The sequence below is a fragment of the Callionymus lyra genome, chromosome 19, assembly GCF_982586985.1.
Source record: "Callionymus lyra chromosome 19, fCalLyr1.hap1.1, whole genome shotgun sequence".
NCBI classification, from domain to species: Eukaryota; Metazoa; Chordata; class Actinopteri; order Syngnathiformes; family Callionymidae; genus Callionymus; species Callionymus lyra.
This window is the reverse complement of record NC_141836.1, coordinates 17,635,443-18,212,158: the sequence shown is the minus strand read 5'-3', so window position 1 is coordinate 18,212,158 and position 576,716 is coordinate 17,635,443. Positions and strand designations below refer to the sequence as shown.

The 576,716-nt window shown below is 39.0% G+C and overlaps 20 protein-coding genes across 31 annotated transcripts in view; 9 read left to right on the top strand and 11 right to left on the bottom strand.

Moving 5' to 3' along the window:
• Positions 1–9,733, bottom strand: part of wnt5a (wingless-type MMTV integration site family, member 5a) — a 12,486-nt gene extending 2,753 nt beyond the window's left edge. The window contains exons 1-3 of the mRNA XM_087780815.1: positions 9,154–9,733; positions 6,893–7,041; positions 3,243–3,490 (exon numbers count right to left, since the gene is read on the bottom strand). Of these exons, the coding sequence (XP_087636941.1) occupies positions 3,243–3,490; positions 6,893–7,029 (385 nt within the window). The 5' untranslated portion in view covers positions 7,030–7,041; positions 9,154–9,733. The remainder of the gene's footprint in view (positions 1–3,242; positions 3,491–6,892; positions 7,042–9,153) is intronic.
• Positions 9,734–11,477: 1,744 nt separating this feature from the next.
• LOC148059805 (ERC protein 2) lies at positions 11,478–166,682 on the bottom strand. Of its 4 annotated transcripts, XM_087781052.1 has the most exons (18): positions 166,605–166,682; positions 163,957–165,006; positions 160,676–160,702; positions 159,848–160,615; positions 150,852–151,007; positions 148,404–148,571; positions 136,531–136,698; positions 123,561–123,698; positions 118,684–118,863; positions 114,303–114,338; positions 113,142–113,335; positions 104,156–104,216; positions 97,352–97,504; positions 91,335–91,495; positions 63,828–63,975; positions 57,574–57,729; positions 51,740–51,799; positions 11,478–12,309 (listed from the first exon to the last, which is right to left on the bottom strand). In XM_087781052.1, the coding sequence occupies exons 2-17, from the start codon at positions 164,776–164,778 to the stop codon at positions 51,773–51,775; spliced, it is 3,363 nt and encodes a 1,120-aa protein (XP_087637178.1). In that variant the 5' UTR covers positions 164,779–165,006; positions 166,605–166,682; the 3' UTR covers positions 11,478–12,309; positions 51,740–51,772. The 4 variants fall into 4 exon arrangements, 3 of the variants coding, with proteins under 3 accessions (XP_087637178.1, XP_087637176.1, XP_087637177.1); XM_087781050.1 differs by lacking the exon at positions 97,352–97,504; XM_087781051.1 differs by lacking the exon at positions 97,352–97,504 and having other exon boundaries at positions 159,848–160,591.
• An 885-nt stretch (positions 166,683–167,567) lies between these two features.
• Positions 167,568–172,490, bottom strand: tlr9 (toll-like receptor 9). Its single transcript, XM_087780858.1, has 4 exons — positions 172,457–172,490; positions 171,577–171,636; positions 167,989–170,811; positions 167,568–167,918 (listed from the first exon to the last, which is right to left on the bottom strand). The coding sequence occupies exons 2-4, from the start codon at positions 171,577–171,579 to the stop codon at positions 167,709–167,711; spliced, it is 3,036 nt and encodes a 1,011-aa protein (XP_087636984.1). The 5' UTR covers positions 171,580–171,636; positions 172,457–172,490; the 3' UTR covers positions 167,568–167,708.
• Positions 172,491–172,694: 204 nt separating this feature from the next.
• On the bottom strand, positions 172,695–179,288 carry LOC148059803 (acylamino-acid-releasing enzyme-like). Its single transcript, XM_087780859.1, has 23 exons — positions 179,174–179,288; positions 178,659–178,788; positions 178,445–178,571; positions 178,281–178,368; positions 178,134–178,209; positions 177,882–177,973; positions 177,347–177,418; positions 177,134–177,271; positions 176,871–176,962; positions 176,735–176,775; positions 176,523–176,644; positions 175,753–175,813; positions 175,581–175,678; positions 175,447–175,498; positions 175,295–175,383; positions 175,080–175,218; positions 174,825–174,908; positions 174,676–174,756; positions 173,800–173,888; positions 173,529–173,719; positions 173,357–173,459; positions 173,179–173,285; positions 172,695–173,112 (listed from the first exon to the last, which is right to left on the bottom strand). Exons 1-23 carry the CDS (start codon positions 179,252–179,254, stop codon positions 173,007–173,009), a joined length of 2,259 nt encoding a protein of 752 aa, XP_087636985.1. The 5' UTR covers positions 179,255–179,288; the 3' UTR covers positions 172,695–173,006.
• A 447-nt stretch (positions 179,289–179,735) lies between these two features.
• On the top strand, positions 179,736–182,845 carry capza1b (capping actin protein of muscle Z-line subunit alpha 1b). The gene is made up of 10 exons (XM_087780937.1): positions 179,736–179,793; positions 180,552–180,615; positions 180,695–180,746; positions 180,823–180,886; positions 180,962–181,168; positions 181,230–181,309; positions 181,375–181,453; positions 181,523–181,594; positions 181,707–181,769; positions 181,841–182,845. The coding sequence occupies exons 1-10, from the start codon at positions 179,755–179,757 to the stop codon at positions 181,979–181,981; spliced, it is 861 nt and encodes a 286-aa protein (XP_087637063.1). The 5' UTR covers positions 179,736–179,754; the 3' UTR covers positions 181,982–182,845.
• On the bottom strand, positions 182,846–199,204 carry cttnbp2nlb (CTTNBP2 N-terminal like b). Its single transcript, XM_087780936.1, has 5 exons — positions 199,100–199,204; positions 197,565–197,670; positions 186,487–186,732; positions 186,298–186,405; positions 182,846–184,599 (listed from the first exon to the last, which is right to left on the bottom strand). The coding sequence occupies exons 2-5, from the start codon at positions 197,661–197,663 to the stop codon at positions 183,412–183,414; spliced, it is 1,641 nt and encodes a 546-aa protein (XP_087637062.1). The 5' UTR covers positions 197,664–197,670; positions 199,100–199,204; the 3' UTR covers positions 182,846–183,411.
• A 1,650-nt stretch (positions 199,205–200,854) lies between these two features.
• On the bottom strand, positions 200,855–205,844 carry cyp3a65 (cytochrome P450, family 3, subfamily A, polypeptide 65). Its single transcript, XM_087780984.1, is given in 13 exon segments — positions 200,855–201,543; positions 201,622–201,784; positions 202,267–202,493; positions 202,563–202,723; positions 203,972–204,035; positions 204,106–204,233; positions 204,313–204,461; positions 204,651–204,739; positions 204,806–204,919; positions 204,990–205,089; positions 205,157–205,209; positions 205,283–205,376; positions 205,715–205,844. Coding segments are annotated over 13 exon segments (1,497 nt in total). The 5' UTR covers positions 205,786–205,844; the 3' UTR covers positions 200,855–201,459.
• Positions 205,845–303,953: 98,109 nt separating this feature from the next.
• On the top strand, positions 303,954–403,355 carry kcnd3 (potassium voltage-gated channel, Shal-related subfamily, member 3). Its single transcript, XM_087780916.1, has 8 exons — positions 303,954–304,639; positions 305,613–306,797; positions 382,128–382,296; positions 393,763–393,864; positions 396,867–396,899; positions 397,015–397,107; positions 399,339–399,607; positions 400,655–403,355. Exons 2-8 carry the CDS (start codon positions 305,695–305,697, stop codon positions 400,827–400,829), a joined length of 1,944 nt encoding a protein of 647 aa, XP_087637042.1. The 5' UTR covers positions 303,954–304,639; positions 305,613–305,694; the 3' UTR covers positions 400,830–403,355.
• A 5-nt stretch (positions 403,356–403,360) lies between these two features.
• LOC148059798 (D(3) dopamine receptor-like) lies at positions 403,361–405,328 on the bottom strand. The gene is made up of 2 exons (XM_087781568.1): positions 404,351–405,328; positions 403,361–403,563 (listed from the first exon to the last, which is right to left on the bottom strand). Exons 1-2 carry the CDS (start codon positions 405,326–405,328, stop codon positions 403,408–403,410), a joined length of 1,134 nt encoding a protein of 377 aa, XP_087637694.1. The 3' UTR covers positions 403,361–403,407.
• Positions 405,329–408,326: 2,998 nt separating this feature from the next.
• ddx20 (DEAD (Asp-Glu-Ala-Asp) box polypeptide 20) lies at positions 408,327–416,236 on the bottom strand. The gene is made up of 11 exons (XM_087782250.1): positions 416,041–416,236; positions 413,129–413,223; positions 412,697–412,865; positions 412,523–412,637; positions 412,313–412,455; positions 411,802–411,940; positions 411,551–411,609; positions 411,405–411,487; positions 411,222–411,327; positions 409,617–409,718; positions 408,327–409,513 (listed from the first exon to the last, which is right to left on the bottom strand). Exons 1-11 carry the CDS (start codon positions 416,234–416,236, stop codon positions 408,444–408,446), a joined length of 2,277 nt encoding a protein of 758 aa, XP_087638376.1. The 3' UTR covers positions 408,327–408,443.
• Positions 416,237–416,878: 642 nt separating this feature from the next.
• Positions 416,879–418,832, top strand: parapinopsina (parapinopsin a). Its single transcript, XM_087781567.1, has 5 exons — positions 416,879–417,128; positions 417,947–418,037; positions 418,095–418,332; positions 418,393–418,635; positions 418,695–418,832. Exons 1-5 carry the CDS (start codon positions 416,879–416,881, stop codon positions 418,830–418,832), a joined length of 960 nt encoding a protein of 319 aa, XP_087637693.1.
• A 914-nt stretch (positions 418,833–419,746) lies between these two features.
• Positions 419,747–461,872, bottom strand: LOC148059795 (cyclin-dependent kinase 17-like). 5 transcript variants are annotated; one of them, XM_087782318.1, is made up of 18 exons: positions 461,567–461,872; positions 453,497–453,657; positions 451,765–451,929; positions 439,416–439,549; positions 434,487–434,612; positions 429,930–429,986; positions 429,736–429,850; positions 429,556–429,650; positions 429,410–429,472; positions 427,950–428,073; positions 427,629–427,749; positions 427,141–427,238; positions 425,995–426,100; positions 425,867–425,909; positions 425,496–425,586; positions 425,331–425,408; positions 424,585–424,702; positions 419,747–422,634 (listed from the first exon to the last, which is right to left on the bottom strand). In XM_087782318.1, exons 2-17 carry the CDS (start codon positions 453,624–453,626, stop codon positions 424,605–424,607), a joined length of 1,644 nt encoding a protein of 547 aa, XP_087638444.1. In that variant the 5' UTR covers positions 453,627–453,657; positions 461,567–461,872; the 3' UTR covers positions 419,747–422,634; positions 424,585–424,604. The 5 variants fall into 5 exon arrangements, with proteins under 5 accessions (XP_087638444.1, XP_087638445.1, XP_087638447.1 ...); XM_087782319.1 differs by lacking the exon at positions 424,585–424,702 and having other exon boundaries at positions 461,567–461,868; XM_087782321.1 differs by lacking the exon at positions 451,765–451,929 and having other exon boundaries at positions 461,567–461,867.
• A 3,555-nt stretch (positions 461,873–465,427) lies between these two features.
• LOC148059793 (transmembrane prolyl 4-hydroxylase-like) lies at positions 465,428–474,410 on the top strand. 2 transcript variants are annotated; one of them, XM_087782072.1, is made up of 10 exons: positions 465,428–465,632; positions 465,721–466,076; positions 466,205–466,286; positions 471,085–471,275; positions 471,346–471,436; positions 472,048–472,210; positions 472,269–472,454; positions 473,371–473,461; positions 473,591–473,714; positions 473,784–474,410. In XM_087782072.1, exons 2-10 carry the CDS (start codon positions 465,723–465,725, stop codon positions 473,996–473,998), a joined length of 1,497 nt encoding a protein of 498 aa, XP_087638198.1. In that variant the 5' UTR covers positions 465,428–465,632; positions 465,721–465,722; the 3' UTR covers positions 473,999–474,410. The 2 variants fall into 2 exon arrangements, with proteins under 2 accessions (XP_087638198.1, XP_087638197.1); XM_087782071.1 differs by having other exon boundaries at positions 465,428–466,076.
• Positions 466,312–469,519, bottom strand: LOC148059794 (secreted frizzled-related protein 5). The gene is made up of 4 exons (XM_087782074.1): positions 468,650–469,519; positions 467,621–467,796; positions 466,885–466,971; positions 466,312–466,805 (listed from the first exon to the last, which is right to left on the bottom strand). Exons 1-4 carry the CDS (start codon positions 469,336–469,338, stop codon positions 466,486–466,488), a joined length of 1,272 nt encoding a protein of 423 aa, XP_087638200.1. The 5' UTR covers positions 469,339–469,519; the 3' UTR covers positions 466,312–466,485.
• Positions 474,411–476,738: 2,328 nt separating the features above from the next.
• On the top strand, positions 476,739–491,483 carry LOC148059792 (sodium- and chloride-dependent creatine transporter 1). The gene is made up of 14 exons (XM_087782070.1): positions 476,739–477,228; positions 478,907–479,191; positions 481,499–481,630; positions 481,694–482,021; positions 482,127–482,259; positions 484,088–484,222; positions 485,560–485,663; positions 487,867–487,991; positions 488,076–488,188; positions 489,401–489,541; positions 489,631–489,733; positions 489,807–489,907; positions 489,970–490,140; positions 490,581–491,483. The coding sequence occupies exons 1-14, from the start codon at positions 477,198–477,200 to the stop codon at positions 490,707–490,709; spliced, it is 2,031 nt and encodes a 676-aa protein (XP_087638196.1). The 5' UTR covers positions 476,739–477,197; the 3' UTR covers positions 490,710–491,483.
• A 412-nt stretch (positions 491,484–491,895) lies between these two features.
• Positions 491,896–503,965, bottom strand: LOC148059791 (solute carrier family 26 member 6-like). The gene is made up of 19 exons (XM_087780669.1): positions 499,861–503,965; positions 499,601–499,740; positions 499,374–499,484; positions 499,131–499,309; positions 498,873–499,037; positions 497,880–498,032; positions 497,713–497,795; positions 497,482–497,629; positions 496,681–496,794; positions 496,529–496,606; positions 496,358–496,453; positions 495,901–496,007; positions 495,279–495,348; positions 495,012–495,104; positions 494,764–494,874; positions 493,475–493,777; positions 493,350–493,404; positions 492,971–493,095; positions 491,896–492,574 (listed from the first exon to the last, which is right to left on the bottom strand). The coding sequence occupies exons 1-19, from the start codon at positions 500,034–500,036 to the stop codon at positions 492,548–492,550; spliced, it is 2,334 nt and encodes a 777-aa protein (XP_087636795.1). The 5' UTR covers positions 500,037–503,965; the 3' UTR covers positions 491,896–492,547.
• LOC148059790 (kelch repeat and BTB domain-containing protein 12-like) lies at positions 503,266–507,422 on the top strand. 2 transcript variants are annotated; one of them, XM_087780672.1, is made up of 9 exons: positions 503,935–504,108; positions 504,186–504,367; positions 504,429–504,561; positions 504,624–504,857; positions 504,962–505,302; positions 505,364–505,637; positions 505,967–506,114; positions 506,179–506,376; positions 506,512–507,422. In XM_087780672.1, exons 1-9 carry the CDS (start codon positions 503,935–503,937, stop codon positions 506,658–506,660), a joined length of 1,833 nt encoding a protein of 610 aa, XP_087636798.1. In that variant the 3' UTR covers positions 506,661–507,422. The 2 variants fall into 2 exon arrangements, with proteins under 2 accessions (XP_087636797.1, XP_087636798.1); XM_087780671.1 differs by adding an exon at positions 503,266–503,314 and having other exon boundaries at positions 503,922–504,108; positions 504,186–504,857.
• A 153-nt stretch (positions 507,423–507,575) lies between these two features.
• Positions 507,576–518,843, top strand: LOC148059789 (NUAK family SNF1-like kinase 1). Its single transcript, XM_087780670.1, has 7 exons — positions 507,576–508,609; positions 512,235–512,355; positions 513,143–513,294; positions 514,942–515,007; positions 515,856–515,975; positions 516,539–516,671; positions 516,733–518,843. Exons 1-7 carry the CDS (start codon positions 508,184–508,186, stop codon positions 517,725–517,727), a joined length of 2,013 nt encoding a protein of 670 aa, XP_087636796.1. The 5' UTR covers positions 507,576–508,183; the 3' UTR covers positions 517,728–518,843.
• A 26,120-nt stretch (positions 518,844–544,963) lies between these two features.
• On the top strand, positions 544,964–556,354 carry LOC148059788 (deoxynucleoside triphosphate triphosphohydrolase SAMHD1-like). Of its 3 annotated transcripts, none has more exons than XM_087780677.1 (16): positions 544,965–545,208; positions 545,294–545,360; positions 545,439–545,511; positions 549,485–549,645; positions 549,727–549,842; positions 549,909–549,979; positions 550,844–550,999; positions 551,214–551,314; positions 551,379–551,487; positions 551,552–551,643; positions 551,705–551,820; positions 553,493–553,632; positions 553,729–553,818; positions 554,017–554,121; positions 554,330–554,467; positions 554,668–556,354. In XM_087780677.1, exons 1-16 carry the CDS (start codon positions 545,043–545,045, stop codon positions 554,704–554,706), a joined length of 1,740 nt encoding a protein of 579 aa, XP_087636803.1. In that variant the 5' UTR covers positions 544,965–545,042; the 3' UTR covers positions 554,707–556,354. The 3 variants fall into 3 exon arrangements, with proteins under 3 accessions (XP_087636805.1, XP_087636803.1, XP_087636804.1); XM_087780678.1 differs by having other exon boundaries at positions 544,968–545,208; positions 549,485–549,627; XM_087780679.1 differs by lacking the exon at positions 553,729–553,818 and having other exon boundaries at positions 544,964–545,208.
• Positions 556,355–566,870: 10,516 nt separating this feature from the next.
• LOC148059787 (deoxynucleoside triphosphate triphosphohydrolase SAMHD1-like) lies at positions 566,871–575,887 on the top strand. The gene is made up of 16 exons (XM_087780680.1): positions 566,871–567,059; positions 567,156–567,222; positions 567,295–567,367; positions 569,635–569,795; positions 569,877–569,992; positions 570,065–570,132; positions 571,279–571,434; positions 571,647–571,747; positions 571,812–571,920; positions 571,985–572,076; positions 572,138–572,253; positions 574,008–574,147; positions 574,255–574,350; positions 574,542–574,646; positions 574,872–575,009; positions 575,210–575,887. Exons 1-16 carry the CDS (start codon positions 566,963–566,965, stop codon positions 575,216–575,218), a joined length of 1,644 nt encoding a protein of 547 aa, XP_087636806.1. The 5' UTR covers positions 566,871–566,962; the 3' UTR covers positions 575,219–575,887.
• Positions 575,888–576,716: the final 829 nt, after the last annotated feature.

The window sequence follows — 576,716 nt, the reverse complement described above, 5'->3', positions numbered from 1 at the left end:
TATACAAACACGCTGCTTCTTTAAGAGGTACCCCAAACATCTTTGCAAAAACCCTTGCAGGAGCCAAGATCCCAAGCAGGCAAAATCCAACCATAAAGCGGTTTAAAAATGTGATGAAGAGTGAGGAAGACTTTAAATTAAATTGGGGTGAAATTGATCACCCTACAACTTTGTAACTTTGAATATTTTGGAGCTTTTATGTGTCTCCAATTAATTTATCAAATTTTGGGACATTTTTATGACAGGGACACATCATTAATTTGAATGCAACAGGAACGTCCGTATGCATTACAATCAAAATAGATTGTTGTCCTTAGCGAGGTAGAACAATATCCACCAATAGAAAGAAGAATATTCTTTAGTCGTAAATATACTTCTTTTTTTTCCCACTGAAATCCAAAATGGTGGCGCTTTCAAAGTCCATATAACTATTGTTTCATCCAATATAAATCTGCAGTTCCATCAAGCTAGTGTCATTTTTTGTTTTAAGATTCTCTCAATGACATTTTATCCAGTGTGCACTTAAGTTCTGCTGATTATTTGAGCTGCAGGCATCTTGTCACCAACATGTTAAACAGGGAAATAGTTTGCTTTTGTTGGAGAATGGCCAGAGAGAGAATAGCGCCCTCCAGTGCCTTGAAGCGCAATTCAACACTGACAATGATTCTCTGAAGTTTTGAGTGTTGATGATTTAAAACAGTAGAATATCTTCTTGTTCAAATGACAATAACAGACACAAACTCGTACGGAGGTCGAAGGAAAGACGTTAAAGAGACGGAGAGCGGAAAAATGAGACGATCTCAATTGTCCAGATCTCTAGACGAAGACAATGGACGGAGACGACAGCGGCTGATGTAGGAGTGGAAAGCCCGACCGACGTCCAGGTGGAATACGCTGGCAGGAGGCGATCAGAGAGGGAAGCGAGATTTATCCGTCTCGTACGAGCTTCAATCCATCCCGAGGAAGTGGTGCCAGCAGACAGACGGACAGCTTGTCAAACAGACGCGTACAGAGGAGAACCTGTTTACTTGGCCCAGACTGGCCCTGAAATGGAAGTCGAGCTGCGGGAGCGAGGAGGAATGAGAGGAGTCGCTGATGAGGCTTCTGCGAGGAGTGATTTGTGGATGGGGGGGGGGAGGGAGTCTGCAGAGCCAGGCCCAGGAGGTGGAAAACCGTGTCCGACAGCGGAACGACGGGTACACCATTTTTTCCAGATATATTGTCTTCAAACTCACAATGAGAATCAGAGGGTGTTGAAAAAAAAAAAAAAAGTCTCCTGGAAGAACCAGACTCGCATCGGTGAGGTTGAAACCATTAGAAGTCAACAGACAATTACCGCCGACTCAGCAGTGTTTCCCTTAAGATCCGTTTCAATTGAGAATCCTGTCACACTTTGAAATATTCACCAGAGGTTTATCTTTCCTAAAACACCGGGCCTTGTACCCGGGATCGTTTGCAGACCTCTGGGTGATCGGTTTTCACTGGAACTTTCTTTCTGCCAAAGAAATTGTACCATGTAGTGGTGACAGCATGGTCTGCGGATCATCGCGAGTCACAGGAACATTATTTCTGGAAGGCCACGATGCCATCGAGCCCTTATAATGTTATTTTTAAAAGCTGTAATCACCACATACAGAATTCCATTCACCACTTATTCCATTCATCCTATTAGAAATGTGGCAGCGGAGGTCTCACTGACAGTTCCGTGAAGTATGTCGAAGGAAAACGGTGCGGTAGTTTGCAGTAACCCTTAAAATTGCGGCAGCTTGAAGAGGATGTCACTCACACGTCACGCCGACTCGAGCTAGCTAGCCGGTTAGCTTCACTTAAAAGAAGAGAGGTTATGCCATCATCCAATTTATCTGTCGATAAAATAATTTAAAACAGTGTTATTTGAAAATAGGATGGGAAACAGATGGTACAATTTTTTCTGGCGTGCAAGAATACCATCTGGACTCACACATTTTTTGAAGGATTCGTCCATGGTTCAGACGGATCTTCTTTGACGTGTGCTGTGCAAGCAAAAACTGTAAAACTGTGTCGCTTACACCATCAGCTGTCCCATTAAGCTCATTGCTAACAAAAATGCTTAAAAAATGCAATATTTTTTCATTTTTTATAAATCACACCAAGTGTGATACACATTGAAGCCATTTTCTATTTTAACATTGGATTTTGGGGAACCACGTATTGGGTTTTTGCCAAAGTATTTGCACTAGATGAAGGAAAATGATTTTTTTTTTTCACAATCCAGTAACTATTTTAAAATTTGTATTGCTGTTGATTGCATTGAGCTCAGAGGGGCAGCAGGTGGCGGTATCGACTCTGACTCAACAGGAGTACCGCATCATTTGACAGACTGAGGAATCTTCAAAAGATTTGTGGAGCCAGATTGTAATTTTTGAACACCATCAAGTGCTACATCTGTTTTTCTTTTAAGTATTTTCCTATTTTGCTGAGGAGAGATCCACCATATTAAATTATTTTTAATTCCCCGTTACATGGTGACACCATGGACTCACAACGTTCACACCTACACACAACTTGGAGCAGGGGTGGGTAGTTGAATTTCCGAAGGGGACACGTTATATACTGTGAACAATGTGGGGACTCAGTGATATGCCCAGGTTTAACTGAACTACATTTTCATATTTTTTGCTTTAATTTCACAGGTTCTTGCCGAAACTCACAGTGAATCATGTTCAGCATTAACATTAGTATTTTGCCCTTATGAAAAATTACAAATAGAATCTTTTACTTTCATTGTTCAATGGATCTAGTTTCTCCTGCACGCCCAACATGCTTCTTTCTCATCTACAAAACAAGTGCTCTTCTCAAAAGGAAACTACCAGGTTCTTTCATGGACTCCGGGAACAGGATGTCCTTTAAAGTGAAAATTGACCATTTTTACACGAGATCTGAGAAGCCAAATACACACAAAACAGACCTTCTCTGACAAGGTGATGTATGTCAGCTCGCCCGCCACACTCGCATTACTCCTAAGTACAGGGCAGCGACTACAGTGTGTGCATGTGTGTTTCATTCATCAAGGGAGAAGCACATTCTCTGCTTCCATTTCGCTCCATGACAGGATCTGGTTTTGTGAGCCACACATGATTTATCCAACAACATCACCCAACAACTATTCCGTCCAACAGCTGCCGAGCATCAACGGCACACACACGACAGTTAATCACGGACGAGGATGGGTCACATGCGGGGCCGGTGTTGTGTTTCCTCACCTATGTGCATGACCCGTCCGAATACAGAGGAGTTGTCCACCGTGCTGCAGTTCCACCGGCGATTCCGGAACTGGTACTGGCACTCCCGGATCCCGGTCTTGGCGCCTTCGCCGATGTACTGCATGTGGTCCTGGTAGAGCTGGCAGAGCTTCTTCTGGCCCTGGGACAGTCCGGCCAGCTGGCTGCACAGAGGCTGGGCACCTATGATGTAGGCCTCGGGGATCAGGAGCGGGTTCATTGCCAAAGACCTGGATGGTAGAGATACAAATGCAGTTGTTTTCACTCATGTATGTCACCAGCCAAACACTCACAAAAGCCTATTTTTTGGGGGGGGATTTTGGTCTCCTAACTAGAGGGTTCCATCCATTCTGTTCCTTATAAAATAAACGTGAGCAATATATATTTTTTACCAGTATAAATTCAATGTAATCAAGCTTTTAAAAAGTTCCACAGATTCCACGTGGACCCGATTAAATAAGCATATGATTAATATTATGATGAATGTTGGGAGGAAGACAAAGAAACAAGTATCAACCAATGTGCAAAGTTTGGGTTCATGGATGAATATAATGTTTGATTTAAATACGATGGAAATAATCAAATGTTTTTTTCCAAATTGAAAACTGAATTTTTCAATTAGAGATGAAGGGGAAAACACGCCACAATTAGATCAGAGATATATTCTTTAAAGGGAGGAAGGGGGGTTTGAGGGGGAAAGATATACATTTATCTGCCATTGTTATTTGTCTTCATTTTTAAGGAAATACATCCATTAATGTTTAAAAAACATACATTATGTCAGCATGTGTTAATATTGTCCATAAAACATAAATGCACAATTTATTTTTACAAACATAAATAGATCTTATAAGTGCAAGTGTAACGTATAAATATATTTACTTCAAGGTGTAAAGAACATGTTAAGCAACAGTCAGGTGTAAAAAAAAAAAATTTGAATGAACAGAACTGTAATATTGAGGTGACATATAAAACGATTTTATTAAGAGCTAAAGGTTTTTGTCAGAGGCCACACACTACATGACTTATTCTGCATTATGCAATTTGAAGTTTTTTTTTTTTTTCATGTTTAACACAACACTGAAATAAATGTAGCGGTTTCGCACTGAAAATGGCCATTAAAATCAATTCTCATTCTCATTCTGACACGACCCGTGCACCTTTCTCCGGACACGCCTGCTTTACATGTAACTGAACTCGAGAATATTTAGTTTGAACGCTAGCATCCCATTGATGCTTTAGCGGTGCTGGTGGGTGATCCACCGAAGGACGTTCAACTAAAGTGTGACTGAAACGTGTCACTGAGGAGGCTCTAAAAGTATTTACGACACTTGAGTTCAGGTCTATAAAAACTATAAATTTAAGCGATAACTTTGCTTAGACTTCTTCATTTGTCCCATATCTTGCACAGTAGCTTAATGCTAAGTAATGGGAGTTTATCGCCCCCCTGCTGAGATGATAAAGTAGACCTTTTTCAGGTGGAGACATCAAATAATCTTGGGTCAACACTCAAGTCACTTTTACTTGTAACACGAGTTATGAATTATGGAGAATTTAATGTAAAACGAAGGATGTCGCCGACACTTATTAGCATCTTGGTCTGGATAGTTCAAGGGGAAAGTAAAAAAAAAAAAAAGGTTTTATTCTGTGGGAGCTGTTATAGAAAGAAGAGTTTTGCCTTTCCATAGACAAGGAAGTCCTTTTTTTTTTAACCGTAGGCATGGGTAGAGGAAAGACTTGTCCAGAGTGTGAGAGGAAATGGACTCCCGAGCGAGACAATCATGGGATTATGAAGCTCCCAGATCCAAAACAGAAACCTGAATGTGGATGTGAGGGAACTTCACAAAAAGTTTAGAAAGCAGATTTCTTTTGATGGTTTGAATTTGGCCTCTTGAATCTTGGCCCCCCCAAGAATCAGAAGCAAGCGCCATCTTGATCCAGAGACGGGGAACAAAAATGAGGGTTTTGAAAACTATAGTTGGACATTGTGCAGTTGCGAGTGCTACGCCCCATCAGAACGGCAATCAAACCCCGAAGAGGCGAGCGCGGGTCTGCAGAGGAACAATAATGGATTGATAGAAAGAAGGATTCTGCTGCAGCGGAGAGAGACGAGCAGCACTACAAGCATCTGGTTCCAGGCCACAAGACAATTACAGCAGAGCATCCTTGGAGCCCCCAGAGAGGGACAATTAGCCCCCAGTGTAACATGATCGACCGGGGAAAGAACTGTACACGTACACATGGAGGAAAATCCAAAAACGCACACATACAAACACACACGTAGACTGACGCACACGCTCAGACTCTGGCGGTCTAAATCATTTACACCTGTGCGTCCTCGAGGAGAGGAAACTGAAAGAAACACACAGGTTTGCGGCCCAATACTGGGCTCTCCGAAAGGTCGGGTAATGTTTAAGCACAGAGCCGAGTCGGTGATCCTCAACGTTTTTTTTTGTTTTTGTTAGAGTCGGACCCCGCTACACTCCGAGAACCTCATTATCGCCTCGCTTGGAGCTATACCTGTGGAAATAGGCCCCATGATTCTGTTGCTAACTGTATGCTAGCAACAGATAAGGAAAAACTATTTTGATAAATAAAAACATACACATCTTACAACAAAAAGTTTACAATATAAAATATATAAAAAAAATAAATAGTAAATCCAAGCCATGGGGATGTCAATCAGCTTGTTAGCGTAAAGTATTAGAAGAGTGTCCATCTTAAACAGGGGTCGACTATTAGATTTACTGGGGGGCCACATCGTACACTGTGGATAAAAAGGAGCTTCATTACGTTGGGAAAACTTTAAGTTAAAAAAAAAAAATATTATTAAAAAAAAAAGCTGTAATTTGATTTCATATTATATAATATTTTATTCATTATTCAATGATTCATTATATAAAGAAAAACATATATATTTGTCATGTAAATGATTGAATTTGATATAAAAACACCCCCGAAAAAGAATAATAAAAGAAAAAAAGTCATTTAATGACATAAATAAGTAAAATAATTAAATTGTAAGCCATCAGAAATATTTATAAATTATCGTTTTTTATTGTTTTACTGTGACCTTGGGGTGGGGGCGCATAAATACAGTCAGAGGGCTGCATTTGGCCCCCGGGTCACACTTTGCCTGTGTTTGATCTCATAGATAAATAGCTGTGCAAGCTAGCAAGTCACATGTATAGTAAGTTAGCTTCCTAGCAAGCACACAAACACAACACTTGTGTGTCTATTCAAGGCCAACAGGAAGAAAAAAAAGGCATATAAAAGAATAACTATTGAAATATGTCACACGTTTCAGTCAACTTAAACATAAAATTGAATAAAAAAAATGTGTATTTAAGATCAAAAAATGTGAAAAGGTTAAGAAACTTTTTTATATAATGCAATTCTATAATATTTAAGGAATTTAGGCGTCACTCTGAGTAAGCCAATGCATCAGTCAGCAAGTAGCATTACTTCATACGTGTTGAGGCAGCGTTGACTTAGTTACACGTCAGGCTGTAACGTTCTATGAATCATGTCCAGAAAAAAAAAGCAAAGCATTTCCTTCAAACATTAAAGCTGGATGACCTAAACAAGTTGTTTTTTTTTTGTAGCCAGACTTTGGGAAGAGTCATACGCACCACCAGGAGTTGGCCTCCACCACCACCTGCATGAGGAGCGTGAGGAGCGTGAGGGCGAAGACGGAGTTCCTGGAGTCCAGCAGACTGCCCACGGCCCAGCAGGACGGCCTACACACACAGCCGAGTCCCAGCTTCATACTGCCGCCGGTCTGAGGGGAGGACAAGAAACAGGATGTGACTTTACCTGCCACTCATAAATCTCGCTCACAAAGTGGGGAGGACGACAGACTCCGCAGCCGCCAATGCTTTTCAGCTGCAGGAACATCGACACACACGCTCTGAGGCTGCACTTTGGTTGTCTGTATGTATGTGCCTGTGTGTGTGTGTGTGTGTGTGTGTGTGAGAGCCCCCCAGGCCCAGAGTGCCTCAACAACACAGCAGTCATCTGGCAGCAGGTCGGAGTGTGAATCACGTATGACTGATAGACGGGGAGCCGGAGAAGACATGATGACCATGAGACGCATTCCTGACGCGTCACATATGTACATATGCTAGATTTACAGTCGAGGCCTCTGCGTGCACTTTTATATTCATCTTTAGGAACAGCTGAAAGTGTGTTACACACACATGTGAGACTAGGTTTTAATGAATGTCACTAACTTATGTGATGGATTTTTTTTGTTATGTTTAATTAAAATGTAACTGTTAAAAAAAAAAACACTTCCTAAGTGAATGGCAGGATTTATCCTCAGCTACATAAGGAACCAGAGAACACCCTGGACAGGTCGCCAGTAAATTCACAAGGACACACACACACACACACACACACACACACACAAAAACCTAATTCTGGACAAATGAGGGACATCCATCAACCTCTATGTGTTGGGACTGTGGGAGTGAAAAATATTTACATTCATTTTGCAAACTAAACAGAGTTTAATAGTCTCATTAAATAAAGTGTGATTTAAAATGATGAGACAAGTGCAGGCCTTTTCACTCTCACGTGAAACTGGAGTGCAATAGGTTTTTAAATCACTTAAAAATGTGTCTATTAAGACTATTTTTTAATGAATGTAATTTACTAGTATGAAGAAGATTTAATCTGGTAAAAAAAAAAGACTAAAAACTACTGTACTAATAAATGCTTTTTATTTTTAAAAAGGTTATCGTTTGAGTTTCATTCATCTGTTGTTATTTTACTTCTTTTATCAACTTTTTAAAGAGGAAAGTCATACGGTGTGAGTTGTAGTGTCTTTTTTTGGAAGTTGGAAGCAAACGAATAATAAATATATTTAATCTTTTATTGATTTATAAAATTGTAAAATGTTTTTCTCATCCCTACACGGTTTAAATTTGTTTTTTGTTTTTAATAAACTGGTAAAACCGTTACAATAAAATCGTTAACCGTACTTGACGCAACTCCTTTTTTTATCCTAGTTATTTTCCACTTTTTAAATAAATAAAACTCGTCGTTTTTCTCCCGCAAATTGTATTTATTTATATAGTATGACATTAACCTACACATGGAGGAAACATTCGTCAGCCACGCTCCGTGACCCCTGCGAGCGTTTTGACCCGAGAAAAGTGCTGATCGTCGGTGACCTGATGACTGATGACTACCAGACCCGCTGGTGTGGCTGGAGCTGGCATCGAATTAAAGGAAAATTCACCGGAAAAGAGCAATTGTAGAATTGCTTGGGATGATAGATGTCGATGAGCCAGTTGCTTCCAGTTTTTGTTTTTAAAAGTTCGGGACGCGTTCATATATGATTTATTTTAATTATTTAACATATATAATATTTATTCAGAAGTTCCTTTATTTTTAAATTAAAAAAACAGGTTTTAAATTTACTTTTTTTCTCATTTTTAATTCCGTTTAATTATTTAGGGCACAGTTTTAATTTTGTTAACCAAATTCACTTTATATTATTGAACGAAAACTCGCTTTATTTCTGACATTTTGACGTTTCTTTTTCCCGTCATTCCGGCGTCAGTAAAACCAGGAGAGGGAGCCAAGGACTAGGATTTGAAAGGAGCAGCAGCAACAAAGAACATTGTCACTTTTTCTTCCCTGAACAACAACAAACACACAAAAAAATCCACAACCTTTTTATTTGTAAACGCAAAATCCTCGATAGTTTTGCTTTTGGGATTATTCTCAGCGGGGGATTTGACGCATGACAGCATGTTTTACACATCACATCTGTCAGGAGCGTTTGTTCACATCCAAGAAACAGTCCCGGTCAATAAAAATTCCCTTCTGACACATACACACACACTAAAACACACACACTTTTTCACTCAGACATCGCACTCACCAGAGTTTCAATCCGTCAGAAGTTGTAATCCACTTTTGAATGAAACGAATAAATCCCAGTTCAATCCAGGTGGATTTTAGATTCCAGGAGATTCTGTGTCAAAGTTCTTCAGAATTTTGGTTCCCAACTTTTTTTTTTAAGTTCGTAAGTTCGTAAGAGTTCGTTCAGTCCTGAAAACTCAAAACGGTGTTTGATTTAAAAAAAATTAAAATAAAAGTCGTTGTCGGAGGAGGATCGAGACTTAAAGGGACTGACTGAAAGAGTGACACCTCCACAGGTTCAGGTCATGGTTTTACCTGCACAGGGGTCTGCTCGGGGGGCCACGCCGCGATCGACCTCTTAGTGTCACTTCCATTCTAGAGGGGACGCAGTCTCCAGCCACACCGGGGTCAACAAGTGGTCCCGCTCGCCGGCTCGACCCGACACGACATCGAGTCCAGACAATATGTTCCGAGGGGTCCAAACTGGTCGCGGGGGTCTCGGTGCCAAGAGAGGAAACGAACCCAGCGTGTGAACAACAGCGGCTTTTTTTTGCTGAGGGCTTGTGTCCGCCTCCTCCTCCGTGCGTGTGCGTGCCGGAGTGAAGTATCCGAGACTGATCCGCCTTCTCTTTGCCTTTTCTCCCTCACCTGCTCCAGTCACCACCTCCCTCTCTCTCTCCCTCTCTCTCTCCCTCCCTCTCTCTCTCTCGTGGATGCGCCTTCAGACTGCGCATGCGCCTCCTCTAATTCCTCCCGATTTTTCAAGATGCGAGGAATTTTCGGTGGAGGTGAGAGAAAAAAGGGTGGAACAGGCTGTAACAAAACAAGCTTCTCTATTACCTAAAATAAACGTATAAAGCACCCCGGGGCTGTTTTTTGGCCCCGTCCATACCAGAGCCCGGATTTTTTTTTTCACCCGGGCCAAAAGATCCAGTTACCGCTCGGTCCAGACAAGAAGCTCTCATCACCTGCGAGAGGTTTTTTTTTTTTTTGTTTTAACTTTTTTTATGGTGCATTGTCCGAAAAAAAAATATGGCTCTCAAGTGATAGTCTCGCGTGAGTCACGTGGATTTTCCAAAAACTCCCGAGGACAAAAACAAGGCCTTTTCAGGGGCCAAAAAAGTGTTTAAATAATCTGAAACTGTACCTTGAAATACTTGATATCGTAGGAAATATAAAAGAATAATTTTGTATTTATGAAGGAAGTTGAGATATTCTCCCATGAAAGTAAAAAACAATTCCTATGAAATTATTTATATTTAGTCAGCACTGGCTGCATTTACGACAGTTGGAACTTAAATTAATATAAATGAATTAAATAAAATTAAAATAACGAGTGAACTTGAATTTCTTTGCGTGATTTTGAGTCTCATGTTTTTGTGTCGAATGCAAAAACACCAGAATTGTGTTGAATTGCACTTTAAACATCAAAGTTGATTTAAAATAATCTTAAATGTTACTTTTAATGATGAGATAAGAAAATACATGTGATGAAGCCGTGGGGAGTTAAAAAAGGAAGAGTTGTTTTTATGAAGGAAGTCGACAATTCTACCACAGAAGTTCATTCTCATACTTTAATCATTTCAATTATTTATTCTTCATTTATTAAGGTTTTTGGATCAATGTGGGCCCAACGATGGAATTGAAGCGTCCTCACTTGGCCCAGAACCAAATCCAGTGTCAGGTATTTTCCTTCCTCTTCAGTAAATATCTCGTCTTAGTCTTGAGTTGCACCATTCCATGGGTTTTCACTCAGTCCAGCTGTGACCCTAGCTTACTGGGAAGGTGTCGGTGAATGACTGAATTAGAGTTTCTTTCAAAAATTTAAGAGTTAATATGCTTCAAATCTAACTAAGTCAGCAGTAACAGTTAAATAAAAAATAAAAAATACAACAAAAAAATGTCAAACTATTTTTTTTTTTAAGGTATAAAAATATCAGATGAATTTACTTATACTGGGAATTCTCATCATTTTTTGGTGCCAAAACACCATAATTGTGTTGAATTGCACTTAAAACATTCAAGCTAGCGCTCCGCCCTCCTCCCTCGCCGTGCCTCCCACCTCCGTCCACCCTCCCTCGTCCACCCACATGTTCCCCCTCGGAAGAAAAAACTGGGCAACATCTGGCTGAGTTTATGAGGAGGGGTGGGGGGGGGGAGCAAGAGAGAAATGATTGGTAGACCATGAAAAGTGGGAAGAATTCTTTCAAGAGCCTATTGTTGTAGTCGACATTAGCCGCGGTGAAACATTAATCTTGTGAAAATACGCAGTGTTGCGCTCCAATTTACCAATAACACCATCCATGTCAACGGTCACGTCGGAATACAACAAATGTGGTCGGAGTTCGCATGAAAACAGATTTTATTCAGACAGGCTGAGCACTGCAAAAAAAGAAGAAAAATAAAATACACAGTGGAGCGATTAATGGGTGAAAACCCCCAAAATCTTCACAGGAACTACACATTCACTCAAGCACACAGTACAAAAAGTGCACACAAAAGGGGCGAAAGGACAAAAACACTTTAAGAGAAGTAAGTCACATCCAGCTGAAGTGGCACTCAGAGACGCTTTTCATGTAGAAAAAGCAGGTGAAACAAAAGGGAAAAACAGGAGGGACCATTTGGACCGGCTCGTACAGGTGGACGGTCCTTCTGAAGTCCTCGAGGAAGGATGAGTCGTAAACCAGGACGTCTCGTTTTTGGCACATTCGATTAAAAAAAAAGGTCTCTGTGGATTTTGAGGTCCATGTTGTGATGTTTGCAAGAGTCCACTAAGCTAGCTGCAGAAGTAAACACCGCCATCATCAAGCGGTCCTGGACTTGGCAGGGGTTCCCGGGCCGGTTCCATTGGCTCGGCGCGGCTACTCTGGTAGTCGACAGTGGTGGAAACGATTCTCGGTTGATGTGGAGCCAGAAGTTCTGGAGCTGTAAAATGAATCCAACTCCCCGTCTATTGGAAACAGCGAGGGGCGAGCGAAGGAAGTGGGTCACACGCCAGTACTTCGGAGCTCCGAGCCGATGACTGACGTTCACCCACGATGGGGTTAAGGGCATTTGTCGCTGAAGGAGAGGACATTCTGCCATGAATAGCTGTTTATATGTGCGCCTGTTGGTCAGAACACTGGGAAGACTGTGTGTCCTCGCACTCGGGGCGCCTCGTACCTGTGTTTCCAAGCTGTGGGGAGAGAAAAGCATGAGTCAGACGCAAACAGGACCATTTGCAGATGCTCATCAAACGATGATCTTGCAGCTGGTGATAGGATTTCAATAGAATATAACGAAAATAACTGACAAGTATCATTTAGACTTTTTCTACAAACGCCAGCAAGATGTCGGCGACATTTTAATCTTGCGCGCTACAAGGTTTAGCAGATAGAAAGTTTGGTATGAGGAACAGAAAATTGAAAAAAATGGAAAAATAGAAAATAGAAAAACTATTTTGTGGCCAAATTATCTACAAATCTTTTTAATTTTATTTTTCTTAAAGCAGTAATTATTATTTCCTAGACTCAAACTGTTATGCTCCTACTAGTTATGCTGGTTTACTTTTCATTTAAATGGATTTTATTTCAGGCCGTGTACTTAAAAAAAAAAGAAAAAAAAAGGTGTCATCAAATTTTGCTCAAAATGATGAAACAAAAGACTTAATACCTCATAGGGTCACTCAGGGGTAACAGATGCTAGGTGTTGAGTCAAGATACGATAAACTCGGATAAAAAAATGAACTGAAAATAAATCGTACCTAACATCATCAGGTTATTTATATTTCCTTCTATTAGTAACCTGTCCAAAATGAGGACGTAAAACCAAATATAAAACAAAGTATATATATATTTATATATATACTTCTGTTTAGGTAAAGAGGGAAAAGATAGAAGAAATAAATAGTACATTTAAATATGCTTTAAACAGCAACATTACATGTTAAAAACCATTAAGGAAGTGGATTTATTTGCTAACACTCTGTGAGTTTCCCCTCTTATATTCCGTTTAATTGAAATGTCACTCACGCTGGCAGAATTGTGGAAACGGCTCAGGAAAAGAGGCTCAAATTCATCTTGTCTAATATATCACATTATGGCGCTTAATACGAGTCAAGGGGGCCACACATGCTTTCGCCTGGGATTCCCATCGTTTCCCGGGACAGAGGGAAGTACAGAAATGTCCATTTCAATTCGAGACGGATCCCGACCATAACTATAGCTTAACCATTTGTGTTCCACTAATCATCTGGCGAGGGTCCAGAAGTCTGGGTTGGCCGCGGCCCAAACATCAAGTGCTCATTAATAAAAAAAGGAGGGGAGAGGAAAAAAAAAAAAAAAAAAGTCCCTGTGTTGGAATGTGTCTGTTATTCCGGGCAGTGCAGCAGTCAGTAACAACTCACTTCTATCCGGAGGGTTTGGGGGAAGAAAAAAAAAAAAAAAAAAAGAAACAATGATGTATGTCTCGCACACTGGGGGCGCCTCATTGGCTGAGCAAACAGGCCCCAGAATAACTACCAATCACGGAGGACATTATCATCAGTCACGGAGAGGACACACGTTAAATCACAAAGATAAACGCAGGTAAATGGAACGGAAATGACGCGGCCTATCACTCAAGGCTGAGTGTCACTGAAGACGTTATCGGTGTTTCCCGGGTCACATGTTCTCTGATCGGCCACCGGGGCGAGGGGAGCGTTTCGTTACAGATGCCACAATTAAAGTAGCATCGTTTGTTCTGCGACGCGACCGTGTGTGTCTGCACACGAATCCGTCGACGTTTTGGAAGCCGATCTCTGGTTTCGCTGCCGTCATCCGCACTTAAGTTAATGATTTGGGGAGCAGAGGAATCAAGGAATACGCCCCTGGCGGTGCAGGATCGAGAACCCGACCTGCCCGCTGATGCGCTCCTCTTTCTTCTCTGTCAACACCTCTCCGGCTCGACACAACAGATGCATTCACCGCACCAACTCGCGCTGACGCCTGCGTTTGTCGTGTTAATGATGTGGCAAGCATCGCTATGTGCTCACGGGAGTTTATTGGCGTCTGATTATTCTAAGTGTCAACATGCTGGGGCTGAGATTGATGGAGCTTTTATTGACTTACTCTGACACAGACGCACTTCTCTGAAGTGTATTTTCTATTATAGCTACAGTCTCTGATCATGCTTTTTTTTATTATTATTTGACTCCATGGTTTATTTCTATCTCAACTTCTTTGTTGTACAATCAATTATAAACAATCATACATTTAAACAGTACACATTTTTTTCCACAAGAAAAAGTTCCTTTTTAGAGTTATAGGCAAAAACTTATGTAGACATTAGACTAGAAGCAACCACGATATTTACCCAGAGTCCTTCCTGTCAGTGAGTGCTGACTGTCCTAGCAGTGTCTGTTAAATCAAGTTTAAAATATAGACTAAGTTTAGGTTATTCGGGAACAATTCCTTATTACAAGATGGACCTAATGGACAGTCACCATGGAGGTATTTGAACAAAGGTGAAGAAGAAGACAACTGAGAACCAGTAGATACATTAAGATCGATATAGTTTGTTTTCAAAACTCTATATATACCTTTAAAAAGGTACAGATTACTCTGAAAATAACCCAGAAACGTAGTAGTCATGAGAGTGAGTAGAAAATAAGTAAAGTGGATTGACAACAGGTCACGAAAATATTTAATTTATATAGTGGGGAAAGGGTACGTAATCTTAAAGGTGGGGTAGATTATCTTCAGAACGTTGTGAGCAAGCTTCATTTTGAATTCTAAAGTGTCGATGCTGTATTTCTTAATTTTGAAATTTCTGTCCGTGAATTAGTACTCAATATTGTGTCAAACTGGTTGAAGATATACATTTGTTTTATATCGACCAGTGTTGGGAGTAACAAGTTATTAAGTATCTTAAAGTAACTACGGCCGTTTTTCCGGTAGCAAGTGCTAAAACATTAATTTTTCCATTTTTACAGAACAACTTTTTATCAATAGATGATGAAAATGACTTTTATGTTATTAGTCGTTAAAAAATACATTTTCAATGACATTTACAATAAAGTTTTTAACAGAGTTGATGGTATTGTTTTTGTAATAGGTTTGTGTGATTAATAGTTAAATTAAAGAAATTATAATTTTGAAAAAAAGTTATCTGCAATCAAATTTGGATACTTTCCCTAGTAACTAATTACTTTGACAGTATCGAGTTACTTCAAGTAACCCAGCACTATTTTAAAGTTACCAACCCAACAATGATTTTGACAACATACTTGGCTGCAATTGGGATGTGAAGCAGATTTTTAGCATAATATTAAAAACTAAAACTAAAAAGTACGTGGCCATTAAGTTAAAAAAAAAAATTGAGAAAAACAAATGTCTCGGCATTTAAAGTTGCGCAACATTTCAGGACAATACACTGCAAAAACACAAAGAGCACTTTGGAGTGCTCGTTGGAATGTCCGAATTCAAAGGAATGGCCAAACTGATAAAAGTGAAAGATTACCACTTGACACTCTCCTGCACTATCACCGAGCCACTTCACTCAAGGTTGGTCAAGTGAGGGAGTTAAAACGCACTTGCTAATGGATTTCCCTCAACACACACACTTACACACAGACGAGGAAAAAAAACAAACAACAACTTTCCATATTTAACCGTCAGAAACGGTTCCCACCACCGATGCACGGAGCTCGCCATCATCTCGCTCTTATTCCAATCAGTCATTCCTATCTACGAGTCCATGAGTAATCGACCCGCCTCTCCTCCGCTCGGAGGCAGGGAGAGCACTTTCTCATATTAATAGCGGGCCGCCTTGCAGCCGGAGACAAGAAAATGATTGACTTATCAAAACGTGCAGATCTGGCGGAGATGAAAAAGTTGTTTATTCAGCTTAGTGCTCCTGTGTTGTGACGAGTCGCCGCGCACGCATTCCTGCGCACCGGTATTAATCAGCGTGGTGTTGACTCGGCTCGGTCCTGTTTTTCTCGACGAGTTTACATTTCATGTCTTTCTGGCAATCTGTTTGCAAGGGGCATGGAACCCGGGAGCAGACGAAATTCATCTTGTCTTTAAGTACTGCTAATATAAACTGCCTGTTAAAAAGGACCCTTGAAGAATCTCAGGACCACCAGTGCTAAAGGATGCTCTTTGAGACGGAATTAGCTTGCGGTCGGTGTTCTTTCACCCCGACAAAAAAAGAGAGAAACACACTAAATTAAATTACAAGTACAAAGACCCCCCGCCAAGTTCCCTCCACAAATGGGACGGACTTAAAACTAGAAATTCTGGGAAGAAAACGGGGTGAAATACAGTGCCGTGAGGCGATGGTCGCACGCACCAAAAAAATACATTAAAATAAGTTCAGTTAAGTCACACATAGTTTTTTTCCTCTGAGAAGAAAAAGTAATTTGAAAGTTGACTTAGAAAAGGACCACAGAGGAGATCGTGTTCCACACAGGATGGTCGGTCAAAGGAATAGCCGTTATGATAAAAACGCCCGGCAAAGAAAACAACGACAAGACGAATCATTAGTCTGATCCTGTGTCAGATTTATTGAGTCTCGGTCGTGATGATGATTCGACGTCCAGAAAAATATTCCTGACCGAAACGTGGTGAAAGCACTTAAAACATAATCCACGGCGTTGATCTAATATCACACGTTTCCATGGACGTCAAACTCAGATTACATATTAGGGGATGAAAAACCAAATATCCAGATTTTGGTGCAGATGTAGATTCCATCAACTGGTGCAGTTTTTTCCTTGTTGCTCTGAGCAAGAAACAGGAGACAAGAGTAGGTTCACACCAGCTTTGAAGCATTGACGCAATAGATGTGAAGCCAAACCTGTTGCTCTCTCACAAGTACGTCACAGGTAGGTTATGGTGAAGATGAACCGTGACGACAAAAAGAGGTGCAGCAATTAAGGCTGGCTAAGATGGTGGATTTCTATCCAAATCCCCATAAAATTGGGCAACTTTTTATATTGGTTTCGGAGCTCAACGAACTTGTCTGTGCAGGACGGCCATGCTAGGAAGTTTCATTTATAACGGATTAAAGGTCAAATTAATTGTTCTTCAAGTCACCACCCAGTACTTTCTTCAAGTTTGTTTAAAAAAAGGTCCTTTAACAGCGAAGGCATTTATTTTAAAATTTCATTAAAAATCATTTTTAAATTATTGTAAATCAGGATTTTTCATTTAATCAATCCAGTAGTCATGTACATTTTACAAACTTGAGCAAAATGTCCAAAAAATGCTTCTTTGCGACATGGATTCGTAATGTTAGGAGTTCAATTAATTCTCCTCGTGCTTGCTTAGGTTTACTCTGGGTTCTCTGGTTTTAAATATGTATATTTTTGTTGAACTAGTTGAATGTTACACCTGTATACACTACAACTAAAGCTGTATTAAACAAAACTGATTTAAACTCTCAATAACCAACTTATCTGATACAAATTACTAGTAAAAACTATACATATCGTATATTCTATAAACAAAATGTTTGATAAGTCTCGACATCATTAAGAAGCTGTTTTTTTTTATCAATTTTCTACTAAGTTGGTACAATTAAATATGAAAACTAGAACATTTTCACTTTCAACTATCTTTACAAAATAAAAAAAAGTGTATTAGCTTTATTCGCTCTTGTATTTTATTTATTTTGTATTTGTATTATTTTTCCACATTTTTTGTTCTTGAAAGGTTTTTTCAAGGTTTTAGGTTTTGTGAATGGAGGTGAGAGCAGCAGCAGTTAGAAGCCATACGAGTGAATAACATGTTTTAAAATGTTCTTGAATAAAGTCTGAAGTACAGATCACCACCAAACATAGTCAACTGATCCCTGTCCTATAGTCGACAAGATTGTGACCAACTGTAAATAAAAGAGGTGATTAACTAAATTTAAAAACCGACTTTAATCGTCTTCTCAAATATAAAACCATATATATTTTGATCTTAGAAGAGAAATAGGTTTAAAGTATCTTTCCATCGATGGCTACCATGTAGCGGGGGGGCAACCATCACTTTGAGGGCACTCTCCTCCCTTCTTTTTAAGCTTGAATTTTACAACTTCCTCCTGGTTAGGGGCTGTAGCTCTAACCCAAACAAAACTCCATTTTTTAGTTATTGGCCCTCATGGCATGTAATGGAGAATCAAGCTAATTATCCCTACAGCTGTTTTCACTTGCTTTTTATGTAAGCAATACCTGGCTGATCCAGAGAGCAACAGTGAGGCCCTTCTTAGTGCTCCAGGCCTCCAGGCCGGCTGGAATTAGAGAGCAAAATGCCCCCTGCAACCCCCCCACAACACTGCCCATGCAACCATATCGACCTAAAGCACCAGCGACCTCCCTCCCTCCTTCACGTCCACTCAAAGTTCACCGGTTAAGATGGATCTCCACGACAAGTGCTCCTTTCCCTCCACTGATGGTAATTAATGACGGAGGTGAGCTCGGGTGTGGCCCCTCATCAAATTGGAACCATCTCCCGCCGTCCGACGGCTTGAAAGAGAAAGAGCGAGTGCAGAAAAAAGGGGGGTCGACGGAGGGGGGGAACGGTAGAGTGTAGGGGAGTAAGGGGAGAAAAAAAAACAACCCCTCACAGGCTAATTACATAATTTCCTTCATCTGAGCAAACACGTAGTGGGTGAAAGCAAGTGTGAGCGAGTCACACAGATGCCAGTCCGGGAGGTGGAGGGGTGCTTTCTAGAAACTGGAGTTCCTCCCAGGCAACTTGAACCGAATCACTTCCAAAAACTGAACTAATGACTGCGACTGAAAATCCATTAATGGGAGCCGATGATCTGTTCTTCTCGGCACCACTAGGTGGAGTTGATCAGATGAATCCCTGTCTTACAGCTTGTTTTTGACAACTCGGGAGCCTCTCTGTCAAAACACATTTGAAAGTTAACACGGTGAGCCGAGCATAAATCAAAAAGAGGATTCTTGTTCGGAACAGTCTGCTACTACTGTTCTCAATTTTTCTCTCTAATCCTCTGAGGAATGATGGAAGACTGCGAGGACGAGTGCCAGGATGTGCCCAAGCAGAAATAACACCGAGAGATGATACTGCAGTTGTTTTGATCTCGCCTGAGCGTTAGTGAAGTTGACCTCAAAAGACTTTCTTGCATCACAGTTTAACTATTGAGCTATAAAAGTGAGATCAGATGATAAGGTGTTTTCCCTTGTGTTGGGATAAAAGTGAATTTTTCAAATACAAGTCAGAGGGCGAACACAAAACTATATAAAAGGTGCGTAACAACAGTAAAACACATGTGGTGTTAAATAGTGGTAAATACCTCATTTCTGTTCGTTCTCTGACTCATGAAACTCTCGTCATCTGCCAAATGAAAATATACTTGAAAAAACGAAATAGGTAATCCTTTAAAGAGAGTCATTTGAGACAATCACATAAAAAAAGGGAGAAATGACTGAATAAATGCAATAATCAGTACTTTTTATTGTATTTAAAAACTTTTTGTTACGTTTATTACATTTTACTTTTAAACTGGCTTATTCACTGTAACACTTGTTTTATATTTTAAATTTTGTAGCTAGCTGTTCAAGAAAAGTTAGCAAGTGTACAATTCACTTTAACATTTCCCTCTCTTTCCAATTTATTTTGTTATAACATGCGTTACGGGTTGTTTGCAGACTCTTGCAAGTCAAATATTTGCTAATACTTTCATTCTTGAGACCTTAAAACGGTTTGAGTGTTACTTGACTTAAGGAAACAGTGTCTTTGTAATAGCCAGAACACTTAATGCGTAATACGAATTTAGACTGCAGAATAGCCATTAATCTAAGTTTCTACAGTGAGTGCAACATCAGGGTATACTCAACCTGTAATTTTAATGATGCACCTAATGGTAAAATGCTTTCTAAAAACGATAGTTCACCCAACAATTAAATTTCACCCATTTTCTACTCACCCTCATGTCGACTAATGGTTGAGTTATTTTCAGAGTAATCTATTCATTTTTAGAGTTATAGGCAACATAAAGGTCCATAGCGTCTGGAGCTTGGTTGTCTACTTCTTTATCTTCATTCAAATTGACATGATACAGTCAGGAAGTACTCCGGGTAAAAATCGCCAGCACTTCCAGAGAGCATACAGTCTACTGTCTACACCGGAAGCGCTTGCAATATTAACCCGGAGTACTTCCTGTCTGTATCACTTGTTTTTATTTTAAATTCTGCTACAAACGAAACTAAAATATGCAATTGTTTAATTTTTTTCGGAACAATTCCTTTCGTCAAGGCTTTACTATAAGATGGTCGTTACAGACGAGCAGTATGAAGGTATTTGGTTGTTTTTAAGTGTCATTTTTGTACGACATTTGTTTCATTCAAATGGACATGCATTTTTGTCTATAACTCTTAAAAGGAACAGATTACTCTGAAAATGATCTCAATCCTTAGTCGACACGAGGGTGAGTAGAAAATGAGTGAAGTTTTTAATTTTGGTTGAACTATCACTTTAAGACATTGAAGTATATATTCTTTGAAATTCTCACATTTTCACAAGCCTGTTCCAGACAATGACCCAAATCCTGTTTAATGCTTTAAACTATTGATAAAACATGATGGGAAGTGACAAGAACCGGATACTGAAGTAGCTACTATTCATGATATCTGATTGGCCGATGTTGTTCTGGAATGTGTTCCAATTGCGACAGCGCTGAGGAGGACTCTTCCAAGAACTATGTAGCCTTCATATGTAGCCTTTACCAGGCATCTTGGCAGGTCGTCTTGATAAACTACACATTATGCGCACAATAAACCATAGCAACATGCCCAATAAACACCGCTGCGTCACTGCCGCATCTGCAAATAATTAAACCAACACAAAGTGGATTTATGTGCCAAAAACAATGTAAACATTGCCTTTATTTACAGTTTAAACTCTCTGTAGCCTTATTTGAACGTAAACCCTGGGTATTCCGGTTTCCACCAAGTTTAGAAGTTGGGATAATCAATTTACAAAGAGATCCAAGTAATCACCATGCTTAGAACTGGGAAAAGAAACTGGAAAACTACTTTTAGGCTGAATTGGAATGTAGCTTAACGCACAAAACAAACTCTTGGAAAGAACATCTGAAGAAAACACCGAAAGAAAGAACCAGTTTGAGAAACTGGACGAACAAACTTGACTGAAGGTCTGTGTAGATATGAGATCTGGCCACGCCTACCGTCCACCAACTTCCCTACCGATATTCCTTAGTGGGGAAAAGTTACAACCACCTTGACCCGGCTCTAAACCCGTCCGTTAAGAGTCGTGAACGCGCCTGCATCGTAAGACCGGCACAGGCCCAGCCAAGCAGGGGAGACGAGTGAAACCTAATGCCACATTAAAGCACCTCCATAAGGTAGAAGATCAGGGGAGGCCTCCATGCTCTCAGTGTCTGCGGGGGTCCGGGCCTCTGGAGCCCTATCTTACTTCCATCTGGAAAGAGAATCTGAGGGTAGCCTGATGGTCTGATAAGAGGCCATACCGACTGACATGGTAACAGCCTCTCACCCCCATTTGAAAAAAGAAAAAAGGGGCCAAAGTGGAAGCAGCTTTACTGGTATGGAAAAAAAAGGGGTGGGGCTTGTTAGAAGATATTTTACTCAGAAATACTTTTCTAATTATTCTGCTGTAACAAACCAACATACAAGAAACAAGTTTAAAATATATACTTCTTAAACTTTCAGCCAAAAAAATCACAGAAACTGCGTCATAATTCTTGCATATTCAGCACCTGGTAGCCAGATATGGATTAGGTCGGTAGCCAACATTTGTTTGGCTTATTTCCTCGACTTGTGTGGCTCTTTGTTTTCTCAATCAACCCCAAAAATGTGTCTTACACTGTGAATTAATAGGATAACAAAGTGAACGTGGATACTAAGTGGGTTTTGAGTGTGTTTGCTCTAGCGCAGCTGCGGCGCGGCGCTTAATACGAGTAAAGTCCGGTGTCAGGAAGAACCAATCAGGCTGTCGGGCGAGTGTGTGCGCCGCCGCTGAGGTCAGAAGAGCCTCAGGACATTGGACACATTGCGGGGGAAAGTGGGATTTGAAAAAGCTTGGTGGTCTTCTCATATCTCCCCTCCGCCGGCTGCGTGTTTCGAGGGGGAAAAAAAAAAAGAGAAAAGTTTGAAAAACGCTAAAGCAGACAAAAGCACCTCATGTTCACCGCTCTCGCTCTACTTATCATATTTATCCATGAACTAATATGGGCATGAGAGACCTTTTATTCCCCGTTGGTGGCTCCTATGAATAATAGAAAAGATCTTGTGTCTTTAACTCGGCCAAGGAGGTTATGTGATAGTTGTATTTATACGTCTGCCTGTTAGCAAAATAACTCAATAAGAAAATATTTAAACTAAACATTACGGAAATGTTGATATTGGGACAAGAAACTTGTTTTGGTGTTTCTGAGTTTCATCTGGATTAACCCTTGTGTTATCTCAGGGCCCGCCACTGGATATGTATATCTGGAAGCCAGCGAGGCCGTTCAACAACACTAGGGATACCTCAAACACCATTGTTCGGAGCCTTCGGGTCACCTTGACCCTGGGATAACACAAGGGATACCACAAACACATTTGTTTTCAGGCGTATGGGTCACCTTGACCCTGAGACAACACAAGGGATAGCACAAACATGTTTGTTTTCAGGCGTTTGGGTCACCTTGACACTGGGATAACACAAGGGTTAAAGAAGGTTTTAAAGGTCACCTTATGGCTTAACTACTGCTGCTGCCAGACAAGACTAACATAAATTAAGGTAAATCTGACTTTAAATAAAAAACTCATGAATGACAGGATTTGTTGTTTGAGTCCATGACAAGTTCTTAGGAATCCTGCCAAGCTAAAATTTCATGTTAAATTGGTTTGCAGTGTCTATGCATTTCTGAATTTTGTCTATATTTGATATGGCAAGTACAAAAATAAGCAAACGAAACCCCCCAAAAATGATAAAATATCATATCTTATAATAAAATGAATGGACTTTATTGATTATTACTGTCTCAAAAGTCGTTTTATTTTGAAAAAAAGACCATAATCTTACCGACGTAACATTAGCCTGTGATTTTTGATACGTCAAGATGCTGGTTTTGGCCAAGTTTACTACAAAAATAAAGCTGTAAACCTAAATGAAACAAAAATATCTTGTTGGAGAGAAACCAGTCCAGAGCTCCTGATTCGGCATTTTCTTAAGATTTATTTTCAGAAGTTATGCAAATTTCTAAAAATGAGACGAGCGTGTCTTAAAGGATAACTTAATGATTTGTGAAACTCAAAAACAACTTAATAAAGTGATTTTTACCATCAAATGACAAACAAAATACTTTTAAATAGTGGACAGGGAATCTGACCAAGTCCCATTCAAATGTAACCAAACACTTCCAAGAATTAACCAAAATCTCCCTTTAACAAAATGATAAATTAACCTAAAACACAACCTTTGACAGCTAAAAGAAGTCGTTACATATCTACCTCTTCTCCATCTGCACCAGGTCAAACCACTGTCCTCAGTTCACTTCTGAGAAAAGCAAAACCTTAGAGCTCTTACAGCCAGTTCCGATTAACCGCTAAGCCAACTTTTCTGATGTTTTCAAACAACCTAAAACCACTTTTGGTTGATAAAACCGCCCAGAGTCTTTCCAGTAGACCTCTCAAAATATATGGCGTTTGCAGTGTTTATGTGAAAATCACTATGCATTAAATTCAGAGGTTGGATCAAGAAATTGTTCTTGGTAACCAACCAGGTCTGTTAGATACATCGGTCCGGGTGGAAAAGCCAGGGGAAAAGGGAATTGAAAGTGTGAGTAGGAGGGAACAATTATCAATAGATCTTGTTAATTAGATAAAAAGGGGAATATTCAACTAGCTCTAGCAGAAATACTCTTTACCATGTGAACGTTGGACTTTAAGGAGCTGGAAATGAATCCTCTCCTGCAATACTGAGCTAGAATCCCACTTGTTTGGAAAAGGAAATGATTGAGTATTGTGTTCATAACATTCAACCCATATTAACTAGTCAAGACAATACATGAAAAAAACATAACCATTTTTTGCCAAATATGATCTAAGACGGCCAGATTGAATGTCTGGATTTCCTAAAGTTATAAGAACCACAATTTGAGACCATCTGTTGTACCTTAGATTCAGGATCTCGTAAGCATAATATTGAACTCTAATTGTGTAAATATTTGGAACCTGAAGTCGATTAATTCATCTTAGACTCAATAAGACTTGGTTTGCTCTTGACTTCATTACCAGGTGGTGTGTTTTTTGGCTATGCTCTTAATCCATTCCAATATTGAAACATTTGTTAAAATGCTCTGCGTTGCCAGATAAGTGAGGTAAGTATTTTTGCTAACTGGAACGTGGACGTGTCCGACCCTTAAACTGGACGTGGGTTTGGGGCTCCATTGCAAATGCCTGGTGGCCTAGTCAGGAACAGCCACAAATAACGTGGGTCATTTTTCTCTTCTTTTCTCAGAGTCCATGGTTCTCAATTGGAATAAGATGTTTGTGTGGGGGGGGGGGTTTATGACCAAGGGTTTATGAGAGCTCGCCCGGCGGATTTGGGCAACGCCAACAGGTAAGACACTGCACTGATCTGTGTTGGTTAAAAGAGAGCTTAGCCAAAAGGCTTATACTCCCTGTTGGCATTGAAAGAGCTGGGCAATGTAGTCTTGAAGAGAAAATCTTGGCCTTCCTGCTGGAGCTTCTGCCCCTGCGACTCAATCCCAGATAAGCAGATTTTTTTTTTTTTTAAATGCTAACAAATCATATTTATTTTTTAAATAATTTGAAACATATTGTTATTTATAGCTTTAAGACATGGCTGCTTTATAAGCGTCACTGAGGTTTAAACAAGCGTCGATAGAGTCATCAATCTTGACAGTTGAAAGATTAGCATCGTCCTGCAGAGAGATAAATAAAGATATCAACCGTCTGCTACATCCTGCTAAGGAATCACATTTTATTGCAAAATTATGACAGAAAGTAGAGCTGGGACCTGAAAAAATGTAAACCTGTCTCCACTTTGTTTATTAGAGCATGATAAAGTGTGGTATCGTTCTTAAAAATATGCCAAAACGAGGACAGAAAGAAGAATGAATAAGCAGTCGTTTACTCCAGAAGGGCCATGAATTTCAGGTACAAAATGCTTCTTTGTGTGGAAGGTTGTGTGAACTCATTTGTCTGGGTGGGAGCTGGGAATAGTATCGGCTTAAAGCTGAAAGAATTCAGGCCTCCCCTAGCAAGGTCATGTGCTGATGTTTAGTAGGTACTTTCTCAGGTCAGAGACTGTGACTTTTAACTATCATTCACATCAGCCCACCGCCCGAGTCCTTGTGTTTCACTGGCATACCCCACATATCTCCGTCAGTTAGCAGTAATGACCGCTGACAGCGATCACAATCCACCCTCCTAGTCAACGGGAAGTCAACCAAGATTTTGGTTAAAATGTATCGCCAAGAACATTCTAGAAATGTATTCTTAACATAGAGGATTTTTTATATGTTATATGAACTGTAGATATCACCTTTATTAAATAAAAGACTAGGGGTTTAATTGCTCGACCTCGCTCAAACAAAACACACAAAAAATCACCAGTTAAAAAACTACATGGACACATCCATCTTAAAAAAAAAATGTTGTCATGTTTTCATAGCTGGCGATATTTCCAAAACATAGATTGATTTCCAATGTTCTCAAAATCTTTAAATCAAATACAAAACTATTCAATTTGTTTCACCCCAAAAAATTCCTCCCAAATATAAAATTAAATAACCCATTAATCAAAAGCATTTACAAAGGAATAGTTGGACATTATTCTGGTTTGAGAGATGTTAGAAATAACTTAAAGTGTAGTTGTAATTTATCTTGTCCTTTACATATCTTTCAGTAGATTTAGGGTTTTTCATTCACTTTGAATCGTACACATTTTTATTTTTTATAAATAAGTCAGCTGTAATAAACCGACATTTTCAACTGTAATCAATCAGTTTCCATCTTCACTTCGCCCTTTATTCATAAGTATCTATTATACTGAACAGAATATTCTTACATTGAACAAATAATGTAGGTCATGTGATCATTTCCAGTAATCCTAAGTAGTGGTCCAGTAAGAGTTGAGCCAGAAGCTCTTATTTTCTACTCTAAACTATGGCCTTGGACTTTAAGTACTAACTGGAAGAAGCAGTAGAAGATGTTTTTACCAGAGTTTGGATGGATGGACTCTCGCCTTAGGAGATATGGTAATAATCTCGGCCAATCCGTGCGCTGCCGTTGGCGACTCCATTCTTATTTATTTACACAGTGAAAATCTCAGTAGAAAGCAAATAACCAGAGGAGCCTTAGAGAGAAGGAAAACATGACTAATATGTGAACAGAGGTCACAAGAACCCCCAGTTGGGTTATTTGTCAGCGCATTCTCTCATTAATCCACCAATTTGACTTTTTTTGAAGGCGTTTTTAAAACAAGCTGATGAAAGCACGGATTGTTGGGTTTGGATTCAAATTCCCGTCAATTTCTCAGCAAATAAAAGCGCCGAAGGCGAGTCACTTTTGATAAATATTACACGATATTGGTCAGAGAAAGAATGTCCAAATATGTGAGAGGTAAACTGGGAAAGGTTTCTGGAGCGAAACAGCTGAGTGGTGAATGTGCCCGGTGGTGGTTGAACAAACAGTCCGAGCTCCCTGAGGTGCCCCTGCCGTGATGTAGCCACTGCTTAGTTTGGCATCGCCTCTGTAGCGCCGAGCTACACACACATTCTGATTTCACCCTGAGATTTTCCCCAAGATAAGCCTTCAATTAAACCAAAATAACATGTTTCTATGGTGATCCTTCTCGTCTGCTGTGGTTCTTGAACCACTTGTGCATCAAATCCTGATGCTAAACACTGCACTTCTGTGCTGGGACCGACACATGGGTAGTGTTTCGCTGACATAATTACACCACATCTCTCTCCACCTGGGTTCTTACACATGTTACACAGCTCTGACAAGCCACCTGTAAGGAATAACACACCGAGAGCAGACCGCCGGAGCCAAGAGGGAGCGAGACACCAACATCTGACCACTGTCATTCCAGACTTTTCCCATCAGCAGATCACAACCCATTACACTCTCACTGTCAGATAAGAACGTTCTGTTTTCGTTCTACTTCTTTCCTATCAGGGAGCTTTAATCGAAACTCATTTTGAATTATTTTAATCTATTTTTAAACAAATGTTTTCAACTGTGGGCAATTGCATTTCCACAGGGATGAAACTAAATTCTGTGATAAAAAAAATGAAGGGAGCCTTAAAATATAGATACTTACTTTTTCCTTAAAAAAAAGAAAAATTATGCAGACTAAAGCTTGGATTTTTATTTCATTATTTTGTATTATATATTAGATACACTTATCCCACATTTAAAAAAAGCGAATTACTGTGAAATTATTTTGAGGGACGAGAAAAACAAAGGAAAAAAAGAAAAAGGGCCTGTTTTTTTGTTGAACTACTAATAAAAAATAAAAATAAAAATTTGCCAAGGTTAGATTTAGAACCGATTGTCAATCATTTTGTTATTTTATTCACATTGTTTCTTGTTGAGTATGTCCTTGGCTTTGATTTCCAAGCTCATGTTACTTTTGTAAAAAATAAAAAAAATTCCGCCGGAGAATTTATGATATTCAAGGACAAGCGAGTTCACAGCACACGTAAAGTAGCACTAAATGACAAAGACAGAAGTTGACAGGGCAAATAAATAAGGGAGGGGAGGGTTACGAGGGAACAAGAGACAGAAACAAGAAGTGCTGTTTAAAAAAAACTGAGCGTAATAACTGTGGTTAAAAACCTGCTCTTTCATTGAGCAAATCTGGCCGGGGCTATTTCACACCGTAGGAATCTTCTGTGGCCCAGATCAAAGGGCCAGGGCCCGAGACATGGCTCGTAGAACAGGTGACAGCTCTCACACACATGTTCACACTAACCCTCAATCACCAACACACACACACACACACTGTATACCTAAATAAACACACGGCAAAAACAAAAAAAACCAAAGAGACAGTTTCCTTTGTGTCTGGATAAGCCTGTGGGGATGCATTTCTGAGGAACTCACATAAAACCATACGTCCATCAACCCAGCTTAGCGAGCCACTTACAGAGAGTCAACAGGATGCGCACACACGGACGCACCGTACTGCCAGCGGGCGTGACAGAGTGCATTTAGACGTAAAAAGTAAAAGCGTGGAACATTAATGAAAGTAACACATGCAGATTTAGCTACAACTGGTGCAGGAAACATGTGGACTGGCGCTCATGATGGATAGATCTAATATAGCGGAGGTCATATCCAGAGGTGGGGTGTGGGGGGGGAGAACATAAGGCTATGTCATCACTGGCCCATCTCTCCATACCTTCCATCACTTTTCACTCCCTCCTAGAAGCAACAGGATGGGGGGTGGAGGGGATACTGTACCTCCCTCAGACAGAGTCACCAACAGGCCTCCCCGATAGAGTCCAGGCATGCATACACACAATAACAGTTTTATGAAGAAAATAAATCCCCGGTGGATCCAGACATGTCAGTGTTTCCACTTGACAACTCTCTGGTTTTCAAATCAGGCGAACCAGGAAGTACTTGGGTCACAGGGCATTTGCAGAATGTATATTCGAGTGTGCTGGTATGTACTACATGTGGGATTGAATGATTGTTCCTGTGTATGCATGTCATCGATCAACCCTTCATCATCAGGTATTCAGGATATCTTCACCCCCGTGTTGCAGCTATTTGGTTAATGTTGGCAACATAGGTCACCAAGATGATTCCAACAGCAGAAAGATGGTTGGGGCTAAGAGCTTGTGGTCAATTTGTCAACCTGAACAACGTAAAGAGCCATTTGCACCATAAAAATATATTGGCAAATAAAATGTTTCATTAAGCTTTAATGTTGTTGTGGTCTTTTGCTTCTTGGGAGAGTTTAATATTGAGGGGGAAAAAGAAAAATCTGATCTTATTTAAACGTCGAAAGAGGATCGAATTTGACACTTAAATCAACCACACAATCAACAAGTTAAATCAATATAAATAAAATGTGTACCGGTATTATTTATTCAGATTATTTTTCCGTCCTAACTAACCTCTCTAAACTGTGCCATCAAGGGTGTAAAGAGGCTGCATGTGGGTTGAGGACTCCTGATCTAGTGTGAAATAAAACATAATCATAGTGACCGATGGTTTTTCACGAGTTTTGTCAATGATTGGTTACAAATTAGTTTAGTTTAAAATGAGAGTCTAGGGTGTTCTGTGCATCTATTGATCAGGTATGACCAAAGTCTGGGCCAGGAAATTTCGACCCAATAAACATATTATTCAACCAGAAAAAAAGGTACAGGTACAAAACATTTTGACCTTGATTGACCTAAGTACACCACAGTGTGGAGCTGCCAATGCTAATTGGAAGAAGAAGATTAGACGCCCCACTTGGAGATATGGTAAGGAAGTTGGCCAATCGTGAGAGAGCCCTTCACATCGAAATAAGCAAACTGGCATCTTTTTAAGGTGATCGATGAGCTACAAAAGTATAATTAGGAGGAAGCTTCGGGGCAGATCCATGACACAAAATAGAGTAAATGGAGTCAATTCCAAAAACTAAAAACAAGTGTGCTTTAGAAAGTTATGAACTGGATGATATTTAAAATATCCGAATGACTCTTGCTATGATGGCCCTTTTCTAATGTATGGCCTCAACTTCACTTTATGTGGCCCTTTTGGAAAATAGTTTGCACACTCCGAAAATCCCCTCCCAAGTTCTCAAAATTCAGTTAGTACACTTTGGTAAAATTAATAAACCTTCACACAACTGTCGTGACAAAATCGGTAGTTGTTGTATTGCTATATACCTAGCCAGGCAACACTTTTCAAAAAAATCATATGAATTAATTTACTTGATGAAGGTATGCACTGTCTCTGTGCCCTTTTGTTTCTACGATATAGGACGGCAGGGAAGAGATGGCGGAGCCAGAAACACCATCAGAACAGATCCATGTATGGAACTATGCACCCTTGTGTTTGTACGCAGTATGAACATACGCTCCACGATGTCAGAACCGACCCAGAAGATTTTGGCACTTGCTCAAAATGTGGTCATAATGGTTTGTTTCTCTATGTCTTATGTCCGATATGCTCGATAGCTTTCAATGTTTTTCCAGAATATGAGACGATTACTTTGCACTGTGACGAGCCAATTATCTCCAAAACTGACTTCTGTCGCAACGACCACCTAATGATGATGGCTTAAACGGTTTAGCCTATGCTTCGCTGACGCTCTCCAAAAATGTCCGCGCACACGTGGTGATGATGTCCGAGTGAACGCTTGAGCCAAATGCATGGATTCAGAATTTTTTCGGTCGCTAACAATGACAGACCTGAAAGGTTCTTCTCACATCTTCTCGACATCCTTCCATAACCCCCCCCACCTTCCCTTGTGTCACCTCTGACCCTGGCCCAATTCACCACTCTCATTATGCAATTAACACCAATTAAGTCATTTGGATGCAAGAATGTGTGTGACTGAGTGGATGTATGTGCAAGCTCAAGTGTGTGTCGAGTCGGAGGATGTGTGTATATGTGGCTGACAGGGCAATTACAGCAGCACAAGGGAGCCTTTTGGAAGCGGAGAGCACGGCAATCAACCAATCAGCCTTCAGATGGCTTTGACATGAAAAGAGAGCGTGGCCTCCGCTAACCCCGAGGGTCAGCCCCAATTTTGACTATTTACCCACTCAGGAATGACTGTGTGAAGAAGGAGCGACAGCCAGGGAGGTAGGGGTGATGGATAGGTATGGACATATAGAAGTTTAAGGGTCACACAGCAATAAAAATGTGGAAAAAAAAAAGAAAGAAGGGAGAGACAGGAGGGAGAGGAGGGAATGCACGCCTTGGGGTTGTTAAGCAGGTGAGTCGAAAATTGGGCCGTGTTTAAAAGCGTTAGTGTGGCGGGGAAGGGGACCTGGAGAGAGGCCTTCGGGTTGTTTTTGCACAGCTAAAAGGGCAGCATTTGGAGTCCATTTGCTAACAATTTCCCCTTGGAAAGTGGCTCTTCACACACTTGCACACATGGGCGTGCACGCGCCTTGAGATGTGCACAAATTCAGAAAGAACTTTGGTTAGTAAGACGAATGAATTGCAATTTTTTTGGGGGGGTAAACACTCTAAAGATGATGTATTTATGGCACGTATTATTTATCGATAACCTTTGAAATGTTAACCGAAAATCTGAAGTTCTACCAAATGTTTTCTTCTTCTCTTTGCATCCATGCTGCTTGGGGCCCCAGGGACAAGTCCACTGGGTCAAACACAGTGGAACTAGTCAAGGCCTCATTGCAGTAAAAAAAAAAGAAGAAAAAACATCCTGGCGTCAGAGCAAGAGGAGGTTTAAAAACTGGAACCAGACAAAGAATCCTGAGGAGAAAGTAAACACACATGCTCAATATTTCCAGTGCTTCTGGTCACTATTATCACGTATCTGACGAAAGAGACACAGGTAATGTGTGTCGCAAGTTAACCACCCTGCTTTGGGGGGTTCTAAGATCTAAAGCTTAATCAGGACCACATGAACTCGTCACAGGAAGTCCTCCAGCGGAGAACAGGAAGCAGGAACACAAGAGCCACATCATTAGTCTCACTATTCTCTCCCTAACCCTACAGCCAATCGGGTGTTTGGACATAGTTAAGAGGGACCCAGTTGGTGGTGTTGTCCACAATACATTTGGTACTTGTGCGAGTGGAACCTGCAGGCTGGCATTAATAACTGATTTGTTTACTGAATGTAATGAGTCCAGGTTGTGTGTGTTTAGCAGAGTCAAAGAAGAAATCTGGACTTTCTCTCCGGCTCGGGCCCAACGCCAAAATACTGGCACTGAAAAAAACGGCTAACACACACCCGCACGACTACACACTCTCAGAAGTAGGAGGAAAAAGAAAAAGGATAAAAGGAGGTGTAACAAGAAATACACCTTGTATCCACACATCTCTGTCTCGTGGTGACTTTCCAACACAGTCCATGCACATCTACACACACACACAAACACACATATGGACGGACACGCACTTCTCCCCAAAAAAAACCCCACCAGCAGTCCGCCTACCACATTCTCACCGCCCTTTCCTTCTCTGTTCTGCAACCCATCAAGACTAAAGAGGCTAATTTTTGACGATGGCTTACAGGTGGCCGCTGCAAGGTGAACCACATCCACTCCGCTGGCCGACACGAGCGCACACACAACACACACGAGAAGGGGAAAAAAACATGCCACTAAAACCGACCCTTTTATAAACTCAATGCCAAACATCAAAGCAGGAAGCACACCTTTACACACCTCAAAGGCACCAGACGCACACGTACACACACATTCAAACATACGCACACTCGTAAACTTTAAAGCATGGAGGATTTCCATCAAAAAGTTAAAGGGTCATTCTTAAGGCCAGAGTCTATTTCAAGTACCGAAAAAAAACAGGGGGGAAAAAAGACTTTCATTGCTCTCGTAAAAACTCTTGTCGTGCTGAAATCTTTTGTAATAGAGTGGTAAAGCTCAAAACGTTATCGGCGTCAATCCCAAAGTGAGACTTATCTTTTGTTGGAGACTTTTGGAAATTCTTCCCACTGACACCCGGAATCTACTGAGTGTGAGGCGACTGTTACAAATGACAGCAATATAATGTGGAATGAGGTTCCCTCCAGCTCTGAGCTTTATATAATTCAGTTCCCACAATTTTCAGATTAGCTCTGAAATTTCATCATTCTCCCAGCTTTGCACATGTCACTTCCAATCTGGTAACTGCTCGGTAAATCACAACAGAGACGTGTATTTACACACCCACAGCACGCAGCTTGACATCGTATCTATGCATCTTAATACGAACGTTAATGCTCGCAGGGCTTGTCGACAAGTGTCGGAACGGTTTGCCAAACCAATGTTTCCGTGTGCAGCCAAGTGATGGACTTCTGCTGATAGATAAGGAGCAGCCGGTTTTTTTTTTTAAAGCAGGTCAGATTTGATGAGGGGTGGAAAGTGTGGTGGCCATGGGTTGTACCCGACATTCTTTGAATCTAGAGGTGTCAAGAGCCATGGGCCAAATCCGGCCCGCCAAGTTATTTGACGTGGCCCGTCAGCTGGTCGGCTCGCCATCAACGTGGATTAATGTCCTTGTTGATAGGTCGACCTATAAATATGCCGGTGTTTAAGATAAGAAAATAAATTCTAGATGTCAACAATAAAAGTTAAATATTGGAGGAAAGGAATCTGTTTGGCCCAGGACTAAGACTGATGAAAGAATTTAAGATTGAGCTTGACTGCCTCAATAAACTAAATATAGGTTAAAATAAAAGAAGGTCACATGTAAAGTCAATGTAAAGGTGAGGCTGAGACTATGCTCAAGCCGAAAGATTGGAACTGAAATCACCAAATCGTGACGCGAGCATCCGACGTAGAGGTTAAACATACCAGATCCGAAAAGTCTGTTTTAGTTGGATAGAAAGTGTAAGAAGCTCGCTTGGAGGCAAGTGAGTGTTTCTAGATTTTGAAATAATTTTCCGCATCAGTTGCTTCAATAAAATACATACATTTTATCTATATTTCTAAAAAGGAACTGATTACTCTGAAAATAATTCCAAGGATCAGTCGACATAAGGGTGAGTAGAAAATGTGTGGTATCATAAGGGATCAGAGAATACTAATCTGTTTTATAAGTCATTCTCTGTATGTAGGTTCCACATGAAGGGTAAGTCAACAGAAGTTAAAAATCTTTTTTTGTTGTGTTCCTGCCAGTAAACCTGTGCTTGTGTCTGCATGTGTGTGTACTTCTGCACATGTAGATTGAATTGCAGCTCTTTGAAGCCATGCCCTTGCCTTCATTAAACACAGTCCTACAGCCTGGAACAACTTTTGGGGAATGTGTCGATAGCTTGAACAGACGCGCACACACAGGGCAGTGCCAGTAAAAAAAGGGCCAGTGCTCTTTGAAGCCAGTCACAGTGAAAAGTGATAAGATAAAGGCAAAGGGTCATCTGCCGTGAGGAATCAGGCAAACGATGCACTCGATGCCAACATGCCAAGAAGAGTCTGAGCAGCAAGTGAAATGCTGCATGCCACTCTTATCAGCCCTCAACTATGTGATTGGGTAAACTGCTACTTTTTACAAGGATTAAAAACGGACCGGCAAAAATGTGCTTTGAAGTTATGTCCCACACAGAGGCAGGACGAAAACATTTGCACACATTATTAGAGGTCTTCCACATCGATTTGAAGTGTGCAATGACGAAGTTTAAAATAAATGTCAGAATAACTGACACAAAAATGTAATTTAATTTAAGCAAATTTAACATATTTCAGATCATGATCAAGATCAGTTTAATGAAATATACACATTAAATATAAAAAAGTGATAATAAAAAAATGTCCTACTATAAACTTCACCCGAACAACAACAATAAAATAACATGAAATATTTTGTTATTAAAACATTTTTTTCTGAACATTGCCTGTAACATGGCAGTAAAACCAATATATAAGAAAAAAGAATCATCCTAACAGAACAGTCATTGGCTGGATTCCCAAATTGGTTAAGATGATCTTAAGTACTACGATCTTCTTTAGAAAGCTGTGGGAGAAGAATGTGTTTCTCACAGTCGCTCTTTGCTTAAGTAGTAAGAAGGGAATGAAAGAGTTTCTTACTGAATTACATGTTAAAAGTTTTCTATAAAAGTCAGGACTTGTGAGTTTATAGTAAGACATGAAAAAATCTGGGTCATAAATTCAGGAAACATATATTTAAAAGGGTCGACCTTATGAAGGCTCTTACCAAGCTTCTTTGGTTCGATCTTAAGGTTCCCTAAACAATTTAGTTAGGAATGTGTCTGGGAAATGCAGGTATCTTATCACTCCTTCTTAGCTGAACCCTTCTTAAGAGCCTTCTGACGTCCTGAAGAATGATCAAACCTGGCCATTTTCAATCTTGTACCATCTGCTTTTATTGCCTCTCAAAGCTTTTGTCGTCTTTTTGCATTGAGTCAGCCCTTTACGCTGCCGTCTCAAACGGCCCGATGGATCACTTTTAAGTAAGATTTTGCAGTCTTGGGTATTTATCTGTGTGTTTTCCATTGTAATTGTGTGTCCATGATGCACTGATTAACTGTTCAAAAATAAATAATAGTTTTCTTCTTTTAAAGGTTTAATGATGGTTGGCAGTTCAGTTTTTAGTTTATCTTGCTTTTGCGCTTCCTGCTAGTACACATCCAGGAGGTTGATATCATCCGGTTATTAGGCACATCATCGTATCAGCAAAAATAGTGTTTAGGAATTTTAAATACATTTTCATTGCGTTCTTATATGTTCTCAAGTTCCACTAGGATTTTATAAGGTTCTGATGGTTTCTGAGTTACTTGTATGGCTTCTCACCGATTCTGGTCCTAGATACTGTTCTTTTTATAACTTTTTGATTTCATAAAACACTCAAAAGTTGTTGATTATTTTGGAGCTCGTAGTGACTAAGACGCTACACTTCCACCAAGATCAATTCCTGGTCCCAAAGCTTAGTTTTACTGCGAGCCAACACTATTTTTGAATCATGGGAGCTGCTAACACTAAACTTCATCTGTCTTTAGTTTTTATAGAGCGAATTGAGCTCCTTGGCAGATGTATGCACTGTCTCATTGACTTTTTTTTAGTTAATTTTTTTCACACATTGTTAGGTGATGACGAAGAAGAGAAATGAACAAACGATGAGGTAAAATGACGAGATTGTTACTGTTGTTATGTCAAATCAAAGCAGACAAATATGAAGGACCGTGCCTCTCCAAAGGACATCTGCTAGTCTGAAACCCAACACGTGTTTTCCTGAGAGAGCGAGAACAAAGCTTCGACAACCAAGCGAATACTGGGAATCATAAATCAAAGGAAATGCGTTCGAGTTCAAGATCTGTACACAAGTCCAAAGAGATAAATCCTCTCATTAAAACCAACATCGGCTCTGGAATGACTGTTCAGATGGTAGGAATGAACATCCATCCATCAATGTCCGCGTTGAAAACTGGGAAAAGCTGTTGGGATTATGTTATGATTCATCATTAATTTGTGCGATTGTAGTTGGATTTTAATATCCTTACTTGTGAGCTTGAGGATGAGCAAACTATTGCACTCTTGCTCAAGTGATTTACGACGTCGAGGTGCTGACTGACACATGTGCGTTACTCACTCAATGAGTTGACACTCGGAGCTACTGAGATTTCACTTCTTAAGATTAGAAGCATCCATTTGAACATGTTCGGGAAAAGGGATCATTAAGGTTTGCACACTATAAAAATGTGCAAAGCCTTTTATCAAGGTGATGTGCAATACATTCTTTAAAGAGTAGAATTATCTGTGTGTACAAACTTGTATTGCAGTAACTATGTAACCTGGACTGTTAAAATACCCCAGAGTACACACCGTGAGTGGATTCAAAGATGGAAGTCTGTCTCTGGCACATGTAATAAGACTCTTTAACTCTCTGTTTGTCCATTTTGTTTGCGCTTACAGCTGCTAGGACATCCCAGTGATAAATGTCACGGTAAGGATGGACTTATTTATATATCCGTTCAAGCTAATAAAGTTTTGACAAATTCTAAACCATAAGCAAGACTAAAAATATAGATTAATTTAAGCAATACCAGTTCAGCAGAGATCAAGACTGGAGAGTCTCATGACAGATACAAAACCAAGAACAAAGACAGGCCCAAGTCTTTTACAAATCCAGAAAAAGTTTGAGACATTGACCTACAAAAACAAAAGAATGGTGTAGTTTTTGTTTGATTTTATTGGTTTCAGTAACATTCATACTCTTTTTAGTGTAGTCCAGTTTCAGTTGACAAAAAGTTGTTTCGGTAAAAGAAAAAATCTGACATCTTAGTGAAGTAAAGTATTAGTGTATTTTTATAACCATCAAATTAAAGATTAATGTAAAGAATACACACTATTTTCTGTTGTTCCTCTGTTCATTTTTGTCCTACATTATGAAATGCGGCCCAGCAGTTTCCTACACTATTGAACGCACCACAATGTGTTAATGGTATGTGGTATAAGATTATTCATGATTTTTTTTTTCTTTTCAACAAAACTTCTTCCGTCAACCAAGTTAGTATTTTATAAAATAATTTCGTCATTTTTTTCATTTCATTGTTCATCACATAACAAGAATTAGATTGCATCTCATATCCATCAAATGCTGAAGTTTTCTTGATGACCATATTATGAAAATAATATTAAAATTTAAACCAAAATAATAGTCAGTACCACTATATACATAGAGATCTCAAGAAGTCAAGAACAAGACCATTGAGTCCGAGATGTGACTGAGATCAGGGGTGTCACATTCATTCACACAAGGGGCCAAATCTTCTTTCAAGGTCAAGGTCACCATGACCCTGAGACAACACAAGGGTAAAATGAAGCTTTCCTTTATCAACCAAGCTATACTGAATTCCAACTTCATTTTGGTTCACATTAGTCTTGGTTTGAACACATGATTCCATATGTACCTGAATGCGAGGCGCGTATGGGAGCACTAAAACCCCTCCATATGACACCGGCTTTGAAGTGAAAGCAGAGGTGAATGGAAAGGAGTGAAGTAAACTAAGAAATGAAAGTCAAACGGAAGCCTATAACACGTTTGTTTCAATGTGAATTTGCTTTGTTTTCCCGTCTTTCAATTCTGCTCATTACATTTAATCCCCGAGATGACACTTTCAATCCTATCTGTCAATCTGAGCCTTTGCAGCAGCACTCAGGCAAGAAACAGGGTTTAGCGTTCGCTCACGCTCTCCATTTTCTCGCACACACGCACGCACAACACACACGTCAGGTAACACAAAAAAATGGACCACAAAGAGAAGAAAGCATACTTGCTTGGCAAGGAAAGCAAACAGTCGTCCCACATCTGTATATGAGCACGTAAGAATGGGAACACAAATGGCACAACACAGGAAAAAAGGCGCTGCACGTACACACAGTTGTGGGGGAAAATGTGGCAAATCTTCCCTGGAAATTCTAAACCCCAACAAAGTTAAGCGTCGTTACACAGATACTGACAGTTCTCATTGAAACCAGCATTTTTTTCAAAAGGCATTTCCTCTAACTATTCATCATTTTTCTCATTCTTCCTCCCGCCGAGAAAAAGAGGAATTCGACAAATATCCACAACAACATCTTTCAGCAGTTGCTAATAACCTTTTCTGCTTTGCCACAATAAAGGTCCGCGACGTTGCCTCATTCAGACACAGGCAGACACCCACACACATCTGCCGAGACACAGAAAACATGCGCTCACTTGAAATTGTCACGAAGGATCAACACATATAAACAAATCTCAGCGGCTTTAAAATGATTTTCTCTCAGGTGAATGCAGTGTCGTGCAAGTGCGGTTGTGAGGATGAAAGAAATAAGACGTTCGAGCATCACGCAAAGTTGTGTTTTGTGATTTAATTACAGCGAACGAGGACACGCAACACCCTGAAGCTGCCACAACATGTAGCAATTGAACATTTGGTTTCTTTAAATTCATATTAATAACATTCCATTTCAGTATTTAATTACAGACCTTCTATAAAATTGATGCTTTTTCTGTGTGGTCCATGTACGTAATATTAGACAATATAATAAAACATTTTTTAAGCTTTTCTTTTCTCTTTTTTTACCAAACACATGTCATTCATAACCACATTTCCCTTTCAAGAAAATCGTCCATAAATGAATAACTTAAACGTATGCAGTCTATACAATACAATAGTTCTCAACTCAAATTATAAAACATAATTTTAGCCAAGGAGCCTAGGTCTCAAGCAGGCAAGTTCTGCTTTATATTATTTATTATGCTTTATTTATATATTATTAATTCGCTTTCTTTGGTAGTTAAAGTGTTTGTCCATCCATGCAGCAATGCAGTGGGCCCGGGTTGTAATACTGGTTCGTTACCAGGCCACACAGAAAGAAATCATCTTTATTTCATTATCTTGTATTGATTATCACTGTCTGAAAGGTTTTATTTGATTTTTTATTCAGAAATTAGCCTGGGACTTTTGCCATGCCAAGGTTATCAAGCTGTATGTCAAAAATAAGTTAAAAACGAAAAGAATAAGCCTGTAAATGAACAAAAATGAGTAAAATACAAACTCTCGATTCTCTTTGTTGCGAGTAAATCTGTCTGTTTACGTTAAGATGCTATGTAAGTTAAGATGAGATGTATTATCTATCTATCTATCTATCTATCTATCTATCTATCTATCTATCTATCTATCTATCTATCTATCTATCTATCTATCTATCTATCTATCTATCTATCTATCTATCTATCTATCCATCTATCTATCTATCCGCCAAGCGAGTAGTTATCAAACATCTTCTTAAGTCAATAAATCCAGTTCAACTGATCTACTTTAATGACCATTGATTATCAGTGGCTAGTAAAGCATCACAGTGAGGTTGTCCATCTAAAATTACAGATCATTTTGTCACTTCCTTGAAGGAAATGATGGAGGAAATTAGCCAAAGAATAAAATAAAAACTGTACTTGGTACGGGATATTTTTTCAGATCAAAGGAAAGGTGAGCGAATGATCCCTTTGAATGTGAAAAAACACATACATTTGCAGACAAACATACACACAAACAAATGACGTCCAAGCCTAGTTATTACCGAAGCAAACAGTCCTAGTCTCATTGGAATGCCTGCTGTTAAACACGCTAGTTCAAGAGGCTTACGAGATGCACGCACGTACATGCAAACACGCACAATGTGCGGAATAAATAACCACGTGCATTGGTAATTAGAAGGCAGCAACACGTCCCGCACCAGCGTCCACCGAGCGAGTTAGGGAGTTAACACATAGCGAAAGCTGCTGAATTGTGTTGAATACCAGGAGATAACACCACACGTGTAAGCACATTTGCTAGTTTTCCATGCCAGAGGACACACTTTATTGGCTCATTAACAGTTTCGGTCGGTTTCTGGAATACTTTTTCTCCCGATACAAATCCTGACATTTGTTTCTTGTGCCTAATAAATAAGCACTAGAAAGTCCCGTAATAGAAGTGATTATCTACTGTAGGAAGAAATGAAAACCTGGAGTCAGAACAACTGACACATTAAATTGGGATGCATGGAAGAAAGACAGATTGCGACCACTCTTGAAAATTCCGTCTTTACGATCTGTCTCCAGTGAAATTGAACTCAGGTGCGGCGTGATGCTGAAGAAACCATTTCCCCATTAAGTCTATGGAATCTTGCATAAACAAATTGTGCAAATACTTTGGCGATAAAAGAGAGCCCCAGCTCTTACAAAGTGTGCTGTGAAACCTGAGCAGGCTCTTGTTTATGTGTGTGACAGTGTGTTTACGTTGTCCTCTACTCTCATCCTCTCAGATGGAGGGAACACCAGGCCTCTGACAGCTCCACTCCTGTCATTCTACCTGTCTGTCTGTCCACGGATTTACTGTTATGGACAACATGTGCCTTTGTCCGGGTGTCTTGGATGGACAGATCTGACGGATCCGAAAACGTCCAATAAAATAAATGGATTAAGACAAGGGACTTGACTCAGACGACCTAGACAAACTTTATATGTAGGATTCAGCAACAAATTATCTTTTTCCTTTATTTGACTACCATGAGTGAATTCAATATAAAACCATTGTTTCAACTAACATTTCCATAAATAATGTAAAAAAAAAATTAAATACTGTTAGAAAGGTGAAGGTTGGACAAAAATATGTGATTTTTGCTTTCTATGTTGCTAGATATATATATTTTTGTATGTTTTTGATGAAAATTTAATTTAAATATAGGGTCCATGACCCACCTCCCCTAATCTATACTCTCTTCTTTTCTCTGACTGTATCCTCCCTCTCTTTTTTTACCCACCGTCTGTCTACCCCACCATCCAGCCATCACAGCAGGAAGCGGTCAACACCGAGTCTGGTTATGCTTGAGGTTTCTGCCTTTTATAGTCTTAGTTAAACTGTGTCTTGAGATAACTTTGTTATGATGACACCATTGCATGGATAAATATTTAAATGTGATATAATATAATATATTTATAGTAAATAAAAATGAGTTTTACTATTGAATTGTAACCCGTTTAATAGTTTGCTGCCCTCTGCTAGGTTGACGATTATGATTATGTTATTACATTGTTCAGGATATTACAGGCAAAATAAAATTGGTATTTGCTAGCTGAATAACAGATCCTGACCTGAGAACTTTATAACATAATTATAGCCAAAATTTTTGTTCAGTATGTGTATCTGATGGAGAGAACCCTGAACTAATGTTAAAAAATGAATAAAGAAGAAAAATAGGCTTGGAAAATTGGAAAGATAACTGGCTACATTTAGGAACTTTAAGGATCAAAATAAGAAAATGAAAAATGCTCTCACACACCACAATAACAGGAGGCACATATAAAGCATGCAATCCCAGAAGACGCATCCGTGAATTTAGTGAACTTTTCATCTGCTTATTACAGTGTGACACTTTAAACACCTACTTTAACACTTTTGAGTGAAGAAAAAGTGGAGAAAGAAAAAAAAACATATTGAAACTATAGAAGTCTACCAGCCCCTTTTTCTTTCAGTCTTACAGTCTGATGTTGACTTGTTCCACCATTACAAGTCGACACAACAACTCAGTTCTGATAAATCCCAGCGTAACTGACCGGGCTATTGCTGGTTCTGTTTAAGGCCATCAAACACACTTACATCAAGCACTCAGCCAACGGCGTTTTTGCAAGATAGAGGGATGGATGGAGAGAAAAGAAGAGAGAGAAGAAACGATTCAAAGTTTCCACCCGACAGACAAACAAACCAAATCGAAAAATAACTGCTGTCAATCTTAATGCATTCGAACGGGAATCCTCCGCAGACAAACCAATTGGCACAAACAAAATAAAGAATCGGGCCACAAACCTATGAGCACAACTTTCTTTGGACACATCATAATCCCAGGTTGTCTTATCTTGTTCCCGTCAAGTCCAGGTATTCAAGGTCGAACACATGCTAGCTTTAGCAGAGAGGCTAGTTTTGTCAGGGTTTATACCAGGTGGAAAAGTATTAAAACTCACAAAAGCATCAATGCTTACACTTTATATCTGGATATGATATCCAGATATGAAATTGGATATCGTATCCCATATGTGGTTCTGTTCATTGTTACAGTTTGAAACAATGGTTAGTTTTGCATATTTTTTATTAGTAAAATATATCTTTTTAATTTTGGGCTCATATTTCTAATCCCTTTGGTACGGAAAATGGTATCCAGTATCTTCTGTAATATTTTCCAGAGTATTGGTATCATGTTGAAAATGCAAAAGTATCATGACTTGATTCACTTGATCTTAATGTCTCAAAGACAAATTGCTTTACATAAAATTTGAGCTTGTAGACCCCTCAGGGAAGGTTTAAGGGGGAGTATCATGGTGCACAAAGGGTGCCGAACCCTCCCCCAATGTAAATTAAAATATGTTCCATTTTGAACCATATTAAATATGGATGATTTCCATTCATTTATCTCCTTTAATTAATTCAAAGGCGACTCAAAGAGGGGCATAACAAACCCATGAAAATTCAAATATGTCAAATTTCATTTGCATTTATATCAAATTAATTACATCGCTTTTCTCGTCCCCCTTTTCTCTGCAGAGTTTGTGTATTTCTTCAGACCCTTCATTTTTTAAATTAGATGTACCGGAGTTACCAGGGGCAACACCAGGTCGTACCGAGTATACATTAATACGTGAAGGAAGTGTCCTTTTTAAAGAAAATCAAAGCCGTTTCCTCCTTCCCAAGATCTGTGTAATCACTCTCTTTAGTTTCTTACAGCATGCGAACGGTTGATTCTGTAACTCTATAGATCCACTCTGGAAAGCTAAAGTGTAAGGTGAGGAGGCTCTTAACAAGAGCTTTAATCCTGAGCTGAATGTCATCACACAAGTGTGGGCTTTTGCTTGCTATGCTGATAAGAGTAAAAGAAAAAGAAAGACTCTGAAGAAAACGTGTAAGATATGATTGTATAGAGTTTTGCATTGTTGTTAAAGGAGCTGATATGATAGAAAAGACTGCAATGTATTGTGGGTCAACCAAGTGACTGGGAAGGAAAGAATTGTATTTAATTTAAAAGTGGTTGAAACAGCCAAGTCCAACAATATGGACAAATAACTTTTCACTGAGGGGCCCAGAGAGAATTTAACTGTATAGCATTCGGACTCCGGGGCTTTAAAATATTTTACTGGCCGTGTCACATGGGTGCCCTGCAGCTATAGGCCGGTGACCTATATTACGATTTGATGTCTAAATTCAACAAACAATGTGTGGTTTTGAAAAACGTCACAACCAAAGAACGCCGAAAAGTGAGGGAAGCAGGAGTGGAATGGACTGTTTTGATAAATGAGAACAGAAACATGTTGCACTTTCGAACAGGCTTGGGTGGATGACTTTTTTCTACAGAAAGTGTTGGACTAGCGTGAGAAATAAAACCCTATCCTACTGTTATACGAGTCCTAATTAGCGGTCAGCTACTAATGTTGAGTGGCAGTCGAAAAGTTGTTGATGTTATTCCTATAGTTTCGTGATAGCCTTGGTAATGGAGACTACGTGCCGACACAGCAACTTTGATGACCTTCACCGGGAGGAAGCAGGTAGATCCTTTTTAGCTTTCCTCCTCAAATCTATAAGGGGAGTCTGATAACACTTTCAACATTTCCAGAAGAGACAAAGCAAATAGTTACATTCCTTCTGAAATTACTTATTAAAATACATTAAGTATTATTTCTGCACCACAGCGTTTCCAGGGGTGTCAATCTTGATCAAGAATGTTTACCTTCTGTTGGCGGATTTGACCGTATGAATGGCGACACGTGAGCGCGGCAGCGTGGCCTCAGACGAAAAACGTGTGTTAGTTAGTCGTGGAGAAGTCAGCAGCTGCGATCTCAGAATGCCTTCAGGCGCTGGCTAGGGTTATGATTGGCAGTCTCAGGGTGTTTCTATATGTTTAAAAACACAGTTGGGGGAACAACAGAGGCCTTTGTTGAACGGTAGTGTGTGTGTTCCAGTGTGTCACCGGGAGTGTGTTTGTAAAAAAAAACCCAGAGGAATGCACAGGATGTCGTCGCAAAAGAACAGATTTAAGGTGAAAAGACTGAGGTTCGGATTTCTCTGTGGCTAAATCCCTGCGCTTGTGATTGTCAGACTTTCTCTTGAGGGTGTAATCCGGCTTGTAACGTGGGATCTGACCTCAAGAGCATCCTATTGCTAGATGATTATAGTCTCCATCTCTCACCCACATGGCTAAACGTAAATGCTTCCACAGGTGTGAGATTTTTTTCCTGAGGAAACGCCTTTTGTGTTGGGTCATCTTCTGAATGACACGCTTGTAATCCAGCCAGGATTTCCCCGTCTTTTCTCTCTTTTTGATCTTTCTCTGCATGCACACACACACATGCAGCCACACAGACATAAACGCTGTGCTGAATATCCAGTGTAAAAAAAAAAGCTAGTCTTGTGTAACCCCGGACACACACCAAGAGCGGTTTTGCCACCTGGAAATTAGAACTAATGCAAATCTATGAACCAAGATGAAAATCAGGGGCCAGGGTCAAATCATGAGGCCGATGTTGATAGGAGAGTTCAAGGTAGGAAATGAGTTATAAAAGTAAAGTGTGTTTGGTGAATTACCAAAATGTGTGGAAAAAACATAATTTGTAGATATTAAAAATTGTTTTCATTCATAAGCATTTGTAACCACCTCACTTCTTTACAGCCTTTGGATTAGTTTATTCCAGCAACCCTTTTCATATGCCAAATTATTTTTTTTAATGACAGATGGCAGATCCAATGAATACTTTTGGTTATCCTATTCAGAGGGTGGACCTTGGGGATTCAACACTGGTCATTATTAAACTGAAACTACAAAGTGACCTGACAAAAAACACTCAACAGGTTAATTCTCAAAGTAGTAATTCTCAGAGTCTTTCCTGGCCTTCGCAAACATTGTTTTTTGTGACCGTGCAATATCAATAAAGTTGACATTAGGATGCAGTTGTGTTCATGTTTTTCAGGGTGGAAGTATAACATATTGATAAAGAAACGTTCTTAAATCCAAGTGTTTCAGTGTTGAGTGTGAGACAAAACTTAAATAATGTTTAAAACCAAAAGCATCTGATGATCTTAAACATATAATGAGTTAAAACTATTGTCCCTTTAGACTCTAGGATCATGGATGGATGCGAGATGGGACAGGTGCAGGAAAGAAAGGAACATAAGCAGGACCACAAAAGAATACGAGGAATAAGCCATCAAAGGATGTCCTCGGGCAGTAAAGTAAGTAGGGACCCCAGGTGGACTGCCTGAGGGCTTCAAAACAGGAACACAGCGGCGAATTCTAACAAGGCTGAGGATGTCAGATGGATCGTTGGAGGGATTTGAACTTGTCAATACCACATGAGATATGCAAAATCAATAAGAGAGGCAGAAATGGGACTTTTGACTTTCATTCATTTATTCTATTGTCTTTATCTTCCAGCTCTTGTTCATTCCTGGTTCTCTTTGATGGATTTTGATTTTTTTTTTGCGCTTAAGAATGAAACATCAAAATGAATGCATGTTCCCGATTTACTAAAGAGTTGATGGGCTTCATGAGGGATTTCAGGACTTTATTTGCGTTCACCATAAGAGTCTGAATTGGGCCAGATAAGGCCGGTAGACAGGTTGAATTTAGCCCACAAGAATATTGCGCCGCAATTCTTCAGTATAATAAACTGATTTTGTGACTGCGTATACTAGATGGCCAGGTTTTCCAAGAAAACGTTCATGGTCTATTTATTCATGTAAGTGAATGGGAAAGTTTTATGATGGTTGTGTTGCTTATAAGTTAATCTTCATGTCTACAATTATAAAAAAATTCAAGGAACAAATTGAAAAGACCAAACTAAAAAAAATAAAATGCTCTGAAGATCTAAAGGCATAATATCATGATTTTACAGGTCTGGCCCATTTGGAAATTAATGTCCCTCCCTGTGGCCCCTGAGCTAAAATGAGTTTGAATTGGCTTTTGTTCTTTATGTATAACGTTAACTCGCGATCTTCTGTGCAGACATTTCTAATAACAGGAAAAACATTTGCGTCACAAACAGTACATACAAAAAAAACCTTTAAGCTGGGCTTACACCAAACAATGTTCACAGTCCCTGGATGACGAAAAAAGGACGTCTTTAGTAAACCATTAGCAGTCTTGCAGGGGTCTCCTGCCATTAAATGTACAGTATTAATTTTTGATCATGATTCGTTCCAAAATATCAAACGAGTTTGATATAATCGCATGGCAGAAGCACAACTGGATGAAAAATCAATATACAAGCACAGACAAAGTTGCAAACCTAAAACCAGGCCGCCATTATAACAAGCAAGGATATGGGAGAACGGGCCCCGCCCGACAGGCATCAGGCGAAATGGACTCTCCAAATGGCGGCGCTGTGGTCAGAACACATTTCTAGTCTTTTTTTTTTTATATTTCCAAAGTCTTGTGGGTAGCATACGTTGTTCTCCAAGAAGGAACAAGTTGGTCTTCTTGAGATGCAGTGTCCCGACAAAGGTAAGTTCTTCTTCCAAATTCAAGAGTAACACCAGCCAAACACTCAGAAATCAATGAAACTCTGTTTTATTGATTCAAGCATGGTTGATTTTTCATAGTTAACGTGACTGTTTCAATCAACAATGACCTTGAAAAAACGGTCTGCTCCGATTGAGGCGTGGTTGGTTTCAAATTGTACTTTCCTGTAAGCTCCAACCGAACGCAGGATTTTAGGAATCCAAGCCTCAACTGAAAACCCACAGTTTTGAGGATTGAAATTAAATATTTACCAGGAACATGGACATCAAAAGCCTGGAAAATCTCAACGAGAGCCAAGGTCAGTGGCCAAAGTGAGGTTGCGAGACCGACTTTGTTAACTTGCTGCAGCGTAACGTCTGGGCTGTGGAAACACAAATCAATGACTGGAACCCATTAGGTTGGGTGTTGGCAGAAATGTTCATCATCTCACGAACATCAGATCCACTGGTTCCCGAGGACTAATAATCTGTGACATTGGGCAGCGAAGACACCAAATGCCGCCAAATATTTCCTTTTAATTTTAGGCAGTTTCGCTTGGCTGTGACCGTAAACCAACAAAATTGAATAATGGGGACAAAGCCTGTCAAAGGCTGTATAAGGGTTGGCGGTGATGGTACCAGAACGATCACCAAACTGCAAAGATCAACACATGTGGGCCACCCTCACTAAAACTCTTGCAAATTGGTTGTGATTAGTTGAGCACATGCATGCAAATGTTCACCGCATGGGTAATCGCTAATGAGCGGGGATTTTCTTGTGATCATAGAAGCAGAATAACCAAACTTGTCTCTGACTCTTTGGAGCTCAAAAGGAGTTGCGTGCGGTCATGTCCAAGCATGTGCGATGAATGAGTTGTGGGCAGAGAAGAGGATCTTCCTCAGACAAACTGCTTCATCATCAACACATCAGGTGGCCCGACGTCTGCTCTCTTGAAAGAAACTCAACGTTAGCTAAAATAATAGAAAAGCAAGGAGATCGCGCACACCCCCGCAAAAGAGTATTGTTCACGCTAAACTAGAAACGTTTTCACCACAAAAGTCACATGTAAGTTTGTTTTTTTTCGTGTGTTGAAGATTGTTGCATTTCATGAGGTTTTCCGTGTTTTGCTAAGTTCTGAAAAGACCTTTGGCTGATTTTCTCTATAGGGTATAAATCAAAAAGTTATTTTTCAGTGTCAAAATGATATTCTATTATCCTATTTTAGCTGTGGGGCAGTTAAGTTCTGGAAAGGAGAAGAGACGTATAATTTTTATCTAATGTAATATACATTTTATGTTTGTTTATTGAATATACTTTTGTATAAAATAAATGGCAAAAATCAATCCAAAACAAGATTTGGTGTGATCCCAGGGTCAGTCACATAAGCAAGATAAGCCATACAACTAAATGAGAAAACCTCCCCAAACTCCAAATGGATATAACTTATAGCCGTCTTGTCCATCCAATCCTTAAATAAATCATGAAAATGAACAAATATTTTTTATCTTTGTGTCCTGCTGTTTACAATCAAACAGCAATTGAACGAGTTTGGATCATATAACAGTATCAAATTTTAGTTTAATAACGACTAGTGTTGAATCCCATCTTTTTTAAATGGGCATTCGTGTAACACCCTTTTTTCATGAATGCTCAGGTGTTGTGGTGCTATTGACTTCCCTCCACTCGTGTTCAACCCGGTGGAACAACCTTCGACCTCACAGACTGATGATGCCGACAGCCGGATGAGGGATGGCCACGGTCAGACGCCTCGTCTAACCTCCTCTCTGCGGTTCAGCAGTCGACAAAAGGGTCGGCACAACCAACAAACTCAAACAGATACACAGAAAAACAAGGCTTCATATTGTTTTGTTACTCAATGTTGACAAAAAGAAACAAATTTAACCAAATTATGCAGAATATTCTTGGAATTATTTTGGAGTCCTTCTGTCCAAGGATCAGCATCACCTGCCTCTTACTAAAGCATGTATTTTAGGAACTTCTTACAAGTAAGAGATCAGTGGAATGTTACTCCAAATACTCTTTTCGCCTTCTTTTTGAGGCAGGATTTCATTTAGCCAGCTTAGGAAAGTAACCCAAAGAACTAAAGGATGTCAGGAAGCGAGTAGAATGGCTGCACGATGAGAAGAGCTAGCCTACTGTTGGTGGTCCCTGCATCTTGTCTAGATGCCACCTGGATGCCTGTTTTGAGTGCTTTGGAAATACCCAGGTGGGAGGAGTCCCTGAGGCGAACCCATGACATGTTAACATCTGGAGGTTTCTATGGGCGCTAAGATCGCAACCAGTACTGTTATAACAGTGAATTAATCGTTGTTTTTTCTACTTTCATTTGTACTTAAAGTACAGCAAAACATCTATTTACCTGCATACCAACAACCAAAACACATACACAAAATTAAAATGAATACATTGACATCTTTCCTACCTATTTTTGTTTAGACATGTTGAGAAAAAAAACACAATATAATCGAGTTTATTTGCCAAAGAACTGAGCACAGATGTGCCTGTGGACTCGGAATGGTCCGAGTCTACACAAACCTGCCTTTTTCACAGAGTTAGAGACACTCGCCTCTCAAGTTAAGTCCTGTATACACATTTGAATAACGTAATACACAGCGTAGAAATACAAACATTGCATTCAGTGCAAGGCAACAGTTGCAAATGAAAGCCATGTCTCTGACTTGTCTTAACCTGAACAAGGCCTCACTCCTTCTTGCACGCACACACACACACACACACACACACACACACACACACACACACACACACACACACACACACACACACACACACACACACACACACACACACACACACACACACACACACACACACACACACACACACACACACACACACACACACACACAAGCACAAGCACAAGCATATTTCTGTCCCCACTTGGACAGCCTTCCAGCCTCTTTTCGCTTCATTCATTACAAATAACTTCATGGTGGGATAAAAGCATAGCGTTTCCAGAGCACCACTCCCCCCACTCTGCATAACTCTTTTGGCACCGTGTTCTTCTGACTCCCCCCCGCCTCCAATCCCCTTCTCTTTCTCCCAGTCCAAAAAGGACATTCTTATTTCATTAGAGGGGGTCCAGGAGGCCAGGAGGGTAAACAAAATCTCTGTAATCAACAGCAGGGCATACAAAAACACAGTAAGCCAATCAGGACCCAATCTTCTGTTAGGCAGAGGAACCATAGCTAACCGATCTAAATCCACACCTGGGTTGCTTAGAAGCGACTTGCCAACTCAAAATCAACACTGGCGGAATTTTTTTGTGGCGCTCGAGTAGAAATGCCGCAGAGTTGGGTCAAGGCTAGCTCCAGGAAACAGTGGCGGAAAGTTTGTGCGTCTGCAAAGACACTGATCACGCAGACACATGGATCTCTGGCTATTTGTCTATCATTGCTGTCATCTCTGTTTGCTCATATTAGGGAGGGCTCACTCAGGGACAGGATATGAGGATTAGGTATGGCCTTATTGCGCTGTAGCTACACACCACTAAATGGCTCCCATCTGTTCTCCCATAAAGAAGGGCTAATACGTGTTAGCCTTGCTTGCCAGAATAACAGCGGTGGATAGATGAGCAGCATTGATAGCACCGTTCACAACAGCACTCTTCTCTAAAAGCTAATGCGCTGGGCTTATTCTATTAGATCGGGATAAGAAGAGCTAATACACAGACGCCATTATTATATCTGATGGCAGATAGTGAAGTACTTGTTAGAGGGTCCACCTAAAAGCAATATATGTTCAGGGAAAGGGGTGGAAAGTGCAGGAATATCGGAAAAAATGGGAAAGATGGAAAGAGAGACAGAAATGGGGCAGTGTGGTCTGTTTCATTACGGTGAATCCTGACACTGCAGCATTCTCTGCACACATGGACCGGATTATAGGCAATGCGCGCTGCCTCGGCGCTGTATAGCTACGCAATGCTGTTTGCACACATTTCCCAAATAAATCCGACTTCAGCATAAACAAACACACGGACGCGACAGACCATTTACTTAAACACCCTAGTTTGAATAATCCTGGAGGCAGCATTGAGCTAAACTCACCCAGACTGAGAGGTTGGACTTGTGATGGTCCACCTGTGGGTTATTGGGGGGAAAAGAATGAGATGCGCTGGAAAGAATGAGCCCATGCCTGGTTTTCCCTCTAATTCCCACATAAACACCCTTCTCCACTTCTTTTGTATCTAATTCCCTCTCTCGTGGACGGGATATTTATACCTACTTTGCTCTTCCTCTTAAAGGCAAAGCTATTAGCTCCGAGCGAAGCCATAACCCTCTCAGCACAGGCCTCTTTCTTTTCGTGTTCAAAGGCATCCTGAGTCTATGGGGGGCTTCGATATAAAACTCTCAAAACAGGAATTATCCTTTATGACTTCACATTCTTCGTTTTATGCTTTTCAGCTCGCAGCCTTAGAAACTTTCCTGAGCGATGTGTGTTGTATTGTAATTAAGCACTGCACACACTGGCACAGAAACATGGGATAACGTGGTTAAATTTTACTGTGACCTAAAAAGCAGGACTTGGACAGACAGACGTGTCCATCTCTGGTTTCTGTCACTTTTTGTTGTTTTTATCACCCCTGGACCTGAGAACACTTTAGGTTGCTTGGTTGCGTATATACCATCCACTTTATATAGCCGGCTTTTACGCACACAGACAGGACCCAGAAACGATCATCTACAGACGATTTGGAAGAAAAAAAAATGCAATGGGAAAAGGAGCCGGGTCCTATTACCTTCTCTTCCATCGGAGTCGCGTAATAATGTGGTTATTGTGGTAGCATCAATGTTCCGGGGCTAATGGTTACTTAAGATGAGTGAAGCCTATTGTGTAGGTGATCATTAAAATATCTGGCGTAGAGCACCACACCCTGGCAAAGACTGGATTCACTATAAAAAGAAATCCGAAAACTGGTATAGAGAACTCACTGTGAACGCAAAGGTTTCCATGGCGACGCCCCATCATGCCCATATTCCTTCCTCGTCGTCCTGTCAAATAAACAAGGGAAAGATGTAATCAGTCTTTTTGCATGTATGTGGTGGAAATGTATTCACAAACCATGTGGTCCTGGCTTCACGAATGTTGTTCAATTGTCCCACCAAAAACAAATGAAGAACTAATGTTTAACATTCGGGTCGTTCTGCATTCATAAAAGCAACAATACTAGATGTCAAAACAAACATGGTCGGAGAAAAGAGCTACACAGAGACGGAATCGAAACACACAAGTTGCAATGACAAGCATGAGGTTTCCATCAATGTCGGGATTAATTTCATTATCGTTGAGCCACTTTTAGAAGTCTTATATTTAAATTCTTGTTTATCACTGAAGTTGTTAAATTAACAAAGAATTCAATATATATTACAATTTGAATTGTTTTTGTTTGATATAAAAGCATATGTTTGCATGGGAGATTTTATTCATGCAAGTATGGTGAGCCCGGTTTCATGTTTGACTAATTTTTTTCTTTTTTTTTTTTAAGGGAATACTTGCTTGACATCAATTGTTTGAATTATAAAAAATCTCCAAAGCCACAAGAGGTTGTTGAAAGATGGAATGCATTTCCTGTAAGTGGAAAAAAAAATAACAGATGTACAGCGAGAGCATTCCCAGGAAATGAATTTTTGATTTTGAATTGATTTTTAAATCATTTTAATAGTCTGCAGGTGTTGAAGGTGCTGAAGGCGATAACGCTTTGTCCTCAATTACAGTATTTTTTATTTAGTTTAATAACACTTTATAGACGTGCGATGTAATTGAGCAATAAGCCAGGATGGGATGCTGTTGGAAAGGTGGAAGGGTCTGCTTTTTTGATTTACTATGAAACTGTGTATCTAATGGCTTCCTTTTTACATGTAAAATGTGTCATTCTCTTTCTTGCCAATATGTATCACAAAAAAATAAATAGAGAATTGCACACAGTTCATCATTTCCTGGGAAGGTAAAGTTTAAATATCCACAAACTATCTGATTTAACAAGCCTTTTCCCTTAATATTGGCTTTTTATTCACAAAATCCAAAGCATTTATCGAGCATACGTGCAAACGTAGATGTAGAAGGTCGATGTTTTTTAGATCAACAGTACATTTGTAACGACACACAAAACCTATGGCTACACATAAGCAACCATGAATAAAATGGTTTATCACTGAAACATGCTAAACATTAGCATACAGTGACTGACTGTGACTGTCCACCTAAACAGAGCCAGACCTCTATGACTCATTTTGCCAAGTGAAACACACGTGCAGACACACGAGCGCACACACACACACACATACCACATGTTCATCAATCTGAGGTTGGTAGCGTGATGCAACCAACAAAAAAAAAGATTGTATAATTCTGACTCTGATAAACACTTTGTGGCTGTTTTGTATTTCCTGTGGAGTCGGCTGCCAAGTATCTGGCGGTGGATTTGGCATGGATAAATGAGAACAACATGGACACAACATGCCTGTCAAAGTGCACACGCTCCATGCTGAGACACAGAGCTGTGTTGCATCTCAAGAGGCTAAATACACTTCCTGTGCTTGTCTCCTTCACTTAGAGTCCACCTGTACTCCCAGGCTCCGCCCACCAACGGAGTACGTGAATGGGAAAGGGAATAAAAGGAGTGTGATGCTGCGTCGATGAAGGCACTGATCCAGATGACATGAGTTATACGAAAGTTGAAGAAGGAAACGAAGAGCAGATGTCAAATTTGCACAATATAATTCACGCCACTTAATCATGCGAGTCGCTGGCGATGATCATAAATCCAAAGAACGATCCTCCCACCTCGTGCCCGGCATCTCAGACGTTCTCATAAACCTGTTTTTATCGGAGAAATTAAAGTTGTGATTTTCATTTCAAGCAACCTCCCTTAAGACAAGACTGCCCGAACCTCTTGTGCCGCCACCAGAGGCATATTACCAAAGGAATTTGGAAAAGGATGTAGAAAAGGGAAGAGTAATTCCATTTAGATCAAAGAGGGAAATTAAATATATTAGCTCAGAGGGTCTCAACCAGAGAGACTGCGTGACCTGACGTACCCCGTCGCACACATGGATGCAGACACCAGCATGCCTCGGGGGCCTTGACCCTAACCTCTGCTTAACTTCCCCGCGGGGTCAAAGGTCAGATATGAGGAAAAGCCATGTGGTGATACGCTGACCTCTGTCAACAGGGCGTGCTCCTGAGGTGTGGATATGCTTGACACCAGAGGAAGACTTAAGGTAACAACTTACCCGAAAAATAAACCTCAAGAGCTCCGGCTTATTGACAGAAGGTGGAAATGGCAGACAAAAAAACCAACAGCTCTTTGATCCTAAACCCTCACACCCTCCATGTTGTCACTAAATACCTCCTTGACAAGATGAACAAGAAGTCTTAGCAGCACCACAGTATTTTAAATTCACTTTTACACACTCCAAAGAGAAGTGGTTTGAATTGTTGGCGCCATATCGGATTGCCGTGTTTTCCAGGGTGTCCCACACCTCTTGCCCACAATATCAACCTTCGCTTCGTATTCTCAACAAATCATTTACAAGGTTTTTCTGGCATCGTTCAAGTGTGGAGTTCTCATGCATGCTTTTATTGGGGGTTTACTAACACACTCATTGAGCGCTTGTGGTTGTATTAAACAATTAAGGTGAATAAAGCCCATTTTGTTACGTTTTATTGACAGAAGGAAAGTTAGTAAAAGGATAAGAATCCAAACCAAAGGCTCATTACAATTTATGCTCACTGCTCTTATATGACAGTCTGCAGTTAAATTACATGTGTTGATTTAAGTGTATCTTAAATAGATCTTGGACCTCGCTTGTACTCATCAGTACGTGTTTGTTTGTACAAAACTCTCTTTTCCTTTAAATAATTAGATTAGAAAATGGGCTTAAGCCCCACCCACTGAAAAAATATTTTTTCTGGAGATGCAATCTCATTTACCATAACCACACCCTCTCCACTGTGATTGGTCAAACATCGGGTTGTCACCACGCATCAACAACCTCGTTGTCTCAGAGGGTTGTGTTTTGACAATGTGCTTGAAAAAATATATAATTTCTTTAAAAAGTAAGTTTAAATAAAGTACAAATAGGATTTTTGTTACTTTACCAGGACATTTTATATTAGTTTATGAAAAATCTATCCACATTGTGTGCAAACGGGAAATGAAAAAACATGTTTTCCAATGTTTTGCACAATTTTATCTCATGCAAGCCAATTTATGTGTTAAAATTGAATGTACTCTCTTAACCTATGAGTAAAGGTTTAAGGGAGGAGGGCAATGGGTAAGGGGGCAGAAAAACATTTTTAAAAATTCAGTTTAAAATTCTAATACTGTATGTCAAGTTTTGATAAGATTTCAACCATATGTATAACATATCAGAGAAGGGAGATTTACAGAATTGCTCTTTTTTTAAATCGTAAGGGGGCGGAAAGTGAGGCAGAAGACCCCCATGAACCTTCAAATATATTACATTACTTTTTCCGAAATGTATACCATGTTCAATACATGCCAAATAAGGTTTGTTTGCACAATTGTAGCTCCTTAATACCTCTGATTTAATTTCAATTTTCATACTTTTTTTTAGACCCTTACTGAAACATACGTACACTCCTGACTTAGCAAGTCAACAACGGGTATTTCAGATAGTGTTTACTAAACTAAAAAATGAAAAAATCATATAAGGATGATTGATATTTTTGCAAGTGCCATTTAATAGCGAAACTATATCCATGAAAATGTGCTTGATTAAATGAAGTCTCTGTTATGTGAAATCTAACTAAATGTGGTTTAGCAAGCCATAATACAGAGTTTGTTTAATGCAAACATAACCTTGTTTTTGTGATTGTCAGACAGCTATGGAGGACAGGGAATCCCCAGTGTCTCCTGATGGATGTAACATAAAACAAAAGCTTTAGACTTGTTACAGTGAGTCTATCAAATAGAATGTATCAGTTGTTCTCGCGTGGAAAGCCCCGCAAATCTATCATAAAACCCCAAAACATCCACTTTAATTTTGGAATCCCCCACAGCCCCCCTAATCACTCCTTGACAACATTACTTGTCTCGATGTTTATTTTATGTGGAAACCTCTCGGTTAATGAACAGAACACCGGTCCACTGCTTTGATGCTCCCTCCAGAAAGCAACTTTAACTGTTAACAATTCAACTCTGCACCTAGACCGTCCAGTTTACTTCACAAATACTCCACAAACAGTTTGTATTAATGACAAACACAGTTTGAACTCTCTTCAAACACATTAAGACTCTCCGCGGGGCAGTCTGGGTATGAGCGCCAGACAGAGAAAAAGTAGCTGGTATGAAAGATGGACGATAAATAAACTAATCTCACACGTAGATCTCGCTGATCAAAAACAGTAATTTGGCAAGTCTTCAGCTCTCATATTGCATAAATGATACGACTAAATCTGATGGGTAAGTCCAGACAAAAGACTTTGAAGGAGAGACAGGAGGGAATGTTTGCCTCACAGGTCTGAAAACAAACGAGAAAAACATTTGATAGAAGCCAGAACATCATTAGACATACACTCTAGTGGACAAGCTTAAACTAGCTTCCGCCTGGGAGTGATTCGAATTAATTTTTCATTCTTCTTCAGGATGGATTAGCAACACGCTAACTTAAAATTGACTTGACCTTGGTGGTACACTGTACTTCCATCTGGGTTCAGGGAGGTTTAGAAGGTTTTGCTACTAAAAAACATTGACTTTACAAAGCAAGGAATTCAATCAACTTAAATAAATATGACTTAAGTGTTATGTAAGTACCGGTAAGTAAGTAAAGGTTATTTGTAAGGCGTCTTTCTAGACCAGGATCATAAAGTGCTTGAACAATCAAAAACAATACACAGTTAAAATACATGCTTTAAAAGGCCATGTGTTATGACATGTTGAGGCAAGAAATTCGTAGCAATGCGAGTTAAAGCAACACTACAGAAGATTGAACATTTATGTTTCTGGCTCCGCCCACTGCTCCTGTAAAGCATCCTCCCCATCATCCAACGTATGATTTTCAAAATCACCCTCCTTCTCCTAACCCTTTTAAAGCCCTCGACAATCTCCTCCACATAAAAACCCCTTCCTACATCCTCACCATACCACCTGCAGGGGTCCAGAGCCTACAGCCGTCTCTAGAACTCCCTCCAACCGGACATTTGAAACATTAACACACCGACTGTTTTTAAAACTCAGCAAAAAACACACCTTTATAAACACAGTAACTCTTGTTGTTATAGTTTTCAGGTTTTGTAGTTTCATTTCAAAAACTTTTCTACTTTGTACTTCCCTTAAAACTGTTTTGTGTGGCTCATTTCCTGGCCACTGGGACAATGTGACCAAATCTGTTTGTAGTATCCCTTGTGTTGTCTCTAGTTGAAGGTGAAAAACCTCCACCACAGCATATATATTTATGGAATCCAGGGAGGCCGTTTACGTCGGGCCACCGGGTCACCTTGACCCAGAGATAATATGAGGATTAATGCATCTGTAAGATGCCTTTATATTCAATTCAATGAACTGAATTGTTATTAAAAACTGTCCATCAATTTATTTACAAAACAAATGGATATTGACTGTTTCCTGGTTTCCACTGCAGTCTTTTTGTGTACGTTTTTAGTTAAGAGCGTGTTAGATTCCACTCTGAGAACTTGCGACACAAATTCTTCAATCTTACAAGTTGTATTAAGCTCCTTTGTTGAAGGTATGCTCTGTCACAATGCTTTACTAGTTATTGTTTGTGTGCGTTTGCTCATTAACCTGGTCCAATGGAGAGCGGTGGTTGGCGTGGAGGTGCCCCCTCGGTAGACTACGGTGGTGCACATTGGCAGAGTGCGGGTGGTGAGGATGGTGATGTTGCGGGTGGGCGTGGTCCTCCTCATAGTTGTCGGCGATCATCTTCATTCGATTCTGGGTCTTTAAAACAAGAAAACCAAACAACACATAAACAATTGGAAACCACATGAATTTAATAGCTTACATAAACCCGCTTTGACTGAGGTGATCCAGGATTGGTAGCCATGGAACTATGTCATGTGGCAGCTGATAAAGCGAGCCGGTCGATTACCCTGATGAAAATATCGTAAGTCTGTCAAACATCTGTCTTCCAGGTTATCATTTAATTGCGTCTGACAACTGCGAGTGAGAACAGTTAGCGACTGTTTTCGCGACGCCCGGGGCTTCTCTGTTTATTAACGCATCGCAATCATCCCGACGTGTCTGTAGAGGACAACTATGTAGCTCTGATTTGTGTGCGGCTTTTGTGCAACTGCCTCTTGATGAGTGTTTTTGGAAGAAGCTGTCATTCCGCCAAGCGTCGCCGGAGAGAGAGATAACAGCCGATGCGAACATTAACAATCAGCCCAGCTCCAGTGGGCCCAGCTGTCGGCTGGATGGACGGAGACAGAGTGGGTGCAGAGATATTGACAGGCTCGGCTTCATCCCTTCAACTTGAGAGACTTCCCCTGAGGGCCCGTGACTGAGGTGTAAAAGAGGGAGCTACGTATGCGGAGAAGATGATCGGACGGAAAGATGTTTACGACGTTCTTGGTAAACAATGGATTGCCTGGCTTTAAACACAGGCTTGTGTCGGCCCTCTGGGCAGCGCCGCGATGTGGCCCCTCAGGCATTACCGCCGAGATAAGAATCTGGGGTCTAATGATTGAGGAAGTCCCACAGGAGAGGATGTGGCCAGAATGGAAGAGGCTAGCAATTAGCTTCTATTGGAGAAAAGCTACTTAGATAAGGTGAGAACCTTGACACCGTGGTGAGGGGAGACAGATAAAGAGTGAGGGCTGGAGGAGGGCCCAGACAGACAACAGACCTGTAGTTAGAGCAGTTAAAGGGTAGGCCGCTTTGGTCGGCCCTCCTTGACCTCAGGTGTTGACACCAGCAGGTGTGACTGGGTGGAGTTGGCTGTAGTGTGATGTTTGTGCTGACGATTGTCATTGAAGTTGGACTTTTACCACAACACATTTACATGCAGGCCAGTCTACCAAACGGATGCCATTTTCACTTTTTTTTCACAATTTGAAGACATTTACATCTTCCAAGACACATATTACCTGGAATTTTTTTTGATTGTGACCCAGGTCTCCTTTTTTTGTGACAAGTTTGTACATTTCAACTTGATATAACTGCAGCTAGCACTGTTATCAACAAGCTAAGCAAGGGAGTCAAACTCTATTAAACACAGGGGCCAAAATCTTTCATCACTCTTGGTTGCGGGCTGAACAAATATATTACTATTATTTATTTAACTGTCCCTTACAGGGAGGAATACATTCTCATCAACATCAGCTCGACTTCTATTGAAAATCTTTGTTTTATTGTTGGCATCCATGATTTCTATTCCAAATCACTGGAATCTTTATAGGTCAGGATATCAACAGCAACAGTCATCTACTCAGTTTTTGAGAATACCATCTGGAGAACATTGATATATCACGATAAACGTTTGTTCAATTTTCTTTCGCAATTAAACCTCCTCCGCACCTAAACGAACATTTAAATCCAGCGAGATCCGTGTGTTGACTGAGGACAAGAGGATACGGTCGACTTCATATATATACTGTATATGTCACAGTAGCGACTGGAATTACAATCTCTACCGTCACGTATACTGTATATCGTATTGTTGCCGCTGTATCGTGATTCATATTGCATCGGAACGTTCAATACACAACCCTAGTACACGTTATAGTATTTAGTATACAATTTTGTAACATCCTAGTTAAAAAAATAAAGTGATTTTTCCATCTTTGTTATGGGTGGCAAGCTTATGCTTAAAAGACTAATAAAACAGTCCATATCAAATTGTGTGAGACTTGTGACCTCGGCTCCTGCAAATAAAAACAACCAAAAGATCATTTTTCCTATTATACTGACTTGGAATTGCAAAAGAAGTTTTCAAATGTCAATTTTATTTTCTATAACTAAATTTTGGGAATTTAAAAAACAGTCAAAACATTTTCAAACTATATCAAAGATTTGGGACTTTAAAAAAAAAAAAAAAAAGTATACATTTGCTACGCACATCCCAGCCACCGTAATTATGGGACGATGGGCAAAAAACAGGAATAAGAATCTTATATCTTCATAAAGAAACAAATAAATACGACGAAGACATTGTTCTGCAGATTCTGTACTGAAACTGTCCACGTCATAGTAAAAATAACTAAAAAGTGTAGATCTATATTTGAATTGACATTGAAAGACATATCAGTGCTTAAATATGTAACCATTTTATTATATTTCAACATGTTTTGTTCATATTTGAGAGCTCATGGAATGGACCTGACAGCAACCATTTCAAAGATGTTTCATTCTTAAACTCACTCTCTCAGAGGTTTGATCTGTTCTCTTTTTGAATCACCTGGACTGTCACGTCGCCACAAACAAAAACAGATTTGACCGTGGACTGACTGTGTGTGGCGTATGTATTGCAGCTCTGACATGTACTAAAGAGCACAGGGTCTGGCCTCCATCGTTTAATCATTGCCATATTATACAGTTAAATGAGCCGACGCAGAGTGTTCATGTTTTTGCACGTGTATGTATTTAATATTAATGACCTGTAACACAAATGAAGAATGCAATAGCAGGCTTCTGGAGGAGTTAAGTAGCCGGGATATCGCATCATCTACACACTTGATAACATATATTCTAGATTAGCTGAGAGACCCTTGAGCAGGTCAGATTCAAACTGAGAAAGTATGAACATTTTTATGTTTATATGTATGTATTATTTATTCACAATCTGATCATACCTAAACCATATATATGTATCCTTATAAAAACACTTAATGTTTCACATTCTGCTTTTTTTTTTAATTATTATTTTTATATTAATCTTTAGATTTTTTTGAACCTATCTTGAAACGGCATTTAAATATTCAAATTAACATATCATTTTAATTAAAATAATGTATCGGTTAATTTTATCTTCAAAATACTTATTATTACTGAACAATTGAAGAGTATTGTTAAATAATGATGTTCTCTTTCGGATGACGAAAACAAACAGACTGGAAAGCAGAGTTTGCTTTAGTAGGATTCTGAAGAAATTGGAAAAAAATGGAAATTACTCAAATGTAAATAGAAACTTCATGAATGAGAAAGGATGATATACGTGACAAATTAACCCTCAGAGTGAGTATGGGTCTTACATTTGCTTAAAGAGGCTGAAATTATAAACGTTTATATGTATTAAATAAATATAAATACAATATAAATGAATCTCATATTGACATATTGACATATTGAATGACATATTTCCTATTCCCAGTATTTTGAATCCCTTTGCGTCCAATTGGAATTTTTGTAATATCCCATACTAGGTATATTTGAAATATGGTTTTGGGCATATTTTGATTTTTTACAGGTGTCCTTTGCTTCCCCTTTTTGCCCCCCTTAAAATGAACAAATAGAAGGGAAATTCCAAAATATGTTATACGTTATACAGATTGTCTAAATTTGATCAAAATTTAAAAACCTTCACAGAGAGATCATCAGTCTATATCATTTTCAAGCTGTTTTGTGAAGTGGTTTGTGAGCCGATAAGACCTCAAGATCAGGCGGACACGCATCCATCGTCTCTCTAAGTAGATCAAACATGTTCCCGCTCTCATCAAACGCCGTGTAAATCACAACATTGTGGTGATTAGAGCGCGGCTGCATTAACATATGGAAGCAGGAGGCCGACAGAAGGACATTAAACTAACAGGCACACGGGCCAATCCATACAAACTTCCAAACAAATTATTCTTCATTTCTTTAATCAGGGCTGTTGCATGTGTGTTTGGGTGTGCAGCTTTGAAACTCCACAGACCAGACAGATTGTTTTACATGGATGATTTTTCTCACAGCACATCTGCTTGCATTAAGGATCGATCTTCCTCTGACGCTCAGGTGACTTTTTTTTTTAGTAGTGCAAGAACATGATATCGGGGGGAGAAAGTCAGAGAAATGACTCATAAATAAGTCTCTTTTTTCTCGGCTTCAAAGCGCCACTGGCGTTTGACATCCATCACCAGGATGGGAGCACTCTGAAAATTCCCACATGGGGACACATTTGTTCTGACTCTTTTCTCTAAAGTCTAAACACATCACTTTTCATGTGTGTGCTAGCGTGAGAGTTCGGCTCGCCCCTTGAAGGGTCGTAAACAGTCTGGGAAAGAAGCGGTTTATCTTGTGCCGCCCGCTCGCACACAAACACGCATGATGCGACAGAAGTGGGATGTGGGAAGGTCAGGCGGGGGGACCCCTATCTGTAAATCTATCTCCAGATCGGCTTTCTCCTGAGAGACCTGGACTTGCATAATTCTTTGGCATTTCCTGGTCAGTTTCCTTCCATCACGGCAGACCTTTGCGGAGATGTGTGTCAATGGGTCAGGAGACAGAGGGTGTGTGTGTGTGTGTGTGTGAAGAATCAAAGGAGCTTACAGACCCGTGAAAACCTCCAGACCATCAATCGATCTGGAAATCCAGCGCCTGTGCTCGGAGGTGGCGGCAGCGCCTGGTACATGCAGAGTGGATTCAAAAAAAGCGTTTCTGCATGAACGCCTCATGTGTAATTGAAAAAGGCAGAATTCCGCTCGATTATGCGCTCCGTCCACTTCCCTTGTTCTGCCGGCGTCGCCACCTCGTAGCGATTAGAGCAAATCACATCATCAGGTGTACAGTAAGTGCTAGCCAACGGGGGAACATGATGCATCCATTGGCGATAAACAGATAATAGCCTTTCCTCTAAATTCCTAGAACTCCAGCTTGTAGCCAACTGTTTACGAGTTCCGGAAAAACAAACCAACTGGTTCCTACTACTGCTGGACTTTTAAATAGAGCGTGTTTCCCAGAAGCCTCTCTGACTCAGGAGGACGTATACTAGGATTCACTGCTGGTGGGTCATTATTGTTAGCGTTCATGTTTGCATAGTTATTCATGTGGTCTGAGCAGACCTTTAATGACCCGCATACCTTCATTAGCTCCGAGCCCTTCAGCAACATGCAAGAGTGGTTAAGTCCGTGTTCTTACATCTGCTGCACCAGAAATACCAGATCAAAAACGTCTCTGACGCAGATCTACGTCACATTTTACACAATTCGCAACCTTTTTGTTTTGTTTAAATATAGACGCACCAGCTCTAGCTTTAACTAAAGGTAGTGCTGCCTCTGACAAGGATTCTATTGTTTATTACCAGAGATCATTAACCTCCTGAGTTCACGACTCTACCCCTCACTATTCATTCAACCGTACTATGAGTCCGGAGAGTGATTAGTCATCATGTTATTTAATAACATTATTCTCGTGAAATCTGGTATTTCTTGTCTGTTATGCTTTAATAACAACTTTATTAAAAATACACTAGATATCTAACTAGACTAGTTAGATAATTAACTAATGAGACTCTTACTTTGTTATAAGGTACATCCATTGAGTCAAAGCGTTTCATTGGACCAGACAACTATCAATCAAAACAGCTGAGTTGGAGTTTGGAAGCTAGCTTGACTGAATGAAAAAAAGTGCAAAAATAAAATTGAGGACTCATTTGTTTACGCACCCAAGTTATGAGATTGCGTTTGCGATTATGCTTTAGGGTGATTTAATGTCAGTTTAATAGTGTTATATTTTGTAAACCTGAACCAACAGAGAGGGTTAGAGTTCACCCAAAACTCTCGACATGAGAAATTCTTCATAAAACCTTAAAACAAGTCTATGTTTTAAGCTTATTTGTAAGTTTAAACAATAACATGCTACACAAACAGGAAGTACTACGGGTAAATATTGCGAGCGAGAAAGTAGTGTAGACAATAGACTATATATTTACCCGGAGTACTTCCCGGCTGTGTAGCATTTTAGCCTTTAATCTTCTGCTACCAATAAGATTAAAACATAGACTTGTTTAAGTTTTTTCGTAGCTTTGTCTTGTGGCCCTCATAAGGACTTCGTTTTAGAGTGTATTCTGTGGCGCAAAGACAAAACTGCACCACTCCACTTTATTGATGTGGTTGAAGTACCTGCTGTTTGAGCTGGTGCATGAGACGGTCCTTCTCCCTCTTCAGGGCCATCACCTCCTCTTGGGACTTCTTTCGGTGGGATGACGACAACTCCAGAAGAGCGATGTTAGCGTCTTTTTCGCTGATGGCGGCCAGCAGAGCTTGCTGTCTGAGGAGGAGATCGAGGAGCGGATTCAGATTTTTGGTCTCAATAGTTTGTCCATACTCTTAAAGATTGAATTAGTAGCGAAATATGAAGGAAATATTTGACTTGAGATCTAGAAGTACATCAGACAAGAAACTTTAATCTTTGTTGACCGAGTGCTAAATTCTTACATTGCATTTCTTAGAAATCATAACCTCAAGGCCAGTGATGACGATAACTCTGTAACTTATACTTTGGTTTGATCAATCATTGATTCATGTTACCACGGATGACTGACCGAGTCATGAGAGCATTTGGCATCAGAAACTTCTCAGAAAATCTCAAGGAATGTCAAGAAAACACCATGTTTTTAATTAATATTATTTATTATTAATGTAGCATCAGCACCTAAAAACAGAATTTTGGTTTATTTAACTTGAAAATAATAAACTATATATTATCTTTAAAAAAAAGGAAATAGCATCCGATAAAGTATTCTGACTACTTCAAGTAACATCCCCAAAAGAGAATGAATCCAATCAAACCCTCGCAGAAGACAGTAAGCATCAGTAACAATTTGACGTGATTTATATACTGTATTCACACGCAGACCAAAGTAACGGTAGACTGTGAACCCCAACAATAGGGTCCACGAAGCTTGGTCTAACCCCTGCAGTGCAAAATATAATGAGAAACTGTTTTATTAAATCTTTTCAAACCAAATACTAGAATACTTGCTTAGCCATTTGATTACAGTTTTGGTTCTTTTCCTTTTGAGGTGGAAATGTACCTTGACACTGAGATAACTCAAGGGTTAAAAACATGTCCTAGTTTTTTTTTTTTTTTGCAAAGCTAAAATGATCGGTTTTCTAGATCACCCCTTGGTCCTTGCAAATCGCGTTTCTCTCTTCTTTTTTTTAAAACATTTATTTAATGCAATGCAGCACTCATATGAGATTCATTTAAGAACATACACGTTATAAAGACAAGCGGACACATGTAAGACATTTCCAAAGTGTACTCAGGAGGTCTGTCCTGGTCAGACAGGTCATCAAAGATAGAAATCAAGGCCAAAAGTTTTCCTGATTTCCTTAAACTGTTTCACATTTCTCTAGGATTTTTTTCCCTCCACTTTTTTTTTTTTTAGTCTTAATGACATGTTTTGAGGCAAATAACTGTAAGATGAGTAACACAATGTCATACATCTGCCTTCAATACACCAATCACCTCACTGTAATGACTCGTTACTTCACCTCCGTGTCATCTTCCATGGGAAAATGTTATAGACAACACTGTGTCGAAGGAACTAAATACATTTCAGTGGCTTTCTTTAAGCTTTAGGGAACATAAAACAACATTTTCGGATACCAAGGCAGGTCAAAGGCTTTTGTAAACAAACACAAAGAGGCGGTAAAAGATGTCAAAACTTCCCTATTCCTTCCACGGATCCCACAGAAAATAGGTAAGTCCTCTTTGAAGTGGTCTGCTAAGTGCAGAATGAGTTGCACCTCGGTGTGACTCACAAACGAGTCATTCTGTAATAGAGCCTAATGGAACAGACGTAAGAGGATATGACATATGCCTGTTAACTACGTCTGTGTGTGTGTTTATGTCTGCGTGTTTGTGTGAGGGGACAACAAATGACTGTGTGCAGCCGGAAACATACCTTGGAGCTGCCTCATGAGACCAGACATTCGGAATCGCCCGTCTTTATAAACACTATTGTCGGTGACGTGGTCGTGACTAGAGAATATTTCGGGAACTTTTGTATAAACAAAATTACCGAAACTGCTGAAGGTATTTAGTAAACAACCGCTCACCTAGAAGGTTTTGGAAATAAAAGTGTGACATGTCACAGGCAGACTTGCAACATTCTTAACCAGTTTAATGTGTCTTCTGTTGAATGACGGCTACGATAACATCCCTGTTTATTTATAGTGATAAAAACCATAATATTATCCATCGGTAACTAAACAGTGTTTAAACAAGGCGAACAATAGGCTCAAAAAGAACAGTAGTAAACTTGGTACGAAGGTGAAAAGTGTGTTTGCGTGTAGTGAAGGGAAAGACTTGCATAAAAGTGTTTTTGTTCCTTGATTAGAGTCTCCAAATTACAAAAATAAACGTACTTAAAATCCGGTGTTTTTCTAACAATTATGTTGATGCAGTAACTGGTTTCTGGATTCTCCTGGTTGAGGTCATTAATAAGCAGCTATGCATTTGTGTGTAAGTGTGGGAGCACAATTTGTGTTTGTGTGCATAACATCATAATCACGAAGCATTCATCAAAGTGCTCCACTGATTTGACACTTTTGTCTACGCTATTTCATTCTGGTGGACCTGCTTTTCCTCAGCGAGGAATAAATTAAATACAGCCACTTAGCCGATCATTTAGAGGACAATAGTAAAAACGCAACACCCGTGGGCCAAATAGGCCACCAAGTCATTTTAAGTGGCCCACTTTAAAGATTAATGTAGATATGGCCAACTGTAAAAGTAAAGATGCCGCTGTTAAACCCTTGCGTTATCTCAGTTATCATACCTTCGGGTCACCTTGACCCTGAAATAAACACACAGGTTGAGATAAGTTAAGAAACAGAGATTATCGATGTTTATTAACAAGAATAATAGTAACTTTGAAGAAAAGGAATTTGCTTGTTAATGGAGAACAAACATTTACATTATTAAAATTATTTAAAATTATTAAGATTGAAAGTATTGAAGCCTTTCCAAGAAAATTCCAAACCAGAAATGTTCCTTAAAACATTTAACAAGTTTATATTTTAATCTTCATCCTATACAGACAGGAAGTACTAAATATTGTAAGTGTTTCCAGTCTACTGTTCACACTGGAAGCATATGCGATATTTACTGGAATTTGGCCTAACAGCACTCTCTTAAACCAGCTTGAAATTATTGTTTACGTCTTTCCACTTGTTTTGGGTGAACCAACCCATTAAAATGTATAATTTGCTCAGCATACGACCTCCACGGCTCAAAGATTCTGGCCCTGATGTAATTTGGTTTTTACACCCCTGGTCTAGAGATATACTTTGATAGGATAAAAAAAAGACACGATTGTCCCTGAACAAGGTGCGGAGTAATGAGGGGGATGTAACACTATTCAAAGGATACAAGGGACTTTCCAAAGTGTGTTTTTAAACCATGCACCATGACAACAAACTCATCAGAAAAAAAGACAAAGATCTCAGAAAGGTACATCCACTGCATGCTACAACTTGGAGCGCTCATAAATGGATCCACATAAGTGTTTTAAAGGAACCATATATTTTGTATCTATCCGAAACCCATACAGATCAGGGGGGTCCAAATATTTGAGCTCTCTTGGCCCAACTTATTTTACATTTGCAAACTGTCCTTAACCACCCTCAGTCTTACGGTAATTGTATAAAATGATATATAGTGAGCGAAAACAACTACAAAAATGGCTACAAAGACATTAACCACAATCCCACAATGCTTTGCAAGTTTGATTGACAATAAAAACTATTTTTTGACACGGCATTACAGACGTTCTTAACTATTAAAGCAGCAGTACGTAAGATATTGTTTTCCGGTTGCCCCTAGAGTCATTAGAGAGTAACTGCAGTCTTGTCTGTGGAGTTGAAACAACGCATTTACACTTGTTTACAAAACAATATAACGTCTCTTGTTGCGTCTCCTTTTCTTTTCTTGAAAAGGCTCTGATTAAATCACATAAAAACACTTTTTCTAAACCACTTCTGCAAAAGTACTCTGGTGGTCACATGACTCTCTGGGCTGCTTGTCCGGACCAATTTAAATTGTAAAAGTGAAGACAATCTTTTAAATAACAATATAAAACTAAACCATCGTACAGCAAATATGAACCAAAAGATTATGATGTAAAATTTTACATATTGTTGCTTTTATAAAAAAAACATTTTTTCGACAACAAATGAGAATAAATGTGGATTTTTAAACGCACATTAAATCGGCAAATAGAGCAAATGAAGTTTTATAGCTATTGACAATTGGACTTTAATGCCACAGTGGAAAAAAACACCCTGAACCACTTCCACTCCTAATGAAGAGAACAGATTACGCTGTCGTCTCCCTGGTGGGCACAGACGAAGTGATACTGTGGGATACTGTGGGATTCTGCTGACTGATGTCTTCCTGAAAGAATAAAAAAAAATGGTGTGGGGGGGGCATTATTATGATTAGTCCACCAGTAACGTCGTCTCCCACATTCTCAATCAGCGAAGGCCGGCTCAGGTTCTACACCATGTGTCCGTCCACTGATTTTTATGAGCCCGGAGACTAATTCACAGAGTTTAATCACATCTAATTGAGGCGACCATTGGAGACCCAGAGAGAGGATTTAATTGGTGATGAATGCGTTTACACTATTTCTCGGGCCGATCCAGAAAGGATGAGCCATCCCTCTCGCCTCCCCTTCCGTCTCTCGCTCCCCGCTTGACTTGGCCCGTCCTGCACAAACAAAGGATTATCTTCATTTCCTGTCCCATTGAGAGGGCGACAATGAAATGTTGTTTTTATGACACGCTCGTGATTAGTCTTCATGAAAGTCAGACCCCGTGCACTTAGAAGTCATAAGGCAACGCAATAAAAGAGTGTATTAATCCTGGCGATGACAAATTCCGAGCGGAGAGCGATCAATCTGCCGTAGTTTTCGGTTCAAGACGTGAACTGTTCCGACAACATTCACACATGTAGAATGTGAAGCGCTGGATCGTGAGGGGAAGAAGGCAGGACAGCCAGAGGGGCTGGACTGACATCTTATTTATAATGGGAGAATTTCTGAGTTGGACCACAACATGTGATTCCAATTGAATGTTCAGCAGACACATTGAAACCTTTGAATCTACATAGGTGGGAGATGGATGGCTATAGTACATGACCATGCGTTGAGAGGTGAGAGGGAAGACGAGGGGGGAAAAGGTCAGCCAAGACGAGATGGAAAAAGAACATGTAGGAAAGGGAGAAAAGCAGGAAAGGTGAGTCTGAAAGAAGTAAAAAGGGAAGAGAAGCTGGGGTTCGAGGCTGACACACAGGACACAGATTAAAAAGAATGTTTTGACATATTCAATTGACTAAAAACTGTTTTCACGACTTCACCTTGAGCTAGAAAAATGATCCATGGTATATCAAACCTGAAATTGTATAATCTGTTAAGAGTAAGAAACTTTTTTAAAGACAAATGACAATGAAAACAATATTCTACTTTAGACATACATCTATAAATATTGTGTTTTCATTATAAACATTTTTCATACTAGAGTCAAATTATTAAACACCTCATAATGGACAATATACATACACTTACTAAACATATTAATGTAACTCATTTGATATAGGAATTCATATCTACTTGATGACAAGTTGTAAAATATACAATACTATGAAGTCTTTTGGGGTGGTTCATTTGTCTGTAAGTAGCACTGATTTAAACTAGGTTAATTTACCAAACAGACCAAATAAACCATTACAATTTAATAAAAAATGTGCCTACTCTGGATATTGGCTATTGAAATTGTCCTCAATTTGATATTAATGTTATCGTTTTGGTATTTTTTGGCTGATTTACAGGAATTTAGATTCTAATCGTGTGTATTTCACCTGAGGAAGATTTTTTTTACTTTAAATCTAAGAGTTTATCTTTATATTTTGTTTCAAGGGTTAGTAAAGTTAAGCTTCATGATTACTATCCTACCACAAAAAAACAGATCCTGGCTCCTGCAATGGTTTGACTGATACAATCACATTTATGTGATGTCAATTAGAGAAACAGTCCCCTTGTAATAATCATGTTTAGATTGGGTAACTCTATGTAGGACTGTCCGTTCATTGGTAAATTGTCAATGTAAAAAATCAATATGGAAGTATCCATATTGATTACTAGATCATTTTAAAACAAACAAAAAAGAAAAACTTTAAAGTGAAAGGGGGGAGATAATAAAAAGCCAGCTTTAATCACGCCTGCTTTGTTTATACAATGAGTCCCTTTGAGGTGGAGACTTCCAGGGTTGACAATGTGCGCTGACAAACCTTAAGGCTTGACCAATCACAGCAGAGTGGGTGTGGTTATTGTAAACAAGATTTCCGTATCAGGCAAACAAACAGTTTTCAGTGGGCGGGGCTTATAAACATTTTATGGTGTACATTTTTCAATGAAAAGAGAGTTTTGTACAAACAGACACATACTGATGATACAATAGGTCCAAGATCTATTTAAGACACACTTAAATCAACACATTAGTTGACCTTTGGGATAAAGCAATTGGATGGAGGAACGGATCTATTTCATACATAAATATGACTTTTAAGTTTGTGTTTTTGACTCATTCTGACACACTTGTGAAACTGAACGAGCTCAAGCATCACCCGCTTCCAAGACAGATCCCAGAGACGGCGAAAAGATAAGACTAAACCCCAACCTAAATCAATCAAAGTGAGGTATACTGAGGCGTAGAAATATGGACGCCGGGGTCAAGAAGTATGCAAAAACAACCCCGGGTGTCAGAATTCAAAGTTTACAAAGTGGAGAAAAAGTGTGTATTTGACAAGAGTAATTACCACCTGTGTTATGGAGAGGTCGGGAAGAGGAAGAAAAGTGAGGTGGAAGGGAAAAGGTAAAGATTTAGGAGTCCAGGCCCAGGCTAAATCAGCTCCGCACACTTCACGCTGTTATTCCACGGCGTCTCGGTTGAGGGATATGTGTTTATAATTTGTGTTATGACTTACTTGAAATTATGAGTGTGGAAAGTCAGGGGGACAGAAACAGATGCGTCCACGCGATGCCCGGGGGAGCCATCAATACTGCCTGCCCCTAAGTGCAGCATGTGCGCGGCCCGCGGGCTTTCATGTCGGTGTGCACGTGTGATGTATTCGGCGGGGGACGTGGGGAGCCAGCTAATATCAGTTCCCACAACATCCATAACGACTTGCTGGAGTTTGTGATCATGCCTCTCCGCCACTTAGCTGTCCACTTCTGCAAAAACATTCCGCCAGCGTTTTTTTATGGTCGCTCTCCTTGATTGTGAGTGTCTGAAGGTACGCTCCGGAGCCAGGGGCCCCCCCTGACTAGGCAGAAGTGGAGGCCTGTGGTGAGAGCAAGCAGAGGACATGAGAATAAGGCATGGTTGAGTGACACTTTTATTTATGGACTCGGAATTCTTCGTTATTTACAGCAGAAGAGGTAGAGAAAACGTTCCCCTTTTGCACATAAAACACTCTCCTGCTTCATTCCTGCACACTCAAAAGTCCCGACTTAACTTTTAATCTGGATTAAATATTACAAATATAAATTCATTTATATCTTTAAATTGAAGATTTCGCCCCGAAATAAACCTTCAGCTCAGCAGCAAAAACGGCAGATGTTTTCAACCAGTATAGAACCAGTGTGTTTTCTCTTCACTAATAAAATATACAACCCACTTACTCTGCCCAACCCGACTCACTCACAAGAGCTCAGACCTAGTCTGAAACAGGGAGACGGGGGAGGAGGATGGGGTGGACGGGGGGGGTCTAATTGGAAGAGTATGTATCAGTTTTACAGCAACAAGAGGGAAAATACGAGGGGACCAAAATCAACAAATCTGCCAAAACTAGCCAAATGTTTAGAGAGGGAGCAGGGATGAGGAGAGATGGCTGACTGCTCCCAGAGATGAGCCGAACCAGACGGCAGCCTGCAGCATTCCAGCCGCCGGGGAGGGGGAGAGAGATAGTGAGACCTAAACACAAGAGGAACACGGACCACGTGGACCGACGATGGCCTGTTGTGGGTTTAGAAACACAAAACACATTTTTCAATCGGGATATTTGCAAAGTCATTACAAAGATTTATTCACTTTGCAACAGCTAGTTTGCAACAAAGTAGTACTAGAGGTCAACTGATGGGCTGCAGTCTGGGGGGTCTTTTAGCAGCTTTTTCTGAATGATTTTAACAATTTTGATTTATAATTGTTGTCAAATGTTTGACAGATTTTTGTGTGGTTTCACTGTGAATCTGAGCCTGTGTGTCAAATTGTATTGGTTTATTTTTTTTAATATAAATCTGCTCCATTCCATTGCTCTTTAATTCCTAACCATCTGATGTCTTATCTATGGGTCAAGGTGACCCAGTGGCCTGAAAACAAATGTATTTGAGGTATCCCTTGTGTCGCCTCTAGGTCAAGGTGAATGACCTCCACCGCTGCACATATGTTTCTGAAAGCCAGGGAGGTCGTTCACCTCGACAAATTCGTTTTTCGAGCCACCGGGTCACCTTGACCCAGAGATTACACAAGGGTTAAATAAAAAGGAGTTGCTATAGAAGCCTTTTGCTGACATTCCTGCCCTATTGTAGGTGATAATGAGGGGTAATAACTAGTATAACAAAGCTTACAGCCAAAGTAAATGTATGTAACGTATCTTCTTCTTTCAGGTCACTCAAGGTCATTGTGCTAGAAAAGCATAAAAATATCAATTCAAGGCAAAATACTAAAAAAAAACATTCATAAAAAAATCCCAAAATTAAAGCATTTTGATGACCCAACAATATTTGTTTGTTTTTTCTGCCAACACATGCATTCTCCATTCCAATAAGCTAATAAAAAAAAGGTATTCGCTTTACAACCCAGGTCGCACAGATTGTTTTAACGTCCTGTGAGGATCAGCGAGGGGTCAGTGGAGTCCTGTTGTTGTAAAACAGCAGAGATAAACAAACATCTCAGCGGGGACAGTGACGTCGCAGACGGTTTTGTACCATTTGGACGACCTTGTGTCCCCTCCATGTGTGACTCAGTATATCTCCGTGTGTGCGTTGGCGTGCGACCTTTAGCTTCAGATCAAGAAAAACACAATCCATATCAAATCGGGTAAAAATCTCCCCACGAACGAGGTGACGGCACACCCTGAACCTTTGGGGAGTTTCCCAAAGACGGGGCCGGAGTTTTTCCACTTATTTCTGGCTGTAATCGCAAGAAAAGTTGACAGACAGTGTCGCCCCAGGGAGCAGGAAACATGGGGGGCGGGGGGGTGGACTGCACTGTACCAACGCGTGCACAACTCCCTTGACACATGGTCAGATACAAGTACAGGCACAGGCTCGTATCAGCAGCAGGGCTGTTTTAAAGCTCTCCGTCATCGTGGAGAGAGGTGAGGGTCACCAAACAGAGACGCGCTGGGAAAACTCCTACATTGATGTGGAGTTACATAGAATGATGAAAGGTTTTCTGAATATTCGTCTGCAAAAAGATTAAACTATTTTTCATGCAAATAAACTAAGAATTTTTGGTTGTGTTCTGTAGAACCGTCAGGATTAAGGAAGGTTTTGAAGGATTTGTCAATTTTTTTAAATAAATAATAATCAAATTACGAAAATAAATTAATATGTATTAATTCGGTTTAATCCTTTGACTACAAAGCTAACTTCCTGTTGGTAATTGGTGCAGGATTCGTACTATTTCTAGACTCTGCATAAAATATAACAAAACTGAACGAAAGGATGACATCATAAGTGTATTTACCCAGCGGCTTTCAATTCAGTATACTGATTTTAACATTATTACATTACCAAATATTTTATTGTCATTCTAAACAATGATAAGAACTTAACTACATTTCTACATTTTCTTTCAGACCTGTGAGGTTGAATCAGGTTAAATTCAACTTGTAAACTACCAAAATACCAGCAGGACATATTTTGCATTGTGTCTTCCCAAGTTGAACTCAAAGCTCGGGGGCCAAAACCGGCCGGCCACCTCGTTTAATGTGGCCCGCATAAGATTTACAGGGTTTTTTTTTAAGTACCTCAATTTTAAAGCAAACACTGATTCACTGTTTGTGATGCGTTTTGCAACAACATTTAATCTGGAAACCACCAAATAAGATGATTAATAGAAAAAATCTTTATGGTAAAATCCTACTTTTGTACTTTATTAAGAGGACAATATACAATACATTTTCTGGAGTCAAAGACCCCGATAGATCCTTGTAATGGACACCTTCTCAACACACTTTAAAAATAACAAATAGTTCATCACTGGACATCTGATTTATAACCCTCTGCAAATATCCAAGCATTGGCGGAATTAATGGCATCACCTTCGTCTCCGTCCTCTCTCTCTCTCTCATTCACCTTTTTTTTCCCTCTTACTCATCATCCTCTATTTGGCTCACATGTGCCCTGTACTCACTCCAGACTAGGACTGAATATTAAGTTCAAGGAGGTTATGCAAACACGTTGAAACAGCCATCCTTGGCCTAAGTATTACCCTGAACCCTTCAATTACCAGCCTTGCTTTCCTCTCTCCTCATTCTTCCTGCCTTTTCCTGTCCTCTGTGCTGGTTCTCTCACTTCGCTCATCTAACTACAGCCTGGAAACACAGCGCACACTCATGACAGCGGTGCCAGAAAAGCCTTAAAATGTCAGGGGCAAAGAGTACAACGCACTCCTCAAACACACTAGCTGATGAAAGACGCGTCCAGAAACAGTGGGGAGTGAGTACCCCAAGTGTATTTTCTCTGCGCTCCAAATGTAGGGCCTGGCGGTGGACCACAGTCCGACCACAGCCGACATGCGGTGGACTGGGAGGCCGCCGCACTCACTTCCCTTAAAGGAGCCGTAGACGCACACGCAGACAATCAACAGAGATGCTACACACATGTTCTGTCATTTCCTGGACAGCGATGTCGGGACTGACGTTAAGAAGAAAAAAAAAAGAGTGGTTTATGGTGGAGTGACGGATCCGCACAGGCCGTTTCCCGATCTGTGGGAAGGAGCCCGGTCAATTACACAACCCAATTAATGTGGTTACAGCGAGGGATCCTGAGCGCACACGTGTGTGTGTGTCTGTGTGTGAGAGTGTGTGTACTCTCTGTTGGCCAGTGTTGCTTTTAGAATTATAGCTTTCTTTGGATCACGAACTGGACTTCCCGTCAGTTAAAGGACATGCAGGGTCACACCAACATTCACTCCATCAGCCAATCACAGTTGGATCCGATGACAGCCATGTGAGCTCGATCACTTGACGACGCATAGCAACCGGTCCTGGAACCCAAACTTGAGCTGAACATATCGAAACATTATTCTTTAGAACACATTGTACTCGTCGACGTTTTTATGATCTTTTTTTTTCAACGCCCTCACAGTGTCGTAGAGTTGATTCTAGAATAATCTTCATCCATTAGAACTAAGAAATGACATGAACTAATATACGAGGAGCATTACATTCATTATGCAAGTGAGACTAATAAAGAGGCTTCATTGTTCCTGTTGAAACATGGATGGTGTCAAGAGAAAAAAAGAACATTCAACATTTTAAATTCATCCAGATGGATAAAACATTCAATTCATGCACAAAAAACAGAATGGATAAGTGGAATTCCTGGTCATCTTTTTAACCCTTGTGTTACCTCTGGGTCAAGGTGACCCGAAAGCCCTGAGAAAAATGTTTGTGGTAACCCCTGTGGTGTCTCTGGGTGAAGTTGATCGACGTCCAACACTTCATATGTATTTCTAGAATCCAGGTGGGTCGTTTACGTTGACCCAGGGACAACACAAGGGATACCACAAACACTTTTATTTTCGGGCCTTCGGGGTCACCCTGAGATAATGGTTAAACATTTAATTTGGATATTTTTTTATGTATTAAAGTACAATATAATTTCCAAAGGGGCCACATTTTATGTGCAAAGGCCAAAAAAAGAGGAACAAGTAAACTGAGAAAAGTAATTGTAAAATGATTTGAAAATTTGAAAATAAATATATTTGAATCTGAAGTTATTTTAATTAAAAACCCAACATAATTCATTTAAGAAATAAGACTAAACATTTTTCTTCAAAAGTATTTTGATAGCCAGAAACAAATACTGACAAAAAGAAAGAAGGGAGATATTCAGCACTAAAACAATGACATTAAAATCAGTTTTATAATTAAAGTTTAGTCTTACCTCACAAGGGCCACATAAATACAGTCAAAGGACCAAATATGGCCCCTGGGCCACACTTTTCCCAGGTCTTAAGTAAGTAAGTAAGTAATTTTTATTTGTATAGCGCTTTTCTAGACCAGGGTCACAAAGCGTTTAAACCATCAAAACAAGATTCAATAAAGTATATACTTTAAAGTATAAAGAAAAAATGCTATTCGTAACGAAATAGCATTTTAAAATGGCCGTTAATTGGGTAAATAAATGCATAAAATAATTCTGTAAGAAACTGGAAGAGGTAACAATTAGAATCAGCAATAAAGTAAATTCCAACCAATGTCTTACTCCCACAGAGAGCAGGAACAAGGGAAGGCGGGCGACACGCACAGCCACACAGACGCACACCGTGGGTGAGATGACGCTGCAGATTAGAGGAGCTGCAGCCAGGTCCGGACAGGCCTGCCGTACATTTCAACAGATCACAACAGTTCAAAGCGCTCCGCGAATGCCACTTCTTATATAAAACCAAAACAAATGTCTGCTCGACTGAGTCACGCCGAGAGTGTATCGAAGCATCCCGGGACATAATACACTTGATCTCATCGGTCCGAGAGCGAGGCACGCGCAGAAACGCCTTTGCTTTTTCAGGAGCACACACACGGCGACCGGCGCAGATGCACAGACGCATATAAAGCTGCTCTATAATCTGGCTAATTTGTATGTTGGAGCGGCTGTCGACAGATTCTGCCTCTGGTATATTGAACCTTTGTCAATCAGTCCGCTTGTTCTCCGGGTGGGTGTGGAGTATTTCACAAAGACTTTTTTTTGTTCAAGTTGCAACTTTTTATTCGACTCGCAGCATCGTATTGGAGCGGAAGGGTCTTTCATCTGCTATATGTTGCCCGCTGTTCTGCTTTCTCTCCGCAAACATGCCGAAAACTCGACCCGAAGTACAGTTTAAAAAACAGACGCACAAAGTGAACACTGTACAGAGCCGCGAACGCCAGCCCTCCCACACACCTGCGCATGGTTTTCAACATACATCTGCTTTTTAATAAAGAGAGCAGTGGAAGTGTGCTTCAGATGCCGCTGACAGACGCACAGATTCCCGGAGAGATAACACACTCGCAACTGCGCAAACTCCCGTGATGGATTACATCACACTCAACGATGAATTCAAGTCATCCATTTTCCTCGGTGAAGATTTGCAACCAGAGTGAGGAGCCTTGGAAGAGTCAAAAATAGCTCTTGGGTCTCCAAACTTTTTAGCACTATTGACCACTTTTTGGATCATTTTCCTCTGGCCTTCAGATAAAAACTGTAAAAATGAAGTTGCATGACTGAAAATACATGTGACCATAATGCTGACTCAGCAAAACCCCTGACTGGCTTCTCTGCAACAAGAAGGCCTCGTACATACTTTGTATTTTAATCATTTTCACTAGTTTAAAGGCTTATTTATGGAGTCAACTTGACCTAACAAGCGTCTTGACATGTCAAGGATCGCAAGCTTATGTTACCTCAGAGAAAAATCAAGATTTTTCTTATCATTAGAAAACATCTTTGAGAAAGAAAAACAATCACATGCCGGGTTTGACGCTTTTTAACAGTACATTTACCAAACTGTCTGACACAGGAAGTATGATTTTCTCTTTTTATACTTGGATGCTCAATTTATCTTGACTTTCTCAATGTTTTTCCTACGTCACCAAAACCCTCAAATTTATTTTACTTCAGCCTTTTTTAGAAGTCTCTGTACAAGTCTTGAAATCTGTGATCCCTTTTCCTTGTCTTATCTCCAACACTGGCATCATTGAAGGTGACAACATCGACACAAACACAAAATCTATTATGATCTTGCGGCCTCCAGTTTGACACATGACAGTTCAGACAGTCTTGGCTAGTCAACAATAGACATGGAACAAAAACCTCTTCCTACTCATAAACATTTGAATTACTTCATTATTAAGTTGACATAACACATGCTTATACAGTGATTTTTTTTCTCTTGGTTTAAGTCACAAGACTCGAGGGCCAAGTCATTTGATTTAACCCTTCTGGATGTTTGTGATCGTGATCGAGATTAGATGAATGTTCACGTTGGTATGTCGACCTATAAAGATAGCAGTGATTGAGATAAGATAAGGACGAGGTCTAATGAAAGTCAACATCATTCAGACTTTAAATAAGAGTAAAAGTGATGCAAAAGAAAGGGATTTTGGTGGGAAGCAGAACAAACACCGAAATATTTAGAATAGAAGAATTAAAAGACAATATCTCAAACTCATACTTCCTTTAAATATACATTTTTATGGCCTGCAACAACTTAAAGATCTCTTATAAACTTATGGTTTAGGTTGTGGCTCATCATTTAGGGGTGATGGTGGTCTCCAGAATAAAATGAGATTAACTTGGTATAAATGTGGTCTATATTTCTCATTTTACAGTCTCCAAGAAAGGAATGTCAGATGCCTTTGAGCCATGTCAAGACACAGTTGTGATCCAGTCAAAACATCCACACTGTGGCGTGCGTGCAGCGATGGCGAAACGTACCCGTTTTCTTTTTTTTTAATCCAAGTGTCATGTTTGCATATAAACAATTCAGTCGACACCATGCCGCTGTTTTTGCCAGTCGCCATGACGATTGTTTGTATATACATACTGAACTTTTGAAACATTTTTGAGGTGACTAAGGACCATGGTAGTGCTTCCATTCAATCAAACATCACATGTCACGTCTAATTGAAAGCACATTGATATTTATATCAAGATTCTTCTACGTAGCCTGACAAGCACTGACACCGCCTTTCATGGCGAGTCGGGGTTTTGATCAAAATAGGATCCATGTGAAGTCGTCGAGGAATGCCTTTGTCATTTACCAACCTCCTTGTCAACAGTGTCAAAGCTTTCAGCAAACCCATCATTGTCAAGAAACAAGTTTTTGTTCCAGTCAAAACATCCACAGTGTAGCGTGCACGCAGCCGTACGCCAGGTTGTGTTTCTGTTCGGGATATCGACGACACATTCGTGACGTTGCCTGGGCCGCCGGAGCATGCATATGCATGTTTGTTTATTGCATTCTGAGCTCCCGAAGTGACATGTCAGGGCACTGGTGTCAGGAAACCGAGAAAACTCACCCATGCCAGAAGGAGGCTCTAAACAATGTGCCGCAATTGCTTTATTACTCCGTGTTTGCCTAAGGTGTCGAGTTACCCAAGTCTTCAGCGCCATAAAAGCCTTGTCTCCGGTTCGGCACTGTTTGTGTGTGTGTGTGTGTTTGCTCTGGCAGACGCTGTGCTCCGACTGGTTGTATTAGACATGGTTAAAACAAAGCCAAACACAACAGGAGCCGTCATCAATTAGATCCTGCCATAGTCCATGATTCCTCTCTGAACACCCCGCTCGCCCATCGCCGTCAACGACGACAATCCAGGCACTAGTTTTGAAGGGTTGTTCCACCCTTTTATTTAAGGGAGGTCAGGGCTGTTTTGTGTGCCCTTCATCCCCGGCGTTACATGTCAAACTCACTGGTAACAAAAGTCACAATACTAACGCGCAGCCAAATCCTCACACCAAAAAGTTGGGTGGCCTTGAAGCCCAAACTAAACAGTTGTTTGATGCCGCGCTCAGGATTAAATATACACGTCTTTCTTTGAGATCCTGGGTTGAATCGGACTGACATAAACAATCAAGACGTCCACACACAGCGGACGACTACAACAGTGGACTGCCGGTTTGAATCTGATGCTCTGGACTCGTGGGTGATATCTCACTCCCTGTGGCTTGGACAACAGATGTGTTGCAGATCTGTTTCGAATCACGGCCTCGAAATACGTGTAATTCAATTTAGGTACGTGTATTTCCCTCTGATGCCCCACCAAATTCTGTCTCTTGACGTTCCCGGGAAAGTTTTCTCAGTCGTTCGTCACTGAACACCTTACAACACATTCTCCTCACTTGGAAATAAGAGCAGAAGAAATATTTTGACAAAAACCCTTTGGGTGTAAAATCAGTTAATGATGTCTGCTAGCATTGATTTTGTGAGCACCCTGTTTTAATCCTGGAGTCAGTTGTGTACTAAAAGCACTGATGACTACCATCTGTTGTGCTAAGGGTGACACAAAAATCAAGTATTTAATAATCAAAGGCATCTTTCCTGCCTCGCTCTGGTTTAACTACAGACTGATGGTAAACTAATAAAGCTGTAGGAATGAACGAAATGTCGACAGGAATCAGATGTCCAACGTTAAAACCAAAAATGTCTGGCAACCCACTTCCCGTGAGGGGAATTCAGGTTCAGATGTTTGTAAGTTTATTTTTGTCGTCTTCTTTAAAGACTAATTCAATCCTTGTGTTATCTCAGGGTCAAGATGACCCAATGGCCCGAAAACAAATGTGTTTGTGGTATCCCTGGTGTGGTATCTGGCCCCCAATAAGTAGACAAAATGTACATTTAAGAGATGGTTTAGATTGTCCTTCATTCCTGATACTTTTTCTTCCAAGATTATTTTGTGCATTTTCAAATTATCTGCCATTTTGAAATACAATGTCGAAATAGTCTTTTTTTTTTTACCATTTAGTGACCATTTCTTCCTCCTTTACCTAAAAGAAGAAAAGTACATGTTTAGCCCTTGGAAAGATGTGGCTTCAAATTACAGTGAAAGTGAAAAAATAAAATAATGTTTTGTCCTATTTCTTTAAATAAAATCTTTTATTATAACTTTAGCTTTAAATATATGTATTTGACAATTTATCTTTTTGATGTTCCAACTTTATTTAAGTTGTTGTTCCTTTGTCCCTTCTTTTTTTGGCCTTGGGAAATATAATGTGGCCCCTTAGGGAATTTGATTGCACTTCAAGTGCAAAAATGTCAAAAGAAATTTTAAACAACATCCTTGGCTTCCAGAAATACGTATGCAGCGGTGAAGGCCGTTCGTCTTGACCCAGAGACAACACAGGGTATACCACAAACATATTTGTTGTTGTTAAGGAGGGATAAAGACCCCAATATATATATATATATAAAAGTCCAATTTCAATAAGACCTATACTATATTAAATACATGTTGAATAAGGATAATTTTAAATTGTAAAACCTATTAAAAATAATAAACATTTTTATTTGACTAATTTCCTTTTGTTTCTTTTCTTCAGACCCTTACTAAAACCAACCTAAAGGTACAGGCCAAAAGTGTGGACACACAAAATGGGCTTTTGTTTTTCTTTGGAAATTTTCCAGTCTGGCTGACCTTGTTTTTTTTGTTTTTTTTTAAGTAAAGATGGTCCCTGGTTTCTCTTTATTCCGCTGATTGGTTCCCAAGGCGGTTGGCTGTGTTTCAACCTGATTTCTGTGTAACACAACTAATGGCCACGACTCCGTTAACCCTTGTGTAATCTCAAAGACCTGAAAAGACCTGAAACCAAATGCAATTGTTTTATCCCCAGTGTTGTCTCTGGTTCAGGGTGAACGACCTCCCTGGCTTCCAGAAATACATTGGTGGAGGTCGTTAATCTTGACCCCAAAAAAACAACAAAGTGGATAAAACCATTATGTTTGTTTCCAGGCCTTCGGGTTACCTTGACCCTAATATAACAGAAGGTTTAAAAAGTCAAGAAATTCCACAAAGTAACCCAAACAAGTTTCTTGTTAAAAAAAAGTGTCTGACAATTTCTAAGAGCTAAAGGTATCTTCAGCAGAAAAGCAGTGTCTCTGAACCAGTGTGTGTTCTCGTTTGTGAGCGTGCACGTGTGCGTGTTTCTGTGCACATGAGTTACTTTTAAGTGTGTTATTGTGTCTAAGAGTGGAGGGTCGCTTTGATTCCAGTCCAAGAGTAGTCGACAATGATTAGCCAACATCACTGCAAACATTTTTAACATTTATGAACTGCATACCTTTGCAACCGTGTCTGAAACCTCTCGTAGCATCGTCACACACACACACACACACACACACAAACACATGGACCCACAATACACATGCAGACTTGTCCTTTATGGGCCAGCTAATGGAGTCGAGCTCTTCCTGCCTCTGTGATGTGGTTTACTGTTGTTTGATGTGCTGAGGAATCCTGCGTACAAGAGCACCCCGAGCCGATCTTATCACATAAAAGCATTGGAAGAAGACGCTCAACCTTTTTCTCTCTCTCTTCTTCTTCTTTTTTTTTTTTTTTTTTTTAACTTAATAGAGATCTTTTTGCCTGTTTAAGTGTGTACGTGTGCATTGCTTCCCTAATTCAATCGAATGTGTAACCCAAGGCCAAACACACAATTCTGATTTGAGAGAATGCTGAACTCAAAGACCTGTGGTTTGAAAAGGAGAGGCTATGTGTCACACATGAGAGGCCGAGCGGAGAAACGTTTCGCTGCTGTTCTTGATCTCCCTTTGACTTTGGATTAAATTGAAATGTTGTTGAAGTGTTCGCTCTCCGTTGGGAAGCTAATTTGGCTTTATCTTCCCCGCAGATGGGAGAGTTGTGCTACTTGTGTATCGTATGAATGGATTTGGAAACAAAGTCCCGGAATTGTCGGTTCCTGCCTGATTTTTGGACAACGTGTCGGAGCTTACGTCACAAGACACCGTTGCTCACAGTTGAGATGTCGAACTTTCCCAGGCGGGAGACATTTACGTGAAGGCCAATATTCCCAATTAAGCATAAACACACAACACAAGCCACCCTCTGGATTGAATCTACGACCTGAGAAGTCATGCCAATGTCAGCTGCCAGTCCCTGCAGCCATTACTGTCTCAGCAGGAATCCTGTTTTGTTAGTTTAGTTGTGGCTGGTCCTCATTCTACCCAGTCTGTCTAGGCCACATAAAGGCCTTCTCCGTTTTACCGATGCAAGCTTTCAGGATGCTGGACTGTACTTGGATTAAACTGTGGTTGTCATCTTATACAGCTCCTCCAAATAAACTTAGCTTTATACCATTTTTTTGTTTTTTTAAACGTTATTCTTCCCCGTTCCAAGTCTTTTATTCTTCGACATCAACTCTGCTATCATAAAAAATGAGACCAAAAGTTTTATAGTGGAGTGCTTCAGAGTGTCTGTGATGCCGGCAGATTGTAAAAATCTCTGGACCAAACAAGTGACATACAAGACAAATGCTGTTTTGGGTTTTATTTGATTTGAAATCCTGGTGATGAGTGCAACTCCCCTGGCTCTTTTTCTCCTTATTTCTTTTATTCTCAGCTTAATATCTTTCCACTATTTAATCCCCTCTCCTCTAATTTTGTCGTCTCCTGTTTCCAGGCCCCGAATTTTCAGATACCCACCGGCCCCGAGAGACCACTCATGTTTCCAATATGTCTCTGTTTAACGGAGACCAAATGAGCGCGAGGAGGGCCAAAACAAGAGTCAGGAAAAATCATCACATAGCCACTGGCACAATCTCTTTATCTTTCACTGCTAATCGCTCTCATGTTCTTCACATCATCTCCTCTCGCTGCACACACACACACACCGACACACACTGAAAGACAAGTTCAAGTACGCACATGCTAGAGTAGTGCACACAAACAAATCTATTCCACAGGGACACATAAACCCACATCCAAACTTGCTCGGGCTGTTCGCTGCCACTGCCGAGAAGCAGATAATGATAATTACAGTACGGTTGTACAGATTAAGCAGAGGAGACACACGTACACAAGCGAGAGTGCCACCGGCTGCTTATAAACCCGCGAGGAGTGTGAAGGCGGCTCGTTGCTAGTAAGTCGTTTGGTTTACTGCTCGAGCTATCATCAGCGCGAGAGACCACCTCGACAGTAAAAGCTGTGACGATCGTCTCGCCAAGTACAAGTTGAAGGAGATCTATCAGCGTGAGAGAGACATAATTCTACTACAAAACACATTCAGGTAATAGGACGAATAAGAAAATGCCTGGTAAGTATTTTAGCATTCAATTGTGTTAAACTGAAACCACTCAAAGGGACAAAATCTCCAAAGCTAGTCTTCACCGAATGTAATAGTCTCTGCTTTGAATCTTTGAATGCTAATGTAAGCATTAAGCATCCCTGTGGTTTTTTCTTACAATACATAAATTCTCCTCCTTCAACACAAAGGCATTCTGGTTTGTCTCCTCACAGAACATCTTTCATTGAATTTCCCCTCCATCTGCACCAATTTTCCGGTTTTTGAAAGTTTCCAGATTCTTGGTGAACGCTTAAGATCTCCGCTTGCTGGAAAACTGTCTCTTGAACGATAAATCTTAAGCGCTTTAATCTCTAGACCATATCAACATGTAGTGAGTTTCTTCTGTTACAGTGTAATTAAACTGAATTTGGTGGGGTATGGATTGAAGTTCTGAACAACCACCTTTAGCCTGGAATTACTTCAGAGCCTCTGAAAGTGTCTGTTTTGCGAATTAAGGAATTAAGATTGGTGTAACTTTCTCTTCCATCTTGTAAACGTATCAATGAGTGAACGTCGCACTCCTTGTTGATCTAGATTCACTTTTAGACCCAAGTTACGCTCGTGGGAAGAAAAGGCATTTTCTTCTCGGTGTGCATTAACAAACTGAAGATGACAGAAGATGATGGTGGTGGTATGGAAAACGCTTGGGGCCGCTTGTTTTTGTTATGCCTGATGTTATTTTGAGCTTTGAGAACATTTTAAAAATGCTATATTTTGGGGGTCACAACCTCTCCTACACAACAGGCCAACATTTTAAACACAGTCTGAGCCACAGGCCGCGTAAAGTGTACAATTATCAAATCGTCCATAACTGACAGTACTTTTACCGGAAACGAGAGAATAAATGTAACAAATAACAAACAAAATATTATTTTTATTTGCCTCTGACAAAATATCCTGTCCACTGCATCAATGTATTACATTTAAAATCTCTTATTCGTACTAAACAGTCAAATGGTCAAGCTTGGAACGGCGACCTTTTGAACTTTTGGAGGTATTTCAAGCACCGTCAGGCCACAAAACAACAGATTTAGCCAACAGGTTGGTGTTTAATCTCTTAGTATCGTGTGTGATGCAAGTTAGCTGACTCACCTCAACTAAAGTGTCTCTTTTTTTTTTTATTTAATGAATGTCTCCAAACGCAGACAAACAGTCGACAAAAACAAAAGTCGTCTATCAGGTGTGTTTGTGCATGTGTCAAACCACAGACAATTAAGACTTGTTTACAGTGTGCAAATGTATTCCAGGAAGCCAACTGACTCACTTGGATGGGCACACCGACATTTTATGCTCTCATAACGGCGAACCGTTGAGGCATTTTAACGAGCCGTCATTTTAACGGCCGTTTAACAACTGAATATTACCTGCGACTCCGGCATCACAGAGAACCCCCTCGGAAATCACCCCGAGATCCAATTGTAGGAACTCAAGCTCCTCTTTTGTCTTGCGCTTCCTACCGACCATCAGGGCTCACCTCGGGGTGATGTGTGGCCGGCCAGCTATTTATGACCACAAGGCCGACCCCGTCAATTGCCTAACCCAGACACATGCTGACGCAAATGGACGCACACAGACACACACACGCCGGGCACACACACACACACAGTTCCAGTCAATTAGTCCAAAGATTTATACCACCATGCAAACTTAGCGGTTTGTTGGTCTCCCTTAAGCCAGATTAAGCTTTTCACCGGCCAAATGACGCTAATTAACTTTGTGTGCGTTTTGTGTGCGTTTTGTGTGCGCATATATGTTGTGTCTTTGCGATGCACACTAATTAGCAGGGGTAGTTCACCTACTTCCTCGGGACCGTTTCCTGTGATAGTAATTATAAGGTATGTGTGATAAATTCCAGGTCTTTTTCCACTCGCCCACAGATAACGACAATAAAAACAAAGATAAAGGCAGAAAAGGAGTGGAAGGTGGAGTCTCTATTCAGGGAGGAAAAAAAAAAAAGATGAGACAATGAAATGACGATTTTATCCTCTCAGGGAAAAAGTTACCTCTGTTTCCAAGTGGAACTTCTTGGTCATCGGCGGAGCCTTCCAAAACCCTGCGGCTGTCAATCAAAGCATTTGTTTTGTGTCTGTGTCAAATTCACTGCAGTATCCCTGCACCGGTTCCTGATCAGACAATACGTCCTTTCAGTCTCTGGAAAGACTCTTCCATCTCTGTCAGTTAAACCAAACACACAAGTGCACTCCTTTCTTGCACTGTTCCCCCCTTTGTGCAGTAACCTGAAGTGACGCATGACGTGTCGAAAAAACTTTGGCCGTTTTAACGCAAAATGTGGTTTGTGTTTATATTTGTTAAACATATTTCGAGAATGTTACATCAAAAGGAGATGTAAACTTAAAATGGAATTCCATGAATCTTTTCAAGAAAAAAAACGATAATCCATTTATTTTAAAGTGTATGAGGTTAAAGTGTTTACAAAAACATCTAAATAAAAACCTAAAATCGAATTAAATGTATTTTATCAAAAAAAAGAAGAGGAAATGTTGTTTATTTGCACAGCTCTGTGAGCTTTTTGCCTCTTGCTGCACTGTTGATCTACTCCTCTTTTCCTATATCATTCTTTAACTGTGCAAAATGAATTTAAAAAAAAAGATTTCATGAATGTATCAAGGGGAAATTATTTAAGAAGAATTTTTAAACAAATTTGAACAAATGTACAAACGTCTTTAGAAAAAACAAAATCAGCTCATAAGTCATATTTTTTTGCCTCAACATTTGTCATTGTAAACACACCACCAACTATAAAAGTAACCACTGAAACACGAGCGATTATAATGAGATTCCTTTCCAAATCAAAACCACGACACGAAAACAAGATATTTTGGAGTTTGAGTCGCAACTCATTTCCCGTGGAGAGGCAGTTTTCTGCACAATGACTTGGGAGGATTTATCTTCTCTCTCGTTTTAATCCTACCCTTTGCATGTAGAAAGAAAGCTAGATGGACACAGAGCTAACAGAGAAGGATCAAATAAAGTCCTGTAAAATTAAATCAAAGGAAATCTTGTGTTAATGTCAGAAACAAGACAAACAGGTGTCAACATCTGCCTTGATAAGTTGGTGCATATTTTCTTCTCCTTCTGTTTGTACTTTCTGCATCTTTTTGCTTCTTACATAAGTTATGGATTTTTTTTAGGGCTTCCAAGGTTGCAGTTGATTGGTGTCAGTTGGGTGTTTTATTTAGAAGGGCGAAAGAACCCCATGGACATTCTAATATGTTCTATTTTTATGAAATGTGTTATATACCAGTGTTATAAAATTTCAGATTATTTCGTTAATTGAAAAATAAAATTAGAATTAAATTTGTGCCATTTTTATCACATGTTAAATCTTTTTTTCCCCCTATAATTTAGGGTAATTTCTGCAATTTAATACCCATGATACACATTTCTCTCCACTGACCACTCTCGGGTTATTTGGTCTTCAAATGTATCATATAAATCAACCTTTTTCATTGGCGTTTGACTTTTTTTATTCAAGTTGTTTATATTTTTTCCCTTTGAATCAGTCCCTTCCTGAAGCAAACCTACTTGACCGGCACCAGCAGTTACTTCGGTTAGTGAACTCATGACGCATCCATGAATGTGGATTCTATCTCCTTACTGAAGAAGAAGACCAAACCCTCCACGCTGTGTTGAGAAATCAGCCAGATACTGCTTATCAAGCATCTAGAGTTAAGAATTATAGATAAAGTGCGATAAGTAGGATTAAAATAAGACGACTGCAGGGGACAGTAAAGCAATAAAGAAGCACGAGTGAGGCCGCAAAGTTTGGAATTTGACACTTGACTTTAACAAAGATATGTACGTCTATCTCTGCGCTTATCTGATGGCATACATTTCCATAAAGATCTTATTCTCCATGTTGTTCCAGACTAACCCCTCACTTCCTGCTCAGGACTAGAAAATCCAACCAAAGATTTCCACGGGATGAAGCCCCCCATTGACAAAAGGGTGGAGCCCACCTCAGCCCTGACAGAACAACACACCCACCGGCCCGAGAGCCGACACACATGTTGAAGGTAAACACGCGTGTCAGAGGGCAGTGGAGCACAGACAGACATGATGAATGGCCCCGGGTTCCCACGAGGCGACGTACACACAGAAACCTGCTCGGAGAAGAAGGTGATGTGTGGTCGGACCCCTCCTCGTCACCAGCAGCATAGAGAATCCCATTCACCCTCCGCCGCCGACTTCCAATCAGAACAATGGCACGGTGCCACCACCAAGCATGGATCAGGATTTCAACACCCCAGAAGGTTCGACCCTCTTTGAGCAGGTGAACTAGTGAAGCGTCATCCAGCCGCCGATGGTGGCATACTTTTGTTTCAACTCTTCTGTGAGTGCAAATACTTTGGAGTGTCCCATCGAGACATCAGTGACTAAAGGACATGACCTCACCATCAGAGCTGGACTTGGCGTGTTGTCCGTGGTAACCATGGCGATGGGACTGCGCAGACAGGATGTCTACTCGGGGGATTTGAAAGTCATAACGTTGCTTATGCCACGGGTTACTGCGACCGGCCGATGACGAGCTGACGAACACACTTCATAGACCAGATTCAATTTCGAAGGCTCCAACTTTGGGTATTGTTTCGCTCACAATATGGTTTCCGAGTTAAGAGCTGAGGGCTTCCTTCAAGAACGTGTCGTTGAATGAACAACTAAACATAACATAAAGGTTGATAAAAAGTAAAATCTGAATGACAGAGGTTATTGAACAGTTGTTTTCAAGGTATTAAATTGGACTAAAATAATCCATATTTAATGTGATTACCAGTTTCTTTCTCATCTCTTTCAGTCAACGTCAGTTTCTGCTAACTCACATTTTTGTGTCTCCACCAAAGCTTCTGTACTCTTTTTTTTTAAGTGTTATCATCATTTTCCATCACTTCAATGTAAACAGAGATAATATCAGCTTCTTTCTCTGCGTCTATGGGAGGATCGGGTTCGGCAAAGCCACTGTGATGTTGTGGCATGTGGTATTATCCCATTCAGAGCCTGGAAACATCTCAATGACTTGCTTTTCAAGATGTCTAAACATCATTAATTCATTGTGGATTTGCACCTCCTGACCCTCCAACGCTTTTGCTCACCTTCATGCGAAGTTGACAGCCTCGGCCAAACAATAAGATGTGATTGATCTGAAGCAAAATTGTTTTTTTAGCAATGTTAGTTTATTGTTGCCCTTTTTTTTAATAGTGAAAAGTGTAAGAATAACTTTCAAATATAACGGTGGCACGGGTCTATAAGCCGCAGGTGTTAACTCGAGTAATTCATGATTTTAAAATAAATGCTTCGTAACACAGCAGTAACACGGCTAGATAAATACAAATAACCAGCCTATAAGTGTCATTGTCAAGTTCAGATCATCTGCTTTTAATTCCCCTGGAATATTTTCTTGATTTTATGAAATAAGTTGGTTCTTTACGCTGCCGTCACCAACATTTGATTAGTAAATAAAGTTTACATGCAGCAACTTTTTACCTTTTCAAAAGCTAAACCCACCTTTAATTAAAGTTGCAACATATGTATTTATCTGTGTTGTTTTACAACATAAGTGTGTGTATGATGCACAAATCAAAATCAAACTATCGTCTTCTTGTTTAATGGTGGGAGAAGAGAATTGTTTTCAATTCTGTCATGTCATTTATCCTTTCATGTCAAAAAGATTTTCATTTCATTGTTTTTTCTGTCAAAGCTTATTGAAGAAACAAGCTCTGAAGGAGTAGCACCCTCTCCGTTTAACACCAGTATGTGTCAACCAGTGACTCAAAGTTAATACTTTTGAGAGTATAATACAAAATAATCTTGTCTCCATGAAGCATCTCTCTAATCAAGATTAATGACAGTCTGGAAATAATGGCAACCCATGACCGTGATGAACGTGACGAATCTATCGAAAGCACAAATACATATTCATATGTTGCACTGTCTTCATGCAGCCATGGAAAGCTGGATTTCCCCCCTCTTGTCTCTTTCATTAACAGTGTTGAAATGTGAATGAATCTGCTCTTTCTCGGACTCGCACCAGCAAACGTTCAAGAGCGCACGGCAGGAACGCGAGTTCTCCTCGGCCGTCCTTCCCCGCGGTGCCACAGAAGTGAAAGGACAAACTTGGCATTCCATCAAACTTCTCTCATGATTTCTAGAAATTAAAATACTTGAGTTTGTCTAGGGCCGGCCGTGCCCCGCTCTGCCCCCCACTTCTCATTCTTTCTCTTTTCTTAACCCCTCTTGTCTTTTGTTCGCCCTCTTTCTCTCTTCTGTCGCCCCCGTTAAGGTTTGCTAAGTTGGCCCAGAGCTGTGTTGTGGGAATATGCCCCCCCCCACCCTCCTCCTCACCCCCTTCTTTTAAGCAGAAAGCCAAAGTTTGTCTAAGTATGTGCATGTCTGCAGACGTGACTGATTATATGTGAGTTCCACTGAGGTTTTGTGTACATTCTGTGTGCGTATCTTTGTGGCGCGCTTAGATGCGAGTCAGTCTCACGAAGCTTCCCTTCCTTACAATTCAACAGTCCTTTAATCCTCATCATCAGTGACCCCAGACCGTTGCTTCTGACCTTTTCATACACACAATCTATAGCAAAGGGGAGACCACACACACACACACACACACACACACACACACACACACACACACACACACACACACACACACACACACACACACACACACTCGGTCATGCCCCCTGTGCTCCCCTCCATTAGCTCTTACCAGTGTGGACTTGTATCCAACGATTTAAACACAAAAGCAGAGACCTACTTCTGTCGCACAGCCTCCACTCTGGCCATTGTCCTCTAATTTATTTCTAATAAAGGTTGATTCGAACCATGTGTCGGCAGAGTGCGAGCGCATGTATGCCATGCTCGGCGTTCGTAATCTCGCATGTATACCTAGAAGCATGGCTTGTGTCTCTTCATGTGTCGGACATTTCCTCCACTAAACATCCCTGCTAATGTTTAGACGGTGGAAATTGAAAGAGACAGAGAGATGTGTGTGTGTGTGTGTGTGTGTGTGTGTGTGTGTGTGGGCAATTTCTGCCGTCTCCAGTGGCCTATACACACACTGTCAGCAGACACACATTCTCCAAAAGCCGTTTGATCAGGGGAGCTCGCGAGCCACAGAGAATTGTGTTTTCAATATGCCAGTTTCTCTGTTTCTTTGCGCACAACCCGAGGTCTGACATTAAAGGCATTTCTCTGTGGCACATGACAGCCAGAGACGAGGGCTCCGTGCTCCTTCAATCAGAGCACTTAAAGCAAACACACATGGAGTCGCTCCTCTGACAGATCACTGAACTCACTTACGCATTCAAACTGACACGCACTCACACATGGAAGCACGACCGGCTCTTCGTCGCACACTGAGCCTCCACCTGTGCTCCATGAAGGTAACATTTCACGAGACGGATGATCTCCCTTCAAAACACACCTCTGACGTCTGTGTCAATGCACGGACGCACATGTGCGCAGGTGAGGCGATGGAAGACGCACATTGACGCGGGTCATAATGGCGTCTCAACATTCGCGGGACTAACTTCATCTCCAGGATCTCCTCCAGCTGCTTGCGCCTCTCGTGCCGTAGACTGCTGAGGTGTCCGTCGCGCTCGTGCAGGGACTGTTGCGTGGAGGACAGCCGCAGTTTGGTGGTGTCCAGCTCCTGTCGCGTCTTATCCAGAGCCCCCATCAGCTCCTCCAACTGGAAAACAAAACAGAATATATAACCAAAAAGAAGGAGATAACCGTTCCAAAAAATAACAAAGCAAAGATGCACGGATCCAAAGTTAGCTTCTTAGCAAGACTAAAAGGCAAAACAGGTTTTGGTTCTTCCTTTTCATTTCTTTTTAAAGACATGGTAGATGCTTTTGTCGACACAGTTTATTGAGAAAACGACAAGATGATTTGCAGGACCCACTCTGCAAATGGTCTCGGTACTCGCCTGGCAAAGCCCCTCACGCACAGAATTGCACATGCAAAATGTTTTCCAGGGGAAATATGCTCAGATCAAAATTTTATTTAATAAATCTGGAAATATTGCTTTTATTAAAAACATTTCCAAAACTACCAGTTTGGAAGTAACCAGAGCTAAATCAGGGGAGTCCAACTTAATCAGCAAAATATTATAGCAGTCCAAGCCCAAACAAAGAGTTTTTTTTTACCAGGAAGTCTGATAGAAATTAACTTTTTTTTTATCATTTTTCTTGTCCTCTTTTCCCGAAACCTCCTTTACTTGCAAATTACTTTCATTCAGTTTTACTTTACCTCTCTGGTAATCTCTGTTCCTTATCTTCCCCAAAAAACATCAAAAGAGTCCAGAAAAGTTTTATGAAAGTTAAAAAAAAAGAAAAAAATAGACACCAAGTTAGCTAATTATATTATTTAAAGTCCATTTTAACACCTCTTAAGCTAAACTTTTTTTTTTGTACAGGATTTGACCTCCAGGCACTATAAACTTACACAAAGTGTATAATTTGGGATCCACACTTCTTCAAAGACAAAGATAGAAAACAGCTACGCTGAATTTTAAGTCGTTTTTTTAAAATAACTTTCAAACCACAGACAAATAAAAAGAACATTTTCTAGAACATAAAATAAAAGACGGGGGAAAAAAAAGAAGAGTATGGAAAGCACTCCATGGGGTCGGACATGAAAACGAAAAGGGCCTCTTTTTATGAAGGGGCCAAATCGTTCACACATTTTCAGGACACTCTTCATCTGCGCTGATTTCTAGGTGTGTTTCACAGATGTCAGACTGGTCATGAATATCACATATGGTGTCGGAGGAAACGGGCTGAAAGCAGAGTGAGTGGGAAGTGAAAAATCTGAAATGGTGAGAAAGTAACAACTTTCAGTCAAAACTTCCTGGTAATGTATCACATTATTATTTTAAATAAAGTAAAACCATTTTTCTTGCCAACAACAACAGACCTTTTAAGTATCCGACAGCCAGACTTCCCAGTATGAAGAAAATAATCAGACTTTTTTTCTAGCGTAAGTATTAAAGAGGGAATTAGTAAAAAAAATACTTAAAGTAATCTCTAATCAAGTGATTAGATACAAGAACAACAAAGGAAGGAATATGCTTCAGTCATTATTCTCTGTGTTTATTTTTCCTTAAAAATGAACTAAAAAGCACAGACCTCCACCATCACTATAACAACCATAATGTCATACAATTAGTAAAAACAAATGTGTCATTTGTTGAATAATACAGTCTGTAATAGAGACTGTGCTCCAATCCAATTCTACCTAAGGGCCGCAAATGGCCCCAGGCATCATTTTTGGAAATGCACGATCTATATCAATACGGTTTAAAAAATAAATAAATATATTATTGTCAATAGCATTACAAAATAAACACACAGTAGGAAAACAAAAAAGCGCTATCATCTGCTTAATCATAAGTGACCAATCCTGCAAAAGGCTCATGGGTCCAGATGGCAACCCTAAACCAAAATTTCATGATTTCCTGAGACTACACTGCTTTTGCGTTATTTTACTGACCCATCCATGCAGAAAACCAGTGTTGGGTACTTTAAAATAGTAACTAAGTTACAATACTAGTTACTTCTCTAAAAAGTAACTCTGTTACTTTAAGTTACTCATGACTTTCAAAGAAAGTAGTCAATAGGGAAAGTAACTTTTATGGTAATTCTATCAATTTATCATTGATATATGAATACAAATAGCCTATTTTAGAGAATAAAATATAAATGACCTATAACGTGCAACCTTTCTCATGACACACACTGAACTATTAACGTAAGTCTTTACTTAAAGACGACTTAACTTTACTTAAACTAGCGCCGTTACTGCTAACATGACAGACAACCTTCTTGGCAGAGATAATCACGATCTAAAAAACAAGATTATTCGCTGACCTGATTAAAAAAAAAGCAACAATAATATAAAGTAGAACACAAAATCAATAACAAAACCAAAACCCTCCTGCTACTGATCCGTGTAATTTTTTTAAAAATTTCTTACAGATTTAGGCGAGTAAATTCACGCCGACCACATGCCCGGCCTCACCTACATCCATCATTCCACCACCCAGGCTCGCCCTCACTTCACAATCACATCATTAATAAGGAATACAATGCATTTTAGTGAAATTAGGAACCTAATCAGCTTAGCAGTGAGCCTGTGCGTGCTAATTTAGCTCAACTTCAAGGCAAAGCCCCCCAGCCAGGCTAAGGCCCGCTAAGACTGGCTCAAAGCCCTTTTAGTTGCTAAGCTGATTGAGGGGCTCAGAGGTAAGGGCCAAATCCTTCTAGTCCATTTGTGTCGGTGTTGCTGGTTCAAAGGCCTAGTTCAAACGCCAACATGGGTGAGAGGACAGAGCCAAAAAACTGGGGACAAAGGAATGTTGAGATGATTTGTGGAGACACTCGAACGATGTGATGGAATGAAAAGTGGTGAAAAAAGAGGACGGAGAAGAAATGGTAGAATCACCCGGTCCATTAAGCACGCACCACCTCGGCACGCCGGGCCTGAGCATTACACGTCATGAGACTGATTACTTTCAGGCGCAGAGAAGAAGAAAGAAGGAAAAATAATAAAGCAAATAGAGAGGTGGGGATATGTGAGAATGTGAGTCTGGCAAGGCGCTCTGAAACCGTGCCAGGGTCAGGTGATGTTTCAGGAGGAGCTGTCCCTCAACACCCACACATGGAGTCGTTTTTTTTTCTCTCTTCCGAGGCAAGCATTCGTCATCGTTACTGCGTGTTTATGGTCCTTTACTCTGACTGCATCCTCAAGCGCTGATGTCATGTTGACGCTCGGATCCGAGTGTGTTGACGGCTCCGTCAGAGAGTCAACACCTCACAGAGAAGTGGTTTCGGAGACACAAACGTAGCTTGAAATCAACTTTTGAGAAAAACATTCTTAGCCCTCGTGTTACCTCTGGCTCACCTTGACCTTGCGGCCCCGAAACCAAATGTATTTTTGGTATCCCTTGTGTTGCCTCTGGGTCAAGGTGAAGGGATGCCTCAAATGCATTAGTTTTCAGGCCTCCGGGTCACCTTGACCCAGAGATAACACAAGGGTTGATCAAATCAAAGCGAACCATTAATTGAGACGTCTCCTGTACGTCTAAATATAGCACTACATTAAGGCACAGACAAAGCTTCACAGAGAAACAAAATAAAACCCTATTGTAAAATAAAGTGCAATTACAAGCCCAAGCCAAGACCCTGTTGGCTGCAGGTCATGAAACGAGTTTATTTTGCCTCAGATTTCCTTCAAGACTGCCAACAATCTGCTTGTCGTTCTAATGTTTACATTTATTACCTACAACAATGGCTTTGGGGAAATAGTAGAGAGAGCGAGAGCTACAAAATATTGTGCTGTCGGTGTGTTGGAAGGCAAAGTAAAGGGGGGGAAATAAGAAAAAAAAAGATTTCACAATGTACTTTGCTGTAATGAAGAACATCTTAGGAAGAGTAAAAATGTACCTTGCTAGACAAATCGAGGTTCTCTCTGGTCAACAGATAGAAAAAGAAGAGGGTACTTGGCGAAGAAGTAAATAACTGGGTACACTTTCAGGCTTGATGCCTTGTCAACTCCAAATGGCCTCTGTCTATGTAAAAGTTTTGTTGGGATTTTACCATTACAGAACCAGCTAGAGTTAGCCATCCAACTAAAAGAAAGTTCCTGTTTTATCTGGATCAATCTTCTCCTAAATTAAACCTACAAAGTAAACTGAACGATGTGCCATCTTTGATCACAGTCTGCCTCCTATTTTCCTATGACCAAAATAATCAAACATCTTTCCACTATTGTACGTCCTCCATTTAAGGTTAAGTCAAAAAGACCGACTTTTTCTAAAGGCGGTTTTCCTACTAACTGACATTTTATATTGTTGTACGATACAGTTTATTGCTTCTTCTTTTTAAAGTGATATAGTACAGTTGTCCTTGAGTGCCAAAAAAGCCGCTTTCAAATAAAATGTATTTTACCTGGAGCCTCAAGTAAAAAGAAGTTTGTGGATTTTCTACTAAAAAATGGTCAACAAATCCAGAAAAAGGGGGCACGCACAAAAATATACAGATGTATGAATCTGCTCATGCACACAAACACAATCTCCTTCCCTTTGTATATCCCAATCAACGTGGGATTAATCGCGCACTTGTTCGTCCCTTTCCTCGCCAAAATTTACATCATATTTACATGAACCGAAGTCCATGACTTTTCTCTCTGTAATCAGAAAAAAAAATGAAAACATGAGCTTTTTCATGTATATTACTACTGTCACATTCAGAGGGTAAGTTCAGAGATCCACATAAGTTTTTAGGATATTAAGAAGCTCCTTTCAACTGAAAAAAAACCTTTTGTTTTTGCTTAAATAAAATCCAATTTAGTGCAAGCTGGTTCTTCTCTGCGAGTCTTGACATTTGAACTGCCAACATGTGAGAAGTTAGAATTTCTATGTCTTCGGCTGCACGTGGGTAAACACAGCAACCGCGTCGGTGCACGCGGACGTTATAATACAACTCTCGGATTTCTCAAACTATTATTTGATAAACACAGTATCCATGCTGAACGCAAGTGGAGCGTGAAAGGTTGGGATCACGAAAAGGAGGAAAATGTCAGACAATCTTAGCCCAAGTTACCGTTGGCTCTGACAAAATGTTCTAAACTTAACTTGACCTCTCGCTTTCCCACTCTGTCCAGCAGCGGTCCGGTTTTCTTTTGTCGGCTATTGTCTTTGAATCCGTTTGAGAGGGAATAGAGACCATATGTATGAGTTTTTGAAGGAATACAGCCACTATTCTGCCTTGAAATGTTGTTCTTGCTGTAACCGCCAATCGCTCTCATGTTACTTATGGCACTTATAAGTGATGCAAGGTCATTCTCATTCTAATGCACGCTCACACCAGGAGGAAACGCAGTCCCTTACCCCTTTCTGTTTCCCACCGACACACCAGCACACACTTGCTGGACCAAAAATATAAGACTAACACCTGGCAGACTAAACAAAGAGGCTTCAGGGCGTGTTTTAAATGAATCACTTTTGTAAATCGTTATTGTAAACAAAAAGAGCTGTTCAAAAAAGAATTAGTGCCGATTGTTGCTTCGCAAAAAAGTGGATTTATTTTGTGGTTTTTAGAATGAATTGACAGAAAAAACACTTGAATGTTAAAGTTTAAATTTAAATGATGCCGTACAAGTTATTTGATCGTTGGTTAAACTAGGTCACAAAAAGGGGCGAAGATCTTTTAACAGATCAAACAAAATGTACATTTTTAAAACAGTAATTAAGTGTCATATTGGGGTCTTTTTATTCTCAGAGGCTTTGTTCATCTTAAATATCTCCACGTTCGTCTTCTTTAACCAAACCCATCAGTTTCACTTAGGAAGTCAATGTATAATTGTTGATATCGATGCTCGCTCATCTTATCTTAAACTTCACAGGCACATAAAATGGCTTGGCGAGTCGGATTTGGCCGCACCAGACCTTAAGTTTGACATTTAATTATCTTTAAATCTTATCAAACCCGGACATATAATGTTTCATCAATCAAACGAGTGCTTTGGTAACACTTTGATCAACCTGTCTCTGCGCATGAACACGGGCGGTTTCCTCCTGCGCCCACAGCGCCTCCCGATGGGCGGAGGTGTTCATGCTCTCCCTCAGCGCCACCTCCAGCTCACCGATCCGATCGGCCGTCTCCCGCATTGCATCCTGGGAAAGTGAGAGTGCGAGCTGAGGGGGAAGGGGAGTCTTGAGGAGAGGGGTCGAAAGTAAAGTAACAGAAGCCAGAGGAGAAGGTTTCGCCGTTGAACGTTCTGCTCGATACATTGATGACACAAAGCAAACTTGAATTCCTCTTTCAGAAAAAAAATAGAGAAGCTGTTAGAGGATGAAGTTGAGTGGCACATGTCTGTGGGTGAGCATGTGAGGGACGATATTTGCAGTTTTTGTAAGGCCTTGTTGACACCTATAGTGAGAGGGGAGACTCCTTCCCTGAATGATCAAACAGTGAAGAAAATCCAGAGCCAACAATAATAAACTCAAGAATTCTCACCATCTGTTTTTCCTTTTTTTCTCAAGAGCAAAATTGACATTAAGTTAAAATGTCTACACTTTGTAAAGTACCAGTAGGTAGGGGTCAGAGTTAAACTGCAGGTGAAGTGGTAAATAAAACTTTCAACCAAATAATTATTCAAAATATTTCCACCAGGTTTTTTCGAATGCAATCATCCTCAATCTTTAATCTAGTAAAAGTTCATGAAAAAAACAAAAATTATTGTCCGATCTTAGCTCCCCTTTTCAGGCTTGAGCACAATCTGGACAACTAGCGGAAGTTACACAAACGCATGAAGACATTCTCCGAGCACAGCTGTCATTTCCAAGCTCTGGATTATATACTTCTCAAAAAAATCACTCAACTTCGACACAATGCCTCATTGAATTGGGCTGTGGACGTATACAACATTAACAGGCCAGAAACACCATGTTTAGATGAACTAAAAATGATGACCTCACAGTGTTCAACTGACTCTCATGACCTCACTCTGCTGGATCTGACATCTGTTGAATGTAATCACGTTTATGAAATAGTCACTGATACAAATGATGTAAAAAGAATGTGTGATTTTTAAATGAAGCTCATTTTAACCCTAAAAATAGGAAGCGATACTGTATGGACTGTAGGGAATGTAAAGTTCTGTCAAGTCTACTGACTCCTCCAAGAAACATCTTAAGACCTTCTTATTTGTGCAGGATATTTCCTGATTTTCTGGGACTCCTGTGTTTGTCTTATGTGTCTTTGCCTTTTAAAGTATATATTTTAACTGTGTATTGTTTTAGTTTGTTAAAGCGCTTTGTGACCCTGTTCTAGAAAGACGCTTTACAAATAACCACTACTTACTTACTTAGAAACATTTCAAAATGATCGCCCGAATTGCTTTAAGATCTATCTTTCCATTTATATATTTTATTATTATTATATTTTAAACGCAAGAAAAAGAAAAAGTATTGGTAAACCAAGCATCGCAATGAGAGAAGTATCAGACAAATTTGATCATTTACTTGAAGAGGATTTTCTACAAGAAATCCACAAAGAATGATTTCAAATATGATATATTTTGTTGTAACAGTCCATGGACATAATAAACGCACTGGACAAACTACAAACTGCGTACGAAGAGCGGTGAGAAACTGGGAAAATGACAGACTTCCTTCCCTGTGATGGATGAACAGTCGCTGGCGGACGTGTTCCAATGTGTCATTGCCTCTCACGACAAACTATTCATTCACGGAAACAGCTGCTGCATATTGTGAAAAAGCCAGTAAAACTCCAGACTCAATCATTTTGACTCCAGCGTTTACGGTTTTGACTGGTTGAGCTTCGCAGACAAATTATTGGTTTAAGACTGAACCAATGTTGGTGAAACTCTGTGGCGGTGGTTTCCCGAAAAAAAAAGGCCCACGCCAGTTCTAATTACGCCGTGTTTACATCAAATAAAAAAATAAAAAAGGTGAATTTGTTAACAAATTCAGCGATTCTTATCGGGACGTCGGCAACAGGGTTTCCTCCTGTGCTGGTCGAAAAAATAGCGCCGAGTCAGCCAAATCACAAGCGGAAACTTGTGGCTCGTCACGTCAGCGTGCCACAGCTGGAGGTGAGCGACACACACCCGCACACACACACATAGAGGCCGGCTGTGTGCGTCAGCAGTCCAGGCCAGTAATTGGAGGTGACAGACAGGCAGTAACTTGATGCACCAGAATCAACAAGTGCTGGAATGACTCCACCCCAACAGACAGGAACACGTATGCGCACACACACACACACTCACACCCCGCAGAGATGCTGCTGAGATCCTGGTTGAAACATAACCAGAATTCTGTGTCTGCCGGTGTGTGTGTGTCTATACACGTGTGTGCTTTGGGAGTTTTATTAGTAACAGGAGAATATTGCTGGCGCTCGGGGATGGAGAGAGCAGGTAGAGAGTGGAGGAGATACAGATAGCTGGAACAAACGTGGAGATAATTGACTCTACAGCAGCAGTCGACACCTATTTCCCCAAAAAGGCATCATTTTAGGATTGGAAACGGCTCAGAGGAAAACTGGGACCGTTTTTTTAACACCTGTACAGAAACACTTATCCTCTTGATGTGATGCCAGCACAAATTTCACATTTTGCTCCATGGATTCATTTGAAGTGAATCTACCACGTGAATTTTCAAAGGGTTTGTTGGCGATCTGACCCCTGGATTCCTGAACTAGCTTTTGAATGGAATATCTCATTGTGATAGAGCAAAGAAAACTATCTTTTTTTTACCCCAATACCACCATATTATTTATTAGTGGTGTGTGTGCACAATGTAACATTACATTGCGATACTGAAGGAACATCAATATGTATGGACCATCGCCCGAGAATTTTCAGACCACATGAGTCGACTGTATCCTCTAATCCTCAGTCATCACCGGGATCTATTGGGATCTCTCAGCCAGAAAGTAATTATTTGTAAATAAAATACATGTATTACTATATTTTACTCACACTTAATAAAATAAATAAAAACCACAAAAGAAAAGTCTAAAAAATGGGATAAAAATATTTTTCAACTTTAAGTTTACTTTAGTGAAAATGATTTACCAAAAAATCTTTGCATTGATATTTTCTCACACCTCTATTATTAAAAAAAACAAAAAACAATATCACTTATATCATTGTGAATGCCATTGATAGCAAGGAGATCTATGGGTCAGATGGCGGCAGTACTTTTTTGCAGCACACTCACATTAATGCCAACGTAATATCTCTGAATCAAGTTGACCTAGTGGCCTAAAAACTAATGTGTTTGTGGTATCCCTTGTGTTGTCTCTGGGTCAAGATGAAGTACCTCCCCAGCATATGTATTTCTGGAAGCCAGGGAGGTCGTTCACTTGTACCCAGAGGCAATGCAAGGGAGACCACAAACACATATGTTTTTCAGGCCTTCGGGTCACTTTGACCCAGAGACAACGCAGGAGTTGAACATTTGAGAACGGGGACCTACGCTTGAGCTCTCTCCACACAGAAAGTGAATAATATTGTTATGATTCATAGAACATTCATTAGAGACTTGAAGAGTAGAGACTTGAATCCCAGCTAGATCGGGCGAGAGGCTCGGGACACCTTGAACAAGTCACCAGCTTGTTTTATGGCATTCAGACACAAACAACCACAGACACCTAAGGTTAGAGTTTCCATCGACCTCTAAACCTTTCTTGACCTTTGGTAAAAAGGTTATTAGAGATTTTGCGTCACAAAAGTCTAGTCCAAATTCAAGGTGCCCTGATTTGTACTTTAAAATGTTTTTGTATGAGAAAAATTAAGGAATACTTAGAGTAAGGAGTGTTTCGGTTTAATTTCACTTTCCAGGAAAGACGGAAATGTCCCCGAGCATCTGTTTGCATTGATGTCTCTTTAACGCAGCCTAGATTAAAAAGCAATCTGATCCCGAGTGTCGGCTGCAGAGTTGGTCTTGCTGGAGATGAAAGAGAAACAAAGGCTTGTGTGAAGCCTCCAAGTGAACGTTTCCGATGTGTGTTTTCTCTGTGTTTGGGAAGTGCAGCGTGGCGCGATGGAGACGATGAAGCGGCGAGAGATGATATCTCTCCGTCCCACATAAACTTTGTTGGACCAGAAGAGATGTGGGAAAGCCTGTGTTTGTTTGTATTTACCCTCGGAGCGTGCAATGTTCCTGATGGAGCCGCAGATAAACGGAGAGCCCGGGCCGAGGGAAAGAGAGAAACATAAAGCTAAGCAAATAATCTCACAGCAAAAAGAAAACAATATTAAATATACAGTGATTTATCTATGAGCATCAGCATAAACACGGGTCTGAAACATGTGGAGGGGAGATCAATCTTACGGCTTCTTTGCTTTGATTTAACGCCATATGGTAATTGCAGAGCTTGGGAAACGCTGATGATTTACATATTTAAGTTGTGACAGATATCTTTTGGGTAATATTCGATATCTGCTTACTGTGACCTTTGCCCTGACCAAACTAAAAGCCCGTATGTCACAATGAACATAATTCACAATCATAAAATGAAGCTCTACAATAGCTCGCCTTAAAATTACAATACTTTTTATGACCTGCAAAATGTTTTTGGTAAGAAAGATTTGTAAAGCATTACAAACACATTCACAAGACATTATATTGCATTTATAAGACTTACTAGAAGTAGTTTCGATTTAATTAATAATAATTAAGTTAATTATCATGTTTGTCAACTTATTTCAAGCTTTATGAAGTATTAGAATTGGTGGATGTTAAGAGCTTTAAGTTGTTAGTAAGTGTATATTTTTTGTAATAACATGGTAGTTACATATACTGTATGAGCTAATTTAGATGTCTTTTAAGGATTCAAAATACATTATTTTTAATAACATGGCAGTAACAAATACTGTATTCAGTTCATTTACATGTCTTTTCAGGATGTAGTATAAATTATTTTAATTACCATGGTAGTAACAAATACTGTATTCAGCAAATATAAACGTCTTTTCCGGATGTAGTATATATTATTTTAATTAAAATGGTAGTAACAAATACTGTATTCAGCTAATTTAACATGGTAGTAACAAATACTGTATTCAGCTAATTTAAACGTCTTTACAGGATGTAGTTTTTATTATTTGTAATAACATGGTAATTATAAATACTGTATTAGCTAATTTAAACGTCTTTTCTGGGATGTTGTATATAGTATTTGCATAACATAATAACAAATACTGTACTGTTGATTTTTAAGACTGTAATATTATTATTTTTAATCACATTACAAAACTTTATTCAGTTGATTTGAACATCTTTTCGGAATAAAATATGCTATTTGTAATAACATTGTAATTGAAACTGCTGTATTGTTAGTTTGAACATTGTTTCGGAATGCTATTTAAAGTTTTTGTAATAATATTTTAATACTGTAGTTTGCTTATTTCTCTTTATTTCTTTTCCAAATGTCATAGAATGTTATTCCTGAAAATATTGTCATTAAAAATATCTTGATTTGAACACCTTTTGAGAATGTTTTGTTTTATGTAGTTACATTGTAATTACAACTTCAATACATCTCCTATATCGTCTCATAAATGCATTATAATGTCTTATGAAGGCGCGAATTACTTAAATCTATCAATCTTTTTTATATTGACACATGTTGTATCATTCATTGAGAAATTGAATTAAACACTTGCACTCTATTTGAAACATACTACATTTAGGTAATTTAAATATATCACATGGTGGATCTGGCATGAAGAAATGAATGAAGTTAAAATAAGAATAAATACTTTGGGTGCCAATTCAATGTGTGACTCTCCAGACTTCTCTTGTTCACATTCATCATTCACATTTTAGGGGATCTTGACGTGGAAAAAATGCTTTCGTAAAATATCCCTCATGAGACCAGAGGAGGAGCTTCACACATACTATTTCAGTTTGACACCTGAATCCCCAAATGTTCACCGTTCACATGAATCATCTGCAGCACTGAGATGCTGCAATACAAAGGCACTATAAAATGAATGAAAATAGGCAAATATCTTTGTTTATCTTTTAGCGTAGCAATGATGGAGACTTCATCTTTGTTCCCATGTATCTCCACACATACACATGCCTTCCGTGTCCTGGCCATGACTGTTTTAATGTGAGCCATTTGTGCTCATTTTGCAAGAGGAAATGGGATGTTGGATGCGCCTTTGCCAGCACACTGAAAATAAAGAGCTAAATACCAAAAACAAACCCTGGATCCATTTGGCAGAGCGGCACAGGGAGGTGTTCTGCTCTTTATCGGCCACATGGGAATCCCCTGGTATGAAGGTGAACAGTGTACGAACACTTCCACTACACAGTGTCCAGGCATGGATGCACACGATGTCAAGAAAAACACCTGACACTCATGACGACACCCACAGGAGCAACACAACTGCACAAATCCCATCACTTCATTTATCAAAAACCTGGACACAAACCTTTTCAGCGTCGAATAAGTCGACTACTATTCCCATCTGAGCCATTACGCTGCTTCTTACTTCTGGTGTACGGAGTGGATTTCTCCTGGATTAAATATCTGTCTCTTCCACTTACACTTGTTTGTGAGATTCACTGAGAGAGGGCAGGCTTCCTCTGTCGGAGCGTAATTATACAGAGAGTGTGTCGGAGGACAAAAAGAAACAGTAGAATCAGGAGAAGAAGAATATATACTTCTGGAAATCATCTTTGAATTATGTGTTCACAACAGGGGAAACTCCAAGGCAGCCATGAAAGGTAAGAAGATGACAAAGATTGACAGTCACAAGTAAGATGCACAGACACAGACACACACACACATATATATATTCCAACCTGTGATAAGGTGTGTGGATGTACATCAATCTGCTTCTGGATATTGGGAGACCTGATTTGCCTTTAGAACAAAAAGAGAATAATGTGGTTAAAAGCAGTTATAATGGAGACATTTGGTAGGTTTTTTTCTGACGTGAAAGATGATAGTGAAAATACAACGATAAAGAAATGTAATGTTTTTTCAGATGCCGGGTTGATGAAAGCACAACACTTCACACACAACACAAAAGTTATTTACTGTGTAGGCCAACATGTTTAACACACGGCAACACGAAGGGAAAAGCCCCTAATGCTGCCCAAAATATAACTGCCAGAACGCAACTCAGTCTGTAACATTTGACAAAGTTTAGCCCCAAAATATTACTGACCAAAATGCAACTCAGTCCGTAACATTTGACAAAATATGGCCCCAAAATATTACTGGCAGATCACAACAGAATCTGTTACAATTGATAAGATATAGCCACAAAATATTACTGGCAGAATGTCACTCAGTATTATTTTGAGGCTACATTTTGTCAATTATAAGAAACTGAGAACAAGCAAACCAGTTTGTTGTTCTGACAAAATTGTGTCTTGAAATAATACTGCCAGAAAACCACTCAGTCTGTTACAATTGACAAAATGTAACCTAAAATAATACTGACGGATCAAAACTGACAATAGAACACAGGTGACCTTGGGAAAGTTTGGCCAATTCCTTGTCTCAGAATTCAATTATATAATTTAAATGTATATTCTATTGAAACATTTCTTTTTCATGAAGATCTTGACTTATGGGGTCTTGGTTGCAGATGTTTGTTGACCCCTTTCAATGTCCACCATCTTAACGTCATCAAACAATTGATCAAAAAAAAAGAAAAGAAAAGTTCATCCACAATAAAAACCAAAGGTAAATTCTCTTGGCAACATGAAAGCACGAAACAAGACAAGACTTGACAGATAAAGGTGAGGCGGCGGTTCATAAATCCTTCATGGAGAAAACACAAACATATGCAGGCACAGATGCAAGTAACTGCAAAGAACTAGAAATGAAAATGAAGAAAGAAAAGAAACATGAAAGCAGATTAAATATTTGTGCGTTAAATGTATATATGTAATGATCACAAATGAGAAGTGGTTACTTATATACACACATATAGATATGTGGGTGCCAGACATGACATATGCTTTTCCCATGACACACACACACACACAAACACACACACAGCTGCATAAATGTGCCACATTATTATTCCACATCGGCACTGGCGTGTTTACTCGGGGTCAAAGCTACAAGCAGGCCTCACATATGGATAAATATTTGCCGTCGCTGCTATTAGAAAGTTTGTGTGCGTCTGATTTTGAGTGATGGGGAGCAAACCTAAAAATACATTACACATTTCAACTTGTGTCTGAGAGTTAATGTTGTGTATTTGTGGTAAGAGCATGTTCAGTGTTGGCTGATTTTTAAGTGAATATATACCGGTCCTCGAAAGTGAAGTAGACTCATCTGATTTTATTTTATTTTTTAATCTTATTATCTTGTGAATATGATGTTTTTTTTCCATGTGTCATACACATTCACAAACTAAAAGTACTTATAAACATGTTTTTAAGTGTCAATGAATCAAAACTATCTACATCCAGGTACTTCATCTCTATTATTGAGGGTTTGTCTTAATCTGAGATTAAGGTCTTCCGTTTCAATTCCTTAGTGCAGCCTTTTTTTTGTTTTATTGTATTCAAGCAAATGACAAATGTAGGGCAGCTAAACTGACACCATTTTTTTTTCTCTTCCGCTCACTTCCTACACCTGGAGCCTTCAACACATCCGCCTTCCAATACAAGCAGCTCAGTTTTATTCCTGGCTGTAAAAACCCAGCTGTGTTTTTACCTTGTGGATCTTTCCTTCTGCCTGTTTTTCAAGAATTACATTTTGGCAGCAGCGGTTCACTCCAAAAGGACTTGGCTAATGTAACAGATGGTTGCAAGTTTAAGTGCCATGCGGATCTTAATTGAGGCCTGGGAGACGGGTTAAGTGCAAGACCACTGTCTGGAGTCGGAAACTCATCGTGGTAGTTTGATCGACAACTAGGTTTTACAGTTGAATTTCATACTTGTTTTTATTAATTTAATATACAGTACTGGTTATCAAAATTTGCTCTCCTCTCTCATTGATATTATGGCAATGAGGCCGTTAAAGGTTTTTAAATCACAAAAGATGAAAACTGGAGTCCCAAATCCATGCGACTCCCATTGCATAATTTCTGAGGTACACTCAGGATGCCTCCCGATAATCCCCGTCTCATCCTCATTTTATTAAATAGCAGAAAAACTCACCAACTGTTCCGAGTAACCGCACGAATGGGGGCAGAAGTGATCTCAATTGGATTTACTTTCAAAGGTCGACCCCACAGGAGGACCAGACAACGTCTGAGAAGGTTCATTCAAGGATAAGAGTGAACGGTCGGACGTGCATCTATGATGGAAACTTGAGAAGATAGAAAAATAATACTCTTGATCTAACAACAACATATTTTTGTGCATTCTAGTGACCTTATATTACCTTAAAATATTCAGTTTAGGCCCATCTGGAAAATCTTCTCAGTATAATTTAGAAGCCTTCTGTTGCTACTTACACTATAGACCCAACTTTACTTTCTGGATTAGAATCGATTGAAACCAAAATCTGTTGTAAATCTACATCTTTTGTGCACAGGCTGACAAAGAATAAACAACAGAAAAAGAACCATGAGGTTCAATTACCAACATCCTTGTTTGCCTTCTTCCTAAATTATAAAGGTTTTAAAGTTTAGGCCAACTTTCCCTTCACATTTGTTATAGTTGCGCAATTACACAGACATTAAATCGTGAACGCTAATGTCGGCAATGCGAGACCGACGGTCAAGGATTACGGCTGGAAAAATTATGTAACATCATATTTATATCATCATTGAATTAAAGGCCAAGAAAAAAAACCATCAACTATAAAAAGCAATAAAACAAAAAGCAAAAACCATTTAACTCACTTCAGATAACTTTTCAATGTAAAAACAAACAAAAAAACATAATCAATCAACTTAAATGACAGAAGGCAAAACCATTTGTAACCCATTGATAAAACTTTAGCATGTAGTAACCCTAAAACAATGCACTAACAATAACAAAAGTTATATTAATACTGTCACATGAAAGTTGAATTATTAAAATGATTGTATGTAGTTTTATAAAAACCTTCCGAAATCCACCAAAAGTCAAATGAACAATATCATGTCCAAAAATATTAGCATCTTTGCTAACAGCTGAAATTGCAAAAACCTTCCTGGTGGACGTATTGAATTGTCATAGAGCCAAGAAAATAGTAGCGTCTCGTGAGATTGTTTACATATCAAGCCTCCGCTCCGACTTTTCATCCTGGCAGACTGATAATCACCTACATGCATGAAGTTACTTTTTGTTTAGTTTGCGGTAGCAAAACGACCACTCCGTGCCAAACGTAAAATATTTGGACAAAAATCCCATTTGTCTCATTTAGCAGAAACGTCAATATTCGTCACATTCTTCGCTTCCATGTGTGTCATATTGTGTATTTGCTCGGTTTCATGCTCTCTCTCTGTAGTCAGAGTCCATTCGCTACGAAGATTTAAACTGCCTGGACATCTGCAAATATGAAAACAAAAGCATCTCACTATTAATAAACATCTTTCACAGAGAGATATTATATACAAAGGTTTGGACGCTGGTGTGTGCATTACTAAGCGCGAGTAAACCTTCAGAAGATTGATGCTTTTCAACATCTGGACTTTAATTGTGGCCATAAGAGTTTATGAATATTTTTCTAGCTTTTATTTCCTACCAGCTATACCATTTTTTCGACCAATTCCCTAAATTCGACGTGTGTTTTCTCAAAACACAGTGAAATGCTGACACACTTATAGCGCAAACACTCCCAGCTGAGCTGTGGAAACAACCCCCCCTTAAATTCCACACCGGCTCAGGAATATAGAAGGAATAGAAGGATGATTTAGTATGCAAAGTGGAGCCTCCATATGGCTGCGAAAACTATCAGAGCATCAACAAGTTTACAAAAAGGATGTGCAAGAAGGAATTGAAAGTCATTGTTGATAGTTGTAAAATATAACGAATTAAAGCAAAATGTTGTGAACATTTTTTTAATTTTTTTATTTGCTTAGCATGACTATATGATCTTAACACAATAAAGAAATATTTATGCTACTTATGGAATGATCTTCCTCTCCCTCTGCGTTTGGTGGAGTCTACTGACTCCTTCATGAAGCATCTTAAGACGTTCTTATTTGTGCAGGCTTTTCTCTGATTATCTTGGGGTGGCTATGTTTGTCACTGTGTTGTCTTGGGCTTTTAAAGTGTTTAAAATCGTATGTATTTTTAACTGTGTATTGTTTGTTATGGTCTGCGTAAGCACTTGGGATATTAACCCGGAGTACTTCCTGTCTGTATCGCTTGTTATTATTTAAACTTCTGCTACAAAAAAGCTTTAAAATATAGACTTTTTTACAGAGCAATTCCTCTTGTCAAGGCTTCAATACAAGATGGACGTTACAGACGAGCAATATGGATATATTTGGATGTTCTTAAGTTTGTCTTATTGGAGGAAGATGAAGATAAAGACAACTGAGCTCCAGTCGCTACAATAAAATGAACAAACATTTTTGTCTATTACTCTTAAAAGGAAAATAAGTGAAGTTGGAGTTTTGGGTGAATTATCACTTTAACCACGTTGTATAGCACTAGATATTAAGAAAACAAAAGATATGACGTTGAAGACGAACTTTCTTCTACTTGACGACTATTACCCAAACTCTTTTGGAAGGGGGGGCCTCATTTGATCACATGACGTCATACCAATAATATACTTCTGATATACCTTTAATCAGAGCAACACAAAGCGTGAATCTCATTCAGTATGAATTAACATCTTCAGTTAGTGGGTTGTTTTTTTTAAAAGGTGCATTTTAAATCATCAGGTTAAATAAGTTGCAGGTTTGGATTCCTGGACCGCAAGGAATCTACTTAAGGGCCACAATTGGCCCCCAATCCATGATTTGGACATGAATGACGGAGATGATCGACATCAACCAGCTCATCGTTGGAGAGTTTCCATCGCATGTCCGGTTGAGAGGAGACCGCTAAGTTGGCCATGAAACCGATGGAGAGATTACATCTCCATTCTGGCTTGGGAATGCCTCCAAGACAGACTTGGCTAGAAGAGCTGGGAAAAGTAAGACTGCGCTTCCCAGGTTCAATTGTTATCCCAGCGGCATGGCGAGGGATACGCAGTAAAAAAGATACTGCTGAGTCTAATGAGTGATAAAATGTGGTTTCCCTTCCTCAGATGGCTTTCCAGGACTCCAGGAGGTTTTTGTTTAATAGTAGATGACTTAATTACCAGCCAGGATGACCTGCAAACTTTTTATGTAATCTCGAAAATGTGTAGGAAAGTTGGCCGTAAAGCGAAAGATCTCACGTATCACTTCAAGCATCAAATCTCATCGCAAATTACGAGAATGGTTTTTAAATCTGGAGGCTTTCTGTTAACTGTATTTCCAATTTCAGGTCAATGGAAGTGCACCTAGGAACGGTGAAAAAGGTCACCGACCACTGGATGGAAAAAATTATGTAACATCAGATTTCTATCCTCATTGAATCAAAGAAAACAATGACCCTGCCACATCTTTCTGGAGCTGTTCTCAAGCTTTTCCTTCTAGCGGTTATTGCACAATCCAGAAAAACAACCCAATAAATTAAATGACATTTTAAATATAAGCTTGTCGGTGAGGGCAGTGATTAAAAAACCCACAGTGGCGTTGCTTTACTTGTTTGAAACAAGGAAGTGAAGGCAAATTCGAAATCTTGTTCTGATGACTTGCGCGATAATGACACGCTGCTATATTTCCAGACATAAACTTTATGCGTTTTTATTTGTTTATGTTTTACAGACAGAGTTTTCTTGGCTCACTTCTCGTTTCAACAAGCTAGATAAACTTTATATTCTGTGATTATCATTCATTCTCCCGACCGCGTGTCGGAGGTGGAATGTTAGGGAGGTGTTGTGAAGATTTGGCCCACACATCGGTGCCATAAATCACTCAAACCTTGAACCTACCGTGATCTATCTTCTTAAGGAAGTCAGGTTATTTGATAGAATTGTTATTGTTCCAAAATCCAATGATGGAAATTTGGTTCAGAAATAATTGATATTTTTCCTTATTTATTATTTCAGTTTGCATTGATCCATTTATTTCTGTATTTTTCATGTTTTTACTTTTTATTTTTGACACTTAAGCATCAAGCTTTGCTTTGACTGATAATTATATTTTGACGATTTTGGTGACTCATCTTGTCATTTTTCTAGAATATTTTCTTTTCAATTCAATTTAGAACTTCAAACCGTAACAATTATCTCAAACCCTTACAGTTGAAATAAGAGACAGGAAAGACACGTCCTAGCGAATAACAATGAGCTACAGTGACATGGAAATTAGTTCTTGTAAAAGTTGAGTCTGGTTTTGCTTCAGGTTTCTGCCTGAGACGGTGGGAGATGAGAGATAATAAAAGGAATGAGAGATGTGGAGAGAAGTAAGAAGAGAATTTTTTGTCTAAAATAAAATAGTCTTGTTGGTGATTCACAGTGTAACTGACCTGGCATCAAAACTCACGAGGCAAAACCTCCAAAATAATACCTAAAACGGTCCCTCAAAAGTCTGTAGCAATTGACGTATAGAAAATACAAAAAAGTATAGTTTGTAAACAACATTTTTTCTTTACGTTAAACACCATTTTGGACACCGTTTTAGCAACGATTCACAAGAATCAGTCACTGGTATTAGATAAATTCTAAACAATACTCTCTAGTTAAGATATATTATATTAAGAGTGTCTCAAACTATTGTGAAGTTAACAGTTTTGTGTTAAGGAATTAGCATCAACACTTTTTCAACCAATTTTAAAAAGTGTATTTTACATTGTCTGGTTGAATCATGTGTTGGACATGCCTGCACCATATTGACCAACAAGAGAAACATTTTCTAGTTCCAAAAAACTATTCATTTCCAGATGTTTTTGATTCAATTTACCCTCCTTAGTGGTCAAAAGGCCATTTGATTGTTTTCCTAAGTAACTATTTAACAGACACTTGTTGACTGACGAAGCACTTGCCGTGTTATCTGATCACTATAGTTTGAAAATGTGTTTCAAGTCAAGGTTTGTTTTGGACATTTCTATCTACCAAAGGCATCTTTAACGTCTTGTGCTCTTTGCTCGTATGGCTATGAATTTGCTCTCTGTGTTCGGAGTGGCAGTCGACCGCGGCCGATTCTCCATTGATAACCCGCCTGCTGACCCGCACGTGACCTCTGACCCACAGGTAGTGACCAGAGGAAAGGGGTCAAACTGATAGGAGTGACTGCTTGACACTAATGAGAAGGCAGGCGCAGATAAGATGAATTGAAGACAGAAAATGAATTGCTGAAAGAATGACGGAGAGGAGCATTTACGTCGGCTAAAGGTAAAAAATGTGTGAACTATAAAGCAGGGAAGATAAGCCAAGAAAGAAGGTGTTTTTTAATGAGTCATATATTTTTCTTAATTCAAAATTTTTAATGCATTTAACATATAATAAAATATAATTTTTAGTCCAAAAAAAATACAAAAACTCATAAACTCCCGACTTGACACTGATAACACACTGTACTTGCTCACTAGAAACCCTAAATCTTTAGCATTGTTTGACCAGGAAACACTGTAAGATTGTTTTTTCAAATTAGATGAAAATGTGTTGCACATGTCAAACTTCACGTCGTTGTTTTAGAACTCTGACTGTATATTAAAATGCAATAACGAAGGAGACTAATTTGATAGTTTCCACTCTAGTGTGGAGAGTCTGTAAACTTTTGGGAAAATTGCTGGATCCAGGACATGCTCCTCATTCATTCAAACCCTTCCATTGAGAACATAGATTTCACACATCCGATGGTGCCAAGATTTACTTCTGAGATGTTTACACGCTTTTAAATTCATGACGCTCCGTCTTAAACATCCGGAGAGAATATATACGACAACAATTTATTATGTTCTTGTGTCATTCATGCTTGACGTTACTCTTCATACCTTTTTATTCATGAAAATATAAAAATACATCTGGCATTAACAACCGCCGATGTGCCCATGCCATACCATAAATCATGATGATAATTGAGCAGCACTGGGCCGGTAATAAATGGAGCAGTATAAACAGCCAGTGTCTGGCTCGCTAACTCCACCTCCTGCTGACATGTCTCTGGCTGGTTGCCTGGCAATCCCAAACTCAAACAGTCACACGCTCACTTCCTGTGCAGCGTGAATGAAGCACATGCAGAGAGTGAATGAGATGCACCACACAGATGAGATGAGGGGGACGGGGACCACTCACGATGGCAACATGCTGTCATTTTCATCCAACCACTTCTTTTTTTTGGGTTATTTTTTACTGTTTACAGTTGTAGACATTTACAGCCCACGCGGGGTTTTCAAATGGGGGCACCTTGGGACTAATATTCAAAGCCCAAAGACCCCTAAAATTACAAATTATTCCTTGGAAAGAAACAGTCACAGCATGATGCATGAGCCGACGGTGAAAAGTGAAGTTAACAAACAGACACACTTTAGAGTCTACTCACCCTGGTCTGCAAACGTGGTTACACAAACACAAACGGTAACACATTAGAGTAAACAAGTGAAAAAGTTCCACACACTTTACTGCTGTGTAAGTCCAGCAGGAATGGATATATATATATATATATATGTATGGAAGTGGTTTCAAGTGCTAGGAGGACAACGTAGATGGATGTATATCTAGTATGAACAAATGGAGCACTTATGGCCGAATCAAGATATTACGAAGAAAGTCGGCGGCTCTTGAGGGTCGCCCCGGCCGGGTGTCTGATGATGGATGAGAATGCCACCGCAATGTTATCACTGAACTCACCTTTCAAGATCAACAATCTTCTTCTCTTTGCAGTGTCTCTCCTTCTCGGCGTCTCTCAGCGCAGCCATTAGTCGCTCCACCTCGGCCTGCGACTTCCCAGATTCCTCCCGATAGCGAGCCACTTCCTGCTCCAGGAGCCGGAGACGGTCCGTGATGTCGGTGCTTTTAGGCGACGCCGCGTCCTTGTTCGGGGCCTTGGAGACAATCTTAAAAAATTTGTATTTATTTAATTCAGGTTTAACATATATAATTTCACAAATTTCAGATCTAACCCCTGATATAACGTTTTTTAAATATATATATTTAAATCATGTTTTTTACGCCATTTGTAAAAAAGCAAAAAAAAAATTTTTAAGAATATTTTGTTATACTTATGTCAAAGCTAGTTAAAATCTAAGATCTAGTTCTAACTTCCAAGGCTTATACACCAGGCTCACATTTATTCACATGAATTAACACAATTCATTGAATATTGTTGGGACCATAAATGGCCAAATATTTTGTATTTAACTAATTCAAGTTTAACACGCATATCATTTCAATAACTTCAGATCTCACCCTATATATAAAGTATTGTTAAAATATAGGATAAGGTGATGACAATGACAAATGGAAATTCATCATAACAGTTTTTATGAATTTTATTTGAATATACATTTATTTTTTTAATTCTGCAGTTTATTGTAAAAAGGGTAGAAATAATGATGAAACTTGTGTATGTTAATGTTGTTTATTCCTTTATTTTCTTTAATTACAACGTAGAAGATAATTTCCCCAACTTCAACTCATCGACAATATATATTTGCATTTTCTGTCATAAAACCCGTTTTTCGGTATAAATCTGGATAAAAATGTTATTCTAATTATCTCTTGTTCCATCTGGTGGTTGAGTGGGATGATTAATGATTAATGATAAAAACATAAAACGTTTTATTTTTTTGGAAATCGATAGATGCATCCAGTTCTACAATGTTAAAAGCATTATAACCGGTCATGATTATAGAACGTCGAAATATGTATTATCATGGGAGTCAATGGAACCAAAAGAAAAAACTGCAGGGGAAAGAAAACTAAATGAAAAAGGAAAACTTTAGAGTCTTGACTTCCTCAAGGGTTAAAGGAGCCAAACACAAGCAGAGGCTGACAGGGAAAAAAACTTACCGTAAGGGTCAGTGGAAGATCAGCCTTGACCGGAATCTAAAGTGATTGTAAAAGGGAGAAATTAGATTTTGATTTCACAATAAATAAAAGTAAAATAGGGGATATGTGGGGACACATGGAAATGTAGCAATAAAACCAGAACCTGAATGTGTGACTCGGGTCTCAATATCCCTGAAGCATGACCAATATGTTCCCGCATCCGCTCTCATCCCTTTACAACCCTCTGGTCCCGCTTCTTCCTTTTTTCTGTGGTTATAATCTATCATTACGTCCTCTGGGAACATTTCAAGAGTTCTGGAGTTCCGTCGTTATCCTTACAGTATTACTTTGCTCGAAGTTATGGCTAGAATTACAAAATAAAATTGAAGATTAAAAGGGGAAAAAAAACAGTTTTAAACTGCATTGATTGATTCTTCTCAGAACAACATCCCACAGGAGGTTCACATATTTTTCACTCAAGACTGTAGTTTCAGTTTTCAGACGGCTGTGTTTGTGACTTGCTTAAAATTGTTGAGACAACTGAGGTCACTTGTTTAAACATCATCGAGTGCACATGCACAAACTGAGCAATTGATTATCGTGTAGCTTTTCAGCTACTTGGACTTTATACAACTAACTTTATATCTAATCTGATGACCTATGATTTCGACTACAGCAGTTATCAGCCTTTATTTTTTTTTTAAAAGCCATTGTTCACCTTATCTTGACGCGTTCACATCATTCCAAGCCAACACATAATAATTTAGGCTTAAATTCATGTTTAGATTATCTGTTATGACGCCAACACCGTCCATCTCAAACATCCTTCCACACATTTCCTAACCCACTCACAAAAACTCTAAAAATTCAATAAAATTGCCAAACATAAAGTAGTTAAAGATTACCATCCGGATCTACAAAGAGTTTGTGGTGTGAAGTCAATCGAGCGAATGGATAAAATAAATGTAGCTTAATCCCAAATTGATGGATAAGAGAATCTTGTTAGAGGTTGACGCTCTATGAGTATTTTTCTTGTCACTGTGTGATTGTAAGTACATTAAAAGATACCATTGAGCTTAAAAGATAAAGTGTAGAAAAGTTAGATATGAATTTGACCTCAGGCTTTCAACAACCTACTCGTTACAAAACCCCTTTTTCATTTTGAATTCACTTTTATGCAACCCCGTTTGGCTAGCTGGGGCAATAACAGTGACAGATCCGTGTCACCCTTGAACCTGAGACAACAGCAGTGGTTACCTTTCAGGTCCAGGCTTCAAACATTATTCCGAGTGTTAATAACATGTACCGAACTCGAGCAATGCATCAAACCTGTCAGCCGTCGTATGTCACCCAAGTGCAAGGAGATGGTCAGGGAAGGCCGTTAACCAGGAATAGAAGAGAATGAGAAAGAACATGTGACAGTTGCCCCCTTCAAAAATACCAAAGTGCCTGGGAAAAAACCCTAAAAGGCAACAGAGGTGGAGTTCAGGCTTGCTGATTTAAGACCACCTGCTTCAGAGAGGTCAGTGTCTGTATTCCTTTATCGTTTCTTCCCCCCTTTGAAGCGCCAGTGTTTGGTTCCAGAAGTTGGTTATTAACCCTGAGATCAACAAATACAGTTTTATGGGAAGAGGCTGAGGATGCTGCGATGCCGACAGGAATCTGAGGTCAAGATAAAACGCTCGACCGAGGCAATAATGTGCACATCTGCTCCCTAACAAGGTTTACATGAGATACTGTTTAGACTGGGGAGGACTTTTAATGTAACTTACTGTTGGTTATTACTTCCACCAAAGAGACTATTTGACCCTCACGTCTTTTTGGTGAGCAAACTAACCCAACAACAGATTTCTTCAAAGGGATTTTTCAGGAATGTTGATAATTTGTTGCAAATGATTCATGCGTTCAATCTGGATTTGGGAAGGTTTTTAAGGTTCTGTTTCTGACTTGTGTGGCTTTAGACAACTGCTTTTAAAACACTAAACGAGGTTCAGATGATAAAAAAATATAAATACAATCAATTCCCTGAAATAAGTCTGCTTTAATGTCAATAATAAGAAGATCGATGAATAACATTATCATTGTGTCATCCAGTTTCTTATCAGTTACCATCTTAGGAAATATGAGCAACATTGCTGGTCTCCCATTACATTTATTATTAAATCCATTTAATCATTGGATTAGACAAGCAAACAAAACCTGATGACATCTAAATCCTCAATCTCATCCTCATCTGTTGCAACACAATCCACCGTCCTCCTTAATTCTACTTGTTGCAGCAGGTCAAGAATTTGGGAAACTCCATTGACACAAAGGGTTGCATCTGACATAGACATTGACCTTTTAGGAGAGCCATGATCCTTCAATGGAATCCATCCACTTGATTTTAAAAGTATTTTTAAGAAAATATTCCAAGTCGTTTAAATATCCATCATCTTTGCCTTTAATCTGACGGAAGAGAAAAATCCCCATTGCATTCTGTTTAATGTAGTGTTTTAATGTATTCGACACTTTATCCCTTTTCTTATGCAATTTATACAACGTGGCAAAGGAATCATTAAAAAAAAAAATCTAAATTTAATTAATGTTGGGTTGATTTTATCCATCTAAAATGCGTTTCAGTTTTTTTTACGATCACATTTTCCTCCAAGGAAACAATAGACTGAGTCTTGACGTATCATGTTGTCTTTTTGGTCAACTTTAATAAAAATGATAAGCCTTTGAACTAGCAAAAATTAGTTAAACATAAACTTTAAATGGGATCATCATGTTGTTGAGATTCCGGTCAAGGATTCCTGCTGACTCAGCGTTATGCTGAGATGTATTTTTCATGCATTAAAACCTTTGTTTTTGTTTGCCGGTCATGACACTTTTATTTGAGCTTCTTTTTATCTGGAGCCTGCTCCGTGGAAATAATGCAGACAATAAATCGGTCTGCGGTGCAAAAGGACTTCTGCCTTGGAAGACTCAAACAAATAGGTTTTATTGGTCTGGCACATAAAAGAGTAAAGTATTTTATAATCTTTACACTGAAAAATGCATCTTTTAAAATCATGCTCATGTTTCTCCAGCGTTCAATCAGAACTATTGTTTTGCAGAGGCATTTAAACCAACATCACTCACATGAAATCTCAAACCCTCATCTGTCATTCTGATAATCAGTAAGTTTACATAACAGGTATGACTGCTTTATACTGCACAGCGTTGTCTAATTATGGCAACACTCCTGTCGCTGTGTGTGTAAGCCTGCTACAAAGATTCATTGAGCCCGGCGCCCTTTCATGTGGTGCCGCTTCAACGTTCAACAAAATATAATTTCACAGGAATGAGATGTGTGTATGCTTTTTACGTGTATAAAAGAAAACATTCTCATAAATTCTGGCAGGATGAGAGTCTGTTCTGGCTTGTAAGCCTGGGAGACAGAAAGAGGGAAAAGAAAATAGAGCAAGGCCTCTCTTTTGGCACCCGTACAGGGATAGAGGGATATTTTACCTCAATAAATCACTCTTTAAATTCATCCCTTTATCCTATGGGACAAAGAGTAGGCAGGTCTTTGACTGTGGAATTATGGAATTTCTTGTGGATGCTAGCAGGTAGGTAAGAGGCTGGAATTACTCGAGGTTGATGCTGTGGTGGATCAGTGCAGAGAAGTCATTGAAAATATTCAAAGAGGTGTTTGTGCAGAAGTATACTATGCAAGTAAGATGTACTATAAGGCGCACCTTAAAGCATTTCATTTTCAAAAAATATGACTTTCTTGCCAAAATTATTTGTCAAAAATTACGGTCGGACAGTAATGTCCACTGTTGTTGTGGTAAGGACTAGAATAAGACGTTATAATGAGTGTTCCTGACTTCATTTAACAACTCAGAGTTTGTTCCTGCCGTGCAGATCACCATCAAAACACACAACACAACACACAACACACTGGCTCCAGAAGCTCAACTTTGACCTCGCCACTCTCACGATACAAACCGTTACTATAACAACACGCTTAGCACAAACACGCTTGCAATCATTCCAAGTGGATTAAGTCAATAACTCCCGTAGATATTGGTGTCAACAGGGTGTTCAAAGATAAACTGTGAGCTGCGCTTGAGACGTGGAAACAGCACCGGGTGATTATCCCACTCTCCAACATTTTAACTCGATTTGTGGAAGAGGAAAGAATCAACAAATGAGTGTATTGTCTTCTAATTTACGTTATATAACATTTTGGGAGTTTTTTGATCACGCCAACGTTTTTTGTTTTTGTTTTTCACGTGTTACAACTGAACAGGTATGAAAGCATTTTTTTATGAATTATTCTGCTTTTTATATTTTGCTTAATGGACCTTATAATCCAGGGCGCCCCCATATGCAAGAACCCATATACATCCAAACTAGCTGGAAAAGGACGAACCTCTCCTTCAAGCCTCGGGTGAGTCGGTGTGGGGCTTGCAGGTTGCAATATTCTTGGAGGCTGGATGGCGAATAGTTTGTCCCTCAGCTCCTGGTTCTCCTTCCGGAGTCTCTCCATCTCCTCGTGCTGAAACTTTTCCTCCCTTTCTTTCTGTTCTCGTAGGTTTTCAATCACACGCTCCTGTTGAGGGAAAATAAATTGGTCAGAGACACAGAAAATCGTCTCTGGCCCGACTGACGAGTCCTTCGTCGGGTCTCGACCCTAGCTGTGGTCTTTCGGCTTTGAACATGGAAAATCGACCGAGTGACATTATAGAGAAACCACCAGCCATATTGCGGAGAAGCAGAAGTCATAATAGCAAACGTTAGACAGACACCATCGTGGCTTTGTTGGATTGGAGGAACACATAATTGTGGACTACTGAACTCTCTATGATCTGACTGTGTATGTCAAACTCCGTGAGTAACGTTGGTGCATATATTCGGTTTGAGAAGACCGCTGGGCTTACTGGCGTTACCTAGCATGGGGCCACATGTTGGACACAGCTATACAACAACATGTCTACACAATTAACCGTCTATAGCTGGATGTCTAAGCGGTAGAGTTTTAGTTTGAGACTTGTCTTGGTCTCAGACCACAAATGTGTGGTTTCGGTCTCGTTTGAGACTTGACAGTCAAGTCATTTTCTCGGTGGTCATTATTTCTAAATCAAAGTAGATTAGAGTTCATGTCGATATGGTGACCTATGAAGAAGCCAATGTTTAAGTTAAGATAAGGTTCAGAGATTATTGCTATTATTTATTCCACTGTTGAAACATATGACAAGCATTGAGAGCCCTTCTTACAGTCCACTCCACAGAGGTATATTAATGACGTAAAAGTCAACGCATGTGATGCTAATGTTCTTCAAATAAATTTATTGTGTAAATCTTGTGTGTACGATTGTTGTGTGCCTTGGTCTCATGCTCTCCTGTGTCTTGGCCAAGACGATCTTGAAAAGAAGGCAATAGCAGTCTTGTAAATACTCATTTCAGCATTAAGTATTTCTATAGAAAGACATTTTTGTATTACCAAACAAAGTTTAAAATAGAGGTGATCCCGTTTTTCCATGTACAATAGAACATTTCTTGCAGGCCAATTTAAAATCCGCTGGTGGGCTGAATTTGGCCCAAGGGACAAAAGTTTGTCACCCTGAATTAAGAATTCTAAACTGTCACAAATTCATGCGTGCATAGAGTATCGCAACATTAAAAAAAATCTTAATAAAGCAGAACAGAAGGAACAATTTTTAGCAAAACCTTGAAACAAAAAAAAAAAGGTCAGAGCCAGAGCTTGTCTAATATCGTCTGAGAGATGCTTCCAAGTTTGTGTTGCATGAATGTTCTTACACTTGGGACCACCAGTAAGCTCACCACAGATGTTGTGAGGGTCCTAGAAGGTTCATATGGCACAAGTGTACTTGGGCTCGAAGCCACAGATTGATTTGTAGACAAAGAGCACGGTTTTTTAAACTCTCTGAGTGGCCGCCAGAATCATGTTTTTTAAGAAATTGTGTCATTGCCGTGCACTTTCCAGATGTCGTCAAGATCTTGGCATACCTTCCTGAATAACTACGAGGTGTCACAGACCTTTAGAGAAATAAAACATTACTATCATTATTGGAAATTTCAGGGCTGTTTCTGACTGATTGCAAGTTTGCAGAGATTGCCAGGAGAAAAAGTTATAAATGTCCGTCATAAATATTGCCATGATAAATAATAGCAGGTCAGGGAAAGATAGATGGAGCAGAATGAGGATGGAGGGAGACAGATTTATAGTAAATGGATCGGACAGAATTATAGATCACATTCAGACTGCTCTGTAAGGCCATTAAACTAAACCTGGATGCTTATGGAGTACCTCTCTCAGGGCTTCTCCTCTTTCTCACAAATGACTTTTTTTCAATCGGTAAAGTTGCGGCTCAGCTAAAAGGATAACATGGCTGCACAGGTCCGAGGAGCAGGGCTTGTGTCGAGGTGAATATGTGCGTGTTTATGTGCGGAATCAGGGTTCTATCAAAGTGTTTATTCAGGTGTTTATTCTGGCAAATGGCACGACTCGTGAATGTAGCTTTACAATGTGGCATCACCGCATGATTGGCAGTTTTAAACCTCCGGGTAATTGGACAAATACACCCACTAACTGGCCCTGGCACAGTTCAGCGGAGAGCAAGCAGAGGGACACAGTGGAAAGAGCAAGACACCAGAGCTCAGGTCGAACAGGTTTCTGGTGTTTCCCCAACATTATGAGTATCCCTGCGATGTTTGGCTGAAGGAGTCCAGAGTGTGATAATAAAACCTGAAGCGTGGTGCACAAGTAAACACCACACGAGCACACACGCACACAACATCTGAGACAAAAACACACACATAGTTGAGGCTCAACACGGGCAGTCTGCCCTGGCCTGTTAATTAGAACCATAGGACTGTGGCCAGCGACTGGCTCCAAGAGCAGGTTTGTGACAGGGTGTGTGATTAGCAACACACACACACACTCTTGTAAACACATTACACACACCCTGTGTTGACCACAAAGTCTGAAGAGCTCGCCAACATTCTCCTCATCACTGCTAAATTATATGTAGGCTGTGTCAGAAGTGGTTTTTGGGTAAACAGATGGGCCGAACACAGAAAAAGGATATACAGTTTATTGTGCCATTATGCCATCCATTCCAAGTCTGTCTGCACTAGTAACAGTCAGCTTTGATGACAGAATGTTTTGAAAATACTTTTATTAAAAATGTGTTTTGATGCTCTCCGTCGGCCTAAAAAAAAATTGCAAATAGTGGATCAAAAGTAAGAGATGATGCGAAAAAAATATTTCATTAAACAAGTATTTTGGGAATATGATGAATTAGATTTCATTAAATGGAACACATCAACAGTTTTCTACACTAACACGGAAACAAAACATTAAAATAAATACTCTAGGGGGGTTCACAGTCAGTGACTTCCCCATCCAAGATCAGCTGTTGACCAGATAAGGCCCAATGAAGGTCCAGTAATGGAAAGTAGATATTGCACTTTGTGCGTCTTCATCTGTATCTAATTCTTTAATAAATCCCACATTTTCCAAAGGAATTTTCCTAAGGAATCACTGAAGTTATCTGTAATCTAATACAGGTTAGTACCCACAAACTTCTTCCTTTTCTAAAACAACACAGTAGGTTGATTGTAAACAACAAAACACCATAACTAACATGTATAAGATTTTGCATTGAAGTGTTTTGGAGTTTCGATAAGATAACACAACCAACAAAAGTCCAAGGAAGTTACCTTTTCAGTGCCCCTTATCTAACTCGCTTCAAAACTGTGTCCCCACTATATTTTTCTAAGCATTTGAAAAAGTTATTTTACTCTTATGGATGATATTTCCCTCACATAGGATACTGTTCTTTGCTCCATTCAGGCCCTTTCTACACATTACCAAATAATTTTCAGTAGTTAAATGCATATGATAACTACAAGCCTGGGACCAAGCTGAACAGCAACACCCATGACAACAACTGGATACCCCCAGATGTTTTGAATGGAAGCTTATATCCTGACCTGCCCACCGCAGATAGAATGTAAACCAGCTTCCATCACTGCTACACACAGATCAAGCAAACAATGGAACTCATTTTTAAGCTTCTCACAAAAACTTTTTCTTTTTTTTTACTCCAATACCAACAAATGTGTGCTGGCAAAATGCTTGAAACATGAAACAAGGCCGAGTAAGATGGAGTGACTCTGAAATGAATCCAGTCAGTTCAAAGTAACAGTGTATAAACTGGGTTTTGACATCACGAAACGGCACCATATACAACAAATCTTTCCAGTAAGAAGTCTGTCAGGAAAACTGGACAACATGCACGACCCAATTCATAAACGGTGGGTTTGTATAAGAGAGGAAACAATTATTTAAAGGAAGAATATGTATAAAACTTGACTTAATGGCAAAGCAAAGATAATGCATCACATTTGCCAGAATCAAGATTTTCACTGGACTCTCTTTAATGTCCTCAGACCCTGACCTACAAATGGTTAAATCTATCATATTTTAAGACATGGGTGTCTATATAGACTTTATCCAAGGCAAACACTCCAGTAAGTTTTGAGAAATCACATGTCCAACTGTCTCCTCGTTATCTATGTCTGATTTTCCACTCGTTTGATCCATGTTTGAATGTATGTCCTTTTTCTTGCTCTGTTTTCTATCTCCTTTCAAATGTCTTGCAGAAGTTACTATTTTTCATCTTGGATTCCTCCCCAACATTCCTTGACCTTTTCTCTTTGCATATTCTGGGACCACCTCTTCAATCAGCTCTTCTTTGTTTCCGTTTATCCATCCCTCCTCGTTTCCAAACTTTTATCCTTCTTGTTCAATGCATCATTTCCTCCCCATGCGAGGCTAGAGACAGGAACTAATCCTCTCTCTGCGTTCACCTCGGACCTCCCTTCTCCGAGGAACCTCGAGATTCATCTGGTGTGGTCCAAGGTCTATAAAATCATGACAGTGAGTCATAGGAAGCTGTGCAACTTTATTAAACCTTAGCCCATTTACCTGCTTCCTGATAAAACAGTGTGCCTCAATGGTTAAATATTTCCAGACCATTAACAACCAAGTGGTGGGACTTTTCTTCTTCTTTGGGAAAATAAAAGAGCAACCTCTTCAATTCAGCGCAGACTTGTCTTTTATCATGATCTTGCAAAAGGTTGTGTTAAGAAATGGACGTACAAAGTTTAAGAAGAAGTAGACAACCATTCATTTTTAATGGATTGAGTGAATGAGGAATGAAGGTGTTGGAGACTGGAATCTCCAAAGACAAGGAAGTGGATTGTTCAGTGATCCGTTACCTTTTCGGACAGTGCTTCCTCCAGTGTTGTGAGGGCCGTGTCGGTGTTGCTGGAGTCCGTTTGTAGACCCTGGACCCTCTCCCTTAAGCCGGCCACTTGTTTGTCCTTATCCTTCAACTGCTCCAACAAGTTATCTATCTGGAAGGACAGAGACAACAAACAAATTCAAGATACAATGGGTATTCAGAAAAAAAAACATACCAACTCTGTGGAAGAAAATAGTTGTAGATGTAAATACCAGAGCCGTCTTACAAAACCACCACCCAAAATCATCCTATTAACAGCTGATTCATCAAAAAGACGAATCCAGACATTGACTGCTGAGCTTCCAGTTAGATTCCCAATTTCCTGTCTTCCATTGTGGGCTGCCACCTCAAAGCGGAGCTACGCAGAAAAACCTCGCTGAGAGAGAGACAGTGAATAGCTGCATCCATAAAGAGAAAGACCAAAACCCCGCGGCACTGCCAAGACATTTTCAGAACCGGTTCAGCATTGTACAAAGAATAAATTCAACTTTGAATTGAAGGACTCTGCATCTGCCTCACTGTGGCTAACCTCATGTCGCTGAAGTGGTGGTGTAATAGCCAGTTGTGGTGTTCAACAGCCTTTATCTGATGAACAACCACAAAACATAACACACACACAGAATCACAAAATGCTCCGAGCAGTCCCAAACAAAACACTAGCAGATGCAGCAGGATAGTGCGTTGAAAAGACTCCAGACATCTAAAAATCTGTTTTCAAAGGAACGCAACATCTGGTAAAATGACAGTAACTGGCTCAAGGGCTGTGACAATTGCCCCACACACAATTTCATACAAAAATGTGAACTATAAACAAAAACAAATTTACTTAATAATGCAGTCTAAAAGTGTACGAAAACCTATGTTTGAAGTCAGAACAGCATACATTTGGACATTTCTTTACTTGTGGTCACTGCGGCAAATTATTCAATGGATTTTAAACCCTATCGTTACTTTTGAAAAACTCATTCCCTGCCAAAGTATTTAAATTATTAAATTATCAAATTCAAAAGAGAACTATCGGCCACAGTGAAACCCCTCTTTTTTTTTTTAATGGCGACAAGGACCAGAAGTCCACCAGAGAGAATTAGCAACATTCCAGTCATGGGTACATACACAGATTATCGCAGGATCTGCCGCCATTCTACAAATGAATCCAATTAGATAGCAGACTTTGGTGTTGGCTACTCTCTGGAGGGAAGGAACAAGAGCTTTAGGAGGACATCGTGTATCCAGCATTAGAGGGAAAGTGGTGGAAGAGCCTGGACCCTTCGGCAGATCTTGATATGTTAATGGCGGTCGTTACACATCCAAGCAAGAGACTCTACAAGGCCAGTCAACAAGTGATAAGGACAATAAAGTCCTTCAGGGAACGATGGGAAAGCTTAGGAACACTATTGTTCAAAGAGAGTAGAAGGAAAACAAGATTAGGATGTTTGTTGAACGATTTTTGGGTGGGCGCCGACTGCACAAGGAAATGTAAAGTTGATTTAGTACAAATTGGTATAACCAATTTAATTAACTAATGGGCCAATTTACTTATGTAAACCTTAAAAAAATAATACAATTCTAATTTTATGGTATATTATTTCATGGTATATACATTATCAACTTCAAAAATATAAACCAAAACATGTAAATATGATCTATTATCTAAATCTATTATTTTAATCTTTTTTCTTTGATTTTCTGGAAGTCCTGTGTTGTTCTCCATGATGTCTTGACCTTTTTAGTATCTATTTTATTGAGTATTGTTTTTATTGTTTAAGTGCTTTGTGACCCTGGTCTGGAAAAGCGCTCTATAAATATAAATTACTTACTTACTTACTTTTTTTGTCATGTGAATAGATTAGTGCTAAAGTAAACTTTACTTTTAGAGTTGATTAAGGGATGTATAAAGTCTTTACGCTAACTTTTATTAATTACTAACTACTTTGACACATTGCTAATCATTATCAAATGTAAGTGTTTATTGTCAAACACATTGATTTAAGTGAAAAATAGGGAAAAAACAAGTCATGCCAGCCAAGAAGCACTGACAACTTCTCCAACAACTACTTCAAAGCTATATCCTAGTCACACTGAATATATAGCCACTGGCGTTGGATAAATTATTATATTTTCAGCAGCTTTTTATTATCTTTCTTTCTTCAGTAGCAATTGTTGACTTGTTTTATATTATCCAGATAAACACAAGGAAAGTATTGGACTTCTGTATGAATCATGGAAGTCAACGATATGGTTAAGTTGGCGAGGAATTCCGTCCACAGAGGAGCGTCTTTTGTGGACAGCTGTCTGCTTTCCTGGGAGAGGGGGCCTCCTTTTCAGTAGCTAGCTTGTTATGAAGGGAACAACAGTCATTCATTTTATCTCACAGCGGATGAGGCTCCTCCATCTATACTCCAACCACAGCCAACACACACTGAGGCTTTATCATGAGACCATTGAGCATGTATCATCCCACATCAAACCCAACACGCCTCCTGCTGCTGCGGACCACCAACATTTGACGCTCGCCATAAAATAACGGGTTGGCTAACGCCACGTGAATCGTCATGTATCCTCTTGAAAGTGATTATGTCAGTCACGTATGACTCCTTTTACAATCTCAACATTCTGACCGTGATAGCTTTTATCAATGGGCTGATACCAGTAGACCCGGTTACCTCTGAAAGTGCGAGTGTTTATGCGCCGTTACCTCTCACTGACCTCAGCGTTGTACGTGTTATCATGGGAGCTAAAAAGGAGCTGACAAATGACCGTGTAAGGCTGAGACGTCTGAAAACATGTTGGATTAATGATAATAACAAAGGGAACAAATGACCAGATCAAATCTAAACCATCTCACCTGGAGTTGACTCAAAAGGCAAAAACCCAGTTGCTAAACTTCTGTAACGTTTTCAACAGTACGAGGAGAACCCTTTCAGATTGCTGAGTTATCATGTATGAAATAGAAACAGTTGAAACAAAAAAAAACTAAACATAAAGCTGATGTATTTGGCAGAAATTTCAACTCTAAAATCAACTTGTTCCACAGAAGAACCACAAACTCGGTCAACCCGTCTGTCTTTCCGCCCAAACTAAGAACTTGAACTTTGCGGCCTCATGAAGGATCATTTCTGTAGAACACAGGCAAGACCAGTGTGGAGCTTGACCGCAATACAAATACAATCATTTGTATTTTTAAAACTCTTTAGGACCAATGAAAATACCAAACAATATTTGTTCTCGCTTTCTGAAACGCAAGTCATTTTTCTGCCCTTGTCATCACTTCTGAAAATATGATAGGAGCACGGCGAGCGTGGCTGCGACATGCATGCATTCATGCACGGATGGACAAACACTGATTCAGAGCAAGAACCACCGACCGAACAATATGCAGCAACAGTGTGGGAATCGTAGCAGAGAAACCAGAGAGGCTGTGTTTCTACTTGTTGAAGGTCTTCTTGAGAAAAGGAATCGGTTTCCCAGTCCAGAAACTTCCAAGTGACAATGATGGTCTTGCACTTCATCTCACCCCACTTCCATCACCTCTCACCCTCCAGTGAAACAACAGAAGAGAGCATAAGCAGCGACGCCTGTGGAGGCAGATATTGTGGAGCTGATGCCCCCATGTGGTCATTAGATGAATGAACCGTTCAAAGAGAAAAGGTAAATCATACCTAATATTGTACGATTCGTCTAATGTAACTTTATTCCATTTACAAATAGTGCTGAAGTCATGATATTAAAAACAAAATAGTCAGTTACTCAAGTATAGTGATGCATTTAACTTGAATAAAACTCATTGAAGAGAATAAAATGCATGGTGATGGCAGTATTTCAAGATAACATAACTGAACTAAAATATGGTTTCCATCTTTCCAGCATTAAGCATTTGGTAATAAATGGTCGCCAGAAGTTGCTATGAAGGGCAGTGATTCGAAAATAAAAAGTAAATTGGGAAGAATATAAAGATAAATTACTTTTTAAGGGGTTATCACAACCCTTTAACACACTCACAAAGAGTTTTTTCTTCTACGAAGTTTGGGTTCAACTTCACACCTGCACCCACTATCTGCAATTTCAGAAAAAGATTAACATTACAATTCAATCTTATGTTATGTTTAAGCAAAAAAAAAGGGTCATTTATAAATTATTGGACTTTGCTTTAATCTTTCTTAGCCAACATCTGATTATTAAATGTTCCACAAAACTTACCTTAACAAGTTCTGACTATTACCTAGAAGTAAAACTAATGTGTTAATTTAAGTTTATCTTGGACCTCTATTGTACTCATCAGTATCTGTCTGTTTGTAACAAAACTTTATTTTTATTGAAATATTTACATTAGACAATGTGCTTAAGCCCCGCCCACTGAAAACACTTTGTTTTTCTGGAGATTAAAACTTGTTTACTATAACCAGACCCACTCTGCCGCGATTGGTCAATCATCGAGGCTTGTCATGCAGCATCATCAATCCAAGAAGTCTCCCCATTCATTGTATAAACAAAGCCGGTGGTGATTACAGCTGCTTGGAGCAGGAGTGAAGCCATTATTACATCATAATGGACTCTCGTAACCTCTCATTCGCCGAGATTTCAGACAAGGGGAAACACTTTATAAAGTAATAAGTTCAAAACATGGTCAGGAGAGTTGGGTTTTCACATTTGTTGCCTTTAAAGAATACAGAGGATGAAATTATCGTTTTTGGCTCCCCTTTTAGTAGCATAACAGTTTCTTGTTTTATCTTCCTGGTAACATCAAAAAGTCTCTCAGTACCTCATATAAAAACAATGTCTCTGCTTCAGGTACAATTAAAGACCTCAGCTGACATTCAACTTAATCCATTGAAAACAAGTACTTGACATGAATTTTTTGCTCAGTATAGGGTTCTTTAAACTTAACCAAACTTTAACGAGTCATTGATGTGCATTTTAAAACTTCCTTTTGTCATGTAATGTAAAGAAAAGGTAATCATTAAACTAGGTCTATACTTGCTAGCTTAGCCAGTCGGTAAGAGTCAATCAAGAGACAATCTTCGTTGAATAAGTTGAATTAATGCATCCATTCGGTCACAAATGGAGTTCAACTTGTCTGATCCATGGTGGTAAAGACAAATTCAACTTTGTCTCAGTAGATTCTCATTCTTTCAGGTAATGGATATTCAGAATGTATTTGACTGCTCCATGATGAAACCTGGGTCACAGTAAAAAAAGTGAATGTCTTAAAAAACGACTGGTCTTGGATCATAGGTGCGAAACTCTGGGGTCCATATGTGGCTGGCCAAGTCATTTGATGTGGCCCACAGAGCTTTAAACAATTTCAATCTTTTAAAACTAAACTAGAAAATTCCTACATGTAAATTCATGGTGTTATCATGGTGTTCAAACAGCTGTTTTGTCTCAAGTCAGGAGTGAACGATTCACTTTTGGTATTAGTTTTCATGTTTCTCAGGAAAAGGATTTTGTAGTTCGGACGGTGTAACCATACACTAAAATTAGAATGCCCTGTCAGTTTGAGTTATAGACAAAAATGTTTGTTCATTTTAATGTAGCGACTCGAGGTATGTTGTCCTCATCTTCATCTTCATCCAAAAAGAGACTTAAAAACATCCAAATACCTCTTGGGTAAACTATCACTTAAAAAAAACGGTTTTGTGCCCCTATAGTCATTAACATGTCACCCAATATCTTGACTACTCACAAACAAGTCATGATGTAGCGATACATCAATAATCTCTAGCAACATCTAGCAGCAAATGTATGTTTATAGATCAAAACAGTATTATAATGTTAATATAAAAGTGTTTAATTTCTCTGTTGGGATTGTACGTACATGTGTGTGAGCCTTCAAAGTTCATCCACATGCATGTTCAACTTTCTCTACCCCCAGCTGCAATGATTGTTGGGTAATTATCATGTTGCTTTATTCCTCAGCTCGTTGATCCATTAGCATTTCTTTCTTTTTTCCCCTCTTTGGATACAGAGGATAATAGTGCTTTGATCTAAGAGAAAAAGAAAAAGACGTATGAAAGAAAGCATGACCACCCAGCAGCTGTGGAGTTTCTGACCATCAAACAGAACCTTTGATTTAAATAAAAATGAAGAACTTGGCATTTAGAGATGATCCTTACCATGCTGTCCTCGGAGGAATCCAATGAATTATAACAGTTTATTTTTGGGTCAAAGTCCAAAGTTTGAGTTTGAAATTTAGGAGAAAAAAATAGAAATAGAACAAACATGGCTGGTTATGAGGGCAGCGGCGGTGACGATTCATACAAGTGAACGGAAAATCCTTCAAAATGCTCTTGAATCCAGATGGAACTATAGAACACTGCGTTAATCCAGACAAGCTTGTGTCGTTGTGTCCCTGAGCAAGACACTTCACCCTGATTGCTCCTGATGGTAGACTTGGCGCAAGTGTGCAGCCTACTCCCATCAGTATGTGTGAATGGCTGTAAAAAGCACTACCCAATTTCCCCTCGCGGGACTAATAAGGGATTCTAATCAGATGACTTCTAATTGCACCGAATTCTATTTCATTCAGAAAATGTCATAAAAAACATCAAAACTCTACCAGTGAGTCGTTTATATTTTTTAAATCCTTGGTTTTTCCAACTTTTTCCCTACTCATTGAGACTCTTTTCTAGCCACTTTTAAAAATCAAAATGAAAAAACACAAACAAGTCAAGAGCTGAATTTAGCGTCTTAGAAAATAACAAAAATTGGAGAGGGACATAGAAAGGTAATTTCTTTCTACACTAGTGTAATTTAAGTTGTGGTTTGGGTCATCAAGAAAGTCAGGAAGGACTCTTGATGGTCTCTCAAAGTGAGGCGCAGGTGTGGTGTTCAGGGAGATGACCCGACTGAACATGAAGCCCAGGACGGTCCTGACTGATGTAGATCCTGGCTCTAATCAGAGGGTCCACGGCTCTCGCCATTAACCCAGGCTGATTGCTGATAGGAGCTGCGAGGGCTTCTACGAGTGGGGGATTGTTTACTGGAACCTTTTTTCTTTTTTTTTTTGCTGCAAATGGCTTATCTGTATCAATTTCTCAGAGCGGTGATTGGTCAGATGGAATCGATTAGGATGAAAGGACTTGGTGGCCTCATCACACATCCATCAAGATCACACAGGCAGGAATTTCCAAGTACAGTAACTGGTCATTTTTAAGCATGCTTCAAGAAGAGCTCATTAACTTAGACCTAGTCATTATTGCTCCGGAATTTCCCATGTTTCAAGAAGTAGAGCTAGGTTGTCAAAAAGTCCAGTAAACTAATGTTTTGCCATATTGTCATCAAACCAACATATCCATTTTTTTTCATCAACAAAGTTAAATGAACGGTCAATAAACTGGAATAAACAATAAAAGTTGTTCAGGGATCACATTATATAACTGGACCGTTAAGGCAGTGTCAAACCAAAATAGAGTATAAATGAATTAAAAAGAAGCCTAAATATGTAGAAATAATAAGGCAGAAATCGGTATAAAAAGGTACATAATCAATTATTTTATTGGACTAGATAACACTTTTGTAATCTTTTTATTTCCTATTATCAATAAATAAATACTTGATGTTGCTTTTATAATGTGTACGCGTATAAATTAAATTTTATGAATAAAAGATTAATTCACGAATCATCAAATGCAACTTTATTAAATAATAGTTTATTAAATAAAAGACTCCATTTTCAGACGGTATGTTCGTGTTTATAGGCAAATTGATGAAAAAAGATAAGTTACAACTATTTAAATATATTTATAAAGAAAGAAAACGATGGGGGAAAAACTTTCACAAGGTATATTCAGGATAGTTATTCATATTTTAAAAGTAGAAACAACTTTTTTCTTTTATTTCAGTCGTGATGGTTATTAATGGAAGGTAAATAGATGCATAATTCTACTGTTTGAGGGAGACATTTGAAAGACAAAAAAACATTATAAAATGATTAAAAATAGTCAAAAGCAAAACGGAAATTGCTCCACAGAGACAGCGAGCATTGTGGGGGCGAGCACAGAGGAAATGAAGAAGTCAAGTGAATATCTCTATTTATCTCCATATCGCTCTTTTTCTCTCACTCACTCTACTTTTGTTCACAATCAAAGACGGCGCAGTGCCGATGACACGAGGCCAGCGAGTGATGACACAAGGCCAGAGCATGTGCTGAAAGAGGCTGCACTGAAATAGATCTGCTCCCCTGAGAAAGTGGAGTGACCTGTGAGATACTAGCATAACTAACAGAGACCCTTGTGTACAGGGCATCCATCTCCAGACATGCACACACAGACACACACAGACATATGTCCAGCAGTGCAGCCAAAGCAGATGTAACTGAATCTCCCTGTCTGCGGTCGCTATAGGGAGGGAACCTGATAGGGGATACTATACTTCCATGCGCTGCTTTTTAAAAGCATGAATATGGATTGAGACGACCACAATGTTTGAACATGAATAACACATGTATGGCGAAACCGCACCACAACCGGCTCACTCTTTGTGTGCATCCCAACACCCCCCCCCACCCACTCCCAAGAAGAAGAAAAAAAAGCAGATATTTCATGATTAAGTAAATAAATACATCATTATGCATCAGTCATGGTCACACACACCAACTTCCCCAACAGAGCACCTTCTGTCCCGTGTTGTGATACGCATAAATGCGTGCACAAACCTGGCACTGGTGTTCTTTTTTTGATCGTCCAGTTCCTCATTAAACTCTGTTGCTTTCGGCCATTTACTATTAAGATCAATGCGGGGTTTAAGCTGCAGCGATGACATCACCACGCCATGCTATAAGTCAAAGTGACTGTCCATGGAGAGGCCTGAGAGGAAACGATAATAATCCTCAGCCGCTGAGACAGAAAATAGGGCAACGGTGAGTGATGCATGCCGTAATTTAAGGCACTTTCTGGAGAGCTGCGCTAAAATAATTTCAAAAGGATCATTCTGGAGATCACTGGGCTTAGCGCGACGTCTATCTGCGTCTCATTGCTCCTGAAGTGTGGTAGTCATTTCCAAAATCCAGAATAAAAAAAAAACAACTAGTTATTCTGGTCAAGTAATTTTTCTATTATTATGACATTCAATATGAATACATTGAAATCATTCTGAAGCCTCGGAATATCAGCACATCAAACCAATCATGAGCAACAACATGGACGGAAAAACTCCTAAGGCTCCTAGGCATTTGTAAGCACAGAAAGTGCAGTTTTTTAAACCAGGTTTCTTATCTCTTTGAAATATTTAAATTTATAATACAGAATAGGCCAAATGCAATTTTTTGGTCTGATTGATCTTAATTCCTCAAGCAATATTGGCAATTCATTTCACTTTCTCTTTCCATCCAATGAGTTATAAGGTTGTCCAATAGGACTGTATAAACCTAATTTCTGCACAACACAAAGAATGGTCCCAAAAGCATGAATAACCCCAGAAAAGACAACCTTGTGAAGTAAAAAACGTTTCAGGTGAGGAGATATTTTGAGGGTCATCAAATGAACAACTAAAGTCTGCATAGCAGTCATCAGAAAAAAGGACAGCTACTTTGAAGAAAAGTTATTTCACACCTTACTTACTTACTTTTTTGTCAAGTACATCATTTTGCGTGTGTCTATTTATTGTTTCGATGCATTCTATCAGAATCTATAATATAAAAAAAAACATGAATTAAATGAGAAGGTGTGTCCAAACATTTTGGCCTGTACCATCTTCTTTATATTTGCACTTTGTCATCCCTTAAACTTTGTTCATTTTATTTGCACTTTGTTCCTGTTTTTATTAAACTATTGTCTGCTGTGAACTGGAAACCAAATTTCCTGATGGAGATCCCAGAGGGCTTAATAAAGTCTATCTATCAATCCATCTATCTATACTTCAAATACAGTAATTTAGCTTTTCTTTTTCTAAGTATTATAATTATCGTTAGCAATGTGCACCTTTGAATAAGGTACAAAACTCAGTATTTGAACACATATTTTAGAATTGACATTTAACTTGACCTTGAGATGTTTAGACATGTTTGTATTCGCTGGTCTGCTAGCATGTGAGACGCCATCTTTTGCCTTGGATGCGTCTTCGTTGTTGTCTTTAATCTTCACTGTGAACTGCACCAAGACGAAAACCATTGGAGAGGCAGTCTTCCAAGTTTGCTTCAGAGCTCATGCGGGTTATGTCCGAAACTCTTAGCTGTACTTCATGTTTGTATTAGAAATTAGGAATAAAATAATCGTGTAGTACACTGCCACCTTGGATAGAAAGAGTACTTGAGTTTAAGGTATTAAAAACATGATTGATGTAACTGTCTATACTATCAACTCAAGAAGGAGATAATTTGATATAAACCTGATATTTACGTTTAAACCAGATAATACAAACTTGTCAAAAACATAAAGATGTCAAAGACATGCAACAAGACTACTACCACTGTACTCAAAAACAAAAAATATTTGAACCTTTAAACAGCTTGAATCTATTTATTGTGAAATAAAATCTCTTAAAATCAGCATATTAAATTCCACTAGAAACGACAGAGGAATGACACAAAGACAAACAGCAAACACATGAAATGACATTAAAAAAGTTAAAACTCAGACAGACTAGACAGTGCTCTCCCATATCCTGATTCGTATAAAACAAAACAAAATCATTCATGCGTTTTACAGCAAGTCCCACTTTGACATCAACCAGTCCGTCTCTCCAGATGTCCCTTTTATGACCAGGCCAACTCAAAAAACACATACATTTACTAGACAAATGAACGTGTTTGCTAGTTTTGAGCTACATTTTTTTTTTTTGGTAGGATTGTAAATGGTGGTTTCACTGTGTTCATTTTTCAGTAGTGCTTGAGTCTGACTTTTGACCTGTTTCTAGTGGATGAAAAAACATTTATATGAGATTAAAAATCCTGAAGGATTATGTCTAATACTCATCCTGAGCTGATTATTTCGCAGGGACAATTCATGCTAGCATAAAATGCATCCCGTTTCTGGTGTTTATATACTTGAATCATAGAAAATAGCTACATGTGTGACCCAGTTATATGTTTATTGGAGAAGTTGAGGAAGAAACATGGTAAACATCACCTCAAGTGCCTCTCCTGTTTATGAATTTGTACTTTATTGCCTTCTTGAATCTTCTGGGAAACTGGAAAGTTGGACAACAAGTCACACAGTACGTAAAGAATGCACTTGAAAGTAATCAAAACAGATGTATCTGGAAAAATAAGAGCATATTTGCCTTTAATTTATGCACGCCGCACCTAAAGGCTGGAAGACGTTTACAGAAAGTGTTGAATTCCGTAACGTACGGTTGCCAAAAAGCACTTTTCCCGAAGATATATAACCAAAAAGTGATATGTTATAACAACATAGTTCACTCTTGTAATGGAAAACACATTCGCTGATATTTACTCATGAAAGATTTAGGATAACGGGTGGATTTGCAATCATGGAAACATTTTTATTACCCGTTTGCTACGATGTGCGACTAAAGAACTCAGCGGCTCTCACAGAATGCAAGGCGTATATGAAGCTCTAATGTATAATGCAGTACAAGCACATTCATAAGGCATTATGATGGATATTTATTGATGATTTATAATCATAGATATCAACTTATAATACACTATTATTACACAGTATTAAGTGGGGGACTTATCGCATTATAATACAAGCAATCATTATGTTTTAAAACTTGTGATAATTGTTTAAAATCATTCACTGAAGTCACACATTATAACTTAATCCGGTTCAAGACTAAAGTAATTTAGGATATGAAATTATACTCGACTTTGAGAGCATGAACATTGTCTATCAGAATTTTTATTACAAATTACTGTTCGTGGATTTTCAGAATGTTATATGTTGTTTTTGTGTAATTACTATAGTGTTCCTACTTTATTTAGAGCCCTAAATGTCCACCACTTATAATTTGTTATGTAAAAACATTCTATAAACCCTTATAAGTGAATAATAATGACTGAATGTGCCAAAAAATTGCATTTTACACGAAACCTTCATAGACGGTTATGCCAAATACAAAATGTATTTTGAAAGAACATTATTCAAAATGCTAATTATTGCTATAAAATACGGGGGGGGGGGAAATGATCATATTAAATATTATTATACATTGAAAACTACAAATATTAACCATGAATAACTGGTACAAAATGTACCTTTAACTACACAATTCATTGGGCGTAAAAATGTTGGTAACAATAAAACTGATTTAAATGAAATCCACCTTACTTAAACAAGAACAATTAATTATTGGATTTTTTTTTTTAAAGATGATAGTTTGTCAGGCTATGACAACAATTGACTTATTATTAAAAAGAAAAAATGTAATCGATGTTTGAAACTAGAGTTATAGTAGTTATTCCCTAGCACTTTTGTTTACTACCCTATTCAATCTTGGATTAACAGCGAATTAAATTAGATTAGACATGAAAAGAGAGAAACAAAAACAGTTGCTACAAAAGAAAAAAGGATCACATCAGTATGTAACGCATCACCTTTAGAAGCCACTCAAACGCTAGTTTAAATCTATTAAATGTCTAATTGCAGAGAAGGCTGTAGACACAAACACACTAATGGTTCTCCATTTGACCTTTGAACCGTTTCATTAAAAGCAGCGAGGGGGAGAGCGGAGGAGTGTGAGGGAGATCCAATTTGAAGACATGAGAGGAAACAAGAAGGTTCAGAGGCGGCTTTATGTGTGTGTAATTGGTCTATAGAGGAACTGCCAACGTGCTCACCTCAGGTGGTCACGAGAACCGCCTGAAAAAAAAAGCAAAAAATTCTCATTCGTTGGTGTGCGTGTGTGTGTGAAAATAAAGGATTTAATCGACTCCCATAGAGCTCAGCCTGAGGGGTTCAGCCAGTGATATTCACACGGTACAGAGAAAAATCAACGACGCGTACCAGAAATAAAGTTGGGATTTGAATGATTGTTGCACATACCTTCTTCTGGAGGACGTTGACTTTCCTCTCCTTGACGTCCAACATGTCCTTCATATCCCTAATCTCCCCCGTCAAAGTGCTCTTTTCGTCCGACAGGTCCTGTATCTGTTTGGTCTTCTTGGTGAGGATCTGCTCCTTCTCCTCCAGACGCACCCGCAAAGCATCTACCTGGAGCAGCGATACATTTATTTCATTGTTAGAATAAAATTCAATTGTTTCAGTTGAGAATAGGAATGCAGTGGACACTATAGGTTGATGAAATGAAAGCATGCGTGAAAGAGAAGGTTGGATCTGAGCCCATCATTTGTTTTAAAGAGCAGCACTGGGCCAAATCAAGTCCACACGCTTGCACCCATTTCTTTTTTTTGTTCTGGACCTGGCTGTGTGCTACGAGATGAGTGATAACTGCAGTGCTTTTCCTTAAAAGACACCTATTAGTTTCACAAGCCAGACGTGTTTCCATACAGCTGTGGAGAAACTCCTGGCAGCACACGTTTTCACATTTGGGGAATTCAGCGGGAAGAGTGGATCAGCATCAGTAAAGGTAATGTAACAGACATATGTTGCCACTGCAGTAAAAACCTTGAGCCAAATCAACTGCGATTGATGACAAAGTCTGGCTTTTTGTGAAAAGTATATTCAAGTTTGTGTGGCCAGGTCTGTCAAAGGCTTTTAACAGAGGGCTAACTTCTCAGAGCCTAATTCTTTTTAAAGCATGGATTTAAAAACAATAATGTATCTATTAAGCCTTTTAACTTCATGATCTCAATTTTTCTCAGAGGACCATATATCCCACCGACTCTCTGAAAATAGCTGGATTCTGACTATACAGAACATTTAATGTATAGTCGACGTGCACATATGGGGAATATCATTTTTTCACATTTTCTTTAATGATTGGTTTAGTTTTGAGAGACTTACGTAGTAGCACTCTATAGCTATTATTTTAACGATGCTTTTCACGTTGTAACTTTATCTTGACGACTTGAGTGTTTGACTCACTGCTGAAAAGCAGTTTGGTGACGCAGAGACTGTGTATGAAGCACCGAAAGACTTTTTGAAATTAACAGGAAGATAAAACAAGACCAAGAAAAAAATTGTCTTTATATCTTGCTTTGTAAACACATTTCATTCAGATAATTAGCAACAGTGAAACTGATAATTACATGATATTGCAGTTACATCGTTCCAAACACTAGGGGGAGACAGATACCATATTTAGAATCTTACAGTCAGGAGCTTTTATTTGAGTTATTTTTTCCATTTTGTTGTTCCTTAATACTTCAAACCTGATAATGCAATTTGACATTTGTGAATTAGTTTTGTTGGTACCATTGTAGGATAGTTGAGAGACACCGGGTCATTATATTTTTTTCTATCTAGAAAAAAAAGGGCTTTAATTTAAGAGCGGCCCTGATTTGGCCTGTTGAAACAACAAATTAAATTCAAATTTCAAATAATTTATTGATTTTTGATACTAATTGGAGATTGACCATGGTTTTTTATACAATATGACAAGTGAAACTGAATAAATAAACAATATGCAGAAAGCTTTCTAAAAAAAAATGGTTGCAAAGGTTGGCGGCCTTAACTCTCAGGTTTTTCTTGTCATGTTGAGCTGGGAAGAGACCACATGGAAAGCCAAGGATGGAGGGATTAAATGCAGACAGATATATCATATATCTCTATCAGCCCTGAGCAGGAAGCCCCACTTGGCAGACAGAAAAAGGAAAGGAGACATTTAAAGAGCCCTGATGAAACTGTGGCTTCGAAGGTAAAAGTGCAGCTGCTGAATGAGCTCTATCTAAAAGTATTTATATTTCTATAAATGTATTTACTTGGAAAAGCATTGAGGAGTTGCAATAGAAAAATCCACCCAATATTCTTATGACATATTTATCGTGTCTATGCACTTTAATACAGTGGTTTTCAAAGGGGGGGTTTCAGAAAATTCGAATGATGGGATGAATGGAATTTAATATGACTTGATAAAATATAAAAATCTATGTTTTTTAACCATTTTTAATAAACATACCACACACTAACTGTCTTGATATTCATATTGTCAAATTTCAGATTGTACCAAACTACACCACCTGTGAATAAAAGTATGGAAATAAACTCTAAAATTGTATTCTTATTTTTAAGCCAACAGTGTGTTTTGGGGCCTTAGCATGGTCAAGTTTGATAATACACACAGTAAACTAACAAGGATAGTAGGATTCCTGAACTCTCTTGTTAAACACACACAAATCAAAACCCTGATCAAGAACCAGAGCTTAAACCGTCAGCTCCTTCTGCATCACTGAGAGTGACAAATCTTCAATTAATTTTGGATCCAGATGGTAATTCTGATCACCTCTAAAATGTAATCATCTTTTCTATGTCCTAATAGCAACGTTACTGAATAGTTTTATTGAAATCCATTCATGATTTTTTGGGTTATTTACAGGAAAGAAGATTACATATCTTTTCTTTCTAGATTAAATCTCATCATCGAGCGCCTTATTCTCGAAGAAAATCATAAATGGATACATTTTTCCTCGACATGAACAAGAATGTTCACTTTACCCTATAAACCGACACACAGGAAGTCCTATTGGGAGCAGACCAGGACCCCCAGGGTGTAAGATGAAGAAGCATTTAACTCAGAGTGCTGCGCCAGAACTAATACTGAAGACTTGTTCTTGTCTCTCACCTTCTACATTTCACACACACACACAAGGCCTCACAAAAAAAGCAGATAATCCCTAGTGCTGAAGGTGTGCTTATTCGGTTCCATCAGAATGAGAAAAGGGGGATATAGGGCGAGCGTTTTCATCCAACTCAACCTGTTAAGTAGTAATTTAGGAAGAATGTCCTGGAAAGAGTGAACAGGAAATCCCTGCTGTCTCACCTGCTCTGGACCTCTAAGCTCCACTCGTGCAAAAAAAAAAAAAAAGAAGAGATTTTGCTAATAGTCTTAAAGCGATGACTGCTGCCAGATACCTTCCAAATAAAGGAATGACAAGAGAGATTAGAAGAAGTGTGGACAGAGAGCGATCCATCAATCAGACCAAGTGTCTCCTGTTCCTTACATGAAATAGCAGGAAAAAATGCATGGTTTACTATTGCATTTATTTATGAATAACATTTATAGATTAATGCATATGCAGTGTCTGTTTGTATAAAACTCTTTTCATTTAAATATTTACATTAGAAAATGTTCTATGGCCCTGCTCACTGAAACACTATTTTCTGAAGATCAAATCTTGTTTACCATGACCACACCCACTCTGCCGTGACTGGTCAAACAGTGTTACTGCGCCTCCAACAATCCCGGAAGTCTCCACCTCCAAGGTTCTCGTTGTATAAACAAAGCAGGGCATGATAACAGTTAGATGAAGGAGGAGTGAAGAACATTATTACGTCATAATGGACTCCGCTCTCGTAACCTCTTGTTCGCCGAGATTTCAGACGAAAGTCATAACTTAAAAACGGAGCATCGTCATGATGAGGAAGACTTAATCGTTTTAAACATGCGAGTAAGTCAGGATAGTGGGAATTCACGTTAATTGTCGTTTTAAGAAAAAGAACAGTTTCTGGAGTTTGTGAAACAAATTAACAAATCCGTTGAATTTGACGCTTAACAATTTTTTAAAAATGTTTTTCACAATTACATTTGTCTCACAAGTTTGTACATTTGTTTCATAAGTTCTTAAGACTTGCATTCTTTTGGCTTAACATTTTGGCAGTTCAAGGAATTCATATTATATCGCTTCTCTGTTGATTACCTTCTTTATATTCTCCACCATCTTCCGTTGCTGCTTGTATGTTTATAAATCTAACTTTATGCTTGAAAAAGATGAAGGAGGACACATAAGCAAAGTAAAGTCAGCAATGCTGTATGGCCAATTTTTGACCATGGAAGGACTGTGGATTGGATTAACGCAACAAGGATATATATGAATTAAAAACACATCTGAAAACCTCACTCAGGAATTCCAGCCTGTCAGTCATCACAGTATCATTTTTTAAATACGACGTTGATTTAATTTCAATAATCTGTGGTCACAGAACTATTCATTCCGCTCCGGTTGGGTTTTCTCCATTTCATTGTTTCTTCAAATGGACAAGGTCGATGTATGAAAACACTCGCGCGTATGTTCATACCTGCAGTCACAGATCCACACATTCTCCTCCACTTCCTCACTAATATTGACACTGACAGCTTAATGTGGATTCTGGACACCGGCTTATGAAAGTAAAATATATGCTTAAGAAAACAGCTTCTCTATTTGTTCACACCTACTTTCTCCCTTCCTCAGATTTCATCATTGAAGCCTTGCTGCTGCTTGAACAGTCTCGAAACACATTAGATGTTTGAACTTGTTAAAAGAACTAAAAACAACATTGTTTGAGACAATGGTGGGCCCGGAGCGCATGTGCGCTCGTATCACGAAGGAGAAGTGACAGATTTGACTCTGATATCAAAAAGAACAACGTCCTGCCAGAGCAAACGAATACCAGAATATATTAATACATGTGAATATTTACCTTAGCAGAAACCACACATCACTTAATGAAGTGTTCAAACTGATTTGTTGAAGTTAAATGTGTGTTTTACCTGACATTTTTTTACCTTAAAATAAAGTGGGAATCTAACAAAGATGAACTGGAATATAATGCAGATTTGTCTTATGTTGAACTTAATTCAAAAGATATTTTGGATTTAAAGTCAAAATGTAATCGTTAGTATATCTAATTTTGGTTTGTTTGCCTGATAGCCATGAATAAAATGGGTCGCAAAGGGCTCGGGACTTTGAACATGACTTAGTTAAAAACAAAATATAAAAAATAAAATAAAATGAGGGCAAAACCAATTAGTGGCAATCTATACATTTTTATTCATTATATTTTATTTACTCTTCCATTTAAAAATGTTACTGATTTTTCTTTGCATGTGTTGAATGCTTGTAAACAGACTAATTCCAAACATTTGTAAATAGATTTCAGGTAATTTAAGTTGTTTTTGGCTGTGTTCAGGAATTACAGTATAGTCTTTATTTGTGGCACTTGAGCAGATTTAACAAGACCCCCCCCCCGGTCTCAGTTTTGAACTGTATTATTTGACAAGGAAAACTAAAGTACCCATTTTGAAAAAGATTAAAATAAAAGTTGAAGCTGAGTGAAGCAAGAAATTCCTGAATATTAAGAAATATCCTGTCTTTTAATAAAGACTTCCTCAATCTTGTGTTAAACTGGTTAAAAACACAGACACTAAATAAGAAAACTCTTGGTATGATGTCATTTTTTTTTACAGTTGGCCAACACGTCATTAAATGTAGCCGTCTTGGAATAAACGTTTGGACATCCTTGATCTAGTTTTAAGGGGGTTTCGAAGGAAATAAATTACTTTAAATAAATTGACTTTCCCGTCGTTGCAAACACCATTTTTTAAATAATGTTTTTTAAAAAGCAGTCATGTGAAATAAATTTGTTGGAAGAGTAATCTCATTTAAACATACTTTAAAATGGTCTCCTAACTGATGCAGTCATTATTCTGATTGTAAATGTTTAGCGATTCATAATATCAGAATTTAGGTTTAATCTTTAAACACCATCACATCACCTGAAGGTAGCTCATAGGAATTGTACTGTAATTTTTACTGAATATAATGGTGTTTTTTTAGTCATTGGTGGGATTATGTTTGGAAAACATTGTGTAGAAAAGTCTACCTTATATGTTATAATTAGTCATAATATCTGATTTATTTGTAATTTAAACATGTGCCTGTTTAGTTGTGTAACAATGAGAACAACTTCAGCTCTTGGAAAACGACTCAAAATGTATCCAGCATTAAGAGTTGTGTGGCTTGCGACGGCTGGAGGATTAGCACCTGACTGCGGGTTAGTTACACAGATGGAAAAGGGAGTGGTGTTAAATGACCCATAGTTTCCTGCTGAGGCAATAGAGACATCCAATGGAAGTCAGGGGTCATGGTTGAAGGTTGTGAGGTGAGAAAGCACAGAAACCGACAGTTTTTTTTTTTCCCTTCCTTTTAAAGTGCACTTGTGCCGGTTGTGTGCAAGTGTGTGAACAGGTGTCTGCGGAATTTACAATGTTAACCATTATACAGAAATGTAAGGGACAACAAAAGGACCGGGGAGAAGGTACATCACAGGCGTACTTAAAAGTTCAAACGGACTAGAATTCAAGCTTGTCACGCCACACATGACGTAATAAGCGGAAATTAGGGACATTGCGTGTCCTCGGGCGGGGAGAGGGTGTCATTTGAAGGTGTGTCATCAAAGGTTGGGATGAAGCTGCAGTTACAGCTCTGTTCAGGAATCACATAATGGACACCTCGGGGCGAGCGCGGGATAATGGGCGGATGAAACTGCCCACAGCAGGGGCCACAGGGTGGAGCGCTACACAGAAATCTTATTCGACGCTTCTACATCTGTTGATAAAACCACGGCGCACACAGCTGCATGCCCACAGGCTACTTCAGAAACATCGGGGCAGATGTTTAACAGAGATACACAACTCCCACTCCACTAAACGCTTCATATACACGAGACTGAAAGACAAAAGTGAACACGGAATCATCGCACGGGCAGCTGCTTAACGCCTCGAATCCACCTTTTGCCTCCCATCGATCATCATCACCTCCATAAACACTGATGGACCCACACAAGCACAACATATGTACATATAAAGGCAGGGACGCTGCAGGCGTTCCCCCTCATTAACACTTGCTCCCCCTTTGATTATTTTTCCTGATCATTTCCAGCACTGCACGCCAGTTGCTACATCCTGTTTCCAAAGAGTGTATTTCCTGTCAAACCACAGTAACCAACCGCCCTGGCAGACATGAAGAGTCGAAATAACATCAACTTTTTTTCCTTCCTCTTCCAAAACTGTTTGTGCTTTTTTGTCTGTTATTGATGATTTATGACAGGAATTTAAAAGCCATCAGTACTTGTAAATAATATCAATAATATATTTGAGCAGTTTTATATATAATAATAATAATAATAATAATAATCTCTATTTATATAGCGCCTTTCTAGACCAGGGATATGAATTACACCTGGTGTGTTTGAGTTAGTTTTGCTTTTTGCATAAATATGAACAAGGATTTTGTAAACCAAATTTAACATAGTATAACTTTCATTGAAATTCAACACATTTTAATTTTAAGAAGGGGTGTGGAGGTTCTTCTGGCCCTCTTTGCTCCCCTTTACAATTAAAGGGGAAGTAATGTGTTGATTTAAGTGTCCCTTAAATAGATCTTGGACCTCTATTGTATTCATCAGTATGTGTTCGTTTTTACAAAATTCTCTTTTCATTGAAATACTTACATTAGAAAATGTGCTTAAGCCCCGCCCACTGAAAATGCTTCACTTTCATGGAGATTACATTTGCGGTCCTCAGGTATTCAAAGCCTAAAATACATAATAATAAACAAGTCAGAAATTGTTGTAGTAGACGTCCCTCCATGTGAAAGAATGAGCAAGTAATCAAGCTTGAATGAGGCGCGGGATGAAGTCGAGGGTTAAGTGAGTGAATAAAAGCAACATGACCCTACAGAGATCTCCAAGCACAAAGAGAGAGCCGTGTTATCTCTGGCCGTCTGTCCAACAGGACAAGCAGAACCTCGTCAATTTGTTTTTGTGCGACGTCCATTTCTGAAACAAAAACTTCAAAAGGAACACACGCTAACCCCTGAACGGATTAATACGATGATTACACCGAGTGAACGACCTTAGATGGTCGACATTGTTCCGCATCATTTCAGCATAAGGGATGAGTTCGTATGGATTTAATGAGGCTATCGCTACAGTCACATCAAAGTCAAGAACACATCATGCTACACATTATCCACCCTGTGCAAAGCATTAAAAAGTCGGATCCCCGTTGTAACCCTACAACTCTGTTTTATAGCTTTTCCACATGACCTGTGTAGAACTTGCTGCGCTTTACTTTGGATCGTATCATGTTTGTTCTGGGGAGGCCGAACGCTTTGCTGCTCCGGCTGCATCCCTAACCACACCGGCGCAGGAGCTAAGTCGGCTGTTGGAGAAGGTGCTTGTGGTCAGTCGAGTTCACGCGGGGTCATCATTTTTAGAATCTGCAGAAAGACCACTGGTTTGATATTTATTTCCAGGCCCGAAAATGGGAGTTATTAGGTTCAGATTTATCAATAACTCAAATCTGAGACCTGGTCATGAACTAGTTCCAACAAGCAGTGGGTGTGGAATGTATGGTTTAGGACGGAAATAAATAAGAGAAAGAAAGAGGAAGAAGGGCTGAGAAAGAGAAGATATCAAACTGCGTAACCAGCTTAAAATCATATTTTTATTGCGCTCGTGATTAATCTTATTACAGTCAAAACAGCGGTGATTGTCCAACAGGGAGAACACACACTGTTCCAGCCAATCATTCATTGTCAAAAGCGCTTCCACATCCAACAAGTGTCTCGATTTGTCTTCATTACGTCGACCGCCTCTTTAGGTCCGCTCTGTGATACTCTTTCAGATTAAGGTTTTTGAAGTTACTCAAGCTCCATTACAAACATCGAGCAATACAGATGTTCTCTGGCAGACTTTCTGCGGACAACACTTTAACAATCTGTTAAAGTGTTTTGATCCTTTTCCCTTGAAGGATACCAGCGCTGATGAACCACTTCAACTCAAATCTTTTCCTTTAACACTGACCACCCATATGTCCACTTTAGTCTGCGCTTTCTCTTATTTTACTGTACGTTACCAACTCAGCCTTTTTTTTTTTACTAATGAAATAATCATCTGTCATAACAAGATCATATCCCGTTTCGGCCTCCCTGAACCCCCAGAGTACACTGTGAGTTCACATGTTCATCCCCCGTCACCATCTCTAACCCACTCAGCTTAAAGGTATGAGGTTTCTTGAAGCGATTTTGATACGTTGCTGGAACTCCCCTACACAAATCTACACGACGTAAATCGTACCATCGAAATCAACTACCTCTGCAATTCCTTAGTTCTACTGCAGTTCTTAAAGTGATAGTTCACCCAAAATTCACTCATTTTCTTCTAACCCTCATGTGAACTCAATACTTACTGTATTGCAAGTTATTCTTTAAACTTCCGCGACAAACAAGAATTAAATAAAGACTTATTTAAGTTTTTCTGTAACAATTCCTCATGTCGGGGCTTCAATACACACTTCAATAAAACATAGGACCATGGAGGTTATTTGGATATTTTTAAATGTATTTTTTGGACAAAGATGAAGACAACTGAACATCACCTGCATCATTAAAATGAATATACTTTTTTTGTCTATAACTCCAAAAAGAAAAACATCACTCTGAAAATAATATCAACCCTTAGACTCCTTAAGCTGAGTAGAAAATGAAAGAATAGGGATGGGTATTGTCAACTTTTGAAACTGTGCCAGAGCTTCAATCAGGGCTTACGGCGGACCATTCACCCATATGAATGTGTTATACAAAAGCCAACAAAAGGATTGTTTCAATTTGGGTATACTTCTGGCAAATGCTGTGCCCCCAGTTTGGAAAACACAACGTGGCCCTCTCCGAGTTTGGCTTTTAACCGTCATAATAACAAAGTTTACACAAATAGATAACAATTAATGGAAAAAAAAATATGTACACAAATCAAATGCCAAAAGTATTACTATGTCCCTTTTGTGTCACGATGTCTGTGCCTTCGACAACAAGTATAATGTGAGGAAACACAGGCCATTACAACTGCAAAATGATGTACAACATACATTTTACATCCGTTTGCCTAAAATTCAACAGTCAATGGTAGTAGAGTGAATGACCGGCCCACAGACTGGACATCCTTTGGACATATAGATAGCTATATACTGTTCGCCAGCTCTGGCCTAAACGTTTCTTATTTGTCAAAAAACTGATGTCTTTTTTGTGATTGTAAATCCTGATTGACTGATATACATTCTGTCAGAATTGCTTTGGAGCATCTAAAACGTGACATGAGCCTTCAACATTCAACACTAAAGAACCTTAAGCATCTCTTTGGAAAAGTATAGATGCACAAAATGGAGTCAAAGCTGTAGAGCTTCTTCTTTTCCTTGTTGGCCTTCCTTTCTAGCTGATTAAATATTCAGGGAGCTATCAGATAGGTTACCTGATCTCCTGGAGTATCATTACAACCCTGCATTGTGCCGGGGGCAAAAAAAAGTTTGTACAAAAAAAACAACAACTGGTGTTCCAGAGAAATTAAAAGATATTTTCCTGTTTCTGTTCCGCTATCTTGGTTGCTTTCAATCAAGCCCAACTGGAATCGTTCCATGACATTGAGTGACAAATGAAAACGCTTTCATTTTCTGGCCCTCCTTTTTAACAGTGGGTGCTCTGTTTTGTTTCCAGCTTCCTCTCACTACCATCCTGAAGAAAATTGCTTTTAGAGACGGTGTCTGTGAGACTAAGCCTCGTCTTTGGTTCAGGAGTGGATTACTCGTCCTTTGTGTCTTTGTCCGCCGATCACTGTCATTGGTTATAAAGCGGCGTTGGCACACTTACACAGGCACCAACAGTTGACTTTGACAGGCCAATGGGGATAAAAGCAGCATTACAATGTTTATTATTTAACATCACATGGATACAGTAAAATTGAATTTTTTTCATTAAATTATCATTTTGGGGAAATTGAATGGCATGACAGAGAAGAATACAGGAGCTAAACTAACCTGGAATATCTTCACTTACTCTACTCATCTGTAGTTTGTTCACTTATCCGGGGGGAAATTCTAGCCGTCCACATTCTGGACAAACTGACAGTCATCGACAGACTGTATCACAGTTTGTACAGTGTATCACAGTGTCGTTTAAAAGGGGAAATGCTTGCTGGTCTTTTGAAATAACGATATGACGACTTATCTCAATGTTAATTCCAAAATGTTTTCAATAAACATGTTTAGCGGCAGAAATAAAATGAAATGTGCTTTTCTTTGCTCCTTTCCAATCTTTCAAAAAAACCTTTATTACAGCTGATTCTTTTTTTAATTACAGTTCATCATAAAAACAAATACAGTAAAACAATTTTAACAACAAGATGATATTTATATTAATTAACTTAACATGGTTAAGAAAGTATATATATTTATTCCCAAGTATAAAAGGGGAACAGGTTAAAATAAAACAGATATGAGAGATTTGCTTACATTTCGAACAGCTTTTGTTTATTTTAAGCAAACTTCCATCACCCAAGAATTATAACTGGGCAATACTACCCCTAAACAAGAAACATTTTAAGAATAATGAGTGATTCATTTTATATTTAATTTTCTTGTTTTTGAAATAATACATTTAATTTTACAGATCCTGATCACAAAAGCAGATAGTTGTTGGATTTTTGGATTGATAAATAAAAATAAGTGATTAAATAAAAATATTGAAATACTAATAAATGAGTTTTAGTATCCATTTGTTGGACTAGTCTATGGCTTTGATACTGTAGTGTCTAGAAAGAAGCAGTACATTTCAGAGAAGACCACAATCTATCATTAATATCTAATCGCATTACATTCCACTTCACGAGTGAATGGCAGAACATGGACACAGAAAACCTCTTTGTGAAAACAAAATACCTTAGAGTATGATGTATTCACTGGTAGAGCCAAAATTCCTCGCACATGTATGAACAATTAGCTCTAATTTTGGCTCAAATTGCTTCCTGTAGTGGTGAGTGGACAGAGTTAGTAGGCTGGAGAAGTCAGAAGGTTCTAGACTAGAAGTTGAAAGGTGAGCGAAGGTAAGGAATAGATCTGTCCGAGAGCAGAAATACAAATGATACGTGTAAGATTCTTTGCATGTTCGTGTCGTGCTTGACGCGAGGGTGTGTGCATGCAGACTGACCTCCGTCTGCAGAGTGTTGGCTCGTTGCTCCTTGGCAGTCAGCGACTCCTTCAGCACCTCGATGTGTTGCTTGCAGTCCGAGTTCTGATTGGTGAGTGTTTCTAGTTTAGTTTGCAGAGCCTGCATTTCTGCTTCCTTCCTGTTCTGTTCCTGCTTCAGTTGATCGATCTGACGAAAAAACATGGAAAATATGAATGAGAAAAACACATTTCAGTATATTTATCTTTCAATATATAGATGTTTCATCACGCTTGAATAGACAGAGGCATGCACACACTCCACGACCATTATAGCTGATACTCAACCTCAACAGTCTAAATAAAATGAGCAAAACTGCAGTTTAATCAAGATCAAATGATACTAGTCAATTGAATCCCACTGATAAGAGGAATACTTGTTCTGGGTTTGTGATCCAGGGTTGTGGGGAGGTAAGGAAGGGAGCTGGTCTGATGGAAGACACACATGATGACAATGGTTGCTCCTACAAGGATACAAAGACAAAGAAAAAACAGGGACGCTACTTAAATCTTCTTCTAAATGGAACCGGATTCTTCTCAGTAATGTTGGCGCAGCATGAACCTTTAAGTGCTGACTTTTACACACAAGGGCTGCACTTGGCACTGCCAGCCAATGGTAGTTTAAGAGGAAACTTGCAGGAAGCTTTTAGCTCACAAAGGGTTTAAAAAACAGTTGGTTTCCCCAAGCGTGAAACAGCAATTTAACATTTATTTTAATATCAGTTATAATTAAACTTTAAACAATTTCCCCCAAAAAATAAATTATTTATATTTTATTTCTTTATTATTAAACAAAAGATTATTATCATTGGAACTAATATAAAACATTATCGATACATAATGTTGCAATTAATTAGGTTTCCATCTCCGATTACAAAAAAAAAGAATCAAATATTTTATTAATTAAATGAAAAAATGTCCAGCGTAACAGATTGTAAAAGCATTGTTTAAGCAAGATCAGATCTCTGCAACATGCGGCAAAGAGGCCTCATGTGGTCATTCAATTGTATTCCATTTTTTGTTTTCTTTGCAATAACACTTAAGTCTCCCCATTCCCCATTTTCTTTTATCCATTTTTTATTGATTACAATTTTTTTATATCATATTATTTTATTCAGAATCTTTAAATAAATCTATTATACAATTATATCATATACAATGCAGTTGAAACCAACAGAAAAAATGTTTTGTTATTTAACACGTCAGTGATAAAAGATCCTTTAATGGGCATTTTAATAATGCATTAATTAAAATTAATTAATTTTAATGCAATATTTTACATATTTTGTATTTATTCTATTTATACCATATTGCACTATTTGAACTAATTAATATTTATAATTGTATGTACATTAATTCTATGCAATATTAAAATCATTATTTATGTATTCCGTTTATACTTTTTTGCACTGTTTTTAATTTATTAATATTTACATTTATACTTTTATTTATACATTAACTCTGCTGTTGTGCAGTTGCCAAGCAACGGAATTTCATTGCCAGTGTCACTGCTGTGTTTTCTGTGAAATGACAATAGAAAAGAAAGTCGAAAGTCTATTTTTTTCCAATCATATTAAGGTGTTTTTTTTTCCTCCCTTCTTTTGTTTGGCTTGACTTCCCCTCAAAGTACTCACAGTACAAAATGCGGCCCCTCTTCTCTGAACGGGAAAAGCTTTCTAAAATACATCTTTGGAAAATGGGGTATAGTTACAAATACTTTTGGATTATTTATAACATGAATGTTCAACAGAACCAGATATATACGTAATTCATCTGCATATAGAACTTACATTGTAATGATACACAGCTGCCTTAAACAAAAAAAAAAAAGGCAGCAAAGTTCCCCTTTAAGTTCTCGGCCAACACTGAGTTCACCACAAGCATGCAACGAAGACATGTGACATGCACATTACAGCGTGTTAAGTAGTTGCTGTTGATGTTTTAAAGGGGAAATAAAATGGGCATGTTTTTACACAACCCGTGCCCAAATGAGCTGCAAAACAACCGTTAAAACAGCTGGTGAAACCAGCGCTATTATTTACTCGTGGCAGTCTCTTTGTAGACTCTGCCCTATCATGTCATCGCGTCGGGGTGACATCATTAGCTGCACACATTTGGTTGGTTTTGTCAGTGATTAATGACAGTCAACAGCTAAACACATAAATCCTTGCGGCCAATGGGACGGCCCGAAGTGCCAATAATATTTAAATTGGAAGACTTTTTTTTGTTTCTGTCCAAAATAACGAAATAGGTCAACCGTTGACTTTTTGACCAATCATTTCATGTGAAGGCTTTTCCACCCCGGCTTTACAGACCGATTCTTTTTTTCCTGGAGCTGGGAAGATCAGTTCAAGAACACAACTAAAGAGCTACATAGACCATGCAATACTCTTCTCATGCAATGGGACGTAGTTTCATGCAGTCGGACTACCTTGGTCTTCATGAATCTAGAGTGGCTCTTGTAGACCTCCACCTGTTTGAGCTCATCATGCCGGTCATCGGGGTGCAAGAGGCCGCTGGTCTTTAACATCTGTACCTCATCCTCTAAGTCTCGGATGTTTCTCTCCAGGGAAGAGATCTTGGTGTCCTGCACCGGCAACAGCACACATGGAAGGTTTCATGAGACAAATATCAAGCCTTAACGAATAGTTTGAGAGAAACAATTCAATCAAGAAATCGAGAAAATCCAAAACATGCAAAGAAATTTTTAGCATTTTTGAGTTTTGTGTAAAATAGCCAACTGAAAGTAGGCGCAGTGGCAAGCACTAAAGTTAGTAAGTAAGTCATTTTTGAACAAATAAAAACGTCAGTAGACTGCATCAAGCGCAAAGAGAGAGGAAGATTGTTCCAAAGCTTAGGAGCAACAGCCTGGAAGGATTTCTCTCCTCTGGTCCTGAACCGTGTGAGAGGAACCATCAGTAGATTCTGATCCACAGACCTCAGAGCCCGAGCTGAGGTGTAAGGCTTGATCAGATCACTGATGTAAGGAGGAGCCTGACAGGAGATGAGCTCTGAAAGTAAGAACCAGAATTTTAAAGTTGATTCTAAAAGAAACTGGAAGCCAGTGAAGAGTTTTAAGGATCGGAGAAATGTGAGTTCTTCTAGTGGAGCGGGTCAGAATTCTCGCTGCAGTTCTGCAGAGAGCCATGTTTTATCTGAGTATGTATGCTTGCCTGGGTTCACTCCACGCTTTCTCCTACAATCCAAATACACAAATTGAACACACTAGCTTGATCTTCAGATTCTCAAGTTTCCGATTTGAAAGTAAACACACAGCCAGGTTGACACAGAATGTGACATCCTAAAAGGGTGTTTTTGACCAGATAGCTTGTTATTAGCTAGTAAGAAGGAAACATTTCTGACAGGAAAAGGAAGATCAACATCCCTGCCTTCTGCTTCTAAAAATCTAATATTTCATGGTCATCTAGAATTAAAAACGATGGCTCTACAGACATACAGAAAATGGCCCAATTTACAAAAATGTTTATGGTCTCTGGCGGGACTTGGTTTGGTGACAATCCGGAACCCCTGTTCTAAATCGTTCATAAGTCTGAGTTTTTGTGTGTCTGAGTGCCATCGACAGGCTGGCAACCTTGCCTTTTACCCCAGGTAGCTGGGATAGCCTCTAGCCCCTTGCGACCCTGGATAAGTGGTAAGCTGCATCGTTTTAAACTCTTGATAGAAACTAATGTCAGAGTGAGACCAAAGACTCTACAGACAACAAAGAACAAAAAAAAAGACGGCTGAGTATATTTAGAAACCGAGCGGAAATGTAGCCCAAAGGTCAAGACACTTTGAAACTCCAGAAGTTCTGTCTTCGTTTTATCTGCGAGGGAACCAGAGGGTGTGTCGCTGACAAGTCCGGAGGTTGTTTGGCTGCATGTGTGCAGACATACGTTAAATGCCAAACCTTGGGAAAGAAGAGGAAGATAATTGAGTAAATGGAAGCAGATTGCATGATGCCATCAGCCCAAACCACGAACATCATGTAAGCATCTGACCTCCATTACTTATGTGACATCAGCCGTGCCCCGAACACCGTGCTGCACAGCACACAACACAGATAGTTCAAACGCTTGATGTCTTTCAAGGGCTCTAATTTAGGAAAGAAAAAGGTGAACAGATTTACAGACCTCGTAAAAGAGAAGCACACCTTACCACACGCACATGCAGCATCTATACATTCTTTGAAATACCGCAGTGTTAAAACAAAGACCTGACGTGCGTTTATAAGTTCACGCGAAAGGTCAACGCTCTTTACTGTACCTGCCAGATAACATCAGGATCGAAACAGAACGGGGGATTCGTGTTCTGCAATCAAAAACGAGAAGTTCATTTTCAGAGAATGCGTTCAGAAGTTCACTTTTTATTGCACTATATAAATGAAATATCTCCCACACACCTAGACCAAAGGGAGGGAAGAGTTGGCTCTCGCTCGGTCTTTCCCATCCATCAAAGCCTCACTTGTTGTTGGACTGGCAGCGTTTGTGACTTAATAACATTTTATTTGCTTCTTTTAATCCATTAACAAGAATGTGGGCATCCTAGCTGAACGCATGTGTTGTTTATTAATGGGGAGACAAATCACAAAGTACGCCTGAAAAATAACTGTGGCTCCGCAGTAAAATAAAAAAAAAGCCACTTTTAGAACACAGTCTCCAGAAGAAGACAGAACGTACGTGTGTGTGAGCGTAAGAAGACGCATGTGGAGTCAACTGCATTTTTCACAGCTCTGTCGACTTCAAAGGGCTGCGAGGAGAGTGAAAGCTTCCATATGTGACATTTGAAACAAATTGAGTAAGTGTTCAACTCTGCATGGGCCAGTAATGGACTCTACTTGGGCATGGCCACAATGCCAACATCCCAACAAGAAGACAAAGTTTACTTTGATTGCTTGTGAATGCATTTTTGTGTGCGCAGCCGCAATTGACTCCTCACATTACCCTTAATCAATAATTGAGTGTGGGTTAGTAGCTAATGTAATTCTAAACCTAAAACTGACTGCAGCTGAGAGAGCAAGCTAAATCCAACTTTTCCCACAGCACAGAAGTAAAAATACAATTAACAAAAGAATACTAAGACTTAAGACACTGGGAATGTTAAAAGGTTATCTTACAAATAAGTGATCGTAGTTATCTATTTAGTACATATTCGTGAACTAGGGCTGTCGACGACTTCACATGTGAACAGTTACAGCCATATAAATAATAAACTTTAGAAAAATCGATAACTGTTTACATACATTTCTCTCCTCTGTCTCACCAATATATACCTGCCTGCAAATGATATGGAAATGCTGTTGACCAATGAGGCATGCGAGTTTTGGTCATGTGATCTACATCACATCAATAAAGTTTTGAGACTTTGACAGCGACAACTCAATCATCAAGCCTTAATGAACTATTGTTAAAAGATAAGACAATAACATCACATGTATTGAATTGTTTTTTGTACTTATAAAGGGTTTTAAAAATGTTGTATATAATGCAAATGTCATTTTTGAAATGCGCCTTTTAGTCCACAAACATATAGTATATAAAGTTACCTGATTTACCGGTTATATATATACAAAGTGGGTGTACATTTTTTTGCGTGTGATAACTACTGGAAGGGCTTTGTTGTAATGGGATTAGGCCTTAGGTGTTTGAATTGAGACCCTGAAATGTTAATATAGCCCAACTGCAATATAAATATGGATGGTGACTAAATGTAATCCCAATGCATTGCAGACAATCTAAAGGAGATTCAAGGTGAATTTTAGATAGTTTTAATGTTTGGAAAGGGGGACGGATGAACACTCTTAAATTGTAAATAGGTCTAGTTTCTATTAAATGTATACCATATTTAATACTTATTAATAAATGTAATAATTCCAGCTACTTTACGGATATGTAAAACCCAAAACCCACCTTACTCTTCTCTCAACATGCTCTTTCTTTGGAGTTTTTTGGTTTCAAAGTGTATTTTTTATATATCACCATTACTATTGTTATCGCCTTTATTCATGTGATTTCCACAAGATACTAAATCGTGTATTTCAGTATATATATCAACAAGGGTAGGAATATAGTGATGATAATATTCATGTCAGGGGATTGAGAAAATCTTGGAAATAAACAGGTCACAGAAAAACTAAGCAACACCGAAGCCCTACCTTCATATCAATGACAGTTTGTAGAGCTCTGGTCTTAGACGGCTCAGCCTGGAGCTGGTTCCTCCGGTGGAGCTCTTGAGGAGGAACTCGATAAAAATAAGCTTGGCGACTCATCATCTTTAACCCTCTTGATCTCCTGGCAACTTCAGTAGCTCTTTAGCATCCTGCTGCCCCAAACAAATATGTCCGGCAGATATGCTATCAGAGACAGCGGTGTCAAGTCAACTCACGTACGCTCCTCCTTCGGCGCTCACTTCTGTGACCCCGTCAAGGACAATGTTACAGCACATGCGCTTCACTTCTCTTATCAATCATTAATGGTCACGGCTCCAGCTACCATCATGCCTGCACACAAGAGTCTTGCATCCACTGGACACTACATGCCAACAGATGAAATGTAGATCAGCAACTTATTCTTTGTCTCCTAAAGCCTAGGGCAACATTTGAAATACCATTTAATTAAAGTGCACCTCGAAAATTTAAACAAAAAAAGCACATCAATCACGTCCATTTAAGGGCAATTTTAGCCAAATGTTTATTTTAACATAAAGTAAACATGACATTTACGTCCACTGAAAAACTTTCCTTGACTTCCAGAGTGCTGATTTGTTTAAAAATAGCCTCATGTTGACTGGAACAGCTTTCAGCCATGTATAAAATGTTGGTTAGACGGACAATTCTTGTTACCTGCTATATGAATCGACTGCAAAATGACTCTGCCTCAAGGAAACCAATGCTTTCGTAGTGCTATGAATGCAAAGTAAATTAGGAAAATACATTTTCTAATAAATAAATGTTACCAGATATTTTGGGATTTGAAACATAAAATAATATTAATAATATGTTCCCCTTTTTTTTAAGACTTTAATTACCACGGGTACCCTGTATTCATAACCCAACATTTCATGGACCCCAAAATGAAGAGTGAAAACAGCCTGGACTGTTTCTCAGGGGAAGAGAAGGGAACAAAAGAACTGGCAGCAGATGATGACCACCAACAGAAACCAGGTGGTCCACAGTTAAGGGGACACAGGAAGACGCTCCGACTTCAAGGAAGCAATAAGAGATCACAGCAACATGTTCCCCATTGCTCCCATTCCTCCCAGTGTTTTTCCAGTGGGTTGAAATTAGAGGAGACAAGGGCCTTATCCTCTTGTCAATGTCAGTTGTGGATAAGCAGGGATTATTTCTGTAAGAGCATGCCTCCCACACACGAGCATGCCTACCGCTGCCTCCCCCCCTAATCTTCCACTGACCATTTGGTTATTAATGCGTCACTGGGGGAGCGCGACGCTATTCTACCCGAAACCCTGGTGCACGTAGGGAATAAAATCGCCACATTGAGGGTAGAACACCGGCTTTAAATGGCACACTCTCCGTTTATTAAAGAGACAAACCCTGGAGTTGACCCCGGAATGACAGCAAGGTACCATCATCATCGGCATTAGATTTGGATAATGACAACAAGATGATTTTTTTCGAACGTTGGATTTCAGCTTTGAAAAACAAAACGCATTACATTAGAAAGCGTGGTTATTAAATCATGCAAATATGAATGGAATCACACACTCTCGAGTCTGGAACACTTGTGTCAGCGAAACATATGGATTTAATAGAATCAAAAGTAACACTAGAGCAATAAGTGTCGACATCCTGAGTCCTGTGAGAAAGATATGGTCATAAAGTTCAATTCCTGCCTGGAGGCAATGGTGTCATGTATGTGAGTGGGAACACACACACACACACACACACACACACACACACACACCAACAAGTCTCCATCATCCACACATGCGTTATTGAAGGACAGAAAGTGAGAAAAAAAAACTGCTTGGTGTCAACTCGCAATGTGACCACCAGGAATATAGATGTTTTTTAGCAAAGGTGGGGTTGGGGGGGGGCTCAATGAGCAATGGGAGGTAAAGTAGAGGACTTCTGGAGGGAGTTTTATCTTGATAAACTTTTTCCACTCAAACATACTGGGGGACCAGCAGAGCATGGCCAGCGCATGGTTGCTGAGGTGTGGTGAAGGGAGCGTGAGTTGAAGTTTTCAACAAACTTCATAAACTTAAGAGTACATTCTGTAGTGTATATTCTTCTTTAAAGACAGAAACACAAACTGGAAAACCATAGTTTGATAAATAAATATTTATTAAGTTAGCTATAAAACATTCGAAAACATTCAGGACATAAAACATTAAAATTAAATGTATGAACTTTTCATTTACAATTTCAAAAACTTGTAAGAGGATTAAAATAAATCATTTAAAAGATAATTGGGATTTTAGGTGGAATTTTAGAAACATTGGTTAATTCTGTCTTCAACTTCCTTCTTATCATTCATTCAACTAGCGTTGTGTAAATATGTTACTTCCCTGTATTTTCATCTTGAAAATGATTTCCTCCACACCTATTCCTTAGACTCTTGGACTTTTTAATGTCACATAACTTTATTTCAGAATCCCTTTTTAAGAACCTAAAGTCTGGTTTAATACTTATACATTAAATGTTGTCAAATTGTCTTGTACAAACACTCAGAATCAAAGTTTTTGTAAGATTAAATCATGGGCATATGTAAGGTGGGAAGTCTGGTTCGTGTAGGTTTTAAGGCGAGACCAGTAACTGTTGCAACTTTTAAATAGTGGTACGACAGCGACACCTTGTGGATATCTCTAGTAGAGCAACGTTAATATGAGCCTGTGCTTAACCATACTGAGGTTGAGATCCTTGTAAAAATGCTAATAAATACAGCCAAATTAACTATTCAACGTTATTCACTGGAAAAAGGTCAAATAAATCTGAAGATCTTTACTGTAACGGTATGTGATAATGCTTCGATGACTCAACTGACGTAATAAATGTACTCTCAATGCCTGTTGGTGGTTTATGAACCAGCTATTATTGAGGCATCCATTCTCACATGTGTCACACATATAAAACAAACAGGGTGTTCCAATTTTTTTTTTTTAAAAGGAAGACTGAAATTGTAGACCTTTATTATGCGAGTGGAAACCAAACAAGCAGAGTCATTTAAAAGAGAGTAATGGGCTTAGTAATGGTGGGCACTTATGCTGGTTTCCTTTGGATGTAATCAAAAGATCTAAGCGTACCGTGTGCCCCCTAATAGAGGGAGTACTGGGACGACCATCACTGCCGTGCTTTGGTCGACAAGTGCAAGTGGAGGTCCAAAATTACACCACGAGAAAAAAAAAGTTCACCTCATGATGAAATGTTAGCATATTCATTAGAGTTAAATGTATACATGGTATAATTTAATTTAAAGGTATTTTCCTTATGATGGATAAAGTTATGTGTTTTTAAACCACACAGGTCCTGAAGGCAACAAGAAGAAAGAAAACACTGTGAAAGAAAAACAATCGCCTCTATTTTCAATCAGGCCGGTCAAAGGGCATCCCTCATTAATCATATATTAATATTCAGATAAACACAGCTTGTTTTTCTACCTTAGAAAAACACTCTCCAGTCACACCCTTCTCCACAGCAGACGCACTGTGTTAAGCTGTCAGCCAGTTAAGTCTAGCACATGGAGAGTGTGTATGTGAACAGGTACTCACCTCCTACGCTGCATGGTCAAGTCACAAACATGTGCACAGACCCAGACGCACACACTGCCTTCTAACAACAACAACAACAACAAAAAAAACAACATCAAATTTAACGGCACGGGTGGAAATCCCATCAGCCATTGCCAACCTAAAAGAGGGCGTGTCCTCGCTTGGACCGCTAAGCTGACAGGCCCCAGATGTGCACGTGTGTTTACCTTCTCACACACACACACACGGATCATTCGCACACCATCATGCTGTCTGGCCGGGTCAGACAGAAGGGCAGAGAAAACAAGAACATCATGACCCCGACTCCATAGAGACGCTCAAACACACACAGTTGAAGAAATCAACAGCTAAGAAGATTTAAGAGTTAAAAATAACTACCAAAACAAAACGGTGTCAAAGTCTGAAACTTAACATGTGTGAAAATAAAACGATAAATATAAAGCAGGGTTGTTGAGCACTTTAAACACGACTGAATAGTGAAGGATTCACGTTTAATCCTCCGTCCAGTGCGTCTACTACACATGCCACCTCAGCAACAATTAAAGGCCAGCAGATTGTGATCCTGCATGACTGAACACAAGATTAGTGCTCACCGTGTGTTAATCTGGCTGATTATACAGACCTACTGAGCTGCTTCCTACTGCCAGGTAGTACAAATACAGAAGCAGCCACACTTCTATGTACACACAGCACAAACACACATGCAAAATGTTACAACTTTTTTTAAGCATTGAATTATTATTTTTTTTAAATTAATAGTTGAATTCAAAAATGTTATTTTTCTTTTATTCAAAACAGAAATATAATCTTTTCTAAATTAATTACATGGCTTTGACATTATTTAAAAAATTGAAATATAAATCTCATACAATAAATACATAGTTCCACTAGACAATACCACAGGAGTTCAAAGCTATCTGATTGAACTTCTAAGCCAATCATGCGATAGCAGACGATCACATGACAATTTACGTAGAAGCACAGTAGCGAGGAACTCCATTGGTATTGTCTGGTGGCAGCATTATACCATAACATTTTATATTAAATTTAAAAGGCTAATAATGGAAAAATATTACTTTTAGAACATTTATTTTTGAATTACTGGAATTACAATATCAAAGTATGTGTAAGAAAACATGTTTTATTCCATAATTAAAAATAATAATAACTTATCCTTTCAATATACAAAATTATCAAATTGAATTATTCAATAAATTACTTCAATTATGATAAAAAAAACAAAAAACATTGGCACTGATATACTTCCATAGGAAAGAGACACATTTATTTATTTATCTATGTTAAATATAATTAGTAAACATTAAAAAAAAAAGTTTAGCTGTGGAGCTCATGTCCTGAAAGTCCCACATCCAGCCTGAGATTGAAGATATTGATTCAATACATTTTTACATTATGCTATTCATGCTATATATGGAAATAAAATTAAAGTATACATTTGGATATAAACTACACTTTTATTGATTTATGTCTGATGCAGTTTACATACCTATGCAAAAATCTTGCATGTTCAGGTTGTTACTTTATTTCTTTAAGGGACATCACTCACACTTTTGCAGGAGCCAAGGTCTCAAGCAGGTTCTGACCCCATTTGATGCAATTTACAATCTGAACTAAATACCTTGTAAAGCATAAATCAACAAAGAATTAAACAAATATTTTTTCTGAAGTCGCACCCACCTCTCTCAGGTGAAGATTCTCCAGGTGAGATTCGACCTCCTGCGTTGCCATGGTGACGTTGCCAGCTCGTTGACTCCTCCCCCAGGTCCCCTCACTCTGACCCTGGGCCTGCAGCATTTCCAGGAGCCTCTGGATGCTCTCGTCCCGAGCGCCGAGGGTCTGCTTCTGAGAATCGATCCTCACTTCCATCTCCTCCATGGTCTTCCTCAGCAGACTCAGTTCCTTGGCCTGCCGCTCGTGCTCCGACTGCAGCCTGAAGTAGTTGTCCTCGGGCGGGTCGACGGGGGGAGGCGAGCAGAAGCCGTCGCAGCCGGGGACCTGGCAGGGGCTGCAGCGTCGACCCCAGCCCGGGGCGGGCGTCTCATCGGGGCTGGTGTTGTACGCCGGGTAATGCGTGCTGTTTGCCGAGCCGGGCTGAAGAGAGTTCGCTGGACTGATGCTGTGAGTGTTGACGGTTGTCCTGCAGCCGTAACCAGGGCTGTGGATGATGACGTCGGCTTCTTGTTGTTTTTGGTTACAGGTGTTGGATGGGCTCGATCTAGGGCTGCTTTTTACTCCTAAACTTTGGATGTGACTGGGGCTGTGACCAGGACTGAGTCTGCCTCTGTAGTCCTGGTCCATGCAAACATCTAGACAGGAGCTGGAGTTGGTAGTTTGACGCTGATGCTGCTGCTGCTGCTGCTGCTGCTGCTGCTGTAGGCGACTATTCATCTCTCTGTGGGCCCTCAGCTCCTCCTGAAGCTCCTGCACCGTCAACGGAATCTGGCCCTTAGACAAAAGATTATTTTACATAATTTGCACACAATAAACTCACACAATTCAACTCACCTTGTTTCTCCTGCTGTCCACAGGCTGCTGTAACAAAAAACAAAAGGAATTACTCAGCAACCTTCTTTAATCATTATTAAAGAATTAATGCTATGCAGCATTTGGACAAAAGGGGGTGCAATTGAGCTTGAATAAGTATGGCTGGTGATTCTTTCAATAAATCATGTGACTTAAAAACGATAGTAAAACATTCATTCATTCATTTTCTACTGCTTCATCCCTTACCAGGGTCGCAGGGGGACTGGAGCCTATCACAGTATCATAGGGCAAGAGGCAGGACACCCTGGACAGGATGCCACTCTGTCACAGGGCACACAAAGACAGACAACCATTCACACACACTCTCATACCTTATCTAATTGATAGAATATCAAAAATTAATAGTACTGCAATAACATTAAGATTTACTCTTTTAACGCTGTTGGTCTTAACACAAGTAGAACTTAGATTTTAAAAGTTGATCTTTGAAATCATTCTTATTCATCTTTATTTGATCTCATTAAAACTTGTTTAAACTTACATAAAATGTTAGCAGAAAAAAGAGTCAGTTCAAGGTTTTGAATTTGAACAGATGCAGTTCTCGTCATTTATATTTCGCTGTATTCCAGAGTCAAGTGTTGGTGCAAGCTTTCAGTTTCACCAAGAGTGGTTAATATTGCTGTATTCTTTTGTATAAATCACTAGAAAAACTTCAGGACTTTAAAACCCATTGTTTTCACCCGGAAAATTACAAAAAAAACACAGTTTTAAAACTTTTAAACTTAAATTAAGGCTATACAGCTTCATTTTGGTAAATAAAATTTGTTTTTGTTTTTTTCTTTCTTTGGCAAATTATGATAAATAAATGATTTGTTTTGGATCAGGGGTGACATAACCACATGACGTGCCAACATATTTAAAATGGCCTAAAAACATTTTTATTACCCCATTTAACCGTGTTTCACAATTTTGACTGAGGTTTTTCTTATGCATCTTTGCGTTTTCCTCCTTCAAACTTTACCAACAACTTCCTCTCCTTCAAAATCAGGCCAATTTTGGCCAATTTTGACATGTGCGCAAGATGAATGTACCAATTCATGCACCTAGAAATCTAGAAAGATGTCAATTAATGACTTATATTTAACATTACTTACAGGATTTTTACCTGACTGTCAGAGCTGTATAATGTCACTCTAATCTTAGTTTTTAATTTGTGGACAATTTCTCAAGTCTAAATATTATATAAGAATATAATTGAAAATATTTAAAGCATTTAACCTCTTTCTTTCGATTCTAAAAAATGTTTTCAAGTATATTTCTCTGTGTTAACAGCTTTCAAGTTTGATCAGTTTACGTCTCAATATTTCCAACTCCTCTGCCACGTTACACCAGGAGATGGACAGCGAAGGACAAGGAGTTAAGATGTAGGAGGAGGACGAGGTTGAACACATCATCAATGTAACAAACTAGCACTGCATATCAAGTTGGAGTGGGTGGACACTCTTGTGCACGAAGAACACACTTATTCAAACTCACATAAACCCAGATAAGGGATCATAAATGCAGGTCCAGAATCACTCCAGCACACACACACACACACACACAGACAGATGGTGCTGAGACATGCTTGTCACTGTAGTGGAGGTAAAAGGTGACATTCTCTATGCTAATTTGAAGGTTTCGGGCGTCACTCACAGCCTCGGAAAAGGTCAGAAAAAGATCATACAGTATGCAAGCGTGTGTATGAAGACACCCGGTTAAGAGATCAGTTTGTGAAGGCAAAGTTGCGAAAAAACAATGTTTCGAAAACACCACAGACTGATTTTTATTTGTTACGCAAATATTTTGAGGTACCGACCGCAATGATTCATTGGTTCCAAGTTTTGACACCCACATGTAACACAATATGGGTGGATTTTTCTGAAGAAAACAAATGAAGGTAGTAAACATCAGATAAATTATCCATTTTTTCTGCAAAAAAAAAAAGGACCGAAGCTGAAATATTTCTCTCAAGATTTGCACTACGAGTAATTTTCTTTCTGTAAGAATGGATTTTATAAAATTGGTATAAAAAGAAAGGATTGTTTTGAACCCGGAATTTAACTGAAGGCATCGATATCAGGACCAGTATTGAACATTTTCGATCTATACCCAAGCAAATAATTCAAATTTGAAGACCTCTACATATATATATCGAGACGCGACAAAAGAGAACCCTAAAATCTCAGTAGGCTGAATTAAAAGAATGACAAAAGGTGTGACGGCCTGACCTTGTGAATCTGAGAAATCTGCTACAGATGGCGTTAATTAAAATGCAGAAGGTTGATCAAGGACCAGTTCAGCATCTGAAGAAGCGGGAGGTGACAGCTCAAGAACTCCAGCGGGAGTTATAGCATTCTTAAGTAAACACATTATGACCCAATATAATTGAAAATAGCTTATATTTGAATTCCAATGCGTTATTTAATTATGGTCTTTTTATAACCAGACGTAAAGAAGGAACTAATCATTGATGTAGTGAAGGAAAAATAAAGAAACATTAAATTATGCTTTTAATGGATGATATAAAGCCACTTGTAAAAATACCATTAAATATATGGTAAAAGCTGGCAAAACATGCTTGCAAGGAAAATAAATAGTGATAAAGGAAAGGACTGACAAACTCTTGAGATAAGTTGACACGTAGGAAGTAAAGTGATAGAAAATATACATACCATAAATACATAACCCTGGTTACTGATATATTTGTAGAGTTATTTAATTATATCAATTGAACTTTTCTGCTTAAATATACACTTATTTACAGCCGAATTAAAGAAGAGTAAAGAAGAAGAAAAATATATAAACTTGACATTTAAGCTTAATAATCGTGTAAAACTATGCCGATGCTGCCGAGTCCTTGCGCTGAAAAAATGTGAGGGAAAAAAAAAACAAGATTTAAATTTAGAAGCCATCTGTCCTTGGCACCTATTTAACATTAATTAAAAGAGTATTAGCTGTAATACAATATTGAACAAGAAGTACCACAAAGGCTATAGAGATGGAAATAATATGGGTGGGAAGTCGCACATTTTTGAGGATGAAGAGGAATAAGTGGCAAAAGATCGTCCGTCACCAAGTAGCTTCAAGCTCTTAAGATTCTGAATAACTCAAGAGAAACCACTGAATCATGTTCCCATGGAAACACGTAGTGAAGTACAGCTCACCCTTGAAATAAACAAAAGGTTGGAAAGTGAATGCAGTTGAAAGTAAAAGGCACTTGATCACAGAGTTCTCGACTTCACATCATTGACTTGTCTCACCTGAACATCATCCTGATGCGTCCTGTGGTGGTCCTTCAGGATGGAACCCCTCACCCCGTCTTCGCGCCGGACCGCCTGGTCTCGCTTCACATCTGGACTCCAGAAGTTGACGTTGTTCGAGCCGTGGCAGGTTCTTGCATCCCTCCCTCCGTCCAGTTCCCTTCTCAAGGTGTCGTTCTCCTTCTGCAGCTCCCTCAACTGAGCCTGGAGATCAAAGGGTGGTCCTTCCCCACGTCCGGATAGATCCAACGGCGGCGGTCTTGCAGACTGCTGGCGGAGACTGGAGCACCCCGGAGAGCTCAAAGGTTGGTCCCCATAGGAGTCCGGGGACGGATGAAGCATAGCGGCGTTAATGTTGGGGCTGCTTCCTGCAACTGTTGGTCTGACACATTTAGAGGAGCGTGGGGTGCTTCTGCCAAGTGTCATCGTGCCTTTGGGGTAACCACAGGAAAGTTCCAGGGAATCCTGCTCACTCGGGTACATGGTTCCTGAAGTGGCGTAGGCGGCGCTTACCGACTGGATGTTTTCCATCGACAACGTTTTACCCCCTGGAGCAGCAAGAGTTGCTTTTTTGTTTGAAGCGATCCTTGAAACGGACCCTCTGTCCAAGTGAGTCGCCGGTTGGGGGAGACCACCCGACACGGAACCGGATTCTAACCCAGAGCGGCAACCCGGAACCGAGGCCCCAGTTTGTTTGGCTTTGCCGTGCTTGGGGGTTTTCGCGAGACGAGAATGCGAGGAGCTGCTGCTGGGGAGTCCACTGCTCTTGGGGCCGGCAGACAGCCTGCTCTGGGTGGGCTTGGCTCGGATATTTAAAGGCATTTTCAACCGTAGGTTATAGTGAAGGTGATGAAATTGGGGTTCTCCTTTTCATCTATAGGGTGACGCTCTGCAATAAAAGCCTTCTCATGGCCTTGTAGATGTTCCTCAGCCCCTTCATGATCCCGGGGGAATCTTATTCTGTCCCTTTAGGATAGAATTTCTCGGGGGACGCGGACACATTAGCCCGATGTGTGGCGGTTTCAGCTTGAAGGCAAGACATTGTGCTTCCTAGACATGAAAAAAAACAACATAGTTATTCATTTTCTTACAGAGAATAGTAAATGAATCACATTTTTGCACCAGAAAATCACCCGCAAAATGTCCTTCGATGATCAGGACCTAATTAGGTCAGTGCCAATTATAGTCATTAGGAATTGAGGCTAATGGCAAAATGTAAATATTGATGAGGTTTCTTTTTTTTTTAAACCTGTTTTTAGACATTCACATTATAATAGATCGTCCCCTCAAGGAAAAACATTTTCCTCCCTCATTTCCAAAAACTTCCAAGTTGTTTTTTCATTAAATGTCCTTCATTTGTTATTATGAAATCACTGGTTTGATTGTTACACGATCGGATGTGGATTCTAATCTTCAGAATAGAAAGAGTAGTAAGATTCAACTATATAATATAGTTCAAAAACGTGCTTTGTTGTGACAAACTCAAGCTCAATGGACTATCGTTAGAAAGTGCAAACGAATCCAAACCAAACGTGTGCTAACGTCTGTGATCTCACTTAAAGAAACAGGGTCTTTGTATTTTACAGATAAGCAAAATCGCATGACAAAAAAAAAAGTATTGTAAAGAAGATATCATGTATAAAAAAAATAGTATAGGGCATAATTTTAATAGTGAAAGTCCATTCATTTATATTTAATATGATAGATAATGTGTTGGACTTCCTAGACATATGGAAACATCCTTTGTAAATACGACTAAAAAAAAAAACAGGTTGGTTTTTCTTTGTAATACTTTCTTGACATATTTTTAGGCTGCTGAAATGAAAGGTCATGGGTTCCCTAGACTTACTCCTTTGACCTCATCATTTATGGGATATGATGTTAAATTTGGTTGGGACACAGTTGTGGCCTTTTAAGAGCTCATGACAAAAAAAAAGATGCCGATTCAAAAGAGTTACCCCGTTTCTAAAAAAAATCCTATATAAAGCAAGTAATTCAACAGCAAGTATCGGTTGATGAGGTCAAGGTTCAAAACTCACTGCTGGACCAGATTGGGGTCCAAAGCAGAAGCAAATCTGAATCATAATCCCTCCTCTAATCCAAGAGGATTGGGCGACCGGGAGCCTCTGCATATAGGATACAACTAAGAGATTGGTTAAATCTGCTTGTCACTCATGAAAGTCATGGCTGTCAATCCATCACAGCTGAAGACAATGACTCTTTTTTTTTTGATCGTCCAGATGAGGCGAGGGGACACGTGTTTTAAAGGGGGGGTCGAGTGACGTCACGGATGTGAGATAGTATGTTAAAAAAAAACAACGGGTGTGTCGGTTTTTGTTGGTCAATTCCAAGGGTCATCCGGAAGTGTTTAGAAAAATGATCAATGTTTAAAAAAAAAAAGACTTGGATGAGAGTCTGCAGACAGCTGTTGCTGCAGAGCAAACTTGAGAGCTAAAAAGAACAACATGGCTATGACACTTTCAACATGCAAGTAGTCGACGGATGAAACATGTGACACAGACGCCGGATAACTCTTACTACGAGCACGGAGGATTAGTTTCCCATGAAAACGGCTCCATCACTTCCATTATATAACGTCGATGAAAACAGGTGGAAAGCAACATTTAGACTAGATAGTTTCACGGTACCTTCCGAACTGAGCTTCCTTCGCCATTTTTTTTTTTTTGAAGCGGAAAAAAGCGTGCCACCATCACGGAGAAATCCTGGATGATGCAGCTTCATCTCTCATGATGATGACCTGACCCGCCATCGTGCCCGCGTCGCGCGCGCGCTCCCGCGACAGCATCTGTGATTGGACGGACGCGCCTGAGCTCCGAGCGCAGGTTGACGAGTTGACACTCAATTGGAATTCGTTTGATTTAATTGAAATGGATATGGGTTTTTTTAATCGAAAAATAACTGCTTCAGTTAAAAAAGTTGGTTCAATTAAACTAAAAAAGTTTTTTTTAAAGGAAAAGTTCAGTTAACTGACTTCTGACCCTTTTTTTCCTAAATAAAAATATAAAAACACTTAAATGTTCTACGCATAATATGTCTCAAACAAAAAGGGATTTAAAAAAAACTGTTTAAAAATCAACTTTTTTTTAATTAAAAATGTATTTTGATCAATCTAGCTTTTTAAAATATATTCTAAGATATTTCGAAGTAGGCAACATGATTTGAAGAGGCTTAAAAATAAAAGTCATAATAGCGAAAATTGTGTCATAAGTTAAAGAAATAAATTATCACCAAAACAACAACCAGATCTACTGGCTCACAAATGTCGTATCCATAATATAATCGAAACAGTTTAAGTTTGTTATTTTTAGTTCTTTTAGTTTAGGAACTTTTTTAAATTAAAGTAGCTTTTTTTTATTATTGTTAAGTAATGTTTTACTTATATATTTTCCAATTTATGCAACTTTCAATTTAAACTTAAATCATAAAGAAACAAATCCACCTCATCAGAAGAGTAGGTTGTGGTGTAGTTGTGAATAAGCCAAAGTAAGTGAATACTTGAACTTTGAGTAAAGCTCGTGGAAAATCAATAAAGAACTGATTCAAAGAAAGAAAGCAACATCACATAATGTCAAATTAGTGCAAAGGAAAGATAAAAAGAAAAGCTTTTTAATCAGGAAGTTGAAGACAATACTAAGATTTGAGTAGAACTAAAAATGTTTCCAGTATACAGTGGAAAAAGCATTACTAAAAAACAGTTGAAAAGCAAAAAAAACACTTATCATGAACGGGTATCACATGTTAAAACTTTCACTCATGTTTTTATCGTAGAGTTTGACGTTATCCGACAGCAGCGCCGTTTTCATTTTATTCCAGAACAGTGGCTGTGCCAGCGGGTTTTTGGGCCAAGTCAGGACCGACTTCCCGCACAGCCTCTTCCTCAGCTGAAGGTACTTCAGTTTGGAATGCATGTCCTCCAGCAGAACCAGTACAGCCACGTCAGCCTTGGTGAGAAGAACAAAACTAGTTACAAATGTAGATTTTATGAGGTACTAGTTAAGGGCCTGAATTAACCTTCTCGTCCAGGAGCCTCTGCTGAACCATGTAGAAAGCCTGGCGGACCACGCCGCTCAAAGCCGTCACACTGGAGAGCACGAACACGGTCTTGACGCTTTTGTACACGGCGTTGTGGAGATTTTCAATGCACGACAGCCCCGGAACCCAGTCTCTCTCTTCCAAACACAGACTTAACTTCCTGTCCTCCAGGTGAAGGATAAGCTCGTTGTACACCCAGTCGCTGACAGCAGGGTTACTCGTGTCAAACACCACGAACGCATGGTAGGGATAATCGCTCCCAGGCAGCTGGGAATATCCTTTCTGTCCGGCCCAGAACACCTGAAGGGAGTACCACAGATCCCAGCCGTACAGATGCTTCAGGAGGGGCAGCACCGTCAACACGATGACCAAGCAGAAACTCACAAAGAAGGCCAAACCTCCATAGATGTCCTGGCAGGAACGCTGGTCGATTCTCAGAACGCTATAGCCGTTTAGGGATTCTGGGTAGCTGCAATGGACGGCTGTGAGAAGTCTGGGAATTCGTATCGACGTCAAAGCTAAGAAACTGGAAAACGAGGATGTGTCACAGTTGCATCTAAAAGGGTTTCTATCCAAGGTCAGCTCCAGAAGGGTGGTATAGTTGGGTTTCGGGACATACTTGAAGTCGATCTCTTTAAACTGGTTGTGGTCCAGGTGGAGGATTTGCAAAGATCTCAGCTGAGTCATGACACTGTCAGAGAAGCGAGTAAATCGGTTGTAATTAAGATAAAGACGCTTTAAATTAGCAATTTCTAGGACAGTTTGCGGGAAAAATTGTAGAGAGTTGTGACTCAAATCCAGGAAAGTCAAATTGCTCAGTGCAGAGAGGTTTGCCCAAGGGAAGAACACCAACTGGTTGTTGCTGATTATCAAGCTCTCCAGAGACTTTGGGAAGTTGATGAAAATCTCTTCCGTGATGAATTTCAGTTGATTATTGGAGATGTCAAGGAGTTTGAGATTTGTTAGATTCTGGAAGAAATGTGAATATTTGTCATTGGTTTTCCACATTTCATTCAAGCAATTCCCACCAAAGTACAAGCTCCTCAGAGAGCTGCTATTCAGCCTTTGATCGATTAGAACCCCGATGACATTGTTAGCCAAATATAAAACTTCCAAGTTTTTGAGATTTTGGATGAAAGTTAACCTGTGAACCATGCCTTGCATTCTGAAATGGAAGTCATTGTAACTGAGGTCTAAGACTTTCAGGCTGCCACTGAGCTCCTTAAATGCATAATTATGATAAAGGTTGAGACGGTTGTGGGACATGTTCAGTACACGTAATTTAGTCATATCGGTGAATACTCCTCCTTTTAAAGACTGGCTCATGTAGTTGAGGGAGAGGTCCAAGCAGATTACATTTTCCAGTCCTGCTAAAACCTCCTTTGTCAGATAGAGAATGTCATTATGGGATAGGTCGACACTAAGTTCACCGAAGCAATTTAAATGTGGCATCTTTGAACTGTAGGATTCTGAACTCATGGGAGAATATGCATTCTTCAATGCACTGGAAATTAAATTCTGACTTTGCAATATCAACTCCGATTGATTCTTCAATTCTCTGGAAGGACATCTGTGAAAAGACAGCATGTTTTGAGACAGGTCGACACGCCGAAGAGAGGGGATCCTTTTGAAGCTCGGCAAGTCGGATTTATCGATGAAATTCATCCTCAGTTCAACCGTGCGAAGCTTTTTCAGCCGCGACAGAACGTCCAAGGCCTGATCCGACAACGAATAGAAAAAGTTCCCCGACAACAGAAGATATTCCAGACCTGCCATGTTGCCGATGTGACTTGATAGATTGAATTCATGAAATACTTTTCTATCATAATTGTAGATGAGACTAATCCAATTAAGGCCGGTCAGCTCCTTGAAAAAAGAGCCAGTTTGTATTTCCTTTGCAAGCCGGTTGTTGGAGATATCCAGCCTTTTGAGTTTTTTCAAAGGTTGAAAAATTCCCTTTGGGAATGTTGTAAGAGAATTTCCACTCAACTTAAGAAAATAAATTGAACTGTTCTCAGTAAAAAAGGAGTTTGGATGTAGCTGAAGTGGGAGGTCATGCAGGCAAGGAAAGCAGGGTTTTTTGGCATGGTCACAACGCTGGCAGTTCCATTCAAGATTCAAATATCTGAGCTTTGTCAGATTGACAAATGCTCTGTCGGGGATCTCAGTCAGTCTAGTATCTCGAAAATCAAGTCTTTCCAATGAGGGGGGTAGTCCTCTAGGTATGGCACTCAAATTATTGTAACCCAACTTGAGATCTTTTAGCGTCGTCAGCTGTTGAAGAACATTTTCCGCGATGTAAAAGGGCTGAGCACAAGGATTTTGGTAAAAGCAATTAAATTCCAAACTGAGAATTTGTAGATTTGGAGTGTTGAAAGGATTCTCAATGTGGAAGATGCGGTTTTTTTCAATAACCAGCTCAAGCAAGCCTTCTGGTAACCAAGGAATTTGAGTCAGTTGGTTTTGAGAGAGATTAAGAGACTTGAGATGAGGTAATATCTGGAATGCATAATAGTGGATATTCATCTCAGCAGCAAAGAACTTCCGGTTTCTTTCCATATCGAGGGTGTGAAGGTTTGGAACGCCAGAGAAAGTATAACGTTTAATTTGATGGATTCTATTGAAGCTGAGATTGAGGAACAGAACTCTGGGTTCTTTTATGTAAATAACCCGATCCAAGTTTCTATCAAAGCAGTCCACTTCAGTGATATTCTCATTAACATCACATGGCATAAAACTTAGATTTATCGCATGCAGAGACAGCAGGAGCTGACAGAATACAATGATGGATTTCATCAAAACCTGAAAAGAAAAGAAAAAGTTTGTTTAGTCACTTTGAAACTTTTAACTTTATTTTCCCGTGTCTGACACGCTTCTTTTTCAGCATGAGGATACCTATGTTTAAAGGTTTTTCATTATAGAAGGGTTCCATAAGGACTTGACCTAAAATATCATTTTAATGCCTCGGTAATTGACGTAGGTTTGTTGGAGTGAGAATCTGAAGAAACGAAAATAGATCGAAATTACTTAATATTGTTTTCAAAAATAAACAATGCCATTTGAATCAGAATAACCTATGAACGTGTTAAAGAATGGGGGGGAAGAAAGGAGTTAAGGAGGATTGAGGGTATTTTAAAGGAGATGAAATAATGTAAATTATCCATATTTAATATTTAATAAATATGGATACCATATTTTAATTTTCTTTGGGGTCTTCCTCCCCCTTACCTTTAATCTGATTAAGTGACCATTTCATACAGATTGTTTTTTTTTGGTTGAATTTTATTTTGTTAATAGTGTCAAATTTCTAATTTTGTAAATAATTTGTATATTCTTAAGATTGTTTTATTTTGTATTATCTCTTTTATTATTTCTTTTTTCCTTGCACTTTATTTTTCTCAACTGCGCTGTTGTGAAAGTGTGTTTCCCCTCTGGGGATGAATAAAGCTTTTCTATTCTATTCTAATCGTGTCAAAATAATAAACATTTATTTCATTAAATAAAGACATATAATAATATAAAGATAAAGATATATGAAACGATACGAAAATTAAACGGTATACTTACCATAGTTGTTTTTTCGCTATACGTCTCTTGATCTTTTTTTCAGCCAGATAAGCAAGAGATCTGAATGAGGGAAACAATTCAAAGTTGTACAGTTTGTTGTAATTATTTCAGATTCACGTGAACTTTAATTGCCAAAGTTCTCTTTTATTTTCCAAAAAATGACTTTTAGTACAACGACAATGAAAATATACTCTGTATTCTAATTCATTAATTATGTCAGGGGGAAAATAATGACACAAGAGTGAGATAACAGTAACAATAATAGTTCTCATTTTCGTTTCCTCAGTAAAAAGTTCACTAATAGATTTTGAGGATTGTTTTTAACCGCAGAGTAATACCACGTAATACTGTAGAAAAGGGAACCAACAACCGGCTTTGCTCACGAGGAAGACGATTTTGTGCCGAATCATACTTGAAATGAACGAGTTGTATCGTTTGGTATCACTAGACAATAGTTCAGAGATTTTCTCAGCATGATTCTCTCCCTCTAATCTCTCTATTATTCCAAACGGAGATTAAAGATGCGGCAACCATCCAGCGGAGGGTTGATTAGTTCACTGCACCTCTGGTCTCCGATAGCAGGGTAATGCATGTCAAACCACAAAAGCATTGTAATGTAACCCGTGTTTTTTTTGTGTCCGGGTCATTTCATAAGCTCTCAGAAATAAAAACAATTGCTCCTATAACCCTGCGACTGCTTATACACGACATTGAGGAACGTTAGCCTAGATGTTTTCTGTCGTCTTCACACCGTTATAAATGCAAAAGAAGATCATACATCAATTAAACACATGATAGCCATTCTGCGTGTAGTAAATAAACATATTGAATGTACCTAATTGAACTTAAATATAGTCAATTAGAAGAGAAGCTCACTTACCAACTCAGTGCTTTGATCGTTTCAGATGAAGTGATTGTGAAGGAACTGAGAGATTTCATAATGGAAGTGAAACAGATTTATGGAGAAAACGTGATAGAAGTGAAACCGGTTTATAGAGGAATTAGGAGGTATTCTTTTGATTGTTTAAGCACTTTGTGGCCCTGGTCTTGAAAAGCACTCTATAAATATTACTTACTTACATACTAATCTGCAAATATAAAAACACCTTTTTATCAAGTTCTTTTTAACATCTTTTATTTATTTGAAACAGGTTTATAAAGAAGGCATTTGTGAATAATGTATATGTCATACCATGTATTGTGTGATTGCTCTCCAGGAATTAAAAAAGGGGTTATTTACTTTGCCGATATTTGATTGAAAAGCTGATGAGTGAATACAATGCAAAAATATCTGGTTAGTGACTATTTAAAACGGGTTAAAAAAAAGAGGAGTAACAATCACCTTGCATCAATCTGAAAAAGCCCATTTAAAGCTTTTGAAAAAAAAAAAAGAAGAAAATATCCTTGAAAGGAAGTCTAGTTTGTCCCCATCACTGACTCATGTGTTGAATTATCCACAACGCAATGTTCATGAAGCCATCCGCCTCAGCATCCACCTTCGCCAGGGAGTGGTTGTTTTCAGGATACCACAGCAAGCTAAAAAACAACCACAATTATTTTAAAAAAATGGATAGTAATATACTTTTGAGATGACCTGCTTACCGTGCAGGAACCTGCTTCACTTTAAGTGCTCTGTAGTATTCAATGCCCTGTTTGTTTGGCACACGCTTGTCGTCTTCTCCCAGAGTTAGCAGCACAGGTGTTTGAACCTAAACAAGATTGTGCCAGCGTTAATAGAAAATTATTAAATAATCAACCAGAATTAAGAAAAAGACTTTACATTTTGTATGAATTTGATTGGCGAAATGTCCAACATCTGCTTGTAAATGGCAGCATCTAGCTGAAAATCCGGAGTGTAGTCAAACCCAGCTTCAACCACACACCTGAATAAATGATGAAACATACAATAAATTAAACTGACGTCACAACTGGATGATTATTTAGATCGTTACCAATCAGGAATGTCTGTGCTTCCGACCATGGACACAAAATTGACCACGGGGTTGCGAGCTGTACACGACTTGTAGAAGGTGGGGTACTGGCCGATGAGATGACAGGCCAGGAAACCGCCGTGAGAGCCGCCCACGACCGACACGTTCTTCTGGTCAAACTCATCGCGCGCGAGAACAGTTTCAACGGCAAACTAGAGGACGACAACATGAAGAATTCAATTAAATGTTTAGAAAATACACTTTATTTGGTACATTTACAATCTTTACTCACCTGAACATCTTTGACATCCTGCGTGCCAACGTTGCCAGGCAACGAGAGGATGCTGTCCTGACCACATCCAATAGAACCACGATAGTTGACTGGAAATAAGGACAATCATTCATCACATTTTCAACGTAAGGGAACGCAACACTTCATGATGACCTCAGATCTGACAGATTGAAACAGGTATACAAATGTAACTGAGTCTATGTACTTGTAACTTTTTTAAAGCATCTATTACTTGAATGTGTGTGTTTGGTTAAAAAAAACTTTAGGCTCAAACATATATTTTAAAAAAAAAGAGATACTGGTACTAAAAAAATTGAGAAATGTATGCACAATTTAAAGCATAATAAGATTATTGGTCTAGTTATTTTTGCTTTCAAACACTTTTTAAATTCAACAGTAAAACATGTTAATCAATAATGAAAAGTAATGCAATAATACAAAAATGGTGTGAAAGCCATTATTAAAAAGTTATTATTCAATAAAAATGAACAATATAACATATCCTATACATTTAGTATAATTGGCTACATTAAAGTTCAGTATATTTAACTCAGTTGGTCGTAAAATTTGATATATACAATTTTCTTTTCCCCGTCAAAAGGTTATATTTTGTGAGACTTGAAGATATCAGACGGTTATTCTTTTATTTAAAATTCCAAATTTGACACTGCTAAATGTTTCCAATTCTAGAGAATATTTTATTTAAAATATTAAAAATCTTTCATTGTTAAAACTCAAATTTCAACAAATACAAAAGAACACAAACCACATTATTTTATATGTAACTGTAGGAATAAAATAATTTATGTTATGCACGAATGAATAACAAACTGGTTAAGTTGTGCGGCAATGAAACACAAATCCAATCTAACTCACCAAGTAAGGATGCAAAGCCCATCTGGCACAAGACGGAGCAGTACAGAATCCAGTCTGCGACAGTCACGGAGTGAGGACCTCCTGAACCATGCAATAATCATGTGATTATTAAAAAAAATGCCATGTGATTTAAACACTTTTAAACCAACCATGAGGAATCACAATAAGAGGCAGCTTGGCGTCATCCTTCCGCTCCTTTGGTTTGATCAGCAATGCTTCAAAATCAAGGCCAGCTGGAACACAAAAAAACAAGGTTAAAACGTTTATTCCATTAACCTCTATTCTCCTCAGACTAGTCTGAAATACGGAATTCAAAGGGTCGTTTAATTCACTCCTGTCATGTACAACTTGTGTATTTGGGTAAGCATAGGAGTGTATTAATGCATCTTGTGTGTGACTCTTACGATATTGAGAATTTTCCTGATCGGACGGAGGTGTGAAGGTCAGTATCTGCCAATCAATTTCTGGCAATAGCTGAGAGTCTTCCAGAGTGACCCATTCCACTTGCTCTTCAGAACCCATGACAGGGAGGAAACCAACACGCTGCAGAATCATTTTGAATTACGATTCAACTGAAAACAAATTGATGGCAGAGAGAGATGTTTACTGTTAATCTTACCAAGCATGGAGGCAGGTTCGGGGAGGAGCAGCCAACAACCATTAGATCTCTTTCAATATTCAGCAGACAGTAGTTACCGATGTCAGACCCTGTTAACCAGAAAATCAGTTTTACACTAATGTTGAACGTAATAGACATATGCAGCGACTTACCAGAAGTCAGAGATGAGACTTTCCCAGTGCCGATGTCGACCATCAGGAGATTCTTTTAAAGAAAATGATAAAGAGAATTTTTTTTAAACCATATAAAGTCAAACAACTGTGTAATTTCAATGTTTGAAAGGCACCTTTCGGCTGCGCTGAGGACATGAAAGGATAATTCGTTGACTGTCACTTGACCAGCATTGCGGGGACAACTGAGAGGAGTAGATCCCGGTGAAGCCGTCTACAAATCAAACACACAACATAAGGGAGAGAGAAGAGAAGGCAAAAGATGTTGGTGCTTGCAGCATTGTTTACCTTCCTGTGGTCGCTTTACCACGTCCACCACCACACAGGTCTTCTTAGTGTACCAGTCGTACTTTCGAAAAAGGATAAATGAAAAGAGAAGTTAGATTAATTTAGGAATAGGTTTCTTTGTTACAATACACATTGTAATTGGTTTAATCTTGCATTCGGATCAGGGGGTTCCCAACCTTTTTAGTACCGCAGACCATTTAAATGCCATTATATTCACAAACCATAAAAATACAATAGCATGACTTGCAAAAAAACCTACAATAATTATTTAGCTCTTGCTGATTAAGCAAAAAGTTGTTTGTGTATTTGCATCTATGCATGCCGACTGCAGTGTTCTGTGTGTGTGTGTGTGTGTGTGTGTCCTAGCTTTAGAAGTCTTTGTGCCAATGAGGACTCAGAAACTTTTGTCTCTAGAGTTTGTGTTTTCCTTATTTTCAAATGTTAATTCAGAAAAAATCTGTCGTCCTTTTCCAAATTAAACATCTTTTTTGGTAGTGATAATAAGCAGAACTTTTTTTTTCCTTCTGTGCAGACAGGTAACAAATGTCTAATGGACTGGGGATTGGGGGCTACTGTTTTTAGATCACCAATCAAAATAAATAACCAGTTAGTAGTATTTAAAAGTGGGTTTCTTGCTCCTTAGAGTGTCAAAATCATGTAACTGCAATTTCGTAAATTAGCTGTTGCAAATTTTGTACTTGCATATTTGTTGACCAAACAAATAAAGTATTTCATATGAAAACTCTGAATGTTTAATGCTAGAGGATTACCATGCACAACTTGCTGCACTGCATGTGTGGTCCATAGACAGAACATTCCAGGTAAGCAATGCGACATTGGTCTGGACTCAGCCTTGGAGAGAACACGGCAGTGGAGCCGGACGACAACTGCTCTGAAAGACAAAAGTACACAAAGTAAGTAGCTGTCGTTCATGTCAAATAAAATATATAATAATCGGCTATGTTTAAGTCCATTTTCTTACCACATTTCCCACCAGTGAGATCCACGTAAAACAAAGAGGAGCTGAAAATAAAATAAATAAATAAATAAATAAACAAAGTGGAAAAGTATGAGGGAATTACAAATTATTTCAAACTCATTTCAGGAGGTTAAAATACCTCCTGTTTGGACAATATGTGAGGCCAAATCTGAAAGGCTCGTGTGACCAGCCAACAAACACGACGCCTGTGTCACCTGGAGCCCAGAATGCCTAAATGAAAGAAAAAGAAAAAAAAGAAAATTGAAATATTTAATCAATTTTCACTCCCCATCAAATACTGTTGGGTAGGTTACTATTGGATAGTCTTGCTTTCTCAGATGACCAGATGAGCAAGATTAGATTATTTAATTACAACTTATAAGTGAATGTTGAACAGAATACCTGTCCTGGTGAGATGTTTTCTGGAACCCCTTCTAACACGGAGACATTATCACCTTCAATGTCCAAAACACACAGTACTGGGGTGCTTTTGTTCACGAGAGCCTCTCCCCAATCTTCTTGGAAGACAAATTGCTCCCCCTGTTGGCGAAGGAGAAGAGTTGCTGGTGATAAAATATCAAGTCAAATAATACCAACTAAAATCATGCTTTTTACCTTTACAACTTCCTCTTTGCCTGCTCGCATCGTGGCTTCTTCTGCATCAGAAGCTAATTCTGGTGACTTGGTCTGGATTGGAAAAACAGAAATATCAGAAACAGCATTATTCTCTAAACATATGTTCACAATAAACACAGAATTTTTCTTTGGTTCGAAGTGAGTCCTTAGGGATTTTGCATTTTTTTCACGCAGAAGAAAGAATGGAAATGATAAATGAAAATGGAATAATACGCAAAAAAGTATTTAAAAAAAGCATTCAGTGCTACGTGGTTAAACATAAAGGTGTGAATTATCGATTTTTAAAGGAAATGTCACGTAGAAGAAACTGTTCCTGGGTCGGGTGGTTTTAGTCCTCAGGGCTCTGTAGCACCTGCCTAGCGTAAATATTATTTACTTGTCTATTTTATGAATGTATTGATGATTCCTATACAGTCGATTTTTCACTTTTTTTTGCAATTTAACAAAACATTTTATTCTATTTTCCTTCCATTACAAGTCTCAGGATGATAATTCATTATCTCCAACAACTTACCTGGAAGAATGATTCCGTCTTTGGTCTCTTTTTTTCTGCCACATATAACAGGTGGGTCTCCGAGTGGGACCAAACCAAACATCCAAACTGCTCTAAAAGTGACAAAAACAAAAAAACATTAGTAAGTTAACATTCATAGGGAACTGAATTGTTTGTTTTGTAACTAATGTTGATATTATACGACACATGTGATGGGCACATGCTATAAACTGAGGTGTATTTTTTTAGCTAAATAATCGTGTAAGCACTTACCGTCTTCATATACTCGTCCATGCTTGTTGAGTGCAGTTAGGTTGATGCTTCTCACTTTAATGTTTTTGCTCCAGATCTAAAGTTTAAAATACAAATATCATGAGAAGGTGTTCATAATACTCTGCCAGCATGTATGAGATATTCTACCTCGAGAAAATATTTCTTTTCTCCTTTGACATCTGCCTCTCTGACCACAGCCTTCATAGCACCCGAAGGCGAATCTTTACTCAGCAACCTAAAGAAAAGAATGTGTCGGTCACATGTGTCAAGTTGTTGATAAACAAAGTAGCAAAAAGTAAAAGTTTACATACTCTCCTTTGATTTCAGTGCAGTTTCCAGATGTTCCGGAGAAGACAACCGACTTGTCATCATGAAACACAATGTACTGTCTGCAAAACTTGACGTTCTCGCTTCTTTCCAAATCTCTTTGGCTCCATTCTGCAAAGTTAAAGAGAGGAGAAATCACTTGCATCAACATTCATTGCACTTTGAGCAATTTGGATGGACATATTTCTAGCACCAAACCTGTGTAGATGTTGCTGTATTTGCCTCCATACTGAGAGGTAATGACAGGTCCGACATCAGCCCTCTTCAGTGAGGGAAAGAGGCTGAGGTTCCGATAGAGTTCTGTTATTTCTTTGGGGTCTGTTATCACCTGACGACGAGCCACAGAATAACTTGAACCACGTTGGAGTAAATGCAGCTGACTCATTGTCCTAAACAATGTTCTACTCATGCTTGGAGGAGGAACAACTATACCACCGAAGGTCGTACTTTTACGTAAGAAACTTTAAGACTGTTTGTTTAAAACCAATAACAAAAAAATGCGACACAGACTAACTCAGAAAGAACAAGTTCGGTAAACATTCAAGCAGGAAGTAACCAAGTGGAAGCGGTTCAGCAGTATATGCTAGCTTTACTCTAAGCTAGCCATTGGTTGTTTTGTCACTGACAAATCTCCACATAGTATTCAAAACTGTAAATACAAGTTGAAGTATCCGTATTGTAAAGTACGTGTGGACAACTCTTTGTTTTCATACCTGTGACTTCATGTTCAAGGAAGTGTGAAGCCTAAATCCTCGTTGGACAACACTGTAATCGCCAACGCTATGCTTGTACATCCTTACTTCCGGTTACAAAATAAACGAAAATCAGTTTATCTCTGAATGTTTTACTTAGTCAAATGACAAAACGATATTAATTCCTTCCCTCAAACAGCTATATTTCAACGTATTTTCAATGTATTAAATGGTATCTGGTAGAGTTTTTTTTAATTGAAGGTCAATATGTAACCGGAAATAAAATGCCGACATTATTACAGGATATAGGTTGTATATCCGGTATCTCGTATTAATATAGTGTGCTGTCATTATTATGCTGTTACATTTTTTGGCATAAATAATGATAAATAACACAGTAATACTTAAATACATTTTAAATTACTAAGGGTATATCTAAATACATAAATATAAATGTGTGAATAAATATCAAAATATTGGTTTTAACTAAAATGATTTAAAAAAAAGATTGATAGGCGTTCCTGCGCGCGTGCACGTCGGTGCGCGCGCCGACCAAATGCTTCTGTCAGTCAGCTGAGTAGGCGGGGTCATTGAGAGCCAAGATGGCTGACTTTGAGGAGCCGATCTCGGATGAAGAGAAGGTTTGATTTCTAAAGTTTTATTTCCCTGTATCTACCGCACGCGTAGCCCTTCGCTTCAATATCGCTTAGTATGTATATGTGTAGTGCTAACCCTTTTTTGGGTTAAAACACCAACTTTCGGTGCAGGCGCTGTTATGCTTCCTTGTTTGGAATGCTATATTTGGCTAAACACTTAGCCGAATGCTAGCTACTGCTCGCACTCACTCCTTCTCCTTTTCGCCAAAGGCAATATGACACAAAAGTTTTAAGAAGCGATATTACATTAGATACTCGTGGTTGACGTATATCAAATAAAAAGCTGGATGCACTTTTAGTGTTCGAACTGTAGTGGGGTTGCAGCGAGTGTTAGCGGCTAACGTTGCCGGGGATTTCTGGGTCAAGCAGATCCAGTTGCAGCTCAAATATTTGTTTCACATGACTCGTATGGATTCCCGTTTGGATGAAGCTAGGATCGGCCATTACTGTTACACTTCGTGTGGCGGCAAAGAAGTTGGACAAAGTTAATAGAAAACAAACTGGTAATACACGTATAGTTTTTGACTTAATCATCTAAATAATACAAATTGACAGTTCGTGTCAATACGGAAATCAATATAACACAGACCACTGTTTTGAACGGTTAGATTAGGTAAATATCAACACAAAAAGGGACCCAGGATCAACGCTTTGCAACTTCTAATATATATATATATATATATATATATATATATATGTCTTGTTTTATTGGTTTATACATCTAACTCAATCTTTTGTTGCAGGTCCGCATAGCAGCCAACTTTGTCACACATGCCCCTCCAGGAGAGTTCAATGAGGTCTTTAATGGTATAATTGCATTCCTTAAATCTTTTAGTTTGTGTTGACGTCTTCATCTTCAAACCTAATTACCTCCCTGTCAATCTAGATGTGCGGATTCTTCTCAACAATGACAACCTCCTCAGGGAAGGAGCTTCACAGTAAGTACAATCTTAATATTTTAAGGTTTGCCTGTGTGATATCTGATTTTAAATATTCTGTTTTTTAAAAATCCAGCTCCTTCGCCCAGTACAATATGGATCAGTTTACACCCGCCAAGCTAGAAGGCTATGAGGACTTGGTATGCTACCATCTTTGGTTTCCTTATGGAGATTTGAAAAAAAGTAAATCCAGACCTTAATTCTCTTCTGAATAGGTTCTGATTACGGAGCACGGTGACCTGGGTCAGGGGCGTTTTCTCGATCCCCACAACCATTTGTCGTTTCGCTTCGACCACCTAAGAAAAGAAGTGAGTGATGTGCAGCCATATGAAGGAGAGGCAACCCTGAAAAGCCTGAGAGACTCCTGCGACGCAGCCCTTGGTGTCTACGTCAAGGAGCACTACCCAACTGGAGTCTGCACGGTATGAAACAGTTGTGAAAGCTCACTTTTTTGGACTGTAATTCATTCTATATGCATTCCAGGTATATGGGAAAGTTGTTGATGGGCAGCAGACAATAATCGCATGCATCGAGGGACACCAGTTTCAACCCAAGAACTTTTGGTACCTATTCATGCTAGTGGTTGTGTAGTTTCTGGTGACTAATGTTATTATTTTTCCCAAAAAAGGAATGGGCGCTGCAGGTCAGAGTGGAAACTTACTCTTGGCCAGTCCACCGCTCAAGTTGTGGGTGTTTTGAAGATCCAGGTGAGTAGAAGATATTGAGGACGCCATCATAAAGAAGCAGAAGTGGTGATTTAACTCCTCTTTTCTTAGGTACATTATTATGAAGATGGTAATGTCCAGCTGGTCAGCCACAAGGAGGTAGCAGATTCTATACCAGTCGTCGTAAGTAAACACAGATGCTCTTATTGTTGCACGTTTTATGTCTGTCAAAATGATATCCCCCACACCCCCCCAAAAAATCATTATTGAACAGGTTCTTGTGTTTCATAAACAGAATGACAACCAGACAGCAAAGGAATTTGTCAAAATTATCGAGGACGCTGAGAATGACTACCAGGTAAGCCATCTTTTTAGAAGTTTCACCATTCGACGTTATCTCCGGTGACCATAGCTTGTGTTCCTGCTCAGACTGCCATCAGTGAAAACTACCAGACCATGTCCGACACCACCTTCAAGGCTCTTCGTCGCCAGCTGCCCGTCACACGCACCAAGATCGATTGGAATAAAATCTTAAGCTACAAGATTGGCAAGGAGATGCAGAATGCCTAGAGAACGAAGGTGACGGATGTGCAAAGAAATTGCACTTCATATGAAAAGGACTCACCAAAGGAAACTTATATCAGTATGGGGCAAAAAAAAAAAAAAAATTCAACCTGGAGTTTTGGAAACTGTTAGCTGTAGGTATCCGTCTGCTGAAAGGAAAGAGGTGGCGATGGAGATTATCAAGGATTGTGGAAAGTAATCGCTTCTATGGGTGGAGTTAAAGTGTGACAATGGTGCGAGATGTGGATGAGTTTCTCCTTTAAAGTTAATCAAATTAGAATGAATTCCTGATTCAAAAGTCCAATTATTTGAATGCCAGTCGTATTGGAAAGCACAAATGAAGCACAGAATAAGATGATTCATCATCAAGGAAATCATGATTTAAGTTAAGTAGTAAAATCCTCGCACCTTTAAACCTCTCACTTTACTCAAACGTTCTCCACCCACTAGAAACCAGAATGAGCGTTAAAAAGAAAAAGACAAGAACTGCTCTTTGCTTTCTCGCTTGGAAACAACACCTTCATTGCTGTGTTACTTTTCCTTTTGGAAGGGAAAATCTCATTTGTTAACCAAGATTTATTTGCCAAAAAATCTCTTTCCTATGGTAAAGAACTCCATGCTCCCATCTGTATGCAAATTTCTATTTTAATACTGGTTAATGTCGGAGTCTTAATCGTAACAAATTGTCGTATCGGTCCCTGCCATTTCTGAAGCCGTCGCCGCGTGAGACGGAAGCAGACGTGGTCACTCGACTGACTTGGATACTTGTAATTGAAACCGTGCCGTGGTAAACCTTCACCCGTGTGCTGACCAGTCACAAACTTCAGGACTGTATTGCCCCATTCTATTGTATGAATAAATGAAGTGAACGAGTCTTTCGGAGTCATTCGGTATCTCACGAGCCGTAGAAAATTTATTTAAAAACATGGAGGTTTGACCAACGTACAAAGCCAGAAACGTGACACTATTTCACATGTAAAAAAGGAAAAATCTAGTAAACAGATTTAAAAAAAAGTAGCAAGAGCTTGACGTCCTGACCGCCTTTTTATTTACAGTGCAAATGTGCTCTCCCTTTTTGAAAGCTAATTCAGTGTGTTACGGATTTGTGTAGTAGACTAAAAAGAAATAGTGAAACGTTGTGCAAGAAATACATTTGTGCTTCAAGAGGAATTTCTTTTGAATAAAGTTTCTAGAAACCGTTAATGTTAGCTTTAGCACAATTTCTTATTTTGTTAAACTTTTATCTCTTTGTCTTAAATATTGATTTTAACTCAAAGCTAAAGTAAAATGTTCTATTGAAGGTTCATGAAGATCTATAGACTCTCCTTCACATTTCTTCAAACGGATCTAACGACCTCTGATGTGCTTCCTATCTTCCGTCAACGACGACATTAACATTGGGATAAAAGATTCTAAATATTTCGATCATATCTATGTTAGCTGCTGGATGACAGCAACAGGTCTGGTTCCGTGGACCCCTCCGGACCGCCGCCCTGTCCACAGTTTCCTGTCAGTTCTGGAAAGAGGCTAGTCCGCGCGGAATGAACCGGCGACCCCGGAGTCGGACTCATACCGGGTTTTTTAGGCGGGATAGGAGGAGGGTAGATCTTCTCCGAGCGAGGGGTGAGCGGGGAGCGGACGCCCGGAGACAGCGGCCCTGAAGGAGACCTCCCCCCTGTAGGGGAGGCGATGTTTCTGTAGTCCGTCCCGAACGGGGAGCTGCTGATGGGGGCCAGCTTGACCCCGCCCTGCTGGCTGGTGAAGCGGGACAGCACTTGGGTGACGGTGTTCCGGGCCAGCTGCTTGGCCGGGCTGTGCTCCGGTGGGGGAGGGAGGCCGGAGGTGGTGGGGGAGAGGTCCCTGGGGGAGAGAGGGCAGCCGTGCTGCTGCTGCTCCAGCTCCGCCTGAGCCTGGAACTTGTGCCGGGCCGCCTGGAACCTCTGGTTGACCCCGGCCTGGTAGCAGGACTGGTGGAAGCCTGGACTGGTGAGGCGTTTGGTCAGGACCGGGGAGGAGAGCGGCGAGGAGGAGAGCGACGACGAGGCGGTGCTGGAGGGAGACTGAGGAGGGAGAAAGAGCGGAGAGTGCAACACGACTGAACTTCCGTTTTCCACGATATTGTTCTCCTGGTGGCCGTTTGTCTTCGGCGTGCTCTTGGGAGTCATCCCTCCGTCCGGCTCGCTTTGAACGCTCATTTCGGACTCTTTTGTCACGACCTCGTCGCATCCTCGAAGCACCGCCACCTGAACATTCAGCTCCTCCATCTGCTTCTCCAGTCTTCTGTTCCTTTCTTTCTCCTTGCTGATTAAAACTTTCATCTGCTCTCGCTCCGTGTCGAACTCGGCCTGCTGCTTCTCGGACCTCGCCTCCATCCGAGCTCCTCTGCCCTGCTCCTCCTCCAGCATCCCTCGGAGCCTCTCCAGAGCCGCCCTCTCCTCCTGCAGCGACGCCTGGAGCCGGTTGGCCTTCTGCGCCTCCTCCTGAGCCTGGCTGCTGGCTCTCTGGAGCTCCACGGACAGAGTGGAGGAGAGCTCCTGCTGCTGGGACAGGGACTCCTCCACTTGGGTCACGGCCTGAGTCTGCTCCTTCTCCAGCCTCTGCACGGCGGCACGCTCCGTCTCCAGCTGAAACATGACATGATGTGAATACATCTGGTAATAGATGATACGTTTGTGGCGAAATAGACAAACATTAACATCCTTATAAATAACAGACGTGGCTGCATTTCCAACCTAAGGCCACAAGATGGCAGCAAACGTGAATTTTAAATTTCAGTAGTAAACGCTTATCCAGTAATGGAGACTTAGAATAGTGGCAGCTTTTATTGGCATAAACAATACCTGGCTGACCAGTCCACATGTGTCTATTAATTGAGCTTTTTTAATTGTAATAAATATTTGAAAAAACCAACCATAATGATTTAAACCTTTTATTAATGTTATTACATGTTATAGTGTTATTGTAAACATAAATATTGCACTTTATGTCGGTTCCCCTATTCCCTATGGACCCACATAGAATTTGAACCTAAAATTACAATAATTTATTAATGGAAAACTTTAGTTAAAACTACTAATCCTTCTCAGATAATGTAGACAGTTATGATTTCTTATTTATAATCACAATGTTCAATTGTTACGTAAATAGATTACAATTATATACTTGCTGGCCAAGGTTGTCGATAAATTATTGTAAACTTATCACGGCAAAAATGACAAAATAAAATAAATTATATTAACAGTGACTTAAACCTGAGGTAGGAAAGCGAATTTCTTTAAAAAACAAAAAAACATTTATTTATTTTTAAAGGAAAGTTATATTGGTTGTTTAATCAAACAACCAACGATCAACAAACCAAAACTAAAGGGACGCAATAAAACCTTTTAGTCATCGTGTGTGTGTGTGTGTGTGTGTGTGTGTGTGTGTGTGTAAACACCCAAGAGATAATAAGGACGACGACACTTTTATCTACGGCGTCTTGCATCAGACCTTTCGTGGCTGTGCCGGCAATGACCTCGCTTTAGTCATCAATATCCATCCTCACAGGTTTCCGCAGGCAGTATAACCTCACGGCCAAACAATGGCCTCTTCCTGCTCAGCTTCCTCAGAAACAGCCTCGTGTTTGTCTATATTCAAGTCATTATCAGAGGCCATTGGACCTGCCTTCACTGCGTCGAACAATAGAAGTCAACTGAAATGTTCTTGCTCAGCTTTTCGGCAGACAGTAATCTCAGGTTGTTTTTTTTTTAGCAATAATTAACCAAAGTTTTGGTCCTAAAATAATTGAGATTTATGATTAACGGTAAACTGTGAACTCAATACCAGAGTCAACTGAAAAACTGATTCTTCTTCTTCCCATGTTGGGGAAATGCAGGTTCTTACAGCATTTCACAACAAACAATAACCATACAAACATATCATATTCCCCAAAGTGAGAAGAATAAAGATGTATCAAACACACTTTTAAAGATAAATACTAAAAAACAATGATGAATACATTCATAAATATAGAAAACAAGTTGTTTAGTTTCTTTCTCTTTCCAGTTTTCAGCTTTATTTTCAAAATCAATGTTTTATTCTTGCATGTTTCTTGTACCTCATAATAAACCAAAACAAATAATGTAAAAATTGGTATACATTTAAAGTTATTATTAAAACATTCAGCCACTTAAAATAATGGTCGATTTTTTTGGAATGTGATAATATAGAATCGACACTAAAGTCCTTTTTTTTCATGACATAATTACACTTTTCTTCTGACTTTATCCATCCATCCATCCATCCATCTATCCACTGATCTTTCTATCCATCTTCAAACGTACCTGCTGTAGTAGACGGTCCTTCTCTTTCTGCAGCATGAAGGTGAGGTGATCCTTCTGTGCAGAGTCCTGCATGTGCCGCCTTTTCTCCTCCTGTAGGTCAGCGATGACCTTTTAAAGACACAAGTCGAGAAAGGTCAGGACTCTCTCCTCCACTCACCACGTCAGTAAAACATTTTTTTGAAATCTTACTCGTCTGTGCCTGCTTTCAATGGCGGCCAACTGTCCCGCCATCCTCTCCTGCATCCTCTTACAGTGGCTCATGACCAGTTTGAGGACGGCCAGAGGGTTGGGACCCACCGGCCCGTCCTCCAGGTGAGGCTCTGGATGTTGGCTGTGCAGCTCTGAGGACCTGCTGTCGCGCTGCAGGGCCAGAAACGGGTCGCTGAGGTCGTACTGTCCATAGCGCTCCTCAATGAAAGTGTCTCTGTGCTGAGCCTGCAGGTACAAAGAATTGATGATGAAAAAAAATCTTAATTTTTTTAATTAAAAAAGTGTTTATTCATCTAGTTTCTGCTCGAATTCAGTCATAAATGTGTGGAGATCTTAGCTAGAATTATTATAATATACCTTATAAACTGTATATACCTTAAAGTAAAACATAAGGCCCTTGGGCCAAATACAGCTGCCAAATCATTTTGTGGCCCATGTTGATATTGTGATGCACAAAAACTGATGGGAATGTTTGGTAAAAGAGGACAAACACAAAGGTTATACATGAAGCTTTTCAAGAATAAACAATATCATAATCAGACTCCTACTTCCAGTTAAAGGGTAAATATTTATAATTACATTTTGTTTGGATTTGACCTCAAATGTTTTTGGCCCCTACAGTGATTGAGTTTGACATCCCTGGTCTAAAGGCAGACACTAAACCTTGTGTTATCTCAGGGTCAAGGTGACCTGATGGCCTGAAAAAAATGTGTTTGTGATATCCCTTGTGTTGTAGGGATAGCACATTTGTTTTCATGCCTTTTTGAGATAACACAAGGGTTAATTTTTGGATAAATTAAAGTTCAGCTGAAAATAAGAGGGTGTTATTATTATCAGGAGATCCAAGTGAAGGAGTGTTTTTTGTCAGAGCGAGTTCAAGCAGATGGCTGTTCCTCTCCATCAAAACAAGAAGGGGTGAAGGCTCAGGGGGGCTGTACGACCCCCGCCAGGGGGCAGATGTTAACTCCTCCCTGGGGATGCAGCAGAAAATCACAAAGGCACCGAGACGACGCGAACCTCTGCACGAAGCTCATCACTTTTTAAAAACACACCATTCAATCGAATCCCTTCTACACCAATTGCTTTGAGCTGGTGACGTTTTCAGTGCAAAAGAAGTGATTTGCTTTTATTTTGAAGGGAATTGAAAAATATTGATCAAGAATTTGAGTATAAAACTTTATTTAAACAGGCTGTGGTACAATAGACCAACATGGCGACCCTAACTTAGCAACATTTACCTTATTTTAAAAGCCTTACCTTCTGTTTTTTTTATTGTTTTATATCTTTTCTATATAGTTACCGAAATCATTATAATGTTTGAATACCCTCTTTAAAAAAGATCCACTTTGTCACTTGAGTGATACATTACTTGGTTTATTTTAGTGATTATATTGTAAAATATGTTCAAGAAAGTCTAGTTTCTTGCCAGTTCTGAATGGAACTATTCACGTGAGCAGCAGCAGTGAGCAGCCATACAAGTGAATTAATAAACTTTTCCTTTTAATCGACAGTGACTAATAGATTTTCTTTTTTTAATTATGGCATTTCTAACTAACCTTGGAAATGTCTTGAGCATTCTAGAAGTGTTTGGTGAAGGTATAGACAGCCATATAAACCCAACATACATCACATTTAACCCACTATTCTGAACCGTCGTACTAAAAGAGTCGGCCATTGTCATCGGAGCACATTACTCTCAGTGCCCCCCCATCCCACTGCTCAAACATGTATGGAGCTGCATTCCTCTGACACTTCGTCATCTTTTCTGGGAAAAAGTCTTGCTGAGTGAAAAAGTGGTTGACAAAAAAACTTTTAAACATTTGTGAAAAAAAATGTTAATACACTTTAAAAAAAATAATATGTCCACCTAATGTTTGGTTTAATTAACAATGCAAACTGATTTTTTAATAGTTTTATTTATTAGTTTATAGTTGTTGTTGTTTTTTGTTTTTTTAATAACAGGGTTTTAAATACAAGCCAATTTCCTCGCCCAAATCTTCAATCAGCAAAATAAATGTAAATTCTAATCACCACCACAAATCCTTTGTCGTTTTAAGGAAGCAATTTAAAATAATTGTTCTGGGATGACTTGTTTTCATCAGTATCTTTACTGCATGTTCACCAAATTCACACTATCACATATCTACATAAGTTTACCTCTATTTGACAAAGACATGTCTCTAGTTCAACACTGCATAAAACTGACCAGAAACTATTTCCTTTAATTGAGAAAAATATATATACTTAGGAAAATGATGTCACAACATGATCTGGGATTTATAATCCATGTGTTTGTGTCTTCTTGATTAGACTTTTGTAACAGTTTGTTTTCATGTCTTAACAAGAAGGAGCTGTCTCGCCTGCAGTTAATGCAAAATTCTGCAGTGCTCCAGTAGAAGAACTCACATTTCTCTGATCCCTAAAACTCTTCACTGGCTGCCAGTTTCTTTCAGGATCAATTTAAAAATTCTGGTTCATACTTTCAGATCTATTCATGGTCAGACTCCTCCTTACATCACTGATCTGATCCAGCCTTACACCCCAGCTCGGGCTCTTAGGTCTGTGGATCAGAATCTACTGATGGTTTCTGAACACGCTTCTGGACCAGAGGAGAGAAATCCTTCCAGGCTGTTGCTCCTAAGCTTTGAAATGATCTTCCTCTCTCTCTATGTTTGATGGATCTACTGACTCCTTCAAGAAACATCTTAAGACGTTTTTATTTGTGCAGGCTTTTCCCTGATTTTCTGGGTGTCCTGTGTTTGTCTTATGGGTTTTGGCCTTTTAAAGTATCAATTTTATCTGTGTATTGTATTTGATTGTTAAAGCGCTTTACAAATAACCATTACTTACTGACTTACTTACACTGTTAACACATTTGAGGTGTTTATATAAGAGAAGGTAACGATAATCTCAATCCTTATTTCATTGAAAAAAATATTGGCTCCAAAAAATATATATATATTTAATACATAAAACTTCTTGGTACCATGTAGGAAAACCACACAGGTTAAAATCTATTTGTTTGGTCTTTTTTTTCCTGTTTGACAAATGTGTTATAAATCTGGACAAAAAAAACTGGACCATTAATAATAAAGAATTTAATCTCCAGGAGGTCTGAAGATCAAGCTCAGAGTTAAGAAGCACTCAGAGGGCTGGAATGTGACCGTCAGTGAAGCGATTAGCTGAACCACACAAAGCCTTCAGTCTCCGCCATTGTCTGGCTGTTGTCCTCGATGCAAGAGTTTGTTTCAGTAGTTAACCAGTGATTTGACGATAACCTGGTAACGTACGGGACTGTTTGTCTTCAGACCGATCATCATCATCATCATCATGCGTCTCAGTGCGTTCACAGGACAGTCCGGATTCTAATTACAGTGACAGAGTTCCATCATGAGAGGGCACAACAAACACTAGTATTTGGCTGGATCCTCCGAGTTTCCCTTCAGTCAAACACAACCACAAATGACAAGCTTCCTGCTCTTAAACAAGCTAATTTAAGCTACAACTGGACCGAATCATAAATCGAATCCGCTTTCCCTTTTCATTCTTGTCCTAAATTAACGTGTTTCCCTGCCTCGTATTTCTTCGATGTAAGGATGTTGTTGCTATTTCAATCATGCATTTAATTCCCTGCGCCAAGGAGGTTCTTTTTTGGGGAAGTAATTTAAAAGTACAGATAGAAATAATTAAAAGTTATTTTTATTGATTTGATTCTATGCTTTACTGATGTGAGATGAGCTTCTTGGCAGAGGTATGTATTGGCGAAACATAATACTAAGGAAAAGTACAACTTGTTGGGACTAAAATGGCAGAATATTACATGAAAGAATTTTCTAGATTATTGTGAAATAAGATTTATATTTCATGTATAGAGTTTGTACAAATATTTCCATTATTGGGGTGACACCCTGGCCAGCCCCTGTCACCAACAATAAAAATAAAAAAAACCTTTTATTTCTACTGTGACAGGAATCCGGATTAAAAGAATAATGAGGTAAAAAAAAAATCAGTCAAATATTCTCTATTACTCACACAAACATTTATATTTATAGAAATATCTGTGACAGGAAGCATAGAGACAGATTGCGATAATGTCTTTTCATTCTTGGAGGCTCAGAAATTAACCTAAGGTTCATTATCTTTAATAATAATTATCTTCATTTTTACATGTAAGCCTCTGTTTAACTGTTGACATCAATACTTTTTGTTCCTTATATTAATTTAATGCTATGAACACAAATCCAATTCAATATCAACTCAACCATCAGGTCGGCCACATTAAATTACTTGGGGGCCCAGATTCGGCCCCCGGGCCTTGAGTTTTATGCGCATTTCATATGGTTCATAACACACAACATGATCCTTTTCCACCCGGGAAATCCTCCGTCACTCAAAATCTTTCAGCCCTGAGGCACAGTCGTCTCCTTGTGAGCACTGAAAGATCCCAGGAATCCGGTTTCCTTCCCTTTTTAACCGCCTTACAATGAAGACAATGAACTTTAGTGCAACTATAGATGCTGCTTAACTGTCGTGCTGAAATTAAACGACCACTTATCCACAGACAAACTCTACACTTCCGTATAGAGGCGAACAGAAATGACGTGCCGTCTCGTTTTTTTCTTCATTATGTTTCTGGGATAACTCCTGGTCTCCCCGGGGAACCTTTTAAATCCTCAAGCTTTGCAGTGGGGGGGGGGGGGGGGGGGTTATAGAGAAAAATATGCATTCCTTGAGAAGCCGTCTTCGGCTCAGTCTGACTCACTCAGACAAAAGAAGCGCAGGACCAGACCTGCCACATAAGATCTCATTCAAACCGATGGTTCATAAAGAAACAAAGACGACAAACAAGGAGTTAAGACGAACGTTGCACTAAATGTATCAGCGAAAATGTTGGTGATCGCAGTAAATGGAAGAAAGAGTGAGCATTTAAAGGAGAGGAAAACGGTTAAAGGAATAGCAGGTTTGAGTCCAGCGATACACAACTGTGGGTGTGGAGCTTTGTTCCTCAGGTTAATTGGTGACTCTCAATAGTCCAGGCATGTGTGTGAGAGGAGTTCCCATGATTGCTATCAGAGCAAGCAAAGGTGTGTGTGCTCGTGCTCCAGACCCAAGTCACTTCCTCCACGCCTCACCTAGCAAAAAATGCCTGCTGCAAAAAGTTTTAATTTTAACGGAGTTAAGATTTTCATACGAAAAAAGTGTGGCCCAGGGGCCATATGTGGCCCTTTGTCTGTATCAAGGCGGCCCTGGTGAGCTTAAAGGTTTAAAAAGTAATTTCTTTTTCTTTTCTATCTATTTGTTTTTATTTGACATATAAACTACTGTTTAACCATATATTCTATTTCTTTTTAATGTAAGGTTTACATGTTTTAACCCTCTCTTAATCAAACAATTAAAATACCAGGGTCACAAAACGATCAAAAACTATACACAGTTAAAATGTATACTTTAAAAGGCCAAGATACATAAGACAAACTGTGAATAGCTCTGAAAGTAAGTCATTTAAAAATTGATCCTGAAAGAAACTGGCAGCCAGTGAAGAGTTTTAAGGATGGAAGAAATGTGAGTTCTTCTACTAGAGCAGGTCAGAGAACTCGCTTCAGAGTTTTGTATTATCTGCAGGCGAGACAGCTCCTTCTTGTTAAGACACAAATTTTTTTTTTACAATAGTCTAAACGAGAAGACACAAATGTGAGTTCATCTACTAGAGCGGGTCAGATTTGTTTTTTTGTTTTTTACAGTACATCAGTACAAAAACATTTACAATATAAAACAATTATATTAATTAAGTATTTTTTAAGTACACGCTTTGTGGTCTCGCCATTTCGCATATTAACTTTTGTACACGTATTGCATATATAACATATTGTAGCACAAAGTATTTAGGAAGGATGCAGCTTCACTCTTTTATTTGATCAGCGGATAAGCCTTGACATTACCACTAGTGGGAGGCGTTTGTCACCGCACCCATCCTACTTATTGTGCCAACAAAACAGTGAACTCCCATGACGCCTTTGCACACACTGCTTTGTTTAGTGACGTCTGTTCTGTAAGGTAAGGTAAGGTAAAACTGTACGATACAATACTGTATTTATGTGCACGTCAAAAGTGGCTGCCAGCTGTCATTGGTCGGCTGGGCGGCAAAGCATTATGAGACAGTTCATGTCACTGCTACTGAGAGGGATGGCATCTCATATGCAATGTTGAGTTTGTAATTTCAAATACATGTTGTTATTTTAAACCTTGTCTATTAACTATCTATAGTACTTTCAAAATTAATAATGATTTAATGTTATTAGAATTATAAAGATGTAAGAAAACGTGTAAGATTATGGAGGATGCAAATCACAGTTAATAAAAGGTTTATGAAAAGCACAAGTAGGACTTAAGCGGCGTCAACATTAGATTGTTATATTGTTATAAATATGATATATTTATAAAATATTACATTTATTTTTATATATTTTTGTCCATTCTTTCTTTTGCTCTGGTGGTCAGAAGAAGGGGTAGTATTTTTATTCCACAATTTTCTGGTTAAAAATACCACTTATCTATGAAATGTACGTCTGACTCTTACTTAAACATAGAAATATTTTTTCTTTTTGGTTATGTTTATTCCTAGAAGCAGAAAAAAATGTTTTTTATGTTTGTTTTTTAGCAAAAGGGGCTTAATTATTGTTCCAAAAAGAAATCATGTCTGACCCACCACTATTTTTTAATTCAAACACAGGAGATTAAGATTCAGATGGAGACTAATTAAATGTATTGTTCATAGTTCAGATAAGTTAACAGTTTTGGCCAATATTTCAGTTGGAACCTTTGGTCCTATCCAACTTCATAAACTCTTTAAAAACAAAAACAAAAACAAACTGTATGTGAGAAAGAAATTCCATGTGTGTATGTATAGTACTTGGATGTTACACCAGGTCTTCAGAACATCACAACACCGTGTGTTGCAATCATCATTTAAAATCTAATTTGAGTTCTTTCAAAACATCAAGTTGTTTTCCAAACCATTTACCTTCAACTCCTGCTGCTCAAATACATGTTTTTAAACTTTCGTCACGCAACACTTTGTGTCAACACCATCACAATCGATGCCAGATATCTGGGCACTCATCGCAGACAAAAGAGAATAACAGCATGTTCCGCTGGCCAAGAGATAAAGACGTTCATCACGGCTGCCGATATGCCACTCCTTTTGGAATGCATGACCTGTTTTTGGTGTCGTGTTCACAGGAATGTTCCCTCTGGTTAAACTGCTAATCGGTGTCCTGGATGATGAGAACCGAGAGCGGCGTAATCGCATATGTGTAGGAACAAGTCCCATCGATGACGCCATCTTTAATTCCAGCTTCTTCGTAGACACAGATGGAGAGAGTGAATGTTTCATTTACAATATGGATGGAGTCGCTAAGAGGATTTTTGTAGGAGTTTACATTTAAGGAGGAATAAAAAAAAAAAGTTGCATTCACTCAAATTAGATTGAGAACAACACAATAACTGGACTCAACACTCGAAATTAAGTGTTGAAAATGCAACTATGGGGACATTTCTAACCAATAATATTGTTGATTTCCCTGTTGAAATTCCATAGGAGGTTTCAAATGTATATAATATTTATTTCATTATTTAAATTATTCTGATGAGAGTTTTTTTTTTAAAATAAAGTATGTTTTCTTGTACAAAAATCTTGAATTATGTACACTGGCTCTGGCTATTACAAAGACACTGTTTAACATCCAAGCTGTTATGTATGTTATCGTTTCCCAAACAAACTTGTTTCCTTCGACATCAGTTCTTTTTGAACATCTCAGTATAATAGTAGCCAATCATAATCTCTGTTCCTCATCTTACACACTTAAACAACTCTATAGGTCACAAAATTAACAGAGAAAACAGTTAAAATAAATCATTTTTAGTCACTCGTTTTCACTAGTTTACAGGTTTATTTTTCGAGTTAAGTTGTCGGAAACAAGTGACTTGATATGTCAAGGGTGGCATAATAATGTTACTTATTTCTTTAGTGTTACTTATTTAATAAGTTCTAATTTCAACTGCAAAATTTTTATTTAAAAATGTGTTTACGTCTTGATTTTTTTAACAACAAATGTTAAGGAAGTAGTTTTGTAGTTTGACTCATATTACAATAGATGAACCGGCTTAAGCATTGTAACATAAACCACCTTTGAAAAAACAGTTTTGAGTCAATAACCGTCGACACAAGCATCTAACCCTCCAGAGACGGCAACAGTGTGTGTGGGCAGATGAGACATGGGTCAAACATGAAAGCCTCCCCGTGACCCGGCCGGGGCGTGAGGGGAGGAAGGAAAGGAAAGGAGGGATGAGTACAGTCAGCAGGGCAGAAGTGTCCTAAGGGGTTCGGAGGGGTGTGAAACCAACAGAGGTTTCGGGGGTTAAACGCTGCCAGGGATCTGGGATGACGCCACGTCGGATGTGTTTTAACTGGTTTGATTGAAGGAGTTTCTCTTCGGGCGCCGGCGCCTTTCCAAAGCAAAACGTTTCTCTTGATGCTTTCTCTCTATTACAAGCCACAGCCGTCTCTGTGTTCTCATTACGACCTCACTGTTTCACACATTCAAGGTCCATACAAGCTTCATCCAAGCATGGAGCAGCTGCAGCAGCCACACAGAGAAAGAGCCAATCACAGCCACAACTACAAAAGCTTCGGCTCTTTTCAGCTGAACGACGGACCGGGACGAGGCGGAAACAAGCAGCACACTTGTTTTGAGGCCCTTTTTGGACCATTAGACATCTGCTGCATGTTAATGTTGCTCCGTGATGTCGGAGCAGCTGCTCGCAACGACGACCCGGTCCGCGAAGGGCTTGTCAGGAAGACAATGGCGCCGAGAGATTGACGGGTTCATATGCGAGTCTTTGACCTCGGATGAAGCATATCAAAGCTGCTCCCTAAGGACGAGTCAGCACGAAATCTGTTTTACATCCAACGTTGGATCAGCATCAACTATTTGATTCCAAATTTAATTGATAATTAATGTGTGAATAATTATCCATATTTTTCCAATTGTTTTTTCCGATATGGAATGAAACTTCTAGGTCACTGGTGATGAATTGAACTTCCCCTGGGGCCCCATTTTATACCAGGGCTGGAAAAAGTAAAAAAATAAAGTAGCATAAAAAGAAGCAATAATTATTATTTTATTGTATTTTGTACAACCTTTTTTCAAGGTAAGCTACAGGAAGTACAGGATGCTTTCCACTTTTTATTTATTTAGGAAAGTGGAAACTTTGAATCTATTATTGCAAAAGAATAAAAATAAATGTTAAATATTTAAATGATTGTAATACAAAAGCACTTATTCTTAAAGTGCTCCATTAATACTTAAAAAAAAGACTACAGTGAAGGACAAAAGTCCTAAATAAAAAAAACATATTGTTATATTTAGAGACTAGTAATGAAAAAAAAGGAATAAATACAAAATAAAATTGTTAGTTTTTAAATTATCTTTGACGTCATGAGGGCCACAATAAGTTAGTCAAAGGGCTGCATTTGGCCCCCAGGTCTGTTCTAAAGGATAACAGTGACAAACATAAAATTAAATTAAAGGATTAAGATGTTAAGAGGTTTATTTAACATTCAAATGTAGAGTTTCAAAATGATTCGCTAATTTTTCTAAACAATTTGATTTAAAGCTTTTACTCTCTCAGACAAATATCATCAGCAGATGCTTCAATATGAGTATACTATTCACCCAGGATGTACTTAACACTGAAATAACTGATGTTTTATCTTCTAACATGAGCAAAGATTTATGCAACACGGCACTGAGCTCACATGTCAGGTCTTTTCCAGGAATAGAGTATAACAAAAAAGTCATGTGGATGCAAAAAAAGGGGCTTGACCATCCTCAATGTTTATGTTCTGTTGCAATAATACGTCCAGGAAACCAGTGCAGACCCTCTGCTATTGTTTTTACGAGTCCAGCTTCCTCCTTTTCCTGTTTACACATCCATTCACCGTATGATGACATTCTTTCTGTCAGTGTAATGCTCATTCTTTTTTGAACACCTATTCTAAATCAGCATTGTAGGAAAGTCAAGAGTTAAACTTTGATATTTTGATGTCCAGAAAGTGTACGCCTAAAGTTTCTTCCATGGTCTTTTTATTTAGAAAACACCAGCTGAAATAGGTAAGTATTATGTAGTAAAATACATAGTTAGGGCCGAGTATTGTTTGAAAATGTTCCACGCCTGAAATGATGCAATTCAAGATCTAACAGAGAGAAATTGACATTAAAAATGGTAAAAATCTTCCATATTTCATCTTCCATAACAGAAAAAATAGATGACAAATAATTTACAGTACAAAAAACACTTTCTATCAAATAAGAAATGAATCTGACGTTAACTGCTTTTGTCACTCATCAGTTTTTCTTAAGAAAAATCCACACATTATAAGGTTTTGGCAACACTTTGGTATCGAAACTTGGCAAATAAAGTTGCGGCAAGTTTAAGCCTTATACGTGGGTTTGCTTTATAAAGGATAAATAATGAATCCTTGTTTAATATGTATTAAATATTTAATGAATTTTATTGAAATATGCATTTTTATACTTAAGTCTGCTCCTTTTTCTGTCCCCTTACTATTAACAAAAAACATATAATAAATCTCCTTTACTTAGTATGTTACACATATGGCCGAATTTAACCGGTAAAATTAGATGTATTTTTAACACCTTCATTCTCATTTCAAGATATTTCACAGGCAGACCTACTATTTTATACATAAAGATTTTTTTCTTGATGTTATTGGAAAATGGGGGGGGGGGGGGAACAACCCGGATATGAAAACCAGGGCTCGGTAACCATCTACCCTGGAGCCACATGTGACCACCACTGAAAGCGACGTCTGATAATTCAATATTTCAACTCTGAAAACATCCCACTTTCAATCCTCGTGCCCAGACAGGAATACTGATAGAGTTAAGCATTTTCTTAACTCGAGTCTTTAACAAATGCTTTGGCAACATTTAAATACATTTTCATCATGATTTGGTTGGTGAGGGGCGTCTTACCCTAAACTCATGGATGACTACATCCTGGGCCTCCAGTTCTCCCTCCAGGATGCTGAGGAAGGTCAGCAGTTCTGATCTGCTCAGAGCCTCCACATCCATTTTTCTCCTGGGAAAGACAGAAGGTTTTGTGAGCGACAAGTCCGTTCAAAAAATGATGAATGTCCTGTGCATCTTTACGCGGGATGCTCCGAGCTGATAATAGGCTATCCAGGGGTCCCATCTGTGGTTTATGGGTTGTGCTCCGGGTAATAAACAGGAAGCCATTAGCATGTAAAGCTGCCGAGGGACCCTCTATTCAGACCCCAAAATCCTGTAATTACTCCAAGTACGCCCAGAAGGAGGAGATGTGATCATTTAGAATATGTCAAAGGGAAACAGAGCCCTGCAACACCCTAAACAAGTGACACTAGTTTCACAGATGGATCGTGCAAGGGGCCAATAATATCAACGGGGTCGAACGAAATGTGTTTTTTTAACAGGAAGAACAAGTCAGATGTTTACCTTTCGACATTAGTCTCATTTTTATTGGACAAGTCTGTCTTTATCTTATCTTAACCTCTTTATGGGTCACCACCATGAACATGAATGTACTTTGATTTTGAGATGACTGTCCGCCACTTACAACGGCTTGGTGGACCAGATTTGGACCCAACACTCCCTACTTTCTATTATATATATATATAGCTTTTTTCTTTTAGTTTTTTCCTGACTATAAGACTATAATATAAACTGGTGCGCCATATAGTACTAAAAATACAGAGGTTAATCAATAGTTTCATTTTGGTTTCTAATGCTGGTTGAATTTCAATAATTGTATGCCATTGATGTTACAAAGACCAGATAACAATTTACAAACATTTAGAGTTATTCTTAAGTTGGTAGTTGTACATGATCACACTCTTTAAAAGAGGAAGACTTTTGAAAAGTCCAAGAAATTTTGACAAAATTCATTCTACCAAAAATCCAGTTTCTTCTGCTTCTGATCACACATATTTTATAACTTATCCATTTCCAACCACTACTGGATCAACTACCACGAAGAATCCTCTCAGCATTCCGGGGATGCCCACACCATGGGAGTCCTGCACTCAGGGGCAAATCCCCCCAAAAACCTGCTGAAATGGTGTCCAATTTCAAACAAAATCCACTTGGTCCCATGTTTAGAATTCAATATATCAGGGAAAGACAGGAGAATAAAGAGTTTTGTCGCTCATTCGGATCCATAACAGAGTAGAATCCTCGCTCCAGGATGATGGTCCACATGGCAACACCAGCGAGTGTCATCTGAGAAATACATGGATCCACCTGCTCTCCCATCTATACATATTACTTCTCTCTTAACTGTAACCGCAGAATGGATTTTAGTTTAACTTTTTTGTATTTTAAAGCAAATTACAGAAAAAAAAAATCTCCTTAAATTGATGACAAAGCGTCGAACATTCAAACACATGTCAAGATGATCCATCAAACTGAGCCGTTAAACATTTTTTTTTTAAAGTCCATGCTGTTAGTAATAAGGTTTGGTGTTAGCATACCTTCATGCACTCCCTTCCGTTTGCATTTATTTCTTCCTTAATCTCCCCCAAATTGTCTCCCCCAGCATGAATCAGTGTGGCTCACTGTCACAGGCGAGCCCGAACCAGACGCTTGTTGACGAGGCCGCCGGCCAATCACGGTCGAGGAGTAGGTCGATCCCGGCCAATCAGGGGACGGTTTGCAGGTGGAGACCTGTTTATGGGCGTGTCCTGTCTGTGGTCTTTGTTTCGGACGTCCAGGGTAGTTTTCCTTCCACGATGCAAAATACATTTTATTAATTTACGTTTATAATGAAGCGCGTGTTCACGATCGTAAACTGTGATTTTTTTTAAACATTCATTTGAAATTGTATTAACCTGTAGTTAAACCAAAATTGCTGTCAGACTCGTCTAGCACCACCCGATGGACAAAAAGTGTAATTACAGATCCTCAACCACTTTAAATGGCTTTTTCAAAATGTATTTATTCTTATATACATACAATTGTGCATTTAAGTACACCCATATATCATCTATTTTTAACTACGTAGATTTATTAATAGGGTTTTTTAACTCTCTTATCATGATTTTATGCCATGATGCCATTTTATGGTAATGTTTCCTATTTTATTTTTAATGTATTGCGTTTCATTTTACTAATCCTTCTATATTTCTTTCATATTAATTCATTTTTATATTCTCTAATGCCACCACAAAAAAAATCCAGTACTGTGTTTACACTACTGGGAAGTTTTCTTATTCGTATTATACTGTGTTTTACTCTAATATGCCCTTTTATAATCCAACACAATTTATCTTGTTTTTTTAATGTATTTTTTGTGATTATTGTGCTTTTTTAAAAGGTAATATTTGATATAATAGAGACTTTTGTGAGGGAATATACATTGACATACTGTATTGTAATACTGTTTAATAATTTGGAATTCTTTACACTTAAACAGTTCGGATAAAAAAAAAAACAACCAACTGACCAAACAATAATTAAATTGTTTCCTAATAATGTTTAGGTCACATGGATCAATGCCCCTTAAAGACCCTTTTTAGTTCAGTTAAAAATAATCTGAGATCTTCCTGGAATCGATTTACACGCTACCTTCCTTTGTTGCTGCTTCTGAATGTGTGCCAAATGAAACACGAGAGTAGAAACCTGAAGAACAAGTTTATTTTTCCTGTATAGTGTCTGAACGGTCACAGTTATCGAAGGAGAGAACTTCCCACACATCTCCTCTTCTACAAATCTCTCTTTGAAATCAGATTTGCAGCTATTGATCAATCAATTTTTATTTTTTGGCCATGTGAATTTGCATATTTTATCCTAAATAAATGCCTTTTGTTTTACAAGCCAGACTAGTTCTATGTGTTTTTTTGGGATCACTGGTGCGTTATATTCTCCTGTCTCAATCAAAATAGGACCTTTTCCAGTTTATATTGCTAATGGGATACAAAAAACACAATTTTTGTTTTTGTATTCCAAATTATAGTCTCGTTTCTTTAGACTTCGCACATCCACCTTAAGTTATAACTTATAAATATACAGATGTAAAAATGTACGTAACTTATCATGTATGTGCAGGGAAATTGAATAAGAAAAAAAACAAAAAACATTTGATTTAGTTATATGTCAATTAACAAATCTGGTGGATCAATTATTGATGAATTTTTAAAGTTGTGATACGAAACGTCAGATAAACCAGCCAGTGGTGTTTGCTATATTTCGACAGAATCAAACGAAATCAATACCACAAATAAAAAAAGTTGATTTATATAAATAAATGTTTATTTGACAAGAATAGGAATCACACGATTTCAGTTACAAGACAAAAATAAATCTCTTAAGATAATGAGAATAATGTTTAATGCCAAACTGTTTTGCTGATGAGAATAAGCAAGTGGTTCTAAAAGCAGACTAGAACCAATTTGGTTTGCAAATGTATTTCTGATCTAAACCAAGACGAGAACAAAAAGCAAAAATATCCATGCATTAGTCGAGGCTAACCCAAAGCTAGGATATAATGTTACGACCAATAATACCCCAAAAAAACAAAATATCCCGACTGTAGAACCAAACTATTCAGGAATATATTCCTGCATATATTCCTTCTCACCTACACTTTGTTGATTCTATTGTCAAAAAATAGGATTTTTACGCAAATGCTTGAATCAACTTCCTTTATCCATCTCTCCTGACAAGACAACACACTTGACAAACAATTGAAATAGTCGTGTGGTTTAGTGGCATATAAAGAAGTCCTATATGTCAAGATTTAAAAGTGTACTTTAAAAATATTTTTATTTATTAACTGAGTTCATCTCAGTGCGGAGTGGTTTTCATATGATACGACTTCCTCTGATGGACTTTCTTATGCGGCTCATCTCATCTTCAGCTTCAGTTTGATTGGATTCTTCGGGTTAATGAAACCGTCGGTTCCGAGCTCCAACGGGATCTAAGACAAGAGGCATCAGAGAGGTCCAAATTGAAAAATAGCTCAATCATCATTTCCAAGTGTTATCACGTCACAAACCTCTGTCTCCTTGCAGGTGACGAAGCTGAAGTTCTGAAGGATCTGCACCAGGTTCAGCTTCATCATCAACATGGCGAACCTCATGCCGATGCAGTTTCTAGGTCCCGCTCCGAAAGGAAGGAAGGAATAAGGATCCATTTTCTCCTTGTTTTCTTTGCTGAATCTGAAATGGGTCGTAACAGACGAAGAGAAGATATTTTAACTCCAGAACTTTGAGGACATTAGAGCAGCAAAGTACAAGGAGAGATACTTAGTTCAAGCAGTTTTGCACACAACTATACATGTATCCTTGGCATTTATCCGTCTTAAAAAGGGGGTGTCAAGAAATAAAAGTGGGGCGAGGAACTGATAAAGAAAGGTTTGGTTGATTACCATCTGGTACCATACATATTTTGAAGGATAAGTCAGACCACAAGCAGATACTATTATTCTTCAAAAGCTTTTAAGCTCATTTTAAGCAAGACAATTGAAAATGCTAATAAAAGAGTTTGAATTGTATAGTAAAAAAAACATAAGAAAACAAAAAAGGTGAAAACAAGTGGTCATGTCTGCAATTTAAAGAAATTTAAGCAAACAAAAGCAGATTAATAACAAACATTGATACAAGATAAAGAATTCAAGGAATTATAAAAAATATTTTTTAACCTTTCAGGCTTGAAAACCTCCGGTTCTGGGAACAACTTGGGGTCACGCTGGAGCACATATACTGGAATCATGACGATACAGCCCTTAGGAACCATCACACCATCGATGTCCACAGCCGTCTTTGCCACCCTTTCCAAACGGTTTGCGATCGGATAAAGCCTCATGGTCTCGTTGACAACCATATCCAGGTACTCCATCTGCATCAGAGCCTCGTAGTTTGGGATTTTCTATGAAAACATATGAAATCAGTGATCAGTCATACGGAGAAAAGCATCAGGATAAATATTATGTTGAACCTTATCTGGAAACGTCTCATCAATTTCCTCCTGCAGGGTCTTCTGGATATCAGGGTTTGTCGCGAGGCAGTAGGCGATGAAGCCAAGAGTGCTGCTGCTCGTTTCATAACCGGCGAAAATGAATATCATGGCTTGAGACAGAATCTCACTATCAGTCAGTACTGCACGGAAAAAAATAGTTGATTAATGTTCGTTACTCAATAACCAATCATAGATCATATGTTTGTATATCCATATCCTTACAATATTTAATGAATGAAAATACATATGACGATTAAAGCCCCAAAATGTGATATTCAAATCTTGATAATTTTTAGTATTGATCTGGATCCTAGTTTGGTGGTCACATGGAAATTTAACAAAACATTACAGAAAAAAAAGAATAATAAAAACAATTATGGTAAAATGTTACACACTGTTGCTTTAATCGACTTGACTGTAATATAGCTACATAAAATGGGCAAAATATTCTGATAATACAAACGATGGAATAATCAAAATTATAACTTGTGTTAGGGTCATCATTTTAACGCAGGATTATTCAATGTTAAAATACTTCCTTAGAACTTTAAGTTTTCCTAGTAAAGTTTCTTAGCTAATCAATCCAATATTAGTCTTACGCCATATATTTACTTGAGCAGTTTCTCGAGAAACATTATATTATTTTAACGAAAAATATTAATTTTATTGAATACTGCAATCCAAATATGGTATAAATAAAAATAACTAATTACAGATATAAGAAATATAAAAGCAAATTACAGTTAAGAAAATGTTCAAGCAACTTCAAAGTAAAAGCGATGTATATACATCTATGTACATACATATATGTACATTATGGCTCAAATTAAAACGTCTACCTGCTGAATAAGTACATCATGGGTAAATCAAAATAAAGTGAAAATATAACATAAACTGAAATTACTAAATATTTCATTACACTGCCGTATATTTTGGGTGTCCAAGAATAGATTAGATTGACTTTATGAATCCATTACAGCCTAATAGCACGAAGAATGAATGAGTCCCTGAGTCAATTAGTGTTGCATCATGGGAGGAGCATTCGTGCACTCCATCTGCTTCTCTGCTCACTGATGACAGTGGCGTGAGTGGACAGATGGCTGAAGCCTCGCAAGAAAAGGAATGTTTCTCCTAGATAAGGCCTTATCTTTGACGTTATATGTGATATAATAAACCAAATTGGCCTTTGCAATCACACGCAAAATGTATCTATAAAGTTCAAGAACATAAAAACAATCACTCCCTAGATTCGACTGAATCAAAGTATACCGATCTTTGCACCAGTGCAAATGAGTTTTTAAAAAGCATGTTAACAATTAGTCACATGATATTCTTGATCTTCATTTTCCATGACATGTAACACTGACTAGCCGGTAAGCTCCGCCTACCCTTGTCAGAATTAGTCTCAGAAGTCTGAGAGTCGACCATCAACTGCATGAAGTCCACTCGGTTCTGAAACAAAAACGAAAGATTCAAAGAGGGCTTTTTTTTTCCTTGCCTTCTTCCATGAATGGACTCTGACCTTGCTCTTGTCTTTGCCGCGGTCACCCTTGATGGTCCTCAGAAAGTTATAGAAGAAATCCAACACATCACGAGGAAAGAGAGACACATCCATCTTCTCCATTATAGGTTGCAAAAACGGGAAAAGAACTGGAAGAAAGGTGGACAATGTTTTTCTGAGCCTCACTTTCGCGTCAAAGTAAACTTGACTTGATGAGGCAGCACATACCAACGAGCACAAGCATTGGATCCAGGAAGTTGAATTTAACCATTTTCTTGATATTCGACACGAAGGGATCCAACGGATGGTTGATGGAGTCGATGTCAACGCTGAAGGCACAGTTGGTCACCACGTCCATACTGTACGGACCGAACACTCTGCGAAAAACAACATAAAAGTGGATTTTATTCCACTCAAGTGATAACTTTATCGAATGAAATGGCATCTTTAACATCTTAGAGATTCTGTTTCTTTAAAACCATTGAAAATTAGGTTAAATCACATCCGAACCAATATTCCATATAAACAGAGAAGTGGCCAAAAATGGTAATATACATTTTACTTACTCTTTCACCTCAATGACTTCATCTGCTTCACTTTGCTTTTGAAGATTCTTGATCACACCGTTTGAGTTCCTGACCATAATCGGGAACATCTGTGCAGGAGACGTCATTGTCAACAAAAGCAGAACGAAACGGTGACTAGAAAAGGTTGGTCTGACCTCTTTCAGTCGACCACTGGTGAAGGTCGGCGACAGCACGCTGCGAATCCGTTTCCATTGCTCGTCTTCCGTTATAGAAACGGCTTCTCTCAGCGGTCCGTTGAGACCCAAATCCTACACAAACACAACCAAGCTACACCTCGGATCCTGATTCTTTGACTTAAAATATCCGGTTTCTTCTTACCCGTCTGTTCGTAAATATGGAGTAACATTCCTTCACCAGAACAGTTTTGATCATCGACGTGTCCATGATGCCCAGGAGTGGTTGTCTGCCATCGTAACACCTTTAAAGAGAAAACATTAGCAAAAGAAAGTAGATGTTTTCCAGGAAACCAAAGCGTGAGCACTCACCCAAACAATCTTCCGTACTTCTTAAAACATTCCATGTCAAAGTTATGGACGCCCTAAAGGGTGTTGGGGGGGCAATGTCAGGCTTGACCAGAATTATTATTATTATTTTTTTAATGTCTGTCTCACCTTTCTGTACGCGAGGAAGGTCCCAACGAAGGGCCATGGTTTGGGCCCTTTGATCCCCATTTTCTTCCACACTCCATAGGGAGCATATCCATACCTGGGGAGCCAAATGAAAGGAGTGGCTGACACATTTGGAATTCAATATAAAGTGTTTTCCTTGAGATAAATTGCAACCAGAATCGAAACTAACATTTGAATCCATTCGTACAATAAGATAATAAATTGTATTTTTCTCAATGTGTCCTTCAATTTTTATTTACACATAACTTCAGATAAAATGACATTTTTGTTATAAGAAAGGATAAACAAGGAGAACAAATCTTTTCCTCGTGCTAAACATTTGTCTCGACACGTTTAAAGAGTCATTTGTAAACAGGTCTGCAGTTCACGCAAACGTGTGGCTTCAAAAGTGAGACCAGAAAAGGAGGAACTTACGCGGCGATGAGCGAGATGACGCTGACGATCAGCGTCCAGGTCGCCACCGAGAGATCCGGAACATAGTCCATCGCAGCTGCCGATCCAACACAGGTGAGACTGAGCAGAATCCTGAGATCCGACAAGTATGTTTCCCAGAAGAGGCGGGTCCAGTTGGAAACCGCCTGTTACGCAACATAACTCGACCATCAGCACAGTGAGGAACTTTACCACACAAACAGTTACGTCATCATTTAACGACTTGTGCGCACAGATGTTGCTACACACGTTCTGCATGTTACCCAAGTTCACCGTACATTTTAAACTTTTGTCATTTATTTAAGTTAAATAAGAAAAGAAAATGGTTTCATGCATGGATACTTTTGTTGCTTAAGGATAGGCCTGGGGGACACCCTGGAAAGGTCTTGCATAGACAGAAAAACCCATCACACACTCAAACACGAGGAGATATTGAAGTAATGTTCCTCAGGGGCCACATTTGATACAGTGGCTTCTGTGAGGAGCGAAAAGTACTTATAAAGTATATTAATATGAATATAAGTAAGTCATTTATATTTGTAGAGCGCTTTTCCAGACCAGGGTCAGAAAGCGCTTAAACAATCAAGACAATACTAAATAAAATATATACTTTAAAAGGTCAAGATAACACCAAGACAAACACAGGAGTCAGTAGATCCATCAAACACTGAGAGAGAGGAAGATCGTTCCAAAGTTTAGGATCAACAGCCAGGAAGGATTTCTCTCCTCTGGTCCAGAAGCGTGTTCAGGAACCATCAGTAGATTCTGATCCACAGACCTCAGAGCCCGAGCTGGGGTCTAATGCTTGATCAAAACACTGATGTAAGGAGGAGTCTGACCATGAATAGCTCTGAAAGTAAGAACCAGAATTTTAAAGTTGATCCTGAAAGAAATTGGCAGCCAGTGAAGAGTTTTAAGGATCGGGGAAATGTGAGTTCTTCTATTAGAGTGGCTCAGAATTCCTGCTGCAGAGCAAAATAAGAGAGCAATACCTGCAGTTTTTTGTATTCACTGCAGGTGAAAAAACTCCTACTTATATATAAATATATGTTTAAATGTATATATTCTTTTAAGGGTCAATAAATACTCACAAAAGTGATCTTTAAAGTATATACTTTATTGAGTATTGTTTTGATTGTTTAAGCGCTTTGTGACCCTGGTCTGGAAAAGCACTATATAAATAAATATTACTTACTTACTTACTTACTTAAACAAAAACCATATAGTCATATTTAAAGACTAGTTATTATTAATTGGAAGTAATGAAATAATAAAAGTTTATTTCCAACGTGATCTTTGACATCACCCGAGTGCTAAGCCAAGTTCACCAGAATTAAAAGTAGTTGGTCAGCCTCCTGCCTGAAGGGGGCAGTACAAAAAGAGGGAGATGGTTCGCCTAATGAGGGCAGTCTACTCCTACTATGTGTCCAACTTCAATCAGTTCTGTAACAGTAAAAGCTGAATACCACACAGGGCTGTGACTTAAATAAACAATAACAATAGTTTTCTGTTCAACTATATTGTTCTCCTGCAGGTTATGCTCTCTAATTTTGCTCTGCAGCAGGAATTCTGAGCTGCTCTAGTAGAAGAACTCACATTTCCCCGATCCTTAAAACTCTTCACTGGCTGCCAGTTTCTTTCAGGATCAATTTTGAAATTCTGGTACTTTGAGAGCTATTCATGGTCAGGCTCCTCCTTACATCACTGATCTGATCCAGCCTTACATCCCAGCTCGGGCTCTGAGGTCTGTGGATCAGAATCTACTGATGGTTCCTCAACACCCTTCCGGACCAGAGGAGAGAAATCCTTCCAGGCTGTTGCTCCTAAGCTTTGGAACGATCTTCCTCTCCCTCTGTGTTTGATGGATCTACTGACTCCTTCTAGAAACATCTAAAGACATTCTTATTTGTGCAGGCTTTTCCCTGATTTGTTGTTGTTTTTGATTGTTGAAGCTCTTTGTGACCCTGGTCTAGAAAGGCGCTTTACAAATAACAATTACTTACTTATTTACTTACTCACAACTACCAATATACTTCTTTCTGTGTTGGTCTAACCCACTTTATTACATGAGAAATCTGTGCTGAGATACTTTCTGCTTGAGGTGAATTCATGCTTAGGCAAGTCAAATGTAGCCGTGATATTAAGATAACCCCTGTACACACACATTTTCACCATTGAATCAACAGGTTGTTATGCAATATGTTGGTAATAGTTCACTCTAGACAGGCGGGGGACAGAGTTCTGACCTTTGCTCACTTTGACCTCATAAACATTAGTCATTAATAAATGATCCTCTACTAAATACAGACTTTCTTCCCTGATCGCTTTAAAGCATGATACAACAGGAGTTCTTAAGGCACAGTAACAGAAAGAACGTGGGAACTGATTCCTGATAATCTATTGAGAGGCAGATCTCATGATTCATCTCTGCCTGTCCGGTTTATGACTCACTTAAAACACAGATTAAAATCAATTTAACTATGATTCGTCTTTACAGGCAACCTCATAAATTATTACAGTATTCTTGTACATCTTAGACACATCCAACCTTAGGCACTGGGGCCAAATCCAACCTTCCAAGTCAAGCTTCTAAGAATGAAAAGAAAAAAACAGTCAGACTCAAACTTCCTGTTACAGACAGCAGGGGACATCAACTGAAAAAATATTTTTATTGCCATCAGGTTCACCCCTGATCTAAAAGTCTCGCTCATACTTTTTTATTACCTCTGCCAAGGAGGTTATTTAATTTTTTACTGCAGTCAATATGTCTTTTTGTAAGCAAAGTACGGTAAGGTTTGGGTCCTGGTCTGTTTAGTCAACAACATTTCTGGAGTTATGGAATTTTTTTTAATGATTTATTTCTATGCTTTGTTTTCAAAAAGTCAATTAATCTCAGTGGCAGTGGTATTTTCTGCTTTTATCTCATTGTATAAGATCTAACTGAGATAATTAAAATAATGTCTTAATTCTAATTCTTTCTATTTATATATATATATATATATATATATATATATATATATATATATATATATATATATATATATATATGTGGAATGAGAAAGAAAATTCATAACATCTAATTTAGATGAAGACAAAATAGCTTGAATATTAGCAGGGAAGGGCTACAGGGGGCTGAAGTCCCCCATGAAAATCCAAATATAGAAATGACATCAGAGTATATTACAATACATTATTTTTATTTTCTCCTCATATACCTTGTAAAAATGTTGTTTGTAGCTTGTAGGAAATGACCAAGAACTGGCACAAGGAAGAAACACCAACATTAAAAGAATGGACTAATATAATTTCTGGAACTTATACATGGAATACGAAACAAGAACTGAAGAAGAAAAATACTGCAGTGAATTTACATGCATACGACAAATGAAGACTATTTGAACTCTTGCTGACTGTATTAAATATATTTATAATTTTTTTATGTTGTTTTGTAGTCGTTTGCATTGACTATTTTTATGTGTATGATTTAAAAAACAAGTACACAGTTAAGTTTATAATTAAATTTCAGAAAATTCAAGTACTGTATGTCCAATTTAAATCAAATTCAAGCCATATTAAATACAAACTAAACACGTATGAGTTAGATAATGTCCTTTAGGCCATTTTAAGAGCCATCATCCACCTAAATGTACTCTCTTCTCTCTATTTTTGAGTTATAAGGTTTTCTAATTAATTTTTAAACCTTGGCAATTGCAGCTGATTTCATCTAGAAATAAACACAGTCAATTATTCTAATAAGTCCTCAAAGGAAACTTAATGTGAATCAATGAAAGCTCATTCAGCAAAATAGTATTTGTATAAGTCATCAAAGTAACAAATAGCTGTAGCTGTGTAAACACAAGATAAAAAGTCTCTTTTTTTATTATTATTATCTTCGACCTCTTGTTTCTCATGTGTGTGTGAGTGAGTGTGTGTCTGAGCAGCAACACTGCCCCGGTGGATCCAGATCAATCCAGGATAGAACAAGGTAAATAAATGTGCTGAATAGATGCTGTGAAACTGAAGCCACGGGTGGAGAACACCGCATCAAAGACACGTGTTTGAACCTGTTCTTCGCCTCAAAGTATCCAATTACAGGCCCTAATGCAGGTCAACATTCATTACAAGTGGCCGCTGGAGTCATTAGAGAGGAGCTGGGGCGCTTATCGGTGCTATTCTGAGGAGAGGCGACATTATGTTGACGCCTTATTGCATCTGTGTGTCCTCCAGATGTTTCCCGGGAGATGATAATTGATCTGCTAATGATGTCGGGACTCCTCCTGTCGAGTCGAGGCGCCGGTGACATTGGAAATGACACCTGCCCGTCCCCGGCTGATGACTGCACAGTGCACACTCCAGTTGTAATTACAATCATCGACCAGTCTGTCTGTCACACAAACTCACACCTACACCTACACACACACACACACACACACACACACACACACACACACACACACACACACACACACACAGACACACACACACACACACACACACACACACACACACACACACACACACACACACACACACACACCCCCCCCCACACACACACACACACACACACACACACACACACACACACACACACACACACACACACACACACACACACACACACACACACACACACACACACACACACACACACCTGTGCACTTTTCTTTAATAACCACTTAAGATAAAGATTCCCTTTTCACTTTTAATTCATTAGAAGTGCAATTACTGGGAAATATATGTGGTAATGCAGGGAATACCATTAAAATACAACAAAAATGGAAAATAATTAAATAAATAACGCTTTATATGATGACATATTAACTTCTATAGGCTTTACGATTATATTTGCGCATAAAAACGTCAAAGTATTGTTTTTTTTTGTTGCCAAGACTCTTATGGCCAGCAGATGGCAGTGTGGGATTAAAGTTGCCCAAAGTCACATCCCACACTTGTTCTATTCTGATCACCTTTTCCTTCTAATTAAAACACAATTTATTAATATTGTCCTCCTCCCTCAAAACTAATCTCAGATGTTTAGAAAAGAAAATAGTTCTCTAATCAGCAGTTTAGTGTGTTTTTTTGGTGTCTCTCTGATTTTTTTGGGGGGCAATTAGTGTGAGTCCTGGTGGGCATTCGTCCAGGTGCCCAGCTCGGCTGGTGTCTCGGTGGAGGGGCCACATGGGGGGCTGAGTCATTCTGGGACAGTTAATGACACTGGGGTTGCTGCAATGTGTTTGTGTTGCAGCAGGTAAAGAGATCCACCCCTGGGAGCTCGGTAACATTGTCACGATGCCATCCGACTGAGGCACTGCAAAGTCACACACTGACTGCAAAAGTTTACAGTCCTGGACTTGTATGTCTTAAAATGAGCTTGCAGGGAACTTTTTTGGGATGATGGGTTGTTTTGCTAGATTTTTTTTCATTTTTTTTTCAAACCAGCACACAAGAGTGTAAACAGTAATGACATATGAACGATGTTCAACCAGACTGCTGAGATACAAAACTTCCACTTGTCATGCAAGTATTCTCATTATGTAAGAATACATCTAAATTAATCCATTTTTTTATTGGGACTTTGGGGTTATTTTTCATAGAGCAGATTAATTATTCTTAATCACCCAATAACAGACAAGATCCAATTGAGACGCAATGACTAAAAAGAAAAAACACAATATAATTTACACACATATATATATATATATATATATATATATATATATAGAATATCCTCATATTGAAATGTAATAAGTATATGTTTGTTATTTGTTTGGAAATATACAGAATTTAGATTGTAATCTTAAATCAATAAATATAATTAATAAATAATAAAACTAATAATACTGCTTTAGACCTGGGCTCCTGAATGTGTTGTGGATGACGTCATCTATGGCCTGTGATGTCACTTGAAGGAATAACAAAAAAGTTTTTTTTTTGCTGATATGTTGGAGTTCATTAATCTTGAATTAAATATCAGGAATCAAAACTTTAATAAAATAAAATAAATGTATAGTTTAGCTTGTAAATCCATAGTTAAATTAATTACATTTTCTGCATAAAACAAGACAATTTAAATTCATAATTTCATCCTGCATTCTATAGTTGTATCAATCATGATGATTTTTTTGTTTTATATTTAGGTCATTATTAAATGGTTAATTCAAATCTTGATTTAAAAAAAAAGAAAACATGTTATCATCATTATCCATGGTTGAATTAATCAAAATGTTGTTTAAATAATTTATAAATAATTTTCATTTCAGGTGCAATTCTAGAGTTAAATGAATGAAAATATTTATTTAAAAAAACATGTTCTTATTTCTTTGTGGGTTTTACATCAAATGGTGAAATTTTCCATTTCCTTTTTAACTTTGTTATTGGTTAAATGTGTCTAGAAAGTGTTTATTTACATTGACATTGACATTTAAAGATATAACTCACAACCGTGACCATTCATATAAGATACTCAAAAGCTGATGATGACAGAACATTTTATTGCGTGTTCAGTCAACGTCAAGAATCAAACAGGTCAACTTCACTCATCACCGACATCTTCCTGACACGGAAGGAAGTGCAACATAAGCAGCCAGGGCAGCAAAACCCTTCTTAGATCTGCGCTGTGCGGCGTGAAGACTCCATCAATGCCATCAGTGATGTGCTCTAAACCGCTGAATCCACTAAATCCACTTGCTCCACATTCAGCTGCGTCTCTGAAGGATTTCCAAGAGGACCGGAGTCAGTTACTTGTTATTATAAATCCACTGGCTCTGTGCTTGAGCCCAGCTGATGTCTCGAAGCGGCGAAGTCAGGAAGCCTCGGTCACAGGGTCGCTCTTATCCCAGTGCTATTTTAAGAAACCGTTGCCTGTGTTTCTCTAGGAAGAAGATCCAATAAAATGCCAAAATTTAATTGGTGGCGTCTTTTTGAAATGAAGCCAAGAGAAGGTTTTCTTTCAAGGTTACTGACAAGGGAGAATGAAAGTCAATCGACTTTTTATCATGCATGTTTTCATCGTCCAGCAAATTTTCCTGATCAAAGACGACATTGAGAGAGAGAGACAGGTCACAACCCACTTATGTTTTATTGAAAGAGAGTGAGAACACATCGTTCTGATATATCCTACCTTCAAGTCTTTCCTTCTCTAGTAACTGAAAAACTGACGACTTGTATAAAAACTTGCATAAATAAGAGCTTACTTAGTTTCATACGCACATAATAATGTGATATATGTAAACGAAAGATTGCAAATGTAATTTCTTGTTCCTTATTTTTGTGGTTTTGGAACCAATTGGTAAGCAACGCACCTGCAATTAGTACTTGAGTCTCCCTGTTCCAGTCCGTGGTGTCAGGACTAGTGTTCCTTCATGTATTTCTCCGATGCTTTGAGCGTTTTTTGACTTCACTGTGAGTGTGTTTTCAACCTCCATATGCTTCCTGTTTCTTTATCTACTGCTTCATTCCATGAGGATTTACACAAACTGTATTTGTACGCTAATCTTTGTTCGCCCTTTGCTTGTGTTGAGCACTACCTTGTTTTAGTTTTTTTTTGCCCTTTGGTTTGTCTATTTCTCTGACACCCATGTTCCTCCTCCTCTCTAATTCTATTTTGTTGATGTACATTTGACTTTCCAATTTGACTCTAACATACACAGTCAACACCAATATTTGGTGCTAAAAGGACGCTCAGAAAACTACAGATTAGTCCATCTCTACAGGAAAACATTAAATGTTTCACAGTTCTATGTAAGCTCTTAGTTCCTCTGTAAAAGTGTGTAAAGGCGACAGGCAGATTACAAAGTCTTAATCTCTCCATCAACAGGATGTTTTGAAGGTTTACAGTTCTGCATATCTGTTGGTCTGGCCGCGGAGTTCATTTTGTGTGTTTACAGTCCGACCGGCTGCTGAGCTGAGATTAGCATCACACACACACACACTTCCAGACATCAGCCTGTTAGATAAGAGAGCAGATGATGCATTTTAAGGTGAAGTTTATGCTTTAAAATGTGTTAATATTTAGCAGCTTAACTGTCTGGTCAGAGGGATAACAGTTTTCAGGAGGCGGTGCCAAACTTTTCCCATCAGCCTTTGCTCGAGAGCAGACGTATAATCTCGCACTTCCTCCCGAGATGGATGATTCAACGGCAGCCAACGTGTGATTAAACTGGAATGCTTCTACTTGGAGCCCTTACTCATCATCCTACCTCTGACACCAGCCACTTATCAAAAGACATATTTGAGATACTCCAATGAAAACTTCATCTGGTTCTATTTAGTTCTGGGGCGGATGGATCAAGTTTTCCGGTCGATTTAACGTTCGGTATTTTCATTCTTAAGGTCATTCAAGAGCAGTATAACCTTTATTCAGTCACGAGTTGCGCCTCTCGTCGTTAATGTTATCATTTCTTTTACTGTCGAAAATGGAAGGAAGTGCATTATGGGAAACACGTTGACATCAAATTTTCATGGCAAATGGCCAGAGGAAGTGAGGATTAATCAACTGGAACCGGGTCTGTCAGTGGCGTGATGGACTCACAGTGTTCATGGATCACACAGTTGCCTGCATGCTCGCACCATCCATCATCGTGCTCGTCACACTGAAGAAACACATATGCCACACACTTGACACATACACACACACACGCCGCACAGAGCGGGAATCAACCATATATCACCCGCAGTTCACACATTAACTATTGATCAACCGGAAGGAGAGTTCTATTCATCTAAAATTGATAAGCATTTTGAAATAATTCAAAGTTATTTCTTTAATAAAAAATATTTTTCCCTTTTGTTTTTTAAATAAATGAGGTTAAAATCTCTTTCTTACTACTTTACAAGGATATATTTGACCAATCTGTTGACTTTCAATCTACACAGAGCCAGTTGACGATGGTGGATGATGTATCACACTGTAGCCAATACAGACATCACAGAAAGATAGATAGATAGATAGATAGATAGATAGATAGATAGATAGATAGATAGATAGATAGATAGATAGATAGATAGATAGATAGATAGATAGATAGATAGATAGATAGATAGATAGATAGATAGATAGATAGATAGATAGATAGATAGATAGATAGATAGATAGATAGATAGATAGATAGATAGATAGATTACTGTGACTCACTCGCTGTTTTATGTTCTATCAGTGTTATTTTGGGACTATGTTTTGAATTGTAACACACAGGGTAGAGTTCTATCAATATAGTTTTGGGGCAAAATTGTGTGTGTGGTTATGAACATGTTGAATGTTATATAAGACAAAATAGAATGCATCAGGGAACATTACAAGAAATGTTCTTTTTCAGTCTGGTAACTAGAGTTTATATCAGAACCAGTGGCATTATGATGGCACTGAATATTGATGTCAATCCCTCGTCCTCTCAACTGGTTTTTACAAATGTGGAGGACCAGTGGCTTAACGTCGAGTTTCTCCCATTCCACCAAACCTTTTTCTAACCCCTCCATAACAGTCCTGCTCTTGATCTGGACTCTTTGAAGATGTATTGAATGTTTTAAGATGCACAAAATTAAAGCTTATTAAACTAACATAAATGATCAAAAAGCATTTTCATTTTATTTTATTTTGTTGCATGGGTTTACTCCAGACACTCCTGTTTACTTGAGTAAATTGAGTGTGTGTTTGAATGGTTGTGTGTCTTTGTGTGCCCTGTGACAGACTGGTGTCCTGTCCAGGGTGTCCCCTGCCTCTCGCGAAAAGAAACTTGGTTAGACTCCAAGCCCCCGCGACCCCGATAAGGGATTAAGTGGCATAGAAAATGAATGAATGAATACTACAATCTAACCTTTGATTAGTTCAGAGGACTAAAATACAATTAAACACATATACAGTTTTTGCATACATAGTGCAATCCTACATTTGTATAGTTGGACAGGTTTTTTTTTAGATGAACAAGCAGCACATTACTACATGCTTAATTCTTGATATTTATTCAGTTTTTTATTTACGCTACTGAACTATAAACTTGATCAATTAGTGATTTATATAATACAAACTTAATGCACAGATAAACATCGCTACAATTGCCATTAAATCATATCTCACTATAAACAAAGTGGAAGGGTCAACGCTAACCAGCTCGAGTTTTAAGTATGAAGACGTAAGATGTGGAAGCTCACAAGTCAATGCTCATTATATCTTGGTAAGAGCAGATGTTGGCCATAATAAGAAAGCTTGCAGAGCTCATTAACTTTACTACAACGATTGTATCAGGGTCTAGAAAGAGCTCTCGGTTGAACAAAATAGATTCCAAGTCGGTGGAAAATTTAATTAGAATAGGTTGTTTTTTTTTATACACGACATAAAGAACGCTGTTACATAAATGGTTTTCATGTTTTAGTGTCAAAACTATTTAAATAACTATTGAGAGCTTGATCCAGCTTGTGAATCCAATAAAAGGGGCGGACAGTTTCCAAGATTCGCTCTGGAAACCAATCGTACATTAGAGTGAAACATTGTGTAGTCCGTCCACGTTCTTCACCGGTTTCTCTTTCATCACTCCAGAACCGTCACTGCAGGCAAAAGTCCCTGCAAGGAACATACGGCGAAATGATTACTAATTACTGAGCCTCCTGCTTAGCAAACCTCTCTATTACTCAAACAAATACACAACGCCGTCTCTGACACACAACCGGTGAGCTCTGAGCTGTTCGACACGTGTAACTTCCGGGGCTGTGGCAGAGATTTGATCAAGCGTGATATCAATGTGTGTTTTTGGTGCGACAAGCCTGCCTTTGATTTCTGCGGGCTGTCGATAATAAAAGTGAGGAATTGCCAGCGATGGCTTCAAGTCTTTCGTCCCCAGAGGAGCGTGTGTTTCAATAACATCATGAAAAAAAACCTGCATATATATATTCTGTCACGGTACTGATGCAAGCGGGGAGTAATGGATGGTCAAGGGAATAGATGATGGTTGGATGCCTAATGGAATTGTATACGTTATAAAAAAAAGCACTGATGCAGAGCATACCTCTGCCAAGGATTCATTTTACCTCATGACTGGAGAGTTTTCTTCACTAAAACATGTTTTATAATGTCAATTCTATGTTTTTTTGATGTACTTTTCCTTTTGGTAGCCCTGAAACTTAACTACTAACGTAAACTAAAGCCTATAGCCAGGAACTGGACTATAAACACCACCTCTGACCTTGACCTTATAAATGATCCAAGAGCGTTATTGTATGGAACCATTGGAGTTATCTAATTTACAGATTATGAAAGTGGTATGGACATATAATAGCAACCTTAACTCATTGTACCTCAGGAGGAATTCAGACATGCAACCATTGTAAGAGACATGTAAGATCTGTGTTCTGTCTCACGTGTATACAAGTAAAGAATTGTGACTATGAAATAAATCTGGTGTATGTTCTTTGAGTTTTAAGGGCTAAGACCTTTTCTAATCTAACACACAACATAACAAAAAATAAAATAGCATGACTAGCAAAAAAAACAACAACCCAAAAGTGCAAATCTGAGAATACATCTAACACATAATGCTGAATCAGCAGGTTTTTTATCTGCAACAAGAATTTCCTGTTTAGAGTTTGTTCTTAACTGATTTTCGCTAGTTTACTAATTTTTTTCACCGAGCAGACGCTTCAAACCTGGCCCAGTTGTTGGAGAGCACTGATATAGAACAGTTCTGGCTTTTCCTTGAATTTCTCGAACTCCTGTGTTGTTCTCAGTATTATCTTTATCTTTAAAGTATGTACCTTTTTGAGTATTGTTTTGATTGTTTAAGCGCTTTGTGACCCTGGTCTTGAAAAGCGCTATATAAATAAATATTACTTACTTACTTACAACCAATGTTTTCAAAATATTTTTTTCTTCTACAATTGTTAATTATTTGTGTTATAAGTCAGATAAACACAGACAAATACTGATCCTCCTTGGGGTGTGGGCAGTTATTAGAGTAGGTGCAAGATGTAAGCCACATCAAAACTATACTTTATTATGTTATTGTATTTGTCTTTAAGCTAAAACACACTTGAAAAATCCCATAAGGCACTGCAAATATCTCAAGCAAGTATCCAATGTTTGGCTCCATTTGAAAGAGAAGAATCTGTTGGTTCTCTCTAGGTTTCAACACTGAACGTCTTATACCAAGTGCGTTAAAGAAACTACAAGGCAGAGAAAGACAGAAAGATTGTAGATTTCAGTGTATGGATCGCTACTCTTTGTCACACTCATCTCTCTGTGACTGCAATCTATTTCCTCAAAGGAACCTGAAAAAGCTTTTAGCTGCTGGTGGAGAATGTACAGCACAAAAGACACAGTCACGCTGTGATCGAAGGTCATGCTATAAAGTGTCGTGTGGAGAACCGAGCCTTTGTACGCCACTCTCAACCCCACTGCTCTACCAGTGAGACCTTTCGGCACTCAAGCGCCTCTTTTTCACTGCCACCGTAAGAGACAGCTGCAGGCTTTCCTCCACCTCATGTTCCCAGAAAGTTGGACTAAACAGAAAATGATGATGTAAGGGGTTCAGGCACGAGCTGTATATGACCCTCGGGCCACGAGCTTCCCTTTGAGTGCCCGGAGCTCCTTTATCGATGCGAAGTGATTTAGTGATTTAGCTCTACGTCCTGCTGAAGTATCATTGATAAGTTGGTGGATGCATAGAAACATGGATTCAATCTTGAATTATTTATATAACTCATGTCTCTAGAGGTGAACCTGAATTTACAATAGTAAAACTCAGCTGAGAGTACTTGGATAGAAAACCATCAGCCCTATAGACCTATGAGTGATGGTTCACCCAAAGTTCAAACTCATTTTCTATTCACTCTCATGTCGACTCAAGGATTATTTTCAGAGTAATATTTTCCTTTTTAGAGTTATAGGCGAAAATGTAAGTTGATATTAATGGAGTGACTGGAGCTCATTTGTCTTCGTCTTCATCTTTGTCCAAAAAGACACTTAAAAACATCCAAATACCTTGATATTGCTCATCTGCAATGGCCATCTTGTGTTGAAGCTTCGACCTGAGGAATTATTCCAGAAAAAGACTATATTTGAACCATGTTTTTAGCGGACGCTGCTGTGCTAAAGTAACTTTACCTTTTTAAAGGTTCACCCCCCCTACCCCCCCATATCCAGGGGTAAAAAAGGAGCACATATCTTGAGGATGTGAGCGTAAAAGCTAATAATAAATCAGAAAGGAGTGTAAAGGAAACATGAATATATTAGGAAACACATCTTAAAGATGTTAACTTCATCAGGAGGTAACATGAAAACACGGAATGGAAAAACACATCTTAAGGAATAGCCCCGGCCAGCTAGTATCTTTTTAAAGGCTGGAGCTAATATAAGTCCTACCCTTTAATCGACATGAGAGTAATAAGTGAATTTTGGGTGAACTTACCTTTTAATGTGTCACCAAGAATAGGGAAACAAACATAACATGATTTATTTTTCAGATCGATTTGTAAAACTAAATTACACAAGGGGCTAAAATATTCTCCGTCAAGGTCGCCTTCCAAACCAAATGCGATTCTTTTTACAGGAAGTTTGATTGTTGTGTTTTTCATTCTTGGAAGCTTGGCTCTTAGTTTTCCCCTTCAACAAACAACCAAAACCTTTCCATTGTTATCATTTTTACTATTATTAAAAGTCTCTGTATGATTGTTATAATTTCATGTCCACACGAAGGTCACAGAACGTATTATTATGAGGTCTCTCCGAGACATCGTGTTGTCTATTTAACATGCTGTTTGTACTCCAAAATCCCAGGGATGAATGAACCCAGCTGGTGGTCTTGTAGCAGTCGATCCCGCCCCGGGAAAGCTGCCTCTACTATGCAGATTGAATCACAGCGAAAGTCGTTAAATCCCTGATGCTCCATCCCTGTCATTTGGGCACCTGTGTCTATACATTGTATTAAAAATATGACATTAAATGTATATATTAATAATACTACTAGAGCCAAAAGAGCCATGCTAGAGAGTTTCAAGGTCAGTCACATAAAGTCGCCAGTTTTCTTGGGGAGCTTAAGAGGATAAAGGGGAAAGGCTTTTTTTTGTTCACAATTAAGGACCATGGAAATGTAAAGCATGTTGAAATTAACTTGATGTCTTTCTCACATGATGTGCAGTCCTGCAGTTTCTCTTCCGTCGCCCTCACTCTATTCTTTACCGCCTGGCGCTGCTATTTGTCCATCTCATTATAGCTCAGCTTGAAAACCAGCTTGATAATGGCACTAAAAATATGAGAGGAACAATCGCATATGGACCAAGAAGCGTGGATTTCAAGGACGAGTATTCATTTCGCCTACCCAACTTGCTTGATGAGTTGCCCACAGGAATACTTGACCCCCCCTTCTGTGGTGCAGCCAGGTAACAGCGGGTGTTAGCTATGAAGGGCTTTTGGTAGGAAAACACAAAACAAAGGACAGCTGAGTAATGCTCTAGGGGTCGCTTACCGGAGGGGGAGAAAGGTAATGTCTAAAGGAGCCTTTGAGTTATTGTGTTAAGAGGAGGTAAAGATCCACAGGCAACGTTGGAAAATGTATTCTAAGGGTTTTGTTGTTTAAATCATCTATTATTCTCAATTGATTCATAAAAATACATTTTATATTTCTCTACAGTCTCAGCACGCCACCTAGAGGTTAAAGGTAGCAGCGGCTTCAGCTAACCAACACAACCTGCTCTAATCTGGTGTAATTTTCAGTGATAAACTTTTGCTACATCAGTCAACATGTTTTTTTTTTATTATATATGATATTTATATTTTGCAGAACTCTTAAGCCACATCTGAACTCATGCATAAGACCAACATTTATACTGACGGAACAGTAAGGCTGCTAAAATGGACTAAGATGTAACAGAGCAAGCGAAATGGTTTGTGTATGTTCTACGCATGTTCCTTGGATTCCCTCCAGTTTCCTCCCACAGTGCAAAAACATACAGAGGTTGATTGGGAACTTGGGGTAATTGTCCATAGGTATGAGTGTGTTTGTGAATGGTTGTATGTCGTGGTGTGCCCCTACCACAGGTTGGTGTCCTGTCCAGGGTGTCCCCCACCTCTCGCCTGAAGAAACTGGGATAGGGTCCAGACCCCCACAAGGGAAAAAGTGGCAGAAGATTAATGAAAACACTGACAGAACAGCACTTGGAGTCTGTTTCAATTAACAACAATTTGTCCCAAATCAATACTGACAGAAAGCAACAGTTAGAGTTGAGAAGATTTTCCCCAAAACAGAACATAAATCGGGGCACAATTTCGAGTTTGACACCAGCCTATACGATACCTATTTTAAATCATCTTGGAGGAACTGAACTGTTTTAATGTCAAATTTTCCCTCAATAACAGATTATGCACTGAATCCATTTTAAAATCGTGAATCGAATCGTGACCCAAAGAATCAACACCAAAAGATTGAAATCCCCATGAAATATACGCTTGGCTTAGTATCACGCTGAGGTTTGTTTAGTGTGATGCCCAAAGGCAACATCCGAGGGCGGCCGCCATTGATCATTGACTTTAATTAAGCAACGCTGACATTTCTGCAGCTGTAGTGAAAAGATTGAAGGACTTCAGAGGTCACCTGACAGAAGGCGTTTAAATGCTTCTGAGCCTTGTATTTGTTTTTCATCACGTGCCACGATCACGCTGTCGTGTCACCAAACATGTCGAAACATGTGTACACATTGACGGCTGGAGAACTGATACCATAGCAACATATTTCAAAGTGATAGGTTACAGGTCTGGCCCAGTCCAAGAAGCCACGAATGAATCTGGTGTTTGAACCTCCACCATGAAACCGAGGGCTGAAGATTATTTTGTGAATACTTCTCTCACAAAACAAAGCCTTACTCGGAATCCAAAATTAATTAACAACAGTTCACCCAGTAGACTTCGAAGTCTACGAGGCTCCAGTGTCCGTCTGCTCGGATCCAGACTGAAATATCTCAGTGTTGACATTTTCCTTCGCAGAGATATTTCACCCGAAGACGGAAATGGCCCTCTGACTTTTTCTCTGGAGGCACATACGGTTGATATTTATGTCTTGGCACAGAAAGAAAATAATAGTGGGTAGATTCCATTGAAATCACCGGAACAGGATTTCAACGGTGGATACAAGCGTGCATGTCTTTTCACTTTTGAATTATAGTCAACCATTAGAATCTGATATACCAAGACTAACCCAGGTATAAAAAATAGATTTAAAAAAAATCAAATAACCACCACAAAGAAGCTAAAGACCAACTAAAAACACTGTGTTCCAAATTATTACGCAAATTCAAGAGAGAAAGAAATTCAAGCAGAAACTGTCCAAACAGTTAGCATTTTTAGTTATTAACAACCTATAAAATGTTATAAAAACTCTGTTTGTGCATTTTATTTTTATTTTTTTTAATACAGTTATCGTTGTGATGTTGTTTAATAACATTTGAATTCATTAAAAAACAGTTGATGACTTGCAAACGACAGTCATAATAAGGCATAATTTTCATCGAGTATTTAGGAAAATCTGAGAAAAATATAATTTGTGTAATCATTTGAAACACAGTGTAGACGTTTGCTAGTTCCAGTTCAAGACTATCTATCCCCTGGTTACCAGTTAGAACGGAAGCGTTGTGTTGCGTTACTAAAGAGTCACTTATCGATGCTAATCAATAAAAGTGTTTATTCAAGACAAGCTGTTGCGACAGTCTGGTGCAGCGCTTCGCTAGAACTACCAAAAATGTTCTTTCTTCAGGAAGTGAGAGAAGTTCGATCTTAGTTTCCCTTATAGGCAGAAACAAACAATTTTTCATATCCGTTAATCATTTTGGTTGACATGTAAAAAATCCAGAAATTGTTGCATAGATAACTTGTGAGCAAGAAAACCACTTAGGACGGGCTGAACAAATAACCATGTCCTGGTTATTGTACACCTTTAACTTGAGGGCGATTTGCATCATAATTCGCCCATACTCACCGTGTTTAAATCCACATACATGAAGCCACCAATGGCATCGCCTGTCAAAATCTAAGGCCCACTTTAAATATTAAAAGTCAACAATTTTATATTGTCCGACGCCAAACGACGAAGACATATGCTTCCAAAGAGACCTTATCCAGACAATCACTGTGCTTTATCTACATAATGAGAACATGGCATCTGTTGTACCAGACAGGCCCGTTCATTTCCTCCTCAACATGGGATAGATAAAACTGTCAGGCACAAGGGAAGCCATGAGAGTCCCGCCCGAACCTTTTAAAGGCTTCATCGCTGCAGAGGCGACACATTCACGCCATCCTAATTGAGATTCTGATGACCTGTCTCTTTTAATCCAGCAGGCTCTTTGAGACGCTCCTGCTAATGCAATGTTTGGTCACTGTAAGCAACTGTCAGCCACTGTCAGTTTAGCTCATCTACTTCTTGTTTGTCATGTCACACTGTCGTCTGAACACTTTGATGAAAGCAGAATTGGGGAAATTGGGGAGTGTTCCGCACCCTGAAATGAAAACTTGACTGATGGGATGGATGTGAAGAAGATTTTTGAACAGAGCATTTCCACAGAAGTAGCAGCAGTTTAAGGCCACACAAGTCAACAATGAAGCTGTGAAAAGCATCTAAATCGTCCTGCATCTAAGGGCCACATAAGTAAAGTCAAAGGGCCGCAGGTGGCCCCCGAGCCGCACTGTCCAGGTGTTTGATATAGATGGTCTTGGACTGCACAAACAACTGCTAGGGCAGGAGGAATTTCTCCAGTTGATGCCGGCGGTACATCATGTTTCAGACTTTTCTTTCCAAACAACATTGTTTATTTCTCAGATTAGTTCTCTAATAACCCTTTAAGATGTTGTCCACAAACTTCCCGATGATGAAGGCTCACAGTGGAAGTTGTACACACCCTCCCAGAGGAGGACATGCTGGTGATTCAGACTTTGAAGGAAACTTTCCCCTGCTTTCTGTCTGACAGGGAGTATCTGATCCACCAGCAAACACTTAAAGATGATAATGTACCTGACAAATAATGACTGAGGTCAATCTTCACTTTCAGCCCAGTATTCCACTAATCCAGTCTTACCTCACCTGTAATTGTGAAAGTAAAGATTGCAACAACTTTGACAACTTTTTAACCTCTTTATCTCGCCTGATTCGGAGCAATGTGGAGCTGCTGTCCCTCTGAGGACCATCAACTCCCTCGTGGCGTCAGAGCAGCTCGGAAACAGACGTAGGCTATCACAGGTGGAGCCAGCTGGGAAATTCATGTTCACATTTAAATTTAACCACCATTTCATTTATCTTTGACCACAGGATCTTAATATTTTAGCACACGGGTTGTATCTGGTTTAATGGCTTCATCCACCCTAATCTACCTTGATTAGGAGTCATACAAAACAACGGAAAAATATTATTATTATTTACGGATAAAAAGCACTCAAGCATACAATACATGCTATTTTCAGCAGCAATTAAAATTAAAGTTAATTAATAAAAGAATGATCATTTAAACAATCTTCACTTAAATTCGATAACGATTCGAATGAAAATCCATTAAAAGGCTCTTATACTCTGGTATTAGGACAAAAATTAAAGTAAAAATCATGTTTTTCTTTTTCAAATAAGATTAATTTCTTATTGCAATAATCTTTTTTTCTTACCATTAACAAGCATTTTTATTTTTTAATATCTTTAAATATAACATTTTCTGGACAGTTGAACGTGAATCAGAGCAAGTCAACTTTGACAGTTTTTAAAAACTTGAACTCTTGCTAGTATTTCACTTTTTTGCGATGTTAAAAAGTGATTTCGGATCTGTTGCCTGCTGATAAATGAAGCTAAGAAGAAGTTCAACCAGGAAGACCTCTGTGTTTTCACCTCCATTCTTCATGGTTCAAGCTCCGACCCTCATCTCTGCAATCGTCTTCATGTCCCTTGACAGGCTTTTCTCTTCTCTTCTAACTGTCTTGACTTCTACTCTGCTCTCAAAATCTTTTTCCATAAAGAGTCTGGTTCTGTTCAAGGTTTCTTGCCCCAGAGGCAGCTTTTCCTCGCCACTGCTGCTCTTGTTAAGTATTGGGTAACCCATCTCTATCTTTCATCAAACTGTGATGATGGATCTAACTGCCAAAGTTACTTTGCTTCCTCACAACATTTACACGTTAAAAAATAAATCTGAATCTTGTGTCCAGGTCTGGCTGAACTATTCGTGTCTTAATTGTCTCTCTGTGTATAAGTTAGCAGCGACATCGGTCAAACTCATGGAGTTCAAAGAGTCTAGAAGTTTTCGTTGAGAATGAACAACAGAGCGTCTCCTTCCTTTAGTTTGTGTGTCAAATTCTTCTGTGCCTTCAAAAGAACGTTTGTGTTGCTGGACCCACAATAAAGACTCGATCCCAACTCAAAGAGGATGACGAACATTTTACCAAAGCTTCATAAGAATTGAGGCGAAAGCAACAATGGCCCGCATAAGGGTTTAACTACTTCAAAGCCAGAAGATAAAAGTGGTCCTGCCGTGTTAGCCGCTAATATTGCTAATACAGTTTACACAGAGCGGGGACTCTTAAGCTGCAGCTACCGATTTTATTCTCTACCTCAAACCTGGATAAACATTTCACCGCATCTGTCTCGATGTATAAGAAATTCAAAATACCCTTCTGGCATTTATTAGATATTACTCCTTTTGTCGGCGCATCTTGACAACAAAGGAGTTGAAGAGACAAAGTCATTTATGCAGATTTGTGTTTCGCGCGATCGCCAGGCGTATAGTCGCGTAGCTTGTTGAGTCGTATCGCCGCTCTGCCTCCTATCTACGTGGTTAATGCACTGATGGATGTGAGCAGAGCAGGGAGATGAAAGCTACTACATCTTAATAGGGCGACCACACGAATGTCAGCGCACATGAAGAGGCCCGAAAACACCTTTAACTTTTGCTTTACGACCCTGAGAGAGACACAAGTTTCTTTCATAAAACATTAATTTCTAACATTGTATGCGATAAATCTCCCAAGCAATATTTCCATCCATCTATCCATCCATCCATCCATCCATCCATCCATCCATCCATCCATCCATCCATCCATCCATCCATCCATCCATCCATCCATCCATCCATCCATCCTTCCATCCATCCATCCATCGCCTAAGGACATTTTAATCTGTATCTTAAAATTCTCATTTTAGCATTATCTTATGATACATAATTTATCCTGTGATGCAAAATGAGTGAAGTTTGAATTTCGGATGAACTATGACTAAAGTTTATATTGTGATGGATAAAGATTCTAATATTTAAGATAAGATAATTAATAGATATATTATTAATGTAAGAATCAGAAATCAGAAACCTTTATTGTCAGTGTAAACACAACACAATAATGGTGGCATAACAGACGATAAAAATGAAACAATATTAATGAAATAAAAAAGGGACAATACATTAAAAATGAAATAAGAGACTTTAACATGAAATGACATAATAAATCATAAAAATAAAACAAAATAAATTACAACATTTCTGATTCTGATACAGACTTTGAGTAAGAGCATCCATATACAAAAACGTAATCCCGCAATAAGACTCATACTTCCTGTTATGCTATATTTGTTAACCATTGTGTTATCTCTGGGTAATGGTGAGTTTTCATGTGATCGTGTGTTTTATTTTCTCTTGAATAAGGGCCATTATGCCATTTTTCATGTGCAGTTGAAACTCCTAGACAAATTCAAAATCAGAAATACTGTTTGAGTGCATGGAAGGCCAGATGCTTCATCCTTTATCCTTTATTGTGCTAAATAACTTTTCAAAAACATACCCTTCCCTTTGGTTAATCAATTAATTCACTGTCATTCTTACGCAGATTAATGATTAATGGTTCCTCTTTTTCCATAATCGAAGCAAACCTCTCGCGAACACATCCCACCTTCAGCGGTGGGATGTGTTCGCGAGAGCACGAGTTGACAGCTGAAAATCAAGCTGCTTCTGTTCCAGAGTGACTCCCTCCTGGTCTGCCAACTTCTGTCAATCCTGGTGAGGGGGATAAATCAAAGGCGTTTCTAAATTTAGCCCTGACATAGAATTAGCGAGACGTTTGTAGAAAGCGGCGGTTACCAAGCAACGGCTGCTAGGCAACCTTGTTGGTAAGCATCGATTGTGCTTGAGGGGGAGTTAGGGTAAGCAATGAGAGGCTTGAAAAATGTTTCAATTATCCGATTTTGTTTTTTAGGGAGAGGTTCTGACCTTCCTGTTAGTGTTAAAAAAAAACACGCCTTTTTCAAATAATAGCTCCAAACACTCTGAGCTCAAAACATGATCAAGTATTTGTTTGTCAACATGTGGCATTGTTTACCAACATTAGCATCAAGCTTTGATGTCGAGATAAGAGAGTTTACTCGACTGCCTCTTCTGCCCCGCGGCGTGACACACGCGTCTGTTGTTGTGAATAAAAGCTTTGGAGGGAACAATCAGACGGCAGATTTAGGTGCATAAATACACTTTTTTTTATGTTTTATGAAGATTCTCTTTGCCTAAGGGGTCTGCGAAATGTGTGGCCCCCTGGCCTCATGCAGCCACTATAACGCCTGCCTATAAAAAAAAACCTACAAGAATACTTTACGTGTATTTATTAGTCTTTACTCTGCTATAAAATACGGTCCCTTGTATGATTAAGTTTGAAACCTATGCTTTATATACTACTTTTGACTGGATTTCCTTTCTTCTTCTCTTCTCTTTAAAACACAGCCTTCACTTTCATTTAACATTTTGAAATATTATCTATTTTCAACGTGTCATCGTGTGTCTTACGGAGACAAAAGGACCGGTACAACATATATATATATATATATATATATATATATATATATATATATATATAAAATTTAATATAACCAATTCTAACACAATGAAAATCAAAGTCCACAATGAACATGAACAAAAAGCAAAGAATTCCAATATCTCTCAAATTGTCCAAATGTCCAAAACGTCCATCGTACCTGGAAATAAAACAGAAAGGAAAGGAACAAAGAACCTGCTAAAATGGAAAAGAAAAACAGAGGTCAAAACACTTGCTACGACAAAAATTCTACAGTACTGAGGCAGGAGGGCAAAATACTAAATAACAGATTAGTTTTAAACACAGAAAAACAGGCAGAAACGGTCCATAAACACTTATTTATGTGATAAATAATAGGGAACCATGACACTAAATAACTTTAATGCATCTTTAATATTTGTGCAAGACCAAAATAATGTATTTTCATACTTTTCCCAAGCTGCGACGCGTGCGTTTACAAAGCATGAAAGGTTGTCGCTGGAAATAAAATACACTTTTTCTACATTCATGAATAAAACAAAGCATTAGGAGGCAGACGTGACAAGCCAATTTTATTCCTATTAAAAATTCACATTTCTGTGCGAAGGTCATGCATGTATGTGCAGACAGAGTGCTATCGGGGACGGAGCAACAGCCGGCAGGCGCTTTCGGAGGACCGAGGTGTCACTGGGATTTGTTTCAAGATTAGATTAACAGACATTGAAATTCAGGATCTCGCTTGTTTTGGCTGTTTGGATGCTTTGAGTGTCTTCAAAAATGTTTTGGCTCTATCAGCCCGGGACATTTTGTCAGGCGATTACTCCAGTCTCCTCGCAGTGATGCATTTGTGCATTCAGCAGACGCCTTTCTCCGAAGAAACGTACCACGTCTTTCTATTTACAAACACAATCACACCCTGATAGGAGTAAGTTGCAACCACGTGGAACAATCATGGACAAGTGTCTTGCTCAGTGACGATACGACACAATCTTATTCGGAGCAGGGATTGAACCCGCAATTGGCCACAAGATGGCTAATTTACTGTCTGAGCTACTTCGTAATTAGATTGCAATCAAGGTTTATCCATGTATTGTATCAAGTGGGTTTTCCAGACAAAAATATTGTGTTTCATTAAAGTGCAAAAATGTAAAACTCCAACTCTCCTGACTCACTCATGTGAGTCTTCCTCTCCAAGATGCAGTAAGTCCCTCATCATGACCATGTTTTGAACTTATTACTTTATAATGTGGGTCTGAAATGTCGGCAAACGAGAGGTTACTAGAGTAGAGTCCATTATGTCTTAATAATGACTTCTCTCCTCCAGCAAGCTGTAATCACATCCCCCTTTGTTTATACAACAAGTCCGTTGAAGGTAGAGACTTCTGGGCTTGATGACAAAAAACTAATTGATGTTTGACCAATCACAGCAGAGTGGGTGTAATTATAGTAATAATTATAGTAATCATCTCCAGAAAAATAGTGTTTTCAATGAGCGGGGCTTAAGTAGATTTTCTAACGTAAATATTTCAATTAAAAGCGACTTCGTTTTTTGCAAACAGACACATACTGATGAATAGATGTCCAAGATCTGTTTAAGAAAAACATATAGTTTCCATTTAAATAAATCAAGTGTTTTTCATTTGTTGGTTGGTTTTACTTTTTAAAATCTATATATACCTGTATATATATATTTTTTCTCTTTGATTGGGATTGTATATATTATAAAAAGTATAATACTAGATAAATATATGTAAGCTGGGCCAACTTTTCAACTAACACAGACGTATATCTCAGTATTATTAAATCCACCTGGGATGGATGATCCACAATATTGTAAATCTTTTGTATATATTGTTTCTTGCGAAATAACAGGTTTTTCAAATCTAGAAGTCTATTTTATTGTATTCTTATTTAAGTATTTTATTCAATTTTTGTTTTCTTGTGTGCTCTTGCTTATTGTATTTTTTTTTCTTTTCACCTGATGCTGCTGTAAATACAAACATATTTACACCCTTTTACTTTTTATGCAAAAACTATGGTTGGATGTTTTTTTTAAATTTATTTAAAGAATCAAAAAAAAAAAGGTATATCACTTTTTATTCACGTTTTTGTCTGTTTTTCATATGATTAATTTCCTGCCTCTCTTCTTGCAGCCGCGCTCTCTCAATCAATTACGCAGGTGATGTCATCGAAGTCATCAGGATGTGAGAGCTAGAGCCGGCTGGTGGTCAAGTGCTCCATTAGAGATTCAGCCTTTTGTCTGAAGACACTAAAGCTGCCGCTTATCACAGGTGTCTTCATTTTAAACGGAGAGAGGGACGCCTTCACAAAAAAACACTGCAACCAGAAATTATCTTTTATCTTATTCATTAATAATTCAACTAAACTTCATTTTGGCAACACTTTATTCAAATCAACGCAAGTAAGCCAAATCATTTTTTATTAATAAAGCCTGTTTAAAAACAACCAAGGTTGACCAAAGTGCTGGTAGCCTTTTACCTTTCATAGAATTCATAATTTATAAAAGCTGTTCCTGATGACAGTATTCACTATTTTGTCAAATTTGAATTTACTTAAAAAATGTACTAAAAAAACAACAAGGTTTTTGACCGAAGGCTGGATGTTGGGAAGAGAAGAGCTAAAAACCCAGACAAATAGGGCCATTATTTTGTCATCATTAAGGTTTAAAATAATAGGGATTTTTTTTAGGTTAAAAACTAATAGGGAGTCCTGTAGAATTTGATGAGAAAAATGGAGCCTATCCCTTTTCCATCTTCTCTGAGCCTGTGGAACATGTGCGTCGAAGAGCAGGGATGGAGTCATTTATGGCTGCAACAGTGCTTTAGTGTTTGTGTTCGATGTTTTCCCAAAGAAGCAAAACGTTGATGCTACAATATCAAGAATTTAGGCTGTCAGCTGTTATCAGTGTCAATTATTTACTCTCTCCGCGAAGATAGAAGACCACGATAAATGTTTTTGCCATGAAAATAAATGGTATTTCTTTATGAATGGATGCTCACTCGGACACAATGCCAACATGACAAGTTCTGATTCCGACGCTGCATGATCAAGCAACTGGTTCAAGAGGTACCAGTGGAAAGCGGAGTCATTACGGCGGGATTACCCTCTCACCTCTTTGAAATAGTCTATTTCCAGCCTCAAGACGACTCTCACATTTTTGATTTAGGAGATTGAAGGTTCCAGCTTCAACATATAACCATTCACAAGCTCATCCCTATTTCTCTCTGGCCTGAAAAAAAGCAGTGTGAAATTTTTTTTTCCTGCCTCCCTTGTGCGCGAGCAACATAAAAATAATGAGTATGGCCATCTGTGCCGGCACTTCACCGTATGAATTATAAATATCTTCATATTTTGGGTCGATGTTCAGCTTAAATCTTAAAGAAAAAGGTGGTAGTTCTCAAAGTTAAATTTCATTATCTATCATGGTGCTACAGAACTGTTTCAGTCCGACTAAATATTGAATCAATAAGGACGTGATGATGATAACGATGCCTTCCCTGATTTGCATAGGAGTCTAAATGGACCGCATATCATTAGCAACCCAGCTGGCGAGGCGTAAAGAAACGCACACGATTGGTAGGAATTGATGCGAGTTGATAAAGGAAGTTTGCAGAAAAACAGAAAAATGCCTATTGTGAACAAAGGAAAAGGGAAATGTGCAACGCAACTATGGAATGCCAGGAACGCCACAATTAGGTTATATAAAGATCATTAGAAACAGAGACAGATAAAGGGAAAAATAAAATAAAAAATTAAAATACATTTATAAAGGGCACTTGAGTCACCTTGGTTACCCTCTCAAGGCTGCTACAGGGGTCCTACCGAGTTCTCCCGACTAAGCCTGATTTTCTTTTTGTTCTAAATACTCCTGATACTCCTTATTATCCCGTTTTCTTCCTCTCATCCCAAAAAAGTTGTAGGTCAAGTATTTATCAAGTTACAGCCTTTTAAACGTTGTAAGTGTCATGCCTTGTCTCATGATTTTATTTTTGAAACTGGTTTTGTATGTCCTTTCTGTTTCTACGGCACTGTTTCTGTCACAGCAGCTGCAGCTTAGCAAGTAATCATCACCCCGGCAACGGTGCTTAAAGCCACCTTTCCTACAGCAACAGGCGCCAGACGATAATCGTCACTCCCTTGTATGTATGTTCTACATTCTCATTTCGTGGATTACATATTTTGTCGTCAATAGTGTTTTTGTCCTCCTAGTGCTTGAGCCTTTTTTTTGTCGTTTTATTCCCTGGTGTCTATTTCCTTATCAAAGCTCTCTTTGTTTTGTTTTTTAGTCTCCTTGAGTTTTTGTTCTTTACCCGACTTGTGGTGTGCTTTGAGTTTTCTTTGGACTGTGATGTGGACACTTGAAAACTTGAGGACTTGTTTTTTTCTTTTGTTATTTTTGGAACTATTGTGATTGTCTGTTGTTTGGTCGCTCTATCTGCACTTGGGTTCGACTCAAATTTGTCCCAAATTGCGCACTTCTCCGAGTGCACTGGTTTACAGTACACGGTAACTGTACTTGCCCAGTGCGCAAGTTTCAACAGGTAGTACAGTCTTAAATCTAACACTGCCGCTACACACCGGAAATTACTCGACAGCTTCTTCTTCTACATCTTTTTTACGCTGATTGAAACCAGCTGTTGAAACCCTATCGTCAACACTTGACAGCGCTTTTCACCAATTACAACCAATTATTAAGTTGTACTGTTGTTGTGTATTTTTGTGATAAAATTTGTGTTTTCTCTGACATTTAAGCCGGTATCTGCTCTCTAGCTATATACTGTATAACTTTATACTCATTAAAATGTGTGTATAGATGAAAAAAGGAAACATGTTTCCTTCTTGTCGATTCCATCTTCCTTGTAGTCCTGTCAATTTTTTGCCGTGTTGACCAATCATAATGACGGGGCGGCGGGAGCTTCTCTCAGCAGGAGTTCACCCCGCATGTGCAGCTCATTCCCTTTCAGATTAAAACATGTTTTTAAACCCTTGTGTGTCATTGGGTCGAGGTGCTCCGTAGGACATTAAATGTATTTGCAGTGGTGGTCGTTGACCTTGACCTAGAGACAACAAAAGAATTTAGCAAACTTTTGCAAACCCTTCATAGAAACATGCAGTGACCAAAAAAGCGAGATTGGAAAGTTATTGCCAGAATCAGTGGACCTGCTGGACAAAATTGAGCCACAATTTCAAAATGATTTTCGCCCCCAACTTTAACTGCTACTTTAATGTTCTGTATTTTAGAGTGTGCCTCTATTTCTTGACATTTCTCAGACCCTTTTCTTTCTCTGATTATTTCACACTGTAGTCCTCCAGTTGATTTATAATATCGGGTGGACCGGTAGCCGCCTCGTACAAAGTTATTCTAAGGATGATACGATAGTGTCTATATCGATTTTCTAGTCTTTTTTCAAGGCACACTGACAACTACAATCTTCCGCTCCATTGTCTGGCAAATGTACGACTTGACTTTCTTCAGCTTGGAACGAACCAGCATTATTGCGCCAAACTGTTATAGTGGTTTGAAGTGCTCTGCTGGGTCATTGGACGAAAGGACGAAAGCTGAAATACAATTAACTTTGCCCCCTTTTTTTATTCCAGAACCAAACAAAAATCGTACTGCGGTCAAGTTATGAGTTGTTCGGGTTTCTCCAGTCGTGAGTCGAACTTAACGTTTAATTCCCCAAACGCCACTTAGAAGGAGGAAATGAACTTCAGACTTTCAAACTAAGAGCATTGAATCATCCATATCATCCTTGTAATCCTTCATTATCACGGTCATACTCTTTGAAAGTGTTTAAATCCTAGTTTGTTCGTCATTTTTTATTATTCAGCAGTTCATTTACGCCATATCTATTTTTTTTAAGATTACAATTTGTCATAGGTTTCAGATTATTTAAAATTGCAGTTTGAACATTTAAACTAATACAATTCTATAACATTTGAATGTAAAATTGATAATTAAATATTTTAGATGTGACTCATATGTGTCATTGACAAAGACAGGTTTATGTAGCTAAAGAGTAGAAGTTTCAAATAAGAGGTTCAGATTTGAGTAAGGGCTGATAATAAAAATGTATCTCAATAAAATGTGTTCATATCTCCGCAGCGTAACAGTTAAACAAGTTATTTTCTTCTCTTTCGGAATATACGAACGACTGTCTCGGCTGACAACTAAATCTCAAACTCCAAACAGCCTTTTCCATAAACATTATCCATAATTCATTCCTCCGCTTCCCTCTGGAGGTGTGTGTAGGCTTCTCCGCGACATCAACATAATTAACTTTGAAGACAAACACGACAAGAGAGCTTTTCTTTCAGTTTCCTTTGAAAGTGGGAAAAAAAACCCTCCATTTCCTGTTACTCAATGAAGCATGTCACATACTTCATCTGCCTTCCATTCAGAGCTGGGCCGCTGATGTATGAAGCTGCTGTTGGTGCTTATGAAAAAGGCTTTGGGAGAACATTACATAACACGATCCATCTTCATTTGAATGACGGGACAATAACTTGTTTGCTGCAGAAGAAGTCAATCGTCATTCCCATCGGATGCACTTCAATGATAAATACGACAATGACAAACTTTAATGGTAAATTTAATTTGAACGTTGAGTTATAGTGAATATCGTCAATAATGCATTGCCTAGGTAAATTCAAGTTACAGCTGGTACTTAATTGTTTAGTAAGGGTCGGAAGAAATGTTTTTAACGTTAATAGAAGAGACAAATAAAGGATGGGTATTACAATTGACGAAAGTAGCTCACATTTTTTAATTTACTCTAATTCAATATGTATTAAATATGATTACAGTACATATAATTTAAATCATATGTATTTGGATTTTCAGGGGGTTCTTCTGCCCCCCTTTGCACACCCTTTCAATTCTCCAAAAGTGCTTTGCATATCTATGCATATCAACATTTGATGACCAATTCTCATAGGGTTGTGCCTCTTTCCTTTCACCTGACCAAGTAAAATTATTTTTTAAAACGTTTATGGAGAGGTCAGTAGTCTACATGCAAGATTGTTTTGACCCCTCACTATTAGTAAAAAGGGGGTCACAATTCTGTTAACGTCCCTTATTGTCATGTCCAGTGCTGTGTCTCAAATCGCATCCTTCTCTTAGTATACTAGAAGTTAGTATGCATCAGGATAGTGTGCATACTAACTAGTACGCAAATTCTCCACAGATAGTATGTCTCAAATCAAACACTGCCGCTACACACTAACCGGAAATGACACGGCAGCTTCTTCTTCTACTTCTACTTCTATTTAACAATGGTTTCAACCAGCTGTTGGAACGCTATCGCCGACACCTGCTATATATTCGCGGGATATTTAAGCCGGTATCAGCACCGAAGACGTGTCATCCTCCTACTGCTGCTGAAAATGCACCTGTTGCATATATATGTATATATATATATATATATATATATATATATATATATATATATATATATATATATGAAATAACTTCCGTTTAAAACGTCATTAAGATGGCGGCCGTTTAGGGTGGTTAGTGTCCATCGAACCATACTCAGTTTTTTTGGCCATGCACACTAAATTGGCGTACTAAGAATTGAGACGCACTTACGCACTAAAAATACTAACTTTGAGTACGCAAGTATGCGATTTGAGACACAGCACAGGCTTTTATATTTCCTTTTGTCTCACTTCCTGGTTTTATTGTGAAAGTCCTGATCCATGTGTATTTGTCTTGTCAACTTCCTCTTGTGCTCCTGACCTGATTGTCCTGATTCGTGTCACCTGTAATTTTGTCCCACCTGACCCGTGTTCCCGTTGATTGTTGTGTGTTTATTATCTTATCTTGTCTTTCAGTCTCTGTCGTGACCTCATATTTCCCTGGTACGTAACATTTTTTTATTGCTATGGACACAATTGGCAAGAAAAGTGATATAAAAAAGGGTTTAATTTGAATTCTTGTGAAAGAGGCAAATCTATGGCCGAAGTGGGAAAAACCAAAAAGGGGTGAAGGACAGAGACGAGATTAAGACATATAAACTGTCGCACAGTGAGCAGCTGGCATCGAGCTGGAACTGCACAAATGGGCTGTAATGCATAGTAAGTGAGACATTCCATCCCTCCCTCATTCTTTATTCAATGAAGAAGCGACATGCTTTATCTAACGTCCCATTCGGCAAGATGGAGTGTGATGACGTGAAGAGGAATTCAATTGTAACGCTCACGAACGTATGTAGCGACAGAAACCAAACGTACCGTTCGGTAATTTTTTCCATTAAGGCTTCGCACATGGAACGGTCACAACTCCGGCTACAACTCTGCTGCTTCACACTTGAAGAGCTCTGCACAGGTTCGTGATGTAACCGTCTGAAATGAGACTTTTACCTTCAAAGAAACAACGGTGGATTTGAGACGCCGCCTGCTGAGTCGACTAGCAAGAAGACGCTATGAAATATTGAGACGCCGACAATATGTGAGAGAATAAAAAACAGATTTAAATGTAAATTATTCCAGTCATTGAGTCGGTGTGTGTGTGCGCCAGATAGTTACAGAAAAAAGTTTATCGTTCAACGAGATACTTGCTTGAAACTCCATCAAACTAGCTAAACCTTTTTATAATTTCACTTATACATTTGACAGTTCTGGAAACATCACTCAGTATTTTATGTATTGTATTTTTTCTCCTCAAATACAGCATCTCACACAGAACCATAACCAATGCCTTATTGGGCTTAAGAAGAGGGAACAATTTTTACAAGACACGAAAAAAAATGGAAGGATGAAGGAAGAAGCTAAATGGGTTTAGTCTTCGTAATGGGATGGAAAGAGACGTAGAGCCCGAAAGTATGATGAATATCTTATGGGGAGATGTAAAACGAGAGATCGGTGATGGGAGATCATGCAAAAAGATTTATAGAAAAGACAATATATTTTGTGTAAAATAGACTGTAAATGAGTCCAAAACTATATATATATATATATGTATATATATATATACACATTTAGTAGCTTGAGTTTTGAATCGAGTGTGAAGCGGCAGCGATGAAAATCAGATAACGCCACTTGAAGAGTTTAAGAATCTCAAAGTTTTGTTCACGAGTGAGGGATGAATGTAACAGGAGATCAACAAGGGGATTTGCAGACGCTGCACTGATCTCCGGTGGTAAAAAGAGAGTTAAGCCAAAAGGCAAATCTCGATATACTGTCCACCTACCTTGCTGGGCTTCCCTGCTGACGCTGCTGCCCCCTCGACCTGACCCCAGAAAAGTGGTAAAAAAAAAATGTGTGTAATAATTGTTTTTTTAATAGAATATGTTTGATATATCTCAACGGTGAACTTCTCTGCTGTCTAAATGTTCCAAATAATAAAAAGACATTCAAAGTCATTTTGAGTGCAACATAAATGGAAGCCAATAATGTTAGGTCTTTATCACAGAATAATAGACGCCACTGTCGGCGAAAGTCTGTTGTGCTTCTCTTCATCGTGATGTCTAAATGGGAATAAATAATGCCAGACGTCAGACAAAAGAAGGTCCGGCCTACGATCGCAATCTGCTGCACTCTTTATTTCAATTCCATTGTTTTCGTAACCAAGCATCGAAGATACAGTTTCACTCACTGAACCAGTCAAAGCAGTCGAATTGTTTTGTATAAATAAACATCTAGCCGAGGCCAAACAGGGGATCAATTGCGTCTGGAACTGGAGCTAGAGGTCAGTATTGATTACCTTTTTTTATACATGTGCCAATGCCATGTCAATATTTGGAATCGCTGGAGCACATTTAATTCAATTAAAACAAGTGTAATAAAACATTTTAATGGACAAGAAGGATTTATTTCTCCTCGCTCGTGCATCAAGTCAACGTTCCCGAGGCTTCGGACCAAGACGCTTTGGATTCTGATGAAAGGTGAGAAGCCGACTGACTCATCTGGTGTGAAACCGATGCTTCGGTGATTAATTCCTTGATGACGGAGATTTAGATCTCGTGTCATTCAACCTGTAACCAAACACGCGTCACAGCTGTGGTGTAAACAAAGATTTGCCTGCGTCTCCGGGTGATCTTCAGTGACACACTCTGGCCCGAAGTGTTTTCATGTCTCTGACAGCCGTGAGATGCATTTCCATAAATCCAGGCATTTTTTTTCTTAGCAACACTTTCCTTCAGTAATATGCCGAAGGCTAAAATAATCAGCATCTCCTGCTGCATCTGCTGTCTTATTCACTTTCTTGCATTCAAGCAGGTTACATCTAACAGGTTGAATCGATTACTCGTCGGCTGCAGGGGGAAAGTAACACGAACCCTCAGGGTATATTTTTTTAAATGGTGATGTTTTCCACCTGTCCACAGAAACCAAATGTCAATCTGTGAGGGTTGATCTTCTCTAGCTTCCCTCCGACACTTGTTGACCAACATAATTCAGTGCCGGGATGAACGGTGCGAGTTAAGCTCAAGTGGAAGATTGCGCTTCCTCGACGTGGATTTAAGTGTTTGTTTGGAGCACACATCAGATGTCTGCGGCAGGCTGTGTCAACCACTCATTAGTGCGTTTAAATGTGTTGACGTTTTCTTGGGACTTATCTCAAATAAACATATGCAATTAAATAATTACAGTCACGATGAGTTTTAATCTCTGTTTAAATGTTACATTTTTGGTTGTTTACAATACACTTTTTTGTTTTAAGTTATTGGGAGTTAAAAGAGTTACTGTTGTCTATAAGTTGTGTTTTTGTCAAAATGTTTTTTTGTGTTTTCATATTCTTGGTCCTAAGTTGTCCAGGTGAAAACAGTGGTCACCCAGAAGTGGACATTGATGGGTCAGGTGAATGAAATAATACTTTTTTCTTTGTGATTTACAGTACTTTATGTGGGGCACTTTGCTTTCACTCCTCTGTCCAGTTTATGGGTTGTAAGTCTGGAGACTGTCCAGGGCACTTGTTTTCAAGCTGACCATCTTTTAGTTGTTTACCATTTTCTTGTTCCCTGAAAAGGTCATTTTGAAATGTATATTATTTTTCCGTTCAGGGTAACCTTACTTTTTTTTTCACCTCTTTAATTCATTATTTATTTATTTGACTTTAATGGCTTGCATTTCAAATAAAAAATTGGGGAGTTTGTGTATATAATATATATATATATATATATATATATACACATTTTTTTTGCATGAATACTTGACTCTGGTGTTGCACAATTAACATACCATAACTCTTGACAAAGTCATAACTGCCTTCTTTTATTTTTTTAAAATCTAACCATTTTCGAACATCAGCTTTAAACGCTGCCGGAGTTTACTGTATCCTCTCGTCCTCAGTCATGGCCTGGATCTAATTGTTCTGTTACCTGGGATGACGTAATAACAAGTTTAACTGCAGCACAAAAATGAACAAACTACATTTTTCCCTAAATAATTTCGCATTCTATTTGGAAATTTAAAAAATAACGTGTACAATACAATTATTGTATGGAACACTTTTTTTTAACTATAAACCATAAAATAACTATAATAAAAATTAAATGTGATTTGGAAGTAAAAAAAACTCAAATCAATACAGTGCTGTGGAATATCAAATTAGTATCGTGTGGATGGATGGATGGATACTTTATTGATCGCCGGAGGAGAAATTATTTTGTCCAGCAGCAATAACACATCCATCCATGCAAACATCCATAAATACATGTAAAAACAATCAAAATAAATACAATAAATACATACAAACGTGTAAAAAGACATCAATAATTCAAAAGTTGCCAATAAAAGGTAAAAGAGTGCATTTCAAGCATGAGGGAGAGTTCTTTTGTAGCATCTTATGCCAGAAGGAACAAAGGATGTCTTGAAACGTTCCATTCTGGAGAGCATAGAGGTCACTCTTCTGAGCCGCCATAGTGACATGCAGAGGGTGTCGATGGTTACTCCAAAAGCCCAGCATAAAAGCCTTCATCCTTTTCTCCAGCACTGCTTAAAGGGGCAACACTTTTCAACAAACCAAATCTGCCTGTCCAACCGGTTAATGTCTCTCGAGGTCATGCCTCCGCCCCGACACACAACCCCAAAGAACACGGCACTAGCTACCACACACTGATGGAAAGGGTGCAATATTTGACGGCTAACATCAAAACAGCTCAGGGACTCCTGTGAAAGTCATGATCATCTCCTTAGTCTTGGACCATTTCTCACGCTCCAGTCTGAGAAAGCAGCCACCAAGCTCCTGTACTCTGTCATCCCCTCCCTTCACATATGCCACAACAGTACACACAATACAATACTTTTGGATGTGGCATGTTGCAGAGTTTGTCACAAAGTGCGGTGTAAATTGTGAAGAGGAAGGGGGACAGAACGCTACCCTGTGGTGCCCCTGTATTGCTCACCACAGTTCCAGACATACTCTTCCCTAGTTTGTCCCTCAGCAGGAGCGGCTGGATGGTAATAAAATATTGCAATAAATTGCTGTAACAATATTTTAAATCAAATTTTCAATGATATTATATATACATATATTTATAACTGTGAAAGTGGTTGCGAGTCATTGATGAAAGAATAAAAAATATATTTTTCTCTTTGTCAGTGTTCTGAATATGAAGTCATTCAGCGTGTCCCTTCGTCGTCCTCGCTCCTACTGCTCTGTTTTGAGTGTCCTTGCATGCATCAATGTCAGCCGCCCTGCCGGAGGGCTTTTGATTTATGAATCCTATCCTGCTTTGTCATTACTGCCTCCAGAAGCGCACATTGATGAACCAATATGTCGAGACTGTCATCAGAACAATTGCCTGTTGTCTGCAGAAGAAAAAAGAAAAACCCCGATGAATATTATTTGACACCAAGCGGTCAAGGATGCTTCGATGCAGACAATAACAAATAGGAAACAGGTTTCTCTTCAGCTTTTTAACGCCGCACATCTATTCTGGCTTTTTCTAATTGGGTCATATTATACAGAGGAGCATCAAGGAATGTACATCAAATGTATTTTTGTTAAATTACCTTGAATAAAATACACTCATTATCTGACATCGAGACAAGATGGTATAACCCAGTAAAACTCAATCACACAAGGGGTCATGGGAAAAACAAAATTATATAAGGAAGTTTGATTTTGATTAGTTTTACTCCTATTTTTTCATATTGTTTCATCCAAATAAATAAATACAATAATAAAAAAAATTAAAAAATTAAAAACTTTTTTCAAATCTCTAATAACTCCTTGCACTATGCAACCTTGGGTCCATTTTAATTACTTTTCTACTGCTTCTACTCTCACTTAATAATCAGTACCAAGAAGAAATATGTCAGGTAGTGAAACTTGTCGACAGTGATGGAACTCATCCTGCCCGACATAAATATAATGGTTCATTTAATCCACTTATTACTGGAAGAGTCCACACCCAAGTTGTTGCTATTTTTTTGTTATTTAATAACCGCAAAGAGGATGAGAGTCATTGATGACTTCAAGGTGAACTTTCAGCCAAACTACTAGATAAAACGTTCATTTTCCTCAAAGCAGACAACATTGTCCAACAAGAACTAAGCTTTCATAATTATTGGAGTCTGTTTGCACAATTCCAAAAGTAGGATCCAAAAAATCGGCAGGAAAAAACAAACAAATGTAATGCCAATATTTCTGAATATTTTATTTGCAGACAAGAATATACCAGAATGTGTAATAAGGCATTTTAAATTCCATGTTTTCATTTCCCTGTGTTAGTCACCGAAAGCTATTGGAATTTCATTCAAACGACTTGTCCTGAAGGAACCCGTGTCGTGGCGTCCAACTGACACCAGGCAGCCGAAACTGGCACCACCAGCCGTGATGAAATATTCAGCAACTTACCAAGCACTGGCAAGAAAAGACGCACACAGGTCATCAAATCTCCTTGTCTCATGACAGAACAACACAATTAGAGTGCGCGGAGGAACCAAACCGAAAGACACCGACACACACACTGACACACTCGTCTCTCACCACTTAAAGAACACACCTTGCCAGTATTTAATGGCGTCCTGCCTCCCTGGTTGGTATCAGCTGTCATTCTGGCACAATGTCGCAGATGTTTCCGTAGCATCCCCCCCCCCCCCCCCCCACTCAGCACACTGACACACACACAATAGTCTTGAAGATTGAGCTAATGATATCCTGTCTCGCCTATTCAGCCTCTTATCACTGACTCTGATGTGGAACCCGCTGGACAAACAAACCACCAGTCATTCATTTATTAATAAAAAAATTTTTAAGCTGTCAACATTGTCGTTTTTATTATACAGATGATGGTTATTCTTTCTACATTAAGCTGGGGACGATCATTCAAAAGTCTATTTGTGCCATTCACGTTGTCAATTCGTCTTCCAGTATCGCTCCCTGTTGCTAATACTTACTACGTTTTATTCACTAACTCCTCAAGAACATTCCATTTGTGCCGTCACGATCATTTTCTCTAGCCTTAGGAAGCCATTAATGTAATGTAACATCACATTATGGTTGCACTAACTGTACACACTGGGCTCACTCCACGATAGCTTTTGAGTCCAGTTTGTTTCACGAGCTCCTGAAAATGTATAAACGTGTCAAAATGAAAGATGTTAATTGTAGAATTGTGAATTTCAAATGTTAAGGTAAATGAACTTTAACCATGTTCAATTTCCTCATGTCTAAAAAGTCTGACATAGAATTAGCATTACAGAGACGATAAAAAGAAATAGAACCTTCATATCTACAATTATGACAATGATTATATATTCTTTTTCTTTTTTCATTATCATTTTTCATATAAAAAAGCTTGATTAGTTCTAATTTAGACAGATGACTTGATAGGATTGATGATTTTCATTTTTAAAAGTGGGGAAAACCTCTTAAAGGGCAACTTATGTGAAAACCCAAAAGTTTATTTCTCTCCGAGACGCAGTAAGTCCCTCATCATGACCATGTTTTGAACTTATTATTATAAAGTTCTCCCTCCTCTGAAATCTTAGCAAACGAGAGGTTACGAAAGTGCAGACCATTATGACATGATAATGGCTTCACTCCTGTTTCAGCTGTAATCATGCCCACTTTGTTTAAACAATGAGTCCCTTGGAGGTGGAGACTTCCAGGATTGATGACACGTGGGGATGACAGTGGGCGTGATTATGGTAAACAAAATGTCAAAAGTGGGCGGGGCTTAAGTACATTTTCTGATATAAATATTCCAATTAAAGGGAGCTTTGTACAAACAGACACACACTGATGAGTAAAAAAGAGAAACACAAATTAACACAATACTTGCCCTTTTAGACTACACACATTTTTATGCAAAATTCACCACATTTAACTTAGTATTTCTACATATTTTAATTAATAATATATATTAATCCCCCTTATTTTTTTTATATTAAATCCAAGCCAATTAATCACAGAAAAGCATTTTAAACTTCTTTTTCTATTTCTATTTGTTAGTCTCTTGTGGCTTAAATTATTTTTTATTTTTAGGGAGCCGGAAACATTACGTGGACATTTAATTTGTGGCCACAAAAAACTCATTTGTCTGTAATGTTGCTCTGGCAAATGAGCTACCTCGTGACATTGAGGGGGTAATTGGCAACAGGTTCTCATTGCTTAATAATAATTAAATTCTTTATTATTGTTATTTTTTAAAATATAATTTCATGTCTGGGGCTTTCACATTTTATTCATTAATTCAATCACCCTTCAGGTGCATTAAGGTTGTCCTTGTCATGTTTGGCTCTCCGAGTCGTCCCAACTCTGACTATCCAAACACTTGTGACAAGAAAACGTCGATAATGACCAAATCTGCTGTGAATCCTCAGGAAGTCGGCGTTTCGGAATCAATCCAAGAAAATGCTGTCATATTTTGATTATGGCAGCCGGCTGTGGGACTGGAGCGTGAGCTTGATTAGAGGCTGGATCAGGTGTCAGGGAGGAGGCAGCAGCCTGGCAGAGTCATCTGCAATCAACCCTGACCCGGAGTGAACCCGGCAGAATCAGCCGCTGTGTTGTTTGCTCCATCATAGGCTGAGCCTCGGTCGTCCTCTACGCCCAAACAATCTCGCATAAAGTCAACAAGACGTCACCGCTGGACCCTAAGCAATGTCTGCTATTATAATGCTCTGTTTGTTTGCAGTTAGGCGACACAAAACGAGTTGTGAAACAGGAACAGCAGTTATATGACTGGTTATGATTCTGAGCTGGGAAATAATTTGAAGGTGGTTCTGTCACAAGTGCAGGTGAGAGTGACCAGCCGTTTACAATAGGAATAAACAACACAAATAAGGAATGAAAACAATAAACAAAACACAAGAAATACAACAGGAATAAGCCATAGAAATGACAATCTTATTGTTATTGTCTTAATTGTTTCGATTAAAATCCCAATACCAAGGAAGAGTATTGGGGTGTGTCTCAAATCGCGCAATTCTCTAGGTGCATTGATTTACAGTACACTGTAAAACAGTGCACTCACTTTTGCAGTGCGCAAATTCCAACAGAGTAGTACTGTCACTAATCAAATTCTGTGTCTCAATTTGCGTACTTCTTCAAGTGGTTTACAGTACTATTTAAGACATTGCACTTGCACAATGCGCAAATTTTCGACATGTAGTACCGTCTCAAATCAAACTCTGTCGCTACACACCGAAAATGACTCTACAGCTTCTTCTTCTACTGCTTTTTAAAACTGATTGCAACCGGCTGTTGGAATCCTATCGTCAAAACTTAAAACGCCAATTGATACAAGTTGTGTTTTGTTGTGTTATTATTGTCGTTATGTTGCTTTGTGGTAAGATTTGTTTTTTCTCAAGACATTCACGCCGGAATCTACTCTGTAGACTCGTCCTCAGTAACGTATCTTTGGTTTAGCGTCATCTACTTTACTGAGATAGCGGTCGTTAAGTGTGGAAAGTGTGCATTCCTTAATTCAAAATCAACAATTGGAAAATCTTTTTTTTTGTTCAGTATTTCGGTGATCTAAATTACATTTAGAATCTTTGGAGAACAGGTCCTGTCTTTGGTAACGTTATATTCTAATAATTATACAAGCCTTAAGGCAGGTTTCATTCGGAAAGCGAACATTTTTTAGACATTCATAACTTCATTGTTTCCTTGAGAAATTGGGATTCTTCGACAGTCTTGAAGCAGGGAGAATTGCTGTAAACCTTTTTTTTTTAAATGAAGAAAACTAAGAAAGTTTTTGATTTTTACTTAAAATAAAAGGGTCAACAATGTTTAAAATACTTGGGCAATGCTTTTGAAAGCGTGGATTTGGTTTGTCAGTTGTGCTGTTGTCAAATTTCTTCATGTGTATTTGTTTTAAAAAACAAACTTTTGTTTCTCACTTTATCTTCAGGGTAAGTTAAAAAAAAAAGTCTTAGTACTTTATATGAAAACACTGTCTCTAACCCACTGTAGTAAAGCAGTCACTTGACATTCAATGAATCTCGTCAATGCTATGTTACATAGCAAAGCTTTAAACCTCAAGGCAAAATAGCATTAATTAATGAATTAACCAAATTATGCAAAGGGTTCTCTTACTGTTAGTTAATGAAATGTCTTGCTGTAAGAGTTCAATCAAACCTGTGTAACAAAGAATGACATAATGCTTTTTTGGTAAGAATCTTGCAGAAGGAAAACTTCTTCCACTGAAAACAGTATCATGTTTATTTCTGGGATGTGAATCAGCATCCCTTCACTTTTCTAGCTAATGTCTCTATTGACTGAGGCAGTCCCTAAAAATAGAAATTTTGGTGTTGTTTTCTGTTCAGACAAACTCTATTGGAACGAAGATTAAAGTCGTCACGGGTGGCCGACGAACAATCACTTCCAGACTCACCCATTTGTGTTTCTTCTACCCTTTAAATTTATGACCAGTTTTTAAACAAGATGGTTTCCGTTTTCATTTAATCCTCACCAGAAGAAACATTTTTTATCATGACCGTTGTTTTTCCTCTTGAATAAGCCTCTTCAAAATCCTCTGTGAACTGATTGGATCAAGGACATGTCCACACGGAGCGGCCTTTCCGAACACCTCCGGACTACTAATGCACCTCGGACCCTCGAACTCAACACAGATGTACCGTGTTTGAGATTCAGAGACATGAGATCCAGAGCAGCTAATTGATTCCTTATCTTTCTGAAGATATCGGTCGGCCACAGCGTTTGAACTTGACGCATGTCTCTTCCGATCTCCCCGCTCAGCCTGCCGGGCTTATCTTGTTACTTTTCCACTCTGAGCTGGAAGCTAAGGATGCACTTTCCTGTATGTCATCGTTAAAATTCACATCACTCTCCTTTTCATCATGGTTTAAACCTCAGAGGACCTCCCACTGGTCTGTTCGGCTTTTGAGCAGATAAAACCCCTCCTTGAAATTTATGAGCCCGGACTCATAAAATGATTTCACAGATGAATTTTTTTTTTCAAAGATTGGGCAGAATGAGTGATATTCATCATCTTTTCTAAATAGAACACTCGATTTTTCAACACTTATCTATGTTATAAGCCAAACTATCTTTTCTTCCCTGAGACTTTTCACATTTCATCCGAGTGATTCCATTGAACTAATAATCAATCGTGAAATTAAATAATTGTTTCTACCCGTTTATTGACAAACTCATTGACAGTATTGTGGAAAAATAGAGTCGACTTTGTCCGAGTGTTTTTTTTTTAAGTTTGCTTTGACAGTTGTGTGTCGGGATGTGAGGCAGGCGAAGAGGAGAGTGCAGGGTCTAATGGATAGAGACGACTCACAGGGATCATGGAAGAGTAAAAAGGAAGCTTCATAGGGAAGTCGTGAGAGCTCCCATGTGTAGTTTGAAAGCAGTGTTTCTCAAATTTTTCTTTGAGTGTTGGCACATATTTTAAAATGTCACAAAAAGTATAACAGAGGAAATGTAATGGAAATCTAGATCTGGAACCTTTCAGCGATCTAAACCAGCTGCTTCTACCTCGGCTTTCTGATTCCAGTCCGTGGTGTCAGATCGTCCAAACTCCTGCTGTTAACTTTGACCTCATTTTCTTGAATTTTCTCTCCCTAGCGTTTCTTACTCTGACTACATTCTTATTGTTTTTTTTTTTTACTTGCGACGCTTCTATTGACATAAACGTTATTTTTGGATGTGCTTTGTTTTTTAATCTATGTGTTTTTACTCTGAGAACGGTTTTGTCTTTCATTCCTGTAATGACATATTGTTAAACACAATCACGGTTGTGCAGAATGGCTTAAAAGGAAAGAAGTTCATTTTGGTTTTCTGACACGGCCATTGATATTCTTCTTAGATGCTGCCTTCAGTCCAGATTAACTACAAAAATGACAGACCATAACCTCATCGTTTTCATACATATGTACCATATTATGCTCTACATTAGCATTCTCCATTCTCTTCCAAAGTCACATCAGATGCTTCACCTTAAGTTTATAGTCCAAACATCTTTTGCAGTCCAGAATCAATGACTTTTTTAGCATGGCTGTTATGTGGTCTTGATAAATCTGATGCAGTAAAATATGCTGGTAATTGACAGTCTTCACATAATGCTAGAACTGGTACAAATATTTCCAACTTTAAGAGCCAATTTCAAAATGGTTTAATTTGAACATGTACATAGAGATATTGGACACAATACATAATTGGCTTCCTGGCTCTTACAGTACCATGTAAAATTGGATAATCTTCTAGAGGCAAACCTTATGATATCTCAGTGGTTGCTGAGTGCGGATCAGATTAAACATGGATGGGTTGGTCCAATTTAGGCTTTCTGGTTCAGCTGAACTGATTTGCCTCAACGGAAACGTTGACGTTTTCATTGCTACGAGTAAAAAACTTTAAATAAGTAACCAGAAATGCTCACTAACAGGAACCCGTGATGACACTTCACCACACACAAGAAAGACAATCCTAACATTCTCAGTTTCACATTTTATTAATAAGGCCATTAAAAAACAAGAGATTTAAGAGCTAGAAAAGAAAGACAGAAGGTTTAGTCCACAAATTAAAGCACCTATAAGTCTGGATAAATACAAAAAATAATGTTACATCTCATTCAAAGCCATGAAAATGGGGAAAAAATAAAACAGAATTTAAACATAGATGCTACAGAGTGGAAATACATTTCATGAGCTGTCTGCGTGTTGCAAAAGCGCACTCCTTCGCTTCACTCAAAAAAAGATCCAAGACAAAAATCAAACCCCTTAAAATCCCTCTCGCAGCAGCTCGAGCTGCAGCAGTGACGAAGCGCTTTAATATCCACAATGTCGGTTCTGTTCCGGCAACTATTACTTCCATCAATTATTGATGGATGTCGAAACGACGGACGGGTTCAATGGATCTCAAAGACGTGGCGGGACTTGAACTCCTGGAGAGTGAAACGTCAGGTTACTGTTGGTAACACGGGGGTCCTCTTTAAAAAGACCTGGGCCACGTGTTGCATCAGGCCTCTCCAGCATGTTTTAATCACCAGTCCGTCGTGAGAAGCAATTTCAATACTGCTGCATCAAGGGTTATTCAGCCTGTGGAGACCGATCTTTGTCCTGAAGGACTGTATCGCATGCCACATTGTTCCGCCACAGCATCTTTCACCAAATTGCTGTATTCATTTCTACTTTCCCTGAGGCGAACATGACTGTACAACAGCCATTAAAACACTGCTTGGATGTATTAAAAGTGCAGTGTTGCAGGAAGATGTTTGTGTTCCACGTATTGCATTAAGTGCATTTGCTCAAGCAAGCTGTAAAACTGCTGCTGAACGTCAGCGAACAACTTGTGTTAATCCGTGTAACGCGGCACGGCAATGTACGTAGCTTGTTTCTCATGGTCGAGAGAGTGGAACAAAGATACTGACTTAGACAACTTCAGGATATTAAACTCATATACAACACAGGAGATATGTTCAATATACTTAAAAACATTTGAAGGTTTTTATCGTAATTTTTAAAGATATAGTTTTAATTGTGTATGCTTTTGACATATTACATTAAGATGTATTTTAAAATGTGTCTTTGTTTTTACTGTATTTTTAAAGATGTGCATTAACATCTCCTGATTTTTTAAAAATAGATTTTTAAAACGTGTATGATTTTGAGATGGATAATTAGGATGTTTTTTAAAATCGGTCTATGATTTTAAAAATATTTTTTCAATATATATTTAAAAATCGTTGTATGAATACAATTTTGTTAGCGATCAATTTGAAAATTTGTGTATGTTATATATATTATGTTAACATGTATTTTTAATGCGTATATTTTAACGTGCGTGAATGTTCTAACATATATTTTGAAATAGATATACTTTATCATCTGGGTTTGTTTTCAACATATAACTTATATAGATATTTTAAAATTGTGTGATACAAAAAAAGGTATAGACATAATTAAAAATTGTTGCATCTTTTAACATATTTTTAAAAGATAATTATTAATGATATTATACTTTTGTTTTTAATTTCTGGGTGTTTTTATTGATTTCTTCAAGACACATTTTAAGCCTGCATTTATTTTAACATGATATATATATTTCTTTATTATATATTTTGCAATTGGTTTATGATAAATATTTTTGAATGATCTATTTAAACATCCATGTATTTGGTTATGTTTTGAAAACCAAAAACTTTAATGTTTCACCCGTTTTTTGCTGCACATATACTTTTGAATATATGGGGAAAAAAACAACCAATTATAGATATTCATGTCTATTTGTGAAATTCTTAAAATCACATTATTAATCATAAAGAGGTAAGTCAGCTCGATCAACCTCACTTTGTTCTCTTAGTCAGAGAAAACCAGAGAGCTACACCAACACAGGGAGAACATTCAGAAGAAGAGAAATAGTTGTGTTGCAATTAAACTTGTGTGATTATGTCAAACATTTTAAAGAGTCTCTCCGGCTTCTCTTGCAGCTGGTGGACCGTCTGCTTTCTTTGTATGTCGCACACTATTGCAGCTCATGTGTTTGAAACAGCAGCTTTGGTGCGGCGGTCTGTGATATATTCGCATAAAAAACCCCCCGATATAAATAAAAAATGGAAAAACCACTTGGGAGGTTTTCATACATCACAAGTCTGACTGTCTCTTATCTCCTTGTGACTGCTGGGTACTGCTTTTCAAAGTATAACGCTACATGTTTTTCATGAGCTCTAAAAAATGTAGTGTCAAATATGTGTTTAAAAATATTTTGATTGAATCTAAATCTAAACTTTTTAGAGTTTCTTGTTAAAGTTAATGTTCGACAAGAACATGGACGGAGCCCTGCATACATACTGCATTTGTATTCTTACAAAGACACTGTTTCTTAAAATCAGGTTTTCTCAACTTTTTTTGCAGAAAGAACAAAATTAGTTAAATTAAAAAAAATGAACATTATTGCTGAATCAGCAGGAGCCCCAGGCTGGTTTCTCTGATGCAAGCTGGTCCCATCTAGTATTTACAGGCGAAATCGGTTTCCTTTTCGCACACAACACCTTTAGAAATCGATACAACAACAATAGCTTCTTGTCTTTCTGTGTAGCTCGCTGATAAATGCGTCACAGAGAGGTGTCAGTGGTTTGGGATCACTGCTTTAAGTGACATCACACACATCAAAACTTTTACAGGAAACGGGAAATGTGCAAATGTATACATATATTCCATTTATTTTTTAGGAAGGGAATGTAAGGAAGTTTAAAAATGATTGCTGTTGGCTTACAGTGTCATTGAATCCACCAGCTGAAGATACAATTTTTTTTTAACAGAGCTCTTGGTAAACCTAATTAATTAAGAAATTAATAATGAATTTTAATAGTGAAGGAGGCACCAAAAGAAAAACTGGAAGCATGATAAACTTTGTTTCTGGATCCATCTGGTTCTAAATCCACCTCCCTGCTGTCATTTGGTTTCATCGAGTGAGACCATTTTTCTCCACTTCATTCATTTTAAATGAGGCTTTATACACTTTGGGAAATGAGCTTTTATGTATTACTCCAAGGTTTATCAGCCAATCAGCGACATGCACAGCACTGTTTACAGTTTTCCAAATGACTTTTCCGAAACGAGTTTGCGAGCGGAACCAAGGGGATCGCTGAGGAAAAGAAAGGGCCATATTGCAACTGAACACATTTCCCAGAGACCGTCGGCGATATTAAAGTTTCTGCACCATCAACATGGCACTTCCTGTGATCAACTGCCCATTTACAGCTCACTCTTAGGTCATGCGCTTGGAACTGGTCGGTAAAGGTCGCTGCCTGCTGCTGCTGAGCAGCTAATCTGAGACTGAAAAGAGAGTGTTGTATCGTGAGAAAAAATGGTTAAACCTAAAACCAACCAAAGACAAGAGGAGCGCTATGACAGTGAGTCAAATTGGGAATCATTGAACGAAACTGTTGGCGATGAAAGAAGAGATGAAAGGAGGGATGAATGCAATGGAAAACAACTCAAAAACAAACTCAAAGAACTGAAAGAACCTCTTCCGAATGCGATGGATGAAATCCAACAGTACCGGGAGGACAACAAAAAGAAAGATCTGCTCATAAAAACTTTGGGGAACAGAGTCGAGGACTTGGACCAGCAGTGAAAACTCAACGAAATAATTGTGACTGGACATAAAATCCGGCCTTCAGGTTATGCAAGAGCTGCAGATCAAATCCGTGGAGATGCAGCTGTCCGAGTTCCTGAATGGCAGAGGCATCGATCTGGATTTCAACAACGTGGAAGCATGAGATGAGATTCACCAACAGAAAATTCAAGTATGCACTGCTTAAACAGGGCAAAAAAAATCAAAGGATCTGATGTTTACATCAATGAGAACCTGACCAAGAAAAATGCAGACATCGCAAGGAAAGCTCGCCAACTGAAGAAAGGTGGCAAAACACACACCTGGACGGCAAACTGCAGGATTAACATAAAAACGAATGAAGCACCAGCAGAAGAAGTCAAAATAATCCAGATCAGGAATGAGGAAGATGAGGGTCAACCCTTTTTTTTTTTTTAAATCTTCAACCGGAGTTCATTGTCAAAGACATACTATAAACACTTTCTATAATAACACTGGGACACATTTTATTTCCTGGTTTTAACACCTGTATGACATCATAGCCGAGGTCATTGGGCACTACCATCTCTGTAGGGGGCAGGGAGGTCAGATTCATATTGCATGGCGGCGTCAAGCTTCTATAGTTTGATATGATGCCTTGTATTTGGAACTGCAGGTGTGTGCAAGGAAGGTGTCTTATTTGACAGGTTCGATTAAACAAAAATAATGGTACCTATGTTATTCTTTTCATGGAAGAAATTGGAGTTCCGCTGCGGATTGGTTCAGTCCAGGTGGATTATGATCCTCCAGCCAAATAGATGGGCAGTTGATTGTGTGTTGGGGTGAAGAGAGGACATGAGAGTAAGTAAGTAAGTAAGTAAGTAAGTAATATTTATTTATATAGCGCTTTTCGAGACCAGGGTCACAAAGCGCTTATTATTAATGAGAGGACACTGCAGCAAAAATTCTGATCCGCTCAAGTAGAAGAACTCACATTTCTCCAATCTTTAAATTTACTGGGTGCCAGCTTCTTTTGGGATAAATTAAAAAAAAATGTTCTTACTTTCTCCTCCTTACATCAGTGATCTGATCCAGCCTTACACCCCAGCTCGGGCTCTTAGTTCTGTGGATCAGAATCTACTGATGGTTCCTCGGTTCAGGACCAGGGGAGAGAAATCCTTCCAGGCTGTTGCTCCTAAGCTTTGGAACGATCTTCCTCTCTCTGTGTTTGATGGATCTACAGAATCCTACAAGAAACATCTTAAGACATTTTTATTTGTGCAGACTTTTCCCTGATTTCCTCGGACTCCTGTGTTTGTCTATGTGTCTTGAGCTTTTAAAGTATATATTTTAGCTGTGTATTGTTTTGATTGTTAAAGCGCTTTGTGACCCTGGTCTACAAAGGCGCTTTAGAAATAACCCTTACTTACTTACTTACTTACTTACTAAGTGTAGATTGTAAGTACTTTTTTGAAGTCACGACAAGATGAAGCCTCATGAACCACTGAAGCCTTCCATCTGATTAGTGCATCCTTGGGCAAAAGCCTTATGAGGCTTCATTCGCTCTACTGCGCCATCAAGTGGACAATAAATGTGAAGATCTGCCATAATTTGAGCTTAAATTATTCTGATAATTAATACTACTTGTTCTTTGGAGAAAAAATATTCATTTATTATTCAAGTGATTGGATTCAGGTTTTTTATTTATGTATTTTAATTTATTTCAAATGCCTTTTAAAATATGTAAAATACAGTAGTTACTATACTTTATTAGGAGGGATCAGCTCAAAATGTGCCACGCAGGAGAACATTTTCATTTTATTATAGGCTCCATAAGTAAAAAAAAAAGATCTCGCACACAAATCTAAAAAGACGTGAGACGAGCTCTACGGTCATTTTTGATGGAATCTATATTTTCAATTTCGATGGAAGCCACGAGCGCATCCTGAACCGGTCACATCGGGAGGCCTTGAACAATACCACATACAGTGCGTCAACAACACACACTTCGATACACACGACACAGAAATCATCCTGGGGTACACACACTTATGACTTACACCGTAAGACACAGCATTACTTTTTGGACACAACTTTTTTTCATAATAACATTTGGAACTTTTTGGCAAATACAAACTTTCTTCTGTGAATTCTTGATCCTACCTTGTGCCTCCTACTACCTACCCATTCAGGGCCGGCCCTACGACAATCCCCTCTCAACCTTGAAAAACTAACTAATAATTTAATGTCATGTCCACCTTATACCTAAATAACTTTAAGGCCTAGGGGGCAAAGGTTGCTTGATCTTGATTTTCAGTATGAATACAGACCGTGAAAGCGCGGCCTCACGATCCTTCTGACTTTTTGGGTTTTAAGCAGTAGGTGTCAGAAAAGTTACCACAGGGATAACTGGCTTGTGGCGGCCAAGCGTTCAAAACAACATTTTGATGTAATCCGAATTTCTCTTATTAGAATTCGAGATTGTCCTGGTAGAATTCCCATTTGTCCCAGGACAGATTGGAATTCCAATATCACCTAGACACGTGGACATATTAGCATTAACTGTGAGTTTGTTTGTCTCCTCATGTAATCAATGATTTCAGTATGTACTTGATATTCAAATGACATATTCAAAAAGCCTGCAAAAGCTCGGAGTGGATTATGATTTAATTTCCCCGCGGTGTGCATCTCAGTCCTCGGAGACGGCTTTGATGGACAAGCTCACTGCGGGTTGTTTATGCTCCAGTGAAATAGATTTCATTAGCGGTTTTATGAGGTTATAAAGCGGCTCTTTGGTTGGAGCTCAACAAGCAAATTGATATCGCTCACTTTTCTCTCAAGGCCGCTTTAAGATTGTGACAGTTTATTGACAATGATCTTGCCGGCGGATCTTTAGCAATAATATTTAAGCAAGGTCAATTTCCAAACACTTGTAGTTTACAAGATTTATGTGTTAGAATCTGAGTTTGAAGCACGCTAACAAATAAAAACACCATTCAGACCAAATCATTTCCATTCACCACAGATCATTTTAGTTTTCTTTTTATTAAAACTTGAATGTCTTCCCTTTAATTTCTCCATTATATTATGTCTTAAATTTGTTTGTTTTCATCTTTAACATGTTTTTTTATGTTGATTCGAATGTGATGTTATCTTGTTTCTAACATATAGTCACGATAATTCAATGTATTATTGCTGATATTTTAAGATTTCACTCAAGTTGTTAAAGTTGATGTTGGACTGTGGATGTTATAGAGAGCAAGGGTCTGAAATTCATTGTTGCCTCAACTTATCATCCTACTAAATTTGCTCATGCAAATTAGAGATACTTCCTTAAAAGATTTTTAAGGGTCATTTTGGTTTGCAGTAAGCATCTCCACAATCCATTTAATAAAACTATCCAAAAAAGAAGATAGTAAAGACAACATTCCTTTGTTGCTTCTGGGTCACGGTGAGCTGGTTGCCGAAAAACAATTGTGTTTGAGGTTTCCCTTGTGTTGTCTCTGCGCCTCCGGGTCACCTTGACCCAGAAATAACACATTAATAAAAATAAATATGATGCAACTGTATGAAGAGTGATTTCAATTTGGTTTAACTATAAAACAAATACTTGGAAATACTTGCATCTCTACTTCACGTAAATTAATTTGGTGCTTTGAGCAAAATATTTATTCTATTTTAAATCTAATTTTTTTAAACAATACAAACCCATAAAGAACACGAGTCAATAACCTCATGCTTCTCCACGAGTACACGAGGCCATGCAGCCACATCAACCGACAGTGTTCACCGTCTCACTTTCACACTTAGGGATCCATTTCCCATTTCACTCTATTTTATAAACATGCGGAACAAAATGTGCAAATCTCATTTCACTCATTTGTCATTCAGCGTGGCCGGTCTGTCCGGGCTTTAGCGATAACGCAATAAATAAAGGAGTGGGAAAGAGGGCAATTCAATTTCACCTCTATTCGACACACTTAAAGTAAAATGAGGGCACACGTGACAAACAGGTTTGATGGGGGAAAGAACATTTTTATTAGATACGTGTAGATCATAGTTTTATATGCAAAAAAAACCAAGATTGCTAATGTGAAACCTCTTGTTGATCCACTGCATGTTTAGCATTTCCTATTCACTTTCATACTCATTTTGAATTCACCATGAGGGTTGCAGTGCGCGCCTGTTCCGCCTGTCTAATTGCACAGATATAATGTTCCTCAAAAGACTTATGAGTTATTAATTCCTTCATGTCGAATGATTCATGAGTCTCAGAGTTGGGAGACATTTGATTAGACGTATTCATTAGTTATGCTCGCTTCAGATGAGGTCTTAAAGAAGTGGTATCTCAACACGACTGCTGGCTTGAGGATTCTATCACAGCTTCTTTGGAGGGAAGTCAGCAACACTCAAGATGATCTTTGTTCAAACGGGAAAAGATCTTACAGTGTTGTTTAAGTACTAGACTTGTAGTCAAAGGCGCCTCAGCCGAGACCAAGACCAGAGATGATCTAGACCAACTCATGAGCAAGATTGTCGAGACTGTTCCAGTAGTGGTCAGAGCTCCCACCGGGAACACCCCTAGAAATTCAGGGTCAGGAAATCAGAGAAGCCTGTATCATCCCCCAGTAGAAAAATCCAAGATTTAGTTGAGCTCCTGCACACAAGGCTTAGGATAGTGAAAGGAGAGAAACCCTATAAACCAGACTATAGACCGCCTGGACCAGGACAAGACTGACACCAAAAGCAAGACTGACACAAATTAGATTAAATAAATAATAGATAGATAGATCGGTAGGAGATAGGATGGATGGATGGGTGGATGGATGGATGGATGGATGGATGGATGGATGGATGTTCTGTCTCTCTGCTTGTCTATTGGTCTGGGGATGGAACCCAGATAGAAGTCTGCCTTTGGCTCAAACAGAGTTCAGAACTCCCTTCCGAAATATGGACGAAAATTGGGGCCCACGTCAACAGGGAGACCATGTAGACGGAAGACATGGTTTAAGACCAACTGAGCGGTTTCCTTGGCTGAGATGGTTTTCTCAGGGGTCTTCTTGGGAAATTTGTCCACCATCGTGAGGATGACATAGTCCGTTAGAGGGAGTCAGACACTAAGTCCAGGGACCAGGGTTGGTGAAAATTTTTTAGAAGTGGGAACATTTACTTAAGACCTTTAAGGACCTTTTTATAACAAATGAACCACTGCTAGCCTAGATAAAGACTTTTTTAAGAGACATATTTCATAGAGTGTGGAACAGCCTTTAACGGAAGAATGGAAAAAGTATTTGTTAAATAAAAAGATAATTTATCATTGAATTTGGGAAGTATTTTAACAAGGGGATAATATAATTACCTCATCCTACTTCCTTTTGATGTCTTCATGAAAAAATATATACAGTTTATGTTTTGTACTCTTTGTTGAAACTATACTGCACATATTACCTTTGGTTGCTCAGATCTAGCACAAAAAGTTGGTCCTCACAATTACGCTCATTCCTGTTCATTTTCTCAGTTATACTTTAAATTCATCTATTAAAACAGAACCGTTTATCAGATTCATGATGAAGTCAGACATCATGTAGAAGTGAAATTAGACAGCAGAATAATCATTTAAAATTTAAAATAATACTTAAAAAAAAAATTCCAAATACATGCGCAGAATGTGACAGAAGGAAAACTGTTGAGTATCCACTGTGGAAGAAACTCGAAACAATAAAGGAACGGAGAAATTATCGCATAAATAGAAGCAGTAGAAAAGGGAGAAAATTCCTAAATATTCTCCGGTTGCAAAATGTGAAAAAAAAAACTGCTGTTTAAAATTAAAGAAATGAGTAAATGCACGACTCTCTGACGTCGACTACCTTTGCATTCGCAGCTCTAATAGTTTTTCCCTCTTGCATACATATTTAATGTGTTTTCAAAGCGATGGCTCAAATCGGCGTTGCTAAGTCATTTAGCACTTAATTTAGGATGTTACTACATAGCAGTGAAAATCAAGTTTCATTTCCTGCCTAAATTACACCTCATGTTTTATTCACAGCCAATACATACATTCTAATTTGACCCTTTTCAATTATTCAAACAAGAGTGATGAATGATGGAAATATGAGTCGTTCTGAGACTTAATCATTGCCTTGTATTCAATACAGAGGGCGACTAAATGTACAGTTGCCTCGGAAATGATCAATGATGGCGTCACATTGTCGGGCTCTTTACGTGGAAATATTTGACTGTAAATCGTTGCAAAACATTCAAGATCAATTAATATTGAGGCTTAATTTGGAAATTGAAGTGAACCTGCAGTACGAGGTGAGCCTCAGGGGCCAAATCTGGCTCTTCACCTGTAATAATATGGCCCTCATAAGGTCCATGGATTTACATAAATCTTGTTTCTTCATGGACTCACACTTCATAGATCAAAGGAAGCGTCTTTGTCAGGCTTCCTTTTCACTTTGTCTCAACCAGGATGAGGTTCCGGCTCTATCCGTGGACATGTGTCTGATGTAGAAGTGTCATAAGACGAATATGTGACGGGAGATTGATCAAATTATTGGAGCAGCGTAAAGGAATCAAGGATACAAGAGCCTGAAATAGGATTAGAGTTATCTCTCTATGGGATGAAGAGAAAAGCCTTTCAGTGTGAAAAGACGTCACTTTGTCACTTTACTGTGAAGTGTAAGATGTTCCTTTTTTAATACGTGCTTAGGAACTTTCACAGAACTTTCTTTAAGTCCTGAGGGATTAGAGCTTCCCCATTGTGCACGACTCATTGTAAGGGCTTTTCCTTGATTCTCTGAGACTCCTATGTTTGTCTTGATGGTGTCCGTCTTACAGTGTACTGTAAAGCAGTGCACTTAGAGAAGTGCGCGATTTGAGACACACCATAAAATATGTCCAAACATCAGCTTTGAAATCTGCTGGAGCCACTGTATCCTCTTGTCCTCAGTCATCGCTGGGATCTCACAGGATTTTAATGTTCATTTAACTGCGGAGGACAGAATGACAGCTGCTATCTTGCGGCCTGATTTTTAATTGCAACAAAAAATGAACGAACAGCATGAATATTTACAAAAAAATTGGAATACTTCTATTTTACACACTCATTATTGAACTAGAAACCATAAAAAATAAGGTAACGCATAAAAATATGATTTCAAGACAAAAAAATAATCTATACAGTAAACACAATGTATTTAATTGCTTTAATATATAACAAAATAAATACTTTTCTCACCCAAAAGCAAATGCCAGAACACACTTTTATACTTTACTTTGTCAGTCAATAAAGAGGCATCAGATTTTCAAGCCAATAAGATGCTAACTTTTTTATTTATTTAATGGGAACAGTAGTTCAGCAGTTAAACGTTGCTTCTGCAGCGTAATGTTTCCGTAAAAGGCTTGTGAAATGGATTCGCTAGTTTAGAGAATCGTCAAACCCTCTTCAGTTTATGGTTTGTCCACAAACAAAGCGAGGATTTTATTCCCGCAATCTCAGTTTAATTGCGAAACTTCATTTATCGCTCACTTCCAACCCTTAAATCGTTATTAAATCCTTGCAACCAATTTACCCCCATTTTAAGCTTTTTCCCATAATTATTTTTTCACTTGATCCCAATTATTTTTTTAAATCAACTCTTCATAATCTTTAATTGACCTCTCTCTAATTCACGTTATGTTTTTCCGTCTCCTGTTACGAACACGATTAGTAATTAAATTTCAAGCAATCGGCTTAACATTTGCTTTTAAAAAGCCACTTCATGAGATGCGAGAGATAATTTACTTAAACTGTTAGCGGGGTGATTCGCATAAGTGGATTGGCAGGGTTGTCGCGGGGTTAGCGACAATATCGCAGCAGAGAGAGCAAGAGAAAACTTTCTTTAAAATGACAGAAGTTTAGCTGAGCCGGAGCACGGACTTGCCAAAGAGCCTGCAGTTGTTGCTTTGGCTGCCAGTTGGAATTGAAACGCGGCGCCCTGGCCTGGCGAGGAAACAGATGCTGAAGAGGTGATTTCCCGTGTCAGTTGTCAACCGTAATTCAACAATCTCCCTTTGGTCCGGGGGGCTGTTTTCATGTGGCAAAAGGTCGGTATTGAACTCGTGTCAAACCAGTCCTGGCTGCGACGCTCATTCACAGGTGATAAATAATTCCACGTCTTATTAAGTCTCTCACTGCAGGTGTTGCTTACAGCTTCTCCAAAACTTTTCCAAACACACAGATTGCTCTTGAGAGTTGACAATCTGTGACTTGAAGAAGCTGTCGTTGATTCAATTTAACTATTTTAAATATCTAAGCAGGACGGCTTTATTTATTTCAATTACCTCTAAGTAGATGTGCTACATAACACACTCAACTTACAACTTTTCACTTCAAATAAGTAAGTAAGTAATATTTATTTATATAGCGCTTTTCGAGACCAGGGTCACAAAGCGCTTAAACAATCAAAACAATACTCAAAAAAGTACATACTTTAAAGATCAAGATAATACTGAGAACAACACATGAGTTCGAGAAATTCAAGGAAATGCCTGAACGAATAGAAACGTCTTAAGATGTTTCTTAAAGGAGTCAGTAGACTCCATCAAGCGCAAAGAGAGAGGAAGATCGTTCCAAAGCTTAGGAGCAACAGCCTGAAAAGATTTCTCTCCTCTGGTCCTGAGCCGTGTGCGTGGAACCATAAGTAGATTCTGATCCACAGACCTCAGAGCCCGAGCTGGGGTGTAAGGCTGGATCAGATCAGTGATGTAAGGAGGAGCCTGACCATGAATAGCTCTGAAAGTAAGAACCAGAATTTTAAAGTTGATCCTGAAAGAAACTGGAAGCCAGTGAAGAGTTTTAAGGATCGGAGAAATGTGAGTTCTCCTACTTGAGCCGTTCAGAATTCTCGCTGCAGAGTTCTGAATCAACTGCAGACGAGACAGCTCCTTCTTGTTAAGACATGAAAACAAACTGTTACAATAGTCCAGACGAGAAGAAACAAACACATGGATTACAATCTCCAGATAATGTTCCGACAACATTTTCCTAAGTTTAGAGATTTTTCTCAGTTGAAGGAAACAGTTTCTGGTCAGTTTTCTGCAATGTTGAACAAGAGACATGTCTTTATCAAATACAACACCCAGGTTTCTCAGGCTCGGTTTGACAGACTGACCTAAGTCACCCAAGTACTGACTCAACCCTGGAATCTTATCATCAGGAGCAATCACCAGAGTTTCAGTTTTGTCCACATTTAGCTGTAGAGTGTTTTCACTCAGCCATTGTTTGATTTCTAGCAAACAATTGACTAAGCTGTTCAGCCTTTGGGGCTCAGTTGGGTCAAAAGAATAGTAGAGCTGGATGTCATCAGCAAAAATGTGATAAGAAACATCTGTAAATCTCTGAATGATTTTACCAAGGGGAATCAAGTACAGCAAAAACAATAAAGGACCCAGAACAGAACCTTGAGGGACTCCACACAACGGATCTGCCGATTCAGACCTCATTTGATTGGCAGATACACTAAAACTGCGCCCAGAAAGGTAAGATGAGAACCATTCTAACACAGACCCAGACAGTCCCACTTCATCCCTTAGTCTTCTCAGCAGGATCTGGTGATCAACTGTGTCAAAGGCTGAGTACAGATCCAAGAGTACCAGAACAGTGAATTTACCCGAGTCAGCCGACATCATGATGTCACTGGACACTTTCAATAAAGCTGTCTCCGTAGAGTGATGTTTACGGAAGCCAGACTGAAACTTCTCATGGATGTCGCTCTGATCCAGGAACAAAGACAGCTGCTCAGACACCACCTCCTCCAAGATCTTGGACAAGAAAGGGAGCTTAGAAATAGGCCTGAAATTACTGAGGTCAGTTGGGTCTAAGCCTGGTTTTTTGAGCAGAGGCTCCACAATGGCATGTTTAAAAGCATTGGGAAAAACACCTGTGGAAAGGGAGAGGTTCACCATATTGGTAACCCAGGGGCCAATTACATCAAATACTTTGATAAAAAGCCTACACGGAAGGACGTCATCTGAGCAAGAGGAGGGTGTCATCTTGTTCACTAGTGCTGAAATATCACCCAAAGATACAGCAGTGAAGGAGGACCAAGAGGAGGAGATGGGCTCAGAGACAGTAGGGGTTCCAAACAAAGGGGGAGAGATTTTCTCTTTGATCAATTTAATTTTGTCAATGAAAAATCTCAACAATGCATTGCTGTCAGCTTCACAGAAGACAGGTGTGATTTGAGGAGCAGGAGACACGAGAGAATTAATCGTGTCAAACAAAACTTTGGGGTTTTTCCTATTTGCTGCTACCAGTTTTCTGATGTAATCAGATCTAGCAGTTTCTACCATCTCATTGTAAGAAGTCAACAGATCCCTGAGGTGAATTCTGTGCACCTCAAGTTTAGTAGACTTCCAGAGACGCTCAGTCTTTCGACAAAGTCTCTTCAGACTCAGGAGATCTTCATTTGTCCAAGGGCACCGTTTTTTCTGAATTTTTAAGTTCGATTTAACAGGTGCCACTTGATCCAGTATTTCAACACAATGACCAGTGAAACAGTGAATAAAACTGTCCACGTCTGGGCAGTCATCAAAGGAAAGACGGTCAAACATAGCAGAAAAACTGTCTGCAGTATCGGCTGAGATGACACGCCTCTGAGACCTAACTTTCAAAGGCTTAGGTTCAGGGATGAAGTCCAGGTTAAACAATACAAGAGAATGATCACTCAGATGGACATCATGTACAGTTACATTAGAAATGTCCAGGCCAAGAGTAAAAACTAAGTCTAAAATGTGGCCTTTTTGATGAGTGGGTTCAGAAACATGTTGCTCAAAATTAAAGGCTTCTGTTAAAGTTAAAAGTTCTTTAGCAGAACAAGATGTGACGTCATCAACATGAAGATTAAAGTCTCCAAGAATAAGAACAGATTCCATTTGAATAATGGAAGATAAGAAGTCACTAAAGTCTTTCAAGAACATCGCCGCAGGACCAGGTGTGCGGTAGATTGACACAATAGAAAGGTCTTGTAGAACCAACCAAGATCATCTGAGATTCAAAAGAAGTGAATTCCTGTGTCTGAATCACTTTGCAAGAACAACTCTCCCTAAAAACAGTAGCAAGACCTCCCCCACGACCAGAGAGGCGAGGCTTCCCCAGAACAGCGCTCCCTACTGGACAGAGTTCGTTCAGATGAATAAACTCTTCCTCTCTCTGCCAAGTCTCAGAAAGACATAATAAATCCAAATTAACTCTTGTGAAAAGATCATTAAGAATAAAGGATTTATTAGTAATGGAGCGAACATTAAGAAGTCCCACATTCAGCACCGATGACGTCACTGACGACGCCGCGTCACTGACAGGCGCGCAGAGCGGGATCTTTTGAAGCGAACAGCAGTCACGTGGGTACCAGCTGTCACTGACGTTGAACTCCGTAGTAAAAGCCGAATTAAAGAGAGGAAATGAAAAAATCTTACCACCTTTCGTTGAGGTCTGGACAGACGGCAGCGCTGATGTTTCGCAATACTCTTCAGTGAGAGGAATGTTGATCAAACATCGATGACGTTCGATGACGTCACAGTTGTTCCGAGCGATCGCGACTGCGCGTCTCATCCTGACCTGTACTCCAGCCCGACTCGATCGCTTGTGGAAATCGCCCGGTTCCCGAGAGATCAAACGATATTCCACAGAGTCCGAGTCGATGAGAAGCGGAGCCGGAAACATATCACCGGACGTTGGTAACTGTCGTGAGTGAAGTCCTCCATCGACTCTCTGATGTTGAAAAGAGCATCACGATCATAGATCATAGATGCTTGATACATATCTTAAGTGATATGAGCATAATATCCGGACAAGTAGTCGTTAAAACAACTGTTTTTGGCAATTATTGCAGGAGCTTAATTTCAAGCAGCCGATCAAAGTCTCACCGGAAGCGGAAGTGAATAAATAAAATGAAATAAAAGTTCTGATGCGTGGTATTTTTTTGGCATTCACAACTAAAGCACTGGCAACAAAAGAAAAAACAAGAAAAATGAAATCGATAGAATTAATTCTATCAGGCCTGGCAAGATGGTTAAACAATTTACAGAGTAGCACTTTGAACATCCAGAGCCACTAATTACACATTACTTGTAGAAAATAAAACTACTCCTATTAACAATCTATATGCCGACAAAACTGATGTTCTACCGTCTGGTTCTGTTTTACAATTCTGCCTGTTTAAACAAAGTTTTTCCCCTGCCACTGTCACAATTTGATTCACACATTGTTGACTCACTATATATATGTCTTACGTAATCTATACATTGTCTTGAATTGAATTGAAATGTTTTTACAACTGCAACATTGTCATTCTAGCGATTAAAATAAGGAAGGATTTGCCTCATGTCACCACATGATTTGTTAATAATTAAAACATAAAATACACAGGAAAAAAAAATCTACTTGGCAAAATACATTTGTTGTCAAGATAAGTTGGAAATGGTCAACCTCCTGCAGTTTGGATTCTGCATTCATGACCCTTTGAGATCTTTTTATTTGGCCCCACTGCACCAGTTTTTTGTCATTAAAGGCCCACATTTTCCTGAATGTGTATTTGTTTAAAAAACAAAATAAAGCCTTTTTTCTGTCTCGTTTTATTACCCTGGTAAGTTGAAAATCCATCTCAGTACTATAGCTGGGTCGTCAATACAAAGTAAAATAACAGCAAGAGAGTTGTACGACTTGAATTATGAATGTTTAAAACTAAACCAATCATTACCGAAATAGAAAAAAATAATGGTAACATAAAAATTGTACGTAGTGCTGCTTTAGGGATTTTTATGAATACATTCCATATTTATTTTTTTGCATATCATTTTTTTTGCTTTGCTTCTCTTTCTTGTAAAGTTTCATCTCTCATGTATAGTCAAAAATAATTTGTAGCTTATATTGAAATGTCTGCCTTACATTTTTTAATACATTTCATATAATAATGTTGAATTTAACGATTAAAATGACAATTATTGATGATTGTGCTTCCATTTAATTGGATATAATATATATACATTATACATTATTATTATACATATATAACAACATAAATACTCTTCTCAACAAAAAAAAATTCAATTAAAATAAAAAGCATTAATTAACAAAAACGTTTTCTATGTTTTAAGATCAATAAAACAACTCGAGGAAATGTGACATGCAGAAAAAGGAGGATTCCAAACAGCTGACTTCAATCCCTGCGGGTCATCCAGCAGTCAATGTTAATGCGCGTCTGTGATGCTGCTCAAAGCAAATTAAATCCAAAAAAACATGTTGTGTAACTTCTTGACTTCACCAAACATGTAACTGATGTTTAATCCCTAAACCCCCTGCTGGTGTCAGTCGAAGGATTAATAGTGTACAAGACTATGAGCTGAACCACTGTAAAAAAAAAACAACAGAAAAACAAATGCAATAGTCACGTCCATTTCTTCAGTGAGGGAATTAAAAAAAAGAAACAAATTGATGTTTAAGTCGTGCATCGTGGTTCTGAGAAGCCATAATCCACCATCTGTTGCAGGCAGATGGAGTCGCCACAAACGGGAAGGTGGTCCATTTATTCACGCGGGCTGCCGGAGTGAACATGTGGACAGGTAGTGAACATGTACCTGTGGCTGATCTGTGCGTAATGGAGTCATAATCGTATCTTTCCCGCTCATAAATCTCCATCACGGCTCAAACGCACACTCCAGTCCAGGCGTCGTAAGTGGACGTGGATAGATAATGACGCGATGGATCACGGAGAAGCAATAATGAGACATATGGCGACGGTGAGGACGATTTACACTCACACCACTTATTCCCATTTATGACCACTTGAACGGCTGAAATAGTGTTTTCATCATCATGAAATAAAACTAGGTGAGAAAGTGAAGAGATTTCTCTCCATCCTCAATATGCCAACAGTAGTGCTGGAGCTACTGTCGCACCTCGCCTGGCAGCCCCCCCTCCCCCTTCATCATCCTGTGAATGACAAGGTTAAAAAGGCGATGTCAGAGCGGTTATGAAGGAGCCGGCGCAAAATAAATACATGCAATTTTCAAGATAAATGTATTCACCGCTCACTCAGACTCTCCCCAGGGACTCATCGTGAAGATCTGCTGGAGGTTGTCGCCTCCTGGCCTGATTTATGCTGCGTTCTTGGGTGGCACAAAGATTTTATTAAATATTTTTCTCAAGCTAGAATAACCTATATTATAATGTGTTGAGGGGGGATGAACTGTGCATCGTGACGTGAGCAAGTAGCAAGTACCCCGATGGAAAAGGTAAGACAGGCCTAAATGTTATTTAAAACAACTTAATGTTCATTTGAGGTTGTTATGTATGTACGGTCCATTTACATTCACTTCTCAACCATAATCAAACAATTTTCAACTGTAATCAAACAATTTAAATTGTTTTTATCAAACAATTTTCAACTATAATCAAGCAATTTTCAACTGTATCAAACAATTTTAAATATAATTAAACAATTTTAAACAATAATCAAACAACTATTAACTACAATCAAACAATTTTCAACTAGAATCAAACAATTTTCAACTGTAATCAAACAATTTTCAACTGTAATCAAACAATTTAAATTTTTTAACAAACAATTTTCAACTATATCAAACAATTTTCAACTGTAATCAAACAATTTTCAACTATATCAAACAATTTTCAACTGTAATCGAAACATTTTCAATTATATCAAACAATTTTCAACTGTAATCAAACAATTTTCAACTATATCAAACAATTTTCAACTATATCAAACAATTTTCAACTGTAATCAAACAATTTTCTGATCTGCTGGAGGTTGTCGCCTCCTGGCCTGATTTATGCTGCGTTCTTGGGTGGCACAAAGATTTTATTAAACATTTTTCTCAAGCTAGAATAACCTATATTATAATGTGTTGAGGGGGGATGAACTGTGCATCGTGACGTGAGCAAGTAGCAAGTACCCCGATGGAAAAGGTAAGACAGGCCTAAATGTTATTTAAAACAACTTAATGTTCATTTGAGGTTGTTATGTATGTACGGTCCATTTACATTCACTTCTCAACCATAATCAAACAATTTTCAACTGTAATCAAACAATTTTCAACTATAATCAAACAATTTTCAACTGTAATCAAACAATTTTCAACTGTAATCAAACAATTTTCAACTATATCAAACAATTTGCAACTGTAATCAAACAATTTTCAACTATATCAAACAATTTTCAAGTATAATCAAACAATTTAAATTTTTTAACAAACAATTTTCAACTATAATCAAACAATTTTCAACAATAATCAAACAATTTTCAACTGTAATCAAACAATTTTCAACTGTAATCAAACAATTTTCAACAATAATCAAACAATTTAAATTTTTTAACAAACAATTTTCAACTATATCAAACAATTTTCAACTGTAATCAAACAATTTTCAACTCTACTAAAACAATTTTAAAATTGCAATATAAGTGACTTTATAGTTGAATTCATGTATTTTTGCCTACAATTCACTGAAACGAATGGATTTTTAACAATGACGATAATGATGATGAAAACCCAGTCCGTTATGAATACCTAAATATACCTTTTTTTTAAGTGCGATACGCCCACATCCAAACATGGGTTGATCCACCATCAACACACCTGAGTGAGCTCCGCCCTCCTATAAAGGAGGCACTAAAACTCTTTTTCACTTTCTAAAACCTTCACAAAGATCTTCAGCAGGGGTGAGACTTGAGACAAAACATCAAATATTTGTTTTTTACACCCAAACAAGTGAACAAACAACATCCAAGCATGTTATGAATGGTTTTATAATGCGTCACAGGAAACTTCAGAATGGAACCAAGTTCTTTTCTCAGTGTAATGCCTTTTTTTTCACGCTTATTTATTGTACTTTAATAGATGTTTTTATCCTGAATAAGACTCTTATTCATCTTTAACCGTTTTCCCTTCCATTTTCTTTACCATGTTAAAGTATCCACATGGTTATTTGATAATCTTATTTATTGAATTCATCAATTTTAAATGAATTGACATAGTTTAGGTACAAGAGTTGTGAGCGACATATAAATACATAACCTTTTGTATAATAATAAAAAATAAGATATTTTCAAACACATTTAAAAAAGACTAAAATATAAAGTATCAATCACAACCTCCCCAATGTATGTTAAAACAAAACAATAATTATTTTTAATATGAAAAAAAATGAATGACAAAGTACACGATTATTTTTGTTCAAGCATCATTATCTTGATGATCCATTTAACAGTTCAACCTGAATTCATGGGGGCCATTTGTCCCCCCCAAAAAAGTACACATTTTGGTGTACAGTTTAATCGGAAATATCAAATCTGTGTTTCTCATTATCTTTTCACTGCATTCCTCACTTCATAGACCAAGTGGTATGTAAGTCAGTAAGTAAGTAATATTTATTTATATAGCGCTTTTCGAGACCAGGGTCACAAAGCGCTTAGACAATCAAAACAATACTCAAAAAAGTACATACTTTAAAGATCAAGATAATACTGAGAACAACACAGGAGTTCGAGAAATTCAAGGAAAAGCCTGAACAAATAGAAACGTCTTAAGGTGTTTCTTAAAGGAGTCAGTAGACTCCATCAAGCGCAAAGAGAGAGGAAGATCGTTCCAAAGCTTAGGAGCAACAGCCTGAAAAGATTTCTCTCCTCTGGTCCTGAGCCGTGTGCGTGGAAACATAAGTAGATTCTGATCCACAGACCTCAGAGCCCGAGCTGGGGTGTAAGGCTGGATCAGATCACTGATGTAAGGAGGAGCCTGACCATGAATAGATCTGAAAGTAAGAACCAGAATTTTAAAGTTGATCCTGAAAGAAACTGGAAGCCAGTGAAGAGTTTTAAGGATCGGAGAAATGTGAGTTCTCCTACTTGAGCGGGTCAGAATTCTCGCTGCAGAGTTCTGAATCAACTGCAGACGAGACAGCTCCTTATGTGTTTTCATACACGTTCTAATGCGTGTCATTTTTGGCTATAAAGTTTATATTCAAAAGTTTTGCTGTGTTTAGCATTAGCTTTGGTGGCCGAGAAGTGTGTAAAGGTATTTCCAAGGTTTGTAAAAACGTTTGTTTTTTGTTATTTTGTATAGCCTGGAACGTATGGGCATGATAACGACATGATGACACACTATCCTTCATATGCTTTTATTTCCCGTGGTAACGATTTGATATTAAAGGACGATCTGAACTTGATCTTGTGTTTGTGCCAGAATGAAAACTCTGTCCTAACTTGAGTGAACGTGAAGGATTCGTCCCTTTCCAAAGTCCCACGGCATGGCTTCGTGCCAGGCTGAAGTTGTCGCGGGCGGTTTGATCATTTGGGTGAGTACCTCCCGCTCAACTCTGATTAAATCTGCTCAAGTGCGATGAGGTGAAGGAAATCAAAGGGCTCCGTCGATCCATATGCATGATGGGTCTGACGAGGGAGAGTCGAGTCTGTGTTCCATCAGTTTGGCTGCGGAACAAAGAACAGGAGTGCTTCGAAACAAAGTACTTCCAAGATTGATCCAGGGGATACATGACAGGGAACTGGTACAAAGATCAGACACTTTTGGGGGGTTTGCGAATTGAGTCTCTGGCAGATTTTGACATCCGCAAGGTAAATTCAACCCTTGTGTTATTTCAGGGTCAAGGAGACCCGTTGGCCCCAAAAAAAATGTGTGTGGTATCCCTTGTGTTGTCTCTGGGTCATGGTGAACAACCTCCCGGGGTTCCATAAATACATGTGCAGATACCACAAACACATTTGTTTTCAGGCCTTTGGGTCAATTTGACCCTTCGGTAACACATGGGTTAAGTTCTTGGTCTACATGCCTGTTGTTTTTTTTCCGAATAAATATCACAATTTCCCTTTAAAAAAAAACATAAAATATAAAATAATATAAATTGTCTATGTTGTGTTGATTAGTGTATTTATTTTATTTTTAATGTATTATTTTATTTGTGTGTTGTTGTTGCATGTTTATGTGTGTGGGTTGTTGTTTCATAAAGAAAACGAATACAATTAAAGTTGAAAAATAAAAGCAGATTTCTAGAGGATGCGAAAAAAGTGTATGTCAGCTCCTACATAGGTTTGTCTTCAGTTCTCGTAACATTTCTTTATTATTTCTTGATAATTGATATCTTTTTTGGATAAGTTATTTTTATTTTACTTATTTAGAATCACACAACCGTATTGCCAGTATTGTAAAACAACACAGGATTTATTTTTGTTGGAAACATAAATTGACATTTTAATGCCGAATAAAAACAAAAATTATTTAATGTTACGTATTATGTTTAAACATAATATACACTATATATATATATATATATATATATATGAATATAAAATGACCTGATTTGCCATAAATCCAGGTCAGTTAAGAACCACCTCAAGCTATTTATATACTGTATTTTAAAGCAAAATTATTGTCACATTCTTTTGCTTCTTCCCTGGAAAAAAATAGTCCTTTAGGGCAAATCAATCAATCAACAATTCCCTGTATTTGTTACCTATTTGGCTCCTTCTCCCTCACGGCTGACAGTGCTGGGCCAGATGAGAATTGTGAGACTTGTTGCCAGGTTGTTGTTTTTTCTCTGGACAGAAAGGACACCCGCTCACCTAATAGCTCAGCCTCTGGCAACACAAGCTGGGCCAAAATGCGACGGAAGAACATAATGGAAAAGCTGTGTTTTGCCCAAAAGCTGACCTCTTCTCGTCGTGAAGAAAAAAGAACAATCTTATGAATCAGTGTCGATGGAGGAGGCTCTGGAGTCGTAAACACATGTCATTCTGTTTCAATTTCAGGGTGAAGTCGCTGCTTTTTGTTTCTTTCTGGAAATATATGACCTGGACTTCTGCTTCTAAAGAACACATTCAGTTTGTATTTATGTTCGTCGGCTCGTTTGAGGCGGTTGTTGGGGTTATTGGGTTTTTTCGGATCCTTCATTAAACGCTTAAACAGAAGATCATGAATATCAGCCTATTGTTGTTTTTGTTTGTGATATATTTATAAAGTAATATTAGAGGTTTTCGGGTGATATTTCAAGTGTTAACTCTTGAAAGATTTATAATTTGTATTTAGAGAGGAACTAGAACAAGTGCTTACAACTAGGAGCTGGAGTGTATCACAGCTACAAGTTGCCACATTCACAAACACACTTATAACTACAGACAAAGTTTTGAATCAATCTTTATCTTGCATATACACAAACATACTGACTCCTTTAAGAAACATCTTAAGACGTTTTTATTTGTTCAGGCAATTCCTTGATTTTCTGGAACTCTTGTTATGTTATCAGTTTTATCTTGACCTTTAAAGTATATACTTTATTGTTTTGATTGTTTAAGCGCTTTGTGACCCTGGTCTGGAAAAGCGCTATATAAATAAAAATTACTTACTTACTTACTCTTTGCTTTTGGGCAATTGCCCCAACTACCAACTAAGTGCTCCCTTAACTTTAAGCTGCTTTATTTGAAAAGCAGCTTAAAGTTAAGTAGTAATATTTGTAAAGCGCCTTTCAAGACCAGGGTCACAAAGCGCTTAAACAATCAAAACCATACCAAATAAAAAATATACTTAAAAGGTCATGATAATACCAAGACAAACACAGGAGTCTCGGAGAATCAAGGAAAAGCCTGCACAAATAAAAATGTCTTAAGATGTTTCTTGAAGGAGTCAGTAGATCCATCAAACACAGAGGGAGAGGAAGATCGTTCCAAAGCTTAGGAGCAACAGCCTGGAAGGATTTCTCTCCTCTGGTCTGGAACTGGTTCAGGAACCTTCAGTACATTCTGATCCACAGACCTCAGAGCCCGAGCTGGGGTGTAAGGCTGGATCAGGTCAGTGATGTAAGGAGGAGCCTGACCATGAATAGATCTGAAAGTATGAACAAGAATTTTAAAAATGATCCTGGAAGAAACTTGCAGCCAGTGAAGATATTTAAGGATCAGGGGAAATGTGAGTTCTTCTACTAGAGCAGGTCAGAATTCTTGCTGCTGAGTTTTGTATCAACTGCAGGCGAGACAGCTCCTTCTTGTTATATTTATTATGAAAATAAACTGTTGCAGTAGTCCAATCGAGAAGACACAATATTTTGAATGCTTTTTTTCATCCTTCTAGAGATTCAAACACATGACCCATTTTTTCCTTTTTTTTTTTACCTGAGTTTGATAATATGAACTCTCTTCAATGGCCAACAAAGAGCAGATATCTTTGGCACTATGTTGGACAGTGGACCAGGTTAGAGTTGGTTTTAATTTGGGTTCATCTTGTCTATGTGGTTGATGAAATCTTGTCGGCAGGATGATCAGCTGCTTAAGTCAGACACAGTGGTTCTCAGGAGTAGACTCGCTCACCTGATGGAAAGGAGCGAGACAAAAAGCTTTATTCAAAAAGCAACTAAATGTTTTTTTTTAATAAGGCAGTATCTGAGGCGTCCTTTAATGCCACATGTTGTGTTGTATTGTTGCAAACAAGATGAGTAACCAGGAACATTAATGTGTCTAACGTGATAAATTGAGCCACAAAAACTTTCTAAACCTGGAAAAAAAGAAGCGATCGACTCCCACCTCCGATGCTGTCTGACGCAAATGAACAGACATTAGATTGATGTCAGGTCTGGAATAGAGTGTGCTCACCTTCCCCACTGTGGACCTTTTAGAATACGATTTTTATTCTACTTTTCATCAATCACACTCACAGTTCTCAGGGAGAAAGTGTTTGTGTTTCAAACATTAGAGATACACGGTATTAAAAAACAGACTATATCCACGAGGCAACAACCATATCATTTATTGAAGTCATGCGTATTTCAAGATGAATGCCTAATAAATGAGTCTTATCGTAAAGAATCTCAGCGGAGATTTAGCTTCTCCCACTGAGAGCTGATGTTTGTCTCAAGTATCTGCTCCTAATGCTGCAACAAGCTTTGCAATATTTCCACCTCATGACTTCAGTCACAGGCTGAACGTGGAGCTTCATAGACCTGTTGATGGAGACAGTTTGTTTTATTAATCCTTGCTGTACTTTAGGTTAGGTTAGGTTAGGTTAAGTAGAACTTTATTGATCCCTCAGGAGGTCTCCTTTGGGAAATTCTTTTTGGGAAAGTTTTTTTCCAATTAGCCACAGCAATACAGCAATTTTTCATTAAAAAAAATCAATAAAAATAAAATAAGAACAAGAACAAAGAGAAATAAAGAGAAAGAACAAGATGATACAATCTAAGTCTAAAAGTTTCTGCAGAGCACTTCCTGGTGTCAGGTTATGTAGGTAAGTTCTTTAGCACACACACTCATACACACATCTGTGAATTTAGTTAGAATATTGTAATTACATACAGACACACACGGTCACCACGTTTAGAAAGCTTCTCTGATTTCAAAAGTCACTTTGATTTTTTTTATTAAAGCTTCTAATTCCCAATCTTGTCAGTCTAATATGATCAAATGTTGCGTGTTGAAAAAATCATGCGAAAGATACACTTATAGTTTAAACAATTATCTAGGATTAGATGATTTATCTGGAAATATAAAAAAAAATACTTTTCGTATTTGACGATGACAAACTTTTGTGAGAGATTATAGTCAAATTGGGTAAATTTCAGGGTGGACTAACAGGTGCATTTTGAGGATATTAGCATATTTTTAGATAGAAATTGATGTTGGACCAGCTAAAGTACATTTCTAATACTAACAAACACCACATTTGACATTTTGCTCCTCGTGGGCGAAGTGTTCTATTACAGCGTATTCTGAAAAAAGTCACCAATTTGGGGTACGTGCACATGCACACACAAAAACCCACAAGCAGATCCATAGGCATAACTCACTTATAAACATACCCTTGCACACAAATACACACAGACACATGTAAACACATGCATATCCATTTCAAGCACATGCATGCACATAAAGACAAACAGAGATGCACACAAGCAACAAGTAAACATATGTACATACATTGACACACACAGAGAAGATACAAACACACACATAGATACTGTACATTCAAACAGACAAGTACACATTTATATACATATACCTCAACACAAGTAAACAAATGTACAAACAAACAAAGAACAGACATACACAAACACAACTACACACACACTCGCACAAACACACACACACTTGTCTTAATAGAATTGTGTTCTTCTTTGTTTCTCTCTTAGACTGATATCGTTAAAACTCTTAAATGTTTTTTTTTTATTAAATCATTTTCTATTTTTTCCCCTCTTCTATGTCTTATTAAACCTTTATTAAAACCAGGTCTGTGGCTTTTTTTGGGCCCTATGTTGGCATATAAAATGGTGATTTCTACCCGCGTTATTAAGAAGTGCGGATTAGAGTAAAAGTTCATGCGTGTTTCATCATCGGAGCGGGCGCGCTGAGGAACATATAATCAAGCATTACACCTTTGCAATAACACACTTAGAGCTCATTATCATTTTTTAATCCACTAAATATTCAGGCGTGACTGACAAATGCCAACAGAGGTCGAACGCATAACAGCAATCGACACATGCGAAGACAACATCGCACACAACCAAAATAACTCGTTATTGGAATAATTTATTCCTGTTAATTAAGTCAATTCCCTTCAGAATTGCTGTTAAAACTAATTAAATGCTGGTGTCGTTACTGACATTCTCCGACTGAGAGGTCCAGTCTAATAAAGTGGTGAATAAAGAGACAAGCCACGCCGACAGATTAATGGTCCAAGTTTTTTTTGTTTTTTTTGTCTCCTTTAAAGTTTCCGTGAGTTAAATTTCCCTGCTGACATGAAGCGTCACTCAACAGCTCCTGGTGAAATTAAATATTTGCATATCTATGCATGTCATCTTTTTGATTGATGGATCATGTTTTTCCTTAATACCACAGAGACTGGCACCGTTGGAAACTTTTAAATTTTTTACATTCTTATCACCTGCAGCTCAACTTGTTATTTAAGATGAATGATTTAAAATTTAAGGCCAAATATCGCTCTCTTCTGCACGTCCACCTCTTCCGCTCATGTATTCACCTTTAAAAAAGACATTATTTTCACAACTTGGATCCATAAATCTGCCAAACAAACCTTCTTATTTTCTTCTGCACAACTTTTCCTTGGACTGTGGAGTTTCTCCGAGGCAGTTCCTTCAAATATTACTCTGATTTATAGAACAATTTATTTCTTAAAACATGGTGGGATTGATTTTTTTTGGTTTGATTTAATGGAATGTTAGAAGGTTCAAACATCTTCATGGCACATCGGAGAAACACAACTCTGTGTTATTTCAACATCTTCCAGCTCCAGTTTTCAGTTCTTTCTCCTGATTGACAGTTGCTGTAATGACTTTTGAACACATTTCGGTTTTGGCGCAAACCCCCTCTGGCTGTTTTTTTCACGCTATTTGTGATCATTCTTCACTTTATTACCCTCTTACAGCTGCTCAAATAATGCTCTTACAAGGTTCTACCGATGTGACATTTCGTCTAGAGAGACATGTTGCTGGTCTACGTCTGTCTCTGCGTCTTATTATCATTTACAGAATGAGAGAAAAGTTTGGAATATCTTGGAAAAAACATTACCCTGTGATTGTAGTCCTGCCTATTCAAAATTATACACATGTAATTGACGTTCTACCTCTATTTACACCTCCAGTAAACACATTCATCAAACAAACTACGTCTTACAAGGAACCAGCACGGGCAGCAGATGGTAGATAGAAGCAGATTCTCTTCAAACTGGGTCCAAAACTGGGATCAGAGTCAGAACAGGAACAAAGTCTGGGTCCAAGTAAAGCAGGCTAAGCAGTCGTCACACTGCTGTGAAATGACAAGCCAGGATAGATTCAACTAGAACTGCTCAAATACTAACTGACAGCCATTTATTTGAAACTTTGGGGGAATTCTGAATTCTGAATTCTGGGAAATGTATAAAAAAGGATAGGCTGAATTTTTTTTATGTCCACGTATGGTTGTGAATTGCATCTGTTCGTCGGCCTATCTCACTACAGAAGCAGCAAATACACATTTTTATATACAGTATATATATGCTAACAAACACACACACAACAACAACAACAAAATTATACACCGTTAACCATCAATTCTTAAAAATAAAATTCCTAATCTCTTCAGTTTTGCAGTTTTGGCTAACGTTCAGTAAGCCTTGTAAAAAAGTTGGATGGATGGATGGATGGATGGATGGATGGATGGATGGATGGATGGATGGATGGATGGATGGATGGATGGATGGATGGATGGATGGATGGATGGATGGATGGATGGATGGATGGATGGATGGATGGATGGATGGATGGATGGATGGATGGATGGATGGATGGATGGATGGATGGATGGACTATATTGATCCCTCTGGAGATCTCCTTTGTGCTATGTTTTTTTCTGTTAAAAGATATTATTTGATTATAAACTGTATAATTAAGTTTATATTTATGTAGATTTAGAAAATTATATGAAAGCATTTTTATTGTTTCATTCTATATTTTACTTTATTATTTAAGCCATATTTATCAAAGAGAATATATTTTAAAAATTTGTCTCATCCCTGAAATATATCCACCATAAATATCTCATGGTATACGCAAAATGTCAAGTTCTTATGACAAAATAGGATTTTTCTTTATTGTTCTGTGTCCATATTTTGATAAAAATGATTGATTTAATCAAGGACACGGCTTTAAAAACTTCTGATTAAGAATTCCAGTTTTTGATTATTCATCATTTTGAATATTTGGTGTTTATTCATTTATTTTTGGTGGCTTACAATCAGTCATTTTTGTCGGCTTGTTTCTGTTGCAAAGGAGAATGAGCTCATATTTCGGGTGAGTTGTGGGGGACACTCTGGACAAGTCGCCGATCCATCACTTAAAGACAGACAACCCATCGCGCTCGTGTCACACCAAATCCGGTCGCGAAAATTAAACCTGCAACCTTGAGCATGTTAACCCCAAGAGGACATGATTGTGCGTCTCATACTGCAGTAAATAGTGATGCAGGAGTTGAAAACTGGAAGAATAATTCTTAGTCGAGTGACTTGAAGTTTTTAGAAGTATGAACAATCACTGGAAACTTCCGACGGGGCGATAAAAAAGACCACCATCAAAGGGCTCAAGAGATGAAGAGGAAGTCATGAATAATTTTGAGAGGAGGTCAAGGCATGGCTGGTAATCTTTTGATCTCACCCAATGTGCTTATTATGAAGCAATCATCCATAGTTCCATCAGGTGATGTTCGACAACAGGATGTTGTTATAGTGTAACACAAGTATGACCAAGCGGAAGGATTAAAAACCCGTTCATCGCCGCTGAAAGATAAAAGTCTGTTGAATTAGTTCAACAGGATTCCCATTATCTGGCTTCTTTGAAGAAGATATTTTCCTTAACAAGACCTTTGATGTTTTCCGTGTGTGTTCACAAATGTTCCTCAAAGTAGGAAGATGATGAAATAGTTGAGTGTGAGGGTCCAGACGAAGAACTGTAAAGGGAAACTTGCTGGAATCACCTTTTATTCAAACTCAAGAGAATGAAAAAAAATGTGGGGGACATTTGATTATCAACTATATAATTATTCATATATTTGTATACGTACAAAATTATGTTCAACAATTTTATATTCTTTTTTAATTTTGTTTCTATTTAATATTCACGCCATATTTAACAATAATTAGTTATATAATATGTGTTGTTCCTGAAATGTAGGGATTTAAACACATGTTTTCATTATACAAGATAACATTTTATACACACTTTTAAACTACTTATGACAAAATAAGGTGTTTTCTTTATAGTTTTCTGTCCACTTTTTGATAAAATTGTTGATTCAGATAAGGTTTAAGTTAATGAAATACGATTGTAAGTGTATGACGTACACAAAACGACTCAATCTGAAAATGGTTAATTGTAAGTAAGTAAGTTAGTTGTAGTTTTAAACACTCCAATTCTATGTGAGTGATGTATACAAAACAACAATGTGAACGACATAAATATATAATAAATATCTTCTTTTTACAAAACAATAAACCCAGACAGGTGAAAATTGTGAAAATTGTGAAAATTGTTTTCCAGGTAAGTCAGATACTGCACCCAGTTTTCTTTAGTAAAGTAAACTGAACAAAAAAATAATTTCAATAAAAATTGATAAAATAGCAAGTTCAGGTGGATTATAGTTGTTAGTATTGCTGAAAGTAGCTAGAATATTAGAAATCACCCTAACTTAATATGTAATAAATAGAATTTTAATAGAATCCATTTTTCTGGAAAACAAAACAAAACGTATTTTTGAATGTGACTACAATAGTCTAGTGGGCATTCGCGATCGTGTACTGGGGAAGTCCAGGTTTTACATACAGACAGATAAAACCATTTATGCTCACAAACACTGTTTGTGAGCATTGGTTCTGCCGAATCACATGGGGTTCCACAGGGGTCCATTTTAGGGCCTCTGTTGTTATTTTGTCCTCGGTCACCATCCTGAGAATGCACGGAAATTCATCCCATTGCTATGCTGACGACGCGCAGATATATGTGTGATGCTTTCACTCTTCTGCTGTGTCCCGAAGAACGCCTGGGTGGACTTTTTAAACTTTAATGAAAGGAAAACGTAAGTCATGGTGTTTGGACCCCATAGCTCTGCTGAACCCCCTGTTGATAAGGGCCCAGTGGCACATTATTTGAAGCCAACCATTTCTAACCTCGGTTCCAAGATGGACTGTGAGGGTTATTTTCTCCCTGATTAAGATGCGAGCAATTGTCGCCTCAAGGGTCTGGAACAAATAATATTTCTTTGTGAATACATCATTGCGTATCCACGGCGACTTGAAACTCCTGTGAGTCTCCTTGTCTGTGTTTATCACACATTCATAAGTAAAGACACAATGAATATTCATCTCCCTCTTCAGACTAAACACTGCATCGTGAAACCTACATCGGATGCTCAGGGGATCGACGCTGACAACTGCTCAGTAATTGGTGTTTGCAGGCCACACTTTGAAAGAACTTGGGATCTGACCCAAATACAATTGCATTAAACTTCACGTGGAAGAGAAATTAAGTTATTCATGAGCCCCGGGTCGGATGCCGTGGTTGGCTTGTAAAGGTTCTGTTGGCTCCGCTCATCATCATGCTGGACGTCGGACTTGCCCGATCGCTCGGTGAAAGGAGGGCACTGTGTCCCTGATAGCGTCCACTTGAAGGATACCCAGCCAATCCTTCCATTTGCAGCAGAATCACTGACAGCAACACCACCTCGTCCTGGATTATCTCGCTCGCCTTTGACGGCACCTCGGGAAGGGATCGCTCTGTGATAGTCGGGTAATTTTCAGGGGAATTGCTACTGAAATCACTGAAAGCGTTTGCTATCACGGCCGTCAGAGCAAAGATCTCTATTAAGTACCGTGAGCATGTGGAGGAAGAATTATGCAACAAAAAATGGATTCCAGTTTGAAATACTCTGAGGATTCTAGAAGGGGTAACTTAAACATATGAAAGTGCCTTATGATTATGTTTAAATGCAAATTGTTGCGTAGATTTGCAATTGAATGTGTTTAATCCTCCACATGCCACAGTATAGATTTCCTTGACTTTTGTGGAGATGCAAATGCCTTAATTCGTGAGCTGCAAAACAGCCACAAAAACACAAAGAAAAGAGGGATAATGGTTCTGCAGAGGAGTGGAAATGGCATAGGAAAATATGGACGTCTCATGTAGCGCGTTGGTGCCTTAAATGCAAATGATATTTAAACTATACTTGTACTGAACCCCTGAGATAGAAGATACCTGATCCATGACTTAGTAAAACTTCCTGGATTGCTCACAGTATCGTCTACACAAGACTATTAAGTTGTCATGAACTCTAGCATGTTATGAAAGTGACAAAAGATATGCAAGTAATGAAACTAAAGCTGGTAAAAAAAATAATAATAAAAAATAAGACTTATCAAAAGGACTTACTTTAAAATGTCTAAATGTCTCTTTATTTACAATGACCAATAGATTATTTTAATTTATTAAAATAAACGTTTTACCCCATCTCATTAACATTAGTGAGTGTGGTGCGTTCAATAACGTAGGAACAGCTATGGTGCAAATAATGTTTACACCCTGAATAAAACTAAACCAACATTTTTTATCAAAAAATGTGTTCGATTTTTCGATTTTTATTTTAAGACTAATAGACGTCTAAAGACATTCCATTTTTTTTCAACCATGTGCTCATCTCATGAGGGTGTTGGTCATTTCTCATGTGTTAATTTAAACTAAAAAATTGAATTTATAATCGAAATTAGGAGGCATTTATTAATCTGAAACTGGACTAGAGTTAATGGTTGTGACTGAAACAAACAAACAATAAAACGATAGCATTAAGCAAACACTAGACTAAAACAAAAACTACACTTGTGTCTCCTTTTTTGTATTCCTGGTCTTGATTCTCTCTATCCGTTTGTCTCTTGGTTTCAGCTCATGCTGTCTTGCCCTTGAATCTATTATCGCAAAAACCGAGTCTGGGAATCCAAATTCAATCCAAAGTCCGACTTTGTAACCTTTATGAAATATACAAGATTCATTTATTCACCGAACTCACATTCAAATCGATTTATTGTTGTCTTTCATTTCTGTGCTGTTTTATATCATCTAGTTCCAACATTTTTTCTATTACTTGTTGGACATTCAAAATTGTTCAGATACCAAATTTCTATAAAAATCTGTAAAACTGTATTGACTTCCAGAATATTTCATTTATGTTTTGAATTTCATTTTCTATTCGTCCGAGTGAAATACAAGAACTCATCCCAGTTGCCTGGTGCATACGGTGGACTCACTTCAAGCCCAAGGTTATTGAGAAAAAGAAGAAAAAAAGTTACTTTTAGGTTTAAAAAAAACAATATATTTATATATTATTTTCATTGTTAATGACTGGAATATGTAATGAAAAGTACTCTAAATGTTTTCATTAGTTAAATGTTGATTATAATTATATAAAATGTAATATTCTATTCTTGCTATAGCAAGTTTTAAAAGTTAATTATGTCGAACCAGAAATGCTGCGTAGGAATATACTTAAAGTCACAGTGGTCTCTAGGAAGGTCTTTCGAAAAGCGTTTGTCAGGAAAGTGACAGATCTCGGGACTGGCCGGACTGGTGTCGATGCAACCCATGAATAAGAAATTAGGTCTTGAAGTCCAGCGGTGAGCCGAGCGCAGCCTCAGATCAGTACCCTGGTCAGAACCCGGGGGATGTCTTTCTCATTCATCATTAAGTAGAGCTTAAGGTGAATAAGGCGAGAGCCACCAGAGAGATGAAGGGAGGCCACGCGGGAGACGGAGGAGAGAGATACGGGAGGACCACGAGGGAGAGATTGCAGAGGTTTGAGGAGCAATACCATTGAAAAAAAAAGGAGAGAATTACATTTAAATATTCAGTGAAGGAAAGAAGTGAGGAGCCATAAGTCAATATAATATAAAGAAAGAAACGCAACCAAACCACATCAGTTTCTCTCATAAATGATGATAAGATGCAAAGACAGACGTAGACCAGCAACATGTTTCAATAAAATACAAGCTGTCAAGTCATTAAAATCGTCCTCTCATATAGAACAGACTTTAATTTCACACTGTCATCCGTCAGAGACTTGCAGTAGACTCAGCGTTAAATAGTCTTTCTTCTTTTTATCCGGTTTTTTCTGTAGAAGTATTTCGCTGATAGTTTCTTCCAATGTATTTTAACAAGATGGCGTTTCCCAGACTGATTCGTATCCAAATGATCATTCCACTTTGCTGAGCTCGGCTGTTTCTGCCGCCCTGCTGTGCATTTTCACAACATTCCATCATCATCGGATTTTATGATGTACCACTTGTTTAAGGGACGGTGGAAAATACAACATCCAATATCAATACCTGGGATGAAAGGTGGACTCATATTTCAGTCTATTTATTAAAAACAAAATTAAATATTAAAAAAACAATCACTTCTTGTTGTGAATACATACACTGTATATTACATAATAGATGATAAAGTATTACAGAATGTCAGCTTTCTTTATTTATTTAAATTAAATGTCCAAACATGTCCATTTATAATTAAATTGATGTGATATTTAATGCATTTTAAATAACGATTTCCATAATTTAAGCTCCTGTTTTGCATTTTTAAGACTGAACAACATGAGTTTTTTTTTTTTTTTTTTGATTTTTTAATAATTTTTATTGTTATTTATTTGTTTGTCATTTATATTTCTTTCTTTTACTGGGTATTTCAGCTCGTATTTAGATACAGTATAAGAATATTCTTTCATTTACAATCGAGATACTGTACTTTACCCTTTCATTTATTCATTATTCATATTATGAATTAGTTAACATTATTGTTCTTGTATTGGGATTGTGGAGGATGGGCAGCCTATCCCAGCTACTTAGGGGGAGAGGCGGGAATACACAGATAAAAAAAAAACCACACACCTATGCACATTTTAGAGTATTCAATGAACCTCTGAATGTTTTTGTGGGAGGAAACCAGAGTACCAAGAGTAAACCCATGCAAGCACATGAATCAACAGCTTGGTAATATTTTTTTTATTTTATTTCTGTTGTTAAAGATACATCTTTAAGAAGCATTTTCTCAATTTCTCTCATTGATTGAAATAATTGGATAAATGCTAAATATACATATATTAGTAAATCTATCAATGGATTGTTTTCTGCTCATTACCTTCATTGAATAGTTCACTGGAAATCAACCTGGAGGGAGAAAGAAATAATGTCGTCCGTGGGTCGTGCATGTTTGTGTAATTAATAATAGTAATTCAATTTTTTCGTCAATTATGACAAATAAAATCCGCACGGAAGGTTTCACCTATTACCCAAAACTTTATCGTTGTAGCGTAATTTATCATCACTTGAGGTTTAATTTAGCGCAAGGTGTCTCCAATATTCCTCTCAGTCTGTCAGTCGGCTGGTAATTGATGGATTCATCTAAAATAGAACAGCAGTCTCTCAGCGGCGAACAGCTGCGGACGAGCCTGCTCGGTCAGCTGCTGCTCGCCCGGAATATATATTCTCCCTCTTTTCTCTGCTTATCAATAACGCAATCTCTTTGTCGTGGCAGCGAGCCAGTTGAATCAACAGGCCACTCTGGCATCAACCTCAGAGTAAACAGTCGCTCGGCTCGGGCCTGCTATCGATTCCCGATGAAAGTTGAATTCTGAACATACATGTGCTGCGAGCTCTGATTAATTTCCAATTCAGCGGGTGAAGTTTTGACGCGCGTCCCTGAACGCAAGGTTGTCCCGGCGTCTTCCGGCTGACGAATGGACTTGAGTGTTGCATTTTCCCCGGAGGTAATTTGATATATGCTAACCTTCCCGCCGCTGACTTGCATGTGTAACAATTCCTTCAAGGACTTCACCCGCGGCCCGATTTAATCTGTGTCCTTCTTTTAGTCGGACGAAAATCTATACTTGAAGAGCACTGACTCTGCACATACCTCTGCAAGGAGCTCATTTCACAGGAAATAATCAAATAAATCATTAGAGTTAGTTAGTTAGTTAGCTTAGCTCTAAAAAAAAAAATGCTTATAACCATATGTAGCAAGCCAAAAACAATGCGGAATGAAAAACAATGAACATTTTGTCACCAATTACACAAGTTTGATTTAGATGTGTGTGTTTATTAATACAAGTTGCAGCGATATATAAATGGAGGACAACTCCCTCAAAATCTCCCTGGATCCAGATGGAAGTCCAGAACACAACCAAGGTTCAACCATGTTAGGATCTAATTAAAATATCTTCCAAACTTCTATTTTAGATATTTTATTTAAACAAAGAGAGAAATTGTACATCCTTGGCAGAGGTAATAGAACCTAAAGAGAAGTTTCTTCTCTTCATCTGCAAACAAGTTATCGGTAAAGTTGCAAACCAATGATGTCCGAATTTATATATTTACCTAATCTGTGAAATATAGTTGTTCAACCTTAACATATTGACCAGTAAATTGAAAATAAATCTCTAAGTTTGGTGATGGAGAGAAGGTGGCAGTTGTATTGTGAAATTGTGTTTTGTTCTCTCTAATTAGAATTTAACTGTCAATCCCAAACTGAATTGAAGTTATTCACGTGGTCTTGCTTTTAATAATTAAAATTTGAGCTTTTTTGTTAAATAATTGTTTTTAAAAATGTATCTGTTTATATAATGCTTATGTATTTAATTATTAAAGTTTATTTTCTTTTATTATCTTTGTGTTTAATTTAGATTCTTGTTGTTGCAAAGTAACGAAGTGAAGAGCATCTTTAAATTAATCGATTAGCGATTCATGATTGTTCAAAATCACACCAAACATTACAAATAATTGAAAAATAATGTCCCATAGTAAGATTGACAATATTGTTTCTGGTTGCCCCTGGTGTCTGAACAGTGTAATCGCAATTTAGTGGCTCGACATTGTCAAGTTTTGTCTTAATCTTCCTGCTTTGTTGAAAACTCTTTTAAAACTGACACTCGCAGACTCTCCAGCCAAACTAATGTAGTGAAGAACATCATTTAAATAACAGCTAGCAGTTCTTCCACATGAGTCATGAATGTTATATTTTGCATGCATGCATTGTCAATAAACATTGAGCAACTTTTAATAATTCCGTTTAGATTCTGATTTTCTTAGCAATTCTCTTCTAAATCAAATAATGTATAAATAATACATTTTCTTTCAATAAAGAGACATTTTTGATACGGCTCATGTCTCGTCCTTTCCAATTATTATTATAAAGTAGTACCTGGTGTTGACCGGGTTTATAAATAAAATATATAAAAAATAATAATTCAAAATGAAGCCAATCATTACATAGTTATGAATAAAACATGTGAAATGTTACGTAGTGTTGCTTCAATGAGAATATTAATCCGTTTTCCGGTTTATGTCGTTAACTTATCTCTGTTTTCCCCCAAGAGCTTTAAAATATTCAGTTCAAATGTTATGAAATAATATAGAATTAAGTACATGTGGGTAAGAAAGTGCAAGATAAGCAGCTTGTATTTACAATTTATTTATTAGACAACCTTGTCTTGGTCTGTGCAACACTTTGAACGCGTGAACGGCGCTTTCCAAACAGACCTCGGCTCGCCCGAACATCGCTCGCAAACACTGGATCCAAACATACCTCTCACTTCAAAGCGCCGAGCGTTTCCCTGCGAGTGTTTGTTACGAGCCTTCAGACGGATGAGGAATGCTGATGATGAAAATACCTTCGCTTTGAAGTTCCAGGCAAGGAGAGAGAGAGAGCGGCGCTGCCGAGGTCAAATCAGAAAATGAATCATCAGAACGCTCCTAATCACTCGAGCCGAGTCGTTAATCACACCCCCCACCGACACTTTGATGATATCAAACTTTTAAGAGAACCAACTTGGTTAAGTAGAAGGGCCTGAAATAATGAGAGAAAATCAATTTCCTTCTAATGTTTTTTTTTTCAAGAAATTTGCTCTGAATTTAGGAAAATATATTGATTATTTCTAACTAAGTGATCAAAGAAATGGGGTGACAAAGTGACAAACAATGCGACGCTTCTCACTCTGTGCTTCTTAGTATTCTAGGTTAGTGAGCTGGTGCAGGATGACCCGTCTTAATCATCGCCCTAATGAAGCCCCTGTGAATTCTTGTCTTGGTCTAACACTGGTGATCAATAATCACCATCGCTCAATCGTTGGGTTTTTTTCTTTTTAGGCTCGACAGGCAAAGACGAGGAACCGTCACGAGCTGTGAATAGCAAAGCGATGCTATCTAGATCTGGATCTAGTGGTGGACAAGATTATTGTATTTGGCTTAAATGAGACGGAACATATAAAAGAATCGGTTTAAGTTGGACAAACATCAGTCAAGCATCGGCCATTTTTTTATTTTTGTTTGACCTGGTTGGACACAATATTGTCCAATAATTATATTTATATATATGTACTGTATATATATTGCATGCATTGTCAATAAACATTGACGAACTTTCTATAATTCAGTTTAGATTCAGATTTTCTAGGCAATTTTCTAACCAAATTGTATAATATATACATAATATTAATATTATTAGTTAAGATTAAAATACTTTTCTTGAAAAAATGTCAATTTTTTTCAATTAAGATACATATTTTTTATATGTCTCATGTTTTGGTCTTTTCAATTATTATTATAAAGCAGCTAAAATATCTGGTGTTGATCGGGTAATGAATAAAAAAAGACAGATGGCAGAGTAGATTCAGGAGGATTCATTTAATTGCCAAATGTAACTAAATTTATGGAAATAATCCTTATTTAATATGTATTAAATATGGTATAAACTTCATTAAAATGGGATCTTTTTTTAATTTTCATTATAGGGTTTTGCCTCCCTTGACCTGATGGAATTGACCTTTGACCTCGCCCCTAAAACATTCACTCAGAGGTCAGTAATCTACATTATAATAAAGTTATCTTGTCAAACAATTTTGAAGTCTATAAAAGGTCCTACTTTTATGTATGCGTGGATTTAACACAATTTCATATTTATTATTGAGATTATTGCTGATGATAATAAAAATAATTTAATTTAATTAAATAAGAAATTGATTTAATAATTGATTTAACTTTGACTTATATTATTTAAAAAAAAAATGTTATCTTAAAATGATTCCTTACTCTTATAAAAAATACACAATGTGCAATATTCATTATACAAATAATATCAATAAAAATTTTAAATGATCTACTTCCTTCCTGGACAGGAAGTGACAGATTTTTGGAGGGAAAGGTTTAATTAGTGACGCTCGCACAGGTGTGGCTGTAAGAAAGTGTGGCTGGAAGGGAAAGCAGGAGAGGATCTTTGTTTGACCATGGAAATAACCATTAAAGAACTTTTGGATTGATGGAAGAGGATGGATCCAGAACAACCTGACAACAAATTGATACGTTTTTGTTTTTTTATTCTTTTGTTTAAGACTTTAACCACTTTCAACTTTCTCCTCCTCCCTTTCTTTTTCATTCTCTTCTTAAAAAATGCTGGTAAAGTTTGACTGAAATTCAAAGACATGCAACTGAACTTCTTGTAAATGTAGTTAACGTCACAACTATTTAATTTAAGGTAAGGTTTAAGCTCTATATTCTTATTTCTTCATATTGTTTAAGTTGGTATTTTTCCGAATGGTTTCCCATCATGGCAGTCAAATAAGGCCACTTCTCCACTTTCAAGTATTTGGCAGCAAAGTGTCTCGTGTCCGGCGTACATTAAATATGAAAAGAGCCTGAATCAGCAGATTTCAATAGCTAGTGCGCTTCCATGTTGAAGGGTTTTGATACTTGTTTGATTTATGGTAATGCCGCCTTCAGATGAGCTCCTTGAACGCACCACTCCTTGTATTCTCTCTAAGCCCATTTCGGATAGGAACTGCATTTTCAGCAACCAAGTGATGAAAAGTATCGTACGCTTTTGACTAAATCATTTCATAAATTGATGATTCCACACTATTGGAATCTGAATACGATTGTTAGAAACATTTTTGAGACTTGAATTAAGTTTCTACTTGGTCTGGAAATGGAACCCGCGCCTCATCAATATACTGCCGTGTCACGCCATCTGATTCCTAAACCTTTCAACTTTTCTTTCTGGGAGAATGGATATGGCATTTCACTATGTTGCATGAACCAGAAGCTCCATCAGTGAATCCGTCCCTTTTCCTCTTCAGCAGACCGAGACCTAATAGTCTGCTTCTGCTCAGTTGGATGGAAGGAAGGTCAAGACAATCACAACATAACAGTAGTAGACATGGAAATGAAGCGACTTTAAAAGCACAATATGAGATGCTTGAGGTCTCTTTCATTTCCTAATTTTTTAATAGTTTTTCTAAATGTTTTCTATTACCTCATTTTGTTAAAAAACTTTCCTATGATTCTGCATTTTTATTTTTGTCTATTTTGTATTTGATGTGACACGATGAAATGTATTTTACAACTTGGACTGCTGATACATTTTAGCTATTTATATTTAAATCTTTAAATGTTGTTGACTTACATTCGATACATTTTATTAAATGTTTTTTTCTCTCTACAATGTTTTAGTGACATTAATAATTAAACGCATTTTTGGGGAATTTTTTAAACTATGCAGTTTTAAAAAAAATATATTGTCAAACGAAGGTGATTTAACAAACCATTAATATTTTCCAGTCTTTTTTATTAAAATACAAATAACAAACTTTAAACATGTTTATTTTCATTAGAAAAGTATTAAGCAGACATACTAACTTTAAGAAAAGTAAAATCTAATGCAGATTTCCCAGACACCAGTACTTCATAGTTAATCCCACACCTCTTTATTGATCTGAATTGGTTATTTCCGTAGTTGTAATATCAGCTTGGCTGGATATGAACTTGTAATGAATTACTGCACAGATGCTGTGTTAGCTCGGATTGAGACAAGAGCAAATGAAAGGAATCTCCAATACTGTTGCAGATAATTGCTCATATGTTAAGTAATAAAGATTAAAACGAAAAAAAATACAGCGAGGCATGAACAGATGCTGTGAAACGACAGGAGCGCCATCTGTTTGGATGCTTGGACAAGATGCCGATGCTTCTAAATCTGGGGGTATTTCTCCAACATTTCAAACTTTGTCGACTCTCAAAGTCGATTGTTTTCGCCTTCAAATGTTTATTTTTTGTACTTTGGATGAACCCAGGAGAAGAAGGGAGATAAGGGTAGGAGACAATCGGTGCAGGAACTCAAAGATAAGACGGTGTGAAAGAAAAGGAAACTAAGATGGCGAAAGTTAAAGTCTTGAGGGTTTGTTTTTTTTAGAATTCCTTTGTAAAAACACAAGTAAACAGAAAGTTGTGTGTGTGATTTTATAGTTTTATTCATATACACTTCTTTTCCTCGTGTCTGTCCTCATGTTTCCTTCCAGGTGTGTTGCCAGGTTGTACACCAAGACCATTTTTCTAGTGTTAAACACAAAAGGGCCGTAGATATTTCAACAGATGCAATAAGTGAGGTCAACAAAAAATCATGAGATTTACATTTATTTTATGTGCTGTAGAGATGAAGAGTCCTTTAGCCCAAGAGCTTTCCAGTTGCTCCGTCTTCTTCCACAATCAAAGCCAGGCTCTGCATGAAGAGGTGTAAAAGACTTTAAACAAAGATGTAGGACGAAAGAAATTCACGTTTATCGAGAACTCAAAAAGAAAACAAGTCCATCAATTTGTTGCATGAGTTTCCACTAGAGGTGGGACAGTATGTGTCATGATGATATTGTGATATCTTGCTATATTTTGCAAGACATTTTATCAACGTGAATCAAAATATGTGGGACTGAAAAAGTATACCCCTAGTAAGGAAAATATCTGTTGTACTGAAACTAAGAACAGTGTAAAAACTGTACAGCGCCACATAAAGTGCATGGACATTATAAACAAGTATTGGATAAACCAGGAGAGGGCTTTCTGATAGTGAAAAGTCAGTAGCAACTTGTTTTGTATATATATATATATATATATATATGTATGTTGTATAGATATGTTAAATACATGAGAAATTGTAATGAAATAATGGCCACATGTTATAGATCGAATACATTGCATTTTACCTTCGCAAAACGGTTTACATATTACATAATCTTCATCCAGTGTGTCATCCAAAAGCCAAAGTATTGGAATAATCAGGAAAAAGAACATTCATACATCTCAATGTCTGTCCTATTTAAAGGTTATGTGTTTTTTTAAAGAATAAAATAAATTGATTTAAACACTTGAGTCATTTATAAGTTTAAGCTCCCTTTTAAAAACCAAATCAACTCAGTCTCGTAGTCTGTTACCAAGACTCGAATGACGATTTGAGAAATGCTATCATACATTCTTTTTCTGCTTGGTGAACCTTGCAAGCAATCCTTTTTATTCAACATATCAAAGGTGATGCTCCCAAATATGATAGGCCGCCATATTTGCAAGCCCCGCCACTGGGCGTGTCCCACTCTTGTATTGTTTTGAAGTGAGACCACTGTGAAACACACTGGCGACAACATTTGGGATTAAAATTCATTGTCGACTATTCATTAACCATTACTTCCTTATTGTTAACCCCTCTTCTTGACCGACTGCTGTTCAAGCTGATTTACTTGATAGGCCCCCCCACAAAAGGGACTGGAGAGATTAAGTACTGACGATGACAACAAGGTAAATCCATAATGTGTTGTAATAAAATATTGATATTTTCAGTCAGTTTTATCGATTATTTATTGCAACAGTGAGCACAGAAATATATTGCAATATTGATTTTTTTCTTTTCTTTTTTTTTCACAGCCTCTAGTTTCACCGATAGAACTAGCTTCTAGTGGTGTTGTTTATGAGAATTGCCTTGTGTCTGCTCTCTGTCACAACGGTTTATGGTCTTGGTCCTATCCTGGTCTCAGGTCCTCTCCTCCCCTGGTTTAATTGTGTTCTAATGGACTACTTTGCTGCTCCTTTAATGACACACGTGGCAAGGTTTTGCACAATTCTTTACAGTTCACGCCAAAGATTGTCATCAATGTTAACTCCAATGTGATGTTAACGTTTCTACCCTCGAGCAAGTCATTGTTTATTCTTTCTGTATTGGTCTTGACATTTGTTGTCTTTCTCATCCGATCTTGACTTGTCCGCTCGAGGCAAATCCTTCCGTTAAGCCTCTTTGTGTTAGTATTCTTTGCCGCCTTGTAACTGTTTGTGTCAAGTTTAATGAAGGTTTAAAAAGTCAATGTGCATTGCAAGTTGTGTATATATATTTGTTGTCCTTTTTAAGTCAATGTATATCCGAGATGTGTTTATTAAAGTTCTTGAGGTCCAGATTAAATGACTTTGCAGGCCAGATTTGGCTCCTATTCCATGAGTTTTACAGGGTAGAGTGAGAAAGTTATACGGGAATCATAAAGATGACGAGTCCATTACCGCTTTTGATTCTCGACATTTAGATCTCACCGAGGGGGCTGATTTATTCCGTCCACGATTTGAAATCAAAAGACTTAAATGGGAGTCGTGGAGCTGAGCTCCAGTGCTAGCTGGGCCAGAGGTGGTTTACACTGTTCCCTTAATTAGACCCTTCCAAATCCCCAACGCACCTCAAGGCAAACTTTGCCACAACCTGCTCCAATTACGAACATGTACAGATGCGATAAAGTGAGCGCGCTGTCGCAGAGAGGATTATAATTCAATCCTTGCGCTGATCTAAACCTTAGGGATACGTCGTCGGACATGTTTGTGTACAAGGATGCCGGCGCAGAGAATGAGGCGCACACGGCGAATTAAGTCGTCAGACATGATTGGATAGCCTTTGATGAGATTGGTAAAACATTGCCTAGAACAGTAAACTCGTAAACAAATCTGTTGAATAACAGATGAGGTGAAACTCATTTAAATCAGTTTGCCATCGCTCACGTATAACCTACTTGTCCTTGAATAATGGCTTCCAACCTCTGATTAATCACGCCGCATGTGCTGCGGGTTTAAACACTCCATTAAGAAAAAAAAAAAACAAGTCAAAGTCACAGGAACTTTACGTGAGAGATTTTGACTTTCCATACGCTGTTCTATTTCAGCGTGACCTGGGCCGACTTATTAAACACAATCCAATATTCCTTCTCCTTGTACCCTGCGAGCACTGGTGCTACAAATAGAACACTCCCCCGCCGAGACACATTGACCGAGACACACCTGAGACAGTCTGCGGCCAATCAGGAACCGCGAGGACACATGTCGCATATGGTCAAAGTTGCTCAGAAAGTGGGTCGCATGCAACAGTGTCGTGTATTTTTAAGTTTCCAGGCCATCCGCCACATCAATCATCAGAAGTATCAAATATAAATCAGACAGTCTGTCAGATACTACTTTAAGCAGCAGCTAACTTTCTAGTCGTGTAGACCCATTTTCTTATTCACCAGCAGGAGGAAGTAAGGAAAATGGTACTGGTTGTCTTGTGCTCTTTTTTATTTTTATCTATTCTTGTTTTTTTTATTAACTAGGACAAGAAATATCTTAAGAAATTCACATTTTCATAACTCTGTCACAAGACCTTACCAGCCGGTTTGTTTCAATGCCACAGACATTTTTTTAATATAAATATATGTTTTTATTATCTCTCTCTGAAAGTTTTTTTTGTTTCAGTAAAATGTTTTTTTTCTTTTCTTTATAAAAACAAAATGTAATGTGATCCTGTCGTTTTTGTAGATTTGCATGATTTAGATTCTATCTAAAACATTTTAAGGGATGGTACATTCTCAAAATGTCTGCAGAAATAGCTAAGCTAGCACCCAATAAAACATTTCTTGAATTTGTATAAAAAAAATGTCTTGATTAAAATGCACCGGTGCGTTATTAATACCCTTGTTTGTTTTTTATTTCAAGAGAACTCGTCTGAAGATTAATCACTACTGAAAAGCACGGCTTCATAGCCGAGCTCTCAGCCAAGTCTACGCTCTAACAAGCCGCCGCGTGCCTCTCAATCATGTGTGTATAATTCTAAGACTGTGAGATAACAGACGCACAAACATGCACCACATATTCAAAGGGCATACATACAATGGAGTGATAGACTTTGACATTGACAATGTCCTCTCCAATAAAGTGTAAAAATGACTCAATGTTGTGACAAAAATAGAATGTATGTTCTGCAGCCCAGTATTCTCAAAGGAATCGACTGTTTCCAGTAGTCCGCAGATCACTCATGACGGCCATGTTCCGCCATGTTAGCTATGTATAGAAGATAATGAGCACTGCATATGCAACAGAGATGTGAGGGGGTGCAACGTAGCATTAAAAATCACTACTGAGCAAACATTGTCGCGCATAAACACACATTTGAATAATGCATTCGTCCATCCTCCAAGTTAACATACATTTCTCTACACACATGCGTAGTACACACACTCCAACATCACACAGCAAATCAATTTTTTCTTTTTCTGTGTTACTAACCCCTGAAAGTGTGAGTCTCCCCGGTGCCAAGACGCTCACTGTCACCTCAGTCCATTACTCTGTCTGCTGCTCTGCTTAACAGAATCCCTCCCCGACTACAGAAAGGACAGCCAGCTCCTCCGGAGTTGCATTTGAACTTGTCAAAGTCACTTCTCGCATTACACAACTCAGTGAGTCGCCTCGCCCCGATGTCAGGGGTCTCGCACGCCCCCGTTGTTTGAGTCGCATGGATCCTCCTGTTGAAACGGTTTATCCCGAAAGGTACATGCCCTTCAGACGCTTTATTTAGCTTAAATGTATTTTTCAATCTTTATAAAATGTGTCAATAATGTTGCGTCATGGTATCTATTGGCGTCTGGGTCAAACAAAGTCGTCATCTAGATGAGAGGCTGTTGTCTACAGGTGTGGACAATACACTGGCTATATCACTTAATAATTTACTGTGTAAATATATTTATTTAAATAACACACCTGAAAAAAGTGTGGCCCAGGGGCCACACAGAGCCTTCTTCCTTAATTGATATGGCCCAGTGGATGATTTACATGTTTTAGGATAATTATTTTATTTGTATTATTTATTTAGATTTGTATGCATACTTTAATTCTCATAAAATGCTTAAAAGGTTGTTTCTATAGTTTATATATATATATATATATATATATATATATACTGTATATATATATATATATAATTTTGTAAAACATTTGTGTATACAACTCACTTTTTCATAATTCCTTATTTATATTAATAAAAATGAAATTGATGCCAAAACTTCTTAAATCATAATAAAACAGGATTTTCAACATTTATTGTTCAAAGTTGTGACACACAAGTGCATTTAAAGCAGCAAAATCCAAATATGAATTATGTATATTTATACCTTAATTGTTTTTCTTCCCTGCTGTTATATACATACAGAGATTTAAGATGATCATTTTTGCAATTAAAGGAAAAATAAAATGCACTGATATGGATTATAATTGAGAATGTGTGGGCCCATGGCACTTAGTATTAGACATTTATAGTATAAACGTATATTATTTCAGGTTCTGAAGAAGCATTTTTCATGAGAATGATAAGAAACAAGGTAACGTGTGAATAAATAACCAACACTACTTTGAAAGAGATTCTTTTAATCCCACTATGAACAGTTGCTCGGTCCATCAGGGGTGTTGCGTAACTCTCTGCATCACTTTGTTAATAAAAGGCCAGGAGGCAGAACATGTTCGACCCGACTGCCTGGTGCTGATTAGTGGTGTGCTCTCTCGCTGACATCCATGATTACTTCTCATCATTAGCATGAGTGTGCAGCGCTGTTTTGGCTACTTCAGTGTCTTGATAAGAAAAATGTCCTGGGAAGCAAAAGCAACTTTTATAGACGATTTTCATATTTTTATTGCTTCAAGGAATACCAAATTTTAGTAGTTTGCTCTTTTCATGAACATTTTATCGACCAAACTTTTGGTGTGCGAGGTGCTGAAATCTAGAGTTTGATTAAATATTTTCCATAATTAGATGCAGAGGAGAAGCTGAGATGAGAATTGAACGCTCTATTAATCTCACTTGGAAGCATTAGTGACAATTCCCACAGACCTAGAGTAGAGAAGCATAATAATCTTTTCACCTTGGTTAGCTCCGGAGAAATAAATGAATCATTCTGCATATGTTTACAGTGAAAGCTTTGGTTTCATATGCAATTAGGACTTTGAGAATCACATTTGTACAAAAGAAAAAGATTCTTCTTTGGACATCTTTGACATTCTTCCAAGTACCTAACAGTACAAATAAACTCATTTTATACATACTAAGATGATAACATTTCAATGAACTGCCATGATTAACTTTATAAATATGATAAATATTGTTTAATTAAACCCTACTCTAGTCAGCTCCTCAATTATTGTTTCGGTCATACATTTATTTATTATATTAAATGCATGAAAGATGTTCTTGTTTGAAAATAAATTGAACTTCAAACTAATTTGTTGTTGATTTGTTTGCAGTGTGCAAGTTTCACAAATCTCAAGCTCCTAAATTGTCTATTCAAACGACTTTGTCGGGTCATTCTGTCTTTTATTTATGTTTCTAACTTTAAGCACCGAATTTACGATTCAATTTGTGCTTCAATAACACTAAATAAGGCGTCTGTGGAGCTGTCCTCGGTGCTGAATCACCAACCCATTAGTATCTGTTGTCTTGGACCTTGATCCTGAATATTCTTCGAAAACACCTTGAAAATGCTTTTCACAGAAACATTTTGTTCTTAATACATCCATTACAAATACAGTACTTTTGTCTAGGAAACTTGGTTTGTCTGATCATTTGACAATTAAAAACGGTATACTGTTAAATAGTTTGTTTACAGTTGATCATTGTTTCGACTCAATGCATCGATTGATGCTTGGAAAGGATTTGAGGTTTAGCTCTGATTTTTTTTTTTTTTTCTTCTTCTTTGTACACGTCCCATGGATAGGGTCTGGGTTGATTGAATGCTTGACCAATAACAGCAGAGTGGGTGTGGTTATGGTATACAATATTTTAGTCCGGGAAAATGGTGTTTTCCGTGGGCGGGGCTTAAGCACATTTTTTAATATAAATATTTAAATATAAATAGTTTTGTACAATCGGACACATACTGATGAGTATAAAAGGGGTCCAGGATCAATTTAAGGACACACTCAAATGAACACATCAGTTCTTTAAAAATAAGAAATAATAAAAAATAAAAAACATGTCCCTGTCATCGTATCTTTAACGTGCCACTAGCTCAAACACTAATGGACCTTTTCCTCGGTTATTCTTAATCAGACAATTCTGCTGACAAGACAAAATCGAGACCGAATAATTTAATGGAAACCTAAAATACTTCATTATCTATACAGTGTCTAGTCAAATTTGCTCAAGTGCTGTGAATTATGTCAGATAATGGCATTTATTATCATTGGTCTCTGCTTTTTTCTCGACTTGTCTGATGTCCTTTTGGGTAATATTTAAAAATACTTTCCCAAAGTGTTTCACACACTTTCAGGACATACAAAATCGTGGTCAGCACTTTATAACCACCAGACTCAAGACAACCTCTCCACTGAAAAATGAACAATGTGTTCCCTGGTCAGCAAGAGGTTGTAGCCTCCTCTATATACTGTAAACCCTGTTGTATTCCTCATTTCGTTTTCTTGACATGGATTTATGGATGGCGAAAATTACGGTTTCCTGCCCAGGGGCGCAATAGATGACGATGGAATGTCGCTTAACACCCTTGTTCCTGTCAGGCCCTCAACCTGATCTTGAGCACGATCTTAAGCATGAGTAGAGATTTGCGTCAGTTCGACTCTTCCTTCTGCCTTTTCCATATACAGTTTCCCACAGAGGCGTCTTCCAAGTCTCCCTTTTCAGCTGTGGTGGCCTTTGTTCAACCTCATTAAACTCCCATCATGCCCTGTGAAGGGCAGTGACATACGGATGGTGATGTTGCCCTCTGTGCCTTAGGTGTCTGTGCAAACATTTGGCTATTTTGGCCCATTTATTCTTTGATATAATGGTCTGGATATATTCGTGCATGTTTACCTGTCTGAGCTTTGATCAATGACTAGCAAATGTTTCCGTCCAGATTCCTCTTAGGCCGGTACCAGACACAGGGGGGACCCCTCGGTTAGTGGAGGCTGCATTGTTAGGTTAGTAAACTAATAGCCTCTGAAGGAGGGTTCACTCCGAATCTGCGAAGCAAATGGTTAACATTATGCAGTGAATACGAGAGAAGAGATTCATCTGCCGCACGGTGCTGATGGTCAAGTGGAAAAAAATCTGATTTTCAGCTTCAATTTTGTTGCATGTTAACCAATCACAACAAAGACTACAGTGACGTATGTGCAGAAGAAATATCTAACATTGAGGATTAATTTATTTTTTCTGATTTACTGATGCTTTATGACACTATGTCCATTCTTGGGACAGAAATGGGTGGTAATTTTGACTCGAGGCATTTTGTATATTGGCTTCTGTGTTCGCTTTTCTGTGTGATTATGTAGTTACTTTGCTTAGTTACAAGGACAGTTGGTTGAGTGAAAAGAGACAAAGGGTGACCTCGAACACAAGGGGCGCTGCACACCATTAGAAGGTGTAGCCTACACTCATAGAACTTGAGAATTGTGCATATAACTACTAACTTGTTACTATTTGACAGTTTAAACTTGCTAGCAAAGATCTTTCCAAATCAAACTTCCTTTACCTTTCTTTCTACTTCTGATTAAGTTTAGGTTGATTGAATGGCCCTGAATTTTTTTTTTCTTGCATTCTAATTTCACCTTAGACTTTAGCTCATTACTTCTACACAGCAATTAGTTGATATGTTTTTTGTTACTTGATTACAATAAATGATTAAAAACAATTAGGTTGATTCATGGTCCATTCTGATTGGCATCGAACCCAAAGGCAACTTAATAAAAATGTACTCCACTAATCTTAGATCTTATTCAAGGCTCATTATAGGTAATCCAAGTTTAATAACGCATTGTGTTTGTTTAATAGAACTGAATTAACGTTACAGAAAATTCATGAAGAAATATTTATTGATTCATTTAAGTTTTGAAAATGGCTGTATTTATATTTTGCATTGAATGTTAATGTTTGCTTGAATGTGTTTTCTTCATTCTTGCTTCGCCACCTGTGCTGATCAGAGGTCATTCTACATCCACACAAAGGTCATCTATACGTTTGAGCAACATTTTCATTGAGAGCTGATGCAGGTCCGGAATAGCAATGACCTGATTACACCACATCAGTTCAACCTCTGGAGGGGAAACAATGAAAGAGAGTCGTAAGTGAGTTCCATACATGCACGGCATTTAATTATCGCTTATAGCTGGAAACTGATGGGACCTGGTGGTGTCTGGATGGCAGTTTCCATTGTGACTCAACACAAAACGCTTTCTTAATGTGGTTCACTTTGGCACATTCACGAACACGCCCACGCACTTCTTCATTATTTACCCTCTAATGTTGTTAAGCTCACTTTGAGGCAACTTATGTATGGACCCATAAAAATCCATCTTAAGAAAAAACCTCTTTCTATCTTTACAGCTTCATATTACTAATATTTGCTAATCACTATCCTCATTTAGTAAAGCAGAAGTTGCCTTCAATGTGCACTTTCTAATGTTTTCATAAAGTTTGAAACCAGACACGCTCTAGCAATTTAATCAGAAGTTTGCACGAGGACAACAACCACGCTCGTTCCATTTGATCAGAGCCAAACACAGGGAACATGACTTCTGACGGCGCTGGACTTGGTGCAGTAGCCGCTGCCTTTTGTCTCTTTGTGTGCTGGACGCAGGCCAATAGCACATGTCGAATAAAAAGGGCCACTACACCGCTGAATGACGTCCTGAACAGAGCGTCTGCCAAATCTGTGTTGGACGCTTTGAGGATAAACTCAGCGACCAAATCCCAAAGGAAGATTTTAGATGCGTAATCGGGATTAGGTAGAAATAAGAAGGCAGTTTGTGAGGAATTTAGGATTAATTCAACTCAAGGAAACTAACAAATGAGTTTACACAGAGAGAGGGTTATGCAGCATCTGACTCTGTATAGTCTGAGTAATGTTTAGTAGTAAATAGTAAAGATCTTGATCTGACTGGTTGATGTTATAAAACTTTCAGCATAAGTTGGTCCATGTGTCAAATTAGTGACAATTTGGCAGGTTGTTTAAAATGAAAATTATGTGTTTGTCTGTGTACACCTGATCTTAAAGGACAACTAATGTGTTGATCTGAGTGGGCCTTAAATATATCTTGGACCTCTATTGTACTCATCAGTATGTGTCTGTTTGTACAAAACTATTTTTATTGAAATATTTACATTAGATAAAGTGCATAAGCTTCGCCAACTGAAAACACTTTGTTTTTCTGAGATTAAATCTTGTATCTTCTACCATAACCACACCCACTCGGCTGTCATTGGTCAATCATTGAGGTTTGTCGCAGAGCTTCATCGATCCTGTAAGTCTCCATCTTCAAGGGACTCATTGTATATACAAAGCAGGGCGTGATTACAGCTGGGTGAAGGAAGAGGAAAGTCATTATTACGTTACAATGGGCTCCACTCTTGTAATCCTTCATTTAAAGTTTATAGGCGGGGAGAATTACTAAATAACTTCAAAACATAATCACGATGACAGACTTTGTGCATCTTAGTAAGGAACTCACCAAGGCTTTACCATTTGAAATATAAATGTGTATCTGTTGTCTTCCCTTAGGTAGTGGCAACCCTCAAAGGTTAAACACTTTCAGGACAAAGACGTTTATCAGTTTAAGCAGCTCCGCCATAATGCCAGCAGCCTATTGACTCAAGTTTTACTCCAACCATTGTAAACTGTCATCACAAGCATCTCTATATTTATCTTGTATTGGCTGAATATAGTTTTGAAATAAAATGTACAAACAAATCTGGTTTGTTTGCTGCATTGGAAATCCTTGGGGGTAAAAGCAACTTCCGCTTGTCTGCATCTTGGATGTGTAGAAAAAACAAAGGTAGGATCAGGTCAGAAGAAACTATTTTCTTACAGGTGCTAGAGGCATTTGTTTTTTTTTCTAGTTATGAGCCACAGAAAAAGTATAATGAAAAACATCTACAGCACTGGGGATGCCTCTGAACAAAGGGTAAATGGGAAAATTGCAAATTTATTTAAAGCCCTTTTGGGTTTGTGGTGCAGGTGCAAAGCCAAACAAGAGGTCTGAGGAATTATTCAAGAGACTACCAGTGTTTTTCTTCCACACAGCCGTTTCCACTATTGGCTTTTTCCTATAGGCGTTCTTCCCGTTTTCAGTTTTGTTGAAGCATTAAATACTTAATAGGCTTTAGATTTAATGCTGTTTGGTGGATTTCATATACAGTAGAAGAGGAGAAAAATCAGTTTCATGGTAGTTTTGAAGAAATATGACTCCGCTAGTTTATCATGTTTTCAAGCATGTCTCAGGCCGTTTGTTATTTTGTTCCGATTGAATCGAAGATAACACACTAAATTAAGGTGTTATCGAAAACTGGAAGTTTTTGCACAGTTTAAAAGGACAGGGAGGACTTAAAACTTTAATGGTTGTGTATAGTGTCTCGCCCGTAATTATAACAAGCAGCTGACCATGAAATTTAAAACCGCTTTCTTAATGCTGACATTTGAATCTGTGGAATTGCTCGTGGACGATTGTCTGCACTGCCTTCTACCTCTGTGTTGATGTAGCCGTGTGTCTTTGAGTAGGTGGTGTGGAGTCAATATCATTAAGTGCAGCACCGTGTATGGAAATGTGGTTCTCGAATACAATCACTAAGTGTGTTCTAAAAACACCTGATGGTTAATGATACCAGGGTATCGCTTTGCATCTATAAATCTGCATATATGGATACATTCATAAGATTGACCAGTGTGACTCATGAACCCAGTTCAGATCCCTGATGGCTCAATTATGGCTGAATATTTGTGGAGCTTTGAATAATCTGGGGACATTGGCATGGGTCTGCATATAAATCATGGAACTGGCTCAAATCAATTGCCCTCCATGATGGTTATCTTGGTTCATTGACATGGCCCTTGGAGGAAGTTACTCGGGAATTGTGCACATTCTTACACTTCATTAATAATTAAGGTAATGCCAAAATAATAGTGATTAAGTCACTGTCATTGCAATTATCTTCCTTGTCTCTTCTCTCTATTAGAATCCAGAAAAGTGCTCCAGAGAGCGCAGACCTCTGCAAAGCTTATCATTTTCCTTTTTTCCCTTTACACAATATTTTCCTTTAATTCAATAACTTTAGCTTCATACAAATTTAATTTCGAAACAATAAGTTTGTTTCACATGGGAGTAGCGTTTCATGATTTGCTCGCACAACATACACTAGATAAAAATTTGCTTGAGCTTTACAAATTTTTTTTTGGCTCTTCTTGTAGGAATCCGAAAAGGAATCAAAATTTAGCAACATTTTCTATAAATGTATTTGAAATATGTTAGAGATATTTAGCAAACAGCCATTATGATGTGAATCGTGTCCAATTATCTCTGGGAATTCATACGGAAACTGATACTTGCATAATGGCAGCAATTTGTCGTTAACATATTTTGTATGGCCAGATTCAAACGCAACACGGATTTTTTTGCCCTATTTTGTACCTAATAAAATGTTTTTGTAAATGATGACCATTCAACATGTATTTGAAATATAGTCATGACAGTTTCTCACAGCACTCTTATACAGACACAGGGTATACTTAATAACTGACAAATGCTATAATTATCAAAACTATTTTAAATTCATTCATCTCAAATTCATAAACATACCTTTTAATTGGGTTCTTCATTCTTTGCACCTGTATCTGTTAAATTATTCAACACCATCTTCATTGTGACATGGTACAACTTCTCTATCTCGAGTGTCTGAAGAGTGAAACAAGCCTGACCTTTATCTCTCCAGAACGACTGAGCTCATTTCCTTCATCTTGTAAGTTCAGTCACTTACATCGTGGCACATTCTTTCTCACACCTGGCGTACTGTTGGGGCTTTTGAAAAATGTCCTTCCAATTGACACTAAAAAAAAAAAACTTAATTAGTGATGAAAACGGAATCTATTAAACACAAGACAAATTATGTTGCAGTGGTTTATTTTGGTCATTAAGTTGACTCTATCTTAAATAATATTTACGTTTTAACTTTCCAAATTGAGACAAAAATATAGTTAGTGAAGCGTTAAGGTACCATTATGCTCATGCAGTAGAAGACTTTTTAACAACATCTTGCTTTTTATTGTTTTTGTCAATTTCTTTAAAAAATCTAATATCCTTTGTGTTATATTTGATTTTATCTAAAATAACATATAAACATACATTTTCTGCTTCTTTATGAGGGTGATGGGAGGAGCGTTGATCAAAAATATATTCTTATTTTAAAAACATGTGGATCATAGACTACCATTAAAAAAAAACATGAATGAATAAAACGTAATTTAAATCTCCTGCCTCTTCCAGCACTTGGATTGCTGGATATCTTTGGTGTGAAATGTAGCTTGCTAACAACGTTTTTAATAAAAATCTGCCCGACCTTTAACTAGCTCACCTCGGTCTCGAATTGTATAAAGTAAGTAAATAATTTTATATATATATATATATATATATATATATATACTTTTTTTGATAATTATATATTTTTTAAATAATTTATTATGATTAGTTTCTTCTGCACTACCTGGGTTGGTTGTGGGGGCAGCATCATGGTGACTCTGACTTTTCCCTCTACCCAGCTACAGTGAGGAGTGTAAAAATCATCCTATCAATGTATTTTTTGAAATTACAAATTTAAAAAAGAGAAAAAAAAAAGTTTCAACAGCAATGAACTCTTGAAAGGGACATTCTGGAACATCCACAACTAGGAAAATGTTATGATAAGCCACATTTACAACCTGTTAGGAAGGGAAGACTTGCAGATTTGCTTCACTATTCATTTGAGTGATAAGTATTTGTTTTTTTTAACTAGGAGTTATCTGATTATCTAGAGGTACCGTGTGTCGAGTGTGGGAATTCGCTTATCTTCAATATATATATCCTTTTGGCTATAACGTCACTAATTTAATTAATATCCTTAAAAAATAATATTCTAGGGCCTAGTATTGCAGTAAGTCTCGCTTCTGGATCATCCAGAGAATTTATTGAATGCTGTAATGCTTTTAGGCTGAGGGAGGAAACTATCACAAGCACAAACGGACACGACTCATTTCATCTGAACAGAAGCCAGAACGATTTGTTACTGTCCAGAGGACGCGTCAAAGATCAATTGATCACTGGTTCTGCTGTAGCACCCCGTGACCGAAAGGATCTCTAACTGTCTGAGCAATCACTGCATGTGAAGGTTTTTTTTTGTTTTTTTAGGGTAAGAATTCTCATTTTGTTATCTTTGAATGTAAAATGGAACTCAAGCAAATATTTTAATTAGTAATATTGACCATACAGTTGTCATGGATTTTCTCATCTTTCTCCCTCTTATTTGAAGACTGTTTGCAGAGACAGAAGCTTCATAGAGGAAGACTTTCCTCTCCATGGCAACTTTGTCTGGCTCCTTCCTGGAAACGACAAAGCATTCCCATGCATGTCACCTGGGTGTACCCTGCCGTCTCCTGCTGGTGGGATGTGCTCTGAACACCTGACCACTAAGTCCTCCAGGAGGCAGGTTTCCAAGCTATCCCATAATAATCATAGGAGCAGAAGCTCAACTGTGAGCCTCTCCCAGATGGTCATGCTTATCTCAAAGGGGTAGAGCTCAGACAATCTGAAGAGAAAATCTAGGCAGGGGTTAAGTAGGTAAGAGTAGGGCCGTAGATCACTGGTTAATTGAGAGCTTTGCTTTTTTTGATCACCTCCCTCTTCAACGCCACTGACTGATGCATTTATCCTGCTCCATTCATCCCACTCATACGTGAACACGACCTAAGTAATATTTTGAACAAAGACTAAAAACCAGATCTGGTTTAAAGTCTCGAGTCTTTCTGAAGCACAGAGCTGTTAGGTCCCTGTTATTTCTTCCTTGCATGTTCACAAGCTTTAATTTTCATACAAAAGTTTCCCCCGAACACAAACTTGAATGAATTAAAGCTCTAGGTCATAGTAACTGTTAACATCTTGAAAGATTGTACCTGGTATGAAGGCATCATTCCTATCCCACACAAGCAGTGATTAGAAATACAATTGGTAAGAGAATGAGGTTGAGTACAGATCATAAATGATCTTTAGCTCCAATCATTAATGGAGGAAATTCAAAAAGAAAAATAGAAAGAAAGAAATAATAAAGAAATATACTATTGACTCAATCGAATGAGTCTCTAAAATGTATATTTTTCTTAAAACAGCTTTTACTGTCTAAATATACAAATGAGTAATAAAGTAAATGGTACCGAACTGCACCAAGAACATTATCATCCAAATCATTTACATCATCTTTTCTCCAGCATTAACAAAGGTTTTTTTTTCCAAAGTCCAATTAACTCGGCTCAGTAGCATTCCATTTCAGTCTTTTGAAGATTATTTAATTCCTCTGTTCAGTTGCTGTATTACAGGCATTTGAGCATAAAATGTAAAGTCGAATCTTTGACAGCTCAAATGATTAATTGGTTTGGGAAAAAAACAAAACATAAATACAAGATGCACAAATGAATAATATAAAATATGTATTTTCTTCATTAAATGGAAAGCAGAGTAAGATTTGGTTGCCTGAAACTTGGTGCCATTCTATATAGGTTTTTTATTTTAATATAAATTCTGAAGTTACCGTTTCTTTTTTCTCATCTAGGGTGACTTTTGTCAAACTGAAAGGTCTTATGTCATACCAGCTGTTTCAGAGTGTAATTCTAAATTCTGGAAAGCAAATTTAAATGTAATATGAATGTAATTTAAAACCATTCTTACCATGTAAGGGAGATTTCCAATATCCCCCGTTTAGTTAACTGTATAGGGGCATATATTTAATGTCCCCTTGAAGTTAAATGTATATATTATTTAATATTAAAATACAAATAATTTTGTATTTTCAGCATCATGTGTTCATTGCAATGCATCTACTCCATTCTCCTGCACAACCCTCCATTTTTTGTCTTCATAGTTTTCAAAATGATCTTTATAAATTAGCCTAAAACATTTAAGAATACATTGTTGGAAAGGAATCATGGAAATGTAAATGCATCTCACTTCCTGTGTGAGCTGTTTATCAATTACTTCCATTCAGATGAATCTCCTCAGATTCAAGCTGTTAGTTCTCTGCCTTATAAACTCTTTTTTTCCAAGATTCCATCCAGACCTGCAGTTTGGTTTAAACCCACATCTTGATCCCAGATCATGCATCTTGTTGACTGACATGTCCACCTTTTTCCCTCCACTAAGCCCTGATCTGGAAAGTTGTGTTGAAATAAATCAATGGAGAGGTCAAACTTATGAGGGAAGGGTCAATACCATCGGTCCTGAAGGAGTCCTTTCATTCAATCTCCGGTTTCATTTCCCTGGCGCTGGAACCGTGCGCTGCGCCCCTGCTGGGATGCAGAAGTCTGCTGGCAGCTTTTGATTTGTGCAAATGAAATGGACTGAGAAGCGAACACTGGCTTGTATCAACGGTCACGCTCTCTCCATTCAGAGGAGAAGACGTTTCCTTAAATGGATTTCGAGTAATGATGCAGGGGGACATTGCGTATTCGGTTTTTTTTTTTTTTTTTTTTTTCCTCTCAGAGGTTCATCTCTGAATTTCACTTATTTTGTGTGCAAACTGCTGTGCGCACGGCGGATCTATTGTGTGTCTGAGTGTGTGTTCGTGAGGAAGAGCAAACAAGAGTGAGGGAGAGAGAGAGTCTCCTCCTCCGCCTCCTCCTCTTCCTCCGTCTCCTCCAACACTCTGACAGAGAACCGGGTCCACTACGGTCCTCTCACCGGAGTCCTCTCATCCGTCTCTCCTCCAGCATGATGGCAACCAACATTTGGCATCTGTGGTGCGTTCACGTCCGCCAACTGCCAGCATAAATCTTACCCGCGTCTACATTTTTTTCTTTTTTTCAATCCCTAACTTTTTTTTTTTCCACACACCAGACTCTTATTTAAACAACAAACGCGAACAGTTGTACCGTTCAAAGGAGTTGTTTCGGATAAACTTTGAATGGAGCGTTTTTGGACGGTGAGTGGAACCACTAAACTTAATTGAAAAGTGTCGCGATTCACTGTACTGGTTGTGACCTCACCTTTGACGAAACCGTATAGTTGATGCTGTGTTATGAATCTGATGTTTAATTTAAATATCCATTCGCCATGAAATTGAACTTATACATCAACAGGTTTCAGCAAAACTGATTTTTGCGCACGTAACGCAAGTCTCTCAAGTTTAATTTTGGTTTTATTGATTAAAAAAACCCTCGAGTTTAAGTGTTGTACTAGTCATGTGTTTCTGTGCAAAGGGAGGTAGAATCTATTATCAGATTTAGATAATTTCACATAATATGAGATAAAAGCTTGTATTCTTTACCAAGAACTTGTGTATGTCCATGTGCTGCCACGGACTGGCTCAATGGTATGCCAACCAGAAAAATGAATTGGTCTGTCAAAGATTTATATAAATAAATAATAATAACATTATTTCTAACCAACAATACCTACAATATCCTTTACAGCCCAAGTGACACCTGCTAGCATATGTATAGATTTACATGAGTAGTACATTAATACACACTTAAAAATGATTATGTATACATAAAAAAAAACATGTTAATAAACAATAACCATGAAGTCTGATGTCACTCAAGCGAGGGAATACATAAATGATTTTGTGAAGTCTTCACTCATCAAAGAATTCCAGTCGTTGTTGAGGCTCCTGCAGTCACGCTAAAAACTGTCTAAAGGATAGATGACCTCGGTTTCCCTCTTGTCTAGTCACTTAACTTTTTTTGATAGGGCCACTGAGCAGCCTGATGACTTCAAGATTGTGTTGTGTTTCTTCCTTTCAACAAAATATTAGCTGCGAAAAAGTTGTGATATAGTATGTTCTCCAACAATACGCATCTTCCTTTTCTAATTTATTCAATCTTTTTCTTTTTTTTCTCTCCGACTCCTCACCGGCTCCCATTGGGCCCTTCTCCTCTTCCAAAAATCCCCAGCACTACTAGATGGTGTGTCTGCTGAAATCAAACTGGTTGTGAAGGTGCTGGACTTCGCCCCTACGCTCCAGGTTGGACAAACATGGCAGCGGGAGTAGCAGCATGGCTTCCTTTTGCTCGGGCAGCAGCAATTGGCTGGATGCCTGTTGCCAATCTGCCTATGCCAGTCGCCCCAGCGGAGAAGAACAAGCGTCAAGATGAGCTAATCATCCTGAACGTCAGTGGGCGGCGCTTCCAGACTTGGAGGAACACCCTGGACCGCTATCCTGACACTCTGTTGGGCAGTTCCGAGAAGGAGTTCTTTTACAATGAAGAAACCAAAGAGTACTTCTTTGACCGGGACCCAGATGTTTTCCGCAGTGTGCTCAACTTCTATCGCACGGGAAAGTTGCACTACCCCCGTTACGAATGCATTTCCTCCTACGATGAAGAGATGTCTTTCTTCGGCATCATCCCAGAGATCATCGGCGACTGCTGCTACGAAGAGTACAAAGACAGGAAGAGGGAGAATGCAGAGCGTCTGATGGATGACCAGGAGGACAACAAGGACGCCAAGCTTCCCAATATGACCTTCAGGGAAACCATGTGGCGGGCTTTTGAGAACCCCCACACCTCCACCATGGCCCTTGTTTTTTATTACGTCACCGGGTTCTTCATCGCCGTCTCTGTCATCACTAACGTGGTCGAGACGGTGCCCTGTGGTACAGTGCCCAACCAAAAGGAAGTGCCATGTGGCGAGCGCTACACCGTGGCCTTCTTCTGCATGGACACTGCCTGTGTTATGATCTTCACCGTGGAGTATCTGATGCGCTTGTTTGCCGCTCCAAGCCGCTACCGTTTCATGCGGTCGGTCATGAGCATCATAGACGTTGTGGCCATCTTGCCATACTATATTGGCCTCGTGATGACCGACAACGAGGACGTGAGCGGCGCCTTTGTGACGCTGCGCGTTTTCCGTGTATTCCGAATCTTTAAGTTCTCCCGTCACTCGCAAGGCCTTCGCATCTTAGGCTACACGCTCAAGAGCTGCGCCTCTGAACTGGGCTTTCTGCTCTTTTCCCTCACTATGGCCATAATTATCTTTGCTACCGTCATGTTCTACGCAGAGAAGGGTTCAACCTCCAGCAAATTCACCAGCATCCCTGCCTCCTTCTGGTACACCATCGTTACTATGACAACACTCGGGTAAGAGCACAGCACACTTTTATGTGGTTGAAAATGCCGAGAATCTGCCTTGATGCGTGAGTAGATGTGACTGCTATTGTTTTCCCATATGTGTGATTGTTTTGTTTTCCCAAAAGTTTGACACTGTCGCAATGGTTGGGCTTCAGGAACTTTCTATAATCAAAGCTCAAAAGAGACAAGTTTCGGCTCTATTCAACGGTTTTCTACCCGGCTATTGAAGCAGTCATCAGAAGTTGTGCTATCTGCTGTGCAGCTGTCTCCATCCATCAACCATGGAGACAGGTATATGTAGGAGATTGCAGGGGGAAGGTTAAAGGCATCATGAGGAAACGACAACAGAATAAATTATAGCTGAGCAGTGTTATGACAGTGTACTGCCTATTTGACTAGTGATGAGTCTTTTTAAACCAGTTAATGGTTGGTAATTTGGGGTTTATCCAAAAGTAATTATATTCACTTATGGTTGAAGCATGGATGAATAGAAAATTTCCGCTTAAAATCCCAGTGTATGCATCTTTAATTTGTATTACTGGTAATTCTTCATTAAGTTTAACCTGCCCTTTTCTGCCGTATACTTCCCTAATTTACCTTCCTTTATCTACTTTCAATGGGTAGAAAAGGGCCATTATAGGATGGCATACTGCTGAAAATGCAGGTCAATGGTGTCAAATGCATAATCAAACAAAATCCTGAATAACATCATGGGCCGAACTTTTTACTTTTATACCATCTGTCCCTAGCACTTCTTTAGTACTTTAGAGTATAATAGAAGTATAATTGCAATATTAGGTTTTTAATTATTAAAAGCTAAATCTAAATTAACCATCTCTGTTTGGCCTATGTTACCTTCTTTCTCTTTTTTTTTAACTTTTAGTCGCTGACATCATCGATCTTTGTCTCTCAGCTTATCTTTAACACTATCATCTTTATAGATCACTCTTTAAACATGAACATTAATCTCTATTGAATCCATTTTTCCTACTCGCGGACCACATTAAATGCCTTGGTGGCCCAGATTTCACCTCCCGGCCTTGCGTTTGACACAGATTACATCATTCCCTGCACGGCTTCAAAGAGCCTCCATCCACTTAAATCTTTAAAAATATCAACTAAGTGAACGGGTTTCGAAGTGTGAGCTTGATAATCAAGATTCAACAGTTATTGTTATGCATACTCGTCATGTTTTCTCCACACACGAGGCACTTTGATGCATTAGTGATCCACGACTCGATGCCTGTTTTTCTTCGTCTTTATGTCATCGTATATTGTTTTTTACGGCAGTGACGGGAACTGCACATACATCATTAATTTTACACAGTGTGCACTCGCACACACATACGCTCTCGTGGTTCTGTGATACGCCAACTATTAGGCCTAATGGTGTGTGAGTCAGACTGAGAGGCTGACAAATTGCAGTATCCTGCTAAATATCACAGTCATGGAGGCTATAAATGCTCTGAGCCGTTTTCTCGCCGTGACACACTTGGCAACTGTATTCGTGCCCTGTCATTTACAAGAGCTGGTGTTGAGCATATTCTAGTTTTCTCAACCGATTCCTTAGTTCAGCGACTGGTGGGTTTTTTGTCTGACAGAAGCATGATATTCTCTGTCGTGTTGGGTGTATTTGTCATCGCTCCTCCACGCGGCCCCGTGTCTCACACAGCAGCGAGACTTGAGACACTGAACGGGTCTCCTGTTGCTCTTACGCTCGCATTGTGTGGATGTGTGTTTGTGTACTAAGGGGGTGGTAGTTGTTGGGCTTGGCCTCATCAATAAAGCAGAGGCCAGAAGTGGGTGTCAGAGTGACTAATGTTGTGGCCCACTGCATCTGCTGACTAATGTAAACCTGCCTGACACCGGTCTCTGCTCTGAGTTTACGTCAGTAAAACACACATAATAAATAGAATACTTGTGGAGTAATGTTCACTTATTGTGCGGGATGGGTGTGTTTGACTGGTGATGGCTTATTATCGCTGATGATATAGTTGTTTTTTTTTCGAAACACCTCTTGCTCTTTTTCTTTGAAGCCACTTTTTTATTGATTTATTCTTGGCTCTCTTCATTATTTGTTTACATTTTAGGAATATGACAACTTCAGCAGGGCTTAGCATATCAGCTAAGGTTAGTATTTAAGCTCTCATTAGATTAGGTTCTAAAAAAAAATAGTAATTCTAAAAGTCTAAATTCTTCTTCCTTCACATCCTTGTAAAGAAAAGCTTTGACAACTTGTACAGAAAACTAAATCCTAAGTCACTGTGCCACATGTACACACACACATTTGACAAAAGAAGATGAAAGAACTTTTTGCTTAACAACATTTTCCTCCCTGCACTTGAAGCCTCAGGCTAAGATTGACAAGCTTCTGCTCTGTGTAGTTTTTTTTTCTTTTTTCAAACAAATTTAATTTACTGCAGTGGTTTACTTTGTCGACCTTGTTTTTTTTATATTTATACTTGAGTGTTGGCAAACTGAGGCTTGTTTGTTTGATTCCTGGCTGAAAACAATTTTAAATCTAGTTTATATCAACTGTCAAGAAGTCCGTAGATTTCAACACTGACCTGCCAGTGATGGGAATAATTGCCTGGCATAGTATTTGGTGTCAACAGGTCAGATATTGGCCAAACTCCAATCACTAAAATGTTCTGCTTAACCTTATACTGATAACGTATTTGAATTAGTCACACGAACGCATGTTTCAGTGAAACGCTTTATTCTTACGACTGGAGCTGAACAATTTGGGGAAAATAAACACTTTTTTTTTTAATTATTTGGGGGGTTCATTTCTAAAACAAGCAACAAAAACATTTTATACCAGGATAAGTACTTAAAAATACAACTGGTCAAAAAAGATTTTGCTGGAAATGTATTTTACTTCTAAAGATACCATTTCCAACAGCATTAACAACAAAAAACTTCGTCCAAAGTTCCCTAAGTTCCCTTATGCACGTATGTCAATCATCAATAGCCTTGACTTCATCTGCTTTTGTTGATGGGTTCAAACTATTGCTTTGGAAGGTGTCTACTTCATGTACTGTAGGATCAGCTTTTTAATTGTGTTTTGTTTATTGCATTCCATTCTATTGCTTGTTGTTGAGAAATTTTGAGTTCGGGAATTATTTAAAGTGCATTCAACATTTGATTTTTTCTGTTTTATTGATTGACAAATGTTCTTTGATCTAGAAACATTGTGAATTATCTTTTTTTTTAACCATTGGCAACAGAAGTAAGATCAAAAGGAATTATGTTTCAATCCACAATACGACTGTTATTCAATTTTCATTTCTGTAAATGTAAAAAAAACATCCAGCTCTGAATATGAATAATGAACTGCATTGTTGCAGTCACATTGATGATAATCCTGGTTTTTGCTGGCTAGGAAGACAACAGATGAATTTTGAAATCCCCATTGCTTGAGTGGCACTCTGACATAATAATGAAGAACAATGGCCTATCCATCCTCTGTGGCTTTTTGAATCCTCTGTTTATCTGAACATAATCCTATCTCAATTAGAGTTCCTAATTCCCCCCTACATTAGACTGCTGAATTATAGGTGGAGCTTTCTTGTGTATAGAAACCGCTTGGAAAAGGAGCTTTTTGTGTTCCTGAATGAAATATCTATTAATGTTTGTGGTCAGTGGTTAAGTTTTTTTTTCTTTGAAGAACCCTGTTTGACCTCTGGTTCCTGTGCCGACTTGAAAAGGGTAAAGCTTTATCAGAAACTCTACAAAACGAAATGTTCGCACAATGAGGCTTAAGATAAATCAGATATTTAGAAATATGAGCATGGAGGGATTTTGTTCTCGGTTTTGTTGAACAAATTGAGTCTGACCTTTTTAAATGATAATAGCTTCGTATTAAATCCCCACTAGTGCCAGAGAGAAAAAATAATTTATTGGATTGCTGCTTGGTTTTTGCCGGGAGTTAGCACTGTTATATATTAGAACTCCTGAAATATATATACAACAGCTTTTATTCTAAATTTAGAATAATTATAATTAAGTAGGGCTGGGTATCGCACTCGGTTCTTTTGTGACACTGACCAAAATACTTTGATAGTACCGAAACATAAAACGTTATGCTTTTTTTATTCAAGAAAACAACGTTGAAATTCACCAAAACTGGAAAAACTCAAGATTTGTACTATGAGCAATGTCCTTCTAAAAGTCGAAAAGTATTTTCCAGTTATTTTTATCAGAATGAAGGTATCCGTGCCAGTATTGTAAGTGTATGAACGATACCGCGCCCTATGTTAAGTGACTGTTGACTTTGACCTCACCAAACATTTGCCACATGTTGTAATATAATGCAAAACTTTAATGTTGGCCTACACCATCTGCTTGTGTTTGGTCATCTCATAATTTTCATTCTTTTGGTCGAAAAAAAACAACAACATTGATGGCAGTAGCAAGTCAAACATATTGCTGTTGGAGTTACATGGACTACATTATTTGTAATTGTTTGCATGGTAAAAAAAAAAGTTTGTTTAGCATCTTATATTTTCTAGTCTATAACTTCTTCCCAAGTTGATTCGCATAAAGGTTATAAAATATATGTGGTGCTTTCATAGCATCAAATGGTTAGGAATGTGTGCTACCATTTTGATAGCACTACCAGTTCATCTTTTATTTCAATTTCCATTAAAATTGAATGATTCCAAACGGCTACCTGAGTCAAGAGTGACTTTTTGTGTCAGAATAGTTTTGGGGTAAAGTACCAGGTTTCCCGTTAAAAGTTTTGAGTCCTTTGAATAATTGATTACCCTCGAAGACGGCGCCTGTTCACGGGCTTGATGCCGTTTCAAGGGCTTTACTTGTTTTGCCGAAGGTAAAATGATAACATGACCTCATAGCTTGCATAACAACACGCCAGAAGGTGAAGCTTAAACCAAATATTAAGCACAATATGCCAAAAAGATCATGATGGTCAAACTTTAGACTTCTTGTAAACATAATTATTTTAAGTCTAGTTTACACGTATCACAATCAACATGAATTGGGTCAAACGGTTGCCATCCTTTCCTACAGCAAAACAGAGAGTGTGTGTGCATTTAATCATCCCTGCTCGCTGCGTCTTTGGGCCTTTGAATTGATCAACTAATGAGCACTGTTTGATTGTATTGTACTCATCTGCATAGCCCTGTGCCCGCGGATGATTAATAACCTCGCGAAAGACCAGCTTCTTTTGATCATTGGTGCTCTAGGATCAATGCACTGCACCCTGTCTCCCAGACAACCGCTCATGCCGTATATATATTCCATAGATATCTGTAGTCTCATACCACCGCTGTACAGCTGCAATTCTCTGGGCAAGACCTCTGGTAACTATTTCCAACATCATTCAGGATTTACTTGTCTCCATCTGATGGATTGCACTTGCTACTTACAATGACACCTGCGCTTCCACTCCAATTCATATCAAACCTCAGCTCCTTTGATAGGACGCGGCCTCCCGATCAGACATCAAAGGAATTGATTTGCTCTTGTCGCCAACTCGCAAAAAAAAAAAAAAAAAGAAGCCAGGTGTGTTTGAAGTGTTGACAAAGTTAACAGAGATTTCTGTAGCTTCCCATTTATTTCCACATGTTCCCATTTCCAAATAACGAGACGGTTATATAATTTCGCTCCCAAAGAAACAAACCTAGAATATTAAGATTTACATCAAAATGATTTGATACGAATAGACTTGAAGAGGTAGACGTGCTTTGCAAGAAGTCAACGGTTTTCTTGTAATATATTTAACAATCAATGTACTTTAACTGTTTTTTATTTCCTCTTGTTTTAAATGTTTTCATCAAACTCTTTACAAACCTTAATTCCAGTGCGTCAAAGTGTGCCTGCATTAACCGACGTAAGCCGTCACGAAGTCTACACGGAATCATTCTAATCCGAAATGCAATTTCCACTTGTTGTGCCTCTCACAAGGCTTTTATTTCTGTCTCAGCTGGAGTAAAAACTCATAAATGTGTTCGGCACAGTATGGGGAGAGTTGTAAGAAAAGTAAATAAAAGTCTGTTAATATTTCAAAATACAACCTGGTTTAGAAAACGTGAGACATGCCTGAATTTCAACCTCTTTTGGAATTTATTTCCCTAGTAATGTGAAGTGGAATCAAAGCTAAATCCTGAACAACCTCTGGGCAAAGTGTGGCCCAGGGGCCACATGTATCCATTCAAGGGCATCAATTGTGGCCCACAAGTATGACGCTGATGTTTTGATAAAAAGTTTTATTTTTCTGCTTCATCACTAGATCAATTGTAATATTAATAGTATATATATATATATATATATATATTTTCTCCCATTATTTGTCCCTTTTGGGAATCTTTCTTACCCATAAAGGTAAAGTACGTGTTTCTAATATACAAGTATATATTTCATAATCCTGTTCGAGGAAACTGCAGTAGAGATTTGAATTCAATTATACTTCTTAATATGGTGCATATTGTGTTTTGTTACATTTCTTTACACATCAATTAATTTTTTTTTAAGTCATTCTATTTTATTTTGTTGTTTCCTTTTGCTTGATTGTAAATCTATGTTGTAGCTCTGTGACACTAAAGTGGATCAACAACAACTACTTGAGAACTGTGTGACAAAACGATCCTATAACAAGACTTGGACGTTAAGTTATGCCAGGTTTCAGTTTGCTGATGTGAACAAGGTTTTCAGTTGTATGACTGCTTGACTCACAATTTGTAATTTGAAGTAAGATCGGTGAAGATTTTACAAGTGTAGTAAGTGGCTCTCGATTGTCTCATTCTTGTCCGGATCAATAGAATTGCAGTTGCTCCGATTGGTTCTTGAAATTGGAATGTCTGGTGATGACAGTTTGGTTGTTCTGATGAGCATTGAATCATTTAGTTTATTGGCTCAGTTCAGAGGAGTTGGTTCTATTGTCCATTTACGGGTTGTCGCGAGGCTTTTGTGGACAAGAAATGAATCACAATTGATCGACATCACAATTGAAAATGGACTCTAATTTTAAGCCAATTATCATTTAACTTGAGCATTTTCTCATTCTGGAAAAGCCTAGGTCTTGACTCAGTCTCAATACTTACTTTCCGATGTTGGTCTTTTTGTGCTTTCAAATATATCTATTATCTTTCATATAGATAGAATAGATCTCAAAATTAAAATAGTTTGGTTTGTATTTTTTATTTTTACTTAAAAAAAACGTTATTAGACTTACAGGAGCCAATCGTGTTATCAAAAGTTACATCCATTCATGTGACACTTGAGTTAAATGCTTAGAATGTGAGGATGCTTGTGGAAAAACTCTTGTATCAAGCCAAGCAATAATCAACCTCTGTCTTGTTCTCTTGTTCTCGGTTTGTTTTTCAATAAACTGTGACCCTCGTCTTTGAACTTCATATTTAAATCGTCCATTATCACTGAGTTGCACACTCACACAAATCCTCCTATCTAGGAAGGGACATCTTTCTCGTCTCAACTTTGACCTTTAAGGCATTATTCTCCTTTCATTTTCCAGCAGCCTCGCTCGCTCAGACACATCATTTATGTCTGTCGCACTAAACTTCAAACCTATTATTTTCAGTAGAAGATGGATTTGAGATTGAACTGCATGTCTCTTGCCTATTGGCAACCATGTAGTCTTTCTCTAGATGAAGTTGAGATATTTTTGTGTTTCCAAATATATTTACCATTATATAAAAGATGAAATCACCTTTTTCTAAGAGGTTTAAAGTTCCTTGATGTCCACTTTGAAGTTGTTTGCCTTGAGGTCAGTTAACTGGTTTAAATTCTGTTCAACATAAGATGTATTTGAATAAATAAAAATTATAAAAAGATGCGATAACTGCCCAGTTAGGAACTTAATCTGTCCTGGAGTCAATTAAGAATTTGGTCGTAAAGATAAGTATAAACACTTCAAATGACATTGAACAATGCTTCATGACATCACATGCTTGGATTTAAGGTTTTGATTCTCATGAGAAAAAAAAAACGCTTCAAGTTCACACATTTTTGAGAGCTGAGTTCTTAAGAATGACCCACATGCATTGCATATTAAGTCCAACTCTGTCAGCTCAGCTCTACTATGCAAAAGGACAGGAGAAATGTCAAGATGACACACGTATATGGTAACCTGTCGGCGACCCTGTCATGTTCCATAAAGACCATCTTGCATGGAATTGTGCTTCAGATGACTTTCATAAAGGATTCACCTGGATTCGCTCAGATCACATTTCGTTCCAGACAAGACACTGACATTCCATTTGTGGAATAATAAAGTTGCAGGCTTTATAGCGTACAAATATTTTATATTATTTTGGTGATAAGAAAATGCCAAAAAATCATATGCAATAACACTTTATTCATAACCACAAATGACCAATAAAAAATGTTCTATTAATACAAATGTGCAAGTTGAATAAAATTTGAAATTGTTGATTTAATTCTATATCTTTCATGTAGAATTTTCAACTGTAATAACAAGATTATTAACTGTGATTTAACCATTTTAAAATGTGATTAATAAAGGGGATTAGAGAACAGTTCTTATTTCTGATCCTTATTTGTACTTTTCTTTTTTCTTTAAACAGAGTGTTTACTTTAAACTTAATTTATGTAATTTTGTTTAATTATTATCGATGCAACTCTATCCTGACTTGAACTTGTCAACAGTAATGCAGTGAGGGTTGGGTAGCCTGTTGTGGTAGAGCTTGGTTTATCGAAACAAACTTAACAAATTTTCTTAGAGCATCAATATTTCTGTAGTACTGTAGCATCTTTTTTAAACTCAACTAAGAACTTGTTTGAAGGATTCTCATGAGCTATCATGATGAATTTTGAACATAAAGAAATTCATGTTTATGATTCATTGGCTGCATGAATTTGGTTTATTCCCTTGTTAAATGCTAATATCACCTTATTTTGTACATGGAACACAGGCGGATTACTTCTGGCTGCTTCTTTTTGCATTCAAGCCAATTGTCAAGGGTTGTATCTGGCTAGCAATCCAGCAAGACACGTTTTTGTTGCAGGCAATGTAACCGTGAATGGTAATTTTCACAGACAGAAAGCATGTACTTAGTCTTGCTACCATACTATTGTTGCTTCATGCATGCAAACGTTGTCACAGGAGACTGTGTCCTAAAGCTAACTTTGCCTCTTCTGACTGAGGAGAAGAGATTTTTCATAATGGTGAAGAAGATTCAGAGGCTTATGGGTTTAGAAACCACTGTCTGTTGCAGCCTTGACTCGTCAGGATTCGAAGGGACATTGGCAGTCATCAGATCTCAGTGTTAATTTGAAAAGTCAGTACTGTATTGATTTAGAAGTATGGGATGTTCTGCCACATGTGGATTAGTTAAAGCAATCTCTGGGTAGAGAAGGATGTGGCACGGCAATAGAAATGGTGGATGGATATGCGGTGGAGTTTCTTAAGTATTAGACCATAAGGATGTTTTTTATTTTATCCAGAAACCTATTGGTGGATCTTTAAAAATGCATTCAAACCAACGGTTTTGCATAACGGCATTCTTTAAGGGAGGATAAGATGATGTCTTCTTCTATCACGGTAGTTAAGTTCAGTTATAATGATTATAGACATTGACGTGGTTTTCGGTTCATTAGAGGTGTTTTTTTTTCCTAACCAGAAATCAATGTTTTTGCATCGGCTCTCTTGGCACAATTCTTTCCTTTGTTTTACTAATAATGAAAAACGAATTACTTTTCATTTCTCAAACGCACTGAAGAAATGAGTCTTCCCTGTGGTGTGCTTCTAAAATAGCCTGCAGCTATTGAGAGCAATAAACTCTTAACTTAATTGTCATCTTGTTTATATGATGCATCTTATAAATAGTAAAACGTTTGAATGTAGTATTTTAAATGAACCGAAAAATATCTTGTAATCAGAATCTATCATTATTTTTATGTAAATATTTAGAATATTAGTCGTACAGTACTCACAATTCACCCCTAGTTCTCAGTGAAAGAAGTTATTTTATGTAAATTTTCAAAGTACTTAAAACTAAAAAAAAAAAAAAAATTGACGGATACAAGCAACATGATCTCCTGTGTGAAAGACTGTATCACTCGAGCAGCTAACCACCTAATTTGTGAAACAGCCAAGGTTGCTTTCATTTGCGATGCCACCGAGGACTGTATTTATTACCCAAGTTCGTGTTTCCGTACTACTTTCCAGTGTCACCTTGAATTCGTAAAATTCTATTAAATCTGCACGAAAAAAAAAGGCCATCTTTCAAACAACCTTCAGCTTTTTGTTTTTTCGCCTGTTAATGGAGGCCAACGTCTCAATCAAAATCAAATGTTTTGCCCCACAGCTCTTTCTAAACTGAAGCCACACTCTCTTATAATGTCATTTCACCTCAACCTCCAAACTGAAGTGCCTCCCCCTGGGCGCATTCAGTATGATTTGTTCCCAACAGTGATAGGTGATTCCATTATTCCATTGAACGTGTTCAGTAAACTGGACGGTCTAATAAACCTCTGTTTTGAGCAGGTCATTCATGTGCTGCTAATTCAATGCTAATGAGATTAAAAACCTAATGCAGATCGTCTCCGTGTGAAATGAGACTGTTCAAATCCTTCCAGAAGACTTTATTCAGTGGCACCGAACCATGTCCGAGTGGAGAGGTAGAAGATGGGTGACTCACTAAAAGGATTTAGAAATTAATTAGTTGCCACCATTCGGCTTTTAAAAAGAAGACGGCTTACCATGATGTATTCATGAACCGTGATTTGACTTGTATGTTCCTGGCACCAGTGTTGGATGGTCATATAAACATAATCCCCATTGACAACAGGATCAGAAAAACCTTTTGAAAGACATTTAATGAAAATGAAGTCGGGTTGTCAATATTGTCAATATGGGTTTTTTAAATTGTAAGGTCAAGGTCAATAACCGGGAAAACTACTTGATACCATAGTAGTTGTTACGGGGGGTTACAACATCTATGTATATTTGAATGTATGCTGACGATGGAGTTCTGCATCAGTGTGCATCCTAGTTTTAAGACACTGTGTTTGAGCAATTTTTCCTTTTCTAAAATAAACACCTTTTAGGCAGTAATAATAAATACAACATTTCTTTTCTCTCTCTGTGCTGCCCGGTGATAAATGTCCCACGGACCGGTACTGGGTTTGGGGACCAATGTTTTTAAAATAGAAGTAGATCTGCTATTAAACATAAGGAATGGCTTGCCCAAGCCTCCAGGGGGCCCTTAGCCAAATTTGATAGTACAAGAACAAAAATATTAGAATTATAATTAAAATGAAACATTATGTTGCATGTTATTTCTTACGCTTAATTTCATGTCGACTATAAATCCTTCAAAAGTTATGTGATCCAGATGGAAGTCCTCGCACCAACGAAATGTAATCATCTGTCACCCATTATCGTTCCCTGAATATGAAATGGATCTTTTTAATCCATTTTTGATTTATTTTGCTAACAGCTGAGGAAACACTGATCAAACAACCTCCTTAGTGGAGGAAAATCTTCCCACATTATGAGTCGAAGCGGAACTTAATCCACAAAGATTCTCCCAGAAGGGCCGCTGGAGGTGAACACATTTTCCAACACGACGCAGTGAGAAATGCTTCAGTGAGATGAGCATTAATCCCCACAGATTTGGAGTGGCAGAACAATTGCTTTTGTCACCCGGGATAATCTGCAGAGAACACAATTTATAAGTCATACGACAGTGTGTGTGAAACAAACGCAGCACAGAAGTGGGATCACAAAAGATGGAACAATCGCGTTGACCTGTGTTGGTGACTTGGACCGGTGTGTTTCAGTCTGGCAGGATCACAGTCATCCTTAAAGGAACATGAGAGGCTTTTGATTTGGATATCTTGACCTACATACTGTATGTGACCGTCTCGTTCACTCTAATCCAGTTCTGGCTATAATCTACAACTCTGTATATTATTGAATGGATGTTCCATTATTATTGCATGGATACATTTTTTTTTTACTACATGTGTACTAGTCTAGATGATTATTTATAAGCTATTTTCAATAACAATTTATAATTAATAAATTAATCATTTAAATAAAGATCTTGGACATAAAAAAAATGAACCCACACCAAATTATAACAAAAGGGGCAAACAAATTATAATCTTCACACAAAAAAATACATATTTTTCTAGCTGATATACCTGTTGTTTCCAAGGGGGTTTTATAAGATGCAAAACCTTGCAAAATATTTAAAATGAAAAATATGGAGTTTTTATGGAGTTAAAGCGGTTTAAGGAAGGAAAAAAACATTGGTGGACTTGCCACTTAAAAAGTATGCTTCTTGCTTAGTGTTTGAGCTATAGTGCTAAGAAAAACGAAATTCGGCCTTGGTCCAGACACATCAGTTCATATTGATACTTTTGAGTCCAAGAAGAGCTCCTTTATACCCCTGTAGATGGTAACCAAGCTGACTGAAGTTCCCGATTTTATAGATATAGATAATAAGTTGTTTTTTTTAATACAATAACTCAGAATATTCTAAACACTTGAAATATTTGGCCGTAATGTTTTAAAATTACATTAAAGGAAGGAATTGTATAGTAGAGATCGATGAGAATGTATAATGAAACAATGTAAGATTAATTTTGTTATTGTTGTATTGTATTTCCTTAAAAGACAACATATTATTCATTCTAGTGACTATGCACTATAAACATTCTAGTTTTCATATTTGATGCATCAGAATATATTTGATTGAAAAGTATGGATACGGGCAGAAATAAGAATTTCAAATATCTAAAATATCTTGTTTGATAGGTTGAAACTGATTTTTGACTATTTTGTTTTTTTGATTGACTGTCGTTGATGCACAATGGGTCGACTCTTTTCAAACCATCCTGAACTCGAATGATCATTTTCTTGCTCTCATTCAGAGACTTGATTAAATGTGTTTGTTCAAATGATACGCCACATTATTGCACCTTTTTACTTCAGATATTGTCCCTCCCTTTGGTCAAACGTAATGAGCTCCAGGTTTTTCATTCCTCCTGTTGTGGTTCACACGTCTTCTCATTTTCCTCCGTGACTAATCAGTGGCCGGTGTTGATGGGAGCAGCTTAATTGCAGGATATAGATCAGGCTGCGCTGATGGATGATGTGCTCCAGTGATTTGGACTATAATGAATGTTCCCAGGCCAGGTGGAGAGGCTGGAGGCAGGTGGATCAACAGCCTTTCAATAAACCCTCATGGCCCGGGCACACTGGCACGACCCAACCCTGGCCTGTCGCACCTTCACCTGATTTGCACTGTTTTGCTCTGCGTTCTCCGATAACCTGAAAAAGGGGGGAACCAATACTGACGATGAGGCCAAACAGCTGCAGGAGCGATCTGTTGTTCCTGTAACTTTTAATCAGATGCAAATGAGTGCGAGGCTCTGAAATTAGCTCAGGTGAAAATGTGACTCGCGCGTTTCCATTTTCACATTGTCAAGGTTTCGAGTGCTACTTCGCGCTGCTTCTGTAGACTAAAAACTTTCTCCACTTTTTGTTGCGATAATCACTTTTTATCAGTGGAAAAAGACTTGTGTTGAATTATTCATGTTAATTTTTGGAATCCTTCTGTAGCTCAGTGCACCTGCTTCATGCCAAACATTCTAATCTATTGGAATCCATTTTTAAAGTGGGTCGGCCGACGTGTACCACGTACAGTATATTTTTGCTACTTAAATATAAATTGAGATTGTTGCCAAATGAAACACTTTGTCTCTAATTCGTCAAACACAACTCTTAATTCATTTAAAAATGTTTTGTGATGAAGGACTGGGCCATTACCTCACAATTATTAAACATGTTTTATTATACCTTTTTTTTTTTTTACCTTGGCCTTCACTCAGTTAAACAATTCTCTGGATTCCAAACGTTTACTTTATTCATTTTTTGAAGGACATCAACACCTTTCACAGAAAAGTTTTCAAAATAAATCTAATTTGTTGTACATATTTGTAGAACAACATAGATATTTGGTTGGAGATAAAACAGATGTGGATTTGCCAAGAGGTTGTGTACCGTTCTGTTTTTTGTTGACTTTCATTCGCTTTACCAATTTTGATTCATTCAAGTCTCTCCTGCCATAGACTGGCTACCTTTCCAGGGTGTCCCCCGCCTCTTGCCTTAAGCACACTTGGCACTGAGTAGTGAAGAAGCGGTAGAAAATGAATGACTCAACTAATTATTGAAAATCCAACAAATTAAGATAAAAATACAGATTTTTTAATTTGGTTAGATTTGTTAAGTAGGAAAATAACTTGATTGATTCCATCTTTCTATGTTGTTAAATGGTTAAAGAGTAAAAGGATAAAAAAGATCCTAAAGATAGTTCTCAACTTGAAGAACTCTGTGCTGAAGTACAATAACATTCAATCCATTATATCCTGAGACAAAGTTTTCAGTTTAAAAAGTTTATTTCTTGATGACCAAAAAATGTGAACAAGCTGAGTTCAATACTCTTGACAAAAAAAAAGAAGAAAAAGGCCAGAATAATGTAGCACAGTCGGAGCTCAAAGTTCTGTGAACTCTTTGAGATATTTGAAGGTGCCAGACCATTAGGAGCTTTGTTAGTGAGTGCAAGGATTTAAATTATATTGTGGATGTTAGAGGGGGCAAGTGAGGAGAAGCTAATTAGACCGAAATATCATCTCTTTTCCCTGGATCCTGTCAGAATGTGGTCAGAAGCAATCTGGATCAGCTGGCGAGTCTTAAGAGACTTGTCGGGGCGCCCTGATAGTGAAGAATTACAATAATCCAGACGCAGAGAATGCATGGATTAGTGTCTTTTAACAAGCAGCTCTGCATTAACAGTCTGATAAATGTTATTGTTTTGTGTGGGGGCGACGTCAAGAGCCATTGTTATTTTTTGCTTTTTTTATTCTCCCCCCAATGGAGAAGCTCTAAACTTTGTTTAGTCTCCAGCTGTGAGGTGAGTGGGGTGAGTTCAGAGAGCATGCTGGGTAAAAAATAACAAGCCTCAGACCATAAAAAATTAACAAGAACATGATCCAAGTGTTCTCGTTGCAGATTTTTCTTCCTGGTTACATTCACAGCCAAGTATCATTATTGAAATGTTCTTTGATTCAGGGATTAGTGAGACGGTGACGCTTGTTTATTTGTTCGTTTGAGTCTAATCCTGTTCTTTCCTTTTAAAAGAATTGCATGTTTTAAGTCAGTTTTAACATGTATGATTCAAACACTAGAGCTTTTCTCTATCACTTTTTCAGTAGAACTTTCAATAACCACTCCACACACTCGCATGTTGCTTTTAATCTAAAATAAAGACATAAAGCTGATTACTGCTCACCATCCGCGTCACCCGCTGTGAGGGAAAGTGCTGCCTCTTAATAATCCAATCTACTGGTGTCATTTTTATGTTTTTAAAGGCAAAATGACACTGAGACAGAAAAAAAGCACCTTAATGTTGTTGGCTTAAAGTGTAAAGTGTGTGTTAACCTCAAATTCACGAGGGAAATTTAATTGAAGACATGTTATTTACCCCCAAAAAAAATCTGAGGGGAAAACAAAATGGCACATTTCCAAACCAATTGAGAAGTTTTTTTCCACTAGGATCTATTGATTGATAGTCCATCTCTGGTGTCTGTTTTTCTCACTGCTTTTTTTTTTTTATTTATCTCAAACCCCAATCATTTCTGGATTAACGTGTGATTGAATGGCTCTGTGGACGTAATCCTGATTTGATTTAACTTTGATATGATTTGTTTTTCTCCCTCTCGGATGCATTTCTATTGCGCTCGGTTTAATTTTCAGCACATTCAATTTCTCCACGATCACACGGGCTTTTGTCGTATCTCTGCATCTCAGAAGATATGTGAGCAGTCCTTATCGGGTGAAATGAATTACAGTTGTAATTGTAATGTTTTATCTCTGGAGAAACGTAGCCAGAGAAGTTTGTTTTTTACCTTCAGACGAGTGGAGAATAGATTCACAAGCTGCCGATGTCTATGTGGCTCCCTGGTTAGCACACCTATTGGCATATATAACACATGCAGTCTAAAAATAGAAATCATCCACAGTCCCATCATCAGCTCCTCCCTCTTTCCAACCTCCTTTATCTTCCATTATCTCCCCTCTTTTCTCTACCCATCTCTCTCCTTATGTCTCCTGCCCGCTCTCATAACACACTACTCGCTTTATTGTGACGCACACCCGGTTGGAAAGGCGCACTGCAACATAATGTGTGATCACTTTCTTTTTTTTCTTTTTTAGAGACCATATTTTTAAATGTGTCAACAGATTCTTGCCCACTTGTTTCCGTGGTAACCTGTGGCAGTAACTGGGAAAGATCTGTATTTATAACACACGTTTAGAGATACAGCAGCAGACATTCAGGTTTCAGAAGGATCAGTGGTGGCGTAGCTTATTTGATTTGATTTCAATATGTCCTAAAGCTAGTGTTTGGAAACCGGCAATCTTTGGTACCTACTGCAGCATTACTTCCTTTCATACTGCATGTGGGCTGCTTTTTGTTATTTTTAATGTGGCATTGCTTTTCCTGGTTTTGTATTGGTGTGATCTAAGACCCATGTCAAACAAGTAGTTTTGAAATGGAGCTGGACGTGCTAACGATCGTATCATTTTGAGGCAAAATGTTGTGTGGTTGCTAAGTGACATGCAGAGTTGTAGTGATGCTGTGAATCAATGCCATCAGTATAGTTTAAAATGTATGTTAAAAGTAAAAAAAAAAAAAGAAAGAAAAAGATCGAAGATTATGATTGAAGGCATCGAAAGTATGAATGAATTCATGTGAAATTAAGGACATAAACTAATTTTAAATGTTATGATTAAATGACATGATGAAATTATGAAAACATGTCTTATAGTCTAGTTTCTTCAGATTCACCACTTTTTCTAATGTCTGCTTTACAGACTTTTAGTTTTTTTCTTCATGAATTCAGGAGTCACCTGACATGGTGCTTACTTCATAGGCGTGTCTCGTCTGGTTGACATCGTGGAATTTCTTGGCCTTTAATGGAGTTGTGTTGTTCAGAATTCAAATTGTATCTCAGCTGACAGCCTTATTGGACAACAGTTAGAGTTCATATTATAACAAGAACCAATCTAAAGCTAAATGAAGAGAAACAAGTGACCATCTTTACTTTCAGAAACAAAGGTCAGCCATACTGGAAAGAGTGCAAAAATGTTGAATCAGACTTATGGCCTGTATATGTATATGATGACTCATCACGAATCTTGCATCACAGTAAACGTTGTGTTAAATCGGACTATATTAACTGACAGGCTGACTGAGATTTACCTTCATGCAACCCAGTGTTTATTTTGTCTGAGAGACTTTATTTGGCCTGGCACTTCTGATTACAGCGCCATGATTCATACCGTCTGCCCTTTTGGCTCGTTCCTCCACCTGTTGTTGCTCTAAATGAACAGTACGACGGTACATCACTTTCGCTGTCATCCACGTCGTCTTAAATGACAACACCTTTGTGCCGCACAGTCGGGGAGCAGCTGTTCCCCAAGACAATCCCTGGCTCTCGTTTGTCAGAACCCACAAATCTCAAGAAAAGCTGACAAATTGGATCTCTGCTCGCTTGGCGATTAGTCCCGAGCTTTCTACTCGCCGTCTTCATATCTTTGTCTTGAGCTGCTCTCTGTCTTTATAAAGAAATCTATGCGTGTGTTTATCTGTGCGAGTGCCTCCCTACAGGCTCCTCGTCTGATGATTGCATTGGCCGTTTCCCTATGACTCTCTTGGAGGATGACAGATTCACACATCCGCTATCAGCCTCCTCTCTTCCTCAAAATCAATACTCTCTCTTCAGGTTTCTCCGCATAGACCGGGATGTCTGTCGTGTTTCATTGCTGCGAGTTCCTAATACAAATCGGATCTCAAGAATTTCAAAAGGTTTTTTCGGGATTAAGAAGTAAAAATGTGTGAACATTTTTGTGTCCCCCGCCTGTTGCCCTGAGCAACTGTGATAGTCTCCAGCGCCCCTCGACCTAGATAAGGGAATAAATAAGGGATAAAATAATTAAATAATTACTTTTTGTCCTTTTCGCCACAACATACTTTGACCTTTTTTCCCATAAGAATCGAATAAGGTATGTAATATCATTAAATATGTAAGCAATAATAATAAAAACTATTATTTGCTAGTTTGAACTCAACAAGTGAAAAATGTATTAAAAAAGGCTACTAATTGCATCTATTACATTTTCATTCTTTTTTGGAGGGGGCTATTTGAGTTTTTTTTGTAATGGCAGACATCTTGGATAAATGTACACCAATAATCCTGTTTTAAAAGGGAACCAATGGGTAGATTTAAGTGTGTCTTAAAAAGATGTTGGGCCACTATTTTACTCATCAGTATGTCCGTCTGTACAAAATTCTCTTGTATTGAAACATATTAAAGACTTATTGCATTGAGAGGAAGACTTGAACATTGGACTAAGTCAGGAAAGTTGTTTTCACATTAGTTGCCCAATAAGATATTAACTCTGGAAAAAAAAGGTCAACATTTGAAATACATGCACATAAATGTAACAAACTTTCATAAATGAGAGTATAAAAAAATATATCACAGTGAATTGAAATAAGATTTTGAGAAAAATAGATTTTATCATAAAACCGAGTTCTCAGTGTAGCAACTTGAGAGTTTCTCTTTTATTCTAAACTGCTTCTTCAGTTCCTCGAAAACCTTCACATTGACCTCAACAAGTCGCTTTGATTTAAAGGCCGTCCTCCGAAATTTGTCCGAAAACATTGACGCTATTCACCAGAAAGGTCATGGACACAACAACTGGAGGCCATTACCCTGTGGAAAAGTATCCATCGGTGGTGGTGAGAGATGCACCTCAGGATAATCTGAGGACTAATGGACGGCAGGGGAAAGAAAAGGTAGGAAAATATGACGTAAAAAGGAAAGGATATGTGCACATGAAAAATGCACTGCATGCTGACGGAGTGGCATTGTTGCCGAGAGCATTGGACGGGCACAGAGATACTGACGTTCAAATGAAGAATGAATTGCAGCATGAAACATTCATCCATCACAGCTCTGATTCTTACTGTACTGCTGCCATCAATTATTCATCAGTAGCACGGACAGAGAGTGACGAGTTGACTGCAGATCAAAAAGCACTTGTTTTTTTTTCTTGTTTTTTAACGGAAGGCTTTAAGTTTCCATGTCATGATTGTTTAGTAACTATAATGAGGAAGGAAAACCTCTAGGATTTATCTTTTGTTAAATATGATTCAATTTTCATATATAGAGCTGCATATTTTAAGTTTTGCTCTTCAATATTTTCTTTCATCACCAACCTTCCCTCACAGCAGGAAGAAACTCATTTCACACCAGTTCTTTTGAAGAATCACGCTGATAATGGGCTTAAGTTGATTCGCTTCTCAGCGTGGAACCCGAGACTGATTACTAATAATATTTACTAATTTCCTAGCATATGTGGTAACTTTAAACCACACTGATCTCGGCAACTGGCTGCTGGGAAAAGTAATTACCCGCTGCCTTTGAGAGCAAAGAGAAGATTCTTAGTGTTTTTAAAATGTAATTTGGTGCAATGATGTTCAGATTTCACAGCAAGTGTTTGGAGTCCAGGTCAGAGGTAATGATTTAATCTGAGTATGGGGTAAAACATACAACATTGGTTGGTGACAATCGTTTTGGGGGGTCACCAGTAATAAGTGTTTTACTATCAATACATCGCACACTTGGAACAAAATGTTAATATAAAATTACTATCTAAATAAAAAGTCATTTAAAATCTATCTAATCCATCTAAAAATGTTTTTTAAAAGTATTTTAATCGCATAGAGTTCTTGATCTGTAGTATATCTTTTGTTTTTATACAATCAACCAGATTTTCAAATGTAATTTAACAATTTTCAATTGAAGATTAACCATTTTCAACTTTAATCCAACATTTTTCAACTGTAGTCCAACTATTTTTAACTTTAGTTTAACCATTTTCAACTAATCCAACTATTTTCAACTGTAGTTCAACCATTTTTAACTGTAGTCCAACTATTTTCAACTTTAATTCAACCGTTTCCAACTGTAATCAAACTATTTTCAACTGTATTTCAACCATTTTCAACTGTATTAAACCATTTTCAACTTTAATTCAACTATTTTCAACTAATCCAACTATTTTCAACTTTAATTCAACCGTTTCCAAATGTAATTCAACCGTTTCCAACTGTAATCAAACTATTTTCAACTGTATTTCAACCATTTTCAACTGTATTTTATCCATTTTCAACTTTAATTCAACTGTTTTCAACTAATCCAACTATTTTCAACTTTAATTCAACCGTTTCCAACTGTAATTCAACAGTTTCCAACTGTAATCAAACCATTTTCAACTGTAATTTGACTTTTCAACTATAATCAAACAATTTTCAAATGTAATAAAACTATTTCCAACTGTAACCCAACAATTATAAACTGTAATCAAACCATTATACTGTTGAACTGTATTCTCCTGCACACACAGAGTAGAGTTTAGTTATTTTTGATAAACACCTGTAAAATAATTGAGGTTCTTCTCATAATCTTGTTGATGCAAAATGAATGCAAAAACTAAAACTATTTTTAAGGCAGCACCACCTTACATGGTTCATTGTGGCATTTTTCATGTATTGCATAATAGCTTAAAACTTGTGTCATTGGTAAGGTTGCTGCTTAGTGCCGGCTCAAGGATTTGGCGTCTGCTTTTTTTATTTGTTACCCAAATGTTAAGGTTTTGACATTTCTTTCTGCAGTGAATTGCGTAACATTTCCCTTTTTTGCCTCTGGGTGTTGCCTTCAGCCTGGATGTGTGGGCTTTCGACCAAGGTGTCAAACTGGATATGGAGTATTCCGTAGCTTAAGAGAAGGATGTCTGGTTTCTCTTTATCTTTTTTTTTGGAAATGTGCTGAATGACATGCATTAGAGACATGTTTGCCTTGTTTACAGTGATTAACAATGAAACCATCTGATAGGAAATGTTGCATTATAAGTAGATTAATTCAAAACAATATATTCATGGCCCGCTGGCCACTCAGAGTCCCTGCAGGCATGTTGGTGACCTCCGTGTAGTGTATTTTTGACAAAATAATGTGTTTTGTCTGAGTTATTTTAACCAGCTTTATAAAAATATGACATTTCGACCAGGTGGATTTATATATACGTCTTATTTGAGCTTAACCGTCGATGGAAACAATTTCAGACAAAGTAAAAAATAAATGGTTTCTGACTTGTTGTTGCCTGTTACTTTAAGAGGTGACCCAGGTAGGTAGTGGGGTCAAAAAAACACTTCCCTTGATTGTTGCGGGGTTGACATCGCCGAATCATTTGGAAGGGCGTCATCGGCAGAGGGCTGGCTGCTGGCGACCCGCTGACAGAATTTCTCCAGATTGACGAGGTCTGACTTTCAACCCTTTGACCTCTTACCAAGAGCTCTTCTCCCATCGAAGCAGTTTGGAGGTGGGAAGAGCTATTTTTGGTATTGGGGTCGTCCTCTGTGGCGAGCGGGTGAATAAAGCAAAAAGGGCACCATCAAAACACGGAGGCAAGACCTAAATGATTTATCTAGTCAACCATTGTCAGGAATCTTCTGTAGTGTTGAGTCTTAACAAAGTGATTGTTCATGAATAACTCATACGCTCGTCTGCTGCCTATTGCTCATAAGCATCAGACGGCTCTAAATAAATAAGCTCTTGCTCGGTTTAATCGCACAGGATTGTTTCTGAGATTTACAGATCATGGAGAGGGAGAAGAGTTTTGTAGTTGAAGCGCTGTGTAAGCGAGGAGGCACAGTTGAGGACAAAGGGTCAAGAAATGGAGATTATGTGACAATAAAACCACAAAAACTCATCAGTAGAGTTTAGAGAATAGCTCTTAAGATGTCTGACATTTTGTCCTTATTGACTACTTTAGTCTCCAGCTTGTCCAGAGTTTCCCCTGAAATCCTTCTAGTGCCTTGAACACCTCATCCTGGCATCATGAAAGGACCCTGATCCGTTTTTTAACTGCCCTGTGGAGTAAACATCTTGTTTTCACACGGAAGTTCGTGACCACAGGTGAAGTCAGACTAATGCACAGTCCTGCTGATCCTGATTCAGGCCGCGATACATTTAAACTCCTCGAAGACTGGCTGGCAAAGTTGTTTTGATCCAAAAAGTTAACTTTTTTTTTAGGAATTGTGGCCATCAGAGTCAACCAAACATGTTGTTTCTACTGCTGTCATGAGCTCTTGAAAGCGTATCAAAATGTAAAGAAGCCGATCACAGTTGAGGTGTTGTTGTTCAGGAGTACACGATACCAAAATTCATCAAATACTAAAGTGGCAAGTTTGAGACACTTCTACCAACAACTTTGACTTGTGTTCAGATAGTCGTACAAAGAATAAGCTGCTTACTTGACGTGACATAACATTTGGATGAATTTTTTTTGTTTTGTTCAGCTGCTACTGGATTCATTATTGAGCTTTAGGATGGATCTGTGTTGTTGGGGGGCCACATGCGACCCTCCGACCTTCTCTATACAAGCCGCATGATATCAAAAGAATACTATAATACTGAGCATTTTTAAATGTTTCTGAACAATTTTATCGTGTTACTGGTTTAAGTCTACATTTAACTTGTTAAAGATCTTTGTCTCTTACATTTTACAACAAAATGTATGTTAAAATACATATTACACCACTTACTTTATGGCATAATGCGTTAAATGTACTTGTAAAATAAAAATGAGTAATTATAATAATATAAAATCAGATTAACACTATAGTTTTTTAAGAATCTCCTTTTATTTGTTAATTTCGTTTTTGGTTGTCTGATCTTTCTTGTACGGCCCCTCATAACAGTCACACCATATCAGGGGTAACCAAAGTTTTTGCAACTGCCAGCTACTTAAAGGGCAAAGTGTGACCCGAGGGGCTACCATCTGTTTGGTAGACACTTAACTTGATATATACATTATTAAGGATGATGTTCCTCTAAAACTCTAATCACAATATTGATTATTTTATAATTACCAATGGGGCAACAAGAAGGAAACACAAAAATCAAACATAAGATCGTTATTCTATGACAAATATTCTTTTTAACAGTCTAATGGTGGGCTACTCTTTTGGTGTCTGTGCTGGGTAACCAATGGTGACCCCTGCACTATATTATGTGGCCCCTTAAGAATGCAATTGCCCGCCCCTGCACTAGAGGATCAAACAATGCTGAGACTAGTTAAAGAATCTGGCCTCGGTGTGAGTACGCCCTAGGAAAGTGACACTTGGGTCACCGTAAGAAGAATATTAATAATATGAATTTATGCCTCTGGTGGTAAATAAAAATGGCTCTGGTTTTGTAGGATGACCCTGAAGATAGACCCTGCTGTTTCTAAAGTGAGGCAAGATCAGTTTATGGCGACTGAATCTTGTTGTTGTTCAAGCCAATTCTGAGCTGACTTTAGACACAATACCCTTGACAGGTTGCCAGAAAACCCACTCACGCACAGGAAGATACAAACACGAGAACCTGGGACCTTGTTATTTTGAGGCTGCAGCTCTTACCACAGGAATGATACTACTGTGTAAACTCTAACTCGGAATGGGAACAGCTGACACGTTTAAAGCCCTTAAAAAGGTGTGTGAAGGGTAATTAAATAGACGTGATTGTGTTGAGCTCTTTTCAATGTTTGGCGACGGTTACCTGAACCAAATTTAGAATGTGTTTTTTGGGGTGTTCACCTACAAGTTTGCACATTTTTCCTGATGAGATGCAGACCTACTTTCAACTCCCCATGACTTCTATCTGTCCTCTTTCCACATGCGTTCAGGATCCAGCCCACTCCTTTTCCTTTACAAGCAGCAACATTTAGTTTCTTTTCAGAGGTGCTCATGTGAATGTGATGGGATGGCTGAGCCCTGCGGTGCCAACTGTCTGAACAGCAGCACCGACAGAAGTTCAGTCCTTTTGGGAGTACAAGATCGACATAAGCAGGCGAAGAGTGCTTTTAAATATTACATCTATATTCATAACTTTGCAGGTTTGTTTTTTTCTTAAGTGATGTTTTACATAGAACCGCTCATGCAACCTGAAAAGACAACAGAGTCATAAAACAGATCTAGGGTGACAGAAGCTTCTTTTTTGCCGGCTCTAAATATGCTTTTTAGAATCATGTTCAAGACTAGATCAGTACCATGTATAAACAAACCTAAAATAAAATGTCTTTTTTATTATTGAAATATGAATTTTAATGTTGTCGAATATGCAGAGTTGTGAATTTATTTGGTTTTTGTGAGTCATAATTTAGTATTTTTATTGATCTAAATGTAAAATATTGTGTGCATTTTTACATTATTAATCTGTGTAACCGTATTACCTTGTATGCAATTATTTTTCGAAATTAAATGAAGTTATAAAAGGGATTTATTTATTTCAATTAGTCTTTAAGTAGGTGTCTACAATATTTATTTCCAACACAGACCAGTTTAATCTTGTATCACTTCTACAGACCGATTAAAATTAAAACAATTCTCACAATAATGCTTAATCAGTGGGAGCCCATATAGAGTTGGCCTTTTACTTCATAAGTTTTTTTTGGTTTGTTTTTTTTTGGGGTGGGGGTTTACATGGGTTTACAATTGACTGAACAAGCATCTTGAGCTGAAAAATAGTCTCAGTCCAATGATGAGTCATACTCCATTCTTCCACCTTTCAGACAGTAATAATCAATACTGGTACCGGGTCCCGACCTGGTGGTTGAGGACCACTCACTTAAAGTACACCCATATTCATCCAGGATGTAGCCGTTACTTTCCCCTTAAAAAATACTTCATTGACCACAAGTTGCAAGTTCTTGGTTCGGACTTCCACGATGGCTCTATTCACCTCCTGATATGTTTTAGCTAGCATCTTCCGGTGCTGGTTCAAAGCTAAAATTCTCAAGAATTATACTCACCTGTGGCTTCGAACAAAGTCACAGTTTTACAGAAAATTCCCTGTAATCACACATGTCACACTGTCCAGTATTAGCCATTGATTGGTCCAATAAACTTTTTTGATAGTCAACCCCCCCCCCCGTCACCCCAAAAAAACCTCTTTAAGCTTCGGAATCCTCTGATATGAAGTAAAATCATAATTGAACATTTACTAAACAATACTGGTTTATTTCCTATTCCACATCTAAGCATCATTTTTAGAGTATTCTTTTTGTATGAATTGGATTCACAAAACAACATCGATGGTAAAATAAAAATGGCATTGAAAAACCATTATCACACCTTTAAAAAAATGTTTCTTCAAGATTAGGTCTGTGAGCGTTGCATACACTCGACTATTTTATCTTCCCTTTTATACACTTCTCCCATGTGGTGCTTCGCCCTGCTGAGAGCACTGATATGGAGTGTAAAGGAAATGGAATTACCACACTCAAAAGTCTCTGCTTTTATTTCCCTCCCACATAAATGAATGCCAGACATCTGATCCGTGCGTGGAAATTAGCCTGTATAGAGGAAATGGTCTTTATTGTCCGGTTGATCCGTGAGAGTGAGAGATTGTGTTTGAGTGAGCACGATTGCATAAATCCTGGTCCAACTGTGAGTGGGAGGATGTAGGTGTGCATCTGTTTTTTTTGTGTTTGTCAACAAGGATTTTGGGACCATTCTTGCCTCCGGCTACTGAAACCATATCCTTATTCAAAAGTTAATTTATAGAGATATGAAATGAGTGAGGCCTGAGAGGGTAGAGTCATGAATGAAACCATCACCAAGTGATCAGGTGTGGCGCATTGATCAGTAAAGACAGCCCGGCTGATGGATGGTTGATGGGGAATTCTCCGGTCCGCCTTGCAAGACTGACATAACAGGGATGGATATTGGGGTATGATGAAAGAAGGGATCAACAGTGATTTCCCACGAGGAGATGGATGAGTGAAGATGGAAGAGGCTGGTGGGGAAATGAGATGTCCTAATGAAGAGTTTTTCTGAAGAAAATTGTTGCCGGTAAAGTCGATGTCCATTCTTACCGTTATTCTTTCATAAGAAATCGTGCTCCTGTTTTTCCCCCCGTTACGAGTAAATCAACAGTCGGTTGTTTTTTATCATCTAGGGTGAAAAACGCTACTTAAACAAAAGCGGGTTTCGGCCTTGAATAATGCAGTCACTTGACTAATTGGAGAGCATTCTGGCCCTTAAACAAAAATACGGGATGAAATATTAAAATCTGACTAATGAACAAGTGCCAGTTAAGACTTGGACTAGCATGAAACGTATTGAATAAATCATGCAAATTGGGTTCTGTTAGACAAAGTAAGGCCTAAAGACTGATGGCACACTTCAAAGCCAAAATCCATGAATCATTCCTTCGGCTTTTCCTCGGTGTCTTCAGTAGGATGAATGGTGGAGCACCCGGTCGGGGGGTGCACCTTAGCTAGCAGCTATGGCCCGTGATGATGGAGCTGAGTTTGCCCGGGGAGCGCACACGCTAAGGTCTCGCTAACCTTGGAGCATCTTGAAAATGGTCTCATTCATCTGCCAAATCCAGTAAATCTTAAAAGGAAGCATGACTGAATGTTTGAAGAAGTTTCTTTCTGAATGCTCGACAATAATCTGTCGAAGTCAACTTGCTACTTCTTTATGTAACTTTTAATGAAGATCCATCTGAGTGAAGATCTAATATCCATTTTACGCAGAGTTGAAATCCAATTTTTCACTACCCTCACTGAACTAAATCGTCAGTAATCAAATGTTGGTTAATGAAAGTGTTCTGAATGATGTTCTGGTGTATACGACTACGCTACTCAGAAAGTCTTCTGGGTAATATTTGTAAGCCTTAATTTGTGTTGATAGCTGACAATTCCTTTAGCTTGATAACTCTGGAGACTATAGACTTAGTCCTCATATAGTCTTTGTAATTTATGTATTTCTATAGTATGTGTTTGTGTCCAACGTGGGAGAAGACCCCCAGGAAAATTGTAATTCCTCCGATTTCAATGGTATTTCTAACATGTTTCTTACATAGTAAATAAGTACTATTTCAATAATTTCAGATCCTTTTGGCAAGTGTAAGACCCATTGTTTTCATTTGATTTTCAATGTATTTTTTTATCAGGCATCACAGGGTATTTCAGCTGGTATTGTATATATGGGTACCATTTATTCTATATAGACCTAAGAACTCTGTGGTTAAGCCTCATCTTTTCCATAACAGATGGACAGCACATCTGAACCTGTGACTTCGAGCAGTGGGGTTCAGTAGAGGCAAGGATTGGATCTCCACAGGTGGGGTGGAGAGCAAAACAGGAAATGGTCGTCTCACGCTAAGACGCATCATGAAGCAGCTTGGAACTGTTAGTCTGTCGGGTCAAAGGTTGCAAGCGGGTAATGAAGGATGAGAGAATGGAAAAATGTGGAGTTAGAGGTGCTGCAGAGATGCAACTGAAAAGGAAATCTGGTAGCAACGTGATGTCGGCAGTGCCGGTTGTTGGGCAGGGGGACGCCGGGAGAGAGGTCAACAACAAATGCATCATTACCACTAGGGCTGTATTCATTTGAGTTTCAGTTCTGAATATCAATATATGTGAAGTTACCCTCACAGTGCACTAGTTTCCGTCATGCAATAACTAGGGCTATCGATCGAAAAAAGTTCAATACCAATTCCTTCACTTCAATACTGGTTCCTGAGCAATAACTTTTCCCATACCAATTTTATGAGCTCAATTGCAACACAATTTAATATATTACATTATTTTCAAGTCTAATTTGATTTTAAAAAGAAAAATATGAAGCAAGGGAATTTCTTCCCGCCTCTGGCAACAATATTGTTTAAATATCAATTGTGATGCCATTCAAGACGTTTTTTCAAACCATTCAATGTTTCCATATAATTAAAATATTCAGAATTTAAAGGTTTTCTATTTAACTAAAGTTTTGGATTGCACTTTTTTTTTTTTCTCTATAACTTTCCAATGTGAGGATGAGTTGATATCCACATCAATATAACTTCAGCCAACATATGTATTAAAGTAGAAGAATACTACTTGTTTGAACATTTATTTTAGTGCCTGCAAGAAAGTTTCTTACCAAGAATATGTTTAAGTGTAACTGGATGATAAGATAACAGTAGAGTTAGCACAAAAATAAAAGAAAAAAAATAAAGTTTTAAATTAAGTAATGCACTTTACACTCAAGGAGAATGTCCTGGTCTGTGGTCCAGAACTTGAGAAATGGGCAAGACCCATGTATTGCTTTTATAGAACAACCCGATTGTCTTTCACTAAACACAGGGTTAATGCACTGGAAAACACCAACGTAAATGTTGAAGCTGCTTTTGAATTTGCGCCAGGCCAAGTTTTATCGGCTGTCTCCTTCTTTCTCTGTAATTCCTGATATATGTTCGTCTCTCTCGTCTTCGTCTTGGCTTCGGCACTGATGTGATTATACACAAACCATGAGTAAACAAAGGTCTTGACTCTGATGTTTATAGTGTGCCCCAAGTGATGCTTCATCACCGTATCACTTTAATTTCAAAAGCACAACATAAATTTCCCTGACATTTCAGATCTCTGTTGTTTATTGTTTACTTCTCTGCAGCCTGTGGACAAACGGGAGGTTCAACTCTGGAACCTCCCTCTTCAAACGCTTGCTCGCTTCCTTTGTAGCTGTTTTTTTTTATTTGTATTCCTTCTCATAGTTGAGGATAAATCTTGCAGATATTTGTTTGAGGCAGAAATAAAACGGTTTGAACTCCTCAGAAGCTTGGGTGCGAGAAAAAGAACCGTAGAACCTTCTGCTGAATCTACGGCTGGGTTGTGTGTTGTATTTCAAAGATGTAAGATAGAGAAGGAGGTCATTAAATTGTCTGAAATTTATTGGCCAAACATTTGTACGAAGTTCATACATTCATTCAGATCTCATATTTCTAAAATTGCCGAAAGCTACTTGACCATGATCTGACTCCTAGAAGAATTCAAAACGTATACCTACTGCATTTATTTAATTATTTATATTTCCCATGTTTGCATCATAACATTTCATTAGTTTAATTCCAGTGATTATCCAAACACCAAATCAACAGTTTCACCAGACGTCTGGTTGATCAGAACAAATCTATTTGTAATTTCACTCAATTGACAAACCTTATGACAAAGAAAACGCCCTATTAGTTAATTTTATAACCAGTAGGAGGCTGGAACAATCAGATGGACAAGCGTCTTCCATGGCGATGTAGTTTGTGATATACTTCTGTTAACATAATCAAATGCCAAAGTTGTAGTCAAACAGACATTTTCTACAACTAAATATATATATTCTGTATTTTAGTATTGTATGCAATAGGAAGCAGGCAAAATGTATTTTTAAAAATAAAGTGAGTTGGTCGTGAGTTCAGCATTTCATGAAAATATTTCTCTCTTGTTTTGGATTAAAACATCAATCTTCAATTCTCAGAGTTGTGACAGTGAAAGTCCACTTTGATATATTGCAAATGTGGTTCAACATGAATAAACATCCTGCTTGTGTTCATCATCAAAGACGGATACAGAATTGTATTGATTTAGTTGAATACAGCTGTCATTCTCAGCAGATTAACATATCAAACAGAAGCGTCTCTTGACTTTTTTGCAGTCCTACAATTTGTTTTGCAAGCGCGGATGTCTATTTTTTTTTTTTCTTGCATTATGTAGCTCTCGAAGTGTCGAGGTCCCCCTGACAAGAGAAGTCAATACTGTTCTTCAAAGGCGAAGTGAAAATGTGTGAAGCAAAGTGCTTTTGCTGTACATAATGGTGAGTGAGTAACCATTTTCATTACAGCTTTGTTGAATCACACACGAAAAGTGTCCTTGATATTGAGTCTTTTTCAAGTGTTTAGCCATTGGAGGATACAATGTTTTTCAACACAACTTTTTTTTTGGTGCAACTTGAAATATTAGCTTGTCGTGTGCAAAAAAAAAGAAACACTCCAGCTGTATACCTTGGTTAAACTTCTGAGAAATGAGGTATAATTCATCATGCTTGGCGTGACTCTTGATAGAAGCAGGTTGAGAACAAAGGTCCTCCTGCTGCTGGGATTTAACTGAAGTTAGGATTGTGTCTAAGCATCGTACATTTGTCTGTCGTTGACTGAGATTTATACATACAGTAACATAAGGGATATGTTCCAACTATTTAACGGCAAACTAAACCCACTAAAGTCAACGACAGGAATTATACCAACAGTAAAAGTTAAGAGACCAGTGAAGTGCTCGCTAGATTTAACCGTTCTGGCAACACTAGTTCTTCTCTTGCTATAGATTACTTTCAGTTTCTGTCTTGAAGATCTTCCTATATCTTATGATAAACAGTTTTAAGCCTCTGAACAAGAACAGTCCAGCAAATTAGTTCTGTTGCTGGTGAACTTTTAAATCAATTTTATTGCAATGCAGAAACTCGATAATAAGAATTAAAATGAAAATGTCTTTATTGATTGTATAAATTCTATTCATAAAATATGACTTGTAGTTGGAGATAGAACCTCTGAATCCCAACGGGAGCCCTTGAAGTAGTTGAATAGACCCAGGAAATGTGCAGGTTTATTCAGTTCAGTTTCACAGCAAAAGATAAACTGTTATAAATAAATATGTTGTGAAGTACCCGTTCCGCACTGCTTACCCCCTTATATTACCCCTTGTATCTGTGAAGCAAAGTTGGGCTTTTTTTGAAAGGTGCTTTTAAACAAATGCTATTATTATAAGCAACTTTCAGGAGAATCCTAATATCCATCATTGGGAATAATTATATGCTTAAAGATATCTTTCCAAAGTAGGTCATGTGATTGTCGCTTTTTTTAGGAGAATGACCCAAAAGGTTCTGAGCATATTTAATTAATATTTTCTGGAAATGTTCATCGAGCCACAACTGATTTATTTGATTTGTGGTATTACAAAGTCTATCTGGGTCCAGATTCATTTTTGAAGGATCTGACATTCATAATATTGAATATGCCCCTGCGGCTCCGATCAACAATAAAGACCAAAGATGAGGTTCAGAATACTGATTTAAAACAACAACGATGTCTCTGTGTTGGTTCGATGTTTCTTTGACACTTGGTCGACTTGTGTAAGGTCTTGTGAAGTGAGGTCCTTGGGGGAGGCCTGCACTGTTCTTGTGCTTTCCTAGTTTAATTAATTAATTTAAAAAAGCGGTTTATATTTTGTCATCTCCACGGTTGGAGTTGTTGAAAGGTTTGGTCAGGTTTGAATATTTTCTTAGGTGGTAAACTCAACCCTCACACCAAACTGAACTGAAATTATTGTTAAGGCTCCCCCAGGGTTATTTATTGTTCTTCCATGCTGCTGTGGTGTTTTTGTTGAACTGATTTATTTATAAGCCTCAAGCAGATTGCTTTTTAATTGTGATTCGGCAGAAGTCAGTGCTCAGCATTTTTCGACAGAAACAGTCCTGCCTGAGTGGAAGTGTGTCATGCGGGAGAGAAAGGGAGCCGAGAGAATCGGGAACAAGCCTGTACCGTCATCCCAAGGCAATCTATCACCATGTCTATCTCTTTAATGTGAGCATAGTTAAGGGGAAGCTCTTGTTGGCGACTGCATTTTTAATATTGTAGCCGATCAATGAAAAGACTGCTTTGTTTAACGATTTGCCCCTCGAGGCTATTTGGCCTTGTTTAGGTTACCTTATAGTCTCTTTCCTAAATTTAAATTAGCTAGACCAAATTACACAATTTTTTTATCCACTTACTTTTGGACCCATTTTTTGGAATTTCAACTGGAACTATTGTTATTGTTTAGGAACTATTTCAAGAGAAAATTTTAAGAGAAAACCTCACATGAATCAAGCTATGTTTTTTTTCGGCTTATACAACGATGCAGCCTATCTTTGGATCAGTTTAGATGCCACATGGAGGCGCTATAGCAGGTAGAAGAGAATTTGCAGAGAGACTATAGTTTAACTGTCATGCACTTAAAGTTGAAGTAAAAGCAGTTTGCTCGGACTTGACAATGACTCTCTGGGTAGGTAATTTTTTGTTTTTATCCTACAGTTTTACTGCCGTGTTACAACCACTTTTTGAAATAATAAAGACATTTATTTAATTTCAAAAACATTATGTTATGACTTGGACACCTGTGGCTTCTAGACAGGTTTGCCAAAATCATTTTTTTTAGTCAAATTGAGTTGTTCAGCTTATATTAAGGTGCGCTCTGTAGTCCACAAATCACTAAATATTTTTGTAAATGAATGCGAACAAAGTACATAAATAAGGACAATTTATTAGAAAGTGAATCCTCTGATTTTTGGTGGGGTGGTTATTTATGTGGTCATTAATGTATAATCTTGTTGTTTTCAGAATCAGAAATCCTTTATTTGTCCCGCGAGGGGAAATTCGGTTTAACAACAGCAAGCGCAATACCACAAATAAGAAACACCCAGAAATAAAATAATAAAATGAAAAGAAAAATCTAAATAGAATAGAATAAAAATCTGCCCTATATTATATATACACTAACATATTTACAAAAATAACAAGAAGAAAAGGTGCTGTTAAATATTTATCTTGCTGTGTTCTTGTTGTGGAGTCTGATGGCAGCAGGGAGGAAGTTCAATATGAAGTGTTTAAGGGAAAATCCGACAATTATATTTTATCTTCTTGTTCATCAGAGAAACAATGACTGCCGTCATGTCCTTAACTAGTGTTTCTGTCTGAATGCCCATCATTTTTTACCGGTTTAGTTGGGCCAAGGTGTGTGTGTGTAATTATTAGCTCACAGAGCTTATCCTCGTTTATTTTTAATGTGAAATGAGTGTGCGTCTCTTGCATTAATAGAGAATTAGACCATCCATCAGCTGGCACCTGCTTTTGTGGCGAGGACTAGACTGCAGGAAGCAGTTAATGATGCGACAGGGCTCACTGTTTGCCTCGACGAAAACTCAAAGAGCTGTGGATCGACGGCGTAAGGTATGAAGGGAAGGTGGCAGAAGGAGTGAAGAGACACAAGGGAGCCTTTGAATGCTTTCAACACTGTCGGTAACGGGCAATGAGGCTCGACTACAAGGGCTGTGGTTTCAGTGGGATTCATTAGCATGAGAGTTCAGTGTCGAACTTGGTAATGAAGTTTGTGCGGGTAAGTCTTGAATTGCAGTTGGATTGGAGGATGAAGATCTCCTCACTTCCTGTTGAACCTTGTCGGTCTTATTAAAGTTTAAACTGCAAATGAACATCATAACCTCATGCAGTTTAGCGCTTGTGAAAAAATGAGGATGTAGGGGCGCTCATGGAGCTACCGCCTTACCATGGTGAAGGAATTTGTGTGTGTTATTGATCCCAGCAGCTATGTTGTCAAGCCTTTTAGACCAATGGTAGGGTTGGTTAAACCAAACCACTCCTGGTGAACCAGAAAAAGACGCTCCACTGATCAGATGTGTGTAAAAAGAGTCAAGCTGAAAGGCTAAGCTCTTGACACGAATGTTCGATCTACATGCCTACCATTACCTACAGTTCCAAGAGTAGTGACCGAAACCTAGAAGACTCTGTGTAGAGGTCAGGTCAAGCCTAAACACTGAGAGAACCATAACAAAACTTTAGATGGTGTCAGCTTGTCGCTGCTCAAGGACAGACATCTGCGTAAGTCAACTATCTAATAGAGATCAACTGCGGAAACTTCCACGACGACCAAATGGCACGGCCATCTTAGAAGCTAACTGTTTAGAGTTACTGTTCAATCATACGAACAAGACTGACCAAACTAGAAAAAGATCCGGCATTTCGTCAGAAATTTGCACTTGTCACTTGAAGAAATCTCTGCAATATCTCTGCTTTACCAAGGCCCATGATCATGTAAGTTGTTCTCTTTTGCATATTTCACTCAACAAGCATTTTCTCTTAAAGTATTCCTGTGTCTGTGTCCTTCTTTACCACCACCATATATTGATATCGGGGAGGGGTCGGTTCATCGTAACAAAACCCCAACAGATGGGTGCCGGTACAGATGGTTGTAGCTTGTGCCCCTGTAAAGGGGAAGCAAAGGACGAAAAGTGAAGAACGTTCTACAAAACCAGCACCTGTTGTCTCAATCTATATTAATAACCCTTTAAAATTGTCGGCTTAACTGCTAACGCCTGTTGATCTCCCGCTCCATTCTTCCCTCACTCGTGAACAAGACGTCATCCTCAAAAAACAGTGACCAAAGGCAACACAATGCAGGTTTAATGTATTTACAAATATAGTATATCCGACAATTGTAAGTCTTTTTTCTCAAGGCCATATTCAATTCTCCATGTCCGCTGTCGATCTGAATAGGGCAGTGGGAGGGCAGTAAAAAAAACTCCTGCTATTCATTCGCAATACAACTGAAAAATACCTGTCATTCATACCTTTGATGATGGTAATTTAACCTACAATAACCAACATACTGGGCTCCTACAGTCATTTTCAAACTGATTGCACTCCCCTCGAAAAGATCTCCAAAAAAGGAGCCCACGCATGGATGCCGTCTTTGTCGGCTAACAAGGTCCCGCCGAACCCCTCACCTCAATTCCTAGGAAAATGACAGTGACAAAAATGGTCTGCAAACAGTGCAACACCCCACCGTGTGTATGATTCAGTCAACGGTTCAGCAGGCGACGCACAGGCTGCCCCGCTGCCGCCTGATGTAATGTTCACCACATTGGTCTTCCTGTCACGAAAGCCGGCTGATTAATCACGAGCCACTGAGAGCAATAACGTGCATCAGGAATCCATTGTTCCCGTTGTCTGCGGCAAAAGCTGTAACGTATGGGTCGGTGTGTCGAGTGAGAAACTCAGACGCCGTCGAATGACCCTCTAATCCCTCTCTGGGGTGTGTTTGATTTGGTACGCTCTATTTAAATGTTTACCAGCATAACATGACTCTTTAATTCTTCCCAGGAGGACCCCTCTGTCCGTACATATGTTCCGTCGGCCTCACAGCGAGAGTGTGCCACTACGCAGATGCAAGGGTTCTCGGCGCTAATGCGACACGAGGCCTCTGTCTTTGCATAATTAGACGACCGAGACAAATGGGGACTGACTAACATGCTGATTTAGGGCAGAAAACTTAACGGAATCTTTCCAAAATTGCATTAGATTAATTCGCTAATCCGTCATTTTCTTGGCCTTCATGAGTGATTCCTTAGCCAAGTACTCGGGTGAACTAAACTGTCTCATATATATTTGTATATTTGTAAATGTCAGAAACAGTTTACTGTTATTCATTTATTTAATTTGCTGTGTTGGCATTTTTGAACTTTTTATACAGAAGGAGTTTGAGACTAATTTATCTGGATCTTTTGTAGCTCGGCTCAATTGTTTTTGTTTCTTCTTTAACATTATGCTATATCAGAATTTAAAACGTATTTCCTTTTCGTACTGCAAAGAGTCAACTTGCACTGCACTTTACAAACCAGCCTTGGTATATTTTGCATTTATTTTTCTCTCACTCATTGTTGTAAAAGTTGCATCGTAGAACAAGCAAAACTAGAAGCGCAAACTTTTTTTTACATGAAAAGACCCCTTCGAGCAGCAACATTTTAATGTTTGCAGACAGACCTTCAGATAAAACCAGCAAAAATAAAATGGCGAGGTCGGCAAAAAGAATGTTTAGCGCATGATAAATGCATCTCACTATAATGCTGAATCAGCAGGAGAGCCCCAGGTTGGTTTCTCCTTAACAAGATGAGTTGAGTTTGTGTTTTACTTATTTTGGCCTATTTTCCTTGATATGTCATTAGTTACACCCTTATATGAAATCAGAGAACCTTTTTTTTTCTTTTTTTTGTCAATCAAAATAACTCAATAAGACAGAAGTTAAATAAATATTATACATCTTTTTTATAGAATCATACTCCAGGCAACCCACTTGTTTTACTTGGGCCGGAAGATGCATGGTAGGACTGAAAAGAAAAAGCTTTGAATACTAATTTTGGGTTCATAATTAACTAGGCCGCACAAATATATTTGTTTGTTCAAGCTCTGCGACTTCACAGCGCTTTAGCAGGAACATGTTTACAATCGATCATAAATTATTGGTTCTAGTCCAGGCACGGACCTATAGTTTGAATAAATATGTTGACATAAAAAGAGCAGGAGGATTTATTTGCACAAACGGATGCATTCCCAATTGATTCAGCATTTTTACTAATGTGTGGAAGCATCTTAAATTCTGAGAAAATGTTGTTATTGGACAACAAAGTTTCTCTGGCTTTTTACTCTGCTCTCTTCTCTACAGCGGCAACCGTGACGCGGTGAATTAACTGCTTTCATCTGACCTAGAAACTTCCTCAGCGCCAGATATAATGCTGTGTGTTTTCATTTTTGTGTGTGTGTGCGTGTGTCCTCCATGCTCCACTGACTCATTTTAGAGTCCATCTTCTTAGCAGTGAGTTATCTGACTTGCTAATATGGCAACACTATTTCTACCTGCAGGCCAAGGATGAGGAGAATCTCTCTCATTCCTGTTTTCTGGCATGGCTTTTTAGGTGAAAGCGCTTGTTTTCATTATCCTCCACATGGACTGCACTCGTGTTTAGACACCGAAAGAAATAGAAAAGAAAGGAGGGGGCATAGGGTGGGCGAGTGAATGGTCAGGTTTAATGGCCAAGTGACTATTTTAAGACGCAAACAAACATCCATGGTTCGCTTTTTTGTGGTCGCAGAATATACAAGTCGTTAAATCTTTCATTTATTTTGTTTCTATGTCAGAGTGGTTAATCTTGTTCAATACTATAAATAATTCACTGTTATCTTGGGTAATGTGGTTTGCTTTTTAGTTGTCCAAAAATTGACTCCAGCCCTGACGGGGAAAAAAAAAAAACCTGTTGACAAATGTGTAGCAAAAAATTCTAATACAACAATGCATGAACTTATTTTATTCTATACAGCTACACATCAGCATGAACATTCGTTACACATTGACGGTCAACAGCCACAAGCATTACTTACACAATAAACTTTTTCTTTCTCTGGACAGATGTTTCTTAATCTGATGACTTTACTTTGTACTCATCGAGTAACTTCTTAGAACCACTAATGAAAGGATTTTGTGTACCAAAAAAGTTCTATTCGCCTATCAGATATGTTCCTCTCTAAACCCACAATTAACAAAATGTATTTTACTGTTTGTAATGTATAACTATCCATACACTAGTGACTTTCATTTGATATGGATATGAGAACTTAAGAAGTACAGTAAGAAATATATTCACTTATTTAGTGTTGAAACCATGTTCCCTTTAGAAGTAGTGAGAAAGAAGAACCTAATCTCGAGCATGAGTAGCAGGTGAAGATATTGGGAAATTGCAATTAAACTTGAAAACGTAACTGGTGATAATAATATTACGTTTATTATCTTAATATTTCTTTAACATGGACTATTCATCTTTTCTTACTCTTTTTTCCTTTTTTTTCCTATTGTGTTTTTGGGCACAATATGTATAATGATCAGTCATGTTGGAAATGTGTTTTATCAGGTTGTCACGGTAACGCACACAAATGCTTTTCAAAGCAAGGATTGACTCTTTCTGAGGTTGTGACTTATGGATTGACCTCGATTAGGAGAGGTATAGATTTCCTTCAAAGGATCTATAATGAAATTAGTAGTGTCCACATCCATGAGGTAGAAAATGAATCGGGTTGTTATTCTGCAGCGACCTGGACGTCCATTTGAATGGCTTTGTCAAGAACCCACAATCGGAAGCGACGCTAGATCTCGAGATCATGAAAATGCAGCCATCTAAAGAATCTGTTCTATTGTACGCCTGCCTTTTGTGTTGCTCAAGGTTCTCGCTCACGGTTTCTTTAGTAATGCTATAATGACCAATTAAAATGTAAGAGCACGTTATTCACTCTTTACGATACATAAACACATTGCAATCTCTGCAACCTATAGAAGTGCACAGGGTACATTTGACTATATTTTCATACGGGCATGCAAAGTGTTTTATTACCAGCCTCCATTTGCTCCGTCTCCGTCCAAATATGAAAATGTCGTGGCAAAGTGATGGAGCTTGTTTATTCAGTTGGATGACTGATCTTGTTTTTCGAAATTCCCTCGTAAGCATGTTTCAAAGAAGCATTAACAATTCACCCGTCTTAACACAATCTTGATACACACATTAGCATAAACAGGTTGTTCTGCCGAGCTATTTTTACTCAAAACCTGGACTAATACTTGTATGGATTATTGGCCTTTGTTCTTATCGGCTGCACCATATTGGCGGTCTAAAACCTTATTACCAGCAGGGATGTGAGAAGAGCTTTTTTTTTTTTTTAACAAGCCCATATCACGCACGCACACACACGCTGGCAAACAAAGACTCGTGAACATTATTTGAGAACACAAGCGTGATTTTTCATGTGAATACATAATGTATGTTAAGCAGAATGCGCCGCTTTAATGAATACAACTTTTCTATTTCCCTCTACAGAAAGTAAACAAATACAGTATTTTGAAGTGTTGTTGCATAACAAAGGCTGCAATACAGCTTGATTCCCAGGTTTAAAAAAATACATTTGCAAACTAAACACCCCAATAGAAAGATCTGAAGAGATGGTGGAGGAGATAAGGGTGTATAACACGTCTAACAATTGCTGAATGGAGATGAAATGATGTAAATATTCCATATTTTGTTTATATCAAATATGATTTAAATGAAGTTGGACCTGTTTGGATTTTCAGGAAGAGCTTTTCTGCCTTCTATATGTGACATAAATGGTATAATTGTATTCAAAATGGGACAAATTCTATTTTTTTAGGGATCTTCTACCCCCTTTATCTTGACCTGATTGGTTCACCCCCCATACTTGGTATGTAATACATATGGTTTAAATGTAATGAATTTTGTGCGTAGCTAAAATGTCATTGTGTTTTGTGCCTCCTAAAGCCTTCACTGAGATGTCAGGAGTCTACATGGACATTTTAACAGTTATTTACTGTACTGTTGTCGAGCAATTTGGAAGTCTGTGTAGCATTCAAATCAGGGACACACACACACACTATTACACACATACAGAGAGTTGGCTTTACTTTGTATTAGTTTCCTCATCTGGTCAATTCCTCTCCTGCTGTATTGATCAGAAGTCCTCTGCTCAGTGTTCCACGCACGGCTGTTTTATTCCCTCACCTCTGTCGTTTTCGAACTCTGTGAGCACAAAGAAGGGCTGGGGGAGATGGATGGGTACAAGTGGAGATTGAGCTAGGAGACGAAGTGTTACCAGTGGGCTTTAGTGAGTAATGACTGGTCTTATGGCTGGCAAATCAGAACTGTTCTCCCTAGAGTGTGATGAACAAGCCCCGAGACCCCCTTGTTCACTAAGCACTACTCTTCTGTCGGTTCATGGCTAGCCCTCTCCCTGGTGTCTCCAAATCTTTATTTTGGATGGAGGCCTGAGGACGGATCAATATCTAAAATGTTCTGTCTGAATCTATTGTGAGGAAAGAGTTGAAATGGTGCTACGGGAACAACAAGTCAAACAATCTGATGTAATAGATTTAAACGCCAATGACAATTTCTATATTTAGATTTGTGTTTATTTAAAACCAAATAATTCAATTATCCTATAGGTCATTTTACAGTCAAGGTGCTGCCCCGGGGACCACTTAATGATCTATGTTTATTTATTAATTATTACCTATATTAAGCAGTTTTATATATTTTTCATACTTCGTCTTGCCCTAAGAAAATATGGATTGCAAATAGATAATAGAATAATGACCAATAATTGTATGATGTATTGTTAAAATAAACTAATGTACAACAACATTTAAATTTGGGCTTTTTGTAACATCGTAATTTAACGTTTCAATATTTACGTACTGCTCAAGTTTTATTTCATTATGATCTTAATCTTAATTCATCACTTTTTCTTTTGCTTTTGGCCCTTCACTACAGTCATAGTATAAAATGTGGCCCTTTAGGAACTGTAGTTTCCAACCTCTGGTTTTATAATGTTCCTCATTTTGCATAAAAGTTGACAAAAAGAATTGAAATTGTAGCTAAAAAGAAATCTAAAGCGCAAAAATGACCAATAAATCAAATGCAATTGAGCAGGAAGTTGCTTACTGTACAGTATAGTAAAATGGCATGATTTGTATAATATATGTAATATTGTTCGATATTTAATGTACTAGATGGCAAATTTGTATGGTGGGTTGTGGAAATCATCCAGACTGTTTATTTTTTAATGACGTTCATAGATCAGTGTGTAGCAAAACGCATCCTTTTCAATTAATTTTCCAAACATTTTTTTATTAACAGAACCCAAACGATACTCGTTGAGTAAACCTAACTGGATCTCTTTTGTGTTGGTGAGTCAGCAGTTTTTATTCTGGAAGTTATTTTAGTATTGCTGTGTCAATAACTTCCCCTGAACTCGGTTTAGTGCTCCAGCGTGTTCATTAGTTTCCTTGACACTGAAAAACCTCATGTGTTCCAGCATCAGGAACATCAGGCACAAAAACATTCTGTGGCTCCATGAACAAATGTCAAGCCCCGGGTTATTTATAGGCCTTCTAATTAAACCATCCACTGTGCCGCTCTCCTGCTGTCTTTTCTATCTCCAATTCTCGCGTGACCCTCTTTCTCACCAATCACGACTCCTTTTCCTCCCTTTTTCAACTGCCTCTTTTTTTTTATGCCTTGCCATTCCCGCATAGCGTCACTCCGGGGCGAGATATTAATGTTGGCATGAAACATTTGGATTTAAAAAAAAAGGTGTTTGGTAAACACAGACACACTTAATCTGCTGCGATGAAAGTCCGTCTCGCCTCATCAGCCTTGTGACGGAAACACAAACTCTCTCTCGGTTAACAAGCCTTGATTGTCAGCTGGCTTACTCCAAGGAGATGGTTGCCATAGCAACTCCCGATGTAGCATTTGATAGACCGTGTGGCTTTACATTTGCGAGCGCCGCTCGGTGATTGAGGGGCCGGAACACGTATTATGAATGAAGATTCCATTGATGCTGCGCGTTACAGGGCGATTGAGCTGCTTTAAAGTATTTGCCGTCTGGATTCAAGGTTACCGATTTGATGGAACACTTTAAGTCAAATCTTTGCTCGCAGTACTTTCATAGATCATCATACCGGGAGGGAATATCACAGGGTCACTGTTTTATTTATAAAAATTAAAAAATCTGGACTTCACTGCGACGTTAACTTCCTACCTTCCCTTTTCACCCCTGATAGCAAAGAGTCACCCAGTCTCTGGAGAAGTCAGGGATTGTACATTTAACCTTTTTGCTTTCTGCCTCCCAAATCACAGTTGTTACAGCGCAGGTCACAAAAACACCAGTGTTGCCGGGGACTATTTATTCACCGCTTACAGGGTGAGGTCGCTCACAGTATGATCCTAATCATGGAATATAGAAACTACTGGCAGCCACGACGACATAAAACAAACGTTGAATTTGAAATGGACTTCATTGGGTTTGCTCATCTGGATAAAGTTAACTGATATGTTAATCTTAATTAAGTATATCCATCTTCCGTCAGCAACTTCATCCAGATCTAATACAGAGGCTTAAAGCGAAATTTAATTAAAAATAGATGGTTGTTGCAAAGATAATCGTTGAAATGTTAGCTAGAGAGTCATTCTCGCCCTAGTCATTACTATAATTAAGTAAAAGTCAAATGAAAGTGAAAAATGTGGGGTTTTGTGACTGGGTCCATTTTTTATCCTTTAATAAACCCGCCCAAAATCACCTTAATTTTTTATTCAAAAATCAACAAGTAAACTTAAATACATAGCTAGCAAGTGAAATACAGTAGACTCGTCTTTTTCTTGTTACATTATTCATAATGTGCTTTTTTAGCATCTCTAACTGGAATATGAGGTAGGTAGGTTTTATACCACAGATTGCATTAATCAAATGTTTTCTTCCTTCTCATGTCCAGAATACAGTGACAGTAGTTTGCCTGTCATTGTGCTCATAGACAATGGGGGGTTTACTATATAGCAACACTGTGTGTGTTGTCTTTGTTTGTTTATCCATGTAAGCCTGTTTGTGTGTGCAGCCGTTACCATTTATACTCCGCTTCATCTAAACATGGCTAATCTCATGGATGGACAGGCGGAATGCTAATTAGCTAGCAGCGTATATATAATAAATAAATAATTGATGATGCTTATATTGGCATAACGTCTCATGCCTTAGTGTAGCTTCAATACTGTGCTCAAGTTCTTTAGCCTTTAGATTCCAACCTTGGCGCCACCTCGGTTTGCAACAAAAAGTACTTTCAATGGGATCTTTTATCGGCTTTGTTTTCAGGATTTGGATCCTCAAACTACCAAATTCATTTATGTTTGTGGGATTGAAATGCTCTAATGGAACAATTGACGAATACTCCACTTCGCCCATTCAAACGTAGCTTTAGCGTTGTGTTTTCTCGGTTGCTCTCGACTAATGGAGGAAATGGCTTGACTCAATTAGCTTAATCACTTAGCGCTCAGTTGAGGGTTGTAATGTGTTTTACTACTCGCTTTCTTCTAACAACCACTTTGGTTTTGGATAGTCTCGAAAACTGAATATCCACGTCAGTCCTCGCTTCATGGGTCAGACATGTTTGATCACCTATGGCTTCCATGGTTTGTGGGCTTTAGGCAGCTGCTTGAGTCGATCAAACGCTCATTAAAACCGGTAATTATGAACGAGTCTACATAAATTCGGTCGGCTGGAATCTCACGATGAGCGGGCAAAGCATGACTGCGACTATAATGAACTCTATTTGGAAATGTCACACCGTGTCAGTCGGTGCAGATGCGGCTTTTGATGGGATGAAGAGGAGACCAAATGAGAGCTGGAAGGGAGAACGGGACCTCATATATCGCCAGGATATCAGATCTTTATTGGTCATGCTTTAACCTCATCCTGGCATTTGCATTGGTATCTTTCCACAGAGAATTGGACCTTGAAGGTTTTTTGACAATTTAGCTCTTAAGTTGAGGATCAATCTGGTAACTTCAGGCTGTCAGCACTGGCATTAAATTAATTTTTAATCCTAATATAAAGTGAACAGGAACGACCGTGTCTACGAAGTATTTAAAGTGTATTCATTCATGGGAACTTTTTAAGGAATTATTGGTCGTTGCATGTCACGCATGCGTGATGCATCACTTTTGATTGAATCTTCTCATTAATATTCTTACCTTGACTACAAACCATAATAATGATGTCTTCAGATATAATTTGGTCATTAACTTGGAAAGTATGTGGTGGGTCAGAACAAATGACTCAACCTAAACTCAAACAACACTTCTAGACGTATTTGAAGGCACCATTTTAAACTTTTTTCCCCACTTGTTACTGACACTCAAGGGTCAGATGAGATTAGCGAAGTCCTAGCTAGTTAGGGAATGATGCATTGTCAACATGGTCCTGTGCTGTGTAAATATAAGAAGAATTTTTAGTTTTAATTATCGAAAAAAAATATTTAAATCAGGTAATTAGTTATATGTTAGCATTCATAATTACATTTTAAGTCTTTTGCAGATATTTTCCTTGTTAAAATCAATCTTTTTTTTCATGTGTTTTTAGGAGAAATGCTAAACCGGTTGTGCTTGAAATTGTAAAAGTGAGTCATGGATTGTTTGAAAACTACAACATAACGAACAGCCAAACATCTTACCTAGAGATTTAATGTAGGTCAGGTCCACTTCCATTATTAAACTCATCCGTGATCAATGAGTACCAACACAGTCCCATAAGCCCGAGATGAGTCCAGGACGGACGGCAGGAGAGTCTCAAGAGACGAATTAAACCGGCATCCATCTGTCCTGATGAAGACAAAAAAAATATTCCTGGAAATTTAATAGCACTACTGGCCTTATGAATGCGTAAAGGTCGCTTGAGATGAGCCGCTGACTCACGCATCGGTCTACTGATACTCAGGGAGGATGAGGCTTCAGATGCTTCTTAAAGGATGGTTAGGTTTATTTAGTGTAATCACCAGCTGCTGCTGCACTTCTTAATGTATAAGCGTGTTATTTATTGCCTAAGCAGTCGTAACAATGGCACTTGACGGCAAAAAAAGAGGGTTACTGCCTATTAAATACCTTGATAAATGATTGTATGTTTTAACTTGATAAAGATGCGGATCAAAGATCTTTTTTTTCGTTTGTTTTACATTTCTTTAAAGAAGTATTCATGTTTTCCTGAAGAGCAGAAAGCCTGAGGCTGAAGATTATGTAAGATTTAGGGGGAGGTGTGTTGCATTGCGATATTTTTTTGGGTTTAAACATAATCCCATGACAATCCCAAATTATGTTTTATTTTTCTCACTGATATCGTTGAAACATCAGGTGTGGCTGGTTCTGCATTCAAATGATATCTGGTTCAGCGTTACATGAACTTTACAGGTTATGCTCATGGCTAAGATTTGTATCTTGATCCGTGATGCACTGGGTCAGACTGGCATTTCAAGGATCGCTTCACCGTCTCACCAGAAGAAACCCCATCTGTTGACCCCATGTGTTCATAACTCGAGGCGCAGCAAGGGTGTGTAGTCATGAGAGATTTTTTTTTTCTTGGCTGCAGATGTGTGTTTAAGGAGGAGTTAATTATTCTTAAGCTTGTACAGTTTTCTGGCATTTCACGAGACAATCCTCTCCATGTCATCATTTGCTGCATCCATGACCCTCATTTGTTGTCTTTTTTATCGCTGACAGTCTTCTTAAAATCCTCCTAGGTAACCGCTTATGCATTGTCCCAATGGGTTTCTGCTTTTTAACAGTAATAATAATAATAATTATACAGTTTATTCAAGCGCCTGTCTACACGAAACCACAGGACTACATCATTATAAACGGTACTTTTGGAAGTCAGTTTCGAATACCAAAAGCATTTTTTCATCCTGAGATGGATAGAGCTGTCATCAGTTGTCTATTCATTATTCCAATGAAATGTAGCATTTTTGTCCTTGCACTTTGAATAAGGAATTTTGTCCGAAAAAGTACATTTTACAACACCTGGTCCCGGAAGTGATCTTTGTGAATGTCCAGCTTTGATGGGACCAGTGCTCTACTTGTAGGGAAATGAGCCAATGGTCAGCTTTCATTATCATAAGCTCCGCCAATTTAGTCAGAGCACTGACAGAATTCACTGGAGGAGCCAGCTGTCACTTAAATCGTCTTTCAAATATCGATGGTTGTATCTTTGTTCTTCGTAACTTAGAAAATAGTTTACATTCATGGTTTCCAATCGTAATAACTCAGTCATTCACATGTTAAAGTAAATAGCTCAAAGATTATTTGAAGTTATTACTTTATAAAAATCTTGAAAGCAAACATGTTCTGCTATATTATCCCAATGTTGGTTAGTTTGAAACCCACTTTCATTCTCAACAGGTGGCTAACAGCACGCCAGTGCAGAACGACTTAAATGTGTAAGTAAGTTCACTGGAGTCGGTACTATATAAAACAAGATCAAATGAAAGGAAAATAATTCCAATTAATTAAACAGCTGATGGCATTTGGGAAATGGCAATTCCAAAAGTTCCTCAGGCGGCTTATAGATTTGACTGAATTTCTATTAAGTGAATATTATTCTCCTCACGGTAAGTTTCACGGAGTATTTATTTATTGTTGCTGTAACTTTTTTCCCCTCATATTTCACAAACATATTTTCCCCTGACTCAACGGAGAACTTCACTTCAGATTACTTCGGGGCATTAGCACTCAGCCTTGACGGTTTGAAATGCATTTGCTTTGGAGCAATGCCTTCTTTTGACACCGTCGCTCATCTCAATACATCAAACCCAACCGGTGAGGATGAGAGTAGAGATAAACACATATATAGAGCCTTATTTGGTTTAAATAGAAAAGTGCCATGGTTGCTTTGATTCTAATTATGTTTAAGTGCATTTCCTCTGTGGCATTTTTTCATAATATTTAGGGATTAAGAAATATTTATTTTATAAATGTTTAATAGATGTGCAACTCCAAGCACAGCGATCAGCTTCAAATATCAGAAACATCCCTGCTCTCTGACATTTTTGACATCTTTTACTTTCTCCATCTGCGATAGTTGACAGCCTGTGGTGACTGTTGCAAATGATATACCTTTCTTTTTTTTTGCGTGTTATTCCGCAGCCTAAGATGTACTCTTCGTACACCATATCCTGAAATCAAGGTCAAGCAATGCTGCTCCCCTCCTGCCTTGTTAGTGCACTTTCAAATATCCCTTTTTTTTCACTTTGGAAAAAAAGCTGGGAAGAGAAAGAGAGAAAAGGCCTGATGCTGAGACATACACAAAGAGAGACGAGCAGTAATGTGGAGCTGAGAAAGAAGTTAGTGGCTGCAGGGTTTTGGACGTCCTTGGACAGGAGGAAGGAGGCGGGAGGCAGGGGGGGTGGGCTGGTTGGGGGGCTGACAACTAGATGTGATGCATTATTGAATAAGATTTTGTCAGCATATTGAGTTTTTAACTACAGTAGTTTTCTTTAAAAAACCTCTTGGATAAAGTTAAGTTTTATAAAACTCTGTTTTCAGTTTGTTCGGAACTCGAGACTCTGTTTTTACATGACACCTAATTACATTTTCTGGCTATAACAAAGACACTGTTTCTTTATGTGACATCATAGTTGACCTCTTTCACAATCTATGGCAAGTTTTTGTTCTTAGTATTTGTCAAGTCAAATAGTCGGTTTGTTAACCTTACCACTCATAATGCTTGTTCATTCCCCATTAATCCAATGGGAAAATGGCACTTGTTTTGTAGATGAACCCATATTTGATGTAGAACAGTGGTCCCCAACCTTTTTTGCACCGCGGACCGGTCTACAAATGAAACAAAAATAAAAGGCAAGACCTGCAAAAACCTTTTAGTACATAAATGCAATTTTCACCATAATGCTGAGTCAGCACAGTCTCTTCCAAAAGAAAGAGTTGGTTTTTCACTGCTTATTTTTTGGTTAGACTTGACCGAAGTAGTATTTTAACGTGTCAAGGGTCACATACTAAAATGACTTTGGAGAAAATTCTTTTTTTTTCTCATAATAAAACGTCTTTAGAACTATTAATCTATACAACAGAAATTAAATATTGCCTACTCTAAGGCCCGGTATAAATTACCGGTACGGGTCCCTAGCCTGGTTGAGCACTACTGTTCCAATATAGTTTTCCATTCAGACAAACGTGGCAGGGTTGCACCTTGAGATTAAGTAGTAGTCTTGGTTAAATGCCCGAGGACACAGCTGCTAAGAATATCTCCCGGGCACAGAGGTGCATCTCTACCGGCCTGGAAAAAGGGTCGTGTTTGTCTTTTGTTGTGACCAGCATGTGTCTGCAAGCCTGCCCTGGTCTCCTCTGAACACCTGTTTGCATTACTGTACGTGTTTAGCAAGCTAATGTGCATCTGCAGCCTCATCTGTCCAATTCGATTTGAAACACAGACAGCATGTCTGACCTTGCTGACTAACCGAATCATTTCTCTCCTCCACTTTAGTAATAAGAGAACTGGAGTCGGTGGAAGCGGGAAGAAGAAGTATTCATAAGTTGGTATATTTCCCTGACTTCACACCTTTTAACCCTCTGCTTTATTAAGCCGGGAGCTCCAGGGTAAGTGCGATGCAGGCCAATGAGTCACCACAGTGGGAAGGCAAGTTGAAAAGGAATAGGTGATTATAGCCGTTTTGGAGAGAGGCTGGAGAACAAGAAAGAAAGGTGTCTGCATGGAGAAGGGCAGAGATTCTCTTTGTTCCCACATCAAAAGCCACTCGTGGGCACCCGCCATCTTTCCGTCAAGCCTCATTTGAGAGATGCTGGAAAATGAAAGCCGGATTTTGCTCAAGGGGTTGTAAGGAAGCCGAGTTGTGACGGAGGACTTGTTTAGTTGTGTGTGATGGAGGATGTGAAGGATGATGTGGACAGTTGGTGGTCACCCTTTGACTGCCCTCTAAGCGACACTCTTAAATTCTCTTGACATATCTAGTAAAACCTTACAAGCAATTCAACTTCCCTATATTTGTCACATGCGTTTCTTTGTTTTAAAATGCTTGTGAAACAACATTTAGAAAACCAACTTTACAACATCTCTATTGCTCTTCCAGTTTCTGATGTGCCCCTGTGGGAATTTGAATGCCAACATGTGTTGTGTGTTTGCATGTGAGGATGTGAGTGTGCATTGAAAATGGCACAAGGAAATAGTCGGGTTGCAGAACCTCCTGGGAATCCAACCATCGCCGAAGGGATTTCACTGTCGATCCCAACACAAAAAAAACAGTGCCTTCAGGTCATTTCACCTGTTATTCAGTTCGCTGCCAGGTCCCAAAGCGTTCCCTTCACTTCTCAATTCCTCTGTCATTCCATTCACCCGAGGCTCCAGCAGACATTTCCAGCCTCATCCGTCAGAAGAAAAAAGGGCGCACGTGTAACAAGCAGCCTATCAAACATTTCTTGACTGTTCAAAGAGCTGCTTGGAAACCGGATGAGATCGTGTTAGAATCTCTCTGGTCATTCGCAGGAACTTTGGAAAATATTTTTACCAGATGAGTGAGCGTGAGGGATGCAAACTTTCCTCCACTACCTTTACATTATTATTATTATGTTTTAAGTATTTCTTGAAATGTCAGTCACTTGTCAAAGATGCATGTTATTTTTTTGGGTAAAAATGACCCACATTGTTTCTAGAATGCAAATTTCAGCATTAAAGAATTGATTAATACGAGAAATGTCTGACTTCCCATCGATCATTAAATTCCCTTCAATAAGGTTTTATTATAAGTTTCCAGATGGGCTGTATACATTAAAATAAAGCCTCTAAAATGGCCACGCTTAATAGGTTAGGTTAGATACAATACAAACATTTATTAAAGGTGATGCTCCTGAGTTACTTTCATATTCATTTTAATCAATCTATAATTTAAAAATATTACATTAAATGTTCTGTCTTGCTATATTCGGCCCCTTGCCTTTGTGTTTAAACAGATGATCTAAAAAGGACACCCTTTGTTTTCTTTTAAACTGAATGTTTCATCATTAAAAACCTATATATTTTGTTTCTAAAACAGTCCTTGGTTATTACATGTCTACCCAAAAACAATGAGATTACAAAAATGTACTTTTTTAGTTTTTGCTTTTTCATTTTCCTGTAAGAGCGAGTCTGTCTGCACAATTACATAATACTCATCCAGATTACACTGCGACGTCATTGATGCAAAAGCCTTCCTCCTGCCCTCTCTGTGTTCATTTGACATATCTATGACATCCACGATGAGACTATCTAAACTATAGATGTGAAGGCGAGGAGAGGAGATGAGTCGGTAACAATTTAAGATTAAGAAACAAATAAGATTAAAAGGAAAGTTTTTGGTGGTGTTTTTTAACAGGATTGGTGATTGGTTTTAATTATGTTTTTGGTATTGAATTTTCAGGTTTCACTTACGTGTCATCTCTTCGCAGCTGCTCCAAAAAAATAAATGATAAAGATGCTGCATACAGTTGAATCCAAAAAAAAACTGGTTTTCAAAAGTCACATGTAATTACCTCCTTGGCAGAGGTATGAGCTCCCTTGGTTTTTTTTCTATTTGGACTTTATTTGGAGGGAGTTTGTCTCACCTGAAACACAATGTGATTTCCAGTGTTATCACAAGCATCTTGTTTGTTTGCTCACTTGTGTGTGAGGTGCAAATATCTGCCCCGCGGGTGGTGCTTCAACTCCTATTGTCATTCCCATTACGACGGCACACTTCTGCTCCCTCACCCCTGCCGTCGCGCTCAAACACCGAAGAACACGTTATTTAAGTTAATTCCCAAAAGCCCCTCGAACTGTACCATTGATTATGACGCTTCCATGTGTTTCAATGCGCCAGGATGTTTGGTTCTTTAGCACAATTCTTATTGTTCACTCTGCATGAATCTCGCCACAGCGCTTGAGCTTTTGATGTTATTGTGCTTCAGCCCCCTTAATTTCCTGTGTTATTGTTCGCTGTGCCGCTAGCCTACATAAGCAACATCTACACAAACAAGCTACACACTTTCCCCATCAGGCCCGTGAGCTCCACATGAAACGCTCTGCAGCCGGTGTCTCCTGCTCGAGAGTCGCAGCAGCAGGCTGACGGTCGGCAGAGCCTTACAAGGCTATTCTGAGCCGCTGCCGTTACTGCCGATGACCTGCTAGACCTGCTCCATGCTATACTGATGTGGTTCGATATGCAGCGTGGGCCGCGTAGGAGTCACAACACTTGTTTAAACACTCACTCTATGGCTTGCCCGTGCTCGCCCTGCATGCTGAATTTAGCTCTCCAGCGTTCCTTTTACTGAATTCACACCGTGCAGCCATTTCTTGCTGCCTTGCATTTTTCAGTCTCGCGAACATTCAGTCTTGCTTTGTCACTTGGCTCTTTCTTTTGCACATATTTCATTTTGTTGTATCTCTTCTCATTTTGCACTCTTTGTCCTTTCATGCTTCCTTACTCAGACCCTGTATCCTTGATCACAAGAAGTAATATTTGCTCCTTTTAAGAGTGCAAACGGTTGCTATGAAAGTCTTTTCTTCAAAATGTGAGTCTTTGTTTCTAGAATAAAAGTCACACAATGAGTAAACAAGGATCTACAATTACGGTTACAATTTAATGATCAAATCATTATTGATTACAATTGAATTATTTTATAGTAGTTGAAAACTTTTTTTTTTTTTAATGTTGACGGTACACTGTGCTTAATAGTATTTCAAATATTTGAATCATCGTTTTTTATTTTTTGATTACAACAGAAACATTTTTCACAGTAGTGGAAACAACATGAGTTGATAGTACTTAAAACAGTTTTTTATTACAGATGAAAATGTAATTATAGTTGGAAAAAAAAAGTTACTGTTAACTGATATAAAGGAAAATATGAGATTGAAATGCACTGAATTAAAAATAATTGTGTACTTTTTGGTCCCCCCTAGCGTATATGTATAGAGGCAAGTGTTGCACTTTATGACTCGCAAAAAATAAAGGCAGAGTATGATTAGGTACGAAGAGAAACATACCAATAGATACCTTGTGCATTACCACTTCTAACCACACAGAAGTTAAATATCTGTCTGTTTACAGGGTATTAGCCTTTATTCGCATCTGCCATGTCATTTATATTTTTTCTATTTAAAAAAGCACTATAACAACACTTCCAGACCTGGTACTTAATATATTTCAATCATTTCTCAGTTTCACTTTCCGGGCGTATTAGCCATCCACTACATTGATAATAGTATCTATTTATTTAGTTTTGATAATGAATACGTTAAATGTTGTGTCTGATCGCATCAATCTAAATCATATCATTCTTGAGAAATATCGAGGACCATGAATCATATTACAATTGCAATTGTTTAAATACATTTTTACCACCCGTGATCTTCATGTGGTCGAGGTTTAAGAGCGACTGATCAAGCACTGCAAATTCACTCTAACACCACCTCAGTGGAGTGGAGGTGTTGCATGGACATGGTGAAGTGTTTCTCCTCTTCACATCTGATAATCATCAATTCCACAAGTAGCAATTTCCTGAATCGTGGATCAGTGCCGTGGTTGCTGCTGTCACTACGGCTCCTTTATTTAAGGAAATGGATGCCCTTGGTTGTTGAATTCAGACGGCAGATTTTTTTTTTTTAAGAATTGGTGAGTTTTATAAACAGGTTTGGTCTGGAGGTAATTGGAGGAAGAAGTGTTATTCTTAGTGGTAAGTGACTTCTATAACTTGGGAGGATGTGGCGACACCAGCTCTGGACCAGTTGTAGCCTGAAAACAGGCCGGAGGGGAGAACGGGTTGAGGGGAGAACAGATTAAATGAGCCAGGAGTCATTGGTGCCCCAAGGGCGCCACATTTTGCCCCAATTAATTGTGCTTGTCAGAGCGTGAAAGTCCAAGTTCCCTTCACTGACAGCAAGGCAGAAGGACAGAGGGGTCCTATGTGGTTCACTGGTGCCAGGCCCACCCACATCCTCACTCATTCCCAGCTTTATCCAAAGAGTTTTATCCTGCTTTTATCTTCTCCATCTCACAGTTGCTTTGAGTATCTTTGAGAAAGTGACAGAACATTCTAGTTTCCCAAATACAGACTGCAATTTCTGCTGGACAAACAGAAACTTGGCTCTGTCTCTGAGTAGTTGGCAAACCTTAAGATCTTTTTTTATATTTATCTCTGCCAGAGGTGAATGAAATCTGGAAACAAAAAAAAAATTCCTTTTAAACAATTGAACACCGCATTTCTATCTGGCTTCACCACTGGTGTGTTTGCATCAGACGTCAGTAAGGATTGTTCGGATTCAATAGTATTCATAAAAAAACAAAACTCATTTTGAATGTATTTGTTTTACAAATTAATATTAAACTACCTTGATTTTTAAATCAAACCGCTATTTATTGATGCTTATTGCTCAATAGGGAGAAAGTCATGATGGTAGTGATTTGTATTCCTTTAATTACAGCCGTGTTGCAGCGAGCTTGATTATTGTGTAATGAACAGTGCTTTTGGCTGTGGGGGGACCCGAGGCCCTCGAGTTATTACGAAGGTAATTGGGTGGCACCGAAGAATGAGGCAGCGTTGACATGGACAGCTTGTGAATATCTTAATGCAGCTTTCTAGAATCGATTTTGTCTTCACTTACATTTGCCTTATTTTTAAGGTTATTTAGAGAAAATATAGAGGTGTGGAATTGCGGATTCAATTATATATATATATATATATATATATATATATATATTTACCGTCATGTAACTGGTAACACTTTTGCGCTGTTTAACCACTAGCCTCCTAATCCAATTGGAGCAAGGCCCTTCCAGTAGTTATCAGACAAAACTATGTATTATTTTAGACCCTCTTCAAATAAATAAAACATTTGAATGTGTAAACAGATGATTTCTTATTTTTTATGATCCGTTTACAAATCTGGACGTTGACATCCATACCCTAGCTAAAGCAACCCTACGTAACCTGACTATGTGGACTATTTGTAAATTTGGATTTACCAAATATTGTACTAAAATTAAACGATGTTGAAATCACATGTAAAAAACTGACACATTTTTGGCCAAGCAGAGGCGCTGACGAGTAAAGCCTGTCCACTCAGCACACACACACTCACACACACAAACCAAACAAAGGTTGTCAAGGTTTATCACATCATTAAGCTCAATAAGATCCATAAAACACATGCACGTACTCGCCTGTTTCTGTGCACAGTTGCTGCCTCTGCTATGGAAAGGCTTTTAGCTGAATGTTTACCCAGCTGATGGGATCTTTGTTTCCCTTCATAGCCAGGTTCCTTTCAAAGACCAAATTATTAACACTCATTTGGACGCAGAACTGCAGGTGCCAAGGTTGTTAATTCGCTAATTGCCACAACAGCTAGTAGCATTCGACAGACCAGTTATATCGCCGTTGACTACAAAGGAGACCGTCTTTCTCACCATTTATATTGATGATTCGTCGCCGTCTTTTCTAGTCTACTTTTCAAAGTGACTTTCTTGTGACATCTTGGCTGCAAACGGGGGTAGCACAAGGAAGTATTTAAGGAGATTTAGCTGGTCTTTGACACCAATTAGTAAGTGAGTTCCCCGCTCTGTATTTCATGAGCGATTCTGCAGGTTTGCCAAATACTTTTTAAGAATTTACAGGCGAACTCCAATGGTTGTTTTATGCACCATATAAATGTCTCTCTCACTAGGTAGAATATACATTGGATTGTAATAAAGACGGTCTTGGTTCTTAAGTAACAGATTACAGTAAGATGTATATACTTTGTTCCTTTCTGGTCCTGAGCATGTGACTGACCCGTCGCAGACCCATCCCCATCTTGTATATTCCTACTCCGGCAGAGATGAAATGTTTGACAGTCCGATTGGCTTTAACATATACAGCTCAGTGGAAGGAATGTGAGACAGTCGAATATCAACTGTCAAAGTCACAGATCTGCTCTGCAACAGTGTAAAGCTGCAGTCAATGGTTTTGTGGAAGCCACTGGTAATATTTAAAGAAAAAAACTATAGTTTTATGATCCATCGCCAGCCTTTTTCCTCATTACTTTAGTTGCATCATTTGGTGTTAGAAAGTACTTTATTTAAAGGAAAGATAGCATGAAGAAACTTATATAAGTTGGGGGAAAATGAAAACTCTTTGCTTGCTCAGGTTTTCGATTTCTTATCGGTTGAGTTGTTTCTTTCCATTGTTCACACAGAGGGCATCACAAAAGTTGGCTGCATTATTGTTAAAGTAGAATAGTAAAAAGAAGTTACTGAATTCAGTTCTAAAGTGTGGAGTTAATTATCTATTAAATAGATCTTGGACTCTATTGAACTCATCAGTATGTGACTGTTTGTAACAAAAAACTTTTTCAATTGAGATACTAACGTTAGAAAATGTTCTTAAGCTCCACCCACTGACTGTTTTTATGGAGATTCAATCCTGTTTACCATAACCACACCCAATCTGCTGTGTTTGGTCAAACATAGAGGTTGCGTCATCATTCACAGAAATCTCAAAGTGACTTGTTGTATAAACAAAGCGGGGTCATGATAACAGCTGGTTGGAGGAGTCACAAAACCATTATTACCTCATAATGGACTCCGCTCTCGTAACCTCTCGTTCGCCAAGATTCCAGACGAGTGAGATCTTTATAAAGTAATAACTTCAAAAGATGGTTTTACATTAGTTGCACATTAGGTGTCGAAAAAGTAAACTCGTTTTTGGTTGCCTTGGTCTTTGCACAGCAAAAATCTACGTGTTTATGTTGTATTAATAATTTGTCATGTGAATGTAGCTCATCATTAAGTCAACAGTTTTCTTCCGTCTGTTAACGTCCAACTAACTAAGAAACTCTAATTGTATCGTATAGTATATCGTATTGTATAGTTGAATTCTATGGGAAATTGCTCGCTTGAGACTTTAATGTACAGTATGTTTTCTAGGTGTTTTAGGCAATTTCACTGGACACAAAAGTCACCTGATTTGTTAATCTATTAAGTTTATAAATAAAAGACGTCTTTGCCATTTTTCGACACGATAACCGGGACTTTTTGCTTCTAGTTAATGTATTAGTTTATATTCACACAGATGCCGATGGGTTCATCCATACAGGAAATGACTGATAAAATGTGACCATGTGTGAATTTTATTCACTAAAGGAGTCATTTCAATTTAGACGAGAAGAGATTAGGCTTGGACTGGGGCTGAGATGGTAGCAGATGCTCTGTGTCAACAGGAGCTTGGGGAGCAGAAGCTCAAGAAGAACTAGCTAGAGATGGCAGAAAGCGAGACACCGTGATTGGTCCAGACAAACCGGCTGCTGGACAATCTGTGAGCAGACATGTACAGGTGGGCTTAGAGAATCCTCCTAGAGCTAACACAAGAGGATGCATGTCAGCAGAGCAAACAAGAACGAAGCGGAGGGCGTCTCTGGCAGCATCTGTCACATCCATAGATCCTTTATTTTTTTGGTCAGCGTTTACTTGCAGGTCTCACTGCTGGTGTGGATTTACACACATCATAATTACCGTACCTGACTACTCGCCATTATTACTTCTGTGTCACTGTAACTGGACCTCATTCATGTCTCCTATTACAAATCGGCCTCAATGAAATCCCTTTTACAAGAAGAAGAGGTCACACTCTCTGTGGGCACGGCCTCGGTCTGGCCAGATGCTGCGCGGCGAGAACACTTAAAAGACCACTCTGGACTGTGTCTGCTTTTCTAAAGTACGTGTGTTTTCTCTGGATCGCAGCCAGACGGGGATCGCAGCCAAAGAAGGATGAGTTTAATCTCGAGTGTGTGTGAGTGTAAGAGAGCAGCTCACAATGAGCGAAAGAGGTTAATACAATATCTTAAAGTGGACACGGAGCCAAGAGGTGAAGCGTGAAAGAGTCGACCCACTCGCTCCAGCTACAGACCAAACACAGCAGTGGCTTATTGTCTCATTCGGATCCCGGTTTGTTGTTTACGCTATAATAAGCCTCAAGTATTTTTAACTTTATTCATAATTGATATATTTGTTTCTCCATTTCCATCTGTCCAACTATCTCAAGTTGCCATGGCGACTGCATTACATGTCATTATGAGACAACCTGGTGGATTCTCTCCGATCTGTTAGTTTATTTTTAAACTATATAAGTGATCAGTAAATCACATGAAAATGTTTGCTCTAAAGGCGGGCACTGGATGGTTGGGGGGGGGGCGTGGGGGAGATCAAGGATTGGTGGCCTCAGAAATGGAGGTTTGATGGTTCAGTATCAGCAGCATAAGCACTCGTGTGTCATGGAAATGATTTGTGATGCCTGAAAGGCCCCGGTCCCCCCACCCCGCTACGCTGATGCCATTACAACACAGAAGCAGTCAATCATCCGCTGGCTGCATGTGTGTGTGATGAGCATACAGTTGGTTTGGTTGGAGCCCAGAGTCTACGACATCGTTGAACAATGATATTGGATTTGAAAAGCCCACATGCCGTCTGGATTAATCGCTATGGTAACTGTGTAATTGGTTTATAGTGCACGAGCATGGTGTTATTGTCTTTGTTTATTTAAAGGTTATTACAATCTATCTCCACAAAGACGGTATTAAAGCCCCATTACCTTTTTTTTTTCCTTTTTTTTTCAGTAATTATTATTTTTATTTTGAAATGTCATGACTCCTGTAGTATAACTCTCTAGCTATGAGTGTCACATGACCAATGAAACTGCATTCAAGCAGTGCATCAGAGACGGTGGTTTCATATGTAGTACTGAGACTTTTTTAAGTAACAAATATATAGTACATCGAAACTGTGGATTTATGACATTGCAGTAACACCAGAGGGAGCCAGAGGAACTTTTTTAAATACTACGGATTGGGCCTTTAAATCATCCAAGCAAAGGAAAATTTACTGAGAGAGCAGATACCTCTGCCAAGGAGGTGATCTCACTTTTGAATTACTCCAAAATTGAGCCAGTTCATGGCACTATCATAAAATAAAGGACATTAACTTTTCCTTCAGCGTTTTAAGGCATCACATCCTGGAGCCTTCAAATCTGACACCATACAGAAAGATTTTAAAACGACAGTAATAAAAGACAACAGTAAGACAGGAGCTATAAAAGTTTAAAAGTAATATAAAGGGAACTACAAAAAATAGAAACTATAAAGGAAGAGTTACAGGGAAAAAGGTGTTTTAAGGTGAGTTTAAAAAACGGTGTAGTTTTATATTGGTACTTTTGTAAGGGCCTGTTGAATCAAAGCCAAACAAGTTAATGGAAGTAGAACGACAGAATTACCTACCATGTCAAGTCTCTTCTAACCCAGTGGCAGACGGTCGGGGCCAGCAAGGGATTATTTGCCAGTAATCAGTATCTGTGATTGGACAATCACATTGTTAGTGACACAAAATGTTTAAAATTATACAACAACCCTGAAGGAACAGAACTGAAAGATTTGGTTGCGGATATATAAAAGAACTTGCGTGGAAAATATGTTGACCTAAAGCACACTGATAACCTGTACCACAGAGACACTGAGGTTTTTCTCAACAAAAGAAAGACGGATGGGTTTTATGTTCAAGTAGGCGGACGGCGTGGAGGAGATCAATGTTGGCATTTTATTTGTATTTTTAATATTTTTTGACATTTTATTTAACTACTAAATGATCAATTGTACTGACTTAAATTGAAAGAAATGCTACTAGTTTAAAAAATAACAACAACTTATTCACTGCAACCTACATTATAATGTATAAAACCTGTTGGTACACAGCTGCGCAAAAACATGTTGAGCTCACGTAACTTGACTCTTCAAATCGGAGGCAGGATCCATAATCTTGCAGTGGTCTGACCTTTGCCTTCTTCACGCTGTTGGCAGGAATGTGGTTTAGGCGACACGTTAAACCTTGACAAAAGCAATCTTTCTCAGGTTATAATTATAGGGTTGATACCTTGAATTGACGTTGTATTGCAACATTGATGCTTCCATCTTAAACTTGTACATACAAAATGTGTTTTTAGTCATTTCAAAACTTGGTTAACAAGTAGTTTCTTTAAACTAATAACAGTCAGGTTTCTTTTTTCATATACAGGTCAATTAAACTTTACTGTTGCCTGGAGACGACCAAGATTTATGTCCTAAATCTCACACAACACATCACATTCCTTTCCTTCCACACCAGTGTTTGTATAGTTTTTAACAATGATAATATACCTAATCTTTTCTTAATCACTGACATCTTTATATTTTACTACTGTAAATTCATTCATTTTGATTTGAGTATTTTGCCATATCAAGAAAAAAAATCATCCATTACATGCTTCATATACTTTTAGGTCTGACAATCCCACTTTCAACACCCTTCATTGGCTTTATAAAAATAGTGTTGTGAAGGTGAGATGAAGACGGTGTGAAGGCAGTCTGATAAAAACGGGCTCAATTCCCGGAAGGGTGGAGAAATGTGGCAAACAAATGTGACAAAGTGACGGCCTCACTCAGGAAGTCACCGTCATTTATTTTCTCACTGACGGCATACGTGTCAGAAAAGGAGGTTGAGATGTAAATTCTGTATTGGAGAAGCACATCCACAGAACCACCAGGACATGAAAGACTAGTTCTTTCTACTCTCTTCTTCCACCGAAGGTAATTCTACATTTGAACTTGAGGAGAAATTGACCTTTCTAGAATAAAATTTTAATATGCCTCCTCGTAGCTCGCCCTGCTGTCTGCCCCTCCAGCCTCCTCCTGCTCACACTCTGAGATCAAGACACAATCAGAGGGAATCGATACATGAAATATAAGTGCACGTCTCCTCAGACACACTCCCGGTGCAGCAGCACGTCATAACATCCCACCTGAGATCGATATCGCACCCCCCGAGACGATCAGAGTTTCTGACATTTTTGAAAAGTCCTAAGTTATTATTTTCTTTAGAGGTTGAGGCAGTTTTTGAAGTTCTTGCTCAAACTTTCCTTGAGTTGGGTTTACAGTGTCCTCTGACACGACTGCGGTAACACAAGCCCAGTCCTCATTACAGGATACATGACAAGCTAATTTCCGCATCAAACCCCTAACCTGGAAACTTGACTCTGACCCGACACCCACTTTGACTGCCGGAGACAGAGCTGCGACAACGAAGTGGTCAAAGATCAAATGGCGGAGCACGATTTTGAGATTAACCCACATTCTGATTCTGTAACAAGGTCAGCGTAAGGGTGTCAAGTCTGTAAGACGATACACAAACTGGATTCATGCTGAGATGTAACTCTGCCCTGGTGTGGAACTGCGTCCCTTCAGATGAATATCCTGGACTAATGGGACATGTGCACAACTGTGCTTGTAGTTTGATTGTTAAAAATTGTAAAAGGGGCGTTTTTGGAATTCCATAGTGGATTAAACCGGATTAAGGACTAACATTATTATTTCTATTAATTTTAATCTCATTAAACACAACATTTATTTCATCATAAAAATATGTATATACAAACAAACACATTTCAACTGTTAAGAGTTTTTGATTGTAATCAATCAATTTAAAACTGTTATTTGTACAATTTTGTGCAGCTGTAATTGTCAAGTGTAACACAACTATTTTCAACTGTAATAAGGCTATTTTCAACTGTAGTAATATCCAACAATTTTAAACTGTATTACAACTATTTTCAAGTACAATACAACAATTGTCAACTACAATTTAATAATAAAAATTAAATATCCAACAATTTTCAAGTGTAATTAAAACATTTACAACTAATTCAAAAAATGTACAACTGTATTCCAAAAATGTACAAGTGTAATTCAACTATTTTCAACTGTAATCCAACAATCTTCAACCAATCAAACAATTTTCAAATTTAATCCAACTATTTACCACTTTGTAGTCAAACAATTTTAAATTGACATCGAAACATTTACAACTGTAATTCAACAACTTCTAAGTTTTTATCAAATAATTCTTAAATGCAATTCACTTATTTTCAATGAATAGAAAGATGTTTTTGATAGTTCAATAAAAAAACGCTAGAGTGCACTATTTAAAATATTATGTATTTATTCTATTTATAACATATTAGCACTATTTTAACTTATTTATATTTAAACTTTTATATACATTTATTATTATATGCAATATTTAAAACATTTATTTATGCTTTTTATACTATATTGCACTATTTTTAACTTATTAATATTGATATTTATACTTTTTATATATACATTAATTCAGTTTCACTGCTGTGTTTTCTGTGCAATGACAATAAAAGAAAGTCTAAAGTGTACGTTTCAAAAGTACTGCGGAGTTATGTACTCTGTAGGTACGCAGCATGTAGTTGCAGTCACTCTCGACAACTTATGCCTTGTTCCCACACAGAGAAACAAACACCTACATTCACACTTCTCCTACCTATCTGTGTTACTGGGTTCATCTCTTCCTCCTGCAGTGACTCATCGCTCTCTCGCTCACACACACACATGAATATAACACAAGTGTCATATTTCAAAGAGTTTTTTGTTCCTGCGTGTTTCTGTTGCGCACTGGGCTTATGTTGTTTGGGACATCTGCGTTTTCAACTTCACCCCAGAAAAAGAGACTTGTCCCTGGACCGGTTCTCTCACACGGTTAGCAGCTCACCTGTTGCCTCTCGGCGCCTTAGGCGGAAATGTCCCTGCTGTTGAGCCTCATACACACCAGTCACACATCCCAGTCTCGCCGGGCGGTGAAGTAGGACAGAAGGCTGGGCTGAAGAGACGTCTCCTGGGTCTTGGAGATGGCCTAGTTTCTCCTGAAGCCTACTTTTCTCCACACGCAGACATATCCTGACACTTCCTTCATCCACAGAAACATGGACACTGCTTGACGGACGCACCGATGACTTACAAAAGTCGCTCTGAGAAACTGGTGCCTGTTGTGTCTCCTCCATTTCATGATCGCTCAAATTTATTGAAAAGCATGCGAGGTTCGATTTTTAGTCATTTTCTAACGGCTGGAAAGTCCTACGAGAATGTAATGCATATTTTTAGCCACTTTTTTCAGTTTAAATTACTAAAATTATTCCATAAATGAAATAAATCACACCCGTAACAAATGTTTTTGCTATTACATTGATGAACAGTCAAGTATCATCAGGAGTCAAGGTCTTGAGGAAGATGGTGTTGGATAGGCTGAACTTTACCACCCTGTAATGCATAAAAGTTGAAAGAAACAATAAGAATTAAAGTTCATAAATTGGTCTATTGCGCTGGCAATGGCTGTCTGGAGTGTAATTTACCACCCGTAACACTTTGTATACTTTGAAGGTTAGAATCTTCCGTGAATCTCCAATTAAGCAATAATTTCCTATTTATAATGTCAAGTGAAAGATATTTTAATGGGGAAAACATACATTAATAGTTGGATTACGGTTTAGAATTCTTGGATTACAGTTGAAAATTGTTGGTGTGGTAAAATAAATTACACCTCATGGTGCAAGTCTTTAATTCCAATAAAAGATAAATGGCTCAATCAAGCTTGTAGATACTATATTTTTCTATAAATCCCAGTTTTCTTGGGTGTTGTAAATGAAATGTGACATTTCAATTCAACTAAACTTTGATTCAAAGTCAGCTAGAATCGAGCCAACATGCTGTTCTTGATATGAACTGCATCTTAAAAGCCGAGCGACAGAGCATCAGCCAGCTGTAGTTAGCTTCATTGACCATCTCCCCGTCAGACCCGGTCATAGATCAGTCTAGTCGATGCTGTCTTTGTGCCAGACACTGATGAGAGTCGTGTTGTCCATGTTTGCAGTCAATAAGTCAGGCGGCGTTAAAGCGCTGGGCGATAATCTCGGGCCGGCAGAGCCAAAACCCTTCAGACACGGACAAACCAATCCGACAGAGACGTCTTTGATTCAGGGAGAGACAAGCGGCAAATTGTGTGTATTAGCTTTTGTCTATTTCATAATGCTGAATTGAGCCAAATCGACCTTTCCTGGATAATCCATCATGGCCATTTTATACGGCGCGGTGTGTTGAATTAGATCAGAAAAATCTCTCGCCATGTTGCTCACAGGATCTAGTGGAGCATGAACAACACTTAAAGCTAATGGGCTGGATATTTAACCCCGGCAGGGTTCACAAGTGTTGGATCCCGACTGTGCTGGACCTGTGACCGACGGTTTGTTTTTCTATCGCTAATGGCCGTTCCAGATGGGTCTGAGTCAACCTGATGCTAACCATGCTAGCGTTGATCCAACCCTTTGAACCGCTGACATATTCATGGGGCTCACGTGTGTTGCTATCGCGTCGTCTCCATGGAAACATGTGATGAGACCGTGAAGTCAGAATCAAACTTTTAATTCTGTACTTATTCATACCTGTGTATCAAAGGGACCATTTATTTGGCATCTATTTTTTTAGAATCAAAACTCAAATTACCGAGACAAAATGAATCGCCCCATGGTTCTTTTAAATAAACCCCAATTTATCAAGGTTAACCGTTACCATTATGTGCAAAATAAATACCTGTAAATGAGTGTTTTATCATCGTGTCGATAAAACTCTGCAATATTCTGATATCATTCAGCACCAACTTGAGCAATTACTGGCCGATCCAGCTGGGAGAGCGAGTCACAAGGGGTCAGTAGAAGAAAGTTTTGTACCAGGATTTAATTAATTTTCACCCCCTATTCGCTTCAGGTTCAGCGGTTCAATATTCATGCCAATCATTCTGGTCGGACTGCAGCACCGCAGCCTCCGAGATGGGTTCCTTTTATTGGGTTTGTTTGCACATTAAGCTACTTACGCTATTGATGTGCTGACACTGAATTGGGTTGTAAAAGTCTGGAGGAGAGCTCAGCCAGGGGACGGGGGGAGGGTCGGGGGAGTTAAAAAAAAGAAATGCAGCAAAATAATTGCCTTTTTATTGAGTTTTATGTTATCGGATTATTGGTCACTTGCAGAACAAGAAAATGAAAGAATGGCGAGCGGAGACGGTAACCACATGAGGGAACTGTCGCGAAGCAAGAGATGCTTGAACGCACCGCGTTCATAGAACTCTGTGGTGGAAATTTGCAAACCAATAAAAGCTAATGCAATCATAGCAGCTTAAAAGACTGTCAAGGTTGGTGCTCTTGTGCCGTCCTATGTGCCCCCCCCTCCTTCCTAGATATTCCTCACATCAAATTGAAGCCAGTTATTTATAATCTTTTTGTTTCACTATCCATGTCACTATTCAGCTCTCTGGTTAAAAATGGCTACGACTCTCAACCGATGACCCCTTGAACTCTTGGTATCTCCTTCTTCTGGTCCTACCTCTGGCCTTATCTTTCCACGCAGCGTTCATCTATCACCATCAGCTTCAGCAGGGGTCAAAACAAGAGGGCACATAAGACGACTGTTGCACACGGTGCGTAAAAGATGTCGCAGCCGGAAATTATAAATAGCATCATATCTTAAACACACATATGTCGGCAAGCAGTATTTATGAAACCATATGACGCTGACATCTTTCTGAGATAAACACGATCCTTTCAGTCCAAAGGTAACGGCCGACCTATGAGTGCATTTTGCCTGCACGAACTTTGTGAAAGGCATTTTTCCACTGCACTTACAGGACATTTGGATGTTGTGACCCTTCCCGTGTGAAACCGCCAACCATCTCCTCTGAAAGATTCTTGCAGAAAGTAGCCCTGTCATGACAAATGGACCATTGAGTTACCTCCAATCTAGAGCGTGTGTCTGTAAGTGCTGCTGCTCTTTCTGAGAAAAGTCATTTATCTTTATTTTAGGCTGAATCTTGAAAATTACAGGAATTACATCAACTGGAAAGTGTTCTTGGTCTCAAGACCACTTTGTCATTGTCTTGATCTCGGGTTCTCGCTCGCCTCTTCCCATCTCTGGTCGTAGTAGAGTCCTCAAAGCATTATTTTTTTGTACTACTTTAATGGTGCAAATGGCACAAACATCCACTCAAATATCATGCTTATGTTTTGAAACTCCATCAAGTTATTGTGAATATTAGTAGGATCTAAGGGGGAAAGTCTTAGTGGCAGACTAAAGAAATGACTCAAGTAAAAGTAAATAAGACCCTCAACATATACTAGAAGAAAAAGCAAACACCTCTTCTCTTTGTATTGTCCTATGTTTTTTAAGAGTGAAAAAGTCATATGACCTGATGTTTTGTGTTGTATTTATATAGTTATTGTTCCTATTGTTCTTTTGTGATTTATTCTCGTATTGTCAGTATCACTTGTTAGCGCCGTTTTAAGCATAGAAAAGTCAAAGGGAAGACGGTGACATGGTCAGTCAAGTCAGAAAACATGAAAATTGAATCAAGAGAACAACATTTTTTGGGACACACTGCAAATGCTCTTTTTCTTCTGCGAAGAGCCACGAATAATCAAGATTAGGACACGACTGAGGAACAATTTCTATGTCACAGCTGTCTAAGACGAGGATAATGATTGACATTCCATTCCATATGAAAGGGATTAGTTTCAGTTGAGACAGGCCAGAACAAAGAGCAGTTTTACAGAATGATTTGAGCAAATTTGATTCATCAACGCGCCAAAAAAGGGTCCTTCGTGCACTGATACAAATGTGCATCGGATTTTATGTGAAATTACGATGCATTGGCCGTAGCCTTTTTTGCATCGGCAAAGGTAAAAATCGATTTCTTTGGCACCCTCACATCATCAGGCACTTACACAGGAGTTACGAGACAACAAAGATGAATAAAACAAGATAATTGATGCACTTATAAAGACACACAAGTCAAATATGCAGGCCAACTTGACATGACAATTGGCACATAATGCTGTGGGTCAATAAAATACATTGGCAGCACCATGAACACATCCACGGCACGGAATGATTACCTCTGCGTCTGCTCCCTTCAGGTTCAATCAGCTAATATTATTTCTCAAGAAAAACCTGACACTAAGTCACATTAATGCAGTAAACCAGATGTTGGAAGGAAAATATTGTTTAATTGAGAGTATTCATTTGTTTTGTTCTATTGAAAAGAGAAAATCAGAATTGTGCTTCTTTTTCGGTAAGAAAACTGACGAGAGTATTACTTTCTCAAACCCTAACTAACAAGAATTGGGTTCGATATCACATATCGAACCCAATTCTCTTATAATTAACTTAGATTGTGTGCAAATCACTTTTGAACTGATCGTATTGTGAAGAGGAGAGATTTGTATTTTCGTATTGCATCAAATTGTCAGGGGGCTTCAGTGAATCTCATCGTATCATAACGGCTGGCAGTGTATCCAGATGTGGATTCATGCCTAGTAAATACAGGTGTAGCTAAAAATATATATATATATATATATATATATATATATATATAATTTAAAGTTAAATATTTTTGGGAATTAAAGCTGATATTTCACATTGAAAAAGTTGCATTTTAAGGTTTAAATTTGTCTAATTGTGGCTCGCATATTGTGAGAATGTAACGAGTACATTTAAAGTCAAAGTTTCCATTGAAACAACAACGAGCGGGAGAAAAGGTCAGCCTGCAGGTGATCAATGAACTTGACTCGCCAATAAACAAAATATAGAACGCGCTCATTAATCCCGGCATCCGAGCGATACCCTGGAGATTGCTGTTTCAACCGGGTGCAGTTAGTTCTCGTTAGCAACTTAATTGAGCCACATATCAAGGTAATTGTGCCGCCGCTCGTCAGCCGCTCTCCTCTCCCAGCATCCTGCCACGCTGCACGGCCACGCCGGGGCCCGGAGAGATGGATGGGTTCCTGTTTCAATTACCAACAGCCATTACTGATCTTATCCATACTTCCACTCGTATCAGCCCTTTGAGGCTTGAAAGTATTTCGGCACTTGTTGAGAGATCCGCCCGTTATCCAAAACATGCACACAGCCGCTCGTGGATGCGTTATAAATTAGCATACACTCACATATGCACGTTGGGAGATTCACAAATGAGTTGATGGCGGCACTTTTTCCTGTGAATTGGGCGCCATGGATGTGGGCTTTTGAGACTTCCGCCTCATGTAATTCATATTTAAATGTTTCTGTTCTCCTCCCTGGTAATTGTGTTTGTACTTCCTGGTTACCCTTGGAAGTGGAATTGTTGAAGCGTTCTGTTGATAGCAGTTCGGTAATCACTAATTACAAAGAAAAGTGTCGGCGCAGACACACATTATAAACCAGTCACAGTCGCAACAGCCCCCCCCCCCCCCCCCCCCCAGCCTCCCAAAAAGTAATTTCACTCATGCTGCTCGCCTGTTAAAATGTACTTCTATCGACATACGGCGAAGAGAAAACATCCGTTGGAATCTCACAGAATCTTCAGATAAAATGAGTTCTTCTTGCTCCTAAATCTAAAAAAAATCATCCGATCTAGAAACTTTGTCTCTGCATCATAGACTCAAATTAAGGTCTAGTGTTTTGTAATTTAATTGTGTAATTGAATGCTTTATAGTCATGTGTAATGCTCAACACCAAGGAGCCCACCCGTTGATTATTTGTGGCCCTCCTGATGGTTTCCTCCAAATAAATGTGTATACGTCAAAGTGCAGATTGGAATCCAGTAGGAGCTGGAATTCTACTAGTACAGCTTGGTCTTTAGTCCTACTAGTAGGATTACAGATCCTACTAATAAAGATTGGAATTCCAATCTGTCCTAGGAGGATTCGAGATTCTGCATTTCAATCTCTACTGGGAGAGATTGAAATCCTACTACTGTATTGGGATCAGAATTTTGGAATTCCAATCTGTACTACGAAAAATGGGAATTCCACTAAGGGGAAAGAAGGACAATTATTTGAAATATTTTGGTGTAGGACTATTTATAGATATATTCAGCCTCTTAGAATTAAAAGACAATCATGCTTTTTTTTAATAGATTTAAATTACTTTTCACAAAGATGATTCACTCTTATGTGATTGAGATTGACATCCCTGCTGTTGGTGATAAAACATTTTCCAGATGGATGTCCAGTCTGTGGAATGGTCAACCTCTCTTTGACTATTTCCTGTTGAATTGGAATAGCAAGTGTCTCCTCAGGTTGTACAACCAATTGATGGCACAGAAAGTGTGACACAAAAGGCAATTTGGATTACCTCTGACATTTTCTTCCTGTAGATCTTCTCTTCATTCATTGATCAATATTCTGTTTCCTTGTCAACTGTAGGCTGCTTTAAGAGGACGATGTTGCGCAACCTAACCCTGAGGTCCTTAATTTACCTTTAAAAGCTGCCTATGTCGAAAAGCGTATCGAAAGTATCCAAAAGTAAATTGAAATTTTTACAAAAAAAAATAACTTGCGTGTCAAAGTAAAAGTATTAGGGTACCTGGGATTGATGCATAGTTGAAGACGGCCTAGACCTTTGAGTCCAGGTCACAGAACTTTGTAGCCACCAAACACTTTTGAATTGTTCTACTAAATTAAGTACAAAGTCAGATAAACTGAGTTTCTTAGAGTGTCTCACCTGCTTTTTCCAGAGCTTTTCGTTTCTTATTAATGACCTGTGAAACTTAAAGAAACAGTAAAATAAGTGTTCAAACGTTCCCTGCACCCAGAGCGTGCACGTGCATGCATGTCCTCTAGAAAAATGGCGGTAATCCCTCAGTGTGATTCACTCTTCAATTGGTTGTGAAGTGAGTGATGATAACGACCTTTCCTCTGTGCAGCGAAGTGAGAGAGTAATGCCCTTCACTTTATCAACTTATCAGTGTGTTGTTTTTTTTCCTGATTCCCTCCTCATCACATGACGAATGTAAATGCAGAAATAACCCGTGTGGCTGCCTCGTGGCACAAACATGGAGCTGAGGAATTGGATTTTCATATCCAGCAACTTCTGAAGAAGCCGCGGAACACTGCAATGCAGGTTTTTGCTCAAAATAAAAAAATAATAGCGTAGGAAATTGACATTAACATTTAACATTGAGGCATCCTCCTGAAACTTGAAGCTAATAAAGTGGCCCCCTCAAGGATCATCAATCTTTATGATGGAGTCGTTATATTAATCAGCTAGCCTCCTCTTCCATGGGCAGGCTGGCATTAAAAACAAAACAATATACATTAGGATACAAGGCCAAACTAGCCGAGCTTAAACGACTAGGATGATGAGAATGTCAGTTAGTAAACTAAAAGTGTGAGATCTTTGCGGTTCTCCCAGCACCCACAATTGGTTATTAACGTCCATCTTAGAAAGCGTTAAAAAACGTTACTGTATAAAAGAAAAACTTTGATAATCTTGCTGTCTTTCCAAGTGGTTCAAAAGCAACTGGACTGTGTGAAGTTCTAGGAAGACATTTTACCTCTCATCCAAGAAGTTTCTTTAGTTCCAAATGAGCTGGAACCTAACCCCTGCTCCTTTGGGGTTAGAAGTCTACAGAGTCCAGTTGACTCGCTTTCCAACCACTTGGATAACCATGACTTGTATGAATAAAAACCCTCACGGACGGACAATCTTGCTCTCTGATCTGTCGTTAGATGTCCAACAGTTTTCAAGCTAAGCTGCGGTACATTTCCTAATGAAGTTTCTTGTTTTTTATGCTAAATTTCAGCTCTAAGTGAATGACTCATAACTCTTATACAGGTCAAGATGTTAAACACAGTAAGCAACAGGGTCAACAAAATGTATTTGTATTCCTCTCTCTGTCTTTAACTACCATTAGCTGAAACAAAACTTGATATCGTTCAAACTACATTTAGATCACTTGGTTTAATGTCAATACACTGTCGTCTATCACCATCCAGTCGCCTCATGACCCAAAAGATACTTCCATTTAAACACTTTGAGCCTCTATTCCAAAATCCTTTTGTTTTTTAAAGTGTCTACATATGATGTCAATCAAAATTGGTGCTATCTTCCAACCAGGCCGCGAGAAGTGAATTTGTGGGCTTGATTTTTGCCCCAATTCCCTTAGTTTAACACATTTAACAGGTGTATCAACAACACACATTTTATTTGACTTTTATATTTGCAAAAGCACTTATGGTTTGATCCATTGTAAAGGAGTTTCCAAAACAAACAACAACCCTAAATCATGTTTTATTAGGTTTTGTAGGAAGACTTTTACGAGTTCCTGACTTAAATTATTTGCGTGGATAAGGTTGCACTGATGTTTAGGAAAGCATTAGTGTAATTCCAGCAATTTAGACCTTAACACTTCATGGTTGACATCTTGTATAATTCAAACATTTTAGAAACACCAGTGGAACAAATCAAAGATGACTTCATGGATTTACTCCCAAAGTTTCTCAGGAGTTCCAGCTGGTGGAGGACATCGGAGGAAGACTCAGGAGCATATCGAGGGATGATACCTTCAGTAATGCAGAGAAATGCCTTGAGTTGGATCCAATATTCAAGGAAAATCAGAAAAGTATTTTTTTCATTATTGAAAAAACAACAATATTAAATGTATAGCTCAATTGAAGTCGCAAGTTGGAAAAATACTGTTAAGTAAAGTTTGGCAGTATAATTTCCCGAGACAGTATAAACTTCGATTTGGAAGGAAATAACCCATTTATAAGGTTGAAGTTAATCAGTTTAATGCTGTTTTAAAGCATTAGTGGATGATGAAGACAAAAGAATGATCTGTGTAAAATTAAATTTAAAACTCGTCATTCTTATTCCACTGGTTCGAAAAGTCAATCCAGTGTAGAAATTCTTCCCTCTGTTTCTAACGTAAGGGAAATTAATACGGAAATGAAGAAGCGATGGAATCTGCGGAGCGATCTCTTTCTCTCTCTTTGCTGGGTGCATTCACATTTTCTTCACTTACCTGTTGTGCCTTCACCTCCTTATTTCCTGTTTTCCTGCCGTGACATTTGTGGGCTTGATTATAGATAGCTGCCCATATCCCTGAAGATACATGTGTCATCTTGGCTACTTCCATCTGAGTGTCTGACCATGAAATGTCAGCGGAGAGAAGCGATGGATTGATGGTTGAGGGTTAGAGGCCTGAAGAGACAATCTCTCACGCTGCCAAACCCAAAAGAGTCGAGCTTCATTGAACTGTGACGGTTTTTCCGAATAAAAAAAAAATGGGGGAGCAGGAGCACCACTTCTGGAAGTTTTTTATGAGACATCATCATTTATGTCCTCGCTTGTAACACATGCATTTTTCATGGTGGTGCTCAGCTGTGAAAATGAATTATTAAATATGATTTTCTCCTGTATTCTTGATTGATGCGAGGACATTGGATATGGGCTAGGTAGTGGATGGAGTTATGGCCAGGAATCGTCATATTTTTAGAGTGAGGAGGAGAAAGAAGAGGACGTGTGACGGCTTGTAGATCTTTCACAAATGAACGCATTAGCAAATATATTGCATTCATTAATTTTTAAAATAACCATGTAGCAACTTTTTCTAGCTTGTCTTGCTGCATCCTTTAATAAGTCTGACCCAGTGGACATGAATGTGGTCTAATTGGTGTTCTTGTCTTTCACTGACTGAACTTCCTGAGGTTGGTGCTTTGGAAGATTTATTTTTTAACTAAAAAAAAGGATGTTTAAGTAGCTCAATGCTCTCTGCATTTACCATCAAATGTTGCCACAAGAAGTCCTTATAATCCACTGTTATCTTCCTCATGTCATTTGCTAGTTGTTTTTAACCCTAATTGTTGTTTTAGTCAACTGTCGGGGTAGGGGTCCCTAAACTTTTTGGGACGAGAGACCTTTCTAATGTTGGCGTATTTTCACAGAACCATCTTCAGATAAAAACAGCAAAGAAAGTGGAATAAATGAGCGGCAACAAAACGGAACATTTCAAAAATAAAACCTCTTGTGTTATCTCAGGGTCAAGGTGAACAACCTTCCCCAAACCAGACATATGAGGGGGGCTTAAAAGAAGTTTTCGGGTCTTTGGGTCACCTCGACCCTGAGATACCACAAGGGTATTTACAATAAATTAAATGTTTTCTTTCTGCCTCAGAATCTGGTAAAAGGTGGCCAAGTGGTTCGGGAGCTATTCTAAAAATCTTTTTCATTACTTTCAATACTGATCACCCCTGACATTTATCTTCACCAATGTCCACCCCTGTCCACACTCTCTTCTTCGCCTAGTTTGGATTCTATCATCAAGAGTAACAGACAGTTAAACCTAATATTTGGACCGTAGAGTTTTTTCTTTTCCAAGAAAAAAATGGTCAGGCAATATATAACCAGTTATATATACTTAAATACAATTCATTTTAAAGTGGTATATCTGATTCATCTTTATGATGCAAGATTAATGTAGAAAACAACGGTGAGCAGAAATGATTAAATAAACTAATGGATATAATGGGAAATGTAAATACTCAGACTCATCATCTAAAAACTTTCTGACTACAGTTTCTATTGCTAGAAGACAACAAAAAGTTTTCAATGTTTAATTTTTTAATTTAAAACTCGAAACAAATATTATCCAAAATATTTACTAAAGTAACAGAATCACCATCTAATCAAATGCAGCTCTTGTCATTTTTGACATCTTGTTTATTTGAAATCACTACCGCTGGGAGGAAATGTGAAACAATCCATCTTTCATGGAGGTCTGATGGAGGACTGTGTTGACACCTAACAAGATGGTGCCTGTCAGAAATCACACTAGTGGCTTCCATCCAAACAACCAAGACATTGTTTTGACACGTATTCCTCCTGAAAATATAACGATAGTATCCAAAAACAACAAACAATTAGAGCCTCACACTTCTGTTTGTATCTCTGGACAGGGAAGTCCTATTAATTTTCCAAAGCAGCCTCGTGAGATGGGATTGTTATTGGAGCAACATGGTGTAAATTTAATTTTGTTGTGGCTGAAGGACACATTTCAAGGTAGGAAAAACATCACGGATATTAAAAAACGCTATATGAAATAACACTTGTGAGTGCCAAAACAATTAAAATAACAATTAGTTGTTATTCCAAAGGGCAATCTCAGAAAATCGAAAGGGATATAATCAACAAGATGTGACTCCGCTCTATGACACCGCATTAGAAATTTGGACTTTTGACAACTTTTTATACACGCTAACTTTTTTAATAAATCCGTACACAGTTAATATATATATACGGTTCAAATAAAAACCCTTTCAAGAAACCATAATACACCTCTTTCCAAGAGCTGATTCCATTTCTCCCTGGGGTTTGTGAGCCTTGCGAGGCTCCGGTACAAACAGCATCACTTAGACTATATCTGAGGGGACCAGAAGAAAATTGCAGAGTAGCCGCCTGGGATTTGATCTGTGATTGGAAAACCAACCCTCAGCACTTTATGTCTTTCTTGTTTCTCTCTTTTAGTTCCTGCATTACTTTACTGTGGAGAAAAGCAGCATTGGAATCTCACTATTCTGAGAGTCAATGAGTTGCATAAATATCTTTTTTTTGTGTCTTTTTATGCAGGTTTTAAACCACTCGCCTCACAGCAGTGATTGATTTTCATTTTTGTATTTGCCCAGTAATGAAAAACGCAGCCATAGGTACCTAGTTTAAACATATTTACTAAGATAAGAGCTCTTTTCAAACCTAATACCTTTAAATCAAATCATTTTTAATAAAACCCAGCAGGGTTTTTTTGTGTCTGCAGAAATAAAAACGACTCATTAGTCTCTGCACTGTCACAAGGGAACTGAAGAAAAACACCAAATTGAGCTCAGTTATTTGTTGCAAACGCTTCAGGAAGTTGACAAATTAGAAGTACAAATTAGGATGTTTCATTATCTAGTCCCTTTTTGGAAATTGTGTTTTTTTTTCAGGCTGCAAAATGAACACAAATTGAGCAATATATATTGAAATCTCACAGGATATTTCCATGTTTTTTTGGATAAACTGGAAGTTGCAGTGAGCATTTGGGTTAAGATACGGGAGAAGAAACTGCAAACTAAAATGACATGCAGACTGAAAAACTGTTTCCAAAATGCAATATAATTGAGAAATAATGGTTGATTTCAAGCTCAAATTGTTACCTCTCTTTTTTTCTTTTTTTTTTTAAATGGCTACATATAAACAACTATGCCCTGAAGACAAATTAGTTACTTAAGCAATGGGATCAAAACTAAAATGTGTTAAAACGCACATACCAGGTAGCACAAGATTAATGTCACCAAACTAACTATTGAATTAGTCAACTAGTCAAAATAATTGTTTCCATGCACAAGGGTTAGAGAACTGTCTTATATTGATTTGATTGCTTTTTTTCTAAGCTTTCCAATGTCTTTTTGGAGCAAAAGATGTCGTCTCTTTATTTACACAGTCACATGTGATACAGCTAAATCAACTGTGACTTTTAGAATGGTTTTATTTTGAGCCAATTTTCAAATTACTTTTTTAAAAAGGGTGCTTCTGGCTCCACTAGTGTCAGATTATTGTCATTTTTGTATTTTATCTTCCTGGTAACTTTAAAAAGTCTTTCGGTACTTCAGCCAAATGGAAACAAAAGATATGAAAAAACAATATAAAAATCTTGCTTTTTAGTAGTTTATTTTAGTCATGTTTATCATATTTCTTTGTTCATGACTTCCCATCAACATTGTGAGTCTCCACAGGTTGGAAAACGGTGTCCTCTAGTGGTGGGAGGACATTCTTGTGTATATAGAGCTTTCTGTATTTATTAAAGTTGCCCCTCTAGGTGCTCAGATTGATGGCAGTAGGCTGCGACCCAGAGCTTGTGCTCAACCATCAGGTTTTTATTTTTAATGGAAATTTTGAAAAAAGTTAGGATCAGATAAACTGCTAAATAGTCGCATCGTGAATCCGTTTGGAACACTTGAGAAATTCAAAACATCTTCTCATGAATGTGAATCTCATTAACGATTCCTCTGAAGCAACAAACAAGGGACACACAAAAGCATTGTGTTGCGATGAGACACATTTCGTGTGAATCCTTGATAAGAGAAGTTCGGCGAATTTTCAACCTCAAGTGACTTTTCTTCTAAATCCCTAAACGTCAGTTTTGAATTCAAACCCTGTCGAAGAAATGACTCGTTACTTTTTCTTATCGCTTATTCAAGGCTCCTCTTTCTTAGCGTGTCTTTATCCGTGTGCCGTGTATGATCGCTGATAGATGGTATCGTCGTAGACGGGCCAGCTTGACTGAATAGGAAAGCCAAATTGACTGTACTATTAGCAGAGAGAAGCTCTATCAGACAATCTTGATAGGATCCATTAAAGAGGACTGCGGATGAATATGATTAGCTCTTCTTTTCCTGCTAATGGAAACGTCTTCTGAGAAGGGGAGTGGAAGAAATGTTTTCAAGTGTTAGAGCGTCTGTGCCGCTGATGGGATTGTTATTGCCTAATTTGGGTAAAAGCACTGTTAAGGTTCTTGGACGAGACGATGTGCTGGAGAAGCCTCTCAGTGAGGAGTGTGTGTCGCCACGATTGCAGAAGACGCAGATGTTGTCATCAGTGGACATGGTTGTGATCGTTTTCCTCACGTCGATCCAAAATGTGTATTTTGTTTAAAAAAAAAAAAAAAGATGGGGAAATCATAGTGAAGGTTGTATTAGGAGTGAGGACATATTTATCCAAGCAATTCATGTTGTCTGGCCCTTGAGAGATTTCAATGCATTGTTTTGTTGGCTTGTAATTGAAAATATAATAGTTTTTTTTAACAATTTGTCAATTATCTTTTTTGGGGTTTATTTTTAATCACGTATATGTTCTATTTCATTGGTAGACTATTACATTTCCACAGGGGCCACATTTTAAACATTGGCTTCTGTGAGATGCAAAACAACAAAAAAGGAGCAAAAGCTATATAATAAAAAAGGGTTTTATTTTATTTTTATTGTAATCTTTTTTAGAGTCAATAAATACTCACTTAAATTACATAATTCCTAAAAACTATTGTCCTAATTAGAGACAAGTAAGAAATTATACAATAAAACAAACATTTTCTACCTGATGTTTGACCTGAGGGCCACATATACACCGTTAAAGGTTTAGTCTAATAAATACATACAGTAGTATCGCTTTAAAGATGTGCTAATGACTACGTTTTGAAGACGTATTCCGCCTGAAAAACCTCGGTCCGTCGCTAAGATGAATTCAGAAGAACATCCTATTCGTAGGAAGAACAAATTACCTACACTTTTGGGTTATGAATAAAAAATGACCCGGTTTGGGAATAAAATCTATTTTTAAGTTCAGTCATGCTTTTTTGGTCCGGGGGAAACTACTGTGGGTTTGTTTTCTTTCTGTGGTTGAGCAGATCACTTATGGTCTGACAGAGAACTCCAAATGAAGTTGCTGGGTTTTTTTTGTTGTGATGTTGCTGCAAAACATGGTGAAATGGGTTTTGAATTGCAAATATCATGTGTATGACTTCTGGGAAAACAATCTTCTCTTCTTTTGGCTGCTTGGAGTCTGATTATCATGAGTTCCTGTGTCTTTTCTTTTCCCTCGATTCAAAATGACATCACTGGAAGAGAAAAATACTCTTTCTCTCCACAGAATTAAACCATTTTCCTTTTTTTCCTCTTGCAGGTACGGAGACATGGTTCCCAAAACGATTGCGGGGAAGATCTTCGGTTCAATCTGCTCTCTAAGTGGGGTGCTGGTAATCGCCCTTCCTGTGCCGGTCATCGTGTCGAACTTTAGCCGCATCTATCACCAGAACCAGAGAGCAGACAAACGGCGGGCGCAGAAGGTACAGGTGAACATAATCTTGATTCCCTCTGCTGATCTTCTGAGGTTTGGACCTGCTACCCAGATGGGCTTTCCATTTTTCTTTTCTCTTTTTTTTAAACACTATTTAAAAGTGGAGGTAACAAAAGCAGAAAGTTAAATGTTTTTTGGGGCAAACAAAAACACCCGCTGAAAATGCAGCACAAAATCTTAAAGAAACTTAATAGGCCTTGTATCGTATTGTACTATACATACTTTTTATTTATTTATTTTAGAATACATTTAAAAACGATAAATTCTCACATAATGTGTCCTCTTTAAGGGCCAAACCAGGTAGGTACTGTACTTTTTGTTCAAAACATGTTTCCTGTCTGAACTTTATTTTTATTTATTTCAGCATAGTCAACTAAAAAACCAAGCTGTGAGAGTTCTTATGACATCGGCAAACACAATCACTCGTGTTGTTGAGTGAATGTCGATTATTCTAAAAACTTTTGTAACTTTTAAAGGGACTTGAACTGGTGTCAAAAGTGCCAAGCCTAGATTTCACCGTCGGTTTATAAGCCGAGAGTAAACATGAAAAATAACCTTTGCTGCTCAGGTGAATCATTTCTTTGCCCTCAACAGAGCGACGGCACACTGCCAAAGTGTGTGTGAGAAGTAAATATTAACAATTGTCTGTACCGGTCTGAGGGCTTTAATCCCTCCCATGTTTGGCAATAACACACACAGGCGTGAATTCAAAAGGGATTAACTAAATCCATGTTAAAACGATGGAAGATTTAAAGATCTCTCCTTCCTTTGGGTGAATATTTCAGCCTGACTTTTGCCGCCAGCTCGACGTTGTGTGGCCAAACACCGTCGCCGCATCACTTGGGCTGGTAATCTTAGTTGGAGGGCAGTTTTTGTTTTCACTCTTTATTGGGAGCTGGCATATACTTTCATTCCTCTTTCACTTTCATTGCGTTCTCATTTCTTCCGGCGATGATTATTGTCTTTTCTCTGGTTTTTCCCCTCTTTCTTCCTCCACTTCTCCACCGCCGCCCCTCCACCTCTCGCCCAGCCTGTGATTGTTGCCATCCATCTTAGCTTGTGCGCTTAATGCATTTTAAATCTTGTGTTTGGACGTAATCTGACCGCTGTCCGGTATTAAGTAACATCGTCCGGCAACAAATGAGCCCGAAGAGAAGACCCTCAATGAAAAGACAAGAGCAGGGAGGACGAGGAGACGGATGCGCTTATAAATGTGACTTCAGTTTCAGCAGTAGATCTACTTGAACATCAGTGCAGCACTTTGTTTTATGTAGCCCTTCGAGAAAGTATTGATTGGCGTCGGTAATATAAATATTTGCGTGAAATGAATTATCACTCCCTTGGCAGAGGAATCAATGTGTCAATAATTCCTCTCATATGTGAATATAAATAATCCGTGTTTGCTGATGTCGAGAGAGCCAGGCTTCACCAAACAAATCATGTCAGATTTATGTTGAAAGATTTAGTTGTTTTTTTTAATAATATAATCGTCTCATAATGTAGTAAACTACAATCAGTCAATGTCCCATAATGCACTGCAACAGTCTCATTATATATATTCTCAATACTATGTATTTAGGTTAAATCAATTTGTTATTTGGACTGTATGTTTCTTGTCTACGACCTCTGACTTGTATCTCTCAAGGTCAAAAGAACAAGTGAAGAGATTTCCCAACTCTCCCCCATGATTCCAACCAGACGGTTCTTTTTAACCAAGAGAAAATAGAAAGAGTCACAGCAGTGGTTCATGTTCCATTTATTTACTTTTACCTCTTTATATTTGGCTCTCAGAAGGTCAGGGTGAGACTTAGAAACTGTAGAAAATCTGTGTCGAACCAGAAGCTCCACAGCTGAATCTTCCCCTCAGCCATCAACATCCGAAGCAAACAATATAACACTTTGCTATTCCAACAAGTTAACCTGAATCCCTTGTCCTCTCCCATTTAAATCTCCCCCTCTAATCACTCATGATGGTGAAACTTCAGGAAGGCTGCAAGGGCTGTTTTTCTTTCTTTCTTTCTTTCAGTTCCTCCCTAAGAACCTGACAGTTCATTCTTGTAGAAACATCTTTAGTATTTTAAGTTCCTGCTGTTATATTTAAGCAGAAATATTCAAAAAAAAAAAAAAAAATCTTATTGTAAGATCATGAATTTAATTATATTACAATTTAATCAATCATTTTTCTGTCCTACTTTTTATACTTTTACCATTTTAATATTTAAAAATGGTATCTATTTTTCTGCAAGTGGTATATTTTTGTTGTTCCGAGAGATTATTTTCAAAAATAATTTATAATTGTTGTTTTTTAAGCAGTACATCCTTTAATTGTATCTTTCTTGTAATATGTATCTCAAGTAATATTAAATGGATGAATAAATAAATAATTGAACATTGAAAACTTTAATTTAGGTTACGTAAAAAAAAAATGTATTCTAGCTTTTGCAGATGTTTTTGCCTAGATTTTATGGAATATTTAGTGACTTCCTGTGACACAAAATTGGCTCAATAAATGTATAACTTAAGCAAAAAAAGCTCAAAAGTCCCTGAACTTGAACTGAAGTTGTATGAAATAATTGTGGTCGTATTTATCAAAGATGAGAAGAACAAGGTCCTGAGCGGCGAAACTAAAGGCAGCATGTGTACACGCCTGATTTAAAAAGACGCACTCGCAGGCTAATTTTAAGTGTGACACAACAGAGGTGTCGTGTCAGAAACGGCCGAGGGGAAGGAAGGAGCAGCATTAGCCGGGAAATGAAACGTGTTCTTAAAATAACCGCCTCATAGTTGAGGGGGTTTTCATTCATAGTCACCCGCATCAATCCACAGCTAATTGCCCATCAAAAACCCTCATCTGCTTCACCTTGTGGGAAGAGTGCTGTGGACACACTCGGCTCGTCTCCCCAGCATCTGATCAACGTATCGTAACAGTGTTGTCATCATTATCTAGCGCCAAATGACTTCCCCAGACAGTGGAGTGTCTCGTGGGTCTTCCTGCGCCGAGGTCACCAGTTTGCTCAGTCATGCACCGATCCGCTCCGGAGCACTATCGGCTGTGTTTTAATTGAACAACAACAAGCGAAGTTAAAGTTCTGCTCCCTTCTCCTGATGCTGTTTATGTTTGTGTTAAAGCCCCTCGAGCCAAAGACCGGAGTGGAACTTTTTGCTTATTGCTCACTGAAGTTCAAAACGTCTTTTATTTAGCATGAATCGTCGTAGGACACAAATGTTCACAAACAAGTTTTTGTCACTGAAGTCCAAAAAAAAGGTCAGGTAAGGGATTTATGGGCAGAGCATTGTCATGAAATTAATAAACTGAAGAGCCTCTTTTGAGGTTTTAATCCAGCGTCACTCTCTGTACAGAGAATTGGATGCTCCTGTAATATTACTTAAACCTGCTTCTCGCAAGTGTTTTGTACGCTGGATCATTCATCTTCTAAACCAGATAATATCTTTAACATCATTTGCTCATTCGGGCAATTTTTTCAAATTAAAAAATTGGATTCGCAGGAGGAGAATCTTCACAGATGTTTAATCCTATTCCCAGCATCACAAACTGTAGATGAATAATATCACAGCAGGAGGTTAATGACTATTGTTTAAGTCATTCTGAAGATCAATTTAGTGGCATTAAAACATGTTTTTGAAGTAATTACTCCTTGTTGTGGGTGAAGGTTTAGAGCAGACATCGGCAAAGTGTGACTGTATTTAGAGGCTTGAATCTCATGTCACGGTGGCTTTTCTGATGCATCCTTGGACTGACGAGTCGGTCTGAAGTTAGAAAAGTCATAACCAAGTTTGTTTTAAAGAATTGAGTTCTGAGCTGTGGAAATAGCGGCACTTATTTAAGAGCTACATGGAAAAAGTGGATCTTGTTATTGGAGCTTTTATTCCCGTCAGAGTGAACATCACGCCTCCGTGAGCACACTTGTTGCTAATGATAATGACCGTCTCTCTTTTATAGCGTCATGCGTGTCAGTTCATTACATGTCACCTTAATTAAATGGGTTTTTCCGTTACTCGCGCTCCCATTATATAAAAAGCCGTCTTCTCTGTGGACCGTGTGCGTTATAGAACAATTACTACGGCTCGGTCGGCTCTTTCGTCGGTAAGGACAGATGCTGTGTTCAATGCCCCGCCCCAGACATGTGTTATGAGCTCGGCCATATCCTTCAATACCTCATTATGAGCGTCCACATAACATGTATTACTCCTTATTGCTCCATAACCCTCATCACACGTTACCTGCAGCCATTAGAGTGAGTCTCCGGCAAAAGCAAACGGTCATTTAACGTAGCGGACCGTCACCTCTACTGTGTGATACTTCACAGAAAATCCATTTTTCCTGTGGCCATTCCCAGAGTGATTCATGAGATTTTTTTTTTGCTTGCACAGACGTACATATTCACTTCCTTTCTCTCTCCTTTTCATGGTTTTCCACTCGACCACAATCTACTTTAATCCCAATTCCACTCTAATTGTTGGCTGTTCAGCGCTCCCGTTACAATTAGCCGTCCATCTGGGTGATTGTCCCAATCATCTCGTCCCTAATGCAGATCCGGGCCACTTTATTTCCATTATAAGGTGACCATTGTTATAGCGCGACTCTCAAAGTGGTTTAAATGTACATCATTCTTAAAAATAAATAAAAATGTCTTTAATGTAATATAATTAAATGGACAAAAAAAAGTTGGAAAGGTCGTTGTTTTATTTTTTTGAATAACTTTAAGCTTATTAAAAAGAATGTTAAATAATAAATTAATAGTAAACCAAAATTTAATAAATGGGTCCCCAAAAAATTTGCAAAATTAAAAAATGACCCCTGAAAATGTTTGATAATTAAAATAAGCTCTTCTTTTTTAATTAAATGATAACAATAATGTTACTTACAAAAATATTTTTCTTTTTTTTTTGTTCCTTATTTAAAAGTGTTTATTATTATGTTGGTTTGTCTGCTGATATATATAGATATAGGTATATATATATAGGTATAGATAGATATATAGATAGATATATAGATATATATAGATATATATATAGATATGTTGTTTTTAGAGCTACATTATTAGCTGTTGGAATAAACTGGGAGTTCACTATAAAAGAAAACATGTTGAGTGGAATTTCCTTTTACTTTGAGAGTTATAGCAAGAAAAGAAAGTATCAATGGATTACAAGTGATGGGTTTAGGATATTGTAAGAAGGTCAAGTATTATATTGTTTAGTTTTCTTCTGTTTAGCTTGTTTTAAAATCCTTAAATCTATTGAATTGGGCGACTTGAATGTCGTGAAGGCAGAAACAAAAAGTCTCTCAAGATGGCATCACTGCGTTTTCTTCTCTCCGACGGAGCGCTGAATCTAAAAGGTGAAGACGATTCCCGGTTTGAGTCGCTCTGACCTTCTCCGAAATCAATAAAGTCTGCTCTGAGATGTGGCAGCTCGAGAGGAAGGGACCAGTAACCTGAACGATGGGCTTTACAGAGGACTTGAGCGTCTGCTGTGAAATGGTTCATCCTAAATATATATATTTTTTTTTTATACAGAAACATAATTGCAGTGGCTCGTTGACGTGCGCTGCACCTTTGTGCTCACTATAAAACCCAGCTAATCCCGGCTTAGAGAGAGTTTTGTGCACGGAGGTTAAGCTGTGTTCCACAGAGGCTGATATCAGTGGACCAGCCGTGTCTAAAGACCTCAGATCCTCAAGTTTAACCCAACAATGCAACTGTAACTCCAGTCTCTTTGCCCCAGAACAATTTCCTAACTAAGTTTTTCCACAAAGATGGAAGTTGTTCATGTGCATCACAGCGGCTTGAAAATAAGTGTTTCTCAGGCACACTTGTGCAGCATTTCAGAGCAAATATGTGAGTTAAAAAATAGTTTGTAAAAATATATAATATTTAATTTAAAAATAATCTTTATTGTGTCATCGTTTTTCCTTTGATTTGATTTTACGTTTATATAGGTCAAAACACATTATTAAAATGTATTTGAAAATAAAAAATAAATAAACCGCTGACAAACCAACCAAATAATAATTAAAAAAAACATTTATTTTAACCATTTTTCTTTCTGTTCATTGAAATTAAAATATTTTCAGAAATGGTGTTTAATTTTTCCTAATTAGAAGATAAATATTTTTGGACAAAATTATGAATTATTGATTTACTAATAATTAAAATGTTGAACTTCTCTTATTTATAAGCTTATCATTAAATTACGCCTAAAAAAAATAATAACAAATATATAGATGTGGAAAAAACATAATCAACATAATTTTAATTTAATATGAATATGAGTTAATTATTTATTAATATTCTCAAAATAATGAAAACATGAGATGAGCTATGAATACAAATAAATAAAGTGAATTTAAACTTTTATATATGTTCACCCGAAATCTTCCTCCTTTCCTCGTTTCATTTCATTCATGTAAAGTTTTGTTTGATTAATTAAGATAGTTTTGTTGAAATCCAAATTAAAAAATATATATATATACAGTATATATATCAGTTTAGAAACCAGTGGATAATTGTTTAGCAGCTACATAGCATTGATAGCCGCGGGGTCGACTGGGTCAGGTTGGTTATTTTGCGTCTGAGGTTTTAATCCCCACCTGCGTACATGTGATGGCGCTCTTAAGGGCGACGTACCTCGAAGGAAGCCAGTGTCTTAATTCCTTGTGATAGAAATGCCAGCGCGGATCCAAATGAGTGGCAGCTGCAGAACCAAATGAGACGTTTCCGAGACTATTTGTGGTCGTGTGATCAGATGGTCGCCTGGATGGTTCAGAGCCCGGCCCGAGGCAGAACCTAATCTGGTCTCCTTAACTGGATTGCTCTACTTTTCACGCAGCCAAAATCCCGCATAGGCAGTGAAGCTGAACTCATGAGATCCCATGAATTTTTAAACTTATAAATGAGGGGCAGTGTGTCCAACTTTTTTAAAAAAGAACTGTTGGCAATATGTTTAAATGTATCTTGCAGCAAGTCAAACTCAAAAAAGTGACTCCTTACCTTCTGATTTTTATGTTCTTACATCACATTGTTATTGCATGCATAAGTTTTACTTGGCTCGCCTTTTACGCCTGTAGCCATTAACACTCTATTGCCATTGTCTATGCAGAAAGGGAGTATTTTTCTTATTTTCACTTGCAAAACTTGTAGAACAGTGAACATAAAATTCATAATCCTGAAACATCTAAGTTACTGGTTGACGTTTCTTCTCATCGAATCCACGCCCCTGCTTTAACTAGGCCAATCCATGAGTCAGCAAAATCCAGCTTTGCTTCTGCGTGCAAGGATGACTCAGTGGTTGCTGATCCATTTGTTTTTAAATGCATTTGGTATGCACTATTTTAGCACCCAGCACAAATCATTCAGTGGCATTCATCCTAATTTAGGATCCCAATTATGTTTCATTATAATGTATCCCACTTAAGTGTTCCATCTTGCATCACTCTATCATCATAAACCCACAAGAAGAGTCCGGATCGAACCAGCCTCCTCTTCTGTCTGTGCGATTGACTTGTCCTTTCAGGAAATTTGATCGTTTTTTTGGTGTCCATTCTACGAAACTTGTGCCTTTTATTTAAAGTGTTAAATACATTTTGACTCTAGACTTGTTATGAATCCCATAGCGCACATGTTGAAGTGTTTAAGTCCCTCATCATGACCATGTTTTGAAGTTATTACTTTATAAAGTTCTCCCCCTTCTGAAATCTTGGCGAACGAGAGGTTATGAGAGCGAAGACCAGTAGGACGCCTTCACTCCTCCAGCCAGCTGCAATCATGCCCGGGATTAATAACACATGGTGACAAACCTTGATGCTTGACCAATCACAGCAGCTGGTTTGTGGTTTTGGTTAAGGTTTCTTTTTATCTCCAGTGTTTTCAGTGGGCGGGGCTTAAGCAGATTTTCTAATGTGAATATTTCAATGAAAAGATGTTTGTACAAACAGACACATACTGATGATACAATAGAGTCCAAGATCTATTTAAGAAACACATTAGTTGACCTTTAAACACCATCTTTCAAAGAGAAGAGTCGTTCTATAAAATGGGTGCCATTTCCCACTCGAAAAACTCAAAACAAATTTCCCACCTTTTTCATATAGTGGATGAAAGAATTCTCCTAAAATTAAACCCTGTAACAGACAAGACACTCTCCATTTGAGACACAATGCATTCATATGTTGAAAAAAACTGTCATCAAAATATTTTAAAATACCCAAAATGCATCCACTCTGCTGTGATTGGTCAAGCATGAAGGTTTGTCACAATGCGTCATCAATCCAGGAAGTCGCCACCTTCAAGGGACTCATTGTATGAATAAAGTAGGGCAGGATTATAGCTGGCTAGAGGAGTGAAGCCATTATTATGTCATAAATGACTCCCTCGTAACCTCTCATTCGCTGAGATTTCAGATGGGGTCGAACTTAAAACTATAAAAAAGCAGATGATAAGTGACTAACTGCATCTTGGAGAGGAAGACTTTAACTTTTGAAACGTGCAAGTCAGGAGAGTTTTTAAGGATGGTCAAAAGTGTAACTTGTTTAGAAGCACAATCAAAGACTAGCTCTGAGCCCAGAACACTGTGTCTCTTTACTCTCCCGTCCCTTCTGCGACGAGTCAGCAATATTTAAAGCTCGATCCGTCCTCCATGAGAACACAGAAGGGCTTTAGACACAACCTCCCAGGTCCCAGAGGTTCCGGGAATCTATCACGGAGCAGCACAAGTCCACTCACTCCTCGTGGTTCTTAACATCCCCTCCATCACCCCGGCGCAGCCCGGCAACCTTCACTGGTGGAGTTACCAGGACATCCCAGAGGCCCGTGGGGGGATTGCTGTGCCAGCACAAACGTACATTAGCGCTAGAATGTGAGGGAAAAGAGCAGGAAAAGGTGTCAGCAGGAGATGGAAGCAGAGATAAACACGGTGCTTCGCTGCAGAAAAATGCTGCGGCTGGTTCTTCCCAGTGAAGCTGCAGGTCGACTCATCATCGCCTCCTATCTTAAATGTTAGGAGGGGTGCCATTAGCATACATTAGCATCCCTTTATCCCACGTGCTTGATACATACATGCATGTATGGTGCGACGGAAACACACACTCCTGCAAACACACATCCACACACACACTTCAATTAACCTCTCAGTGCAGCCACAAACTAAACAAGCCCTCGGTCTGCTCATCACTTACACGTTTCACATTATACCGCCACCGGTTCAGAGTTATGAATTCATTACCGAGGCAGACGGAGGAACAACAGACGCACTCCTTTGTTGCGGCTTTAGAAAAATGGTCTAAATATAATGAGGCGGGGAAGAAACGACAAGACACCTGACGCATTAGAAATAAAGACTTTATGTTTGATTGACAGTCGTGGCTAATTGATGGAAACAAGGGTCCATTCTGTAGCGCTTCCGTCATTAGAGCGGAAGGTCATGTGACTCATTGATTAATTGGGGATTTGATGCTGCAGATTAGCTCGTGAATACGGGGAGACCTGAGCTCGGGGTCGGTCTCTTCAGGGGGAGACCTGGAGTGTGTGATGTAAGGCTCTTGTTTGAAAGACGGCAGGGAGAAGTATCCAAATATGGTTTGTTGATGTTAATTTTTTTCTGAATTTCTGTTGGTTTTCACTTTGAATTCCAGGCTATTTTGTTAAAAAAAAATTATTGTATTCTCTTTTTGCTTATATTTTAAATGTTTGACTTGAATAATCTAAGCTGTGTAAATGATAACATTGGATTTCTTTGTTGGGCCTGCACTCATAAATACTTTGACATAAAACTATGATAGTTGTAAGTACAAGGATGATGATTACGGTCCGGGCACTCCTATGTGATGACTTCACTTGCTGCAAAACGCAAAAGTTTTTTTATAAGTAAATACACTTTGTACCAGTGACGTGTGGTGAGGTTCATGGTTGGTGAGGCACTGACTCCTTTAGTATCAGATAAGTATAAGTATATAAACTAGTATATAAAGGGAAACTTATTCAATTTTCTGGTTATTTCATATCTCAACAGCATTCTTCACACACATATGTAGTTTAAAATATATGATTTAATTCATAATTTCTCAACAAGTCTACGTTGAATTGTAGTGATATGTTGTGGGATATTAGTCTACATCCTCTACATCTATAGCAGTCATCAATTGTGGATAAATATTGATTTATAGCATCATAAACCTGTCATCTTTGACGGAGTGGTGCTGTAATGAAGATGAATGAGATAGACCCTCCTTTTGTTGCTTCTGATTGGTTAATATTGCAACAGGCCTTCCGTGATTGGTTAGATTTACACAAACCGTAACAATGTTTATTATGGTGAGAAGGTAAATATTGGGTCAATATTCTCATGAGGAAAACAAATAATATTTTATTTAGGGCCAAAATGTAGTTTTTAAATTCCTAGCGTGTGCCTCCGACTTTGCCTTTTCACTGTTGTGTTTCCGATCACCGAAACCAAATAAGACCCTTACAAACATTAAACTTTAATGGTTAAATACATACAAATCAAGGCAAATAAACTTATCTGTGAGCATTATAGTGGCGACATTCAGAGATACGGCAACTGGCGCACGTCAATTTCATGCATCAACACCTTTTGTGATGGATTGCGCATTGAGGGGTGAGTCACCGCCTCACCTGCCTCCCCTGACCGCACGTCCCGGCTTTGTACCACACATTTAATATTAATATAAACTAAAAAATAAGCAGGTGACTTGAACCTGCATATGGCATTGTCATGTAGGAAGTGCAAAACACTGTTCAATTCCAAGGTTCATACAGATTACCAAACTGTTTCTTGAGGATTCTGTGTAGGACATTAATTTCACCTGATAGTTGGTGAAGATGATATGAGCAGCACGGTCAAGGGTTGACGCTGAACCCCAGCTTCTTTCTTTTCCAAAACACCCTTTAAAACCTCAAAAAAAGATTTTTGTGTTTTTCTGCCGCATGCCTTCCATAGCAGCACAGCAGAGAGAAACTGTGTTGCTCTGTCGTTATGAGAAAAGATGGATTAAAACACTGCAGCGATTGAATGGCTCTGGGTGCTCCAGAAACAATTGCTTCATCTTTTTCTTTCTCTTCCCCCCCCCCCCCTTCTACACTGAACAAAATGTGGGACACAAAACAAGCATCTATACTTTTAGCGCCGGTGTCACTCAGCTCAGGATGTTCCCTTCTTAATTCATGTGAGATTTGCCGGCGTTCTGCCGCTGACGTGTCGTCGGTATCAATGATTCATCGCATTCACAGCAGATCACAGCGAATTTATCGCAGCAGATCAGAGCGAATGCTTGAGCAGCACATGTTGCATTTGATCTATAGGATCGCAGCTTATACACCGGAGGTGTGGCGTCACGGCCAGGGGAGGCGTCAGGATGATTCCCTATCACTCTGACGTGAGCGCCTCGGCGGGGCAGTTGATTGACGCCTTGTTTCTCTGCTTTCAGAAAGCGCGACTGGCCAGGATACGAATAACTAAGACGGAAGGCTCCAACGCCTTCCTCCACAGCAAACGAAACGGCCTGTTCAACGAAGCTCTGGAGCTCACGGTAAGACACACGCCTAGGATGCCAGAGTGGGGAAAAAAAAGAATCCAGAAAAGTCAGCATGGATTCTCAGTCACATTCACAGCGATGTGGACGAAGTCATCAACCAGCAAAATTCCACTTCTAACAGTCGTTAAAATGATGTTCCTCTTAATTGCTCACTCCAGATGCTGCGGAACTTGAAACAGACGAGCCTCCAGTCAAAAAGATTAACTCCGTTTGACGGATTTTTACAATATGAAGGGATTTGTCTTCTTCCCAAATAATAATTAATGAATAGTTCAGGGAGAAACTCAAAGCTAATAGTCAATGTTTAGCTTTTTCAGAATCAGAAACTTGTATTGCTAGTGTTAAGAAGTATTTGTGGGGTCAGGACAGAATAAAATAAGTATGATAACACACAAAATAAGCAATAGGAAAAGAGAATTATTGATGAAATAAACTGTCCTTCTAAACTTGTTGCTGTGCAAATGTCAAATGGATGTGCGCCACTTTACAGACTATGTGCTTAAAGATCAAAACTTTGACACAAATGAATCTAATACCATAAACCTGGACACTTTTCTTGTATCAAAAGAGATAAAAAAGCTATTCACGCCGATCTATCACTTTTATATCAACAGTTTTCTCAATGAAAAAAACTCTTTGTTGCTCTTTCTTGAAGTGACATCGCTCGAACCTCTTTAGCAGGAGACAAGGTCTCAAGCAAACAAGCTCACAATTGGATTAATTTAATATTCTTTTTCTAAGATTAGCCTTTGATGGTTAGTGAGGAAACTGATATGGTATCTATTGAATTGCTCGACCCCCTGAGATGTTTTAAATTTAACATTTTGGCCCCTTGTTTGATGGAGTTTGACAGCTGTTGATTTTTCAACTGAATGGTATACTTGCTTATAATATGTATAATTTATTTCACCATGAATTTAGTGCATTGATACAGAGTAGTACATCTAAATCTAAAAGAATGTTGGAAATGTTTTCATGGAATGCCGCTACAAAATAAATAGCTTTTTCCCCCCTCGATGTTGGGACACACATTAGTTCCCCGGCTCACAAGCCAAGCACTTTGCATCAGAATTCAACGTTCAAGTACCAGAAGCGGGCCCCTCTTCTGGTTTTACTGCCAGTATTTTGGGTAAAGTGCTCTCAAAAGTCCGTTGGCACGCATGTGCGATGTGAGCTGCTGACCGGCAGCTATTTCAATAAGCGTCACTTCTAATGTGAGCGACCAGCTGAGGAGCAGGCTTCAGGCGGAGCAGCGGGTGAAACGTAAACACTACTCAAGGAAAACGCGACTCGAGGGGTGATGTGACTTCCCAAAATGTTGCAGTTCACAGGCACGATAGAGGCCCGGAGCTGACGAGAGTGCGTCTCCGGTGTGCAGCTCTTTTACTTTCCTGCAGCATCAAAGGCAAAACGGAAGCAGTGACGGATTTTCATTTACAAGATACCTTTGATGAGAGCAGCTTTGTTTTGAAACCAAAAAAAATATTGGTTTAGAAAAGGGTTTCGTGAAACATTAAAGGAAACTCATGACAAGTATATTTAGATTATTTCAAAGCATTACATTTTTCAAGTAAATTGCCTTTTTTGCATTACTTTGCTTCTGCCGTCTCGCCCCAAAAAGAATAATTAATTTAAAGTTGAACCTCAGTTGTTGGTCTTCAACCCACCCTGGTGACCACCTTAGTGGATCTCCCGACTGACCCGTAATCTCTACTGTTACGAGAGCTTCTGAAACACCTGTGTTTTCCTGCTGCATCGGCTTCAGAGACCGGGACACGGAGAGCCGGACCAACCCGAGTCATCAGAGCTGAAAACTTACCTCCTCAGCAAAGAATCCTGTGTTCTTATATTGCTGCGTTATTTCTTTTTTTTTAACAGCATCTCCTCGCTGTGTGGCACTGAAACTCAGCAGCTTGTTTATTTTTATCAAACGCAACAATCTGCTTGAGGAGACTGATGTAATCCAGTGCAAGTTTTAAGTGTGCAGACGCTGCTCTGATACTGTATTTTGAAAACATCAATGTTTATTAGGTTTCATGTTATGATCAAGCTACTTTTTTAAGTTTTCTAACTCCTCCACTACAAACTTGTCTTGTCTTATCTTCCTATAACTGAGCTTTATTAAGGTTTTTGAGCCAAAAGTTTCAGGAGAGACACATTTTTAATGCATTTTCTGAATTTTTTTAAAGGTATCAGTGATTGAACAACTCATTGGGGCCACATGCAGCCCTTTGACTGTATCAACACGGCCCCAAGGAAGTATAACTATAACTAGTTCAACATTAACTTGATAAAGTAAAAAAGGCAATTTTTGTATTGGCCCAGTTACACAACATAGTGTGACTCCTGTGGAAAATTTCAATGACTTTTGTGGTCGCAAGTAGTCAATTAATCTCTTGGACGAAACTGGAGTGACCGAAGGACTCTGCAATGATGCAGCAGATCTGTCGATCTGAGTGATTCATGGAAAGGGTTGGAGTTCAACAATTATAATCAAAATCAAAGATAATGTTATTAAGGTTATAGATCTAGGATGAAGTTTAAACTATCTATACAAATAATATTTCAATTAACGTCATATTGAGGGTTTTCATTTGTCGGAATCTAACGTGGAAGATGGTCTTATTTGTAGGGATTATATTGATGAAGGCGATTAGCACGAAATTAGCAGAAAAAAAAGGCAAATTTAGTTTATTTTGTTGTTTAAATGAGGATCAAAAAATAAATCTCTTGCAGGTGAGATATATGCTTTAAATCAGATGGTAATTGAGCACATATATATGCAGAGTGAGCTTCTCTGAGCAAAGATCAATGCCCCAGCGTGGTTTGGTCAGACATTCCTGGCGGGTTGGACTTGAGTGTTTGTGTTTGGTGTGTGTGTGTGTGTGTGTGTGTGACCAGCACGACCGTGGACCTGACAGCTGTCTGTTCTCACTGCTCAACTCTCCTGCCTTGTAAAACAAACCCGTCTCTTCTGCTTTTGTCTCCCTCTCAAGCAAATTCCATACAAGATGAACTTTTCCGATCAGGTGCGACGTCAGCCACACACACACACACACACACACACGCACCCCCCCACGACTGATAACCTCCCGACAATGAGAATAAAAAAATTGAGTGTGTCACTTCTTTCTGTCTGTGCAGAGCTCGACTGACGACGAGCAGAGGCTGAGCAAGTCTGCGTCTCTGTTGGAGAGTCAACACCACCACCTGCTGCACTGTCTGGAGAAGACCACTGTGAGTTTGACTTCATATACGTTAGGAACTAACTAGTAGATTCTACACACCGGCTGCAAATAAATATAGATATTTCCACTCCAGAAGCAGAGTTCAAGGACTGTTGGAGGAGGAAATCTTTCGTTTAAGGTCACCAGCTGTGGCTTATTTTTTATGAATCACTAACAAGACTTTGTTTCAATCGATAAAAGTTTTAAACTAATATCCGGTCTGACACAAAATAGCAAGTTTGTTTAATAGTTATCCCTGCATTATTCATCTAAAACATAATTTATTGAGAGTATTTACATAAGAACACATGTAAGCTTTGTCTAGACGAGAAGAGGCGCCGATCATGGCTAGATGGAACTCTAGAATGACTATTTTTAACAACGCTTATGGAGAATAAATGTATTTTTATTTTTTAAATGTTGAGTGAGGTTTCAAGTGGGCATTCAATTGAATGTTTTTGGCCTTGTTGAGCTCCAACTCGCCTTTGTGTGCCTGTTTGTGAAGGGAAAGAATGGTTGGAGGCCACTTACAAGGTCAGAGTAAAATGATAAAATTAATGAAAACTAGCTTGAAATTTAACTACAAATAATTCCTTCTCCTTTTTGTATTTTTGGTCCCTGAAAGTGAATTAAAGATACATATTTTATAACGGTATGAAAATAAGTTATTCAAAACCCTTTTATAAATCCATATTCTTTCTTTGGTTCCCCCACTGACAGAACAGTGTAATTGCAAATTGTTGTGAAAACTGAAGCCCATCCACTACAGACCACATTTGCTATCTCAATGAGAGAAAGGCTATTTTTGTGCTTCGGCTATGATGGAAATGAACCTAATCACCATCCCAGTGTGGGACTTTTCAATTGAAATTGAGTCATTTGTTCAAAGAATATTGCAAAATGATTTCATAACATCCATATTTAATTGTTTTAACCGTCCTTTTTTCCCATTTATAGACATTTTATCATACTTTTTAAGGATGTTTTGCCATTTAGTTTCTTTCTGTTGCATGCTTGAGGGTAAATATTACTTATCTATAAGGACAAGATTTTTGGGATACAATTTGAAAATAGTCTGGATTGCACAATACAACTTTCTTTTCTCTCTAGTCGTATTTATTTTTCCTCTATTTTGAACAGATCCATGTATGGATAGCTTAGGGATACCAATTATATCAGTACTGTTGATTAAGATTGTTTAATGGTTGTAGTGCATTATGGAGCTCATCAGTCCAACAGTGTGTTTATTACACGTGGGTTACTTTTAATAAACTATGAAACTGTTCATCGGTCCTGTATGTGATTGTAGCTTTCATCACAATGCGACAGCGTTTCAAAACGACTAGCTGTGAAGGGGTAGGAACTGCCGCTGATCTCTCCGGTCAATTAAGAGCACGAGGCCCCGGAGCTGCATCATAATGTCGCGGCCGTGGGCTTCAAGCGCGCTTCAATCCCTGAAGCCTGTCAATAGTTACGCTGTTTGATCGTTTATCCAACACCGCGCCGCAGTAATAAGCTAATATATTCATCTGAAATGCATTAGACTCCACGCGTTCATCACACCCTGGAATTTAAAGTCTCTCCCTCGGTTGGCTCATTAGCTTGAAGAAACAGGCAGACTCATGGTGATGGCTTTGGAGGTTTGCGCCTGAGAAGCTGCGACCCAATGAAGCGTTCGCTTTTTCCTTCATTATAGAGACATGCGTGTTCGTGTGCTGCCCTGCATCGCAGAGCCGAGGTTTCTTTTACTACACTGCAAAACACTTGTCAGATGTAAGAGATGTTTCTGTCATTTCTCTATCAACACACGAATCTTGTATCCTCCATGTGTTTGCTGATGGGATTTGGCTGTGGGATCAGGACGGCTGTCGCGCATCAGTTTGTGTATAAACGGGGATTAAAGCAGATTTAAGGAAAAAAACTTAAATAATCAAAGTTATTCCCAGCAATTTCAAATAGTTTTCTCTGATACTGAGAGGAAGATACGCAATAGTGGTCTTAGTTTATATTCCTGGTAAAATGACGAAGAGCTTTTGTTTATAACTAAGAACTATTCCAACACCAGGGGGAGCCAAAAACATTGTTTAAATCCTATGGATTAGGTCTTTAAAAATGGCCCACCAGTTCAAACTACCCCCACTCTCCTAGGATGATTCCCATAATGCACTGCAACCTTATAATCTCAACAATTTTGTTGATAAATCCCATGATAAAAATCTGGAACTGTGTCCTCACATGCAGAACCACGAGTTTGTGGACGCGCAGTATTACCAACAGAGCTACCTGGAGGCGGGGCTTCAGAACTATCCATCCAGAAGCCCCTCCCTCTCCAGCCAAGATGGCATCACCGGCACGTGCTGCACACGGCGGAGCAAGAAGCGCCACACGCCTTTACCCAACGCCAGCGGCTCGGCTCACCTGCAGCCCCTGGCGCACCACCACCACCACCTGCACCATCACCAGGGCCTGCAGGAGCTCAGCACCATCCACATCCAGCCGCTCAGCACCAGGTGAGATCTTCACAGTGCATATTTTATCAAGAGCCGAGGACCACAGGCGTTTCTGCTTTGAATACTTTTAATTATCCAGGACATCTCTTTTTACATCAGACACGTTTCACTTAAATGTTCCGTCCAGCCTGCAGCTAGCAACGTTATCGCCCAGCTAAGCTAGCAGGTGTTCCTTCCCTTTATGTTTCAGTTGGTGGATATAACTTAAATTTAACATTTAACACATGGCTTACAGCAGGGTGTCTTACTCACGCTGTCCGTTACAGAACTTTAAATTTAATATTATTTCTTTATTCTTGGAGGCTTAATATATTTTAATTATCTCTGCGTTTGTCCTCCTTCATCAAACACCAAAATTTGTTTCCTTCATAACTTTTACTGTTATTTGAGGCCTCTTTATAATTGCCGTCATTGATAATTAGAATTCCTTGGATTATATTAAACGCATAAATCGTGAATCTTCTTTGATTTGAGGAAACCCATCCGATGGTGGTATGATAGAATGTACTTAATTCTTAATTCATGCTTTAAACCTTCATGTGATTGCTGATGTTTTATTAATTATATTTATTTAAAGATTCTAAATAAAATAACAATGCATATCTCATATATTTCCCATTTTTAAATAAGTGAAATTCAAAAAATATAACAATTTATTTCATGGCATATACTTTGTTTTCGTTTGTTTTTAATATGATTTAAAATGACAACAAACAATATAAACCAATACTAAATTATAGGTAGTAAATAGGCGGGAAAAGGGTCTTCAGAGAAGGATCTTTTCAAGTTGTATGTACAGTTCAACTAGTATTTGTTGGATAGCCATCGAAAACATTTGAAAAATGGTCAGTTTTATAGAATTATTTTATTCTCATTTGAGACACATCCACGCAGTCAGAGGGCCACGTGGGGCCCCCAGGCCGTATTTAAAATCGTAGGAAATGTACTAATAAAAATCAAAGGATAAACAACATGAGTTTAACCACTAAAACTTTCATCTTTATTGTGAATGTTGTCATTCAAATTTGTGTGTTCGCTCGTCCTCAGCCGCTCCAGTCTGAACATGCGCATTGAGGATCAGTCCGCCCTGAACTGCCAGAGCAGCCAGATCACCACGGCCATCATCAGCATTCCCACGCCGCCCGTGACCACCCCAGAGGGAGAAGCCCAACTGCCGGCCGCCCCCACAAACCAGAACATCGTGAAGGTGTCTGCACTGTGAGGACGAGTCCCACAAATGGACAGAGACACAACATAAAACTTGGGAGGAGGACTGGGACCAGGGAAGGCTTGTGGAGTTCTGGCCTTGTGCGCGCCTGCCCTCTGCCGGCCATGTACTGTACTGACATTAACAGAAGTTTTAGATACCTAAACGTGAGCTAGAAATACATGTAGGGGTTCGTTTTTAGAGGATGTGTGGTGAGCGCGTGCCTGTCGAAAAATCCAGATTAAGTGTCACTGAGCACAAAGCACCTTTTTATTATTATTTTTTGCTTCAAGTCTTATAAGCAGGAGATAAAGGGAATTGTAGAAGAAACATCATCAGACATAGGCTTCGACCATGTTTCGTTCCGCCCTCTCACCCACCTGTCGTCCTCACCCCTTGATCAGGTACTGGTATTATCGACGCTCCCTCACACGGTAGACGTGTCTGTGATGGTGATACCAATGACTTTCATACTCCAGTGTGCAAGTGGGGTTTTGCTATATATGGCTCGGGAGGTTTGCGTGCGTGGGCGTGCGTGTGTGCGCCTCAGTGGATTGCAAACATGTTCCAATTCTTCTGGAAGTCCTGGCTCAGTGTACGATATATATAGTATATATATGACTAGCTGCCACTCTGGTGGGTTCACGCCACACGTTTCTGTCAGCAATTCTCAGCTACAAGCCTTTTTACACAGAATGTGCCTGTTCAGCTCGATACGTTCACTCCCTCACCCCCAAGCGATGCTCACCCCCTCTTTTTTTTTAAGCTTGTTGCATCTCTCCAGACCTCAGTCAAATGAAAACCAAAAAAAGAAAAAAAAAAATTCAAACCACCACAATAAAAAGCACAAGGTACCGCTGAGTATTCCTGACAGGAGTTAGTAATCGGCCCATTGTGAATATTGTGAATAGAATATTTTGTAATATTTGATCATTGTTTGGCAGAAGCAGTGACGCTGTCCTTCTTTCTCGTCTGTATTTCTCTCGCTGTCGTCCTGTTGTCCCCCTCCCTCCCCCCCTGTGTGATCAAAAGTATGCTTTCAGTAGTCTTTATAGCTGTTTCCCTGAACTTGGTGGGCATTTTCCAAGAGCTGTTGTGTACTTTATGTGGTTTAGGATTCTTGGTGTTTGTACTTTTGTCCTCCTCGGTGTTTCGGAAATGCGTTGACTCCATCCGCAGATGTTTTTTAAAGGTTTAATCCAATGTTCTTTGGTAGTGTTTCTCCTCCACTCGCTTGGCATCTCTCGCGATGCTTCTGTGATTCCCCCCCCCCTCCCCGAAGTTGGAGCCTAGATGAAGAGCACACATCCCAAAGTCTGACTCACTTCCTGTCTGTCGCCCCGAATCTCTACCTCCACCTGTAACGTGTCCAGCGTCTCATCGTCATTTCAAGACTGTTTGCAATCTTCTCCTCGTTTTAGGTAAAATGCAAAACAACACTGGGAGCAACTGGACACTATATTTTCCATGAGACGTAAACCCACGATACCATCTGTGCATCTGTTGTATCAGCATCACGACGGCGTATATCACAAGCAATACTGTTCGATCGTTGGGCTGCCGGTATGTAGCAGAGTAGATCATACTTGTAAGAAGATGAAGTGATTTGAGAAGATATATAGTTTATTCATGTAGATGGTTTGAAAGTGGAAATGAGTAGCAAATCTGTGCACTTGTGTTCTAAACATGGAAGGACTCACACAATCCTACAACATGATGAAGATGTTTGAATCTACTGTTGTAGATAAAATGTCATGAGACGATTCAACAGGTTTAATTTGCAAAAACGTCACAGACGATTATCTTTCTGGTCTTTACTCTCCAGGTTCTCAAACACTGGTTGCTAAATTGTTTGAATTTCAAAAAGTTCCAATTTTGTGACGCGTACTCCCAAGAAAATATTTGCTAATCTTCGCCAAGATTCTAACAGATTCATGATGTTCTTCAAAAGTATGTGATCAACTAAAATGCTTGATTTCCGATCACTCGTCGAGGTAGCTTGTGGTGGTGTTCCATCCCAAGAGATGACTCCAAATGGGAAAAATACTGTAAAAGTAAAAAGTTTAACGCGAAGCACAAATATTGACACTATACAGGACAAGTGATGGAAGGAAGCTCCTCGCTCTGCTGACCAAACTGTAGCTGCTTTCTGAAGTTAAAAAACATGACGTAACACTGTACATACGAGCTAGCTAGAGGGAGACGAGGACGTTACAGCAGAAGTGCAGCGAGTCACGACTCACTCGGCTGGAAGAGATGACTTTCTGTAGACATTTGTATTCGTGAGTTTTCTCTGACGTTCATCTTGCTAAATGTCATTTTTGAAACGCAACATTAGTTCCCATCAAAACAAAACGCAGGTCTGTGAATGTGTTTTCTCTCCGTCGTCTTCTCTCTGGACTCATTTCTCCCGTCACTCTTTGCTTTGCCCTCCACTCGTCGTTGTTGAGACTACTGCTGTGCGTATCTCTTGTCAGGTGTTGGATATTATTTATGACCTTGTCTTGTGTCTTAACTGTGAAACGCCTGATAAAAAAATAATCTATATCTGCCACAAATGTAACCTGTGGAGCCTCGTTTTTTTAGTCCATTTTCACATCCTCGGTTTCAGAGGGCAGCGGTGAATGGTGGAGAAGATCTTTCTGAGTTCTAGGCGAAACTGTCGGGTGACTAAAGTGTAGATGAGGGGGTCAACGGCCGCCTGGACGCAGGTCAGCACCATCGCCGACGTCTCCAGCTCCATCAGCAGCTGCGGCAGAAATACACAACGTCAGCGTCGCTAGTTTTCTCCAACAATTCCTAGCTCTGCTGAGATGCAGGATCTTCTCCAGTAACCATGTATTGTGAAGTAAAGAATACGTCTTCTATGCCTTCACCAGAAAGGTGATGAATTCCTTCATTTTTTTTGTTTTTAGGTTTTAATGAACTGTTGATGGAAATGGATGGAAAAGACGATATGGTTCTTGATCCACTGATCTTTTAAGGTTTTGTCACTCGGCTACTGTATTGAATTATATAAAATAACTTGAGGGGTTTAACCAAAAGTTAAAAAATAATAATAATTGAAAGCAGTGGGTCTGCTCTTTGATAATAACTTGTATATATTAAGTTTTCAAAGTGAATTTTACACTATTTAAATTCAAAGGTGATAAAGAGTGGATGTCATATTGAACAGTAGTTGTATCAAAAATTGATTAGAAAAATGATAAAGTCCTGATCGATACCTTTATTCTATCCACATTAAGAGGCTATAAACGGACAGATAAACATAATTGGTTGAGGCCAACTTGGCAAGCAGCCGTTCTTGCGGCGTGCCCTTTCCCAGATGGGACTGAACTAATGAGGATGGTTGGTGGTGAGGGAACAAAACAGGCATCTCTGCCCTTTTCCTTCAAGGTGAGTGTTCGTGGTAAGTGGTAATATTTGTTAAAGTTTGGCCTCTGTAACTTTTGCTCCTTTCCTACAGACATACTTAATTATAGCATCTTTTTTTTAAGGTTTATGTGACCTCGTGAAAAAAAAATGAATCCACTTACTCTGTCCATGTGGGTCCTCTGGACAGCCCTCAGAAGCCAGATCAGCACGATGGGAAGCCAGAAGAGTGTGAACACGATGATGATGTAGCCGAACCGCTGAGCCACCTTCCCCTCCATGTGCTTCTTCCGCCTCTCCTTGGACCCTGGAGTGAGGGGACACACCGCCCCCACGATCTCTGCGGGTCTTTCTACAATCGCAGCGGTGCAAGAGCGGTCCACTGCCACCACAAACAACGGCGCTCCCTGCCGGGGCAGTGGGCTGCTGGCGCTGACCGGGGGTAGGTCGCTCCTCCACGCGTCTTTGGACACCGTCTGGCTCGGTTCGATCCCCGAGCAGAAGACTTTCTTCCGATGCTGCTGCACGACTTTAAATATCCTGCCGTAGTGGATCACGATGACCACCAGAGACCAACCCCACATGGGGACCAGCACGTAGGGTCCAAACGGGTCCCAGTACTGAAGCTCCTGGTCGTGCGGACTACAGAGGAGGTGAAACAGAGACCGCTCCGAGAGAGTCAGGGAAACTGCAGCCAAGATGAAGCCAAAGGTCCAGATGGAGAGAATCCAAAAGAAAACCCGGAGTCTTCTCTTTTCCACGTGGAAAGGGAAAGCGATGGCGTGGTAGCGCTCCACGCTGATGCTGACCAGGGTCAGCAGCTGGATGCAGCTGCACAGCGAGTAGGTGAACTGTTGGATGCTGCAGACGACTGCAGGGATCTGGTCCTCCTTCCCGGACTCCAGGAAGGAGAAAAGGAAGAGCGGCGTATCGACGGCGCACTTGAGGAGGTCGCTGGTGGCCAGACTCACCAGCAGAGCGTTGTTGCAGTTCTGGAGGCTCTTGGTTCTGTAGACCAGCCAGCACACCCACAGGTTCCCCGGTAGTCCCAGGAGGAGGGTAAGGATGAGGATGGTGCAGTTGAAGAACATAAACCCCGACACCAGATGTGAATCCAGGGTTGAGGTCAGGTTGTTGTCCATCGTGGAAATCCTGCTTGTATGAGGAAACGATGTTGTCTTCTGTGCTCCGGCTCAAGCGTCCAAGTGCTTTAAATGAATCAAACTGAAGAGCTGGGTTTCCAGCTCTGATTGAAGTAATGGGCTGGTGATTGTGTAATCAGCATTCCCAACCTTGATGTGACCTGTGCTGAGGATAGTGAAGACTGAACATCTAAGCCATGTCAAGTGATGAGAGGTGCAGCAGAAGCACTTTTTGAAAAAGGAAAATATTAATAGTCCTAACCTTTATATAATATAATGTGAACTATCTTATGATTCTTAAAGATCTTAAGGTTTTCAATGAACTACTCTTTACGTGAATAAGAGGAAAAGTGTTTTCTCGTTACATAAACATGCTTCATATCTGCTCTGGGACTGGAACCCATAGCTGGGAGACAAGGAAATCAAGAACGAGTCCAGTCAAACTCTTACACGAATGAGCAATTTCTCAACCTAAATCGATTTAGTTAAATCTGACCTTTACATTACAGACTAAGATTCGGATCCTTTGGTAAGTCATGAGCAAGTCAAAAGTCGTGACCAAATAAAAGCGAACATTTCAAAGAGCACGCATCAGACCAATGTGCCCGGTGGTGTAGTGGTAGACTTGAGATCAAGTCACATCAGCAATAACTTGTTATACGTCCATGGTAAAGATTTTGTTTGTCTTCAAAGTGTATTATAGATGTGCCCAGAGCATAGTGAGTGTCCTGTGGTTGAGTGGATAGACCAAGTGCCTCTGAAACCCTTAGGTTGTGAGTTCAATTCCCACTCTTTCCACCACTATCTGAATCTAACAAAGTGGGCCATGGAGAGTCAAGTGATGCGTGATACATCTGAAGTTGGTTACTTATTTAGTGTTTAGTAGCTCAGTCAGTTGAGCACTGAGTTAGTAACCAAGAGGTTGTTGGTTCAATTCCCACATGGGCATGTTGCTACAAAGCCAGTCATTCTTTTAAAGCAGGTGGATCGACCTGAGGTTCAAAGAGTCTCTAGATCTCATCTACTGATATGTGTGTTGATGGCTCAGTGGGTGCAACACCTGGTTACTGACCAAAGGATCGTGGGTTCGAGTCCCAGTGAGTACAGAGTCAGTGATCGGGTGCTGCTGGATAGGGGGGGACGAGGTATTGACACCAAAAAGCGGATGGGAAGTGACCCCAGGTCAAGGAGGGGGGTTTATCACTCCCCCCTCCATAGAGTTTGTTGAAAAAGATTACATTTAAAAATAAGTTGAAGATAGAAGATAAACATCCAGTAAAGGTAGTAAAATAGTTGTCTGACGCCTCAGATGTCTCTTGAAGGTATGCAATTGTTAAATAGATGTAGACAAGTAGCTTATATCAGAAATAGTAAAGGTACACGACCCCTCAGTCAGTAACCAGGTGTTGCACCCACTGAGCCATTCAACACACATATAGTAGATGAGACCTAGAGACTCTTCTTATGTTCATTTTTTTTTGTTAAACCAACCATGAACACTTTAATAAGACAACTTATAACCTTGTTAGATTAAAATATATTTTAGAACAACTAGTAGTAAGATTCATTACACTGAGTAAAAGATGAAGACACAATAAGTTGACTTATTTAGTAATGTTCATGAGAAGACTATTCTGTCTGAATAATGCTACTTGTCTACATCTATTTAACTTATAATAATCATGTTTGTCACAAAACAAAAAAAAAAAAAGAACAGCTCCACGTGGATGAACACCTGGTTACTGACCAAGGGGTCATGTACTGTTACTATTCTATTTCTGAATAAGCTACATCTATTTAACAATTGCATACCTTCAAGAGACATCTGAGGCGTCAGACAACTGTTTTACTACCTTTACTGGATGTTTATCTTCTACCCACTTTAACTTGTTTACTTTTATCTTATTTTAAATGTAATCTTTTTCAACAAACTCTATGGAGGGGGGAGTGATAAACCCCCCTCCTTGACCTGGGGTCACTTCCCATCCGCTTTTTGGTGTCAATACCTCGTCCCCCCCTATCCAGCAGCACCCAATCACTGACTCTGTACTCACTGGGACTCGAACCCACGATCCTTCGGTCAGTAACCAGGTGTTGCACCCACTGAGCCATCAACACACATTCAGTCGATGAGATCCAGAGACTCCTTGAACCTCAGGTCGATCCACCTGCTTTAAAAGAACGAGTGACTATTTAGCAATATGCCCGTGGGAATCGAACCAACAACCACTCAGTTACTAACCCAGGGCTCAACTGACTGAGCTACTAACAGACATGAGTTGATCTGATCAAGAGACGCTTTGAATCTAAGGCACTTTTAGAAATGAACAAGTCTTAGGATTTTAGCTCCGATTTACAAGAGTGAAGGTCAAAGGCGTCCAAACGAATTTAAATAGTGTCAAAGCTGATCTAGTGTAGTGGTGGCACTCTCTGCATGGACATCCTGAGGTCTTGGGTTCAAGACCCTGCCATTATTTAGTCTTTGAGATTTTGACCAGGAGTGAAGGTCAAACAAAACAAACCATAAACAGTCGGTGTGAATGTGATCTAGTGTAGTGGTCGCACTCTCTGCATAGACATCCACAGGTCTTGGGTTCAAGACCCTGCTGTTATTTAGTAACTCTATAAGAAGAAATGTATTGAGCACTTCTGAATATTATATTGTCAACTTTGCAACAGCATTTAATACCATACACCGTTAAGCCCTGTTTAAGGGCATGCATGGGGACCTGCAGCACATTGTAGACCTCAAGGTAAGAGACAGGAGTCAGAAGAACTCGTTAATCCTCATGTTGGGTGAAGTTCTAACAGCTCAAGTAGTTCACCCATTTTGGCAGGGCTCCAGGATTTGATGGGGGTGCACACAATGACAAACAGAAGAGTAGCACGTCAATGAACACCCAAGGGAAATGGAAAGGGGCCTAATAAGTAAGAAGACGACCCAAGAAAATGAACCAGATACCTTGGAACATCCAACACCATACCTTCAGTCGTTTTATTATCCAGCTCAGAAAACTACAAAGAAATACATCATGAACACAAAGATGTGCTTCATTACCAAATCGACAACACCAACAAAGAATGAATCTTGTAATAGTATTAAGGTGGGTCAGTCTCAGTCTTTGAGCAGTTCATCCATGTAAACTGTATTCATTCGATAGGCTGCCATCCAGTTGTGTGCGCTGTGGTAGTAGGTCTGGTAGGAGCACATGTTGGCATAGTAGTCGTTCCACGCTCTGTAACAATCTCGCCAGTAGCTTTCGGAGTCCAACTCTTCATCATCCTCCTCCTCATAAACATCATCGTCATGATCAGTCTTTGAAGTCTTTCTAACTTCTTTCTCCTCATGTTTGATTCTCGTCCCATGACCTCTAGTTCGACCTTCACCTCGGTTCAGTTTCCGCTCCGGTAGGGAATTGGACTCTTGATATTGAGGAAGCTCAGGTTTAGGCTTTACTGTCCAGGCTTGTTGGCTAGTTTTGTGTGAACACACTGGCTTCATCTCCACTCTAGCAGCAGCATCTCCACAATCCGTCTTCAGGTGAGGAAACGACTCTGGTGGCCCATGGTCTCGCTCGTCCTCCATGTCTGACTCAGAACTTGGAGCCTCACAGGAAGTCTTTGGGGCAGGAGGCACCTCGAAGTTCCACGGTTTACGTGAAACAATCTGAGCGCCGTCATCAAAAAGCATCACTGACTCCACGTGTCCATTGTTACCATCGCCAGGAACCCTAAAGTCCCTGATGACCTCCACTGACCTCCCTAAACCCGTTTTGATGAAAGTCTGGAAGTCTTTCTCTGCCTGGTCAAAGGTCATGAACTCAGGCGCGGATTTCTTAAACGAGCTCAGTGGGGGGATTTTGGGGAGAGCTTCTTGAAGTTCTTCCCGCATCTGCATCGATTGAGGCGCTTGATCTAAGACTGGTTTCTTGACTGGAGTCGGACTTTGAGGTCTTTCTTCTCTGGCGTCTGGTTTCTTGACTGGAGTCGGACTTTGAGGTCTCTCTTCTCTGGCGTCTGGTTTGTACACTGTGGAGTCCTTCTGACTTCTTGGTTCTGAAGGTTTATCTTTGGTGCGTCTGCGCTTCTCCGACTGTGGGAGTCGAGTTCTGGCTCCAGGCGTGGAAGCTTCAGCGCACACGTCCCAGTCACACGGTTCCTCCATCAAACTAGCATCCAACGTTGCTGAGAAGGGGGAACAACAAAGTTCAGTCCTGCAAGTTATAATATCAAACATCTCATCATAGCTTAAACGTCATCATCCTAAAAGGTACTAGTCAAGACTCACATGGTAGAACAGACAGGCTGAGGTCACACTTCTGAGCGATGGCCATCAGCTTGTTCTCCTCCTCGCCATGGCAACAGTAGGTCACAGCGAGCCCCTGAGTACCTGAACAACAGAAGACCCTGATTAGAAGCCTCTCAGCAGTCGAGCGGTTATGGGTTTTAACACCAGACGTCTTTTTTTAACCACTTCTTTAAAGTAAAAAAAAATTGTTTTGTCGAGGTCAGATTTGTTCCTTTAGATGAAGCTTTAAATACATTTATTTTGTTTTCAATTTTGTGATACAATTTTTATACATCTTCGTGACGAAATGACGCGCACAACGAGGCGTTTCTCTGACTCTCTGGCGCCATCAAGCGAACAAAAAGTAGAAAACATGCCAAATGAACGAGACTTCGGTTGACACCGATATGAAATGAGCTCACATCATACGTGAAACAGAAAAACAGAGGTTGATGTAAAATAAAGATGCGCATGTTGGTAGAAAGAAAATATCACTCATGCAATCTGTACAATCTTTATTTGAATACAACTCATCATTTTTGAGAGAATCTCTCCACAGCAGAGAACAGACAAGACATACAAGGTTTGATGGCTTCAGCGATTCATCTGTACTCAAGCATGTACATTTTCAATGTAAATTGTTTTAATACCTTTAGTCTGCATCATCATGGTGTCTAATCAACATTTGAAAAAGGTGTTTGTTGTTATTTTCTTTCTCCTTACAGTGAATTCTAGAATAACCTACTTATAGTACTTATAATAAAAAAATATATAAATATGAGAATCCACAGACATTTTTAAGCTTTTCGAAAATCCACTGGAAACTCTCAAGACATCATCCACACAACAATGATCTCCTTGTTATTATCATTAGAGCGACACTATTCTGCATTTGTTATTGAAATAATTCTAACGAGTTTCAAAAATCCAGGTGCTGTACGAGTTGTCACATGAAGAAACATCAAGATCACCTGGAAAAAAAACATCTTCTTCAAGATGCGTTACAGTGATATACATTTAACTAATAAAATGAACAGTTGGCAAGTATCCGTTTACAGGACAACAAACCAATAACATGAATAGTAAATATGTATAAAACAACATTTACCTTTTAAATGGCGGAGAACTTTGCTTCAGCGTGGGTTGACGTTGAAAATCAAACCTTTAAGCGCACCGAGCTCGCACTCAACTGCCAGCATCGAGTCACACGATTTCCCTCAAAGCAACTCGATCATCAAAACAACATTCACAGTAGGACTTTTATTTAACTAGCAGATGTGCACAGATGTTTGCAGTAATGCATCATTAGTTTCACAATTTCTTCTACAGATTTTTACCATCTGACAGGTCACTTGATGTTTGGAAAACTTGGAACAGTTTGGGATAATAAATTCCGGTAATAAAGGGTTGAGTTTTGATTGAAGACCATTTTGGGAAACCAATGTTATTCTTTATTTATTATTATATTTATATGATTAAACATCTGGCTGAGTTGTAGTGTTTTACCAACAGGCCCTAATGGAGGAGGTAGTTGGGCAGATCAAAGTATCAATTATATAATAAAATAACATTTTTTAAAAGATAAAGAAGAATCTCGTCACTAACCAAAGCGACCCGCCCGTCCAATCCGGTGCATGTACGTTTCCCAATCATGTGGCACGTCGAGGTTAATCACCAGGTTCACCTTCTCAGCATCGATGCCTCTAGAAGTCTAAAAAAGAAGATAAAAAAAAAAAGGTCATATACCAAGATAGATGAGTATTCTTCAAAATAAGTATTGTAACTCACCAGGTCGGTTGAGATCAGAACTCTGCACTGGTACTGCTTCAGTTTGGACATGGCCTCCAGTCGCTGGTCCTGACTCAGACCACCTGAAACAGAAGCTTAAAAGCATCACTTCGGGAAAGAGTTGAGGTTCAGGAATGAGAACTCACCTGAGATACAAACGGCAGGTAAACCTTTGGAGGACAAAATGTCTGCCAGGTGCTGAGCCCTGCAACACAATACGTAACAATCATCTTCTTTCCACAGTTGGCCTTTTCCCCAACATGACATTTTTTTATGTCGCTAAATCAATGAATTCACAATTAAGTCCAATACTGAGCCATGTATCCAAAGATTAATTCCAATCACAACAAAGGTTAAATGCAACTCATTCGCAAAGAAATTGTGGCGCCAACTGTACCTGGAATGAAGGTTTGAAAACACCAGCGCCTGGTTAAACGGAATTTTGCTGAAGAGCTCCAACAGATTCTGCACCTTCTCTTCGAAGATCTTGTGAGGCAAGGAATGGGACGAAACCAGCTTGTAGTACTGTTTTAAACCTATAGGAGGATTGACAACAGAATATTGCAAAACTGTTCATATCTTTATATATTGCACACAATTGATTTATCTTTAAGACAATCTAAACTTTACATTTACAGACATTTTAAAACATGAGAAGTCCTATATTTACGTTTGGAAACAAAAACAACATTTAGATGTGTCATTAGTTGACATTTATTTATTTTGACTAGAAAAAAAAACAAGTAACCATTTAAGGTTATTTATAATATTCGAAACCAAGTATTTTGTCCAAGTTCAATTTCTAAAACTTTACTTTTGTTAAAGCAAGTCCGAATTCATGCACATTTTAGAATAAACAATCCATAAGGATCGAGAAGAAACTTCAAATGCCCATAAGATCTACTAACCTTTCAGACCCAAGTCTTTGGGATTGAGTCTGACAAAAGTGGGCTCACGCATGTAGCGCGTGAGCTGCTGAGCAAGGTATTCTGGGTAGGTAGCCGACAGCGCTAACATTTGTTTATTGACTGGCAAAGCGGAAAAGATCCAGCTGAAAGAAACAAGGATTTTCATGTTAATTCGTATTTATTCCTACAACAAGTTTGGGAATGTTGTACTTTATCTGCTCCTGGAAGCTGCCCTCCTCCAGCAGCTTGTCAGCCTCATCCAGAACAAACAGTCTGATGCTGGCCGTGGACATCAAGCCCAGTTCAATCAGCTGCTTGATCCGACCTGTACGTGAAAATAAATCTATTAGGACATAAAATCCTTTTAAAGCCGTGATCTCTTACCGGGTGACCCGATGGCTATGTGACACTTCTTCAGGTGCATCTTGTCCTGGCTGACGGGTCGGCCTCCGATGAAGACGTGGGACTCCAGGCCCTCCATGGCGCAACCGATCGCCATCACCACGGAGTGGATCTGCACGGCGATTTCTCGTGTCGGAGCCAGAACCAGCACCTGTTTTCAACAAAGTAGATTTCAATGTGCAGATTACATCTGGACTGAAGCAGATTAGAGAGAAGCTGTAGTTAATAAGATTAAGCCTTTGTGCAGCCATTTTATTAATAATCTTGATGAGCCTTTTCTGATAAATAACAGCTTTCCACGAATACTAAACTTTGATGGCTACATTTACTCTCCTAGAGTGGCTCAGGTCACACACAATAAACATACTGAGAGCACAAAGTGAATAAAGAGTTCAAAGGAAACGCTTCAATCACCTGTGTTGCTGAATTTTCCAGAATGAGGGATTCGAGGGCGATTGTGCAGAACACGCATGTCTTCCCAGTCCCAGACTTGGCCTGCACAATCAAATCTGACAAGACATGACAAGAAATTGATTAGCAACAAATCATTAGGACGTTATATGATGATCAGATTAAATCCTTTCAATGTCTTTAGAATTCCCAGGAAAATCAAAGCTCAACCAGTTCGTCCTCCATGTAATATTAATCATTATTTTCCGACACTAATCACGTTGTACATTTACTTTCAAAGTAAACGCAGTACAACCAAACACATTATACACAATATTTGCTGGACTGTGATCCAATCTGATTCCACATCTATATCAGCGCTGATTATAAATCATTATCATAATCCTGCACACTTAATTTGCATACAACCATACTAGACAAAATGTATAAATACATGAATAAATAAAAGGAATGTTTAATGCATGCTGAAACAATGAAATATATAATATATATAAATAACTAAATGGCAAAACAAATAAATTAACAGGGACTTGAACCAATTGAGTTCCAGATCCAGAGGCCAGCGCTGTATCTATGAGCTGGTGATGTGATAAATCGCCAATCAAAATCATTCTTTCATGAGGCTGCTGGTTGTTAAATCGGTCTCATGCAAATACAGACACTGGCAACTTATCAAGTTGGTCTGTCTAGATTTCAGAAAATGTTCTTCCACTCTTCGTGCATGCTTAAGTTTAGTGTAATTGCTTTAGTTTGTTGTTCTTGTCTAACCAATCACTGCTTCAGAAAGACGTTAGGCCCGCCCATTTAATGTCAAAAAGGAAACGACCGTTCACAAGATGGAAATCTGCCTCAGTGTCCCCCCTTAGGGTACCCCTTGTCTAGAGGACGGATTATGTTTTTTCTCATGTAACATTGTGGCGAAGGAAGAAGACAACATGCTTAATACGAGTCACTGAAGCAAACAACTTAGCATGATATGTTTAGAAAACCTCTATTGAGCATATTATTTTATGCATTTGTTAGATACTCTTAAGCATTGGATTATATTTTAAGCATTTCTGATCATCCATTTTAATATGTGCAATTGATGAAAATGTTTTTTTTAGCAAGACCAACTTAATATTGCCATATCCTCACTTAGTTTTCAATGTGTAGCTCATCTAACTAAATACTGGACTAAATAACAATGTTTTATTTGATTTTTCCAAGACTAAAACAGACCAAATTTTAAGCAGGTTCTAAATAACAACCAATTATAAATGTTCTACATCTTTTATTTCAAACCATTTTATTTTGTCGAAATTAAGTCTCAAAAAAGGCATATTTTATTTACCTTCTCAAACACTCCAAAGTGCCATTGTTGTATTTATACACATTATGAATACAAAAAATAAAATAAAAATGTTCAAGAGGAATTATACTACTGTTTTTGTTGTGCATTTGTCTCAATTTCAACCGTTTTTAAACAATTGAGTAACGCACAATAATCAGGCCAATAGATAGTTAATATAAAGGGAGCAACTAAAAGAAACTCCCTGAAACTCCACATTTGTTAGTTTATAGTCTTCACTAATTTCCACTACAATTAAGCATCATCCAGAGCGGTACATGGCATCTACGACATCCTCGATGGCGGATGAATTTTTGCTTGTAGAGTGAACCAAAAGCACGGACACAGGATGAGGGTAAAGACTGCAGAACATATGAGGCCATTGAACAGGCAGGCAAGATGCATGACATGGGAAATGCCAAAAATGTCACATATAAAGAAGGAATATACATGAATGTAAAGAAACTCATTTTACTTTATAAAGACAACGTATTTTTATCATAAAATAATGTTCATGAAATGCATTTTTATTTGTTGCTTTTGGGGAAAAAAAAAAACTAGGAAATGCCATTACAGTACCACATTTGAGTCCATATTTGGGAAATGGTAAAACATTAAGTGTTGAAAAATGTCAGACACATTTTACACAATCAAATTTTGTAGAATATAATAAAAAAAACTGAGGGCGCACGGTGGCACAGTGGGTAGCATGAACACCTCACAGGAAGAAGATTTACTTCAGACACTCTGTATGTTATTGGACTTTGGGAGGAAACCAGAGGATGATTGAGAACTTGGGGAAATTATCTGTAGGTATCGTGTGTGAATGGTTGCCTGTCAGACTGGGGTCCTGTCCAGGGTGTCCCCCGCCTCTTGCCCATATAATCAGTGACCCCCATAATGGTTTTAAAGAACAATAAATGTATGAAGAAAATAAGTAAGTAAGTAATTTTTATTTATATAGCGCTTTTCCAGACCAGGGTCACAAAGCACTTAAACAATCAAAACAATATCCTATAAAGTATACACTTTAAAGGTCAAGATAAAAATAACAGGAGTTCCAGAAAATCAAGGAAAAGCCTGAACAAATAAAAACGTCTTAAGATGTTTCTTAAAGGAGTCCATAGACTCCATCAAGCGAAAAGAGAGAACAAGATTGTTCCAAAGCTTAGGAGCAACAACCCTGAAGGATTTCTCTCCAGACCTCAGAGCCCGAGCTGGGGTGTAACGCTGGATCAGATCAGTGATGTAAGGGGGACCCTGACCATTCTGCACACCTGTCTCAAATTAAAGACAGAAAACTGTGAAAAAAGATGAGAAAGTAAAACTCTGATATGTGCCAAGATGCTTGGTCGCTGTCGACAATAGTAATGGCAGATATTTATTATATTTATTTATATATGGAACACCGTTGATCATTTTCTATATGAAATTTTACTTACTCGTGGTGGAAACAGTAATGCATGTCAAGCCCCTAGTATTTATAATATAATTTAATGGAAATAACAACGACAATAGGATGACGAAGAAGTTTTTTAACTTGTAGAAAAGTTCTACTTTCCACTCAGACGTCAGGTGAACTCACCGAGACCGCAGCGGCCCAGAGGAATGGCCTTCAGCTGGATCGGAGAAGGCTTCTGGAACCCGGAAGAAGACAGTCCCTCCAGCACGCACTCGGACAGAAGCAGCGACTTGAAGTCAATTCCTTCTGAGAGCAGCACATCGTCGGTTCGCGTTCTCGTTTCCACATCGTGAGCCGCTTTCCTCACGGAGGCAGCCATCTTTACCGCTCGTTCGGCGCGCCGGGGTTTTAAGACGTGGCGCAACTATATACCGCCATCTAGCGGCAAGGAGGAAAAACCTCCACAACAAAATTAGTCACTATAATCCTACAAAACACCTGACTTTATGCAAATGTACCTAGAAAAATTGATGCTGTTTTGAAGGCAAAGGGTGTTCACACCAAATATTGATTTGATTGACATTTCTCTTCTGTTCATTTACTAAATTTTGTTCATTGATGAAAATAAACTATTGACACTTCCATTTTTGAAAGTCATCAACACACCAATCTCATAAAGTGCATTCTTAAAGGATATCAGACAATCAATCAGAATTGTAATCTCGTCAATCCGGATCTTTGGATTTGGGCTCCAAGAAACGCCTTTCCAAATCATAATCCCCACTTCCCGTGTTGGCTTCACTATAAGAGGGGTCCTCCATGTCCCCAGTGCTAGAACATTAATCATGTGAGACACAAAGTAGCTTTTATGCAGTTACAAGTTTCTAACTTTTTAACCTTTTAATTGTTTGTCATTTATATTTTATTCTTTCACAATCACATCGAAGACGACATGGATGGAAACGCATCATCCTCTCAAATCCCTGGGAACCCAGAGATAATAGTGTCCCGTCGCACCCTCATGGTCCTGACTGTGGTCATGGGTGTGTTCTCCGTGGCCGGCATCCTTCTCAACACGCTGGTGATCGTGGTGACGGTGAAGCACAGGAAGCTGAGGCAGCCGCTCAGTTATGCCCTGGTCAACTTGGCCATCTGTGACCTGGGCTGCGCCTTGTTCGGGGGGATCCCCACCACCGTCAGCAGCGCCCTTGGATACTTTGCCCTCGGACGTCTGGGTTGTCTGCTGGAGGGGTTTGCTGTTGCTTTCTTTGGTGAGTTTGTATTTGATCGACATAGAACGTAACTCTTGATCATCACTCCAATATATTATATTTGAAAATGTTTATTAAAAATAATAATTAAAATATGACTTAATAACATGATTGAATGTAGAAAATATATAAAGTGTTGTTAATCACTATAATTAAAACTTTCTGAAGAAAGCTTTTCAAAAAAATTTTTTTTAACATAGATACATAACACATATGTATTTATATACGTAATATATAATATAAAAGAAACCATGGATTGCCTAAAAACATTTTTTTTGGCATTACAATATCATTATTGAAGAAGAATGTGACTCTGGTTATTATCAAGAAAGCCTTGGAAATTGTCTAAATATTAGACAATATCAAAACGCTTATCAGATTTTTCTGTTCTCATCATTATATTTGTAGAAATAAATGTAACTTGGATTGTACCAGTGAAGAAAACAAAGGGGCTGTTTTTTGACACAACTGTATATACACATCTATCTACACACAAACAATTGTATTTTTTATATACAGTATACAACAGTGCAAAAGTAACAAGAATACAGCATTAAAAAATATGTTGTTTTTTTTAATGTGTAAAGTCACTTTTTGTCAACCTTAAAGTATTTTGATTTAACTACATGATGATTAACAATTTGAAATTAAAATGGAGGGATGCTGTTTAAACCAATTAAAGCTTCAGAGTTTTGGAGCATACTGAGTTAATATTTCCAGAATAAGAGGTCAACAGAAGAAGAGTTGAATGCACTAGTTTAATCTCAGGGTTCATCTGCAGCAGCTTGTTTCACGACTAGTCTTGCTCTTTATTGCAGGCATCGCTGGTTTGTGCACAATAGGAGTCATCTCTGTCGAGCGCTACATCGTGGTGTGTTATCCCATGGGCGCTGTTCTGTTTCAGACCAGGTGAGAACAGAACAAAAAAAAACAACACTTTTTATTGACCAGTCATCATCTCCACAGACATGCAGTAGCAGGAGTCGTCCTGTCCTGGGTCTGGTCTTTCGTGTGGAACACTCCGCCCATGTTCGGTTGGGGGAGTTACAAGCTGGAGGGCATCAACACCTCCTGCGCCCCCAACTGGTCCGGTCGAGATACTGGCAACATGTCATACATCATGGTGTACTTCTTCTTTTGCTTCTTCGTGCCTTTCACCATCATAACGGTGTCATATTCTCGCCTCCTGTGGACCCTGCGTCAGGTGAGGTTGTGGTGATTCTGTGATGGGTGTCATGATGCTTTATCGCCACGGGATTCTCAGGTGACGAAGCTACGGATATCCGAGGCAGGCAGCACCCACCGCGTGGAGAAGCAGGTGGTTCGGATGGTGGTGGTGATGGTGCTGGCCTTCCTGGCCACGTGGCTGCCGTACGCCGCCATGGCTCTGACGGTCATCCTCGACCCCACGCTGGACATCAACCCCCTCGTGGCCACCATCCCGGTCTACCTCGCCAAGAGCAGCACCTTCTACAACCCCATCATCTACATCTTCATGAACAGACAGGTGACCTCAAACTAGATGAACGGTTTCAAGTTGGTTCTTAACGTTCGTTGTTCCGACAGTTCCGAGATTACGCCATCCCAACGGTCCTCTGTGGATACAACCCCTGGGCGACAGAGCCAGTGTCTGAAGTTGAAACCACGGATGCATCCATTAGCAAGAGCCAGAAAACTCCATGTCGAGAGAAGATTGACTTGTAATTCTTAAAATAAATAGATTTTCATTACTCAACTAACAGAAACTATTGTTTTTTGAGGCATTTGCACAGCAGTGTGGTCTATAATTGTTTTAAATTATGTTGTTGTAGCTTCTTTTACATAAGTTGTTAAAATAAGTTGTTAAAAATCTATTTTATCACGCCTGGTGGAAGCTAAATAAAGACTAAAATTTAAAAAAAAGTTAAGCATTTCAACAAATAAATAAAACAAATAAATCGTCGGCAAAATAAGTCAGTGGAAAAAAATGGAAAATTGTTTATTACATCACAGGGTCACATAGGGGTCACATGTATTATGCATCATACTAAGAGTCAATGACTTTAAAATCATCAACTCGCGCATGGCTTGAAAAGCGCATAGATCTCTTTGAATACATATTTCTAACTTGAGTCTTTTAATCCATCGTAATCCATCCTGTTATTTTGTTGTTGAATAATTTTATCTTGGCCCGATTCATAATATATGGGGCCTTTGTGTGACCCTGTGACCCATTTTTGAGCTATTTTGTAGTTTTTGTAGTTTTCATTCAATGCGTGATGTTTTATATCATCTCCTAAATTTTTTTAATGTTGAAAAATCTTGTTTTTTTTGTTCACGAGTAATGTAGTCATAAATTAAATTATGTTTTTTTTATTCTTAATGGAAGCACAAATGACAGCAAACACACCCCCGTCATTCGTGACAGTTTTCTTTATCTAATCTCAATTTGAAAGACGCTTGTGACGCAAACAAAACACGTCAATTGCACAATTCATCTGAAGTGCCCACAACCGCCACTAGATGTCAGTGTTTCCATTCACAATTTAAGATGGTGTCGCGCAGATAAGAGTAAATATTTAATCCTTAAATGTCCAGAAAAAAAATGTCCGGAAAGATTGATCCGGAAGAAACACAAATCCATCATATGACCTTGGCCTTTATTGATTACACAAATATTGCTGATTTTTATTAAAGAAAAGCAGGAAAAAAAAAGCCAGAACGTGAGTCACTGTATCAAACCTTTACACTTTTGTATGTACAACATGGAGGAAGAGGAGGGCGGAGATGCTCGTCTATGTACATGCTACAAACTGTCACACTGGGAACATAAGTAGTACTTCTAACAGGCACAGACCAGTGATCACGTTCCCCACATTTGACCTCAGGTCTGACTTAAAAAACGAACAAAAAAACAAACTCAGATTTCTGAGCCACTGGTGGTTACAGTACATGTTTGTCAGCAGACTGGTGTGTGAAACTGTGCTTGATCTGGTTGGTGCTTGAACTCGCAACCTGTTTTCAAGAGGAGAGGTTTTCCAGTTTTCCAGCTTGTTGTACATTCTGCTTACAAGTATGCCCACGTAATATGTTGCCTGTCACATGACCGCCCATGAATGATGGACAACTAAAAAAAAATCAATTACAATAAATGGTTCAAAGAGGAAACATGTTCAACAGTTACAAATGTATACTAGTTCAATATTCATATTATAATATTAATTTCATTCATTCAACCTTAAATCTCTTTGGCCAATTAAATCTATACCATTTTTTTAAATGTATTCTAGTGATTCCATTTGAAAATTGAGAAAACTATACGGATAAATGTATTCATATAATGGTTTAAACTTTTTTTCTGTCATTTACGTTCAATTTATGGTTGATTTTTGGTGCAGATCCAGATCAAAAGTAACAGTTTCTCATGAAGCCTCTTGGAAGATATATAAGTATACCTGCAGAAGGACTGTGTGGATGGAAAGTGAACTGTTTTTGTCCAGTGTGGGATTAAACTGTCAATGAAAATCAAGGTCTATTGATATTCCAGCAAAAGCCATTTCACATACCAGCCAAAAACAGTGTGTACTTGGTGACATGCGTAAATATATGAGGCGTGAATCAAAAAAAAAAAGATTAATGCTGGAGAAAAAACTCACTGGAGAAGCGTTCAACAAAGTCTCTACGCTGCATCTCACATAGTCGACGAAACCAACACGAGTCCTGAGCTCAAGGAATGTGCAACACGTCCCCGACCAACGATCTCAGACTGTCACAGTCAAGACTGAGAACATGGACCCGGAGTAATCATTGCTTCTGACCAGTAAAAACTAACATCTTATATACAGATAGATTTTAAAAAACAAAAAATCGTCTACTCAAGATCCAACGAGGTATAATCAGGTGCAAAGAGAGGAGTTCAACATCAACACCTGCACGTCACACACACACAAATCAAGACGAGTCAAGGCAGAAGAGGAGGTCTGAGGGGAAGCAGGTGAGGAGCTGTTCACTAAAGCTGGGAAACATCTTTACAGATTATCAGTTTAGATTTGGTTCGATGTCTTCAATGTCCTGCTGGAGCGACCAACGAGGTCGCAGACACTCGGAACCTCTATAAGGTGCTGAAGAAGAGAGTGAGTCTTGGAGAAACGCGGATCCCTTATCATTCTACGTCCACATTATGAACGTTTAACTATAACAAAGCTTTTCATTTCATCTAAAAATTCTTAAATTGACTAAAACTTTTAAAAATGGCTTCATATTATATCTAATCGGAATAAAAACTGTTGCTCGATTTCAATCATCTTGTTTGATGAATTGAATATTTTTTGATAAAAATGGTTAAATTACAGTTGAAAATTGTTTCATTACAGTTGAAAACCGTTTAATTACAGTTGCAAAGTGTTTGATTACAGTTGAAAATAGTTGAATTACAGTTGAAAACTGTTTAATTATAGTTGAAAATGATTTGATTATAGTTGAAAATTGTTTGATTACAGTTGAAAATAGTTGAATTACAGTTGAAAACTGTTTAATTATAGTTGAAAATGATTTGATTATAGTTAAAAATTGTTTAACTACAGTTGAAAATTGTTTGATTACAGTTGAAAATTGTTTAATTATATTTTAGAGTTCTTATCTTTTGAAAGCAGTTCAAAGTCTTTTTTCTACAGTTGTAAAATAAATGTGAATGTTTTAACTGAAATAATTCATTTTCAGCTGTAATCAAACTGTTATAAAATATTTATTTTATAAATAAATATTTATTATTCAGTTGTAGTTCAAAGTTCATGTAAGATGTGTACAAAACAAAAAATGTGAATGATTCGTAGTTTATGATTGAATAAAACTTCGAAATGTACTATCAAACAACTGAAATGTATTTTCTTATTATCAAATCACTTTTCATATTTGAGTGATTGGTTTATAATCAAATTGTGCTTCAAGTGATTTTGGAGATGCTTTTAATAAACGTAATAGTGTGGACGTAGCAGAAGTGCGCGGGTGAGAGTTTGTTATTTGTGGGTGACACAAGGCCAAAGGTTAAGGGTCGGAATGTTGGTGCAATAATCCGTTTTTTAGGCATGAGAAAGAAGTACAGCTCTGGTTCTTTATGTACAAGTCTGGAAAGAAAAAAAAAAAGCACAAGAGAGAGCAGATCTTGACTCTTCGGTGTTTCATTCTCTCACCTCCATCCTCTCATCTCACAGACTTAAATGTCACTTCAGTCGTCTCACGTCTGCTCCGGGCAGCAGCGTGGTAGCAGCAAGGAGAGTCCTGTCCTCTCCCACTCGTCCTCCAGCTCCGACTTCTTGGTCAAAAATAAAATATTCAGCCATTGTTCCGAGTCTCCATGAGTCACTCCGTCTGTGTGTTTTTCTTCATCTGTGGGTGTGTGTTCTCCAGTGGGCAAGGTGCGTCGTCTCCGTCGGCGTGTGCGGTGGGTTCCAAAAAAGTGTGCCGTTGTCACTTGAGTGGGCCTGCCGGCACTAAAACAACACACTCTGCCTCCTGTTCCTCCCCTGGCCTGGAACACAGAGGGAGGCACGATGTAACAGCATGTTGGGATCACATGCAAACACGCTTATTTTAGAATCCACTCCACGCCAACAGCACTCCATAAATCACACTTTAGTGAGACAATCCTTTGAAAATAACGATGGCTGGAACTAAACTACTGTCAAAATCTGACGATAGAGATGTGCTGATGAACCTTCATGAAGCAGTGCACTATTTTTTAGAGCTCAGAAGGTGGCGCCCTTGGTTTAAAAATGATGTTATTTTGTGTTGAATTCAAATGATGTGTGTTGGAGATTAATGTCCTAGTACTTCTTAATCTAAGAAATCTTAGAGCTGCACATTCTTACTAAAATATATACTCATGGTCTCATAATGCACTGCAGTAGTTGCAAATCTTACTCAATTAACTAAAAAATTAAATAAGTGACCATGTACTCTAAATTGTATTATTAGTTTTAATACTTTCATCATGATCCATGTTAAAACTGAAATCATTAAAACATTTTTTTTCAAAGGTGAGTCCAGAATATAGGGTTAAAAAAATCAGTGAAAAATGTTGTATCAAAGTAACTATTAGAGTCTTGTCTTAAGTTAAATCTTTTTAGATTGAATTAAATATGAGTCACATCCGTAGTACACGTAATATTTTCTGTCTTCAGAGTGAGATCAACTTATATTAAGACCTCTTTAAAGTACAAGTAATTTAGGAATTTATGTCTTAAAATGTTGACCCTTTTCTTGAACTGTGAATCTAGCTGAAGTTTAAGAAGAAAATATTTATAAGATGTAAGAAATTGTCTACCTAAAATAATACATGATGCTTTGATTTAAGTATTTTGGAGTGTATAGAAGAAACAAATGTAGTCCTTATTCATCCTATCATCTGAATAACAATTAACTATTATAAGTTTAAATATTTTTTTAGAAATAATGAAAAATCCAAGCACTGACTTTCTTACTTCTTCATGAATTATTCTCAGGTCAGAAAAGTCCTGACAACATAAAAATACCAAAACATCAAATAAAATATTCTATTGAACTCTAGTGCAATCCACATGCGGCTTAAGTTATTTATTTTTGTGTTTAATTAACTTGCAATCAGAAAATAAAGAGGATTTAAAGCAAGATACTAAAGCATTATACCCCTTTATTTGTTCAGGCTTTTCCTTTATTTTCTGGAACTCCTGTTGTGTTATCAGTTTTATCTTGATCTTTAAAGTATATACTTTATTGAATATTGTTTGGATTGTTTAAGCGCTTTGTGACCCTGGTCTGGAAAAGCGCTATACAAATAAGAATTACTTACTTACTTATACGATTAAGAAACCCAGCAGTCCCCCCTTGCGGTAGAAAGGTGAATTGTATAAAAAAGTTATAGAATATTTGCTGATATGTCTGTCCCAACTTTTTTTTGGGACACATTTATTAAGATGTCACTTGTGTCAACTAGTTTACTTTAAAATTAAATGGTTTTTAGGATTATATTGTCAGTAATAATCTGTCGTCAGGGTGGTGCAGTGATATTGTAAAACAAAACTTACCTGTCACTATTAAAACAAAACACCCCACGTCAGCAAAATCACACGTCACACCAAACTGACTTACAGCCTCAACAAAATGGCTACATCTCACGTTGGAGAAGCCGATAGAGGACTGCGAATAGGAGGAAACGTTTTTCAATTTTTATCTGAACAGATGTGTAATGGAGAGTCAAACAAAAGGAAGTTCGTCGCTATGTTATTTAGGATGATTTGATCTGTTGTGAGGGTTTTTAAAAAAAGAGCAAAAATGCTCCAGGAGGGAGGAATGTTTTGGGAGAAAATGGAACATCTGGCTCGGCTCAGGCGCAGACAAACATCAAGAGGCATCAGAGAAGCAAATGAGCCGAGCTACAGGTATATCAGACAAAGAAAGAGGAAAGTAAAAAGGAAGAGACAGAATGAAAGTATGTATTTACCAGAAGAGTAGGGGGGCCACTCAGCCAGTGGAAGTGGAGGACAGATTGTGACTCAGAGCCCTGGGATTGGCTGCTTCTCTCTGGAAGTACTGCGAGGGTGCAGAGCCTAGCTTATTGGCTTTTTTTTTTTAAAGGTTTGGCGGGGAAATGGGGGGAAAAGGGGGAGGAATATGTTGGAAGAGGCGGGTTCACAAAGAAGACAGAAAGAATTAAGGAAAGGATGAACACTTTGCTAAAGACGAGTGCATGGGTAACAAGATAGACGATCATTGGGAAATGACAGCGGAAGCAAAGAGCGACAGACACGGAGACGAAGCCTTGAGGGACGCCACAGTGAAGCACACTAGCAACACAGACAGAGTTTGTGTTCTGATTTATTTTTTAAAATATTGATGCCTTTAGGATTTTTAACAGGATATAAACCCATCCAAGGATGAAGCTTTTGATTCACCAAATTTCTGGATTACGGGATTCAAACCTCAAACCTAAAGTGGTATACAGCTGTCAATCAGGATAACAGTGTAAATTAAATGTATTATTTTTTCGATTGTTTTTATTTGAGAAAATCACTTTTTGTGTGCTATAAATAAACATGATTATCTTTCAAACTAATCTCAGATTTAGTTTAATCTTTTATCTGCTAATAACTTTGAAGAAACAAATAGAGGAATGACGTGTTCAAAAAGTATTTTATTTATCGTCAAACTTATTCCTCTACAGACCCGCTAATTATTAATGCGACTTACTTGACTCGGGGTAGACGGAGGATCTCTTCCCGGGGTCTCTCTGGAGCTGAATACCTTTTATGGAAAAGAGGGAAGCAGCTGAAAAACAACAACAAAAAAAAAACAAGATTTAGCAACAGCCACGACTCCTTTAATCGCACTAAAGTGGGCCGTTAATGGACTTACTGTCTGCCAGTGATTGGACTTCATCCCCGAGACTCCTGAAATAAGCGTGTCTTAACGCATCCTCTGCTGAGACACGCTTTTTAGCTTCGAACTGTGGAGACAGCAGGAGGACATTTTTTTAGGTAAGTTTAAGTTTAAGTAAGCTTCATGACACTATAACTACACTGCTATTACAGCTTTCATACTGATGAAATAAACTTTAGTTTTATTTGGTGGTTGTTTTGCACCTGCTTTCACCTCCAATGAATCATGAACAAAATGGATGAGGGATTTCAGAGGTGAGGTGAGTCAATACAGGGATATTGCTTGTTGTGGGTCTACAGTCAATCATTATGCAACACCCTCAATTTGAGAAGAGCCTTGTCCTTTACCTGTAGAAGCAATGACAGCAGATCGTGCCCATCGTTGTCTATCCTGTGAGGGCGAAGAAAATAGCCATTATGGGGGCGAACAATCGCTCGGCTACAACCCACTGAAAGTGAACCTCGGTGCTTCATACCTGGGCGCGTGGTTGACAAGAGGCTCTGCGTGGTATCGAGGGAAATTGTACGTCTTGAACTCTTCGCTGGCTGCGATGCCCGGCCATGTCTCGTCTGTTGGTGTACCTGCAAAGGAGGGGAGCTAATTATTCACACCATAGATTTACCTCTCAAAAAACTACTAATTAAGCAGTAGCATTATTTTAATATGAAACAATTTAGGAATCACACTTTTTCACTCACTTTTACCTCCATTATTACCTTTTAGTTACATATAATAGACACTGTCTTATAACTATAATATCTCTCTAATTAAAGCTCTTTATTATTACTTATTAATCTGCTACAACTCCATTATTCACAACATTTTTATGTTATTACTCTTATAAATACTCTAATGTATTCTCTATTTAAACTCTGCTGTTACTTTAATAGACCTATTGTATTATGCTGTTATTACTATACTATAAATCTGGTGCTACTCTGTTACTACTCCATCATAACGCTATTATTACCCTATTATTACTCTATAATTACTCTACTATAACTAAAGTTTTACAAATCATAAATCTCTTATTACTCCATTATCAGGATATTATTACTATGTTATTACTCTATTATACCAAAAGACTGTTACTACTATATTATAAACATAGAACAATTATGTTATAACTTTGAATACTCTACTATATTATAACACCAGCATTAAGCTATAAATACATTATAATACCCCTGTTTTCTCTCATAAGTAAAGTATTTTAGTGAAATCTTTTACAATTAATTTCATTTTATTTTAGATTTGTCAGTATATACTGTAATTCGGATCTCATTTTTGCAAACCTTTTTTTCTTTTGAAGTCATTTTATTTATTTTAATTGTAGATTCATGCTCAGGTTAGTCTACTCCAAATTTTTTTTTTTTCTTTTCTGTTTTTCTTTAAATATATATGGTCTTTATTTTCCGACATTACCAGTGTCATTGCTTTAAACTAGAAATATACATTAAAAGAAAAGCACATGAAAGGATACATTAAAAAATAAAGGGTTAAAGGTTTTGTGTAGTAAAGTAGATCAAATAAGTTAAATGAAGCATGTGTTCATAAAAGACTTTTAAATAAGTGCTCCGGAATATAAACGTAAAGGGACAAAGCATCGAAATAGTCTCACCAAGAATTCGGAATATGAGGTGAAGCTCGTCCTCCACGGTTGATCCGGGGAAAAGAGGTCTTCCCGTTATCATCTCGTAAAAGATGCAGCCGACACCCCTGCACAGAAACACAGCTACTTATCTCGACTCAAACTGGTGCACAATTAATCTATCCAACATGCAGGTCGTGATGCTGCGAAGACCAACGACCAAAACTCTGTTGCCATGGTGAAGCCTGTGCTCACGAGTGACTCTGTGGATACGCAAACACAGACTCGAGACTTGGTGTGAGCAGCACCTCAGGCAGAGCTGAGAAAATCTGTTTCCTCAAGAAACATGTGAACCTCCTTATCAAGAGCACGGACCACACGTCCGAGGACATTTACGTGTGTTTGCCCTTTACAAGCCTCGATGATTTAGAATTCTTGAAAATGTCCGTTCAAATATAGATTCAAGTGTGCTCCGGTGTTCCTGGGAATCGAGTGTACTTCCAGGAGTGTTTACTCACCACATGTCAATGGGTGTGGAGTATTCAGTGGAGCCTAGCAGCACATCTGGAGGTCGGTACCATAATGTCACGACTTCATTGGAGTAGGTCTTGGTGGGGACAGACTTGGCTCTGGCTAACCCTTTGATGATTTACAAGACAAGAATATTAAAATATGCAGAGGAATAAAGCGGAATAATGGCTGCTTCCACTGTAAGCAGGGAATTAAAACACAGAGCCGATAACATCACACAGGATATTAGCCAGAAGCTAGTCAAAAGGCAATTATCTGAAGGCATAAATATTAATAGACTATTTAATAAGTGACGACGGGTTGTTTACCAAAATCCGCTAGTTTCAGCTCCCCCTTCTCATTGATGAGCAGGTTCTGAGGTTTGAGGTCTCTGTGGAGCACCTTCCTCCTGTGGCAGTACGCTAGACCGCGCAGCAGCTGGAACAGGAAGATCTGAAGAGGAGAGACAAGGTGGAAGGTGTTGGGTTTGTTCCGGATTTGCCTGCGATAACCACGCAAGAACCTCATGATACGAAACGCATCATCATATGCATCAGGATTAAAATACACATCACGATATTCATCAAAACCCGGTCTGGTATACATCTTTTAAATGAGAAATCAATAAAAAGTTCATACAATAACGGGAATCTTGATAAATATTTAAGTTTGGGCAGGAAGTTGGTGGGGATACACATCACGATATGCATCGGGGTACAATACTCGTCATGATACATGTGATACAATTTAGGGTGTTTAGAAAATATCGGTACACTTGAAAAGATTGAATTTTTTTTTTTAACCAGTGTGTGTAAAAATGTACAAAAGGTTTTTATTCTAGAATTAACAATTTCACAATATTTATACATTTGTTAATTTTTGTGTTGTAATTAAACTGCATTCATACATCCTCCAATGCTACAGCTGCAAGATCCCAACAATGTCTGAGGATAAGAGGATACAGTTGATTCCAGCAGCTTTCAAAGTTGATGTTTGGGCTTTTTTTGTTTCAAAACCAATTAAAGTAGTTAAGACGGTCAAGAGTTATGTGGTCTGTAGACTCTTGAACACCACTGTCAAGTATTCATGTATAGTATATCCTTGTTCCTACAGTATTGGTATATATTGTACCGTTGCCCCCTAGTTGCAACATGACAATATCACGATATACATCACATGATAAATGGCAATATTCCACTGCAAACTGCATCTGTGTTTTTACATACAACTGGTGTCTTTCAAGATGACGGCAAGAGTTTATTTACAGCATGACAAGGCGTTTCCTTGCTCAGTTTGAGCTTCCAGTTTAAAAGCTTAAATGCTTTGCAACATGTTCTTTAAATTGTGTGAGTGTATCAATATTTGATGTGTATATGTTGCGTATACTGAGTCGTTGTTACTTTGTCATAGTACTAATAACTATTACTCTGCTGAAAATCAATTATTTACAACATTTAATGACTCTGTTGTTATCGTATAACTATTACTAATGTACTGTATGCCTATTTAATCTCTGTTGTGACTCTATTAGAACTCTAGTATTACCATTCTTACCGTTTTCCACATGTTAACCATGCTTAATGACTTGATGCAATAAACACACGCAGGAGAAGCGATGAGTTCACTGAGAAGGAGTGAGACGGGTATGTATTGAGATATAAAAGGGTTGTAAAGGGAATAAAGATACATTAGTTTTAATAACACTTAGCGTTTAAGAATGTGGAAATAACATCTAAACATAGATGTCCAGTAAATCTCAAATAAACATCCGCATTCAAACATTGGCTACCTTGACATTTTGGACACTCATGATGCTCCCACAGTCGTCCATGTACTGCTTCAGATCCTTTTCCTGTCGAGATAATTCAGTGTTGACATATAGATGAATGCCAGAGAGCCATTAAGAACAGTTAAACACGGTAGATTCACACTCACCAGATACTCAAACACGAGTGTCAGGCACTTGTCAGTGTGGATTATATCATGGAGAGTGACAATATTGGCATGCTTCAAGTCTTTCAGGAGAGAAACTGAAGGAGGGAGAAAAAAGTCAGTCAACAAAACGTCCCGAAGTAACACGTGTGCTTTTTGACGTCTTAGCGAACAGTCCCGGACCTTCTCTGATGGCTGTGCAGGGCGCTCCCTCTTCGTGCTCCAGTCGGATCTCTTTGAGAGCTACTAGGTTGTCTGTTAACTTGCTCCGTCCTTTAAAGACGGTAGCGTAGGTTCCCTGAAAGTAAAGCCGTGTTACGTCCAATTTACAGAGAACATTCTGTACTCATGTGTTGACGATTGTTGAAGAAACCTACCTCGCCTAGTTTGTCCAGTTTAATGTACGTCTCGAGCTTCCCGAAGCCAATTTCAGACTAAAGAAGAAAAAAAAAAAGGAAAAAAAGAAATTAAATCACAAGTTTCTGATCACAAGTTCAACACCAGCTTGAGGATCGCCCAAGTGTTGACTGGACCACCATATTAAAGACATCCACCGCAACAACAACATCCTTCAGGTCAAACTCTTCAGACTTCAGCGGCATTGATGATGACATTTAGACGACAGCAGCAGGCGTCTGAGTCACCAGGCATGTTATTCACCGACGATGTGGCCTTGTTTCTTCCACATGTAAATTATGCTTCTGTGCCATCACACCTTAGTTCTCACCGACGTTTGCATCGTGCAGGAATTTGAGTTCAAGTTGGAAAATCAAGATTTAACCTTAAAATGGGAAAGTATTGCATGTGACACCAAGACGTTATATTTCACAAATCTAGCCCCAATGTTTTTCATAAATATTATTTAATAATGGAATAAATTATATGATTTTTCTCAAAACTATTCAAGTTATCAATTCATATTGTGATTTCCATACGTATTTTTATCATACTGCAACCAATTACAGTACAGGGCAAAGTGCATTCAGCTTTACATTAAAGACAAAGAATAAATATATTTAAATGTCCATATTTACAGTCTAAAACATTGAACCGACCCATTTGAAGTTCACTCGAAAAATATGAAAAAGGTACTTTACATACTTTCAAATCGATCTAAGTAAAAAAAAAAAGAAGCCATTTAATATTACAGAACAGCTGAAGATCTTTAAATAAAGGCCATACAGTAAGTACATGTATAGTACAATAATTCTTACATTTAACACGATTCTAGACTCATTTATAAAAATATATATAATGTATATATATTTACATGGATTAAACAATATGAAGGTCTAAGAACCTCATGCCCACTCAGGTAAAATTAAGTAATTGCTTTTGTAATTTGAATTTAAGGGTTTTTTATTCCTTTAATTTTTGAACCAAATTGAGTTGGTATATGAAATAAAACCATTAATGACCAGGGAGTGCATTCCTTTGCTAATAAGCTACAAAAGCATGACTCAATGAAATAAAATAAAAATAAAAGAGTTTGGTGGCCCACTGCTAAAACAAAACCAACACCCTTAACCAGGAAGCAAAATGGGGCAGCCATGAAATTGATTGTGATTAGATTGTGTTTTATAAATGGATGCTTTCTACCATTTTTTAAAAAGCCATACATGAATATACAGAAATCCTTCAAAACCTTTGTGGTCCCAGATGGTTATCCAGAAATCAATAGTAGACAATTAATTTTTAATTTAATTTAAATAGGTTAAAAACATAATGGTAGAGGTAAATATAATAATAATGTTCATAAGGTAAATTGAAAACAATCCGTTATAAAGCTATGAAGGCTAAGCCCAAGTCTCATGAGTTTATACGTGAACTAACAGCCACGTTTGGATTCCACCGTATTTATCTACATCCATTTCTCTCAAAAAGACTCATCTATCCTCACAGTCGGCTGTATTCTATCTTCTCAGTCAGAACATCATCCTCAGTTGTGTTTTAAAAAAAATGTATCTTGTGCTGATACGAGTGAGCGTTGGTTCGGTACGTGTGGGGGGGCAGGGCTCTCTCCAGTGACCAAGTTAGTTGATGAAGCATGTGATCTCTTTAAAGTCATGCCTAAAGGCCAACATCAGATCGGGCCTTGGACACATGACGACACACTGAAATATCTGTGAATGGATTCATCGCTACTATAAAACAAAACCAGCATATAAACAAACCTTTATGAACCAATTTATTTGGAATAAAATGTATGAACTCAGTGAGGCGTTCAAATGTTCCGTTTACTGTGTGAACCTAGTTTTGCTTTTTATGTGTCAATGCTAGAGGGGAAAATACAAAACCTAAATCACTAAATATTTACATACCATATATATGGAATATTAAACATTTTTAAGACAAATAAATTACAAAAATGTAAAAAAAACAAAAAGCAAAAACCCAGCAATAATAATGGATGCTTTTACGCTCAAACATACAATAAATGTAAATACTTGGGATATTCTTGATCTAGTTTCAGAATGAAATAAATTGGTGTGATATATAATCTGTAGGCATCTTAGCTATAGTTATTTTAGATTAATTATTTACTGGTTTATAAAGGTGAAATTGAACTGCGCATGCATTGATGCACACGTACACGAGCCCCCCTCCGTGTTTGTGACAGCGGCTGTCAGGAACTGCTGCTGAGCTCTGTTGCCGACTAGCCAGGGGGACTCATACACAGTGACACAAATGCAAACTCGCAACAACACCCACACAAACACACACGTTTCTGCCCACCGAGCGCCCTCAGAGAAGCACTAAAGAAAACAAACCGAGGACCTCCAGCTCTGTCAAAGTGTCTGATTCTGGATGAAAAAACACGACTTTGCTCCTGGAATCACACCTTGATCATATGAAAGATCTAGATTTCATTCACTAAATGTAAAAAGTATGATCTTTTAAACATGTCAGAGGTTGATCAATAGTATTGATCAGCGGATGAATATTGTTTGTACATTTTAGCTTCTATTTCATCAGGTTTCATTTTTAAAAGGATATTTCTAGGGTTTCGAAGTAGACCGTAAAAAGTTGATTTAAAATAAGCAATAAAAAACACTTAAATAGACAAAGGGTCAGTTACATTATTTAAGGTATGAATCATAACTGATTCTAAATATCAAGTTGATCCTCAGTAGGAAGAACACGTCACTGTTCAGTCACCCACATTGAACGTGTCACTGAGATATTGAAAGTGTGTCAGGTGTCCCTGAACACACCATCTCACTTGAGCCGATGGATCGTGATCATTGTTCAGATGTCAACGCAAGAGAAGTTGACTAGTATCAGTTTTCTATCTCTTTGCTGCTCATTGATAATCTGTTATTTAATTGTGTTCATGACATTCTTGCTTTTTCCAACTCATTTATGCTTCTTTTCATTCGTTTTTTCATTGTTCATTGTTGTTTTGTTTTTTTTAAACTACTGGAAATAAATATGATTCTGATTCTTCTTTCATGGAGCAACACAGACTTCCAGGTTTTAAAACATTTTTTTAGAAAGGCTTCAATTTATTTCAAAAATGATAAATAATAGAACATTTGTCTTTCTTAAGACATTATTAACTTGATTCGGGTTGTTAAACTAGCTCATGGAAGGTAGGATAGGCATTCTTTTTGGAGAACTAAATCTCATTCAAACAAAGTATTTAAATGCAATGATAGACAATAAAACGTATCTTTAATCAATTACAGCTTATTGATCTTTTTTTCTAGTTATTACATTTTTATGTTTATTTTATTCATCTATCGCTATTTATCTAATTCTGTTATGAACTTAAAAGGATAATAGTTAAATGTATTTTTTTCACCAGTGTATTCATAATTGCTCTTTATATATATAAAAATATCTGCTATCCCATTACTAATCAATAACATTTTCAGGAGAATGCTTGAATAACATAACAGAGAGCCTCAGCCCTAAATTAATCTAATTTTAAGGGTTTTTTTCCGGTTGGAAACATATTGTCAATGCATGTATTAAATGCTATTTAAGATTTAAAGGAGTGAGAGATTATCTTGTGAGCTAAAACATCATTATAGACTGGGATGTCTTTTCAGCGTGTGCAATTTTGGCCGTTGCTGTGTAATGTTAGTCAGCAGGGTGGCAGCTGAGGAGCCTGCCATAGCTGCTCAATTATTGAAAATCTATTACATCGCAGACAAACCTAGCAACACGCCACCACACCATATGGAATTAACCTATAAGACATAAAAAAAAGCCTTAGCTGGGGTTCAGCAAAATGCCAGTTCTTAAAAAAAAACAAAAAAAAAACAGTTCTCTGTGAAAGTCTTCTGCACATCGGCTGTGTCATTAAACTGCCTCCAGTGGCGAGACACAGAAAACCCACTAATCCTGTTCAATAATTACAATAAAAGGGATGAACAAAGGCTAAATGATGTTTGCTGTTCTCTAGACTATAGCGCTTGGTCTTTAAAGGAAGACTTAGGGAAGGGTAAAGGTGTACATATGGGAGAGAGAACCGTATGAAGAGAGTTAAATAGAGTAGATAAGTGGATTTCAAGGTGAAGGGAGACACAAAGGTAGGAGGGCGGGCAAAATAAAAACAAGCAGATACTTCAGATGCTCTACAAAGGAGATAAAGAAGATAGATTGCATATTCATGAGTACTTGGCTGTCCATCTATTTCCATCTCAGGGAACGAGAAGCGTCCTTCTTTTCTTTCTCCATCATTGTACCCATGATTCTCTCGGCCTGGATACATAATACAAAATTATTCATACCCTGCTGAGCCATTGAAGTCTCCACTCTATGAATGAATGTTAGAAAATAACGCCATTGTCATCTGATATGATGACGTGACTCAGATAAACACGACAGTTTTCCTTTTTCAGCAAAACAACCGCAGGATAAAACAACCTAGCCTCGCCTTCTTCGCACTTGTTCATGCCGGGTTCTTGTCAACACTGAGTACTGACCAGTGAAGCACGTCGTAGCCTTCGGCTCATGGGCTTGTCGAAGGGCGGGCTGTTCATGGCAAACTTCTCGAGGTAACCCTCCGGTAGCCTGATGTCAGCGGGGAGAGATAAACGCTTGTTTATGTCCTGGAAGAGAGAAGGAAAAAAAAAGCAGTAGTAAGTACACAAATGAAAGCTTAAGTTATGATAAACACACCGTCTTCATTTACGGCATGTCCAGCTCAAGGCTCATGAATTACAAAGACCAATATATTTGAGGTTCTAGGTGAGAAAACCTCTAAGAAAAATATGTCCACAGAGACAAGAACCAATCATTCCATCAGTAACTGTCGAGGACTTTTATGACCCGCTCGTAACAGCTTGATACACTGGAGATGATTGGACTGTCTACCTGGTAAAATACCGACCCATATATAAATCATCGACATTGAAGATCAAGCCACAGCGTCGCAATAATCATAATTTGTTTCCGATAAGCGTCTGCCTGGAGAGAGTTTTCTCATCGATGAGTCAGGAAATGTCTCAATAGTCAGACACTGTTGATACACAACATTAATTAAAATGGTTTGGAATAAATTTAACTAATTACATTTCATTATTAAATCAATCTGGCTTTCATCCCTTTAATGGAATATGCTGGAAATACAATATACAAATGCTACTGCCACATTAAAACTAAGAAAAAAATTGTATATATATATATATATATATATATACACAGTATATATACACATAGAAAACTAGTATAGTAGCATTTGACTCGATGTCCAGCATTAGCATTGGCATTAGAAAGCAATATTTGGTTATATATATAAATATATTACCGAATGCAGAAAAGGCAACTTAAAACATTAATGAAAGCATCGGAAGATACAAAAGGTCAATAAATTGTAATAGGGTTTTGCTAGTTAGAATGAATATGATTGTTGTATGAGATGGCATACTTATGATAAACTCAAACTCATTGTTATTCCATTTCGAGAAAAAAAAAAGAGTAAATAACCACCTCAAAACATGTCAATTTTTGTAACACAACAGCAAATAAAACTAATATCGGTTGAGACTGTGGCGTCAGTAGTATAAAAGTTGCTTAAACCTCCTTTTACAGAAAGCTAGCACAGTAGCATTTGACTTCTATAAGTCCAGCATTAGCATGGCATTAGAAAGCAATATTCGGATTTTTTCACTGCAAATCATGATATATATTAAGGTTCGATAACAGAAAAGAAAGCAGGACATCTTAGCCAATGTGATGTGGCAGCGAGAGAGCTGAGCCAAAAGGCAATGCTCTCAGTATACCGTTTGATCCGAATCCCTACCCTCACCAAGCAGCTGAAATTAGTTTTTACTGTAGGATAGCTGGGTTTTCCCTTAGAAATAGGGGAGGAAATGGTGGCCATCCGGGAGAGTAAGATGAGGTGGCTTGGTCAGCTGAGTAGGAGACCACCAGGAGGTCCCAGAGGAAGCACTTTGTCTCTCAGCTAGCATGGGAATGCCTCGGGGTCCCTCGGGAAGAGCAGCCAGGGAGAGGAAAGTCTGGACCTACTCGCTAAAACTGCTTGTCCTCTTGACCCAATTCAGGATAAGACGAGAGGTTCAAAAAAGCTACATCGACATCACTTTTCAGCGATAGCCATTATAACAAGAACAGCCTTTTTTTTGTGATTGCTGACGGCACGATATTGGATAGTTCAAACGCTTTTATCGACGTAGAGTCATCTTGCATCATCACACAAGTCTAACAGGCATGGCTATTTAAAACCCCAAATTCTCGCATTTACAGTGAATGTAGGACATTTACACTGGCGAGATGCCAATCACATGTTGTTTCCATGGTAGCAGGAGCTGGATGGCCCAGTCCCAACAGTATGTGTCCTCAATGTGAATGTGTGAATTCACATGTGTTTCATGTGGACACGAGTGGGAGGGTTTGAAGCGAGTGAATCCACTGTGTGCTATTGAGACCAAAGATGAAAGTCAAAAGGAAATCTATGCCGATAATGGCTTCCCTGGAGCTCCCCGGCTTTTACACAACTACATACGGCGTTTCCAACAAGCTGTCACGGCGTTTACTGTTGCGCTGCCCACACAGGAAGAATTAAAAAAACTAATCAGGAAATGCAAAGTTGATTACAGCAGTAGCTATTCGGGGAGGCAGCCAACAGGTTTGAGACTCGAGAACGGGTCAAAATCACATCTCAAGAGTTTGCTTCACTCCTCAAAAACAGCAGTTTAGACAAATGCAATAATGACATAACAGGTGACCAAAACAACAGACCCTGTAGGTCAACAGACACTGATGCCCTCTTGCTCACCGGCACAGATTGAATAAAGACGCACACACACACACACACAAATACACGTGTCCCCATACTCACAATGTAGAACAGCTCTAGTAGCTCCCTCATTGTCCTCCTTAAACGTGTGTTTCTATACACTCACACACAAGCGCTTTTCACGATGCATGCGCCTGACCCGCTACATGACCGTTTGCAAGCCAAAAGAGCGAGAAAGAGAAAGCATGAGTCGAGCACAGAGAGAGAGAGAGGGAGAGAGAGAGAGAACATCTACGAACGGAGGAGGAGGAGGAACCATGATAAGGGAGGAGGGGGGAGAATGGGAGCAGAGAGGAATAGACAGATTTCTGCGGGGGGGAGTCGGAAAAATAGGGGGTGGAAAGTGGCTCGCGGGAGAACGTCTTTTTTTTTTTTTCCTATTCTATTCTGTCCATCTTCCTATTTTCACCTTCCGGAGCCTGGAGACGAGGATCTCCCTTTTTCTTGCTCACACTAATAATTATCCCTCACCCCAGCCGTCTCCCTCCGTCACCGCGCTCCTCCTCTCCTCCTCTTCCTCTCCTCCTCCTCCTCTCCTCCTCCTCTGCTCTTGTGGTAAACATGCTCTAAATTAGTCCCTTCCACTGTTTGGAACAGTCGGAGGCAGCAGCCTGTGTGTCCAGAGGCATTTCCCAGTCCTACCGCTGCACTCGACACGCCGGGAAAGACTGTCAGACCGAAAGACACGAGGGGTCTTCCCGAAAGGAACGACCAACTCTAGCTTCTCTACATTGTTTATTTTATTATACGTTATCGAACTGCAATCGATGTAAATAACAGTCACATGACCTTTGGAAATAATATTTTCCAATCTCAGGCAGAAATGTCTCTTTTTTTTTTAAACACCTTAGAATTACTTCAGCAAGCACCATCATCAGCTAGCCAACAATGCTAACAGCTTCTCTATTAGATGTTTAAGGTTGGCATTTTTAAGCTTTATTGACCTAAACGACCGAAAAGAGAAAATAAATCACATAAAGTGGTCCGATCTGATCATTTAAATAAGGAAAATAGTCACAAAAAGAGACATAAATAACAATTTATGAATATTTCAGAGACAATTTTACTTAAAAATTACTTAAAGGGTAAGATTATTAAATTAAAGATTATTAACAACAACTATACTGGCATTTACAGAGATGTGTGTATTTCAATATTCTTTCCGTTATTCCTTTGTTTTATTCCCCGTTTCTATTTGTTCAGGCTGTTCCTTGATTTTCTGGAACTCCTGTTGTGTTTTCAGTTTTATCTTGATGTTTAAAATATATACTTTATTGAATATTGTTTTGATTGTTTAAGCACTTTGTGACCCTGGTCTGGAAAAGCGCTATATAAATAAAAATTACTTACTTACTTACTTACATGGAGCTCTACTAGCGAGGCAGTATTATAAGCTAATATCTAAGCTGGTGGAAATAGTGAATCTATTTAGATGCCTTGTGCGATTCCCAGGCACAAGCTTAAAACACTCCTGCTTCACTGGATAAAAAATAAAACCTTCCAAGCACTGTCAGCTGAGTTTTCTGGAGCATCTGACGAGAGACAGACGACTGCCTGCTGCTCACAAGTGCATGTCAGATCCATGTGTTTGTTTTCCTTCTATACATAAACTGAAGAGAAGCAATTTTAGGGATTGGAAGGTTTTTCTGTCCGTGTTTGTGTTTCCAAAAAAAATTAAAATTGCGGCTCTTGCATGAAATTAAATATATATGCATGTTTAATTTTTAAAGCTATTATGTTGAATTATTTATTTATTGTTATGTTTGGTTAAAGTTATCCATTTTCAGCCCAATTTAGGTTCAGATTATAACTCAACATTTAATATCTCATGTCAAAGACGTGAAATGTATCTTAGTTTAGGTTAGGTTAGGTTAGGTAGAACTTTATTGATCCCTCAGGAGGTCTCCTTCTGGAAATTGTTATTTTCCAATTAGACACAGCAAATCTTCTTGAATACGCAAACATTACTTTAGTGAGTAAATCTTTTAATTAGACGATACCATGGCCATGCTTGGATTATTAAAGTGCAACTTGTGTGTTAATTTAAGTGTCTCTTAAATACTTTATTTCTACAGCGCCTTTCACACACCAGGGTCACAAGACGCTTAAACACTACTCATCAATATGTGTTTGTTTGTAAAAAGTGGAATATTTACATTAGAAAATGTGCTTAAGACACGCCCACTGAAAACAGTTTTTCTGGAGATAAAATCTTGTTTACCATAACCACACCCACTATGCTGTGATTGGCCCGACAAATACAATCCCTGGAAGTCTCCATCTCCAAGGGACTCATTGTATAAACAAAGCAGGGCATGATTACAGCTGGCTGTAGGAGGAGTGAAGCCCATTATTACATTATAATGGACTCTGCTCTCGTAACCTCTCGTTCACCGAGATTTCACTCGGTAAGAACTTCACCAAGTAATAACTCAAAACATGGTAAGTATGAGGGAATTACTGCATCTTTGAGAGGAAGACTTAAAACACAAGAGTAAGTCAGGAGAGTTGGGTTCGGACCTTAGTTGCCTTTTCAAAACAGTTGCTCCAGTAGGATGATAATGGATTTTGAAGGGGTGAGTATTTCACATACCTCATTAGAGATGCGTCGATGGTGGTTGTTCCTCATACGGACCCTGACTGGACTCTGAACTTCATCGGAGGAAGTACCGGACGCCTGGTCGCTCTCGCCATCGGAGCCCATCTTCACGTTTTCGTGGACAATACCTAAAAACAAACAGAAAGAAATGCTATTATGATGAATATCCATTTATCGAGTGAATGTTTTCTTCATAACTCTGACTCCAAGTGACCCCCCCCCACCCCTCTCCTCTGTGATAGTTTGGTCCAAAAGCCCAGACGTGAGGATGTACCACCAACATCGCAGGGGTGTGAAGTAATCGTGAAAGATTTGCCACTTGAAAGACGAGAAGGCAAAAGATCGATATGAGCTTGCATAGAGCTTTCCCATCTCTGCCCACCATCCGACCACCTCCTCCCCACCAGAATCCATCTGATTAATGAGTCACGGCGCAGCAGACAGGGCGGCCTTCTCTCCCCATGTGTGTGGGTTAACGTGGGGGGAAGGGCTGATACCCCCTCAGGTCTGAGGGAGTACGCTGAATATGAGATGCTATTCATTTTTGGAGGTTTGGGACAGGAGTTGACATTGAAAACAAGAACCATGATCTACTGTTTCAGCTTCAAACAGTAGGGAAAAAAAAGGAAAACAAGCTGCAACTGGGGTGGCCGGCGTCAAGGATTGGTGATGTTTGATGAAGCAAAAGACAAATCAGTCCCCGGAGTGAAACAAGGGGCTGCTGGGTGGAATGATTGAGAGTTGAACAGGTACGGTATGAATCACTGTCAGCAGTGTCGAGGAGCTCCTGAGGCTGATTGTGGGTCACATATGAGCTTCAATCACGGAGATGAAGACACTCTCCTTATTCCATCTTGTTTGCGTGAGTCAAACTCAATCACGCAAGATCTTAACACAGTCCTGGTTGTATTTTTGATGCATCTTTAAGATTCTAAGCATCCTAAATAAGTACCTATTAATTAATGTGCGCCAAAATGTGTATCCGCATTTACTGTTACATTTATGGCTCCTTTCCACAAGCTGGTTCTAGCCTGGTTCTTGCCGACTGCGAGCCACTGATCAGTTCGCAACACAAGAAACAAACCCGCCATGTTTTTCAAACCCCTGCCAGGGAGTACGGTACGTCCGTCCGAAAAAAAAAACCTTTGGTCCGTGGACGAGGTCCACACCTTTTTGCGTCAGGTTGCATCCAAGTTTCGCGGGGCTAGGTTAAGATGGCCCCCGTCCTATGACAGTAGGTATCAGGACCGGTGGTTAAGGCGATTCAAGGCAACCACTCTTTCACAAAAACACATTCTCTTTAAAACACAAAGATATATTATAGATAAGGTATGTACGATTGTTGACATTGATACATTAGTTTGTTACCTTGTGGGTATTCTTGATACTCAAACTATGAACTAGGGGTTGTGGCGATCCCAGCTACACAGGGTGAAAAACAATTGCATAGAAAAATAACTTGTTGTTCAACAGAAAATACTATAGTCCAGCTGCCTCGTTCTTTGTTCCATCTGCTCACCACAACCATAGACGCCTTCCATCTGTGCAAACACTGGATAAAACAGAGGCTGTAACGCGTGGCATCGGATAACATGGCGTAATTCGGGCTACAATTACGGCATATAATTACTTAATGCGAAAACCTAGCAGTCAGTCGTCATGTCATGGGTGAAGATGGTGTAACAATAAACCAGTCAACTGATACTCAACTCAGAGTAAATTGATCCAGGATACATTCACGTTAGCCGGCGCTCATACATGACCACATCCTCGGTATTACCAGGAATCCACCCGAGTCATTGTGTCATTTTCACCTTAAGTATGTCGAGCTAATGCTCACACAAGTAAGTCAAGGACTCCTAATAGACCTGTTTCTCAGCTAGAATTCTGATATACTACTTCCCGTCTCCTGCAGTTCTTTCTGCTCTAATTCCAGACTGTAAATATTTTGAGCAACTGCTGCAGGGACACTGTGCCAAGCCTGGCTGACCTAACTTCCTCCAGTCTGTCTGGAAAGTGAGTGGGCTCTTCTAAAAAACCTGCCCTCGAGTAACCCGATTTGTCATCTGCTCCCCTTTTACAATTTCAAGCACAGAGGAAGGAAAAGTGTCTGTAAACCTTTTTCAAAGAAATTTGAGACGCTCACATCAGCACCTGAATGTCCTCGCAACGATTCTCAACAAAAGCTTCTTTTTTTTTTTTTACATCTGTGGATTGCTCAAGGGTGCCCTGGTAGTATTAGCAGCCTATAACTAAAGCATTAGCCATGATTATAACTAGACTTTGACCTGGTTTATCCTTTCACGTTCTTAAAATGTAACCACATGTCTGCTCTCGCTCCTAGGGGCGATGATAATGAGATTGAAATGAATTTTGCGGGAATTATTTAATTGGATTCTTGGAGAACATCTGAGCATGTCACGGTTCAACCATAGTCTCCATCATCTACCGTGGTAAGAAAAACTCAAATTAAGATTCAGTGTACGTCCACGCCTTTTAGGTCTGTAGTGCACATCAATCATGCCGTGGCCACAACCGTTCCAGCATTACTCGCAGTGGAGTGTGAACACAAATGTTTTTTCTGCATGCCTCAATGTTAAACTTGTATTTATTTAGGATTTGCTATGCATTTGACACAGCTTTTGCTGAAGAGCAGTTGTTGTATTCATTTATAAAGCACAGTTTTCAGTCAGAAATAAAGATTGAACTTTTTTATTATTTCATCTCGTTCTGCCAAGCCTACTTTGTCTAATTTCCCTGATTTTCCCTTTGTCAAGACGTTTAAGTTGGTAAGCTTCTATTACCATGAAAAGATCTTGTCCCATAAAACACTAGGACAAAAGGAATTAAATATCTTATTGAACAGCTGGAAATGTTTTTTATTAAAACACATTTTTTAAATTGTTTATATTAACTTTTTTTCTTCAAGAAACCACAGAAAGCCAAATCAAAAAATGTTTAGGCTTTTATTTTCTAGCAAAATGACTGGCACAGTTAGCCCAATAGCTTGAAGTAAAAGTTTGGTTCATGATTTATCATGTCTTTTTTTTACCAACTTAACATCCTTTACATGTCCAATGACACATGTATATCTAAAGTGCTTTGTTCTGGTATTTGCTAGCAGTAGCATGTGCTCCAAACCAATTCAGCCTCACACTTACCTTAACAAATCTTAATTTTCCTTACATAAAAATACTTTCAATTTAGTGATAGCACTTCTTAAATGATCCTGCTATAACATAGTTATTTATTTGTATTATTATATGTGAAGCAGCCAACTTCTGCTAGTTGAAGTAGTTTTTTTAGTTATCCAGAAATAAAATATCTGTTCAGTTCAGTACAGTTTATTTTAAAAGGACACTAAGGTTATAGTTGATCTATTTAAAGCGCCTTGATCCATTAGAAAAAAAAACAGAACAGACTCTACTGGTGCCATCTGCTTTGTACTGGCCCGGGACCCAAACAGTGGGGGAACCAGAAAAAAAGGCACTGATGAACTCACCAATACGGTTCCCAGGAGGCCGACACGAGTCCAGCATACGAAGCATACGGAAAGGTGATAGTCTTAGCGGGGCGTCTCTTTCCCCAGCTCTGACGCCATCTCCCACTCTTAGCTCCCCCATCCTTGGATCCTCTACCCTCAAAGTCCCACCAGTGAATCCTTGTGGGTTTCCAGATAGATCCATTTTTTCCCCTCTCAATTCTCAGCACAGAAGATGAAATAGTTCATAGAGATTATAAATAAACACAAAAGAGCCAGTGTTAAGACAGGAGCATCAACTATTTAAGCACTATGCAGCAAAAAGAGTCTCCAGGACCGTCCCACTTCAGCTCCTCTAACACAATTTTCACCGGTTGAAGCTGTAAGGCACAAGTCGCTGATAAGCACTCCTGCTTTTAGATCTACAAAAACAGTCCGTCCCGTGTACAGATTTTCTTCTAGTTCCTCCTTTTGTCCCTCTTCATCTGCGATTCAGCGCAGCACTGCACTCATGCCGTTGATGATGTTCTCCCTCTTTCCGCTGTCCTCTCCCGATTGTTCCCTCTCTGCCTCTGGCGCCCCTATCACAGCTTTCAATGTTGTGAGTCCTTTAGTTCCCTCCCTTCACCTTGCCATTCCTCTCCTCCCTCACATGTGATACTATTGCTCACTTTCTCTCCCCCCCCCGTCGGTATCTCAATGTCCCTCCTCCCGTCCTTAGATGATGCTGGATTTCCTGTTCACTTCTTTTTTCTCTCTCTTGACATTGTCTGTCTGATTAGTTTCTCACTCCCTCTTTCATTTATCACCTCTCCTAGAGCCTGGAGGGTTCGATTGATGTTCAACTCTACTTAGCAACATCACTACTTCATCCCTCTTGATGGTTTAAGTGGTTACAGATAAATGTTTTACCGCCCTATTTATAGTATCATCACCATACTTAGTTCAAATGCAATTTATGCTGAATTTTGTTTTGTTGTTATTTGTCAAGCTTCAGAGCTACATTCGAGATATTCTTCACAAAATGATCTCACAATTCCAGTCATGTTTCTCATCTTTACATGAAAAATGCATGCCCTTCACAGCAGGAGCATCTCTCTAGTCTCTCTTCACAAAAGTCTATACCTCATTTAAAACCTGTGAGAGAAAAAAGGAGCCATTGTTGTTGCATTCTAAGAGCTGCGCTACTGTGGAGCTGCAGACACACCTTTGGAACACACAGACAGTGCAAACACGTCAACGGAAGTAACTCAAGCATCTACTAAGGAAAAACCTCAGAAATTGTGCCTTCAACCACAACTTAAGGGCTTCTAGAGAATAGTTTGTGGATTACAGAGAAATATTTAAACTCAATGACAAAACAGTCAATGTATAACTATTATATTTGGCTTCATTAATACGTTACATTTCAAACAACAAAAGAATACTCTAGAGGTGTCCATTAGAAAGGATCTGGCTATATGTTACCTATCGCCTTACAGGGACAATAATATGATATATTGCCAAACTATAGAAACAAGGATGCATTTGTAGCATTGCTGCTTTGCTTTGGCGTTGCAGAATTTACCGCATGAATCTTGACAAAGTCGTAACTGCTTTGATTTGTCTTGTAACCGGCTTTGAAAGGCTGGAGTAGACTGTATCCTCTGGTACTCAGCCATCCTTGTTCTCATAGGTATGGAAGACGTAATGAATATGAAAAATGTAAACGCTGTGAAAATTGGCGTGTAAATTGTGAATTAAAAAGTATTTATATTTTATACATACTTTATTGGAATTTAAGCATTAACTAGAACTAGAACACTGATAAAATATAACTTGATAATAATAATGAAAAAGTGATAAATAAATATATATATATATATATATTGATACAATGCTGTTGTGTTTTGTTTTTTACTAAGAGAGAAAAAATATCAAGTGTTTTAACCTTTTGTATAAACTACAAACCTATCCCTTATTCAGACGACGAATCAATCAAACAGCTTAACTTCTGATACAAGTTAACGTTGACCTATAGTAGATACAATTACGAAGATTATTTGTATTTCTGGTTCCACCTGCAGCTGACATTAGACTCTTTAATTTTCCACTGACGATTTCGGCTGCTGGTTCAAGTGACCATTAGCTTCAAGAAAAGGGATTAACACCACTCCCTCAGCAGCAGCAGGCGAGCCATGGATTCAAAACAAAGTTTGATCTGCAGGTGATTTGCAGACTTACCTTATCTACATATTATCTTATCTACAATTACAGGAATAAAACTCGACAACAATGAGGGTTTGAAGTTGTGGTGAAAAACGATAACATGCTGCTACTACACTGATCTGGTTCAAAATTGAAACCGTCAACACAATTGCCACCTTCAACGTTAGCCATTGAGACACAGCCAAGAGAACACACGACAAAAAAAAAAAAAAGCTGCCTCGAAAGAAAAACATTTGACTACACGATGTTCTCAGCAGATGTCTGCAGGAGAAATGAAAGCACACCCACTGTGTCAATATTAATGGCCTTGAGAAGAGTCTCAAAGAGACACGTGAAGCTGAACTCCGGAAAACAAACAGAAGAAAATGGCGCTACATAGAGTCATTTTAGTTGATATATTTTATCAAAACTTATTGACATGATTTGAAGTTAATAAAGGCAGCTCTTATTTATTTATTTATGCTATTTTGTTTAGCATGCATGTTTGATTTAAGTAATTATTTATTAGGACTGTTAAGGCTGACATAACCAGACCTTGAAGCTGAATGTTCCAGCTTCAGCCTGTTGAGTCAAGGACATAATCTCATCTTCTTGACGGCCTCTTAATATTTTCACTAGCTTCTCGACAACGCCACGACTCATCCGCCTGCTCTTCAATAAACTTCAACTTTAATCAAGAAAAAAAAGAAAAAAGATCATTGACATCATCTTCAAGATGGTCGTCATGCATGTATGAGTCAGACATCTTAAGTAAAATAAATTAATATTGTAAATCAGGAATTGATGGCACCTCCAGGGGACAACTTTATTTTAATTATTTTGGCAAAGGATTCAATATTTACCTTGATGAGCTAAGAATGTTGTTTTCTACAAAGCCCCCCAGTGGACTTAATAAACAATTATCAGTGGCCCAGATCCTGACCTCCCAACATTCCGACCTTTAAAAGTTTCAATCTTATCGTAGTTTAAAGTTGACATGTTGTCATACTGTATTTGAATGAACAGCATTAATCCAAAATGCTGCAGTGAAATTTCTCCAAATTCAGTCATTTTATAGGTACTATGTTCATCTTTGATTATAAAAATCATATTTTTGACAGACCTTTGCCATTTTAATTTTAAAAAAAAGAAAGTTTTGTGAATTTAAACAGCTGGCAAAACCAAAACATAAAAATTAAAAACACCAGAAAATACAAAAATATAATTTATAGATGTTAAAGTTAATTAATTACTGACTGAAACCAAGCTCACAAAGGGTAAAAAAAAAATCGAAATAAGATTTGATCAGGAAAGAACCTAAACATGATGAGGAAAGTTGGAAGAAATACCTGAAGTGTCAAAGAATAATTAGGGTAAAACATTAGATTACAACATGCCTTTGTAAATTAAGCTTAATATTTTCATTTCATTTTATTTTATATTGATTTTATTTAATATTATATTTTTTTCTTAAAAAAATATTTTGAAGAAAGTGAAATAATAACAATAAAAGACAAATACAAATAAAATAACAAAGTAATACATATTAGTTATATTATAGAACCTATACGCAAAACAAAATCATCATGAATACAGTCATTGGGTCTTGTTTGGCCGCGGGACAGCAGTTTTTTTGTTTATTAATGCCAAGCATATTTTTCATTATTTCGATCTATCAACATAATTCCAAAAAGAAAAATTCAATTAATTAAAAAAAAAAGGTTGATTTCAAATGAGTTAAACTACTTGTGATACGTTTGTAAATTTAAAGTCATTCCTTGAGCCGGTAAAGCTCAACACAAACACTTTCCAAACACTCCAGTGACTCTCAGACTTGAATTACAACAGTCTTGCATATAACCTCTCGGGGGCCCCATGTTTTCTGAAAGACACCAGTGGGCCTGGAGAACACGGTAATTACCTCTCAAGCTTTTATCTGCATGTGAAGATTTTTATTATTCAATTACCTCGACAACAAAGCCCTACAGTTACATCTCAGCTCCGTATGTGTTCGTCCCCGACAATTACTGCACGACCTGGTTCTCTTTGAAATACTGAGCCACATCTGCGGTAGCCTGAAGTTTGTTTCTGCGTAACAACCAGCAGGTCTACACGGTGGGCTGAAATAAAAAAAGAAGGAGTTACTATTGTTGTTAAGAGCTGGCTTGGGGGGAAAGTTCAAAGTTCACTCTTCATATTGCTGCCTGGATATTGGTCGGAGGTTTCGTGTACCATCAAAATCTCCAGAGACGGAAATACAATTACATTTACAGAAGAAATAAATGCTGTGTCATAACTTTTAGTGGCAAAAAAGCTGCCAAAAACAGCAAATTCTGCACTGCAGACACAAGTTTTATCGTCTAATCACACTTGTGACATTAATGCTCAATATAACTTCAATGAATTACTATTATTGTACTTACTGTGTTGTAGCAAAGAGCTTGCTGCCATGTTCCGAGCTCAGATCTGGTATGAAAGAGCCAAGAGGAAACGAGTAGAAGGGTTTTTGGATGGAGAGTGTGACTTGTCGGAAGGGGTGGGGAAATGTGACGTGGTACTGTAAGAACTCGGAGTATCCACATTGACGATATTGATCTGCTGCTTAAGTGGCAATCCATTAAAATAACTCGAACATATTGATAAGTAGTTCTAGACACATACACATGTAGTAATGTTTTGAAATAATAAGTAGCTTTAGAGAGCAAATTCAGATGTTTTGAAACTATTTAATCTAAGAACACAATGCAGGAAATAGCAGACCTGGGCAAAGTCCAGTCTGTGACTCTAATCAGGTCAGAATAAAACTGCCTTTTATGGTCTTACATTTTCAAGTATCTGGTGCCGTGTTTAGCAAATCAGCTGTTAATAATTCCCTTTGTTATTGCTAATCTTAGTTTGATTTACAGGTTAATTATAATTTCTTCTTTTTATTTTTCGAAAAACAATGTTTTTACTCATTGTAATTACAACGCAATAGTTTCTCTTTATGTCAATAGTAACCTATTATATTGGATTGTTGTACTTTTTCATGAACATAAATAAATATTTAAGGTCATAATAGAATAGTGTTTATTTAGATTTCATTACATTATAACTGTCATAAATGTGCTGACGTTTTATTCCCGCTATCAGAATCAGAAACTTTTATTGCTTAGTTAATAAAGCTGTAATATTTAATCATTTTATAATTCATGGAATTCTTTCATTTCCTGTCTTCCATATTGATTAAAATTATATTATATATAAGATTATTTCCTCAGGCCAAAATATATATTTTCTTATTTCACTACTCTTACATAGCTAATAAAAGGATAAGTGATGATTTTTATGATTAATAAAAAATGTTTATTTATCATGGCAAATAAAAGAATGTCTCTTAATATTTTCAATATTTATTTCCCCGTGTCTGTTAGTTATTCTCACACGTATTTTTTCAATGTATATTATCAGTTGTTTAATAGTTTTTAGAATGTAGTGCAAATAAGATAAAGAGAGAGGGGGGAGGAGCCAAAATTACGGAAGTCTACAGATCGTCGAGCGGTTTGGGAGTGAATATGACATTAAGAAAAGACGGACCTTCTTTTTATATATATATATATATATATATATATATATATATATATTTATATAGATAAATAGATTATATTTATGTTGTCTGCTCCAATATCCTTTTTATACATTTTATTTATTGTCCTCTCTTTTATTTACATTTGTATTACTCAGATTAAACTTTATTTTATACTTTGTTTATTCATCCTTGTGAATATTTTTTTATTTAATTATTCGTTTTCTTAAACGTGTAATTCTTTGGAATTTTTATTTCTTTACCCATATTTACATTTTTTAGAATACTATGACCAACAATAGCATTTTTGGATTAACTGTACTTCTTTTTTCTAATTTTTCCAAATCACTAATGTTGAATAAATATTGAAATAAAACGTATATTATGTGATGATTTGATTGAAACAACAAAAAACTTTTTTTTTAAATGTGCTGGTGTAAGAAATATCTTTTTTCAAATTAGACGAACGAAGGCTCAGAGAAAGTGTAAATGGAAGACACTGACTCTGAGCGGTCATCCTACATTAGCGTAAGTACAGTACTGTCAACTAAAGAGGTTGTAATTAGACTTTTAAGAGCCGAGTCACCAAAATGTAGCGTCAGATGCACATTTGCAGACAAGAGAATTGAATTGAGAGGAAATATTAGCAAGAGAAAGAAAGGTAATCTCTTTATTGCAGCTGGAAAGCGAGGTTACATCAGCGTCTCCTTCTATTAAAAGGGTGAGACGTGCTTCGACTGCTGAGCGGCAGACAATGAGTCAGCGAGTTCTGGATACACACACTCCTGCACACACACACGGCAACACACACAACCAAAGCTGGTCATTTCAGACGCCCATCCACACCTTATCGCTCGCTTAATAATAGATTCGGGGATTCTAAGTTGTGAGTCACGATTTTTAATGACCGTTCGGTGCGAGACCGACGTCACTATGGCAACCGTTTTGACAGTTTTGCAGTTGTACTCAAGATCTCGCCACGCTGACATTATTACTGAAATGATGCCGACTCATTACACAAAGTGTAAATGGTTTGACCGTCTAGTCATTGAACCTCCAGCAAGATAAACGTATGAATGAGTTTTCAAGGATCAATATTATCACTGGTGGATGACATTTGATCAGAAAGTGGGTCAAATCTACCTGGTGGGCCACGTGTAGCCCTTCGCCTGTTCATGTTGGGCCCTCATGAGGGTGACTTCATGCTTTGGTTTCAACAACACTGACTACTTCATTCACTGACTAATCCATACATTTCATACATAAATTGAGATCCTGTTTTCTTCTGACCTAAATTTTGTGCCGCTTCTCCTCCAAGAGATTTCTTCCGATTTGAACGGTTCAAACTTTTATCAATTCAAATCGTTTCCGAAATGCGGGCTATGTTCTAGCTCTCTTTTATCTCTTCCACTCTTTGAAACATTGAATAAATATAAAAAATGTGTATATACAATAAGATAAATGTATGTAAAAGTAATCTGCGGGCAGCTACAACATTCTCTTACAATCCTCTATATATATCTATATATCTAAAATATAAGAAGCAATCAAACATTTTCATATTAATCCTCTCCAAACCATCTCTTCAACAAACATGCAGCTACTCTTCATTTTTATCCCCCCTCTCTTCCACATCATACATTTGCCCCCGATATGGACACTTGGGTCACAGTGGGGAGTGGGATTACTGGGATCCATGGTGCTCCAGACCACATTTAACGTTATATAACATAGCCAGACAGAAGGGGTGGAAAGTGTGAGCGGTCAGATGCTGGATTAAGGTCATTAAGAGTTTAATCTTCCTGCATTTGGTGTAAACATAGTGATGCTGTGGCGGTTTACGGTCAATTAAATGTTCTATAACGTCACAAACCTCTGGAATTAACAAATATATCCATCTCAACATAAATGCAAACAGGATTTCAACCAGCAGGAGGCGATGTTGCTCCTTCAGACCAGTTAAATCTGCACGTCTAGAATGAATAACAGTGTTGTTATTACTGGTGATTTACATTTTTCTGGGCCCTGCGTGTTGGTAGTTATTGTGGTTATCCTTTTATTTTTTATGTGCTAAACCAGGCTCCTTTTTAAACAGTTTGACATAAACATGAGTGTTGCATAACAACAATTACTTCCACACCGTTTACTTTTCAAATGTATATAAAGATTAAATAAAATCATATATTGTGTATCAGGTCAAAATGTTCATCACAATCATGGACTGAACAAAATGTACTCTATGTTGGTTTGCCCATCAATAACTGGCCAGCATTTAAATGTGAAATCAGTCAGACTAGATTTAATCATAATTTCATGCATTCCAGACATTGTGTTAAGTTCTCAGATTCATTCTTGACATGTGTCATCTCTGCTTGTTGTAAAACAAACTTGACTAGTCAGTGTGTATCTAGCGAACAGTGAATCAGTATTGATAAAGATTAGGTGACCCACAGAAAATTAGTTAATGGCCCAGATTTTCAGAAAGGCAAACAAAAAGTCAATAGCTTTCACTCTTTTTCTATGAGGGTTTTTCACATTTTGACTTTTGATTACATTAAATGAAATAAAAAAATGAAAAGAAAGATATATTTTGTCAAAAAGGTTATAGTATGTTCGGGTTTTAGAATTAACTTTTATTTTTACCATTAAAATAAAGAAATAAAATCTTGAGAAAAAAAAGGAAAATAAGAAAATAAATGTAAATATGAATATATTGTCGAAAAGCTGTTATGCGTTTTTTTTTTTACCAATAACTTAATATATACTTTTGCTGTTGATGCTTAACACACTGACTAGCATGTCATAAAACTAGATAATAGGAATAAATGTTTTTCAGTTCATCACTTGGTGGCAAAATGACACACAATAACTTGAAGTGAGGAAGAAGACAATGGACATGTGAGGCAATGTCAGAAAGAAGCAGACAGAGAAACACCAAGCATCAATGTGTGTGTGTGTGTGTGTGTGTGTGCGTGCGTGTGTGAGCGTGTGTGAGCGTGCGTGAGCGTGTGTGAGCGTGTGTGAGCGTGTGTGAGCGTGTGTGAGCGTGTGTGAGCGTGCGTGCGTGCGCGTGCGCGTGTGCATGTGTGTGTGTGTGTGTGAGTGTGTACCCAGGGATCCGGTCCTGTGCAGACTCAAGTAGGCTCTGTCTCTTTCCAGCCCCCCACCCAGCTCTCTGCGCAGGGCAGTGCGGCCCAGATGACTGGCATATTGACGCAGGAAGGAGGGAGCGCTGTGGGAGGCAGGAGGATGCAGGGCGCACACCACCATGGGCTCTAGGACACACGTTTGCAGAAGGGCAGGCAGGCACAGGGTGAAGAAGGAGGGAAGAAGAAAAAGAAGAGCAGAGATGAAGGGAACACCACAAGGACGCCAGAAGAAGGAAGAAAAAAGTATGTCCAAGAAGAGAGGGGGATGAGAGTTCAGGAAGATAAAGAGGGAGGAGAAGGGGGAGAAAAAAAGACAAGACAAAGTCACACAAAGGCCAGACCAGGCAACAGAGCAACAGTACGATACTCAAAAGAGGAAGATAAAGATGGAAAGTCTCTTTACAGTGATCGGAGGAAAATGTAAGCACAAAAATGTTCTGATTTAAACAGGAGTGGAATTAAAAGCGTGCATGTAGCGGTTGGAGACATCAACAGAGGAAGAACTAAAACATTCATGGGATGCCTTAAAATAGATTTCAGTTGAGAGCCAGTCTAGGTTTAAGTCGGTGAATGAAAGAGTCAGAAATAAAAGGAAATAAACTCTAATTTTGAGCAGTCAAATCGATTTTTTTACGCCCACTGATATTCCTAAAATTGCATGAGGGACGACGTAGGAAACAGCTTATCCACCATCGACCTCAATCTGCGAAACACTGGCGGAAGATGATTCTAATTAAAACTGGGAAAAAAGAACGTAAAAAATGTCTAATTCCTAAAGTCCAGTAAGCCGAGAAAATCGGGAACAACTGGGACAAAGAGGGGGAACTAGGAAGTGAGGAAGGACGTGGCACAGTGGTAAAACTTTAATAACCTTCCCATCATCCTCGACATCACTTCCTCCTTTTCCCTTTCTCACTGGACCCTTTTCCTTTTCTTCCATCTGGAAATGAAGTGACTTTTCGATGAGCAATTAAGACGTAAGAGACGGGCGTAAAAATAGAACGAAGAGGGAGAAGATGATTTAATCAAATGGATGCTGTCGCTTCAGGAAAGAAGCAACAACTAAACAACAAGTTTTACTCAAAAACTTAAAACATAATCTTATTAATTCACAAAGCTTAATTCGTTCTGCAGACGAAGAAAACTCAACAAATAACCGTTAAACCGCTTTCATCTTCTATTCGGACATGCAGTTTACAAAACGACCAGTAGGTGGAAGGCTATCGCTTTCAGACTCAAATCCATTTTTCCTAAAGATTTCTAAAGATAATTTTATTGACCCTTTGTTGGTTTTTTTCACAATATTATTGATTTAAAAATCAACTTCAATGATCAAAGAAAAAATGAAGATTTCTACAATGGGTGAACATTATTCGACATTTAAGAGACGTGTCAGTTAAGAAAGCAATAAGTGGGAAATTATTGCATGCTTTGGGTGTCCAAGCCAGTTTTCTAAGTGACACTTGCACAATCTGCATCAGAGAAACCACAAAGTGCATGCATACAACTGTTTAGTGTGTTATGCAACAGTTGCAGTATTCCTGTCAGAGATTATTAAGTCAATAAATCAACAATACAAAAACAACTGTATCATTTCTTCAAACTAGCAGGGTGAGCAGAATTTTTGCATGTATTGTTTGTCAATAATTTTCCGTAATAGAGCGAGTGTATCAGTTTGTGTGACGTTTCTTACCATTGTCCCTGGCTGTGGACGGCTCGTCCAAAGCCATCTGCTCTGCCAGCTCTGACAGGGAGTCGTCAACTGGCCGAGCGCTGCGAAGTGACATGGACAGCCTCCGCTTGATGATCTTCATCCGGTCCATCTTCTCAGCCTCGACACTGGGGCCCCGAGGCCTGAAGAGAGACAACCGTCATCATTATTATAATGAGAATTTCCCTCCGATTCGTGAACTTTTTCCCGGCTCGAATCGCTCTCTGAGCTCGGAGCGACGATGTTTGTTCAGTCAGAGAGTGTTCTCATCGTCATGCATCCCAAGTGCAAACATTTCAGGAAGACAGTGAGGGAGGAGAAACCTCTGACAGATGGATGGACAACCAAAATCTACAAGGCTGGAGGAAAGTCGCTGACAGCGCAACTCTGGAGACTTGACAAGGTCAAAGAATGTGAAGTGAAGCCGAGAGAAGCTCTCTATTGAAATTCAATAAAAAAAAAACTGTACATCCAACTTACAATATTAATGAAAACAACGGAATGTATCTGAACGTGTTTATTTGAGTTTACATTGATATTCTGCTGTGTTTGTGCAACCTTTGGTTTCACCAGTATCGATAAATATTGTTCTTTACATCATTAGTAAATAAAGTTCACACATAGAACAAGTATTATACCATTAAGACGAACAATCAATGTCCAGTTCAGTCTGTGACTAGGGGTGTGTACTGGCAAGCTACTGGAGATATTCTATTTATCATGGTACAGGGGAAACAATGCGATATATTGTGATACTGTAGGAAGAAGATATATTTTTAGTATTGCGCGAGTACTTGGCTCTCGTGTTGCAGAATGTACAGACCACATGACTCTTGACAAGGTCGTAATTGCAATTATTTGTTTTGAAACCAATACATGTTCGTACTTAGTCAACTCTAGGATCTCGCGTTGCAGGATTTTAAGGTAAGGTAAGGTTAAACTTTATTGATCCCTCAGGAGGTCTCCTTTGGGAAATTGTTTTTTTCCAGTAGCCAATACATACAGCAATTTTTTTATAAAAAATCAAAAATAAATCAAAATAAAATAAGAACAAGAGAAATAAAGAGAAAGAACACAATTACACAATCTTAGTCTAAAGATAAAGACAAAGAACATAGATCAAAGAAAAACAACAAAGACAAAGGATACAAAGACTAACATAGAACAGAACATCCAGAAACTTTTACTCCACTCCTGCAATTTTATTGTTCCTTTAGCTGGACCTTTTGACCGCTGCCCTCTAGCGATCATTTTTGTGTTGCAAAAAAATTTAACATTTCATTTTAAAAATACTTAATTTGAAATATTAATGGTATAAAGAAATTTTGGAGCAAAAGAATATTTAATTATACCATGTTTGTCGAATATCGATATTATCTTGTGAGCAAAAGAAAACCCATCACGATATTGAAGTGTACCAGAATTTTATTAAATACCTAGCTGTAGCAGACTTTTGTTTTTACCTCCAACAAGAGGACCAACACACACAAAAATAATTTTTAAAAAAAAAGGAAGTAAGAGATCAAAAGTCAGATTCGGTTTTTTTTGGTTTTTTTAAATAGACATTATTATGATTGTAATAAATGAATCGCGTAATTTTACACAGCTAGTTTTTGTACAATTAAATCTCAAGGTGAGAATGAAATGACCGTTTACTTTATGCTTTAGCACCTTCGGAAATGGGGATCAAAATTCACTGCTACGCTGATGATACTCAGCAGTATGTTGCTGCCGGGTCTTCTGGCGAGAGTTTCTTTGTCTAGATACGATGGGTGGATGGATGGATGGATGAACCAACATTTGTTGCAGGAGTTGGTGCACTAATCCATAAGAAACACAACAACACTGACCTTTATAAAAAGGCCTTTCAACAGAATTGTAAATAAAACATTACGTTATGTGTGACCGCGTTGAAGAGTCTGTCGTATGCAGGCAGAGGCAGCTCGGCCGAACACGTCTGCTTTAAAAATCTAGCTCACGACGTCTTCGCAGACGAAACGTTTGAAAGCACGTACATGTGATGTCACATGCTACTTCTCTTTCTTTGTCAACTAGGAATGCTGCAACAAAAGCCATTCATCCTCTCAAGCTCTCAGCATTCAATTCAGCACTCTGAGAGAGACTTGATCTTCAATCAGAGCAACTGTTTTTGTTTTCCCACCTCGAGCCTCTATTTAAGGCGAGGGACACAAAAGAGCAGCTCCTCACAATCCTTTATCGTCCATAACCCGTGGATAAGCAAATCATCTCTCCCCCACTCATTTACACGCCATGACACCATCATTTACATACCTTTGAACAAACAGTGACCTACATAACTGAATCATAGAGGAAGATAAAGTGATCTACCGTGGAGAGAAAAATATACATGCGCTTGATTTAAGAAATGACATGGTCGTCCAGTTTTCTCTCACAGCTCGGACCTTCCGGGGTCAGTTTTTGGCTCTCTTGGAATTCATTGTTCACATTTCCAAAGTATAAATACATTGTTTTTAATGTATTACTCAAGTTAATAGTTTGTTTTGGAATACATGTCCCACAGCCTTTAATTTAATTACTTACTTGTACAAAAAACAAGCAGAAATCTGAAGGTAGCTAAGGATGTAAGGATTTCATATACTATTACATTGACTCCATACTTTGATTCTGAAAGGCAACTAGCAAGTGAGTCTTAATCCAAATCTGTGTTGTCGGGAATGGTTTACAAATGAACAAATCCATTTGGAGGGTTTCCATTTCCGTTTCATGCTAACACAACCTGATAAAACCATGAGAGATCCAAACAAATTGCATCTGTGATTTGTTTATTATTAACTTAAAGTCAATGTCTGTTTCTGTGTTCAGCCCACAATAACCCACAAATGAAATCACTTTAATATTAAGTGACTTTACAATACATGAGATGCATTCTAATATGCTGTACAATTTCTATTATTATCAATCACACCCATTTAGGGGTCAGTTTGACTTGTGTAAGTGTATATTTGTGTTTGTTTATTTTTATTTTTAACTAACCGTTCATGTGAATGTACTAATGTCAAAAGCATTTAGCAAAAATACACTGCCAAACAGTGGCAGTCAATTAAATCCAATTCTATTTTATGTGTCATAATCTTCACACTTTAGATTATAAGATTACAAGATACAAGAAAAACAGGTCCCATGGGTAATTCACAATGTGAATGTGGCAAGAAAAAAACTTGTCAACACTAGTTTCTAGCTTTTAAGTACTTAAAGTGATAGTTCACCAAAATGATCAACCAATTTTCTACTCACCCTCGTGTCGACTGAGGGTTAGGATTATTTTCAAAGTAAACTGTTCCTTTTTAGAGATACAGGCCACAATTATAAGTCCATTTTAATGTAGCCACTGGAGCTCAGTTGTCTTTGTCTTCATCTACATCCAAACTATCAATTTAAGTTTTTATCTTTCTTCCTCACTCAAGTACAGCTTCTTTTTGATTCCTCTAAAATTGTTTGAAGATATGAACATGGGAGTTGCCAGTACATTCTATCATCAGCAAACACACAAGGACATGTTATCCATGCCAAGCGCTTAACTCATGACTGGAAGGTCATGAGTTGAAAGCAAACACACGACTCAACGAGAAACACTTTCTTTCGCGACTACCGTGTTTTGGATTCAAAGCTTCGAGTCCTCTCTGCTGCAGACGCTCTGCAGAGGCACGGCTATAGTGTGTGGGTGGAGACATGTGGCCCTGAGTTGCAGCATGTGCGTTACACGCTCACCAAGAACACCCACAAACCAGAGGAGCATCTCTAGATGATGAGGGCTGGAGATACAGGAGGGTTTGGGACACTCAGGTCCGGTTAGGGAATGACGCGATAAGCATGTATGCACCCACGTGAGAAGCTGTGATAGATCCTGATGCTTCTCTTTCTCCAATATGGTGAAACAATAAAATCAGCTTGAAGGTTAAGGTACCCTGATGCATTTACAATAATAGACTCTTGACTGAGGTATGCCCTCTCTCAGTGCTTTACTAGATAGGTTAAGTACTTCATCATGGCAATATGTACTGCTATGTAACATAATAGCGCCACCTCTGGAAGAATGAAAAGCAACACATATTTTGTTGCTTCATTTTCCCGATAGAAAATCTTTGGATAACTATATGCTAAACCACAGCAGCTGAACTCAAACCCCCTCACTCAATTTATTTTCCTAAAATAATACTAACAGAAGATAACAGTCTGCTGCAATGGAAACAAGTTATTACTTTGTTTAAAACATTCATCCACTATTTAAGCATAAAACCTAAACTATACCCATGTCTGGACAATAGTTAGAGCAATATTAGCATTAGTGGCATTGTTGCAATCGACCGAGAGATGACAAGAATAAAGTGATTTGAAAACAAACTCCTTTAAACCCTACATAACAATGGGAAAAATGCAAGAAAAACTACTTTTATAAAATGGATTGTTATAAAGTAAAATAATATATTTTGTGTTTTAGTTGCCATAGTATTAGCCCGTATGTCTAGAATCAAATCATCAATCTGAGTTAGCTTAAGAAACATCTGTCAACCCAAATCTGAACCATCAAATATGTATGTGTGTGTGTGTTGATTTATGGCTGTTGCAGTACAGAGGTCAGTGGAGATGGACCCCAACAGAGGGATGTGAGGGAACTGATTTATTCAGAGACGCTCCACCATTAAGGTTGCTAGGTTACAGACCCGGGCTGAAAGTGCAGTTTCTATCAAACACAAGACGGAGAGCCAAAGTAATTCCCATCCACCTACCTCGCTACACACATGCCTGCCTCAGCTATAAACATCGTCTCTCTCTCCCTTCTGAGCTCGGGACACCATACAGTGCCTGAACACGTGAGCCTACCCCGGACAGGAGTTCTGTGCCAGTTTCGCCTCTTAGCGGGCCAAAAGTATCAACGAACTAGCTGACCTGAGTGAGGAAGATCCTGAAGCATGCAGCTTGTTGAAAGATCACTTCTCCACTCGGATGCCTACACATGACTAATAAAGTGGTTGACGATGAACAAAACCTTTTTTATTTTTCCAGGCTCGAGCTCAACACGCATGCATGCACACTCAGAGAATGTGGCAGAGTTGAATGGTTGCTCGCAACGGTTGGTGCAGCAGCCCGAGGATGAGTAATGCCAGAAATGTCCAAGTACAAACTCCGACACACTTCAACGCTAATAACAAGAATTACCATGACTTGTTTTTTGAGTCATGTGAATTTATCGTCGCTAAGTTGTAGGGATGAAAATCGAAGCGCTTAAATCGATGATCATCTGACTCGAAATGTCAAGGCACCGGAGAGGCAGAGAAAAATAGCCTTCATTAGTGGCAGTAAATTAATTATGATTCCGGAGATATACACACATGTGACACACCTTTTTGAACGGTGACAGTAACTGTGTTTAATTTGAAAACAATTTGCCTAGAACCACCCAATCAAGTTACACAACTTAATAAATAAAACTAGGGAGTGTTTAAATCCTAAACTGTTCAAGTATTTTATAGAGAAGGGGAAATTAATGCTAGATTGAATACATTAGTAAAAAGTAAGTTTAAAATGGCCTTACATATTTACATCCTACTTGAAAAACACAGTAACAGTGATCCATTTCCACTTAAATAAATGACTATTCCGATGGTGACCATTGTTACTCACGAGTTCGTCATTAGTTCACTTTATTTACAGATCGGGTTCACCGGTGACTCAGTCTATGAAGAGCCTGGGAGTGGATGTTGCCAGCCATCGTACCCACTCACTGCCACTTCCAGGGCCGACTGGAGGAAGGTCATCTGGAGGTAGACAGTGAGTCACACTACAATAGAAGCACAGCAACATACCAGTCCATTCTGCCTCATTTTATTAAGCCTAAAATGAATCAATCTTAAAAAAAATGTTCTTCCGTTTGAGAAATAAAAATACATTAAAACTATGTATGAATGTCCGAATGGTGTTTTTTTAATGCTGTTAGGATATCAATTACCCACGTTTGAAGCTATAATGTGAAACTACTGGCGTAAGTGGCTTTTCATTAAATACAGTACTGTACATGGAGTAGTGCTCTTCTAAATACTAGTACTCTTTAATGGAGACGAGTACTGCTACTCTGCTCCATAATCACATCGCTTTTAAACGAATGAAGAGAAACACAGATTTATTGTACATTTGGGGAAAATACAGTCCCAAATAAAAACAACTTAGAAATGAGATAAAATATTGTGCATTATTCAAGATAAACAGTACGCATGTCTTCCCTGAACCAGTGTTGCCAATATGAGCATTATGACATTATTGACCAACTGAAATAGTATATTTGTTAATAAGCTCTTATACATTAATAAGTTATTACTCCATTAAACAGTAAATCACAATGGAGAAATTGCGAAACACAAGGATTGCTGTTCAGAGTTATATCGAGTTATTAAATTGGTTGTTATACTTTTTTTTTTTAAGTTACTTTAGCATTTAAGTTGTCAGTGGCTTCAACTTTAACGCATCTTTGAGATTTAACGTACGACTGTTGAAATCCTAAACGTCTTCTACATCTTGTGTGCCACATTAAACGACAGGGACTTCCACTCTTCCTCGAGTGGATTCTTGAGCACATTTCATGTCGGAGGTGGCATCAGCATCTTTCCGAGAGTGGCGTGCTGGGGCAGCAACTCTACAGCCGCTGACGGGGAGAGAAACCCACTTCAGGAGCCAGCTCTGTCCAGGGATGCGAAAAGACGTCCAAGTTCCATCATCTTACCGAGTCGCTCCAACACTAATAAAACACACCCCGTGTGTAACCGACAACACAATGGGGGTGTGATATGGTTGACAGGGTCTACAGCAGACCTGGGCAAAGTGCGGCCCGGGGGCCACATGCGGCCCTTTGACTGTATTTATGCGGCCCTCGTAATGTCAAAGTACGATCATATATAAATGGTTCTAATGCATTAACAAATGTATTTTCTATTTATTATTCATTTACATTTATTTACACTTATTTACTTTTCCCCTCCTTTCTTGTGTGTAATTTTTCGAGTATATATTAATCCCTCAAAACTTTTTTTTAAGGTAGTTGAAGAAATGTTTTGAAAAAAACAGTCATATATAAAAGAATAAAATTGCAGCTTATTTAGATTAATAAATGTCACGGCCTAATGACAAATGTCCTTTTTTTAGAGGGATTTTCTCGTTTTTCTTTTGCTTGACGGCCCCTAACAACGTTCTTAGAATTTAATGTGGCCCTTGAAGAATTACTATTGCCCACACCTGGTCTACAGGCACAGGGATCTTTGTGTATTTTGTCTGTTTACAATCTTTGTTTTCTACTCTTAAGATAGTTGAAACTGAGATTGTTCCTGGTTAAATAGTAACTTTAAGCTTGATATTTAAACAGGTTACCAGTTTAACTTGACTCCATTGTTGTTGTCCATATATTTTGGATATTGGTGTTGGCATAGAAAGATTTTAATCCAGCATTCTTCCCACTAAGAGTTGAATAATGGAAGAGTTTGGTTCTCTGCTGGGGACTGGAATGTGCTGCGGGCGAGTGTTGGAAGTAGAATATGGATGATATCGACACCACTGCAGGACAACACTGCCACATCAGCGGGGATCATGTAAAAGTTCCCCCGAAACTGTGATCCTATGTCTCCCGGGCCTTTAAAAAAACCTCCATCAGTTACTCCCCGTGTTTTCCTGGCGACTGTATCCGGCAGGAGAACTAGTCTGGGGCTGGGAAAAGTTAGCAGCCCCGGTCGGTTTATAAAACTCGTTGTTAATCCGTCAGGATATTTGTGTGTAGATGTGGAAACATGTTTTAATTTATTTACATGGTTGACTATCATTCAAAACTTAGCAATACCTTCACTTTACTTTGATTCGCCACAATGATATTTCACTAAACCGCACTTTCGTCTTGAATTCTGGAAATTCACTTCAGGAAAAAAACAACAAAAAAAAACAACCGCATTGTCAGGTGACTGGAATTCTAATCGCGACAACCGTGTCGACGTTTTCCGAAACAAACTGAAATTTAAAATAAGGAACACAGACCTGCTGGTGTCGGAGCTGCGGGGACTATTGTTCCAGCGGTGGGTGATAATCCAGCAGCTCGTCGGGATGAAGCCACTGCGACAACTTCCACCACAACTTCTCCACGGAACGGGCTGTTATCCGAGGGTCAGTCTGGTCTCAGGCAGTCGTTGTGTGTCGCAGAGCCCGCCTGCTAACATCCTCGCTCGGCTGGAGTTCATCACACGGTTCGAAACACGCTTAGAAACACCGTCCCGTCCGGTGATGATCAGCCATATCTGCTGCTGCGAGGAGGAGGCAGTGGCCTGATCCCGGAAAACACCGCAAGAGTGTGTGCGTGTGTGTGCGCGAGCGTGTGTGTGTGTGTGAGAGGAACACACGACCTGTTTTGGGTGCATATAAAAAACACAAACGAGTTCTGAGAGAATAATTTGACTGGTTGCTCGTCATCAGGGAAATGTATCTTCATTACTAAGTCTACACGGAGCTTCAAAGAAGAATTCCTGGTATTTAATGAATGGAAATTACATGTAAATAAAAAAACTTTATTCAACCCTTTAATGAGTACAAGACCCTGGTGTGACGTCTGTTTAAAAAAAACAAAACACGTAGATCATAGTAAAATTGTGACTGGAATTCAATTGAGAAATAGATTTGAAGAATGAACAAAAGGACTAAGGTTAAGATACTATGAAATATTATTTATGATGTAACAAATATCCTATAAGAATGTACGTCACTCTAAAATGACACAGCAAACCGAGAGATTGGGCTTGTCCACATTGCCACCGTGCGGATCTTAGTAGGTAATACAATTCCAATGTTATTTCTTATAATGGTTTTTAAAGAAAAAAAGTTAAAATATATATATATTATCACAAAAATCATAATACCATAGTTAATCCTCTAACGCAACAAAGGGAAATATGAGTATTTTTGTAGTTATTCTCATTCTTGTGAGCTTTGAACTTTAAATCTAAATGCACGATTCAATAATTATAAATATAATAATCACAATCATAATAGTGTTATGAGAATATGGGTTAGGAGCAACAATCTAATAAAGATGACTTGAAAATATAAAATAGTATCTGATCAATGTCACAAAAACATTAACATGTAATACCAGAAGTGCCATAATTAGTTAAAACAAATAGTTTGGCAATAGAGAAATCCAGGGGAAAAGAAGTAACAATATATATTGAAATATGTTTAAACGTTTATATATACACTCATGTTTATGTTTATTGGGTCTTTCAACATCAGACCCCCTGTGTCCCAGCGTTTGCCCACAGTTTTGCCCTCTTAATCCAAAGCCATCTTGTGGATTTCTTCAGTTGCAGATCTGATGGCCTTCCGTTTTGCCTCCCCTACAAGTCCTAGCTTTGTGAACCCTCTACAGAGTGACCGTCCTGCAACTCCGCGGCAACCCATCTCCAGAGGCTCACATTTTTTTTCTCCAGGCTTGCTTTCTGCACTCCAAGGGCCTTTGGACAGCTGCTGAGTAGGTGTTCCAGGTAGCCCTGTCCTGAGCAGCGGGGACAGGAGGGTGTCTCCGTTTTACCCCAGATGTGGAGGTTTGCAGGGCTTGGAAGGACATCATAAACAGCCTGGACTAAACTTAATGTGATGGAAGTCTGCTTTCCAGATCCTGCCTGTTTGCATCTGAATATCAGCTGATGCCACCTTAGGATCTCTGGATTCTCTATACTGTTCTGGACACCATGAACTCTGCAGGATGTTGCAGATGCCATACAGATCAGAGATGCTTAGGCTGCGTGGTAGACCAAGCCATCCTTGCAGGTAGCTGCTGATCTTTCTCTCCACGCCCTTGACTGTTGTTATCGGTACTGTGTACACTAGCAGAGGCCACATGATCCGGGGAAGGATGGAGTGCTGATAAATCCAGGCTTTGAACCTCCCTGGCAGACTGGTTATGTCAACCCGGCTAAGCCAGTCCTCAAGTTATTTGCTAGTTCTCTGGATGGAGGCAGAGTCTTTGAGGCTGCAGTCAACGTATTTCCCGAGGCTCTTAATTTGTTTTTTTGTGATGGTTGGGAAAGTGGCTCCAGACAGTGAGAAGCATAATCTATCCACTACTTTTCATCTCTTGAGCACTAGAGACCTTGATTTTGCTGGCTTAACACTCATCCTTGCCTAGGTGATGAGCTTCTCTAGGCCTTGAAGAATCCACCTGCTGCCTGGTACGGATGTGGTGGTGACAGTCAGGTCATCCATGAAGGCTCTAATTGGGGGCTGGCGTACTCCTGATGTTGTCAACGGGCCCCTGCACTCTACCTCCGCCGACTTGACTATCATGTTCATGGCAAAGGTCAACAGGATGACTGAGATGGCGCAGCCGGTTATAAGTAAGTAAGTAAGTCGATGCCAATCTGATCCAGCGGTGACTCTTAGCCTGAAGTTACTGTATTAGTCTAGAACAAGGTCGGAGTCTTTGCTGGGAACTTGATGTCGAGGGAGGGCAAGCTTAACCAGCTTGTGTGGGATGGAGGCATATGCATTAGCAAGATCGAGCCACAGCACAGTTAGGTCCCCATTCCCTTCACATGCCTCCCTGACGAGTTGTGTTACCACACCAGTTTGTTCCAAGCAGCCAGGCACTCCAGGGATTCCACCCTTCTGAACAGATGTGTCTATGTAACTGTTCTTCAGAAGGAACTCGTCGTCGTGACAAGATACTAATGAAAATCTTGCCTTCGACACTTAGCAGTGAGATGGTTCTAAACTGACTGATGTTTCTGGAGACCTCTTCCTTAGGGATCCACACACCCTTAGCACACCTCCACTGGTTGGCAACTTCCCCCCTGCGCCAAATCACCCTCAGGATCTTCCACAGGTAACAAAGGAGTTGTGGGCAGCGCTTGTACATGTGTGGGACTCCACTAGGGCCTGGGGCTAACACAGCTTTGTCTCTTTTCACCACCTTTTGAAACTCTGTCCAGGTAGGCTCCCTCAGGGCAAAATCCACTGATGGTAGTTGTGGGCTTATGAGGGCCCTCTGTGCCTGAAGCTCCAGTTCTTTCTCCGGGTCGATCAAGGTGTTTTGCAGAAAGGAGTTCATCTCCTCAGCTGAGCAGACTATGCTGCCACTGGGTTTATCCCCCTGGAGCTTCTTGGTGAAAGTGAAAGAATTGGTGATGAAAGTGAGAAATAAATACACCCATAAATGTGTATATCAATAAGAAAATTTGTGTATCCACTGTATATTCTGTATTTCTCAAAACAATTACCTACAACTCTTTTACCAAATTTTCTCATCTAGTTTTTGCAATGTCAGGCAGCATCAGTAGAAAATACCAGCGCACTCTTGTACTATTAATGCATCCCAGTAAAGAGGAGGCCTCAGGGGAAGTAGCATGGTGAGTATGTAAAGCCAGAGATGGAAACAGCGCCTACAGAACTGAGAGAAGTGCTCTGGAGAGAACAAAAGGCTAGAGAAAGAAAAGGGATTGAGTGATGAGTTAAAAACAGTATTCATGAGAGCAAGTTAAAATTTAGAGAGGAATGTGGTCTGTTCTCGCAACATGAGGACTGATCTTACTCATTAATAATAAGGTAAGTAAGGTAAGGTAGAACTTTATTGATCCCTCAGGAGGTCTCCTTCGGGAAATTGTTTTAATAGCATTGATTTTAGAAATCGCTGTAAAACAAAACACATATTAATCAAACGGATTTTTGTCTCTAGAGTCATACAGAAATCATTTGAATTAGAGCATTTTTCGAGACAAATGTGGATTTAATTTAAAACTGTGGCATTAATGTGTAGCTCTTGTCACGACCTTTAGAGGTCGCTATCTGTTTAGGTGCTACATTTCATGCGTACGTACTGCGCATGCGTTATCTTTTGTTGGGGTTGTCAGGGCAGCCAGACGCTAGCTAGGGATTATTGCAGTGTTTTAATCATGCGAGATTCATTTATTAATTACTTTATGGTATACATTAATAGGATTTAGTTGTGTTGGATGTCGGGTGTTCCAAAAACATCGTTTCCTGGTGTCTTTGGCCTCCAAATGAGTGATGTTTTTCCTTTGAATTAGCACTAACGCTAGTTAGCATCAACATCCAGGTAATGCTACCGTCCATCAGCTTGGAGTAACCCGGAAGAATGCCGGTGTGTTTACAGCACACTAACGGCGATGAACGTTTCTTAGCAGCGATGGAAGACCTTTTAGAAAACGAAGACGAGGAACACGAGGAAGAATCCAGCGACGATGTCAACAACCCGACGTCGCTGTTCAACCCTCCGCCACCGCGCGCCTCCATACGGATGCCGGTGCAGAAGAGCAGCGTCTGCTCCCGGGCGTACTTCGTGGTGGTCATGGTCTTCTTCCATGTTTACATCGTCAACGTCATCGCCCTGCTGCTCTACGTGCACTACAACAACGGGCCGGGAGAGCTTAGTGGAGGGTCTTCTGCTGAAGATCCGAGAGCTTTACCTCAACCTCCTCCAGCTCCTCCTGTGAGAGAGTCCAGGCAGAGCTTCACTCTCCCGCGCCTCGAGGGGATACGAGTGAGTTGAATAATGTTGTAGAATAATCTCATCTTGGGTCCTCAAATTGCTCCCAACTAGGGTCCTTTTTTTTACAGTCAAATCTGTCATATTTGATTTAAGAAACCAATATGTTTTGTCCCTCTTAGGTCGGACATGTTCAGTCTCTATCGCTTGTTTCCAGCAAAACTCACAAGATGAAGACATTAAGCCTGAAACCACTGCTCTTTGGTAAGTTTTTTTGGGGGGTGGAAGGGATCATCATGTCACATTTTGTTTATTAAAATGCTGCGGTTTCTTCTGCTCAAAGCCATACAAATATAGAACAGCCATATTTACTTTTAAATTAACAGGTATATACATTTCACGTGGAGCATATTCGCTGCGGACATCACTGGTCTGTGACAGCTTGTGTTTACATTTTCGTTCCTTAGCTCCTACATCGGTGCCGCTTCCATTTTCGTGAGGCGGCGATCAGGTTCTTGTCCCGCCTGTGCCAGGCGTAAGCCTTGTTGACCACCACTCGTTCTCCTTGCACTGTCCCCGTGATGAGGAAGGTGCCGCCTTTGGGGTGGTTTCTCGTCATGTTCCGAACACATGTGGCGTCTCTCTCCAGCCACAGCTCTATTCGGGAGCGTATCTGCCCGCCCAGCAAGGGTCCATGTTTGAGAACCTGCAGTTTGGCAGCCAGCGAGAATTGGGACAAGCTGACGGGACTATACTTTAGTCGAGTCAGTCGGAGTTTAACGACTGTGGGAAGAGAGTGGAGCACATTTATTTCTGTCAATTGACTTTAAAAAGCACTATAAAGTCAGTATTGGATACATACCAAAATCACTCCTGCAAAATATTTCTAAAGTATCCTTTGACGATGATGCCTGCTCCAGTTCACAGTCTTTACAGCTCGCCTGAGGCACTTGGGAGATTAAAAACAAAACAGCTTAGCATTTAAAGATATTGCAAAATAAATTATTGTGTTATGGAAGAATATCAGTCCGATTAGAATATTAAATTAAACATCAAATGTTCTTGAAATAGATTTTTTTAGTTTGGATATTTGAATTCAAATTGTATATCAATAAATTATATATTAAAAAGTGGAATTTATTTTGGTTTATTACATAATTGAATATTTTCCATAAATATTAATAATAAATCATTAACTCAAAAATATTTTTGATAGCCTTTTTAATTCATTATAAAAATGCTGGTTAAAGTGCCTTTCTACTGAATAAGACAGGCTACAAATTAAAATGTATGGAATTAAAAAAATATATTATATATTTTCGGAACATTGATAAACTATTTGTAAAAAAATTTTTTTTTATTAATTTGGAAAATGTTCAATTTAAAAAAAATAATTTAGAAAAATAAACCTTTCAATATAAATAAAATTGAAATTGAATATACAAATGAATTAAGTTTTACCTTACCTTACCTTATTAATTCAAATATTAAAATATATAGTCAATGCCTTAAAAAAAAGTTTGAAACAAATTTTTAACATTTTTAATGTGTTAAATGTAACCATTCAATAATCTGACGCTTCCTTAGATTGTTCTTACCTTTTCTCACTGAGGCAGGAATAGTGCTGTTGGTGACGGATGAGATGCACATGAGGTGGTCCGCGGGGTACTGGTCACACCTCAAGATCTCAGGCCATGGATATCCATAACATCTCATAATGGGTTCACAGCTGTCCCGCACAGATTCACACAGGCTCCTGCAGGGTGATATAAACCTGGAATGAGGATGGGGAGAAGGAATAGTTAAGCAAACCTTCTGTCAACAGAACTCAAGTCTTCTCATTAATAAAAGTCCTGTTGTAAATAATCATTAAAAACCTCTAATTGTCCAGACCACAGAAATAAAACAGATTACCCGTCTGGCTATTTGCTCGTGGGGAAAAAAATAACTTTACTATTCCAAAAATTCAGTTGAATATCATCTCGAGTTGAAACATTTGGTAAATTCATCTGTGACAAAAATGGATAATACAGATTCTCCTGATGGTGGAAGCAGTGGCGCGTCAATGACCAGGAGGAAAAGTATTTATTGTGACACATTATGAAAGTCAAATAGCCTTATAATGATGTGAGATTTAAACTACTATTTGGATATGACTGTAAAGGATGGGTGGGCAAATAGCTTTACGCAACATTATATATTAAAGCTTAGTAGGCTTAAGTTGTTATTTTCATTGTGTATGTTTCCTTTTAAATACATTTCATTTTGAAATATGATATAAAACACTTTATTTTCAAAACGTATTCACCCCAAAAAGGACGCATTAAAAAAAAAAACGGGACGAAATTTCCTAAAACAAAGATCTTAAATGAGTAAAAAAACAATAAACATTGGAAATTTATAAATAATCTTTTTTTTTTTTGGTTTGTTTTACTCTGACCTACTGAGGGCCGCATGAATACAGTCGTAGGGCCAAATTCTTGCCAATATCTGCTGTAAATGAATGAATTAAAATACAATATATAACCAAGTTTATTCTTAGCATGTTATTAGCTATTTTATTTAAAATAAATCAAACCAGCTGCTCTCAAGCACCTTTTAGTAAATAAGAAAAGATATGTTCATACCTGTCGAGACATATGGGTGCAAAAAGTGAGCACAGGAAAATCCGGGCGTCAGGGTGACACTCCCGGGCTAGTAGGGGCAACCAGCTGGAACTCTGTTGTACGGCTTCAGCTGGAGACTCGTGGCCCAGGAGGTTCGGCATCCTCATGCTGTCGTAGCCGATGTTTTGACACAAGGCCATGCCAGGCGGGATGGGGACACAGCGAGAATTCCTGCGGGGCTCCCACAATCCATCCTCGCCCAGCGAAAGCATGGGCCTCAATCCAGTGGTCAGATCGGGGTCGCCCCACACGTCACCGTCCTCCCGCTCTGATGCTCCACGACTGGGAACCCCGGGGTTCCCAAATCCAAGATCAGCTCCAGTCCTGTCTCTCTCTGTGTCCTTAACTCCGGCGCCGAAGCTCCCCTCATCCGTTTGTCCTTCCTCCTGACCCGACTTCAGTCCAGCGATGCCAAGTTCTAAAGCGCGGCCCGGAACAACAAGCAGAAGAATAAACAGAACGCAGGATTTAGGAGCGACCGGACGAGGCGAGATCTTTGTGGCCATCCTGGTTCCAAGCGAGAGGGAGCTCTCTGTTGAACGACCACCTCTTTGTTTGAATGGGAGTACGGTAGAATAGGTGTATTTATAGTGGGTGGTGATTACATTTGCATAGTAAAAGGGTAAGGGGTGGCGTCCTCCGGCATTCATGAGCCGACCTAAGTGAGTTTGACAGAGCTCAAGATTAGCAAAGTTTGGCGCGAAAGAAGGTTTTTTTGGCTCCTGCCGTCTCCATTCCAGCAGCTGGAGCCACTGGCTCTTCTGCGAAAACAACTGCCAGACTTTATTCCACCACCAACGTCAGACTTCTGCTCTGGCTTGTCACCTCTTATTTTCATCCAAACATTACTATTGAATTAAATTTGATTTCAAAGGACATTTTATTAAGCTGAAAAATATGCTTTTATCAAGAGCGAACCTGGGCTGCAGATGTGATTTTTATTCTCCTCTGACCTTTTATTTATCTAGTTACTTCTGCGTGGAGCACAGATTCGCATGTCCTGCTGTGTAACTGTGGCCTGATTCTTGTTCAGACAAGCAGGTCACTTCCTTCTCGGCAAGGAGAAAGGGAATGGGAGGTGGTAGAGGAAGTCCCCCCTCCCGCCCCTTCTATGACCTCCAACAACACCACCACCATCATTCATATCAGTTTTCCAATTTAATGAGGCCCGGACTGAACAAAAGGGATTAACCCAGTGGTTACAGTGTAATAGACACTCTTGTCAAACAAGGTCCCCACTGTAGCTGCACTTTTTCATCCATGATTGACAGATATTAGCGGAACAGGAGAGCATGCGATAATATAATATAATATAATATAATGCTAATACATGCTCTTTATTTAGCTTTCTCTCTAATCACTGTTTGCATGCACTGATTAAATGGCCCCTAGAGGCTTTTGTTTGTTAATTACAAATAATCCATTTAGGCGTCTGCAAGATGGAGACGCCACTGATAAAGGTCTTCTAATCCACTTAAAAGACCGTCACTTACTCAACATCTCAGGTGGACATCAGTGTTTTATCTCGCCGATGCATCGGCTTCTTTTGCTGGTTTCAGTTCATTTGTTCTGCGTGGAATAGGGAATCTGCAGATGAGTCTCAAGGTCTACTGCTGGCTCCTCATCGCACTGTAGAGTCGATCACGGGATGTTTTACATCTCTGTTATCTTGACCGTAATCCTGTACACACCAGGCTGGTATCTTAAAAAACGTCTGGCCTTGTGACTGTATTCACACAGCCTTCATTAGGTCACAGAGAAAATAATACAACTGATAATGTTGAGGTATTTTTTATTAATGACTAAATTTAGTTAAAGTTCTTTTTATATCATACATTTTTCTTGATTTATTTTGAAATAAAATGTATATAAATTAAAATGTACTATGTAATATACAATAAACAATTGGTCTCGCAATATATATAATATATTATAATTTTTTTTTTTTATTAATTCTTAATTTTTGTTCAAACATAGTTTGATTGAAATCCAATGATTCACAAATACTTACACTTTCTAATAATTTCTAATTTTTTTTATCTTTTTATTTGCAGCCTTTTGAATTTATTCCTAAAATATTGGTAGTAGTGACACAAGACGACACCATTGTTTTGGAAAATGCCATGATGACTGGACGTGCTTCTCTGGGCATCAAATTATTGAATTCAATTTAAAATAATAATAATAATAATAATTCTACTTTTTGATTAGAAGTTATTGAATTTGATTATTTAATGGAAAAAAAATATTTAAAAAAGGCAAAGTGTCAACATCTGAACTGTAAAATTCAACTGTTCAATATTCTGATGGCAATGATGTACTTATAATGTATCATTTCATGTCTTGAAGTGTACAATGAAGTGTTTGAAAACGTTTCTCTTTGTTGTTACCGTCAGAAATCCCTGACTTCATGTCAGAAGAGGAATGCCGAGTGGTGGTGCAGCTGGCTCAGCTGAAGGGTCTGGTCGAGAGCCAGAAGACCTCGTTCAACCAAGAGGAATCGAACCAGCCGCTGCTCTCCCTCAGCACGGACGAGGTCTTCAGTCTGCTGGACCTCAATCAGGACCAGCTACTGCAGAGGGAGGAGGTAATGAATGATAAAATGTTTTTGAAAAAGAAGATAATGTGAGGTAAACATTATTTTCGTTTTCGTCCAGATTGTGACTCACTCACGTTCCAGGGATGGAACCTGGCTCAGCCCCGATAGCTTACGGCAAATACTTTTGGGTCTGGAGTCCTGCACAACAGGTCCGTTTGTCTTCATGAATGTTATTCAGCATTTTAGTAGATATTTGAAATGGCTTAGTTGCATGTTATTGCCCTGTTTGACGCAGTCTTTGGTATTTCAAGTCAAAATGATGTTTTCCCATTTTTGTAATCCAGATAATGGGTTGTTGACTGACGTCAATTTTGATTGTGTTCCAATGTTTGTGCGGAAGAGGGGTCACACCGTGTTGACCCTGTGCCATTGTGCCAGGCGTTGTACACATGCCCCCGTCCCCGTCCCCCCAACCTGGATGAGCCTCATCCTATCTCATTAAAAGCAAATTATTCACCAACCTCTTTTCTTAATTTCCCCCCGGATCTCCTCCCAATAACACCTCCACACTCTTCCCCGGTGCTATTGTTGCCTCACAGTGTTAGCGATGGCGTCCGGCGCTCACTGGACTGAGAGTAATGGTTTTACATTTGCACAAATGGCGAGCGAGGGAATGAGTTTATTTTATGTATTAAAGAATATTCTCTAAATCTATCTATCTATCTTATATGGCTATGTTTTAGAGTTTGTTGCAGTGCGATGTATGATGAAATGATATGTTTGAGGATGTGTGGACTCTAACGTTGCTGTGCTCCTGAAGGGATGTTGACCATGGAGGAGTTCAAACACGTTTACAATCCATCGCAGCGCTCCGGCCAGCAGCAGAGCTCCAAGCTGTGGAGCCACTTCCAACAAAGAAGCAAACACACGTGGCTTCATCAAGGCGCGGGATCTCACCACGTGCTCCAAGCACTCCGGAGAAGGTGAGCAAACGATGATATCCACGTACTTTTATTCTTCTAAACAAAACCCGCTTCCCAGGGTCACGGCTTTAGCGCGCCTGCCCCCGACCCTGCTGGAGATGAGCGAGCCCCTGCAGGTCGTCCGTTACGCTCCTGGAGACTACAGCGATGCCCACCATGACAGCAGCCCCTCTCACCCAGAGACCGGCTGCACTCACACACGACTGGCAGGAAACAGATCCACGTTGACGGAGGTCTCATGCAGGTGTGAGGAGAGAATTTCTTTTTTTTTTTTACACCCACCACACAAAGTCTGTATTTTGTTCGACTTCTTTCGGTCACCTTGATGTAACCGTGAGAAAAGGGCTTCTTGTTGTGTAACCTAACCTCTGTGTATCTGTCAATCATTAACCATCACTATTAGGGCGAGGAAGAAAAATCAATACAACCATGTATATATTGATATTTTTCACTTTACTGAATCAATATTGAACAGCACTGTATGATTTTCCTTTTTTTACGGGGCTTTCAAATCATATTCTATTTGTATACCAGTTATTTAATGGTTTTATGTTTTTAAAAAAAGTGTAGAACGAAATTATTTGATTTTTTATTATTATTTAGAATTAACACAAATAATAAATAAACACTTTGTTCATTTTGGTGTTGCAATTAAAACTTCCGGCCACTAGATGGGAGCAGCCGTTACGCCCTGACGGAAAAATGAAATCCCACGAGATTCCAGTTATTTACTGAGGACGAGAGGAAACATCCAGCTCCAGCTGCTTTTAAAGCTCATGTTTGGACATTGTATGGAATTGTATTATGAGATTAGTGCCTATCGCTACAGCCTTGATCAAAGTGCATATCTAAGTTTTTTTCCCTTCATTTATTTTCATCTAACCCAGGGATGTCAAACTTAATCACACAAGGAGCCAAAACCCCGTAACAGTCTATGGCCCGTGTGGAGGACAATCGTATATTCTCATTGGAAGATTCTGAAAATAGGTTCCAAACACCAGCTTGTTTTAAGGTCACAACATCAATCAACTTTGACTGTGAATAAATCTTACGGACGACCCACATAAAAATCCACTTTCATGATAAGACCCCAGAGCCTTAAGTTTGTCACGTGTGATTTATGGTATCAAGCAAACTAACGTGTAACTATGTTATTCCAGGTACCTCACTGTGTTACTGTTCCTCAACTCCGTCGATGACGGCGGTGACGCCACATTTCCGGTGGCAGATAATCGGACGTACGAGGAGCAGGTGAGTCCAACGGTCGTCTCAGATCCTCCTGTTATCACAGAGCGAAGTCAATGACTCTCAGTGACCTGAAGTCACCGATGGAAAAAAGCTTGTTTACTATAGCAGAGCTCACCTGTGAGGTGTTTGCAGGCACTGATCCAGGATGGAGTCGATCTCACTGACACGCAACAGACTTGCTCGAGGGGCAACCTGAGAATAAAACCTTCTGTCGGAACAGCTCTTCTCTGGTACAACCATCTCTCTGATGGACGAGGTAACAGAGTTTGTAAAAGTCTCTTTTTCGACATGCTCACTGAAACTCCTTCTTTTCAAATGATTCCAGGCTGGATGGGAGAGCTGGACGAGTATTCCCTGCATGGAGACTGCCCGCTGAACCGCGGCCTGAAGTGGGTGGCCAACAGCTGGGTGAATGTGGATCCAGATCTCCAGCAACAGACTCGATACCAGAGACTGGTTGCTCAGAGGCACAGTTCCAAAGCAGCAATGGAGGAACACTATCAGCCTCTGTCACACAGCGAGCTCCACCAGGATCTATAGCTTTGCTTCAGAAGAGACTTTCGCACAATGAACTATTATATCATCAAACCTTTCCTACTTATTCCTTTTACAAACATTTTGCCTCCAAAATTTTTGCAAAACCTCCAGTGGGAAGAGAAGAATGAACTCAAGTGCAATATCCTGCTCAGACCCTAATGACACGTTTGAAACTATCACAAACTATATGGGTTGTTTTTAATCGATTGACATGCGACTGAAGGTTATTTAATTTTGATTTAAGTTATTTAAGGTGGTTTGTATTTATTTATTTATTTATTACCTTGTGAGAATATTTATCACTTTATTTAAGGTGTTTTTGTCCTTAATGTTTGTATTTATTTATTTATTCCCTTGTGAGAATATTTATCACATTATTTATAAAACTATTTATTAAAGTCAACCAAAATAATCACTCGTTGCATCAAGTGTCACTGTGTCTTATTGGGGTTTTTTTTGAGAATTTTTAAAAATAGTTTTATTTACATACTCTCACCAAAGACAATCACAGGGTACAATAGTATTGGGTTCGTCCTATGCTGAGGTATCCTCAATAGCAATTTCATGTATAGTTAAAGTTGTTGTGGCAAATTAAATACTGGACGTGAGCTGCACAACCTTTACAGTATTAAGCAAAAATAGTTGTCATTTTTCAAAGACTTAATCTGAGGATTCATGGTTTATTATTTAAATTGTCCCAAGAGGGACCTCTAGTGACACAGAGAAGCTAGACCTCCCTGACCAACAACTTTTCAACTGAGAAAATCTCTAAATTTAGGAAAATGTTGTCGGAACATGATCTGGAGCTTGTAATCCATGCGTTTGTTTCTTCTCGCCTGGACTACTGTAACCGTTTGTTTTCATGTCTTAAATAGAAGGAGCTGTCTCGCCTGCAGTTGATTCAGAACTCGGCAGCAAGAATTCTAACCCGCTCAAGTAGAAGAACTCACATTTCTCCGATCCTTTAAAATCTTCACTGGCTTCCAGTTTCTTTCAGGATCAACTTTAAAATTCTGGTTCTTACTTTCAGATCTATTCATGGTCAGGCTCCTCCTTACATCACTGATCTGATCCAGCCTTACACCCCAGCTCGGGCTCTGAGGTCTATGGATCAGAATCTACTGATGGTTCCTCGCACACGGTTCAGGACCAGAGGAGATACATCTTTTCAGGCTGTTACTCCTAAGCTTTGGAACAATCTTCCTCTCTCTTTGCGCTTGATGGATCTACTGCCGCCTTTAAGAAACATCTTAAGATGTTCAGGCTTTTCCTTGATTTTCTGGAACTCCTGTTGTGTTATCAGTTTTATCTTGATCTTTAAAGTATATACTTTATTGAATATTGTTTTGATTGTTTAAGCGCTTTGTGACCCCGGTCTGGAAAAGCGCTATATAAATAAAAATGACTTACTTACTTACTAACCACACCTGAGGGCCCAGACCAAGCAATAAACGACCCAGTGATGGAGTTCGCCAGGATAGTGAGTTCTATGGATATGTTTATATCGTATTAGCTGTTACTGTATGTATTCTTAGTGAAGATGATTGACCATTCTTTAAATTATTTTCAAATATTAATCTTTCAGTAGAAATTAGTTGAACTTCCATCGAGTGGAAGACTTGAGTTGAGGTTTAATGTTGTTAGAGTCTGACTTCTGCGTGGTATTATGTGATGGATTTTTGTTTTTGAGATCAGTGACGGTAGGGATTTACTTGTGAATAAATTACATATTCTAGATGACGTGTGATTTACCTGTGAGAAGTACGTAAATCCTCTCATCCTGATGTTTAAGTCCATTTCTTGAGTCGACCAGGTGAGTTTTCCTGTAAGAGACAGATGTGTGTGTTTAGTTTTGTTCGTTGATATTTGAATTGTATGAATTTTCCTGATTTCCAAGTCCACAAACATTCCAGCTAGTAAACCTCATCATGTCCATCAAACAGTAAATATTACGCTCCTTGTGTACGTGCAAAGCGGGTTGGTTTATTCCCATTTTGACCACTAGATGTCGACAAATATCAACAAGTGTCGTCCTGAATGTTCAAAAAGCTGTATTGTCGTTGTCGATAAGTTTATCATAAAATAAGTTTCTAGCATTTACCTGTTTAAATCTATTAATAAAATCAAAAAATACATTTGCGTTCGATGTTGGAAGTATCTGATACTCTTGCTAGTTTGAAAGATAAACTGCACATACAGTTGTGAAGCCCAACTGAAGCATAACCTTGACTATTCGAACTGTGTTGCGTCACCGAAAGATCGATTGTATCTTAAATGAACCCTTTGATAAACACAACACAAATACAGCGTTCTAAAGTGAACTGACTGAAATAAACGGCCGTCCGTTTGTGATCTGCGATGGGTTCTGGTGTCCTTTCCAGGGTGTCTTTTTTCAGGGTGAAAAATGAATGAGATTTTTCGTAATGAATCTTACAGTGACATGTGACGAACACCCGACAGGCGCCGCCCCCCGCGACCCCTTTAAGGGAATAATAATGAATGAATTCAACTGCATTTCTGATCCGTTCTAAAGACCCCGAATGCAGCATCAATGCACCCGTTTCTCTCTTTAAAAAAAAAAAAGGTCGTGGGTTCAGCTTATGACGCGCGTTTCTTTCTCTTTTTTTTTTTGACGCTCGGTCGGTGCTGCTGATGCTGCGCACCGACCCCCCCCCAGCAGCTGGTCACGTGACTCGGGAGGAGGCGGAGGCGCGTCCGTCACACACACACACAGAACTGACCGAGGATCAGGTCGCACTCGCTTCGTCTGTCGCACCGCGGCACCAGGTACCCTTCTCTCCAACGACCTCCACCACACGACTCCGGCGACCACCGCCTCTCGTGCCCACCTTCCGGCGCAGCATCTTCTTTCCCTCTCACTGTCCTCCATGAGATTCTTCAGGCTTACCTTCAAGTGCTTCGTCGACTGCTTCTGAATCTGCGGCTCCACCGACCGCGACGTTTTCTGTGACAAACAAAAAAAAAAGAAGAAAAAAATCATTCTCTTGGCTGAGCTGAGGGGCTTTTAAAACGCTGAAGAAAAACTGTTTTTTTGTTTTTCATCTCGAACATACTGAGATAAGGGTGGTGTGCTGGGGTCTGCCTCTGCTTTGGTGCCTTGTGAGATTATTTCAGACCCTTCTCTGGGCTCAGCGACCACCCTTCTGAGAACAAGCAGTAATTTGAACACCTGTCCAACAGCATGTCTCCAGACCTGGAAGAGAAAAACCAAGGTGAGGGATTCAGATTCTCCTTTGTGTCATGTTGATGTGTGTGTTGGAGGGGGGGGGGGGGGGGGGGGTCGCGCTAGCTTGGCTTCAGAACCTCGTGAATGAAGGAGACCCTCGCTTTCTACTACGTCATTCCTCCACTGACGCACGCCGGCAGCCCACGATCATCCTCGCTTTTATCTGGGACCACCTGAACTAATCTCTGCGAAGGGTAGACATGACAAACACGCTGGAAAAATGACGCTTATTTTACAAATCTATATTTATATTTTTAATCTCCAGTTTTCTCTTACAGTCTTAAAGCCATACATGTGTTCATTGGTGCTATTTTATTGTTAGATCAAATTAGAAAACATTTATATTTATAGTTGGTCATCCTACAGAAATCTGTTATTTTTAATTTCATGACCTCTGGAAAAGGTTAATAAAAAGGGATCAAAACTCTTAATCCAAGTTGTAAAGTGTGATAGTTCTAAATAGATCTGACATTTCTATTCATATGAACGCCTAAAGAACAACTGTGAGGTTATACTTTATGTATTTAAAAAAAAACAAAATGACCATTTCTTATTAAAAAAAATAAAATAAATCATGACTTATTGAACCACTTTATAAAAACTCGTGTAAACGATCCTTCTACATGTGCCGGTGACGAATCTAACTTGTTCCGCACTAAATGTAGACGTGATCCATTCGTGCCAGAACTTGTGATCTGCAAGACAAAAAATTTCCTCTGACTAAAATGCCGAGGAAAAGTTGTGTGTCAAGCAGTTCCCATATCTGAGTAAGAGGTGGATGATGCTCATCTTAAAGACTGCTGTTGCTGCCAAATTTTCGATACATTATCATGATGTTGCAATTTTCTACACTTCTAATAAATCATCGACATGAGACTCTTGTACTCAGTCATACAGTGAGAATAGAGAAATGGGGGATTTGGTAGAACCCATAGTGAACCATTATCCTAAAAACTGATATATGCATCATAAAAAACGAGATTTTAAGTGACAATTCTTGAATTAATAATATATATATTTTCAACACTTTTGATTAATATTTTACATGATATCTACAGAAATCCCTTAACCCCCTGTCTTTTTAATAAACGTTTTTATATTTTTAAAGAAGAAACCATCTCATGAGCACCAGTTCATCAACAAGGACAAATAGTGTTGAAATTTTAATAAGGTGCTTCAAAGCCACAGGCGTCCCCCTCTTTTCTCTGCTGTTCTTGCTCCCCTCCCGACTGCTCTGATCTGGATTCAGCTGCCTTTCCTCGGCAGACAACGCTCTGCACTGCTCTGGCAGAAGGCGGTGATGCAGGTGCAAAGTGTTGGAATGGGTCTTATCGTAATCTAGCAAATGGGGGTTGACGGAGAGTCAGAGTAGAAACGAAATGCAGACGAGCTTCTGCGGCACATTCATCACTGGAGAAGACCCGGGGACGTCAAGGGGATGGTTTTATCTGAGCGGCAGTTGAGCCCATTTGTCCAATCAAACGAGCACATTTTCAGCTCTGGTATGTCTCACGGAGGTTTGTGTTGGTTCCTCCAAGGCCGAGCTGATCAGGAAACACAAGACATCCACTGTCTACCACTGATGTTCCCCCGGGTGTCGCGGCTTTATCTCCCCCTGCCAGCGAGTGTGACGCTTCATGAATGCTTCATTTTCCCCATTGCAGGTGAAATCAGCCTCCCTCAGCTGGAGGCCGGGATCCTGCCCGGGGGAGAGGGAGAGGGCTCGGCTCGCTCTTTGGTCCCGGTGCCCGGGGTGGGCCCCAGGTGTGGTGAAGGCGTGGGTCCGCCACAGAGCCAGGATGAGGTGGGCAACGGGAATCTGGCGGTTCCCGTGGCGGAGAGAGAAACTTGGACCCGGCAGATGGACTTCATCATGTCCTGCGTGGGATTCGCGGTCGGCTTGGGGAACGTTTGGCGGTTCCCTTACCTGTGCTACAAGAACGGCGGTGGTGAGTGCTCATAAATTATACCCGGGCATAGTGAGGCCCGTGGGCCACATGCGGCCCTTTGAATGTATTTACATGGCCTTCAAGGTCAGAATAGATCCAGCATTTATTATTTTAGTTTTTAAGATTTAAGTTCATTAGCCCAGGCTCAACATAGCATGCTAGCTTAGAATGTAAACTCATTTGATATAATGGGGTTATCAAGTTGGTCCGACTTCTATTTGTTTTTAGAAAATCTCGACTACACAAAAACGGCTTTTGTCAAACTAAGAAATCTGTTATATTTAGTTAGATTTAACGACATATTCTTGATTTTAGGCCTGACCAGTTGAGAACAACTGGCCCCAAGATATGATTTAAAAAAGACTATTGAGGATATGTATGTATATAAAGAAGTACTACTTATCCAACAAGTCCCACAATGCATTGCAACAGTAAGCTTCAACCGTGTGGCCCACAGTTTCTAGGTGTCTCAAAGTCAACTTGGACAGTTACCGCGTTTAAAATTCCGATCAATTACTGATTACGTAGTTCAACATTTCGCACTTTTATTGCATGTCATTTATGGATCGCAGTTACGGGGGTGTGAACTTCCGCAGCAACTCTGACAGAACAGAGAGTGTGTGTGGGCTGACCTAGAGCGGCGTCTGCGTGGCTCGCAGCACGTAGCACAAATCCCTCAACCTTGTCCAATGTCAAAGCAGAGAAAAATGTTTTAGGACGGGGTATGAGTAACACCGCGTCCTGTCGGTCGTTTTATGGATTGCGTAGTAAACTGAAGAATCGCGTCGCAAGAACGACGCTTTTATACGTAACTTCTCTTATCAGTGACTTGGCTGCAGTTTCCTCAAAGCGAAGTTGAATATGCGAGTGACTTCCCTCTCCCCTTGTGTGTGTGTCTTGTGACTGGTGGTTCTGATACCCACCTCCTGGTATCGTATAACAATGCTCTGCCTCACATGGTTCACCCCCTGCGCTCCTGCCCTCCACTCGTCGAGCGCACAAAGGTGCCCTCTCCGGCCCGATAAGAAATGTTTTCTGTGTCGCCCTCTGAGTACAGCCGCGACGTCAATGACCGCCGCAGAGCACACGTTGTAACTTATGAGATAAGAGACGGGAGAAAGTTTGAAATGAGGTCACATTTGTGTTTACTTGATAAAACCACAAACACCTAAAAGAGACAGTTGGTGCTTTGGTAGTGTATCAAGGAAGAATCATGTTTTTATGTTTGGCTCATTCCATTCAGTTCTTGCCCTTCCTCCCTCCTCTCTCTCTCTCCCTGCAAGACTCACCGACGCTTCCTTAAAAGGACGCAGTCTTGGCTCGAGAGCAACGAAACCAAGATGGTCAGAATGTGTCGAACTTTGTCAATTATTAGCGTATTTCTGTCGAGCTTGTCCAGCTCGATCTTATCTCTGAGACGCACTCGACCGCCTCCTTCTACTTCTTCTCCACTCTTCCCCGCGATCCATCCATCTTTACCGTCTCAGCTCGCCCCCTCTCAGGCATTGCAGTTGATCACGTGGTCTTATGTGAACTGTCTATAACTCGCACCTGTTAAACAGGAAGTCTACAAATTCGGGGAAAAACCGACTTCCTTTTTATTTCTGGAGGCTAAATGTAGCAAAACATACAGTTTAAAAAAGTTTAAAAAAAAGCAACTTGGGAGCAGAAATACTAAAGTTAGAGATGATTAGAAAATAAGATTGAAGAAGAAAAAGCACAAATGATGGTGTAGGTAATTAATCCTATAATATGTCAACCTTAGCAAAGCCTTCTGTGTGTTTGGTATGAAAACTGAATTTGTCCCTTCTTAACCAGCCACTCACTTTTATAGCATCTTGTAAAACATTTGTTATTACATGTACAAAATCTTCGTCATCGTCCAACCCTGCTCTAGCCGTGGTCGGAAATATTCCCTTTATTTAGCAAAAATAACTTATGCTAGCTTAGGACACTGACCCTTTACAGGTCACAAATTCAAATCTGATTTAATAGGTAGCATACAATGACTTATTGGGAGCTTTATTTTGACACTTTGGGTCTAAACTGTTTTTATCCAGTTTTCCCTTTGTCAGGGTCAAGAACAAAAAGTTTCAAAATATTCACTGCCTCATGATTTATCTTCTCTGGTTATCATTTGGCCTTGGTTTTCACAGGATACAGGATTCTGAATATTTGTGTCCAACAAACAAGGGAATAACAATTTTAATTAATGGTTGAAAGTCTAAGTGAATTTAAAGAAACTCGTTTTATTTAAGGGTACAAACTTCACAGATTGTAATTGAGGACCTCTGTGTTGTGTTTCAGGGGTCTTTCTAATTCCCTACATGCTGATGGTATTCATGGGAGGTATCCCAGTCTTCTTTTTGGAGATCGCACTGGGACAGTTCATGAAACGGGGAGGCGTCTCTGCATGGAACATCGTTCCCCTTTTCAAAGGTATAGACGAGCGTCATTGTTGACTGTGTGTGTGAGTGAAGTGTGCGATCTCTTTCTCCATAGGTCTGGGCTTGGCTTCGATGGTGATCGTGTTCTTCTGCAACACCTACTACATCATGATCCTGGTGTGGGGTCTATACTTTCTCTTCCACTCCTTCAACAAGCCGCTGCCCTGGGCCACGTGCGGACACCCCTGGAACACCGCAAACTGCACGGAGGATTTCCGACGATCATGCCTGAACCGTAGCGCTGCCCAGGCCGCTCTAATGTCATCCGCGGCCTCACCAACCAACATATCCTCTGGCCCCCTGCTGAACCTGACCTCAGCTCTCCTCAACAGCAGCTGTTCGGAAACAGAGGGAATGCGATCTCCCGTCACCGAGTTCTGGGAGTATGTTTAAATATCATTCATTATGTGATACAAGTCCTGTTTATACTGCAATGTCTTTTGGACCTTTGTGATACCTTATATCACGTTTCTCTTTCCGTCACGCAGACGTAAAGTTCTCCGACTGTCCGGCGGTCTACACGAGCCGGGTGACATCAGCTATGAATTGGTGCTGTATCTCATCGGCACCTGGGTCATTGTGTACTTGTGCATGTGGAAAGGTGTCAAATCCACTGGCAAGGTAGGAGTCACGTTGATGCTGTGTTTGGTTTTTTGTGTGGGTTAAAGGGGACTTTACTGATTCAGAAATACGTAAATAAGAAGTGGGGGTTCAGAGAGTTCAGTGAAACATGCATGTTGAGAGTGAAGTAATCGCAGTAATTTACTGTTTCTTAACCTAAAATCAGCTTAGATATAGTGAGAGGCTCAGCGTCTAGACGTTAACTGGTGACAACATGCATTATTCTATCCAACTCCTTTAAAAACCTTTATTTTCACTTCCATTTTTTAAAACTGTCTCTTAGCAGTTTCTCTGATCCATTCTAATGGATTTTCAGGTGCTCGTACCCATGTCTCTGGCAGTTGAATGTGGAATTTAAGCCAGCAAACAAGCTGCCCATCTTAAAATATCAATTTTCACACTGGATCTTTCAGCCATGACCAAGACTGCAAATATATTTTGCATAACTTCAACCCTAATATTTGCAACCAACATTTGCCGATAATTGTTTCCAGATCAATAACAAAAGTTGGGTGAGATAAGAAGGGTAACTTTGTCAAACAACTATATAATTAGAATAAACTTACCTCAGCCTACAAGTCTGTATGAGGGTTAAAAAAAACAGTAGCGTAATCATAAAACTCCAATAAAACCACAACACATGACTGCTTTAAAGTCCAAGGGCAGTATAAGACATCAGGTGCATCCACGGCCAAGATAAACATTTGTCGGGGCAGCTTCAACAGAGAATTTTTATTTTGGGTTTACTACCTTAAACACTTCCCTAGAAACTGATTTCTTTCTAAATACTATATATATACTAGTAAAACTTGTAAAGTATAAGTAGACAACATTTTTTATTATATATTATTTAATTACAGCGAGAAAATGTAACAAGTTACACTTCACTTCTGCTGAAAAAGTGTCTAGAGGAAGTTATGACCTACAATTAAAGACCATATGGTCGTTTATTAGAACTTCCACTTGACACAATCAGCCACTTTTTGCATGGTCGCACATTCCAAATGGTGGAATGTCATGGAGACTTAAGATTCTCTTTGCTCCGTTCGTCAATCGTTTTAAGGTGTCTCTGTTAAAATGGGAGTGAAATTAAAGACCTTTATTTTAGGAGAGACAAGTTTTATTTGTTTTAAGCATGTTTTAGAACTATTTTGTCAGTAATTTGCTGGCAGTACAAAGCTTGCGTATCAGCTTAAGGAGCAAAAGGAGCAAAAGTGAGGGAGGCCTGAGCCAGCCAGTTAAGCCGATTAGTAAGTTTCCAACATTTTCTGCACAGATCAAGGCAACTATGCGACTCACTGCGTTCCTCCTGATTTAACCAGGGATTCTACTTTTGCAGCAGTGGGCAACTTTCTCAGCATAACTTGAAAAAAATACATCTTTGAAAAAGGTCTGCCAAAAACCCCTGCTATTGCAGGTGGTTTACAAATTGTCTGGCTTTCCATTTACAGGCCACCTTTTCTGCAAAGTAACATGACAGGGCCCATTACGCGTCCACCACTGGAAGGACCTAATGGGCTTCTCTTAAGGGTATTTGCAAAGCAGGTAAATGCTTAATCAAAGTGATAAAAACATGCTCGGGTGCAATTAAAGTGAATCGTAGTACTGTTTCTGATGGAGCATATTGATACTAAACACTAAACTGTGCCATGTTAAATCTTTCACATCAACATTTTTTTTTAAATGCGGTAATAAGACATTGACTGTCACCCTTTGTGATTATTAATTCATAACACTTGAATTTGACCTTCTCACTTCAAATATAGTCCATACACCTTTTAAGATCTACCAAGACATGTACTTCACAAGTTTTTTCATCCTCCTGTAGGTGGTTTACTTCACAGCTCTGTTCCCCTATCTGGTTCTGGTGGCCCTATTGGCCCACGGCGTGACTCTACCTGGAGCTATGGATGGGATTGTCTACTATCTGAAACCAGACTGGTCCAAACTTGGAGAAGCGCAGGTATAATATTGAATGTATATTGTATCATTTTTTATATTACAGACGGACGGATGGATGGATTTATATATGGATGGATGGATGCTTTGATTGGCATTTTGAGCAAATGGATGGATGGATGTATAGATTGACACATGGATGGATCAATAAATGGCCTTATAAATGAAGGATGGATGTAAAGATGGGCATATGGATGGAGGGATGGATCTACAGATGGGCATATAGATGGGCGGATGGATGTGTAGATCAACCTATGACTGAGAGATGGGCATATGGATGGATGAATGTATAGGTGGGCAAATGGATGGATGTATAGGAAAATGGGTGGATGATAGATGTATAGATGGGCATATGGATGGATGTATAGATGAGCATATGAGTAGACAAATAGGCGTTTAGGTCAGATGGATGGATGGATGTATAAATGGGAATATGGATGGATGGATTTATAGATGGGGGTTGGATGTATAGATGGGTGTATGGGTGTATAGATGGGCATACAAATTGGATGTAAAAATTGTCAAAAGAATGGATTTAAAGACAAGCATACAAATGTAGGGGATGTATAGATCGGCATATGGATGAATGGATGGATGGATGGATGGATGGATGGATGGATGGATGGATGGATGGATGGATGGATGGATGGATGGATGGATGGATGGATGGATGGATGGATGGATGGATGGATGGATGGATGGATGGATGGATGGATGGATGGATGGATGGATGGATGGATGGATGGATGGATGGATGGATGGATGGATGGATGGATGGATAGAAGGGCATATGAATGAATGGATGTAAAGATAGGCATATGGATGAATGGATGGATGTATAGAACGGCATATCGATGAATGAATGGATGAATGTATAGAAGGGCATACGGATGAATGGATGGATGTATAGCAGGGCATATGGATGAATGGATGGATGTATAGAAGGGCATGTGGATGAATAAATGGATGATGTATAGAAGGGCATACGGATGAATGGATGGATGCATAGAAGGGCATACGGATGAATGGATGGATTTATAGAAGGGCATATGGATGAATGGATGGATGGATGTATAGAAGGGCATATGTATGAATGGATAGATGTATAGAAGAGCATATGGATGAATGGATGGATGTATAGAAGGGCATATGGATGAATGAATGGATGCATGTATAGAAGGACATGTCGATGAATGGATGGATGGATGTATAGAAGGGTATATGGATAAATGGGTGGATAGATAGATGAATGGGAACATATGTAGAGCCAGCCTTCTTTAACACACTAATTAACAATGTATATTTTCCACAACTTAAAGTGATTATATCTTCAACCCTCAGGTGTGGATTGATGCCGGAACACAGATTTTCTTCTCCTACGCCATCGGATTGGGAGCTCTAACCGCACTAGGCAGCTACAATCGCTTCCACAACAACTGTTACCAGTGAGTTTACACAAAAAACCCTAACAATCCCAGACTCAATACACATCAAGCTCATATCCAAACATCTGCTATAAATCCTCTGATCGCTGATGAATTTAAATTAGAACTCTAACTGGAAAAACACACCCACAGCTAGACTATAAATCTAATCACATGATATTTCATCTCTTGTAATTGCTAATCCAACTGCTGGCACACAATCTACTTTCTTCGTTACACGCTGTTACGAGTCTCACGTGAAATCATGGACGGAGTCATGTGATCAGGCCAGCTAGACATAGTTCCATAAAATCTTTGAAGAATGCTTTACTGTAATATTAATTGGTTAATTTTTCTTATGCAAAACAATGTATATACAGTTTATATTTAAAAAAGGAACCTGTTGCAGAGGTTTTGGAAAACGAGACTTGCTGGTTTGTTTACGATGACAGTTTAACGCCTCCTGACATTTCTTCTGTCTTGCCCTTAATTGGAAGTTGAAAGATTAGTTCAGATCGGGAGGTATCCCAGCTCAGCTCTGTCTCCCAGACACACATACACAAAGATACACATACACAAAGACACAGACAAACTCAAAGAAACACACAAACAAAAAGACATCGACACACACCCACAGGCAAACAAAAATACAGAGACGCACACAAAGACAGACACAGACCAACACAAATACAAAAAAATGACAACAAAAACAAAGACATACACACACACACACACACACACACACACACACAAAACACATTCAGAGACAAACACACAGAGTAGAAGACCCAAACACGTATAAAAAAATCTTTGAACAAAAAAAAAACAGGAACAAAAACACAAACACAGAGACAAAAACACAAACACAGAAAACAAGACAAACACTCACAAAGAAGAAGACACACACACAGAATAAAAAACACACACACAGAAAAGAAGACACGCACACAGGGACAAAATAACTGTTCCAATCATGGTGTAACGCTAACTAAGAAGTTAAAATAGACAATTTCTACCTTTAAGTGCAGGAATACTCTTGAAAAAAATAACGTAGCTATTGAAACTACTACTCTACCCCGATTCTCTCGCAAGTGACTCAGCTCTTTTGGGAGAAAATAAACGTTTTATTCTAGTATCTGCAAAGTTAGTGGTCCAAGAATGAACATGATTGGGGGGGGAAAGCTGCTCATCACACTAACACACTTAATCCCATGAAACTACAACTTGACGATCCATTATATTAAAGTCAGATTGAATTTAGAATCATCAACCCGTCACTAAATGGTAAGCACAAGATTGAACCCACATTTAAATAGATCACCCGTCAACATTTGTGTTAGTGTAGCATTGTTGTCGTCATTATAGTGGAGGATCTTGACGTAACATTAGGTCCTGGAAGGTAGATACAACTACGTATAATGTCTGTAACGCCTATAAATAGCTACATACAAACCTGAAAACCAACTAAGGTTTTCTATGATAAATTAATCAACTATTTGATGAACTTATTTAAAATAAAATCTGCTGACATCATCACTTATAAGCCACTTTTATTCTTTGTCTGCTAACATTTGCAGCTGCAGTAGTTTTTCACCAGAATCACGTTGCTACACTTGTTTATGCATTCCTGCTATCAGACGGACATTCTTGGCAGGGATCGCCTGTGAAGACTCATCGGGATAAACAGAAGGTCACCTCTTGCCGCTGAAGATGATCTCATGTATCAATGCGGCATGCGTGGTTTAGGGAGTATTAAAGAATGTAACACGTTGTCAAGGGCACTGAACCACAGTTGTTGCTGCTTTTTACTGGACTGAGACTCTAGGAAGAGAATGAAAAAAAAAAAAAGAGAGATGGAGGATCGATTCTTCCTGAGCTCATGTTTGACCTTTTAAGTGCATCTAGAAGAATGTACTTGAATACTTTTACTAATGTATGATTTGACACATTTGACCAATGTCATCGACCCGGTTACTGCAGGAAAATGTTGACGATGCATCTCTAGAGACTGCTCACGGGTAGTTTTAGTCAATTTATCTTGAGTTAAACATATTAAAAAACATTAATTTATAATAGAAGGAAACCGTTTTGATACGCAAAACAACAAATACTCAACATGACGTGAATTGAGGTTTGATTTAACGTCACTCTTGTGTCGTGTTTTTCCTTTTAAAACTGACTATTTAAAAATTCTTCTTACTGTGTCTCCGCCGTCTGCATGCAGGGATGCTTTTGTTCTGGCCCTCATCAACAGTGGAACCAGCTTCTTCGCGGGCTTCGTGGTGTTCTCCGTGCTTGGGTTCATGGCTGCAGAACAGGGCGTAGACATCAGTAAGGTGGCTGAAAGTGGTAAGAGCTCAGAGTGGACTAAACCTCACAGAAAAACCGACCCTTGTCTGTACGTTCAAGTCTGACTCTGCTTTTAATGTGCAGGACCTGGTCTGGCCTTTATTGCCTACCCCAAGGCTGTGACTCTGATGCCAATGGCGCCGCTCTGGGCAGCACTTTTCTTCTTCATGTTGCTCATATTGGGCCTGGACAGCCAGGTAGGATCGACTGAGACATTGATATCCATCAAATGTTAAGAGCAAACAATTGATCCACCTCCGTTTAAACCTTTATTTACCATCCTGTCGCACTGACTGGACTTTAAATTACCAACGCTACCCAGAAAATGATTCACACTGATGATAATTCATTAAACATCCATAGTGATGAGTTCTCTGAGAGGGAATGAGACAGAAAAAAAACTGTGGATTAAGAAACATCAGTTTCCTATCATACCTTTTTACCAATTAAACTGTTGTTTAACTGTTTTTAAACTGGTCTTTAAACACTTTTCCAAAAGTCAGATAGCAGGCGAACACATCTGTGTCGTCTAACCGGAGACTAGGGAGGGTTATTTTTGGCAGCTTGTATCCGTGGTCTTGTTCTTCCAGACCGGAGTTAAGTGCAGAAACAAAGATGCACCGGTAAACCAAGAGCTTTGCCATTCAGCTCAGCTCTAACCCACAACAGATCGATCACCCATGCCATTCTTCCCTAACTGTTGAACGAGACCTCCTTGATCTCCTTCGCCCGGGGACCGAATCTCATCCTCGACCCCACTCTAGAGCCGTAGCATCGCCATCAGAGTCGATTATGTTCGAGTGACGTTTCATTCCAGTCACATTGACCCCCTTTGAAAAGGCCTAAAGAGGCCATCGCACCTCTGACACCATTTCTGAAGGACTTTATTCGACTTGAGGAAACAGTTAAGATTATTCCGGCATGGACTCTGTCGATTTTCTTCTTCCTCGCGTCTGACAACAAAGCCTGAACTCATGGAGTCTGGGAAAAGCTATTGTCCGCGTCACGCTCATAGTGCCCACATCCATTGTCTTCCAAGACAAGCACTCATCAATGAGCTTCTGTCTGATTCACACAGAGAGCAACTGTCTGCACTCCGATCATTCACTTGCTCCTCGCTTTAAAAATGCATCCCATGCCTCTCCCAACCGCGTCGCCATTTTTAGAGCGGCATGTGGAAATAGCCCGGCCAACTGTGACCCTTTCAGGCTATTTTAGGAGTTTGGAGCTTCCCTGCAATGTCGCACCTCGACGTTGTTTCAAAGGACACTAAAACGTGTGTGAAGCAACACAGTAGGAATCTCGAACCCCTGGTATTTGGAGGCCACCGGTGGACCCTTGAACTGTAAAACATCAATGAGACACTATTTGAACTCTCACTTCTCTGTCTCACATTCTTGTGATTTCAGTTCGTCGGTGTCGAGGGGTTAATAACAGGCATCCTCGACATGCTCCCCCCAAAATCTGCCCTGGGTTCTCTGCGGCGAGAGGTGGTAGCCGCCATCTGCTGCGTCATCTGTTTCGTGATTGACATGTCCATGGTCACCGAGGTACAGTGAGGCTATGATGCTTGTTATGTTTGCGAGGGTACAGATCTTGAGGCCCGTCTTCTAGCTCAGCTCTTTCCTTTCTCTGTCAGGGAGGAATGTACGTCTTTCAGCTGTTCGACTACTACTCGGCGAGTGGGATCACTCTGCTGTGGCAGGCGTTCTGGGAGTGCGTTGTCATCGCGTGGATCTATGGTGAGACGATTAATCCTCATTGAAAAACATCAGTCCTTATCATGATGACTCGTCTTCATCTGATCCCATCCAGGCGCGGATCGGTTCATGGACGATGTGGCTCGTATGATTGGTTATCAGCCCCTCCCTTACATGAAGTGGTGCTGGTTCTTCATCACACCTTCTGTTTGTGTGGTATGTGACGCCCCTACGGTTTTCACAGCCGCCTCCGTTGTTAATAAACTCGCGTCGCACAGGTGGTGTTCCTCTTCCACGTGGTGAACTACAAACCGCTGACCTACAACAAAGTTTACACCTACCCTTGGTGGGGGGAGGCCATCGGCTGGATGTTCGCTCTGTCCTCCATGCTCTGCATCCCGGTCACAGTCGTCTACAAGCTGCTGCGCTGCAAAGGAACACTGCGAGAGGTCAGTATTCTGCAATACATCAGTAGGAATGCGTCTGTACTGAGACCATTACAGTCTCGATTATGTTCGACAACCTCTGGTATTAAACGATATACACAAAGTAGTGACAGTTTCATTTTACTCTTGTTTGAATCAGCAATATTATTTGAACTTTAATACGTTGTCTATGAGGCAGCCCTCTTAGTAATGGTTACCTGTACAGCTGCCATTGTGCTTTGCCGCCCAGCCAACCAAGAGATGAAGAATTTAAATACAGTATTGTAGCAACCAATCAGTCGTAAAATAGAAAAATATGTAGAAAGGCATCATGGGAGTTCAACAAATTCCTGAGTGGATCTTTCTACTAAATATTTAATATGCAATAAAGCTAAAAAAGGAGTTGAACCGGGTACCACGGTATTTGGTGATGCATTAACTCTCTTCTCCTTTTGTTGACTCAGCGGTGGCAGCGCTTGACCACCCCAGTGTGGGGCAGACATCACCTGGAATACCTGGCCCCCGAGAGTGAAGCCAAACTGCTGCCCCCTGCAGGAACCAACAACACACTTCACTTCGAAAGTGTCATCTGACCGCCGGGGTCGGCGTCTCCGTCCTCCGGGGTGGCTAATCCTTAAATGCGTACACACTATACTGAGAGTTGCACACTAAAAAAATCCAATCCCGGTAATTGTTGAAATCTGGAAAAAACTCCCTGGACAAAATGGACCAAAGAATAGATGGGAAAGAACTGAAACATACACCCACACCTCACGGTAATCTCATTATTTCCTCTGCTTTGCTCTCTGACTCTACCTCGCTGATTCCCCTCTCGCCTGTGTGCCGTCTCGTCTTGTCTCGCCAAGTCAATGTAATGCCGCCAGTGTTGTTGCAACGTCCCCCCCTTTTTTTTGTTTTTTATCTCTCAGTGTTTCCACTGTCCTGAGCTGTCACATGAGCTTAAAAAAAAAGACATTTATCTGCTGCTGGTGTGCTGCCATCAAGAGAGTTCTGATGGAGCAGCTTATTTCTTAAGAATGACATCATCAACATGAGACTTTTTCGTCAGATGTTCATTAACTGTAAAAAAAAAATAATAATTTAATGATTCAAATAAAACACAAGAATAAATCAATAGAAGAAAATGCATCGACACTTTCAGATGTGTTTGTCATCAACTAACTTAACTATGAAGTGTATTGTACTGTCTGTGAATCAGTGTTAACTAAATTTTAAAGGTGATCAGTATTTTCAACCTGAGGGAAGAATGTGAGGAACGATGGAGGGATGATTGTGAGGAAAGAGGGATACAATGCCAAGGAAGAAGCAATAAAAAGGCCTGATGAAGATGGACCCTGGTGTCTTAACTCCTTTGTCACGTGTGTGTTTGTTCGGCGTGATCTTAAATACTCTTTAAATTAAATGACAAAATGTAAACGTATTTAAAGACCCTAATCCACCTAAACGCTTTTTCATCCTTTCCCTCAACTACTTTATTTGCACAAAACTAAGGTAACTAAAGTAACTTTACGTACTCGACTTACCCAGGCAATGAGTACTTTAACTAGTAATATGGTACACTGAACTCCACTGATATTGCACCTGCAGCAATCCTTAAAGACCTAAGTGCTGTAGTAGGAAGAACACTTTCCTGCAGGATTGATTTTCATCCAGCATTTCTTTTTAAACCACGACTAGAACAGACATCAAGGAACGTTCTTGCTGTCAGATCAATTCATTTCCCTCAGTTGATTGTTGTTGGGAATAAGTTGAAGAAACTCTGATCAAATACAGTTTAATTTAAGACACAAAACAGTCTATAAATGCTTTACAAATCAATACAATACTGATAGAAAATATAAAGGTATGTTTGATGCTCAGCTGTAATCATTGAAGTTGGAAAGCACCTTGAATAACTTAACACATTTGCTGAATACGTGAGTAAAATAAACACGAGGATCTGCATCGAAAGAACCTTCTGAGCCGCCGCAGTAGCAAAGATGCACCAACCCTGGAGTTGAGGGGTATACATATGAGGTATAGAGTACCTGATTAGAAGCAATGACGGAGGTTCACGTTTTATTTACAAATAAAAACACACAAACCTTTTGCACCCCTCACAGGAAGCCTCACTGTAACCTTTCACTCCCTCTCAAATCCCTCATTTAGGCTCTGAACACAGACTCGCATTAGTCCTGTGATACATTCTCCCACTCCACCCCTCCCCTCCCACTCCCTCTCTCTCACACAGAGGAGAGCTGCAGTGACGTAATGCTGGATCTCTGTATAAGACAGTATCATAAAGGCTCGTTGTCATGGCGACGGCTCCCAATATTCCCATGGCAACCGGCTGCCATGTCAAGGTGGTGCATTCTCCCCTCAGTCTGAGAGGAGCTGTGGCGTGAGTTGGAAAAATCCTGACCTCAGGTGGTTACATTTTGGTACTGCAGGGGACGTCCTGGAAATACAAATAAGACTTCATGTAAATATTGAGATTCATAATAAAATAATAAAATAAGCTGATTCATAGTTTTTAAGACGTATATAACGATTTAAAAATAAATAAGCGTTTTTTAAAGGTGGCACAATAATTAAATAATCATTTAACAACAGTTAGTTGTCCACAAATGTTCTCCTGGAAAAGAATGCACATGAAAATGATCTCTTCTCCCTCTGCCACCCTGAATTCTTTTGCACTTTCAACTTCTGACTAATGTGTAGCAGTGTGTGTGTGACAGAACACACTAGTGTCTCTACTGGCTGATGCACAACTGGCTGATGCACAACTGAGACTCATCTGCCCACTGTAGTGGTCCACGAAAGGGTTTGTCCAACAATAGAACCAAAGACTCACCAGCATCGGGTTTGTTCGTTTCATTTGAATGTGCAGCACGGCGTCGTGAACGCTCACAAACAGTCGGTTTTTCGGGATGGTCTCTGAGAAGAAGTCCGCTGTCTCCAGCTGCTCCACGACGCAGGCTAATGATTGATGAGAAGGAGAAACAACAACGACTTGATGTGTTTTTGTGCATCTTATCATCTGCTCTTACTTCAAATTGTTAAAAGTTTTTTTAATGGACACCTTGTATTTCCATAGAGAGTCTAGTTTGACTCTGACCTCTCTGCCAGACAACACGGCAGCTCTAAGACCTTCAAGTGTCCATTCGACAATGGTTGCCTTGACTACACATCACTTTTGTTGGCTCTCTATTTTGTCTAGGTTCCCCACTGACCTTGACAGTTTGCTAGATAGACGTCCACGTTAATCTCTGCAAAGTCCATGAACGTCTGGTGGAAGAAACACAAACATCACCTTCGTCAGACTTTAAAATGAGTACTAAGTGACAGTTTCACTCACGATTTTCAAGGTCTTCATGAAGGCCGTGTCCACGAAGCTGGTGGTGGACAGATCCAGGATGATGCTGTGACAGTCACTCTTGTAGATGTTCTTGTCATCTGTGGTCTGTTGCTGCGCCGTCTCCTGGCCATGTACTCCCGCATCGGAATCTGAGTCAGGTTCGATGCTGTCGTGTTGGTAGGCGGCGTTAAGGTGGCCATTTAAGGACTTTTCAGTTCGACCTATAACTGAGCCGTAATCCTGACCAGAGGATTTCATGTCCAGGGAGACGGTGTCCTTCGTGGACAGGTCAGCGCTTCCGCTCTTAAAGTTGAACATTTAGGAGATATGAAGCGTCATTTACATTATTAATGTCGATAAAGATTCAACATACTGTGAAAAGAGTGTCACATTTCTGTAATAGTAAATCATCAGGTACAAAGGAAGGTTAAATGGATCCATAACTGGATTATCATTTATCACATTTTCTGAAATGGTAACATTTTAATCATATGTTGCTTCTACTGTTGGAATACATTATTGGGATTGAGTTTTGGGACTGCTTGTTACCAGTGGACTCATAAATAAAGAACTATTTCTGGAACTAAAAGCTGTTACAAGAGCTAACATTATTGCAGTGCATCATGGATTTGTCTAGTGAGACTTAGTACTCTAAGTACTTGTTACCTTTAGCTTATAAACAAACTCATCGTGATTAAAGCGTTTGGATCTAAAAAGTTTTACAAAAGCCTTGACTGTGGCAGTGCATTATGGGGATTCAAGAAAGAGATATAGGAGAGCTTGGTAGCAGTGGCCTTATAAGTAAAGACATTACTAATCGAACTTTTGGATTGTAAAAGGTTTACAAGAGCTAAACCTGTTGCAATACATTATGGAGATTGTAGAAGTGCGTTTCGACCAGTGTATTGATAAACATAACAATTAAAGGTTAAGGCTATAAAAACTGTAAGAAGATCTATGACTTAAACTTTTGAATCTTAAAAAGTGCTTCTAAAGCTCAAACTCGGGGCTTAGAAACTTGACATTGCGATTAAATGTTAAAAGACTCTAACAACTGTTACACAGGCTTAAACTGTAGCATTGCATTATGGGGCTTTTAAACTTGGAAATCACGATTAAATGTTAAGGATCTAACGGAGGCCAAAATTTGAGCAGTTCACGAGCGGGAAAACTAAGGAAAAGGCAACAATCTTGTTTGCTACTGACACCTACAGGCTGTTCAAAGTATTGCCTATCAACATAAAGACCATATGTCAAACTAAAAGGACAAACTTGTATTAAAATAATACCTGTTTCTTTGCTTCCTTCTTAGCCTTCCTCTTCTCTTTCTCCTGCTTTTGTTTCAACTTTTTCTCCTGATTTTTCTTGGCCTCCAGAAGCTTCTCTTTCTGGATTCCACTCTGCAGAAGAGGCATCGCGTTACTCAAAGAGAGATGAGCGAAAGTGATAATAAAAGCAATTAAGGGATCAGCAGCCGGTACACTGGGGATGAGCGTGTGTGACTACACAACACACACGGCACATCGTAAATACACACCATCTCTTCCAGGGCATCCAAGTACATCTCTGCGTTAGTGTAGTAGATTGTTGTGGATGAACGAAAGATTTTAATTCCAGGAATCTCTCTGGCCTGTGGGGAGTTGTGAAAGTGAGCCATAAGTATTTAAATGTATCATTTACGTAATCAGAATATCCATAGAAGGAGAGACAGCTTTGATAAACGAAGCCGAGAATTGTGGTTAAGATGGATAGGAAATGATTAAAAGTGACTAGTTAAGAACTCGACAACTAAACTAATTCTTACCTCCTTGTAGTAGTCTACGTCAAGGTACAACCCAGTACCTTCAACTTGACCCAGGATGGAATACCGAGGCCTGGACAAAAGATATAAAGACTTTAATGTTTTTGGGGGGAGGCGCGTTTAACAGTGCAACATCAATAGAAGAAAAATCTAAATATTTCTTTAAAAATATATTTAAAACAAAAAAAATAAAATAGATCTTTTAAAAAGTTATTAGAAACAAAGAAATATGTTAAAGTATGTAAAAGGATTTCTGACAACAAATACATTTTAAACAAATGTTTAAATTGGTTTACTTTTATGTGTAAGAACAACAAATCATGTTTAAGACCTTTAAAAAATATATAAAAAACGTTGGGGGGTGTGGCTGCTTTTGAGTTCTCTGTCCAAACTTTGAAAACCTTTATTAGAGCATCAATACTACTAATGCTTGAAATATTGTTCTGGCTCCCCCAGTGTCAGATTGGTGTAACTGCAATGTTGCAGAAACTTGACGCATTTGTTTAGAAAACGAGATGAAGGTATTTGATCTAAGATTCCACAAAATTAACAGAAATACTTGTAGATGAACAAGTGGACTATCGAGCTAGTGGCACCTTTACAACAACACGTCAGGTCGACTTACATCTGTGTTCGGAAGATGAAAAAGAGAATGGCACAGAAGACAGACACGGCCAAGCCAAGATCCAAGTTCAGCAAAATTGTGCTTATAAATGTCAGCAGCCACACGAGCTGGAAGGAACAGGACACGTCTTATTAGAAGCAGATGATGATAGTGATGTTATATATAAATATTGAGACGTTGAGGCGTGTTTTGTGTTTTCCACAGATGACACTTTTGTGTGTAGAAGACATTAACACTCCACCTTCAACATCATCAGTTAGGTATTACACAAAGAGTCAGTCATTTATGAGCATACGTGTCTGTCGTCTCCTCTTGATGGTGTTAGTCTTTTAAATAAATATATATTCAACCTTTGTTAATAGTTCAACTATTTACTATAGGAAAAGTTGTGTTTCAGTGTATTTCTGATGAACACAGTTAGAGTTTGTCTATGGAATTTAAACAAATCTGATCTCACCAAATCCATCTTGCTGGACCTCCACAGCTTCGGCAAATCCGTGAACTGCCTAAAAACTCCTTTTAGGTTCACAAACACGACAGCGGCTAGGACAGCCTAGGACACAAACATATGTTTTTTTCTCGTTATAAAACACAGTATTGGAGGAAAGAAGAAAGAAAAAAGTGATACCTTGGGAAGATTCTCGAAGAGAGAACCGATCTTTAATATCGCGACCAGCACAATAACAGACGAAACCAGCCCAGCAACCTGAAATAAGTCACATGCATGACTTTAGCTGGAGGCTAAATGAACTCTGCAGGGTTTAAATCCGTTTTTTTTACTTGTGTCTTCCCCCCTGTGGTCTCCTGGACCAGGCTTCTGGACAAGGATGAAGTCACGGAGTAACACTGGAAAAAGCCTCCAATAAAGTTGCTCATGCCGAGAGCCACCAACTCCTGAAGAAAACAAAGCACTCTTTACAGCTATGTCTAGAGTAGAGACCTCAAGGTAAACATCATCAATAACTTGATGACCAAAGCAACACATGTTCACCACAGTGAGAGACCAACAATCATATTTCAAGTAGATTTGATTGAGCTTGTTAGTTGTGAATGATTTAGCAGCTTTTAGAGCCTGTAAGTGCTGCTTGACTCTCCCCAGAGCAGAATTACAACAATCACTCCCACAAGTGTGTGTCCGCCTACAATAACATTTTATTTTCAATGTCTATAAGGCAACACTTCTACGTTGCACGTAATAATAAAAAAGGTATTTTTATAACAAATTCATTTTGTCATATGGATTTGGTCACCTCCTGTTTTTCTTTAAATCATGGCCTTCACACTCAATCACACAATCCTGTACACGTGTAGAAGTGAAGGTCACAGGTAAACAGTTGTAACCGTCTAAAGCAGGAAATCGGAATTCTGATTATTGACGTTTCATTCTTGGAGGCTTGATCTATCATTATCTCTGTGTTTGTCTTCCTGGTATTCTCTGTTCTTTAAGAGAGAGTAAACACTGGCGTCTTTCCAAGACATGACATCCTTAAAAAGGATATTTCTACTATTTTCATATTGAATAACTTGAGTAGATGTTTTGATATAATTTCTCTGAAATCTTTATTATCTGATAAGTCTTACTTGATTGCTGTCCACCTTGTAGCCATGTTTAAGGCCAAATGTTTTTCCCAGCGAGATATTGATGGCGTAGCACACAATTGCCAGAGCAATAGCATCTGTAATTAATTCCGAGAACAGGTTGAATTCTGGAACAGTTGGAGGGTTTAGTCTGGAGTGAAAAATAATTTAACACTAGGTTATTGTTTAAGGGGAACAGTTGATGAAAAGAGTAGCATGAAGGTTTGTTCTTACCCACTGGGAATTTCTCCAACCACATCGATGTGGTAGGTTTCAGCCAGTCCACAAAAGTGCGTGATGATAGTCGCAACTATGATCTAAAGTTGGAGAAATCATCAGCAGAGAAGTTAAAGCTGAATTCTGACTACTATGCGCCCCCTTGTGGTGGGTCGTTGACTCACCACGAGCAGTTCAATTGGAATGGGCAAAGGGAGCTTGTGAGCGTAGCAGGCGCTTAGTTCTTTCACTACAATCAGAGCTGTGAGCGACAGAATGCTGACCACCACCTCCGGCACCTTTGTCTCGGGCAGCAGCTTGCAGATGTTCACGAACGTCTGTTGACATCAAGAGAGTAGAAGATTAAACCAATTATCAGAATTATTCACACTAAGTAGTAGGACTGTCTGTGTCGTTTCCCTGATCCTAATGGCTTTACAGACTATCAAACCACTTAAGAAACTATCTTGAAAATTAGCATTAGTGAATGTTTTTTTTGTGTTTGGGGGCGGGGGGGTAATTGATCAGGTCAACAGGAAGGGGATCTAAGCAGGGTGGGAAACATTCTAATTTTGATTACATTTAATCCATTCACACTAAGAGAAGAAGATTTACAGAATTTCAGCTACTTTTCTCAATTGTAAGGGGGTGCAAAAGGGGCAGAAGAACCCCATGAAAATAGATCCAATTTAATTTGAATGTATATCACATTTAATACATAATAATTAAGGATGATTTCCATCATTTCAGCTCCTTTTTAGCAATAGGAAGACTCATAATCTTAAACCTACTTTCTTCTCTCCTCCACGTGTCTCTTCAGAGTTTTCGGGTTTATGTTTTAAGATTTCTTTTTTATACCTGGTATTAAACTACACGTGTATGGCTGGAGTTTGCACTGGACATGCATCTGCAGCACATTTTGTTCTGGCACATTTTAGAAACCGAAACAAAGGTAAGATCTTGATAACTAACTTTCAACCGTTTATAAATCAGTAAACAAGTCATAAACATTGTCAATAAATAGACCAGCTGTTAATAAATAGCTGATGATTAGGGTCTCTTGTATCTCACCCTGACCCCCTTTTTTTATCAACTAGTATTGACCAATCGAGAACACGCTTTCATGATGGGATCACATGCATGTCAGAGTCAACTTGTGCATGAAGGGAAATACTCACATAAATCATGGCTAAGGGGCCCCTGACATGTACCGGGTTCAGCCCAAATACATATTTGATCTGCGATAGGCACACATGGCACGCCGATCCTGTAGTGTAACCACGAATCAGGGGATCAGACAGATAGTTGACGACGAAGCCAAACTTCACCACGCCAAGAAGTATCTATTGAGAGAGAAATGCAACTTGAGGAAACAGCCTCATACATCTTACAAATGTTACGCACAAATATATCATACTAAAGATCCTATAACTCACCTGAAACAATCCAGAGAGAATGGCCAAGGAGCTGGCTATCTTCACTCTGTAGGCGTCACGTTCAGCGATGTCTATCACTCCCGTACCGTTCGTCACATTTCCAGGGATGAGGAAGTCGCTGTCTGGCGCGAGTCTCTCCGTCACACTGCCAACCATCACACTTGCGACCGCAAACGTCCCTGAGGGGGTGCAAAGAGAATGGAAGCCAACACTTTGTCAGAAATTGTGAGAAAGAAGACTCACCGATGGAGATGTGTCTGGAAGTTCCAAAGATAAAGTACACCAGGACTGGGAAGAGGGAGGAGTAGAGCCCGTACACAGGTGGTAAAGCTGCCAGGAGGGCATATGCCATCCCTGTTTTGACCAAGAAGAAAATACTAATCACTTACTTACTTACTTACTTAGATCAGTGCATAGAAAAACGGGTTATTAGCTGCTTTAATTGTCACAATTAAGCTACGTATATGAACCTTGTGGCAGATGCATGATGCCCACACTGCATCCAGAGATGACATCACCAAAGATATTTTCTTTGATTGGGTATTTAGGCAGCCAGCCCAGAACTGGCACCGTTCTCAAGATCGTGTTTTTCAACCGGGGAAGCGAGCACCTGGGATAACCATAGAATAAACATCCAAAGGTTTATTCAATTTCAGCTTAAACACATGGCCTTAAAAAAACCAATTTGGTCTCTACAAATATTGAAGTTAACGATGAAACATGCACTCACCTGAAGTAGTCCTTAAAACGTTCTCCGGTGGATGGTTTGGAAGATTCTCCCTTTCTGGCAATATTATCTAAAAGCAACTCATCCAAAACCTGTCTTTGCACAACATACTCCTCTGGTGAACCTGCGGCCGCCATGTTGCTTTGCAAGAATCCAGCAGGTCCATGTGAAACCTCCATCTGCTATGAGGCTGTCGAGTCGTCTACTGATTGACAGCATCTGTTTCAGCGTTGTCGCGTGGGAGTGACTTCTACGTCCATGCCCACAACAGACACATGCTTATCTTAAAATCCCTTACTCAAAGTTAATTGTTTGCATGTTCATCATGTGTTACTGCTCATGTTTAAATTCGGACTGCGGTCCAATCCTAACACAACGCTCCTCGCCAAATATTTACTTGCTCTATTCCAATATTTACTTCTTTGCTCTCTATTGTATTCAAAAAACATTTCCTTTTTAGCATTAGGTTAGCATAGGTTTTGAGGCGTGAGGTAACTTTACACATGCAAATAAGAAGAAGAAGGTAAAGAAAAAAAGCTTGTTGATTCATGGTCTCAGGTAAATGAAAACTGCTAAAAAGGTGAGTGTTCTTGATCTTGGTATTCTACGGATTACAATCTGGGAGAGGGACAGTGAACTTTATTTTAAGGTTCTTCTCATTGACGACATCAGACTAGTTACCCTTTCTTCTATTGATTAGCTACTGATAACACAACATCCCCTTTAATTACCTGAATATTTACTACACAACTAGAAGATCGCAGAGCCAGGAACAACTAACTAGAGTTTTAGTTTATTTTTCTATTGAATGATTAACAGTTTAGGAAGATTCCGGAAATGTTCCTTCACACATTAACTGGGGCCTCGACACACATGTATAAATGTGTATATTTAAAAACCAGGAAAGATTTTACCATTCAAACTCATGTAAAACAATAACTACAGAAACAAAATGACTAATATCTACAATTTAGTTTCTAAAAGAGACATTAAACAATAAGTTTCTCTAATATGAGTAAACACACAATTTTTTAATAATTTAAAATTGCTAATGTACCAACAACTAGATGAAATACCCGGTAATGCATGAATCGATTAAGTCGAAAAGAGTAAACATATTAAGGATGATATAAAAAATAATGGAATATGTATAATCGTGAGTTTTTGGCAAATGTTAAATAATGATTAATCAAGGCTACAAAAGATTAATAATAATCTATTTTAATGAATAAATGTATCACTTGAATGATTTTTTTAGCCCTTGAGGGGAACACATCTGAAAGGTAGAATAAGGATCGAAGAATCCTGATTGATGTGAAACTAATCTGGAGATTATCATTAAGCAAATAACACAATGAAGCACTTACAGTCCAGACCGTTATTTAGATTAAAGTTTATTCTTATCAGGGAAGGACAGAACTTTTGTCAAATTTGTTTTCAGATACAAGGTTGTGACACTCTGAAAAAACCTACAAATTGTTCTCTGGGAGAAGAAGGAAATGACTCTTCTATCTGTTATCTAAACTTGTGAAACGCTCAATTCAACGTTTTTCTGCTGCACAGGACAGATGCACTTTTAAAGGTAGAAAATTCAAAATCAAGGATCAAACCTTTAGTTTGAACTGGCTACTTTTGAGCAAAAGAAACCATTCCATCGCTTTTTTTAAACCAATAACTAAAATGACTTTCCTTCATCTTGTTATTTATTGATCAATAATTAAAATCTATAATACATAGTGTAACATCTAAAACAATATGTCCGTGTTACATTTTTGAACAGATTGACGTCGAACAACAACATCAAACCAAATTACTTGCGAACATCCTGTCCCAGTTTAGACACCGGAATTGGGTCCGTTTTTTTCCATTTACATGTTCTATCAGCCACTTCAGGAATAAATGTTTCCTTTTATGCTCATCTAAATAAGTTACAAATTAAACTGACTCATCTTATTCAGACCAACTGATACAACCTCTTTTTTTCCACTTTCAAAACCAGGCCAACTGTCAATGGTTCCTTTTGGTGCAAATTTTCCAATTTCACTTTCTGATATTATTTTTTAAACAATTTCTTTCATACCTTGATTTTCACTTGTGATCAATAAAGTTATAAAGCTACATTCATTTTTTTCCCATGCAAAACTTTAGTTTATTTGTGTATAAAGAACATTTTAAAGCTATTTAAAAGTGTGTTTTCAATGAATTGAATTGAACAAAGCACGGCACAGGTAGATAAAAAACAGCACAAGTCAGCAGCTCATTCAAAAGGACAAGAAGTATAAGTGCACAATGTAACAATAAGTGATAAGAGTCTTATGATAATCTCATAAAACCAACTCATAAAAAATGAGAGGACCGAATCCAAATTTACTTTTAATTTCTGCCTTTAACCAATTTTATCATTAAAACACCCTTGAGAAATTGTAGTTTTGGTGAGGAATAAAGTCAACATTAAAAGAAAGATTTTACCCTTAAAAAGCTTGGTGGATCAAAGGCCCAAAAACAGGCCATTCACCTTCAGCCAGAGACAATACAAGGGATACCACAAACACATTAGTTTTCAGGCCTTTGGCAAACCTTGACCACGAGATAACACAAGGGTTAAAGATGTTCCTCCTTAGAGCAAAATGTAATAAGTAAGTTTCATACTGGCTCAAGACGCTAAACACAACATTGTAGTATTAACTCTAAGGCAATGACTCAGCTATATGAAGCTAAGAATTTAAGTTAAATTGTAATCTTAAATGTTGTGGGTTGTCTTGGTTCAAAAGTCCAAATGTTTCTCACACACACAAAACAACTCATCCATTCACAGACTCAAGGGTGTGTATCTTTAAGAGCTGCTCATTGGACGCAAAATAGCAGCAAAATATTATGTTCCCTCATTTTTACTGACAGGGCAATTTAATCAGTAACCTTTAGTGACACTTTACAGGTTTTTTATATGTTCTGCCATGGTCCATTAAGCATGTTTTGGAAACTGAGTTGAGACAACCTTAAATAACATGTACATTATAATAATAATATTATAATAATAATGTCAAAACTTATAAAATCATCAAGATAGATAAGAAGAGATCTATAAAGAAAGATTTACTTTAACAACGTCTATTTACTCTGTGTTCCCTAATATAGGAGCATCAAACGTCTTTAAATAGTTATTTTCGTCTAGTCTATATTAAAATGAATATAAAACCACAGCTAGACAAAAACGACTTTTTTTTATTCATTTGTTTTGTTTTTCTCTAAATAAGTTATGCTGACTAGCTATCCAGTCTAAATTGTAATTATTATTTCAACTTGCTTTAAACCAGCATGTCATGTAATCTGATCACTGCAAAGCATGCTGGTCTATATTTACACTTTTCACCAGTGGCGACTTTGACACAGCTAGACAACGCAGAAGACATTTGGTGAACTGGAACATTTTCCCTTAGGAATGACCAGGAAATCACTGGTATGATTTGTCTTCATACGTTTCATTTTGATATTTTGTTTATGTTCATGTTGTGTATGTTAAGCTGTCAATCAGAGCAACTTAAGTTTGGCAAACTTGGTAAATATATCAGAAAGAGAGTAGGATTGGGATTTATGACCAAAGAAATTGGGGTAAAGTGAGATCTTTACAGCATTAAATAAAATAAAGACTTTTTAAAAACCAAAACAAAGTAAAGAAATCAAAAATCTTGCCCACACAAACACTGTAGAACACTCGATCTTTTTCCATCTTCAACCTCAACAGCCTTCATCCACCTCTGGAACTCCCTCCCACTGGACACCAGTAACATAGACTGTTTTTTAAATCTCACCTAAGAACCCACTTTTTTTTTCGTTTTAAACCAATTTTAATCGACAAATATCGATTTTCTGAAATACTATGAAAGATTTTTACAAAATCTTGAATCATATACATTACATTACATAATTTCGAAAAAACTGTTTTACTGGTTTGTTAAGGTTTTGTAAGTTTGTTTCAATAGTTGTTTTTGTTAGCCACTGTAAGCTACTGGTCCATCGTACATAAAATATCAATCTAACTGGTAAAAATGGTGTTTTCCGCACAGGGAACACCACCTCATGGATGACCCAGTAATGGACTCCTCTGCTCTGGCAGAGCACTGCTCACATCTGCTGAGGCAGCTGGAGAAGATGAGAGCAGCTCAAGATCTCACTGATGTTGTGCTGATAGCAGATGGAGTTCGATTCTCTTGCCACAAGGTGGTGCTGTCTGCATTCAGCCAGTATTTCCAGGTGGCTTCAACGGCTCTTTTTAACCAACTATGAGACGCTGGTGAATATGAGTGACAGTTACAGTGTTTGTGCTTCAGGCTATGTTCACGTGTGGGCTTAAAGAAACCAGTGAAGGAGAGGTTCTTCTCAGAGAGGTCCCGGCTCGGAGCCTGCAGCTGCTGCTGGACTACATGTACCAGGCTGAGCTTCCTCTCTCCAATGACAACGTCCAGGAAGTCGCTGCGGCCGCTTTCCTGCTTCACGTGGACGGCGCATTCAGGTCAAGCAAGTACATTGACCTTAGACTCAGGAACTGTATCTCACTCCTCTCTAAACATCAGCCGGTGTCAGAAATACATGGAGGCGTGCATGGATGCCTCCAACTGTGTGGGCCTACATCACTGGGCTGGGGCCCTCGGAGTGACAGACCTGGCGGACTGTGCTTTACGATATCTCTGCCAACACTTCACAGAGGTCTAGAATGTCAAATACATATTGTCACTCTGATGTATCCAGCTTGTTTTTTTCCCCACCAGGTCTGTGAGGAAGAAGAGGTGCTGGAGCTAGACTCCCAAAGTCTTGCTGACCTGCTGTCCTCGGATGACCTCAACATTTCACAAGAGGAGGTTGTGCTGGAGCTGGTGCTGCGATGGGCGGACAAGCGCAGGGGGGACCCTAAGTGTGAAACCCAGGCCAAGGCATTGCTCAAACATGTCCGCCTGGAGCTTGTGGACCCTGGATTTCTCCGTAAAGCAAGAAGAAGAAACCCTGTAAGAGCTCTTATGAGATAATAGTGCTCCTTCCATCAACAAAAGAAGAACATAGCACAGTACTCTGACAAATCAATTTCCATGTTTTGGAATGAAATTTCAAGGTACTCTTGCTGGATGCCGAGTGTGATGTAACAACCGATGCAGCCCTCCAGACGCCAGCTCCATCTCGCCCACCTCTGCGATACGGGATGGAGACCACTCATCTTCTGCTGTGCCTCGGGGGGGTGGATTTGGACGGAGTTCCCGCCAGACGGGGGGGAACTGCCGATCTGAGCTTCTGTTTTGCTCCTCGCGCCAGAAGGACATACTACATACCTTCTCCATTGAAGGACAGCGGAGGGGTCGGCCAGATTACTACCGGGGTGGTGACGCGGGACAATAATATAGTGGTGGCAATAGAAGCGGAGGACCAACACCGGATGAAGAGAGTGGATATCTACAGGTCCATTTTTACATTCTAAACAACATAACATGTGAGAACAGAGCTGTCCCTCTTCCTTTAGGTTTGACAATGTGGATCAGAACAGCTGGGTGGCGCTGTGCTCAACGGCGTACAGGGACATGTATGCGTTGGGACTGCTCGCTGAGGCGCTCTACATCATAGGCGGGCAGATGAAAGTGAACAACCAGTACATCATCACCGACAGCGTTGAGCGCTGGTCACTCAAACGGGGAGGCAGTTGGCTGAGCTTCGCACGTCTGCCTCTGCCCCTGGCTTGCCACTGCGCCATCACTCTGAAGGATCATCTCTATGTCGTGGGCGGCTGGACACCACAGGTGATAAGAGAAGCCCCACAAAAAACTTTGTGTTGCGGGGTACAACTTAGGATCGGCTACCTTGATAACAGGCTAGAGATGTGTGTCCTGGGATAACACTGGGAAGAAATCCAATGCAACCAAATCACAATTTTAACTTAAGCCTGAAATACACACCCAAATCAATAAATTGACCTAGTTTTTTTTTTGTCATTGAGGATAAACAGGGAAGCGCAGCATAATATATTATATTATCAACATACCCACAACAATGTTACTAGGGTGTTGTTATTAGGGTTAGAAATGATCCTAAAGACTTCTGAACCATCTTCATCTATCCCTCCCAATAGCAACAGCCAGATGAAGAACCAGACCAGCTGAACAATCGAGTGTTCCAATTTGACCCTGGCAGGGACAGATGGACTGAACGTTCTAGGATGAAGTTCTCCAGGTACCGCTGCGGGTCTGCTGTGCTGAATGGTGAAATCTACGTATTGGGTAAGTCCGTGTTATCTGATCAAAGTCAAGAATCAACACATACACAGACTGTATGTCACTCTAGGAGGCATTGGATGCGATGGCAAGGACCGCGGCCAGTCACGCCGCTGTCTGAGCTCAGTGGAGGTTTACAACTCAGAATCAGACACGTGGAGGGCTGGACCGGACCTACCCACATCGCTACTCTCTCTCCGCACCAACAGTTCCAACGTGGCAGCTGTTGATGGGAAACTGTACGTCTGTGGATACTACAAGGGGGCAGGTAAAGACAAATGATCTTATTCCAATGTATGAGCTTAATGGACCCCATCCAAAGAAAATAAATTAAATGCTTGCTTAAGACCTTGTGTCCTGCCAGGGTTTGAGTGATGTCATCTGCTTTCTCTCTGGGTTGCAGGCCGCCATGAGATAATCACAAAGGAGATTTTGGAATTAGATCCAGCCAAAAATAAGTGGACAGTGGTGGAGCGACGCGCGTCGATGCACAACAGCTACGACGTCTGCCTGGTTGCAAACCTGAACCCTCGAGACCTCATTGTACCCTGAAAGGAAATTAAAGTTGCGGTTTATGTAAATAGTATGTTTAATATAAGCTAATAAATGTATATTTTCATGGTTGGATTTGGGAACAAGGGAGTTATTTCTAAATAACACAATGGTTTTATGTAGAAATATTTCTTATTTCTGATGTACTAAGTGGATAAGACAGTTTAAATACTTGAGCTTAAGATGATTTTATTTTTATTTCTCTAGACACTAGACGAGATAAAATTATATTTTTTCTAGGGAACTGCTGGCAGAAAAAGAAGAAAAATTCCAGCTTTCGAGTTTTGGCAACCAAGCAGACATGTGTGGTCAAATATAGCCAGTCACGAGGAGAAGAGCTCAGTAAGTTTAAGTGTTTTGGTTATTTTATGAAGAGGCCGCTTCTTCGCTTGCAAGTCAAGCAGTCAACCTCTGGGAACCAGAACCAGTTACAGTCGAGCTTGAGAAAGAAGTTATGTAGTGTGAACGTGTCCAAGAATGGACCTAATTCTGACTTATTGTCAAGGAGCTTCAAAGCGTAAATTGAATTACTAAACTACTACTATCTTTTCATTCACTTTCATTATTCCTACCTTAATAAACACATTTCAGAGCATCGTCATGAAGCCAAGTGCAAATTTGAGGAATTTCTTGTGTGCGAAAGAATCATCAGTGTGTTTCAGTGAAAAGTCTGTATCATATATATAAAGTGATATGTGTTTAAACCTATAAAAGTCCTTTAAACACTGTGGTGTGCAGTACAGGAGCACCTCAGGGGGACTTCTTCTTGAAGCTGGACTCACTGGTGACAGTTACTGAGAGGAGATCATTGAACAAACTACTGTCCATCATGGATGATGACAGTCATCCTCTGAATACTGTCATCAGTGAGCAGAGAAGCAGAATGAGTGCACGAATGCTCCTATCCAGGTGCAAAACAAATAGACTCAGGGACTCATTCATTCCTCGGGCTATTAAATTGTACAATTCTGAGTTCGGGGGCAGGAGTGGAGTTAGAGCATCTGGATGTTCTGTTCTATGTTAGTCTTTGTATCCTTTGTCTTTGTTGTTTTTCTTTGACCTATGTTCTTTGTTTTATCTTTAGACTTAGATTGTGTCATCTTGTTCTTTCTCTTTATGTTCTTCTTCTTATTTTATTTTTATTTATTATTTTTTATTGTTTTTGAAAAATTGCTGGCTATTGGAAAAAAACAATTTCCCGAAGGAGACCTCCTGAGGGATCAATAAAGTGTTACCTTACCTTACCTTAAATGCGATTCTTGCTAGTTTTTCCTTTTATTGTTTGCTTTATTTACAGGAAATTTGGAACATATGTTACCAGATGTTACTTTATGTTTAATAATGATTTAAATTAAACATTATCTCTCTATTTCTACTAGATATTTATGTTAGAATATAAGAGTTACGTATCTATTTACACAGGGATGTAACAATAGCATGTGTTCAAACATGTTTGTTCAAGAACTCGCTTCTATTTTGAACATATAAATATTTGTTCTATACAGCTTCACAACTATGTCGTCATGACAGCTCCAAAAGAACATCAGTGCTCCGCCCACTTTCAAAACCATGTGGGACCCCCACACTCTGTCTCAGATCCACATCTCAAAACCCGATGGACCGACGCGGGTGCCAGGACTCGTCCCGTTCTTCACGTCAAGATCCTGGACGTGACTACTTTTAAAAAAGACATTTCAGTGAATACGATGGGAAGACGAGAGGCGGACGGCAGGGGTGCGATGACCACCGGGGACCGACTAGAATTCGGGTCCCTTCAGGACGCTGCCCTGGAGCAAAGTCCGCCGCGGGTCGGGGTTCCAGAAACCTTGGAGGTGAAGAAGCACCAGCACAAGCACAACCTGAGGAACCGCTACGAAGTGATGGAGACTCTGGGCAAAGGGGCGTACGGGAAAGTCAAGAGGGCTGTGGAGAGAACGAGTCTGAATACCGTGAGTGTCACTTTGTGTATTTTTAGACGCTTATTATTTTTTTATTGGGCCGGTATGTAGGCTGACTCCCTGCCACGGGATTCTTTGGCTATGACTGACTCTACCTTTAAACAAGAGGAAATGAATAATACAATAGACAAACAAACAAAAAACAAGCTGCATTAAAACATAGCCAAACTTAAAATCCAGCCTCTTTATCATTCTTATTTGCGTCGAATAGTTATTAAACAAGTGAAAGGAAGTTTTTTCACTTTTATTCATTTAAAGTAATATTAGCATAGACTCCATTCCCCCAAACACACCATCTAAGCCAATAATAGGTAGGACATAAATGAGTCTCTCTATTATCATTTATTAATATCTAGAAATTTATTTGGCTTCCAAAAATCTTGTAGAACAAAGACTAGAAGTAATGTTATTTTATTGCAGTTAAGACGCACAATTCTCATTAAAAATGGGATTATCCGTATCACAGTGTTTACCAAGGAAACTGGAAGGCATTTGAGGGTTGTCAGGGTTTTTGGCTCTTTGCACTCACAGATCCCAACAGGGTGACGGATTAAGGTCTGAATACAGATCTAAACCCACATTGATACGAAATAATCTGCCGTTAAATTCTGTTTTTGCCATAGTATTATGCTGTGAAGTTAATCAGAGGCATATCATATTATTATTCTCGTCTGTGTGTGTGCGAAGGTTTCCGAACATGAAGCATACTATGGATTTTTGGAAACAAAGCCAGCTCTATTTTAGGTGCAGAAGTGATTCATTAAGGAAAAAACGTACTGGCGACATTAAGACGAGAAAGGTTGGCTGTGAATAGGTCACAAATGTGACTAAGGGACAGGATGACAATCTTGGACATGAGGTGCCACTCGTCTATCGCTCCCACAGGCATTGAGCCAGACTAAATTTGGATTACTCTTCTGCATGTTTTGAGTTCCCGACAGATGATAGCCTAGGTCGGTATCATAACTTTTGATAAGATAAGAATGTGAAGCTAATGATAGTGGAAAAAAGACAAATGTGTTTTTTGGCAGACGGCAGAAAGAGCTACTTAAGTAAACGTGTATGTATCCAACATATAAAAAAATATGTAGATTTAACTAGACAGAATAAATAAAATGAATAAATATTAGCATATGTGCATGTAAGACAAATCAGTGGTATTAAGGTAAGGTAAGGTAAGGTAAAACTTTATTGATCCCTCAGGAGGTCTCCTTTGGGAAATTGTTTTTTACCAATAGCCAGCAATTTTTCATAAACAATAAAAAAGAATACATAAAAAATAAAATAAGAAGAACATAAAGAGGAAGAACAAGATGACACAATCTAAGTCTAAAGACAAAGACAAAGGACATAGGTCAAGGAAAGAAAAACAACAAAGACAAAGATACAAAGACTAACATGGAACAGAACATCCAGATACTTTCACTCCACTCCTGCCCCCGAACTCAGAATTGTACAATTTAATAGCCCGAGGGATGAATGAGTCCCTGAGTCTATTTGTTTTGCACCTGGGTAGGAGCATTCGTGCACTCATTCTGCTTCTCTGCTCACTGATGACAGTGTTCAGAGGATGACTGTCATCATCCATGATGGACAGTAGTTTGTTCAATGATATCCTCTCAGCAACTGTCACCAGTGAGTCCAGCTTCATTCCAACCACAGAACCAGCCCTCCTGATCAACCTGTCCAACCTGTTGACACTCCTCTTGGACACATTTCCACCCCAACACACCACAGCATAGAACAGGACACTGGCCACCACAGACTGGTAGAACATGCAGAGGAGCTTCTTGCAGATGTTAAATGATCGAAGCCTCCTCAGAAAGTACAGTCTACTCTGAACCTTCTTATACACATGGTCTGTGTTGCAGGACCAGTCCAGTTTACTGTCCATCCACACACCAAGGTACTTATAGTTGTCCACTATCTCCACCTCGTCGCCTCTGATGGACACTGGACGTGGCTTTGTCCTGGACCTCCCGAAATCCAAGACCAGCTCCTTGGTTTTTGAGGTGTTCAGCTGCAAGTGGTTCCTCTCACTCCAGTCCACAAAGTCACGTATCAGACTCCTGTTTAACTATTTAACTGAACATTAATACTTAAAATGGAATTCAAATATCAAGAAGGCCATCATTTGGAAATAAATAAGAAACAAAGTAAATATAATAAAGTGAAAATGAATATAAACATTTGTATTTCCATTTATTTGTCTGTATTTCTTTCCAAATTTTTGCAACTTTACAATGAAAGATCATTTCATTTAAAGAACGCTTAAATTATCATTTTTGTTTCATTATGAAACCATATCCAAGTGTGGCCTACATATCTGACTTCAGTTGATTCTAAAACTGTTGCTGATCCTTGACACCTTATATCATTACATCAGCAACGGTAAAAAACATCACTACTTAAATTTCCATTGAGGCTCCCGGGCTATTTCACATTATTTGGAAGAACAATAGGGCATTGTTTGGACGGATTCCTCTGAGGTCATACCAAGACATGACGCACGCTCTGGACACACACACACAGTGCCCCCTAAAATCTCGTGACCCTGTTAGAATGCCCCTAGTGTTTTAAAGGGTAAACAAGTCCAAGATGTGTTCTTTGCTCTGCTGGCCCAGACTTAAAGCACTTAGGTTTCCACCTCCCTTGGTTTTAAGAAACTATTCACAGATTCCCTCTTTTTATTTCCACGGTGATGCATTTTGTCTGCCATAGATGGTAACTACTAGTCAACATGTTAGGCTACACAATTGTTTCAAAAATATTTTAAAGGTTGCTTTTTCTCACGTCAGCATGTCGGTAGTTGTGGGCCAAAACCGTTGTGGTCCAATGTTTGTGTTGTTATATAACTTGAGTGTTCAATGGAGCGTGTGAATTGTGTCTTAAATGTCACACAGATATTTCTCCAGCAGCTGAGAATTCAGAGCAGTGACCCCGGAAGAGACCCGGCAGGATGTAGGCCAACAAGAGTGTTGTGATGACGACAGCACAATTTTATATACAGGCATTCTCTTTTGGCGAATACTTCCCCCAACAACTCTTAATGAAAAGAGCTATACCAACTGTGGGGATTTATGGATTCATGCTGCGGTAGTCTGCTTTGGTTTTGTGTGTGTTTCGGGGTTACGTGGGACTGTCTGGGATTATGGAGGCTGAGTGTGAACATTGCAGCTGTCGGTCTCTGAGCGTGCTCAGACCACAGAAAACGGAATTAAGCTTCTGTAAAACCTGCATTATCACCCCAAGTACCAGATATTTTAATCACGGAAATGTTTCTGTATCTATCAATATTTTTGTCACATTTAAAAGAGGTCAGTTTAACGAGAAAAAACAGATAGTCTTGTGAAACTTATTAAAGAGGAATCTCTCAGTTCTGGCATTGAATCCTCTGTCGAAATTGGGAAACCAAAGCTAATACCAGCAGGGAGAAGGTTCACTGTCCTATCGTGTCCTTCCAACTGTATAATTAAATGACTCTAAATAAGTAAGAAATATAGGTTGAGTATCTCTAAGTTACCGATTATACTCACTTTTATTTGTTTGCAGTGTAGCCTTTCCAGAGTGCACTTCAAAACACATCATAAATTAAAAGTGTTTTTCCTTTTCCCAGGTGGCAATCAAGTCGATCCGGAAGGAGGGAATCACAGATGAGCTGGACAGAATTCATATCCAGAGAGAGATCGAGATTACATCCTCCCTCCGACATGCCAACATCATACGCTTCTATGAGGGTCAGTCACACCGAGCATTTGAATGTGATCATGAAACGAGAGGTGGAAAAGTAGAGGAGAATTAATGAGAAATAAAACAAAAGTATGTCATGAGGATTTAAGAGAAACTACACCGTTTTCTAAATGAACTTCAAAATAAAATGACAGACAAAGCGTTAATACCACAATTGTATCAAATGGTATTTGAAATATATATATATTCCTAGAAATGCAAAAGTTAACTAAACCTCAGCCATAGGAATCATTTAATTTAAAACAAAATATTTAATTGATCAATTTAAATGCAAATCTTAAGAATTTGGGGGAAAGAAATGATCCTGAACCACCAATCAACGAATGATGTTGGCAAATTTTCGGCTGTATCTTTTAAAACCTTTTAGAAAGCAGATATATTTAATCATCTTATTTCTGAGTAAGTAATTCAGAACTTTTAAGTTACATCGATCAGAACAGATAAACTGTAACCACAACGTTAACTCATTGGCAAATATTAAAATTGTATTCAAATGTTATGTGAAAATGCTAAACATTTTTTAGCGATCCTTAAATTGGTAAGGACATATTATCTGGTCTAAGTCTACAACAAAGTACTTATTACAATTATAACAGCATCAGTAATTTGACTGTAACATATTTTTTCCCATGATAGCAATCTCAAGTACTTCTTGTATACTACCATAACATCTGGATTATTTGTATATTAGCAGAATAAAAGTTTCAATTACTTTCAGCATTACAAAACACAAGGATTGCATTTAATATCACTTCGTCTCTTTTCTCTCTTTAGTTTTTGAAAGTCGAGACAAGATTGTCATAGTGATGGAGTTTGCCAGCAGAGGCGAGCTATACGACCACATCCAGGAGAAGGGAAAGCTTTCCGAACCCGAGGCCAGAAGCATCTTCCGACAGATCACATCAGCTGTCCACTACTGCCATAAGGTACACTCACATACTGCTGATATCATCTGCAAGTAGATTATTGACATTCTAGAAACCTCACTCATGCACGTGCTGTATTTCCCAAAGCGATATGCAAGCGCAAATACACTTCCACTAAATCCCCTAAATCCTAATCCTGCAGGAAAATAAAACTTGACTGGAGTCTTTTTAGGTCTCACTGGGTCAAGTAAGACTTATAAGGATAAGGATATGATTGTTTTGAGCAGTCACATTTACACACCGACAAATTAAACTAACACAATTCTAAACTGTGATTTCTTGTCTTTTTGCAATTTTTTGTTCAAAAGATCCCGAGCAGGCATCATTAAGGAAATGGACAAATCCTTCTAATCCAGGATCACAGATGGAATTAAGTTGTATCCACTAATTCTGATCTGTGCTCTCATTTAGAGATGCTATAGGCGACCAGATTCGGTGTAAAAGTTGTGCCGTTTTATTTCACAACAGACATTTGATTTTAAAATACAACAGTAATATAAAATCACCTGGCATATTGAACGGTGAAAATAACCTTTGAAAGAAACTTAATAACATGGTAATTGAAGTCGATAAGAAAACCTTTCTACATATTAACAAAAATTAACATTTACTCCTGGACTTTTTTTTTGTTTTTCTGCAAATTAACTGGTGTTTTTTTTAGCTTGTATGGTGGTACAAGAAACAGTTCTGAAACTGAAACTTGCTTCATGCATGCCCGCCCACCACACACCTTTGATCTCATTCCCTCTCAGTGAACTCTACACTACAGCTGCGTGCATTAAGAAAAATATTTTGCAATATGCTTTCACAAAGAAATTTAAAAAAATGCATGGGTAGTAGAAGACCCTTGTTTAATTCATTTTATTCATAACAAAGTGCAACAAAAGGTTAAGCTTAAATAACTGTGTTCTTTATCAAATATGGATCATTGCTGAGCCTTTCAGGACGCAAGGATGTGGAAACGATTTCCCCCTGACCTACAATGTTCTCCCGAAATAGAAGCAAATGTTTGAGCGTGAATGAATTATTAAAAAATGTGGCTTTCAGGTATGCAGGCGCTGTGGAGAGGTTGAGGAAGGAATGAAGGGAATCCGCTATTTTTAAACTTCCTTAATCGCATTGAAATATAAAAACAGCGATGTGGTTAACCTCACGTTTTTTTTTAACTTGTGTTCTCAGAATCGCAGCTAAAGTTTCTAATAATCAAGTTCCTTCCTTGCTGACCGTGTTATTTTCGCGTTTCCTATCCTCATATTCACAGTCATGGGCACGACTTCCGCCTCACACCACAGCTGCCTGCCCTTCCTGCGGCCTAAGTGACACTTCCTCCTCGAGGCTTAACCGCGGTCAGGAGACCAAATAGCATCTCATCTGATGAATTAACACAAGGCACTTTCTCGTGCCAAGCCATGATTAAATATTCCGAGGGCCTCGAGGAGGCCTGCATAACACATGGCCCGACAACACGTGGGCCCGACCAGAATGTTAATAGTTTTAACACGACGTATGAAAGGCAAACACCCGCCACTTAGATGATAAACTTCAGAGCTCTCATGAGAGTGTTTGCATTTGGAAAACATCTGTGCAAGGTGAGAGAGGGGGGAAAAGGGAAGTTATTTATGAGGTGTTGTTGTTTAATTTCTGTAGAACGGTGTTGTGCATCGAGACCTGAAGCTGGAGAACATTCTTTTGGATAAAGATCTTAATGTTAAGGTATGTCATTTCCCCCCCCCCCACATCTGAAATAGAGTGTCCACCACCTAAGAGCACACACACGGCCACTATACGCCAACAATCATTCTAATATGCTTTCAAACTAAGCAGACACAGGCAGTGCAAACACAGTGCCAGTCTTATTACAGAACACAGAGGCCAATTTTTTCCCTTATTTGGGTGGTTCTCTCCATATACAGACCACCAGAGAATGCAAAGAATCTGCTGGCATCTAAGGCAGGCAGAGGGTTTGAATACAAGTATGGCCATCAAAACAAATCACTTGCAGCAGACACCAGATGCTCCTCAATCCTTTGTTGGCACTAGAAAATAATTTGGGGATGTGCGTTATAAATCATCAAGATGCTGCCGATAGTATTCATTTCAAAACACATAAATAGCAAATAGATTTGTCTTTTTATTACGGCGCACGAGTAGCATTGAATGTAAACATTGAAAGGAGGGACTGTGAACCTTAAACAGTCACGTGCTTAAGTTTACAGTGCAACTCTCGCTGTTTACTGCACATCATTTCAGCCGAGCGCCGACTTATAAACACCCAAACCTCTTCCATCTTTAAACTACCTGGAACAACTCCAAATTGGAAATATATCTGTCGACTTTGGTATTTTTAACGCCAGTGGCCCGAAGTGTGTCAACAATAATCTCTGGCGTTACAGCCGAGCTCTGGTGTGTCTGTACCTCACCGCCTTGAGTGAGTGATTGTTCCATTACGTGAGCAGCTAGATTTCCACATGCCTTTTCCTTTGAAAATGAGTTTCAATTATGAATATGGCTTCTCTTAGTTTATTATTATGTCCGTTTTAATATGTTCCTCATCTTTGCAGTTGGCTGACTTTGGGCTCTCCAACCATTTCCAAAAGGGCAAATTGCTGCAAACTTACTGTGGAAGTCCACTTTATGCTGCACCAGAGATTGTACAAGGGTTGCCATACCGGGGGCCGGAGGTGAGTCGATCTTCACATAACCTGGATGCTCCTACATGAGAGAAGACAAACGAAGGGGCAACAATTAGCTTCCGTTTCTAAGTCAAGTTTCACCAATAATTAGGATATTATTCTCTTTAAACCCCCTCGGACATTGGAGTATGGATGGAGCAATACACTAATGTTAATATATGTTTTATACTCTGCTTTAGGCTCATGATACAATTTGATACGATATATTCAGCTCACGATTCGATCCGATATATTTTGATACACTTCTAAGGATCTCGTGGGATTTCATTGATTTGTTTCTGCAAAGAACTGCTGTCATCTTGCAGCCAGAAGTTTAATCGCACAAAAAATGAACAAACTCCAATCATGTTATACATTACAAAACAAGAAAATCTATTTATTTTATACATACTTAATTTAATAAAAAAAAGAAAATTAATATATATTAATAATTAATATTATTTAATTTTAAATTTACATGGGATTTAGTGTTTCAATTAATGTATAGTTTCACATTGGCAAGTGATTATATTGTAAGTCATTATAGTATTGTTTTATTTTATGTGCCTCAGGTGGACTGCTGGGCTCTGGGAGTCCTGCTTTATACGTTGGTGTACAGCAGTATGCCATTTGACGGTGCAAGTCATGCCATCCTCACAGAGCAAATAAGTCAAGGGCGGTACCGCAGACCCGACCCATCATCAGGTACATGAAATACTTGACTCGACCTATTGTTTTAATCACTGCCAACAATCTATTCCTGCAGACGCCTGCGCTCTAATAGACTGGCTGTTGACGGTGCGAGTAGAGGAGAGAGCCACAATCGAAGACGTTGCCAACCACTGGTGGGTGAACTGGGGCTATGAGGAGAGTGTGTGTGACTGCACGACGTTTCCCTTTCAAGACTGCCCCTCACCTCTGCTGGCCCGATACATCGACTGGCAAAATCAGGTCACTGCAGAGCCGGGACTCTTCTCCAACTCTTCCGATCAACCTCCTCATTCCATTCACTTTAGCTTGACGCCGGATCTTGCGAGATTACGAGGTGGATCTTCTAGTCTGAGAAAATCACGCAAAGAGAATGCAATCCCCCAGACCACGATTGGAAGTTATGTCAAAGCAACAGCTGCATCCTGTGAAGCGCCATCGACCATGGAGAGAAAGAAACCAAAAAGTATTCTGAAACCCCAGAGGAGTTTCGACTCGGTTTTTCACAACACTTTGAAGGAACTGTCGGATATCCATTGTACGCGTGCAGAAGTCACTTACCCTTCGTCTACCTTCAGCCAACCATCTTCAAAAATGCCCAAGAAGGGGATATTGAAGAACTATCAAGGAGAGTATAGTCGCTGCTCCTCTGTGGAGGGAAGAGTTTCAGGAGCAGGAGAGACAGAGGTTTGTGCTGTGCACTGTAACATAGAGAGAATTGACCTTCAAACAGCAGAAGATAGTCCAAGCATGCACTTGGAGGCAGTAAGAAGAAGAAAAGGTATTCTTAAAAGAAATGGCAAATTCTCACACAGCTTAGACCTTTCAGTCGATCCCCTTCCGACCCCAGTATTCCCAGATGCCCTGCACCAGTTCCTGCAAGCCTCGAACACCCAACACAGCCGACCTTCCAGTGCAGTGAGCGAGGACAGCCTCTTCTCCTCCGATTCTTTCGACCTGCTTGACCTCAGTGCCCAGACACGACGCAGGGTTTTCCAGAGGGTTAAGCAGCAGAGCGGGTGCAGCTCCGATGACGACCTTGCAGACACATGACAACGAGAGAATTGACCTCAAGGAAATGTGAACATAACTAAACGCATTTAAGATTTTTTTTTTATTGTAATAAAAACCTTTGTCTAATATGAAGCCGCACAGAGCTTGCTGTTCCAAATGATCTCTAGGTGGAACCAACAGATAAAGACCCTTATTTTCTTGGGCTCAGAGTATAAATCACACACCAAGTGACAATGTAATGTGACATATTTTGTGCATCAGATAAAAAACTTCATGAGCATGTTTAGTGATGTACATTCTCTGATTCACCTGTTATATTGGCTATATTTTAGTACATATTTAAAGTGGGTCTACAAGAATAATGATGTCATTTCAACCGCTTGAAGGGCTGGAAGGGATACAGTCGGTGGTATTTTAATTGTGACAGCAGCCTCTGGTGGTTATATAGCGCAACTGCAGAAGAAATATGGCATATTGGAGATAGATAGATAGATCAACTTTATTGATCCCTCTGAAGGTCTCCTTCGGGAAATTGTTTTTACAGCATACAGCAACACATACCATAAGTAAGATCCAGTAAGAGTAAAACTGATGTAAACTGAAAGGAATTTGATGGAGAATAAACAACGAGATAAACAACTGACAAAATACAAAAATATAATATCACAATCAAACTCATGCTTCCTGTTTAGGACAGTTTGGTAAATGCACATTTTGTTCTGCACACATGCTAGACTACTAAAGATTTTGGCCTCTGGTGTGATTAAGTTTGACACCCCTGATGGAATGTTACATATGGCCTTATGGCCAAAAAAATGGTGGCATGTCGTGGCCTGTGTTGGATCCAAGAACCATAGAACAATGCACATGAACAAAGGACGGACTGTCGTATCACAAGTGAATAGTGTTACTTATTGTACTTAATGTCTTTTACGAAATGCATTTTCAAATCTGCACAGTTTTGCACCAGAAGACAGTCACAATGCATTGAAAACAAAAGTCACACAGATTTGTCGAACACCTTTTTTTGCATTCAGCATTGACGTAAAATGGAACAAACACTAAAAAGTGAAATTATTGTGGTGAAATACATTAGATTTTTGTAATGCACTTTTGGCTTATCCCTCCTTGTAAAAATAAATTATGTGAATGATACATTTGAGTCTTTTTTTAAATTTAAACATGTACTTAATCACATGTAATATCATAGATATTTATTATGTTCTTGTTGTATTTCACGTACTACCATGAAAGGTTTGTGAATTATATTGATAATAACATGCAATTGGACATTTTGTGTGTTATTTTTACAGGATACTTGTCATTAGCTCTACTTAGTTTTTCCTATTGTCACTTCTCATAGAAAAATAATCTTTCTATAGTTTACTGAAAGATTTGATCCACGTCATTAGCTACAGAGGGTGGACAATGTGTAATGAATCATTGTCTGCTGCCCCACACATCATCCAGCCCAGCATGGTTTGAACTGCAAAGGGTCCATTTTGTTGGATGTTTATCACGTGCCATGGCTCCATTGTTTTAGGATTATTGGCACCAATCAGGAGACCAACATCTGCATTGATTTCAGGTAAGTACACGTCTGCCAGATAAGGCCAGTTCTTTAGATGCTGTCGTCTTTGAATGTTCTCTTGTTGTACAGGGATGGTGCTGTTTGTGAACACTTTTGATAACTGGACACAAGCCCGACACTTCTAAATCAGTAACCATTATACTGTTATACAGCTTCTGTCCATTGTTGTTGTTTCTTTCTGTACAAAAGGTTCCTGTACTTCCTGGATCAATAAATGCATATGTTTCTACACACATCCCACTTTTTTGGGATCTCACTTGATGATTGACAGCATACATTCTGAAGCCCTTGAAGCAGTCAAAACAAAAGTCTGTTGAGGAACTACGTTTTTATCTGGGGCTGAAATAGGTATAGACACAATACTTTTGTCATTTGTATTGTGTTTTTCAATGTGCAGGATTTGTGATTATGTTTCAGAGAGCATGTGTTGCACTGCATTAGTTTTTTGCATGTTTGAATCATATTTCCTGGAGTTAAGAAACCAAAGCATAGTCCTTTATTTTGCAAGAAGTCTATTCTGTCTTTATGAGCCAGTTGTTGAATCTTCCTGCAAGACTCTAGTGCATCGATGTTTTGACAGTAGTGGCATGGTGGCTCAAAAGCAATGCCAGTGACACTTGGTAGAGATTTAGATGCTGTCAACTGTTTTGGAGGTACATATTAATTATTTTCCACTGTTAGACGTTTTGAATATTTTTATTGTAGCTATTTTTGCTTGGCAGTCAATAAAGTTAACAAGCTCTGCAAATCTTGCTCTCTTTCCTCTATGATGTCATATGCTTCACGTCTTCAGTTTGACCAGTAGATGGCGCCATATGCATTCATACCATCATACAGGCTGTAATTTGCGCTGTTTCAATCTCCTTTTCGGCAACAATACGTGCCCTATGCATTTCAAGTTCCTGTTCTTCTATTTGCCATTTGTTTTAAGAATACCTTTTAGCATTCATGCTATGTTTTCTCAGATTGAGCCAATATTTCTCACATTTATGAAATATAAAATATAAATGTCAAATCTAAATGTTAAATACATACCTAAATGTTAAATATATATATAAATCTTTGATTCAAATCTAAACGTTAAATAGGTGCAATATTTCACATACATTTTGTAATAGCTTTGTAAATACAACTCTGATGGTCACTAAATTCATGCCACTAATGTAGTACCTTCATATGAAGGTACTACACTCATTCGTTTTTCAAATTTCTATCTAAATTCTTAAAAATCAATGTTTTCATGCCATTTTTCGTAAACATTTTGTAATAACTTTGTAAATACAACTCCAATAGTCACCATACTTATGTCACTTATGGAGTACCTTCATATAATGTTACTGAACTCATTAGTTTTTATATTTTGACCCTCTTCAATAAATGTACAATAAATGTAAATAATGTCCTTATATAACCAATTATTATTAACAACACATTGCTACAATTATAATTTAATTACTTACTTTATACAAAGAGTAATGGATACAACGTCACCTGTTTTGAGGAGTTGTTGGACGCACCTACAAAACAGAGATAATATTTACACATCAAACAGCTGCTGTGGGAGGAATATTACTAGTTGTTCTGATCACTCCTGATATCTATGCTGTTACCTTGTGTTCCCTTGCTGTCTGGTCTTCCTGTTACGCCCTCTATGATCAGAGTGAACCCCTCATCTCTTGAAGTCCTCCTAACTTGATTGCAGATTTACATTTATTCAGAATTCAAACATAAACAAATACATTTAATTGAAGAGAGAGCTTTATAGGTTTTGTAGTAATGTTTTTGGAAAAGCATGTTGTTTTTGTTGGACTTTGGAAGGATTTGAAATGTGGAGAAATGTGAGTTCTTCTTCTTGAGCCGGTCAGAATTCTCGCTGCAGAGTTCTGAATCAACTGCAGGCGAGACAGCTTCTTCTTGTTAAGACATGAAAACAAACTGTTGCAATAGTCCAGGCGAGAAGACACAAACACATGGATTACAAGCTCCAGATCATGTTGTGACAACATTTTCCTAAATTTAGAGATTTTTCTCAGTTGAAGGAAACAGTTTCTGGTCAGTTTTCTGGAGTTTTGATTTCATCCTAATCCAAGTTATTAGCACAACTTTATTCAATGGAAGACCAGCTGTCCAGATCAAAGACCAAGACTGGAATTGTTAGAAGAAAAAAAACTGAAGAGGAGAGATGAGAGGTTGAAAGAGAAGGATGAAGAAATCAAAGAGAAAGATCGAGCGACATGAATCTGGTTTCCCATCAGAGTTGTAATTACAAAGTTATTACAAAATGTTTATGAAAAATGAGATGAAAAAATATTTATATAAAAGGAGGAGGAAGACAGGCATGGCAGGCATTAATTTCACCAGAGATTTGGTAGACAGCAGAAAATACACTTAGCAGATCAGCTAATGTGGCAATAAGACAAGGACAAAATAAGGGAGATTTGGGTGCAGCCATGACAAGTGCACGAGAGACTATAGAGTGTGAGGAAGTAAATGACAGATCAGCAAAAAATGACAAGAACCATAACAAACAAAATGAAAGCTTCATTGAAAAAGAAAAATTACAGTGAGGGAGGAAAGTCTGAGAGAAGGATATATAAAATAAGATTGTGCACAGAGGATTTAAGACGACTCTGAAACAGAGGTGACACAATGCATTACAAAGCCCATGAGATATATACGTTTTTTTATCAGGAATTGGTTTATTACAGAATTTGAATTTATTAATGAGAGTGAGAATGGTGACTCTTGCATCCTTACTGTCCAATGTTTGAACAATCTCATTTAGAAGGCATGGTTCTGACAGAGGAGTCTAGAGTAACATAAATAAATAGTGGTGACATTGATTTGAAAATAAACCTTAAATATTAAATATAAAATGTATGTAGTTTTTAATTTAATGGTAAAGGAATGATTTAAAAGGTTCAGCATACCCAGACAGTATGGCACCCCCGTTTCAATTCTGCTGAAATAAAAGTTGTATTTTTTGCTTTTATTAAACGAGAATGTGAATTTCTTTCTAAATTCTTAAAAATCAATGTTTTCATGCCATTTTTCGTAAACATTTTGTAATAACTTTGTAAATACAACTCCGATAGTCACCAAACTTATGTCACTTATGGAGTACCTTCATATAATGTTACTACACTCATTCGTTTTTATATTTTGACCCTCTTCGATAAATGTACAATAAATGTAAATTATGTCCTTATAATACCAAATAATTATTAACAACACATTGCTACAATTATAATGTACTTACTAACTTACTATATACAAAGAGTAATGGATACAACATCATCTGTGTTGAGGAGTTGTTGGACGCACCTACAAAACAGATTTATTTACACATCAAACAGAAGCTGGAATATTACTAGTTGTTCTGATCACTCCTGATATCTATGCTGTTACCTTGTGTTCCCTTGCTGTCTGGTCTTCCTGTTACGCCCTCTATGATCAGAGTGAACCCCTCATCTCTTGTAGTCCTCCTAACTTGATTGCAGATTTACATTTATTCAGAATTCAAACATAAACTTGTCAATGGAAGATAGAGCTTTATAGGTTTTGTAGTAATGTTTGTGGAAGAGCATATTGTTATATGTTGTTGATGATGAGAATTTCAAACGAATGCAAAGACCCACAAAATGATGGGGTTTACTGGTATGCTGATCTGACAAAAAAAAATTGAGGCATCAATAGTTTAAGTCGGTTTTAGTTTATTCAAATTAGTGTTAAAAAAGCATAAAATGCTGTTAACGCATTATTACTGAACATTAAAACCAACCTGTTAGAGACTAGAGTATGTCTTTAAGCCAATAACTGCTTAAACTGAACACTGTTTGTAATATACTGTAATTGATGTTGTGATTGTCCATTATGATATTATTATTTATGCTGTGTTAGAATTTTGAATTTTGATCTTTAGAAAGTGTCTGTTAATTTATGGACATGTTCCATGATAAACTTTTTTACTTACCTTTCTAATTTACATGTATTGAGTGACAGATGGCGTGTTATCCATTACTCTTTGTATATGGCAATTTGTTGTAGATAATTGTTGTTACAAGGTTGCATTTGTTGCATTATGTGTAAGAACCAGATGATCAACTAGCCTTTGTATGTTCCAACCATCTTTGTCTTATGTCATGTTTTGGTGCTTTCCTGTTTTATTTTGAAGTCGGTTTCCTGTTTTGGTTCGTGTCTATGCTTTTGTCTTGACAGACGCGGGCAGGTGCGCGGTTGGGGGTGATTGAATGGCGGGTTCTTTCCACAGAAAAGGAGCGTCGTGGACCTGAAGAACTCGCCAGAGAATTGAGTTTCCAGACTAGGTTGGCATCGCAGATTCTCTTTGCTCGTGTTCCATATGAACTTTTTCCCGAAGACCCCTGACGTTGTCAGCGCCTTGTTTTGCTCACGTGAGTTTTTTTTTACTCTTTTGTTTTAGTTCCGGATCTGAGATCCCGATCTCCAGCCGCGTCCTGCCTCCGCCCCGAGTTCCTGATTTGTTTTTTGTTTCGGTCCTTTCCGACCGCTTGGAATATTAAAATACTTTGCTTGAACATTTGCTCCGAGGATATTGTCCACTTCCGCTTCTGGGTCTCCTGCCGAGTTCCACCCGTGACAGAATTCTCTGGCCACCAAATGGACCCAGGGGAAGTGAAGGAGCTCCGCCGAGCCCTCGGTTCTCAAGGAACCAGACTTTGTTCGCTCGAGGAGATGACACGGGAGAGTCACACAGCGCTGGTCCAGCTGTCAGCCGTCGTGGGTGAGTTGACTCTCCGTGTGGCCCCTCCCGCACCTGTTGCAGCCGCTGCAGCCTCTGTACGCACGCCGACTGTCTCTGCTCCTGCTCAACCTGAGAGACTGCCGGTTCTACGCGAACCCACGATACCCACGCCGGGATATTATAGTGGAGAAGTGGGTGGTTGTTCACGCTTTTTGCTCCAAGTTCAGTTAGTTTTTAGCCAGCAGCCCTCCTCGTTTTCTGCGGGTCGCGCTCAGATCGCTTATCTAATAAACCTCCTCCGGGGTAGAGCAGCGGACTGGGCTACTTCCCTGTGGGAGTCTAACTCTCCGGCTCTAGCTAGTTTTGACTGTTTCTCTGACGAGATGCGCCGGGTTTTTGACCTACCACATCGCTCTCCCGCGGTGTCCTCTCGCAAACTACTCAGGTTACGACAGGGCGAGGAGTCTGTGGGGCATTACTCGGTAGATTTCCGAATTTTAGCTGCTGAGAGTGGTTGGAATGAACCCGCACTGATCACCGCGTTTACCCAGGGGTTAGGTAGCGCAGTCAGGGATCAACTCTCCACACGGGAGGAACCAGAGGGGTTGGAGGCTCTTATCAGCCTAGCCATCAGGATTGATAATAGGTTGAGGGAGCGCCGCAGGGAACGTGGCAGGGACGTTTTCTCTCCTTCTTTCCCTCCTTTTGACCAACCAGCTCCTCTGTTGACTCCTGAGACTCCGACGCCGCCACCCGATGAGCCGATGCAGCTGCGTCGGACACATTTGTCTCCGGAACAGCGCTCCCACAGGCTCACGAAGGGACTGTGTCTGTACTGCGGCGAGCCTGGTCATCGACTACGTGTCTGCCCCAGTCGACCTAAGGTTAGTGCTCGGGTGGGACACACTCGTTCGTCTCACGACCCGACTCACCGGATCGCCCTACCTGGTCTATTGACGGTTGACTTGACTTCGACTGCGGAAGCTGTTCTAATCGACTCTGGCGCTGACGACAATTTTATTGACCCTTTCCCTCAACCTTCCCCTGGTTAAACTAGACGTTCCCCGCCCGGTCTGCGCCATAGATGGCCGACCACTACTCGACGTTACTCACCAGACTACTCCCCTTTCCCTCACGATTTCGGGTAACCACTCTGAGTTAATTAGTTTTCTTCTGATTTCTTCTCCCTCTTCTCCTATTGTTCTCGGTCTCCCCTGGCTTCGTATCCATAACCCTCACTTTGATTGGGTGAACTCCACGGTACTTGGTTGGAGCCCGCATTGTCATTCACAGTGTCGCCGTTCTGCACCTACTGCCTCTCGTCCTCCACTTCCCATCTCTCCCCCTCCTGACCTTTCCTCCGGAGTATCACAGTTTGGGTGAGGTTTTTAGCAAAGAGAGGGCGCTATCCCTACCACCGCACCGTCCCTATGACTGCGCCATCGACCTACTTCCTGGTTCTCCACTTCCCTGTAGTCGACTGTACAAGGTTTCTCGCCCGGAGCGCCAGGCCCTCGAGACTTATATCGGGGAGTCACTGACCGCCGGTTTAATTCGCCCCTCTTCTTCGCCTCTTGGTGCAGGGTTCTTTTTTGTTAGTAAGAAGGACAAGTCCCTGAGACCTTGTATAGACTACCGGGGGTTAAACAGCATAACCGTTAAGAATCGGTATCCCCTCCCACTCATAGACCCGTCGTTTGATCCTCTAACAAGGCCATGATATTCACTAAACTGGACCTTAGAAGTGCTTATCACTTGGTCCGTGTTAGAGAGGGCGATGAGTGGAAGACGGCTTTTATGACCCCCTTAGGACACTTCGAGTACCTGGTCATGCCGTTTGGCCTGACCAATGCGCCAGCGGTGTTCCAGAGACTTATCAATGAGGTCTTAGGGGACTTCTTGAGTGATTTTGTGTACGTTTATCTTGACGACATTCTGATCTTTTCCAGTTCTCCTGAGGAACACGTCAGCCACGTCCGCCGCGTTCTCCAACGATTATTAGAGAACAGACTGTTTGTCAAGGCAGAGAAGTGCGAGTTCGGAGTCCCCACAGTGAGTTTTTTGGGTTTTATTCTAGGGCAGGGTCAGCTGCGGCCAGATCCCATGAAGGTGGAGGCAGTTGCTCAATGGCCGGTGCCTGTTAGCCGCAAGGAATTGCAGCGATTCTTGGGTTTCGCTAATTTTTATCGCAGGTTCATCCGGGGTTATAGCCAGGTTGCCGCTCCATTAACCCAGCTTACCTCCACCAAGAGTGCTTTCACCTGGTCCTCCAAGGCGGACGACTCCTTCAACCAGCTGCGCTCGCTGTTCTCCTCCGCGCCTATCCTACGACACCCCGACCCAGCCCGTCAGTTCATCGTGGAGGTGGACGCTTCGGACACCGGCATAGGGGCAGTGCTGTCCCAGAGGTGCGCCAGGGACAACAAGGTGCATCCCTGTGCTTTCTATTCCCGGAAGCTGTCCCCAGCGGAGCAGAACTATGACATTGGCAACCGGGAGCTCCTGGCGGTGGTGGCGGCGCTTCAGGAGTGGAGGCATTGGCTGGAAGGCTCAGAGGTACCCTTTCTGGTTTTAACGGATCATCGGAACTTACTCTACCTACAGGAGGCCAGGCGCCTGAACTCCCGCCAGGCCCGTTGGGCCCTGTTTTTGGGTCGTTTCGACTTTTCCCTGACGTACCGCCCGGGAGGTAAGAACGTTAAGCCTGATGCCTTATCCCGTCAGTTTGCTCCTTCCCAGGAGGGTCTGGCAAAGGAGACAATCCTTCCGAAGCGGTGCTTTATCAGGGCGGCCAGCTGGGATATAGAGAGGGTTGTTCAGGAGGCCCAGGAGAGTGACCCATGACCTAGCTCTGGACCGCCTGATAGACTGTTTGTTCCGCACCCAGCTCGTGCCCAGGTCCTTCAGTGGGGGCACACCCACAAGGTAGCGTGTCACCCGGGCGTTTCAAGGACACTCTCGTTTCTCAGGCAGAGATTCTGGTGGCCGGAGATGGCACGCGACGTCCTGGAGTTTGTGGCTGCATGTACCACGTGTGCTCGCGGAAAGTCCTCTCGTCGCCCCCCCGCTGGACTCCTTCGACCCTTACCTGTGCCGAGTCGCCCCTGGTCGCACATCTCTGTGGATTTCGTCACCGGTCTCCCTCCTTCCATGGGTAGGACAGTAATCCTGACAGTAGTGGACCGCTTTTCCAAGATGGTTCATTTTATCCCCCTGATAAAGTTACCGTCAGCCTTGGAGACAGCGGACCTGCTGGTCCTACATGTTTTTAGACTCCATGGAATCCCGGTAGACATTGTCTCGGATCGGGGACCCCAGTTCTCCTCGCAGGTATGGAGAGCTTTCTGTAGATCCCTGGGGGCTAAGGCTAGCCTTTCGTCGGGGTACCATCCGCAGAGCAACGGCCAGACGGAACGGGCCAACCAGGACCTGGAACCAGCTCTACGCTGCGTGTCGGCTCGTCACCCTGCCTCCTGGTGTCAGCACATCCCCTGGGTGGAGTATTCTCACAACTCCCTAACTTCATCTGCCACTGGGAGGTCGCCATTCATGGCAGCGTACGGTTATCAACCACCTCTCTTCCCCTCTCAGGAGAGGGAGGCAGCGGTTCCCTCAGTTCGGGCCCACCTACGACGTTGTCGATCTGTCTGGCACCAGACCAGGGCGGCCTTATCCCGCACCGCCACAAGAAATCAACGCCTCGCTGACAAGCACCGTGTGCCAGCCCCGAGGTACTCACCTGGCCAGAAGGTCTTGCTATCCACCCGGGACCTTCCCCTTCCAGTGGAATCACGCAAGCTGGCTCCTAGGTTCGTGGGGCAATTCGAGATCGAAAGGATCATTAATCCCACTGCCATGCGCCTCAAGCTCTCTCCGTCGCTCAAGGTCCATCCCACCTTCCACGTCTCTCTCCTGAAGCCCGTCTCAACCAGTCCTCTCAGTGCGCCAGCCGAGCCTCCACCTCCTACGCTCATCATTGACAATCACCCTGCGTACAAGGTCCACAAGATCCTGGAGGTTCGCCGCAGAGGTCGGGGCTTCCAGTGCCTAGTGGACTGGGAAGGCTACGGTCCAGAGGAGCGCTCCTGGATCTCCCGCTCACTCATCCTGGACCTCTCCCTCCTCCGAGACTTTTACCGAGAGCACCCGGAAAGACCGGGTAGAACGCCTGGAGGCGCTACCTAGAGGGGGGGGGGGTACTGTCATGTTTTGGTGCTTTCCTGTTTTATTTTGAAGTCGGTTTCCTGTTTTGGTTCGTGTCTATGCTTTTGTCTTGACAGACGCGGGCAGGTGCGCGGTTGGGGGTGATTGAATGGCGGGTTCTTTCCACAGAAAAGGAGCGTCGCGGACCTGAAGAACTCGCCAGAGAATTGAGTTTCCAGACTAGGTTGGCATCGCAGATTCTCTTTGCTCGTGTTCCGTATGAACTTTTTCCCGAAGACCCCTGACGTTGTCAGCGCCTTGTTTTGCTCACGTGAGTCTTTTTTTTCTCTTTTGTTTTAGTTCCGGATCTGAGATCCCGATCTCCAGCCGCGTCCTGCCTCCGTCCTGAGTTCCTGATTTGTTTTTTGTTTCGGTCCTTTGCTCTATCCGAGGATATTGTCCACTTCCGCTTCTGGGTCTCCTGCCGAGTTCCACCCGTGACAGTCTTAGTTATTAAGTGTGATGTAGGAACATGGTTACCTGCTAAAGTAGCAACCTATCATGTTGTTGACCCTTTCAGTGAGTCCTGCCATAGTTCAACTTCCTCACGAATAAAAAAAGTTTTTGTGAGTTACAAGTGTGTGAACATGCAAAATATTTTATTTAAAAAGGGTGAACTGATACAGAGGTGAATTTTACAAAAACATGTCAACATGATATGAATGATATTTATAAATGATGTCAATTTGTTTTCCCATCAGAGTTGGTATTACAAAGTTATTGCAAAATGTTTATGAAATTAAATAATTTTGATACAAAAGAATTAGTAATAAGTAAGTAATTTTTATTTGTATAGCGCTTTTCCAGAACAGGGTCATAAAGCGCTTAAACAGGAGTTCCAGAAAATCAAGGAAAAGCCTGAACAAATAAAAACGTCTTAAGATGTTTGTTGAAGGAGTGAGTAGATCCATCAAGCGAAAAGAGAGAGGAAGATCGTTCCAAAACTTAGGAGCAACAGCCTGGAACATGCCACCTATTCTCCTACTGAATTAAATACTGTGTTTACTCATGTTAGAGGACGGGTAAATGAAACGCTCTTTGAAGTATTCAGAGTATCTAAGGTAATGTCACAAGTATGACTCATCTCTCACTTTGTTTGAAGACACCAACTCCCCAGATCACGTGGAAAGGACAGAATTGATCATCCAGCTGCTGACAAAATAACTGATGATCAACCCGACCAATTGTGGTCACAAGGGAAATATGACGTGGGCTTGATTAAAAACCTGAAGCCCATTACTATTAAATGAAAGGACAATGCATTTCCTGTATTCCAAAGACAATACCCTTTTTCCTCAGAGCAAGAAGAAGGCATAAAACCAACCATTTAAGGGTTGATAAATTCAGGTGTATTAACATGCTCTGACTGGAACACACCCATTTTACCAGTCAAGAAACCTGATGGCTCATTTAGATTGGTCCAAGACCTGAGAAAGGTAAACGGCGCAGATATTTGCATTCCCATACACCACTATTCACACGACTCATGCTGTGAAAGCCCTATTTGACTCTGCTGCCTTCACATTATCAAGTCAAATGACAAACAAACTCAGACACCAGCTGTTACAGGATCATGTCCAATATCAAACTAACATGGCTCAGGACATGGGCATAGAAGGTGAAGAACATGATTACAACTACAGCAATACACCTTCACCAGATTACCACAAGGATTTATTGACTCACCAGCCATCTTTAATCACTACCTCAGAGCTGCTCTAATGAAGATTGTGTACTCCTACAGTATGTGGATGATTTGCTTGTTACTGGACCTACGCCAGAGATATGAGCTTAGGCCAGTGCGCAACTTTTTCCACACTTTCCCAGCATGGATTTAAAGTGTCCAAATCAAAGTTACAGTGTGTCCGCTCCTCTGTAACATATCTTGAGAGAATGATTATGAGCACAGGTCTCACACCAACTCCTAATCAAAGTTATTAGCAAAACTTTATTCAATGGAAGACCAGCTGTCCAGATCAAAGACCAAGACTGGAAATGTTAGAAGAAAAACAAACTGAAGAGGAGAGATGAGAGGTTGAAAGAGAAGGATCAAGAAATCAAAGAGAAAGATCAAGCGATCAATACATTGGAAGCTTTAGCCAGATCTAGCAGTCAAGAGTTGGAAGAACTCAAAGAGCAAGATTCAACAGCCCAATTGCATTTGTCCACACTAAAGAAGAAAGTGAAGTCCATGCAAGATACTAAACAAAAGCTTGAACAGAAACTAGAGAAAACACAAACAGACAAGCAATAAGTACAGACAGACCTAGAGGCTAAGGTTTTGCAGCAGAAAATCAAAGGCCTGCAAAATGAAAATGCAGAGCTTCAGCAGATACAAGCCTTGATGGAGAGCGATTAAGTGAAGTCTTTTCAAGATGGCAAATACAATGACGACATGAGGGAAGTTTTAATGGAGCTGTTGACGTCAGGTGTTTCAATGAACAAGGTACATGGTGTCATTACCTCAGTCCTTGAAAAACTGGCTGGGAAAACTGTTGACTGATTCCTGAGCAAGGGACCAATGTCAACAATCCTGATTGAGGCAAAACTAATTGCGCAAATGCAGGTGTAAAAGGTCTCTTGGGCAGCAGAGATGGAGAAGGGCAACTGACTCCATCAGGATGGCAAGTGTTTCAAGAAGTATCAGACATTTGGCGTTACCTTACCTTCTGGCAAAACACTCACCATGTCAATGTCTCAAATTCCAAGTGGCGATGCGGCAGGAATCACTGATGCATTCACTGAATCATGAAGAGACTTGGAACAGGTGTTGGGTGAACAAGGTGAGGACATCGCTCAGAAGACAGCAGAAATAATAACATCATTCACGTCTACAATGTCAGACAGAGGAGCTACAAATCAACTGTTTAATTCTCAGCTTAAAGCTCTATGCAGTGAGCTCCTCCCTGTTGTACATCAGAATTGGGACACTTTGGTGGACAATGTCAAAGACAACATGACAGATGTGTGATATTAAATATAAAATGTATGTAGTTTTTAATTTAATGGTAAAGGAATGATTTAAAAGGTTCAGCATACCCAGACAGGTCAATTTAGACAGTATGGCACCCCCGTTTCAATTCTGCTGAAATAAAAGTTTTATTTTTTGCTTTTATTAAACGAGAATGTGAATTTCTTTCTAAATTCTTAAAAATCAATGTTTTCATGCCATTTTTCGTTAACATTTTGTAATAACTTTGTAATTACAACTCCGATAGTCACCAAACTTATGTCACTTATGGAGTACCTTCATATAATGTTACTACACTCATTCGTTTTTATATTTTGACCCTCTTCGATAAATGTACAATAAATGTAAATTATGTCCTTATAATACCAATTATTATTAACAACACATTGCTACAATTATAATGTACTTACTAACTTACTATATACAAAGAGTAATGGATACAACATCATCTGTGTTGAGGAGTTGTTGGACGCACCTACAAAACAGATTTATTTACACATCAAACAGAAGCTGGAATATTACTAGTTGTTCTGATCACTCCTGATATCTATGCTGTTACCTTGTGTTCCCTTGCTGTCTGGTCTTCCTGTTACGCCCTCTATGATCAGAGTGAACTCCTCATCTCTTGTAGTCCTCCTAACTTGATTGCAGATTTACATTTATTCAGAATTCAAACATAAACTTGTCAATGGAAGATAGAGCTTTATAGGTTTTGTAGTAATGTTTGTGGAAGAGCATATTGTTATATGTTGTTGATGATGAGAATTTCAAACGAATGCAAAGACCCACAAAATGATGGGGTTTACTGGTATGCTGATCTGACAAAAAAAAATTGAGGCATCAATAGTTTAAGTCGGTTTTAGTTTATTCAAATTAGTGTTAAAAAAGCATAAAATGCTGTTAACGCATTATTAATGAACATTAAAACCAACCTGTTAGAGACTAGAGTATGTCTTTAAGCCAATAACTGCTTAAACTGAACACTGTTTGTAATATACTGTAATTGATGTTGTGATTGTCCATTATGATATTATTATTTATGCTGTGTTAGAATTTTGATCTTTAGAAAGTGTCTGTTAATTTATGGACATGTTCCATGATAAACTTTTTTACTTACCTTTCTAATTTACATGTATTGAGTGACAGATGGCGTGTTATCCATGACTCTTTGTATATGGCAATTTGTTGTTGATAATTGTTGTTACAAGGTTGCATTTGTTGCATTATGTGTAAGAACAAGATGATCAACTAGCCTTTGTATGTTCCAACCATCTTTGTCTTAGTTATTAAGTGTGATGTAGGAACATGGTTACCTGCTAAAGTAGCAACCTATCATGTTGTTGACCCTTTCAGTGAGTCCTGCCATAGTTCAACTTCCTCACGAATAAAAAAAGTTTTTGTGAGTTACAAGTGTGTGAACATGCAAAATATTTTATTTAAAAAGGGTGAACTGATACAGAGGTGAATTTTACAAAAACATGTCAACATGATATGAATGATATTTATAAATGATGTCAATTTGTTTTCCCATCAGAGTTGGTATTACAAAGTTATTGCAAAATGTTTATGAAATTAAATAATTTTGATACGAAAGAATTAGTAATAAGTAAGTAATTTTTATTTGTATAGCGCTTTTCCAGAACAGGGTCATAAAGCGCTTAAACAGGAGTTCCAGAAAATCAAGGAAAAGCCTGAACAAATAAAAACGTCTTAAGATGTTTCTTGAAGGAGTGAGTAGATCCATCAAGCGAAAAGAGAGAGGAAGATCTTTCCAAAACTTAGGAGCAACATCCTGGAACATGGCACCTATTCTCCTACTGAATTAAATACTGTGTTTACTCATGTTAGAGGACGGGTAAATGAAACGCTCTTTGAAGTATTCAGAGTATCTAAGGTAATGTCACAAGTATGACTCATCTCTCACTTTGTTTGAAGACACCAACTCCCCAGATCACGTGGAAAGGACAGAATTGATCATCCAGCTGCTGACAAAATAACTGATGATCAACCCGACCAATTGTGGTCACAAGGGAAATATGACGTGGGCTTGATTAAAAACCTGAAGCCCATTACTATTGAATGAAAGGACAATGCATTTCCTGTATTCCAAAGACAATACCCTTTTTCCTCAGAGCAAGAAGAAGGCATAAAACCAACCATTTTACCAGTCAAGAAACCTGATGGCTCATTTAGATTGGTCCAAGACCTGAGAAAGGTGAACGGCGCAGATATTTGCATTCCCATACACCATTATTCACACGATTCATGCAGTGAAAGCCCTATTTGACTCTGCTGCCTTCACATTATCAAGTCAAATGACAAACAAACTCAGACACCAGCTGTTACAGGATCATGTCCAATATCAAACTAACATGGCTCAGGACATTGGCATAGAAGGTGAAGAACATGATTACAACTACAGCAATACACCTTCACCAGATTACCACAAGGATTTATTGACTCACCATCCATCTTTAATCACTACCTCAGAGCTGCTCTAATGAAGATTGTGTACTCCTACAGTATGTGGATGATTTGCTTGTTACTGGAACTACGCCAGAGATATGAGCTTAGGCCAGTGCGTAACTTTTTCCACACTTTCCCAGCATGGATTTAAAGTGTCCAAATCAAAGTTACAGTGTGTCCGCTCCTCTGTAACATATCTTGAGAGAATGATTATGAGCACAGGTCTCACACCAACTCCTAATCAAAGTTATTAGCAAAACTTTATTCAATGGAAGACCAGCTGTCCAGATCAAAGACCAAGACTGGAAATGTTAGAAGAAAAACAAACTGAAGAGGAGAGATGAGAGGTTGAAAGAGAAGGATCAAGAAATCAAAGAGAAAGATCAAGCGATCAATACATTGGAAGCTTTAGCCAGATCTAGCAGTCAAGAGTTGGAAGAACTCAAAGAGCAAGATTCAACAGCCCAATTGCATTTGTCCACACTAAAGAAGAAAGTGAAGTCCATGCAAGATACTAAACAAAAGCTTGAACAGAAACTAGAGAAAACACAAACAGACAAGCAATAAGTACAGACAGACCTAGAGGCTAAGGTTTTGCAGCAGAAAATCAAAGGCCTGCAAAATGAAAATGCAGAGCTTCAGCAGATACAAGCCTTGATGGAGAGCGATTAAGTGAAGTCTTTTCAAGATGGCAAATACAATGACGACATGAGGGAAGTTTTAATGGAGCTGTTGACGTCAGGTGTTTCAATGAACAAGGTACATGGTGTCATTACCTCAGTCCTTGAAAAACTGGCTGGGAAAACTGTTGACTGATTCCTGAGCAAGGGACCAATGTCAACAATCCTGATTGAGGCAAAACTAATTGCGCAAATGCAGGTGTAAAAGGTCTCTTGGGCAGCATAGATGGAGAAGGGCAACTGACTCCATCAGGATGGCAAGTGTTTCAAGAAGTATCAGACATTTGGCGTTACCTTACCTTCTGGCAAAACACTCACCATGTCAATGTCTCAAATTCCAAGTGGCGATGCGGCAGGAATCACTGATGCATTCACTGAATCATGAAGAGACTTGGAACAGGTGTTGGGTGAACAAGGTGAGGACATCGCTCAGAAGACAGCAGAAATAATAACATCATTCATGTCTACAATGTCAGACAGAGGAGCTACAAATCAACTGTTTAATTCTCAGCTTAAAGCTCTACGCAGTGAGCTCCTCCCTGTTGTACATCAGAATTGGGACACTTTGGTGGACAACGTCAAAGACAACATGACAGATGTGTGCAATTAATTCTGTAAAATGCATCTTCTTGTCAATTTTGCAACAGAAGCAAACAAGCACTCAAGTTGTTCGAAGATGCTGTGGCGGATGGATCTAATCCATTGGCCTTCACCCAACAAGGAGAGTCTGGTGCGGCACGACTGATCCGAACAGAGTGTACTGCCTTCACTGATCATGGCAGTGAGAAATCTGGTGCACCTCACTATTTCAATATCCATCTTTCACACCACCGCAGAGAACACAAACTACATGGTAACTTTCAGGGAAAACAGGTTCAAAATTCTCTTCTACAATGCGGCTGCAGTCCATCACCATCACAAGCAGATTGTCAGTTTTTTTCATCTTGGCCAGACCCCAACGGACTTCTGAAGGCAGTGAAAGTCGATGCAGCACATAACGTTTATCTTGCCGGTGTCCGGGCTTTGGGGATTGTCGAAAAAAACATTACTGGTCCATTTTTCAGACTCCTGGGAATCGAGAAAGGTGTACTGAAGATGAACACACATCTGCATCAACTGCAGCTAGGGCTGGAGAGCTGTTCCAAGGATGCCAGCACCCTACTTGGTGGGGAACCCCTCTTCAGTGAAACAGCTGTGAAACGAGACAAAAATGTTCTTCTCCAGTCACTTTTTGCGCCCAGTGAGGACGATGAGCTGGATCTACTGACCCAGCAAGCACTGGAAGTGAACTGTGCTGCAATTCTCATACTTCTAGAACGTCAGGTAGAGGAGCAGCTGCCTGGTGGTAAATTCTGGCAGCCAACAGAGGCTGAGAAGCAGAAGTCACATCATGTGCCAACTACTAACGTCTCGGAAAGGGACTATGCACTGCAAGCTCTTTATCATTCGAGGCTTACGTCATGTGGCTGAACAACCAAACCAGCCCATGGCTGCACAATCTGAATTCTGAAGAAAAGGAACGCCACATGGCATATGCCAGAACCCATGCAAGTGCCCATGAAAAGTTTAATGAAAAAAACATAAGACTAAAGGAGCAACGTCTCCAGGAATTGCTGCGGAAACAGAAGGAAAAATACGACGAAATGAAAAGGGCACGACAGAGAAAGGTGGCGTTAACAGAGAACATTTTAAAGATGGGTGGTGTGTAGAAAACAGCTCAAGAGGTTGCCTCAAGCGCTACAAGCTTCTCTTGTTCTTTGTTAAGTACCAGCTACAATTCCACAAAAAGGTGCTGAAGTCAAAGGGCAACAAAGAACTGTTCCAGATGACCTTCACCAGACCAGGAAGAGGAAGCAATTCTCCAGTGCAGAAAAAGCCACCCATCTAAAAGAAGTAATATCATCAAACATGGTAGGAAGTTGAATGACAGTGAGTCTGAAGAAGAGGAGGAAGAGTTGAGACACTGAAAGAGCAGTCAAAAACATGCAAATGAGAAAGAAAAAATGGAAGTGAAAAAGCAGAAGCTGTCAGATAGATAGATAAATAGATAAACAAGATAGATAAATAAGATAGATAAATAGATAGATAGGATAAGATAAGATAGGATAAGGTAGGTAGGTATGTTACAAAGAAATAGAACACAGAGGCATGCAAGTTATGTACAGTCTAAAATATACTGAAACGTATGTCTAAAAAGGAAAAAATAAAAAATAAAAAATATATATATAAAAAAACGTTAAAAAGAATGGGATGAGTCTGCGTCATGTATGATGCAGGTTGAAGAGTCTGTGCCAGACTATGTAAAAGACCCGAAGAAACTGGTCGGCGACTTAAACTTTAAGGTCTCCCTTTTCCATGTCTTAACTTTAAGTTAAAGTTATAGTTAACAAAGATTGACAATGATGTATTTGTACAGGTATTATAGTTGTGATTCTCTTTCTGACATGGCTGAACCTTTACTGTACATTATAACAGACAGAGGCTACCGTGCTTCCTTTGGCCCCATTGTTAAGGCCTTTGTAATGAACTATATTCAATGGAAACCGTCTTTGAGAGCTAATCCCCCCCCAAGGATCTGTGTCAACATTCCTCCTCGTTAATACCACAACAGACTAGGTGGGATTGGCATTTCCCAAACTTTGCCTGAGTAATCACAGCAGGAAGGGTGATAGTTCAAGGCAATACGTTCCATTAGCCCGAGTTTCCAAAGCAAGAAGGGTAAGGAATTTGGGAAATGGTCAAGCTGAACCTTCAGTGACCAGGTCAACAACACTTAATGCAAGACTCTTCCCAACAAGATCAGATAAGAGGAACTTTATGGCTTCCTGCAGATGCAGAGTCTGTGAAAATGCTATTCACCACTGAAACCATTAACAGATGTCTTCACAGGCAAAATGTGTGTCTTGGATAATATTAATTGAAATGTTTATTACCTGCTTAAAGAAATATATTTGTAAGTGAATGGAGCTACATGCAAGGTGTTTGAAGTTATCAAAATGAAGAAAGAAATCACACGTGAAATATAAGAATTTAATTAATCATTATCAAAACCTTCATTTTGTATACAATACTTAACTACCTAAATTTGTCATGTTTGGTCTTATTTTAATGTCCGCGCTTAAAGCATTTTTAATGTACATTTGATTTTTCTTGTGTGACGAGAAGAAAAGACAACTGGGAAGGTGAGACGGTGAGGGGTGGGGGTGTCAGTGTTGGGGATCTTTTTCCCACCGAAGAAACGTCAACCAATCATAAGGGTTTGCCCTGATCGCTGAGTTTCAGCATAGGAACTGTGTTCAACTGAGAGAAAATCGTGTTGTTCCGCAAAAGCAGAGCATGCCTCTTAACATCAGAGTTTATCACCTCCCCTGTGATAAACTGGGGTATCACCAACTTTGCCTTCAAGACGAAACTCCGGCCTCCTGACTTCAGCTCCTGCAAGCCCAAACCGAGGACCGCTCTGAAGGACCCGCTTCCAGCATCCTTCAAAACTCCGCAAAGTTTTCTTGAGTTTTTTTAAATCTTGACCAGACCGGTCCGATTGTTTCAATAATCACAGCACGTCTCCCCGACTGCCAATCTCCATCAAGAAGCAAGCAACCCGTGAATCATCCTTACCTTCCGTAAGAAGCAAGTGTTCCTGACCTAAAGACTTTCCCTCAGCGAAGTGAACATTCCAGGCGTTCAGCGCTGTTCACTTGAGGTGTCTACAACCAGGAAGCTGATGCTGTGATTCATCGAAACGTTCGGTGGACCGAACGCAATCGCTTGGCCCCCTCGTCGAAAGAACTTCGATCCCCTCGTTCCTGACTGTCTCATCCTCATCGTCATCTTCTTCATCCTCACCCTCACCTCCAACTCCGTTGGAATCCACTTGCTTGCCACCTTCATCTGGTCTCCAGCTGCTGCCTAAACCTCTATTCAACATCTGACGTCAAGTAAGAAGCTGATCACTTCATCTTGAACAAATTGATTTGTGTCTGGGTTGTTTAATATGCGGGTAGTCCAGTAAGATTTCGTACACGATTCTTTTCCCTTCTCCGTTTTTATTCTCGGTTACGAAACTTACCATAACATACTCATTTTTTTCATTCATTATTCATTCCTTTTTAAATAAATTTATAAAACGTCACGTCGTTGTTCGCTTCTGTCCGGTAAAAATTAGCAAACCTGAGAAATCGTTGCAGAGCCTTGCGTGTATCGGGGGCCGGCCAGTCGGAGACCGCCTGTACCTTGGCAGGATCCATAGATATTCTACCAGGGCTAATGATATAACCAAGGAATGAGACGGTCTTGACATGAAACTCGCACTTTTCTGCTTTGACAAACAGTTGATGCGCGAGAAGACGGCTAAGAACGGAGTGTACATGCTGGCGGTGAGACCATTCGTCCTTCAAAAAAAAAAATCAGGATATCGTCTAAATAAACGAAAACAAATTGATTAAGGAACTCCCGTAATACGTCGTTCACCAAGGCTTGAAAGACCGCAGGGGCATTGGTTAGGCCGAACGGCATGACTAAATACTCGAAATGACCGGAAGGAGTAAAAGCAGTTTTCCATTTGGCGCCCCGAATGCGAACGAGATGATAGGCGTTGCGCAAGTCTAATTTGGTGAACACAGTGGCCCCTTTAAGAGTTTCGAACGCAGATGACATAAGCGGGAGGGGATAGCGGTTCTTAATAGTGATGTTATTAAGCGAGCGGTAATCAATACATGGTCTGAGGGACCTGTCCTTCTTGCCTACAAAGAAAAAACCTGCGCCAGCCGGGGAAGAAGAGTGACGAATGATGCCTGTCGCCAATGAGGAGAGAGAGGGAGTACAAGCGCCCTCGTTGCGGCTCAGCACCGGGTAAGAGTTCAATCGCGCAATCATAAGGCCGATGAGGAGGTAGACTTACGGCACGAGTCTTAGAAAAAACCTCCCTCAGGTCATGGTACTCACGTGGAACGCAGGAGATATCGGCGACGAGGTTAGGCACGCTGGAAGGAGAGGAGAGCCTACGGGCAGAACAGAGAGAAAGAGAGGTGAAACACTGCTGGTCACAACCCAACCCCCACCCGGCCACCGAGAGAGGAGACCACTGGATCCGTGGCTGGTGTTGCTGGAGCCAGTGGAGACCCAAGATGAGGGGGTGCGGTGAGCAGTCCAGGACGAGGAGCTGGATCTCCTCGACATGGCCATCAGCAAAAGAGAGACAGAGCGGTAGGGTGCGCTGCTCCACTCGGCTCAGGACGTGACTGTCGAGAGCTTGGACCGGGATGGGACGTGGCAGCGGCTGGAGAGGAATGTCGTGTTGACTCACCAGCGCCGCTGAGACGAAGTTGCTGTCCGCTCCTGAATCGATGAACGCGGGTATGGACCAGGTGTGACCGTACCGGCTCAGAGTCACAGAAATGGCGGGACGTGAGGGATGAGGAGATGGTGGTGCCGGACCCGTCCTAACCCTCCTCTCCTTTACCGGACAGTTCCTGGCATGGTGTCCCTCCATGTCCTCAGACTGCACGTGGCAGACGGCGGCGCGATGCATGGGCAGAGTGGAACCGCTGGATGGCAGAAGGGGTGTCCGACCCCAGGACTCCTCGACGCGTTTACGAATCTCGATGCGGGTGACCAGCTCGATCATCTCGTCCAGGGTCCCTGGCAGCGACAGCGGGATGAGGTGAACCCGGATCCGGGGAGCGAGGGCCTCGATGAAGACCTCAGCGAGCGTGGAGTCGGGCCAGTTGCTCTCCGCTGCCATGATGCGGAACTGGATGGCGAAGTCCGACACGTGCTGTGCCCCATGGCGCAGGCGGAGGAGAGATCGAGCTGACTCTCGACCCAGAGGGCCGCGCTGAAAAATGCGCTCCAGGGCCGTGGTGAACTCCTCCACAGAGTCACAGATGGCCGACCGCCGTTTCCACTCAGCCGTGGCCCAGGCTTCCGCTCGTCCGCACAACAGAGAAATGATATATGCTACTCTGGTGCGTTCGGTCGGGAAAGCAGCAGAGTTCAGTTCAAAGTGCAGGCTGCACTTAACGAGGAATCCACTCACTTTACCGGAGTCACTGGAGAAAAGGGACGGGCGGTTGAGTGCGCTGGTGGATGGTGCAGCGATGGCAGCGGCAGTGTCTGACTCACCGGGCAGCGGCGGTGGGGTAGCCGGTGTCGTGGAAGTCCCGGCAGCGAGGGCAGGCCCGGGGGGCCGGAACTGGTTGGAGAGCGCCTCCATCTGTTCACCCAGTGCTTGGATATGTGCCGCCATGGTGGCCACTTGATGGCCCAGTGTCTGCTGCTGGGAGACGTGCCGGGCGGTCATTGCCCCCATGCCGTGCCTCAGCTTGGCGAGGGAAGAAGCATTACTCGCGACCTGCTCACGGCAATCGCTTGGCCCCCTCGTCGAAAGAACTTCGATCCCCTCGTTCCTGACTGTCTCATCCTCATCGTCATCTTCTTCATCCTCACCCTCACCTCCAACTCCGTTGGAATACACTTGCTTGCCACCTTCATCTGGTCTCCAGCTGCTGCCTAAACCTCTATTCAACATCTGACGTCAAGTAAGAAGCTGATCACTTCATCTTGAACAAATTGATTTGTGTCTGGGTTGTTTAATATGCGGGTAGTCCAGTAAGATTTCGTACACGATTCTTTTCCCTTCTCCGTTTTTATTCTCGGTTACGAAACTTACCATAACATACTCATTTTTTTCATTCATTATTCATTCCTTTTTAAATAAATTTATAAAACGTCACGTCGTTGTTCGCTTCTGTCCGGTAAAAATTAGCAAACCTGAGAAATCGTTGCAGAGCCTTGCGTGTATCGGGGGCCGGCCAGTCGTAGACCGCCTGTACCTTGGCAGGATCCATAGATATTCTACCAGGGCTAATGATATAACCAAGGAATGAGACGGTCTTGACATGAAACTCGCACTTTTCTGCTTTGACGAACAGTTGATGCGCGAGAAGACGGCTAAGAACGGAGTGTACATGCTGGCGGTGGGACCATTCGTCCTTCAAAAAAAAAATCAGGATATCGTCTAAATAAACGAAAACAAATTGATTAAGGAACTCCCGTAATACGTCGTTCACCAAGGCTTGAAAGACCGCAGGGGCATTGGTTAGGCCGGGAAGGCATGACTAAATACTCGAAATGACCGGAAGGAGTAAAAGCAGTTTTCCATTTGGCGCCCCGAATGCGAACGAGATGATAGGCGTTGCGCAAGTCTAATTTGGTGAACACAGTGGCCCCTTTAAGAGTTTCGAACGCAGATGACATAAGCGGGAGGGGATAGCGGTTCTTAATAGTGATGTTATTAAGCGAGCGGTAATCAATACATGGTCTGAGGGACCTGTCCTTCTTGCCTACAAAGAAAAAACCTGCGCCAGCCGGGGAAGAAGAGTGACGAATGATGCCTGTCGCCAATGAGGAGAGAGAGGGAGTACAAGCGCCCTCGTTGCGGCTCAGCACCGGGTAAGAGTTCAATCGCGCAATCATAAGGCCGATGAGGAGGTAGACTTACGGCACGAGTCTTAGAAAAAACCTCCCTCAGGTCATGGTACTCACGTGGAACGCAGGAGATATCGGCGACGAGGTTAGGCACGCTGGAAGGAGAGGAGAGCCTACGGGCAGAACAGAGAGAAAGAGAGGTGAAACACTGCTGGTCACAACCCAACCCCCACCCGGCCACCGAGAGAGGAGACCACTGGATCCGTGGCTGGTGTTGCTGGAGCCAGTGGAGACCCAAGATGAGGGGGTGCGGTGAGCAGTCCAGGACGAGGAGCTGGATCTCCTCGACATGGCCATCAGCAAAAGAGAGACAGAGCGGTAGGGTGCGCTGCTCCACTCGGCTCAGGACGTGACTGTCGAGAGCTTAGACCGGGATGGGACGTGGCAGCGGCTGGAGAGGAATGTCGTGTTGACTCACCAGCGCCGCTGAGACGAAGTTGCTGTCCGCTCCTGAATCGATGAACGCGGGTATGGACCAGGTGTGACCGTACCGGCTCAGAGTCACAGAAATGGCGGGACGTGAGGGATGAGGAGATGGTGGTGCCGGACCCGTCCTAACCCTCCTCTCCTTTACCGGACAGTTCCTGGCATGGTGTCCCTCCATGTCCTCAGACTGCACGTGGCAGACGGCGGCGCGATGCATGGGCAGAGTGGAACCGCTGGATGGCAGAAGGGGTGTCCGACCCCAGGACTCCTCGACGCGTTTACGAATCTCGATGCGGGTGACCAGCTCGATCATCTCGTCCAGGGTCCCTGGCAGCGACAGCGGGATGAGGTGAACCCGGATCCGGGGAGCGAGGGCCTCGATGAAGACCTCAGCGAGCGTGGAGTCGGGCCAGTTGCTCTCCGCTGCCATGATGCGGAACTGGATGGCGAAGTCCGACACGTGCTGTGCCCCATGGCGCAGGCGGAGGAGAGATCGAGCTGACTCTCGACCCAGAGGGCCGCGCTGAAAAATGCGCTCCAGGGCCGTGGTGAACTCCTCCACAGAGTCACAGATGGCCGACCGCCGTTTCCACTCAGCCGTGGCCCAGGCTTCCGCTCGTCCGCACAACAGAGAAATGATATATGCTACTCTGGTGCGTTCGGTCGGGAAAGCAGCAGAGTTCAGTTCAAAGTGCAGGCTGCACTTAACGAGGAATCCACTCACTTTACGGGAGTCACTGGAGAAAAGGGACGGGCGGTTGAGTGCGCTGGTGGATGGTGCAGCGATGGCAGCGGCAGTGTCTGACTCACCGGGCAGCGGTGGTGGGGTAGCCGGTGTCGTGGAAGTCCCGGCAGCGAGGGCAGGCCCGGGGGGCCGGAACTGGTTGGAGAGCGCCTCCATCTGTTCACCCAGTGCTTGGATATGTGCCGCCATGGTGGCCACTTGATGGCCCAGTGTCTGCTGCTGGGAGACGTGCCGGGCGGTCATTGCCCCCATGCCGTACCTCAGCTTGGCGAGGGAAGAAGCATTACTCGCGACCTGCTCACGGTAAGTCGCACCGGACTCGGGGGAGGAACTTTCTGCTGGGTTCATTGTTGGTCGGTTCCTTCTGTCAGGGTGCGGAAGGAAACCCAGGCGCAGAAAGTGTCTGATTGTCAAACTTGACAGATTTATTGGCAGCAGGCAGAGGGATCATCACAGGTAGTCCAGGAGAAATACATCCGACAGGTACGATATCCAGAAAAACAGGTCAAGGGCACAGGCAGGCAGAAAAACGAGAAGACGTACCAGGGTCAACACCGGGAAGGCGAAACAATCTCGAATAGGGAGTCTAAAACGTGAAACACGAACTAGACGAACACGGGACAACATGTGTGACGAACCGACAAAGACAGAGGGAGAGTGAGCAGAATATGAAGGCTGCCAGCAATCACTGGCAGCTGCAGAACACAAGACAGGTGGAGACAATAACAATCAGCAGGGGGAGGGACCGGAAAGGAAACTCACAGACACAGAAGGGAGCAGGTTTCAAAATAAAAACAGGAAACACCAAGAAAGACACATGAGACATAACAGCATCTCTATTCTGGTGTAATTAACGGTCAATTTAAGAGCCTCCTACTCAGTAAAGAACAGATAATCACGACAAAAAGTAGTAAACTTCAGTTAAATGAGATTGATTAAAACTAGTGTTTCGTAGTTAATTAATTAGGCCAATTAATTGATTATTATCCACGTAAATGTAATAGTTTCTCTTGCACTATAAAACAAGGGTGGTGTCCCTTTTCTTCAGGTAAATCTTACCTAGATGCAATTTTAAAGTTAAATCTACCAGAACTAGGATGTTCTTAAAATAAACCTTTTTATAAGGAATATAAAAACTACTACAATACCATTCAATCTCACTATAGTCACAATTGGTAGGTAATTTTCAAAAGAACAAAATGGGAGGTACAAGTATCAGAAATGAGTTCCCTCAACAAGGTGGCTGTACTTTCACTTTCAGAGATAGGGATCTCCAGGGGAGTCTCAAAGTAGAGTTCAATGAGTTGACTTGTGCATCTGATCAGGATGCCTCCTGGACGCCTCGCTGGCCAGGAGAGTCTTTTGACTGGCGTGGGAACGCTTTAGGTCCTGCTGTAAAAGATTGACATAGCTGGGGAGAGTGACCCAACTTCGGATAAGCGGAGGAAAACAACAACGACTACAGCCTTGAAGTTCAATTTTAAAAGAATTTCACAAAATTGAAGTGCATTTCCAAAATCACATTTCAATAGAGATAAAAAAAAAAAAACGAAGTCTAAAAGACAGAATTGCTATCTTAGTGCTTGGTTCGTTTTTTTCTATTGCTTATTTTGTGAGTTGTCTTTATTCATTCTTTTATTCTGTACTGACACCACAAAAAATGGCTAGTGTTGACAACGCACGTTTGAAAACAAATATAATTTTAACTGACTTTTTAATAATCATACATTGATCTTTGTATTTCTAATTATTTTAATGATTAGACTTTGATGGGGGTTTTGTTTGTGAAATGATGTGATTGAAACTCAACAGGTAAACAATTAGAATGAAAAGTGTTTCTGGGATTTTAATGCAAAACTGTTTACATTTACTTGCAGTTTGTTGGTTCAGCAGAATTTAGAAACAAGTTTATGACGTCATGCATTTGGGCCCGCCCTTGATACTAACAGAAAACCTGGGTATTTAAACGTCGGCAAGAGAGCAGCGAGTATCTTCCATCAGACAACTTTGCTTTGTAACGAAGTCATAGAGTTGTTTTAAATATTGTTTTTTTCAGTCGAGATGGCGACTCGGAAACGATCGTCAGAGAGCGCGGGCATCGAAATTAAAAATTTGGTAACACCGGATAAGAAACTGTCACTGCCCGACTACACACAATGGGGTGTTCAGGAGGTGTGTGAATACATGCAAGGAGAGGGTCTCGGAAAATGGTTAGACTTCTTTCGAGGTGAGTGACTTATAAGTTCTTCAGTTTACTCGTATGATCCACGCATGCCCTGGAACATTAGTCTTTCTTTGTGCTTGTGTCACAGAGCAGAAGATCACAGGAGTGGGGCTCAGATACATCGGTGAGCCTGAGTTGGAGAAACTTGGCATAAAGTAAGTATACACATGTACTGTAAATGTATGTGACCTCTCAACCTCATCATATGGAATTGGTGTTTGCTCTTATTTTAGAACCATTGGTGATCGCCTCAGGATCCTTCATAGTATACGAAAGCTCTGGCAGCTGGACGTGCAATGCAACAAGGTATTTTTTTGTCATTCTATGAATAAAAAAGTACGTCACTCAAAGATTATGTTGCACAATTACTTTTCATGTATAAACAAAATATCGCCTGCGGATCGAAAAACTATCCACCATGTGCTCAGAATCAGCACTGTATTAGGATCAGTTAATTCACTTGATAATTCGATTGCTTCTCCAAAACTAATCTTATTTCAGGTTGAATTTTGACCAACGTTTGCATAGCAATGAAACCCTTTTGTATAATTAAACTATGGTCTATCATCTTGCCTGTAGGCAAAGGTGTTTCTCACTCTAGATTTAATATGGCCAAGTCAAACAAGGAAAATCTAAACTCGTTATTCACTATATAAAGATAAACTGCAAAAACAAAAATAAGCAGCTCTGTATTCCTTGATCTCTTTATAATATCTTATATTTTAATTTTTCTACTAATTTGATATCTGGGTATGAAAAGACTGGTCTTTAAAACAGTATGTAAGGAGGCGAAAGAGATTGAGAGTGTGAAGTATATCAGTTCCATCAGAATATTGAATGGTTGATTTAATTTTATCAAATATTGAAAGGTTGAAATAATTTCATGTCATGTAATGTCATATTTTAATTTCAATTATTCAATATGTCATATTTTAATTTCAATTATTCAATATGTCATATTTTAATTTCAATTATTCAATATGTCATATTTTAATTTCAATTATTCAATATTTTTTAATTCTTAGCCTTTTAAATTCAATATTAAAAAATGTAAGCATTTTTAAGTCAATATTAAAGATAAATACAAAGAGAGTCAGGCTCCGTTTAAATCCTGAAATAGGTTCGTAAATAGAATTGAGGCACAGGTCTGCCAGAGTTTCTGTGGCGTCCCAGCATGTACGTGCGCCCTCCCCTCTCCTCTGGTTCTGAACCATGTGCGAGGAACCATCACCAGATTTTGATCCACAGACCTAAGAGCCCAAGCTGGGGTGTAAGTCTGGATCGGATCACTGATGTAAGGAGGAGCTTGACCATGAATAGATCTGAAAGTAAGAACCAGAATTGTAAAGTTGATCCTGAAAGAAACTGGCAGCCAGTGAAGAGATTTAAGGATCGTAGAAATGTAAGTTTTTCTACTAGAGTGGGTCAGAATTCTCGATGCAGAGTTCTGAATCAATTGCAGGCGAGACAGCTCCTTCTTGTTAAGACATGAAAACAAACTGTTGCAACACAGTCCCACACAGTCCCACTTCATCCTTCAGTCTTCTCAGCAGGATCTGGTGATCAACTGTGTCAAAGGCTGAGTACAGATCCAAGAGAACCAGAACCGCGTATTGACCCGAATCAGCCGCCTTCATGATGTCACTGGACACTTTCAGTAAGGCTGTCTCCATAAAGTGATGTTTGCGGAAGCCAGACTGAAACTTCTCATGGATGTCGCTCTGATCCGGGAACAAAGACCGCTGCTTAGACATCACCTTCTCAGATCTTGGACAAGAAAGGGAGCATAGGCCTGAAATTACTGAGGTCAGTCGGGTCTAAGCCGGTTTTTTTGAGCAGAGGCTCCACAATGGCATGTTTAAATGAATGTTAGTAACCCATGCTCCAATTACATCAAACACTTAGATAAATAGCCTACAAGGAAGGATGTCGGACGAGCAAGAGGAGGGTTAAATATTGTTCAACAGTGCAGAAATATCACCCAGAGATACAGGGGAGATTTTCTCTTTGATCAATTGAATTTCTTTTTATTAGCTGCTACCAGTTTCCTGATGTAATCATATCTGGAAGTTTCCACCATCTCATTGTATGAAGACATCCATTCCCTGAGGTGAGGTCTGTGCAACTTAAGTTTAGTGGACTTGCAGAGACGCTCAGTCTTTCGACAAAGTCTCTTCAGACTCAGAAGATCTTCATTTGTCCAAGGGCAGAATTTTCAAGCTCCAATTAACAGGTGCCACTTGATCCAGTATTTCAACACAATGAGTAGTGAAACAGTGAATCAAACTGTCCTCGTTAAGGCAGTCATTGAAGAAAAGAGGGTCAAACATAGCAGAAAAACGGTCTGCAGTATCGGCTGAGATGACACGCCTCTGAGACCTCACCTTTAAGGGCTTCAGGGATGAAGTTCAGGTTAAACAAGACAAGAGAATGATCACTCAGATGGACATCATGTACAGATACATTAGAAATGTCCAGGCCAAGTCTTAAATGTGGCCTTTTTGAAGAGTGGGTTCAGAAACATGTTGCTCAAAATTAAAGGATTCTGTTAAAGTTAAAAGTTCTTTAGCAGAGCAAGATGTGACATCATCAACATGAAGATTAAAGTCTCCAAGAATAGGAACAGATTCCATTTGAATAATGGAAGATAAGAAGTCACTAAAGTCTTTCAAGAAAACCGCCACAGGACCAGGCGGACGGTAGAAAGGTCTTGTAAAACCAACCAAGATCATCTGAGACTCAAAAGAAATGAATTCCTGTGTTTGAATCACTTTGCAAGAACGATTCTCTAGCAAGACCACCCCCACGACCAGAGAGGCAAGTTCACTAGGAGACCGCTCCCTACTAGACAGAGTTTGTTTAGATGAATAAACTCTTACTCTCTCTGCCAAGACAGACATAATAAGTCCAAAATAGATCATTCAGAGAAAAAGATTTATTTGTAATGGAGCGAGCATTCAAAAGACACACTTGAAGCTCTGACGTCACTGACGGCGGAGCAGAGCGGATCCTTTGAATAGAACATCAGCGGTCACATGGGTTACAGCTGTCACTCACGTTCAACTGTGTTGTAAAAGCCGTATTAAAAAGAAGAAATTAAAAGATCTGACCACCACTCGCTAAGGTCTGGGCAGACGGCAGCGCTGATGTGTCGTCACACTCTTCAATGAGAGGAACGTTGATCAAACATAGATGACGTCGGAGTTTCGGCGAGCGATCGCTGCTGCGCGTCTCATCCTGACCTCCGTGTCGATATGACGAAGCTGTAAAAGCCAAGAAAACGACGGTGGAAAATCCCTCCCGGTCAACCAACCATTTATAACAGGAACCTTTATTTATTATGTTAATTATTATTGTTAAATGATTCAACGGTTGTGTAGAAAAGACAAGAGATAATTCATTGTCTTTTGTTCAATAAAAGCAATAAATATTTATATTGGGGAAAATAAATCCTGAGAGAATGTGTCCGAAACTTCGATTTTTGTACCAGAGATTCTTGTAATCTACTTTTTTATCAATTCACTAATATCGCTGATTCCAGACTCAAGTCTCATTTTTACTTCGTCCACAAGAAATTCCTTCATTCAGAGAAAGAACCTGTTCTTACATCGTATTACCAAGGTGTTATACATTTATGTTGAATGACAGTGAAATATGTATTTACCTGATTATACATCTAAATTACATTGCTTGTGTTACAGAACATTTTCATTTTGTGTCCAACTTTTGCATAGCAATGAAGCATTTTGTATAATTGAATATAAGGTTTGTGTTTGAACTATAGTCTATCGTCTTGCCTGTAGGCAAAGGTGTTTCTTACTCTGGGGCAGATTTAAAACAGCCAAGTAAACGTAAACGAGGAAAATCTAAACTTGTTATTCATCATATATATACAGTATATACTCATTAAAGTATTTGTTTTTAAATTACCTATTTGTTTCAAAGTCGACTGAAAAAAAATAAGTTGTAGAATAAGAAGCTCTGTATTCCTTATTACTAGAAAAGTGTTGTACATTTATGTTGAATGACAGTGAAATATGTATTTACCTGATAATACATTTGAATGACATTGTTTGTGTTACAGATCAGGATTAGGAGTTAGTCAGTGCACGACCTTCTGTTTAGATCAGCCCTGCTGCTGTCTCAAAGCTAATGTTTCTTTGCCACTAAAGGGCAACAAAGCTTTGTAATTTGTGAAATAATAAAATAAACTGTATCTCCACTGCATTCTAGTTGTTCAAGTGCTGCCGTTTACTCTCAGTCCCTTTTTTTTGTTCAGGTCTTTAATGATTCAATTCATGGGCATCTTGCACTGCACCCACTTCTTGTTAAAATCATCGACACACCACAGTTCCAAAGACTACGAAACATCAAGCAGTTGGGAGGAACCTATTTTGTCTATCCTGGAGCTTCACACAACCGGTTTGAACACTCCATTGGGTAATCATTCGTTTATGGCTTAATGCATCTGATTATGATCAAAGGATTCTCACTTTATACTCAAAATGATTTTATTTTCAGAGTGGCTCATTTGGCTGAAGAATTTTTGCAAGCTCTGAATGAACGACAGCCTGAACTTCTCATCTCCAGGAGAGACATCCTTTGTTTGCAGATCGCTGGCCTCTGTCATGATCTGGGTAAGATTGAGGATCACAAGTATTTTAAAGAAATTGATCTAAAGAGTTTGTCTATTTCTCCGTTAGGACATGGGCCATTTTCTCACATGTTTGATGGGATGTTCATACCAAAAGCTCGGCCCGGCTGTGGGTGGAAGGTAAATCAACGATAGTTTTTTTCTCTTTTTAAGTTATGGGTATCATTAGGTAGCTGTGGAAAGTTTTGAGAGAGAATCTGTTTATCAGATAGTGTTTGTAGAGAGCCTAGCTGGCACAATCGAGAGATGATTTTGTCTTTCTCAATGTGATCTGACCTGCTGATCACATGAATTTCTAAAGAGAGGCAATGATTATTTAATATAAATTAAATATGAAAGATTATTAGTTTATCAAGTGATTATTTGAAATGTGTGTTAAATCTAGATGATTGATTACAGTAAAGTTGTCATATCTTTACTATCTTCAATTTCATTAAAATTGTACAATACCGCTTATTAGAAAATAAGATAGATTATTTGCACGTCATCTCGCAAATGGCAGGTTGAAGATGACAAGCCTGCATACATTACACGTTTTAAAGAAAAATGCAGTCTGTAGAGAGAGTACCTGTAACATGTGACAAAAGGACATCACTCTCAACTTTCCTAAACAAGAATCGGACTCACAAAGGAAGAACAAAGTCACAGGACTTGACTTTTTTTGTTCATGTTGCTGTTAAACTTTAAGTACACTTGGAGATTAAAGAGTTTAATATTTTTCCGTTTTCTTAACATTAGAAACCCACCAGACTGTCATTATGGGTTATATACATGCACGTTGTAACAAAGTGTGGATTTGTGATGATGCATAAAGAAATGCAGTGTGCACGTGGCTGTATCCGATAAGGCCTACACAGTTATTTCATGAGTTAAAAGAACAAGCGTGATAAGATACAGAAGTGTTACAATGATTCTTTTTTTTTAAGCAAGTAATTTCTCTTTTGAACCAAGAGACTTCCCTAAATACAAAACTCTGTGTTGCAGCATGAAACTGCCTCCCTCAGCATGTTTGAATATCTGGTGAAAGAGAATAAACTGAAGCCTGTCATGGAGAAATATGGCCTGGTGCTTTCTGAAGACTTGGACTTTATCAAAGAACTGATAGCAGGATCTGGGAATATTAATCAAGCTCAGGGTCAGGTAGGTGTCACTCTTGAGTTGTGAAGACAATAGTTTTGATTTTAGGCAGCTTGTGAGTTTGGTATTGAGTAATGCATAATGTGATCAAGAAGACGTGTTGCACAATAGTTTGGTTTCCTCATAGATTTTAAACTTCAAAGTCGATTATTATGTCATTCCTGTTTCACCAATAAAAAGGGCATAATTAATGTCTAATGTGCTGTCGCTGCTATAGTGGCCCTATAAAGGTCGCCCAGAGAGCAAGTCCTTCTTATATGAGATCGTGGCCAACAAGAGAAATGGCATTGACGTGGACAAGTGGGATTACTTTGCCAGGTTTGGATCCATTTGGCACCATCTTTAAGCGCTTCCTATAATAATGTGCTGCATCTCACCTCAGAGACTGTCATCACCTGGGCATCCAGAACAACTTTGACTGCAAACGTTTTATGAAGTTTGCACGAGTGATTGATGTGGATGGGCAAAAACAAATCTGCATCAGAGATAAGGTAAACTTATTAAATTATCATTGATTAATTGTCATGGCTGAAATATGTTTATTTTTGTGAGCAGGAGGATGGAAATGTTTACGGCATGTTTCAAACAAGAAATGGCCTTCACAGAAGAGCCTACCAGCACACAGTGGGATGCATAATCGAGTACATGTAAGCAGCCTCTTGTATGATTTATCCCTCAGCACAAAGTAACTATATGGTATTTGTGCAGGATCACTGAGGCTTTTTTGAAGGCGGATAAGCACATCAAAGTGCAAGGCTCAGGAGGAAAAATGTTTTCCCTATCTGAATCCATAGACGACATGGAGGCCTACACCAAAGTGACGGGTTAGTTTGTTCATTAGATCATTAGATAGAGCGATACTTTATTAATCCCCTGAAGGAGACATTCTGTTGTCCAGCAGCAATAACACATCCATCCATACAAACATTAATAAATGCATACAAAACATAAACAAATACTTATTTCAAAGGTTGCCAGCAAAAAGTAAAAGTGCATGTTTAAGAAAGAGATCTGTTAGATCTTATGGCAGAAAGAACAAAGGGCATCTTAAAACATTTAGATCTAGACTGCATGGAGAGGAGCCTGTTGCTGCAATTACCCTTCTGAGCCACCATAGTGACATGCAGAGGGTGTCGAGGATTACTCCTAGCATAAGGTAGGGGGTTCAGGTCAAAAATTGTCCTTTGTCCTACATTGATTCTTATAGCATAGGATGAGGCCAGATCTGACTAATTAAGATGCTTTTTATTTCATCTTTCTATGGTGTATGTTTAAGGAGTTACACAAATTTTATTTCTTGGAAATCAGGGATTTCGGTCACCAAAAACAAAGGCCTTAACAATGGGGCCAAGCACGAAATTTGTTGTGTCGCTTGGATTAATACATAAAAATCTGAACATTGGTTGGGCATATGATGTTCACACTAGACACATTGACATCAAGCACGTCTTAATTCATTTGCGTAATGTATGCCTAATTAGCATAACCAATTAGATATTTGCATAATTTATATTCTGTTTTCTGGCCATATAAACACATTTCCCCATGTAAAAATCCCTGTTAAGAGAATATCTTGATAAGTTAAGTAAGTAACTCAATAAATGGCACAACAACTATGCATTTGACATGCATTTAGATATATTACATGGAAATATATACATATATACTTTTGTTTATGACTGTCTAACCAACTCTACCAAGCTATTTACAATTTGACTTGTTAAACATTCCTAATCATGTCTTTTCCTTTTCTACAGGTTACAAGAAAGACAATTAAGTCATCTTTCCACAAACATGCCTGTACTGCAGAAGACTTGCAAACTAACAAATATAACGCTGTACACCATTAGCACATATTCCGTATCCACAATAGCTGCTCCATACAATGCACGTCAACATTGGAGGTGCTTACTGAAAGCTTTTCCAGCCTGTTCTTCATCATTACTTACATATTGAACATCACTAACTTGTATACCCCTCCACTTGTAGCTTGTAATCGATTATGACACTATAAATCTTACATTAGATCAGTTAAACTTCCATTAATCTCCGTCGAAGACTTCCTGTCAGAGCCCCGCGCACACCTGCGCGTATACGCTAATGAGGCGGTGCGCACGAGAAGCGCGGACGAAGTGATGTTTCGTGATTCGAGCGGAGGAAGCGAAGTGAGCGGAGGTGTAGAAGAAGAAGAAGAAGAAGTGAGCGAGGAGGACCAGAGGATGCGCTTGTGCAAATAATCTTTTAAACCCTCGGCCGCAATCTCGCACCAAACCACACAAACTATACATCAACTTGTTCCTAATGATGTATATTTTAACATCTATTTCGTGGATTGCTAAAACCTTTCTTGACACATGCTCACTTTGGTGTCATAGTACCTTTTAGTTTTTCCCTTCAAACTTCTTTTTTTTTTGGTTTTATATTTTGAATGAATCGATGTAAAGGTAACAAGGGAATGAGTTCAGATCTCTAACTGGTTTATGTTTACTATTCCAGACCATGTATTTGAGCAAATCCTTCACTCTTCCTCACCGGAGCTCCATGAAGCGAGAGAGATTCTACACAACATAGTTTGCCGCCGCCTCTACAAATGTTTGGGCCAAACTCAGCCGGAAGAGAAGGTGGATGTTACTGAGGTATGTTTGCACTCTAATTTTTATCCAGTTTTTATATGCATGAATCTGTTGTTGCCCTAAAATGTAACAGAACATGATTTATTACTCTTGTTCTAGAGCCAAATTGAAGAGTGGAAGACTGAATTGTCTAAGCCTCAAAGCCAATCCTCGGACATCAACCTGGAACCAGATGACTTTGTTGTTCTGGTACAATTTTAAGCTGCATCACTATAAGTTGTTATAGATCAATATCTAATCTAATATATTATTATTTGCCATCAATCCGGTGTATGAGCTAAACCCTTTTCTTGTTTTTTTTGTTGTTGTTGCTTGCCAAATGAATCACTTTCTGTTTCTTCTTGTAAAATATTATTATTATATCTGTTTTACCATCTTTTAATACAGGTGTCTGTCATGGACTATGGCATGAAAGATAAGAACCCTATCGACAATGTTCGATTCTACTCCAAGGACAAGCCATTCACCGGCTTTAAGATAGACAAAAACCAGGTGAGTACAAACTTCCTCTTCAGAATGTGTTGCACTTTTAACAAGAAGTTGTTTATTTTTTCCAGAAAATTGACTGTGTTGCAGTTTTCGACTGTCATATTTTAATTGGAAACAAATCTTTATTTAATGGAAAGATCATGATTCCTTTGTTGCAATTTTTTTTACTTTATTAAAATTTCTTCTGATAATAATTTCCAATTTTCTCCAGGTGTCTCAACTACTTCCTGAAAGATTTGCAGAGCAACTCATTCGGGTTTATTGTAAGAAAACAGATCCTGACAGCATGAAGGTTGCTAAGAAGCACTTTGTCCAATGGTGCATCAAACACAACTTCTCCAAACCGAAGGTACAGTCGACTTCTTTAGAAGTGCCATGCTTATCACATTAAATCTCATAAGGCACTGCAACAGTCAAAGGTTTACAAACATTTGTTGCAAATACATGGCAGGGTAAATTTGAATTTGAAAGACGTGATCACCTTGGCCAGTTCTTTAAAGGAGAAAATGTTACAATAGGAATACACAATAATGAATCTATTTCCAACAGAGTTCTGACATCATTGCACCTGAGCCGACTCAAATCTGAAACCATCATGTGAGAACAAACCCGGAGAGGATAAAGTTGGCTGATCAAGTGGAGGGAAAAAGCTTTTTAAATAAGCACAAAGACATCTAAAATATGTTGCATGTCAGATTGAATACGGAAAGATATATATATATATATATATATATATATATATATATACAGTATATACAGTATATTGGTTGGCTATTAAGAAGAAGTGCTGGTTATTCTGTAGACCTGACTGGTGTGTTTTACTAAATTATTGTATCATTCAATTTGTGTGTTTCAAGGGTTTAGAGTTACATTAAGTTAAATATTGGTTTCAATTTTATCCTTTCTTCTCAGGTTTGCACAAGCATCTGTTTGTCAGGTGCCAAGTTGCAAGTTACGTTTTTTATATAATTATTTTCTTTAAGTGTGCGAGCTAATAATTTTACATTTGTTACAAAGATGGATAATATATATATTGATAAGCTATTGAGATATTGTTCTGGTTGTGGAGCTAAATCATTTTACCAAATCATTTTTACTATACGTAATAATTCCTTTTTTTACATTTAAATTATTGGGTTTTGTGGATTTTATTATTCAGTGTCACTTCATTGTTTATTAAATTATATTGCACTTAAAATTTGACTCTTTCTTCATAAGTTTTGCACAAGCATAAGTCTGTCAGAATAGTTTTAACTTATTTCATTCAGGTGTGCATGGGTGCTTTCTTGGGAATTTAGTTTTTACACTGAAAAACCTGGTTTGATCTGTTTTTTTTATTTTTAAGTTGTTTGATGTGGTTTTTCTGCATTAAAAAAACAACAAAATATTTCTTGTGTAATGAGTATTCCTACAAAGACTGTAAAAGAAAATAATGTAAAGCTCAGAGAATATTTTAACAATTTGGAATATAATTGCATAAAATATGTGTTTGTCTTCTTTTTTTCGTATCTTGATAGAACTCTTTTTTATTATGCAACCACAAACTCGACAAACACAAGTTGCATTTCCAGTCCAAACATTATCTCATTTGGATTCTGTTAGGTTCATGTTTTGCATGATTGTTTTGGGAGTCATCAAAATAAGCCTTGTGCTGTATCAACGTTTCAACATGGTCAGAAACTTTTGTAAACATGACACGGGAAATGTTGTGGTGGCAATAAAGAAAAAAAGATTTAAATTAAAAATACATTAATAAATGCCCAAGAAGGGGATATTGAAGAACTATCAAGGAGAGTCTAGTTGCTGCTCCTCTGTGGAGGGAAGAGTTTCAGGAGCAGGAGAGACAGAGGTTTGTGCTGTGCACTGTAACATAGAGAGAATTGACCTTCAAACAGCAGAAGATAGTCCAAGCATGCACTTGGAGGCAGTAAGAAGAAGAAAAGGTATTCTTAAAAGAAATGGCAAATTCTCACGCAGCTTAGACCTTTCAGTCGATCCCCTTCCGACCCCAGTATTCCCAGATGCCCTGCACCAGTTCCTGCAAGCCTCGAACCCCCAACACAGCCGACCTTCCAGTGCAGTGAGCGAGGACAGCCTCTTCTCCTCCGATTCTTTCGACCTGCTTGACCTCAGTGCCCAGACACGACGCAGGGTTTTCCAGAGGGTTAAGCAGCAGAGCGGGTGCAGCTCCGATGACGACCTTGCAGACACATGACAACGAGAGAATTGACCTCAAGGAAATGAGAAAATAACTGAACTTTTTATTTTAATAAAAACCTTTGTCTGATATGAAGCCGCACAGAGCTTGCTGTTCCAAATGATCTCTAGGTGGAACCAACAGATAAAGACCCTTATTTTCTTGGGCTCAGAGTATAAATCACACACCAAGTGACAATGTAAGGTGACATATTTTGTGCATCAGATAAAAAACTTCATGAGCATGGTTAGTGATGTACATTCTGTGATTCATCTGTTATATTGGCTATATTTTAGTACATATTTAAAGTGGGTCTACAATAATAAATATCTCATTTCAACCGCTTGAAGGGCTGGAAGGGATACAGTCGGTGGTATTTTAATTGTGACAGCAGCCTCTGGTGGTTATATAGCGCAACTGCAGAAGAAATATGGCATATTGGAGATAGATAGATCAACTTTATTGATCCCTCTGAAGGTCTCCTTCGGGATATTGTTTTTACAGCATACAGCAACACATACCAGTAAGATCCAGTAGTAGTAAAACTGATGTAAACTGAAAGGAATTTGCAAAAAAAAAAAAAAGAATTTGATTGAGAATAAACAACGAGATAAACAACAGTGACCAAATACAAAAAGATAATATCACAATCCGACTCATGCTTCCTGTTTAGGACAGTTTGGTAAATGCACATTTTGTTCTGCACACATGCTAGACTACTAAAAGATTTCGGCCTCTGGTGTGATAAAGTTTGACACCCCTGATGGAATGTTACATATGGCCTTGTGGCCGATTAAAAAAATGATTGCATGTCGTGGCCTGTGTTGGATCCAAGAACCATAGAACAATGGCACATGAACAAAGGACAGACTGTCGTATCACAAGTGAATAGTGATGCTTATTGTACTTAATGTCTTTTACTAAATGCATTTTCGAATCTGCACAGTTTTGCACCAGAAGACAGTCACAATGCATTGAAAACAAAAGTCGCACAGATTTGTCGAGCACCTTTTTTTGCATTCAGCATTGACGTAAAATGGAACAAACACAAAAGGTGAAATTATTGTGGTGAAATACATTAGATTTTTGTAATGCACTTTTGGCTTATCCCTCCTTGTAAAAATAAATTATGTGAATGATACATTTGAGTTTTTTTTTTAATTTAAACATGTACTTAATCATATGTAATATCATAGATAATTATTATGTTCTTGTTATATTTCACGTACTACCATGAAAGGTTTTTGAATTAGATGGATAATAACACACAATTGGGCCTTTTTTGTGTTATTATTACAGGATACGTTATCATTAACTCTACTTAGTTTTTCCTATGGTCACTTCTCATAGGAAAACAAAAAAATTCTATAGTTTACTGAAAGCTTAGATCCACGTCATTAGCTCCTGGGGGTGGAGAATGAATAAAGTTTAAAAATATTTAAGAAATAAATGTATGTCTAAAATGTCTTGTGTTTTTCAATGTGCAGGATTTGTGATTATGTTTCAGAGATCATGTTTTCCACTGCATTCGTTTTTTTGCATGTTTGAATCATATTTCCCGGAGTTTAAGCAACCAAAGCATAGTCCTTTATTTTACAAGAAGTATATTCTGTCTTTATGAGCCAGTTGTTGAATCTTCCTGCAAGACTCTAATGCAGGGGTGTCTAACTGGTTTTCACCAGGGGCCACATCATCATAATGGCTGCCCTCAAAGGGCCAGATGTAACTTATAAATGTAACTAAATGTAAGCTAATGTAAAATAAATGTAACTACTCCTTAATGTTAAATGACTTTGAATGTATTACTTGAGGGCATAACTACTGTAAAACAAACAATTGTGAGCTGCTAACAACATGTGTGATGTAGCATTTTACAATTAAATAAAAATGGCTGCACACAGCCTTGCATGTGGTACTAAATACATTGCTACACATAAAAATAAGTCAAAACTTACAGCTCAAGACTAACAAGTTGTAACTGAAATAAGTCTGACAAGCAACTTTTCCTGTTGATGCACATGTGTCATCACACTTTTCATCTCAAGCAGAGAAAAAATAAATCAATTGCAGGAAAATCAGATTGGTGAGTCTTTATATGTCCCAACAAGAAAGAAAGTCTCAGTTCACAACCAGTTATTGGTCACTTTTTTAGGTTCCCCAGCTTATAAATTGGCTGTCGATTCTTGTTGATGAGTAGATGCCTGAACACACCAAGTGGATCCTCTCCACCATCCATTGGTCATGTTATGACTTTTGCCTTTTAATTCTTTGGCAATTTGTTGTTTTTCTTGATGGGTAAATGTGGCATACTTAGCTCCGTGTTTGGTGTCAAAATGCCGGCGTAGATTGTACTCGTTGACAACCGACACTGCCTCATAACACAAAAGACATACAGGCCTTTCTCCTTGAAGCACAAACATGCATTCGCCTTCCCTCCGCATCAACTTTTCTCTTCTTGGACATTTTGCGAGGATGTATTTTTATTTCTCAATTGTTCACATTGATTTGGAGACGCTGCAGCCTAGTGATGCGTCAATCGTGGGAAACAATACCGGTAGGCATGCATTGTGGGTAAATGTAGCTTTCTTTACAAGCCAGCAACTTGTGCGACACTTTTTCCTGCTGAAATCGGTCATGTGACAGGGAGCGATTGACAGGCCAGGGACTGTGGTGTGTGCGTGCGTGCGTGCGTGCGTGCGTGCGTGCGTGCGTGCGTGCGTGCGTGCGTGTGTGCGTGCGTGCGTGTGTGCCGCGATGAGTGCGCGGCCGGCCGGTTTTCCCAAAGCAGCGGCGCTAATGAAAACACGTAGCGTGGATGACAATCTCGGGTGGGTTGATGCTGTTGATTCGAGACAGACAGACCGACAGACCGACAGACCGACAGTATTGGCCATCGCCCCCCGCTTTGCATTACAGCAGGGTGGGCAGTGAGAACCTGACCCTGCAGCGCACCGCCACAGCGCTGCTGCGCCATGGATTGCGTGCGTGCGTGCCTGCGCTGGTGAAAACCTGAACGAGGCAGAGTCAGAGAAGGGAACGCAAGCAGCGCGAATAAAAGAAGGAAAACCATTTTGTCTGTTGTGGGATTGGTTAGTCGAAATTTCTTTTTTTTTTTCCTGCTAGTTGGTCAAGGTTAGGCAGGCGGGCCACATTAAATCACATGGCGGGCCACATTTGGCCCGCAGGCCTTGAGTTTGACACATATGCTCTAGTGCATCGATGTTTTGACAGTAGTGGCATGGTGGCTCAAAAGCAATGCCAGTGACCCTTGGTAAAGATTTAGATGCTGTCAACTGTTTTGGGGGTACATGTTAATTATTTTCCACTGTTTTTCCAATGTGTTGCAAAACTGCGTCCATTTATTCCACGTTTTGAATATTTAACGGTGCATTTGTGTTTATTCACTTTTGGTGTTATATTTTTATCCTGCAGGTTACCAAAGAAAGGGTTTGTGGCTATTTTTGCTTGGCAGTCAATAAAGTTAACAAGCTCTGAAAATCTTGCTCTCTTTCCTCTTTGATGTCATAAGCTTCACGTCTTCAGTTTGACCAGTAGATGGCGTCATATGCATTCATACCATCTATGCCTGTCTCATATTAACTTGCGCTCTTTTTTTCTGCTATTGTGGTTTCCAATGAGAGCTTTTCTAAACGGGCTGTAATTTGCGCTGTTTCAACTTCCTTTTCGGCAACAATACGTGCCATTTCTTTTAAGAATACCTTTCAGCAGCACCATTTTGCCATATTTTCTCAGATTGAGCCAATATTTCTCACATTTATGAAATATAAAATATAAATGTCAAATCTAAATGTTAAATACACACCTAAATGTTAAATATATATCTAAATCTATCATTCAAATCTAAACGCTAAATAGGTGCAATATTTCATATACATTTTGGAATAGCTTTGTAATTACAACTCTGATGGTCACTAAATTCATGCCACTAATGTAGTACCTTCATATGAAGGTACTACACTCATTAGTTTTTCAAATTTCTATCTAAATTCTTAAAAATCAATGTTTTCATGCCATTTTTCGTAAACATTTTGTAATAACTTTGTAAATACAACTCCGATAGTCACCAAACTTATGTCACTTATATAATTACCATTATTATATTACCTTCATATAATGTTACTGAACTCATTAGTTTTTATATTTTGACCCTCTTCAATACATGTACAATAAATGTAAATAATGTCCTTATATAACCAATTATTATTAACAACACATTGCTACAATTATAATTTACTTACTTACTTACTATATACAAAGAGTAATGGATACGACGTCATCTGTTTTGAGGAGTTGTTGGACGCACCTCCAAAACAGAGGTATTAATTACACATCAAACAGCTGTAGTGGGAGGAATATTACTATTTGTTCTGATCACTCCTGATATCTATGCTGTTACCTTGTGTTCATTTGCTGTCTGGTCTTCCTGTTACGCCCTCTATGATCAGAGTGAACCCCTCATCTCTTGAAGTCCTCCTAACTTGATTGCAGATTTACATTTATTCAGAATTAAAACATAAACTTTTAGTCAATGGAAAAGAGAGTTTTATAGGTTTTGTAGTAAAGTAACATTAAAACCAACCTGTTAGAGACTAGAGTATGTCTTTAAGCCAATAACTGCTTAAACTGAACACTGTTTGTAATATACTGTAATTGATGTTGTGATTTTCCATATTGTTATTATTATCTATGCTGTGTTAGAATTTTGAATTTTGATCTGTAGAAAGTGTCTGTTAATTTATGGACATGTTCCATGATAAACTTTTTTACTTACTTTTCTAATTTACATTTATTGAGTGACAGATGGCGTGTTATCCATTACTCTTTGTATATGGCAATTTGTTGTAGATAATTGTTGTTACAAGGTTGCATTTGTTGCATTATGTGTAAGAACCAGATGATCAACTAGCCTTTGTATGTTCCAACCATCTTTGTCTTAGTTATTAAGTGTGATGTAGGAACATGGTTACCTGCTAAAGTAGCAACCAATCATGTTGTTGAACCTTTCAGTGAGTCCTGCCATAGTTCAACTTCCTCACGAATAAAAAAAGTTTTGTGAGTTACAAGTGTGTGAACATGCAAAATATTTTATTTAAAAAGGGTGAACTGATACAGAGGTAAATTTTACAAAAGAATGTCAATTAACATGATATGAATGATATTTATAAATGATGTAAATTTGTTTTCCTATCAGAGTTGGTATTACAAAGTTATTACAAAATGTTTATGAAATTAAATAATTTTGATACAAAAGAATTTAGAGGAAATTAAAAAAAAGGTGATGAGTGTAGTAACATATGAAGGTCTTTCATAAGTAAGTAAGTAATTTTTATTTGAATAGCGCTTTTCCAGAACAGGGTCACAAAGCGCTTAAACAATCAAAACAATACTCAATAAAGTATATACTTTAAAGGTCAAGATAAAACTGATAACACAACAGGAGTTCCAGAAAATCAAGGAAAAGCCTGAACAAATAAAAACGTCTTAAGATGTTTCTTGAAGGAGTCAGTAGACTCCATCAAACACAGAGGGAGAGGAAGATCGTTCCAAAGCTTAGGAGCAACAGCCTGGAAGGATTTCTCTCCTCTGGTCCTGAACAAGTGTGCGTGGAATCATAAGTAGATTCTGATCCACAGACCTCAGAGCCCGAGCTGGGGTGTAAGGCTGGATCAGATCAGTGATGTAAGGAGGAGCCTGAAATATGAGTTCTTCTACTTGAGCGGGTCAGAATTCTCCACAGAATTCAGAATTATAATGCAAATCATACACAAATTATGCAAATTATGAAGATATTCTTAATGTAAACATGTATACCAAGTTTGAAGATCATATGTCCCACCAGTCCCCAGATATGTCACACAAGGTATGCCTCAAATTTCTTTAATTTCTTGTAATTCCTCCCATTGAAAACAATATGATAGTGGTGCCATCCTTGACCCCATTGGCCCCATTGTTAAGGCCTTTGTTTCTTGGTGACCAAAATCCTCGATTTCTTAGAACTAAACTTTTCTTTCCTCCCCAATAGTAAATCATAGAAAGATTAATGAAGACCATTTTTCACCTGGACCCCCGAATAAGAGAGAGATCCAATTCAGGGGCGAGCGAGTCACTACTACGTGCACGCTCGTTGATCCTTTTTAGTCGCCACAACATCATGTTTTACGCCCCACAATACCGTTTCTGAGCTCGCTGTTTGTGTTTCTGCGCCACAAGTTCACTGTGTGCGCGCTCTATTGCTTTTGACCCAGATGTGACAGCAGAGTTTAGGATAAATGGCAGTAACAAGAATGAAGAGTGAGTTAAAGGCTTCATAAAGTATTTAATCTACAGTTTGAGACTGTGGTTATACAATTATTCTTCCTCACGTTGCCTAAAATATTTCCTAAAAATCGATACAAACAAAATCCCCAGAAATACAATACATTTGAATAACATGTAAAAATGTAAGGAAATAATTTTACATTTGTTACAAAGATGGATAATATCTATATTGGTAAGCTATTGAGATGTTGTTCTGGTTGTGGAGCTAAAGCGTTTTAACAAATCCTTTTTTTATATTTACATTTTTGGGTTTTGAGGATTTTATTAGTCAGTGTCACATAATTTTAAAAGACGAGTTTTTGGTATGTTCCCTTAAATGAGTTCATGTTGTTCATGGTCATGACAGAGGATACTCCTGAGATGTACACCTGGTACAGTATGTGGTAATTCATAGACATACCCAGCAACCCTACGCTTGGTTCCCAGCACAAGAAGTTATAAGAATAGACTCAGACAAAAGAATAATTGTAGCAGCATCAACAATAATGCAGAAAATGCACCTAGAGGAGTGTTAACAGGTTGGACAGGTTGACCAGAAGGGCTGGCTCTCTGGTTGGCATGAAGCTGGACTCACTGGCGACAGTTGCAGAAAGGATAGCACTCGAAAAAACTACTGTCCATCATGGATGATGACAGTCATTCTCTGAACACTGTCATCAGTGAGCAGAGAAGCAGATGGAGTTTATGAAGGCTCCTTCCCAGATGCTACACTAATAGACTCAGGGACTCATTCATTCCTTGTGCTATTTGGCTGTTTAATTCTGATCTTGGGGGCAGGAATGGAGCGAAAAGATGATGATATTCCATGTTAATATTTCTATCCTTTGTGTTTGCTATTTTTTCTTTGATCTATGTTCTTTGTCTTTAGGCTTCGATTGTGTAATCTTGCAATTTATTTTTATAGAAACTTTGTTCTTGTTTTTTATACATTGTCTGTGTTGTTGTGTGCTGGCTGGAAAAACAATTTCCCAAAAGAGACCTCCAGAGGGATCAATAAAGTTTTATCTTGGACCAAACGAATGCACAGAACTTATTAGACAGGAATGAGTTCTTGAGTTCTCTTTAATTCCACGACAAGAATCTTCAGCCCGTGCCATTGTAAATTAAAAAATAATTGTAGCAGCATCAACAATTATGCAGACAATGCACCTAGAGGAGTGTTAACAGGTTGGACAGGTTGATTAGAAGGGCTGGCTCTCTGGTTGGCATGAAGCTAGACTCACTGGTGGACTATCTATCTATCCATCCATCCATCCATCCATCTCTGGTGATGGAAAGAGAGCTAAGTCAAAAGGCAAAGCTCTAAATATACCATTCAGTTCCTTACCCTCAACTATAGTCACAATTGGTAGGTAGTTTTCAAAAGAACAAAATGGGAGATACAAGTATCAGAAATGAGTTCCCTCAACAAGGTGGGTGGGCTTTCACTTTCAGAGATAGGGCTCTCCATGGGAGTCTCAAAGTAGAGTCCAATGAGTTGACTTGTGCAGGAGTTGAGAATAATAATCAAGCTCAGGGTCAGATAGTCACTCTAGAGATGTGAATATATAGAATAGTTGTTTTTTTTAGGCAGCTTGTGAGTTTGAAATTGAATATTGCACAATGTGATCAAGAATACAATAGGTTGGTTTCCTTATAAAATTCAAACTGCAAAGCAGCTTAAATGTGTCACTAATGTTTTACCATTAAAGTGCAGAGTAAAAACAATAATAGTAATACATCTACTTATACTAGAGAGTATAACGTGCTGTTGCAGCTATAGTGGCCCAGAGAGCAATTCCTTCCTCTATGAGATCGTGGCCAGCATGAAAAATGGCATTGAAGTTGGATTACTTTGGATCTGATTGTTCCCATCAAGCGCCATCTTTAAACACTTCCCATGTTGATTTGCTGCATCTCCTCTTAGAGACTGTCATCACCTGTAGGCACAGTAGAGTCCAGGTTGGCAGGATTCAAATCTCCAGATATGATGATGAACGCTTCAGGATGTTGATTCTGAAGTCTAGCTGCCATTGTGTGAACCTTTCACAGGCAGATGGAGCCGCAGCGCTCGGAGGAACGTAGACACACAGCGCAATCACGTGACTGAACTCGTGGTAGATAATACGGGCGCATGCTGACAGCCAACAGTTCTAAATCTTGACAACACAAGACTTTCTTCACAGTAACATGTACCGGGCTACACCAACATTTATTCACGTACACGATCAGACCTCCACTGCGTCTCTGTCCGTTCTCACGGTGCTGAAACCCGGCAGGTCCACGTGTGCGCCCGGAGTCAGCTGAGTGAGCCACGACTCTGTGTAGATCAACAAGCTGCTCTCTCGGTAGATCCGCTGGTTGTTGAGGGTAGACAGCTCGTCAATCTTTGAATTGACGTTCTCCATCGTGATCGTTGGGATCGATGGACTGTGACGTCTCCGACTGTCCGTTAGTTTAGCCTTTAGCCTCTTGCCTGCTCTACAGCCACGATAGCGGCGCTGAAGTTTGATCGGCATCTTGTGGCGATCCTCAGCCCGTGCCATTGACTTCAGTGACAGTAGATCCTCTCTTGAGTAAACCAGATGATTCTCTTCCATGTTCAAAAGTATCTATTTAAAGAATTATAATAAAAATTATTAATAAAAACAGAAAGTTATGGATTATTTTTGCGGAGCTACTGGAGAGGCAGCCATCCTCGTCGGTGCCTTTTTTCCTTACAAATTCAATACAACTATGTGGTAATTTGTAGACATACCCAGCACCCCAACGCTTGGATCTGAAGATATATCCTCAGATTGATCCACATATATGTACTCATTGAAGGGTTAAATTATATATCCTCATTTTATGCACTCAATTGTTAACTTTGATAATATTACCTTTTATTCAGAGTTAAAACATATTATTGTATTTTATATTTTAACAACTTATTTCCAAAGAGCAGGGTTCAAAAGGTGAGGGCTCTAAGCATCTGTGCCTCAACTTTGTATGAGCCTTGGTGTGCGTCTCTGATACGATTGACAGAGGCCTCTGTGCATCAATAGTTCCAAACTGTGAAAGATATACGTGTTGGAAGGAGGAAGCGGCCATGTTCGGATAGGAAACATGAACGATTCAAAAAATGTCAAGAGCCAGAATTATTTATGCAGACCTGGGTCGAGAAAAAAAGTGTGAAGGAAGTCTGAAGATTCATTGTTTAGGTCAAGGAAGAAAGGATGTCATGAATACAACATCTGTTGTTCTTAAAGGAGTCAGATTTTGCAAAACATCCCTTACCCCAAGTTCATGATTTTATAATCAACCTACTTCACATGTGCGGGGAGGGTCTCGAGGTCTTTAAAAGAAGGGATATGCTCAGAGGCTGGGAGCCACTCTCTGGAAGGATCTGGTGGGTGAACCAGGATTTGAAGGAGAGTGGACCTAGCGCTCGAACTTCTGGTATTTCTGAATAATTTGCATCTTTTGTTAACTGTTGTATTTGAGGTCCTGTATGGCCTACTTTTGTCATCATTTTTCACTTTAAATAAATTGACTGTTCTAATTCTAGATGTCGCTCTTCCTTGGACCAAACGAACGCGCAGAACTTATTAGACACAAAGGAGTTCTTGAGTTTTCTTTAATTCCCAGCACAAGAAGTGAAAAGAATAGACTCAGACAAAAGAATAATTGTAGCAGCATCAACAATAATGCAGACAATGCACCTAGAGGAGTGTTAACAGGTTGGACAGGTTGATTAGAAGGGCTGGCTCTCTGGTTGGCATGAAGCTGGACTCACTGCTAGACTATCCATCTATCTTTCTATCCATCCATCCATCTCTGGTGATGGAAAGAGAGCTAAGCCAAAAGGCAAAGCTCTAAATATACCATTCAATCTAGTTCCTTACCCTCAACTATAGTCACAATTGGTAGGTAGTTTTCAAAATAACAAAATGGGAGGTACAAGAAGCAGAAATGAGTTCCCTCAACAAGGTGGCTGGGCTTTCACTTTCAGAGATAGGGCTCTCCAGGGGAGTCTCAAAGTAGAGTCCAATGAGTTGATTTGTGCATCTGATCAGGATGCCTCCTGTTTCAGGGATTTTAATGCAAAACTTTACTTGCAGTTCGTCGGTTCAGCAGAATTTAGAAACGAGTTTATGACGTCATGCATTTGGGCCCGCCCTTGATATAAACAGAAAACCCAGGTATTTAAACGTCGGCAAGTGAGCAGCGAGTATCTTCCATCCGACAACTTCGCTTTGAAACAAAGTCACAGAGTTGTTTTTAATATTGTTTTTATCAGTCGAGATGGAGGGACGGTAACGATCGTCAGTGTGGGCGGGCATCAAAATGAACAATTCGTACGACTACACACAATGGGGTGTCGAAGAGGTGTGTGAATACCTGCGAGACGAGGGTCTCGGAGAATGGAAAGACTTATTTCGAGGTGAGTGACTTATAAGTTCTACAGTTCGGTCTTCAGATTACTCGTATGATCCACGCATGCCCTGGAACGTTAGTCTTTGTTGTGCTTGTGTCACAGAGCAGAAGATCACAGGAGTGGGGCTCAGATACATCGATAAGCCTGAGTTGAAGGAACTTGGCATAAAGTAAGTATACACATGTACTGTATGTGACCTCTCAACCTCATCATATGGTATTGGTGTTTGCTCTTATTTTAGAACCATTGGTGATCGCAACAGGATCCTTCATAGTATACGAAAGCTCTTGCAGCTGGACGTGCAATGCAACAAGGTAATTTTTTGTCATTCTAAGAATAAAAAAGGACGTCACTTAAAGATTATGTCGCACAATTTCTTCATGTGTAAACAACATATCGCCAGCGAATCGAAAAACTATCCACCATGTGCTCAGATTCAGAAGTGTATTAGCATCAGTTAATTCACTTGATAATTTGATTGCTTCTCCACAACTAATATTATTTCAGGTTGTTTTTTTGTCCAACGTTTGCATAGCAATGAAAGCATTTTGTATAATTGAACTATGGTCTATCATCTTGCCTGTAGGCAAAGGTGTTTCTCACTCCAGATTTAATATGGACAAGTAAACATAAACAAGGAAAATCTAAACTCGTTATTCACTATATAAAGATAAACTTCAAAAATAAGTTAAAGAATAAGCGGCTCTGTATTCCTTGGTCTCTTTATAATATCTTATATTATAAGGAGGCGAAAGAGATCTCTGTGTAGTAGGGCTGCACGAATAATCGTTAAAAACAAATTGCAATCTCGATTCCTACTTATAGACGATCTCATTTCTAAGTGACGACGATTATTAAAAATCAAAAATGATATCGCATTTTGATCGGGGACGTTCAATGTGTCGTATTTTAATTTCAATTATTCAATATTTTTTTTAATTCTTAGCCTTTTAAATTCAATATTAAAAATGTAAGCATTTTTAATTCAATATTAAAGATAAATACAAAGAGAGTCAGGCTCCGTTTAAATCCTGAAATAGGTTCGTAATAAGAATTGAGGCACAGGTCTGCCGGAGTGTCTGTGGCGTGCCAGCATGTACGCCATAGTGCGTGGTGTGCGCCCTGCTGGCATGTTTGTGTGTGTGTTATGTCAAAGTTTGTTACCTATAACAATTACACAATTTTAATAGTATAAAAGAAAATATATTGATGTGTATGACAGAGGATGCACTTATATATGACCATATTGACTATATATATGAGTAACAAGAGCAACTGTGCAAACATGCAAGTCATTTATATTTGTAGAGCGTGTGCCGTAAAAGGCAGAATAAGTGACCAGTGATTGTACTTTTCTTTGCACTGAAGGTTGATTTATTATTGACTAATAAATACATTTTATATACATATATATTACAATACACTTTTAGCACATTTTTGCAGAATTTTTTTAAGTTTAGCCCTTCATATAGTATGTCTGTTTACAACTATAATTAAAGTAACTAAATTAACCTTCTCCCTTTCTTTCAATGTATAATTAATTTGTCTTTATCTTAAAAATGGTAACTTTATCTTTACAATCACAAAAAATGAAATAAAATACATTTTACTGTAAAGTTAATCATTTATTGTATTAAATTTAAAAAAAAAAAAAATCGCATATAAAATCGCAATCTTTCAGAAAATATTCACAATTATATTTATTTTCAATAATCGTTCAGCCCTAGTAAGGAGTTGAGAGAAAAGAAGAAAATGATCACAGAGCAAAACCCAGCCGTTGGTGAGGATGACAAACTCACTGTAACATTACTTCCAATAAAGGTTCTCATTCCGCGGTGTGGAAGTTTTTTGACGATAAAAAACAAAAAGACATAACTTGCAGCAGTGTAATGCTACACCACGAACTTGTAAAACCACCTTAAAAGTCACCATAAAGTAAGTAATTTATATTTGTATAGCGCTTTTACAGACCAGGGTCACAAAGCGCTTAAAAACAATCAAAACGATACCCAATAAAATGTTTGCTTAAAGGGTCAAGACACCATCGAGACCAACACAGGAGTCTCAGAAAATCAAGGAAATCCTGCACGAATAAAAATGTCTTGATGTTTCTTGAAGGAGTCAGTAGACTCAAGGCATAAAGGCCTTTAAATTAACAAAAAGAAGATGAAATTCTGTATATCTGATCAGTATAGTAAATGTTTATACATTTTCGTGGGGGTCTTTTACACAAAAGCAGCTGATATTTATGGAAATATTTCTCATACATTGTTATTATATATGGTTCAAATTAAACATGCTATTTTCTTCACATTTTGAAGCAACAAACTGGTCTTCGTGGTGATCCTGTCGTTTCATTGTCTATTTTTATCCTTTGCTCTGGGGTTAGGAGTTATTCGATGACATGCAAGTCAGTGCACAACCTTCTGTTTAGATCAGCCCTGCTGCTGTCTCAAAGCTCACGTTTACTAAAGGGCAACAAAGCTTTGTAATTTGTGAAATAATAAAATAAACTGTATCTCCACTGCATTCTTGTTGTTCAAGTGCTGCCTTTTATTCTCAGTACCTTTTTTTTGTTCAGGTCTTTAATGATCCAATTCATGGGAGTCTTGCACTGCACCCACTTCTTGTTAAAATCATCGACACACCACAGTTCCAAAGACTCCGAAACATCAAGCAGTTGGGAGGAAAATACTTAGTCTATCCCGGAGCTTCACACAACCGGTTTGAACACTCCATCGGGTAATCCTTAGTTTTTGGCTTAATGCATCTGATTATGATCAAAGGATTCTCACTTTATACTCAAAATGATTTTATTTTCAGAGTGGCTCATTTGGCTGAAGAATTTGTGCAAACTCTGAATGAACGACAGCCTGAACTTCTCATCTCCAGGAGAGACATCCTTTGTTTGCAGATCGCTGGCCTTTGTCATGATCTGGGTAAGACGCCCTATTGAGGATCACAAGTATTTTAAAGAAATTGATATAAAGAGTTTGTCTTTTCTCTATTAGGACATGGGCCATTTTCTCACATGTTTGAGACGTTCATACCAAAAGCTCGGCCCGACTGTGGGTGGAAGGTAAATCAACGTTTTTTTTTCTTTTTTTAGTTATCATTAGGTAGCTGTGGAAAGTCACTAGAGTTTGATCTTGTAGAGAGAATCTGTTTATCAGATAGTGTTTGTAGAGAGTCTAGCTGGCACAATTGAGAGATCTTTCTCAGTGTGATCTGACCTGCTGATCACATCAATTTCTAAAGAAAGGCAATGATTATTTAATATGAATTAAATATGAAAGATTATTAGTTAATCAAGTGATTATTTAAAATGTGTGTTAAATCTAGATGATTGATTACAGTAAAGTTGTCATATCTTTACTATCTTCAATTTCATTAAAATTGTACAATACCGCTTATTAGAAAATAAGATCGATTATTTGCACGTCATCTCGCAAATGGCAGGTTGAAGATGACAAGCCTGCATACATTACACGTTTTAAAGAAAAATGCAGTCTGTAGAGAGAGTACCTGTAACATGTGACAAAAGAACATCACTCTCAACTTTCCTAAACAAGAATCTGACTTTCACAAAGTAAGAACAAAGTCATAAGACTTGGCTTTTTTTGTTCATGTTAAATTATGACACATATTTTGGTGTTACACTCGAAGTACACTTGGAGATTAAAGAGTTTAATATTTTTCAGTTTTCTTAACATTAGAAAAACACCAGACTGTTATTATGGGTAATATACATGCACGTTGTAACATAGTTAAGTCCTTTTCATTATTAAAATCATATTATGAATTGAATCAAACTTGATCAATTCATAACTTTATGAATCAATCTAACGGATTTAGGAAACTGGCCATAATACCTAGCCCTGGATATAATTTTTTTGGTGAAAGAACTTATTAGAAATGAATCCAAACTAAAAAAAAATATATAACTTCCTAGAACAGTACCTAGAACCCTTTTCTTGTTTGTTAAAGTGCAAGTAAATTGATAGCTAATGTGGTACAATATTGCTTTCAAAGTGTGGATTCATGATGATGCATAAAGAAATGCAGTGTGCACATGGCTGTATCTGATAAGGCCTACACAGTTATTTCATGCGTTAAAGGAACAAGTGTGATAAGATACATAAGTGTTACAATTCTTCTTTTTTTAAGCAAGTAATTTCTCTTTTGAACCAAGAGACTTCTCTAAATACAAAACTCTGTGTTGCAGCATGAAACTGCCTCCATCAGCATGTTTGAACATCTGGTGAACGACAATAATCTGAAGCCTGTCATGGAGAAATATGGCCTGGTGCCTTCTGAAGACTTGGACTTTATCAAAGAACTGATAGCAGGACCTGGGAAAAATAATAAAGCTCAGGGTCAGGTAGGTGTCACTCTTGAGTTGTGAAGACAATAGTTTTGATTTTAGGCAGCTTGTGAGTTAGATATTGAGTAATACATAATGTGATCAAGTAGACGTGTTGCACAATAGGTTGGTTTCCTCATCAAGTTTAAACTTCAAAGTAGTTTTATTATGTCACTCCTGTTTCACCATTAAGTGCAGAATTAATGTCTAATGTGCTGTCGCTGCTATAGTGGCCCTATAAAGGTCGCCCAGAGAGCAAGTCCTTCCTCTATGAGATCGTGGCCAACAAGAGAAATGGCATTGACGTGGACAAGTGGGATTACTTTGCCAGGTTTGCATCCGTTTGGCACCATCTTTAAGAGCTTCCTATAATAATTTGCTGCATCTCACCTCAGAGACTGTCATCACCTGGGCATCCAGAACAACTTTGACTGCAAACGTTTTATGAAGTTTGCACGAGTGATTGATGTGGATGGGCAAAAACAAATTTGCATCAGAGATAAGGTAAACTTATTAAGTTATCATTGACAAATTGTCATGGCTCATATATGTTGATTTTTGTGAGCAGGAGGTGGGAAATGTTTGCGGCATGTTTCAAACAAGAAATGGCCTTCACAGAAGAGCCTGCCAGCACACAGTGGGATGCGTAATCGAGTTCATGTAAGCAGCCTCTTGTTTGATTTATCCCTCAGCACAAAGTAACTATATGGTATTTGTGCAGGATCACTGAGGCTTTTTTGAAGGCGGATAAGCACATCGAAGTGAAAGGCTCAGGAGGAAAAATGTTTTCCCTATCTGCATCCATAGACGACATGGAGGCCTACACCAAAGTGACGGGTTAGTTTGTTCACATTAGATAGAGCGATACTTTGTTAATCCCCTGAAGGAGACATTCTGTTGTCCAGCAGCAATAACACATCCATCCATACAAACATTAATAAATGCATACAAAACATAAACAAACTTAATTAAAAGGTTGCTAGCAAAAATTAAAAGTACAGTGCTGTGTCTCAAATCGCATACTTCCGTACTCAAAGTTAGTATTTTTTGTGCGTAAGTGCGTCTCAACTCTTCGCCGCATCATTTTCCGGTTAGTGCGTAGCGGCAGTGTTTGATTTGAGACATATCATCTGTTGAGAATTTCCGTACTAGTTAGTATGTACACTATCCTGATGCATACTAACTTCTAGTATACTAAGAGAAGTATGCGATTTGAGACACAGCACATGTTTAAGAAAGAGATCTGTTAGATCTTATGGCAGAAAGAACAAACAGCGTCTTAAAACGTTCCATTCTAGAGTGCATGGAGAGGAGCCTGTTGCTGCAGTTACCCTTCTGAGCCACCATAGTAACATGCAGAGGGTGTCGAGGATTACTCCTAGCATTAGGTAGGGGGTTCAGGTCAAAAATTGTCCTTTGTCCTAGGACATTGATTCTTATAGCATAAGATGGGGCCAGGTCTGACTAATTAAGAAGCTTTTTATTTCATCTTTCTATGGTGTATGTTTAAGGAGTTACACAAATTGTATTTCTTGGAAATCAGGGATTTGGGTCACCAAAAACAATGGAGCCAAGGATGGCACCGTTTGTTGTTTTCAATGGGAAGATTCCAAGAAATTTGATGTCACTTGGATTAATACATAAATATCTGAACATTGGTTGGGCATATGATGTTCAAATTTAGCACATTGACATCAAGCACGTCTTAATTAATCTGCGTAATGTGTGCCTAATTAGCATAATCAATGAGATATTTGCATAATTTATGCAAGGATAGATTTTCACTGTTTCCCATGTAAAAGTTTCATGTTAAGAGAATATCTTGATAAGTTAAGTAAGTAACTCAATAAATGGCACAAGAACTATGCATTTGACATGCATTTAGATATATTACATGGAAATATATACATATAAACATTTGTTTATGACTGTCTAACCAACTCTACCAAGCTATTTACAATTTGACTTGTTAAACATTCCTAATCATGTCTTTTCATTTTCTACGGGTTACTCAAGAAAGACAATTAAGTCATCTTTCCACAAACATGCCTGTACTGCAGAAGACTTGCAAACTAACAAATATAACACTGTTCACCATTAGCACATATTCCGTATCCACAATAGCTGCTCCATACAATGCATGTCAACATTGGAGTTGCTTACTGAAAGCTTTTCCAGCCTGTTCTTCATCACCACTTACATATTGAACATCACTAACTTGTATACCCCTCCTACACTTGTACACTTATAATCGAAGATTATGACACGATAAGGTGTAGAAGAAGAAGAAGAAGTGAGCGAGGAGGACCAGAGGATGCGCTTGTGCAAATAATCTTGTAAACCCTCAGCCGTAATCTCGCACCAAACCACACAAACTATACATCAACTTGTTCCTAATGATTTATATTTTAACATCTATTTCGTGGATTGCTAAAACCTTTCTTGACACATGCTCACTTTGGTGTCATAGTACCTTTTAGTTCTTCCCTTCAAACTTCTTTTTTTTTTGGTTTTATATTTTGAATGAATCGATGTAAAGGGAACCAGGGAATGAGTTCAGATCTGTAACTGGTTTATGTTTACTATTCCAGACCATGTATTTGAGCAAATCCTTCACTCTTCCTCACTGGAGCTCCATGAAGCGAGAGAAATTCTTCGCAACATAGTTTACCGCCGCCTCTACAAATGTTTGGGTCAAACTCGGCCAAAAGAAAAGTTGGTTGTTACAGAGGTATGTTTGTACTCTCATTTTTATTCAGTTTTTATATGTATGAATCTGTTGTTGCTCTAAAGGTGTAACATGATGTAACAGAACATGATTTATTACTCTTGTTCTAGAGCGTGAAGAAAGAGTGGAAGAAAGAATTGTCAGAATCTATGCCTCAAAGCAAATCCCTGGACATCAAGCTGGCCCCAGATGACTTTGTTGTTCTGGTACGATTTTAAGCTGCATCACTATTAGTTGTTATAGATCAATATCTAATATGTTGTTATTGTTCATCAATCCAGTGTATGAGCTAATCCCTTTTCTTGTTTTTTGTTGTTGTTGCTTGCCAAATGAATCACTCTCTGTTTCTTCTTGTAAAATATCTTTATTATATTCATTTTACCATCTTTTAATACAGGTGTCTGTCATGGACTATGGCATGGAAGATAAGAACCCTATCGACAATGTTCGATTCTTCTCCAAGGAAGATCCATCTATCGGCTTCAAGATAGACAAAAATGAGGTGAGTACAAACTTCCTCTTCAGAATGTGTTGCACTTTTAACAAGAAGTTGTTTATTTTTTCACCACCAGAAAATTGACTGTGTTGCAGTTTTTGAGTGTTATATTTTAATTTTAATTGGAAACAAAACCTTTATTTAATGGAAAGATCATGATTCTTTGGTTGTTATTTTTTTACTTTATTAACATTTCTGCTGATACTAATTTCCAATTTTTGCTCTCTCCAGGTGTCTCAACTACTTCCTGAACGATTTGCAGAGCAAGTCATTCGGGTTTATTGTAAGAAAACAGATCCTGACAGCATGAAGGTTGCTAAGAAGCACTTTGTCCAATGGTGCATCAACCAAGACTTCTCCAAACCGAAGGTACATTCGACTTCTTTAGAAGTGCCATGCTCATCACATTAAATCTTATAAGGCACTGCAACAGTCAAAGGTTTACAAACATTTGTTGCAAATACATGGCAGGGTGAATTTGAATTTGAAAGACGTGATCACCTTGGCCAGTTCCTTAAAAGAGAAAATGTTACAATAGGAATACACAATAATGAATCTATTTCCAACAGAGTTTCTGATATCATTGCACCCGAGTTGACTCCTTCTGAAACCATCATGTGAGAACAAACCTGGAGAGGATAAAGTTGGCTGATCAAGTGGAGGGGAAAAGCTTTTTAATCTACATCTAAAATATGTTGCATGTGAGATTTAATAAGATATATATATATATACACAGTATATTGGTTGGCTATTAAGAGGAAGTGCTGGTTATTCTGTAGACCTGACTCATGTGTTTTACTAAATTATTGTATCATTCAATTTGTGTGTTTCAAGGGTTTAGAGTTACATTAAGTTAAATTATTGGTTTCAATTGTATCCTTTCTTCTCAGGTTTGCACAAGCATCTGTTTGTCAGGTGCCAAGTTGCAAGTTAAGTTTTCTATATAATTATTTTCTTTAAGTGTGCGAGCTAATAATTTTACATTTGCTACAAAGATGGATAATATATATATTGATAAGCTATTGAGATATTGTTCTGGTTGTGGAGCTAAAGCGTTTTACCAAATAATTTTTACTATACGAAATAATTTATTTCTTTACATTTCAATTATTGGGTTTTGTGGATTTTATTATTCAGTCTCACATCATTGTTTATTAAATTATATTGCACTTAAAATTTGACCCTTTCTATATAAGTTTTGCACAAGCATAAGTTTGTCAGAATAGTTTTCACTTATTTCATTCAGGTGTGCTTTTTAAGTTGTTTGATGTGGTTTTTCTGCGTTAAAAAAAACAACTAAATATTTCTTGTGTAATGAATATTCCTACAAAGACTGTAAAAGAAAATCATGTAAAGCTCAGAGAATATTTTAACAATTTGGAATATAATTGCATAAAATGTGTGTTTGTCTTCTTTTTTTGTATCTTGAGAGAACTCTTTTTTTCTATGCAATCACAGAGACTCGACAAACACAAGTTGCATTTTCAGTCCAAACATTATCTCATTTTGATTCTGTTATATTCATGTTTTGCATGATTGTTTTGGGAGTCATAATCAAAATAAGCCTTGTGCTGTATCAACGTTTCAACATGGTCAGAAACTTTTTGTAAACATGACACAGGAAATGTTGCGGTGGCAATAAAGAAAAAAAGAATTAAATTAAAAATACATTAATAAAAATACAATAACAAAAGGGGCATTAAAATGAAAAAACATGAATAATTAATTTAAAAAAGACATTTGTGTTCATCATGGCTCGTTTTCAGCTTATTGTTGTAGTTATACATATATAACTGGCACTTTATTGATCCCCTCGAAAAAAATGTACCAGTTAACTTGCAAAAGTTATGCTCATACTATTGATTAAGACATTTTCAGAATTCCAGTATAATATATATTTTTGTATTCTATCGGTTTGCAGATGATCTAAATAATATTAAGGTAATTATATGCACGAACGTTGTTTTTTTTTTTGCAGCAAATGTATTTCCTTTACTATTTTTGGGGGATTTTTTTTCTTGCATTAACTAGTCTTGAACACAAGGGTGAGCCATAATGCTGCTCAACGCCACAATG

Bases quoted from the DNA above. Each gene is read 5' to 3' on its own strand.
- LOC148059805 (XM_087781052.1), bottom strand. From the start codon at position 164,778: ATGCCTTTAAATATCCGAGCCAAGCCCACCCAGAGCAGGCTGTCTGCC. The intron at 148,572-150,851 runs GTAGTCCGACTG...TTTTTTCGTCAG, and splicing joins CTAGATTCATGAAGACCAAG to ATCGATCAACTGAAGCAGGA. The intron at 113,336-114,302 runs GTAAGTTTTTTT...ATTGTCTCCAAG, and splicing joins ATCTTCCACTGACCCTTACG to GCCCCGAACAAGGACGCGGC.
- tlr9 (XM_087780858.1), bottom strand. The intron at 167,919-167,988 runs GTTAATTCAGGC...CTTCTCACCAAG, and splicing joins AGAGGCTCCTGGACGAGAAG to GCTGACGTGGCTGTACTGGT.
- LOC148059803 (XM_087780859.1), bottom strand. From the start codon at position 179,254: ATGTACAAGCATAGCGTTGGCGATTACAGTGTTGTCCAACGAGGATTT. The intron at 175,814-176,522 runs GTAATCCTCTAG...CTTTTTCGAAAG, and splicing joins AGTGCAGCAAGTTGTGCATG to TACGACTGGTACACTAAGAA. The intron at 173,460-173,528 runs GTAACGATCTAA...TCATTTATTCAG, and splicing joins AGCACAGACATTCCTGATTG to GTGTGTGGTTGAAGCTGGGT.
- capza1b (XM_087780937.1), top strand. From the start codon at position 179,755: ATGGCTGACTTTGAGGAGCCGATCTCGGATGAAGAGAAG. The intron at 180,616-180,694 runs GTATAATTGCAT...CTGTCAATCTAG, and splicing joins GTTCAATGAGGTCTTTAATG to ATGTGCGGATTCTTCTCAAC. The intron at 181,454-181,522 runs GTGAGTAGAAGA...CTCTTTTCTTAG, and splicing joins TGGGTGTTTTGAAGATCCAG to GTACATTATTATGAAGATGG.
- cttnbp2nlb (XM_087780936.1), bottom strand. From the start codon at position 197,663: ATGGATGTGGAGGCTCTGAGCAGATCAGAACTGCTGACCTTCCTCAGC. The intron at 186,733-197,564 runs GTAAGACGCCCC...TTGTACCTGCAG, and splicing joins TAGTCATCCATGAGTTTAGG to GCTCAGCACAGAGACACTTT. The intron at 186,406-186,486 runs GTAAGATTTCAA...TGTCTTTAAAAG, and splicing joins TTGAAAGCAGGCACAGACGA to GTCATCGCTGACCTACAGGA.
- kcnd3 (XM_087780916.1), top strand. From the start codon at position 305,695: ATGGCAGCGGGAGTAGCAGCATGGCTTCCTTTTGCTCGGGCAGCAGCA. The intron at 382,297-393,762 runs GTGAACATAATC...CTCTGCTTTCAG, and splicing joins GGCGGGCGCAGAAGGTACAG to AAAGCGCGACTGGCCAGGAT. The intron at 397,108-399,338 runs GTGAGTTTGACT...CCTCACATGCAG, and splicing joins ACTGTCTGGAGAAGACCACT to AACCACGAGTTTGTGGACGC.
- LOC148059798 (XM_087781568.1), bottom strand. From the start codon at position 405,328: ATGGACAACAACCTGACCTCAACCCTGGATTCACATCTGGTGTCGGGG. The intron at 403,564-404,350 runs GTAAGTGGATTC...TTTCTGCCGCAG, and splicing joins AGAGGACCCACATGGACAGA to CTGCTGATGGAGCTGGAGAC.
- ddx20 (XM_087782250.1), bottom strand. From the start codon at position 416,236: ATGGCTGCCTCCGTGAGGAAAGCGGCTCACGATGTGGAAACGAGAACG. The intron at 413,224-416,040 runs GTGAGTTCACCT...ATGTCTTGTCAG, and splicing joins TCTGGGCCGCTGCGGTCTCG to ATTTGATTGTGCAGGCCAAG. The intron at 409,514-409,616 runs GTGAGTCTTGAC...CCCCCTTCTCAG, and splicing joins CAGCCTGTCTGTTCTACCAT to CAACGTTGGATGCTAGTTTG.
- parapinopsina (XM_087781567.1), top strand. From the start codon at position 416,879: ATGGTCCTGACTGTGGTCATGGGTGTGTTCTCCGTGGCCGGCATCCTT. The intron at 418,038-418,094 runs GTGAGAACAGAA...TCATCTCCACAG, and splicing joins GCTGTTCTGTTTCAGACCAG to ACATGCAGTAGCAGGAGTCG. The intron at 418,333-418,392 runs GTGAGGTTGTGG...CGGGATTCTCAG, and splicing joins TCCTGTGGACCCTGCGTCAG to GTGACGAAGCTACGGATATC.
- LOC148059795 (XM_087782318.1), bottom strand. From the start codon at position 453,626: ATGGACCGGATGAAGATCATCAAGCGGAGGCTGTCCATGTCACTTCGC. The intron at 429,987-434,486 runs GTCAGTACTCAG...TTTCTTCTTTAG, and splicing joins GGCTACGACGTGCTTCACTG to TCTGAAATTGGCTTCGGGAA. The intron at 428,074-429,409 runs GTAGCCAATGTT...TCTCCTCTTCAG, and splicing joins TGAGTGTCCAAAATGTCAAG to ATCTTCCTGTTCCAGCTGCT.
- LOC148059793 (XM_087782071.1), top strand. From the start codon at position 465,672: ATGCCGGTGTGTTTACAGCACACTAACGGCGATGAACGTTTCTTAGCA. The intron at 472,211-472,268 runs GTGAGCAAACGA...CCCGCTTCCCAG, and splicing joins CTCCAAGCACTCCGGAGAAG to GGTCACGGCTTTAGCGCGCC. The intron at 473,462-473,590 runs GTGAGTCCAACG...AGGTGTTTGCAG, and splicing joins ATCGGACGTACGAGGAGCAG to GCACTGATCCAGGATGGAGT.
- LOC148059794 (XM_087782074.1), bottom strand. From the start codon at position 469,338: ATGAATGCCGGAGGACGCCACCCCTTACCCTTTTACTATGCAAATGTA. The intron at 467,797-468,649 runs GTATGAACATAT...TCCTCATTCCAG, and splicing joins GCACCCATATGTCTCGACAG to GTTTATATCACCCTGCAGGA. The intron at 466,806-466,884 runs GTATGTATCCAA...CTCTTCCCACAG, and splicing joins ATTTTGCAGGAGTGATTTTG to TCGTTAAACTCCGACTGACT.
- LOC148059792 (XM_087782070.1), top strand. From the start codon at position 477,198: ATGTCTCCAGACCTGGAAGAGAAAAACCAAG. The intron at 485,664-487,866 runs GTGAGTTTACAC...GTCTGCATGCAG, and splicing joins TTCCACAACAACTGTTACCA to GGATGCTTTTGTTCTGGCCC. The intron at 489,734-489,806 runs GTGAGACGATTA...GATCCCATCCAG, and splicing joins TGTCATCGCGTGGATCTATG to GCGCGGATCGGTTCATGGAC.
- LOC148059791 (XM_087780669.1), bottom strand. From the start codon at position 500,036: ATGGAGGTTTCACATGGACCTGCTGGATTCTTGCAAAGCAACATGGCG. The intron at 499,038-499,130 runs GTGAGTTATAGG...CTCTCTCAATAG, and splicing joins TTCTCTCTGGATTGTTTCAG to ATACTTCTTGGCGTGGTGAA. The intron at 496,454-496,528 runs GTATCACTTTTT...TTTGTGTCCTAG, and splicing joins TCTTCGAGAATCTTCCCAAG to GCTGTCCTAGCCGCTGTCGT.
- LOC148059790 (XM_087780671.1), top strand. From the start codon at position 503,935: ATGGATGACCCAGTAATGGACTCCTCTGCTCTGGCAGAGCACTGCTCA. The intron at 506,115-506,178 runs GTAAGTCCGTGT...ATGTCACTCTAG, and splicing joins TGGTGAAATCTACGTATTGG to GAGGCATTGGATGCGATGGC. The intron at 506,377-506,511 runs GTAAAGACAAAT...TCTGGGTTGCAG, and splicing joins TGGATACTACAAGGGGGCAG to GCCGCCATGAGATAATCACA.
- LOC148059789 (XM_087780670.1), top strand. From the start codon at position 508,184: ATGACAGCTCCAAAAGAACATCAGTGCTCCGCCCACTTTCAAAACCAT. The intron at 512,356-513,142 runs GTCAGTCACACC...TTCTCTCTTTAG, and splicing joins CATCATACGCTTCTATGAGG to TTTTTGAAAGTCGAGACAAG. The intron at 516,672-516,732 runs GTACATGAAATA...CTATTCCTGCAG, and splicing joins CAGACCCGACCCATCATCAG to ACGCCTGCGCTCTAATAGAC.
- LOC148059788 (XM_087780677.1), top strand. From the start codon at position 545,043: ATGGCGACTCGGAAACGATCGTCAGAGAGCGCGGGCATCGAAATTAAA. The intron at 553,633-553,728 runs GTATGTTTGCAC...CTCTTGTTCTAG, and splicing joins AGAAGGTGGATGTTACTGAG to AGCCAAATTGAAGAGTGGAA. The intron at 554,122-554,329 runs GTGAGTACAAAC...AATTTTCTCCAG, and splicing joins TTAAGATAGACAAAAACCAG to GTGTCTCAACTACTTCCTGA.
- LOC148059787 (XM_087780680.1), top strand. From the start codon at position 566,963: ATGAACAATTCGTACGACTACACACAATGGGGTGTCGAAGAGGTGTGT. The intron at 567,223-567,294 runs GTAAGTATACAC...CTCTTATTTTAG, and splicing joins TTGAAGGAACTTGGCATAAA to AACCATTGGTGATCGCAACA. The intron at 569,993-570,064 runs GTAAGACGCCCT...TTTCTCTATTAG, and splicing joins TGGCCTTTGTCATGATCTGG to GACATGGGCCATTTTCTCAC.